At 40.4% G+C, this 520,857-nt stretch overlaps 1 protein-coding gene and 1 pseudogene across 2 annotated transcripts; both read right to left on the bottom strand.

Annotated features, from left to right (window-relative positions):
• Nucleotides 1–42,876: 42,876 nt before the first annotated feature.
• L3MBTL4 (L3MBTL histone methyl-lysine binding protein 4) lies at nt 42,877–490,268 on the bottom strand. 2 transcript variants are annotated; one of them, XM_047828725.1, is made up of 19 exons: nt 490,196–490,268; nt 406,064–406,142; nt 405,580–405,684; nt 384,289–384,343; nt 343,481–343,572; nt 322,706–322,810; nt 321,266–321,401; nt 319,406–319,497; nt 318,046–318,200; nt 316,896–316,972; nt 281,824–281,909; nt 279,633–279,743; nt 237,251–237,365; nt 207,317–207,419; nt 161,203–161,376; nt 148,763–148,833; nt 56,467–56,636; nt 46,779–46,841; nt 42,877–44,336 (listed from the first exon to the last, which is right to left on the bottom strand). In XM_047828725.1, exons 3-19 carry the CDS (start codon nt 405,649–405,651, stop codon nt 44,169–44,171), a joined length of 1,845 nt encoding a protein of 614 aa, XP_047684681.1. In that variant the 5' UTR covers nt 405,652–405,684; nt 406,064–406,142; nt 490,196–490,268; the 3' UTR covers nt 42,877–44,168. The 2 variants fall into 2 exon arrangements, with proteins under 2 accessions (XP_047684681.1, XP_047684682.1); XM_047828726.1 differs by lacking the exons at nt 42,877–44,336; nt 46,779–46,841; nt 56,467–56,636 and adding an exon at nt 62,521–64,071 and having other exon boundaries at nt 406,062–406,142.
• LOC125149297 (cytochrome c oxidase subunit 6A1, mitochondrial-like) lies at nt 221,774–222,100 on the bottom strand (annotated as a pseudogene).
• Nucleotides 490,269–520,857: the final 30,589 nt, after the last annotated feature.

The raw sequence follows: 520,857 nt of genomic DNA, 5'->3' as shown, positions 1-520,857 counted from the left end.
CAACACCCAGGGCTCCTCCCAACAGGTGCCCTCCTCAATGCCCATCACCCACTTTCCCATCTATTTGTTTTTGAGAGAGAGGGGGGGGGGAGGGGATGAATGTGGGGGAGGGGCAGAGAGAGACACACACACACAGAATCTGAAGCAGGCTCCAGGCCCTGAGCTGTCAGCACAGAGCCCGACGCCGGGATCAAACTCACAAGCTGTGAGATCATGACCTGAGCCGAAGCCCGAAGCCCAACCAACTGAGCCACCCAGATGCCCCTCCCTCTATTTTTCACTGGCCAAAGGTAGTTCTGAGGTAGCGAGTGAAAAGTCGAAAGGTCACAACTTCCATTAGGAATCTCTATGGAAAACAAAGTGTGGATTTATCCTTCTGGCGCCTTGGTTTCCACTCACTGGCTTTGAGCCTCTTCCCAAAGGAGTCCTGCTTGTCTGCTCAGAAATCTCGGAGAAGGCATGGGCGGCCATGTTTCTTAAATGAGTTGCCCAAGCCCCAGAAGGTTATTTTGAAACAAAAATACACATCCAAGTCATTAAAATGATGTCAATAGGAAGGTAGGGCTGAAGACTAGGACTGGGAACTGGCTGTTACCATGGTAACAGCAGGGTGGGTGGGGCTAGCTGGCCCTTTAGCAGTAGCTCTCAAATGTTAGGGTGCATCAGAATTACCTGGAGGGCTTGTTAAGACACAATTAGCCCCACCCCCAGATTTTCTAATTCAGTAGGTAGGGAGTAGAGCCTTAAGATTTGCATTTTTAGCAAGTTCTCAGGACTAGCCCAAGAGCCAAATCTGTGTTGCAACCTGTGTTTGTAAGACTCACAAGCTAATCATGGTTCTTTGATTCCATGATAGGCAACACTAGCTTTGAGCCCCAATGAAGTGAAATATTCCCTACAAAGAGAATTACATTCTTCTCATTAGCAAATCCGTATTACGAAGAAATTATACTCATTATTAGTTTGAATTTCATCAATAACACTGTGGAATTTTGACTTCCTCTCTGGTTCTCTAAGTACCTACACAATATCCTCAATTTTGCCTCTTGGCCACAAAGCTTAAAATATTAACTCTCTGGCCCTTTACGGAAAAAATATTTGCAGACCCCTGCTCTGGGAGGTGCCGCTTCTCTGGGGGTGACTTTGAGAACCACTGCTCTCAGTGGCTCTCAATTAAACACCCCTGCTACTCCCACACTCCTCAGTGTTAATGTTTCACTACAGGCCTGGAGTCTGTGGAGTGGAGTGGAATGGGGCAAATGCCTGAGGATTTTTTGGGAACTATAGAGAAAAGGGATTTTCTGTGTACGATACCGTACGATAAAAGTATACGATGATTCGCCCCCAGCACAATTTTAAGGGGGATGACATTTGTTTTGGGTGTCATTCCACCTCTCTTTAGCTTTTTGTCTCCCTGCCATCCTGAGGGCTCTGGACTTTGGAGGTTCTCTGACTGTCCCCAACTTCGGCTCTGCACACAGACTTTCCTTCCCCAGCACACGGGCAGCTCTGTAATCAGCTCCCAGTTTCAGTGGTGGGGTAAATAATCTGAAGGGGGAATCTTCAGAATTTACAAGTCTGTGACTGATGTCAAACATCGTGATCCAGAAGCCTGCTTCTTTTGTCATTTAACTTAGAATTGTCTGCTGCGATACTACCTGGAAATTAACGCGCTGAAAAAAAAAGTCACTTTAAAAAAAAATCTTGACCTGTTTTTGGCCCTCACCCTCCGATTCTGCTGTCAATAGCAGATTCCCTGTATTCAAAGCCACTGAAGGTGAGGTTTTCTGCTGCAGCTTGTCTTGAAGAGGGAGTGCCACCTGACTTCTGTCTGCTCATGAAAATTAGAATTCTCTTCGAGGTGAGCACTGCCATCTTGACTCGTCTAGCCAATGGATGAGTTGGCTCGGGTCTTCTTCCTGCATTTTCCTTGAGCTCAGGCTGTGAGAAAAAAAAAAAAAAAAAAAAAAAAAAAAAACCAGTTTCCCCCGAGGAAAGCAGAGCAATTTCACAACAGGATAGAGATTGCTTTTGCTATCATGTTGAGCATTCCCATGGCAGAAAATTACTCACACTTTTCCTTTTTTCCTTTTTAGATTTGGACCCACAACTTGGAGGCTCTTGACTGTCTGAAGTTGGGAGAGAGAGCAGTGCAGGGCTGCAGTTAAGAATTCTAGGGTCAGCAGACCTGAATCTGAGTTCTCTCTTTATCACTAACAGAGTAGCACCATGCATGGCTGTTCCTTTGCACCAGCTCCTTATGTGTGCGGTGGTGTGCTGGTCACAGCTACTCAGAGGTGATTGTAAGGATGAAAATAGATCATGTGCAGAACTGATAGGAGAGTACTGGGCCCGGGGCTTAGTGGAGGCTCCGTAAAGTATAGTTTTGGCATAATTTTATGCAAGGTACTCCGTTAACCATTTATACATCTGGGCGCCCCCACCAAACCCATTCATTCACCCATCCATTCACTAGAGAAATATTTTTTGAAGCCCTATTGTAAAGCAAGCACTCTCCTGGATTTGGGGAATGGAGCGTGAGCGAGCCAGATAAAGCTCCAGCCCTCTCGGAGCTACATGTTAGTGAACGACAAGCTCGTAAAGACGGAGAGTCTGTCCCCGTATCTCTATCTAGAGCCGAGCACTGTGCTTAACCTAGAATAGACGCTTTGAAAGTGTTGATTAAAGAATGACTGGCCGGGTAATTGACACTTCTGAAAAATGAAAAGAAAAGTCAGCTGTGGTTACACTTCCTCTCAGCTGTCCCTGCGACCGGGCCACCCCTTGGAGCAGCATCTCCGAGATCCACTGCTGGGCAGAGATCAGAGCTGGCCATCCTCATCGTTCTGGAGCAATCTTGTCCGGCTGCCAGGAACCCTGTTCCCAGTGAGCACAAAGGGGGAAGTGATGGCCCCTGGAGAGCTGGCTGTCATTTCAGACAGTGGTCTTCGTATTAATTGCAGTATGTAATTCATACTGAATTCCAAGTGGCAGCCACACATAAGTGTTATCCCACACAACTAGATGTTCTTTTCACTGCCATGATGTATCGAACAAACTGTTCAGCTGCTGGTGAGTTCTGGGGAGGGAAGTACGCTATGAGGCTGCCATGCATACTGAGAGGCAGAGAAGCTTTCAGATTAGGGAGCAATTAATTAAAGAATAATCATGAAAATGTTCCCGATAATTCACTTCAAGCAGCTACTCACTGTTACTTTATTATTTTGGATAATATTCATGATTATTGTTTAATTTGTTTTTAATATGGATTTACAGTTTTATGTAATCCTTTTGTAATTGAGAAGCAGTTAGAGGGTCCAGGTGCTCTGAAATACTTCTTTATTCAATTATCCAACTTTTAGAAGAATCTTGTTTTGCAATTAACCCAGGTTGTTAACACAGATGTACACATTCTGTGTCTTTATTACATGTAAGTATGACTATAAATCTATCTGATTTCAATTTTAGGCTTCATAGAAAAAGCCATATTGCTATTTCGGTATGAGTCTAGCTAATGCTAATGGGTCCATCCCTAGTGGGGAAATCCATTAATCAGTCAACAAATATTTCTTGAGCCATTACCTTGTCCAGGTATGGAAGTGGAGTTTTGGGGCCAGTAATAAAAAAAAAAAAGAAAAAATGACAGAGATGTATTCCTGCTCTCTATGCACTTTTAGTTTTGTTTGGAAAATAAGACAGCATAGAATGATAACCAACAACATGGTGATAAACACTGGGTGTCAAATGATTAAATCAGAAATAACCGCTGTCGAAGTCCACAGGAGACAAAAACATCACTGGCCACACTTGGTTGTGGGAGCCTTGCCTACCTGATCATGTCCATTTCAGAACAAGTTGCCTGATGAAATAGAAGATGGTAGGTTGAGTATATTTCCTTGCTACTCAGAGTGGGATCTGAGAGCCCACAGCTTCAGCGACACCCGAGAGCTTGTTAGAAATGAAGAATCTCCAAGCACGGCCCAGACTGATTGAATCAGAACTTGCCTTTAACAAGACCCCCAGGGGCGCCTGGGTGACTCAGACGGTTGAGCGTCCGACTTCGGCTCAGGTCATGATCTCATGGTTTGTGAGCTTGAGCCCCGCATCGGGCTCCGTGCTGTCAGCTCGGAGTCTGGAGCCTGCTTCCGATTCTGTGTCTCCTTCTCTCTCTGCCCTTCCCCCACTTGTGCTCTCTCTCTCTCTCTCTCTCTCTCTCTCAAAAATAAATAAATGTAGGGGCGCCTGGGTGGCGCAGTCGGTTAAGCGTCCGACTTCAGCCAGGTCACAATCTCGCGGTCCGTGAGTTCGAGCCCCGCATCAGGCTCTGGGCTGATGGCTCGGAGCCTGGAGCCTGTTTCCGATTCTGTGTCTCCCTCTCCCTCTGACCCTCCCCCGTTCATGCTCTGTCTCTCTCTGTCCCAAAAATAAATAAACGTTGAAAAAAAAAATAATAAATAAATAAATAAATAAATGTAAAAAAATAAAATAAAATAAAAACCAAAACAACAAAAACAAGACCCCCAATGATTAATAGAATTATTTCAATTCATTAAGGTCTGAGAAACATAGGTCTAGCTTGCAGACCCATAAATAATTTTTTTTTTTTTACTTGAGGGAAAATTAGACTCATATTTGCTAACCCCAATAAAAAGTAAAGACATTACAGGAAACCATTCATTCAACAAAACTTTATGCGCCCTCTGTGCGCTAGACATTTGGTAGTTTGTTTCATTACACCTTATACATAAGTCCCCAGTCACGGCTTTGAGTGTTCATTAATTCTGGGGACTACCGCCGACTCTGAGGTCTAAGAGGCAAACACATTCTTAACAACTCAGGGATATTTCGTCATCAAGAAGCAAACCTGGGTCACCTGAAGAAGTGGGGATAACTTGGTTGGAAACTTCCAAGGGCCAACAGTGGTGCCTGGGGAAGGGCAACCCTGTCATGGAAGATAGTGCTACAGCCAACACAGCTTTGTGCTCGCTTTCCTCCAGTGCTGAGGACTCCCCATCCAACGGCCTACTTGACATTTCCACTTGTGTATCTAGCAGGCTTCTGAATAATAAATATCCAAAAGGGAATTCTTCATTTTCTCTCACAAACCTGTGTTGCCTCTGATTTTCCTCTCCTTGATAGATGTCACCACCATCCATCCAGTTAATAAGCCAAAAAGAAGGAGAAATCATTCTGAACCCTTTGCTTTTCCTACCCACCCCATCTAATCCATGATGCCTTCCTGTCAATTCCACCTTCAGAACATGATCTTGCCATTTATCCCCTCTGGTTCATCTCCTGGACACCGCCCACCCTCTTGCCCTGGGGGACTGTGCTGGTTCCCTGAGTGGTCTTCCTGCTTCCATTCTTGTTCTTATCCTATCTAATCGCCATACAACTGTCTTAAGAGCTTGTTTGGAGGTTCTAGCAGGGGAGCGCAGCTACTCGTATACCCTTGACCGAAGAATGATCCTCCTCTATCGGGGAAGGTGGTCCTCTTCGACAGAGCACACAGCTTCCAGAGGAACGCACATGGAACGGTGAGGGAGGAAGGGGACACCCGCCTAGCCAGCCAGATCAGCCGAATCAACCCTGGCGATCAATGGGGTGACAGATGTCACAGCCAGATCGCCTTCACATCCTCCATACAACTGTCTTAGAAAATGTCATTCTTCACATCATAGTCTGCCTGAAACTTTCATGGTTCCCCGTTAATCTTCAAATAAAACTGAAACCAACAGGCCCTGTTTGATCTGGGTCCCATAACCCTTAGCCCATCACACACTGTACTCTAGCTGAAATGACCTTGTACTCACTCTTTCAACTTGATTGGCTCTTTTTCACCCTGGGGGTCTTTGCATTGTTCTTTCTGCCTACAGCCATCTCCACGTGGTTGCCTCCAGATCTCTCAGAGCTCAGAGTAACTATCCTGCCTTCCGCTTTCCCCGAGGTTCAACTACTTGACAGTCTCAGCCGTGTTTATTTCATGGTCCTAATGACAATCTCCGATCACATTAACATTTTTGTGTTTGTTTTGGTTATTTGAGTCTGCCTCTCCAAATGAGAATACAAACCCACGAGGGGCCAAGACTTCGTCTGCCTTGTTTATCTCTATTTCTCAACATGCAGATGTGGGAATAAATGGAAGTATGTTTCCAGATTTGTGTTGCTGAACTTCTGTCCTCTTTCAGAGTAAATAGAAACATTTTTTTATTTAATCACCCAACTTTTATAAGAACCTCATTATTCATTTAACACAAGTATACATGTTATATCTCTGCACGACATGTAGTATAACAGGAGCCAGATATATTTTGAATATAGGAGACAGGTGCCTCTGGCCAGCTGCTCATCCGAAGGACGGAGCCCGTGCCCAGCACCCAATTCTCTCTGCAACGCAGTCAAGGGTTTGCTTCTGGAAACCACTCCAAACAGCACCGTGGTCACCTGTGTGTAGATGAGCCTCCCTGATTGGACATCTAAGGATCGAATAGAGGTAAGAGAGCCCTCCGAGTCCCTACAGTTGACTGGAAGTGTAGGTGAACTCCTATCCCTGCCAGGAAGTGAAGGGGAATCTCTTAGCCCTGACAGCAGGTGTAATTGAATCCCCACATCTTGACTTAAACACAAAGGGAATAAACCTTCCAGTTTCCTTACATGGTTTAGATTGTTAGATCCTTGTAAGCTTTAAGGAATTTGGTTATTTAAAGAAATGATAAACAGCCTCCTGTTTCCATGTCCAACACCATCCTAAAGAGACTCAGATTTGGCGACCTGCCAAAGATGTCCATGTCTTCATCCCTTCCTGAACCTGTGATTATGTTACCTTACAGGGCAGGTGCAGGCAAGGACACTGAGATGGGGATGCTCTCCTGGGTTATCTGAAAGCACCCAATGTCATCACAAGGGTCCTTCAAAGGGTCAGAGAAGGAGAGGTGATAACAAAAGTGGAGTGTGGGAGTCAGAGAGAGATTTGAAGATGCTTTGCTGCTGACTTTAAAGATGGAAGGAAACTATAAGCCAAGAAAGGTGGCATCTTCTAGAAGCTGGAAGAGTCAAGGCCTTTAGAGCCTCCTCTCCAGAGTCCAGGAGGAACCTGCACTGCTGACACCTTGACCTGAGCCAGGAAGACCCATTGGGACCTCTCATCTCCAGAACTGTAAGATCATACATTTTGTTGTTCTCAGCCAGTAGGTCTCTAGTCATTTTCTGTAGCAGCCATAGGAAACTAAGAGTTTGTCAACTCACTGTGAGAGTGAGTGGCAATGACAAATCCTTTCTCAGTTTGCTTTTTCATTTACAAAGCCATGCCAGTGTTCTAGTCTTCCACGTGGTCCCAGTAGAGACCATAAAACTCAAAACCCTTGCCCTCAAAACAGAGCAGCCTCATCTCCTCACTTCAAACCCCTTCCCTTGTTATTTCACACAGAATTCTCAGAACTTCAGTAACTAAATATCTGGCTTGCAGCAGATTAACAAGCAAATGAGGAGTCATCGGAGTGAAAGTAATAATGGTTACAATAGCTGGCTTGACTGTAAAACAGAAGATCCCCCCCCCGCCCCCCCAAAAAGCCACAAAGGGCAGACCTTTTAATGAATGGCCACTAAGGAATGTGGCAGGTCCTGTTAAGTATCACTCACTCACAACACAACATGGTATTCATTGTTGGAATCATGAACCTAAAAATGTGGGAAAAAGATTAAGTCATACTGAACACCTAGCCGTACATATAAGAAAGTGCGCCCTACATTTAAGAGAGATATCCAGCAGAATGAGTTACAATAAAAAGGATTTGGTGCTTTGAGGTAGACATTTTCTGGAAACGTTTATTCTCTAATGATATCGAATAGTGTGGTATTTCTGTGGGCATCTAGTCTTCTCATAAAAATGACCCTCCGACATGGTTTTCTAGAAGATAATGAAGAACCTCTCCACAGGACTTGATTCCTACATCCTTTCTGGAAAAGAATGTGAAGTGATAGATGGACCTTTGATTGCAGTTAGAAAAAGCTGCTCCTGCCTTCTTCCCATCCCTCGAGAATAGCTATCGGTTTAAAGAGGAATTCTCAGCAAGCTTCGGAGCTAAGTGCTTACAATACAATTAAGCAGAGTCATAGTTGACATTTAAACATTTTTCATTTTTCATTTTAACCACCCTGTAAGCATTAACTAATTAAGCCTCATCAGGCACTGATGCGAAAGATTTGCCTCCTATATTCTGCAGATGAAAATAGTTCATGTGATACTTCTGAAAGTTCACCCTACTGATGCAAAGGAGCAAATGGGGCTCCCACCATGCCTGCTGCAATATTTTAGCACAGTGGTTCTCAAGAGGGACCTGGTGTTATTGGAAGGAGCTTATGTTTCCGTACAAATAACCAGCGACATCAAATGGATAGTGGTTGCTGCCAGGCTTGTAGCATCATCATGGCGCACGTTTGATTTGGTGCTGGCGTGGCATGGTACGCATCTGTAAGGCACATGTCCCCATTCTGCCCTCCTCCCTGGTCACCTCCTCCTATGGGCCAAGCCCCATCATTTCCTCCCTGGACTAGGGCAGGAACCTCCTTTTAGACCTCCCGCTTTCTCCCTTGTCCCCTACAATCTTTATCCTCACAGCAGTGAGAGCGATGGAGTAAAACCTAAAGCCAAACTGCCCTGCTTCCATCCCACTGTGACTTCCGACTGCACTTAGAGTCAAGGCCAGCTTTCCTACCTTGATTTCACAGCGCTGTGGCACCTGGTCCCTGCCAGCCTCTCAAATACTGGCCCTTGCTCAGTACACCAGCCAGTCTGGCCTCTTCTCTCCTTTCAACATCCCAGTGTGTTTCGCCTCAAGACCTTTACGCTTGCCATTCTTCTGATCTTCCCATGACAGTCTCTTCATGTCTCAGCTCAAGTATCACCTCCTCAGGAGGGCCCTCCTGACAATCCAATGTACCGAGACTGTGTAGCTAATATAAATACCATTGTGATTAACCAAATTCACATCAATTTGAAAATGTTCCTAAAGGCATAATAAGGTTTGATCATTTGGATATTTTTTTTTCCCAATTAACAGTCATCCATGAAAGTGTGTGACGTTGGGGCAGCTGGGTGGCTCAGTAGTTGAACGTCCAACTCTTAGTTTCAGCTCAGGTCATGAAGTCATGAGATCGAGCCCCACATCGGGCTCCACACTAGGCATGGAGCCTGCCTGGGATTCTCTCTTTCCCTTTCTCTCTGCCCCTCCCTCACTCAATCTTTCTCTCAAAATAAATAAATAAATAAATAAATATAAAAAAAAGAAAGTGTGTGACATTAAAATTTAGTCTTGATACTTAAAAAATTACAAAAAGGATGAATTCCAGTATGGATGAAAAATAATTATTAAATAGGGTCACTTAATTTTTTTAAAACAGGCTACTTGGTACTAAAACTGATCCCATTCATATATCCTGAGATAGTTATTAAACATATGTGTTTAGAACATTTCTCAAAAACAGCTGCATACGGAATTTAATAACGCAATGATGTAAATACCTAGCACGGGGTCTGGCATTGATTAATGGTAACTCCTTGTCCCCCAACTATGGAAGCGTCCGTTTTTCTAAGCTTCTCCAAGCCACGTGAGACTCTGAACTTATTTGCCAAGACCTAAGAAAGCTTCATGGCAACACGATCAAGACATATAAACAACAGAAAATTACTGTCAGTCTTACTGCAGGCAATTTAACTAGCAGTTCTATAAAATTTCCATTTGAGGAGCAAATAAGTTTCTTTGTTACTTCGATAAACTGCAAGACTAAAGCCTTATAAGCTACAAATGTATTTCATGATCTCTGACAAAAAGTGAGAAGGATGTAAAATGTGTTAAAAAATTGTTTAAAGACACAAAACTTAGGGGAAAGGTATGCTGTATCCTGGGGAAATGATGTGTGCGACCACTTTGTCTTTCTAAGGGAGAGGGGGCCTGTAACCCAGTGGTGCTCTTGTCTGTCCAGCACCTCAGCGCATTTGGGAGCAGGACCTGGAGGGGACGGAAATGTTCTGCAAATGAGCAGGAAGAGGCGGGGGAAGGATTCAGAGGGCGGTCCGGGAAGTCCAGGGAATAAGGAAAGGAGGCATGGAGAAAGTCAGTGAGGAACCTCCTTGATGAAGATGGTGGACAAAGGGAAGCCAAAAAGATGTCCAGGGACAGGAACGTGTACAGGGGGATGCTGTCATTTGAAATGTGTTGGATATGTGTCCCTTGCTTATTGTCCTTCACCTTCATGAAAACTGATTTTGTACAACGAGTTGTGTGTGTATGTGTGTGTGTGTGTGTGTGCGTGTGTTGAGGAAGAAGCTGAATTTCCCATCTATCCAGCAAAATAACAAACGAAAAAGTGGCCCTGAGAACTCACGAGTGTCAGATTCACAGGTTTCTGGGCTTTGAGCTTCCACAGAGAGTTTAACCTATTCTAATATCGTTCCTAAGTGTCTGGGAAAGCCACACTGACATCTGGGTTATGACTCCTTCGAAGCTTCCAGGGGGCTGTGGGTGGGAAGAAGTACTGAAGGACTTATTTTTGTGTATTCTAATAATGAAAGTTGTTGGCACTTAGCCAAGGGTAATATTTAACTGGGAAGCCATAGCTTTTCTCTTATTGTTTGTCGCACACGTCTTCATCTGGAGGACAGAGTTTCAATGCTGCTCACCAATACTAGAACACTTTGTGCTTTCGTTTTGCAAAATTTTACAAAAGTTTGTTCAGGGATGATGGAAACATAAATTTAGTTTTACGGAAGAAAATTCCTTGAGATGTGATAGCATGGTGGTTTCACAACCACTCGAGAGGTAACAGCAAGCACCAAGTGGAAGGATGTTAGTTTTTCAAGACCTTGCGGGAGTTTTCAGTACTGTGCCAAACTCCGAGTAGTATGAAAGGTAGCTACGACAGATGTAAAGTCATCATGTTTTAAATGTGATGCTATTTATTCCACACAACACATTTTTTTTAAATTTTTTTTCTCAACGTCTTTTATTTATTTTGGGACAGAGAGAGACAGAGCATGAACGGGGGAGGGGCAGAGAGAGAGGGAGACACAGAATCGGAAACAGGCTCCAGGCTCTGAGCCATCAGCCCAGAGCCCGACGCGGGGCTCGAACTCCGGGACCGCGAGATCGTGACCTGGCTGAAGTCGGACACTTAACCGACTGCGCCACCCAGGCGCCCCACACACAACACATTTTTATTTAAGTGGGAAAAAAAACTAGTTATGAAGTAACCTGGTTAAAGGTTCTTCCCTGGGCAGCACCCGAAAATACTGGAAGTCAGGTGTCTAAAAAGTGAGAATTCATTCTGGGCTTTAGTCTGAGTTTCTATTCTGCCAGCTACTGTGATTCTTTATTAAGCCAGTCTGTTAGCTTGAGGCTTGTCATACTGGCAGTTCTCAATGACTTTATTTCATATACATTTCATATATTTTAAACGTGACCTTTGAACACTTTATTACGAAATGTTATATGAGAATGTCAATCTCCTGATAAAAAAGAAAAGAAGGTTTCAGTTTTGTGTCTGGGAAGATATGACTCAGTGACTTGGAGAGAAATCTACTGTGCAAATAAATATAGTTATGAAAGAACAGGCTGCAAATATATCTTCTTTCCTCTAGGAAGAAATTATGCTATCTCCTATAGTACACAATAACAATAATATGAATCTGTGCAACTTTCTGGAAGCACGCACTTAGCAAGTTAGCTTTAAAAGGTCCCACTGCTTATGTGGCGAATGAAGCTTTCATGTCTGTTGGAGTTTGAAATGAGTCGTTAGCTACCAACATTGAAAATTAGAGAATTCTGCTGCCTTATTGAACCTGACAGTGCAACTTTCTGGAAATACACAGTTAGCAAGGTAGCACATACGTGGTGATGGGGAAACTTGTTTAAGAGGAAGGTGAATGGAGACTCCCTGCTCCCCGTCCTCCCTCCTGTCCTTTTCTTCTCCCCTTCTCCCTAGTTGGTTCCAGTTTCCCTGTGCACATGCATGGGTGCGTGCACACACACACACACACACACACACACTTGCATTTACCCAGCCTAGGAAACCTTGAACCAGAAAGTTCCTAAAAGTTCTATTCAGGTTGCAACTCTGCTGCCTCTGGAGCCATAGGTTATGAAACATGCTTGTCAAGTTCAGTGATTCCTCAGGAATAGATTTGCATTTGGCTGGACGTCACATTGCAGCCACCAATGAGTCATGCAAACAGCTTGTCCGTAGCTTATAAAGGATATCACTGATGGTCCAGGGCTTGAAAGTGACACTTCCGCAGGTTTCATCACCCTTGCCATCCTTCCTTGGGATCCTACGCTTCTTTCCTTTCAGAATCACTGGACAGGGGACCACCAGTTGTGTGGAAAATGAAGGCTCTGTGCTTGTTGGAGTTTGAAATGAGTCATCATTAGCTATCAACATTGAACATTAAGGTGTGTTGCTGCTTTATTGAACTTGACAGTACAATAAAAATGAAAAAACAGGCAAGTTATTTGCATCACTGGAGTATGGTTAATGTAGTCAACATGTGCTTTTCTATGAGTTTGCTGCCAGTAAATACTTTCAGGCTTCAGATAGTGATGAGGATAATCTGTATTTATTGAAAAACCCACTGTGTGTCAGATACTCTACTTGGCCTTTGGTATACTTGGTCTTACAAAGTCATCGCATCTTTCCCTCAGGACTGATGTTACCCTCACTTTACAGATTAGAGAACTGCCACCCAAAGATGCTAAATACCTGGCCTCTATCAGGCTATTAGTAGATGCTTAAGGTGGGTTTGCTTCATAATTTGCTCTTTCCATTACATGATGTTTCCCCCTTGGTAAGAGCACAGATGGTGATGAAAAGCTGCGGAACAGTCAAGACATTGACCACCAATTGGTGTAATGGTGGTAGTGTTTGTTTTGCTGTAGATAAAGAATTCGCTTGATAGGAAATCAAGGATAGAAGAAAATGGTCAATTTTCCAGATGGAAAAATGTTACGAGTTTATCTGATAGTTTTAGGAGTGATTTGGATTGGAGAATACACAGTGAGATCTCCAAAATTAAAGATGGAAGTGAAATGTCAAACAGGAATAAACCATCGTAAAGATCCCATGAGGTTTCATGAGTGGGTAGCGAAATAGCAAATGAGCTCTAGCGTGGGCAAGTGTAAGGCAATATATTCAAGGAAAACAATATAGGCTTTGCTTATGACACTTTTTGGTTTCAGCACAGGAAAAAAAAGCTTGAAACCAATATGAAATATGAACTACATGATATGTAACATTTAAAAAATATTTTAGATCTGTTATATATGTATATATATATATATTTTTTTTTCCTTATAAGGACACAGAGAGAAAAATCCATTGTTAATAACCCTATTTTATAGCGAAAATACTTAGCTTCAGTGACTTTCCAAGGTCTCTCTGGTAGTTAGTGAAAGAACCCTAACTGGAAACCAGAGCCACAAAACCAGACCCCACATTCTCCCTCCTCCTGTGGCTTCTTCTCCAGGGTCATAAAGCTAGTTATGTCAGATTATTATCAGAGACATTTTCTTATCCTTACCATATCAAAGTCAGTAGCTCTGAATTTCCAGTCAGGCATACTTGATTGTGAATACTATTTTGCCTTTTGCCAGAATATGTATCAGAGAGCAGGTTACTTAAATTCTAGAGAGCGTTGATTTCTACTTATACAGAGGCGCAGAATAGTACCTTCCTCCTAGAAGTATTTTCAGAAGTAAATGAGGTAAGATATGAAAATACTGAACACAATGCCTGGCACAGAAGTATTTAATGAATGTTCACGGTTATTGTTGTAAATGGACAGAAAGTAATGACAGTAAATTCAGTTGGAAGTATTAACATTCTTCAAGCATGTAGCAATAATTGATTTAAAAAAAATAAAAGAAAAAATGAATAACCACAGCTGGCTTTAGGATCAACCTCCCCCTAGACTAGAAATGGAACAACAATGCAAAACAGTAACTAGGCACTGCTGTGGGCCTGCTGGTCTCTGGGACAGGAAGCAGCCAAGGCTGGAGATGTCTGTTTCCTACAGGAGAAAGAAGACTATAGCCTTCCACCCAAGTAGGGGCCGGCACCAGCCAGATGGTAGGAGCTTGGGGTTGGAGCACCACTAAGTCATCCCTTCTGAGAGAAAGCTGTGAAAAACTGTTGCTAACAGAGTGGTTGGCCAAGGAAGAGCACAGACATAGTGGGGCAATGAGTCTCATGAAACCTCCTGCTGCTGGCGAGAGTGAGGCTGAGATCACCTCCTGAGCCGGGGTCTGAATAACAGGATACCTACCCCTGGGCGATGGATGCAGGCGGGTGGCTGAGAGAAGCCCCCAAACTTATGGTCAGGGCGTCTGGAACACAGAGGAAGGAGACATAACAAAACAAACACCAAATAAACAAAATGATCTTACAAATCTATTGGCCTCAAAAGGTTTGTTTTTGTTTTTGTTTTTTTGTTTTTGTTGTTGGTTTTTTTTTGGTTTATAAAATACCCACAAGACATTTGATGCTAAGAAACAACACAAAATCAACAACAAATGTGAATTAAGTCCAGGAGTCAAATAAGCTATCAATCTGAGAAACACATGAACATAGGTATGTTTGGATGCTCAAAGAGATAAATACGCAAATGATATTCATAACAAGAACAGAAAGTTGTGAAAGAAAACTAAGCAGCAATAAAACAAGGCCACATAGACATGACTAAGAATTAATTTAAAACTTTGGAAATAGAAGATGTTGATATTGAAACTAAAAACTTAATAAATGATTTAAACACTAGATTGGACATAAAGAGAGAATCAACGGACTGGAGGATAATACTGAAGAACTACCCAGAATGTAGCATCAAGAGACCAGGGGGAAAATATGAAAGAGAAGTTTCAGTTTATGTGATACGTTTCAGTATATGATAGATCTAATGACTAAAAACTTCCCAGAACTGAAGAAAGATGTGTGTCCTCAGATTGAAAGTAATTAACAAATGCTAATCCAGTTAACTAAAATAAATCCCTGACTTGACATCAGAGTGAAATCTAGAATATCGGAAACAAAAGGAAAATCATGGAGACTATCAGGGAGAAATGACAGATTATTGGCAAAGGTATGAAAAGTAGAGAGACTTCTCATCAGCAATAGATGCCAGTAAACAATGGACTTCAAATACTGATGGAAATAATTTTCAACCTTAAATTTTATACCCATCCAGACTATCATTCTAGATTGAATGTAAAAGAGAAACATTTGCAGACCTATAAAGACACAGACCTTTACCAATCAGAGGCATTCTCTGTTAGAGGTTGTATCTCATCAAGAAGACAGGAAACCTGAAGGGAAGACATGAGACAGAAAAAAAGCCACACATCAATAAATACAGGAATTAATAAAATTTTAGTAATGTAACTAAATATAGATTACAAAGTACAAATAGCTAAGTAAGGGCTATGATTTTAGTAAAGCAAAAAAAACCCTCTGAACAGTTAAATAAGTTACAGTTATAGTTGGTGTGTATGTTATGCATTCAAAGGTAATTACAAAAATGATATAATCTTTGGTTTCCAAATTTTCCATGGGAGACAAAAGTGTACTATAGAAAATCTTATCACTTCAATAGAAGGCAGGAAGAGGGAAATTCATCCTTCAAAAAGGATGAATAAAAAAAATACAACCTGAGATGTTAAGTATTAGTTCAATTGTAAGAATGATTACGTTTACGATTACATCTACTCATTAACTTAAGACAGAATGAGTAAAAAACAATTCAACTGGGGCACCTGCTGGACTCAGCTAGAGGAGCATGTGACTCTTGATCTGGGGGTTGTGAGTTTCAGACCCATGTTGGGTATAGAGATTACTGAAAAATAAATTCTTTAAGGGGCACCTGGGTGGCTCAGTCGGTTAAGCATCTGACTTCAGCTCAGGTCATGATCTCATGGTTTGTGAGTTTGAGCCCCGTGCTGGGCTCTGTGCCGAAAGCTCAGAGCCTGGAGGCTGCTTTTGATTCTGTGTGTCCCTCTCTCTCTGCCCCTCCCCCACTCATGCTCTGTCTCTGTCTCAGAAATAAACACTCAAAAAACAAAAAAAAAATTCTTTAAGGAGTGCTTGGGTGGCTCAGTCAGTTAAGCATCCAACTCTTGATTTTGGCTCAGGTCATGATCCCAGGGTCATAAGACAGAGCCCCATGTCAGGCTCCGTGCTGGGTGTGAAGTCTGCTTAAGATTCCCTCTGTCCTTCTCCCTCTGCCCCTCCCCTCCACTCACACACACTCTCTTTCTAAAAAAGTAGAAACATAAAAAAAAAAATCTTAAAAAAAAAAACAATGTTCAATCTTATTCCACTTTAAAGAAACATATGTAATATAAAATGACACAGACATGTAGAGCATAAAGATAGGAAAAAACACTATACCAGGTAATTATTTATCAACCAAATTTTAAAAGATAGCTAGTGCAAAATAGAATTTAATGGGGAAAAAAAGCATTCACAGGAATAAAACAGTAGCAAAATACATAATCAGACCAGATGCTATAACAATTGTGAATTTTTTGATAGAGATTAGAGCTAAAAGAAAGACATCATTAGCATTTATGAAACTACAGCCATGGGCTTCATTTTTATTCAACTCAACACATTTTATTAAATTTTAGCTGAGCACTCCCTTAATGTTTTAAATGCTGGACAGTAAGGAAACTGTTTTTTTTCACAGAGAGTGTTAAAATTTGGCTGATATGGTCCATCTTGGCTGACCAAGATAAATACGGTGAAAACATTTAGGTAAGTAAGTGAAATGCAAAGCCAAATTTATTATTTAGGAAATTTTTTTGGCACACCCTTAACCCATAATATTAGAATTAAAGAGGGCAACTGAGCTCTTCCGTATAATATCTGTTTGCTCCAATGTCAGAGGCAGAAGGTTGTTGGGGATCATTTTTCTGGCACAATATTGACATTTCTTATGTCATTCGACGGGATGGACAATGAAAGTATGTAAACTGTAGAAGTTCATTCAGTGTGACCTCTTTGTATTGTTATTAATGCTTATTAATAATTCATTCAGAGCTCCCTGATCCTGGCTTTCTTTTCTGAGAGGCTGAATTCGGAAAATCCAACAAGCTCTGGGTCAAGGACAGACATTGTGAGGTAAGGGTAACAGAAATATGAATTGAATTGGAAATATGAATCAGAATGAACACGTGGGTACAATACCCCTCCCCTCACCCAGCTCAGTCTGTGACCTCTTTTGCCTAAAAGGGAAAGATTATTGTTATAGACCTCATCAGGTTTACACCCTCAACCCTGGAAGCTTTTTTGGTAGCTTTTATAAGAATAACCGTGCAGGAGCCCTAACAATGAGGTGTTCATAACCTTTTAGAGTAGGTCTTTTCATTAATTATTTAGAAAAGGGCCGGTTGATTAGAATAGATAAGAACCTTTAGCCAGCCCTCCTCCTATCTCTTCTCCCTGCAGTAGGTACAGGGATCAGGCCGGGGGTTAGGGGGCGGGTAGCTGGGCACTGACGACGGAGGGCAGGTGTGCAGGTGCGTCCCTGCTCAAACTCTCACACCACTTGCAATTCACATACCAGGAACAGATTGCTTCAAACAGACAAAATTGACTTGCAACAAGCTCTCGGTTGTTTTAAGCTTGTTCCCAGTTTTGTGGGTCAGCAGACCTGTGCATGTTAGCCCATCTTAGTTAGGCTCTGGGGGAAACAAGCCACAGAAGAGAGTTCTAATGGAGTGTTGGATGAGGTAGGATTTGGGCCAGAGGAGAAATCTTCAGATGATTGACCTAAGTTCAAATGCTGGCATATTCCTTGTTCTGTGCTTATCAGGATGAAATCACATGCCTCAAAGGAGCTAGTTGGATGATCTCTAAGGTTTGAACAGTATATAATTCCGACGTTCCCTACTGGTATACTCACATTAGCCCAGGGTGGTAATGAAATTTGAGAGGTCTTTGCAAATATAATGCTTTAAGTGGGTATATTTTATGAGCTGGTTGAGAGGACATCTATTTGTCTTCCCTCTCTCTATATTTTTTCTTTCTGTAATGTTTTAAAAATAATTCTTGTGCCTTGTGCAGTATTCTGAGTCTCAGCCTCATCTTCCTGCAAGGAAAAAAAAAAAAACCACAAACCCCCCACCATCCCCGCAGTTTGCAGACCGGCTCTTTGGGTGTCCACAAGGGGCCGGACTTGGGATCAGTGGTGTGCTGGAACTGACTTGGATTGGCTCCAAAGAGCTGATAGTACACATCTTTTCCTAATTCCACCTTCAGTGATACGTATCGGTAGCCTGAAATCAGCCACGATGAGAGTGCTTACGCCAGGGAAATTGGCATAGACTGCGGACCGGTTATTGAAGTTATTAAAGACTTACCAGTATTCCACCGCTCAGAATCCTCTTAGTCCACAGTTCATTTCCCTAAGACAACCGTTCTCAGCCTGAGGCAGGGTCCTGTCAGAGACTGCTTTGCTTGGAAATTCGACTGGCAAGTGTTGACAATTACTGGAAACAATGTGAGAAGTAACAACGCCAACAGTACGCTGGCTTTTAGGCATTGGTATTTCTCTTAGCCTAAGATTGAGTACTACGCTTTTTCTTCCAGGGCTCATCATATGAGCACAGTTATACCTAGCCTATACTAGCCTCTGCCTAGTAACTTTAAAAAAAAAATCCCCGGGGCGCCTGGGTGGCGCAGTCGGTTAAGCGTCCGACTTCAACCAGGTCACGATCTCGCGGTCCGTGAGTTCGAGCCCCGCATCAGGCTCTGGGCTGATGGCTCGGAGCCTGGAGCCTGTTTCCGATTCTGTGTCTCCCTCTCTCTCTGCCCCTCCCCCGTTCATGCTCTGTCTCTCTCTGTCCCAAAAATAAATAAACGTTGAAAAAAAAATTAAAAAAAAAATCCCAGCAGAAATGTATCCTTATGTTGAAGCTCTCGATTCTCTCATATTGTAAAATATCGGCTCGTCACTGTACCAAATTATGATAATTCCCGCCAAACATGTTATCACTGTCAATCAAGAAGTAAAATATCTAAAGAGTATTTATCATATGTAAGACACCGTGGTGGCAATATGCTAGATCCAGAAATAATTGTATAGCCTCAAATTGTTATCTTCAGGAAGTATATGATTTAGACAGAGGCAAGACATGCACGCATGAAAAGTTACATAAGAGACTTTCTGTAACAGTCTATAGTTGGAATGTATCCAGTGAGTTTCCACCTTCAGGTCAGTCTCAGTGAATTGTTACAGCCAAATATACACACGCAGAGGACACTGTTGAAGATTCTTATTAAAACTTTCTGGAGGGCGGGCTCCGGAAGACAAAGATGGGAATTTCGTCCTGTATCATAAAGCGAAGCTTTCTAAAAATCCTCTTTGAACGTTGTTTCTCTTTCCCCAAATTATCCCCAAGCATCCAGCTATGTCTCTCTCCCTTCTCTTTTCCCCAATCTTTCTTTGTCCTTACCTCTCAGGACACGTGCTGCTGGTACGCCCCCAGCCCTCCAGATATTTGTGAACGCTTGGCAAAACCAGGATCTTTTGGGGGACCCACCCTCAGAAGGGAAAGGAGAAAGGATTTTGTGTACGTCTGCCACAAATCAAAGGTAAAGCATTCGTACTTTTAAGTTCAGAGGGAGGTAGAAAGGTGAAAAGATCATTCCGGAAATGAGAAAGCTTTATGGAGAGAGGAGTCAGTGAGTGGAAGGTCTCAAAATGGAAAAGGTGGAGTGCCTGAGTGGCTCAGTCGGTTAAGTGTCCAACTTCAGTTCAGGTCATGATCTCACAGTCTGTGGGTTCAAGCCCCGCGTCAGGCTCTGTGCTGACAGCTCAGAACCTGGAACCTGCTTCTGATTCTCTGTCTCCCTCTCTCTCTGCCCCTCCCCTGCTTGCTCTCTCTCTCTCTCTGTCTCTCTCTCAAAAATAAACATTAAAAAAAATCTTTAGAAGAAGAGAAATTTTTTTAAAATGGAGAAGGAAAGGGGAGCAATCCGTGGAGTGGTTCCCTTCTTTCTTGTCACCTGGCGAGTCACTGACAGTCACCCAGTGCGAGACAGAGTCAGTGTTCCAGGTGAATACAGGGACCAGCTCTTGCTTTTCCTCTTGTCATGTACTTCCGATTTCTCAAAATGACCTTTAGTCCATGACCCTTCCCGCCCCCCCCCCCCCCCCCCCCCGCCCAGAGGACGAGTCGTCTGTGTTTCACGTGGACTGAGTAAAGGGCGGATCGATTTTTAAGGACATCTCCAAGTGAGTATAGAAATAGGGCTGCACCTCAAGGATTTGGGCTCTGACTGCCCATGTGTTCCGTGGAAGACTGTTTCCAAATATCTTTCAGATAACAATGTATTTAAAGAAGAGATATGCATGGCTCTCTCTTGCTGCACCATTCTGCACATGAAACTCACTAACCAATGGAAGAACGCCAATGCCATGCTGTGTCAGGCACGAAACGTGGGCCACCACACTTACCGGCATGTTTTTGGTATATTTTTGCACCAACCAACTAGAGACACTTTTAGAACAGTTTTCTTCTCCTTGTCAATTCAGACTCAAACGACTTTGGTGTGGTGGTAATTCAGCAGGAAAGTCTATTGTCTGCAACCTTGCAAAGTTCCCGGCTTGAGAATTCTCAGCCTCCCCCTCCAGGCTGGTTGATAAGTTCAGAAACCTGGCTTCACTGTTATGAATCATTATCAAGACCCCAAGTCACCTCAGTGATTCTAACACTCGCCCGTGTCTTCGTGCTGATGGAGCTGTCAGCATGGGACCTGGGGAGTCGAAAGTGTCATGGAATTGCTGTATGAAGTCACTAAATTAACAGCAACCTGATTTCTTTCATTTTCAGGCCTGAACATCTATCATAATCTGAATAGCTTCTTTCCTGCTAACAATCAACTAATAAGCACTCTCGCTCTCTGACAGTATCGTAGACACTTGAATCATTCAACTGAATCTCATCAGGGTTTCAGGGATATTTGGCTCATCTGGATTCTGGACAAGTTTTTCCATCAGCGGCAGCAGCTCTTTCTGGCCACATGACCTTGAGCGAGCTACTTAACACCTTCCCGAACCCTAGTTTTATCATCTTCCAATCGCACTAAAGTTACATCCCATGTCCTCCCAGGTGGTTCTGAACATCCAGATTAGCTAATACATAAGAAATCACTTAGAAACCAGAAAGCACTAAGAAGGAAGGACGGAAGAAAGAGAGAAAGAAAGAAAGAAAGAAAGAAGCCTTATACAGTTTTTTAATGACATAGATCTTCTTGGTTGATGAGAAAATCAAGACCACAGTGAATCACAGAGAGCTGGCTTTGAAGTTCAATTCTCACTTATATTCAGCAGCATTTTTAGGACGGTTAACACGGAAAAGGGTTAGGGGGTTTCTTAAGAAGGTTATTTATTTTATCCCAGTTTCTAATATGTTGCCCCCAAATCCAAGTATTATGGTAGACATGGAATATTATTATACGTTTTTTGACACAGATACATTTGGGGGAAAAAACAGGTTTAAACAGTTTGCCATATTCCGTAGTATTTTTCAAAACCAAATTATGCAGCCTCATTGAAGCTCTGATCCACATGATTCACACATGAACCGGTACAAGAGTGATTACCCGAAAAAAGAAACACACCATGAGAACCAACAAATTTGTAAATAACTCAAATTGCCTGCAATAACTCTTCTTAAGTTTCTTTTTCTCAGCCATCAGTAAGTTCTTCCCAATTCCAACCTGCATGCCTCTTCTCAATTCACCCCCTTTCTCCTTCTTCTGCATCATACGTGGCTACGGATGGAGCTGGTACAAACAGAATTCTTCCCAGAGGGCAGGTGGAGGAGGTGAGCCTGGGTGAGGGGGATGCTGAGGACACTCAATCACTCAGAGTTTTTGACTCATCACGAGTATAATGACGCAGCAAGAATTCTTGCTTGAATCGCTTCAGGCTTTAGACATGTCTGGGACTGGAGTCCTGGAGCAGGGTATGCCTGCGAAGGGTCCCTGAATGAGGAACCAAGGAGCACCCTGAAAAAGAAGGCAGGCGGGGAGAAGGAATGGTGGAGCAGGACGCTTAGATGGAGGTCACCAGGCTGGCTCTGGAGGAGCGGGTGATTCTGAATCGGGCAGGTACCCGCCTTTGCCCTACCCCTGGGCCAGGTCCCATGGACTCATCTTGCCCTCACGAGGCAAGCAGACTACAATCAAAGAGCGGATGCCAGTGAAAAAGCCGGGACCTTGCAAGAGGAAGGAAGGATTGGAGCTGGGGGGGTGGGGACAGCTTCTGCAGCATCAGGGATTCACATTCAGATGGGAGGCATCTTTCCACAGCAGATACCATCTCGCTCTGGGCAGGCCCCGCAGGGTGCCAGCTGTGGGCAGTGACCTGCAACTTTGGCAGAGTTGGAGAGGAGGAAAAAGATCTGTGCCCTAGAGAAGACACCAGAACTCACTGGGAATGTCTAGGGCACCTCTGCAGGGCACTGGAGGGGGTGAGGTCCCCAGGTCACTCACCGTGTCTGGTTTCCAGCCTTCTCATGCATACCTTTTTCATGAGTCTCTCTGGGGAATATAATATCCCTGCCCCAGCGCTCCAGTGCTAGAGCCCATGCTGGGTTAATGACACATAGTTCATCACTCTATTAAAGTTTCAGTTCTTAAAAGAATTAGAGAGGTACTCTAAAAAATGTAACTTGGAGACCATGTAAAACCATTATGTAATATGTCACCAGATATAACCCAGGCACGTGATCTAGTTTAAGCTTTGCTCTATCTTATTGTGCGTGGCCTTAGTGTCCTCATTTGCCTTACCGCTCTCAGAGACTACCTTCCCCAAGTCACCATACAGCGGGCTGCTCACTAGGCTCAGGGCAGAAACTTGTCCAAATACCGAGTAATTACAACATAAAGATCTGATAGGAAGGCACCAATAGGAAGGCACTGATAGGGTGGTTGAGGACCAATCCAAGAACTTGGGGGTACTTCGGCTTGTACATTAGATAAGGCTGCTGGAAAGAGAGACAAAGTTTCTGTGATGGGGAACAGAGTGTTGGGTGCTCAGGTTCAGAGGGGCAGAATAAGGTATTGATAGGGGCCTTGGAAGTTAATAAGGAGACCAGAGCAAGTACTTGGCACAGTTTTGGTGTGATGGGCACATCCTGTTGGAACATCAAACCTTGTCCCTAGCAGAGTCACTCTCCAAGTGGGACCCAAAGTCCTACCAACGGAGCTGGATCTTGATTTTTTTTTTTTTTTAGTTTATTTATTTATTTTGAGAGAGAGTGTGAGTCGGGGGAGGGGCAGAGAGAAAGGGAGAGAGAATCCCAAGCAGGCTCCATGCCTAGTGTGGAGCCTGATGTGGGTCTTGGTCTCACGAACAGTGAGATCATAACCTGAGCCAAAAATCAAGAGTCTAACACATAATCGACTGAGCCACCCAGGTGCCCCTGTGCGGGGTCTTCAATGCTTTGGAGCCCAAGAGACATGCTTGTTTGTGTCTATGAGCATGACCCATGTGTATTTCCAATTCGAAGAGTATTACTAATTAACATTCAATCAAGAAAATTTGGAGAATGTAGAAAAACACTTAGAAAAAATGTAAATGACCCACAATCCCATCACTTAAAGGTATAACTTAACATTTTGCCTAATTCCTTTCCTGTCTTTTCCTGCACTAAATTTAGTTTTTACTAAATTGCAACACACAATTTCACATTCTACCTTTTCTTTCCATACTATTATATGACAAGAAGTATAATAATATGGCTACTTAGCAAGTTTTCACATAGATTCATCATCATTAACTTGACTGTTCTTTCTCTGTCGTATGTTTGTTATTACTATTTTCTCTATTATAAATAATTTTTAAACAAACATACTTGTGCAGAAATCGGAAACTGTATTTCTGATTATTAAGGTAGATTCTTAGAAGGACATGCACATTTTAGAAGTTCGTAAGATATTCCTTTCATTATTTCAGTGAATTCAGTGCCCGCCTCTGTCCTAGGCTCTGGGGCTGTCAGGGAAGGAGGAAGGACTGGCCGGAACCCTCAGGGAGACCATATGCGCACAGGGGACTGAGAAAGGTAAGACGTGTTTATAATAGTGTGCCCCACGTGTCAAGATGTGAGAATCCCTGTGCCACTGGACAGTGTAGCCAGCACTCCTGATGTGCCACTGGGGGCCAGGAGGCTCTCTGAAGGAGTGATGTCCAAACTGAGGCCCAAGGACAGCACGGATTATTCGGAAGACTATCTTGGCGGTGGAATAGAAATGTACAAAGATGTTTGCAAATTACTGAAAGAAGCACAATAATGCTGCGTTCTAAGGCAGGTGTCAGAGACAGAAGTCTATAGAGACCAGCAGGAATGGTAAGAATCTTCTGAAGCATTTCAGAGGGTTGGTCATTACCTTGGAGATAATAAAGAACCACTGAAATGTCTTCAGTAGGAGAGAGAAGGGATCAAATCTGCAGTGTATAAAGGTCACTTGGGCTGCCAAGTGGAGAGCATATGGAAGGTGGGAACAGCCCGGAGGCAGGGAGGTCATCCAGGAGGCTACGGAATTAATTGAGGTGAGAAAACTGTCCTTTATTTATTTATTTTTTGCCTTTTTTTTTAATATATGAAATTTATTGTCAAATTGGTTTCCATACAACACCCAGTGCTCATCCCAACAGGGGTCCTCCTCAATACCCATCCCCCACCCTCCCCTCCCTCCCACCCCCCATCAACCCTCAGTTTGTTCTCAGTTTTTAAGAGTCTCTTATGCTTTGGCTCTCTCCCACTCTAACCTCTTTTTTTTTTCCTTCCCCTCCTCCATGGGTTTCTGTTAAGTTTCTCAGGATCCACATAAGAGTGAAACCATATGGGATCTGTCTTTCCCTGTATGGCTTATTTCACTTAGCATCACACTCTCCATCCAGTTCCATCCACGTTGCTACAAAGGGCCATATTTCGTTCTTTCTCATTGCCACGTAGTACTCCATTGTGTATATAAGCCACAATTTCTTTGTCCATTCATCAGGAGAAAACGGTCCTTTAAATAGGGGTATGGCAGTGAGAGTAGAGGGGACAGTTCCCAGGTTATCTGGGGAGTGAAATCAAAAGAATGAAGTCACGGATTGGATACAGGGAAGGCAGGTGAGTACAGAGGGGACGAGAGCTCTGCAGTTTGTTTGATGCATACACCTGGGTGGGTGGTGATGTCAGCCATGCAGAAATGGGGCACCAGCGGAGGGTCTGGCTAGAGGGGCACAGAGGGCAGGGACTGGGTGCCCCGGGTTTAGTTTTGAACACCCCAAACTTGAAGAGGAAGTACAAGCGGATGCAAAGTGAGCTCTCGTATCTATAGGTCTGGAGGAACTCTAGGTCGAAGACGACAGATTCAGGAGTCGTTGATCCCCCGAGATAGAATGAGGAGGCCAGGACTCCAACTTTGAAACGGGGCAAAATATCTCCAACAAGATAGAAACAATTATATCTGCAAGAAGTCTCATCAGGGAGGAGTATTCTGATAAGTCAGTTTGGGGTGAGGTGGCAGATCCTCAGGGACCAATGGATGATATAAAGTGTCTGCTTTCTGAAGAGACAGCAACTGTAGGGTTTTTGGCTTCTCTGTGTGGGCCATGCAAGCTCCGCCTTTAAATAAATGTCGAGCAATTGTTTAGAGAATACTTTGTTTGAAGGGATGACAAGTGTTCAGCCTTCTGCAGCACCTGCCACAGACACAGCCTGCCCTCCAGGTCGACGAGTGGGTCCAGTGAGATTCTATAGGGTCAGAGAGGTAGGGAGGCCAGGGGACACAGGCAGCAGACGAGAAGTCCACGGAGGAAGCGGGTGCAAGGGAGTGGCTGGAAGGGACAGAGGGCATGGTGGGATAAAAGTGACGGGTCGGCTGTCAGTGCTCAGCATGGCTAGTGGATGAGGCAAGTGACGACCCACGAGTCTGCCCTGGCTTTAACTACAAGTTGCTCACTGATCATCTTTGGTAGCACAGGTTCTCTGAGGTGTGGGGACGATGCCATATTGCTGGGTGTCGACATGTGCTTTGAGGGTCAGGAAAGAAAGACAGTTCAATGTATCGTTCAAGAGGTCTGACCTTCTCTGGGGGAGAGAACGAAACATGAACTTGCCTGTTTTACCATCCATTGATCCCATGGCTTATGCATCATTTTACAAATGTTTCTGTGTCAAAATGTGGTGTGGCCTTATTTGGACTTTTGACCTTTATCTGATCTCTAATGATACTGAATACTTTCTCTTTTGATTATGTATAATTTTACTTTTGTTATTGCTTTATTTAGTTAGTGCCTTCTCATTATTTTTTATTTTATTGTATTTTTTTAGTTTACATCCAAGTTAGTTAGCATAAAGTGCAACAGTGATTTCTGGAGTAGATTCCTTAGTGCCCCTTACCCATTTAGCCCATCCCCCCACCACACCCCCTCCAGTAACCCTCAGTTTGTTCTCCATATTTAAGAGTCTCTTATCTTCTGTGCCCCTCCCTGTTTTTATATTATTTTTGCTTCCCTTCCCTTGTGTTCATCTGTTTTGTCTCTTAAAGTCCTCATATGAGTGAAGTCATATGATATTTGTCTTCCTCTGATTGACCGATTTCACTTAGCATAATACCCTCCAGTTCCATCCACGTAGTTGCAAATGGCAAGATTTCATTCTTTTGGATTGCCAAGTAATACTCCATTGTATATAAACACCACATCTTCTTTATCCATTCATCCATCGATGGACATCTGTGCTCTTTCCATACTTTGGCTACTGTCGATAGTGCTACTATAAACATAGGGGTGCATGTGTCCCTTCGAAACAGCACACCTGTATCCCGTGGATAAATGCCTAGTAGTGCAATAGCTGGGTTGTAGGGTAGTTCTATTTTTAACTTTTGAGGGACCTCCATGCTGTATTACTTTTGTTATTTATGTCCTCTATCCAATACTGTAAGTCACATTAGTTATCTTAGTCATTTCGAAGGCATATTTACATATCATAAGCTCTGTGCGGTTGTATTTGAAAGCAAATATGTTTTCCGAGGGTTAATTTTGTTATCACCTTTCACATATAAAGTAGTTTTCTACTTTTATGTTATAAAATGTCTCGGCGGATTATTGAGTTTCAACAGAAGAGTCACCGACCGGCAGCCATTTGAGCTACGTGGCACAGTGCGATTCCCTAGGGGCCAGTGTGAACGATCCTGCATGCCAGGTTTATAAGAACACTACCTGAGGGCTCCTAGAAGGCTCTGAAAACCAGCCTTCCCCTGGCAGGAAGAAAGCCTGTCTGGGATACCATGGCTGAAAACCATCACTGGCTTTGGCTTTCAGAGAGCCCAGTGCCAACAGATACTGGCCCAGGGGAGGGAAGAACATGCCCTCTTGAAGAGGCAGGGTGGCCCACAGATAGAGCACGGACTCCTCAGGCTCGGGGATTCAGATGTCACATAATCTCTAAAGTGGTGGGGCCATGCACCTGCTGCTCGGGCCCGCAACTGACCGCGTCCTCAGCCCTTCAAATGTGGACTTGGATGCCCTTGTCTTTCTGTCTTTCGGGAGGTGCAGGGGAGGCAGCCGGCAGACAAGAAGCTCTGCAGTGCAGTTCTCAACGCCAGGAGCTGGAGGCTCAGCCACGGTTTACTGGGGGAGGGAAAGGGTTGGTGATGGCCACCAGTGTGGCTGCTACCAAAAAGCCCTGGGACGTTATTGTTCGCAATGGAGGCAACCCAAACACTGCCGTTCGCTTAGACATTCAGTCACTTAGAAATGGTTAATTGAGCACCAGCCCTGTACAATTCACTGTCGCTGCTGCTGAACACGATGTGGTTTGATCTGGGAAAATAATTTGAAGAGACAGTGTCAGGAAGAACCATCAGAGGGGACGCCCATGGAATAAGTCCATGCAAGGTGTGCAGAGGGGCTGAAATAAGGCTCACTCAGCACCAGCACCTGGTCACGTGAAAATGCACATCGTTCCGCATAAAGCCCGGCTCATCCTGGGTACTCAACCAGTATTTGTGAGACAGGAATAGACACAGCTATCTCTTCTGAGACCAAACACTACTAATCAGTGTGCACTTTATGGTCCCCTAAGAGTGTGAGGTTTTGGACCACACTTCCTCCACTGTGTCCCACCTCAGGGTGACCTTGCTGGGTGAGCCTGGGAGCGCAGTGTGACAGAACCGTCTGTACAAATTCTCTCTGTGCCAGGCTGACCGGCCCCAGTGGGGTTTGTTAGCAATTGGCCGGGCCAAATCTTAGAACAAAATTGAAACGCAGAATTTGACTATTTTTCTCAGGGTTTTTGCATTTGTTTGTTTGTTTGTTTTTAGCACCACTTTGTGGCCGTGCTCCTGGCATAGTGGTTAAGCAGTGTGCCCTGTCGTGCCCAGAATATCTGGGTTTAAATCCCACTTGCTACCTGCGTGACCTTGAGCAGGTGCAATAACCTCCCTGTGCGGTTTCTCAGTCTGTAACATGAGGACGGGAAAAGTCCCTATTGTGCAGAGTGTCTATGGGAATTAAGGAAGGTGATGAACGGAAAGTGTTACTTTATTATTAGCACTCTAAGCAGCAGCGGCGGCAGCTCAAGTGTGATGCTCTTCCAAGAGAAGGCAGACGACCCGTAAGAGTCCAGGAGGTCACGTCTTGGATTTCTGGTCAGTGCCTCGGCATAGCCAGACCTTCCCACACAACTCCCCGGCCCTTGGGCCTGAGGCAGACGGTGACTCAGTTCCACACAAAGGCAGGGACTTTGCTATTTTTGTTTTCCTGAAGGGACAGCGGCTGCTGGGCTGCCCTCACCGCAGTGCAGCGATGACGCTCCGCTGGGCTCGGAGAAGGAAGGACTGGCGGCTGAGCAAAGGAGTTCAGTGTTCAGAGGAGTCTTGCCAGCTTTCTGTTTGCCTGAGAAAGGGACTGAGCGCAGAGGGCAGAGGGGAAGGGAAGAGACGTCAGGGAAGGGGCTTCACTGCATGCCCCCCCCCCCCACCCCGCCCCAGCTCCAGCCAGGTGCATTTCAGTGCTGTCCCACCATTGACATTTGGTCCATATAGCTTTAAGCAAGTAGTTTGTAAGAGACAGGCTGACTTTGTCCTCTCTTTCACCGGTTCCTGCACTCGTATCCTGGAAGCCAGGAGGCGCCGGAGGCAGAGACCAGAGCATTGTTCCTAAACCTGCTTCCCGCAGCTCAAAGAGCCAGAAGGAGGAAATGGATAGGCAGGTGGGGATTATTGCCTCCTTTGTTTTCTCTTTAAAAATGTAAGAGCGATTCTGAAAACACAGTCCAGATGACACCACATGTTTTCTTCCTCTCCACACGGAAATATTCAAATAAAATATCTGTTTGCTAGGTTGGCAGCTTCAGGTTTTTCTACTCTCCAGTAGCCCTGAATGGATGCGGCTCCTGCAAATAAGAAGGGCAGGGCCCAGGGGGTTAATCTGCCTGATTTTGCCTTTCCAAGGGTGATGGTGTAAAGTTCTTGGCTCTGTGAGCAAAGTGATAGCTTAGGGCAGCAGTGTGCAGAAGAACTTTCTGCGGTGATGCAAGTGTTCTATAATCCGCGCTGCGTAGACGGCAGCCGCTGGCTGTGGAGGGCTATTGAGCACGGGAGGAGTGGCTGCTGTGACTGAGAAACTGAATTATTTTAATTTAATTTTAACTAATTAATTTAAGCTAATTTTTTTATTCTTATTTTTTAAATTTTTATTGATTTATTTTGAGAGACACAGAGACAGCACAAGTGGGGGAGGAGCGGACAGAGAGGAAGAGAGAATCACAAGCAGGCTCTGTGCTGCCAGCGCAGAGCCCGATGCGGGGCTCGAACCCACAAAGCCGCAAGACCGTGACCTGAGCCGAAACCAAGAGTTGGACGCTTAACCAACCGAGCCACCCCGGCGCCCCTAAGCTAACTTTTCATTTTAACAATTAAATTCAATTGTCGATAATATCAAAGCAAAAGTAACATCAAACAAACTGCAAGCAGTATGCACACGGTTCAGTTGAGTGCATCCCCTCCTAACAGCGAAAAGGAAAGGGGTGAAAGGTCTAAATAAATGTCCTGAGAAACCGTTTAAGTGGCAAATCTGCCGTTTGGTTGTTTGGGTTTTCCCCAGTTCTCTTGAGGAGTAAGTGACGGACACACTGAATAAGTTTCAGGCACCCAGCATGAAGGTGCGCTCTGCACAGAGTGTGAAATGAGCCCCACGATACGTTCAGCTAACATCCATCTCCTCACGTAGGCACAACATGAAGAAAAGAAAGACAGAAAAGAAAACAATGTTCTCCTTGTGATGAGAACTCGTAGATTTATTCTCTTAACGACTTTGCTGTGTAGCACACGGCCCATGTTAGTGACAGTCATCATGCTGTGCATTACATCCCTGGGACTTCTTTATCTTCTAGGTGTGGGACCAGGCTCCACGTAGGGTCCTTGGAGGCTCAGTAGTTGTTATGAGTGAAAAGACCATAGGAAAAGGGAAGCCTTGAGGCAAGAAGAGAGGACAGCGGATGAAAACGAGCCGCAGGGAGAGCAAATTCTGGAGAGAAATGTGCAGACGCCCAAGAGCAGGGTGTGGACTGCAGCAGTGGCATCTCTGAGAGTCAAGGGTAGCGGGTCCTTAGGACGTGATGACGGAGCGTCAGGTGCAGAGCACAGAGGGCCCTTAAGAACACCAAACAAGAAGTGGGTCTGGCCGCAGGAGGGTGAGGACGAATGACTGGGACTCAAACTTGGACCTGGGCACCAGAAGATGCAGCCCTACGGAGGAGGAACTGGCTGTCAGGAATCATACCTGAACACCTACTATGTGGTGGGGATGTTGTGCGCATTATTAAGACTATCGTTAGGCAGATACTATTATTCTCGTTTTACGAGTGAGCAAGCTGAGGCTTAGAGTGGTTGATTGAATATTCTCCTGGCTCTTGTCTGACTCAATTGGCCACTTCTCAGCCTTCTCAGGTTCCCTTTTGAATCCATTCTTCTCTACTAGGTGTGTAAATGTTGGCATTCCGGGTTCTGATTCTTCTCATCCCCTACTCACTCGGAATAGTAATGGCTACTGTCTGGGAATTTCAGAATTTCCTCTGTAGCCTGAATCTCTCCTAGTCAGGAAATGGCAAAATTAACCAAAGAATGGACGTGGAAGGAATCCACAGACATTAACAGATGAACATGTCTAATTTGTTACTTAGAAAAGCAGCAGAATGGATAAATAATTCCAAGAGCTGCTTTTAATTTAACCAACAAAATAGATAAGCCACTAAGTGTTCCAATAAAAAAAATCTGAGAAAAACATAAAATTAGAAATGAGGAAATATTGCAAGAGACCACATTGCTCAAGATTGTGTTGACCCTCCTGAAAACCTATGTGAAAAATAAAACTTTCTCAGAAAATATTTATTACCAAAGTTCACGTGGCAGGAGGATTTATAACTAGGGTCATCAGACTCAGCAAACAGAAATATAGGACCCTCCCCAGTTAAATTTGCATTTCAGATAAATAAGATTTTTTTAGTATGTCTCATGCAATATTATACTAACAGATTACTGGTTGTTTTTCTGAATTACAGATTTAATTTGATGTCCTACATTTTATCTGGAGTCTCTGCTAAAACCAGGTAAATTACCATGGAAAAACGTGAAGAACCTGTCAAAAGCTAAAAAAGCATCGAGATGAGATATTTTCAGGTGAATAATATACATCAAATTTAAGGGATACTGTAAACTCTCTTTAAATTATTCCAAAGCATAAAATTCCTAAATTATTTTTGTAAAGTCGTAACACAGTGAAGCCAAACCTGACAATGATAATAAAAAAGACACAGGCAATTCTGTTATGAATACCCATGATTAAATCTTAACTTTGATATTAAACAAATAAGAAACATTTTACAAATTAAATAAATGACATTTTCTTTAAAATTGGCAGACTTTAATTTTTTTAATTTTTTTAATGTATGTTTATTTTTGAGGGAGAGAGAGGGAGGGGCAGAGAAAGAGGGAGACACAGAATCCGAAGCAGGCTCCAGGCTCTGAGCTGTCAGCACAGAGCCCGATGTGGGGCTCGAACTCATGGACCGTGAGATCATGACCTGAGCTGAAGTCAGATGCTTAACCAACTGAGCCACCCAGGTGCCCACCAGCCACATTGAAAGTGCTTTTGCAGAGTTCTCTGCATTTTTTTCCCTCAGTCTTAACATGCCTATATATTACGTACATAATTCTTAGCTTTGAGTCATTTATATAATAGATATAACTTTCTGGAATCATCCCAAACTAAATTCATAAGAGAAAAATTTGCGGTGCCAATACTTCAGCTGAGGAGACAAAATTATAACTGTTTCAGACTATGTAATTGTTTATGTAGAAAAATGCAAAATTAATTGGAGGAAATTCTATCAGCTATAGATGATAATTCAATTAGGTCGACTGTTTTCAACATTAATATCCGCATTCAGTAGCATTTCAATAAACAGTATTTAGCTTTAAAATATAATGAGGCAGTCTATCTCATTTATAATAGCATAAAAAAAGATAGGACCCTTAGGTATAAACTTAATAAAAATTGTATAAGACATATACATTAAAAAACCTGTAATTTCTTGAAAGGCATTTCAAAAATCGAACAAATAAGAAGATCTACTGTATTCTTGAAGGAGAAGATTCAATAAGTTAAACACATCAGTTTACCCTGAGTCAATCCATAAATCCAATGTAATTCTCGTCAGAATACTAACAGTAATGTTTATAGCTTGGCAACATATTAAAGTTATCTGGGGGGTGCCTGGGTGGCTCAGTTAGCTGGGCGTCCGACTTCTGCTCAGGTCATGATCTCATGGCTCATGGGTTCAAGCCCCACGTCGGGCTCCATGCTGATAGCTCAGAGCCTGGAGCCTGCTTTGGATTCTCTGTCTCCCTCTCTCTCTGTCCCTCCCCCACTCATGGTCTGTCTCTCTCAAAAATAAAATAAGACATTAAAAAAAAAAAGTTATCTGGGAACGTCTGGGTGGCTCAGTCGGTTAAGCATCTGTCTCTTGATCTCAGTTCAGGTCTTCACCTCAGGATTGTGAGTTCAAGCCCCACATTGGTCTCTGTGCTGTGTGTGAAGCCTACTTAAAAAATAAAAATAAAAAATAAAGTTACCTGGAAACGGGAACTTGTGAAAACTGTAGATATGGGGGGAAGATCCACAAGAAGCTATAAAGTTTATCTCTAGACAGCAGAAGTGAAGCGTAAGGAGTTAAACCAGAGATTTAGTTTTTATTTTATAAATATAAATTTGATTTTTTTTTTCAGTAGGGGTACATATTACTTATGGTTAAAATGGTAGTTGTTCATTTTGAAAGAACGTTTCCTATTACGTAGAGTGGTGATTGCTAACTCTCAGGGCTCATTAAAATCATGGGGGAGCTTAAATAAAACACCAGTGTTCGAACTGCACCTCTAGATTCGAATTCAGTTGGTCTGGGGTAGGGCCCAGCCATTGGTATTTTTAGAAAAGCTTCCAGTGATTATTATGTTCAGCCAGGGCTAACAGCCACTGATGTGGAGTATCCTATGGCAGTGCTTTGAAACTTGTGGTTATAACCCCTTGGGCATGAAATCAATTTTAATGGGTTAGGACAAGCATTCAAAAAAATATAAGTGAACAGAAACAGGTTGTGTGTGTGTGTGAGTGTGTGCGCGTGTGTGTGTACACATACAGGCTAGGTTGTGGTCTAGCCATGTCTCTTTCTGTGGGATGCAGTCAAAAAAATCAGAAAGCCTGAGTGGCTCAGTCAGTTAGGCAGCTGACTCTAGATTTGGGCTCAGGTCATGACATCACAGTTCATGGATTTGAGACCCGCGTCAGGCTCTGTGCTGACGGCATGGAGTCTCCTTGGGATTCTCTCTCTCCCTCTCCCTCTGCCCCTTCCCTGCTCTCACGCTCACTCTCTCTCTCAAAATAAATAAATAAACATTTCAAAAAAATCAGAAAGCCCCTACCTTGTGTGACTCAAACATTTCAGACCTTCTGAAACACTTTATCAGAATTTGTGAGTCTTTTATAGTTCAAAAACTAAATTGTAATTCTGAATTTGTTTATGTAATCAATTATTCATTTATTATAATTCAAAGATGAAAATGACATGTCTCACTGCTTGTGCTTATATGATGAGCACAGTGTCTGACTTAAATAGATGCTCAGTAAATGTATGATTATTGAGTGAGTGAATGATTAAATTATTAGATAATTTATTAGATAATTAATTAGAAAGCATTTAGATAATGCTTTCTCTAGTTTTCCCTAGAGTTCTTTTTATAAACTAGTTTTGTTTCTTTCTTCCCACCACCAGGGTCCTAATTATGTAATTACTCTAGGTGGAATAAACCAAGAATTTTTATTCATGGATGGACATCGCAAGGTCAAAAACAACCAAGGTGGGGCTTCCCTCTTTGCTGACATACTCAGCCAAGTGAGGAATATGCTTAGTTTGGATTAGGCCGTACTAATTCTGGTCACATCCATGTTATCACAGATCACATTGACCTGGGTCCCTTCCTATGACCTAAGATACTCATGAAAGATAGAACCAGAAAGAATGTGGCTGACCCAAGTTGTTTCCATTTGAAGCAAGTTAGGTCGTTGACAGTTCCCAGATTAAAAGTAAAATCTTCGGGAAAAAATTTCAATTCAATACACAACCAACTTTATGTAGCTGAGTAATTTTTTGAGTTACCAGAATCTTAGCCCTTAATTTTCACTTAATCACATTACAAGTATCTCTGGTTACTTCTTGTTAATTGCTACTTAGATTCTGTGGGGGTGGAGCAGAAGGTCCAGAAGTTTGGAAATTTGGTAACAGATTACTTAATTGCTAACATCACACTGGTACAACAAAATAATATTCACACTTTTGAGCCAGCCAGTTAGCATTATGCAGCCTGGGGCAAGGTGCTGAAGGAAACACAAAGAAGTCTCAGAGTTGCCTAAATCATTGATGCTAATTGTAAGTGAGGGAGAAACTCAGACTGGGGAGAAAGGAAATTAAATAGGCCAGACAGAGAAGTCTTCAAATAACTAGACATGGGGGACATCAAACATAGGAAATGCAATAGAAGAACTCAAGCAACACTCTTAAGCCTGAACACTGGATTCTAATTTGCCTAACACCTCTTCATTAGATGCTTGTTCTGGGTACCATTTTACAAACCATTAACAAAATAACAGTCCCTGGGAATTGTCTTCAGGATAGTGGGCCCACCATGTTCCTTCTGGAGAGGCATCACGGGGCTGCACGACTCGGTGGTTTTCTGGGCTATTTCCACCTCAGGTCCCACAGATCACTTTTTCGAGACTTGACAAGGACAGAGAGCCAGTACATCTATGGCATCGTTAACTTTTTGCAGAAATGAGCCATAGGTCAGAGTGACAATAGCTGGCTTCTAAAGGACCATGTGGGGATGATGAGAGGAATTTCATGAAGCAAACAGCTGTGAATGCATATGGAGATAAAGATGGGGGGGGGGCAGGGGAGCAAAATTCATAGTAGAGGCAAAACTTGACAATTTCAGAGTTAAGAACCTATGGGAATAGATTAAAACGGGGGGAATAGTCTAGAAAATGGAAGGCTGATGGGTAACTTCATTACAGTCTTCAAAAATATATGAAAGATGATTTTGTAGGAACAGGAGATGCCATAACTAAAGTTGGAGTAATTGAAGCCAGGTCTGAAAAAATACATCTTTTTTCTTCTTTATTTCTTCAACAAATACTGAGCATCTTTTATACACCATCCAGCTGTTAAATATTAAATTCTATTTACCCAATGTGTGTAAGGCTCTGTGCATGCACCGAGAGTGGTAGAAAATTCCATAAGACATCATTCTTCTCTTCAAGGGGCTATCATGAAAGAGATTGTATAATTGTTTTTACTAGGGGTTTTTGGAAATAGAACAATAAAGATGACTATAATCACATGATCCAAATATTCAAGTCATGTTCTATTTATCTGTTACTTTATTTTCAGAATCTCATCAAAGTTGAGAAAGCTATGACATTGCTTCTAAAGTGTATGTAATTATCTATTTTCTACAGAGAAATGGGAAATGTGGGCAAAATGGATTTGTGGGAACAAAATACTTTTCATCAGCTTAAGATCGGTACAAAAAATGGAGTATGTAACCTCAAGTTTAAGGTTTTTAAATCAGCAAGTTCTTTATTTCTTTACTGTTTACTTCTGAAGGCAGAAGGACTATTCTGACGGTCTGTACAGAATTCAGATTGAATTGTGAAATAAGTTTCTGTCAGCCCAAGTCTGCTAAGACTATACGAATGACCCTTCGAGTTGCAAATAGCTACCCAGATGTGCAAAATTCGTCTTTTCCACAACAGTTCACAAATAGTAGCCTGCCCTTGACAGGCTAGTACAGACTTTTCAGTTTAAGAGTACTTACTTGTCTAGAGATGATTGATAGATAGACAGATTGATGTTAGATAGATAGATAGATAAGATAGATGTCAGACAGATAGATAGACAATCACTTTTCCTCAAATTGTGCATCCTCTAAGGCTGATAATTTTCAAATTAACATGCACCAAACTGATTAAATTGAAAATTTTGCCCCCTGGGGACATCTAAAACAGTTGTAAGGCAGGACCTATTCTAGGTCCTTAGTGTTGACTCACAAAAGGTGTCAAGTCTTTCCACCTTTTTATCAGACACCTTTCATCAATTTGTTGTCCCTTTTTGTTCAGTAGCATACTTGTGAATCACATTATTAACCTTAGCTATCCTATTGGAGGGCTTGAGAATTATTAGTCGGATAATTTTCTCAGGTGGCAGGATTACCAAGCATAGCAATGCAAAAATATATTCATATTTAAAATTCTTATGTATGCATAATAAATATTAGAATGCCACTGAGCTAAAATTAATGAGTCTGTATTTAAAGCAGGGCAGTATTTAAAATTACCCGCCTGATGACTATTTTCACTTAATCACATTATAAGTATCTCTGATTACTTCTTGTTAATTACTAATTAGAATCTGAGGTGGGGGGGGAGAAGAAATTTGGAAATTTGGTAACAGATTACTTAATTGCTATCATCAAACCGGTACTCAAAATAATATTCACACTCTTGAGCCAGCCAGTTAGCATTATACAGAGAGACACCTCTGTGTGGAGGATTGTTCTAGGTCCCACGGGGGAGATGTGAGAATATCTCTGCAGTTTACAACAGCAGAGCAAGAACAAAGGTTTGGAAAGAATTGAAGCAACACCTGGGTCTGTGCAGGTACATGTCATGTGAATCATATACGTAAATGCCAGGGGATTTCACCCAGTGATACCACCTGCTCATATTGTTTGTAAGATCTGGGGGCCAGCAAGATCATATTTCCATTACACAAGACCAGACTTTTCTCTCTTTATCCCCTCCTATTTATCTGCATATTTTTATGCTTGTGGTTGGTTGTCTGTCCCTTAAATTTCAGCCACACAAAAGCAGAGCTTTTTATTTATTTGTCCACAGATGCATTCCAAATGCTAATAGTGCCTGGGATATAGTGAGCTCTCGATAAATATGTGTTGAATGGATGAGTTTAATAATTTCCACCATGGACAAAGATGAGGACATCTGGTCATGTGAATTTGCTGATTCATTTGAAGACAATTTTTGAACCAATATGGAGGTATATCTGTGCTATTGTTTCTTCTACTAGAGTTAACTTTTTAGCCCAAAAGGCAATGGGGTAAATCTCTGTGGAGGAAGGGCAATCTCAGGTTCCATTCTTTTTTAATATTAAATATAATTTATTGCCAAAGTGATTTCCATACAACACCCAGTGCTCAATCCCAACAGGAGCCCTCCTCAGGTTTCAAACGAATACTAACAACAGCATGTGAAAAGCAAATATATTCTTTAAGAATAATAATAAAAAGGGGGGAAATTGTCAGCTGGGTCTTCTGGAGGCTAACTTTGCAATTTGGTTGAAAAATGAAAAAAAATTCAATCACCAACAGCAAGTAACCCGTTGGAGTGAGTTTCCTTTTAATAAACTAATTTTTGACTGGTTTGACCCTTTTTGTTGGAGAGGCCAGGCCAAATGAAATTTGAATTGCTCCTTGTTGAAAAAACAAAACAAAACAATACAAAACAAATTCCCCACCACCTTCTGAAGCAAACTGTTAGAGCAGATCCTAACCCCAAATCATGGAACAATTTATAGAGAAACAGCCACCTCCATAGAAGTGGAAGACACATACTCTCCATCCATCCACAACTAGCGATGAAGCGAGTCTTTTGGGAACAGATCCTGTTAACACACTTTTATTTTGTAAAAATGCAACTGAGTTAATATCAACCAGTAGTTCTTGATGTTTTTTTTTCCTTCTAAAAGACCTTTGAGGCCCCAGTATCTCCCAGTAAAATACAGGCTCCTGTATTTCCAAAGAGTCCCTGTGTGTATTTAATACAATTGCTATCAGTCGTGGTTCAACGTTTGTGACAAATCCATTGTGGGAACATCTGGGTTTACCTGGGATTCCCCAGCACCTTGTGTGCCTCAGGCATCAATTTGCCCTGATGTCTAGATTCCTCAATCGAAGGGAACACAATCTAATTTCAAATTGAAGCCAATGGGAAATTGATGGGTGTTGCTTTGTAGGCAAAACCTTACACAACTAGTCTGATCCCATGAAATAGAACCATTAGGAGAAAAACTCAATAGTTTAAAGTCTCATATTTCTCTTACCTTTTGCTTTTTGATTTCTTTTTAATGGTAGTTCTTACTTTTTTTTTTCCCTACAACCCTTTTCCCTGAACTTTTCTCCCCCTCTGAATCATTCCCATGGGCATGATTGGGATGTTACACCTTTGCCCCTCAACGTTCTGGAGTCTCCAAGGGATGTGCCCTTATCCAATGTGCCCATGGTCCTCAGCTGACATCACTCAAGAACTGAGACTTGGACGCCTGGGCAGCTCAGTTGTTAAGCATCTGACTTCAGCTCAGGTCATGATCTCATGGTTCGTGAGTTCGAGTCCCACATCAGGTGAGTTTAAGCCTCATTTCCGGTGAGCATGAGCCCCGCTTTGGGTGAGCCCCATTTCTCTCTCTCTCGCTCTCTCTCACTCTTTCTTTCTGCCCCTCATGGGATTCTCTCTATCTCTCCCTCTCTCTCTACCCCTTGCTCACTTGCACCTTCTCTCTCTTACTCTCTCTCTCAATAAAAGAAAGAAAGAAAGAAAGAAAGAAAGAAAGAAAGAAAGAAAGAAAAAGAACTGAGTCTTCACAGCTGCGCTTCACCCTCCACACTTGCCTGTGCATCCCAGCCCGGGCACTCTGGCCCTGGGCGCTTGGGTACTGGGCACTTGAGCACCAGGCACTTGATGGTGGCAGCTGAGCTGTGTTTTATGGATCACTGGATTCAAAATCCATCCTTTGCCTGAAAGGGATCTCTGGTGCAAAGTCTTGGGAGCAGGTGATCTCCGTGAGAAACCAAGTTGTGATCAGCAATTCACTGGAGCGCTCAGTGAGCACGTTCGCGTGTGTAACTCGGGAGTTTGAGCTGCTCAGTGTTCTTGCGGTCTTCCCAGCTGCATTTTTAAGGACTTGGGCTGTTGCAGCCTTTGGCTACAGCTACAAACTGAAGGGTGGGGAGAAACGGGAGACTGGGAGAATATAACAAGTATATCATTTTGAAGAAAGGTTTTTTTCTGGGGGCGCCTGGGTGGCGCAGTCGGTTAAGCGTCCGACTTCAGCCAGGTCACGATCTCGCGGTCCGTGAGTTCGAGCCCCGCGTCGGGCTCTGGGTTGATGGCTCAGAGCCTGGAGCCTGTTTCCGATTCTGTGACTCCCTCTCTCTCTGCCCCTCCCCCGTTCATGCTCTGTCTCTCTCTGTCCCAAAAATAAATAAACGTTGAAAAAAAAAAAATTTAAAAAAAAAAAAAAAAAAGAAAGGTTTTTTTCTGAATATATTATTCATTAATATATTTATTCATAGGAAGAATATATTTAAAAGGATTCTGAATATTCAAGAATCTATTAACAAATATATTTTTCATGAATATATTTATAAGGAGAATAAGAGGAACTTATAAGAAAAAATATTCATGAAGAATGTATTTTTGAATATTAAGGATATATTCATAGGAACACTTCATATTCAAGAATATATTTTTCAGCTCTGGGAGTTGCAGAGACAAACGGAATATTCTTTAAAATGATATGAAACAAAATGTAATGCAGTGAAAACTCAGTATTTCAAAAGGAATGTGCAAATGTGGCAAGTCGGTCATTTGCTGGGTGGTTAAGAAACGTTTCTGGATCAGGAGTCAGACTTCAGGATTCAAGCCCAGATCTCACTCCAGAGCCCAAGTATTTCCCCCTATATTTCCCTGCCTCCAATGGCACTCAACAGGAGATCCACAAAGACAACTCGATCAGGAAATCCCAGGGATGTTCAAAAGTCAGCACGCAGCAAGGGTCAGAGGTCACAACTCAGAGCCCTGGGTTAACAGGAGTCAGTCTTCCACGCTGTCACTCTTGGAATCTGTTTAGGACTGGGGTTATCCAAGGTCAGGATCTAATCACAGTCTGGGAGAAAAGAGGTGTTCGGAGCTGATTAAGGAGAGATTTTTCTTGGGGGGAAAGTGGGTTGTTGGAAGTAACAGAAATGTATTTTGGTGAAAAAGTAGCCAAAATGAAAGGCATTCAAAGACTGTGGTCTCAGAAGTCCTAAGCTCCCTCAGCATACTTGCTAATGATCTAATTTCCAGCCCCACGATGTGTACTTATGGTGTGTTATACAAATGGTCCTTTAGGGGGACTCTTTCTAATAACCTAGAAGTTTGTATTTCTTGAAGCCCTATTGGCAATATTTTGCTTTGTCTTCGGCTCACTCGTATTGAAGGTGGGAATCAGAAAAGAGGAGAGTAAGAGGCTAAGAGTGGCATCTGGGGGCAGTGGAGGCTTTCAAACCATCTGGGGGCATTTCTGGATGCTTCCTGACTCCTGCGGGTGGTGGGATCCTCCTGGCGGAAAGATTTCAACTCTAAGGTTTCCAGCCCGTCTGGAGAGCATGGGAAGGAATTGATTGGAGTCAAAGCTGGACATGGTAGGGCTGAGTCAGGGCAATCCAGGTCGCCCTGCGATCATCCTGGGGTCTGCCCCACATGCTTCTGGGCCCCCTCACACATACACACACCGTGAGCCTCTCGGGGTCCTCAGGACTGACGCAAACTTCAGGAGTTTGTGTGTGGGGATTCCTGGAAGAATGCTCGAGAATCAGATTGCTGTTGCTACCGTTTTCCTGACCCTTACTTAATGGCTACTGTCAGGTGTCAGGCACCTTATGTGTGTTATGTCTGCTACATTCACACACACGCATCCACAAAATCAAATTAAAAAAATAAATCCCTCAAGGTAGGTATTAGTTTCTTTTTACAGACAAATTACGCCTACTTGGGACGTTACGGAGGTGGGATTTTGAAGTCGAATTTGATGGACTCTCCTCATTCACTGGTGCAACAAATCACTTACTGTGGGCCAGTGAAGTGCCAGGGACTACATCAAGTGCTAGGAATCGTGATGAACAAGGCTGCCGCAGTCTCTGTCCTCACAGACCGTCTAGATTAGTGGGGAGAAACACGCAAGGACAGCCAGCGAGGAGCGACATGATGGGGAGGTGCGCTGCAGTGGGGTCTTCCCAGGCGGGAGAGAGGCGGAGAGAACACCTCAGGCAGAGGGAGCAGCACAGGCAAAGCTGAGAGGCCCAGTAGGAGGGTGAGTTTGGAGACGGAAAGGAGTTCAGGGTAGGTGCAGCCCGGGACGGCAGCGGGAGGGAAGCGCTGTGCCCGGGGAAGGTGGGGCGAGGTGTGAAAGCCGGCAGCGTGCGGGACCAGCACGGACCCGCTGGGGAGCTGACCCGGACCCGGTCGGTCTCCACCTTCAGCGAGTTCGTGTTGGCAGGAGAATCTGTAACACAGAAATGGACAGAGTCGGACGTTTGGGTTTCCTGGCTTGGGCAGCTACTCTGCTGATATGCTGTTGTTCACTCAGGTGAGGATACTAGGGTGAGGCCATCTGAGTTCCTTTCGAGTATGACAGGGTGAAGGTATCGGGTGACAAGCCGGGTGTCCGGCAGGTGGCTACGTACCTGGATAGAGCTCTGCCTGATCACACTGTCATTTAGGAACACAACTTTTCAACTCTCATTTGGCTTGGTGTTGTCTGTTCTGTTAGATCCTTGTGTTGAAATGACAAGTATTAAATATGTGAAACACATTAGGGGCACCTGGGTAGCTCAGTTGGTTGGGCATCCGACTCCTCGTTTTGGCTCAGGTCATGATCTCCTCGTCAGTGAGATTGAGCCCCGCCTCGGGCTCTGTGCCGACATTGTGGAGCCCGGTTGGGATTTTCTCTCTGACTCTACCCTGAGCCCCCCCCCCCCCAAAAGAAATAAATAAACGTTAAAAAAAAATACATGAAACATGCATCTCGTGTCTTCCATGGGGCCTATACAATAAGCAATTGTGAGATTCTTTTTAATTTAAAAAACTCCACTTTAACTTCTTATTAGCAGCTGAGTTTGCCTCCCTAGGAAACCTATCCCAAGTACTCAAAAAAGGCTGACTTCTTTGGTGACTAATGCAAAGGTTGTGGCGTGGGAACAGGTGATAGCAACATATTCATTAAGGCAGTGATGTGGGGAGTTTACTCTTTATCTGTTTATTCTCATTTAAAATATATTAAATTTTAACACAGCAGAAGCAGGAATTGTACATGGCAGTCTAAAAATTAAAAACACACACACACACAAAGCAGAAAACAAACAGCAAACAAAACTCCATAGAAAACAAAAATTGACATGAACTAATAATATATTAAAATTCCATTTAGGTAAAGGTCTGAAAAATGTCACGTGTGCACACCTCTTACAGAAGATTTTTTTTTTCTTCAGTGCGCTACAGTTTGAGAATCTCCAAGCTGAATCAACTTTCTTCAACCGTGAGATTCTTAAAGAGGCAAATGGGTGTGGTCTGTTTCTTGTCTCCTCCTCCCGCCCCCCAGGAAACAATGGACCTCCAGTTCCACGGGGGCATATGCAGCTGACTGTGGGCGTAGGAAAGTTGGTGACTGTCTTTCGAAGTTGCTGGAGTGTCAGATATAGTCACTTTGCACGAAACAAGTCAGGTCTGACCAGAAATCAGAATTGTTCAAACGACTCACAGCTACCAAGCTCCCTACTTTAGAGATGTTGCCTTTCAGTGCTGTGACTCTACAAAGATATAACCCAGCTGCACACCTGCTCAGAGAGAGCGAGGGGCCAATCCTCCTGAGGCCTCCTCGGAGCAGAAGCCAGGAGGGTTTGGGGCGGGAGAGTAGCTGGCCCACGAGCCTGTGTCAGGGGCAGGGCGGGTGTCCCTGTGCCCCCAAAGAGAGCCTGCCACGCACTGCTAGCAGGCACGGGTCCTTGGGATGGTCCGATCAGCTTCCGCTAAATGCCCAGGCTGAGTGTTCTGGTGCTCCTGGGCTCGTTGCGGGAGACACTGGGAGTGCCAACAAGAAACGATTCATGGGACAAAAAGGAGAATTAATGAATCGTGAAAACATGTGCTTATTATTATTATTTTTTTAAAGATTCACACTTTCCTGAGTAAAGTACACAAAAATCCCACATGAAGTCTTTTTAAAGCACCAGGCCTCTACCTCTTAGACTCACTGCACCCAGATGGCAAATCTGGGCCAAGCTCAGATGTTCTGGTGAGAATATTAACAGTGTATTGGGAATGCTGTTTTTCTTCATATTTTACCACTTGAGAGTTTCATGCTTGGAAAATGGGAAATGGTGAAGGAGAAAGCTGAAATGTGTATGCGTGGGCTTCTTTGGTCTGTTCGTTGCACGGCATCGGAGCTGAAAGGACCCCGCAGACGATAAAGATGTTCCTAAACCACACGTGGGCCTCTGCGTCCTTGGCATTGGCTCAGCCATCAAAACCCTCTGAACATCTCAACCACGACCACTTTAAAAGGTCCAAACGAGATATGGCTATGACCATGGGGATATTAAAATCAAATTAACGTAGGCCAATCTTATTGCTGGGAGAACAGGTCCTGGTGCCCTGGCCAGTTCAGGCGGTGTGTTTATCCTCTGGCTTCTTGGCCTGAGAGAGAATCTTCTTCAGTGAGGTCCTGGGAATTCCTGAACATGAGGATAGAATTGTAAATTTTCAGTGCTGGACCCAGCTTGATCTTCATCACCTTGACGATGTCCGTCTGTGTCAGAAGCAGGAAGGCTTTGCCATCGATCTGCTGCAAGTAAAGAAACATCGTTTACCCTCTGGGAACTTTTGGGTGCTGAGCTGTGTGACACCGAACGGTTTTGGCCTCCCTGCAGAGCTCTCCAAAGGCAGAGAAAGACGGCACCCTCTCCCACGGGGTCCCAACGTCTGCCCCCCTCTGTGCTATTGCCCGAAACTCTGTTGAATATGAATTCAAGATACACTGACGGTTGCCAGGTTAAATTTCTACTGTTATGTTTCAAAAATCTTGTCCTGAATTTATATCCAGAAACTTAAAAATAGCCTGCTTTCATTCACCAAGTAAATCTCCAGGAATTTTTCCCAAGAGAACCGAGTTGCAATGTGTACATTCTAGTGTTATTTATTGGAAACAGCCCAGCATTTCAAAAATGGCAGAAGCACATAAATTCTGGTATCGCCTCGGCTGGGGGACCCGGCAGCCACCGAAATTCACGTCTCAATGAAACACTTAATGATTGAGCAAAGTTTTCATCCATGGTTAAGTGACAAGGCATGACATGATGACATAGAAAGATCTTAGCTTTAACCCGTAAAATTAAACATGCACGACCACATGTATACACATACACAATGAAAATATCTGAAGTCTTTATGCCACACGTTAAGCAAAGTTAGATTTTTCTGGTGGAATAGTGGTTTGATTTTTGCTTTCTCCTTTGAACTTTCCTGCATTAAATTTTTTTTTATAATAAATGCTATAAGCAGAAATACATACAAAATAAATGTTTTATTTATTAACTTTTAAGACATTGTGGTCTGACATGTAATAGCTTTCCCAAGATTCATAGGATGGTGAGTGACCCCCATGCAAGCTTTTCCCACAGCAGACTAGGATCTGCTCTCAGAGTTGGAGTCGAAGGGACTGTGGGCGTGTCCGGCACCCACATCACCTGTTTACAGAAACTGGCGCAGAAAGATTGCTGGTTCTAGACCCAAGAAGACAGAACGAAAGGTTTTTCTACGGTAACACCCTTCCCTGAACCTAGCACTGTGGTTCTAACCCTTTTTAATTAACGGTACAAACTCGCAGTGACAATGTCTCACTGAGGAAGTAGGGATTCCCCCAGGGACCCCGGTTTTGAAATCCAAGTTTAAAATGTAAGTGACAGGCTAAAGTTTTAAAGTTTTAAGGAAGTGTTAAAAGGCTTCCTGTGCATTTATGATAACGTCTGTTGAAGAATCATCCATTTAGAGAACAGAATACCTGGATCACTTTGCTAGGCACTGAAACACACTAATTCTAATCTTTAAAGGTCTCCTCAAGGAAGTCTGTGTTTTACAGAAGAGGGATGAGACAGGTTAAGTGATCTGCCCATCGAGGGACTGCTGGTCTTAAAAGCCAGGCGGGAGCAACTTGACTTGCAACTTGACCTGTGGACACGGTGGGTCCTCGGCATTGCTTAATGCAGGGATCGACCCCTATGTGCAAGGCCAGCCCAACCACACCCGAGACCTGCTGGTCGAACCTCATGTTTCCATTGGCAGCTACCCACACTGCTACCATACTGCCCTCTACCGTGATGCACAGTTACTGGGGAGGCCCGGCTCAGGGGGGTCCAGGACCGAGAGTATTTTCCCTGGTCCATTCATGCCCTGACCTGTACAGAGGGGGAGGATGTGCTACAAACTGGAGTCTCTAGAAGTGTAGTTTTCTTGGAGACTTCTGGAGCCATGATGGCGGCTCTGGAATCACCCAGATAGAGGCCGGGATCTGACTGCCTTTTTCTTGCTGTGCCTCAGCTTCTTCATAGGTTCTTGTGAGGACCCAAGAACAGCGGTTATAAAGTGCTTAGCACAGGGTCCAGCATAGGGCAAGCCCACGATAAACAATAACCACCATATCTGCACTATTATTCTGTAGCTGGTCTCTTCTGGGGTCCCTAGAGCTATGGCTACTAATTCCAGGAGAAACATTAAGCAGTTTGGTACATTCCCAACCACCAGGGGGGTGGGAAGCAGAAGCCCCATGGAAGGATTTTGTGGCCTCTCTGCATTCTTCTTGGAGCAGGTGCAGAGCGGGGATGTACAGGAAGGTCCCACTCTCACCTCGGAGTAGACAAATCCTCTCCCCTTCCTGGGAGGGGGTTCATGGCGGGAATCCTTCCTCCTCAGTGGGACCTAAAGTCATCATGGTAGGGCCTTCACAACGCATGTAAGGATTAAGTAATTGACATGTTCATTTATTCTTCCAGCAAACTGTCTACTTCTTGAGCACACTGTACGGGCCAAGCACCATAGCATTCTGCGCCAAAGCCCAGCTGAACGTAAGCAGGTCAAAGGGCCTGGGCCTGATGGCACCACTGGGCTCCTCCCTGCCCGGACCCCTTTATCCTGCCTACCCAGCCTGTTCTTATTTGCACATACGTAGATGAAAACAAAGCACTTCTGGGTCCAGAAGTATGGAAATACATACAATTTTTGCATTTCTTACCTCTTTCTTGAAGCACTTGGCATGTTCTTCACAGCCCAGAAGAGACTGTACAAACTCAGCCACCTACAGTGCAAGATGAAAAGCCTGACTTAAAACATGCACCTGAAATAATTTCTTGGGTTGTAGTAATTCCATGTTTGAGTAAAATAGACTTCAAATCCCTCAAACGCTCAGGATTTAAATAGTAACTATCAAGTCACATTAGCATTTGCCACCTCAGAAGTTAGACCAGCCCCCGCCAGTATCTCTTCTAGCCTCTTATTTCCAGGCTGACCTACATCGGGTTATAGTTACGATGACAATGACAGCCTCCTTTTGTGCAGCGCTGGCATTCTGGAACCTGCTCTCCTCTGATCCTCCTGTCCTGTCAGGGAAGGCAGGAGGGAGTGGCCTTGTGTGTAGCAGTCTTTACAGTGACTGTCAAGGATGAGGACCTGCCCATCTGGCCCTTGGGTAGTCCTGAGGCCCCATCTGAGTCTTACCTGTGCCCAGACAGCAACAGGGACTCAAGGGATCTATGCCGAGTGAGTTCCCTCATCAGGGACAATGAGGCTGAAGCCCGAGGAAGTCGAATGACTTACTGGAGGTCACACATGGCCGGGAAGTACCCCCGGACGTTTTGGAAATCAGGTTTTTGGACTCCAGACCAAATCACTCTCTTCAACTTCATTTCCCACTCTTTTCCCCTCCCTCCCCAGCTACATATGTCCCCAGCTCCTTTTAATTAGAGAGACCCTTGGCTATAAGCACAGGAAGCTACTGAGTTTTCCCAGTTGGTGCTTTCAGGGAGCTGAGCCACCAAACATAATAAAGTGTAGACTCCCAACGACCAAAATGGCAAGAGGATTCTGGCCACCCTGGCAAGGTCTGGCATGGTTGCAGCACAGGGTGAAAGTCATGCCAGAAGGCAATAGTAATGAAACCTGGGAGGTAATGTGTATAAGAGGAATGGCCTTGCTTTCTGTTTTTAATTTTTGGCTGTCTCGTGCTGACTGAATTGTGTGCATTTGACACTTCCCTCCCCGTCTGATGGAAAAGGCCCACAAGAAGACGGGAGCTCAGGGCCTTGTATCAACACAGTCTATAACCCACGAGCTTTAGGAGTCCCCAGCCCCCTGCAGGAAGATGACAGTGACATTGACCCTCCCCATACTTTGCAGAAGAGAACATCGTGGCGTTGGCAATTTCCGGCTTACAGGGCGGCCAGGAACCAACACCCACAGGGCGAACCCAGGGCCTGACACCTGTATGCGCACCCTCGACTCACGGCTATATTTAATCTAATGCGTAGATTTCAGAACATCTTTTTCGGGCCAATCAGCATGTTGGTGTCTGCTTTACTCACCTCTGATGCCGCAAGTATGTTTTATCATGAGTCATTTACAGTCATCCTTCTAAAGTGCAGGATGATGAGAATTAAAACAACAACAAAAAAGATCTTCCCAAACCAGCTGGAACGCTGCCACACAATGGCATCCTCAAGCCCCAGAAGCACCTGGGAGGCATTCCGGTTCTGAGCTGCTTCCCTGGAGCTCCCAGTGCTCCACTCAGCCAGGAAGCTGAGCTTCTCTGTTGAGTTAATATGATTTGCCCTTCTTAGGTGGATACAAAGCATGGAGCTGAGGAAAGCCCTGGAATGCTGCCGGTCCAGCTGCAGAGACACAGTCACTGGGGCAGGTGACAGCAGGGGCTCAGAGAGTTTGTAGGGCCTGGGAAGCTGCATGGCGGGCGTAGGCCCCTTATTCCCTGGGCTGCTCTCTGGCCAAGTACGCCCCGACCTCAGCTACGCGTGAGGCCTCTGCTGGGTGCTGGGAGGGCAGGACCAGTGAGCAGGTCCAGTGTGAACATCCAATGAGTTTATGGTTCTATCAGAGGTGGGAGGATAGATGGAAAGTGGCAAGTAAGGACGGCTTACTACTCACACTGATACATGCTCAAATGCGCTAAGTTCCAGAGGCGAGGTGGAAAGGCTATGGGTTCCTGGCAGGGACAGATGGCATCTCAGATGGGAACTCAGAAGAGGTGTGATGAGGGAGGTGGAAGCTGAGACAGGCACTGTTGGGTGGCAGTGTTTCTACCCCGGGGCGATTCGGGGTGGACAAGCAGAGAACACTTTCTCGGCACAGAGCCTCAGGGTCAAGGCCGAAAGCGAGAGGCACGGTGCACATGTTCTGAGCAGTGAGGAGTCCAGTTTGGCTAGAAATGCCGAGCAGAAGGGGAGACATGGGGACAGGGGGTGGGTGGGGGTGAGGTGGCGGCCGTGTGGCTTCTGGTGTGGGTTTGCATTTCTACCTGCCAGCTGCAGGGAGCCCTGGAGTGGTGGTTCTCCATCGTGGCCACACCTTGGGATCATCCGGAGAGCTTCAAACACGAATGATGGCCAGACTCAGGCCACACAGACTCCAAATTAGCCAAACTGGGTGGGACCCAAGCGTGGGGCATACATTTTCAGATTCCCCGGTTGACTCTCATCTGCAGGTGGGGCTGAGGACCCTGGCGCAAGAGAAGGCTTGAGAGAGGATCTGGCAGTGTTGGATGGACTGGGCAGGACGTCAGCAGGGAGGCACTGAGGGCCTGGGGGCTCCACACGGGGCAGAGCACAGAGTTCAGGCAGGTGGCGCCGCAGAGGGAGAATCCAGAGATCTGCCGGCAGGCTGGGCGTGGGGCAAAAGGAGTCGAAGCCGGGTCCAGGCAAAGTGCTGAAGAGCGGGTTTCTCCAGGCCAGCGCTACTGACTGGTGGGGACTGATCATTCTTTGCTGTGGGGCCATCCTGTGTGTTGCAGGGTGTTTAGCAGCAAGCCTGGCCTCCACCTGCCGGGTGCCAGTTGCACCCCCACCCCCGCGCTGTGACAACCAGAAATGCGTCCAGACGTGGCCCACATCTACCTGTTAAAAGCCACAGCTCTAGGGGTGCCTGGGTGGCTCAGTCAGTTAAGCCTCTGACTCTTAGTTTTGGCTCAGGTCATGATCTCACGGTTTGTGAATTCAAGCCCCGTGTCGGGCTCTGCACTGACAGTGCAGAGCCTGCTTGGGATTCTCTCTCTCTCCCTCTCTCTGCCCCTCCCGTGCTCTCTCTCTCTCTCTCCCCACCCCCCATTGCAAAATAAATAAATAAATAAACTTAAAAAACAAAACAAAACAAAGCCATGGCTCTAAAAGGAAGGTTTTCCTGAGATGGTTCTTCCACAGGGAAAGGGGCAGACGGTCAAGGCAGGAAAATTAAACATAAAGAAGCAGGAGTAGGAATTAGCGACAGATACACATTTTGTTGCATCTCAGTCACCAGCTCCTGTGGGAAAGCCCTGCCAGCAGTAGGGAGCCTGGGCTCTCCACAGACAGTGAAGTGCTTTGAAAGAGGATCTTTTTAAAACACACGTTCCACAAACTTCTGTTCATGGCAGAAGTGTGTGTTGCTTTGATGGTTTGCATCCGTTAAAATGTCCTTTGCTGGGAAAATGGGAAAAGAATCACATTCCCCTTCCTCAGCATTGTTAGCCAAGCAACCACTGTCTGTGTCAAAGGTAGACTGGATTTTTTTTTAACTTTTTTTTTTTTTTTAATGCTTATTTATTTTTGAGAGAGACAGAGTGTGAGCAGGGGAGGGGTAGAGAGAGAGGGAGATATAGAATCCAAAGCAGGCTCCAGGCTCTGAGCTGTCAGCACAGAGTCCGACGTGGGGCTCAAACTCACAGACCGCGAGACCATGACCTGAGCTGAAGACAGACGCTTAACTGACTGAGCCACCCAGGCGCCCCTAGACTGGATTTTTTTTTAACAGGAATAAATAACTTGTCGGGGCAAAGAGGAGCAAAGGGGAAGCCGAGTGGCCCTCAGCTGGGCCCCGTCACGTCCCCTCCCTGCACTACCTCCCTAGGGCCTCAGGAGGTAGGGTGGCCACGGCCCCACTGCCTCACCACGTGTCTGGAATCCTCTGCCTCTTTGGAAAGAGACTGTGATTCTATTCAGTCTGTCCTTCTCCAAAGTCAAAAGCCAGTTCCATGAAATCTACTGAGGCTGACTTCTCTGGCCAGAATTTAAAAATATCCAAAGGCTTTGATCATTATTCAGTGTCATTATTCAGTACTGTTAGTCAGTATTTATTCACTCTAAGAATAAATTATATTTTGAGCTTTAATAGAAAGCCCATTTTGCTACAAACTTTAAATGTAAAGTGGTGAGCTCTAACAAACCATAGAGTACTCTCAGAAAGTTTCCCTCACATGCTCCCCTTAAAAATGTGTTTACCTATTGGGCAAACGTGAACTATTCAGATGAGCGTGAACTCCATGAAATAGGAAACTACCATCTGTTTGCCTGCACGCAAGATGGCTGTGTGGACGCGGCTGCTTTTCTAAGGTGAATGTGCTACTGTTGGAGCCTGGGGGCGGTCGCCCTCCGCCTTGGCCCCAAGAAGCCCACCTGGTGTGGAGGCTGACTGGCGCTTGGTTCCCCAAGAGACCTCATTCCCATTCCTCAAGGAACCTCATTCCTTGTTCTCAGGAGCGAGGCGTCCCTCAGCGAAAGCCCTGGCTTTGTTTTGGAAGGACAGGGAGTAGGTGAGTTCTGCGGATGACACAGCAGTTGGGAAAGACTAAGAAAGATGACCCTGTGCCAGCTCTCAGATGAGCCCATTACTTTCCCCAACTTACTTCCCCCGGCGACCTACTTTTCCTGGCATCCTCTTGGAGCTCAGCAGGCCTGTTTCCTTCAGTGGGGCTGCTGCTCCCTTAAATCTTTCCAAACGGTGGTGTTCTCTATCTTGCTGAGCCTGTAGCTGTGTGCCTGACTGCACTGGCTCCAAGTCCACTGGGGACCATGCTTCCAGCCCGGGTCTCATTTTTGAACAGTGGAATCTGTTATTTGCCCTTTTTTAAGGGCCCGATTGTATAAGGCTGCTATGCTTAGTTAGCAGTATCCTGAATTTTTCAAAACACTCCCTCCTGTTTAAAGATTGCTTTTAAAGCGACCGCCATCTTTTAAACTTAATGGACATTTAGGGAGCGCTTGGTTGAGGCTATGGCGATTTATATGAGCTGCTTTAAAAAGCATTTTTGCACATAAGGAATAAAAATGCCCACGTGTGCACCAAGCATACATGAACCGCACCTGTGGCTCTAAGGTGCACACGACCTCACCTCCTGCCCTCCCGTGCCCACGCACACCTAGTAGGAGGGTTCTTCACAAAATACACCTCCCCATTTATTTGCTCAGACACCTGCTCTGCACAAGATACTTTACTACAATGGCATAAAGAGACATAAAGATATTTTAGTTCCTACTCTTAAGCGCTTTTACTCTTTTACAGAATATTGCCATGGCCCACAGTCAGAAATACACATCACACTGACCATAACTCGAGTGTTTGCATAGACCCAGATGTTTCTAACAAAGGTTTCACAAAATAATAACCCTTACTACAATATATGGGCTTTCATTCTAGAAGCACCACATTGACCTCATAGCCTACCCGTGTTTCTGTAAACACGGCTCTGGTAGGAACAGCTGCAGTGACAAAGGAGTTAAAAGTCAGCTCCCTTGCTCTGGGCCACGTCACCAAGGCCCTGTGCTGGCTTCTCTTCACAAGTAACATGATGCAGCGAGGAGATGGAGGTCTTCCTCCCAGGCCAGGACAGCAGACGAAAGGGAGCGTTCTTGCTCTTCATCTTCTTCCACAGGCAGACTCGTGCCTTGAGTCTCCCTGAATGGCCCTTAACACAAGGACACAAGTCTGTTTTCAATGTATCCTGACTCGGGCTCCCATGGTTCCTCTCCAATACTTTGCCTAACGAGAATAAAACACAAAAGGATAGCACCCCCCTTTGTCTCCTCTTGCCCTGTACTGACTTTTCAAATCTTCACTGCCCTATTCCCGTTTCTAATGTGGTGTCTAAAATAGTCACAACCTCTATTGTTGGAACGCACTGGAATGCCCCCGGAAGCGAACCCCATCGGAGAGTTGCCTTATTTTCAAAGATACAAACAGAACCGTCATAAAGCCCACTGTCAATCCATCCAAGATTCTTCTTGAGACCCTATTTTGTTCTAGGAAACGTGCTACAAGAGTGTGAGAATACAGAAAGAAATTTAGGACGTGGTCCTTGTCCTCACGAGCATTTGGTTAGGGAGCTTTCAAGATTATGATATATTATACATTAGGAGATAAGCCAAGCAGTTTCTCTGGAATGCATCCCCAAGGGAAGTCATGGGTACAGAAGCATCACGACAGGAGCACTTTATGAACACAGCCTTACGGATGGTTTTACTTTTAACATAGAAAGTTCTAAGGCCTCTTTCAGCAATAGAAGGCTGGGGCTCCATGTATATCCATTACAAGAACTCGGGAACTGTGACCTTGCCCTCCTAATAATCATTGATGGCACCCTCGGTCTCCCCCACAGCAAGACCATCCCTTTTGAGGCTCCCCTATCCTGCTGAGACTTGCACTGTGACCACTACTGCCTCTCATCACTCCACCCCCTCGCTTTCCTTCAGTGCCAGACTTGGGACTCGTCAGATCTGAGGTCCCATAAACTTCCCGGTCACTGCTTAATTTTCCTAGAACGGAGGTTCTGTTCTCTTTGGATGATGGTCCCCTTGAGACGTTAATAAAAGCTCTGGCTCTCCTCTTAAGGACAAGAAATACACATATTGTACACATTTTTTCCAGATTCCCCAAAGCCCAATTCCACAGCCCCAGCCAGGAGCCCCGAGCTACATCTGCTGTCTGTGCCCTGCTGAATGGTACACTCACCACCTGCCGCCCCTGACACTTCTCTTCTGTGGACTTGCTCTGCCACCATCGTCCCCACTGACCTCCATCCTTGACGGCTCTCCTTGGATGGTCATGCCCTCCGTGAGGGCTTCCTCAGCGGCCGCCCCCCATCCATTACTGACACCTCATCCGGTATTTCCACCCCCAGGAATGGTTGTTGCACATCCACTGCTGTAATGTAATCTGCAGGGACCTCTCACTCAGAAAAGACTGGGTCTCTCTCCCAAAGTTTCATTTCGTGTGATGGCACCACTACTTTCCCCTTCATTCAGGTGAACTCTACGGACCGTGTAGCTCACATACCGCCATCCCAAGTCTTAAACCGTGTGGTGCTGCGTCTACAAGTGGAATCACATTTGGCTCATTTCACTTCTTCATCTTCAATATCTGATCTATTTCACTGTGTTGTGTTACGGCTTTCGACTTTAAAACGTCTGCCGACTCTGGGTGGTTTTTGCCATGGCAGCTCCCGGCGCAGGCCCTGATGATTCTACACCAGGAGCGTGGCGGTGCCCCCTGGTTGGTCCCTCTCCTCCGCCCCTTCTCACGCTTCCTCCTTCCGCAGGTGGGTGTGATTCTCATGCCCCCGAAGCACCATGTTCACAGGTGATTTTCTGCATGAGAACCTCAGGTGGCTCGTACTGCCAGTGCCCGGCCTCACACCTGGCTCACCTTCCCCATCCCAGGGCTCTTCTGTCTGTGCCCCAGGTCCTCAGGGTGCCTGGTGGGTAAGACGTCAGCTTAGGACCTGGCTCCGCCTGTGGGGCCCTGAGAAGTGACTCAGTCTCTAGGTGCCTCAATTTCCCTGTCTGTAAAATGGGCAAAATAAGAGTCCTTGTCTCGCTATCAGTACCTTAATAGTGTTAATAGCATCATCAATGTTAGTAAAGGATGCGCTCGCTGTACATATGCTATCTGTGCACACGTCATACTTCCACGCAACCTTCTGTCTTTCCTTGCGACTGGAATGGTCTCCCTTCTTCTCTCCCCTTGGATACGTTCCACTTCTGTTTCAAAATCCAGCCTATGATGCCTTTGTCATTCAACATTCATGCAACAGACACTACTGGCTTATCTACTAACTGCCAGGTATAGTGAGACGTTCTCAAGATACATATCAAGTGAGTGGAATAAGGTCTCTACTCATCTGGTCAAGGGTCGGACAAGTGAGCATAGGTCAGTGACAGAAGATTCTCTGAGGAAAAGGGGGGTGCGGAGAGGCTCCTGCAGGAGGTGAGCACTGCGCCGCTGGCTGGCAGAGTAGGAGGGGCGACCTGGGGCAGGGGTATAAAGTGTGCCAGTGTGAGGACACCGCGTGGGGGCTGCAGCCCAGCGCGGGAGAGGCACGAGGGGCGCGTGGGCAGGGAGGACGGCCCACGCAGGTTCTAAGGCCCGCGCAGCTGAGGAGTCCGTTCGGGGAGCCGGAATCATGTCAAGGTAGGCACAGACACACCCAGAGCTCACACCCAAGGTGTCTCTTCCATGTTCACCCACTGGTGGGTCTCGGCTGCTCTGTGAACGTGGGGCCGGGGGCTGGAGGCGAGGGGCTGCCCGCCCCGGGACATCGGCCTCGGCACAACGGCGATGAGGCGAGGGAAGAGAAGCCGCTGTCACTCTAACTTAAAAGGTGGTGCAACCTAGTGAATGGCTTCAAAGTCAGGAACCAGGGATTGCCGCCGAGCCGTCGGGGGAGCTCCCCATCGTGTGCAGGGCTGTTACAAGGCCAGAGCCACACACGACTGGATCACAGACACGATAGGTTTTGACTTAGTTGGCTTGGTCGTGAAGCTGCTGCACGCTTTGTAAACCAGTAAAAGTTCATCAACAAGGGGCAGAGGGGGCCGACCCGCATACTCTTTAAGGAACGAGATCACGTTTAGTCGCCACCGGCTGGCATATTCGGTCAACTCTCCGTTACCAGTGTCACGGGGGCACTGGAGGGATCGGAAGGAGAGGTGGGGCGGCGGGGTGTGCCGGGGAAAGCCCCCGCTGCTCCAGGTGGGTTTTGTGAGGTGCCCGGGAGGAGGCGGAGGGAGCAGCGTTGCCCCAAACCTCCAGCCTCCGCACGGCCTTTGCCACCTGCGCCTCGTCCGAGGCTGCGAAGGAAGGCCGAAGCCAAGGTTAAGTCGAGCTGATTGCAGAAAGTGCTCAGTGAACATTCTGTGACTAACTTCACTCCAGCTCTACCGTCATCTTGTCCTCAGAGCGACCCACGGTTTTCCTTCATTTAAAAAAAATTAATTAAGGCCTGACTAGTGGAAATAATACCTTTATTAAGAGAAATGTCAGAGAGTGTCTTCCTTAAAAGAAAACTGCTTTACATATGAAGCATTTCTGCAGCATTACAGCAAGCAAGGAGACTTACCTGATCCTTATTAAAAAGCAACATTGTAAGGAACATTTATATTAAAGTTGGATCAATTTTCCCATGTGTACCGCATCTTATGCAATGTTGTGATCTAATTCACTTTAAAAACCAACCTAAGGCTAACCGATCATCTGTGGCTTCAAGTAGACAAATGGGCAGCACAGAACTGCTCAGTAATGAGAACAAGTGAATCCTCTGGGGCCCTCCAGGTGCCCCTCAGCACAGAACAGAACATCCCGGGGGCGGGGGCTCCCCAGACAGGATGCCAGGGTGCAAAGCCTAAGATGCTTATACATGTGTGCTTCCCCAAAGTAAATCTGTGATGGGGGGCTGGAGGCTTGGGCCGATGGTGGTGGAGAACAGAGGTGGTTCTGGGATACCTCGGGGGAGAGGCCCAAACCAACTGGGCTTTCCTCACTCTCTCCAAATCATGCCTGCCTTCTCCCTTAAGTATGGATCTTAGATTTGCTGCAGTGGATTCAGCGCCTAGGAGAAACCCTCAGCAGCCTGGCACGCTCCCTCCAGGCCCCAGAGCAGCCCCGCTCACCTCGTCCACTGTCCACCGGGCCACCTCGCCTGCCTGGATGTTGGCCACGCCTGGAAGCAACTTGCAGTGCTGCTCCCTGCCGAGTGGAAGGTCCCGGAAGGGGTGGGCCGACATGGAGGACATGAAGACGGACTGGTGCAGCGCCTGCTGTGTCTGCTCAGCGGAATATTCTGAAAGAGAGGCGGGGAGTGAGCCGCACACAGAGCGCCGCCTGGGTCAGCCCCTCCGCCTGGGGGGGCCCAGAGCCAGGATAGGACAAGTGCAGGCTCAGTGGGGACCCTAGCGTTCCGGTCGCTTGGCATCATCGCCGGGAGGAGTCCCCAAGCTCGGCCCACGCCGCCGTTCTGTTTCAACACAACTGTCGTGAGAAATGGACCTTATATAAGGCCCAGGTGACTCCGGCTATTTGCTAAGCAAGGTCAAATAACCTCTACGAGACACTGCTTGATGCCAACCAAGAGTTACCCTGTCACTGCCACTGGCCTCTCTCTCCCTATATCAGGAGTCAGAGGAAGCACAGAGCCTCACGGAGTGTGGCTATTAACTTCATCTGCATACCGACCCCTCTGGGATGTGTGTGCACACAAACAGCGACTTCTTCCTGGCGGCCGCCTCCCATGGCTCCAAAGACACAACGAGCCCAGGTCCACATCTGGCTTCATAGGTCCCCTGGGGGACACTGAACATGGAATGCGGCTCAGGGTCCCCGTGAGAATCTGGGTGGCAGCTGCCGAGATAGCTCCCCGCAGGACACGACGACCTCTCGGGACTTGCGGAAAGCGGCCGCACTGCGATGTGTATACCCCGACCCAGGTGCTCTTAAATGGGCGTTCTCTCTTCAGAGAAAAAGCTCTGAAAGAGCCGTGTTCCGGGACACGAAGGGTGGCGCTGCTTGCTTGCTCAAGACTATCAGTAACGGGTAAGACCGCACTTCTGCCTCTTACTTCTCCCCAGGCTTGAGGAACTGGTGTTCCACCTTCAGGAGTGACTTTACTCTTATGTTATATCCCAACATGTAGATGGAGGCAGAGATCTCAATCCTCCAATTATTTGCTTTGAATTTATAAATGGATGCGGAGCAAAATCATCCCAGAGATTTCGGAGAACACGCGTTGCCTTTCCGAGGTTGTTTGAAAAGGCACTTTCGACACGCATTAGCAAAATAAACCCGTTGATATTCTTAAGATACTTTGAGAAGGAAGACCACACACACAAAATGCTGTAACCCTTCTAAAAGTCTACCTTTCCCGATGCAAATGACAAGTTAAGTAAGCAGGAGCCACGCGATGTAAAGTCTTTTATGATGGTTTGTCTTTTACTAACAGAGTCTGAAAAGCTATTATGCAAATATTTCTACCTCAAATTAATTACAGTTTTTAGTAGGTGAGGCTGACCTGTACCGTGCATGGTCACACAGTCATACCCGTTAGTAGTCAAGAGGTTCCAGGCTAGAAGGAGCCCATCTGTCACCACCCTGACTGCTTGGCACAGACATCCTACACAGTTACCAACGCTGGCTGTCTACACAGATAAAGAGGCGGTGAAACTGCGGCCTTCTCCCAAATTCTTATGCTCCAGTTGCAGGCGGCAGCAAGTTCATCTCTAAATGCTGATTGTCCAACACTGACCTTTTTAGTATGTAAATAGGTTATCTCCCTCCGTGTAGTTCAGCCAACAGTAAGTACGGCTGCCAGCTCTGAAGGGAAACTTCACACCTTCTTTGAAAAGCCAGTATGCATACAAACGTGAATGTTCTTTAATGAAGGTGTCAGGTTGGACAAGGAGCATGGACCAAACCAGCCCTGAAAACCCATGGCAGAAACATCCCAGAACAAGCCTGCAGTCAAAGCCACACAGTCACTGAGGGCTTTCCTGGGAACCAAAGAGTTAAAGCTATGTGTTCAGAGGGATTAAGACCTGAGCCAAAGCTGGGCTTTATTCTGGAAAAGAATCACTGCATCAATCAATTGGTTGTTTTCGCTGAAATAGCGCGGACTTAAAAAAAATAAAAAATCACATCTATATCTCAAAACCCATGCCCTGGGTAAATCAATCATGTATAGTTTCCAAAATGTATAGGACTCTGAGAAGACACAATTAACGAGCCTTATATTTCGGAGGTGCAAAGATGTTGAGTGATGGTGATTAGATTCCTGTGATTCACAAATAAAAGCTGAAGGCATTAAAAATGTAAAAGAACCACTGTGCTCCCAAGCAAGAAAATTTTCCACACTGTAATTTTGGAAGCAAATTGCCTTGGGAGCCAAGGGGTCCCCTTGGAAATACATCTAATGTGTGGGGCTCCTTGGTATGCTGCCTCTCATGGCTCTGGGCCCTGGGAGACAGGAGCCGTCGGTCAGTTCAAGAAATAAGATGGTCCACAGGTTACAACGAAAGGTAGAGAGCTCCAGCTGTATCTTACGCACTTGAACTCAGGAGGCTTTATGCTGTCTATGGCTTTTGAATTCAGTTAACTGTGTCCCTATTAGATCAAACTATTTGATTGAAGGGAGGTGAAAGCCAAATTTCTCAAAGGATGAACAGAACTCAGTGGAGAATAGGTTCTGTGGCACAAACTGAGTCGTGCCATGGCAGTGGGGACAGGTTTGCAACCATCTTGCTGGGGTGCCCACTCCCCCAACCGGCTTGGAGTTTCCATGGATATAAAGGGCTCCTGTCTGTGTACCTACAACCTCACGTTTTGGGGAATGCTTGCCAGAATCAGTTACACGCTAAGCACAAATAATATTCTACTCTTATCAACTTTACAAAATGAAATGGGAAGACTGAGAGTTGAGCCTTCCTGCTCAAAAAGACAAGAGTTAGATTAGGGAGGGAGTCTGTGAGCAGGGAGTTTGGAAGAACCAGTCTGCCAACTCCAAGATACAACTGGAATTGGGAACGTGTACCACCCAGAGCTGGCGGGAGGGGAAAGGGAAATGTGCATAAGGCCATAGTGTGGTCCCCAGCATGCTGTAACTAGTCGTTAAGTGGTTAAGTGCTACTTTAAACTTGACTGTAAGCTCCTTGAGGTCAGGATTGAAGCTCTATGAAGGGATGATGCATTATCTCAAGTTAACACAATCCAAGACTAATTTTCCAGTAGTAACAGAAGACAGAGAATACATTCTGGAGAGTGTTTTATGGTGGTTGTTTTGCCTTCTTTTACCATTTTCCAGGTCCAATTTCTTCAAAGCTGATGATTTTGGGGTGAGATCTTCATGTCTAGCTGAGAGAATGCTAGGATGGGCTTGCCTCAGAGGACTGCGGCACGGTGGGGGGTGGGGGAAGGGAAGGGTCCACATCACCTTGCTTAGTGGTGAAACCTGGTCCCCACACAGTTGCTGAGCGACCTTGGATGAGATACTCAGCTTCTATGTAGCAAGGTTTTTTAATTGGGGTAATGATAACACTGACATCCCACTGAGTTGTTGGAATTAGAACAGCTTCTGGCGTATAATGAATATTCAAATCATGTCAGATATTACATTACTGTTACAAGTGTGATAAAAGAGACAAGCTCAAAATGGAGTTGCTTGCGGTCAGGCCCACATCAGCAAACCAAGAGTTCATACCGAACCTAATTTCCTCGTTTCCTAGTTTCCACCTCTCCCAGGAATATAATCTCAACCAGTCAGTCTGGAGTTTCCTGGTGAGGTAATCTGCCTGACACATCCCTGCCATCTCCCAAACAAAGGTGACTTTACCTGAAACAGTCTGCCTTTGCTTGTCCCTGCCCCCTTCTGCCTATAAAAATCTCCCACTTTGTACAGCTCTTTGGAGCTCCTTTCTATCTGCTGGATGGGAAGCTGCCCGGTTCACAAATTGCTGAATAAAGCCAATAAGATCTTTACAACTTAAAGTTGAATTTTGGATTTTCTGTTGTTTATTTATTTATTTAAAATTTTTTAATATTTATTTTATTTTTGAGAGAGAGAGTGAGAGAGAGCAGGGGATGGGCAGAAAGAGAGGGAGACACAGAATCTGAAGCAGGCTTCAGGCTCTGAACTGTCATCACAGAGCCTGACACAGGGCTCAAACTCACGAACTGGGAAATCATGACCTGACCTGAAGTTGGATGCTTAACTGACTGAGCCACCCGGGTGCCCATTTTTATTTTTAAAGTTTTTTAATTAAAAACAAAATTTAAATGTTTAATTTGAGAGAGACAGACAGAGAGAGGGAGGGAGTGTGTGCGTGTGTGTGCATGTGTGTGCACAAGTGGGGGAGGGGCAGAGAGAGAAGAGAGGGAGAGAGAATCCCAAGTAGGCTCTGTGCTGTCAGAATGGAGCCCAACTTGGGGCTCGATTTCACAAACTGTGAGATCATGACTTGAGCCAAAATCAAGAATTGGATGCTTAACTGACCGAATTTTGTTTTTAAACATAAGATAAAAAGATTTTTTAAGTTCTAACAATAGTGAATGTTCGGACGTATAAAATTTCCAAAGCCCGCATGGCTGGATATGCCTAAAACCTATGAAAGCTGAAATTCAGCTGAAACCCAGGATCTCCAGGCCATGTTCTGATTTCACACCCAAGTGGTCCTGAAAGGACAGAGTAGTGGTCACCAAGATGACGTGCAGAATCCCGCTGGAAGGCGATGAGTGTGGGATCCCTGGCCACCGGTGATGCTGGGTAGGGCATCTGTTGCCCAGGCAGGCTGGTGCCAATGTGCAGCAACAGGGTAACATGGTTAAAATGCGTGCAGCCTGCCAGCTTTGAAATTATGTGGCTCTTGACAGACTTTTAAAATGTGGGGTGATTTGCATTATTTTAAATTCCGCGCATAAAATTAGACTTTTGAAAATATCCACTTAAAAATCTGCATACATTTTTATCAAATGTGAACATGCTGATTTTAACTTTTTACCAAGCCCAGCACAGCTCATGTCATATTAGATAGATACTCCCTGAATGGTTGCTAATAAATTAAAAAGCGTAAGCCTATGATGAAAAAGTATATGCTGTCTTCAGAAACTATTATCAAATGAAAACGATCAGGTCATTCGGTCTTGGGGCTCTTGGAGTAAGCAGAGCCATCTAGATTCGAAGAGGGTGCCCGCCATGAGCAGGGGACACAAAGGGTCTTTCTAACCGGGTAACTTACGGACTTCACCCCTCAGGCCCGACATCCAACCCATTGTCCACCTAACACAGCGGAGGGATATGGGCTGCTTCACAGTTACACGGCCTCACTGCAGCAGTGATTCCCAGCCAGCTCCCCTAAAGGTCAGCCAAGAAAACTCAGCCTGCGAAAGCAGCCCCCCTACTTACAGGTTTTAAGATTTTAATTAATCAAAATGCCTTTTGCACCAGAAAAGGAAATGCATGCGTAATCCTGGCTTTGCCTTTAACACCAATGAGTGAGTGACAATAGGGAAAGATACCCCTACATTTAAAATGTCTTTCCTTTTCCAGAAAACAGAGCACGTGATATCTGTCACCTCCGTGGTTTGCCATTTGTAGAATAGTTTGGAAGAGGTTTTTTTGCCTCTGTTTTTCTCTCGGTGTTTCTTTTGGGTGTTATGAATTTAAAAAATTTATAATGATGGGTTTAAGGATTCCAGTCAAGTCGCTTCAAGGTTTGGAGCATCGCCCGTTCCCACGGCCAGGGGGTTCAGCCGTGTGTGTCCAGCGCCAGGATACGGGGACGCCCTAACTAGCGTTCCAGGGCACTTGGCCATGGATCGGCATCCACTCAGAGAGGAGAAAATAATCCCATCTCCAAAAACGTTGTCATTACTTTTCTTGCAGAGGCAGTAAATTGTTCGACTCCAATGGACTCCCCGAGGAGATCAGAGTCTCTCTGCTCTTGAATGGGAAAACCCTCACAGGGCACAGGCCCTCTTCTCCCAGTCCACGGGGACAGCCAGCTCAGGCCGGTTGTGGATGCCGTGTGACTCAGGGGCTGCCTCTCGGGTGAAATGATCAAACAGACGCATGACTGTGGTGTACAAGCACGATCTGCCTCCCCATTCCACGGACTTAAACAAAGTCTGGAGGATTTAGAGACAAAAGGTTTTTAATTCATCTGAAAATAACATGAAAGTAGGTCCCTGATTTCTTCTCTGCCCCTCTGGTTCTTCCAACTTCTGCTCTACCCCCACAAAGGGAGAAAAATCCTTTATGGAAATGCTCTTTAAAAATATGGCTGTTTCTTCACAAAAGCGCACACAACAAAACTGTAGCAAGTGAGTCATAAATGGTAACCAGAGGCTGCATGGCTGGGTCTCAGGTTATTTTTAATCCCACTAAAAACAGAGATCCATTTCACAAGCAACCTTCTCTTCAATGAAAGGGGTAGCAATTCTATTGTGTTCTCTGTTCCAAAAAGGAGGAAGCAAAAAAAAAAAAAAAAAAAATTGCCATGGGTCCCCATATCTGATTACGTTTTCTCTGGCCTACTGCATAATCCGTGACAGTCCCGGACTGACTTTCCTCAATGTACCCAGCACTCACTGAGAAGTTACTCCGCCTGCAGCACCGAGCTCCAGGAGTGGCTGCTCCTGGAGGAGCAAGGAAATGTTCAAAAGGGGCTTGACAGTTTGCAACCTTTTTTCTTCCCGTGATCCCTTTGTTTCTAGGCCTCTGTTCTTAACATGCTTGGAGCCCTCATTTCTATGCTAACTCATCTCCTCTTGATTGTAATGGGGTTTGACTCACTCAATCCTTTCTCATTTCTATTTTCTTACCTCCCAGTTTCTCCAAAATGAAAGTGAAAAGCAGAACAAGGGGATCCCGAACACCATTGGTGAGACAACCATGCCATCCGTGCTGTGTGGGAACACACCTGAACAGGCATTCAGTTCCCAGCGGGAACTTGGCCCACTGCGGGTTCCTAACCGTGACTTACGTTACTACTAAAACAAGTGGGGTGATTGGTCTGCTGACCCAAGTTCTACTTCTTCATAACCATGTTATTTGGAATCCATACATTTTTATCTGCAGAGTGCTTTAGGACTGTGGTTATTAGTCCTCCCTCATCACAAACCCGTTTCTTCTGTATTGGTTTTACATGAATGTGGAAGACAAAGCACAGAAATGTCAGAGATTGTTAGGGACTTCCCAGTGGCCTTATCGACAGAATCAGGAGAATGAAGACCCCTGCATGTTCTAGATCTGTGTATTGTCCGCAAAGCAGCCACTGGCCACATGTGGCCATGCAATACATAAGATGTGGACAGTGCAAACTGAGATGCATTGTAAGGGTACATGTCCTGGATTTTGATGACTTAGTACCAAAAAAAAAAAAAGAATGTAAAATCCGTCCTTCATTTTTTTTTTTTTTGTAATCTTGATTTACATGTTGAAATGATATTTCGGATATGGGTTAAATAAAATGGCATCCAAAATTAACTTTCCTTGTTCCTTTTGTTATTTTAAATGTGGCTACTAGAAAACTTGCAGCTCGCACATGGCTAGTGTTGTATTTCTATTGGACGGTGCAGTCTGGAAGAGTGATGACTCATGGCGTCTCTCAAGATCCACACTTGGTGCAGGAAGGGCTGGGTGGCTGAATGGAGTTAACGTGACTCATGTTGACGCGATGACGATGAAGCTCCAGGCAGCCTGCATCCCACCCAGCCCCCGGCAACCGACAACCCTGAGAGAGGGGGAAGACAGAAGACCTGAGATTAAACACTGCCCACTTGGGTGGGGGAGTGCTGCTGGAGACGGCTGCCCGAGCTCCGGTGTTGGCGTCACGGATTACTGGCCGTGACACTGGAGCTGTACGTTGGTCTGGCACACAGTGGAACGGGGGACGCTCAGTGGCTGCAGCGTTGGTGAATAAATGACTCAATGAATAAATGCATGTATCAGGGAAGTAGGAACTGTCTGCGCTTACTACAAACACAAAGAATGGCTTTCAAAACTCGATCAGGAGCCACTCAGATTTAGAGCCACTTTGTCGAAAAGTGTCACTGCACACCCCTCCATCACTAAATTCTCAAGGAGCTTGTGGTAACCCGGCTGCTCTTTTCTCACTGGTGACTAGGTACCAGCGGGAGGACGGACACAAGAGCTTTCAAGTTTGTAGACTCCCTATGGAGTCTATTTTCCGAGGGTCGTCAATGCCCCACTTTTGGGCTTTACAGTTCATCACCTCTGCTCAGAGCCAACTGGCCTTCCCTCTCAGCCCTGCTCCCTCACTCAGTGAAAGGTCAGTGACCCAGCCCACCGTCCCTGTGCACTCCGGGCCCGCCTTCCCTCTGGGCAGGTGCCTTCATACTGGCCGTTCCCCCTGGCACCCCTCCTGCATGTCCTCGCTGTCACGTCTCTGAAGACTGAGAAGTAGCGCTCCTTACAGGCGGGGATCCAGCCCCGCAGCCCACTGCTGGCCTTCTTCCCTACTGACGGAGCGTCTCCTCACAGCTCCTACTCAGCGGGCACCCAAACTGTATCCACCCTCTGCTAGACGCTGCAGTCTTCCCTTTCTCCCCCGCACATCTCTCTCTCTTCCCTGGCCCCTCTGCAGGCACTTGAGGCTGCTTCTTTCTCCTTCAGCGGCCTTCCCATCTCCTCTGGCCCTCAGGGCGCTTCTCCCGCCTGCCCTCGCCCGCTGGCCTATGGGGCACAGCCTTTCTGGCTTCTCTGGCCTCGCTGCCTTCACAGAGGCACCTCCTGACGAGTTTACGGCCAAACACAACAGGATCCTGACGGGACAAGTCATTTACCAAGCAGGGAGAGTGGCAAATAAAACGAAGTCCCCACAGTGAGACTCAGTCCTCCAGTCTGTGAAGGGATTTAGCTGCTGGCTTTTATTCCTGAGGGCAGGGTTTTTTTTTTATAGCTGCTCCTTTTGGTCCTACTGCAGCAAACTCTCTTTTAAGGGGTCTCTGATGCCAGGAGTCTATCCGTCAGCTTCCGCACTCAGATGCTCAGGGCTCCTCACACAGAGGCCCTGAGGCCTTGTCACTGTCCCCAGCCCTCTCTTCAGCCTGCTGGGGTGGGGGTGGGGGGTGGGGGTGGGGGTGGCGGGGGTGTGTGTCATGCTTCTTAAGGGTGGCTCCTCCAGGACAGCCCCCTCCCCCGACTTGCTACTCTGTATTGAAATTGTGTGTTTATTTGCAGGCTTTGATTAAGTGGGGTACAAACTCAAGGGCAGTCATTTCCAAGTCATCCTGCACCCCCGTGGCCGGCACAGTGGAGTACAGGTGCGTAAGACCCAAGCTGACTGTGGAGCCATCTGAGGAATTTCACTGCGGAGACAGATAACGCCGTGGCAAATGCCAAGCTGGTCTGTGCCAGTGAAAACAATGAGTTTCCATCCCATGGGCTCTCGTTTGACAAATATACTCATTACTGAAAAAGCTGAGAATTGTTTGTGATATGGAATCTTACTAACATCTCAATTTGATACTCAAGGAGCAGGTATCCCCCCTCCACTTTCATTTTAACAAACATGCAGAAAAACCCATATTAACTTGTGATATGTTAGTCATCCAATAAAAGATTTCAGGGCAGCATATCTTTTGATGGCTGAAGGGTGACCTTTTGGTTTAATATCTGCTTCGTGCAGCTTGAGACATCATTAATTAGCTTCTTTCGATTGAATACTACAACCCAATCACTCAGCGTGTATTTTTTTTATCCTCGGCAGGACCATTTTCCTTCACTTGCAAAAGTGAGGCCATAATTGAATGAACGTGGGTGCCAACCTGACCAAGAACTGGAGTCGCTCTTCTCAAAGCGGGCATCCCCTACCTGTTCGCTTCCTATCCCGGCTCTCCACATGCAGTCCTAAGAAGACCGAACCCTACTGGAGCTGGCATTCACAAATCTGGAAGGCCCTGCCACGTTGACGCACATGTCAGTATGACCCAGAAGAAAACAGTACCGAGCATGATGAAGAAACAGTTTAATTGTATCTTAATTCCAGCCCTGGATGGTGGTACTGGATTGAGGCAAATGGATTTGGAGGCAAACCCTCTGAGCTGAGGGCATGGCGTGGGCACCTGCCCCGAGGGCGGCAGCATATGCGACCAGTGCCGGAGCCCAGGCAGGTGTGGGTGCCGGGCTCTGTACTCGGTCAGCTGCTTCTCAGCTTCTGTAACGTAGAGGCAGGGAGGGACGAGTGAACTAATATGTTGCAAACCTTCAAGTCTTACACGACCTGCCTCCAGGTGGGAAGACACGTGTATTATTTCTCTTTGCCCCCGCTGCTCCCCACCTAGCATACTACTGTGGCACCCCGCACACGGGAGGCACTCAACGGCCGTCTGTTGACAAGTAGCCGGGCAGGTATACGTTGTGAGGAGGAAGAACACATATATCCCTGTTGACTGATGGGGACCTGGAGGCTCCCTACTGTGCGCAGGCCGTGAGGGAACACCTCACTGGATTTTGCCTCCTTTTTCTCTGCACTCACCTACTCCCAGCCACGGGACACGCAGTCCACGGGTGCCCAACTTCAGATAAGCCTCAGGTCAAAAAGTTCCTGAGGACTCCACGGATTCCCAGACCCACAGAGAGGCACAGCCAGCCCAGAGCACAGCACTGTACTCCCAGCCAGGAGCACTCAATCAGAACGATGAGACGGCACCCGAGGAATGGACCTAAGGGCTGCCAGTACCCCGCCAGGGCTTCAGCACCCTCTGCCAGCACCAGTGCCGACTTGGGGCCAGCTGGGGACCAAGGGGACAAATACTTGCTGGTTGCCTCTTACTGCTGGTTTTATTTACTCCACGTGACTTCATGGGGACAGTGCTATTAAGTCTCTTTTGCAGATAATACAAGGGTCTCAGACACTCTAAGGAACTCGGCAAAAGATATTCATCAGGCAACGGAAGGGCTGGGATACTGACCCCAGAGCTCACCACAGTAGGGGCATTCCTTTCCTCTGATCCTTCGAGAGTGGGTTCTTTCTGCCACTGCCTCTGCATTTGTCTAAAGGGTGAGAAGCAGGAGTGACACTTACAGGAGGTGGGGATCCTGGGGTCTGATCACTCCCGGGGAGACAGACTCGCCTCTTCTTTAATAAGGGAAGCCACCATGTTGCAACACTGAGACAACAGAGCTCCAGAGAGATCCATGGGAAGGACGGTCGGATATTTATCTCAAAATAAACGTGCTTCCAGAGAGTCTACGCAGAAACTGTGCAGACCTAATCAAAAGAGCACTCTGAGCCTTGGAGAGGACAGGGATTGGGAGCTCAGCCTGGCAAGAGGGCCCTGAGCGAGTGAGCCCCGGGGCCCGCCCGCCTCGGCCTGGGAATTCAGCTGCTGCTCAGGCCTTCCCGTCTCTGGCACGAAAACTGCCTCCTTCCTTGGCGAGGAGCACAGTGCAGACGCTCCCTCCGAAGCAGTGCCAAGGACTCCCCTTCTGGAGGTGCTGACGTGTTCACAGAGAGAGTCAGAGAAATCAGCCTGCATCGTGGGGCGTGCTGAGGTCCAAGTGGCTGGTCTACGTGTCTTGGGAGCCAGCCTGTTTTCACAGGCTCCTGTGCTCCATTCTCCCCACAGATGAGCCGTTCTCTTTTGAAAGTGGTCCTGGGGGAACTCTTCCAGCCCAGGACAGGCCTGACGGCCCGGCAGTTTCCATTCTGAGGCACCTTCCCCCGCCTTCTCTCCCACTCTGGGAGAGGGAGCGACTTGGCAGAAGCTGGGCTGCCCCTTTTTGAATCAAAACTGACCTCCCCTTCTCAGGTGTTCATCCTATGCGTTACTTGTGATCCCTTCCTTTGTTGAGAACACACTGACACGTTAGTTTGTGGGCTTCTTTTCTCATTTCCCTTTTGGGCAAATTCAATGAGGAAGCAGCTTAGGGGATATTTTCTTTTTTTAGGAGCTGTACATATTTCCAGTGCAGCCTCTGCTTTCAGAGAAGCAACACACAGCGGTGCACCCAGAAGAGGGGGGCTCTCTTGGTCCTTGTTCTGGTTCCCTCGTCAACACTGAGATGAGGGCCAGGGAGGCAGAAATCCCTGGCAGCCGCGGTCTGGGAAGCGTGTCTTGTGTTTGTGCCCACACATTTCCCTACTATTTCTGGGGAGCCCCTCCTGCCCGCGTCCCTGGTTTTCTGTGTTTGCACAAAGCATGCGTATGTTCTCGTGCACTGTGGCACGAGTCCCCGGCCCCTTTGGGTCCTCACCCTTCTTGGCCTGCTCTCACCTGTCAGTTACAGATGGCACAGTGGGTCGCAAAGAGCGGAAGATACACGGGCAAAAACCGGAAATTTATTTTAAGGCTAGCTGTCCTGGTTATAAGAAGAAATTAGTGAGCTTCGTATTTTGTAGACTTCAGTCTTATCCTTAAAAATTATTAGAAATATAAAAAGAAACACTAAATTACACCAACATTTGAGAAAATCAACTTGTTCCGGAGAAGATAACAAACACATGGGATAACTCTGTGCTCCTCATTATGGGACTCAAGTTTTGTCAGACTCTGGGTTCTAAGTCACACAAAAGCTGCTCTGGCCAATCATCTGTTTTCTGTCCCCAAACAAACATCACTTCACGCCAATATCCACGGATAATATATCCGACTGTTTCCAATGTATTAGCTTCAAGAAAACGGGAAGCTTGTACTGTTTGCAGGTTGTGTGCCTGCATGTGTACATGTGTGGGTGTGTTTTGGAAAGACAACACTCCAAACTTACAGCTGGCAGGAACAAGTACCTGGCATAAGTTAAGAGATAATGATGGAACCCGATCAGCCACTACGGTCTGCGTTTCAACTGTCTTTTGAAAATCGGGAGCCCAGCCCATGGAGACATCAGCTTCCACCTGAGCAACACCTGTGCCCCCCTCTTCCTACGCAGGCTGCCACTCCCCCTGCACCTTGGTCCTGCACCTGCTGCCCTGCCCTTTTCACATTTTCCTGACCACATGCCCCTTGCATGCCTGCCTTGGGCAATCTGCTCTCTTCATTTAGTGTGGTGGTTTCTTTGCACCGTGCAGAACTGATTTCCCAGATCCACCGAGCTGTGGACACAGTCAGACGTGTTTTCTTGATGATGTGTTAGCACAGGAGCCAAGAACATACAGTTAGTCTGAAGCAGGTCACTGCCACCTGAAATTGACAGCCTTTAGTAGCACACAGCCAACCGGGCATGCTTCTAGAAAATACTGATAGAAAAATATGCTCTTTGCAGATTTAAAAACTAACCAGGATAAATTAAAGCTCAGAAGAATCATCATACATTTATGATCCTATTGTATTTACGGTATACATTTGAGGCATGCTAAGTTTACACGTTCATCATACCTCGCAAAATGACAGTGTAATTGTCATTTTAAAAATGTGCACAGGATTGGGTCAAAGCGATCACATGTATTCCATGCATGTCTAGTGAAATAGGAATGTGGTGGGATGAGAGATTGTATGATTTATCCTGGAACTGATTCATTGACTATTCTTTCCCTTATGTGAATACATAAAATGATGCAGAATTTAAAAGTTATATTTTTTATGAGTATTAGTAACTGTAACTACTGAGCAACTATTTCTAGGTAACTTCTATGTAATTACTTCAAACCTGTCATCTCAGAAATTCAATTAACAACCAAGGGGCAACTGAGGAAATGGGCTGAGGGCCCTACTACCTCAGCAGAAACGGCAATTTCCTTGGGTCTTTCCTTTCTGCACACGGACAGTAATATGAGCTGATGGGACTTTGTAATGGGAGCCTCATAAGAAATGTTGCCCATATCACAAGGAAACACACGGTCTGTCATTAATTGAGGCCTGCATTTCCAACATGGAGGCAACGCCTCCCTTGTATTGATATCGGCAAACCTCTTTCTCAAGTAAATGACACTCGCCTACATAACCATGCTTTGAACCTCTGCTGAAAATGCAAATGCATTTGGAATCAGTAATTTTCTCTAAAAGGCTACTTTCCTCTTGAAGATCTTGTGAAAATGCTGTCATTCAAGTAAGGTGATGTCTGAAGGACCGAACGCTTCAGGATTACTCAGACACAAGATACCCGCATCTCTGCTAACGAGTTAAGAGAACAAGGTGGTAACACCAACACCCCAAACAATCACAAAATCTTGTTCTTAATCATCAACTACAAAAGGCAAGCTGCTAATATCTGCTTCTTTGTGTGGGTGAGTGGGGATTAAAAACAGCAGAAGAGAAGAGAATTGTAATACAGCCTGTGTTTGAAGAAGACTAACTCAGGTAAGCTGTCACCACACTCTCAAAGCCCTGTTTGTTGTAAGGGGTAATATTTACGAACATTTTGCAGAGCTTCTAACAAACCATTTGAAAGGGAAAACATCGAGAACAAGACTGAATGGTGGCAGAACGCAACGGCGGCAATGGAAAATGTGTCTGAAATAAATGAGAAACAGCAAGTCTCTGAGGTCAGAAGATCCCTCCTGCCTCCCCAGTAACCTTGACCTTTCAGGGAATGAGGCTGCCCCTCCAAACTCCAGTCTTCCTTTTGAACTGATAGCCTCATACTCAATATTCCTCAATTACACAGTGAGGCTGCATTGTGTCAGATTTTATTCTCATTGGGAACAGCAAGATCATCTGAAACTCTCTTCTAAGGCCACATAAATTTATGAGGCCATACCAGTGTAATCTGGGGGGAATGCCAGGATAAATCACTGTGGCTGCATTTCTGAAGGGTGACAGCACTGCCGAAGCCCATCTCTGGGCTACACTTTATTCTAGAATACTCCCTACTCAAATCTCTAGTTACAACTTCTATGTGCCACCTAAACATGGCTGCTGTTCAGTCATTTTTACAGCTTCCTCTTTTTAGTGGTTTCTGTATGGCATTCAAAACTGAAGATGTTGACGAGTGAATATAACTCCAAAGGAAATGTTACACGTGCTTAATTATGTAACTGTAACAATGCAAGAAATCCTTGGTATAACTGAATATTTGGGTATAAAACTGAAAACGCCTTTCCCAATACTTCAGAGGCTATTCCCTTTCCAATTTTGAATAGAAAAAGGGAGACCTCTGGAGGGCCCGGGTGGCGCAGTTGGTTCAGTGTCTGACTCTTGATTTTGGCTCAGGTCATGGTCTCACGGTTCATGAGATCGAGTCTCACATCAGGCTCTGTACTGACGGTGCATAGCCTCTCTCTCTCTCCCTCTGCCCCTACCCTGCTTGTGCGCTCTCTCTCTCTCTCTCAAAATAAATAAGTAAACTTTAAAAAAATAAAAAGGAACACTGAAAAGGAGACATCTGGGTAGACCCCCAACCCTCACCTTCATTTATTATTCTATCAAAGGTAGCTTTTGCTGCTTGTGTTCCCATTTCTCTCTTGGTGAGGAAATTAATGGAGATGCTAAAATAATTTGTGTGCAGAGTGACTTTGAGCCCTGTTTCTGAATTATTGTTGGACTTTGGTCCTGAATCATGGATAATGATCTAGGTGACTTCAGGAGAGCGTTCTGAGGGGGGAAAACCTGATGGGTGTAGGTGATCCGTCAGAGTCATATTGGTCAAGTCTAGGTAGGGAAAAGGAAAACAGCAGCTTGGGCCTCAAACCGGGCTTCCTTAATGACTAGGAAAATAGCATTCTTAACTCTTCCCTTCTGAGAGCTCCACATAATAGCACTATGGGAAGGAGGAACAATTTAATGAAAGCTTTTACCTGCTGGCTGAAACTAAGCAACCTATTTATAAACGGCTCTGAAATTTAAGTAGAAAGCTCTTACCTACTCCAAGTTCAAATGAGAGCCCAAGGCAAACGAGTGAAGACGGAAAGGCAAAGCATGCGCTGGGACGGAAGTACATAACAGATTGAGGCAGAGGTGATGGTGTGACAGGCGATACTGGGAGAAGCAGCGGGAAACCAGAAGATGGGCCTTAGTTAAGGCTGACCTGAAATGGCCCTTGAGGGAAGCTACTGTTGCTGGTGGACAATATAGTATGAAACACTGAGTAAATGGTTTTGCTCGTTCTGTTCCCAGCACTAAAGCCTGGTCCCTCCTTCCCTCTGCCTCCCCAAGCTGGCACCACCCCATGAGGCCCCACGTGCAGGCAGGACTTGCTGTGTGCCAGGCACTGTTTTCAGCTTTTTAAGTGAGGAAAATGAGGCACAGACAGGGAACGGTATTTGCCTACAAAACCTTCTAGAAGGTTTCGCTGTCTGGCTTCCTGGTCTGTGCTCTCAAACGACTATATTACACGGCCTTCACGGCGGGACTTCAGGAGACTGAAATTACAAGGAATATTGTCAACCCAGAGGTGACAATTGGTCTGGAGATGGGGGTGTAGGCAGACAGCACGCTGAGGGAGTTCTTCATCTGCCCGGGAGGTGGCAGTTAGAGCCTGACGTCTGACGTCTGTGGGGCTGAGTTTACAGCACCCAGGACTGGGGTGGAATGCGTACGACAGAGAGAGTAGAGTATTGAGTAAGGGGTGGTCGACACTGCAGGCGAACAGCAGGAGACAGGCTAATTCAGTGGGCGGACTTTGTGGCTGGCACCGGGGGAGTGGATGCTGCTGAGGGTCAGAGAGGGACACGGTGTAGCAGTGACTCTGGGCGCACTGACCTAGGACCAGCCAGCAATTGCCCTAGGGGGCAATAATGTAGTCTTGATTTGGGTCTGCAATTAAGAGCGACCTGTTCAAAGAGAGTGACCGATTCACAAAACGTGTACTTCTGGAGCAGCTGGTTCACCCGAGAATAAGATGGTGCTCCAGACGCTGAAGGAGGTGGAAGGAGGTGCGTGCCTTTGATGTGTCCCACTCAGGCCACGGGCTGGGAATACACACGAATGAGAACACCCTTCCCCTGTGGAGTCTTTCACTGGGTCAGGAGTGCAGTTCACATGCTATGGTGTCTGAGCTGCGCCTCGGTCCTGTGGGACCCCGCGGTTCCCGGTACACAGGGTGCCCAGTGACCTGTCAACAGTCACAGAGCTAGCAAATGGCAGAGACAGGGCTCAAACTCAAGCATCTGACTCCCATATCTCTGCTCTTGCCGTTAACTTAATGCTGTTTTCTCATCTCTACCAGGTTTACATGTCCATGTTCCCATGCAGTTGTCATAAGATGAGGTAGCCTTTAAAAAACTGTCCCTGGAAGCCTCTGGAGGAAGGTTTCATCTCCCTTCCTTGCCTCTGGTGGCTAGGGCTTTTTTTTTTTTTTCTTTCTTTCTTTCTTTGTTTTTTTTTTTTTTTTTTTTTTTTTTTTTTTTTTTTTTTTACTTTCCTAAACATTAGAATGTGCCCTTAAGCAAAGATTTCAAAATAGGCACTCTTAAAATCTGCTAAAAACAAAACGAGAGTTCTGTTCCAGTGGGAGCCTGTCCTATTTGGGGAACTGCCTGAATGTGTGCGTCTGGCTGTTGTGACTGGCATGGTGATGTGCAGGGTGCCATGAACTTGGGCCACAGACCTGGGTGCGAAATCAGGACCACTGTGCGTTCGCCATGTAAACCTCACCTAGATGTCCGGCTTCCCAGAGCCTCCGTGTTTTCAACTGGAAAATGGAGTTAGTGACACAGGATTGTTCAGGGAATTAAATCACTTGTATGAGACAGCACTATGTAAATGTCAGGAATGACCCCTCTCTCGTTTTCTACCTTTTCTTCCAGGCCAGGGAGTGAGCAACCCCCAAATGAAAAGCAAGTAGGAATGTTCTCCCGTCAGCGAGAAGTCTGGTACCGTGTGTTTCGGGTGCCTCTGAGGTCCTGCTGCTTGGCCGGGGCCTGCAGTCTGGCTTGGGCTCCGGGTAACCCGGCCTCAAGGGGCCTTTGCCCAATAGCTGCCACCGTGCTTCTGAAAAGGCTCAGGGCCGGGAAGGGTCTGAGGTGCTGTGCTCCTTATGTTCGGTGTATTTTGAGTGCCATGGGGGAAAGAGAAGGTGACAGGAAGTGAGAAGAGGGAGGAGAGAATAGAGAGCAGGAGGGCATTCTAAAATGGTTTTATTTCTCAAAAGTACAATGAGATGTAAGCCTTAACACATTCATATGAATCCTAACATGTATCCACCGCCCTCCCTTGCTCAAGCCCCGACTGTCTGCAAACCCAAGGACAGCACAAATGGAATCCGAACACTACGTCACTGCTTAGCTTCGAGGGGACGTGCGAAATGGGAACACACTATATTTTAGTTCTGCTCTTTATTCTGTCTTTACATCCACTCACCGTGGGCAGCATAGATAAATGACACCCCCAAACCTGCCCAGGGCATGAGTTTCGCCTCTGTCTCCCTCACCCCCTTTACTGGTGATCATAATAAGTAACATTATTCTGCGTGTGTCTCCCCAAATCTCCCTCACCCAGACTGCCTGTTGATAAAAATTCATAAACCAAACAGAAATTACTAAAAGTAGGTTAGTGGAAAGGTGGGAAATAGAACTTCTGAAATAATTCTAAAACAGTGTATGATTTGGGGATTTAGCCAAGCGAGCTGACAAACTGGGCCATTCAAATGTATTACGCCAATATTTTCTCTGGCAAGAGTCTGCTTGTTGGATTTGCATTCAGTTTCACGTCAGGACTTAATTCCTTGTTTAAAAAAAGCTGGAGGAAAATTTTCCATTAGCTACATTTTACTAAGACCCAGTTCCCAAGCTTGGCCAATGCATATTACAATGTATAATTAAGCGTAATTACATTAAAATATTAAACCATTAGAAGCCATTAGAAATCATGAAATTTCTTGCATAAAGTCATCTCATGAATTACTCTGGTGATTGTCAGACCTCTAATCAAGAGAATCTGCCCCCAAACAGCAGAGATTTATTGCCAGATGCTACCATGCAACAGCCAATCTGGGGCCTGGGAAGGGGGAATGGTTTCATTACAGCAGGCACATGAGCAGAACTTTTCCTCTAATGACATTCTTGGATGAACACTTCTGTGCCCTAAATGGCCAAATTCTGACAGTAATAAACATTATTTTAAGGTAATTAAAGCACGAATAGAATTTTAGGCGAGGTGATAACAGACCACACAAGAAAGCAATTCTACAATTGTGGAAGGGGCTCTGTATGATACATTCACCACGCCTGCTGGTATCTTCCAAATTTTTGGTTTTGTAAGAGGGAATACAAATTATATTTAGCTCAAGTCAGTGTTTGAATTCAAATCCTTCAAAAAAAAAAAATCTAGTTTCTATAAAGCAGTTTAAAGCAATCTTGCTTACAAGTGCTCATTTGCTTGGCCAACTCTCTTCTACGGATAAGAAGGGTAAATGATAGGCCAGCTCCTAGACAAAACCATCATACATGTTGAATTACCAATGTCCAGAGTGATGAGGCTTCAACATCAATCCTTTCAATTTATGCACGTGAGCATATGCGTATATATATTTTCCTGACTTCGGCCTGTTGTTGCAGTTTCATTTTGCAAGGACTGTAGATGGCCTAGATCAGTGGGTCTCCAGTCAGATTAGAATCACCTGTGGAGATTGTAAAATCTGGTGATGCCCATAGCAATGAAGTTGGGATGTCTGGGCAGTGCTGGTGGGAAGTGGGCACTGGTACTCTTACCAGCTCCTGTCACGTAGGGTTGAGAATCACTAGCCTAGAGTCATTTGTCTGTCCTCACCAGTGGTAGGTTCCCTATTTTCCTCCCATGGGGGCTGCTTCTTTACAAAGACTCTGAAGGTAACTATAATGGGGCAAACACGAGGCAGGCTCACTCTGTGTACCCCTAGGTCCTAGCATAGATTCTCAGACCCCATTGTCTATAGGGGCCAGGCAGGCCTAGGAGGAGTGACAGTGACGTGGGTGGAGCCATGGTGAACTGGAGAGCATGCCCCCACGTACAGGAGAAGACCCCCAGTGCCAGCCCACTGTGACATCAGGAAAGTGGGCCCAGGGCTGCTCAGTTTTCAAGAGAAGCCAGAAGTCTGGCTTTCTATGTGAAAACCTGTTCATAACGAATCAAAAATTTATGAAAACTCCGTGTTGGCCACACGAACATGTGTATGACCAAAAATGGCTTACAGATGCCAATTTATAATCTGTGAACTAGCACCACCATTCCCTGGATGTGAGCATACCTCCAATATGTGCAAAATGCAACATGAGCAATATCTGGGAAGTGCTCATGTTTTACACAATACAGACAGGTCTGTATTTGCTGCTTGTAATTTGGTTGTGCTCTGCAGCACCAAATGATGTAACTTATGTTAACAAGTCCTTAAAAAAAAAGTCTGCTAAATGAGGGGGCGCCTGGGTGGCTCAGTCAGTTAGGTGTCTGACTTCGGCTCAGGTCATGATCTTGTGGTCTGTGAGTTCAAGCCCTGTGTCGGGCTCTGTGCTGGCAGCTCAGAGCCTGGAGCCTGCTTCGGATTCTGTGTCTCCCTTTCTCTCTGTCCCTCCCCCGCTCATGCTCTGTCTCGTTCTGTCTCAAAAATAAATAAATGTTATTTACTAAATGAAGGACAACTTAAACCTATAAGTTTACTTATATATACTTATAATATATAATCATCATAGAGCAAAGAAAACATAAATGGAACCAACTCACCCACCCAATTTGACTGTCTTTTTTTTTTAAGGTAGGCTTCAGGCCCAGTGCAGAGTCCAATGCAGGGCCCAAACTCATGACCCTGAGATCAAGACCTGAGCCAAGATTAAGAGTTGGACACTTAACCGACTGAGCCACCCACGCACCCCGACGCTGTGAGCCTTAATGCAGAGCTTCTCACGCTCTGCTGTGCAATGAGGTTCATGTGGGAATACTGTTACTACAGGATGGATGGTGGGGGAGCTGAGATTTGATAGTTAGTACAAGCTCTCAGGTCATGCCATTGTGATTGGTCTAAGGACCATAACTGAGAAGCATAGCCTTAAATCACAGAGGTGGGCCATAATCACACGGCCTATGAAACTATAAGACTGGTTGTCCCTGAGGGCACACCCGGTCTTTTGTCACTATGGCTGGCACATACTAGGAGCACAATAAATACTTGCTCAGTGACTGAGTGAAGAATCAGTTTGGAGAGTTCCCACCCCAGGCCAAGCAAAGTGCTTGGGTAGATGCTGCTGGAGGTGGGGGTGACCAGACCAGGAGCCAAGGCAAGTGGAGGGGGGGTGCCTCACAGTTCAGGTGGGTGAAAAAATCCAGCTATCTGGACAGGTGGCAGTGAGGTCAGCCTGCAGTTTCTAACCAGGAAGCCATCAGAGAATGCTATGAGCAATAAGCAGAGACTCAGTTGGAAGGGTTTGGGGTCTGTTTGGCCACGGGAGCAGGAATCGAGTTTAAGCAGGGAAATGAGATGACAAAAGTTGGATTTTAAGAAGATTATTTTGATAGGGGCACCTGAGTGATTCAGTTGAACGTCCGACTTCAGCTCAGGTCATGATCTTGGGGTTTGTGAGTTCGAGCCTCTCGTCGGGCTCTGTGCTGACAGCTCAGAGCCTACTTTGGATCTTCTGTCTGGAAGGCTGCTAAGATGAGGTCCTCTGAGGGCTCTGGTTCAGAAACTAAGTTTCATAAAGTACGAAGGTGACTTGTCCTGCTGAGTGCTGTGCTATCAATTTCCTATTTCTGCTGCACAAAATAAATCTTCTAAAATGGCAACTGCTTTACAACTCTGCTCCTGCTTAAGTGCCTAGTTATAGATTCCTGAGAATCTTTTACCCAAAGAAACCCATGTCTTCTTACAAGGAATAAACCTGCAGAAAACAAGAGAACAAAGGGAAGGCAATGTCTGGTTGCTATTAATTCACACGGGGATTCACTGAAACACAATACACTGAAACCATTTTGTAGAAAAGAATGCACCCAGCTTTAGTGAAATCCAACCTCACCTCCCAACAAACGGAATTTAGTCACAAACCCAGAATTATGTTTCCCTATGGGAAAAAAAAAAAAAAGGACTGTTGGTAAGAAAATGAACGTACTCTTCTCCCTATATTTTGTCATTATCAGTCCTGTTTATGTGCACGGATCGTAACATATCACATGTATTAAATAAATGTGAGTTAAGGTAGAGAGCTATGAACAATACAAGCCAGAGCCTTTTCCTTTAACAGGATGACACCATTTATAAAGCCACAGCATTTTGGAGGTAGAAGGAGCTAAAACACCATTTAATTTGCCCCACTTGTTTCACTGTAATGAATGTTCTGAAACACTATCCCTGTTCTTTCCTTGCTGGAATAAAGGACCCTTCTTATTTTCCCACAACAACGCATACTTCTGCCATAGGAATTATTTTATTTTGTCTGAAGCCTACTGTTGTGGAAGGGTTTGGGGGTCAGAGAGATCCGGGTTCCAATTCCACCACTGCGGAGGGAAGCTGTGTGATCTGGGCATGTTACTTAACCTCTCTGAATCTCACATTCCATTTTCCATAACATTCCATTTCATCTGAGAGAGCAAAGACAGCCATCAGCTCCACCTAGAGCATTATTATATATCCTGAGTCCTAAAGTCCAGTGGATGCCTTGAGAATTCCTTTCAGCCTGCAGTATATTTCTTTTTTCTTTCTTTCTTTCTTTTTTTTTTTTTTGCAGTGAATGAAGATGGGCTACCCTTCTGTTCCAGGGCTCACCAATGGTCCCTTTCATGTGACAACAGCAGTTAAGGGTGTCATGAAGATGAAATGGGACATGCGTGTACAAATCGTGGTACCTGGGATTGAATAAATAGCATTTTCTTCCTCCCTAATGTATTCATCTCCCTCCCTCCCTCCTTCTCTGACCTCTCACACCTCTGTCCTCCCATTCCCATGGCCCAGACATAGTAGGTCCCCTGAATGTGTCTTGCTGTTCTTTCCTCCTTGAACGCCCTCCCCTCTTCTCTTTGCTTGGCTAACGCAGGACGTCAGGTGCAAGAATACTTCCAGGGCATTTCTGTTACTATACACGCAGGGCTTTGCACAGCGCCTTGCACACAAAGGCCCTTAATAAGTACATGTTAGCCAAGGGATTGGATAGATATTAAGTTTTTTTTAGGGCAGAGTCTATCTCTCATTTGGTCACTGAGATGTACAGGGCTTGGTGGTTAATAGACCTTTACAAGTTCTGTGGATTGACTTTAAATCACTCTCCGCAAGTCACACTGCCAGTTAGTCTCTTGACACTTATACCTTCTGTCTACACAAGAGCTGCCTATTCTATTTACCTGTTTACTTATGTTCACACTTACATGATTCTGTAACTAGAGAGGGGAAAGAAGAAAACAATAGAGGTAAAACAAAGAAAAAAATCACAGCCAGCATGTGAAAACATTTTTTGAGGAGGAAGGAACTACCTCAGTCAACACTATATTAAATATTTATTTTTGAGCGAGGGAGACAGAGTGTGAGCGGGGGAGGGACAGAGAGAGAGGGAGACACAGAGTCCAAAGCAGGCTCCAGGCTGTGAGCTGTCAGCACAGAGCCTGACACGGGGCTCGAACTCACAGATGGTGAGATCATGACCTGAGCTGAAGTCTGATGCTTAACCGACTGAGCCACCTAGGCACCCCAAAAACATTTTAAAGTAAGTTTAAAATAGCAAGGAGTGGGGTGCCTGTGTGGCTCAGTCGGCTAAGCGTCTGATTCTTGATCTCAGCTTAGGTCATGATCTCACAGTTCATGAGTTTGAGCCTCATGTCCAGCTCTGTGCTGACAGCGTGGAGCCTGCTTGGGATTCTGTTTCTCCCTCTCTCCTTGCCCCTTCCCCACTTGTGAATGTGCATGTTCTCTCTCAAAATAGATAAACTTTAATTAATTAATTAATTAATTGAAATAGCAAGGAGTTACCAAAACATGCCCTTTACTTAGCTAGCCACCTTTAACTATCTCTGTAATAAAATTTTAATATATCAACTTTAGCCACATTAGAATTTTTGGGAATTACTTCTGCTTAGCTGTAAAATATTAGAGAAATTCACCACTGGCTGTCCCAGTCTGGGGCTGAATGGGCCACCCCTGGGAGACTGGGAGGCGGGCATCCTTGGTTTGGTTCCTCCCATGCACTGGTGGGCTCTGTCTCATACCTCCACTCCTCTTCCTCCCTCTTATCCAGGGGCATCTACTGCGCCACTCTGAGCTCTAGACATGGCCAACAATATATTCATGCATCCAAAGCAGTGCCAGGTGCTTGGAAGGCAAAAATCAACAAGACTTATTTTTTGCCCTCACGGGATTCACGATCCAGGAGGAAAGGCAGAGGTGCAAAGGATTTGTTGTCGCGATGCAATAACACAATGACAGAGTCATGTAGTGAGCTTAAGGGTGCGCAAGGAGAAGATGATTGTGGATCATGGGAGGATCTGGGGCTGGGTCTTCCACTGTCAGTGGGAGGAGCTTGGGGCCTCCCAAGAAGAGGAATGACATGTGCTGTGCCGAGAAGACATGGACCCACCCTTGTTTTCTCCAAAGGGAAAGAATGTTCTAGGTAGATCTGGGGATAATCTCAGCAAGAAGGAAAGGGGCTCAGAGCACTTTATGTTCACATTTCACCAAGCCATACAGGTCTCCCCAAACTGACCCCACAAGGGTTTAGATTCACTTCACTGAATCCGAAAGAGAATATGCCCACGGTTACATGTAGTGAAGCAACTTTTGATATCTCATCCTTTATTCCCAAACTAAAATACGATGGGCTTACCTGGATACCTGTTTCAGAGCATGTTAATGCTTGTGTAGGTTTGCTGTTTTTCCACTTTCTTAGGACAAGAAATCCTTAGAAATAATCAGAGCTGTTCATTTGAAACAGAAGAGCCTCACCATTCATAGCCCACTAAAAAATAATAATAATTCCACTGATAGATCCTTCAAACAAAAATTTTGTAAAATTATGCAGCATAATAACAATGATACGACTCCTTTGGTTATTTCAACCTATGTAGAAAAAATAATTAAAAAGTGGCATTGTGATTAAAGCCATTATTTTCTACAAGGACACAACATGAATAAATACTGTTTTTTCCTAATCGTTTTTATTCAGATAGCACAAGAATGGAATTGGCAACAATCAAAAAATTTTCTATGTGCTTTTCCAGCTGATTACTTATTGGCTAACTAAAAAATATGTTTTGCACTAGAAAATTATAGACGCTCACCTATTAATAAAGTTAAGTGAATGAATGAATGAATGAACGAGTTGGCGGCTGTAAAGAATCATGGCTCTAAAGGAAATCAGCAGAGCCTCAAAATGCCGGCAGCAGCTGAGGAGACTGGTAGGAAGATCAGGCCCCAGCTGCTCCCGTTCATCCCTCTTCCTCTTCTAGGAACACAAGCCCAACATCTCCCTCACCTCCCTGCTCCTGGTCCTGCAGCCCTTTCCCTGGGTTCTAGGGACCACAGTAAGCCCCTGCTTCAGGCTTCTGTCATGGGAGCCTTCTCCAGGCTGTGGGCTGGGTACCTGACTTTCTCCAGCACAAGATGTGAGCTGTGTGGATTCTGGGCCTGTGTCCATCTTGTTTACTGCTTAGTACCAAGGGGGGCATTCAAAAAAGATCTTCCTTGGTGTCTTTTGGACATCCTAGAAAATCTTTTCCTTAGTTACATTTAACAAACAGTCATACGGCACTTACTATGTACCTGCAACTCATTGTTCTAACTTACAAGTTTTTTTTTTTCTCCATATATTAATTCCTCAAAATTATCACACCCATTATGGTGAGGAAACTGAGGCAGAGAGGGGTTAAGTAAGTTGCCTGAGGTTATAGAGTTAATGAGTAGGAGGAGCAGGATTTGGATCCTGGCAGTGTGGGCTCAGACTTGGTGCTGAGCTGGCCCCTTGGAGGGCAAGGGGTCTGGGTTTCTGGGTTTCTCCTGAGGCAGGAGCCCATGTCCTCCCGGCCACCTCCGGTAGCAGTGTCACCTGCCATGCGGTAAATCGCTCTGCCCCAGCACGGCCATGAATGCATGCTGGGCTTTCCTTAGGTTGAAGTAACAGTGCCTCCTTGAACCTCTATCCATTAGCCCCGGTTTTGCTCTTTGGAATTGCCTTGAAATAGTCAGTTTTCTCTTCCACAAAGAAAATCATGATCTTACTGTACATTTAGATGGCACACCTTTACAGGCCTTTACAAACAGCTCACATTCAGGTGTCTTCCCTCAACTAAGATACGCTTCTCTTTCATCATTCTGATTCAGTGAGACTTTGTTATTATGAGAAGAGGGTGCATCCAGAAGTGTGGTTTTTCAAAAGCAGATTTAAGGCTAATTTAAAAACGGTTGGAAAATAGCTGAATTCCCAACACCAGCCAGAGAAAACAAATGCATCCAGGAGGGCTCTGAGTTTGATGCATGGCCTGACAGTCACCATCTGTGCTTTCTACAGGGGTGACCACACCATGCAGGGGTACTGCAAGGTAGAGATGCAATCAAGGACTTCTAAAATAAAACAGCACTAGGCTCATTGGATTTGATTAAATCCCAACTTCTCACCCCTGTGCGTTCCATGAGGCTCCACCTTTACGGTCCTGGGGAGTGAATGCTGAAGGCAGAATCCAGAATTTGTTTTTTAAAAAAATTCAACACATCACGGATAGGCTATTTTTGAAAAGTTACTTAGAAGATGGCCTTTCTTATTTATGAAAATAAGAATAAGGACTCAGAATTCAGTCAAGGTGAAGAAGGTAAAGCAAATACGTTCTTAGGCAATCCAGCGAGTACCTAGCTTTGCGTTTTCGCTCAAGTCTGGACAATCGTCTCGCCCGTGTCACTAAGGCCTCACACTTCTGCAGACATAGAACTGAGCAGAGCGAGCAGGGGGGACTCAAAAGACACATGTGACACTGTGAGAACAAGCACAGTAAAACTGAAAGAGAGGTTGAGAAACAGGAAAATGTAAACCTAAGGGGCCAAGGTGGGCGAGGAGCATGGAAAGGGAGGGGGCCGTGCAATGATTCCATTTATTCCAAGCAATAACTGTTTCAGTTATTTTGCATTTTCGATTTCCATTAAAGGGAGCAGGAGATTTTCATGTATGAAACAGGTCCGGGCTAAAACACCCGAGAAACACAGAGTTGGATGAAAGCCCAGGAAAGGCATCTGTGGGGCGCACACGCCCATGCAGCTTTCTCAGGCGTGCTGGGGTCTACGCCCCATGCACTGCTGTTTCATCACCTTGGCAATGGAGGCCAGAGGAGGCTTTTCCGTGGGCAAGAGCTGGGCCTGACGGTTCCATTAGCTGTGGATTAACATAAGTGGAGATTATGAAGCACACTGAAGATGCCAGGAGCTATGCATTTTAAGACCAACGACTAAGAATCTGGAAAGTGGCAGAAAGCATGCTGGGGACGCCAAGCTGTTGAGGGGTGGGGACGGTGGGTAGCAGGGATATCTTACAAGGAGTAGGGCTTAGGCATTATTGGATACTGAATTCATGGATCTTATAAATGAATAAAAGGAAGCAAAGCCAAAATCACCAATATTGAAAACAGCACTTAATAACTTTATTTTCCCTTCTGATTTCAACTCAGTTGAATGCTTGGTGTTGGGAGATTTAAAAGAAGGGGAGAAAAACTAACTTAGGTGAGATGCATTTTAGAAACATAAGGACCACAAATATTTTTTTCTCCAAGTTGTATTTTTCTTTCCCAAGTTAAAACAGAGAAATTTGCCCCTCCCCACAAGAGAAAAACAAACCCAATTAAACCACAGATACAAAACAGCCGCTGAAAAGCCATGGTGGCCACTCTGGCCCCAAATCTCTGCCCTGCTTGACTTTTCCACCTCCTTCCAGCTCTAAACTCTTATCCAATCAGTGGCCAGGTTTGGTTGACCCTACATCCTAAATGATTTGGTACTTCCAAGTAATACTACTACTACTACTACTAATAATAATAATAAAAAACAGGTAAAGAAAGACTTTTTTCAAAAAGATTATTTATAAGGGGGGAAGGCATTGTCACAATAGGTGGCAACTCTGACCATAATATCAGCAAAGTCTCAAGAGTTAGGCAAAAATGGTTTTTCTCCCATAGAGGGGAGAAAACAAGGCTATAAAGACAGGGTGTGGGGGAGGGGATGGAAGGGCAAAAAGCTCTGTCTGTGGCTCAGAGGGGCCCGTTTGCCAGGAGGGCCCTTAAGGAGGGGTCTGTCTGCTGGCTGAGCTGAGGGTGGGCTAAATTTAGGGGCCTGGGGAAAGAAGAGAAACTTAACCAAAGGTTGGTTAAGAGGCATCTTGTTCCCAGTTTAGCCAATCATTTATGGGGCAAAGAATGGGAATTTGGAGGGTCTCGGTCTGGCTTTGTTATGGGTCCACTCTGTTGGTGCCTGTGTCCCCATTCTGTCCTCACTACCAGCATCCTACTCAGCCACCATTTGCACGCAATGGCCTCTTGTCTTCAGGCCCTTCTATTTCTGAATCTTCTCCAACTTGCTGTCAGCATTTTTCGCTGGCAACAATCTATCCATTGCATTCTCTCCAAAATCATAACAAAACAAAAACAACAAACAAGTAATGACTGAATTAAAACCATCCCCAAACTCTCCCATTAAGTCCAGGATGACACTCATTAGCATGCTGCTCAAGACTGTGGGCTCTCAGTCTACCCACTCCTTCTCCGTGACTCTCTTTCTCGAAAGTGTCCTGTACTCCAGGGTAGCCAGTTTCCTGCTGTGTCCTGAAAATGCCTTCACTGTTCCAGTGCTATGTTTTTTATTACCTATTTTGCCCCCCTGGAATCTCTTTCCTCATATTTCTCTTTGTTGAAACATTACCCACTGTTTAGGTATCTGGCCCCAAAAACGTTTCTGATTCCCACAGAAAATGAATCTTTTGCTCTTTCCCAGACTTCTCTATTTGAACCCATAAGGTAGTACCTGTCCCATGTTACCTTGTCTATAACAGTTGTTTCCATTTCTAAACCCCCACTAAACAAGAACAAATTCTCTTGTGTACACCCTATGGTTCTAACAGAAGGTGTCAGGCTCAATAAAGATGTGTTGAATGGAATAAAAGAAAAGAGAATGTGGGTTTATTATAGTCATTTGAAACATGATAATCAGTAAGAAACAGGGCTGTGAGCATGGAACCATACAAAACAACAAAGAAAATAAGCAAACAGAACAGCATAGATTCCATTTTCAGTGGAACTTAGAGGTAAACATATTCCCCAGATTCCAATATATCTGTAAGAGGGGCTAGAAGTAACTGTGATTGCCAGTTGTATAGAGGCAGGGAGGAAAAGAAGGGCCCAGAGGTGGACGATCTCCATAAGCATCCAACCAAAGAATGTTCCTCGTTTCTGAAAAATGGGTCCTGGACCTGGAGTGAGCAGGGCTGGTGGAAGAAGCCCTCTGGGACTCAGCTCAGTTCAGAGTTAGAGAAACCAGAGCTACACCAAGAATAATTCAATTGGGCCATATCTGCAGTAAGCAATTTGTCTCTGTGTCAGGCAAGAAAAAGAAAATCTTTAGTTGTGAAGCCTGACCCTCAATTCCCATTACTGTAGAGGGGTGTGCAAATAGCTAGTCCAGGAAAATCCAACCTATTTAATAATGAATGATCTAAACAGAAAGAAAAGAAAAAGAATTAGTACACTGTTGTGCAAAGATCCCATGAGGAAAATGTGGAAGAGACCAACAGAAGCTATTATAGATTTAAAAATGCAAGCAGAAGGGACTCCTGGGTGGCTCAGTCAGTTAAGCAAGTCCCACTTTGGCTCAGGTCATGATCTCACAGCTTGTGAGTTCGAACCCCGCGCCGGGCTCTGTGCTGACAGCTCAGAGCCTGGAACCTGCTTCACATTCTGTGTCTCCACTATCTCTGCCTCTCTCCTAGTTCATGCTCTGTCTCTCTCTTTTTCAAAAATAAATAAGCATTAAAAAAATTTAACAATGCAAGCAGGAAAAATGTTAACCACTGAGGAGATGCAAAAAGTAATGAGACATGCTGACATGCATTTAGAAACACAAAACAAAGCTCAGTGAAGCAATTACCTCTATGATGAACACAAAGTAGAAATGCAACAATTCAAGGAAGAGATGGCAACAGACAAGAAGAAAGGCAGAACTCAAGAAAGAAGAAGAAGAAAAAAATAAAACCATCATAGCAATGAAGATGAAACAGGAAGGAGCAGAAAGGAAGAGTAAATCTTTTATAATACTGAGCAAGTGACATAAAAGACAAACATAAGAAATGCAAGCAAAATGAAATTGAAGGAGATCTAGCAAATGCATAATCAGCATGTCTGAGGAAAAACTTAAATAATGAAACAAAACAAATATTTGAATAGTAATAAAAACAACTCTTTCCGGAACACTTGGAACCTATATGCTTGAACGTACTTGAAATGCTGAAAGGGCACACTATGTGCCAGTTTAGGTGAATGAGAATTCAATAACAAGGTATATCTTAGTAAAGTCACTGGAGTTTACAGGTAAACACTCACTTGGGCAGCCAGGTGAGCCTCAGATATCTCCTCAAAACCTTCAAAAACAGAACACAGGAGTGACATCGGGGAAGATGGTGGGTAGGAAGTGCCAGGAGTCCATTGCTTCATCCAGATGGCACTTGCACCAGCAGACTCTGCCTGAAACAGTTTTAGAACTCTGGAATCGATTTGAAGACTTCTACCTTCCAGGGGAAGGCTTAGTCTGCAAATCACTGTGAGTTTGGGTCAGCTTCAGCTATTAGTGTGGCAGTAGCTACTCATTTCCCACCCTCCAGCCTGGTCCTGGGCAGCTGAGCCCACATTCCTGGAGTGGCTTGCATGTGACTTGAAGGAGTCAGGGTAGGCAATAAGGACCTTGTCCACCAAATATCAAGGAGCCATGCGGTGATAACTGATTACTGCTTCTGACTGTGGAAGTACAGGCACCGAGGCAGATTCTGTTGTTGAAATCCCACTGGCTGAAGTGGCTTCCAGATAGTTAAAGAAACCATGCCTTAAAATTTTATCCCCTCTCCCCTTTTGGAAGAAATTTGAGGATTAAGACATCCAAAAGCAATTGCATAGAAAAAAGAATTTATAACATGCTTGGGGTAAAATCCAGGCTCAGAAAAGACCTGAAAAGGCCTTAAGTTGACACTTCAGTCTGATCTCCAGTACAGAAACACCCTACAGCAATTAAACACAAAAACAGAACAGCAAACCTTAGGTAAGGGGGAAATTCTGATTAATAGAGATATCATGTTATAAGATTCGAATGTCCAGTGTTCAGCAACAAAGTAATTACAAGGTATACAAAGAAATAGGAAAATATGACCCATCCAGAGAAAACAAATAGGAAATGTCCCTAAGGCCAGATGACAGACTTACTAGAAAAAGACATTGAAAAAATTTCTTAAAGATGCTCAAAGAGCTAAAGGAAGACAGGGATAAAGTCAAGAAAACAATGTATAAACAAAATGAAAATATCAATAATGAGACAGAAATCAAAAAGGAACTAAGAAGAAATCCTGAACCTGAAACGTACAATAACTAAAATGAAAAAAATTGCTGGAGGGATTAAAAAACAGATTTGAGCAGCCAGAAAAAAAATGTAAACTTAAAAATAGGTCAATGGTTGGGGCGCCTGGGTGGCGCAGTCGGTTAAGCGTCCGACTTCAGCCAGGTCACGATCTCGCGGTCCATGAGTTCGAGCCCCGCGTCAGGCTCTGGGCTGATGGCTCAGAGCCTGGAGCCTGTTTCCGATTCTGTGTCTCCCTCTCTCTCTGCCCCTCCCCCGTTCATGCTCTCTCTCTCTCTGTCCCAAAAATAAATAAAAGTTGAAAAAAAAATAGGTCAATGGATGGGGCACCTGAGTGGCTCATTTGGTTAAGCTTCCGACTTCGGTTCAGGTCATGATCTCACAATTCGTGAGGTCGATCGAGCCCCACGTTGGGCTCTGTGCTGACAGCTCAGAGCCTGGAGCCTGCTTCAGATTCTGTGTCCCCCCCTTTCTCTGTCCCTCCCCTGTTCATGTTCTCTCTCTCTGTCTCTCAAAAATAAATAAACACAAAAAAGAAAAGAAATAAGCCAATGGAAACTATCAAGTCTGAGAAACAGAAAGAAAAAAGATGGAAGAAAAGTGAACAGGATCTAAGGGACAGCATCAAAGGACCAACATATATATTGTGGGAGTCCCAAAGGGAAAGACGGAGACAGAGAGAGATTGGAGATGGGGCTGGAGTGGGGGGAGATAGAGACAGAGATATAGATAGACAGAGAAAAAGAGCAAGATAGAGAGAACGAGAGAGGAGAAGTAATGGATGAAAGCCTCCCAAAGTTGAGAAAAGATGTGGATCTACAAATCTAAGAAGCTGAATTAAGCCCAAATATGATAAATTCTTTTATTTTTTTTTATGTTTATTTATTCTTGAGGGGGAGAGACAGAGTGAGAGACAGAGTGAGACAGAGTGTGAGCGGGGGAGGGGCAGAGAGAGAGGGAGACACAGAATCCAAAGCAGGCTCCCTGCTCTGGGCTGTCAGCACAGAGCCTGACCCGGGGCTCGAACTCACGAGCCAGGAGATCATGACCTGAGCTGAAGTTGGATGCTCAACTGACTGAGCTACCCAAGCGCCCCTCAAATATGATAAATTCAAAGAGACCCACGCTGAGACACGTTGTAATCAAACTGTTGAAAGACAAAGACAGAACCCTGGAAACCCAGAGAAAAGTAGCTCATCATGTACAAGGAGTCTTCAAGAAGATTATCAGAGGGTTTTTCAGCAGATACCTTGCAGACCAGAACACAGTGTGATAATATATTTAAAGTGCTGTAAGGAGAAAACAAAAACAAAAACAAAAAACTGTCATCTGAGAATTCTACATCTGACAAAACCGTCTTTCAAAAATTAGGAGATATTAAGACATTCCCAGACAAGGAAAAGCTGAGAGGATTAATTACCACTGGACTTGCCCTATAGGAAATGCTAAAAGGAGTCCCTCAAGTTGAAATGAAACGCTGATAGACAGTAACTAAAAGGCATACAAAAATACAAAAGTCATCTGGTAAAGATAAACACACAGAGAAATAGAGAAATATATAATAACAAGTATTATTGTAATTTTTGTTTGTAATTATACTTATGTTATATATGATTTAAACAACAAATGAATCAAAATGATCAGTCCATGTTTTTGAACACACAATATAGAAAGATGTAATTTGTGATATCAGTAACTCAAAGGTGGGGAAGATGGAGCTGTAAAGGAACAGAATGTTTGTTAAGTTGTTATAAATTCAAATTAGAGTGTTATAATATTAAGATGTTAAATGTAATCTTCATAGTAACCAAAAAGAAAGTAACTACAGAGTATATACAAAAGGAAATTAAAAGTGAATTAAATCCTCACAACAAAAAATCAACTAAACACAAAAGAAGACAGTAATATGGGTAATGAGGGACAGACATCCTACATGGCATACAGCAAACAAACAGCAAAGGGCAGAAGCAAACCCTTCATTATCAATAATTACTTAAAGTGTAAATGGATCAAACCCTCCAATCGAGAGACAAGAGATTGGCAGAATTAAAAAATATGATACAATTATATGGTGTCTGCAAGAGACTCATTTTAGACCCAAAGACAAAAATATGTTGAAAGTGAAAAGATGGGAAAAGATATTCCATATTAATGGTACCCTTTGAGCCAGGTGGCAATACTAATATAAGATAAAAAAGATTTTAAATTAAAAAAAACAGGTCATAAGAGATAAAAATGGCATGATATATTAATAAAAGGTTCCATAATGCAAGAAGATATAACAATTATAAATAGTAATGCAATTAATGACACACTATCAAAATATATGAAGCAGAAACTGACAGAATTGAAGGGAGAAATAGACAGTTCTCCAATAACAATTGAAGACTTCAATACTTCTCTCACATAATGGAGAGAACAACCAACCAGAAGATAAGCAAGGAAAGAAAGAGAAGCAAGCAAAAGAAAAATAAGCAAGGACTTGAACAACACAATAAACCAACCAGATCTAAAAGATATAAACAACATTCTACCCAATAACAGAAGACACATTCTTCTCAAATGTACCCGGAACAAGCTCCAAGACAGGCCACATATCAGAACACAAATAAAGTCTCAATAAATTTTATAAGATAGACATCATACAAAGTATTTTTGCTGACCACAACAGGATGGAATTAGCAGTCATTAATAGCAGGAAAACTGAAGAATTTACAAATGTGTGGAAATGAACACACTCTTAAATGATCAATGAGTCAAAGAGGAAATCACAAAAGAAATCATAAAATACTTAGAGACAAATTTAAATGAAAATAAAATATCCCCAAAGTTATGGGATATAGCAAAAACAGTGCTAAGAGGAAATTTTAGAGCTGTAAATGTTGACATAAGGAAAAAGAAAGACTTCAAATCATCAATCTGACTAAAATTTAAGGAACTAGAAAAAGAATAACAAACTAAACTCAAAACTAACACAAGGAAGAAATAAATATTAGAATGCAGATAAATAAAACAGAGAAGAAAAGATCAATGAACCCAAGACTTGATTTTCAAAGAGACTGGCAACATTGACAAACTTTTAAGACAAGATTGAAATTACTAAAATCAGAAATGAAAGTGAGGACATTACCACTAATTCTACAGAAATAAAAAGGATTATAAGAGAGTACTATGAATAATTGTATGTCCACAAATTAGATAATATAGATGAAATAGAAAAATTCTTAGAAACACAAAACCTACCAAGATTCAATCAGGAATAAATAAAAAATCTGAATAGACCCATAACGAGTTAAGGAGATTGAATCAGTATTCAAAAACTCCTTGACAAAGAAAAGCCCTGGACCAAGATGGGTTCACTGGTGAAGTCTACCAAACACTGACAGAAGTTACATCAGTTCTTCTCAAACTTAACCAACAAAATTAAGGAGGAGGGAATGCTTCCTAACTCCTAGGAAGACATCCAAATTAAAAAAGAAGACATAAACACATGATCTTATATGTAGAAAACCCTAAAGAAATCCTAGGGCACCTGGGTAGTTCAGTCAGTTAAACATCCGACGCTTGATTTCAGCTCAGGTCATGATCTCAGTTCCTGGATGGAGCCCCGCATCAGGCTCTGTGCTAACAGCACTGAATCTGCTTGGGATTTTCTCTTCCTCTGTCTCTGCACCTCCCTGACTTGCACACAGATGCACACGCTGTCTTTCTCTCTAAGTAAATAAATAAACTCTTCTTCTTTTTTTTTTTTTTTTCTTTTAAAGAAAACCCTATAGAACTGGAGGGTATTATGCTAAGTGAAATAAGCCAGGCAGAGAAAAACAGATACCATATGTTTTCACTCGTATGTGGATCTTGGAAAACATAACAGAAGATCATGGGTGAAGGGAAGGGGGAAAAAAAAAGTTACAGAGAGGGAGGGAGGCAAACCATGAGAGACTCTTAAGGACTGAGAACAAACTAAGGGTAGATGGGGGTTGGGGGAGAGGGAAAAGTAGGTGCTGGGCATTGAGGAGGGCACCTGTTGGGATGAGCACTGGGTGTTGTATGGAAACCAATTTGACAATAAATTATATTTTAAAAAAGGAAATCCTATAGTGTACATTGATGACTGAATGCACAAACCAAATGTGGTGTATACATACAGTGAAATATTATTTAACCATAAAAAGGAACGAAATTATGATACATACTACAACATGGATGAATCTTGAAGACATAATGCTAAGTGAAATAAGCTAGATACAAAAGTATACATACTATGATTCCACTTATATGAGATATCTAGAATAGCCAAATAAATAGAGACAGAAAGTACAACAGTGGCAACCTGGGCTTTTGGGGGTTATTGTTTTTAACGAGTACAGAGTTTCAGCTTGGAATGATGAGAAAATTCTAGAGATGCATGGTGGTGATGATCACACAACAATGTGAATATACTTAATGCCACTGAACTGTGTACTTAAAAATGGTTAAAATGGTAAATTTTGTGTGGTGTATATTTAACTGTAATAATTTTTAAAAACGAAAACTAGAAGACAGTGGAGCTACATCTATAACATACTCGAGGAAAGGAAGCGTCAAAAGGGTTTTATGTCTGGAGGAATTGTCCTTCAAATATACAGGCTATAGACATGCGTTGAACATGCAAGAACTCAAAGAAATAGTCCTTCTTCATGATGTTAGTCCCTCTTAATGACATCCCAGAAGAAGAAAAGTCCAATAGGAGGACGGGTGCTGAGTTGTGGCTATGTTTAACTCTCGATTTAAAACAAAAACAAGAAGATAAGGGGGATGGAATGGTTTAACAATACCTGCTCTGCCAATGGAGAACACAGGAAAAGGAAGGGGGATACGGTGAAAAGTAGAAAAAGTTCCTTTATTGAAGTAATAGAAGTATACGCATGTTAACAGTACAAAGGTAAATATCAGTTAAGGTAGTATTATTGATTAAAATCTGGTGTGAAGGGGAGAAGGAGAAAACATTCTAATTTTTTCATTGTTTATAGTAGGAAATACATAGAAAGTGTCTTTTGAAAAGAAAGATAGAAGTCTTATATAAACTTATAATGATGACCATTGGAACAAAAATAAATCTTGTTAAGTTCAGAAGAATCACACAAAAATGTCAGAACGATCAGATCATATATAAAAGTCACAAAAAGATAATGACAGAAATAAGATATACTAGGGGAAAATACAGAAACAGAAAACTTTAAACTACTTATGCTTAGCTCTAGGTAAATACATTTGAAAAGCAGAATAAATGGATAGTTTTCTAGGAAAATACAATTTACCAAAACTCCTCTTAGAGGAAACAGAAAATATAAACAGATTTTTTTTCCATAGAAGAAACAGACAATAGTATAAAAAACTTCCCTCTTCACACCTGGCAAAGCTCCAGTTCACTTAACTGTGTACTTAAAAAGGTCTAGGTGGATTCCTAGGGGATTCCTACCAAATTGTTTGAGAACAAAACATTCCAGTGCAGAGAAAAGGGAAAACTTCCAAATTTGTTTTATGAAGCAAGCATAATATTGATATCCATATCTGACAGAGCATATGCATATACATATCAAGAAAAAATTTCTTATTGATTGATATCAAAACCAAAGTTTAAATAAATTATTGGCATGCAAATTATGTGTCATGACAATGCAATGTTTATTCCAAAAATGCAAGGACCATTTAGTAACAGGAAATTTATTCATATCAAAAAGTCTAAGAAGAAGAAGTTGTGATCATCTATCTCCATAGATTTTTAAGAGGCATTTATTGAAATTCAAGAAACATGGATAGAAAAACCCACTAGAGGAACTACCTGGCATGATTCCTTAACAAAAGAAAATATCTGTATCTTGAAGCAAACTTTTATCGGGGAAGCACTGGAGTAATTTTAAACTAAACTCTCGACAAGAATGATGCCTGCCATCACCATTACTACTGATTATGCAGACCTCGTCCTACTGGGGTCCAAGCCAACACAATGAGATCAGAAAAGATACAAGAGATGGAACAGTAACAAAGCAGAAGCTAAAACTATCATTACTGCAGATGGTATCACTGTAAACCCAGAAAATCATGTGAATCTATTGACAAACTCCAACAAAAGATAAGAGGTTAGTAAGCTGGCAGGTGTACAAAATTAAAATGCTGACAGCAAAAGCCCTCATATGCACAGATGACCACCAGTTGGAAGATACAGTGGAAAGGCCATTTTACATTACCTAGGAAGATATTCAAGAAGAAATGTGTAAGACTTGTTGAAGAAAAACTAAAAAGACTTCTGAAGGACACCAAAGAAGACTCCAGTAAACAAAAAGACAGCATGTTCCTGTAGAAGAAGAATCAACATCATAAAGACCTCACATCTCTCTAAGTTACTCTCATACATTTACCATGACCTCAATAAAACCACCGACAAGCTAATTCTGAGGTCTGTGTAGAAAACAAACCAAACAAGCAGGAACAGCGATGAAGTGTGACTGACCAACTGGATGTTAGAACATTTTGTGAGACTTCAGTAATTAAAAGGATGCAGACTGACTGATGAAAAAGAATAAGAAGTCCATAAATAGACCAAGTACTTATGGAAATTTAGAGCATGCGAAGGTGACATCCCAGATTAGGGAAGAAATGGAGCAGACTTGGCTGAATCAAGCGGGTAGCCTTCTGAATCAAAACCAAGTAAAATAAAAATGGATTCACGGCTGACATGACACACGGGGATATATTCCAAATATTTATTTGTATGATTTAATGTAAAAAAATAACAGCCCATAAAAGTAGTAGAATAAAATATAACAGGATCTTGTCGTGACATGGGAAAGGCCTTTTTGCCTGTGTTATGTTATATAATCCGAAAGAAACTAAAACGATTGATAACTAAGGGCAAGGTGAACCTAAGTCAACCAACCAGACAAATGAACACAACACCCATAGAAAATAAAAAACTGGCAAAAAAAACCCCAAAAAACCAAAATGGGAACAAATACATGCAACTCCAGTCATGGAGACAGGGCTAATTTCCTAAAATCCATAAAGATAAAGAGCTCTTTGAAATTGGAAGGAAAAAGACTAAAATGGCAACAGAAAACCTGGCAAAGTTCACAGAAAGGGAAACACGAATGGTTCTTAAGCATAAGAAAAGAGGCTCAAACTAACTCACAATAAAAACGCAAATTAAAATTATACAGAGGTAGCAGTTTTCAATGACCACACTGGCAAAAGATCTAAATGTTTGATAACAGACTTTGTTGGTATTGAGAAACAGGCATCCTCAACAATTCCTGGGAAGAGTGCAAATCAGTGTATTTGTTTGTTGGGCAAGTTGACAGATGTATATTCCCTTTCATTCAGCCATTCCACTTTGGCAATTTATCCTATAGACCCCCTAGCACATGTGCAGGACGACATACATATATAGTTATTTGCGCAGCACTGTTTGAAGCGATGAAAGACTGGAAATAGTCTGACTGTCCATGGCAGAGGGCTGGTTATATAGTGGTGCATCGTTCAGTGGAACACTACTGTCCAGACACCAAGAGGAGGCTTTATGTACAAATGGGGAAAATCCCCTGGCCATACTGTTGAGTGAAAAAAAATTCAAGTGCATACAGCATACTACTTACTGGGTTAAATATAAGGAAGTGGGAAAAGAAAATATATTTATATTCACTTGTGTATGTATAAAGAAACTCTAGGAGGATGCACAAAAGACTAACAGTGGGGATCTGTCTGGAGGGAGAGTTTGTGTAGAGGGAGTGGGTGGGAGACTTCTCACTGTGTACCTTTTTATACATTTAAAAATTTTCATACCATGTGAATATGCTACCTATTAAAAAATGACATTAAAAAGGCAAAAAAAATGTGAAGATAGCTATGTGTTGTGTCTTGCTTTACCATAAGACTTGTAGAGTAAGGCCCTTTCTTTATTCCGTGATTTAGAAAAATCTGTATAGAAGCATGATTCTTTTTTTTATCTCTGCGGACTGGTGGTCATGGGGATCAATCCTCGTAGTCCTGGGGCACCGCTCCTACCTCCTCTCGGTTGACCACATGCCCACCTTCCCCATAGCAAGGCTGTGATCCTGCCTTAATTTTGGTTTCCGTTGTAATAGGGGCATGGATCCATCTGTGTCTAACAGAGAGATGTATGTGGGCGCCTCAACAATGAAAGAATACAAGATGGTGCAAATTTCCATCGAAGTGTTTGAATTCTGTATAAATTCCCAAACTAGGTGCCGTTTGTTACAATTTGGCCTTGCTCTTTTGCCAGTCCATTTACAAAATCTGAGGTTTATGAACGCTACTGATGAGGCACCAGTTAGTCTGTGTGTGTTCTCTGACTGACAGAAACCATTTCAGACAAATGAGAGCCTCTCCTATTTCTACAGAGCTCCCTGAGGAGCCTCTTTCAGGGTTTAGCAGCTCTCGGTGGGGTGGGCAGGGAATTCTTTCTTGTGAGCCATAAACAATAGTGACGGTCAGCACAAGTCCTAGGGCAGGGTGCCAAGTCAGGAGGCCTGCAGTTTGGGCAAGGACAGGGGCCTGGGATAGCTGGACAGAGAGCCCCTGGTTGGACAGCTGGGCAGGCAAGGCCTGGATGTCTGTGGTGAGTTAAAAGTATGGGTGGTAGCTCGAGTTCGGGCATGGGGCCCCAGGCTGTCAGCAGCAGGCCGTGCCTTGGAAGAGCAACAACCAGCCCAGAATGAGGCTGGCCTCCAACCCCCACGTAGAACACCATGGACTGGGTGAGGAGAGTCCCCAGGAGCCTCCCAATTCCCACCAGGCCTCTCTGACTCACCTTACTGTAACCTTGTGTTTCCAAAGCACATGAACAAGTCAACGTTCTAGAAGTCAACTGAAGTGCAAGTACTCAAGAATGCTTAGTGCATGCTTCATTTCTGATGGCTAGATGGATTTAATTTACTGCTATTCTTAATTGAAACAAAGAACAAAGTTGTCCATCATCTCCTATGTGGGTCAGCCAATGCCTAGGAACCATATTTTGTTAGTTCCTTAGTCATTTCTCATCCAGAATTAAAACACACACACACACACACACACACACACACACACACACACACACATTCCAGTCCTCCATTCCAGTCCTCATTTTTGGTTCTTCAGGATCGGTATTTGACTTCTCTACTCTCATCATGGTTTCTGTGACTCTTTTAAATTCTAGCTTGGACTAGCTATTCAATGAGGTTTGTTTGCTTGTTTGGGGCTTTTTTTGGAAGATGGTAAATTGAAAGTAATACATTTCTGATTAAGAACGCTCTGCTCTCTCCTTCTTTTTAAGACAGGCATTAAAATTTAAAAGCTAGAACATGGAATAAGAAGTGCTAATGAAAATGTCACCAAGTGAGAGTTTAGATTTTAAAACGTTGCTAATCTAATAAGAAATACAGGATGAATGTAAGGGGTGAAATAGCTCTGATATGATCTGTTTTATGCCTTTGAAACGTCCTCCAGATGCCACATAAAAAATCATGTGTGACTCATTTTGATCAGTGATGACTCAATCATTAAAAAAAAAAATCAAATCTGAACAAGTCCGTTGGAAAGCAACCTCTCTGAAGCTGGTGTAAATGGTTTCTGTAGTCAAAGTCACTTACGTTTGGAGACTTAATACTGCACCATTTCTCTTGTAAGACAGATCTGGTTTCAATCTGTGTTTCTTCAATTTTTATCAGTTGGCCTAGATTTCCAAAGCTGAGCTAAAATGGAAATATTCTTTTCCCCCTTTAACCCATCTGTCTCCTTTTATTTACATAATATATTTTCCCTGAATAATTCTAAGTTTTTTAAAAAAGGCAAAATGGAAGTAAAATAAATGAAAAAATTTTCACCACAAAGGGAAACATGGGATCTTCTCTTTGGATTTATACCCAGCTGGATCTCATGACCAGTCCAACTTCAATAAAAATTCATATGAGGTGAGGCTCTAAAGCAACAAGACTTTTCTCTAAGGCGCCGTCACTTTAGAACCTCATTTGTCAAGTAGCTAGTAACTCTTCCCAAAAGAGAGAATGAAGGAATATTTCTGAAAACCTACTAATGTTGGCCTCCGTATTTTAAAATGAGGAAATCAGGCTGCATAATTATTCCTCTAAGTACCAGCATGGGAAGGGTTTACAATTATGCAGGCTCTGTTGTTACTGCTGCCAACAGAATAATTTATCAAGCTATGGTGTCTCATGGAGGGAACCGAAAAGCACATTACCAGTAAGAAATGATTTCTAAAGAAGACTTAATTACTACTACATGTGTTTTTAATGTTGGCTGCAAATATGCAGAAAGACAAGCTAAAGTGGCATGTGACGAGCCCTCATTTAGTCTGTCAGCCATAATAGCATATTTAGAAAGATGTAAAAAATATAAAGAGATCAAGAGGTAGAAACAGACTCCCTTGTCATCTCAAAATAATTGCAGTATTTGCGGGTGAGGTCAAAGTTTCTGCAGACTGATAACCTGATGAAGATAGTTCTACAGACTTCAAATGAAAATTAGGAGAGGGGACAGGTGACAAGTCAGTGTGCAAGCATGTTGATCCAGCTGTACTTTGACCCACATCTTAATTGTTACCTAATCTATTTCCATACTTCCTGGTCACCAAGACTCTTTAACGCCCTACTCAATCTGTTCAAAATGAACCACTCCTCCCTGCCCCTCTGGCCAGTATTTATTTAGCCTTGTGAAGGCAGCAGTGCACCCTCTGGGTGCCCTGCCACATCTTCACCATCTTCAATGAGCAGATGCTCATCAGCTACTGATAGACTCACTCAACGTAAACACAGTGGCTCTGATGAATGCTACTGACCTCTTCGAGAGGACAGAGGCCAGACTATTTCTCTATGTTCATAATATCTTATGATAAGACAAACACATAGTACAAAATAACAGAAGTTTTGGCCAAAGAAGAATTGTTGAAGGGATTTTCTTATTTTTATTTTTTTAAATTTATTTTTGAGAGAGAAAGAGAGAGAGAGAGAGAGAGAGAGAGAGAGAGAGAATGAGCGGGGGAAAGGCAGAGAGAGAGGGAGACATAGAATCCAAAGCAGGCTCCAGGCTCTTGAGCTGTCAGCACGGAGCCCGATGAGGGGCTCGAACTCATGAATTGTGAGGTCATGACCGGAGCTGAAGTTGGAAGGTTAACCGACTGAGCCAGCCAGGTTCCCCGAGTTGAAGTGATTTTTTTAAGTCAAGGAAAAAACCATCACTCCCTCTTTAAACAATGGCGTGGGCTGCTTTTCTAATTCTCCTTAATAGTAAACTTGGCTTCTGGATAGAAACCCTTTCTTTTGTCCTCTGGCCTGAAGCATATTACAATCAAGTTTCTCCTTAAAAGAGAATTTTTGGTCACTCCCCCATGCACAGGATGGGCATTTCAAGTCCTGGTTCTGGAAGCCGCACTGCAGTGCTGCATAACCAGCATGGAGATAAACAGATTAGAGGGAAGGCAGACGGGGTGAGGAAAAGCTATCCTGAAGAGTTGTCAGGAAGGACACAGCAAGTGCACTGGGAAATTTAAAGTTACATTTATTTGCCTGTCAATGAAATAAAGATCAGGGAGGAGGAAACACCTCATGAAACAAGGCAAATTGTCACAAAGGTAATAAAGAAGAATTGCGGGTTTCAAGCCCCTGGCAGAGAAAATAAGTTCTGAAAACATACACAGGCATCTGATTTTGACATCAGTTTTGCCAGAAATCAATTGGATTAACCATTTTCCTCTTTTGATTAGTGGTCACAAGGTGCAAATATTTTGCAAACAGGAAAACACTAATAGCCTTGGCATTTTCACTTTAAACTCTATAAAAACCCGTGAGAACACATGTAGTTTCTCCTGGATCTATGCACTTCCATAGATACACAACTTGTTACTCTCCATGCAAGCTTGGCCCTCTTGTTCCACCTCTACCCTGCTCTCCTGCACCTGATTCCTTTTCTCTTCTCTTCTTCCATCTTCCTCAACCATGGGGGGTTGGGGGGGGGTGGAGGGGCGGTGGCCAGAGTTCTTCACTGCTGCTCTTCAGGCCCGAGCAATCATAGGGGCCAAGTGCATCACTCATACACACGCTGCCTCTTGTAAGGGGAACCAAACCAGCAAAAAGTCCACAGTCCCTACCTGCAGGGCTCCTGCAGGTTCAAGTCTGATGCCAGGGGAAATGTCCTGGCTTGGAATGACTTTCAATGAATACCTAGAGGCAGGCACTGCCAGGCAAACACACCACCCTCCCGTCTGTGAGAGGAGAGAGCTTTTAAAAGGTGGAACATAATAGTGAAAGGGAAATTCATTTGCTCCTTTTCCATGCCAGCTTTCTCTCCTTCCAGCTTTTTGCATTATCTTTTCTTCCCCTAACTTTTCAGCTGTAATTGGCTAGAGCACCAGTCTTGTGCTAATTCAGAATGGAAGGTGGAAAAACCTTTAGTTAAATACTTTGTCTCCTTTACTGTTCCATGACGGTGAGGCTCTGTGCTCACAGTACGCTTTCTCATCCATTATCTCTTTTCCAAGACCTTCCTGTTTCCAGTGACCAGCCTGAGGGCAGGAGGCCTAGGGAGTTGGTCTGTGGAGGTCGTGGGAGCCCACAGTGAGAGACTTCCTTCTGGTCCCAGTTGTAAACCCAGTGTGACCTTAAGTCACAGGCTCCATTATTCTGAGCCTCAATTTTGTCTTTGAGAATAAAGTTTAATATTCTCGGCTCCTTCCTCCTCACATGGAACAACTCACCTGGGCGGCTGGTGTGATAAAATCGCTTTTTAATGGTGCTGTATAAAGAACGGTCACACAAATGTAATGCATTTTTAAAATAAAATACTTGGTATGGCACTTCTATCATCTCTGACAACTTCACATACCATACATGAATCCTTTGGATGTGGTCCTTCTTCTTAAAGATTTATTTCCACAGAAGCTACCTTTTCAGTAAACACATCATCCACCCATCCATCCATCCTCCAGACAAAATGTTACAGAGCAGTAAGTGACACAGCAGTGACAAGACAGTATGAAAAGATCTATTCCAGGGGAAGCAGAGGCGGCTAATGGTGGCAGGAAAGGGTGCCCCGGCCAGACCTTGAGGTCAGAGAGGGCTGTCAGGCATGTGAAGTCGAAACTGAGATCTAAATCTAGATCTGTAGGAGTTAGCCAGGGAAGGGTGAGTGAGCGTGCATGTGACAGGGAGGGTGTCAGTGGGTACCAGCAAGGGCAGAGGCCTAGAGGCCAGAGGACCGGGGAGAAATCTAGGCAGCAGAGGGGCCACTGTGGCCACCGTGCAGTGGAGGGAAGGACAGCAGGAGAGGGCAAGAGGGGAAATGGACAGGAAGGAGAGGCTAGAAGGGAATGGATGAGTAAGGGTTTTATAAGAAAACTTGACTTTATGCTAAGAGCAATGGGGAAGCTTCGAAGAGCTCGAGCAGAAACATGACATGACTACAATTGACTTTTGGAGATATGGCTTTGGCTTGTAGTGTGAAGAATGGATTAGAGAGGGTCATGGTGGGCACAGGACAAACAAGAGGGGGTCCTTGAATCAGGTCAGAAATCCTGGTCGTTTAGATTGAGGTAGTCACAGTAGGAATGGAGGGAAGTGGGAGGTATAAAAATCAATGGGCAGAATCAGTAGAACTCAAAAAACAGTAGGATGATGTTGATAAAAGAGAGAAAAGCCACTGTTATTACTTGGTTTCTGGCTTCCACTTGGCAGAAAGGGATGCCATCCGCTGACACAGATGTGGAGGTGCTTGAGGACATGTAAGTGGGGTGGCCAGCAAGCAGCTGGATTTCTGGGTCTGGAGGTCAGGAGAGAGACGTGGGTTGGAGATGCAGACAGATTGCAAAGAGTTCAGCTCCGTGGACAGATTACTAATGAAAGCCATGCAGTAAGTGCTATCCCTGGCAAGGAATGCGTAAAGAAAGAAGAGGTAAGTCCTGAGAAAGGAGGGGGCTCTGAAGAACCTGAACTTCAATGGTGGGCAGAAGAAGAAGAATCCGTAAGGAAGCCCAAGAAGGAGGGGCTGGTGATGTGGGAGGAGAGCCAGAAAAACACGGTGCTGGTGACGCTCCTACGGAGGAAGGGCAGTCAACCACGTTTGGAGCTGCCTGGAGCTAAGACCTGAAGCAAGATGGGGCCCCTGGGTGGCTCAGTCGCTTAAGCATCCAACTCTTGCTTTTGGCTCAAGTGATGATCTCACAGTTTGTGAGTTTGAGCCCCATATTGGACTCTGTGTTGACAGCACAGAGCCTGCCTGGGATTCTCTCTCTTCCTCTCTCTCTGCCCCTCCCCTGCTCATGTGTGTGCACGCTTGTGCTCTCTCTCTCTCAAAATAAATAAACATTAAAAAAAAAACACACCTGAAGCAAGATGCTTCTGTCAACACTGTGCCCATAAATGTGGAACTTGGATTTCTGTATCCCAGGAGCAGTGGAGCAGGCCTGTCCTCAATGCTTTCCTTTACTTTGTGTCCTCTGGAATTTCTGTCGTCCTCTCCAGCCAGAAGGGATCCTGCTCACTTAATTTTTATTGAGACACTACTGTCTGCATTGGACATTGGTAATTTAAAAACACATAAAGTATGGTCCTCAATAAGGGAGAATATTTACATAAAAATAAATCACAACTATACTGAATATAATCTAGGTTGAGTGTTACAGTATGTTACAGAAGGTAAGTGCTCCTCTGGGGTAGTCAGGAAAGGCCCCACTTGGCAGAAGGATTGACATTGGGTCTTGAAGGGCATGGCTTAAAAAAACATGAGTCAAGTGAACATTCTAGGTAGGGTTACACTGGATGCAAAGGTGGGGACGTGGGATTAAGCACAGTTTATCTGGAGAACAAGGAACAGGTCATATGGTCGGAGAAGAGAACTCCTTTAGGGGAGCAGGAAGTGACATGGCAGGAGCATTTGGAAGGGGCCAGATGGGAGGTGGGGCTTGAAAGACAGCTGGGATTTTGAATTGCATCCTGCAGATAATAGGAAGCCAACTATAATGGTCACTCCTTGGACATCATTCAGCTCTTATCTGTATAATCTCATCTGTGTGACCATGGCCCTAATTTCTTTGAAAGCACTTTGCCGGCAGGGGCCATGTCTTTTTAATCTTTATTCACAGGGCCTAGGTCAGTGCCTCTAGCTCAAGTATTCTTCATCTGGATGAAACTGCAAAGATGATTTTGCAGCCTGTGAAGTCCAGGAATGGAGGCACATGGCTCAGCTGGAACCACTGAGCCGACACTCACTGTCCTCTGGGAGAACAGCCCCAGCATTTGGTTTTCACACAGAGGCAGTGGGATGTGGTTCCGAGAGCTCCCCCTGTCTCAGGAGCAGCCACCCTTGTTCATGTCACCACTTTTGAACTGGGCTTCTTGTACTCTACCAAGAAGATCCTGCCTGCCCATTCTAGAAGTCTGGCCAAAAGAAAGAACAATGACAGGCACTCCGTGTCCTCAACAGAAGACTGCACATCCTCCCTCAGAGAGAGAGTTATTTCGAAAGCTGATGTTGAAAGAAATGTGTAAAATGGATTTAAACACCCTTTAAATGTTAACGGACAGTTCTGGGCCTGCTGGTGATGAGACCCTTCTCAGGAAGTGATCGTGTGGGAGACGCTGGCACCGCAGTAGCTCCGGCGAGAGGAAAACAATCTACTCTTGATTCTGACACTGAGTCACGGAGCAGCAGCTGTGGAATTTTATTTACTTTTTCTAGATTTTACACTGTAATTTAAAACGATAAATACATGTTGTGTCACAAAACACTATGGTCTAGTCAATATACATTTTCTGAATTGTGCCAGGCACTAAATTAAGAGTTGAGACACACAAGTGAAGATAACCCCGTCCCTGCTGACATAGACCCCCAGACAGTAGCCCCTGATATTGCACAGAACAGGGACAAGAGTGGGGTGAGCAAGGCCTGCGGAACAGAGGAATAGATACGGAGTGTTGGAACAGGAAAAGGTGTGCAGAGAAAGCTTAAAGCACTGGCCTTCAAAGTGCCGCCATGTTTGTCTGGGAGTTGATTGGAGATCTTATAAATGATGTCCCACCTGGACCACATCCCAGCCCTGCTGCATCTGAATCTTTGGTTTGGGGGTGTTGGAAACTGGACTTTTTTCAGATATTCCAGGGTTTTCCTCATGCACATTAAAGTTTACAAGCCACCGTTTTAGGAGATGAGTAGTTCAGTAGATCGGCAAAGGGAATTGCAATGGAAGCGACACCATGAAAGAGATGTGGAAAGGACAGACATGGCTGGAGTCCTGGATGCGTAGAGGCAGAGCAAATGGGAAGTTGGACTGGAGGGTGGCCGTGAGGACCCTTGACTGCCATGCATAGGGTAGTGATTCCCAAACTTAGCTGCATTTCCAAATAGCCTGTGGCAGCAAAATCCAGAATTTCCAAATTATGATCCCTTTGATGGGGCCTGAGCATGTGCATTTAAAAAAAGGTTACATGGTTGATTCTGACATTCAGCAGGGGTTGGTACACTGCACAGGCTATGTAGAACCATGGAAGGTTCTGAAGTCAAGAATCAGACCCAGCTCCTTCTTTTATCCATGGACATCTTGATACAGAATACTGGTAGGTTCTTGAATGCCAATTACCACTTGGTAATTGTACATGTAATAATTATCCATGTAATAACACATGGACTATTCACTAAAGACTTCACGGCATCAACTACATCTAAAAATGAGAGATCTCATGTGTTGTGAGCATGCAACGCGATTCTTGAAAAGTGCTAAAAGAGGGAAAGCCCTACCATTTCCTCTCCACTTTGAAGTCTGAGAGCAAATTGGAACTTTTTCTTCCTGTAAACAAACCACTTCTAAGAATCTAACCAGGAACGTTAATTCAGACACCTGGATAATTCTTTAGGGAACTTCAAACCAATGCCACAGTTGCACTCTGAAAGAGTTCAGGTTTAGAAAAACTCTGAGAGCAAAGATTTTGATTGGCAACGTTAGAAAGAAAGAACTACAAGGATCCCAACAAAGTCGCCCACAGCTATGCATGTTAATTAATAATTTCACCTTCTCTCAGGGACCCCAAACTAACTGAAACCAACTTGCTGACATTCTGAAAGTGGTATGGAAGTGAGTGATAGAAAATTCATGATATTACCTCTAAGGGTTGAAGTACTCCATTCAGACCACCAGCAACATGAAGAATCTGCTTAGAGGACACAACTCTTTTCCCAAGGAAATAAAACATAGTAAAGGGATTTTGATTAGAATTCCATTTCATGGCACATGTCTTCACATGCATTTCTGCTGTTGCACAGACAGCCATAGATTTTGCGTTTTAAATTAGAGCTCCCTAAGTGTACCAGGCTGGTAAGGTGGAGGCCCAGGGAGAGGAGACTATTACATAATATTATGCAGAATCAAAATTGTGGATGATAAAGACGATTCAGTACTAGGAAATTACTCTGTGCATGAAGGTAACAGAGCAAATAATTTCCTCAGGTTGTATTAAAAGGAGTTTTCTAGTACAACGGCTGCTCCTTTGGTTCTTAATAGTGTACTACAGTTGTAACAGAGACACATGATAAATTATATATCAGGCCATAGTTCGGAACCTTCTGAACCAGAAAAAAGAGGTCTTTTATGTAGACCAGGCCGAGGTTGTAATTTTAGTCACATTCAAGAAAGAGATTCTTTTTTCCTTGTTTGTCTTCAGGTGCACTTGTTGAAGCAGCATTGAACAAACACAACGTAAGTCCGTTCAAATTATAAAACAGCTACTACCACTTGAGCACCTCCTAGGTGGCACGGTTTGTATAGGTCGTTTACATCCCTCCATTGAATCCTCCAGACAGTTTTGTGAAGGGAGGTATTATTCTCTTTGCTTTTCTAGAGAAGGAAATTAAGGTTCCCAGATGACAGGTAATTTCCCCAAGATAAAAAGGCTAATTAGGGGCAGAACCAAGTCCAAGGCTGGAGCCCCTTAGGTTGGCTCCTTCTGCTTTTTAAAGATCAACTCAAGCCTTCCAGATGAAGTGAGCCATTCCCTTTTCTGTGCTAATTTGGATGATGCATGTGTCTCTATTTCTGTGCCTATTGTGTGATACTTGTTTATAAGCTTTGCTTCTTTACAAGATTATGAGTTCCTTGAAGGCAGGAGGCCGATTTTCTTGTCTATGTCTGCATTGCCAGGGAGCAGCATTTGTTCACTGAGTTTCCTGAACGCCTACTTTGTGCTACACTCTAAGTTAGGGCTGCAGGTAGAGGGGTGGATAAGGTGGACATAGTCCCTGCCCCACGGAGCTCACATTCTAAGGAGAATCATAAAATAAATAGTGAAGCATCATAAAATAAATGAAGCATAATAAATGCCATGCTAGGAGAGGTGTAGGAATTGTAGGGATGAAAGAGCAGGGCTGCCTATCCTACTGAGGGAAGGAGGCAGGGGAGGGAGCTTGTGGTGACAGGGGGAAAGAGGGAAGATGTGTAGGTTGAGGTGAGAGGGTTGATTTGGATTTAGCCAGATATTGGGTGTAAGTGAGAAGGGGAGGAGGTTCTGGGAAGAGGAAACAGTATGTGCAAAGGCAAAAGGTGAAGGAAAAAATGTGGGGGAGGCTGGACATGTGAGCAAGGACCAGATGATGAAGGTCCTTGAAAGCTTATTATGCTGAAGTCACTGGAGAGGCTGATAAAGGGACATGACTGGACTTGAAAGTCACTTTAACACCAAAGGAAAGAATGAAATGTGGAGCAGTCAGCAGAGAGGCAGGAAGACCAGGTAAGAAGACAGTGTTGTAGGGGAGGTGAGAGGCTGGTGGCTGGACCAGGGTAGTGACAGTGCACATGGTGAGAAGACTTTGGGTGCAGAATCAATAGGTCTGGATATAAGGTGATTAGGGGAAGAGAGGAGTCAGGAAGATCCTGTGAGTGGTGTCATAGGGTCAAACACTTGTCTGAAGTCAAGTTAGTGAAGCCCTGAAAGCGTTCAATAAACTGTGCAATGAGGAGGCCAGTGTTCACCTTGAGGAGAGCAGTGCCTAGGCCCCCGAGGGCAGTGCAAGCCAGGCTGCGGCGGGCTGAGGAGCTCCTTAGTGGCAAAGGCGCATCTCGAACCCAAGTCTCTCTGAAGTCCTGAGCACGACAAAACTTCAGTTTTTTCTATTCAATCTATTTCCCTGTAGCTGTGGGAGATACTGCCAACAGGTCTATTCACAGATTAGAATGACGCTTGAACAAATCAGAAAGGGACAATGGAAAAATGGGCCGAGGGAGACAAAGAGCTAGGACCATGAGTCACTGTCTTCAAAGACAGAATGTGTCCTTACAGTGCCAGTTCCCTTTTGTTGCCTGGAGCAGGAGCCGCTCTCCAGTGGAGGAGACCCTGCCTTTCATGGCACTCCCTGTGCCGAAGTGACTAAATAGCAGTATTCAGACTACTCCAGACGCGTGAACAAAGGGCAAAACATCGATCTTTAGGGTATCTGTAAAATCTCATTCAATACAGACAAATGGTTCAGAAGGAGATCATGTTCCCGGTTCTCCTGTAAATTTTGTTTCTCAGCCTCCTCTGCTGGCTCTCCCTCCCTACCCCACCTCCCTCTGCTCATCTTGGCCCTTCCTCTGGGCATTACCCTCTCTCTTAAGCCACTCCCTTCCCACCTTCTAGCTACCTCCTACCTTCCTGCCAGGAGGATTTATAGAGCACCTCCCAAGATCCCCATTGTGATGGTGATTTTGCTAATGATGAATCAATATAATCAAGCAAATGATTGTCATTTACTCCCAAGCTTACATCTGTCATCCCCTCTGTAAATCCCAACTGTTGATCCCTATCAGATGTAGCTGGTGAGTTGTGAGCCCTTAAGCTAATTTCTAATAGGCATTTTCTCTCCAGATTTTTTCTTTGCAGGAAATCGAAAATTCAGCATGTCCCAAACTAGCCTTACTATTTTCCCCATAAAGTCTATTTTTGATTTACTATTCCCAATTTTTGGTGCATACCATCACAGAACATCCGGCTACTAGAGTTGTCAAGGTCACGTGTAATGACTGTTCCCTTACACCTGTATTAAACTGCATCTCAGCCCCTTCAAGTATCGAGGGATCTGCTTTCCCATTTCTACCACCCTATCCGACTTCAAACCTTCACTCTCTCTTACCTGCACCACAGGAAGGCCTCTGACTGATGTGTCCTTGTTCCTGGTCCTGCTCCCACCCATTATCTTCCACAATGCTTTTAAACTTTTTGTTCAAAGACACAGGTCTGATCATGTGCCTCCTGGACAAGTTTATAAACTTTCAATGATGCCTACTGTCGACAGATTACAGCTGAGGCTCTTTAGCATGGCTCAAAAGCTCTTTAAAAATCTGTCTCTACAACCGCATCATCCACCCATGTGCCAGGCACTGTGCTGCTCGCGTTGTGTACGTCTTTCCTGTGGAATCCCAACAACACCTCTGGAATATAGGTACTATAATCTTTGGTTGCTTGGCATAAATGGAGGACTAGAGGATGAAGTGATCTGGCTTAGGGTCAAGGGGTCAAATCCACTTTGTCTATCTCACAACTTCTGACTGTCCTTCACTTCACCTAAGTCCACACGTATCACCGAACACGCATACGTTGTGTCAGGAGAGCACAACTGTCACTCCCCGCAGGCAGCTGTGCGCAGCAGTGACTCCTGAGTCTTGCTGCTCCCTGCGACTCTTGCCACCCTCATTTCCAATCCAGTGACCGTGCCTAACATCTCTGGCCCCTCAGGTGTCTGGTTACTCCCTGACAAAAACCAGGGCACCCGGGATGCTGTGAGGATCCAGTAAGATTACAGATGCTAACCCCTTCGGTGCTGAGCGTGGGGGTTGGTCAGGGCTCCAGGCAGGTAGGGTCACTCCCTGGGCACCGTCCTGTTCCTTCCCAGGTTCCTGGTAAAGGGGTGGCTATACAAAGAGCTTAAAAGAAATCATTTCTGTGGCTAGACGTACTGACTTCTGTGGGAAAGGATGCACTGGAAGAGTTGCTCTGATTAGCTTCGGGGATGACAATAAAAACGAAAAAAATGAGAAAAGTGGAAAATGGTCTTTGCATTCGAATGCACTGTTTCAAGATTTGCAGAAAGATTAAAGAAAGCACTGTTTTTTTTATAGTCCTTAAACCTCAAATGGAAAGAAAGTAAAAATCTACAGAATGTGTCAGCCTCATTTTCCTTTCTATGGAATACAGAAGATTCCAGTGGAAAATGTAGACCGATGGCACGGTAAGTGGCTGATTTCCTATGGAAAAATTTCACTTATACTTCACATGTACTTTAAAAATGAAAAAGTAAAATTAATTATATAATTCAACACGCTACAAGTATTTGTTAAGTACCGCTTTTTGCCAAGCATCAGGTAAGATACTGTGGGAAATACTTAAAAATAAGGCAGGAGGCTGTAAGCTATTAAAAATGTTTGGAATAAGTCCTTAAAGTAATTGTTACTGAAAGTCATTTTCACATAAAAAGGACAATAACAATAAACTAGGTGCCAAGCACAGGGCTGTACCTTTTCCACATCATCTCACCTGGTCCTTAGTCACACTGGGAAGAATGATTATCTCTCAGTTCCCAGGTAAAAGCTAAGACTCAGAGAAATGAAGAAACTTGCCCTAGTATGTGTAGTTTAACAGGGGCAAACCTATGATTTGAACCCAGTCTGCTTTCCATTCCTGCACAATGCCAGTGCTAATACATAATGACTACACTTTTAACAAGTCTGCTTGTCTCATTTTAAAAATCTACTGGTGTAGGGGCACCTGGGTGGCTCAGTCTGTTAAGCATTCGACTTCAGCTCAGGTCATGATCGCACCATTTGTGGGTTTGAGCCCCGTGTCGGGCTCTGTGCTGACAGCTCAGAGCCTGGAGCTTCAGATTCTGTGTCTCCCTCTCTCTCTGCCCCTCCCCCACTTGTGCTCTCTCTCTCTCTCTCTCTCTCTCTCTCTCTCTCTCTCTCTCAAAAATAGACAGACATTACATTAAAAAAAAAATCTACCAGTCTGGCTTATTTATACCATATTTCCCAATGGAAAAAGTCACACTGAGATTAAATATAAATGTACCCCCACTTTATGCAATAGACATATCCCTGAAAAGTTATCCATAAACCAACATTTTTGCAATAGTGTTCCGTTTTTTGTCAAATTGGTATTTTTGCATACCACAGATTTATAGAGACAAACTCAATTTCTCATTCATACAAAATTGATAATTGTCACAACTCTTGCAAATTCCTCCTTATTTCTTACCTGACAGTACTCTTTTGCAATGTTCACGACTACCCTAATTTATTTATTTTGAACTGGATGGTCATCTATAAGAATTCCATGAAATGGGGGCATCTGCATGCATTTTTTGTAAAGTTAATAATCCCGGTGCAATTGGGGGCTCCTTATTTCCCCTCTCCTGCCATCTCTCACACACACTCAGGAGACGGCAATTTCCAGCCATTTTTATATTACAAATACAGCATTTACATTTACATAAATGTCTTTTCAGGGCACAAAATACAAAATGAATCTGTCATTGTTATTTGCTAATATATTCCAGGATACTGCCTTGCTAAAGCCCACAGAGACAGAATAACACAAACCACTTACCTTTTCCTCTCTAAGGTATGCTAGCTGAAAGATGCCATCACATAAATAGTGCCTCTGCTAATTAATTAGTGCTGGCCATATTCAGTTTTCTAAACTAAGAAATGTAGCCAAATAGTGTAATTTACATCTTTTTTGCCCTACTCTAGTTAAAATTAAAAAGGCCAGCATAAACTCAGCTGAAGAATATTGCTTACAATGATTCTTTTTTTCTAATTACTCAAATCAATGGGTATTAAAAAAAACCCCTCATATTCAGTGTGGTTGTTGGTTTTACACAATAGGGTGGCTAATTAAAACTACTGAACATTCTGGCACATTCCAGAATGCAGTTTATGATTGTGCAAAGGTCACCAACTTGAAAATAAAGTTCATTACGCCTCCTGCATTTAGCTAAATAATCACAGAGGGTGTTTCTATTTCTCTCTTCCAAGCAGCTTCTTTTCTTTTCCCTGCTTATTCATAAATGCCCACAAGTAGCACCTCTCTTCTGCAGGGTGATCAAATTTACGGGGATCCCTCCAAGTGCCTCAGCAACGTGAAGGGCATTCATAAACAAGGATTCTGGTTTGGTTCTGATGAACATAAAATGAAACAAAGTCCTGAAAATAAAAAAAAAAAAAAGGACATTCCAGAATAATTAGCTGAACTGGCACTGGGTATCTACAGCATTGATCTTCCAGGTATGTGACAAGTATATACTTTAAAGCCACTGCTTGGGGTGCCTGTGTGGCTCAGTAGGTTAAGTGTCCGTCTTTGGCTCAGGCCATGATCTCATGGTCTGTGAGTTCAAGCTCAGAGCCTGGAGCCTACTTTAGATTCTGTGTCTCCCTCTCTCTCTCTGCCCCTCCCCTGCCCATGCTCTGTCTCTCTTTCAAGAAGTAAATAAAAACATATATATATATATATATATATATGTATATATATATGTATGTATTTTTATATATGTATGTGTGTGTATATATATGTGTGTGTATATATATATATATATTTATATATATATATATATATTTATATAAATAAAGCCATTGCTCATTGGTTGAGAAGAGTGTACCTTTGCCCGTCCTTGATGGGCTCTCTTCAGGTAGGGCATCCACTCTCCCATCCCTCACCTCATAGTCCTCACTCATCCAATGAAACCCAAGCTTCATCTGGTCTTTTCAAAATGAATCATAACCTCAAGGTAAGTCTGGATCTTTCCATGCTGTCAGTGTTGGGTTATCCCGTTTGTGGGTACGTACACTCCAGTTTTTGCTGTTTCTAAAATTCACTCTGTTTTACTCTCCCAAATCTTTACTATGTGTGGTTTCATGCTGCTCTTTAGTTCCAGGACTCCTACTTAAAGTGTTGGTGGATATTTTGCCTGTCATCTATCTGATGTCTGGTAGGATAACAACTGTTGGTTATACAGCATCACTTAAGTTATGTCAGCTGCAGATAAACAGGAATTTAGTTTAATCCGCAGATCCATCATGTTATTACCAACTTCTTTCATGTGGCTTTTCCTTTTGTCGACCCTTTCTGCAAGGGACTTTTTTTGAGCCTTACACAGAGATGTAAAAACAGAACAAGAGTCAAATGCTACATCAGCAGAAAGACAAAGACGTGGTATACATAATTTAAAGGAAATCATGGTCATTGTCCCCTTTGACTATTATTTCAAATAGAAACGACTTTGCTTACTTAAAATATTTTATAAGCCTTTGCAGAGCTTTCTGATGCCAGTGTCTTATCCGTAGGTCTACCTGACTTACATTAGTTAACACTTCCCACTTGCAACGACTTTTGCAAGAGGTGAGTGCTAATCTTTAACTGTCTGAGAAGGTGGTAGACAAACTGCAGGAGGCAGTCTGGTGGATATATGGTTTGCTAAAGGCAGCAGATGATTAAAAACCTAAGGTTGTGGGTTCTTATCTCAGCTGCTCCTTCAATCTGCCAGAGAAGCATGGGAGAGATCATGAAACTTACCCAGTTTCGTCAGCTAAAATACCATATTGGGATCAGAATAACCACAGTGAGGAATGATGTCACTACAAAGGGCTATTTAGTGAGGGCTCATAATAATGACCATAGAGTATGATTACAAACATAAGGGGCTGACTAATATTAATAGTTTTATTAATATTACCTGCTAGTTAATTATTTAATAATATTTACATTCAAAAATTTTTAATTTCTTTCTTTTTAAAATTTTTTAAATGTTTGTTTAATTTTGAGAGAGAGAGACAGAGAGAGAGAGAGAGAGAGCATGAATGGGGGAGGGGCAGAGAGAGGGAGACACATAATCCAAAGCAGGCTCCACCCTCTGCTGAGCTGTCAGCACAGAGCCGAATGTGGGGCTTGAACTCACGAACCGTGAGATCATGATCTGAGCTGAAGTTGGATGCTTAACCGACTGAGCCACCCAGGCAACCCATAAATTTAAAATTTCAAAATAGAGAAGTTAAACGATTTGCCAAAAGCTGTACAACAAACCAGTTTCTAGAGCTACGAGTCTATCCCTAACTTCTTACATTTCTTTTCCTCACCCTGCGTTTAACTACAATAAAACTAAGATGATCAATCCTCTCTCAAGCAGGAATCTTAACTGTTTTGCATGCCCACTAGTGAACAGCTAATGTCCATGCAGATGAGACCTAGGAAGATTCTGATAGTGGAGACTGCCCTACCCGAAGTTCTAGAGAAAGGGAACAATTTGGTTTCTCGCAAGATTGCCAATTTTCAGATAATGAGACCACAGCAGAACACGCTCAGTATTAAAATAACACTCCATATATTTTTAACTGGGTAATTTTAAATTTTGGCAACTTAAACATTTTTTTCTCTTCGCATGTTAAACAGAATCTGTAAGGACACCAATAAAAATCAAAGCTTAAATTACTGAAGCTGTGACCACCTCTTATTCCATGTTCTTTACTACTAAACAAATATGAGAAATGAATTACTGTAATTTCTTTCAGTAAGTAAGGGACTAACCAAACAAAAATTACAATAAAAGCACAGGTAGAATTAATTAAGTGCAAGCAGTAGCAAGGTTCTCGTTGGTCCTACGGAAGACATGGCTCTGCCGTCTCAAAAAATCCCCCCTACTTGCCAGAGAGAATGCTTGCTTACGTTGTCCAAAAGTCGTGAAGCTACTTTGGTAAAGGGAAAATGAGAATAAAATAGCTTTCAGTAAGTAAAGTGATCATAATTTGGAGATGACACGTTCATCTACCTGGAAAACACAAATCAATTACATGGAGAAATTACACATGCAGAGAGAATTTGACCGAGTGGTAGGGTCGAAATTAATGTTCAGAAATTGACAGACTTTACACACAAACAATGCTAGCTGGAGGGCACAGAGGAAGAAATGATTCCATCTGTTGTAGCAACAGAAATAATAAAGTGCTTAGGAATAAACTTCGTAAGAAGGCTATGATTTCCACATAAAGAAAACTAAAAACACTACCAAGAAACAAGAAACATTAGAACAGGGAAAGGCTTATTACACCTAGCTTTGTAAAGGGGCAAATTCAAAGTTAAATCATAAATTTAATACAATCTCGATGAGACTACCAACAGGATTTTGTATTTGTACCAGAAAAATTGATACTAAAGTTCATTTGGAAAAATGAATAAGCAAGAGTAGCTGGGGAAATTTTAAAAAGGAAGAGCATTAAGAGAGACAATGCTGCTATTTAGATTTTAAGATCTTATATAAAGCTACAGCAGTTAAAACAATGTGGCACTAACATATGAACAGATAGGCATATCGATGCAAATAAACCAAAATACCTAAGAGAATTTAACATATCATATAATATGATAAATGGGGATTTCGAGCCAGGGGGGAAAACATGGCCTATTTAACCAGTACAGTAGGAAAAAGGAAAGTTAAATCTCTACCTCACATGTCACATGGATTTAAATTCCAAATGGAGCAATACTTTTAACTAAAAAAAAAAAAAAAAAAAAAAAAAAGAAGCAATAAAATGATAAGAAACCAATGTAAAATTTCTTTTTAAGGAAACAAAAGCCCCTTAACATGATACAAAATTAGAAGCCACAAAGAAGTCTGATATATTTGAATAAAAAAAAATATTAAAAGCCTAAAAAGTGCTGTTAGCAAGTCCAAGACAAATGATAAACTGAAAAGCAGCACTTAACAATTTGCAATACAGAAAAATGGCTAATTTCCCTATATATACACACAGAGCCACAATTAAATAGAAAAAAACGGAAATAAGATTTAAAGGAGGGTTCACAGAAAAATGAATACAAACGGCTCTTGTAATATGAAAAGATGCTCACTCTCACTTTGAATACTACTTCTCAGCCTATTTGATTAGTGTGGATGAACAAATTCTCCAATGCAGTATGTGCAAACAGAGGCACTCTCACACATTGTCAGTGGGCCTATACCGGTGCAAGTTTATGGAGATAAGTGTGGCATTATCTAAAAGGCACATCCCATTGATCGGGATTCCACTTCCAGAATCTATCCCACAGACTCTCAGAAATGTAAAATGATGAGCGTAGAACAGTCTGTTAAGCATTCATTACATAGCAAACACTGAAAATCACTGAGACTGCTGTTGACAGGGAATGGTCAAATAAATTATAATCCACGTGGTAAAAAAGGGTGAGGGAGCTCCATATGTACTGATATGAACCATCTGTCAAGTTTTACTGCCAAATGAAGACAGAGAGGTGTTTAACAGTATATACAGCATGCCATCACTTGCATAGATACGCAACACACATATAAGTAAGGAGAGAGTTAAGTTTGGAGAGACACACAGAAAGAGGGTCAGCGTGACGTGATTACTGCTGGGGAGAGAAGATGGCTCTGGAGGACAGGAGCAGGGAGGGCCCTGGGTTTCCACTCTGTACCCCGTTATACCTTTTGAATTTTGTACCTGCACATGTCATGCCTATTAAAAATCAGTAATATGCTTTTTAGCTTTCTCAAAATCTGAGTGATAGAGCCAGTAGCTAGCAAAAAGCCAAATCTGGGAGAATTACATCATTAGATGAAAGTAGGCAGACCACATGCGTATGTATATTTTCTGTTTCTCGTGTTAATTTTCATTGTTTTACTAAAAACAAATGACGTATTCCATATCCGTTTGTCTTCAGAAAGAAGAGGCTTTTATGGGGGGGGGCGGGGAGATAACACTAATTCATGTTTTATTTAGCTGGCTTCCCTTCTCAGACTTGCTTGTGCTTCTTCTAACATCAGTTGGAACACTGCAAGTTTATTGCAGAGAAGAGAGAAAAGGGAAAAAAGAAAAAAATAATCTTTGATTCCTGAGTCTCAAGGGTGATAAAACTTAGTCAACCATCTTACTTGAGCAGGCCCAGTGCATTTGCTTTTTCCCCACTTCAAATTTCACCAAATAAAGCGTTTCAAAATTGTCATATTTACTGCTATCTCAATTTTCCTCTATTTCGTTAATTTTCTAAGAATTTTCTGGGTTGAAATTTCACTGCATTTAAAAATCTCCTATAATAATGATGTAAAACATTTAAAAATAGGCATATGAACACAGTACAGAAACTGACCTATATAAATCATAAATAGCCAGGCAGCTAAATCAAACCCAATGGTATTTTCCCCTGATAAATACAAAAAGCATATTGTAGTGTAATACTCAATGTGCTAACAGATGCATTATTTCTACCATCTCATGTTTTTCTTTACCTAGCTGGTTCCATGTGTTTCAATTTTATCCTTGTTCTTTCACTAGCCTGACCCGTTAAAATACTCCAATTGTTACTTGCTAGGAAGCTGGAGTTTGTGATCACTGAGAAGCTTCATGTGACCCAAGTTTCAAGCCCAGCTGTTTTTCAGATTTATGTCCCCCAGCCCCACCTCCGTAGGAGTAGGGAGATCCTGAAGCATTATTTTAGCGTCAATCTAAAGGGACTTTTGCAAGCTGATCCACCTGTTTCCAAGAACCATAACAGAACCAGGAGCAGAGTGTTCTTGTGTTTTTGAGAAGATAAATCCCATCCTTCACCTACTTTCAGATCAGCAGAGAATATACAAGAAACACGACTTCTCTGTGCCCAACTTCTGAGCCATTTTCAAGTTGCTGGAAGGGACCATCCTTCGCGTCTTGTGTAATTCACAGACCCGAAGCATCTTATTCTTGTAGGATATAGTTACCATGCTCCATATGGAGACTCATGCAGGATGCTTCCCTTGGAGGTAAAATGCAAAACTGGAAACTTGATTTCTACAAATCCCAGGTTATATTGGCTTGATACATAGCAACAGGTTAAGTTATTTTGCTTGCAAAATGCAAATGAATAACTAGTAGAACAGATCTGCAACTACAACCACCTACAACTGCGTAGCCAACTGTAACCTCAGTTAACATGGGCTTGAAGGATTACGGTTTGGAAAACTTTATTCTTTACCTCCGTGTAATGACATTTGAGATCGGGCAAAGGAGGCTTCATGATAAATATAAGGGAATACCTGGTTCTCCAAAGATCCAAGTTCGCGATTCACCCCTGCCCCGGCCCCCCTATTTCCCCCAGTCTGTCAGACAGTACGGTGCTTCAGTTAATGTATAAAAGAGCTGGTTTTAAAGAGGGAAATAAAAGTTGGCTCCAGAGGAGTAGATGGCACTGGGAGGAAAGGAGTTGATAGAAGAACTTGCAGAAAAAACATAAGGAGTAAAATAACTCATATCCATAGGCAGGAGAAATAACACTTGGAACAAGTTAGGAGACGTGGAACATCTGTATACTGTTCCAGCTCAGGGATTAGAGAGAAACACAAGGACACTGAATCTACTGACTGCAGCTACCTTGTGAGCCTGGCTAGCAGGCTTCGCTCTCCCCAGGTTGGAGACGGACAGAAACCACACCGCAACAATGTAAACCCCCTCAAAGACAATGTGTGAGCTAGTTCCCGGGGCACTGCCCTGGTGACAGGCCTCCACAGTACTGGTGACTCTACAAATAACACAACTCTCTCTGCGTGCAGTGGAGGTAAGTGCTGCCCAAGAAAACACTGCCACTGGAGAAGATGTGAACATGAACACTTCCTAGACAGATGATCAAATATATATGTATGTCCATCCTGCCACATATTGATGTCAGTTTCAGCAGAATGGGCGTTTTCTGGGAAAAAAAGAAATGGTGCTTCTGCAGTTGATTCCATCTTAGCTATTACTGGAAAGATCCTGCAAAGAGGAAGTGTTTATAACTGCACTCAGTTCAGGAGAGAGGACACAACTGGGGAAGCCAACTCTGACCTTTGTCTGAGACAGACTCCAAATATCTCCTTGGATTTGGGGGAAGGAAGGACTCCAGGATGGAGCAAGAACCTGTACTTCTCAGCTATCTGTGAACAATAAGGTTCTGTATAAAGAAAATGCAGTTGAGTCTCATATCCACAGGTGGCTTCTCCAGGTGAAGAGACCCTGCGTGCTAAGGAAAAATAAGATTTTCCAAAGTAGAAAATGTATTTTTAAAATGATTCCAAATATCTCATTGTTGTTTTATCATCACCTCTTCCCCATTTCTCAGTATTTAATATACGTTTATTTCACCTACATGCTCTAATCAATGTAAATTCTTCAGCGTTAACATACTGTTTTTCTAATCTCATTATGATGAGACCAAAGGCCTAACAAGTAACTTTCACTGTAATGAAATTTTGCTGTATGAAGTATTTACGTCTCAATGAGATTTAACCAATAGCAATGCAGATCAAAATAAGTTACTTAAACATTGTTTTAATAAAGACACTAGAAAATAATTCTAGGGGATACTAAAATCATTTTTCAACTGTTCTCCTGACTTGATGATCAAGTAAGAGACAGTAACACTGAAGGGGGAGTGGGCACATTGGTAAATAAAAGATGAGTGCTATGATGTGTCAATGTTGAAGGAATATCTGATGGAAAGAAATCAAAAATACAAACGCCTACATTCCCTTGAACAAGCAAATATTTAAGAGAGAGCTTTGGGTCAAACAATCATTGCCTCATAAATAATAAACAATTCTATCACCCATTTCTGCATGTTATCATTGAGGAGATGTAATGGACTGAATATTTGTGTCCCCCCTTTCCGCCCCCCCAAAGCAATGCTACTTGGAGATGGGAACTTTGGGAGGTAATTAGAGTTGGATTAGGTCATGAAGGTGGGGCCCTCATGATGGGATTAGTGCCCAGATATTATGAGCTGCCAGAGAGGTTGCTCATGTTCTCCCTTCACCACCCCCCACACAAAGAAGTGAGCACACGACAAGATGGCAGCCACCTACAAGCCAAGAAAAGGCCTCAGAAAGAAATCCATCTTGCTGGCTGCTTGATCTGGGACTTCTAGCCTCCAGTATGTACTATTTTGTTATGGCAGCCCAAGTCAACTAAGATAGTAAGTTTCTAAGATCACTTGTGATGAAAATATGGAACAAAAAAGAAAAGGAGAAACTTCTCTTGCTTTTAAAAATACTCTGCTACATATCTGAATGCTGGAACCAGCTCTTTATCTTTATCTAATGACATTTCCCCCCCTTTTTGAAGGTTTGTACTAAAAGAAAGCCTTCACTTTTTAGGTTTTCCCCCTCATTTAAACTAAGGGGTGAGGGAAAGGGGCTCTAGATCCTTTCTTGTGAATCTTTTTTTTTTTTGATTTAGAGTTTTGCAAAATCTCTTAACTGGCTGATTTTTCAAAAATTAAGTTTGACTTGGAGTTTATTATTACTTACACACACACACACACACACACACACACACACACACTCGCTCACACACACACCCTCTTCTTTCCAATGTTCTGGGCCCTCAGGCTCTAATAGTGACACTGGACAAGTGTGGTTATACCAAAGTCACTTGATACTGGATAAGCTCCTGCCTTTATAGAAAAAGGTCAGGTGTCTCTGAGACTGAAATCCATTGCTTGGCTGACCAATAAATTTGTGTCAACATGTAGAACTTCAATTAGTAGCAGATTATGACATTGCTGATTAAAAATACTCCAAGCCATGATAATTAATGAACAAATTAGATAAACAAAATGCACAATAAAATAAGTGTTCACTGGCTGAAATCAAAATGATTGTTAGGAATGTCTGGGTATTAGGAAGAAACGCATACTTTTAAAAGAATCATTTTCATATATTAAACGTTTTTCATTCTCTCCCTTTTAAATTGTAAGAGCAATACATGTATAGTGAAGAAACATGAGACATTTTCAAAAAGCCCAAGGACTACAGAAAGAAACTACAACACCTACAATTTCACTTCTCGGAAATAAACCATGCAAGATATTTGGGGTTATAGTTCAGGCTTTTTCCTCTGCCAACAATTCAATAAACTTAGAAAAATTCAACAAATAGACCACATTAAAGATTTCCTCTAAGCTAGTGGTTCTCAACCAAAGACCATTTTGTCTCCCTCCACCAGGAGATAATTAGAAATGTCCAAAGTCATTATTTTTGGAGGGGGGGGGGGCGGAGCTGCTAATAGCATCTAGTGAGTACAAGCCAGGGATTCTGTTACACATGCCACAGTGCATGGAGCAGCCCCAAGAACAAAGAAGTATCTGGCCCCAGCTGTCAATAGTGCTGATGTGAGCAGAAACCCTGCCTTACCTATTACAGAGCTAAAAACCTTGCTATTCAGAGTCTACTCCATGCAACAATTATTGAGCACCTGCCATGAGTGTGTACATTCAAAGATAAACAGGACCCCAGCCATCTTTGTTGAGTGTAGGTGACAGGTAAGCAAATAAACCTAACCAAGTGAACTTTTTTCTCACATTGCTTTGGAAGGAAGGAGCCCCTTGAGTGGCCTAACTCCTCGATGCCCGACACTTGGAATTCATGGTTTATGAAAGGAACCTAAGTTAGTCTAGTCTGAACAAGACAGGCACTCAAGGATAGCAAGCACCTAAGACACCCTGTTTTAGGGTCAGCTTGCCCCTCACTCTGGCTCCCCTACAGTGGAGCTGCAACTCTCAACTCTCAGCTGTAGAGTGAGAAGAGAAAAGATTAAGTCAACATGATAATATCACCATGTTACAAATCACACTGTTTCTCTGAAATCCAAAATGTCTTTCTGCCTTGCCTCTTAAGGGTTAAAATAAAAGAGTAACAACAATGAAACATGTGATCTGCCTAGAAAATGCCTGTGTCACAAGAAAAAAACAGCAGCTTCTGACACTTTTTATGAATTCCCGGCCAAGAGTCAGGTATTGTGCTGTTATACACCCATAACTTTACTCAATCCTCATAACCACAGAAAGCTAACACCAACTTCCAGAGGAGCATGGTGAGGTTTGGGAGTGAAGCGGCCTGCCAAGCGACCAAGACATGTGGTCTTGGTCTGTCCATGGCAGAACCTGGAGGCCTTGGCCATCAAGGCCATCCATCCTGTTGGTGTGGCCTGTGGAACCTGCATTTTGGGGTCTAGGGTCACACCCCAGGGGAGCAGCAGGGTCCTCTAGCCACCAGCCTCAGGCCTGTGCAGCATCAGAGACTTCCAAGACTACGCCCACCATGCCTGTCCCGCCTCTTTTCACCCATCAGCTTCCTACAGGTTGATGAGTGCCTGGACCTCATGGGGATCTTCAAATGATTCATTCCCTTAATTGCTCCCAACCTCTTGGCCTTATTCTTTCTTCACTACCCTCTTCTTTCTGCTCAGATTCAGTGGAAATTTTTTTATGTCCCGCAAATACTTCACATTTCCTTATTTCTCTGTCTTTTCATTGCAACCATCTGGCCAAAATTGCAGTCTGAGAGCCTCGCTAACTGCTTTTTCTGTGCCTGCAGGCACATCCTAACAGGACAGATTGGTTCCACTAAAACTCCATAACCATCAAGGGCTGCCCAGCAGCCCCACGACCCTCGCTGGCTCACTTGCTTTTCCACTCTCGAGGCACAGTGTTTCAAACCTCCCTTCCCTCGGTCCTGCCATTTAGGCTCCCTCAGCTGCCGCCTGTCTCTGAACCCTTCCAGCAGATGATCCGGCTGCCTACTTTATAGAAAAAAATAGAAGCCACAAACTGGAAAGCCTGAATCTTCCTCAAACTGAGCTTATGGAAGCTGTCTCTCTGCCCACCTGAGGCAAATCTCATCTTCTTGAGCCTTCTCAGAAACTATGACCTCAGTAATCCCTTCTATCTTGTATAAATTCAACCTGCCTCACCAGGATCCTTCCACTGGTGCTGGAACACTCTTGAGTGCCTCTCATTTAACACACACACACACACACACACACACACACACACAGCTCCTAGACGGCCCATGTACTGCCAGTCTTCACCCGATATCTCCCTCCTGAGCTTCTCAGCTGACCTTGAATAAGTTGTCTTACTGGCTGTCTCCCTATCTCTACCTCCCATTCTCTCCTCAGTCACTTGAATCTGACCATGACTCCACCAAGGCTTTCATTAGTGTCCTTGATGACCTTGGCATCATTCAATCCAACATAATTTATTTTCAGTCCCACGTAGAGTTTTCAGTACTCATCTTACTTGACCTCTCAGCACATCCAGTGCTGGAACCCTTCCTTCTTAACAGACTCTTTTCTCTAGATGCTCATGACACAGCAGCCCTTGCCTCTCTTACTTTTTGAGCAGATGGTCCTCCCTGTCCCTACGACTCATTCCCTTGGAACCAGCCCTTAAGGGTTAGGGTTCCTCAAGATTTGGTTCTAGGCCTTCCTAGGACCCCCATCCCCTTCACACCCTCTCCCAAATTGATTGCACCCAGACCCCGGAGTTCAATTGCCACCTCTATGCACACTACCCCCAATAGTTAATCTCCAGTCCAAACTTCACTTCTGAACTCCAGCTATAGCCCCACATACTTGCTACCTGACATTTTCTTCTGGCTTTCTCAAATGCCTCTCCAAACCCTACATACTTGAACCTAACTCAGTATTCTCACTCCTGCCCCCACGGCCCTCAAATCCCAAACCTGGTCATTTTCAAGTTTCCTTAGTGAAAGGCATTATACACTTTCGGTTGCCCAAGTCATTCTTAATAGCCCCCGTCACTCATCCCCAGTATCCTCTCGGTGTTTACCTCTTGAATACATCTTGAATATGTTCTCTTCTCTCCATCCTTTCCATATCACCATGCACCTCCGAGCCACCATCACCTTTATCCTGGAAACTTCACTAGTTTTCCAACTGATCAGCCTGTATCTATTCTGTTCCTTATCATCCACTTCCCCTGCTTTAAACCCATCAACGCCTTGCCATTGTGTTCAGTACAAAGACCAGACTCTGCTTCTCCAGGCTCATCTTGAACCATCATATTTTCACAACCATCCATTCTCTCTTCTCAAGCTATACTGACTTTCTCTTAGTCCCTGATGCTTTACTGTCCCGCCCTCCACAAGGCTTTTGTACAACTACCTTCTGCTGCTCTGATCCTTCTTCCCTCCTCCTGCCTCATCACCTTCTGCCCATTCTTTAAGTCATAGCTCAAATGTCCCCTTTCTCAGAAACCTTATGTTATTTCCTCAGTTACGTCGAGTCTTCTTATAATAAAAGTCTCACATAAATTCTTCTGTATATCACTTTCCGCAGGTACAGGTTGATATTTTTAAAATAAGGTCATTTGATTAATCTGTCGTCCCAGCTAGAATGTAATATTTAGTGAAGGTAGGGACTGTTATTTTTTTTTTTTTGACAAGTGATAGACCCAGTGTCCAATACAGTGCTTGTCAAGCAGTAGACTATAAATGGTTATTAAATAGATGACTGAACGAATTCCAACCCTATGCTCTTAACCACGATGTAAATAGAGATCGAAGGTTTTGAGTTAAATGACAGAATGATGAATTTTTAAATATCACTTCCAATGACCAAGATTTTCCTGAGCTTGTTAACTAAAAACAAAACAAAACTATTTGCTTCTGTATTTCTTTACTTGGATGGGCTACCATTAGACTGACTGTAACTCACAGTGTTGGTCACACAGTACTTGCTCCGTAAAATGTTTGTTGAACAGCTGATCTTAGAGTGAAAGGATCCTTTGGTAGGTTCATTATTTTGTAATTTTGTTACATTGAATCAGCAGAAGTTAAATATGACTGTTTTCTCAAGAGCACCAGTAACTGATAACTGCTTCTGTTTTTCAGAGACGCTTGGACTAGGCAACATTTTAAATTGTGTTTGGAATGTAAGTGTCCGGATGACTGCTTTAAGGAAAATCCCTGTAAGAATGCAGTAAAAGAACACTAATATTGACATATGGCACTAGTTCTCTGAAGCAGAGTGAGAACACTTCGCCAACTAATTACACTTTGAAGAAAACACACATATCCTTCATTCGAGTCTATGTTCATGCCATGACCACAGATGGATTTGGTGGGGGGTTGGCCAATCCCTCTCCCACATTCTCTCAAACTGGCGCTCAGGAAAGGTGTTTCTTATGCAGACGGAACACAGGTTGGCGACCCCGGCCTCTGCTGCAAAGCTACCCATCAGGACATTATTACCCCACCATGCTGCCTTCGTGGTGACTGACCACAAATTGGTGCTGGTGCCAGTCAGCCATTCATTAGCCATGTGGCCCTGGGAAGGGCCCATTATTTACACCCTATGTGCTGCTGTTTCTCCATATTAAAAGAAAAGAAGAAGATAACATAACGCAACTTAGAGAGAAGCAACCTGCTGGGGCCTGGCACACAGTGAGCATCATTCACCTTCATCTAGTCTTCTCCCTATCCTTAAGTGGCTCAACAGAAGAGTAATTTTGCTCCCGAACCCCACAGAACTGGCTTTGCTTCTGGTTTACCTAACTATGTTTTCAGTTTAAGTCTTGAAAATAGATTGGCCTGTGAGTTGAACTTACACCTCCCCAGACTTAACAAGGGTCTTAATAAGCCCCCAGGGCACTGGCTGGCCCATGAGAAATCCAGCTGGTAGCCGCTATTGCAGCTTCCTTTCTCCGTTATCCTGATTACTTCTTGGACAGAGTGAAAGTTCCTGGAAATGGGAAATTTTCAATTTGTTTTATTAAAGTGCTTTCAGAAAAGTAGTTTTGCACAATAAGCCCAATTTGTAATTGCACAGAACACCTATGCAATTCGACTACATTCTGTACTTGTTAATACAAATTTTTAACCAGTCAAGATGGGAGCTAGCAAAATGCCACAAAACATGGATGTGAAGTCAGTAAGGCAGTAAATACAGTCCTTTGAGTACTAAAAGCAGTTAGCACTGCACTTACGCTACTCAATTGGGTATAATAATTATCAAGAGACCAAAATTAAAAAAAAATCATTACAAAGTGCCTGACCAGGAGTTTATCAAGTGCTCTAAGAAGTGACACAATATTTGGAGGTCAAAAGAAGGACTCAGTGTTAATTCTCTGTATTCTTTTCCTCTAGATAAAGTACTCCGTAAAATCGAACTTCTCACCAAATCCTATTTTCCCCATGTACTTCCCCATGTGTGTCAGAGACATTCTTTAGGACCATAGAAAATCCTGGTTAATCTAGTCTTAGCCTTTTCCTTTAGGTAGAAACTCTGCAAAAACTCGTTAGCCTCACCATTTTGCAAAGCAATTAACCTTGTAGTCTTCAGAATAATAAAAATATTAACAATGTCCCTGCATAGTTTTTCCAAATTGAGAAAAGTTTCTTAGTCTTTATAAATGTTAATGCTCTTTATTATTAATACCTGTGCACATTAATTTCTGAAGTATTTCATTTAATCAACTCAACAAAATCAATGCCTAATGTTTTCCAAAATGCAAATGCAGCCTGACTCCAGTGTGCACAGTGGCTCTAAGATTTGCTATTTGAAGATCTACTGTGTCCCCCAGTCGCCCCATGGGCTGTTGCTGTGAAGTGTGCAACTTCTGGTTTTTAATGGAGACTTTTTTTTTCTCTTAGGGCAATAACATGGGTCTGAAATGAGTTTATTGTAATCCAGCATATTGATTAATACAGTATATTGATCCAATATATGTCAACTGCCATCTTCTGAAAACTGCAATTAATTTCATATTGAAAATACGTTGAACATATTTTATTGCTTTATGATTCAAAAAGTACTCCACAGATTTCCTAAACTTCAGACATGGGTCTGAAAGGAGAGAAGGAGGGAAAATAGAAGATTTTTTTTTTCCCAGAAGGTGATCTGCTCATAATGGGAAAAAAATTTTTAAGCAAATTTTGCTGTGGAACATGTACTGATTTGCTCTTACATCCTTAGCAGTTTTCTGAAGATGCTGTATATTAAAGAATAATGAACAGGTGACGTCAACAAGTTGGTAACCTATTTGGTCTTCTTCTGTTGCTCTAAAATTAGTTTTCCTTCCTGCTCCATGTGTCTGGGGGAAGCACACGCGAAAGGTAATGGTAGCAGCCGCTTGGAGGGTCAGGGTTGGGCTGTGAGAGCCCTCAGTGTGGATCCTGGGGCTCTTTCTCAGCCTCCCACACCGCACAGAGGTCCTCTGCGGACTCCTCCTGCACTTATTCCCGCTGCATCTTCAATGCGCAAACAAGTCAAGAATATGCAGTGCCCATCTAGTTTGGCTGCCGGGGTGGAAGCATTCTCATTAAAACCCTGCAGGCCCTGGTGCAATGAGATGCCAGTAAGCCCATCACAGTCTGCATCTGTATCTTCATTCATTCAAGAACTGGGTAGAAATCCTGTTGCATTTCCTTGGTAGGGCAGATTCGGTGGATGAATGTGGCCATTTCTTGAAAATTTCCTAAGTGGATGGAATTTACTCTGTAACTTTGATGGAGACTCTGGCCTTTGCCCCGGGACGCCACCAGCTCTCCTGCGTTTTGTTGGGAGTCTTAAGCATGCAGTACCCGTGCTGATGAAAGGTACCTTGAGGGGTACCGTGCTCTATCAACGGACCCTGGCATCATAAATGCCCTATTTGCCAGCACTGGCTTTCAGTATATTGCATTAAAAATTCCTGGCTTTGCAAGATGTGCATCAATAGCAGGGACGACTGAAAGTAGCAGTTATGGCCATGGGAGCAGCCATGCCGGCACCAGAGTGGTCTTGCAACATCTCTAATCAGTTAGCTATTCTGTCTCATTAAGCACTGATGGCACATTTTTGGCCACTGAGCTCTGTGCTTGATTACTGACGGGCTTCCCTCGCCGGTTCTCTGTTATCGCATTGCTCAATTATAAAATGTCTCTTTTGGAGTTCTTTGCAAAGCAACTGGAGGTAGTTCCAAAGACTTACTAAGAACTTAGAGAAAACCCTTGGTAATGACTAAAATACTGCTTTTAACTCAATTTCATAAGCATTTTTTTTCTTTAATTTGAAAATTACACATACAGACGGGTGCTGAAAGCATATTATCGATCGGAAATTTCTGTCAACTGGCACCATTGCATCAATCAATACAACTTCAAGTGATGTTGAAACAATGGCTCAGAAGTTTAGGAAATCTGTGGAGTACTTTTTGAATCATAAAGCAATAAAATATGTTCAACGTATTTTCAATATGAAATTAATTGCAGTTTTCAGAAGATGGCAGTTGACATATATTGGATCAATATACTGTATTAATCAATATGCTGGATTACAATAAATATGAATCAGTGCCTGCTCCCTGCCAGATACTAGTCACAGTGAACAACAGGGCTTACTGTACTTTATATGCCTCTTGTGGTATAATAAATATCAGTTTCCAGACATTTAAGCAAATGGCAAAAAAAGGTCAAATATCCTTGTTTGCAGCTGAAAGGGCAGTGAGTTACAAAATTCATATGTATTTTTTCCCTTCTAACCGTCTGTGGTAACAGAGAGAGTCTCGATTTAAGTTTTGCAAATAGCTGGCTCTTACTTTGCCAATGGTGAAGAATTTTCTGTTTCAAGATTCAGTGAGTAAGTAGGCTAATGGGCATAAAGAATTCTGACATTGTTAGTTTTTAGAGAAAGAACAAGTCAACAAACTGGAAAATGTACCGCAATGGCCTGAAATTGGGCTATGCAAATTGAATGCCACAGATCTCTAAACTACAGTGCGCACTAGATGGTCAGGCAGAATCCATTTACAACTCACAGAATTCCAATAGAATGTTGTGTCAACTTATTCTCTCCACAACAAATTGAATATCTGGAAGAACAAGTCCAGCGTTTGAACATGTGATTATTACCCCGCTCTTGTTTCTTATGTCTTCCTATTTTTAAGTGGTAGAGGGAGATGTCTCACAGATTTCCAGCCGGTGTTGGCTCTTTAAATGTATTAGACTGAGGGGCGCCTGGGTGGTTCGGTTGGTTAAATGTCTGACTTTGGCTCAGGTCATCATCTCACAGTTTGTGGGTTCGAGTCCCACGTTGAGGTGTCTGCTGTCAGTGTGGAGCCTGCTTTGGAACCTCTTGTCTCCCTCTTTCACTGCCCTCCCCCCTCAAAAATAAATAAACAAACAAACAAACAAACAAACATTAAAACGTATACATACAATGCTGAGATAATTAAGACATTTGTAATCTATGTGTATTAGTAAAACAACTGCTTGCATAGCTGAAATATAAATTCAATAAGGCAATAAATACTCTATAGAGAAAGGCGCAAGGGACTTGGCTCCAGAAACGCTACAAATTTCATTCAGTACTGAGTGTTCACTGCAGGACTGGCGTGAGGCCAGGCCCAGAAGATACAGAAATAAGCAAAGATTCCTGGCCTACGAGCTCACGGTCCAGAGGGCACACCTCAACGATGTCTACACGCTATGTACAATATGGGCAGATGAACTCACTGTTATCTGAGAGGTGACTGAAGGAGGAATCATGGCATGCAAATGCCATTGCGGAGTCCAACTCACCGGGCCCAGTGAAGCTCTGTACTCCTCTCATGTCTTGCCAGTGTGACTGGGGCTGCTGGCAGGCACTGCGTCTGCTTCTTTCCCTTCCTTGCAGACAGGCTCTCGGTGCTCTCGTGAGCTTGCCTATTTAGTGACAACATCTTTCCCACAGAAGCCTCTCACAAACCCATCTTTACAGCATCACGCGTGTTAGTGTGGAGCAATGGGCTGAATGAATGACCCCTGAGCCGGCCTGAGTCTTCATGTTGATCTTTTTGGCGAACAGACTGATGCACACGTCACCGTCGCTCTAGCCCCTGTAAGCGTCTGCTCGTGTTAGGAGGTGGACGGGGTGGTGGCCCAGGGTGTAGGCTCTACAGTAAGACCTGGGTTCAAACCCTGGCTCCATCATCTTTAACAGCGGGACCAAGGGTACACGATGTAATTCCTGTACCTTGGTTTCCTCTCGGTAAAACAGGGTGAAAAGCAGTACCCTCAACATCAGATTAAGACTATCATATCAGATCATTGAAATAAATAACACACACGGTACTCATACTGTCAGCTCATGGAAACACTCAGCAAATGTCCTTCTTTTCTCCCCTTGCCCTCTGCCTCTGCGCTTCCCTTGATGTCCACTTCATGTGTCCGAACCCTTCAGGAGTGGACCCCGTGTCACTCCCTCAGAGAAGCCTCTCTGACCCTCTGGCACCCCATGCTGCTCTTTCCAGGCACTTACTTCAGCTGTAACCTTCCCCGGCTTGGTGTCAGTCACTCTCACCTGACGGTGGGCTCCATGACAGCTGAGACCAGCTTTGCTCTTGTTCACTGTGGTCTCCGCCATGCCTAGAATAATGCTGGGTATGTAGAAAATATGTGTTGAATGGCCACATGAACACATGAAGGATTCTGCCACCACAAAAATGGTTCTGTGGAAGTGCCTCAGGGCCCTTGCATGGTTAGGGGGCAGCACCAAGTGGGTGGGCTTCCCTCTTCCCCCTCCTAGGAGTTCAGCTTTTATCTGTTTACTTCTAGATTACTCTATGACGCCACTGGAAGACACAAAATAGACTTTGAAACCTAGTTGTTTTTAAAACTTTTTGCAAGAACTTAGTACCTTTTACCTGAGGAATCTGTGAGACATTATGATTAGATACTTCCGTGCTCTCTGGTGTTGAAGAAGCAACTCAAATTGCCCATCTCTCTTATTTTTGGTGAATGGTTATACCACCCCAATATATATATAAAAGAGGAACCATTTTGCCTACTACAACCTCTCTAAGGAATTTTCTAGAAGTATTTAAGGAGGTTTTAACCTTAGGTGGAATGGAACCCCCAAAGAAGATTTATAACATTTTGTCATTCATTCCAAGATTAATTTGTACTGATTAATGACATCTGGTATTAGCATATTCATTTCACTCATACACGTACTTCTCAAATCACAAGGCTTAAGAGTTATTAAGCACCGGATACAGGTGTAGGATTCTAAGCAGCTCAATCCAGATTTCCATGAGCACCAAGATCATTGCTTGAGTAGGTATATTTGAAAATAAGATTTCTTTGATAGTATGTTCAAGATGTAGTATGTTCAAGATGTATCAAGATGTTCTTTGATAGTATGTTCAAGATTTCTTTGATAGTATGTTCAAGAATTCCTTTTAGGGGAATGATTTAGAAAGATTTTCAGGGAACGGTCTTAATGTTAAGGTAAAACAGTAAAACAATCCAAACAAAGATTATCGGAAAAACTTATCCTCCAACCCCTGAGTTCAAAGAAGTAAAAAAAATTAATCTTTTGATATAAACATAAGAAACACAAAGAAACATATAACCGACATCCCCTGCAATTTAGCCAAATGCAACCCATCAAGTGACAGATGTCCCAAGAGGGTTGTCCAATGCCACAGAAAAAGTTAGTGACTGAACTCAGAGTCTCAGATCCTCAGGGAAGGATCTCTTCACTATACGTCAGGATATATGTGTGAAATCCAGATGACTAAACTTTTAATCTTAGTCTCTTCTCTGTATACAGTAGACTTGTGTTTCTTTTTTATTTTTTTTAAATGTTTAATGTTTTTTTATTTTTGAGACAGCAAGAGTGAGAGACAGAGTGTGAGCGAGGGAGGGGCAGAGAGAGAGAGAGAGAGAGGGAGACACAGAATCTGAATCAAGCTCTAGGCTCCAAGCTGTCAGCACGGAGCCCGATGCGGGGCTTGAACTCACAGACCATGAGATCATGACCTGAGCCAAAGTCGGATGCTTAACCAACTGAGCCACCCAGGAGCCCTGTGTTTATGAACTGTGGAAGTAATTGCTTCTGCAAGTGGCCAGAAGGCGATTATCGAAAGGTGAGCTTACCAGCAAGGCTGAAAACACATCTGTGTTTCAGGAAAGCATTGGTTACCTCTATTGTGTGTGAAAGCATGGCTTTGGGTAGATTTGTTTGTATTTCTTTAAAATAAAAAGGATGTGGGCTACAAAATTTATTAACGGTAAGACAGCAATTCTGTCATCTCCAAGGAGAAATTTCTGACCAAGCGGAAAGACATTCTTGTAAGGAAACGACTGTCAAGAAGCAGAGTAAGAATGCAAGAGTCACTCAAATGGCTTTTGACACAGACTTCAATGCCAATCTATTCCACACAAAACAAAATCTCGCACGTTTCTGTGGAAGAAGTTTGCTTTTATGTTTATGTGAGGACTTAGCAAGGGTCAGAGAGGAAGCAAAATCACAAGAGTACACGCACTCCTGGGGGCCCAGCTGGGCATGAAGTGCCCGTCAGGAGGTTCAGGTGAAGGTGTTATTTATCCACCTCTGATGAACATATAGAGAAATGTTTGACTATTGGTCATACTCTTACATATACAGTGCTTTGTTTTTAATGCCCTTTCATATTAATTCTCCTTTGATCTGGTCAGCTACCACTTTGAGAGGTAGAGAGATGCTCTCCATCTGACAAATGAGGAAGCCAGGGCTCCCAGTCTGAATGTTTTAGCCACATCACGCAGTGAGTTTGTGGCTCAGCTTAAAGTCAATTCTCCAGCGTTCCGTCTAATGACACCTTCCACGGAGGCACACAGCCCGGCAGCTCCAGGAGCGGTGCACTACAGGGAAGAGCCTTGGACTCCCGAGGAAAACCGAACCTAACTCTGTCGTTTACCAGCTGTGTGACCTTGGACAGGTCACCCATACGGACTCTCAACCGTGTGAACAGTAAGTAAAATGGTAACCACAATCCTTTAGAGCACAAAAGGGCCAATAAATCGCATCCGCTATAATATGGGAAGCGAGTGCCAGATGAGCACCATCACAGGGAACATATTAAGGAGACAGCTATTATTTGATGCCACTGCCAGAAATGTTTTTTTTTAAGAGTGTTCCTTTCAAAATTATAGAACAAAAACTAGGCAAAGTATTTGAATGAAAATCTATGACCACTGGGGAAATTTTTTTTGAAAGCCTTATCTTTCTAAAGGGAAATTAAAGAAAATAAAAGTTCATCATGGTAGCTACATCTAGAATAACTCAGGAATCCTGCCTTCTGTATTTTTTTAGTTTAGTTTGCAGTTTCCTTAAATGCTTTCTATTTTATTATTTACTTTTTGTGGTTATTTTATAATCTGACTTTCTGCACATGAAAATCACTGATGTCTTAGCAGTCAAAGTCTGAAGGAAAATGGCATCATCTGAAATTATTCAAGGCAAAGAAAACAAATCAATAAAGGAAAGCATTAGAAAACAGTGAATGAGGGAAAACCATGTAAATAAAAGAAGAAACTGTTGTCTTTGCTAATAAATAAAGTCTATGACATAAATGATACAGGATGTACCCCCACAGGGCAACGGTAACTATGGCAACAAGGAGAGAGGCAATGTACTCAGTGTGACTCAACCAAATACCTAATTGATATACTAAGCATATTCAGGTATATTTTCATATGGTACTGAAGTAATATATATGCCCCTCATTTAGGTAAACTTATTCATTTTAACAGCTATTCCTTTAATTTATAAAGAGGTGAAAACTCCTTGTATTTCTCAACTTATATAATAGATCAGCATGACTTTTGAGAAAACAACCCAAGTATACTGGGGTCAGCAACAACACTCCCCTTTTCTACTGCCCAGTAATGATTTCTAGGTCCAAAGAATTTCAGTTCAGAAATCTAGCATGACGACTGTCCAAAGATACAGCCAAGGATCATTTACATTTATTCAAGATATTGAATCCTGATTCTCTGTTTAGACACAGGATGCTTGGCCTCACTGTTTATGTCTTCTCTCTCAGCAATCATGGGATGTCACAACAGCAGTAGAAGAAGCTTAGGTAGAGAAACCCAGGACAACATTTGAGTAAAGGGCTTTTAAGACAAGGAATTCCCCTGCCTCATTCCCTCAATTGTTCCAGCTTCGTGAACATTCTGTCCTCTCTAACCTTTCTGCTGTATCCTTTAGAACAAGCCCTGAGCTCTTATTGACTGTATCCTTATGGAGTATAAATCCCAAGGTTAGAAAACTTTTTCTTATAAAAAGAGCATGTTCTCTCCAAGGAAGACTGTATATCAGGGCAGTTTTGTTTGGTTTTGTTTCAAACCCTTGGTACCTGTCATCAAGGCAAAAAAGTGTCTCACAACATCAACTGGTTGGAGAGATTTGGGGGCTTTCTTTCTTTGACCCCCAATATACTTGAAAGGTAAAGCTTCTTTGCTGCACCTGGGAATATTTCCCTTTGGCACTGAAATTACAGACAAGGGAGACAGGCCTGTAAATGCCCTGGGACAACTGGCGAATAGAGGAGACAAATGGTTTTGTTTTGGGGCCATCCACTGCACCCAGAAACACCCACACGATTCTTACACGTTCACAGAATATGAGAAGGGAATGTCCATATCCTTCAAATCTGACACTGGGAAGAAGCTGAAGTTATTAGAATTCCCCATCACCTTGTCTGGGATGACAAGCCTAGAATCTAAGAACCTAGGAATCCCATTTTGGCCCTGGTGAAAGAATACCGTGCAGCGTTGGGATGCAAGCTGTGATTCTATTCCAGAAAACAAGGCCTGTCTCTCTGGTTGTCTCTGGGTTGTCCACTCTTCCACAACTCTGGACAGTAAACAAGGGGAGGGCCCTCAGCTTGACCACAGGGATCTGCTCACTCTCTCCTAACAAGGTTCCAGGGCCCAGCAGAGCAGGCAAGAGAGACTTGGGTAGGTAAAGCTGTGCTCTCCGATCACCGGGGACGGTGTGGTGTCAGCATGGGAAAGAGGATGTGTCAGAGAAGATTCCAGTTCGAGACGGTTATTTTTGGAATACTCTGAGGAAGCGTATGGGAGGGCTGCCCACATTGCACCAGACTTGGTGCTGAGGAATTGAGTTTTTAGAGTTGTCAGTCCCTCAAGCCTTATGACTAAAAATAAGTATCTACTTATTAAAGCAGATTTATTTTTACTCAGACTTTTTTTTTAATTCTTGCACTATAACTTTTCTCCACATTTGGATTTTCAAAATATTTTGTCAATAATGCTTATGTGTGCAAAACCCATAAGCTATAATCTATATCTAGAGTCCATCAAGAAAAAAAAAACTGGCTTTCTCATTTTCATGTGTTTCGGGAATTTGACAGGAAGAGTGTTCTAGAAAAGAAGGGTGAAGGGAGTTTTTAGAAAGATAATATAGAACATATTAAAAAGACAAGCTAAAGAAAAAAAAACAAACAAAAAGCTCAGGCTATCTTACAAAGAAGGCTAAGAGGCATCCAGACCCTTCCACTTACTTCCAAGGATTTTCTTCCTGCTTTGAGCCTCATTGGCGGCTATGCTGATGCTACCAGCAGGCCCAAGGGTGTAGGTGTTTCAGAGCATCTGGCAGAGAAACAAACTTGATCATTCAAATCTCAGCACCTCCAAAATCTCTAGCTCAACACCTCTAGTCTCAGCTGGTCTCTGAATTGGGACACAGTGGTCTGCTACTTTTTTTTTTTTTAAGCAAAGTTAAGGCTAATAGCTCTCCTTTTAAATGAGAAACTTTTATTACATTCTATTCTACCTTGAAAGCTCTTATTATTAATATTTTAACTGACATCAAAAGTAGCAGACTGCCTGCATGAGAGTATTATCAAGAACAGATGCAGTATCAGGGCACCTGGGTGGTTCAGTCAGTCGAGCGTCAGACTCTTGATCTCCGCTCGGGTCATGATCTCACGGTTTGTGAGTTCTCGCCCTGTGTGGAGCTCTGCACTGATAGCGTGGAGCCTGCTTGGGATTCTCTCTCTCTGCCCCTCCCCTGCTCGCCGAATAAACTTAAAAAAAAAAAAAGAAAAAGAAAAAACAGATGCAGTATCCACACTCCATAAGAACCGGCACATAATGTACAGCACTACAGATGTTTGTGATGGCTGTAAACATTTTTCTAGACTGAAATTGAGAATACTCATTACATATGTTTATTATACCTTCAGTTTCCTTTCACTTAATTCTCAGAATGTCCTCCTTTCACTTAATTGTGGGTACCAAGCTCCTGCCCTTAGAATCACCTTTCAGCCAACTGCAAAAATCCCTACCTCTCCCCAGTAAATCCACCTTGCTCCATCCCTCTGTCTGCCCACATCACACAAAGTACTGCTGGGTCATTACAAATATACTAAGTACTTACAATCACATTAAAAAAAATTAGTGCTTTGTTTTTTAGAGCAGATTTGGGTTTATAGAAAAGTTGAGCAGATAGTATGGAGGGTTCCTGAAGTCCCCCTCTCTTCCCCAACTCCCCAGTTTCCTATTTGTAATATCGTGCATTAGTGTGGTACTTATCCTGCCAGTGATAAACCAATATTGAAACATTATTATTAGGAACTGAAGTCTATAGTTTACATTAGGATCCAGTCTGTGTTATACAGTTCTATGGGTTCTGACAAATCCGTAATGCCATGCATCTATCATGGTGGATAGTTTCATACGGAATAGTTTCACCTCCCTGAAAATTCCAAGTTCTCCCTATTCATCTCTTTTTGCCTTTCCCCACCCCAAACTCCCCAAAACTGCCGATTTTTTTTTGCTGTTTCTACAGCTTTGTCTCTTATAGACTATTGTATAGCCGAAATCATAGAGTATGTAGTCTTTTCAGATTGGCTTCTTTCACTTAGCAATATGCATTTTTGGAACTCATTTCTTTTTAATGCTGAATAATATTCCACTGTATGGATGTACCATGGTCTGTTTATCCTTTCACTTACTGAAGGACATCTTCGTTGCTTTTAGATTTTAGTGATTAGGACTAAATCTTCTATAAAAATTTGTGTGTAGGTTTTTTTAAGTTTATTTATTTATGTTGAGAGAGAGAGAGAGAGAGAGAGAGAGAGAGAGAGAGAGCATGTGAGCAGGGGAGGGGTGGGGGAGGAAAGAATCCCAAGCGGAATCAGTACAGAACCCAATGAGGGGCTCAATCTCACAAACCATGGAATCATGACCTGAGACAAAATCAAGAGTCAAACACTTAAAACAACTGAACCACTTATTTGGACGTGAGTTTCAAATTTATTTGAGTAAATACCTAGGAATAGGAATGCTGGATTACATGGGAATTCTGTGTTTCGTTTTAGAGAGTAGGTGCCAGACTCTTCCAAAGCAGCCATACTGTTTTGCGTTCTTGCCAGCGAAGAATGACAGTTCCTGTTGCACCACGTCCTCACCGGTTTGGGGGAATTTCAGCCGTTCTAATAGGCGTGGGGGGGTATTGTATGGTTGTAATTTGCAGTTCCCTGATGACATAGGATGTTGAGTATCTTTTCATGTGTTTATTTGCCATCTAGGCCTGCTGATGTGTCTGTTGATATCTTTGTCCTCTTAAAAAGTGGGTTGTTTTCAACAGTTGTTTGTATGTTTTGGACACAAGTCTTTTATAAGATATATGTTTTCCAAATATTTTTTCCCCAGTCTGTGGCTTGTCTTTTCATTTGCTTGATAGTGTCTTTCACAGAAGTTTTTAGTTTTAATGGAGTCCAGCTTATCAAGTTTCTCTTTTATGGATTGTGCCTTTGGTGTCGTATTTAAGAACCCACTGTCAAACACAATGTCATCTATTTTGTCTTACATAATCTTCTAGAAATTTTATAGTTCTGTGCCTTATGTTTAGATCTATGATCCATTTCGAATTTGTTGCCCTTGTGACATTTTTTCTCTTTTGTCTTCTCCCTCTCTTCCTCCCTTCTCTGATTTTAATCGAGCATTTTATATCATTTGATTTTCTCTCCTTCCTTGGCATATTAAACTTTCTTTACAATTTTATTCATTTCATCTATCCATAAGTTGGAATCATCCAATACATTGCTGTTATGATTGTTTTGAAAAGCGCTTGAACAAACTGATTTATTAGATCAACTGAGAATATGAAAAATAGATTTTAATCTTACCTCCATTTGTTCCTTCTTTAATGCTCGTTCTTAATGTAGGTCTGGCTTTCTGACCCTTATCATTTTCTTTTTCTCTGAAGAACTTCTTTTAACATTTCTTTCAAGGCAGGTCTACTGTGACAAATCCCCTCAGTTTTTGCTCATCTGGGAAAGTATTTATTCCTCCTTCACTTTTGAAGGATAGTTTCACTGTGCACAAAATTGTTCATTGTGGGTTTTATTTTCTTTAAAAAAAGTTTAAATGTTTTTAAATATTTCAGTCCACTCTCTTTTTGCTTAGATGGCTAGTCCAATCTAAAGAAAGTCCAATGTAACTTTTCTCATTGCTCCTCTACAGGTTTTTTTTAATATGTCTTCTTTCAAGATTTTCTCTGTCCTTGATTTTTTTGTAACTAAAATATGATATAGCTAGGTGTAGAATTTTTCATATTCATCCTTAGTGGGTTTTGCGTGTGTGTGTGTGCTTCCTGGATCTGGGGTTTTGGTGTCTGTCATTGATTTTGGAAAATTCTCAGCCATTCTTATTTCAAATATTTCTTCTGCTCCTTTTTATCTTTCTTCAGATCTTCCCATTACATGTATTTTTCACTCTTTGTAATTGTTCCACAGTTTTGGATATTCTGTAGCATCTTTTTTTCATTTCTTTTTTACTTTGTTTTTCAGTTTGGCAAGTTCTACCAACAGCTTCAAGTTCACTGACCCTTTCATTGGGCATATCCGAGCTAAAGATGAGCCTGTCAAAGGCATTCTTCATTTTTCTTATAGTATTTTTGATTTCTGGCATTTCCTGTTGATTCCTTTTTAGAGTTTCCATCTCTCTGCTTATAATACCCATCTATTCTTGCACGTCCTCTTTTTTTCCATTAGAGTTCTCATCACAGTTACATAATTACATAGCTGTATCATGGTTAAATCCCCAGTCTGACAATTCCAAAATGCCTGCCATATCTGAGACTGGTTCTGATACTTGCTTTATCTCTTCAGTCTGTAGTGGGTTTGCCTGTTTGTTTTTGCCTCTCAGCATGCTTTGCAGTTTTTGCTGAAAGCCAGACATGATGTATCAGGTAATAGGAACTTAGGTGAAAGGTCTTTGGTGTGAGATTTTATATTAAAACAGCTAGCAGTTAGGCTATTCATGCTTCCCTGTAGATGTTAGAGGCTTCAACTTCCTCTAATTGTCCTCTTTCTTTCTCTTTGTCTTTGGATTTCCCTAGAAACTCCTTCAGCAGAGTCTGTGTCTCAGAGTTGTCGGTTATAAATCTACTGTTATTATATTGGAGCCCTATTGATGTGGTGGTCAATGTATTGGTGGGGAAAATGTTCTAGAGTCTTATGATTAAACCTGTTTTTTGTTTTTGATTTTTTGTTTTGTTTTGTTTTGTTAGTGGGTTTGAGTCCCTGTGGCCTTAAGAAGAGTTTCTTAGCCTTTTTGATTTCCCTTCCAGTATGTATGACACATAGCTAGAGGGGATTGGAGCTGTCTAATTGCTTTTCCCACAGGACACATAAACCAGTGGCAAAACAGTTCCCCTTGAGGGCAGGACCTCCACTCTCTGACAGATCTGAAAAAGCTGTTGATTTTCAGTTTGTTCAGCTTCTTTCTTGTTGTGAGGACTAGAGTGATGACTTCCACATCAGAACTGAAGCCATCAATTTGCTTTTTGCCTGTGATGATTCCCATGGGCAAACAATGTCATCAAGAAGGTTGTGGTAGTCTCTTCTTTCCTCAGATCCCTGTGTGAGCAAACCCACAGGGCATGAACCCCAAGAAGACCCTTAAAATTCAGGGTAAAATTCAGCTCACAGAATACACAAAGTGTAACCACTGATAATTGTCTATGTTTCTGCCTCTTTTTTTTAAGTAGGTTTCACTCCCAGCATGGACGTAAATGCAGGGCTCGAACTCGTGACCCTGAGATCAAGACCGTGAGATCAAGAGCTAAGCCAAGATCAAGAGTTGGATGCTTAACTAACTGAGCCACCCAGTTGATTTTCTATGTATCCTTTACCTAGGCTGAAAATGACAAAATATATTTTCACCAAATTTAAAGAGCCTGCTAATGATAATCTCTAACCTAATGAAGAAATTATGCAGTAAGTATGCAAATCATTGTTGGGGATCACAGGGCACTTCCAAACTCTGAGCAACCACTGTCTGTGGAGCTGCAACTTGGGTTATTGCTGGTCTGGAGGATCATGCCACACAGACTAAGACGGAAGCTTGGACAGACAGAACACTAATTTTGAACATGAGCTTCAAAGAACCAACCTCCCCAACCAAAAATCCAGAGCCTACATATATATCAATTTGCTATCAGGCTCCTTCTCTCACCGATACTCTATGTAGCATGCACCTGTGTAAGTAGAAACAACTTACTCATTCAGTGGTGGTTAAAGATCTGTAGGTACATACAGGAACAACTACTTTTGTGATGTGCTGCAAAACCGAGCCCTTCAGACAGACTTGCATTGTAATTCCATGAATTGAAAATTCCTGGGAAACTGACCCACAGAGGCTGTGCAGAGGCTTTTAATGGGTGTATAAAACTAGTGAGTTTTGTTAACTCTGAGTCACCTTCCATAGATAGCTAGGTGAACTAAAAAGATGCCTAAGGTCTGAATCTTTTAAACCCATGGGGAAGGTCCACAGGTTGTGGCTTTCTGGTACACTGCTTAAATCTCTGTTTTCATTCCTGGTTCTCTAGTTGTGGTTTTCCTTCTTCCTGTTAGGGTGATGATCTTTGTCTCCTTGCTCTTGTCTTCCTCATTTTCTCCAGACTTTGACTTCTAATGATATTTCAGCACTGGCTTTCTTCCAGTAGGTTCAGATTTCTCTGGAATGTGGTGGCCTTCAGCTCTAGGTATGAAGGGAGTCTTGGACACACACATAGTATCAGTGATGGTAGAGCTTTTATTTTTATGTATTTTTTTAAGTTTATTTATTTACTTTGAGAGACACTGTGTGTGAATAAGTGGGGGAGGGGCAGAGAGAGAGGAAGAGAGAATCCCAAGTCCCAACATGGGGTTCAATCTCACAAACCATGAGATCATGACCTGAGGTGAAATCAAGAGTCAGAAGCTTAACGGACTGAGCCACCCAAGGCCCTGTCAGAGGTTTTAAGTTTCAAATATATGACAGAACTTCCCATATGAAGACTGTATTCAAATTAGTATGAAAATAAGATGGGTTATTTTTTAAATGGTATTGAAATAATTCAGAAAAACAACAAGCTGGTATATTACATTAATCCTTACATAAAAATAAATTCCATATAGCATACAGATTTGCATGTTAAAAAAACAAGGCCACAGCTTTTTCTTTTCATACATAGTTGTATGACCTTAATTTGGAATAAGAATGAGATGAAGACTAGAAACCATGATAGAAAAAAATTGATAAATCAGACTGCATGAAAATTCATTTTTAGTTAACGAAAAAGTATACAAGGTGGGAGCACAAGATGAGAGTATATACAAAAATTATTAGTAAGGTCTATAACAGACAATGAATAATTGGTATCCATAATACATTAAGCTAGCTTCAAATCTGCAATAATGGCATAAGCAAGAATAAAATGCACAAAGGACAGGAACAAGCAACAGTCATTACTTGCAAGGGCAGAATGAAGTAATTACTCTTATATGTTATTAGGAGAGTATATGGCTACAGACACTTTAAAGGTAGGCTGACAGGAACACTTATAATTTATAATTGCACACTTTTGATCAAACAATTTCACTTTCAGATATTAATCCTATAAAAACATTCCTGAAAATGCCCACATATAACTGTATGAGTATTTACCGTGTCTTTATTTTAAACGTAAAAGCTGAAAAGAATAAAAATGTGCATGAATGAGCATTTAATTAAATAAATGATGGTAGAATCACCCAGTGAGATTTTGTGGCTATTAAGTAAGAATATGGCAGGAATCCCACTCCCAGTTATGATGGAGTAGCTTTGGTAGATCAACTCTCCTAGGAAGGACAATAAGAAAAGCAGGCCCACAGATGATTCAGATTGGTATGAGAAGGTACAGAATTAATAATTGTGACTAAGGTGTTTAAGAAATTAGATGGCAAAACAGAATTTTATTCAAGAATTATAATCCATGTAAAAATTATAATGTAAAAATTCCAGAACTGAAAAATGCAAAGAATTAACTAAAAATTCATTGGATGGAGAGCTGTTTGGAGACTACTGAAGAAAGAGAGAATTAGTGATCTTGAAGAAAGGCTAGTAGAAAACGTTCAAACTGAAGTATATAGTTCAAAAAGGAAGGAAGATATAGAAAACAGATTATAAGACATATAGACAAGTAATGGTATAATATATTTGTAGATGGAGTCTCAGAAGAAGAGAAAGGAGAGAATGGAGCATAAGCAATATTTGAAGAGATAATGCTCAAGAAAAAACTCAAAGTAATGAAAGCCATATACTCACAGACTAAAGAAGCACTATGAATCCCCCAAAGACAGAGTGAATTACATCTGGGCATCATAATAAAACTTCTGAAAGTCAAAGACAACAACAACAAAAAACCCTACAAGCAGTCAAAGATAAGATACACTCCAAACACATACTCTCTTGAAAGGAGACACAATAAAACCTCAAATGACTTCTTGAGGAAAACCATGGAGGTCAGAAGACAATAGGTCACCATCTTTAAAACCTGAAAAAAAAATTAACTGCCAATCCAGAATTCTATAACCAGTAAAACTATTCTTCAAAAATTAAGGCAAAAAAAAAGGCATTTATGGACAAAGAAAACACATAGCTAGGAGACTCTAAAAGAAATAGAATAAGGAGTCTTTCAGATAGAGGGGAAATGATCCTGTAAAAAGACTGATATTATACTTGCTATGATATCTACTAAAAGAACATTAAAAATGCACAACCAAAAAGCCAATATAGAGAAAATGGTATAATAAATTCTTGGTTAATAAAAAATATAGCAAGAAATAAAAAAATAAAAAACTATTAAGAAAAATAGAAAATAATTATTGAAATGATAGCTATGGTAATAACATTACATACAAATATACTAAATATTTCAATTAAAAGACTATTACAATCATATAGATATCAAAGTAAATATCACATGCCACTTACCAGAGACATACTGATATATAAACACTGAGATGAAGATATAAAAGGATGGAAAGACTAACACTAACTATCCAAACACTAACCAGAAAAAACTGATGTGCTAACATTAATACCAGACAGAGTAGACTTTAGGGAATGAAGTACTAGGAGAAATACAGATATATTTCAAATGATGAAAGGGGAAATTTATTAAGAATATATAATAATTCTAAGTTTACATGAACCTAATAGTATACTCTACACACACACACACACACACACATATATATATATATATATATATATATATATATTAAAAGGAGAAACCATTAATTCAATAATCATAGGAGAGGGATCTAACATTTCTCTCAGGAACCAACAGAACAAGCAGTAAACTCTTGTTAACAAGCAGTTAACTCTTCAGTAAAAATAAAGATTTAATAACATGATTAACAAACTCATTTTTCAGAATATGTTCTCTGACCACGGTAGAAAAAAAGCTAGAAATAAATCAATAAAAGATAAAATCTCCATCTATCTGAAAATGAAGCATTATACATCAACTCATAGGCAAAATAATCCAAAGTGTAAATAAGAAAATAGTTTGAATTAAATGACTATGAAATTTAACAAATCAAAAATTGTTTAATGCGGGAAAGTGATACTTAGATTAATACTAACAGCTCTAAGCACATACATTAATAATAAATGATCTAGGCAATCATCTAAGGAAGTCAGAGAAACAATAATAATAAACCACAAGAAACGTGGAAGCAGGAAGGCTAAAGTATAATAGCAGACATTAATAAAAGAGAAAACAAAGTACAGTAGAAAAAAAAAAACTGACATAGTCCCAAGTAAGAAATTTATAAAATCTAAAGTACTCAATCTACTAAGGAAATTGAATCTATAATTAAAATTATTGCCATTAAAAAAGTCCAGGCTCAGACAGCTTTTCTGGTGAAGTTATCTAACCAGTTAAGAAAGAAATGTCATGGGGGGCCTGGATGGCTCAGTCCGTTAAGAAAGAAATGTCACTACTTTTATATAAAGTCTTTGTGGGAATGGAAGAAGAGAACATACTTGCCAATTCATTTTATGAGGTCATCATACTCTTAATACCAAACATAATGAGGTCATTACAACTTCTTTTATGAACATATTTGAAAAAGTCCGTTATAAAATATAAGAAATTCTCACTTGGCATGGTAGTTGAACTATAAAAATGACTGTGTAAGCTGAAAGTGAGCTAAATATAAGGCAAGCGTAATAATCAATGGAAGACTGATTTCTCCGTGACCTTTACAAGTTTTGATCAAAGTATTAAAAATCTTTTATTGTCAATTATAATTGTATAGGGAAATTTAAAAAATAGTACTGGTAATATTTTTTAGTACATTGTGATTTAAAACATTAAAAACATTGAGCTCAAATGTTTTATTTCTTTGTAAAAATTTATTAAGAGTTGAACAATGTTGGCTTTCCTCTTGTCTTATATCTATGATACAGAGCAAGCATCTTTTCTCTGCTTTGGTAAACTGTCATACTATTTCCAAGTTTGAATCAGCTTCCAACGTTTTGTCTTTCACATATGCAAGGGATTTTTTGTGTGTGTGTGCCAGTGTCACTTCCTGTGGGACATATTCACCTAGTTTGTCCCTGCCATCTTCTCATTTATGTCAGAGAGTTTGTTTTCATTGACTTCCTCTGGCAGTGCAGCTAGAGTCTCTCAAAATGGGAGCAGTGCCAGCATCTCCATGGTTGGCTATTTTTTCTATAAATCTGTTTACATTCGATTAGAATTTCACTTCCAACGTTATCACTTTATTTTTTTACTGTACTTTCTTATGTGTTGGCCAGTACTCTTTGGAGTATCTACTTTTATAACATATCACGTGTGTTTATCACTGGGAGCAAGGAAGCAACACAACTAACTACATGCTTTGCTCTCAGTGTGTGAACTAACAGATGTGCTCAGAATAAACATCGAAAGCCTTTGAAAGAAGAGACATTATCAGTCACTGATCATTATGCAGATCTGTTAGTTAGGTAGTGATCTGTGGACTACAGGGCTAGCACCATGTGCAATGACCCACAGTTAACGCACTGTGGTAACTGAAATCTGAATTGTGTTTTTAGGGGATTGGAGTTATTCACTTAAACCATGATAACTGAAATTCATTGCTTATTCTGCAAAATGAGGTCTACCTGTATTGGCAAAGAAATATTGGTTCTATGTTTTGATCTGAGTGCTGGTACATAAATATTCACTGATTGAAATTCACTGAGTAATACTTATGTAGTTTAATACTTTTCCAAGTATATGATTAACTTCAATAAGAAATTTCCTGAGGAATCATTATAACTCACCATATTAAGAAGAATAAAGAGAAAAATCATGTGATCATCCAAATAGATGCAGAAAAAGCATTTGATAAAATTCAATACCTATTAATAAAAATAAAAACACAAACTAAAAAAAGGAGGCAATTTTCTCAACTTATTAAAGGGCACAAAACTACAGCAAACATTGTACTTTACAGTATACTTCTGAATGCTTTCCTCTTGAGGCTGGGAATGAAACAAAGATGCCTTGCTATCATGTATCTACTCCACATTATACTGGAGGTGCTGGCTCTGAGAAACTGTCTAACACTATTGAAAACTATCAAAAAATGCCTAATTAAACGGAAGGATATACCATACTCATGAATTATACAATGCCAATTCACTGGAAATTGATCTATAGATTCACTGCAACTCCAGTCAAAATCAGAATATGTTGTTTGGCTTGTGTGTGTGTGTGTGTGTGTGTGTGTGTGTACAAAGACAAGCTCTTCAGATATGTGGAAGAACAAGAATAGCCAGGCAATCTCAAAGAAAAAGAATAAAATTGTAGAAGTGGCATTTTTAGCTATCAAGATCTATTACATAGATTTAAAAAGTTATAATAATTAAACTAGTATGGTATTGGCATGAGAATAGACAAGCCAATGGAACAGAACACAGTTCAGAAACAGACCCAAACATACATGGTCACCTGATTTATGAAGGGCAATACGGGAAAGGAAGGTCTTTTTACTAAATGGTGCTGGGTCAACCGAATATTCATATAGAAAGTGAATACTGGCTCCCATGTGATGCCATGTATAAAAAAAATCAGCTCCAGGTACATTTTTAGATATAAACACAGATTTGTAATCTGAAAGGTAAAACAATAAAGAATCTAGAATTAAAAAAAAAACAGCAGAATATTGTTATGAATACGTAATAGGCAAAATTCTTTGAACAGGACACTAGAAGTGCTAACCAAAATGGAAAGGATTAATGGACTCTATTACATTTCGGAACTTCTATTTATCACAAGGTGCCATTAGGAGAGCAAAATGGCAAATCACAGACTGGAGAAGACATTTGCAATATATCTATCCAAGGATGGACTTATTTGCAGACCTAAAGAATTCCTATATATTAATAAGAAAAAGGCAATCTAAAAGACAAATGGGAAAGGTATTTCAAAAAGAGGATATTCAAATAGCCAATAAACATGAGAAAGTGTTCAAGTTCATCAGGCCTCAGGGAAATGAAAAGTTAAAAGCATAATTAAACACTACTGCACACCCAAATAAATGGCTAAAATTAGAGACAGAGAAGTACTAACTGCTGGCAAGGACGTGGAGAACCTGCAATTTCTAAACTGTGCTGGGAGAATGCGCTGGTACAACCCTTTGCAAAACTATTCGACACTGGCTCCTAAACGCAAACCCATTCAATTACCCGAAACTTCACTCTTTTTTATGTACGCTACAGAAACACATGCACATATCCACCAGATCACATACGAGAATGTTCCGAGAAGCACCACTGCTGAGAGGGCAAAACTGAAAGCAACCAACATGAACATGGACAGATGAATTGTGGCATCTTCATAAAACTGAATAATATCCAGTATGGAGAAGAAGCAAACAGGCAAACATGATTTGAATGGATCTCACAAACAGAATGTTAGCAAAAAGAGCCAGACAGACAAAAAAGAATGCATACTGTGTGATTTCAACTATACAGTGATCAAAACAGGGCCAAAGCAGGAACAGTGACAGAAATCAGAAGAGTGAGTAAGGACCCTGGCAGGAGGTGGTAATTGGACATCAAGAGGTGGGCTTCCATTCAGATTCTATTTCTTGACCCAAATGGTGATTGAATGAGTGTAATTTCTTGTACTTGTCTAAAATTATTACTTAAAAAATAAACAAAAAGAAGAACTTAGCAGGTGTACGTGCACTGATTTAGAAAGGTAGCCATGATATGTTAGCAACTGGGGGGGGGGGGGGGGTGGAAAGTCAGTCATTGTTCACCAAAGATGATTCTGTATTGGTAACAGTGAGAAGGTGAATTATTATATCCAAAATAAGTATGTGAGGGATTTATTAACGATTAGGTTTCTTCATGCCTATCTCTTGTATTTTTTGCTTTATGAAATTTTTGGATTTTTTTTAAGTAAGCATCACTTACACATTTGAGACCAAAAATAGTAAATAGTTAAAATAAAACCTTTATAGCTGAACATTCCACAACAACAAAGATGTCCCCTGGAGTAGTGCAGCGTGGTGGCCCTGACAATGACATACGTCTATGGTACCCAGTAGCTGAGTTTCAACAGCTCTGGTTCTGGGGCTCTCTCAACTGGCACAAGGGCAGATCACTTAGGTGAGCAGGTCCTTTATACTTAACGGAAATGTGCTTTGAGTAGCTTCACTCAATTTGTGTTCAAAGGAGCCCATTTTGTGCGGTTCTCTGTGGAACATTCACTAGCAAAGGTAAAAACCTAACAGACATGGAGGCCCAACTCAATTCCAGAGAAGGGGTGTGGTGCAGCAGATACGGCAACGGTATTTTCATGCATTATTTTACTTAACAAAAGGCAGAAAAGAGAACTACCATTTGACACGTCTTAGGTGTAACACCCAATAAGCTTACCTGTACACCTGTAGAGTAGTAAGACAAACTCTAACTTCTGTCAATTTTACTATCAGACATGCTTTTAGATCATCATGTTTTCCTCACCAAATTTATATAGCTAATTAAAATGTTCTATCATCCAATTTTACTTTTACACATTATCATGGTAAAGGAAAGAATGTTGTATCTCTAAGCAGTATCCTCGAAAATTATGGTGAGATTTTTTTTATTTTATCTGCCAAGAATATCTATTGTGAATAAAATGATTTAGAAAACAAAGATGTTTCCAAGTAAAAATTAAAAACCTGCCCAAGATATGAAAAACACAAGTTGGATGTACACATGTACACACAATCTTTAAATATCAAAAGTATACTATTTCCCCTCATAGGAGAAATGGAGAACAAATTTTAACTCACTTTCCTTAAAAAAAAAATACTCCTGATGAATTAAGGGGTTTATTCAGATCTATACTCAGAACAACAACAAAATAACCCAAAAGAACTTGGAATTTATGCTGAGACTTACAGGCTGAAGAAAATTAAAAGGAAAATATTAAATGATCATTTAATGTCACGGTCACACCCTGAACTCTCCCTTTCCTCCCTCCAATGACTTTCATTCAGAGCAACTTCCTCCTTTTTCTTTATAAAGTAACGTTCCTTTCCTTTTTCTCTCCAGATTTGCTTGTGGTTTTGCCACAGATCGCTTGTCCCTAATTGCAATTCTTTGCTTTTCCCAAATAAACTCATTTTGCTGGTAAAATAACTGGCTGTTTTATTTTTAAGGTTGACTAAACCTTTTAAAAGTGATGCAGAAAAGAATAAGTACATACTGAACAAGTTAGAAGAGATTTCATCCTTCACATTATGCAAATGCATTTTGCTAGTGATATTTTCTATTTTTATAAGGATGATCCTCATTACTACTTTTACTATGTGAATTACAAAATTGCCTGTGTATCTGTTTTAACAGGAACATATACATAATTACTCTGTGGAGATATTTTCAAAAGTGTCAAAATATGAATTAAAACACTGACACTTTTTTAGAGCTCTTTATACGGTTCCAAAACACATGTTGTTTACAGAATGGAGGCATGGTAAAGTGGATTAGAACATTTGTATGGAGCAGTTTCTAAATGCTCAGACCTGATTATATTACACAGAAATTCTCTGGTTAGGGAGAAATGTGTGGATGCACAAAGAAACCAAAGTAACTCAACTGCCCTCATTTTCTGAGGAAAAGATTCTTCCTCCCTCTTCGGCTGAGATGAAATCAAGAGTCATTATTCCAACCACAGCTGAGTGTGGTCCCTGCCTGAAGTGAATAGGTTAGCTTTGCTCACAGATGTCATAACTCTTTTGTTCAATGGCTGCCAAGTACAGCTTTTTTTTTTTCTCTTAAGAAAAGTCTAATGGGTAAGTAGTGGAGATGAGCACAGTGCTACCAAATTGTGCTAATCTGTTCCACTTTGGGCCAAGTCAGCAGAAAACTCACTAATTTTCTTTTCCTCTGGAAGAGGAACAGATTTCCTACGGTGTTCTGGGAGATACAAACATACAGAAGAACTACTATGGCTGAAGACATAAGAACGCTGATTACAAATTACCAATGTTTTCATCTGATGAGATAAAAACTATTGCACTAAATTAACATAACTAAGGGGAAACTCATTCCTTAGCTTACTACAATAGAACCTCAAAATTATAGGTGAAACTCTGTCTAGAGCAAACCTTAATCAGAAAGAAAGAGAATTAAATGAAGACAGGCAGTTCTTTTTCCTACACTCTAATAATCCTTCAGCTTTTAATGGTTAAACTTTTCCCCCAATAACCTTCTTGCCTGTCTTAAATAGGAGGTACATTTCCCAGTCCCCCAACATATACAAATGCCATGAGATACTCCTGATTTCCCTCCCCCATGCCCTCTTGCAGGTGGCGAGTGACTCCACCACAGAGACCTTTACTTTGATAGGTTCTGATTTGTCCCATCAGGAGTGAGGACCACAGAAATCACAGTCTAGCCTTTTCACTTTAAAAATGAGGGAATCAAGGTCAGGCTGTAGAAGTAGTGGAACCTACTTGTCCGAAGGGTTGGGACTAGAACACAAATCTTCCTCCCCTCTTCAAGTTCGTTCCACTGTTCTCTACTGGAGTGATAAAACCAACCCAGCAAACAAATAAGACATATTTCACACAAAAAAGCATAGTCTGTGTTTTTGCTAGTATTTTCGTTTTTACCTCTGAAGAGATTATCCAAGTCAATATCTTCTTTTCCTTTGATTTTCAAACACTTTGCCTGCTGTACAAGTCTGGGCAGAGAACAGAAATAAAATCTAGATTCATTATCCTGTGAGGTAGGAATAAATCATGACAGCAGCACAAATTTAAATAGAAACCACCGAGTAAACAATAGTGAATTAGCAGGTATCTTGCTGCACACAACCTTGTTAGAATTCTTCTTCCATATAAGATTTTAAAAATATACTTTCCGTCGGAAACCAACTTTGAAGCCTGTGACTTGAAAGCTCTCCCCTCTGCAACCCCCATTCATTCTGTTACAGTAAAAAGTTTCCAAAACTCTCTGGAGAATAATCTCTTCAGACTGTGAGGAGGAGCTAGCAGGGATGGTAGGGGACGGTGTGCTAATAGGTGGGTAAATAATAATTGCTACTTATGATTTTAGCTCTTATTTTGATCAGAAGATTATAGACATTGTACTAAAACAACTGTATAAAGTAATTTACGCAGTTGAATGTCAGTGAATTAATTAACTTTTAAAATGCTCTGGTATGCAGTAAGGACTAATTTTGTAACTTTTCCATCATACAACTTTATTAAAACTTGAAGCTCATGGCTTATAATGAACATGGAAGTTTCTAAAATGAAACTTTTTCCAGCATTGCTAATTACCTAGTAAATTACTTTTAAGTAGAGAGACCCTGAGATAGTTGATTAATTTATCTGCATATATTTATGATTTTAATGAAAATTATAATAGCTTGCTTTGCAAATGTATTTTCCTATTACCTGTATAGCAGCTCTCTCATTTTATCCTCACTGATAAGCTCCTGAGTATTTCTTCAATTTCTGTTTTACGTGAGGACACCAATTCAGTTCCCAAAACCTTACACAGAAACCTAAGCAACTTCTACATAACTCTAGGTAATTTTAGCCACATATCACTTAGATTATCCTTTTTACCACTGAGACCTTTTTTTAAATCAAAAAATCAAGAAACTGAGAAAGAATTTCTTTTGAAATCCCATCTTTGGACCTTAAAAGGAGGTCTGGTGCCCTCAGTGTAGAAAATCTGGGTCCAGGCTCGAGGTTTGTGAGCCAGAGCTCATTTTCAAATCTACCGGTCTCAGCTTCCCAAAGTGCAAAATGGAGACTGGGCTTGCCTTAAGGTGTTGGTTCTGAGCAATGAGTGAAACGATATATTACAAAATAGTCTACAAACTTTTAGGCAGCACAGACACGCATAAAAATGTGAGGAATATTTTCATTAATTCAATATGCTTAATTTTCATTACATTCTGGATATATACAGATCATCAGGATTTATTTAGATCCTTGTAAGAAAGAATATTAACAATAGAAAGAGGGCTTAAATTGAAGCAGCGAGCATCTGGTGGAGAAAGCTGGTCAATGTGGAATGCCAGGGGCACAACATGTGCACTAAATAGCATGGTGCAGTCATTTTGCAAAGAGTAAGATGGAAAAAAAGAATAATTTTAGCTCTGTTTATATATTTTGGCAAATATTTGTTTGGGTATATTCCCCCAAACTTGACAAATTTGATGAAACTGAGCTGATTTTCAAGCCATCTTAAAGCATCCCTCTACAATAGATACTGATGAAGATCTTGATTCTAACTTAAAAATTTTGAAAAACAGAAGCTGGTATGCCTTATATAATTTTGATGGGGATTTTAAAAAGCAATTTAAAAATAAATCAAATAAATTTACTGAGTAGTTTAAAAAAAATTCCAGGCACTGCCATTTACCACCAATATATTTCAGTACAGTCTCGCTTTCAAAATTATTACATCACTGGGGAGATAACACCAAGCGAAACCCTGTAATCGGTTCAGGCTCAGTAACATTTCCTGAGGGAGATAGATGCCTTCTAAGGACTCCTCCACTCTTCACTTTGTTCACCCTCACGTCATTCGTGCAAACTCTGTAAGGTGGGGATAGGACTCCTGGTATAAATAAAGGGTCCAAGGCTCAGAGATCTTAAGCTACTTGCCCATCTTGGGCACACAGTGAGTCAATGGTGAAGCCAGAACACAAACTCAAGTCTGTAGACTCCATATCCAGGTTGGATTTGTACTCTGTACATCACTGTCCAATGTTTGCTGAGCATTTACAGAAGGCATCAAGGAGATGTCACAGACAAAGCAGAATAAAGGGAGTGTTAATCATGCTCCTGGCAGCTGGAGGGAGAGATGGCCTGGCACTAGGCTAGTGGGGAGTTCTGCGGAGAATGCAGCTGGGTCGGGTCCTGACAGAAGGGAGATGTGCATGACCAACAGCCTTGTAAAATTCTAGAAAAATAGGGTGGGAGAAAAGCAGAAACTGCCGTAGACCGAGCATAAGCAAAATGGGAGGGAGGGTGTTTGCAGGACATGAAGAAACTAATCAACCTATTTGGCTAAAGCACCTGCCCTGTGCAAGGAGCACAAAGAACTAAAAGAACAAGCTAAAGCCAAGTTGTGGAGAGCCCTGCACACTGTTCTCAAGTGTCTGGACTTCACCTTGACGGCAGAGGGAAAAGCGATTGAAGGGCTGAATCTTAAAAGAATGTACTGCATACAGACAGTAGAAACATTTGCAGATGATTAGGCCAGTAATATGCCAAAGAATAATTGTTTGTATTTTAGCTAAAAAGTAGCACGACTAAAATCCCCAGGTATTACTATTTCACCGATAATTCTGCTTGAAGCCTAGCCTATACCTTTTATACAGCCTTCATAGTTCCAGGTGCTCCAAGCAATCTTCAAAATCTTTTGTTAGTGATATTGCTGTTGGAGCAGTAAATGCCAGGCTACCTGTCTGTCCGTGTATCCCTATGCACTCTACAGAGGAGGGCACATGACTACGAGGATTCCTGTTTCTGTTGGTGAGACCTGCCCCTGTTATCTGAAAGGCTCTGCTACCCACTGGTTTTCCATTTGCCTTGTCCTTAGGATTCTGCTATGTCCACTTGGAAAAAGGGACCTCATACTCTCTGACCCTCTTTCTATGCTTCGGCTACATTTAATAAGGCAAGTTAGTGGCTACTGTTTCTGGGTTCAGTAAATGCTAGGCCCTGAACTAGATGCCTAACATGAAGGTAGGTAATATTAATCACATGTGTTGAAAAACACAGAGAGGCTTAGTAGTTGGCCCAAAGTCACACAGTAAACAGAAGAGCCAAAGTGGAAAAATCAGAATTTGGATTTAAGTCAGGTTAGTCGTCTAAATGTAGTTAGATGCCTTCCAGAACAGGAGTTGCAAAAGACAGTCCAGGAGTCAAATCCTGCCCATTGTTTCTGTGAATGAAATTTTAGTAGAATACAGCCCTGCTCATTTGCTACTTACTGTCCACTGCTGCTTTCACACAACAGTGGTCAAGCTGAGAAACTGTAGAAGAGATCTTAAGGTTCCCAGAGCTTAACATATTTACTACTTGGCCCTTTAGAGAAAAAGTTTGCTGACTCCTGTTCTAGCAGTAAAGGAAAAGGCTCCTAAAGCCAAAAATATACATATAACATGTGATGGATTTACATTACTACTTTTCTCAAAATGGCCTTAATAACTGCAGTAGTTACAACTTAGAGTAGGGCTTGAAAGGCAAATATTGAGCTCTGACTGCTTTTTATTTCTTAGACAAATTGCCCAAGTCCAACAAATATTTCTTTGAGATTTTCCTAAATGCAGGTGTTGCATTCATCCGAAATGGGGTCTGCCACCAAGAGACTCATAATCTACCGGAGGATACAGATGTGAGCAGTGCCAATTTCCACACAAAGCAGACTGAGGAAAGGGCTACACGAAGAGAGGAAGAAATTGCTTTGGGATCACAAAGTGGGAGGGGATTTCCTGCTTAAAATGTCAGTGAGATCAGAAAAAGCTTTCAGGAGATGAGTTTGCAGAGGGCTCAAACCAAGTTTTACTAAGGGAAGCGTCGAGAGAGACACCGCAAAGACATTGGCATGTGGAAAGCAGGCCGGGGAAGAAATCATAGTGGCTGTGGTGTGTGAGGAGGTGAGATGTGCAGGCTGGGGACACATTATGAGGACTGCAAAGGCTTTCTACATACGTATTCTTATGTTTATGTGTGTGTACACATGTATGTATATGTTTGTATGTGTGAATTTAGTTATAGTAAAGCAAAATAAATCAAGGACTCTGTAAGACTCTATAACCTAAGAAAGGGTCCACACAGTATGTTTAGTTTATAAATAAAATGCAATTCAATTTTTAAAAGTACTGCATTATAAAGCATCAATAAATGATCTACATATGAAAATGTTTACTGCAGCACTATTTACGGAGGGAAAATACTGGAAACAACCTGAATACCTGTCAATAGGCGAATGAGCTACGGTACGTCCACACTATGGAATACGATCATTATTAAAAACAATGCACTGAATCCACTTAATATGGCAAATTTTCCATGACACATTGTTAACTAAATAAAGCATGTTTTAAGCTAGTATCTTTTATCGTCAAACTTTCTCTGAGCCAACAAACAATGGTTTTACGTGGCAGTGCATAAAGGATAGGGCAAATTTGTTTTCCTTCGTAGGCAGACTTAGTTGCTTAAGTCTTTACAACTTTTCTGTATAAAAATAAAAGTCTAAGACAAGGTTATTTTTCTTCTGGCCATAAATGCTGACTTATTTACAGGTGCCTTATTCAGACCACCATTATACACTTGGGATAAAAATACATTGTGTATTTTATAAAAGCTAAGGCTTTATTTATTTATTATATTTAATGTCAGAGTCCTTTAAAACTTCCCTTATGTGTTCATGTCAAGAATGCAGTCATGTTTCCCCAACATGATTATACCCTAATCTACCCAGAGTGATACAAGCCAACCTCAAAAGAAACATTAACACAAAATTACTGTACTGTTTTTTAAAAGAGTGAAGATCTTTTATTCGTATCTGAATACCTGAATATCCATATGTATATAAACACAGAAAAAGTGTAAAAGAGAACATGACTATTCACACAAGGAGCCTCAGGACACCCATCAGAGTTGAGAAGTGGGGAGTGAGAAATTTTTTTAAAAAACTTCTATATTACCTGAATTACTGTAGTGGGAATTTTGTCATATTTTTATAAGTCTATAAGTTATGCTATCTGACAAGGAAAGGTCTGAGTATTATTAATGTTTTAATTTTTATTATTTTATTTTTACTTATCTATATTTTCTACTTATAATACATAAGCCTTGTTTTAGTTATGAGAAAAAATCACGTCAAGTGGCCCAACTTTACTATTTACAATGAGTGGAAAATAATTATTTTAAAGCCAAATGAAGTATGTAGATGAGAAAAAATGCCTGCTGGTGCTTGGGCAACAAAGTCTTGTTTTTCTGGTGTGCAGGAACAGCAGTATTCCTTTATGCAAGGAACCGTGGACTTTTTATTAGCACACGCCGTTCTGCAGCATTTAATTACTAAGAGCCTGGGCCAAGGCAGGATTCCAGAAATCCAGAGATCCACAATAAATTATAAAATGCCTTGTAAGAACCAGCTCAGAGAAATAGTTTTAAAGATCTTTTTAAGGCATACATTGGGTATTTTGTAACCTGTCAGCAGAAGTGTCAATTTGTTTACAAAACATGAGACTATAACGAAAGCGCCAAAGGAAGCTGGGCAAGGGGGATCCAACGAGGGCCAAGTCCTTTCACCCCAGCACTGTTTCTGTCCACACAGCTGAGCTGATCTTGACACGACTCACTTCATTTTCAATTTGCAAACTATTCCACAGAACTATCCGCCCCCCCCGCCCCCCCCCCCCCCCCCCTGCCGCCTTGTTTTTCCTAATGGCATGGATCTGCTTGTGGTCTCTAGGACGTTAAGACAGGTAATCCTGGAGACACTTTGAGTGTTGCCCATTCACTCCTTTGTTACTTCTTCTGTGGCACTTAATCATAGTCTGTGATTTTCTCCTCATTTACGGTTTACTTTTGTCTTTCTTCCTCCATCTCCTCTACCTGCAGGGACGGGGCAGTTTTGTTCACCCCCATGTCCTTAGCACCTGACACACCACTCAGTCAGCAGAGAAGCTCCACACGTATTTGCTGAATGAACAAATGTCGATGCAATGAGTGAATCAACATGCCTGCTGCCGAGTCCTCCTGCCTGAGTTCAAATCCTAGTCCTGCCACTTCACTAGCTTGGGTGATTTTCTTATCACCAAGTGAAAGCTTACTGAGGACAAGGATTTTAGTCTGTTTTGCATTAGATTTCAGAACAGTACTTTTCTAAGTATTTGTTAAATGGAAAATAATGAATGAATGAATGAATGAATGAATGAATGAATATGTTTGATTTCAGGACGTGGTTACAGTCAGGATCCCAATTCTTGTGGAGAAGGTGGTATGGAATAGTGAGCAGAGCAATGACGGGACAGAGCTCAAAGTTGCCATTCATGACACTGTCAATAAGGAAACTCAATTCTTTGGCTCTGATATCCTTCCATGCTCAAGAAGCAGGAGTAGGCAATATTTGAGTCTCTTCCCATTACACAGCTCCAGGATTGTCATACTTAGCTAGAGGTCCCTCAGAGTGCACCTGGAGGTGTGGAGAGGGAGGGAGCCTGTCTGGGTGGAGGTGCCTTTCTTGTCTAGCCACAACCTCTAGAGGGCCAACAGGATCCTGGTTGTCTTGATGGTTGATCACTGTTCACTTGATTAAGGGGTGTAATTAATTGAGTTCTGGATGCCAAGGAGTAGCTCAGACTAAATAAATAAAGTTCTAAATTTCCATTTTTGGTGCAAACATGTGCTGCATATACACAACTAGGACTGGTCCAGTTTCAAGACTTTAAAATCAATGATTTTTATAAAAATTGGAAAAGATATGGAACTATTATTTAAATAGTCTCTACTACATGCCAGGCCCAGTCATAACATCTATATCTACCTACATCTATACACCTAGATGCAAGATCTAAGCTTCACGTATTATATTCATTTTACAGGTGAAGAAATGGAGACTCTAAGAGGCAAAGTAAGGTATATACCTGAACCCACCAACTTAGATTTACTAAGAACCTATAATGTGACTGGAATGAGGAAGCAACAAAAGCATAATGAAAACTGGTTCTTCCTCTTTAGCAGCCTGCAGTCCTTTCGAGAAAATAAGGCACTCGTACAAAGTAAGCATTAAAAAGGCACACACACAAGCTACTGAAGCGTGGTATGGACCAAAGCACAAAGCAGGGCTAAGAACAAGGATCGGGACTATTTCTTATTAGGTCCATATCCCTGGGCCTAGCAAGTGTCTGACACAGAGTGGCTGCTCCAAATCTATTTTATTTGTTGAGCGCCTACTGAGTGTCAGGCATTATACTAGTTGTCAGAAATACAGAAATGTGTACAATGTGATCTCTAACCTCAAGAAGCTCATATGGGCTGGAACTGCTATAGAATGCTTTAAGACAAAAAATGAGCCTTTGTGAAGGGAGAAGATATAGGCGGAAGTAGACAAGGTAGGAAGAATGAGAACAAAGGCACCACCAGCCCAGTAATTAAAGCAATATTGTGGATGATGACGGGGAGGGAGTGGGACACTGAGTTGACTTTATCTCCCACAGCAGGGAATTTATGTGGGAAGTCGTGAGAGAAGACACTGATGGATTAAGGAAAACCCTTGTAATAACCTGGAAGGTTAATACCGGAAGCAACCAACTAACACTGTTTTAATTCTGAGAACGGACCCCACAGAAAGTATTTATGGTGCAGCTAATGCGAGTAGTGGAAATAAACTAGTTGCTTGTGGCAGAACAATTTATTACAAGAAACATTAAGGAACTATTCCACTACATTCCATTCTCTCTGATTACCATAGCTTTCCACAGCCATTTGTATTATCAATATAGGCCTTAGGGAAGTGTACAAAATTTATAATATGGAAGGCACTAGGACAAATAAAATGAGATTTATTAGGCATTTTCTTAGATTTTCTTAATAGCAATGAGTGAACATGAATATGACTGGATATTAACAATGGTGGTTCTACCAATTGCATGAATTAGGATATATTAAGCACCGCTTTGGGGAGGCAAAAGAAAAAGTTATTAAAGAATACTCACGTGGGTAGGAAATGCCTGGAAAAAATGCCCCATTCGGGCCTAGGGAAGCCAGTTAAAAGATAATATGGGGGGAGAGTGCAGTTGCATTTCAAAGTAATTTCTTTATGATGACACTGTTTTAATGAGTATAATTGAATTCCCTTGCTGCAGAGTGAGGCCTTCAGTCTATTACAATGAAATGTATTCAAGATAGAAAATTTTGTATTACATGTAGTGTAAGTGAGAGTAAATGGTTTTGGGGAAACATAGTAAGAGTCCTCCCCTCCAATAGTTCTATTTTCACAAAATAAGAAATAAATACATCACAAGATGACCCTTAGGGTCCTAGATACGGTAGAAAGTAGTCCATACATAAATTCAGCCAGGCCCTTCAAAACATTAAACCAACATTCCTTTGTAGTCTAACGTAGTTGAAACACGTCCAAGATTTGGAGTCAGGCAATTCTAGACCCAAATCCTAATTTTCCTACTAATTGTCTGTGTGGTCCTGCACGCTCTGCTTAACCTCTCTGACCCTGCAGGTGTCTTGCGTTATAAACTCAGAATAAGAATACTTATCACACATAAGGTTGTTGTGAGGATAAAATGAAATTAACACAATGATGTATATACACTGTTTAGCACAGTGCTTTGTGGCCCAAAGTAAGCATGTGATATGAATATTAGATAGTTATTATTACTAATACTTCTGGCGTCACTATTATTAGTTTACTGAAACAGGAATATGCTGGATCAAATGAGAACACCTATGTTTGGGTCCCAGATCAGTTACTTTTAAAGATCTCTAATTCCTCAACTGTAAATGGCAATATTATAATGATCATAATATCTGCTTTGCCTAAATCACAAGACTATGGGAAGTTCCAAAGGTAATGTACGTGCAGACTATAAAACTGTCAAACAATTTAAAACTATTCTCTCTCCCCAAGAGTCCATACTTAAATGACAGAAACTCAAGTATAATGTCATTTGCCTGTACTTAATGCACCATGAATGTAATACGACTGACCCTATTAACACAAGGAAAAAAAGAATATATGGTTTTTTAGTAATGATGACCTATTGGGAGTCTGACTCTTTAAAGTTGTATTAACATGTAATATTACTGCTATGAACGTGAATGTTGTAAACCACTGGTAGCATGTAATCCACTCAACTTTAAAACTTGACCCTCTATTCAGAAACTTTGAACATAATTAGTTGATTTACTAATCATAACTGCCTCTACCAAGATTAATATGAAAACAAACATACTTTTAAAAAGTAATCACAAAACTGATAAGGAGTTAGGGAAAAGACAAAATTCCCTAAATTGCTGGGCAGTATCTAATTGATTCTGGAAGAATGTTGAGAGTTAATTTTACATTTTGCGCTTGAATTGTCAGCAGTCTGGAGATTCTAAGGTGTCAAGTGTTGCTGGTATAAGAAATTACAAAAGGCCTGTCCTGAGCTCAATGATGGATGGATGGATAGATAGGTGGATGGATGGGTGGATGGGAGGCGTGTGGAAACTGTAACTCTAATTTTCAGTAATTTAACCCCCATGTCTATCTGGGACATGAGCCAAGTAAAAATCATTCTCCTCAACATGTAGAAGAAAAGAGATGGAATTTAAATATTCTCCTCCACTTGTATCTGACACCTTGTGGTTTTAAGAGCAAAGATTTCGGTTATGGAAAAGTCAGCTTCAGGAAACTACTACGAGTAAACTGTGAGGAGAGTTAAAATATATATTTTTTCTGCTCATAATTGGCCTACATATGATTTCTTGATGATTTCCTTGATCTGTTTTTTTTCCCCCCAGCCTGGAATTCTAGACCATGAACAGGATGTCACAGCGATGGGTGTAGAATCAAAGTGGGCATTAGGGCCAGTACCATACAAACATTGTCATGATGGCTGGTTAAAAAAACGGGGGTGGGTACAGGGGTTGGAGTGCAATGTGGGCGCTGGTCTTGAGACTGGAAAATAAAAGAAGGCTTAAGAATTCAAGATGTGCACGACTCCCCTCCCCTCTCCCAGCTACTTCTACAGTGCTTGGCATCCGTGAATAGGATTCGACAGGATAGGATCATGTGTGATTTTTCTGCTGGGTTATCAACTGGCATTCTCTACTTCTTTCTACTGTAGTAATTATGCTTATCTGATGTATTTCAGCGCAAATCCTCTTCAAAATGGTAAAGCATATAATAATATATTGAAAAGAGTAAGTTCCTATGAGGAGTTCAAGATTGGGGAGGCCATACGTCCGTGTTTGCTAAAAAAGAAAGGCTTAGTTAGCCTTAAAGAATGTGGCAGTTCTAACAGCTTTTTTAAAGCATTTCAAAGATCTGTTCTGTCTCTCCAACTCTTGACATGGAGGATGAATGTCTAAAATGTTTACAAGAGAAACTGAGGTTTTATTTGGAAAAAAAAAGATAACAGAACAAAAAGAGTACGAGCAAACGGATGTAGTGGTCTCTATAATTCTGGGTGGGATAAATAAACACCATTCCTTGGAAAACAGTTTTAAGAAAAGGAAGGGAAAAAATTCTCCCTCAACTAGGAAATAGAAAGGATGCTTGAGGTTTCAAACCACTTACAGTTGTAAACAGTGTGGGTGGGAAAAAGCAGCAAAGAACAACTAGACCCTGTGAAGTTTCAACAAGAGAAGTGGGTGTATAACAAATAACAAAAATGCAAGATACAGCTACAAAAATAGAGAGGCATGAGTATCCATAGGAAAGAAATTGTACATTACAGGAGAGCTAATCTGCACAGTGGTGTGCAGAGAGAGTAAAACCAAAATCAGCTATTGGACAAGAATGAAAGGTCACCCAAATACCCTATACCAACATTTGCCTGAAAAAGAACAAAACCCACACTTTGCACCAAACTCTCCCAACGGATGGGTCTCCCCTTGGGAGTGAAGGAGCAGCCTTGCTGGGACCCATGGCATAAATGGGCAGAAAGTTGTTGCAGTGGAAACGCAGCTCCCGCATGATGAAAGGCACGCACCTCTTCCTTTCTCACGTGCTGAATGAAAAGAGCAAAGCTCTGGAGGTTTCAGAGAAACAGCAGCCACTCAAATAGCCGCTCCTTCAAACCTCAAGGAAGGAGGGTCTACTGTCTTTCAAGGGCTTGAAGGGGAGTGCTTTCAGAAGCAGAGTCTGAAAAACACCCACTTCTCACTTCTCTGACAGGCGTTTCTTGGCTCCACCTGTCTGATCTCCCATTACTTACTGAGTGTCGGATTTTTCTGTTTACAATTCCTGACTTGGAGAAAGGGAGCTCTTTTTTTAAATTTTTTTTTTTTTCAACGTTTATTTATTTTTTGGGACAGAGAGAGACAGAGCATGAACGGGCGAGGGGCAGAGAGAGAGGGAGACACAGAATCGGAAACAGGCTCCAGGCTCTGAGCCATCAGCCCAGAGCCCGACGCGGGGCTCGAACTCACGGACCGCGAGATCGTGACCTGGCTGATGTCGGACGCTTAACCGACTGCGCCACCCAGGCGCCCCGGGAGCTCTTTTTTTAAAAAAAAATTGTTAGGGGCGCCTGGGTGGCGCAGTCGGTTAAGCGTCCGACATCAGCCAGGTCACGATCTCGCGGTCCGTGAGTTCGAGCCCCGCGTCGGGCTCTGGGCTGATGGCTCAGAGCCTGGAGCCTGTTTCCGATTCTGTGTCTCCCTCTCTCTCTGCCCCTCGCCCGTTCATGCTCTGTCTCTCTCTGTCCCAAAAAATAAATAAACGTTGAAAAAAAAAATTAAAAAAAAATTGTTAGATTATTAACACATTTAGGTTAAACCATACCAAATAAGGTTGTGTTTGCAGCCCCTTAGAAAATGATAGCATGTAAATGAAAATCAAAAATTGATGCTTACTTAAAACAGAAGTTCACACTTAAGAACAAAAGGATAGAGCGTGATCAAGGAGTCAAAATGGAAACTGTTCCGAGTGAGAAGAAATCCTGCGTGAGGTGCATCTGGATTAACGATGACAAGACAGATCCCAGGTAGGAGACGAAGTCCTGGTGGGACTGCAAATACTCGGCCATGGCTCTGACACCATACCAAAGAGTAAAGAAGTTCAAGATAAAGGGGACTCTTACGGAATTTTATAGATGAGATGTGCTTTCTTATCCCTCACATGTGTATTTAGAAAGGGGTAAGTTCAAATTTTTGTGAGCGAAGAAATAAAAAATGTGTTTTTAAATGAACATCAAGACTTAGATGAATTCTAGGAGCCAGTGAACATAATCATACCCAAAACCGAACATAACCACTTCAGAGAAACATGAGGAACTAGTACAGTTAAAATATTTGCTCTTATTCTGCATGCTTTACTTTCTGATTTACATTTTCAAAAAGTTCCTTACCTGGGCTGACTGTTCACCTTCTCGTGTTTTCCGTTGAAGTTCAAACTACAGAGGTTCTTTGATCTTGAATGTGAAGAGTCAGATTCCAAATTTGCCTGTGTCTGTTCTCGCAGACGGTCATGAAGAGTTGCCTCCTTTTTCAAGTTCATGTCGGAATACGGGCAGCCAAAAGCACTGGTTTGTATAAAAGTGAGAGCACAGTCGTCAGTTTATAGTGATACATCAGGAATCCACTGTCAACGGAATAGACTTACGCCCAAACTTTAAGACCTGAATACAGACATCCTCCTCTCACTGAATACACCCTAATGTTTCTTTTCAGATCGCCCTTTGAGGAAATCTCAGGTGCCAGATCACAGACACTGGTCCGCAGAGTATCATAGGTAGAGTCATTAGCACATACAGTTTTACAATTTTGGAAACTTAAAGATCTAAGACTAACATAATAATGTGCTTCTGGTAGAGTGATGAAAATGTCATATAAACACTTGATTGAAAGTTTTTATTTTCTTATATTTATGCCCTGATTTGACCACGTGCATCACAAAATACTATGGGTAACTATTTACCAGTATCAGAGAATATTCTGTTCTTATTTCTTAACATTCATGTATCCAGAAATACTGTATTTCTGCTTAATCCTTCTGAAACCTGCTAGGAAGTGCCGTGTTTGAATGTGAAGAGACACCTCAGATGAAAACGGAGAGACCACAGTGAAGGCTGGATCCTGAATCTGAAATGTTGTTTGGAGCCTAACTAGCAAGGATCTGCCAGGACACAGGATCTGGTTCTTTCTATGGGCTGATCAGTAGTCTCTGTTAAATTTCTCTGCCCACATCCCTGTCTCTAAAGAAGCCCCAAAGCTCTGCCGCTGCTGAGGACTCAGAGAGCCACTGTCAGGGAAAGCACAGGTGTGACAGGAGGTCACCTGTGCACAACCCTGGGGAAGATACTTCATGCTCAAGCTTCAGTTTCTCTCCAGTTAAATGGGAAAATCAGATCCAACCCTAAGGGTTGTTGGGACCATGAGAAATCTCACACTGACACACATGTACACACCCCATTATATGGTAGTGGCTACTGTTATCCCAGTGCTATCATCCTCTCCATGTAGGGAAGCACATAGTCAAATGCATCAATATCTAAGCAGTTGGGTCTTTTTTATGAGTTTACTTCCAATTTACCGTATATTTGCCGATATATGATGCATAATAAATTCTTTTATTATGAAAACATGAACGTTTTCTTTTGCTATTTTAATGGCATGATAAAATCAGGGACCAATGCAGTTTTTCCTCTATTTTAAAATAGAGTGGAGTTTTCCAAGGAGAACGTACAAACAATCTAACCCCAGAAAGCCTTTAGTACCAACCTATATCTACAATTGATCTTCTGGACTTTGGGGTGGCATGGTTAGGATGACACCAGCGTGACCAAACAAGCCAGAGTGAATCTAAACTGGCAACAGGGATGATCATCAGCCTTTGCTGCAGACAGGAGGGTCCCCTTTACATTCATGTTCCGTAATGTGTAATACTTGGCATTGATTTATTGGTTTGTTTAGTTATTGATTCAATAATCCATTAACTGAACATCTGCTATAAATCTAGTGAAGATGTATACTAATAAATACAATTTATAATAAGACCAAAAAAGGTACCTCTGATGAGTGTGTACTATAGGTCCATTAAAATTCAAGTTTTTTACGTAGATTATTTCTAATATTTATTACTAAATACCCAAAGGTGGTATTGACATATTTATTTTACAGGTAAGAAAACAGTCGCACACAGGATAAGCAACTTTCCCTAAGTTGACTGGCACTTTCTTAAAAAGCCTCAAAATTGTTCACTTAATTATTAGCACCAATAAGATGGGCAGAAGGGGGACAAGGTTCTTAACATCATCAAAAGAAGAAACATGAGGGGCACCTGGGTGGCTCAGTCCGACTTCAGCTCAGGTCATGATCCCACGTTTCAAGAGTTCGAGCCCTGCATCCTGCACAGGGCTTGCTGCTGTCAGCACAGAGCCCATAGCCCACTTCAGATCCTCTGCCGGCCTCCCTCTATGCCCCTCCCCTGCTTGCGCTCTCTCTCAAAAATAAAAATAAAACATTAAAAAAAAAAAAGGAAGAAACTTGAGAGAACTGTGGTATAATTCTTGTGCAAGGAGAAACCAAGGCAGGTGTCTACAGGGTAGAGCAGTATTGTTTGCTGCGTCTCATGTCTGGGGGAAATATGTCAGCGTGTGCCAGAGTCCCATGTGAGGACTGAAGATGTGAGTAAGTACTGTTTCTAATAACAACGCAGCAGGAGTTAATTTGTTTAAGCTAGAGCATATGAGATCTAATGGGGAGTTTTGAAAGAACTTCCTGCAGAAAAAAGTTGAGGCTATCCTAAGGGAAACTGGGAAGTGTTTATTTCAAGTACAACTGAGTTTTCATTAAGATACTATTACTCTGAAGTTTTGCTATCCATCTAACCCATACACAATCTAAGACTTTTTTTTTTAGAGAGAGAGAGAGACAGAGAGCACAAGTGGGGAAAAGGGGCAGAGGGAGGAAGAGAGAGAGAATCTTAAGCAGGCTCCATGCTAAGTGCAGAGCCCAACGCAGGGTTCAAACCCACAACCCTGGAATCATGACCTGAGCCCAAATCAAGAGTCAGACGCTCAACCGACTGAGCCATCAAGGTGCCCTTCAATTTGAGACTTTTAAATGATTCGTTACAGTCATGAGTTTTCCTAATTCCACATCCTCACCCCAACATGTGCTGCGTGGCACTAACACTCTCTTCCTAAGGCTTATTTGTCCAGTTTGTCCAGCACTGTAGACGGCAGCCACAGACCTTCTTGCTCGGCATTTGCTTCAGTTTAGAGAAATTTTGTTTCCCTCAACCTTCACTCAGAAATCAGTCCCTCTAATCATCTAATCACCTGCTTATTACTTCCCAATTCCATCCTAGCTCCTCACTGTCTCTGCAGTAATGAGGGATGCAAAACGGAATGGAACGCACCGAGCGTCACAAGAATGGAGCGCCTCCCGATTCCACGAGGCAAGCCCTGTGAGAACACGTCTCCAGAGCACACAGATCAGAATGAAGTGTGAAGTGCAAAAGAATATATCAAATGACAGGAGCATATGTTGCATATTTTGGTGAAGAACTTGAAGGAAGATAACGATGGGAGACGAAAGCACAAAAGAAGCAAGGGATGAGGGGCTCTCAGATACAGTTGTCTGCACCCTTTTTAACCTGCGTTGTGCTGGGAACAAGTTTCTGGATTGCAACGCTGTGCTTACTTGTTTTTTTTTTTAATTCTTTTTAATGTTTTTATTTATCTTTGAGACAGAGAGAAACAGAGCATGAGCAGGGGAGGGGCACAGGGAGAGGGAGACACGGAATCCGAAGCAGGCTCCAGGCTCTGAGCTGGCAGCACAGAGCCCGACGCAGGCCTCGAACTCACGGACCGTGAGATCATGACCTGAGCTGAAGTCAGACGATTAACCGACTGAGCCACCCAGGCGCCCCTGTGCTTACTTGTGTTCTCTGCAGAGAAATACTTATGTTTTTTTTTTTTTAATTTTTTTTTCAACGTTTATTTATTTTTGGGACAGAGAGAGACAGAGCATGAACAGGGGAGGGGCAGAGAGAGAGGGAGATACAGAATCGGAAGCAGGCTCCAGGCTCTGAGCCGTCAGTCCAGAGCCCGATGCGGGGCTCGAACTCACGGACCGCGAGATCGTGACCTGGCTGAAGTCGGATGCTCAACCGACTGCGCCACCCAGGCGCCCCGAGAAATACTTATGTTAAAGACAGGGCATCCCAAACTTTGGCCTGCCTTTCTGAAAATGCAGAACCTTACTCACGTGCATGTGCATGTGTGTGTATGTGTGTGTAACAGCATGCATGATTCCACATAAATCTATACCCTTAGGGAAAAAACCCACTGAATTGGTTGTTCTAGGTGTGATAAAACTATTTAAAACTTACCTTTTTAAATGTTTATTTATTTTTGTGAGAGAGAGACAGAGTGCAAGCTGGGGAGGGGCAGAGAGAGAGGGGGACACAGAATCTGAAGCAGGCTCCAGGCTCTGAGCTGTCAGCACAGAGCCCGATGCAGGGCTCGAACTCGTGAGCTGTGAGATCGTGACCTGAGCCAAAGTCGGGCGCTTAACCAACTAAGCCACCAGGTGCCCCTAAAACTTACTTATGAGCTAGGTAAATATTGGGGAAAGGAGGTTCTGAGGACACAGTCTCTTTAGAAAATTGTTGACCTAAGCTGAAATTCTTATGGCTTAAAGCTCTGTTGGTCCAGGTAAGATGTCAGCTTCTGACTGACAGGAAAGCAGTGCATTGAAATTTCAGCTCATTCTGGCCAAGATAGGAAGTGTAAAAACTGCAGGCTGAGGGGAAGCACTGAGCAGCAGCATTGTGTGGAAGACGCGGTTCCTCTGACTGAGCAGCCTGGTTCTGGGTCCCTCCTTAATTAAGGGCATGTTTGCTGTTTGCAGGAAAAGAAGCAAGAGACAGCAGGTACTACCAGGTTAGCCCATAGGAAAGTGCAGTTTCTAAAACACAAAGACAGTCAAATATCCAAATTTCATATGGTTCGACCGCATAATTGATTAAAAAACATGTCAGTCCCAAGCTCACCGACAGCAAGGCATATGAACGGAGGGTAAACACTAAATAAGGAGAAAGGTGCCAGCCAGCTGCAGACAAGTTTTAAAAGAGACTTTCTAACAGATCAAAAATGGAGATCCTAGTAGTCCTCTTCATAAACAGCAAGAAACATAAAAACGATGGCAATTAGAAATATTACTTTTGCTTTTGCGAATCTTTTAGTATAACGTTAACATCGGAGGATGAACGGGAAAGTAAAAGTAAATTTTACTGGTATACATGTTTTTTTTCTTTAGAAAACTGGCCTGTGCTCCTTTGAGGAGCACTCCTGACTGTTGCTCTGTCTTCGAGTCACAACGGGGCGAGGCCGGACGCAGCAGCGCCTGGCAGCTGAGGCTGAATCGCTGCGTTTTGTGTCGGGCCCAGGAGGACCCTCAGCCTTTGGATTGTCCTCCTTTTTGCTCACAGGTTGGTGCAGTTTCCCCATATTCCCAGGACCAATCCTGATCTGAGGCCGAAGGTAATTTGCGAAACGCAGTCGTCCATTCTAGGATTCAAAGGTCCAAACCTGAACGGTGCCCACGGCTGATACCAGCGCTCATGCCGTCGTTCAGGACTCTGGGCAGCCTCGTGGGCTCCGAGTCTACCAATGAGGCATATGCCTTGGTCCTTGTTCCTAAATGCCTGGTCTGCTGCTACAGCTAGAATTCGGGGGCCCTACTGGGACAGAAGCTCTATGTTCCTACTTTCTTCTTGGCCCCTTCGCAGGATAGGATTTCTGCCTCCCAGTCCCAACCCCAGAGCGAGGATCCACTTCCCAGATACTACCTGGCTGGTCTTCTGTGTGCTTGTCACCCTCAATTATTCTCTATTACCGTGCTTTGCCCTCTAATTGGATCCCTACGTTCATCATGGATTCCCCATCTGGCCCCAATTCTGAGTCTAGAGGATGACTCCTGACTGCCCAACCTCTCGGACTCCAGTTTTGCTCATTCTGCTATGTTATCATCTTGTATCAACACTCTGTTCATTTTCTCATACCTAAGCTGCAAATTCGGTTTCTGCTTCTCTTTGACTACCCTGGTCTGCTGAAAACAATGGGCCATGTTCTGTCACATCCCAGGTAGTGGGCAGTTTTGGCCAGAAGGTTATAACTAAGTTTTCACAACTTTTCTAATGGTAGCTTCCCAACCAATGTACAGCTGCACTGGCCAGAGTCCCAGGCCAGTCCTCCCAGCCTGGAGCAGTCTCCTCCAGGCTCGAAATCCCCTCTTGTTCCCAAGTACTGGTGACCATTTTCTCTCTGTGACATGACATTAAAATGTTGGGAAACATTACAAATTTCAGCAAGACAGCAAAGATGAAATAGCCCCTTCAGTGCTGTACTTCCAAAAATAAATAAACAACAACACAGAGGTCAGCAGTATTTCAGGAAGAATGTCAAGTCGTTGACAACCTTTCTCCTAATCTTGAAAAGTGAACTTGCCAGAAATAGACAGTAGTTCCCAGGAGGAGTTCTGCACTAGCACTACGCCCTCACCTAGCCCACGAATTAGAAACAGAGTGAGACTTTAAAGAGTTCTTTTCTAACGTAACTAACCTACCCCCTCGATGAGGCCTACTGTGTTCTATATTTTAGCCTCGATTTTTTTTTACAAGCCAACTATATGCTTTTCCTTCTATGACCCAGATAAGCAGCCCAGAAGAATTATATCTCACCTGGGATATTAGATTCGAAGTCTTTTCATCTATCTTCAAAAGACAAAGAATACTTGTTGGAGTGGGAGGAGGCATCCTATTTGGAAGCATTCATGGAAGAGGTGGTCTGAGGGGTCTGCCTCTCCAAAACAAAAGGCAGCAGGGAAGTACTGAATGGCTCCCTCTGCCAGATCATGAGAGAGGTCACGGAGACTTAGCAGAAAAAGGGGGTCAGCGAGGAAATGGGAAGGAACTAGATAAATAAATGCCGCCCGCCCTGTGATTTGGCCCTGGGCCCTGAGGGGACAAGACCCCATTCTCTGGCAGGTGACTGGCATCCTACCGGTCATGTAAGAAGACCAGCAGCCCGCCCACCATACTCCACCCCACACTCTTTCCCAGTAGACTGAATACTGCTTGTTCTGTCATTTAACTTTCTGAAAATAAGCCATTCCTTTTCAATCTTTAATACGTGGGTAGTCTAAACTTAACATAGTATAAGAATGGTAACTGGACATTTTTTATTCTTAAGAAAATGCTGATTTTTTTGGCCAAATGGCACTAAAAAACATGATACATACTCCAGTTCAGATTGCTGAAATTATGGAATACCTATATAGTTTCTACAGAAACTTTTAAGAGCTAACATGACTTAAATTATTGATGATTTTGCTTCTATGAGGATTAAGAGCACGTACAAATAATATGTTGGAAATATAGACCCAGGAAGAAAGAAACATCATAATTTTTAAAATATGTACTGAGGATGTAACACAATTTCTATTATGTTGTTCTCAAACACAGAGATGGGCAAAAATCAACTGGCATAGATGTCAGATTCTAAGGTCTCAGGGCCAATTTTCCTCAAATTCAGGCGGCTTTAAAATAGTTGCTCAAGACAAGTTACAGGCAAATTTTCTCTGATTCTGACTAGCCTTGCCCATAACACAGCTGATACCTCACTTAATTGTCATTAAAAGCATTAGAAAAGTGAATGCACACAGTAAAAAAAAAAAGTATGAATATTAAAAACAAAAGTTTCCTAAGTAGAGTTAAAATAAGTCGATAGCTATAGAACTCACAGTTCAAAGAGTTGGATAAAATAAATTTCGTTCTAGAAACAATTTTTTGTGGGGGTAATGCAGCCCATGAAGTCACGCTAGATATTATGAACTTGCTGCAATGGTCAGGTAGGAAGTTAGAAGAGAATCACCGTGCAAATGGAGGCTATAATCAGGATAGTGCCAAAAAGCACAGGTTTAAGAATCAGAGGAAACTGGATTAAAGCTGTTAGCACCAGAACCTTGGGCAAGCTATTCCACTGTCTCCTACTCCCTCATCTATAAAATGGTGATGAACAGCTTTCTTATATGGACTTTTGTGAAAACCAAATGAGACAAATCAAGCAAGGTCCTGGTATTGTGACTACCATGAATCTTTAATTGGAAAAGGCCTTCTATGATACAAAATACAATACTAATGTTCCTATTTATTGTGGTTATTATTTTCCATTCTATAATGTTTATTTGGTTCTTTATTGCTTAAAGCAACTTTATTGAGGTATGACTGACTATAAAAAGCTGTATATACTTAACGTATACAACACGATGAGTTTGAGATAAATATATACCTGTGAAACTATCATCACCATCAATACCATAAATATACACATCACCTCCAAAGCTCTCCTCCTGCCACCTTAATTATTTTATTTTAGTTTAGTTTTTTAGTGGTAGGACCTTATGGAGCACGTAAGTGGCTCAGTCGGTTGAGTATCCTAATTCTTGATTAGGGCTCAGGCCATGATCTCATGGTTCCTGGGGTTGAGCCCTGAGTCATGGCAGAGCCTGCTTGGGATTCTCTCTCACTCTGCCACCCCTCCCCGATCCCCACTGGAGCACACACACCGGCACATGCATGCTCTCTCTCTCTCTCTCTCTCTCTCTCTCTCAAAGTAAATAAACATTCAAAAAAGAGAACATTTAATTTAAGATCTACTTTCTTAGCAAATTTTAAGTATACACTATTAGCTATACGCACTGTGCTTTATAATAGATCTGCAGAATTTATTGACCTTGCATAACTGAAACCTTGTACCTTTTAACCTGTCACCTCTCCATTTCCTCTCCCCCAACCTCTAGTATCCACCATTCTACTCTGTACGAGTCTATTTTAGATTCCACATAAAAGTGGTATCATACAGTATTTTTCTGGCTTATTTCACTGTTGTAAATGGCAGGATTTCCTTCTTATTAAACAGCATTGTCTGTTGTATGTGGATGTCACATTTTTTCAATCTGTTCATCCACCAATTGGTATTTAGGTTGTTTCCATATCCTGGCTATTGCAAACAATGCTATAATAAACATAGGAGTGCAGGTATCTCTTCAAGAATCTTATTTCAGTTCCTTTGGATATACACCTGAAGCGGGGTTGTTGGGTGATATGGTAGTTCTATTCTTAATTTTTTGAGGAAACCCCATACTGTTTTCCACAGTGGCTGCACCATTTTGTATTTCCACAACAATGCACAAGGACTCCCATGTCTCATGCTCACCAACACTTGGTATCTTTTTATTTTTATTATAGTCATCCTTACAGGCGTGAAGTGATATCTCATTGTAGTTTTAATTTGCATTTCTCTGATGATTAGTGATGTTGAGCATGTTTTCATGTGCCTGTTGACCTTCTGTATGTCTTCTTTGGAGAAAGGTCTAGTTAGGTCCTTTGCCCATTTTTAAATCAGATTATTTTTAGGTTTTTTGTGATTAAGTTGTAGGAGTTCCTTACATATTTTGGATATTAAACCCTTATCAAATATGTATGGTTTGCAAATATTTACTCCCATTTCATAGGTTGTCTTTTCATTTGTTTGTGGTTTCCTTTGCTGTGTGGAAGCTTTTTATTTCAATGTAATCCTACTTGCTTATTTTTTCTTTTGTTGCTTGTGCTTGTGTTCTTAGTATCACATTCAAAAAGTCATTGCCAAGACAAATGTCAAGGAATTTTTTTACAAAGTAGGCTTCATGCCCAGCATGGAGTCCAATGTGGGGCTTGAAGTAATGACCCTGAGATCAAGACCTGAGCTGACGTCAGGATTTAGTTGCCTAACTGACTGAGTCACCCAGGTTCCCCAAGGAACTTTTTACCTATGCTTTAGGACTTTTAAAGTTTCAAGCCTGACGTTTCAGTTTTTAATTCATTTTGAATTGATTTAAAAAAAATTTAATGTTTTTATTTATTTTTGAGACAGAGAGAGACAGAGCATGAGCAGGGGAGGGGCAGAGAGAGGGAGACACAGAATCCGAAGCAGCTCCAGGCTCTGAGCTGTCAGCACAGAGCCTGATGCAGGTCTCAAACTCATGGACTATGAGATCATGACCTGAGCTGAAGTCGGACACTTAACTGACTGAGCCACCCAGGCACCCCAGTTTTTTGAATTGATTTTTATGTATGGAATAAGAGTCTAGTTTCATTCTGCATATGGATATCCAATTTTCCCTATGTCATTTATTGAAGACACTATCCTTTCTCCATTGTACATGCTTGGCACTCTTTCAAAGATCAGTTGACTATATATATGTGGGTTTATTTCTGTGCTCTATTTTGTTCCTTTATGTGACTACTTTTATGCTAGTGGCATACTTTTTTGATTATTATGTTTTGACTGTATGATAGTATAATTTGAAGTCAGGGAAGAGTGTGATGCCTACAGCTTTGATATTTTTGCTTAAGACTGCTTTGGCAATTCAGGGTCTTTCTTGGTTCTGTATCAATTTTAGGATTGTTTTTTCTCTTTCTTTGAAAAATCATGTAATTTTGATAGAGATTGCATTGAAGTTTTAGATAGCTTTGGGCAGTATGGATATTTTAACAATTTTAATTCTTTCAATCCATGAACATGGGATAACTTCCCATTTATTTGTGTCTTCTTTAATTTCTTTAATCAGTGCTTTATCATTTTCATTGTACGTATCTTTCACCTCTGTGGTTAAATTTATCCCTAAGTATCTTATTCTTTTTGATGCTGTTATAAATTTTTTTCATGTTTATTTATTTTTGAGAGAGAGAGAGAGAGGGAGAGAGAGAGACAGAGCATGAGTTCAGGAGAGGCAGAGAGGGGTTGAGCTGTCAGCATAGTCTGACATGGTGCTCCAACTCATGAATTGCAAGATCATGACCTGAGCTGAAGTTGGACGCTTAACTGACTCAGTCACCCATGTGTCCCCTTTTTTGATGCTATTATAGATGAAATTTTCTTAATTTCTTTTCAGAAAGTTCATTGTTAGTATACAGAAACATAACTGACTTTAGTATATTGGTATTCTTTCTTGCAAATTTACTGAATTCATTCATTAGTTCTGATAGTTTTCCAGTGTAGTTTTTAGAGTTTTCCATATATAAGATCATGTCTTATTCATTTTACTTCTTCATTTCTGATTTAGAGTCCTTTTAATTTTATTCTTGCCTTATTATCTGGGCAGCCCTTACAGAAATATGTTGAACAAAAGTGGCAAGAGTGGGCTTCCTTGTCTTTGTCTCTTCTTAGAGGAAAAGCTGTCAGCTTTTCGCCACTGAGTATAATGTTAGCTGTAGACTTGTCACGTATCACCTTTAACATGTTGAGCTACATTCTTTCTATACCTAATTTGTTGACAGTTTTTATCTTAAAAATGCTGAATTGTGTCAAATTTTTTTGGCATATGTTATGATTATATGATTTTTATCCTTCAGTCTATTAATATGGTGTGTCATGTTTATTGATTTGCATTTGTTGAACCATCCTTGCATTCCTGGGATAGATCCCCCTCAATCATGGTGTATGGTCATTTTGACGTGCTGTTAAATATGGTTTGCTAGTATTTTGTTGAGGGTTTCTGCATCTATGTTCATTAGGGATACTGGCATATAAATTTCTTTTTTTGTAGTGTCCTTGTCTGGTTTTGGTATTAGGGAATTGCTGACCTCATAAAATGAGTTTGGAAGTACTCCCTCCTTTTTACTTTTTTGGAAGAGTTGAGGACTGGAATTAATTCTTTAAGTGTTTAGTATTATTCACCAGTAAAATCATCTGATCTAGGATTTCCCTTGGTTGTGAGGTTTTTGATGATTCATTCATTCTCCTTACTCTTTACTGATCTGTTCAATTTTCTATTTCCTCATGATTCAATCTTGGAAGATTGTATGTTTCTAGGGATTTACTTTCTAGGTTCTATAATTTATTGGTATGTAATTGTTCATAGTAGTCTGTTGTGATCCTTTATATGGATTGCAGCTGTAATTTTTCCTCTAATTTTATTTATTTTAGTCTTTTTCCTCTTTTCTTAGACTAGCTAAAGGTGTTTTTAATCTTTTCAAAAAGATAACTTAGTTCCATTGATCTTTTTATTGTTTCTAATAACAATTTCATTTATCTCCACTCTAATCTTTATTACTTACTGCCATGTGCTAATTTTGGTCTTATTTTATTCTTTTTCTCCTAGTTCCCTGAGTTATAATGTTAGGTTGTTTATTTGAGATTGTTCTTTTTTCTTTGTGTAGGCATTTATTGATAATCTTAGACCTCCATTTGCTGCATCCCCTAATGTTGTGTCTCATTTTCCTTTGTTTCAAGGTTTTTTAAAAAAGTTCCTTTTTGACTTCTTTGAACTATTGTTTGTTCATGAGTGTGTTAACATTCATATATTTCTGAATTGTCTAATTTTCCTCATGTTACTGATTTCTAGTTTCATACCACCATGGTTGGAAAAAATACTTTATATGATTTCAATTTTCATAAATCTGTTAAGATTTGTTTTGTTACCTAACATATGATATATCCTGAACAACGTTCAAAGTGTGCTTGAGCGTGTATTTTGTTGTTTTTGGACAGAATGTTCTCTGTATGTCTATTATACACACATGTTCTGTCTATACTGCTCAGATTCATTGTTTCCTATTGATTTTATGTCTGGATAATCTATCCATTGCTGAAAGTGAGGTGCTGAAGTCTTTGACTATTTTATTGCTACCTATTTGTCCCTTCACTTCTGTTAATGTTTGCTTTGTACATTTGCATTCTCCAATGCTGGCTACATATTTACAATTGTTATATCCTCTCAATAAATTGACTCCTTTCTCATTATATAATGACCTCCTTTATCTTATAAGATAATTTTTGGCTTAAAGTATATTTTAATTTGACATAAATCTAGGCACCCCTGCTCTCTTTTGGTAACCATTTGCATGGATTATCTTTTTCCATTACTTTATTTTAAGCCTATGTGAGTCCTTAAAGCTAAAGTGAGTCTCTCCAGGCAGCACATAGTTTGATCTTTTTTTTAAAAATTTTTTTAACATTTATTCATTTTTTGAAAGGCAGAGAGAGACAGAGTGTGAATGGGGGAGGGGCAGAGAGAGAGGGAGACACAGAAACAGAAGCAGGCTCCAGGCTCTGAGCTGTCAGCACAGAGCCCGACGCGGGGCTCGAACTCACGGACCATGAGATCATGACCTGAGCCGAAGTCGGCCGCCTAACCGACTGAGCCACCCAGGCACCCCAGTTTGATCTTTTTAAAAATATGTTCAATCACTCTATGCTTTTTGATTGGAGAATTTAATCCATTTATATTTAAAGTGATTATTTAAAGGCAAAGAATTACTAATGCCATCTTGTTAAGTGTTTTCTGAATGTTTTATAGTTTCTTTGTTCTCTTCTCCCTCTCTTGCTGTCTTCCTTTGTGATTTGATGGGTTTTTTTGTAACAATATACTTTGACTCCTATTTCTTTATAGTATGTGTATCTACTACAGGTTTGTTTTCTTTGTGATTACCATAAGGTTTATATAAAACATAGTTATAATAATCTATTTTAGGCAGCTAATAACTTAAATCCATTGTATTTAAACCACTATACTTCTCCCTCCCATTTTTTATGTTATTGATGTCACAATTTACATCTTTTTATATTGTTAATAGATAATGGATTACTATAGCTATAGCTATTTTTAAACTTTCATTTACCTTTTTTTTAGAGTTAAAGTGACTGATGTACCACCGTTACACTATTAAGACTATTCTGAATTTGAATGTATATTTACTTTTACTAGTGAGCTCTATAATTGCATATTTGCATGCTGCTAATGCCAACATCAAGATGACACAAATGATAGAATTAGTTCACAAGAAATGCAAAGCAGCCATAATAAAAACCATGCTTCAACAAGCAATTATCAATGCACTTAAAACAAATGAATAAATGAAAACAATGGGTCTAGGATATGTGCGGAGAAAGAAAACACAGGGAATTTTGTCACTGTGCTATTACTCAGATCTTAAGGTCTCTAACTGGTCTGCCTCCTCCTCTCCACTTTTCATAGCCTTCATGTTTCTTTTATATATAATGTCCACGTTTTAGGGGGAGTAATAGAGAAAAATATGTCTGCTCCATCTTTCTGGTTCCTAATGATGATTTTAATGTTAAGAAACTTTACCGAAGGCTCTTCCTTTCTTTACTTCTCTTTTTCAGGGTATAATTTATTCTACTCATCTAAAGCACCTGAGGGATCCTGCAGCAAAAGAGGCTTTAGCGACCAGGTTGAGTTTCAATCCTCCTTCTACCGCCAATCCTCATCCTCTACAGATCATGGTCTCCTCACATGTAACATGAAGAATCTCATTCCACTCACTGTGTCAATGTAAGGGCTACACTGGATGCAGAGTGCTTAATATAATAACTGGTGCACGTGCATTTGATGAGGGCTGTTCCAACCCTAGTTTATCCATCTATAATTCATAATGCTGTTAGTTATAAGGATTCAATTTTCATATTGTAGATGAAGTTCAGGAAAAGGGAGGCATTATTTCCTTCCTTCCTTCTACCTGTTATAAATGTGCACTCTTAGACTCAAATTGAAATTCTTTTGCGGGGCGCCTGAGTGGCTCAGTCAGTTGGGCATCTGACTTCGGCTCAGGTCAAGATCGTGTGCTCTGTGAGTTCGAGCCCTGCGTCGGGCTCTGTGCTGACAGCTCAGAGCCTGGAGCCTGCTTCAGATTTGTGTTTCCCTCTCTCTCTGACCCTACCCCGTTCATGCTCTGTCTGTCTCTCTCAAAAATAAACATTAAAAAAATTTTTAAAAAAAGAAAGAAATTCTTTTGCATGCATTCAAGGATCCCCTTGATCTGACTGCCTTGCAGAGCCCTCTTCATTTTAACCATCCATAAAACCTAAATTCTGGTCACATCAGAAAAATCAATGCTTCCTAGATTTAACACAAATTTTCCAGTTTTTATGAATATTTATCTCATTATACTATTATTTGTATATATGCATCTTCTCTATTATAAGTTCCTTAAAATAATATAAGAAAATAAATTATTCATATAAGTGTAAACTGAGTAAGATTGGGCTATTTTATGTCTTAGCATCTCAGGAGGATATCAGTTACTAAGGAAATAACAGATACATAGATATAAAATGTACATACCTATAATTTATCCATGTACGGATGTCACTCGAATTGATGCCATGCAGGATTCAAACATAAAACCCAGAAAAAAAGACTTAACTATCTCAATCAGCACAGAACTTCACTCCTTTAATCAATATCCTCTAACTCAGCCCATTTTGGCTCTTTTTCCAGTCCCCTTATTTAGCTAATTTAGGTTGAATCCTTCCTCCTAAAAGCTGCCTCTGTTCTTAGAGAAAAAATAATCTAAACTTTCTGGCATCTCTGCCCACTGCCCAGATGAAACAACAAAGGCCCAGCTGCAGAGGTGGAGAACCAGCCACTTCCTGGAGAATATTTAGCCCTTATCACAACTTAGTCCCCTCGGCTCCTAATGTGATTTTCAAAATATTCACAAATTTGAAACTGATAAGGCTAGACTCTATGCCAAGAATAGGAATTACACTGGTGTACACAGAAATAGATAAAAGTGAAATGCAATCTCCATTTATTTTTGTTTCATGTGGGATTTGAACTTGGTCGTTTCATTAACGTCTATTCTAATAGTAAAAAGTCAAATCTAACATATGACATTTACTTGATATTAATTAGGAGATACTCTTTAACTGAGTATACAAAAATGTTGTTTGAACTATTCTGTTGCAGGTAATGTTTTCACTAAACTAGACAGGGAAGGAAAGATGCATCAAGAATGAGAAGGGCCCCTCCTGGGTGGCTCAATCGTTTAAGCGTCCAACTTCGACTTAGGTCATGATCTCACACAGTTCATGAGTTGGAGCCCCACGTCAGGCTCTGAGCTGGAGCCTGCTTCAGATTCTGTGTATAACTCTTTCTCTGCCCCTCCACCATTCACACTCTGTCTCTCTCTCTCTCTCTCAAAAAATAAATGAAAACAAATTCTTTTAAAGAATGAGAGTTAAAGTGTGTGTGTGTGTGTGTGTGTGTGTGTGTATGTGTGTGTGTGTGTATGTGTGTACTCTCTTTCCTCTAAAATATTTTAGTAGACGGTTACCAAATTTTCTAAATTTCAAAAAATTCTAAATTATTCTAAAGGAATGTGCTGGTGTACTAAATGGCACAGTAATGACATTTAAAATTTTATGCTGAAACCAGCTTAATGTACTAAGTAAGTAATTTGTATAATCTATGCACGGAGAAAATCTGATGAATAGAATCTGCCGTTTAAAAATTTCGAACAGAATACTATTTATATGGTTAAATTAAGCAGTAAATTAAACAGTTATTAAGATGCTACGTTATAAATTCAATCAAAACAATTACAGTAATTATTTTGTGTTTCTGTTATTACAAAGGACATTTTTATTAGTATATACCAGTTGTTTTCACTTTTTTAATTTCAATATTTTGGTTAAGTGGTACGAACATCTCAAGGTTACTTTTTATGGCTTCAATTCTCAAGTGCATTTTCAATTGAAGTATTCTAATTTGAAATACATTTAATTTCTGCAAAGGTCTTTAAAGTATAGTTTTCTTCTTTCTATAAATATGCATTGTCTTAAAACAAAATTTCACTCAGAAGGGAAAGCTTTTTTCAGGACAGCTGTCCAAAGGGCATCTGAAGAAGAATTCAACTTAAAAATGTCCCAAGGGCAATTTTTAAAAATTACCCATAAACTAAAGGCATGTAATTTGGCTATGGATCATAATGAAAAAATTCGATCTTTTGGATGGTTTTAAATTTAATATATTTAATTTAAATAAAATTGCCAAAAACTATTTGGATATGCATGAACATATGTTTACCTATGCATATATTTAGACACACTCACAAGCATCTAACCCTTGTTTAAATGCTAATATTGACCCCAACGTTGAACAGGTCATTCAAATGCTGCCTTGGGATGTTTGTTCTCAAAATGATAAATTCACCGTCAATTTGACAAACCCATAAGCTAAGACTAGGAGTGCAGTCTGTGTGATGGAAAAAGCAAAACCAAACCAGCCCATGTCAGAGAACCAGGCATCCTTCAACTGCCTGAGCTAAGAAGTTCCAAACACTAACAGATAAAGGAAAATTAACAGAAGTCTTGCTGCCCCATCATTCTCTGTAAGCAGTGCAGTAAAGAGTCTTTTGGAGTTTCGATCTCAATTTAGGAAGTGACCTTTCATCATTCCACAGTCTGCAAATAAAAACTCATCTGTAGGTTCAAATATGCACAGGCAGACTCCATATTAAAGAATTTGATTGCCAATTCTCTTTCCTCTAAATTAGTTAACACACCAAAGGCAAATGTGTACTGTAATTTAGTGTGTGTAAAGCAGTGTCATCCTAATTAGAAATAAGAACCAACATTAGAATTAGAGATCTTTCATTAAATATTGAAGGGAGCTGTTTAAAAACAGGGTTTGTTTTGTTTTTAAATAAAACAATCTTGAGATATTAAAGATTGGGGGCATCAATGTAATCAAGGTTAAAAATGAATGTCTCCTTCTTTCAAGAAAAGATGATCAATACTACTTTTCCTACCATAAACTATTCTAAAATATTGTTCAAGTAATTTAGCTATTGGGTATTGAGAATCAACGTGTAAAATATTTTCTAAAAGATGACCACGCTAATCCAAAATACATACACGGATGTTTTTGTTTCTACGAAATTTAGGGAGCAGGATTCTTTAAATATTTAAACAAAGATACCAGCAAACACAGCTTCATTAGTCTAGTCTCATATTCATAACAGGTTATACTTCTAAAGTTTTCACCCTACGCTACACCATACCTTGATTTAAGCTCTCTTTGTATGTTAATCCATTCAATTCTCACAGTATCCCTATTATTATCTTCATTTTAGAGATGAAGGAACTGAGGCACAGAGATTTTCAGTCAGTCATTCAAGGCCACATTGCTAAGAAGTTGTAGAGACAGGATTGAAACCCAGGTAGGCTGATGCCAAGGTTTAGACTTTCAGCTACTGTGCCAACCTGCCTCTGGCATTCGAGCTTTCTCTGAATGTTTTGGAAAAAATAAAAATTTTGGAACATCTGGCAAAATGCCTTACATATACTAGGCGCTCTGTCAAATGGATATTGATGATATTAATATATTTATATAACATTTTTGGCATGGTTGATGACGTAGAGAGAGCAAGTGGGGAAATTAGAATACTTTAAGAATTTAAGCTGTTTGGTGTTTTTTAAATTTCATTCTGAAATCTACTGAGTCGCCACAAGAATAGTACATGTACTAAAGACGGGATTCTTTAGAAACAAAGGCACATTCCTTGCATGGAACGAAATGTAATGTGAAGAACTGGCCATCTGGATAATTTTTTATTGGGACAAGCTGTAATTTATAAAACTGTGAGAAAGGAGAAGAAAATAGAGAAGAGATAGCCTTGATTTTCTGCCAGAAAAAGACTTTAAAGCTCTGTCCCTAGCATGTTTTTAAATGAGAATTTAAATACTTCATTATCTACATACATCTTCACTAAGGTTGCATCCACATGGCCAAATACAACATTCTACCTAACAGAGCTACACGAGCATCCAAACAGTGTCCTGTTTTAGTGGAGGCCGGTACGAGGCAAAAGCAGCTGCCATTTCATTTCATCCACAAAGATTTTCAGAATGCCACTGTGCGCACAGCACTATACTAGGCATTATGGTAACCCAAGTATGGCAAAGATCCTACCCCAAGGGTCAGAAACCAAACAAAGATCTAAAAGATAAAAGAAGCTGTTTGTTGTGGTTTATTGTATTATGGATAGTACATGTTTAATAATGCATGATATAATTTAACAATAGGAATATGTACTTAATATTTAATATACAACCAGGCATTATGATAAGCGCATGACTCATTATATGCAGTATTGCATTAAATAAATAAAACCTAGGAAGGGAATGTTTTCATAAAATCGTTTTTGCTACTGCTGCTGCTGTTTGTTAAGTGAGGACTGAGGAGGGCACAGGGGCAGGTTCTTGAAATAGGACTGGTTTAAGTCAGTCCCAAGGGTGGAGACAGAGATGCAGGACCGGGAGAAGAGTCCCAGTGGGCCAGGGAGCAGGACTGTGGATGACACCTGCTCACCATAGGAGGGCCCCGAATGCCTATCTAAGAGTTTCTAGTGGTTAGAGATGCAGTAGGTTTCAAGTTGGGAAAGCTGGTGTGCCAAGATCAGGAAGGTCATTCTAGTGGCTCTGGCCCACAGGACCAGCCTGAGGTGTGGCGGGGACAGGATCTGGACAATGGGCATGAGGGTCTTCATAAGAGCTACAGGAACAGAAGAAAAATTCTGATACATCTTGCAGAAAAAGAATCAGTGGGGCTGGGAGACTTAGTAAATCTGGGAGTTGCTAAAGAGAACACTGAGATGTAATTTTGTGAGTGTGATGATCAAGGTGGGTGAGGCAGCATCGCTGATTTAGGGGGTGAGATAGTGTCCTTTGTTTCTAACATTTTAAACCGCAGGACGGACAGGATAATTCTGGACTCCTGCAGGTGATCCCAGCAGACAACCACACAGAATGAGAAGTCGTACAGGGAGACAACACTTGGGGTGTGCCGGCAGGCACCTGTGGCTGCAGCAGAGGACGGATGTGCCCCCCAAGTTCTAGCCTGAACACAGGCCGGCTGCTGCTCTCATGTGTTACTGGACTCCTCGGTGCTTCCCCGAAAGCTCCAAAGGTTTTGCTTATTCTGCACACTTTACCTTATATACCTGGCTGGAGGTCAAATTCTTTTGCATCACTGGTTAACCACTGAGTCTCCCACATTATCTCATGACATGACAATGGGTGCGGCATGGTGTGACTAGGCTTCTGTCCCCTGCTTCAGTCCCCACACACAGGCTGACTCTCAGCTCTCTCGCATTGCCACTTTCCACGCTAAACACAACTGGGGCATCATGGGTGGCCTCTGGCATTCCAGCTATCACAGGTTGGGGCCATAATTCATCACGGGTTAAAACGGAGCAAGGATGTGTTAAAACGGAACAAGGATGTGTGCTTTAGTGCTAAAGAGTCATCACTGCTGTGGCTGGTGCAGGTCCCCAGGGAGGAGGGTGACTTGGGTGTAGCACAGAGGGTAAGTGATATTTGAAAAGAAAGACAAAGTTTTCTTTTGTTTTTAATTTTGTCAATTACCATCTTTTACAAACTGGCTTGCACAAATTAGTTTTAATAGAAGTGTTGCAGTTGCATGTTTTTGTTAGCATATCTGTCTAGATAAACTGGCATTTGAAGCTCTCTAAATATGTTAGTTTTGCAATCTGAGAAAGCTGAAATGAGCTCCAACTTGCAAGAGCATAGATGATTCAGGTCCATAAATTGCTCTCAGGGTGATTTCACAGAACTGGATTTCACAGCCAGTCACTGATTGGGAATCCATCCTGAGGATTAATGGAAGCAGAGTCCGTCTCCCAGCAGACAGGCTTGTCAAGATCATGGGAGCACAGCACTGACTGTCTCACCTCCCTTCCTCCCAGCCTTCTGAGCACTGGCCCCTGCCCGTTTTGGTACATGGAGGCTGTGAGTCTGTGCAGATGGGTATGTTTGCAGAGACCTGAACGCAGGGATTTTCTGGAGGAAGGAAGGGAGTGGAGATAAAACAGCATTTCTTTTCATTGGAAACATGAAATCTTCTCAATAGTATTTATTATACTTTGGCTTCTCTCTGATAAATGGTCAATTTCTTTTTAGAGCAGCAGTGGCCACTTTTTAAAACAATGCTTGACACAAACATGAGATTAACCTGTGACTCCATCCTGGAAGTCAGTGGTCCTTCCTTGTTTGTAAGTTTCTGTGGGGCTTCAAGTACTCTATGCTTGCTCACTTTGTTGGATTTACAAAATTGTTTAAATCTCAATTGACGCATTAAATTTCATCAGTGTGACAGAGAAATCCTTGTAAGTGTTCTGATTCCTTATAGACTTCAATTTTAGCTCCATGCCTTCTACCTATGCTTCTGCAAGGTTTCCATATCTGTTTAAGACCATGAAAATTACTGGGGAATTTTACTACTTTAGGACCTGAGCAGAGTTTTATTTGGTCTCATTTTTAGCTTTTAAACTCCATACTGAAGTTTACATTTTTTTTAAATTGTAAAAATTAGAATATATAATTTATAAATCATAAAATTTCTAATGTACAACGTTAGTGGCAGAAAAAGTGCTCCTCTACGCCCACTGCAAACCATCAACATTTTTCTCTATTTCCTTCTGGTTTTACTTTTCATGCCATGCGTGCAGGCATCAGGCAAGTGTGTCCCCGTATGCAGATGGGTTCACTCACTGTCATAATCACGGTCACGAGGTTGCATGTCCTGCTTCTACGATACTCAACTCCAAATTCTCTAGCAACAACCCCGTGGGTGACAGTCCCTACCTGTGGATGACCTTGCCTCAGACCTTCTGTTGTCTTGAGCGCCCTTCTGCCAGGCCTCACTCCCTCAGGTGAGCTCTTCACTCTGTAGGACCTTTCTGAATGATTCATCAGTATTACTCTGGAGCCTGTTTACGGTCAAAGTCCTTTTGAGATTCTGTTGAACATCATGGATTCCCTGGATGACAAGTGTGTGTGTGCAAATACACAGGGAATGTGGCACATACTCTCACTGACTTCACAGCCCTCCTGGAAGCCCCAGTGTACCACAGAAAATGCCTGGGCCCGCGAGGGTTTCAACACACAGAAGGTTTCCCGCAGTCTTTTTCTAATATTTTCTTTTTCTGCTGAAGAAAAGCAGAAGGCCGGTGTGCTTTCCTGGCACTGAGTCTCCTGTCACCTCACAGGCACCACTGCTAACGGAATCTGTGTCCAGAATAAGGGCGGGCCTCGGGGGATGTGCACAGCGTGAAGGGAGGGGGGTGCCCCTGTTGGGCAATGGAGCTGCAGAGCTAGGGGTGTGTCTTTTCATGAATATTTGCCACAAGTCAGAAGAGATTATTTGAAATTAATATGGTGAAGTGAAATTGCTCAATATTCACCAAGTGATTTGCAGGCTGGCATGTCTCTGTTTCCTCTGGGAAAACTCTCTCCTCCCATTTATGCCCAAGACCTCTGTCAAGTTTCAAAATTGAATCTTCTAGTAATAGAACAAATAAATGTTGCAGTTAAATGTTATTTCTGAAATGTCCCATCAACACATTTGTATGAGTCAGTTGTTGCACACACACTGTGGTCTGCTTTTGTGTCTCTTTCTCTCCCCTGTGTCTATGGAGTGTGTGTGAGAGAGAGAGAGAAAGGGGGAGAGCGAGCGAGTGAGCGAGCAAGCAGTCGGTGACAGCAGCCTGTCTGCATCAGCAGTCTGTCCAGGGTTACTATTCTGGAGAATAATGGAAGGACAGGACCAAGGTGAGTGCAGGGTTGTCACGGCAGGTGAGCTTGTAGGAAAGAACTTTGGAGGAATGGCGTGTCAGCAGGAGGAGAGGAGGAAAGTGCTGGAAGCTGAGTTCTTACTTTCTGTGTTTGCTCATGTTCACCTCCAGATGCTCTCAGACCTTCAGGCTAATGTCTCTCTCTTTCTTCTTTCTCTCCTGCCCTCTGCCCTTCGCCCTCATCACCTCTTCTCTCTCCCTCCGTGGCAATGAACCATAGAGTAAGTGGTTGCCATCTGCGAGGAAAAGAAAGAGAACCGAAGCACAGAAGCACACAGGGAGAAGAGGACCAGGAGAGGAGCATGAGGAGGGGGAAGCACAAGAGAAGGAAGAGCTAAGAGCTAGGTAGCAGTGCACAGAGGAGTGAAAACGAGGGCAGGGCAAAGCGGTAAAGGTCTCTTTCGGGGATCAGAAGTGTTCTAAGGTTGAGAGTGGAGATGTTGTACAACTCCGAATTCACTAAAACCCACTGAACTGTACCCCTGAATGGGTGAATTACATGGCATGTGAATTGTGTCTTAATAAAGCCGCTACAGTTACAAAAAGTGAGCTAGGATTTAAAAACTAAGGACACGTTAATGTTTCAAAGCACACTAGCCCCTGGCCAACTTCACGCAGAGCAAAGCTGCTCAGCCAAGGGCCCCACTTCAGGCCACAGGGTCACTTACACATCAAGGCTCCCCGGCAAGTGGCCTTTCCTTGTCCCTAGAAATCTGTAAGATGGAGCTGAAGTGCAGGAAAGATACAGAAGTCAAGAAGCAGCCTGCTGCCGGGTCGTGTGACTCTGTTTCTCTGGTGTTCAAAATAGCAAGGAGCATCAGTCCTTGTCCTTCCAGCACCCGAACACGTTTTTAACGAGGGAACACTGACAGTTAACTAGTAGAGATGTCACCTGCTTACCAATGTTAGAACCCAAATTCTTGACCTCTTGTCACTGTAAAAACAATTCTGTTTTGTCTCTAAAATAATAATATAAATGTTTAAACCTTTTTTTTTTTAAAAAAGGGACTGGTTCTAATCCTAAATTCTTTGACAACTGAGCATTCTCTCTCTTCTCTGTAGTTAGTGTACTTCCAATAAAATCCCTCTCCTTTTGCCTTGATGCTTCACATTTATGAGACCAGAAAAGTGAATGACTATGTCTTTAAAAGTATTTACACTGGGTGTAGCACATTCTAGAGCCTGTGAATAAAGTAAACAGACACTCTGCACATTCTTGGCCTGCTAAGATCCTGTGTTAGTCTTGGACCACGGAGACAGAGCTGTTCAATAACTCATTTCCCTACAAGCAAGGGGTGTCCATCATGTTTTGGAATCTACTCCATATAGGTTTCTGAATCAAATTGATAAAAACAATTTTTTTTATGAATCTTGAAACATACTTAAAATACAATAAGAATGTAAGTTACATTTAAAATATGGCAAGTATATACTTTCAATTATTTGGAAACTTAAAGAAGAATATAGTGTCTAGGATGTCAGAGATGTATTTATGGGAAAAAAAAGTTGATTTTTGGAGAGGAAGTCTCTTCTCAATGGAATTCACATTTAAATTAATGAGAAGTAATCTTTAGGATGCATGATTGATAAAAATAGCTCCTTTCTGGATCTTAGAGTACATTTACAAATAATCAAGTTATGTAGCAAATTAGGGGCAGAAATTGCCTCTACAATGTCTGGGAGTGCACATGGTAAATGATGAATTTTTCCATTAGTGTTAATGAACTGTGCCTGGTTAACTCCCCAGCACATCAGAAGAACAGAGCCCAAATCATCCATCTTTTATATTTAATTCAATTTGTTTGTATAGTGCATCTTTCACTCAATGTTTCCCCAAAAGCAATTTCAGGAAAGATAAAATGATGAGAAAATGCTTTCCAGAACTGTATGGAGTGATACCAAAACAAAGGGAATGGACAAGAGTCTTTGGAGAACTAAACGCTACTATCCTGTTTTGTGCATGCCTGAGTGTTATCTGATTAGTATTGGCGGCTAACATATTTATACACTAAAAGGGGAATTGCTTTCTCTGTTTATAGAAACTGTGAGAGAAGAACAAAGACTCAAAAAAGGAAGCATATTAAAAATAGTTCAAAAAGCTATATTGTATAACCACAAAACTGATAAAGCTTTGTTGGCATTTAAAACAAAACTATGACACATATATAATTGGAGGGATGTGTGAAAAAAAAGCAAATGGAAAACAAGGAGTAGCAACTTGTATTTATATAACACCTCACTTCCAAAATGCTGAAAGAATTACAAATAAGTATATTTTATAGTAGGCTCCTTGCAATCCTGCAATTGTTATTGTTCCTTCTCCTTATTTGGTAAATACAGACAATAGGGACAGAAAAGGGTTTCTCAAAGATACTCACTGATACACCTTTTCTTTTTTTTTTTTCAAGTTTATTTATTTATTTTGAGAGAGAGTTGGGGGGCGGGCCACAAAGCCGGGCAAAGAAAGAGGGAGAGGGAGAGAATCCCAAACAGGCTCTGCACGGTCACCACAGAGCCCTATGGAGGACTTGAACTCATGAATCGTGAGATCATGACCTGAGCCGAGATCAACCGACTGAGCCGCCCAGACGCTCCCACTGGTGTACCTTTCCAAGGGAACTAAACCACTACCTTCCTCTGCTCCACTCCCGGGCAGTTTCCTTTTCATGTCCTACGAATAAGGGACAATTCAAAGACAACTTGACCTCACTGTCATAACTGTTTTTTTTTTTTTCAAAAACTGGGCAATGAAAGCCCAGATACTAATAAAGTTGAAATCAAGTGTTTTAAATTGTTCCAGCATACACTTAACAAAGTATGGAGGATCATGGAATTCACCGTCCTCACCTCTGTAATATCCATAGTGTACCTGCTCAGAGATTAAAACCAAATTCAAATGTGAATCCCTTCCTCCCTTTATTCTCTCCTCCTTTCTTCCAAAAATACTGGGCACCTACCATGTGCCAGAAAGTGTTCTAGGTGGATGTACCACCACACACGCGTGCACCCACGTTCACACACACAGATAAACATGGATTTCTGGTGAAGGCAAATGAAGCACAGAAGTAACGGGAAGGAGGTGAAGAAACCAGCCAGCACCACCCCTGCCCCGTTAGGAAGCTTCCTGTCCCTCCCCTGTCCACACACTGCACTCGTGACCATTAACATTACAGTGTGACCATCACTTCCTCTGTGAAGCCCTCTCTGACTGCTCTGCTGTGAATTAATCTACCCTCCACTGAGACCATAAGGACTATCTGTTCTTGTTCTGTGATATTCATCATTTTCTCTTCTGTATTCAGTCATCTATATTCATGTATTTCACATCTTTTCACCCTTATTAGACAACACGCTCCTGTGTATATTCCCTTTATGACTTCTTGTAGCTTCCACCATACGGCCGTGGACACAGCAGCACTTCAACCAATGTTTCTGGAATAAATAGTGCAATAGATTGACTGTCTGTGCCCCCGCCCCAATTCATATATTGGAATTCTAATGTCCAATGTGACGGTATTGGGGGGGGGCGCTTTGGGAGGTGGCTTAGGTCATGAGGGTGGAGACGTTAGGAATGATATTAGTCCTCTCGTGAAAGAGACCCTACAGAGCTCTCTCGTCCCTTCTACCACATGCGGACATATGAGAAGATACTGGCTATGAGCCAGAAGGAGGGCTCGCACCCGAACACGACCATGCTGACAGCCTGATCTGCACTTCCAGCCTTCAGAACTGTGAGAGATCAATCTCTGTTACATAGAAGACACCCAGCCTGTGGTATTTTGTTATAGCAGCCTGAACAGATGAAGACAGTCAAAAATATCACTGAAACGGATCACATTTTGAAAATCGCATCTCTCGTTGCTCAATAAATATGTGCCATTTGATTTCCTCAGAAAAATGTCTTCTATTTAATTCTTTATATTGTAAGTCTTCACTGTTTTTTTAAAAAAAATTACAAAATCTATCTTACTACTTCCGTCACATGTGTGCCAGGCACTTGGTGAGGACCCCGAGTCCAGTGATGATCAGCACCTGGTGCCGCCTTCAGGAGCGCTGTCCAGTGCTGGAGACAACTCAATGGGCCTGCAAGAGTTCCACAGGCATGCTAGGGAGTGGGGTATGCTTTGGGGGCACACAGGAACTCCCACAACACGGACGGGGAAGCCATGGAGGTGTAAGAATGAGGTCTAAGTTGTGTCACAATGAGTGGGGGGTCTCCAAGGGATGTGTATGCATGAACAGGGACAGTAAGAGGATTTCCAGAAGTAGGAAAAGCACATTCAGCTGCTGTGAGGCTGGAATCTGTGAATGGCTGCAGTACAGAAGGGCCTCATAAGTCACGTTAATGCTTTTGCGAGGAATGGGGAGCTATTGAGTGGTGTTTAAAGCAGAGTGGTGAGATGGTCTCCTTAACATTTGGGAAAGACCAGTCTGGTTGCAGCAGGGGAAACAGACAAGAGAGGGCTGAGTCACTGTGAGAGAATGGCATGAACTCAAGTGGCACAGTTGAGACCACTGAGGAAGCAGACCCTACTGGCCAGATTGCGTGACTGACTAAATGCCACCTGTAAGACAGGAGGACAGGTTAAGAATGATTTCTCAAGGCCCCTGAAATCTGGTTTTTGATCTCAGCTCAGAGCATGATCTCCTGGTTTGTGAGATAGAGGTCTGTGTCGGGCTCTGCACAGACTCAGCCCGCTCTTTCTCAAAAATAAATAAACATTTAAAAAAAAAAAGAATTATTTCTCATTTTGTAAGTCAGGATAAATGATCATACCACTCACTATTCGGCGGGGGCAACAAGGGCAGCTTTGAACACGACAAGAGTGAGGTGTCAAACCAGTGTCCCCAAGTTGGTGCTCATTGGGCAGTTAGTTGCATATACAGGTCCATGCTCAGGAGTGTCTTCAGCTAGAGGAGTGCCAGACGTCGCGAGCACTTAGAGGTCACTGAAACCACAGTAATGACCAAGCCGTGAGTTTGCAGAGTAAGCAGGAGAGGAGTGGCTTTCAGCCCCCGTGCACACTGGAGAGCTGTAAGGCCATCCTGCAAGCTGGGTCCCACCCCAAGTCAGTAAAGTCAGAATCTCTGGGAGGTGGGACCTGGGCATCAGTGCTTCTACAAAGCTTTCTGGGTGATTCCATCCACAGTTAGTGTGAAGAGTCCCTGAAGTGCAGTGAGGACAGGCAGTCCTGGGAAGGACCCTGAGGAAGAGTATGGTAGGAGCAGGTCACGTAGGAAGCCGACAAGGGAGACCAAGGAGGAAGAGAAGGACATGAGACAGTAATGTCCTAGAAACCAGGCAAAGAGAGGTCAGTGACAACCAAAGTAGCAGTGAAATGGGAGATAGAGAGACCCCATCGATGCTGCAGGATGTGTGGGGGTTAGAAATGACCACACGGTTCAGCAACAAGGGGGCAGCAGGTGACCTGGGAGCCACATGACAGGGCTGAAGGAGGGCTGGAGGGGCAGGTAGGGAGGGACACAGCACCCCTCAGGATATCTGGGGGTGAAGGCTGGAGGGTGGGGCGTGTAAAAAGTTATAGAGGGACTCGGGTTAAAAGAAGATTTTTTAATAAAAGATATATAGGTATGTTTACATTTTTATTATTCTTTTTTATTGGATGTTTCCTATATACAAAATACCAAAAGACATATGTATTTTGTTTAAAACATAATTATAAAACAAATACTCGCATATCTCCCATCATGGTCAAGAAAGAGAACACTGTCAGCACTGCGACAGTCCCCAGCATGCCCTGCACCAATTCCTTCTTCCCTCTGTCACTTCTTGGCTCTTACACAGTCTCACCAGCTCTGCATGTATCCCTATACAACAGTGCTTGGTTTTGCCTGTTGTAGGACTTTCTATAATTTGCATCCCACTGAAGGTGTTGTTTTGGTGTTGCTTCTTCACATAACAGGACATTTGTGAGAGTCCTGCCCCTGTGTCTGGTTGTAGTTTGTATATTTTCTCTGCTGAGTAGTGTTCCTTCATATAGCTGTACTAAGAATGTGTTTAGCTCTTATGGGGAAGATGCCCCTAGAAAGGAAGGGATTGGTTCACAGGCAGATGGGTGACAAGGGGCAGGGTGGGTATCACACACTGGCACTCAGCAGGAGGACTCCTCTGTTCTGCCCATGGGGAAGGAGGCATGACCGGATGGTTATTTTTTCAGTGCAGTAGAGGCTGAGGTCAGTCTGGGGAAGGGAGCAGAAGAGGTGGGGAAGCAAAGGATGGCAGGGACATAGAAATTCTATGAAATAGCCACAGCAAGTTAAGTTCACAGACCTCTCAGAATGCTAAGCCTGAGCAGGGGCAGCAGGACCTGAGCTGGCCAGACCAGGGGCCAGAGGTATAGAAACTTCCCCAGCAGTCATTGGCTGCCTCCTGGGTTCAAGAGTAGGGGAGGGAGACGGCACTTAGTGTAACGATGAGCTCAAATAAATGTATTCAAATGTTGGCTCTGCCATTTATTGATAACCAGATGGCCATCCCTCTGAAACCAGCCGCAGTTTCCTCATCTCTGAAACGAGATCAGATCCACTGTAAAACTCTTGTTGTGACGATTAAATATGGCAACCTATGTCAAATCCTTGGCACACAACAGAAACCTAATCTTGAAGTATCATTAAAAAAATCTCAGTGGGTTATTGACAATGAAGCCACAATGGTGTTGTTAGAAAATAAATATTCTTTCTTTCTTTTTTTTTTGAATTTGAGAAAGATACAGAAAGAAAGTGAGGGATGGGCAGGGAAAGGACACAGAATCCCAAGCAGGCTCCCTCCATGCTGTCAGCACAGAGCCCGATGCGGGGCTCAAACCCACAAACTGCGAGACCACGACCTGAGCTGAAACCAAGAGTCGGACGCTTAACTGATTGAGACACCCAGGCACCTCCAAAATAAGTATTCTTGATGCCCACATCCTGAACACTGGAGATCACTGAACAAACTCATGGCAAGAATGCCTAAGACTTTAGGGGCGCCTGGGTGGCGCAGTCGGTTAAGCGTCCGACTTCAGCCAGGTCACGATCTCTCGGTCTGTGAGTTCGAGCCCCGCGTTGGGCTCTGGGCTGATGGCTCAGAGCCTGGAGCCTGTTTCCGATTCTGTGTCTCCCTCTCTCTCTGCCCCTCCCCCGTTCATGCTCTGTCTCTCTCTGTCCCCAAAATAAATAAACGTTGAAAAAAAATTAAAAAAAAAAAAGAATGCCTAAGACTTTGTATTAGTAACACGAGAAGCATCTGGCCCTTACTTTTACTGTATTGGCTGTGTTAGTAGCGGGCACCAGCCAGCCACCAGCATAGGCATCCAAGAAGAAGACCAAACAGGCTGAACACACTCAGACCTGAATGCAAGATGACATGTCGGCTCTCAACCTCTTATCTGAGAAGCTATGAAGGCCCAGGATCAGGAAAGGTTAGAATGTTTTAGGAGCACAGTGGGCATGGGCCCTGGTCACATCATTAGCCTTATCTGTCATCCTTCATCCTCCACTATCACCACCCAAGTCCAAGCTCCAGATGTTTGAAATTACATGCAACCATACACACACACACACACACACACACACACACACACACACACATGCACGCACAAACACACACGTTCCGTGTCTTAGCTACTCTTTCTTGCTGGAACATCCCTTCTTTCCCCTTTTGCTTAAATCTTACTCATCCTTTGGGACTTGGGGAAGCTACCAACTTTTCTGGGACACTTTTCTTGAAACTCTTCGATTAGTTCCAGGGACTCTCATGTGACCACCCACACATAACACCCCAAGCATACTGTTCTCACACCATTTAATTAACATTATAGGTATTATTCATCTCCTCTCCTGGACTGGAAGCTTCTAGAAACAGGGCGAGATCTATACCTAGCACAATGCTGGGCATATAAAGGACATTCTACAAATGCTTGTTCAATGAAAGGCTGAAAACTGTATGAAAAAGAAACATAAGCCATTCTGGGTGATATATTTTTGTTAAAGACATAAATAATTATTTTTATTGAAGATGTAAATGCAAATTTTAACTATTTTTTAAGTCACAAATTTCTGCAGTGTTTTTCTCATTAGTACCCAGCTATTCCATTCAAAAGAAACCCTTAAGACACATAAAAATTTCATTGGCCACTTACATGGCCTTATTTTTAAATATCTTTAAGTAACAGCAAAATTGATTAAATGAACATCAAGTACATTGTTCTTCTCGAGCCTTGCCATTTGTTTTCCTGTATTAAAGAAGAGTGGGATTTCATTGGGCCCAAATGTTCGCATTGAGGTGTGGCTGTATACTTAAATTTATCTGGTACTTCCTATTGATTCCAGCGCAGTTTGTTTTGTGACCAGAAAAGCATCCTTCTCTGCAAAGAGCTTCCCTTGCAAGCCCTACCCACACCTCCACCAGAGTGGCACATAGCCAGTCCATCTCTGCGTTTCCACTGGTCGCTCCCAACACTAATTATGTGAAGTCGCAGATAACGAGAGAGAGCAATGGCTTCTTTTGCCACCAGCCACTAGCTCGATTTTTAGAAATATGATAGCTAGGGATACCATGCTGAAATCTTTACCACTTATCCCTGTGAACAAAGATGAGAACCTGCTGGAAGCAACTGTCAAAAGGAGCCAAGATCTGCTGTGAGTGCGGGGACACGAAAGTGGCTGCCCACACACAGCTGGCCCGGAAATGCTGGGCACAGACTCAGAGGTTTTCCTCGTGCACAGGGTAGAACATCAGTTTGCAGTTTAATGGAACACGGTTCTTAGTTCCTTTTTTAAAAAGACTTTTTTGGTGTTTGTGAATTACCAGCAAAGAATTCTTAGATAAACGTGTGGGTGGCTAGGATGTGAGGAAGAGGCAGGGTGTCAGGCTTGTGTGCATGCGGATCCTTGTTCAGGAAATACTCCAAGTAGTGGTACATGCTATTTTGTTCTGAGATTTTGTCATCTACTTCACAGTCTAGTTTAAATAGCACAGAAACCTGGCCAATTACCCCTTGATGGAAGACTCAGCCTATTTCATGTGTGTGGAAGGCTTCATTCCAGGGTAAAACCATGGTTTTCCATGAAAAATACATTATACTAGAAGGAATTTAAGTCTACTTTCATTATCCTGATACCTCTTCCTACAAGAGCTGTTGTCTCATGGAGGGAAAAGTCATCTTTCTACCCCACTCAAAGTCTGGCATCAAGGAAGCAAAACACAGGCGAACAGCTGGGTAATAGATTCCAGAACACAAGGCTGAAGAGCAAGGTCTCCTAATCCCCAATGCAGTGAAGTGTCAACATTGTACTCTGTTCTATCTGTTTATTTCTCACCCATGATAGAGACGTGCAAAGCAGGTTAAAACCTAAGATGAGCAATGTGGACTATGAGGTTCAAATGAAGGCTGAAGCTGACACAGGGGCAGTTCCATCTCACTAGACAGACAGGGTGACACCCAGGCCTCAGTAACGGGACACCAGGGAAGCTGGCCACCAGCCTCCTGCATTGGCCGACAGCCCAGGGGCCTGGGTGACGTCATTAGCAGCCTTCACCCTGGATGTTTGCTCCCTCTGCCCTGACATTAGAGGTCTCTGGAGTGGAAGGAAAGGCCGGGCAGCTTCCTTCCACCTTGGTGTAACTAACTGACACGTCAGACTGTCACGGGTCCACTTACAGAAACCTGTGAAGTAATGTTGTTGGGAGAGCCACTTCAATGAGGTAATCTTGCTTTGCAAACTTTTTATTGAAGTACACCTTACATTCAGAATGCACAGACTGTAAATTGTTTTCACCAACTGAACACTCCTGTCACAAGCACCAGCTCACGAACCACAACCTGGCCCCGGAAGCCCCTCCGTTCCCCCTCTTACCAGAGCCCTGAATTTTTATATAGTACATAAGTGATGTCTGTTTTTGTATCTTATGTGAATGGAATCACCCAGCATTTACTGTTTTGAGTTTGGCTCAAACATGTCAGTCACCATTACATTTGTGAGCTTCACCCATGTTGTTGTGTGTACTTATGAGTCAGCTTGTTTCCACTGCTGTAGACCATCCACTGTGTGAATGTGCCACAATTTATCCATTCACCGTTGGCGGGCAAAGGAGTGAATTCACGTTTGGGCTTCTATGAATGGTGGGTGCCACTACAAACATTCCCGTACATACCTTTCTCATGAACTTAGGCACACATTTCTGTTGGGCATATAACCACAGAATTACCATATCTTGTAAAACAATTTTTGGTATTTACCACATAACTGATGTTTACAACATTGTATAAATGGCTTCCAAGATCAAAGCTCTGTTTATTATATCAGAATTATCTGTTCGTCATTCATACTTGAGCCTTCTGCAGCATGCATTATTATAATTGAGGTCAATGGCATTGTGTCTATTTTAGTAATCAGCACGATCTTTTGGGATAGATAGCACCATATTATTTACTTTGGATTATTGCTCTGGCATTTCTAATGCAGTCCTAAACCATCCTCAACTGCACCTACTGTTAGTCACTGAAGGAATTGGAAAATTCACTAATAGCAGCTAGTCTTATAAATAGGCAATGCACCTCTTCCATCTGGCTCCACATAAAGACGAGCAAATGAATATTAAATCTGACATATGTGGGCAGAGAATTATAATAACAGAAATTAGAGTATGATGCTGTACTTATTATATCATCAAGATGAGAATAATTGAGACAAAGGAGTAATTAAAATCATCATATATAGCTTAATATTTTCACAACCTGAGTCCTTATTTCAGATTTCTGACTTGTAAGTTTTTTGTTAATAGTTCAGGTTTTACAAGGAGTATTTTAACAGCTCTACATACCAGAGAAGAGGCAAACATTCAGGTAGCTTATACTCTTTTTATTTTCTATAGCAAATTATGAGTAACAACTGAAATTGTCTTTAAGATCCCCCTGCCCTGTGTGTGTGGGTGTGTGTGTGTGTGTGTGTGTGTGTGTGTATTTTGGAGGTATGAATAAAAAATGTATAGTTTGGAAGGAATCCTGGAGATCATTTTATATTGCTTTTCCCTCATGAGAAAACTTTTCTTAACAGTCTCCTTAACAGATGATTATCCAGATGAAGTAAGTTTGTGTGTAGTTTAGTATTATCATTTCCCTTTCTGACCTAAATCTTCCTAATCTACACATGAAAGACAAAACGTCAACTACCACGCCAGTTCCACATATGCATCTGGCAGTAGTTAGGAGACATCTAATTGAACATCAGCCACTTACCAGCTATGCCATGAGGAGAGGACACAACTTGTCCAAGACTCACTTTCTTCATTCATAAAATAGAGATAACAAAATTTACATCATAGGGCTGCCTTGTGTATTAAATAAGATAATGCATGTGAAATCATTCTGTAAGTGGTTAAATGATATGTAAATATAACATGTTATTAATTGGTATTCTTATCTCGTACAATAGGCTCTTTCCAAAGGAGAAACATCAACATTCAACTTCTGTATCAACCCTTAGTCCATCTTATTGTCTACATTGCAAGTAATTTCCCAAAATAGTTGTACTATCAACATTATCCTCATACACAAAAGGCAGACAGGTTCTGCTATGCTACCTTTTAATAATGGTGTTTTATCTAAAAGTTAAGAGTCTCCAAAAGAATGACACATTGATACAGTGAATGACATATCTATAAGAAAGGAACCACAGTGAGTGACAAACTTCCTAGTCTTAGGGATGTTATTTCTTGAAGGAAAAATCCATTTTAAATTGGATTACAGACTTTCTTATGCATTCAGATTAGCTAGAACAAATTCTTTGACAATTTGAGTAACTCCAGGAAGTCAGAGAAAACTGATTGTGGAATCGTATTCTTTTCCCCTGTGCCAGCAAATAATGGAAGGAATATTCATTTGATTCTTGAGGTGTCTTTAGGAAACCAGATATTCCAACCCAGTTCTTTCTGCTAGCAATAGTTTTGTAGTTATGGGCCTTACGTTTGGAATATAGATCCTGAACTCAAGATATTCACATTTAACAGTGAAATTCACATATGGGTTAGCTCCTTGCAATTGGAATAAGTTCTGTCCAGACAGTATACTTTAGCTCTTAAGATGATTAATTTGATAAATGTCACTTAGAGTAAACAATATGGTAGGTAATGTAACTAAAAAGGAAATGAGAAACCACAGTCCAATCACCGTTTTGCAGATGGAAAAACTGAGGCCCAGAGATGATGTGAACTTACCCTTTGTCCAACCACTTGAAATTATAAGGAATCTTCTTAAGTTACCTTTAATAAAGGGCAGCATGCACTTGAAACTTTTTATTTCGAAAAAATAAATGGAGAAATGAAACTCTCCAGTGAAGGGATGATTATGTGTCAGGATCAGCTAAGAATCTTGCATCTGAAATGTCTTCCCTAATGGCTGGTTAGAGGAGCCTCATGGTGATGGAGAGGAATGAAGAGGGGCTGGGAAAGCTGGCAGGGAGGTGCATACAACCCCTGCATGTAGGCACAAAAGATCAAATCAAACCAGCTGTGCCCCAGGATGCAGAGGGAAAGAATGAAGAACTGAAAACAATGAGAGAAAAAATGAGAGACACGAAGGGCAGAGGCAGAGGATCCAATGTCATTTAACATCAATTTTGGAGAGAAGAATACAGATGGCAGACAAACAAAACCTTATAAAATACTGGGAGAAATGCGACAGGAGATGAAAGAGGACTCTGCTCTGAAAGCTGTGAAAGAACATATAGTAATATAGGTAAACTCAAAAAGAAGGAAACCATATCTAGACACATGCAGGGGGATTTTAAATTTCATATATATGTAAACATATAAAGACTCTCTACAGGAAACCTTCGACAAAAGGAGTGCAGACTACCTCCGCCACCATCAATGGGGCCAGCATTAGACTCTGCCCACGTGGCACAAGAACCGGAAAGTGATATGAAGTAACGCTGATGGAGCTCTGAAGGAAAAGCTCTGGGCTTAAGACCTCTGTCTCCTCTCAGACTGATTTCATGGGTACGATGCACAAATATTTTAAATATGATACAGAGGCGCCACAGATGAAAATAAACCTTGCAAAGAACTGTGCCAGAACAAATAACAAAACATGTTCAATCAGGGGCGCCTGGGTGGCTCAGTGGGTTGGGCGTCTGACTTCGGCTCAGGTCATGATCTCACGGTTCGTGAGTTCAAACCCCACGTCAGGCTCTGTGCTGACAACTCAAGAGCCTGGAGCCTGCTTCGGATTCTGTGTCTCCCTCTCTCTCTGCCCTTCCCCCATTAACGCTCCGTCTCTCAATAATGAATGCACGTTAAAAAAAAATTGAAAAGAAAACGTTAAATCAATAAACACGTGATGGGGATTAAGGCGTGCCCTTGTTGTGAGGAGCACCAGGTGATGTATTGAAGTGTTGGATCACTATACTGTACACCTGAAACTAACATTACACTGTATACTAACACTGGAATTCAACTTAAAACTTTTAAAAATGCAAAAACTGCACTATAAAAAGGGCTGAGGATACCACCAGAACCAGTAAAATATATAGAAATAAGAGTACATGGTTGTTTTAAGTATGACTGTAAAATTGTTTGCCCATTTTTGCTCTTTCCAAGAATTGATCCTTATCGCTTAAAAACCGAAAAGAAAAAAGAGTATTGTAACGAATCACAAGTTCAATTAATATAAGTGGGTATGTTGGATTAGGGAAAAAATAAAAGCATTTATTGTTTCAAGTGTCACAAAAAAGCCAGATTAATGTTCTATGACTTTGATAGTTACATAAATGTAGTTTTAGAAGCACACTGGAAAACTTAAGAATAACCATTAGAGAAACTAGAAGCCTTCCTTTTAAACTAGGGATTATCAACAAACAAAATGCTCTGGAAAAGAAGGAAAGAATGAAGGAAGGTCCCTTCCCTTCCCCACCACCATCATTAAAAAAGAAAAAAAGAAGGCAAAAACTTAGGGCACAAAACAAGTTGGAATATACACAATTTATATAATAATTATAACAATGACCGCAAATAGGTCAAACTCTGTTATCAACAGGAAAAGACTCTTAGTTGGGATTTTACTTTTAAGACAATTATATGCTTTTTGCCAAAAGCGTATCTAAATAAAATGACATGAAAGGCTAAAAATAAAGAACAGGCAAATATTTTCTCAAAATTAAAACAAAATTCTCTTTGGCACTATTAATATAAGACAATGCAGGGGTCAGGGAAAAATACAGATAAAGATAAAGAGTCATTTTAACTAATACAGAATCCATAACACAAAGAGGCAATAGTCATAAATAGCCTTTGCACTAATATCTGGTTAATGTATCTGAGAAATTTTTAACAAAAGGAGAAACTATTTGATCTTTTATTGAAAAACAAGTAGCAATAAATTGTATATCCTGTCTGATTTTACTCATGGAAAATGTGTATGTGTATGTGTACACACACACACACACACACACACACACATACATACATACACACACATATGAAAAAGCCTGAAAAATGAAACACATTTAAGGCATATAAGTTTGTAGTAGGAATATGAGTGGTTTTTATTTATTCTTGAATGCTTCTGTATATTATCCAAAATTTTACTATTGACTGTGGATTAATTCTGTAATGAAATGGTATCGATTCAAAAATAACTTACATGGTATTATCTCTAAGGGAATGGATTTTTTCTGTGTCTATTTTTACTTTGATTTTGTTTTTAAGGTGACTTAAAATTACCAGACATTATCATTTTGTCCTCCCATTAATTGCCATAAAGTGATCTCACAGAGAAATAAACTAAAGTCACATCTACTTTCCTCATAGTAAAGATACAGTTACTACAACCTTGGAAACTCATGGAATTGGAAACTTTATACTTGATAAAATCCACAGAGTATGTCAAAGAATATAGTATCTTTGGAAATAAATGCCTCAGTTGCTATAAATCTAAGCATTCCATATGCAATCCTCTTCCTTAAAGGAAGGAAAAAATCAGAATTCTTACATAATTTTTTCCCAATGAGTAAAATCAGACATATACATTAACCTTCAATAATTCCAAGTAATGGACAGAGTGATTTAAAGACCCACGGCTGATCTTTCATTACTTTATCAATGCTTTTACTAAACTGGGTAATTAATCATGTCATTTTGAGAATTAAAAGTATTATCTAAAGTCAGATACTCTTTTTCTTTTTACTTATTAAAGTAAAAACACATCTACAAGTTTATTTTTAAACTTGTACCCAGTTCAATTTCACCATGTGGTTACATAAAGTCAAAGAAAATGACAGGCCAAGTGACAAAGGAGTCAGATAAAGGGAACACATGTCACAAAGGCACTGTCTTGGGAAGATAAAGTTTTAACTGCAGACGACAATAAATAAGAAGTACTGTGCATATGAAATTAAAACCATGCCTTTGAGAATTTTTTAAACATAGTATTCCAATCAGCCGTTATAAATTCATAAAATTTACAGAGCCAAGCTAAATAAAAAGTCATTTTACACAATCTTTTATTTTCTATGTATACCAAGAAGAAGGTGCAATTTATGATAAGGTGGAACAACAAAGAGTTAGAAATAAAGTTATATACTATTAGCTAAATTATTATTTGGGGAGTAAACCAAGTTTTAAAAATACATTAGAGAAAAATGGCAGATTGGAAAATTGAATTTATCCTTTCTCCTTGATGATAAGTCCCTCCTCTCATTACTAAATAAAACAATGAGAAGGTATAAATGCATAAACACAAAGCATAAGAGAAAAAATGATAGCACGTAAGTCAACACATTTTTTTGAAGCTGGAAAATGGATCAGGTGAGAGCCAAGAGTCCGCAGGGAGAGGATGGCATAAAAGCACCTAGGAAATGTTTGGAAGCATCATGTCTGTTGGAAGGAACTTAGAAGAGGAGGCTCACTGCTGGTGATGGTCTCCTCGACCTTGGCTCTGTCTCTGCCTGACCAGTGGATGAAGCTCACCAGCTGGCAGGCCCCAAGCATGCATACAAAGCTGTGAACCAGCTTTCTGGTGCCTCGCTCTCAAGAGTGAACACACAGGACTACTGGGATTAGGGAAATGTCGTTCACGTAACAGAAAGAGGCCAACCAACCCCACCAAAACCCAAGTCAAAACACAAGTGCCGGGGCATCTGGGTGACTCAAGTCGGTTAAGCCTCCAACTCTTGATTTCCCTCAGGTTATGATCCCAGGATCGTGGATCGAGCCCCAGTCGGGCTCTGCACTGAGTGTGGAGCCTACTTAAAATTCTCCCCGCCCCCCCTCTGCCCCTCCTCCTGCTCACAGTCGCTCATGCATGCACATTCTCTCTAAAACAAAAAACAAGTACCTGAAAAAAAAAAAGATGCAGGGAGCAAGAAAACAATAGTCTCATATACTGTCAGAGAGTAAAGAAAGGACACAAAGTCCATCAAACAAGAACAGGATGCAATCAGGGCACCTGGGTAGCTCAATGGGTTAAGCATCCAACTCTTGATTTAGGCTCAGGTCATGATCTCACAGTTTGTGAGATGAAGTCCCAAGTTCGGTTCTGCACTGACAGTGTGAAGCCTACTTGGAATTCTCTCTCCTTCTCTCTCTGCCCCTCCCCTGCTTGTTCGCCCTCCCTGTCTCTCTCTCCCTCAAAATAAATAAACTTAAAAGTATTTTTAAAAAAGAACAGGACTCAATTAAAAATGAATCAGAAAATAAGGATGCACTCTGAGAAACAGGAAAAAAGTCATAGTGCATTTAAAAACTTTAATCAAAGAATTGCAAGTCAAAGTTGAGATATTCCATAGAAGAGAACAAAAGATTTTAAGCTGGAGAACATCCAAGCACTTGTGCAGGAAAGCAAGCAGAGCACACAGAAAAGAGGGTATCACTCCATAAGTATCATAGAAACATTTCCTAGAAACAAAAGAAATGAGTTTGCAGACTGAACCTATGAACGAAAACTTAGTTCAGAACACCAGGGATACAGAGAAGGTTCTGAAAAAGTCCAGGTCATGAGATTCCTGCAAACGGCGGGATGAAGGAAGAGGGTGACCAATCCTTTCCTGATGTGAAATTTGAATGACAGCTGACTTCTGGTAAATGGACGGAAAATGGAGCAAAGCCTTCGATATTCTGAAGAAAAAGGTTTCCAACTGGAATTCTATCCACAAGTAAACAACTGTGGTTAAGGAGAGATAACAGATATTTTATATATATATATATATATATATATATATATATATATATATATATATGTATATATATATGTTATATATATGTTATACATAACATATATATATGTTATATATGTTTATATAAACATATACATATGTTATGTATAACATATATATAAATATATAATATATAATATATATAACCCAACTACCTCCCACAAATCCTACCCCAAAACTAGGAGAAAATAAACCGGGGAAAAGACTTGAAAGCCAGGAAAGAAAGTATGTGACAGAAAGAGCAAGGAAGCAAAGGGAATTCCAGGAGGCAGGTGAGACCCAGGAACGTGGCTGTGCGGGTCACTCAGAGGGGCCGGGACAGAAGGTAGGGAAGGTGGCCAGTGCGGGGACGCGAGGGGTGGACCACCCAAGAGGGGCCCCGCTGCAGCTGAGAGGAGCGCCAGAGGGGGAGGGCCCTAGCAGAGTCAGAGCATGCGCGGCAGGCTGCCAGGGCTCAGAGGCCAGAGGCAGGGGTTTGTGTGCAGAGGCCGCACTGCCCTGCAACCAGGGACTGTTGGCTCAAAACCCACCCACGAGACAGGACAGCACGGGAAATGCTAGCCTTGAAGAGGAAGACCTACTTCTAACAATGGCAGGAGACAGGTCTGTGAGATCCAGATCCAGGAGTTCCACGAGCCCCAATTAAAAGAGTGATCAAAGATTTGAAACAAGCATTTTAATGTTTAGTTGTTTTTTTTTTATTTTTTTCAACGTTTTTTATTTATTTTTGGGACAGAGAGAGACAGAGCATGAAAGGGCGAGGGGCAGAGAGACAGGGAGACACAGAATCGGAAACAGGCTCCAGGCTCTGGGCCATCAGCCCAGAGCCCAACGCGGGGCTCGAACTCCCGACTGCGAGATCGTGACCTGGCTGAAGTCGGACGCCCAACCGACTGCGCCACCCAGGCGCCCCAATGTTTAGTTATTTTGAGAGAAAAAGAGAGAGAGAGAATCCCAAGCAGGCTCCGTGCTGCCAGCGCAGAGCCCGTCACACGGCTCACTCATAAATTGTGAGATCAGGTGATCACCACCTGAGGTGAAATGAAGAGTCGGGCGCTTAACCGACTGAGCCACCCAGGCACCCCAAAAGGGTGATCAAAGATTTAAAACAAGCCAGTACCTACGCAGTCAGAGCAATGGTACATGAAGCCCAGGAGCGTGCCCCTGGGCCCTTTCTTAGGGGACCCTGGTTCTCAGATCCTTCTCCTCCAGGCCCCACCTCAGGTCCCTGGCAGACAGAAGGCACCACCACGCCCCACCTCTATAAAAGCAGGGTGTAAGGTCCAGACTTGGTAGAGAATAGGGGCGGGGATCAGCTGTCGGGCGCCTGGACACAAGCAGGGCCGGTCCCCCTCAGTAAATTACCCTGAACAGAACTCTGTAAGTGGAATGATGGAGTGGCCTGCCTCGTTTTTAGGTCTCAAAGTGCCTTCTCGGTGTGGGGGATACTTTCCAGTCCCTCCTCCTTCTAACAGCCGGGTATAATTTGCCTCTGAGCATAGGTACAGCGATATCCCAAAAGTTTGTATCCTTAGTGTTCTCCTAACGCTAAATCCAGATTTTCTGAGATTCAGGTTTGGGTTGTCCTTTGATCCTAGGATTTGCTTGTGATTTTTTTTTTTTTTTTGCATGTCTTCTGAGTTGACTGGAGTTTTTCTCAACAGCGTCTTTTACTGCATTTGATCAGAGAATGGGTCTCAACTGTTTTGCTTTTCAGAATTTATTGTTTGTGGCCTAATAGTTGAGTTTTTAAAAGTGCTTTTAAGTAGTTTATTCTGCTTTCAGTTTGATATATATCTTTCAGTCAATCTTCTTCCTTTTCAAAATCGTGTTATTCAGATTCTGTAGATTTGTATTACTGTTTGCCTAAGTAATCTATCGTAGTCTGAAATGGAGGCGTTCAAATCTCCTATCATACTGTTTCTCCTTATATTTCCTGTAGTTCTGCTTTCAATAGTATGATTCTGTACCAGACCGAGAATAAAGGCTTCTGCCTGCTTTAACCTCATTGCGAACTCAACCTCTTTTTTTGCAGAGCCCCCCATTTACAGATTAGAAAACTGAGGTGGAGAACAGTACTGTCATTTGCTCTAGAGTTCATACTAACTGGTAGGTCTGGAAGTCCAACTCAGGCTTGCCTGAAGCCTTAAACATAAACACACACCACATACACACCCCACATACACACCACACACATAATACACCACACACATATGCACACAACATACCACACATACATGCACACCCTTAGCACACCCCCGCATACACATATACACACATAGATACTACATATATATATACACACACACCACACATACACATATACCCTAGCACACTTCTCACAAACACACACACACACACCCAGATACCACACACACCCCACACCACACACTATACCACACACACATACCCACTGCACCCACCCCCCCCAACACACACACACCACACATACATATGCACATACCATATAAACACACATTCACACACATACCACACATTAATACATTCCTGGCACACATGTGCACACGCGCACACACACACACACACACACACACACACACACATACACTACTGGCAAAACGATTCTAGATAAATCTTGAATAGAGGCGTTGTGCCATAAGTTTCCATGAAAATCACCAAAAACGTCTTAGATTTTACCAGACACCCTCACTTCTGAGCAGCAGATGCCTCTTTTCTAGTATGTTCTTTATGGTGTGACATGAGAAGTTTATGTCCTGGACCCACACAGGAACATCAGGGCCAGAGGTCCTTACATTGTAACAATACCCGGCTCTTTGTATAAAGAATGTAATTATTAGCTCCTAAATAAACTACTTTTGTACATTTTACGACCCAGAGGTAGACCAGTCTTCCCAAGTCTACATTCTACTCATTTAGAAAAAAACAGCTGCCTGTCGAATCCTGGACCCTGGCTTAAAGTAAGTTTACATCTTGTAGTCCCAATATTGTAATCTTTAAATATTTCTATGGTAACAAACACACCTACTTCATTTTATTCACTATGTAAATTCATTCAAATCACATGTAAATTGTGTGATAATTGTGTGCCCAGTCTCATTTTCACACTGATAAGAATTGATGCAATTTCTCTCAAAGAATGGTTTATGCAGATTTTACATGAACTCCAAACAGCTTTGAATATTACTGTTAACCCCTTGACTATTTTAATGAAAACTAAAGTAAACCTGTCTGAAATCCATCTACAAAGGACACCAAGAGGCCCACCTGATCTCTTAAAGTGCTGTATTCTTTTCAGTGTCTTCAGTGATGTCCTGATGTCACGGCTTTCCTTGTCAGTTGCACGAAACAAGACGCTGACAACTTCTTTTAAGAACATTGTTTACTTCCTTTCAAAACACTGAAACTTCAATATCAGAATCAGAACTTCTGACATAAAATGGTAAAAACAAGATTCACTCCTTGCAAGCACTTTGCTGCCTGGGAGTATCTTCGAGAAGAGCAGCTGAAATTGCTGTCTTCCGTAACACGGCTCTCCACTTGCAAGCATTCCCCAAGGCTTTGGAAGCAGAAGTCAATTGAGCTGTTGCATACAGGCCTTAGTGAAGCTGGAGGGGTTTCTGGTTGTGTGATTTTCTTCTTTTTTTAAATGTAAAAATATTTGCCTAAAACTCTTCTGGACGAGAGACTGTAGAAAGCATTTTGTAGAATGGTGACTACTTGGTAAAGGTATGTATGTTTATGACAAGAGGAAAAATGATTTCATTTTAGAGCATGTAAGCCTAACTTACATGCTTCAGGAAACTCAAGCTAGAGATGAGTATAACAGCACATTTAGAGTCCTGGGAGAATGCAGCATTTTAAAATTCTCATCTCCTGCTTACCATCTCATTGACATATAAGAAGCAAAATGTACAATGACAACTTTGGGGTATGTTATGGCAAATTCCCAGCAGGTGAAGTTAGGTGTGTGTGTGTATGTAATATTCTCAACAAATACCACCAAAGATACATACTGAAGAGGGATATTCTTCATCTTGTAGAACTATGTAAGATTAAGACTACAATAATTGAAATACAGGAAGATAAACCCCAGAGAATATGATTTATCAAAACAGCTCTTGCCCAACTAGTTCAAGAGAATTGAAGCAAATTAAGTTATACTTATAGTTATGTCAGTACATTGACTAACTTAGTCAATGATATTTAGAATGGGATGACCTATAGATATTTGAAAATAAGAGTTGGTGTTTTAAAAATAAATCAATGTATTAACTGAAAATGGATGTAGTCAGTCAATGAGTGACTCTAGCATCTCAAAACTAAACTTGATAAAGACAAGACCTGTCACTGAAAATGATCTTTCTATCTGCTCTTTTCATAAGTAAGTCAGGATTTATTTAGTTGATAGTGTAAATGCCTTAATAAGTTCTAAATGCAAGTTCAAGAATCATCCAGTTGTCTAATTTTTGTCTTTTGCATTCTAGAGAGAAACTCATCACAGGTACTCATTGTTTGTTATTTTCCTTTTCTGAGATAATGGGATCATTAAGCTTTTGAAGACTTTCACTTACAGGAGTCCTGGCACTATCACAACAAGTTCTATCGTAGGAGAAGAGCCAAGACCCAATCATGTAGGTGTTTCTCTGAACAGCCCTGTGAATCGTAAGCTCTCAAGAAAGAATGCCTTGTGCCTTCTAGTTCCCTAAAAAATGTCCCATTCTTCGACCACATATGTGCAGTATTTCATTTTTCTCCTAAGGTTCATAGAATGCCTTTCTTTAAACTCTACTTCCATATTCTTTTAGTCTCTTCAAAAGTTCTGAGGCCAAGCTTTAAAAGCTACTTGGTGGATGGAGGAAATCATGTCGTACATTGTCAATATTATTCATAATTAGACACTAAAAACAACAGCAACAGTTGGACCTCTTTGTGTCATTCTGAATGAGAAAACTTTTGGGAAGTTGCTGGAACAAAGTGGAGCACATCCACTGTGACTTTGTTCACAGTGTTTTCAGGATCCATCCAAGCAGGGAGAGGCAAGAGAGGCACACATGGGAACAGCGTGGGAGGCAAGTCAGCTGTGATGAAGTAGAAGAAGAGACCTTGGCTGAGGTACACAGCAATCTTAAGGAGCTGTCCAGGGTGGTATTTGTTATTTCAGCCCCAGTGACTCAGGAGGGTACACTCCAGAAAGAACCAAGGGACAGACCAACTGCAATGTTATGGTCTCGCTGACTTTCAGGATAATGACTCAAGTTTTGAAGGAAGCACTAAGTGACCAGTTATTTCATCAGGAAATACCTTCCACTCAAAAATCTACTATGAGAAAGCAGAACATGGTAAGCTCTCTCAGGCCCATTCCACGGAACTTCCTGTGCCGTCCAGTAAGGGCACATGTGGCTATGTGTGACTGAGGAACTAAAGTTTTAATTTTGTCTTATTTTAGTTAATTTTAATTTAAACAGACACATATGACTAGTGACTAACCATATTGGAGTTTGCAGCTCTAGATTTAAACAAACAAACAAACAAACAAACAAACAAACAAACAAACAGCAAGCACACAAGAAAAGCCTGAGGAAGATTCTTCGTAGCCATATACCCCTGGGGATGTCTGAAAAGTGTCTCTCTCTGCCCCAACAGGGTCCTCACACACTAGAGAGCCCTCTCCCAATGATGCAACTGCCCCCCTTCCCTCCCATATGTCCTTTACTCTCTTTTCTTCCTTCCCCCACACAATACCACAAGGTCTCCAGCAGGTTCGACTCTACTCTCCTGGTCCGCAAGTCCTACACCTTTGTCCACGTACCCAAAATGTTTGCGTGTCTTTATTTCTTTTTTACGGATACTATGTGATACACTTTTAAGTGTTAACATTGTACTTACACAAATAATATGTTCATTTAGACTATTTGGGAGTATTTACCATTATTTATTATAGAAATATTTGCTTTGATTAATTTAGAACTGTTTTCAGCACTTGTTTCCAGGATTGCAACCACCTGATAAAGCCAGGACTTCCATTTGGATCTCTTTTATTCAAACAAGTATTTTTTTTTTTTTTGCTTCACGCATTATATAACGTATTCCTTTCTCTTTATACTTATCTATGATATTTGTTTTATTTACTTGTGTATTTGAGCAAACTTTTTTTAGTTGACATATTCTGTAACTAGATCACCAGTATGAATAATTCATACATGCATTATTTTACCAACTGATGGAAACAGAAAAAGCAGTACGGACTTCTACGGATTTATCTGTACTTACTTTTCTTTACACGCATATTCTCCGTATACTATTATGAAATATTAAAAACATGGGTATATGCTACAGTATAACTTCACACTCATTATTTTATATTCTATCACAGAATCATCTCATCTCCAAAGGATTAAGACACAGAGAAAAAGAAAGAGGGCAAGGATAAAAACAAAAGGGGAAAAGGGCAAGAGGTTCTAGAAGTGCTCTAGAAGACAGCAGGACTCAGCACTTGTGTGGAGCAAATTCAGGCCTGGGGTGGGACACAGAATGGTGAGCATATCTGATGGAATGGGCACTGGCTTAGAAAAGTGTCAGCAGAGGCTGGGGGAAGTGATGTGGCTCTGGGCAAGGCCTCAGGGGTTCAACAAGTCTCCAGGAAGGGCAGAGGTGGGCGGGCAGCAGGAAATGTCAAGGAGGGACTTTGGGAACACAGAGAAGGGAGTATAATGGGAGGGCATCTGGCTCTAAGAGAGTCATTTATGATGCTACCTACAGCTGCTAATCTGCATAATGTTCCAATTCATCCTTGAAATAATTTAAACAAGAAAAAATTTTACCTGTGATGTCCTGAATACCGTGGACCACGGATATGGCCTATTCCTCGGCACCCTGGAGTAGGACAAACAGCTTGACCTGGAAGGATTTTCACATCATTTGCTCCTTCAGGAAGTAAAAGAACATACCTTGAAAACACCCTCAGTAAAGAACTAAAAAGACTAAAATATGTAAATGATATTCATTGAGACTTTGCAAATTAAACACAAACCATCACTAAAACACTTACTGGATACCTGTGAGGTTTTATAACACGATTTAGCAGAAAATATCAGTGCTGTAATAGATAACACTAATGCAACTAATATCTGAGGCAGAGCAAAACGTAAAGGCACTGAAATATTTTAAAAATATGAGAACATTCGCTCATTTCTTTCAGAGGGTAACACTGGTAAAGGCAATATAACCATGAGCTAAGATAAGAGTGTGAAAGGGTGAGGTCTGGTTTGTGGTTCCCTTGAAACTCCCACTCAACCACAGCAAAGGGCTCCCCCAAATGATGGACAGAAACTCAGCTAATAAATGAGGCACACCAAAGAGAGCAAACAGGGCCCCACCCATGCTTACTCAAGTAGCTGTCAAAGCTAGCTGAAAAAAAGAACCCATACTACACTATGCTAATACTAATACTATGTTTAGTATACTATAGGCCAGAGATAAATTCTGCCACGCCCAAGAGGCAATCTCTCTCTAAAGACTATCAGGAATTAAACCCTCTTTCTCTGATCTGTGATTCTCCTCAGTCTGCTCTCCCTCCAGAGAAAACCCTCTGGATCTTGTCATCACCCAAAATGACACTGCTTCCAAAAGCACTGAGCCAACAGCCCATCTGACGACAAAATCGCATCCTCCCAGATTGCTCGCTCAGGTAGCCCAGCTGCTGCTGCTGCTGCTTCAACATCAGGGGAGTTTCCAGACCACGAATTCCCTTCTCTCCCATCCTCAGCCTCTCCCATCACAACTCCCTTCCCTTGTCTTAGATTGTGCCAACCAGTATTTACCCTCTGTTGCAAATAACTTAAACCTCCTGCCTCGCTGACCTTTTGTGACAAGTGGCTGTGAAAAGAAAACAAAGAGCCAACCCTGGGTCAGTGGTACTATCCTGCTGGTCTGTGTTTTGCATGACTAAGTTCTGGAAAAAATTACAGAGCATTGCAGATTCACCATTACCCAAACTACTGTCTCCAATGTCACCCGAGCCCCTCCCCACTCTCCCAAGCCTCTGTTAACCCCCACCCTTTGGCAGGCTGAGCTTGCCCGCCCTCCACTGAGAAAGCAGGAGCTGCTCCTCAGCATACAGCATTCCCCTCCTTCCCTGCCATCATGGCGCAGGGAGCACTCTCTCCTCTCCAGGGTAAGTCTCTCACCGGTTATGTTTGGGTCTTATCTACCTCATCCTCCAGGGTCTTTAGGCTATCATTCACTCCAATCACTCCTGAACTACCAGATCCTTTGTACCAGTATTTAAACAAACTCCAGTTTCTCCTCTATACAAAGAAACAAAGGCAAAACAAAACAGAAAAGTGTAAAACTCTACTGGGACCCCACATTCCCCTTCAGGAGCTGTTTTTACTCTTTTCCCCTTCCTAGCCAAACTTCTCAAAGAAGTGACTTCTGCTTCCTCACATCTCACTTCTTAAACAAGATCCATCTTCTGAGGTCACTAATGAGCTCTCCGCATTAAGGCATTAAGCCCCACATGTGCTGCTGAGTAGGTATCACACTCCCTGCCTTGTACTATTAATCACTCGCCCTTCTTGAGTTGTTATTGTCTACAAGCTTTGGTGACATCACACCCTGACTGCATATGGGCATCCTCTCATTATATCCTTTGCCAGATCTCCCTCCTCTAGTTAACCTTAAAATGTCAGAGAACCTCACGATATGTTCCTGGGCCATCCACTTCTATAGCCTCATTTACCAACTATACGCCATAGATGCTCACTGGCTATATACAAGCTCACGGGATATATACAACAAATGTTACAGGCTGTTACAATAAATATTTATACCTCAAATACATTTTCATTAAGTTTACTGAGCAACAAGCAAGTCTTTCCTAGATACTTATTTTGCCCTCATAATTTTGCAAAAACACCTTGAGGGATAAACAGAAGTAAGAGTTGCCCTATCCAAGGGTAGCTTTATGGAAATAACCTTAAAAAAGAAACAATTTTTAAACAAACCCAAGGAATCTATGTTTAAAAACTATAAACAAGTCTCTAATTAAGAAGTATGTTTGTGTCAGTCAGTAAATTTTAAAAGTCTGTAAAAAAGAAACACAGACTATAGGTAGACTTTTCTCCAAACTTTGCTTCACAATACACTTCCAAGGCCACCATCACAAAGTCCTGAAATATTAAACCTATAAACAAATAAATGCTCTCCATCAGTCAGCCCAGGTGTTGTCTGTGTGGACAACATTCCGATAAACTGTCAGTGAAGACTCCTCAGTATTTTTTTCAGGACCATCATTTGATTAGACTAAGACTTAGAGTGATCTTTTACATCTTTATCAATGCATATTTATCTCCAGAGCCCTGACGGGGGTCACATTTCTCTCCTTGTTACATATTTAAGGAGGGGTATCACCCTAATTATCATGAGAAGAGTTATTACATTAAGAACCACAGCAAGGGTCAAAACAAAGAAGGAGTCAAGAAGAACATGCAATAAAAATGCATGGAATCTAAAAATTTCCTTGGTACGTTTTGTATGATGAGGTTTAATGGGTTGACTCAACGGTGAATTAGACAGCCATCTGTTGGGGAAAAGAAACCTGTAAATTCAACAATTTTTCATATTATCGCCTTTAGGATAAGGGAACCCGTGATAAAATTAATATTTTTTTCCCTAGAAAATAATTTCATTTTCACCAAAAATATCTTCCTTGTAACTTGGATATTTGGAGAATTAGGTCTCAAGAAGAAAATGTTCTCAACTTGAAATCATTTTTTTCAGAGAGACCATTCTGAACATTTTACCATTTCTTGCCTTCTTTTTGCCACTTTAACTGAAATTAATTTCCTAGTGTATCTGTTGATCTCCTGTCTCCCTTCACTAGAGTGAGGACATTTACTGTATCTAATGTGTCTACCACTGTATCCCCAGAACCCACTACGACAGCGACTGGCACACAATAGATACCGAATAAGTATGTTTTACAAATGAGGAAGGATCATAAAGACAACGGTTAACACCCACTAAGCATTATTTGGTATATACTGACCACAATGCTGTGGGCTAGTCTCTGTAATAAATAAGAATAAATTAATGCAGAGCTTAGTGTGTCTAAAATCAATCTCTAGATTTCTATTCCTGAATACTATGAGCTACTATAAAGCAGCATGAGTAAGTCCTAATTTATTCCAAGTCTTCTATGAAAATTTTACTCAGGCAGGAGTAAACCTAATGGCAGAGATCCTCCTGCAAAGACAAAACGAAATGGAAAATATCCTCGGAGACTGTAAATTATCTGAGTAGGGAACTGTGTCACACTCACATGATACAGGAAGTAAAATGTCCTTGCGGAGCCCCATTCACATGGAACTACGTGGTTGCCATAAACAGGCACTGTAATTTCCCACCCAACATCCATCCCCTTCTTTCTTGCCGACCGAACCCTGATTTGGTTCAGGATGGCAACGTGCCCAGCTAGACAGGTTGGCTTTCCCAGCCTCTCACATCCAGATGTGGTCATCTGACACTGCCTAGGACGGTCAGACCTAAGGGAAAGGCAACATAAGGATGTCTATAAATGTTTTTCTTTCCTAGCAGAAGGGTAAAGCTGATGCCAGTGATGCTTTGCTCCCTCAAGTCCTCCTTCTTTGACCTTCGTGGGACACAGGGGTAGGAACTGATGAAGTGACAAGCACAAAGGCAAAAGCAAAAGCTGAAGAAAGCAGAGAACAAAGGAAGACAAACCTGGACCCGGGATGTGCCCGGGTGGACCCACCACATCAGAGTCTGTCACGCAGGACAAATAACCCTCTCTTGGATTAAACCATTGTAAACAGACTTTTGTGTTACCTGCAGCTGAAAAGTCCACACGATGAAACGGCAATTTTATTTTGTTTTTGCTTTTGTGAAATTAGGTAATTTTTCTAAAACAAAAACTAGAATTGCATGTGGGCATTAGACCTATTTGTCATGTAAAGAAGATATAAGATTTCAAGGGAAAAATCAATAAATTAAAGATTGCACCCATCTCTAGAAAATGAGAAGGGGAACTGTCCTTTATTTCAAAATGGCCCAAACTGGTGACCCTGAGTGATGTGAGTGAAAACGTTCATTATCCCACTCCATGTGGGTTAGAGGCTGAGCTCATCGCCCTCTTTCTGAGTAGGAAGCCGTTCCCTCTCCAAATTGTTATTTTATCTGGTGTAGAGCTGACCGGGAGCAGAATGACAATTCTGACACTGATGAACCGTTCCTTTAAGTGCACACGTGAGCTCCACGCTGGTGTTGGCCCGCATCAGAACACGAGGATCGAGCAGCAGCGTTCCTAGCCTCATTTCAACACTAATTACCCACCGCTGAAAAAGTTTTCCGTTCAACCTGATTCATTTAACAAGTGTTTCATAGACAAATGACTTTAGCATGGGGTAGTAATATCCACTAGAGGACACACAGAAAAGTGGAAGAGATGTAAATGTCACTAATAACAGACAAGTTAAGATACCTTATTTCTTCTTATTTTCCTAGTATTATTTTTTAAGTTATTTTTTTGAGTAGCCACTGAGGGTTATTCACACATTTAAAGAGATACTGAGTGCCTGTTATGTGCTAGACAGGATTTGGGTACCAAGGACACGGCAGCAGACCAAAGGGAGAGACCTGTCCCCCTGGAGCCCCGGTGCTTGTGCCAAAGAATAAACACTCAAATGAGAAACACGATGGAGTCACACAGTGATGGTGGTAGCAAGTCATGAACAGTGATGGGGCAGAAGTGGGGATGCTCCTAAGGCCGGCAGTCTGGGAAGAAGTCCCGACACGTGATCAGGACCCTACGTGGAGTAAGGGCACAACGCAACCTGGGGCAACAGCAGGGAGGCCAGTGTGGTGGGAGCCACACAAAGGAAAGGGGGCAAGAGATGAGGTCCCATGGGCTAAAGCGACATTCTAGGTTAGGTGGGGGCACTGGAGAGCAGAGAGGGCTGATGAATGAGTGAGAACACATTCACTGGGCCCGTTCTTTGAGAAGTGCACGAGAAGAGGGCCTGGGGCAGGCTGTGCCCTGTGGCTGGGACTAGAGGTATTGGTGCAGCCAAGGCATCTACACCTGGTGCTCAAGGCCACGGACTAGGTGAGATCCCATGGCGAGTTAGTGTCATTGCAGGACAAGAGGCCTGAGGACTGAGCTCTGGGAAACACTGCTCAAGGAGACTAAAAGGGCAGGAGGAAGGAGCTGTGAAGGTGCAGCCAGGCAGAGACAAGCATGCTCCACAGAGAAGGACGCACAGCCAGCGCGCCAGAAAGCGAGTCAGCGGCTGTGACCACGGTGCCATGAAAAGGGGACCTGCTCCCCAGCTGCAGGTGTGCAGCGTGGGGCTGTGGGGACCGGAATGGAGACCATTTTCGGGAGCCGGCCACCAACAACCTGACTCAAGGTCAAAGGGGAGTGGAGGAGAAAAAAAGACGAAAGTGATAGTTTAAACAGCTTTTTTGAGGGCTTTCAATATAAAAGGCAGTATAAAAGTGGATTCGCGGTCGAAAACCTATTTCTCTTCTAATTTTTGAGTCATGATGAGGATGTTCCAGGAGAGAGAAATCTGACAGTGTAGGGAGAGAGGGTGTAACTGGTGGGAGAGACCCTTGAGTGGGTACACCATGTGCGCAGCGGCTGCCCCAGGCTCAGGAAACGGGGAGCCCAGGCAAGCGCCTGCACAGAGGAAGGGTGTGCCAGTGGCCACAGGAGAAGGATGGCCAAGTTCTCCACCCACCGCTCTAGTTTTCTCAGTAAAACCGGCCTCGAGAGCATCAGCAGAGATTAAGAATGGAGCAGGCAGAATTAAATCTGGACCTTAAAAGAAATAAATAAAGGAAACTATTCAAATATGCACACATTCCCATTTTTTAAATTAAGATTTCACTATCTTTATTTTGGATGGAAAACTTTTAGGTTAGGATCCTGGGTTTTTTGGCCCCACCCTGCCCCCAGGAAATTTATATTGTAGTTTGTTAAGATTTAATGTAATAATTACTGTTGAGTGCTAGAGAATGCAAATAATAAGCATACCTTTCAAACTGAAATTATAGACTAATCATCCTTATTCTTCACTTCCTAATGAAATTAAGGACCATAAATATCCACTGTGCTATAATAATGCGTTTCTCAAACAGAAGAAGAAAATAATGTAACCACACACCATGGTTGCTTGTACTAGGCTGCAGACTGTCAGATTTCATGATACGTAAGTAAAATAGAATAATTTTGTGATAAGAAAATGCAACAAAAGAGTAAGAAAAGGTTCCTACAAAAGTGGCTGTTTTGCCTAACCTGACGATCAAGAAAAACCCTTAAAATACAGCAATGGCAATATCCACAGAGGAAGGCAAACTAACCATCCACCTGATGCAGGACAAGAACAGAAATGTGCCAGAGTCCCAGGGACCAGTGGCTGCAATAATGATACTTATTCCACCAGGGGGAGGAAAACAACCACCCACGGGTGAGACAGACAGGAGTAGCCGCAGTGGACGACCTTCTGAAAGCCCTTTCATAGATCCCACAGTTTCCCAGGGAGCAGTTATGGTAAAAAGTGGAACATGTTCTTTTGGGCTCTGCTCAGTATCCAAAAGGAGACAGCAGAACAGTGGGCAAAGATTTTCTTTGCAAATATAAAATGCATTATCACATTTTGAGCTTTAAGTAAGAGACAGGTTAATATGGTGGGTGACTGGTTGATAACACAAGGATCCCAGAAAAGCTAGATCTCATGTTTCAGTATGGGCACAGGATCAGGGAGACCTGGGGTTTGCTGTAACACGAGATGGTCCCATCCGACATATGTGCATGAAATATTTTAGATCTGGTATTGTGCTGACATAAGCCCCCAGCAGGACTGGGGACAAGCAGTGAGGAAAGTGTGAATGGTGTTGACTGACACATGGCTGTAATGATGAGTCATGATGAGGATGGCTGACATGACAGAGCAAAGGGGGAACATAGATTTGAGATAGCTCTCATTCAGATATGTCACCCTAGCATTTTAAAGTAAAAAAATCTGTGCCATCAATTTGTACCCAACTATTTAAATACACAAAACTAGGCTCTTCATATTACTGAATAGCATAGGCCTTCATAAAATGCCAACCTGTTTTGTGACCCAGTTTTTAACCTTCCAAAAAATCTGGAAAACACTCTTGATTTGTGGAAGGGAAAAACTGGGAGAGGTCCTCATAGATAACACAGAAGCACAGAATTTTAGGAGTAGAAAAAAATTTTAGGCATTACTGGCACACACAAAAAACATCTGGTTTGCAGGTAACTAAACTAAATTGAATTAAACTGATAACCTTATGGGGGGGGGTAGAGAGGGAAATATGGTGTCCAACAGCAAGTAAGACAAAACCACTTCCCTAGACTGTCCTGTTTCATTGTTTTCATTACTTTTAAAAAAGAAATAAAAATAGATGCACTTGTCTTCTAAATCTTAACTTTGCACGAATTCTCTCAAAGCTATTATAAAAACTAAAACTACTTTCTTTTGTCCTGAATCTCCCCTGGTTTGTCTTTTATATGAAATCAGCTTTTTAAAAAAATGACTAGTTTGGTACTTGCTTTATGTAAATGAATTACTCCCACCTATTAGACATGAAATGCTGGAACCCCTCCCCGCTTCTCCTCCTCCCTCTCTACTTTACCTCCTGCAACGTGATACTAAATAGAATCCAAAAGGGTGGTAACTATGCCTTCCTTATTCCTAGGACTTTTCTGATTCATGTGAAGGGAGATAAGAAGTGTCAAAAACTGTATATCGTGATTTGTTTTTGACCTTTCCAATCCTTGAACTGCCTTCTCCCTTTTTACCAAGAGGAAAAAATATTGAGAAGAATTAAACATACTCTGTAACTCCAGATTCCAAAGTGGGGTGACGACAGCCTCATTCCAATAACTTGCACCTTACATTGAAAGCAGAACTTTGGCCTTCATAATCACTCCTCAAATTAGCCTTGACCTAGCTCGGCCACGTTAAGAACTTCCATTACCTATAAGCTTTTAACTGCTCTTAATAAAAAATGTTGAGAGTTCTTTGGAAAGTGTGTTTATATGTATATAATTAACAGGTACACTTCTCCCTGTGGCTTCTGCCCTAAACCTAATTCTACAATGAATGACATTCCCATACTGAGTAACTTGTGTACGGTCTTGGCAGGATTGCCACGTTTCTAGTGGGAAGGAAATTCTCAATGCTGATGGCTATAATAGATGCCTGGATGAAATGGAAGGAACAGCTCACCTTCCCTCCAAGACCCGTGCACTAGTTTATCCACTGGTGGCTTTGAACTAGTTTGGATTATAGGCTTGAGGGAGAAGGATGAGCACTTACTGCGTGTCAGTGCTTCCCAGAGGGAGCTCCGTGCAATAGGCTACATCTCCTGTGTGCTGCCTGAACAAAACAGCAAATAACAACGTCCACTTTCATCATAGAGACAAAAATGCTCCATTCAGAGAAGGACAGAAAGCTCCCATTATACGGCCCCACCATGAAATGCTAACTTGCTATGACTACAAGTGTCCATGGTACCTGCCTCTTCAGTGCACTCCAAAGCAGCAGGACAGGAATATACCAGGTTCCACAAGTTCTGGTATATAGTCCAGAGATGATGGACACAGCAGGATAAGGAAAGCTTGGGAGTCCTGAGGAGAGAGGTCCTATTAATGGCATTCGAAGCTGGAAAGGACTCAGAGATATTGGGATATATAAATTTCCAGGTCCCACAGAATCTGAATTCCAGGGGTAAGCTTTTGAATCTTATTTAGGCGTTCCCCATTGGGTTGGGAACCCCTGACCTAGACCATTCTTATATTTGCAAATTAGGAAATGATGGTCTGGGAGGTCAAGTCACTTGTGCCGGATCATAAATCATATTATGCCAGTTAGGACAAGAACTCAAGCTTCTTAACTTGCATACCTGTGCTCTATTCACTCTGCTATGCTAATAGGCAACTGCTATATTCAAAACTTGTACAGGTGGGGCACCTGGGTGGCTCAGTCGGTTAAGCGTCCGACTTCAGCTCAGGTCACGATTTTGCGGTCCGTGAGTTCGAGCCCCGCGTCGGGCTCTGGGCTGATGGCTCAGAGACTGGAGCCTGCTTCCAATTCCGTGTCTCCTTCTCTCTCTGTCCCTCCCCCATTCATGCTCTGTCTCTCTCTGTCTCAAAAATAAATAAACATTAAAAAAAATTAAAAAAAAACTTGTACAGGTTTATATATGTGAACTTTTAAAATCAACTACTCCTAGCTTTAAGAGACAGTTAGGGTAGCCATGCACATGTTAGTCAAATATCTGAAGTAAACAGAATGAAGTCTGGGTGGTCCCGCCATGCTACTCAGCAATGGCCATGGGAACGAGCATGCGCAGGGAATCAGAGACCACCACTCCACCGGTCCTCATGTGCTCCTCACAGTGGGAGCACTTTCCTGAGCTGGCAGTGGTCCAGGTATTTTTAAATGCTGTTTGGTCTTCATACAGCATGACCCTGAACTCATGCCAATCATTTTGCCTTATGCTCAGTACATGCCAACTGTCTAGTTCAGAGATGCACTGTGCTGGGCTTAGTGAGACCCACTTCTCAGTAATTGTGACTAACTACACTGTTTCCCTTACTTGCTGAATTTAGAAGCTAACCCCAGAATCAGATGTGAGACTCCACTGTAGTGCTGAGTTTTCCCTGACTGCCTGGCATTGTATAAGATTTGTTTGGAGGTGTTACATAAAAAGAGTCGGCTCCTAATGACTTCCATTACAAAACAGATCCATTGATATGAAGAAGAGACTGATGACTTCAAAGAAAATGATGGAGGATGTTCTTGTCATTGTTAAGAAAACCCACAAACTCCACATTAAAGAATATAAACTTCCACAGCCATTTCTTTTACTCTCTTCTGCAATTCCTTAGGACATAAAGGCTTTAATGTTCAGAAAAATAGTCAGGTAGAGCAGCAATAAAAAGAGTGTAGCAGTATTCAAGGAGAATAATGTCTTGAAAGGAGAGAGGGTCAGTAACCCAGAAGCAAAGTGATACACTCTCAGCAGCCGTGTCCTCACCCTTATTGGCTTTCAACCATTTGGTGATTATAGAAATAACATTCCACATAGAAAATTTCTGTGAAGGAATGATGCAAGAAAAATTAGAAGCATTCTAAAGAATGCTCTAGGGCAGGTGAAATGTAGCAGAAGACAGGCCAGTGGTCATGTCAAATATGATAGGGATAGGCTACTGGCCAGTCAAAGTGGCTCTGACTTTGTGTCTGCAGCTCCTACAATGAGGGGCTCCTATGCACGTCAATCCTTCCATGAGCGGGTCATGCAAGGAAAGATCCAGGGTCAGCACTTCTGGATGCACTAGCATAAAGAGTTGTTAGCCCAAAGATCCGTGGAGGGTATTCTGACATCTCTTATAATTACAGTATTCGTATGCATTTAGGTAAAATGTATTTCTTTGCAACGAAAAAATATTCTGATTTTTACTCTCTGGTTTGAATGAGTATCAAAGCATATATGAAAAGTAAAATATAAGCTAAAGGCTCTTAGTTTCCAAATATGTTATGGAATTTTCAGTTCTTTAAGTCTGTCATTTGCATTATGCGCTGAAGTTTAGCTTTGTGTACATTTCCACTTTGTGATTCTTGGTTGCTTGGAATGCAGAGTGAAATGAAAAAACAAACCAGAATCTCTATGCAGCTTCTTTCATACTGCAAAAATATATTGTTTATTTTACATTTAAAAATATTTCATTCTATTTTAATTCCAATGGGTCATTTAAGGATATATCCAATGGACAGATATATTTCAATCTTTCTTTCTTTTTAATGTTTATTTAATTTTGAGAGAGCGACAGAGCACAAACAGGGGAGGTGCAGAGAGAGAGGGAGACACAGAATCCGAAGCAGGCTCCAGGCTCTGAGCTGTCAGCACAGAGCCCGACGCAGGGCTTGAACTCACAAATCCCGAAATCATGAGCCAAAGTAGGACGCTTAACCAACTGAGCCACCCAGGTGCCCCTTTTTTCAATCTTTCTAATACCATGAAAGACAAGTGAACAAAACATCTCCAAGATGCTAATACCACTAAGCTTGTCTGTAAAGCAACACCCGGAGTTGCCCTCACATACTCCCCATCCCCATTCTGATCCCCAAGTTTAAAAATGACCTTGGTGTGACTAGCATCTTGGGAGGCAGAATTCCACTCTTTTCACACTGAATCAGGTGCCTGTGGCAGCAGAGAGATCCTGTAACACCTCCTGTGTGACCTGCCCCGAGCCCCCCAGGGTGCCTGTTCATGGGCCATCTCCCTTTCCCAGCTGTACCACCCACCGTGGTCACCAGTGCTAAACCATGTCCTACAGGACCTTCTGACTCTGACACAGAGCTTAATACAGTTGAGAATGCCAAAAAAAAAAAATTCTTTGTTCAGTGACAACTCCAACACTACCCTCTAAGATGGTAAGCCCTTCCTCAAGCAATATTCTTAGGCAATCTGTTGATCACTCAAGGTTTCCATTGTCTGGACCTGTAGGGCAATGTAGAGGTAGGGTTGTAACAATTGCATCTCGTCCCTTTCCCTCTTCTTGGAGGACACTGAAGTCTTCTGGATAGGGTTAAAACTCTTGCTGAGAAATCCTGAAAGGTCTGCTGCCCAACACAGGGTCTCCACTGGACATCTATGTGTTGACATCCACAGATCTATGGCCAGATAGGACCCAAACACTGGGACAGAGTGAGAATATGTTTTGCTTTATTGTCAAACCACCTGAGGTATGCCATGACTTTTAGAAGTTAGTATGCATTTGCATTAAGTGCCAGTAACTTTGAACAGAGCAGTGCCCTGATGAGATACAATCTCCCAGTGTCTGTAATAGGATAACTAAGACCACCGTGTCACATTTCATTTCAATAACTGTGAACAGTAGCAAATGAAGTCATTTAGCTATGATGAGAAAATAATCTGCAAAACTGTTCTGAGCTAGCATCAGACACCCAAACATCGAGTTTTAGAACAAAGTAAATGAATTCTGCCCTCACACCTCGAGAAGGTAGAGCACACAGGATAAGCACTTCAACAAGGAACATTTAAAACAGATAATATCATTAAGACTGTAAGTACATTTTGAAATGTATTATTTTTCCTTGATAAGTCTATCATGTAAATCTGTAATTAGGGACTTCTAAAATAGCTAACTTTTTTTAAACACAATATGCTGTAATTGTCTATTAAGTCAATGAGTACTTAGGGACTCTTAAAACTGCTGATTACTTGCTTGCTGGATTTTGGAAGAACAAGTACTAAAGACTCCTTATAAAATTATCTTTAGAAAAGAAGGAAATTGAAAATGTGCTGTTACCTGGCTAAATTAATCTTTTTTTTTCCCTCAGAATGACATCTATCCATCATCAGATTGATTATTCCAGATCAGGACTAGAACTGCACTAAGTCTTATTTAATAATCTATGTGACTTTCCATCTCCAACAGAAAAAAAAAAACTTTTCTAGTTCCACAGGGTCCCAAATGTTCATCAAAGGGGCTTCATTAATCATTCAGTGCTTACCACAGATTTCATTATTTTTTCCTCACTTACCAGGATAAACCACGTGCCAGGACATTTGGTATATTTACAAGTCATTTTGTTATATTTATACATCAGCTGAGTAATGAACCAAATGGGAAAATGAGCTATATTCCTTCTCAAGTTATGTTCCATTATGCTTGTTTATGCTTAACAGTTAAATAAATTAGCAATGTTCACAAGGTCTTTAATACAAATAATAATAAAGGTTATAGATACTATTACTACTGTTTGTAATACTATGCTATTAGTGTGCAATTTAACTTCATAATAATGCTATGTTTAATTTATTTGGTAATCAAGCATCATAATTACTTCCAAATATAAATCAAACAGAAGCTAAAGAAAGAACAATGACAAAATTATTCAGACATGGAAGCCAGCTAGGAAATATTCTTTTTCTGCCTGTCAACCTCCTACTCGGGAAGTTCTCTTTGTTAGCAGTGGGAGTGTTTCAGCCTATCTTTCTGCTACTAGGCTGGACTGGACTAATTCCACAGCTACTACTCAAGAATTCCCTCCATAAAGGTTGCAGGTGAGAGCCCAAGGTGGCCTCTACAGATGCTTTGGCATAAGTGATTAGCCAACTCTTAGAGAAATAAACAGATAAATAAGAAATACTGGCAGACACAACACTCTTCATCCTTCCACTTATAAGCTTACAGTGTCATGGGGACTACTGACAAAACACAAGGAAACAGACCCTTAAAATGACTGCATATTATGAAATGCACTATGGAGAAAAGGAAGTGGTGAAATGGAAATGGTGGTTGTTCTTTAGGTTATGTGGCCAGGCAAGGCCTTTCTCAGAAGGGACCATTAGAGATGAATTCTAAAGAGTGTGAAAGTGTCATCTATTAGAAGAGCAGATAGACAATTCTGGACAGAGACAAGAGCATATGCAAAGGTCCTGGGGTGTAAATAATTTGTGTTTAAGAAATTTAAAGAAATGGGGTGCCTGGGTGGCTAAGTTGGTTAAGCGTCCAACTTCAGCTTAGGTCATCTTCTCGCAGATGAACGTGGGTTCAAGCCCCGCGTTTGGCTCTCTGCTGTCAGAGTACAACCCACTTCAGATCCTGTCCCCCTGGCTCTGCCCCTCCCCTCCTTGTACACATGCATGCATGCTCTCTCTCTTTCTCAAAAATAAATAAACATTTAAAAAAAAGAAATCGAAAGAAAGGAGTGCATGGAGGAGGCGAGAGGTGAAAGGAAGACTAAGTCAGAGGTGTGTGTACTCACATTCCTTCTTCTTGCATTTCCTCTTCTGTTCACATTCCCCCCTCGTTTTAGACTAGCACTGGAGTGGGCATTTGTTTATGAATAGGGAGCTAGTCAGCTCTTTGCTTCCTTTGGTACACTAGGGGGTAGCTGCACATCTTTAGGAAAAGATCCCACATGGCAGAAGGTAATGACATAGCAGTGGCCAGTGGCCAAGTTAATGAGCCCAAGGCCATACTTCTGCTTTTCTTTTTCATGGACCAATCTAAGTTATTTATTTAAGCCATCTCCTGCCATAAGCAAAGGGATGGAAATCAGTATACTGGTCATCATTTGATACTGGTAAGGAAGGTGAGCTTAAGGTCCTATATACTTTTCTGGTCCATGTGCAGAGTCACGATCCACACGAGTGCTGTGGTCCCCAATGGGTAGCGGTCCAGGTTCTCTTTATGCATCTTCATAGCCAGTTGGAAGTGGATTCACATGACAGTTAGGAATAGAGTATGATTACCATCTCCCCAGGGAAAGGACGTGGACTTGATGAGGAGATAGGGGTAGGGATGAACTCTGGTTTTTCGTGCTCTGCGTGATGTGATTTCAGGAAGACATTCAGCACGTGCACTCCCACACTGGGGAGTGCTAGAAGGAGGTGAGGGCGTTCCACACATGAGGTGAGTCATCCTCACTGTGGGTGCCCCTTGACATGGACTGCCCCAGCTATGTGCCCGACTGCCCCAGCAGCCCAGACACCTGGGACAAAGCTGCCACTGCCATTTTCAACCTGGACCTTGATAAGCCCGAGGCCATACTTCTGTGTTGACACAACTTGTGTAGGACACAGAAGGGACCCAGAAGTTCTCCTATGCCTCAGTAAGGAGGCACAGGGTCTAGGTGAGCAAGAGCCTGGCCTCAAGACAAAGCCACATAAAGAGAGATTTGGGGGGAGGGGGGCGCCTGGGTGTCTCAGTTGGTTAAGTGTCCCACTTGTGGTTTCAGTTCAGATCATGATCTCGCAGTTTGTGAGCTTGACCCCCACATCCGGCTCCACGTTGACAGTGTAGAGGCTGCTTGGGATTCTTTCTCCCTCTACCTCTGCCCCTCCCCTGCTCATGCTCTCTTTCAAAAATAAATAAATAAAAACTTAGAGAGAGAGAGAGAGAGAGAGAGAGAGAGAGATTTGGGGACTGGAGCAAACAGTTGGGATCACGTGACTTGGGGAAGTCTCTTGAGGCACTAACCTGGCAAATTCCTCCCAGGTCCAATCAGGATTGCTCCTTATGGACAAGTAGGGCTCATCCTCTTCCCTGGACGCAGCTGCACACCCTGTGGGCTGTTGATTACCACCAATGATGTGCAGTTACTGCAGACCCTCCATGTATGAGACTGCACTGCACGGCAGTATAATCTAGTTTTACTTTTTGCCACCCTCTTCGAAGCCATCATGCTTCATGCAACACCGCTGATGCTGCAAAACAGAGGAGGTGCCCCTTTCTGGAAACCCAGACTCAGCAGCTCCACAGGCCCGTCGGAGGCTGGGGTGAACACCTTCCTGTCTAAGTGAGGGGGAGGGGGCGGGGAGACTGATACAATCATAAGGGAATATACTGTAGGGTTCAGGCAAGTCAGAAGTGCATCGTGATCAGGACCAGACACCCACTGCTGTCTGGAACAGGTGCTGCAAACCACTGCATCCACACCCGCACGTGGTAGGCTGGGGCACGACGAGCGGTGAATGTTCTGTCAGGTTCGTGTCGTACAGTCACATCTCTGGTAACTCCTAAGGATAAAGCACTTTTCTGAGGTTTGCTTGGGCTTCCTGAGCATATGGATCAAATCCTCTCTTGCATCTACTTATTTTTATATCCACGCTGAGAGAGCAGCTCTGTTCCCCTCAAGTTTGTGGGCACAAATGGTGAAGCCAACTGTGTCCGACAGGATGGCACCAGCATGGAAGGTCCTCACCCTGGGGGGCTGAGTGGCCGGCCCTGTCACTCCACACTCCCACCAGCACTTGTCTCTGCATGGCGGTTGTCATTTCAGAAAAAAAAAAAACAAACAAACAACTTCATACGTACCCTGGCGAGAAAAGTCTATAGTTATCAGGTGGCACATCCAAATCTAATTTACTTTAAAAAAAGGTTCTCTGTTCTCCACTAGATCTACCATATTAGAGGCATTGGAGCCAGTCATATGTTTATGTTATTATTTTTATTCCTACTTTAAAACATTAGCAAAGCATTTCCATGCAATCAGATATTTTATTCTGTCGAGCTCCGATTTCTAAAACTGTTTACAACAAGGGCTGAAGGAGCACGAAGGGGGAACTGAGTACAGAAGGATTACGTTTATAAAATGTACAAAGTGAGGCAAACACCAAGCAAATTGGACAAATATTCACCAAGGGCCCACCCTGCAGGGAGGACACAGGCTGAATCATCCCAGCCCATGGTAGGAAGGAGCACGTGGGGCGTGGGGCAGGAGACAGCGCCACCAACTGGCTCATCACATCCTGGACTCTTCTACAAGCATCTTCTGACTTGCATTTACCACCTGCAAGAGTGCGCACATTCCAAGGAGCAAAGGTGAATAACACAAAAACCCTGCTCCACGGGATCTTGTAGTCTAAAAGGGAAGCCATCCATTCACTTGCTCATTCATTCATTCATTCATTCAGGCCTATGTCTTCAGCTCCAAGTCTGCATTACTCTTTGGAGGTGGTATAGACTGCAATGGAAGACCAACAGGGGCACGGGTCCCTGCCACCATGGGAGATGTATTCTAGTAATGGAGAAGGGGTGACAACAGAAACAAATAAGCATATTGTATTATGCTGGCCTGTGACATGTGCCATCCAAAACACAAAGACATCTGAGGAGTTAGAGAATGGCAGAGTTGTTGTCCGTGGACAGCTTGGGCAGAGAAGTCATCTCTGGGAGGGGATACCTGAACAAGCCCAGGGAGCATGTGGCAGCACAAAGTTCCAATCCAAGGGGACAACAGAGGCAGCAGTGGCAGTAAGGCTGGTGTGCTGCAGATATGGTGAGGGCCAGAGCGGCAGGCGTCCCTTGAGCAAAGACAAGAGTGGAAATCCCTGCTAGGGGCCCCTGGGGCAGTCGAGGGGTAAGTAAAGATACCTTAGGATGGCAGGGGTGGAGACGATTCATCTCCCTGGGGATGTCACATCAAATTTGGGAATGAAGGTCACCCACCTGCTGCCCAAATGCTAGCAGATAAGCACTAGGCACAAGGAATATAGACCCTACCCAGAGGCAAGAAGCTGAGAGTGTAGACTAAGAAGAGAGGTAGAAGGAGATGTGAAAAAATACCATTGCTAAATCAGGGATAAAAGAATGGAAAACTGTGTTTCATAGAGAAGGCTCAGGTGAGCGCCGGTTTATATCCATTTGATTTGACAATGACAAAGCTAGTGAACAACTCAGTAAGAATACTTTCATTTCACTGTGGTATGTTTACGACTGTGATATTGTGATTTATAATAAGAAATATATACTTAGTCTTCCTCCTTGTCTTGGCACAGGGCTCCTAAAACCCTTGCAATTGCCTGCCAAGAGAGCAATAGAGGTCTTTTGTTATGCTAATGGTGTGAGTTTGGGAAAGCACCTAAGGCTGGATGGAGGCTGACTGCCAGTGGAGCCAACCAGTGATTACAGGGCTGGAACTTTCCCTCCCACTCCTGGAGATGGGGAGGGCTGGAAAATTGAGTTCAACACCAATGGCCAATGATCTAATCAATTGTGCCTATGGAATGAAGCCTCTATAAAAAACCAAAGGATAAGGTTCCTCTGAACCTTACCAGCCACTGGGCTGGTAGACATATGGAGACTTGTGGAGAGTGTCTAGTCTGGAGAGAGCACGGAAGCTCTGTGTCCCTTGCCCTATGCATCTCTTCCATCTGGCTTCTATTCCTGAATTACATTATTTTATAATAAACAGATCATCTAATAAGTAAAATGTTTTTCTGAGTTCTGGGAGACACTCTAGCAAATTAATTGAACCCAAGCAGTGGGTCATTGGAACCTCTGATCTATATGTAGCCAGAAGCACAGGTGATGACCTGGACTTATGACTGGCATCTGAAGTTGGGGGTTGGAGCAGTCTTGTAGGACTGAGCCCTTACCCTGTGGAGCCTGACACTTTCTCTAGGTAAGCACTGTCAGAATGGAGTTGAATTGCAGGACACCCAGCCAGTGTTGAAAAATTGCCTGGTGTCAGGAAAAAAGTGACACATCAGAATTAGATGCAGAATTGCAATGTATTCAAATTTTTATTTTAAGGAACGGCAAAGTTCTTTAGTTCAGTTTAATGGGGCTTATAGGGAGTGCTAATCTTAAATCTAAATCAGTAATTCTAAATGTTTCAAACTATCCTAAACATTAGTTAATATTCGCTCAGAGATCAGCAACCCCTTTATGGATAGTATAATTATAACAAGTACCGAGAAAAAAAAACACACTGGTTGTTTAAGTTTTAGGAAATAAAGTCAACTTCCAATTTTCTAGATCAATGAAGAGAAATGGCATGGGAAGCAAATGTGCCTGCACTCTTCACCCCAGCCCTACTATTTTACTGAAAGGCCAGCATGAGCCAGACAACTGAAAGCAGCCATTAAGGTACTTAATCACAAGGTGGCTCAATCCTCAGTCGGTTAAGCATCCGACTTTTGATTTCTGGTCAGGTCATGGTCTCACAGTTTCATGAGTTCAAGCCCCATGTTGGGGTCTGCGCTGACAGCACAGATTCTCCCCCTCTTCTCTCTGCTCCTTCCCTGCTCGCACTCTCTCTGCCTTTCTCAAAAATTAAAAATAAATAAATAAATAAATAAATAGGTATTTAAACACGCAAGCCTGCAAGTCTCAGAGGCAAAGTAACTTGCTCGGAGACACAGAGTCAGCCAGAGTAGAATGAAAATTTAAATCCAAGATTTTTCTAGCTCCAAAGTCCATCATCTTCTCAAATTTGGTGAATTTCCAAAGCAAGAACTATTGGAAATCCCATTGCCCAATGGGGTAGGTAGTCTAGGTAGCTAATTCACAATATAATAAAAGAAATGAGATCTATTAAAAGAAATTTAGCATCAAATGTGACTGGGATTACAATTTCCAAATGATCTGACTGAAAAGATTGTCAAAAGGCAGTTCTGTAGAAGACCGAGGTAGGCATGGTTTTTTGGTTCTGGTGTTTTTAAACCTTTTCAAAGACATTCAGGGAATGCAAAGCACAACAGAAAGCTCTTGACACCTTAGTGCTTTATCTTAGGTATTTAATTTTGATTCTAAGGGTAGAAAAAGTCCACCATGAAAGACTACGCATAAGATAAAACAGACAAATCATGCCTTAATGGCGTGAGAAAAGGAGAGTTTCATCTGACGGTGGAACACTGGGTGAACTGCAGCTGAGCACCTCTGGCTGGGTGTGGTGGGTAGGAGGAAATCTGCACCCAGCCATACAACTGGTGCTCTGAATGGGAACTCTGAACTTTTCATTCTCAAGTGGCTTTTCACAGTTAACCTTTTCAATAACTTACATTAGGCCTCAGAGACTGAATGCTATGAATTATTGAATATTATGGTCTTTGCAAAAATACACTGTACATTTTTGCAGAAGCTTGGGCTATATAACATGCATTATACCTTGGTTCAATGTCTGCAATGAGTATAAATATATGAATTAAATGGCATTAGAAAATAGAAATGAACTAAAGTAACTAGAAAAAATGGAAACAAACTAAAGTAACTACCACTCACTTAGAAAAACAAAATTTTAATAAATCGAATAAAATTTGTACTAGAGCCAACAGATTCTAATTTTACTTATGCTTGTGCCATTTCCATCTCTAAAGGGGCCACCATTCTCCCTCCACTGGTCCAGGTGCTCTGTGCTCTTCTGGGCCCAGGTCAACACCATTCTTAGAGGCCTGGCTGGACTAGCCCTGTGTCATTCTGCTCTGTCTTTAAAAACACATTTAGAAACATAGCAATGTACATTTAGTTTTCACTCATTCATCAGCAGCTATAAGATTTTATTCTATTTCATATATTTGCAAACTACAGCTCCCTCAAACATAAATGGGAAGCTCATGGAAGAAAAAATTCACTATATATATATATATATATATATATATATATATATATATAGTTTTTTTCTTCCTCTGTTTCCAAAGCATTATAATACCAAGTCAAGGGAAAAAGAACCAAGGGAAAAATATTCATAACAAAATATAGATGAGAATATGGATTTAAAAGGTGTCTTCCTCAGGGGCGCCTGGGTGGCGCAGTCGGTTAAGCGACCGACTTCAGCCAGGTCACGATCTCACGGTCCGTGAGTTCAAGCCCCGCATCAGGCTCTGGGCTGATGGCTCAGAGCCTGGAGCCTGTTTCGGATTCTGTGTCTCCCTCTCTCTCTGCCCCTCCCCCGTTCATGCTCTGTTTCTCTCTGTCCCAAAAATAAATAAACGTTGAAAAAAATATTAAAAAAAAATAAAAAATAAAAGGTGTCTTCCTCATATTTTCTTTTAATTGTTCTTATTTTCACAGAATACCACTACCAGGCAACCTGTGTGATGCTTTTTGTAAAATTTCACTACACTATATCAATAAAATAGATAAAGTTCAAGTTGGGTACAGCCTCCATAAAATGGTAGAATACATAAGATGACCTCTAAGATTTTTTTCCAAACCTTAAATTTTTAGTATTCTTTGCAATGTTTGATCTATAAATCTATTGTATCATATACAATAAAGTACTGAGGCAATGGTTGAGTCACATAAATATAACAAAAGTGGGGCGCCTGGGTGGCGCAGTCGGTTGAGCGTCCGACTTCAGCCAGGTCACCATCTCGCCGTCCGTGAGTTCGAGCCCCGCGTCGGGCTCTGGGCTGATGGCTCAGAGCCTGGAGCCTGTTTCCGATTCTGTGTCTCCCTCTCTCTCTGCCCCTCCCCCGTTCATGCTCTGTGTCTCTCTGTCCCAAAAATAAATAAACGTTGAAAAAAAAATTAAAAAAAAATATAACAAAAGTAAAACAAAAGAGTGTAAAAAATATATGAAAGTTAAAATATCTGAAAATACCTTAAAATACTTGCAAATTAATGTCAGTAAGGGACTTTATCTGCTCGTATATGAGAAAACGCTGTGTGTGGTTTTATAGATCTATGTAGACACAATTACTTTGATCTGATTTTCAAAGATCCTGGACATTAGAACTTTAGTTTGAATTATATGAGTAAATAAGATCAACTCTTTGACTTAATATAGCACTCAGCAATAAAAACTGATTTGATTTGGTTGATTATGCAAACACGATCCATAAAAGACATCAGAATAGGATGCTACACGTAATTCCTACTGTAGAGCAAGCGTTCCTACCCGATCCTTACCACCCAGGAATTTGACACCAGCTGAGGGGGTGACTTTTCTGTAAAGAAAGCTAATATATGGAGAAATGTATAGAAAGGTGCTGTATTGGCTTCAAAATCTTATAAGGCCAATGGTCAAGGTGTTAGGAGTAATTCTGTTTGGTATAAATGAAATAATTCTGCTTTGGGAAGAGTAAGGTATGGCAGCGAGTAAAGCACAGATTGTGAAGCACCTTGTGTATGTGCAAAGAAAGGAGTCTGTCAGATACTGGATGCCAAGGGAGAGCTTTAAGAATGGAAACCCATGTCAACTATACTTCAACAAAAAAAGGATGGAGATAATGAGGTCAGATTTGAGTTTTATACAGACAATCACAGGAAAGACATCAGCAAAGATAATCATGAAGCTGTTGCAACTGTCAACAGACCTTCACACTTTGTTTTGTTAGATATCTTGACCAAAACATTCGTTTCTACTTTCCAGTGGGGAAAAAATAATTCAGTGATTGATAAATAAATAAATAAATACATACATACATACATACATTTTGGAGTAGCATTGTGTGTATGTTGGGGGATGTTACAATTACAATTAATAATGATTTATCCAAACACATTTATAACAAAAAAGCAAGCACAGCAGTAAATGAATATCCTGGCCAACTGGAGGTAGCCAATTCTCCCAAATTATAGGGATTCCAATTACCTTAAAAATGAATACAGAAAATGGGAATCTTGTAATATTGCCAAAAAAACAGGGAAGTCAAACTTAAGAAATTTTGATAGCTGAAGGTATTTTTTAAAAGCCACATCAAGAGAGGTGAGAGGAGCAATGAAGTGGTCCAGTCAGGATCCACACTCCCAGCACAACAGCCCACAAGCAGGAAGGATATGAAAAACACAGAGATCCTCCCTGAGGGCAAAAAATTCAAGTCCCCATCAGGCACCCCCTGTCCTGAGGACCCACACCAGGACGAAGAGCCCCCATAATGTCTGGCTTTGCAAATCAACAAGGCTTAACTCTAGGAAAGCCAGAGAACTCTAGGAAACCAAGACTCTACTCTTAAAGGGCAGGCGCACAAGCGCACTGAGTCTGAGACACAGCATAGAGGCAGCCCTTTAAGAAGCACCTGAACCATAATCTCCATCATAATGGAGACTTACTGACTCAGTCTAGGACATTTGCCAGAGGGGCAGGGATCTGTAGGAACTTTCTGGAGGAAAAGAAGCACAGGGGGCACCATTTTTCTTACCCTCCTTCTACCATGGTGACTGAAAGCTGGCAAGTGCCATTTCTGATGCTGTCCATCAACCCTGCCAACACTAGTCATCCTGTCCTGGTGATCCTCTGCAGGTCTGCTCTGCCCAACATGCCCCTCCAAACCAGCTCCCCCTCTGCCACATTGGCAGGCAGCCTCAACTGGGTTTGGCACTCCCCCAAAGTCGTTCCTGCCCCCACTGCACCCAGCAGGTGGCCTTAGCTGGGAACAGCATCACCAAAAGAAACTCCCAGGGGGCTCCTGGGTGGCTCAGTCAGCTGGGTGTTTGACTCTTGATTTCAGCTCAGGTCATGATCTCACAGTTTATGGGATCGAACTACGTGTTGGGCTCTCTGCCGACAGCGTGAAGCCTGCTTGGGATTGTCTCTCTCTCTCTGCCCTTCCCCTACTAGCATGCTCTCGCTCTCTCTCTCTCTCAAAATAAATAAACTGAAAAGAAGTAACATTGATATAAAATTTTTAAAAATTAAAAAAATAAAAGCAACTCCCAGAAAAGGGTATACCAGAACCAGAATCAAACCAGGAAATGCAGAGGTGTCCCCCTACACCAGCTCCAGTCCTGATGCACCTGGTGAGCAGTCACAGCCTGGACTGATGCACCTCAAAATGGCTCCCACCCTCACGGGATGGGGGTATGCATCTACAACAGTCACACCCCAGACACAAGAGAAGACACATGCAGCCCACAAAGGTGACACCCTGGGAACCTGGTTCTGGTGAGCAGAGAGGATTGTGCTTCTGAGCCCTACAGGACACCTTCTATATACAGCCACTTTTTTAAGACTGGGAGACATACTGACCTACCTAATATAGAGAAATGAACACAGATTGGCAGGCGAAATGAGGAGACAGAGAGAGAGAGAGAGAGAGAGATGTTCCAAGTCAAAGAACAAGACAAAAATCTCAAAAAAAAAAAAAAAGAATTAAATGAAACAGGTATAAGCAATCTACCTGATAAAGAGTTCAAAGTCATGGACATAAAGATCCCACACTTGAAAACAGAGTAGATGAATACAATTAGAACTTCAAAAAAGAAATAGAAAATATAAAAACGAATCGATTAGAGCTGAAGAATACAATAACTAAAGTGAAAATTACATGAGATGGAATCAACATCGAATTAGAGGATACTGCCAAATGGATCAGCAATGCACTGCAGGGTAGTGGGAATCACCCAAGCAGAACAGCTAAAAGAAAAAAGAATTAAAAAAATAAGAAGAGTTAAGGGATCTCTGTAACAACAAATTAATGTTCACATTATAGGGGTCCCAGAAGGAGAAGAGAGAGAAAAGGGGGTGGAAAACTTACTTGAGGAAATGAGAGCTGAGGGATGTCTGGGTGACTCGGCTGGTTGAGCATCCGACTCTTGATTTCAGCTCAAGTCATGGTCTCATGGCTTGTGAGTTTAAGCCCCGTGTCAACCTACAGCTCAGAGCCTGCTTGGGATTTTGTCTCCCTCTCTCTCTGCCCCTCCCCACTCATGCTCATGCACTTTCTCTCTCCCTCTCTCTCTCTGTCTCAAAAATAAATAAATAAATGTTAAAAAAAAGAAATAATAGCTGAAATCTTCCCTAACCTGGGGAAGGAAACAGACACCCAGGTCCAAGAAGCACAAAGGAACCCAAGGAGGCCCACACCAAGACACATAGTAACTAAAGAGGCAAAAATTAAAATTAAAGAGATGATCAACTAATTACATAGAAGAGAACACCCATTAGACTATCAGCTGATTTTTCAGCAGAAACTTTTCAGGCCAGAGGGAATGGCAGGATATAGTTAAACTGAAAGGGAAAAACCAACAACCAAGAATACTCTACCTAGCGAGGTTACCATTCAGAACTGAGGACAGGGAAAGCATTTCCCAAACAAACAAAAGTTAAAGAAGTACATCCCCACTAAAGCTCCATACAAGAAACGTTTAAAAGGACTTATTCAAGCAGAAAATAAAAGGTCATAAATAGAAGAAAATTGTTAAAGAAAAATTTGCAGTGAGAAAAGAAAATATAGTAAAGGTAATGGATCAAACACTTATAAAGATACCATGGAGGTTAAAAGACAAAAGGAGTAAAATAAACTATATCTACAATAATTAGTTGAGGGATATACAAAATAAAAAGATATAAAATATGTCAAAAACAAAACATAACAGAGAGGAGTAAAAATGTAGAATGTGTTCAAATTTAAGTGATCATCAACTTAAAATAGACTTCTGTATACACAGGGTATTATAATATGAACCTCATGGTAACCACAAAACAAAAACCTATAATACATACACATGCAAAAGAGAGAGAGAGAGAGAGAGAGAGAGAGAGAGAAGACGTTCCTGAGTGGCTCAGTTAGTTGAGCATTTGACTCTTGATTTTGGCTCAGGTCATGATCCCAGGGATGTGGGATCAAGCCCCTTGTCAGGCTCTGTGCTGAGCATGAAGCCTGCTTGAGATTCTCTCCCTCTCTCTCTCACTCTCACTCTCACTCTTTCTCTCTCTCTCCCCCTCTGTCCCTCTTCCCAACTCTCTCTGTCTCAAATAAAAATAAATAAATAAATAAATAAATAAATATCCAAATATAACACTAATAAAAATCATCAAACCACAAGGGAAAAGAGCAAGAAAGGAACAGAGAAGAAATACAAAAACAACCAGAACACAATTACTGAAATAGCAGTAGGTACATACCTATCAATAATTACTTTAAATGGACTAAACGCCCAATCAGAAGGCAAAGGGTGGCTAAATGTACCAATAAAACTCACATGACCCATCTATATGCTGCCTATAAGAGACTTAGTTCAGACCTAAAAAACACAGACTGAAAGTGAAGGAATGGAAAAAGATAGTCCACGCAAACAGAAATTAAAAGAAAGCAGGGGTAGCAATACCCCCTGTCATATAACAGAGAAAATACACTTTAAAATAAAGATCATGACAATAGACAAATAGCGCATTACATAGTAATAAAGGGATAAATCCAACAAAAGTCTGTAACAATTGTAAACATGTATGCACCCAACATAGAATTACCTAACTATATAAAGCAAATATTAACAGACATAAAGGGAGAAATTGACAATAATACAATAATAGTAGGAAACTTCCATACCCCATTTACATCAGTGGATATATCATACAGACAGAAAATCAATATGGAAACAGTGGCCCTAAACAACACATTAGATCATATAGACCTAATAGATATATTCAGAACATCCCATCCCCAAAGAGCAGAATGTACGATCTTTTCAATTGCAGATGGAACATTCTCTAGAATAAACCACATGTGGGGCGCCTAGGTGGTTCAGTCAGTTTGGCTTCTGACTTCAGCTCAGGTCATGATCTCACAGCTGGTGGGTTCGAACCCCACGTCAGGCTCTGTGCTGACAGCTTGGAGCCTGGGGCCTGCTTCGGATTCTGTGTCTCCCTCTCTCTCTCTGGCCCTCCCCTCTCATGCTCTGTCTGTCTCTCTCTCTCAAAAAATAAATAAACATTTTAAAAAACTTAAAAAAAAAGAATAAACCACATGTTAGGTCACAAAACAAGTCTCAATAAATTTAAGAAGATTGAAATCATATGAAGCATTTTTCCAAACACTAGAAATCAATTACAAGGGGGAAAAAAACTATACATGTAGACCTAAATATAAGACCCGAAATCATGAAAATTGTACAAAACATGGGCAATAAACTGCTAAACATGGGTCTTAAGCAATAATTGTTTTGGATTTGTCTCCTCAGATAAGGGCAACCAAAACAAAAATAAACAAATGAAATCGCACCTACCTAAAAAGCTTCTGCATGGGGAGGGAAACCATCAACACAATGAAGACAACCTACTGAATGGGAGAAGATATATGCCAACAGTACACCCAATAAGGGGTTAATATCCAAAATATATTTAACAAAATTCACACAACCTACACCAAAACCCCCAAACAAATCCAATTAAAAAATGGGCAGAAAACCTCAATAGATATTTTCCCAAAGAAGACATCCAGATGGCCAACAGACACATGAAAAGATGTTTAATATCACTAGTCATCAGGGAAATGCAAATCGAAACCACAATGAGGTAATATCTCACACTAGCCAAAATAGCTAGTATCAAGAATACATGAAATAGCCAGTGCCGGTGAGGTTGTAGAGAAAAGAGAGTCCTTGTGCACTCCTGGTGGGAACATAAACTGGTGCAGCCACTATGGAAAAAGTATGGAGGTTCCTCAAAAAACTAAAAATAGAACTACCATATCAGCCTGCATTTCCACTTCTAAGTATTTATCTGAAGAAAACAAAACGTTAACTCAAAAAGTGATATGTGCTCCTATGTTTATTGCAGCATTATGTACAGTAGTCAAGATATGGAAGCAGCCCAAGTGCCCATTAACAGATGAATAAAGAAGATGTGGCACATATATATAAAGTGGAATATTACTCACTCATAAAAATATTGAAATCTTGCCATTTGCAACAACAGGGACCTAGAACATATTATGCTGAATTAAATAAGTCAGAAAAAATAAATAGCACATAATTGCACTCACATGTGGAATCTAAACAAACAAACAAAACTAAACAGAAACAGACTCATAAATATAGAGAACAAACTGATGGTTGCTAAGGGGGAAGGGATTGGGGGGTGGGTGAAATAAGTAAAGAGGATTAAGAGGTACAAATTTCTAGTTATAAAACAGGTCATGAGGATATCAAGTACAGCATAGGGAATATAGTCAATAATACTTTAATAACTTTGTATGGTGACAGATGGTGACTACACTTACAATGATCACTCTGTAGTGTATATAAATGTCAAATCACTACAATGTATACATGTGTCAACTACAATTAATGTAAATAAATGTAAGTAAATAAATGAATAGAAAGAAAGTAAGAGAAAGTAGGGAGGAAGAGAGGGAGAGAGAGAGAGGGAGGGAGGGAGAGAGGAAGGAAGGAAGGAAGGAAGGAAGGAAGGAAGGAAGGAAGAAATGAAAACATTTGGAAAATTCTAATCACATTAATTTTAGCACAATTTCAGGTTTTGTAATCCTTAATAAATCACATAATTTCATATAAAAATGACAATCTATAGACTGTGATATCATTTCCTGACAGCAGCCAGCACCAATTCAGGACATACTTTGGGGCTAGGTAGTTTTTAAATTTTTTTTTTAATTTTTTTTTTCAACATTTATTTATTTTTTGGGACAGAGAGACAGAGCATGAACGGGGGAGGGGCAGAGAGAGAGGGAGACACAGAATCGGAAACAGGCTCCAGGCTCTGAGCCATCAGCCCAGAGCCCGACGCGGGGCTCGAACTCACAGACCGCGAGATCGTGACCTGGCTGAAGTCGGACGCTTAACCGACTGCGCCACCCAGGCGCCCCAGTAGTTTTTAAAGTATTGTGTGCATTTATCTCATTTATCATTATACATTTTTGAGATAGGCACATAATATTATTATCTCCATTTCCTAGATGAGGAAACAGGCATAGACAGTCACACAGCTATGTGAGCAGTAAAACTGAGATTCATATCCAAGCACTCTGACTCCAGGTTCCACATTTCTAACTGGTAGACTATATTGCCTCTAGAACCTGAATTTTGAGATCTTAGGCTTTTCAGGAGGATGTATGCAACTCACTAACTAGCAGTCTGCAAGTCACTGAACTATGATGAGAGATCAAATGCAATGGACCTGGGAGGGAGCAGGCAGGGGTCAGAGATAGATTTTGGAGAAATTAAGTTAGAGGATCAATAAGACTTGGTGACTGATTGTACATGGGGTGTGGGGTGTAGGAAGGGGTGGGGGGGGGCAAGTCCAGAATGACTCTGCTTAAGAAGTAGGAACTTTGAAAGCAAGTAGGAACTATAGTAGAAAAGCAAGATTTTTGGCTTGGGATGGAGTTCAGTTTGATCCATAGACTTTGGGATATTTATGAGACACTCAGTTTGAGAAGCTGGTTAAGCAGTTTGACAAGGGAGCAGGTAATGGATGGGATGGAGTGGAGTCAAGAGAGGGTGTCCCTGTCCCTGGAATGCTGACCCATTCCTACTTACACTGAGACCATTCCTACTTGAGAAAGTTACTGTGTGAGGGATAGATGTGTGCACGTCCATGTGGGAAAAGGGGGAGGTTAACATAAAATGAGAAACATCTCCCTGACATACTGGGATGTGAAATCATGGAGAGTTAAAAGTGGAATCAGAAAACACACACACACACACACACACACACACACACACAGAGCACAAATCCTAACACTTTCCCGCCAACATAGAACTGACCATGGTCTCTGGGTTTTACATTCTGTATGTACAGACTCCACACTTGCTAACACACTCTAAGTTAAGTAAGGACCTGCACCTTCTTGACTTTGTAGTTTTTGAAGCACCCAGCACAACGTAAAGATGTCATGTTAGCAAGTCAGGAACGCTTCTCACTTTTATAAGTTCAGGAATTCTTCTCACTCCTATAAGTTAAGGAACTACTTCAAAGATGCAATTAGTCCTTGAGGTTCTAGCATCGTGGGGCTGGCTCAATATAAGATAACCTCATTAACAGAATAATACGCTCGCCGTTATCCCAAGAAACCAACAGAAAAACACCAGAAGCAGTGAGGGAACAAAACAAACAAAAGAATGGAGAGCCTGCACATATGTCTGGAACCAGCTATTAGTCATGTCAGCCTCATCTGGTAGAAAGAATCCTTCAGACAAAAGAATGAGATATTTTGGTTCAAGGTTCATTAAAATTTAGAGTGGTTAATTTCCTCTTTAACTTTAAGTAGCCAGAAAGAAAGAAATAATGAAAATACCAATATAACAGAGGACTTTTTTCAACTAATTGTTTTAATTGCTGAAATTTAAAATATCTATTTTTTCTAAAACTTTTTGAAATATAATCTATAAAAGAAAATTAATTAAGATGGGATGTTTAAAAAAAAAAACCAAAATGCACGTCAGCTAAAATCAATGGCCCAAGTTCGATGGATTTGGACTGGGTTAAGTTTCCCAAACTAAAATGTAGAAAATAAAGATTCTCCTAGACAACACTATCAAAATAATTCCTTAATTATTATTATAACTTTTTAAAAATATAAAGCACACTCTTTTGAGGCTTAATTACGAGTAATTACAGCATAGCTGTAGCACTGATTAGTCAATTCACCTATCTGATATTTAGTTTTAAAATACTTATAATGACAGGAAAAAGAACAGCATTAAGGTAGGAATTCAGGCTAAGTATTTAAAAATCAACAACAAAGAATAAAATACTTACGATATGGTACTTCCAGGGGATGCCCTGTTATGTCACACCATCCAATCGGGTGGATGTCAGGGCTGTCTGCATCCATCCAGTAGTCATATTTGTGGTCCCAGCCATCAAAATGAACCTGTTGAGTAATTAGCATTTAGTAATTAGGATTTCACTATGTCTGCATCAAAATATTAGAAATCAGACCTGTGAAATTGAAATTAAAATTGTAACAATTATACATTACAGCTGAAACAATATTTAAAATGTGCCATCAAAGGGCATTCTAATCTAACCACTAAAGACTATTGTAGTACCAATTTTTCTGAGAAATTAAAGAAGTTGGTAAACAAAAAAATCTGTTAGAGATTGATCAGAACCTGAAGGGACAATACCAATCCATTTCCCCGGCTAAGTAATACTGTAATGCTGGCGGGAGGACACCTCTTCTACTGGATGCCTCTGAAAAATCATGTCAGACACAACAACTAGAGTCACCAATTTGACATAAGTACAAGGCTTACCCTATCGGGAAATGCATCGATTTTAGAGTGAAAGGAAGCAATAAGTTTCAAAATCCTGACAACCAAGGAGAGATGGAGCCATTGAAACAATGGAGGCACAGGAGCGGATGAAATATGCTACTAAGACAGATTAATGGCTATCTTGAGAGCTGTAAAGGACAGTGTAAACTTTCAGTAAACCTAAGGAAGAGATATGGCTCAGGTCCAGAAATCCAGCAAATGGTTACCACTGTTTTGCATCTTATCTACAAAACACACATACACATACACATAATTCACATATACACATACATATAGGTCCAATAATAAAAAATAAAACTCAATTTCTGAAACAATAATCACATACTTATTTCTGAAACTTACAAAACACTATGTTTTAGAAGTTTCATATCAGAATGAACGAACCAAATTATTTGGGCACGCAAAAAGAATAAATTTCATAACCTTACTTACTCTCTTACATATTTTCTGTTTCTATTAATTAAGTGAGGAATCCCTTTTCAATGCAGAAAAAACCCACAATTTTTTAAAAATCAAAATTTTAATAAAAACAGCAAGATTGCTGGCATTATAATAAACTAACTGAAACATCAGTCTGTTATGCAAGACATAGGACCACAAAAAAAGAAAAAAAGGTAAAACTGTATCTAGGAAAAAGTCCAATGCTTTTTTTTCAAGATCCTTCTTTCTTATTTAGTGGGTCTCCAAGTTTGGTTCCCTGACCATCAGCATCACCATCACCTGGACACATGTTAGAAATGCAGATTGGCAGGCCCCAACTCAACCCACTGACTCAGACACTCTAAAGGACAGGGACTCACAATTTTTAAACAAGTCCTTTAGATGTATCTAATATATACTGAAGTTTGAGAACCAACAATCTTAGGAATAACTTTCAAGAGAATATTTCTACCAAACTTAGGCTTCTGGCTGAGACAGAGTGCCCTTTCCCAGTAGTATCTATAAAACTGGACTGAATATATGAAGGGACTGTAGACACTGGACAATAGGCACCACAGATATGTAATCCCTAAGTACACCTAGACGAGCCCCAGATGTCAGCCTGTAGTCAATTTCCTGACAGCAGCACAGGGAGGAGAAACAGAGCAGTCATGCTGTGCTGAGGAGACACAGATGCAGTTCAGCACTGATGAAGCAGCTGGAAATCGGAGGACAGACACTAAAGAGAATAGAGCTACAGATAAGGGGAGGCCAGAAATCTCTGGGGGATTTTTGCACAACCTTGGTCAAGGGCTGGACTGTACATGTGCAAGGTGAGACAAGGTGAAGTGAAGAAGAGAGCATCTGATACAGAGCTGGAAGTAAAATGAAGATAGCAGAGGTCACACACACCTGGAGAGTAGAGAGACCACGAGTGTAGACATCTTAAGAATTTGACCGAGACATGCAAAAAGGCCATAATTTTCTAATAAGAACCATGTCATAGAGTATTCTAGACCAGCCCTAAGAAAGGCCAAAATAAAACCTCAACAAGATTAAGAACAGCCATCAGTAATTAACTGACTGACAGAACAAACTCTACCCTTTTTAAAGGAAGACAAATGCTCCCAAATCTGAATGCTGTATCATTCTTAATGTCCAACATAACATCAAAATTTATTAGACATGCAAATAAGCAGGTGAATGTGAGCCCTGCTCATTTTTTAAAAAAAGTAGTCAATTGAAAGAGACCCTGAGATGCCCCAGATGTTGTAATTAGTAGACATGAAGTTTTTAAGTACCTATTGAAATATGTTTAATAACTTAAAGGATAAATAGTCTTGATGAGGGAACAGATAGGGAGTCTCAGCAGGGAAATGGAAACCATAAGAGATAAACAAATGGAAATTCTAGAACTGAAAAGCAAACTATTTTAAATAAAAATTTTCTGAATAGGCTTAACAGATTAGGGATGGCAGAAAAATGGGTAAGTGAACATGAAAACAGATTCATAGAAATTATTAATCTAAAGCACACAATAAAAAAATTTCAAAAATGAACAGAGGCTCAGGTACTTGTAATACAGAATCACCTGGTCTAACACATGCAATTTGGAGTCCATAATGAGAGGAGAGACAATAAAGCAGGGATAATGGTCAAACCAGACAAAAGTTGAAGAAATAACATCAACAAAATCTATTTTGGTCAAAAAAAAAAGCCAATTTACAAGCTTAACAAAAACAGCAAAACACAAGCATAATAAATACAAAGGAAATCGGAACTACACAAATCATAGGCAAACCACCAAAAATGAAAGACAAAAGAAAAAGTCTTGAAAGCAGTCACAGAAGTACAACACATTACATACAGGGAACCATGACAGGAATGTTAGCCAACTTCTCATCAAAAACAGAATAGACAAGAAGATAATGAAATGAGATCTTTAAAGCAGTGAGAAATTAAAAAAATATCAACCTAAGATTTTGTTTTACAAAAAAATTTCCCTCATAAAGGAGTAAAATTAACTTTCAGATTAAAAAAAACAAGAAAGTATTCACTTACAGATTTGCATTGCAAGAAATATTATAGAAAGTATTTCATAAGTATTATCAGATAGAACAACAGCAATTTTGAAAATAATGAACAAATTTGGAAGACCCACTCTGATTTCTATAATTACTATAAAGCCACAGTTATGATGACAGTGTTGTTTGGGCCTAAGCATAGGCAAATACATTATTAGAACAGAAAAGATTATGTCAATGGACTCACATCTATATAGTTAAATTGCTTTTCAATATGTAACAAGGCCATTCAATGGGGAAAGAGCAGTAATTTCAGCAAATGATACTGGATTAAGTGGATATCCACATATGAAAAAATCCAAACCAGTTGACTTCTATGTCACCTCCCACATACAAATTAATTTGAAATGGGCTATAAACCTAAACAACCTAATCAACTCAAGAATGAAACTTAAGATAAAATCTTCATGATGTTGGGATACTCAAAGGTTTCTTAACATACAAGCAGCACTACCCATAAAGGAGTAATTCTAGAAATTCATTTTTCATCATAATAAAAAACTTCTGCTCCTCAAAATCATCATTAATATAAAGGACAACCAAACCAAGAACATTTGTAATACATTTATCTGACAAAAGAAGTGGCAATCCAGTAAGTAATAGGCAAAACACTTGAGATACTCTACAGGAAAAAAAAAAGGTTCAATGAATGGTCAAAAACTAAATAAAAAATTGTTCAACTTCACTATTCATCAAAGAGATCACATTGAGACATACTACAAAGCCAACTGTATGACTTAAATGACAGACAACATCAATTACTGGTGAGGCTGTGGAGCTCCCAGAACATTCATACAATGTCACTGGGGCTGGAAAATAGGACAATTACTTTAGAAAATGTTTTGCTACTGTATTGTAGATTTCAGATGTTCCTACTCTGTGACTCCTGGCAATTCCATCCCAAAGAGATGAAAATATAAAGCTGTGTAAACAGGTGCTCCTTGCAGTTTCATTCAAAATGTCAAACCTGACAATGACCCAAATGCCCAACAACAGATGAATATCTATTGGAAAGCAAGGGTAGCATAGGCATGAGATGAACAGTAGTCACCAATAAAAAGGACAGACTGTTTCTACATGTACCAACATGCATCAACCAGACATCATGTAGAGAAAGAGGGAAGACACAAAACTACATGCAGTTGCTGTCAATGGGGGCTATTCTTATCTTTTACCATATTTATGGTAATGTTTCAGTATTCTGGACACAGCCGAACTGCATAATGCCGTCAGTACTCGAAGACTAAATATTCCAGTTGTGAAAGGCAAAAATAGCACTCTTTTTAAGACTGATGCCTGCTGCTCTGGATTTACCAACAGGAAGAAGCTTGTGTAAGTGTGTATAATGCTGTGAAGAAGAAACAGAAAATTTCCTCAAACTTTAATATTTCTTCCTAATTTCAATGTCCTTTCTCTTTTAAGTTTGCAGTGCTACTTTTTCTATTTCAAAAGCAAGGGAACCACCTCTAAGCACAAACAAGACAGGCCAAATGTTCCAGCAAGATCTTGTTACAAGGAGTTAGGTCTTCCTATTTCAGCTACTGTACCTAGACTTGGAAATCCTACTGTTGGAATTCAGGTTTATTACTAAAAAACTAAAATGACAGTATCTTTAAAAATTTTTTTTCTGAAAGCAGATACAATGTTTTTATGTACTTTATTCAATGTTTTCCCTTATGTTCATTAATAAATATTAAATTACCCTTTCCGATGCTGCATATAATTACTTACAATGAAATCATGGGAATTAAAAAGAGCTCCTCCTAACCCAATGATGTGATGCTCCACTCCCCGACAAAGGCCATCTAAACATGGAAAATATAACCCAAATCTGACCTATATACATCTTTATGAAAGATATTTTCAAGTATGTAGATCTTCATATCTCTGAAGTTGAAAACCCAATTTTAAGAATTGCAACCAGATGGTCAAGTTAATAAAGGAGACTGGCATCTTAAGAATATTTACAGAGTCCTTTTATAAAGGAAAGAATTATTTTGGAAACCAAATCATCTCCATTTCATATTTACGATTTTTAAATATTTGGGTTTGTATAAAGCTGCATAGAAATATGGACACTTCTCGCTCAGATTACGACAAACTGGAAAACAGAGGTCAGATAACTGAATCAAACACTGTCTCAAGCTCTTACCTTTAAATGGGTAGTGATACTTCCTGATGGTATTAACATCATCTGCATTAGTGATTAATGACTGGTAAAATAACTTGGACGCTTAAGAATTAGATCACCCTATTAAAAAACAAGGATACACTCCTGAGTGTAAATATAAAGCTGTTGATTGTCTGGACTGGCAAGGTCTTTCTTGCTTTGCCTTATCATTACTGTCCCTCAGCCCTGGCGCCTTGCCACTAGGCCTCAGCTGTCTTTGATGCCACCATGACTGTTAGCACCATGGCTTCCACCCTGTCAGACCTCAAAAGCCATCAGCGGAATGAGATGCATGGCAGTAATCATCGCCCGTCGCTGTTCCTTAGGGCAGCTGGAAAATAAACTGTTATTTATCTAGGAACACTGGAGCTAAATTTAATGCTCAATCACAACAATTTTATTAGCCTAAGTGATATTATTATGCTTGTTTGCTTCTGCTATATGGTTTTTAAATTTGTAATTTCCACTTTAATGGGCTTACTGGATGTGTGTATTTTATTGTCAAAGGCTTCAAATCTATTTTAAAGGCTTATGGTGAACAAATTATAAGCACGTAGATGATGTTAATTTATTTAGAAAAAGGCTTCACTGTACCTGAACTCTTCACCTTTAATTGAATACATTTTCAGATAACTAGACTTAACATTAAATTTCATTCTAGAAAAAAAAACCTGGGTTTTCATATATTATTCCTGATATCTATTACTCATAACTACTGGTGCTAATAAGACTACAGTAAATCTCACTTCCTGTGATGCAGAGCTCTGTTGTTGGACGGTGTGGCGGATGAAGAAATAGTAATGAGACCAGACATATGTGCCACTGCAGGACAAGCATGCTCACATAATGCCTTCACAAAATACCACCATCATCTAAGAGCAAGAGCGCTGAGTATAGCAGGGGGCTCACTTTTACCGTATGCTTACATAGTCCAAACACAGCTATAAAATACATACATTTTCACTGAACGTCTACAATATACTGTTTTCACACATTCTGAAAAGGAACCTTTTAAGAGGTTTGCCGAGATCATACCACCAGTAAATGGCAGAACCAGACTTCAGCTGAGAACAGTTTATTGAGAGAACCGTACAAGAATACAAATGGTGGGGATATTTGGGATTACTATAACTAAGAATCTATTGTAGCAGAGTTAAATTACATTTTTATAGTATAAAAAGGCATTTTCGTAATGAAAACAAATTAACATGGAATAATACAGGGTGAAGTCCAGAACTACCTATACTTTTGCACATTAAATATTAATTCCCCACTGAGCCAATCTGCCTACAGATCTTCCGGGCAAGAACAGGGAGGGAGGGAACATGAAGAAAAGGAATTATAACAGACAAGTGTATACACTCTGAAAATTAGTCTCACACATTATTATCTCCATGTTACATAAGAAGCTAGTGAGATACATAGGGATTAGGAAATGTGGCCAACGTCTCCAAGTCATTGATTGTGATTTGAAACTCTCCCTCTCCCCCAAGGCCATGAGCCTGAACTGCCACTGAGTAGTGTTGGGACTGGCAGCCTCTGCATATTCCTTTCCAGGGCGTCCACAGCCACTCTTGGTAAATTACCTCAATTCCCTTTCCCTGCTAATCTCTCCCTAAACCCTTCTGCTCTTTCACAAATACAATCGCTTCCACTTTCCTTCCAGTTCATTCCTATAATAAGCACTACAAAGACATGTAATCATTAAATTGAAAAATTAACAGCTTCACTATAGCAAGTTGAAAATACCTTTCATTTTTTTAAGGCCACTACCCAAATTCAGCATATTTCCTGGACAATGGTTCTCAAAATCTAGTAAGCAAAATACCAATTGTCTCCTGCTCTACTGGAACTCTAATTCAGGGGGCGGAGGATGTCAGGAACGATACCTGGAAATTGTATTTTTTTAATCACACATCATAGATTATCTGTTGAAGGTGGTTTTTGGATAAACTTTTTGAAATGCTTCCTTAGGGTATCCCCACGGCAACAAGGTTGTTAATCAACTGAACTTGCCGTCAAACTCACAGTTACATCTAAAGCAATGAAGAATAACTTATTTTTAAAAACAGTCACAAATCCCTTTTAATTCTGTAGAACAAGTCCAAGAGAGACCTGGTGGAAGGCCTAATGCAGAGAACATTCAACTCCAAATGTTTCCATTTGTGATAAATATGTCTGCATAAGTTTCCATTTCTCTATTTCTATGGTTACTGTTATAACAAATACAATTAGTTTTTCCCATAAGATATATTTTCCCCATAAGAGTCCTACAAGAAATAAAAACGCCAAATTTCCAACAGAATCCCTGGGGCTTTAATTCTTGTTAAGAAATCTAAATATTTCATCAGAGTTAGGCATAATAATAGCCACATTCAGGGTTCTGTGGCCACATGTCTGTGGGTAATATCTTAGGAAGAAAAACCTCCTTCATTAGCAGTGTGAGGACAAACAATCTCCAAATCAGTTTATGGTTATAACTAACATAAATGCCTTTATAAGTAAGCTCTGTCATAAGATTTAAAAGCGTTAAGCACTGAACTGACATACGCCACACATCCATTGTTTTTTTTTTTTCTTTTTTCAACGTTTATTTATTTTTGGGACAGAGAGAGACAGAGCATGAACAGGGGAGGGGCAGAGAGAGAGGGAGACACAGAATCAGAAACAGGCTCCAGGCTCTGAGCCATCAGCCCAGAGCCTGACACGGGGCTCGAACTCACGGACCGCGAGATCGTGACCTGGCTGAAGTCTGACGCTTAACCGACTGCGCCACCCAGGCGCCCCCACACATCCATTGTTAACACAAAGGCCATTTCCTTTCTGGATATTCACCAGGCTGCTCCCTTCCCCTTCTGTTCAGGACACCAGCCCTCACAGTGGACGGTGTTTCAACACGTACTCTCCATTTGTCTTGAAATTCCAAATTTCTACTTTGGATATGGTATCAAACCATCAAGGTTTTTCTACTAAATCACAAATTATTCATACTCATTCTTCACAAACCACCAACTCAAAAAGGGCTTTAGCTGCTTATGTTAAAAGAAGACAGGATTTCTAAATATGAATAGTAAGACATAAGGCATGTGAAAGTCAAGAAAAGCTGGTTATATCTTGAGGGACCACGTAATTTATTATACAAATGGGACATTTTTGAGAGTAAAAGGGAGCACTATTGATTACACAGTTACAACAGGCATAATGTAGGACTATCCCAGGTAAGCCAAAATATATAATTACCCTTGGTAGTCAAAGGATGATTGCCACAAATAAATAGTTCCAAAATACCCCACCAACGGCGAAGAGGATCTATTACACAATTATAATATGAAAAAACTACACCAGGTAGTATAAAGGTGCAAAATTTTCACTGATAGGAATTTACTGTACAGACATTCATATAGGGAACACTGAATAGCACAATGGACAGTATAATATAAGGCATAAATAATGATTTATATACCTATCTAATATCTACATGGGTACTATTAGCCAAATGGAAATTTATATATAAACACACACTTGCAGCTATGCTTATGAACTGAATGTATCGTGAGCACTATTTCTAAATTTTTGAAGCCATTGGTGGGCTACAGATTTTTTTCTATCCATTCTTATAATTTGTTTATTAGTACAAGATCAATTTCACTGGTAGCAAGTTCTAAATTACTTTTATAAACGACAGAATTTTTATCACAAATGGGTGTTAGATTTTGTCAAATGCTTTTTCTGCATCTATTAACACAATTATGTGATTTTTTAAGGCTCTTGATACGATAGATTACATTAATTAATTTCTGAATATTGAACCAGCCTTGCCTATCTTGGATTAACCTACTTAAGTGGGCATGGTGTATAATTCATTTTATACGTTGCTGAATTCAATGTGCTAATATTTTGTTGAGAATATTTGCATCTATGTTCATGGCAGATACTGGTCTATGGTTTCCTTTTCTAGTAATGTTTTTGTGTGGCTTTGAATTTAGGTAATTGCTGGCCTCACAGAATAAGTTAGGAAGTATTTCCTCTCCTTCTATCCTATGAAAAAGATTATACAGAATTGGTATAATTTCTTCCCTAAATGTTTGATAGAATTCACCAGTTATAAACCATGTGGGCCTGGTGCTTTTTCTTTTGGAGATTATTAATTATTGACTCAATTTTCTTAATAAATAGAGGTCTATTAATATTGTATATTTCTTTTTTTGTGAGTTTTGGCAGATTGTGTCTTTCAAAGAATTGGTCCACTTCATCTAGGTAATCAAATTTATGGGCAGAGTTGTTTACAATATTCCATTATTACCCTTTTAACATCCATAGGATCCATAGTGATGTCACCTCTTTTACTTCTGATATCAGTAATTTGTGTCCTCTCTATTTTTTCTTAGTTAGCCTGGTTAGAGGATTATAAATTTTATTTACCTCAGACAGCCATGTTTTGGTTTCCTGGATCTCTGCTGAATTCCTGTTTTTAATGTCACTGACTTTTGCTCTCATTCTTCTTATTTATTTTCTTCTGTTTACTTTGGATTTAACTTACTCTTTCTCTAGTTTCCTAAGGTGGAGATTTAGATTACTGATTGATTTAGATCTGTATTTTCTGATATATGCATTCAATGCTATCAATTTTCTTCTAAGCACTACTTTTGCTGCATCCCACAAATTTTGGTAAGTATGTTTTCATTTTTATTTAGTTCAAAATATTTTTTTTAATTTCTCTTGAGATCTCTTCTTTGAACCATGAATTACTTAGAAGAGTATTATTTCATCTCCATGTATTTTTGGATTTTCCAGTTATTTTTCTGTTTTTGATTTTTAGTTTAATTCCATGGTGGTCTGAAAGCAGACACTGTATGTTTTGTACATTTAAAAAAATCTGTTAAGGTATGTTTTATGAGTCAGAATGTGGTCAGTGTTGGTGAATGTTCCATGTGAGTTTGAAAAAAAATTGTATTCTGCTGTTGTTGAATGAAAAGTGTATATAGCCAATTGATGGTTTTGCGGAGTTCGACCAGATCCTTACTGATTTTCTGCCTGCTGGATCTGTCCACTTCTTAGAGAGGGGTGCTGAGCTCTCCAACTGTGATGGTGATTCATCTATTTCTCCTTGCAGTTCTATCAACTGTTGCCTCATGTAGCTTGAGGATCTGTTCTTAGGTAAATACACATTAAGAATTATTATGTTTTCTTGGAGAACTGACCACTTTATCATTATCTAATGCCCTTCTTTATCCCTTAGAGATAACTTCTCTTACTTTGAAGTCAGCTCTGCTTATAATTAATACATCTACACTGTATTATTTTTATTTTTAACTAGTGTTAGGTATATTTTTCTCCATGCATTTTACTTTGCATCTATATGCATTCTTAAATTTAAAGTGGATTTCTTGGAGAGAACATATATTTGGGACATGTATTTTTATACACTCTGACAATCTTTGTCCTAATTGGTGATTTTAGACCATTGACATTCAAAACAATTATTGATATACTTGGGTTAATATCTACCATATTCACTGTTTTATGTTGCTGTCTTTTTTTTTGTTTCTATTTTTTGTCTTCCACTTTTTTTCTGCTTTCATTGTTTTTTTTTACTTTTTAAAAAAATGTTTATTTATTTTCAGAGAGAGCACAAATAGGGGAGGGGCAGACAGAGAGGGAGACAGAGGATCCAAAGTGGGCTCTGTGCTGTAGCAGAGAGCCCAGTGCAGTGCTCGATCTCATGAACCGTGAGATCATGATCTGAGCTGAAGTCAGACGCTTAACCGACTGAGCCACCCAGGTGCCCCCCTCTGCTTTCATGCCTTTAAATGAGTATTTTATATGACTCCATTTTCTCCTTTCTTAGCACAAATTATACTCTTTTCTTTTAAATTTATTTTAATGGTTGACCTACAGTTTACAATATACATTTACAACTAACTGAAAGTCCACTTTCAAATAATACCATACTATTTCACGGTAATGTGAGTGCCTTATAATAACAAAATAATACTAATTCCTTTCTCCTGGCTCTGATATCACTGCTGTCATTCAGTGAACATATATAAGCATACATAAACATATACATACATATAAATATATATGTAATATACATACATAAATATAATGGAAAACATTGTTCCTCTTATTATTTTGAACTGTGATCTGTTAGATCGATTAAGAATAAAAATAAAAATTTTTACTTTCTCCTCATTTATTCCTTCAATGCTCTTTCTTTCTTTATGTAAAGCCAAGTTTCTTCTCTGTAAAGAATTTTTTCTAACATTCTTGCAAAGCAGGTACACTAGCAGCAATTTCTTTCACTTATTGTTTGTCTGGGAAGTCTTTTTTTTCCTTCTCTTTTTTTTAGCTTAATTTCACAGGGTAGAGAATTCTTGGTTGGTGGGTTTTTTTTTTTTCTCTCAACACTTTAAATATTACTCCATTCTCTTCTTGCTTGCATGGTTTCTGAGGATAAGTCAGAAGTAATTCTTATCTTGGTTCCTCTATTGGTAAGGTATCCCTCTTCCCTGGCTTCTTTCAGGAATTTATCTTTGACGTTTTATCATTTTCAATACGGTATGCCTATGTGCAGGTTTTTCTTGGCATTTATTCTGCTTGGTGTTCTTGGTGCTTCTTCAATCAGTGGTTTGGTGTTCTACATTAATTTGGTAAAATTCTTAATCCTTATTGCTTCAAATATTTCTACTGTTCCTTTCTCTCTTTGTCCTCCTTCTGGTATTCTCATTACATAAATGTTACTCCTTCTGTAGTTGTCCCACAGTCCTTAGATGTTTTGTTGTTGTTGTTGTTGTTTTTTAATGTTTATTTATTTAATTTGAGAGGGAAAGAGAGTGTGAGCAGAGGAGGGGCAAAGAGAGAGGGAAAGAGAATCCCAAGCAGCCTCTGTGCTGTCAGCATGAAGCCCCACACAGGGCATGCTCTCATGAACCATGAGACCATTACTCAAGCTGAAATCAAGAGTCAGATACTTAATCAACTGAGCTACCCAGGTGCCTCTCTGTTGTTTTTGGGGTTTTTGTTGTTGTTGTTGTTTTTGTCTTCATTCTCTTCACTTTTCAATTTTAGAAATTTCTATTAAAACATCCTCTAGGGGCTCCTGGGTGGCTCAGTCAGTTAAGTGTCCAGCTCTTGATTTCAGCTCAGGTCACGATCTCACAGTTTGTGGGTTCAAGTCCCACATTTGGCTCACTGGCAGCATGAAACCTGTTTGGGATTCTCTCTTCTCTCTGCCCCTCCCCCGCTCATGCTCGCTCGCTCTCTCTCTCTCTCTCTCTCTCTCAAAATAAATAATTAAAACTTAAAAAAAAGACAATGACCAGTCTAAGAAGCCCATCAAAAGCATTCTACATTTTTGCTATGGTGTCTTTCATCTCTAGCATTTCTTTTTGGTTCTTTCTGAGGATTTCCATCTCTCTGCTTCTGTTTCCTTGTTGTTCTTGCACACTGTCTACTTTATCCATTAGAACCCTTAGCTTATTAATAATAGTGGTTTTCAACTTCCAGTTTGATAAGCCCTGCCATGTCTGGTTCTGATGCTTGCTCTGTGTCTTCAATTTTTTTTTTTTCCTTTTGGTATGCCTTACAATTTTTTCTTGATAGTCAGATATGCTATATCAAGTAAAAAGAAAAACTATAAATGGGCCTTTACTAATGTGGCAGTAAGGTGTTGGGGAAGGGTATGCAACCTAGAGAGCTGTGATTAGGTCTCAGTTTTTGAGTGAGCCTCTGGCCTGTGAACGTCACAAGTGTTTCTCAATTTTGTTCTCCTCCCTCAGTGGGACTGGTAAAGCAGGGTAGAGTTAGGTATTTCCCTTCCCCTCAAGTCAGGTAGGTTCTTGTAATACCTTAGCAGGTTAGGCTCTGGTTAACTGGTTTCCCTCACCTGAGAACAGGCCTTGCTAAGAACTGAGTGCTCTGGCATATTTCAAAAGGGTTTCTTTTCCCCTCACGCTGCTGGATGTATGAGAGGATTTTTATCCAGTATTTACTGTAATTGAGCTCCTATTAGAACCTGGTCAACCTCCTAGAAGTAACTTTCACAATTTAACTCTGAGTTGTCCATACAGGTTTTCCTACTGTTCAGCAGGTCACGACTCCCTGTACTCCCATCATCTCTCCAATCTGGGGACAACAGTTTGCCCTGCATCCTCTTCTCACTTTTGGATCCAAGAAGAGTTGTTGATTGTCCAGTCTGTTCAGCTTTCTACTTGTTGATAGGACAAAGTGCCAACTTTCAAGCTCTTCACCTACAGAACTGGAAGCCAGAGGCACCTTCTCATTTTTTTTGGTCACCAGTACCAGATAATATCTGGAGCATATTTGTTGAAGTGTTGTAACACTGTTTGTTGGGCAAATGAATAAGCTACCAAATGTGCAGACTCAAGTATGTCTCTTCAACTTATGTAAACACTGCTGAAAAAATATATCTAAAGGATGTACTTAAGTTTAACCAAAACCTACTGATTTATCCATTTATTTTACAGATCTATCTTCTGAACTACCAACACTTTTTTCCTTTCAAGTAATATGACATTGAAACATGTGAAAGTGACTGACATGTTTTTAAGCCATTTATTCTTTAGAAACAAAACTGGACAAACATTCCTCTCAGTAGAATGACTGATGTGTTGTGGGTAAACACAAATTTTGTTCTAAGTAAAATCACGGCCTGTCTACATGGAGAGGACGAATGGAATGAAGAGTGTGCACGACCAGGAGGTAGGGGTGGAGAGCGAGCCCACACACCCGAGGGGTGGAGAGTGAGGACCCCACACAGAGGTCAAGAAGTTGCAAAACAAGTCTATGCTTAGAGTCACAGGATAAACACCCTAACAAGTAGCTAAAATTAATACCATCAGGGGTCTCTGCAGTGGGGAAAATGCGGGAGAGGGTGGTCTTTGGACAACTATTTTATAATAAAACTTGTTAGAACTGCTTTTTGCATTTTGTGTGAGTGTAACTTGGATAAAAATAAAAACAATTTTTAATACTGGCAACCTAGTTAATGGATGTGCCATTGCTGAATAAGGAATACAGGAAAAAGGGTTTTGATTTTTGATTTGTTTGATTTATTTTTGTTGAAGTGGGAATGTAATGAATTCCATTTCGATCATATTAAATTTGAAACTTGCATATTAAATTTGAAACTTGCATATTCAAGTGCAAACATCTTGCAGACAAATGAAATTAGTTCCTAGATCTTGGCTGAGAGAGATGAGGCACAGACTGAGGAGTCATAAACACAGAGGTGGCAGGTGAAGCTATGGGACGTATATGCTGACAGAAAAAACAAAGTGAGAATGGATAGAGAAAGAAACAGTGCTGGATGGAATATTCTCTTGTCTTCCCTCTAGATCCACCTTGTGCAGAGGACACAGACCTTTGCGGGTGACATCAATGTCCCTTACCTTCAGGTTTCTGGTTAGGTTTTGGCGAATGGGAAGTGTCATTAGAGTGTAGGAAGACAGGCAAAGAGAAGGGGTGGGTGCTTATTCCTGGGCCTCCTTCCCTTGCTGGAGGGCAGTTTGTCAGTGGCTGCTACCTCCTTAAGGCCATAACCCTGCCCTGGGGCCTCTCCTGCAGCTCCAGCTGTGCTCAGCCCCACACCTCACTGCTTTCTCTCAACCCTGGCCAAGGCGTCATAAATAGCCCTCTACTAAAGTGTACAAAATACAAATAAATAAATAAAGTGTATGATGTGCCATCTATTTCCAGCAGGATCCTGACGGATACATGTCTACAAAGCAATCTTGAGGAATTCTACTTAAAAGTTGGCACAGTTAAAAAAAAAAATAAAAGTTAGCAGAGCAACAAGAAGCAATAAAGAAGCCTCAGGGTAAGAAGGTAGAAAATCAAGCCAGAATGATGAGGAAGAAGTGGAGGGAAGGCTGTTCCACAAAGGCAGGTATGGGCAACTGTGCCATGGCCACAGAAAAGCACAAAGAGAATTTAAAATGCCTATGGTTAGCAATGGCAGGTGCGGCAAGGTGACAGAGTCTTGGCGGGCTCGATCTGAAGAGTGAACAGGTGAGAAGAAGGGAAAGGAACGTAACACACACTTGGAACAATTCTGGTAGCAATGGTAAGCACCATGGCAGAGTGTCCTCAGGAGAATGTGGTTAGGACCGCAGAGATTTGATGGTAGGCTAACAGGAAGAAGACCCTGCAGAGAATGACGGTGGAAATGAGATAGGGTGGAAATGGGGAAAAAAGAAACAGTATCAGAAAAGAGATTCTTTTTTTTCCCCAATGTTTATTTATTTTTGACAGAGAGAGACAGAGCATGAGTGGGGGAGGGGCAGAGAGAGAGGGAGACACAGAATCTGAAGGAAATTCCAAGCTCTAAGATGTTGGCCCAAGGCCTGACGTGGGGCTCAAACCCACAAACCATGAGATCATGACCTGAGCCGAAGTCAGAAGCTCAACTGACTGAGCCCCAGGCACCCCAGAAAAGAGATTCTGAGGCACATGAGACAAATGAAGAATGGCGAAGGTGGAGGGATGAGAAGTTTAGGACTAAACATGAGGTGGCGGTTAGCTGCTCAGGCACACCCAAGGTAAGGTCATCAGTTGAGGTGAAGGTGGTACACGACTGGAAAGGCAAGTTGGGATGGCAAATGACAACTGACAAAGGTGCTGTTCTTTCAGCGGATGCTTGCTCCCTAGGATGGATAAAGGTCTGAAGAAGGGCAGAGTACACACACACAGGGAGGAAGGCCAAAGCCCTCACGGACGCATCCCTACGTGATGCACTTGCAGTCTGCTCCAGATGGGGGGGTCTGGGGGCGGCTGGCAGACCTAGAAGGTGGGTGAGAGGAGTGGGGGGGCAGGCATTGGGGTCTGGGTAGGGGAGCAGAGCAAGAAGCAAAGGGGAGCGAGTTAAACAGAGAGAAAACTGCTCAGAAACTGATTCTGGAATTTAAAATCTTAAAAGAGGAAGCTGTTATGTGTGGTGCCATAGCCCAAATGTGTGGGGATGGGAGCCAGAAGCAGAAAAGAGATGACACCTGAGATCCTGGCGTCAATAATCCTTGTTTCCTCTGCTCCAACCTGGGTTATGATGACGTGGGTGAGAACAGCACAACTGCCTATTCACACTCAGAATAAATGCTTGTAAGACCTACATGCTTATTTTTAGCAAATATACCTGAGGTCTCATTTTTAATGGTTTGTTTAGTCTCTTTTTACAGAAAAAGAATCTTGTATTTTACTCTAACATTACTCAATTCAAAGGATTTAATATAAAAAGTCAAATCATGATAGATGAAGATCCTGGCTCTATTTCAACAATAGTATCTATTTTCAGTAGGCTTTATTTACATACTGATTATATTCATGTCCTGTGAAGTACACCCGGTCATTAAAATAAATGTATATTGCTTCTAAACAACAAGGAGATAGAGCTCACAACAGTTATGAATTTAAAATTCTCTACAAATTGCTTGTATTTACACGTGCTGTACTCTCTGAAACAGGTAATTCATCCAGTTGACTGCAGGAGCCTTCTCTTTTCACATATAACTGAGTAATTATCTCAACCAGAACAATGCATTCTGAAAATGGATTAAATTTCTGGAGAAAAAATGTTCAAGCCAGTGAATAACTTTAAAGCAAAAGAGGAGAATGAATGTTTGTAATTAGCATGTTTGCTCATGTGTTCCCATATTTTTTTTCATAATTCAATATCAGAAGTCTAAATTATTTCTGTTGAAAATATATTTCTTGTCCAGAGGGCTCCTGCTACAGGAAAAACAAAAACAAAACTATTTACAACCTGGCTTCTGCCTGTAAAACTTTGCATGACAGCTAAATGGAGTGTAAATTATAAGTATCATGCAAAGATATAACCATCTAGGGCTAGTTTTCTACTTCATTTTAAACAAAATTTTAAAAAATCATTATTGTTCAGCCAGAAACTATTTCTAATATTTTGTTTACATATGTTCCTGAATATTTATGCTTATCCATTTCTTCTCTGCCTTTCTTCCACTTTTCTACCTTGAAAGCCTAGAGCCTGGAATCCAGACTCAGTAACTATTAGCCCTCATGCAGATCGGACACCAGTCCTGCTAACTAACCTCCACACAGATTATACACAAAGGTATTAATAATTAACTAGCTATATTTTAAATTACATATATAACTATATACAAATGCATTTTTGACTAATTATATATACATTTATATGTGTCACATATTTAAATAATATGTAATATGCTTAACATTGAATGTTTAGTAATTAGTAATTTTAGGCTGCAATAGATATATTAGCGAATTCTACTGGTTGGGATGTTGAACATTAGACATCAGTACAAGACAATGAGAAGTACTACAACTAGAAAATACCTAGAAACTAACAACAAAATGTCTTTTTAAAATTTTTTAATGTTTATTTATTTTTGAGAGAGAGCATGCGCAGGGGAGGGGCAGAGAGAGAGGGAGATACAGAATCCAGAAGCAGGCTCCAGGCTCTGAGCTGTCAGCACAGAGCCCAACGTGAGGCTGGAACCCATGAACTGTGAGATCATGACCTGAGCTGAAGTTGGGCCGCTCAACCAACTGAGCCACCCAGGTGCCCCTAATTACGAAACATTTTAAAACCACAGTTTTTTAATTGCTTGTGGATGCAAAAGAAGTCTAAATGCTCTAAATACCAGGTAGGGCAGGGCCCCTTCCTAAGTGAGCAGAGATCTTCAGACTGCTTCATGGAGATGCAGAGATCACACAGGCCAGAGGTGGTAGGACTCTGCTAGAGAAAGAAGCAGTCTCTGGAGCTGTGAGAAGCCCTCTCCACGCCAGCTAGATGCATCAGAGTCTGGAGGAAGCCCAAACCCGGAGCTGGTTCTCTCCCGCCTGAGTGTTGCTAAATGCTCAGGGCACAGGAGGCTGTGAGGAGGGGCTGGACAGCAGAGAGATCTCTTGGTCCTGCATCACTAGAGGGAGGGTCTGTAGTGCACACAAGAAAGTCCTTGTTCTCAGTACACTTGAACCCAGAGATGAACTAAAATTAAGCCACTAGCCTACCCTAGACCCAGCTCAATTCCTAACCAGACCAATGTGACCTCTGAATTTGTTTCCAAGGGCTGCTGTAACAAATGACCTCAAACTTTGTAGCTTAAAAAAAAAAAGACATTAAGACATTATTTTCTCACAGTTACTCTCTCACAGAGGCCAGAAGTCTGGAATCAAAGCACTGGCATGGCTGCACCCTCTCTGAAAGCTCTAAGAGCAAATCAGCCCTTGCCTCTGGCAGCGACCTGCGTCTGCAAGTACTCCTTGGCTTTGGGCTGCATCACCCCACTCTCCCCTGTCTCTTACAAGGACACTTGTCATTGGATTTAGGGCCCAACTGGATAATCCAAGATGATCTCATCTTAACATCTTGCACTTAATTCTATCTGCAAATAGCCTTTTCCCAAATAAGGTGACCATCACGGGTTCAGGAGACAGAGGTGGGTGTATCTTTTGCAGGGCCACCATTCAACCCACAAGAGTCGTTCTCTCACAAGCTGCCTAATTGCACAAAAGGCATGGCCTCTCTGGGGGAAAGTAACATCTACTTTAGTATCTATGGTTCTTAATACACAACATCCAGCATGTTTGATCCAGATGTTCAAACCAGCTGTCAAGGATATTAAAATAGTGGTTTTAAATATGTTAAAGGAAACAGAAAAAAATGTAGGCCAAGTGGACAAAAAGATCAATTCACCAAGAAAAAAAAGTACTATCTAAAAAAGAATCAAATGGATATTCTGGAATTTACAATTCTATATCTGAAATTAAGAATTCATCAATGGAGCTCAACAGCAGATTGGAAACAGCAGAAGAAGGACAAGAGACACAAAAGACAGATCAATAGAAAATGCCTGAATTCAAGCACAAAAATATAAAAGGATGGATAAAAATAGAACAGATCATAAGCAATGCAGGATACTCTCAAGCAGTGTAACACATGGATAACTGATATCAGAAGAGCAGGAGACAGAAAATAGGCACAATCAATGTTTGAAGAGGTAACGGATGAGTATTTTCCAAAACGCATGATGCACACAAACCCACATGCACAAGAAACTGGCATCAATTCCAAACACGTGAAATACCAAAAAATCCCTGACCTAGGCACATCAATTCAAACTGCTAAAAATGAAAGATCTAGAGGTTATCACACTAAATGAAAAGCAAGACTCAACTGTATCTGTTTTTATATCTGTTTGAAATCTGACTAAATTCATAGATAGGCTGAAAATAAAAATGCTAGAGAAGTCAGACACAGGAGCATGATCCCATTTGTGAGGAACAGTGTATGATTCCATTTCTAAGAAATGTAAGAATAGGAAACATTAATCTGTGGTAAAATACAAGTTGGAATAATAGCTGTGTCTGGAAGGTACAGAAGGAGACTGTGGTATTGATGAAGGAGGGCTCAAGAGACAATGTCTGAGTGATGGAAATGCTCTCTATTTGGACCTGGATGGTAGTTATAAGGATAGATACATATGTAATAATTTATTGAACTGTACACTTAAGATATATACATTTAACTCTACAAAAGTAAAAAAGAAATAAAACAGGAATGTGCTCACAAATATTTCCTCCATTGTGACATGCGTCCTAGATGGAAAATAAGCCAGATTCAGAATTGATAGAGCTCTCAACAGTCATTCATTTATTCATCCAATACACCAATACTACACACCTGGGACTAGTTTAGACACTAGGAATATATCTGCGGACAAAAGAAGGAAAAAAAAACCTCTTTGCTTTTAAAACTTACACTGTAGTAGAGATAACCACACACAATCACACAAGTAAATTTTTTGCAAGTTAAAGGGTAGTAAAAGATGGAAAAAATAGAGGAGAGTTAGGGGAAATGGGAGTGTGCCAGTTGAGAGTTGCTGTAATTTTAAATAAATTGGCAAAGGGAGGCTTAACAGAGTTGAGGGAGTTAGAAATTTTGATCTATACGGGAGAATATTACAGACAAAGGGAACAGCCAGTGCAAAGACCCTGGGGCAATAGCCTGGCATGTCCAAGAAGAACAGCAAGAAGTCCAGTTTTGCTAAAGCAGGGTGAGCAAGTGCAAAAGTAGTAAGGGTTAAAGTCAGAGAGGTGACATCGGTGCCAAGTTAGGTAGGGCTTTATGGATTTTGGCTTTTACTCTTGGGAGAAAGAGAAGCGCACTGGAAGGCTTGATGCAGAAGAGTAACCTATCTGACCTGTGCTTTACAAGAATCAGTCTGGCTGCAGCACTGAGACCATAGAGAGCGGCAGAGACGTTGTGAGGTTGGAAGCTGGAAGAGCAGGTAGATGGCTACTGTAATGAGTTAGGTGAGAGATGGCGGTGGGTTGGACTACAGTGCTATCAGCAGAAGGGGTGGAGAGATGGCTGATTCTATGTGTTTCAAAGCTAGAGCCAAACAGTTCATTGTCAGATTTGATATCAGTTGTGATAGAAAGAAAGGACTCAAAGATAACACCGTGCTTCTGACTTGACCAACAGGAAGGATGAAATGGCCATTACCTGAGATGGAGAAGACAGGGGGTAGAAAAACTTTAGGAAAGAAGAATGGGTATTCAAATTTGGGACACGTCAGGTCTGATAATCTATTAGTTATCAAACGGACACACAGAGTAGGTGGTTTGATGTAAGAGTCTGGAGTCCACCAGCATGTAGATGATATTTAAAGTCATGACATTTGATGAAATTACAAACCAATTAAATACAGTTAAAGAAGAGAAGAGGTCCAATGAAAAGCCCTGGTGCTCATGATATTAGAAGTTTGGGGACATAAGGAGGAATCAAAGAAAAGGGGTCACAGAAGGAACTGCGATGAGTAAGGAGAAAAAACTAAGAGAATGTGGTGCCCAGAAACCAGGTGAAGAAAGTGTTAACAAAAGTACAGACAACTCTTTCAAAGAGGCTTCCTTTCCATAGAAGAAGAAAAATGAATAGGGAACTGGAGTCAGGAAATTACATATTTTTTTAAAGTTTGTTTATTTATTTTGAAGGGGGGAGGGCAGAGAGAGAGGAAGAGAGAGAATCTCAAGCAGGCTCTGCACTGTCAGCATGGAGCTGGACGCGGAGCTTGAACCCACAAACCATGAGATCACAACCTGAACCAAAACCAAGAGTCAGATGCTTAACCGACTGAGCCACCCAGGGACCCCTGGAAATTATATTTTTAAGCTAACAGAAATATCATATTTCCATGATAAATTATCTTGTGGGAATAAAGATAATAAAGGGAAGACAGATAAGTGGCTGACATGTGGTTGAGGAGGCAGGAAGCACAGGATTATACACAAGCAGGGGTTGCCTTCAACAGAACATGGAAGGTTCATCTATAAAACAGGCAGGTGGAACACATGGGGACAGAAGCAGGCAGGTGGGTACATATGGTGTCAGGAATGTGTGGAATTTCTGTTTCGACTGCATCAATCTTCTAGGTGGGATAGGAAGTAATAAAAGCATCGTCATCTGAGGACAAGGATGAGGCAAGAGGAGTGGGAAATTTAGGAGAGGAAAGCAGGTATGAAACAGTTATCTAGGACAATAGGAGACTCAATGGATTAGGGAAACATAATGATTCCCAGTCATCATTAAGGTCCAGGTAACATGTGCATTTTGTGTTTGTGCAGGAAGACCAGTCAGCAGAGTGCGTATGTTTTGTCTAGCCATGTTTAACTTCATGAGGAAGGCACAGTTAGATTTTGCCAACGCTGCAGTTTTGACAAGTAAGCAGGATCAACCGAAGAACAAGGAAGCTGAAAGTATATATTATGGTCTGATTATGCCCTTTATCCACTGAATTCATGCTGTGGAAAATAGGGGAAAAAGAAAATGAGAAGGTGAGCAACAGTGAATAAGAGGTAGAATCAATGGATCAGGAGCCCTGAGAGGGTTGAAGGATTGATGGAAATTGAGATATTCAAGGGAATCACCAAGAAAGAATATGGTGGTGGTCAGAGAGGAAGGCGCAAGAAACTGCAATTAGAAAAGAGTTACATTATTGACACTAATAATAATGGACTAATGTATTCACTAAAGTAGGATAATAGGGGCCAGTGGCGGAGGACAAGATAATCCAAAGACAGAAGTTCAAGGAACTGAAGAGACAGAGTGTCAGAAGGAATATCCATGTGTATACTGAAACCAGCAAGAATGAAGACCGGGGTGTGTTGGCAACAGTGGCCATAAGCTAGCAGCTAAAATAACCAAGGAATGAGGGGGCACCGGTGGGCAACTGTAACTATGAGTAGTAGTGGTAAGCACGGTCTCCAGGCCGGAGGGCTTTAGGGAGGGAAAGGGAGAAGGTCTGGAAATAACGATGAGAAGTGAAGCACACAACTCTCCCATCTCCAGACCCTGGGGGCCCCTGCTGGATTGGGCTGAAGAAGAGGCAGTGTCCTCGGGGACCCAGGTTTTGTCTAGAGGAGAAGAGGAAAGAGAGTGCTCAGAGAAAAGACTCCAGAAGGCACAGGGCAAAGACTGGACACTGCGGTGCTGGGACAGTTGAAGGGCTCAGGGGTCTGAGTTTCTTAATCAAACTGCCATAAACAGGGATAAAGAGAGAGCACAACTCCTGGTGGAATCAAAGAAGTGGGCGGTGGCATGGCTGTGAGTTCGGGGTGTTGCTGAGGAGCGGTACTGGGTCTGTAGAGGAAGGGGAGGCGGAGTGGGGAGATTGGGTCACACGCCCAACGTATGGGCCACTCCTGAATATGCTTAAATAATCTTTTATTGGCACAAATTCACTGTACAGCCTCTAATTCATGTTATTTGGCCAAAAGCACCTCAAGGAATAAAAAGGGCAAAGGAATCCTCTGATCTTGGTGAATATATACTAAACCTCCACTAGAGCCCGCTGTGCTCACCGCAGCATGTTATGGGATTGAGGAGAAGTCCGTCCTATTAAATGTCCTCCAGTCAAGCTCTCCAAAATTAAGTTAAGGAGAGGAGAAACGATTTGAGCCTGTTTAAATCCTTCCCACTGGAAAATAAATCAAGATATTCTCCCATTTTAACTTTTGAGAGTTTTAGGCATCCATGAGTGTTAAATTCCCAATATATCAGAATCTGTTCCATGCTTTACTGCAATTCGGTAGCACCTCTGCCCACACTGCCCCTGAAAATAAGTAAACACCCCGTAATCCAGGTAGGAAAGTGGCTCAGCAAGGGAATCTGCATGAGCCTGCTCTCCTGATGGGAGGTCAGGGTGCAGGTCACAGCAGCCCACCCACCTCTGAAAACTGGCTCAAATACCGTATCTGGAAGAAATGGCACACGTAGGCTGCTAAATGCCACCGCCATAGTCATCTCCACCATTTCTTTAAAAAAAAAAATGTTTTTCCCGTGAAGTGACAAGTATGGCATCATAGTTATTACCAATTTAAAAGCAAGCACAGTGGGAAGTGGCCCATTTAATTAATTACAGCCCATGTGCTGCGCAGCCTAAAGAGTGGCGTAATTCACAATGATTCCAGCAAAACCAGAGTACCTAACAGTAAGGTCTCTACTTCCTCACACGAGGCGCTGTGGTCCTTAATTTGGAACTGCCAAGTCAGTCACAAAGCACTGAAGGATCAGTAAGGGAGACAGAGGCCACCAGCACCTCCTCCTTCTTGGGGTACGGACTAGAAATCTGCAATACAGATGTGGGCACGGGTGATCAGGAGAGCTACAGAGGTAACCCCAGTCTCCATCTTGCACTAAGGAGCCTCTTCAGGACGGCGAGTCAGAGAACAGCTGTCACTGTCAAAGTAGAGAAATTGCCTTCACACTAGAAACACACTGGACCTTTCCAAACACACAGACCACATGAATCCAGGTGCCACCTGTCGCTAGCTGAGTGATGTTAAGTGTGACAGCTGCACAGCCTGAACTTCAACGTCCTCACCTGCAACATGGAGGTAATGATGTCAAATCATGGGATCGTGGATTATGGTGTTAAGTAAAAATGAGAAAAGAAAAAAGAAATATTTGGAAGTGACAATAGGTTGGGAACAACACGTATCATCAAGAAACCATGGTCTGAGGTTCTAGTAGATTAATAAGCAATGTCTGTTCTAGCACTGAGCGCAAACCTGCCTGAATTGAACGAGGAGAGCCATGCCCTCTGTGGTAGGTCCACGGAAGGGAGCCAGGTTCTCATCTGGCTTCAGAAATCCCCGTCCCCTGGATCTTTGGAAGCCCCCCAGTACCCGTGCACTGGGAGATGTGGCACCTAATATCTCACCCTTTACTGGTGCTAGATGGCTTACAGAATTACTGGGTAAAGCTAAGAGCTTTGGGTCGGGGTTTTCTGTTCGGTGTTAAGTTACAAAGGGCTGCAAGCAGCAGCAGCAGTGCACCTTGTGACACAATTCCATTCAGGGCACAGACACTGGGATGAAGCAATGTCCCGTAAGCCCCCGACTATCTGAGGAACATACGTACAGATGTATGCAAACGGCAAACTCAGAAGAGACTTACCAAGATTTCTGGAGTTGAAACACGGCAGAAATTTATTTTTGTGATGAAAACATTACTTTAGGGATACAATATTTTGCTGCCCAGAAGAAAACGACGGTTTTAAAATTCCACACAATCCCTGCTTCTGCTCAGTTTAATGCCTGCAGATGCCTATTGCTTATCTGATGGGCCTTATTAGCTCTTCCATAAAGCCCGGTTTTCCTGAGCCAGAAAAACAAAATGGGAATTTTAAAGATCTCTTGGCCAACCAACCCCAGAGCAGACAAGGTAATAATATCCTTTGGTGCCCACTGATGGTCAGCAGACAGAGAAGGGGGTCGGTGTGCTTCCACTCTGCGGTGCACTTCGGGGGGAGTGGCCCACTCCGTCCCTCACTCCCTCTCTCTGGCTCTCACATTTCGGCACCCCACTCACGCAGTAACTGGCTACAGCACCCACGGCAAGCACAGGTGGACTAGAACTCACTAATGACTTTGCACTGTTCTACTACTCCCACAAGTGCAAGAAATACCCTGACCTAGAGCTCCTCTTAAATAGAACCTTGGAATATTAACTTTGAATACACTCTTAGGTTCAGAAAAGATAATCACTAGAAAAGTTACATGATTTATGAAAACTGTTTGGTCCTAGGGGCCTATCTATCCAAAAGAAAATATCCAAAGCCTTTTAAGTATAAAACTCTGACCCCTTCTCCAGGTGAAAAATGCTCGAAGAGGAGCTGAGAGACTTAAATACAAAGCCTGAATTTTCCAAGCATCTGACGGTCTGCTCCAATGTCAAGCATGTCCCAGTGGGGATGGAGAAACGGCTCTGCCTTCAGACCTGTATCCTGAAGGCGTAGGGACTGGAGGAGATGAGCGCTAATGCTAACAAAGGCTGAGTGGTGCTGTAGCGACTCTATGGTAGTCCACCTGACCAGGGAGCTCCTTTCTTGGGGAATCGGCCTCATTCCAATCAATGTCCATCAACCGGGCCGCAGACTCAGCCCGTTCCAGTATCCAGCAGGGGAACAGCAGGCTAATTAGATGACCTAAGTCCTGGTCACAGTGATGGGTCTGGGGGTTGGTTCCTGACCCCATTGGAATCTTCCCATGACTTTTCTGCTAGAGTAGTAAGGAAGCTATGGCCATCTCAGTGCTGGGATGACTCGAGGGTGGCACTGTTGGTGGCCGCATTCCTAAATGGAAAAGGAAACATCAACACCCACAGAGGGAAGGAGAGTAGGGAGACAGGAAGGTCTAGAGAAAGAGATCTGGAGGGAAAGACTGATACAGTTGCCTGAGACCCTGGATTCAGAGACCCTGGGCATCATCTCCACACATCTCTTCCCATTTCAGTGAGACAAATGCTACTCCCACTCCCCCTTTTTCCCAGTCTATGCTGGGGAAGCCTTGGATTTCTCTCACTTGCACCAGAAGAGCCTTCACAAATATTCCTTCAGGAATCCGTTCAAAATCAGAAGTTCAACCCAAAAGGCAAGGCCAAGCAGGGGCCTGAATAACTTAGAGATAAATCTAGAAACCTGGGCCTAAGACAGCTGTTGACAGTTGCCTTGGTGCAGAGAGCCCCAGTACTTCAACCGTTCCTGACAGTGTTCACTAGAACTCTTTCTTGGCCCCAAGTGGCTGACACTGGCTTTCACAGGTGGCCTTGCCCTGCACAGCTTCCGGCTGCAGGGGCTTGTATTGTCCTCCGGCGCTGGTGACCTGGATGGAATTCCAAGCAGGGTTACTTTCAGACCCACATTCCCACAGGTGTCAATACATTCATGCCCCCCCCCCCCCCCCCCCCCCCGCCGAAGCAGTTGAGAGAAGCAACGAAGCTCTGATGCAGAGGAGTACGTATCAGGAGCAGAGGATCCTGAGCTCAGGGCCGCAGAGCGCAGGTCTGGGCCCACGTGGCCTTCCCCACTTCTCTGCCCACCTGCTTCCAGTGCCCTCTCCATTCATCAGGCTTCTTTGATCCCCCCCCACCCCCTCTCTCTGCCACTGTGGCCTCTCAAGCTAATCTAAAGGGTGCTTTCCTCTCTCTTCAGTCTCTCTTTGCGGGCATTATATTGCCGACAAAAAGGTCACATTACTCACGGAAGGCACATGCTCACAGTGGAAATGTGAGCGACGCATTCCCCACTCCCTGTGGCTGCAAGCGCTCATGCTCAACATTAATAAAGCCATTATTTCAGCTCCGTTTGTCATTTCGCCACCTGCTAATCGGATTTATTCCCGGTTTATGATAAAATGTCTGGTATTTATCAGGGGAAGATAAAACACTACCTCAAAACCCAGGAATTCTGCACTACTCTCAATATGCTTCACTTATTCTAATCTTTATTGAGACTTCAAGTCTAAAAGAGTCCCTTGTCTTATTTCTGCTTCTCGTGTCGCACTCTGAGCACCGGTTGTATAATAAACGTTTTTAAAGAAATGAATACCATGGGCCTATAAATGTTAATTTCTATTGTGTTTCTCTTTTCTTGTGTGCTCCTTGGTCTGTTTCTCTCTTGAAGCCACCTGCTTTGAACTGCAGCAAATTCAGTGCCACTCCCAAAGTAAAGCCTAAATTCTAAAATTCTATAAATGTAGAAGTTGAAAAGAAACAACCGTGTATTGTAAGGAGTATTAAATGAAGGTCTTTGGCCTTTTCAAAATCGACAGGGTACCCACTGTCCGACAAGGAATTTAAATTGTGACAATGATAGGCAGGTCACATCTAGTCCTGGGGCATAATTATTAAATTGCTAAACTGTAGACATATTCTATCAGGCTAGGAAGGAAGCATATATTTATTACGATGCTCACACTGCTGAAAATACATTTTAGGGCAGAGCAGAAAGGTCAATTTAAATATTTAGACAATTTTCAGTCTTGAGAATTAATCACTGAGTAATTATTGATTTTTCCTACTGTTTAACCAGCCTCTTTTCTCTCATCTGAATTATACTTTTGGTTTCCAAAAGGGGTAAAAAAATCTGTTCAACCTTGTAAGCTTGTGATATTCACTAGTCATGTTAAAAGAGACAGAAGAAGCCTGACCTTCAGACACAAGCTGACCAAAAAGATGCAGGGATAGAGCATGCATGATCCCAAATCCAATACAGGATCAGATTCCCAGGGGCAGCTAACTGACCCCTCATGCCCTACAAGGGACTTCTGCAGGTGGATGTGCACCAGCCACCACTTCCACTTGCACCAAATGTCCTACGGCTACACTATCCAATCCGAGAGTCACTGCTCACATGTGGCAATCCATTTAGTTAAACTTAACTGAAATTGAAAATTCAGTTCCTCAGCCACATTTTCCAGTCACATGTACCAAGTGGATACCATACTAGAGAAAGCAGAGATGGAATGTCCCCATGATTACTGTGCAGAGCCTATTGGTAGTCACTACGGATAACAATCTACCACCTGGACAAGTGGCAATATGGTCTTGAAAAAGTGACACTGAGCCCTATCGTCATGAGATGGTAGGAATGGCAGAATTAGGGGGATGTTTTGGCTACAGCCAAAGCAGAAGGGGGAATCTGAAGGACTAGTGATGGACACTTGGGGTTAGAAGGGGACCTCTATGATATTATTCTTGAATAAATGTAGCTTTTTTGGGGGGGCAACTGAAATAGAAACATTAAGATGAGCTTCAACAGAAGGGAAGCACTGAATTGGCTCTTGGATAGTGACAGACAAATTATAATTAATAATCAGAGCAAAACACTGGGGTCTCACTGCAATACCCAGGGCTCAAGGAGGTAAAGAGCTTCGGAGCATCTAGGAGGAAGGTGCCAGGCAGCAATGCCATCTAGGAGGAAGGTGCCAGAGTAATGAATCCCCCTGGCAAGAGGGAGCTGCCTCAAAAGTCATGATGGAACATCAAAGACAGCAAAGAGTGGTGAGCAGGGCTTCGGGGAGCATGTCGCAGAGGTCAAGGCAGCAAGTTTCCTGAAGGCAGCACAAAGCACTGTCGGTAAAACTGTTCATTCAGGAATCTCAGATGCAAATGGGAAATAATCAGTGTGGAGCATAGCAAGTGAGAAGATGTAATGATATTTCATATATTCCAGGACATATCAATTTGGGGGTTCTTATTTATTAAGATATGCCATGCTAATTCACCAATGGAGATATCCTGTGGATACGGTGGGCATAGGCTGTCACAGGATATGCCTCATCAGCTGGGAAGCAAAGAAAGGTTTAAGCCAAGTGAAATGGGTCGCCCTCAAAAAATAATGTGCACCCCTCAGGCGGCTGGCAGTTTTGACACTGAAGTCACATTTATTTTAAGAGAAGGTTATTATTACAAGCAAATCACTAGCAAGCATTACTGTTCAGAATTCCAACCATTTATTATCCATTATGCATCCATTACTACTCCACAGTGCCACTGTTTGTCATGTGTTATTAGTATAATGGCCCCATAATGGGCTATGCTTCTTTGACACTGTTATAACTGCCATGATTCACAAAGCCAATATTACAAGGGAGAAAGGATCATATACAATGAAATAATGCATGACTGCAGTTATTCAAATATTATATCATTCTCGGCCATGCTTACCATTATCACGCTGCTTATTAAAGGTGTATTAGTAACAGCAAACTGCCAATTAATCCAATTTTCCATGTGATGTTATAAATAGCTACTCTTTTGTGAGGGAATATGTAGAGGGCACACAGCTAATGCCAAGAGTTAATGCTCATTTGTGCATTAAGGAATAACTAATCCTTAATAATCAGTAATTCATTACAGCAAACAATCTATCAGTACATTTTTATTTGCAACTCACATTCATTCATTCATTCATTCATTCAGCAAATATTTATTTGCCACTCCTGAAATGCCAGATACTTGTGCTATGGACACTGGGGATATCAAGAGTACCCGAGTAATCAAGAGAGAAAAGGGTTTCCTCTATTAGCTTACGTTCTAGTGGCAAAATAGATGATAAAAGAAATAAGTGAATACATAATTTTATGTCAGATAACCACAAGTCTTATGATGAAAATTAAATTCATGTAAGAGGAGAGTAAATTGCTTTACAGAAGCAGGGATCATTAGACAGGAACATGGATAATTCTCCCACTGCAACAAGTAGGAATTTTGAGTATGTATATTTGGACAAGGATAGAAAGGTAGATTTGGCATGGGGATAGGAGCAATTTTACTCTGCATTTCTTCCATTTTCTCAGAGAATGAGAAGCCAAGGTTACAAAAGGGGAATGAGGAGAAGGACGTGAGGACAGAGGATGTGGGAAATGGTGTTCCTGGAGAATGGGGACATGAACTGATTTGGGAAATGGAGCGCAATCACAAGAATGAACTTATGGTTCCCTTGGACACTTGCAGAGATAAATTTAAAGTTAGACCTTTTGGAATGTCTCTTCATTTTTCTCCAGGCATAGGATTTTTCTGGCCTCACTCAGAAATTTGCAAACAGGCAACCATTTGAGAATGGGTGAATATCACACTGTCAGTGAAGTGAGGGGCTACGGAGAGACACTCAGAGCAGAAAGAGAAGACAGTCCACTTGTAAAAGGACACAAATGCCAGAGACATGGCACGTGGTAAACAAGACAACAACACCTGCTTCACTGAAGGTTCTTTACACAAAACCTCTGAAGTCAGCCCAGAACCTACTGATTTTGAGTGGCCCTAAAAGCATCTACATGTAGCTCATACATAGAGATTTTATACATATTTTCTTTGGGCTTCACTGTCCATTTATAACTTTGGTACATTCACATAAAATTGAGGCCACTTTCACATATTAGAAAAAAAAATGCATCTTCTAACCTCACAAAGCAAATCTTTACTGGAAAAAAAAACCATGAAAAAAGAATTCTCCTATTTCCCTGATTCTATCATGCACATCCCTCACCCCACCCTGTATTACAGTTCACTGATTATTAAATCAAGATGTACCTTACAATAAATTGTGAAGAATTTTGCCAGTTGCCTGTTATAGAAGTTGGTCACGGAATAGCTGTCATTGCCCACACTGGTTTTGAATATAGCCAATCCTTCAACAGATGATTTTGGCATTTTTCAAAAGCAGAAGAGAGGGTTATGTGTGATCCCTTCATGTGAAGTTAAGAGTGAAGTATCACTTTCAGCTGAAAAGATAATTTTTCAAACTGAATTCAAAAGTCACTAGCCAAATCCTAGTATTTTTCTATTTTCTTCCAAATTTTACAATGGTCTCTAAAGGTAATAAAATGTGGAATAAGATTGTAGAAGTAAGTCAAGATTACACAGGATTAGTGGGGCACATTAGAAGAGTTGATTCTTTTTCATCTAAATATAATAATAGGAATGGGGCACCTGGGTGGCTCGGGGCGCCTGGGTGGCTCAGTTGGCTGGGCGACCGACTTTGGCTCAGGTCATGATCTCACAGTTTGTGAGTTTGAGCCCCGCACGGGGCTCTGTGCTGACAGCTCAGAGCCTGGAGCCTGCTTCGGATTCTGTGTCTCCCCCCTCTCTCTAACCCTCCCCTGCTCACGCTCTGTGTCTGTCTCTTAATAATAAATAAACATAAAAAAATAAAAATAAATAAATATAATAATAGGAAGACACCAAAGAGTGTGTGCAGGAGAGTCATGTGATCCAACCCATGTTTTCAAGTTCACTCTGGCATCTTTATATAGTATGGACGGACAGGATCTCGAGTGGATCCAGAGAGCAGCTGGGAGGTAACTGTAGTGGTCCAACTGATAGATGATGTCAGCTGTCAGTAGGGTGACTGTCATGAGATGGAGAGCAGCAACGGGACTAGGGATATAGTATTTGGAGTCAGAATCAATCGAATATGGTGGTTGACTGCATATGGTTGTTTCAAGATGGGTAAATTTTAGGAATGACTCCCAAGTGTCTGGTTTGAGCAATTTGATGGGTAAGTTGCCATTATTAAGTTGAGGATGCCTAAGGGAGAAACGGGTTGGGGCCTATATAGTAAGGAGTTCATGAAACACATAAAAGATGTCAAGTAACAGTTAAATATATGACCCTGGGGCTCTGGAGAAGAGGTCATGGAAACAGACAGATACAAACTTGGAAGTTATCAGTCAATAAAAGGTCCTGACAACCAGCGGAGTGGATGAGTTCTCTCAGGGAGATAGAACCCAGCAGAGATGCTCAGCCCAGGCAGTGCATTAGAATAACCTGAGGAGCTCCCAAACTGCTGGGCATTTTAAATATGCACTCAGGCTTCAGAGCTACCAGAACAGAGAAGTAAAGACAAAGGGACCAAGGCCTTGGGCAAGAGGTTAAGGACAGAAGCCAATGAGAAGACTCAAAAGGAGCAACGAGGTAGAGGAGAACAAGGTAAATGTAACCGCATAGACCCTACAAGAATGATTACTGCTACCCAAAGGAAAAGGACAGGGAAATACTGATCATTACATTAGGAGTCCAAGGACTGAGTGCCAGCCTCTCAGCTCTCTGACATAAAGCCTCACTGTGGACACCAAATTAGGGAGCATACATTTGAAGGAGTTAATTAGATGACTTAATTTTCCTACAACAGTATCACAGGTCAGAGGGCTCCCCAGAGAACCACCCAGATCTTAATGTCTGCTGAATTTAGAATCCAAAAGCAGCCACTCATGCCTGGCTTACCGTGGAGGGCAGTGGACACGCACCACCCTCCTCAACCCATGTGGAGAAGAGAATTAAAAACGAGGGCAGAAGACACACAGACTGCCTTTCTCTGAATGTGAATAAGTACTCCTTGTTCATGTTTGAGAAGAGAACACATTCTGACTCCAGCAGGTCTGGGGGAGGCCCTGATTCTCCATTTCTGCACTCTTCCAGGTAATGCTGGATCTGGATCCTGCTGCTGTGGAAAACCCTCCCCTGTACTACACCCTTGAAATGCAACACCCAGTTCCTGCCACACCCAGTTCTGCAATGATGTGGAATATTGCCTAAACATTTTCAACTGTGCCTGTTTCCAGTTTTTGCCCTACCTGCCTACCAGATCATCAACCTGTTCACTGGGGCCATCATCCTGCCCAGCCTGTATCTCTGAACCCCATCTTTGGTTCAACTTTGATTCATTCCCTACTGGTTCAATGGCCCTGGAACACAAATACATCCTCTGAGTTTACAGGATCTACACATCCCTTCTTTTTCTATCCCCAGAACCCCTTGGGTCCCAGTGAATATGGCCCCGCCCCGTTGTTTCCATGACTCGGCCCTGTTTCTGCCAAGGAAGCAAGGACACACACACACCTGAGCGGAGTCCTGGAGTAGAAAGTGCTGGGAACAAGCCCCTAAGAAGCAGTAGTAGAAAAAGAAGACCCATAGCAACCATTTGTGCTGCAGACCCCTGTGGCCCATTTCCCACAGCCGAGCCCCAATGGCTCCCACAGCTATGCAACTTCCTGTGATTCCTCTGCTCACTGGTCCAAACACAGATCGTGTACAGACCACTGGCTCAAGGGGCTTTCAATTAAAAAAAAAAGAAGAAGAAGAAATGTGTATATAGATACAAACATGCATGCATACACACACATACACATTAAGACAGATTAAATTTGAAATCTCCTTTGTCTCTACATGATAGTAAATAAAGGCATTTGGTGTTTGGAAATGCAAATAAAACAAGGCATGTTCTATACTTTTTCTAAGAGAGGAAAAACTGTTCTCCTGGAGAAGCCATCTGCCCCTCGGCATCTTTGCTCACAAGGCTTGCTGCATTTGCAAATGGGCTTTTACAACATTCAATAGTTTGTGCCATGCCCCCCATATTGAACTGTGATTTAATCTACCTCCCCAACTCGCTTGTGAGGGCAGGTTCCAAATCTCAACATCACCCCAGGGCCCACTGCTCCTGGAATGGTCTCTTTAGTAAGTAAAATCTCTTGATTTTAGTAAGTAAAAGCCCCCTCTCCCTCTTTTTAATGAGCATCTTAATTTTGTCCAGTACTACTGCAGTCTGCAGAACCAGAATAATGGTTCCCAAAGTTGTCCACATCCTAAGCCCAGAAACCTGTGAAAGGGTTACCTGAGATGGCAATAGGGAATTTGCAGGTGTCATCTTGAGATGGGGGAGATTATCCTGGGTTTCCGGTGGGCCCAAGGTAATCACAACTGCCCTGATTAGTGGGAGGCAGAAATATCAGAGAGAAGTTTGAAGATGCTATGCTGCTGGCTTCGAATGTGGAGAAAGGGAACATGAGCCAAGGAGCAGATGCAGGCCCTAGGAACTGGAAAAGGCAAGGGAAAGGGTTCTCCCCCAGAGCATCCAAAAGGAATCCCTGCTGAAATCTTGGTTGGAGCCTAGTGACACTGCCAACCTAAAGAAATATGCATTGTGCCACTGAGTTTGTGGTAATTTGTTACAGCAGCAGTGGGAAAATAATACAACTCCATTTTGGAAATAAATTAATCTAATGTAAGAATTCACTCGTTCTCTTCTCACAGAAGAAGCTGCTTTCCCTGAGTCTATCCATCATCTTTTCTTATTTCACAAGAAATGACACAGATTTCAGAACAAGATGGGAGATGTATTCACCCTCTTGCCTAGTCACTTTATTCTGGGGAGTTTTTTGCTCTTATTTATTTTTGATAGATATTCTTCCACTGGTAAAAATAGAGTGCCTACAAAGCAAGATGTGAGAAAAAGAGATGATATCCAGCCTAATTAGCTAAGTATCAGTATTAGTAAGGGCATGTGGAATGTCAAAACTGCAGCTGGTCAGAAATAGTACGCTTCTGTTCAAGAAAACCATGGAAAACGTGCACATCTCCTCCAAAGCCAAGGCAAATCCAACAGACTCTCTTGTTTTCCCTGAAGGAAGGAAGCAGGTCCACACTGCACATTCTGACTGAACATCTGAGAAACCAGAGGTTTCGTTATCACAGCAGGCAAGAGGTCTCATACTTTCTGAGTAAATATAAAGCACTGAATAAAGCAACAGACTACAGATAATGGAGGACCTTTTTTTTTAAGTTGAGAATTGTTAGCCTAAAGTGAGATCCCTACTAAAAAGTCCAGTAACTCTTGAAACACAAATATAATCCAGCATCTGTACCCACAGGTATGTGCATTTTGCAGCCGAACAATCTGTAGCATCCCTCAGACGCTCAAAGAAATGTATAATCCTAAAATAAGGGTTAAGAACAACTAGTGCTACAACATCATCATCTTTATTTAAGAAGTTTCTACACAGACAGTGTTCTGCACAGAAAACTGTGAAATGTTCTATTTCTATTCTATTCCACTCATGACTAAGCTGATGCCTCCAGCCAAATAATCACATGTCAGGATCTCATTAGATCTCACAGGTCAGGCTGGTGAGATGGGGGCTTGGTGAGGATTACTTAAGGAGTGCCAGCAATGGCTCCAGAGTGGGACATCCGAGTCATCGCCAGGGCAGTTCTTCCTGGCGGTGCTGTTGGGCATATGATTCTGTTCTGGATATAGAGACTTTAATAAAAACGTTCAAGGTAAGTATCTATTTACATTTCTTTGAGAGTATAATTCTAGTGGCAAGGAAGCTTGCCCTATGAAAGATTATACATCGTTTGGGGAGCTTGACTACATTCACACTGAAAATCAAATGAATGGATGGTTATCAATTGATACGAGGAGAAATATATTTAAGTCTAGAAGCTATTAATTATATGGTATAGCTCATCTCTTCTACTTCTTTCCACTGAATATCTAAAACTAGATTGGAAAATAAACATAGATGTGGTTTCGTTCAAAAATATTTAAAAAAATAAGGCAAGAACACAAAACCACTTATACTAAAAGTAACAACTTTGTAAGTTCATCTCTCATAGCCAAATCAGTCTGGTATATCTATTAAGACAGGAGTTGGCAAATTATAGTCCACAGGCCAAACAGGGTCCATCATCTGTTTTTGTGCATCCTGTGAGCTAAAAATTGATTGGTTTTTATATTTTTTAATGGCTGCAAAAATCAAAAGAAGAGTATTTCATGACATGTGAAAATTATAGAGAATTCAAATTTCAGTGTCCTCAGTTTTACAGGAACATAGCCACCCTCATCTGCTCGCATACTGTTAATGACTGTTCTTGTGCTAAACCACAGAAGCAAGGAGTTGCGGCAGAGACCTCAAGGCCCATAAAGGCTGAAATAGTTCCTTGCTGTCCCTTTACAGGAAGAGATGCTGCCCTATGGGTTACAAGCTCCGGCTGTAGTTGGTGGCCTCGGACAAGTGGCTTAAGCTACGTGTGACTGTCTTTTCACCTGCATCTACGTTATAGGCTTGCTGTCTGGTTTAAGAGAATATGAAAATGTAAAAGCACATAAACAGCACCATGTAGGCACCACAACTGAGTCAGCCCTCACCGATATTATTGTTGCTGCTGTTTGCTGTTACTATAATTACACTAATGCACCTTTACCGGGGAGGGCATTCTACCTGCCGTAAACCAATCTGGAAATCATGGCTGACACTAATTTATAGTTTCACCTACTCTTAAAAAATATCTTTTCATTAATTGGTCATAATATTTTTGAAATTTGTCCCAGTCTCCTTCCCAAATGAAGACAGTCATCAATCATTGTGGCACTGTAATGGACGTTAATTAGAAGTTTAGCTCAAAGGACAGTCATTTTTAATGTTAGTATCTTGTTCTGTCCTCATATTTCAAAACCATTTTCAAAAATGCATCCCAGCTAGAGACAGTGGCAAGAGAGGTGATATATTCCAATTCTGCTCCCTTTTTGACAGATAATTAAACAAGGACTCATAGGGGTCAAGCAACTTTCTCGAAGCACAGGAAACCCTTAATTAAAATGAACATTCACTGACTTGTATTTGGACTTTTGGTTTGCACTAATCCACCTGCAGGTTTTTCAAACAAAAGCTTTGAACTTATTGGTCTGCCCAAAAATTCAAAACAGTCTGGTCACACAAGTAGACAACTTACCATGACAATTGGACATTTTTTTGTCGTGATGCTTTTATTTCATTTAGAAATGCCACAAATACATCCAGTTAATGCATTAAATATGAAAAGACTTGCTGAAGACACTCAATTTATTAATGATTCAAGAGAATTTCCTAAAGCATCTATTTGGAATTCATTTATAATTCATTTCCCAGCTTAGCTGTGGTTCCCACAGGGCAAATATTTATCAAATATTTCTGTTTTAAGTCCTCCTTTTACATTTATTTGTAGAAGAATACACTCTTTTTTTCCTAAATAAAGGCTAACCTTCCTAAAAGCATCCATCCGTCTATTGTAGTTTAACGTGCATTTCCTGATAAGGTGACAGTAATGGGCCTTCAAATATAACAGAGTATACTGTGCAACCAAACAAAAGAATAATTATTAAACATAAAAGATGGCTATAAACTGAACACGATACACACCGAGTATATCATAAATATTTATTAGAAAGTAACTATGGTAATTAATAAACACAGTAATCAACACAAGGGAAATAGCATCTTAAAAACCTGCCATGGCAAGAAAAACTTCATAGGCCATGAGCCACACATGAGCAAATTAATATTTTCAGTATGAAAATCAGAATATCTGACTTGACTAGTGCCAGTGGACTTAAAAGAGCAAGAGTGAGGGGCACCTGGGTGGCGCAGTCGGTTAAGCATCCGACTTCAGCCAGGTCACGATCTCGCGGTCCGGGAGTTCGAGCCCCGCATCAGGCTCTGATGGCTCAGAGCCTGGAGCCTGTTTCTGATTCTGTGTCTCCCTCTCTCTCTGCCCCTCCCCCATTCATGCTCTGTCTCTCTCTGTCCCAAAAATAAATAAACGTTGAAAAAAAAAATTTAAAAAAAAAAAAAAAAAAAAAGAGCAAGAGTGGAGAATATCTTGAGTCAGGCTGCCACTGCCCAGTCCTGCCAACACTGACAATTTATAGTCTCTAGTTCCTATGGCTTATCACAGCTAGAGGGTAATATCTGAAATGAGAGAGCACTAGCTTTGGAATTAGAAACATCTGAGTTTACAGCCAGTTCTTCCACTGCTGATTGTGAACTCTGGGTCAATACTTAAAGTCTCCATGCCAACTGTGAGGCAGAAATAACCCATACCTGTAAGAGCTTTCTGTAACCAGTCTTACTGTGGTGATCAAATATGGAATCACTATGTTGTACACCTGAACCCAATTCAGTGTCACATGTCAGTTAGTCCTCAATAAAAATAAAAGTTTTTAAAAAAGTTGTTGTGAAGATAAAGGTACAATACATAAGATACTTAGCTAAATGTCTCAAACAAGGTCCATATTCAATAACTGGGTCTTCTTACTCTACTGATAACACTTCTGTGACTTCTGAGCCTGACACCATATCTACTGCTGTTATCACTTCTACTACTGCAACCGCTAAGAAGTCACTGCATCCTACTCCTTTTGGCCAATGTACTATTGGTGGCAACATGTCAACTGTAATAATTCACATTCTTTGTATCTGCACACATAAGGCCCACTAGGCTAGGTAGTATTTAAAATATAAAATAAAAACACCATAACAAGTGTTGGCGAAGATGTAGACAAACTAAAACCTTCATATTCCATTGGTGGGAATGTAAAATGGCGCAACCACTATGGAAAACATTTTATGTTAAAAAAAGAGTTACCATATGATCCAGCAGTTCTACTCCTAGAGATATACCCAAGAGAAACAAAAACTTACATCCACTAAAAAACATACACAAATGTTCATAGCAGCGTTACTCAAAAAACCAAAAAACGGAAACGACCCAAACATCTACAATGATGAATGGATACACAAAATGTGGTAGATCCATCTGTACAATGGAATACTATTTAGAAATAAAAAGTAATGAACTACTGATACATGCTACAAGATGGATGAACCTTCAAAACATTATGCTATGTGAAAGAAGCCAGGTACAAAAGATGACATATTTATTACATGATTCCATTTATATGGCATGTTCAGAATAGGCAAATCCACAGAGACAGAAAATGGAATTAGTGATTGCCAGGGGCTGCGAGGAGATGTAGACCAAGGAGTCATTGCTAGGGCGTATGAGCTTTCTTTTGGGAGGAATGACAAGGTTCTAAACTTAGATAGTAGTGATGGGTGCACAGCTCTGGGAATATAGTCAAAACCAGTGAAGTTTATGGTGTGTGAGTTATATCTCAAAAAAGCTGCTTTAAAAATAGAATTAATCAAGCACATAAGGTCAACTACATATTTGAGGAGTGGCAGAAAGGAAAAAAGTTAGTCTTCTGGATCTACTGCGCTTTGCCAGGGAGTGCCAGTACCACCGCCCAAACCTCCAGGGAGGACAGGCAGTGTGGGCTCAGCACGAAGGACAAAGTAGGGTGGGTTAAGAGGGAACTCGGTCCCCACCCTAGACATCTGCTCTCCCATTATGAAGTGGGATATTTATGATAACGATTAAAACATAAGAATAGAAGGAGTAGGAAGACTATAAGCTCTAGAGTTGAAAACTCTATTTGAAAGCTGGGGTTTAAACCCAGTTCCCCTCGGGCACCCGGTGGCTCAGTTGGTTAAGCTTCTGACTCTCAACTTTGGCTAAAGTCATGATCTCACAGTTCGTGAGAGGGAGTGCCACAGGGCAGATTGGGATTCTCTCCCTCATTCTCTGCCCCTCCTCTGCTTGTGCTTTCTCTCTCTCTCCCTCTTGTGACCTTAGACCAATTACTTAACCTCCCTGGCCTTCAGTTTCCTCATCCATAAAATGAGTATAATAACAGCACCTTTGTTCCCACGGTTGCTATGAGGATGCACTAATGCATATAAGCCCTTACAAGAGTGTCGTCTGATAAAATTAAGTGCCATCGTCGTCATTATCATCATCATTAGTATAGTTTTTTTGGTTGACCTGCTGACTCTACTCTCAGCAGTCAGACACAAACATGCAGCACAATACCATATGAGCATGAGCACTCCCAGGGTAGTACCCCTCGAACTCACCAGGGACTGTGGGCTTGTTCCTCCTCTACCTACCAATGACAATTCCTTTCATGAGGCCTCTTTGTTAGCACAGAAAATAAAGGCACCCAGGGAGAGCAGCACAGGGCATTTGCACTGGCTAATAACAGCAGTTACTACTGACGGTACTAGAGAGAGTCAGGCACATTTTTGGGTATTTTACATTTGTTACTTCACTGAATTATCACAACAAGCCTGCAAGGTAGGCATTATTAACCACATCACTTTACAGATAAGAAGAAGTTCAAATATACTGAGTAACCAAGCTAATAACACAGTTAAATAAGTCAGAGCTGACATTCAAACCCAGATCCATTTATCCTATGTCACTTTCGTACATTATGTTGAACTGGATTTCCAATGGAAGAGTGAGTAATCAGGACAGGAGTTAGGAAAGAGAAGAGTATTTTTTGTTTCACACAATTACTCAAGTAACAGGATGCCAGAATATATGCAGTGCCATCTGTTCTTTCACTCATTCATTCACACGTTTATTAAGCACCTATTATGTGCCAGTGTCAGTGATAAAAACAAACTTGGAAAGTTAGATGTTAAAAGAGAAAATTACAAAAAAAATTTTTTTAATAAATAAAAGAGAAAATTACAGAAGAATATGGTCAGCATATTAATAAACAAATGGTGCTGGACAAACAGGAGATCAGGGAAGTGTCAACTGTGTTCTCTACTGCAGAGACAGTCCCATCCACTGCCTTCAATTTCCTTAAACAAGAATTCAGAGGAAAACACTTGAGACTCATTTTCAATGCCTTTTTCTCCCTGGGAACACTGATGAATGGAATTTTAAGCCACACTTCTGAATCTTTTCTATAATTTGTGTCTATTCAGAAAACTGCCAGCCCACAATCTTTCTCCCTGTACCTCATGGGACAGGACAAGGATATACCGAACTGCAGGACTGGGGGTGGATGCAGCATGGAGAGTCCACGGCAAAATGGAGGTTCCATCACAGGAATGGGCTATAAGAGGGCAGAGGCTGTTGGTGAGGTCAAAAGTAGTCTATAAGCCCTAAGACATTAATGTCCATTCCAGGACTGATAACATTCTGACAGATTGAATGGTATGTGGAAGCAATTCATTTCACATTTTATAAAGCACCATTTCACAGGGTAGAGAATGTCAGCAGCATAAACACATCTTAATTTAGTCCTAAAATCCTAACGGGATTTCCATTGCACTCACAACCACAGAGGTAACACTTAAGGTTCTAATCCTGTCAGAGAAACGAGGGATTTTTCAACTCTTTCCTTATAGTAAAAGACAAAGCAATTACCATGGAAGAGAAAGAATAAGGAGAAGATACATGAAATATTTCTTTGGAAGGACCAGCTAAATTCTCAGAGATTTAAAAGGATCAATGTTGAGATAGTAAATAAGAAGTACACTAAATTCAATTTAGGAACTAAAGTTTTTCAAATATTTCAAGGTAATGTGTTAGCCCAATATGATCACATAAATAAGCTGGCAAACACATTCAACTGGATACCACGATACATAGCTTATGAATCACAAGAAAGCAATCTGTCACTTAGAATTCTAAATAAGATTTGATGTACTATTGAGTTTTTCCTATAAATGCAATAATTGTATAATAAAAGTTAAAAGAGAATTCAGAGAAAAAAACCTGAGGTTCATTTTCAATAACAAAATATTCGTGAATTTATAAAGTAATTACGATATCCAAAAGTTATTCCCAGAGTCAGTGCTGTAAGAGTAAGCAATAAAGAGCCACAAATAATAATTTCAGCAATATGCTTAAAATTCAATTTAAAATAAAATATTAATAACAATATATGTAAGAGAAAATACCTATAATGTATTAGTTCTGAACAGCATTCAGCATAGTTGTTTCCATTTGTCAGAAGAATAAAACACTGCCAATTCTTGATAATCTATGGCCAAATACTCATCTCTAAATTTTACTAAAATATATGTACTGATTATTCTTTATGAGATAAATTATTCAGCATATAGCACATAAGATTTATTTTAAATTATAACTGTACATCACACATAAAAGCATCTTTCTTGATAGTGCCTATTTTCAAAGTAGTTGACTTGAATCTTTTTATTATTATGAAATAAACTGTGTTTGGGTGGAAAATAACTTTTGAACTGTCATATGTTATATAATTATTGAATACCACAACTTTCAGCTCTGTACAAAAAAATGAAAAGCTTCTAAGAAAATTTAGTTTTGATGATGTGTGCTTTTAAAAAGTAGATTTCACAATAAGAACAGTAGAGAAATCTGTTCATCAAATATTTATATCAAAATTTAACTTTTTGTTTTAGCTACAGTGACTAAAGTCCTTTTATTCATTTTTCTTTGCTCTAACAAAGAACAGTAGAAAACAAAGACTTAATTGTTCTTGTTGAGGTGTTTAATGACTATTTCAAAGAAATAGCTGATAATAGTGACAAAAGGCAGCTAAAAAAAGAAAGAAAGAGAGAGAAAGAACAAAAGAAAGACAGAGAGACAAAGAAAGACAGAAAGAACAAAAGAAAGAAAGAAAGAAAGAAAGAAAGAAAGAAAGAAAGAAAGAAAGAACGAACACAGAAAGTCTAAACAGCAAATCCCAACGTGAATATGTTAGAATCCCACTCAAAATCAGTTGTGTGTCTAATCTACAGATTCCGCGTCAGGTACCAGCCAGCTGGAAATCTCTGTATCCAGGAACTGGGACTAGGAACGAAATCAGTGGAAGCTTTCTCCTCCAACGGAGCCAAGAAATTGGAGCCACAACAGCAGGGCACTTCTGGCAAGTTCCTACCTTTAACCGCTGCTCATCCACATCGATGACTGTAGCCACGCGAATTAGCCTGGGGTTCCGTCTGTCCACCGCTTCAAGCCTCATGCTGGGCAGAAAACCGTGGGGTGGCCGCTGAAACATCAAGAGAGCCAAAGTCAGCAAAATCCCACTGCTCAGATGCCACATCGCATGTGTTCTAAAGTGCAATTGATCTGACTTTGCATTTAGACCTTGAACACGACTGGAATTTAGTTTTAAGGACACGTAGCACTTCGTGCATATTATTTTATCCAGTTTCATAAAAACCTGTGAGAGGAGAAAGAATTTTTTGGTCATTTTCAAGATAGCTAAAAAGACAGATTAAATCATATATTCATTAACAATCACAAGATTCAAAATAGGTTCTAATTTATTAACAATTTATCTATTTGATTAATTTTTTCTGAAATTAACTTTATAAATCAAAAAACTGTTGACCACTCTCACTGTCCAGTTTTGTAGAGTATGACTCAGAAGACAAAATTATTTACTAAATAATTAGAAAAACATAAACATAATCCTTTATAAATCTAAATTTTAAAATAGATAAAAGCTGCATAACTCTTGACAGTTAAAACTATTTTAGAATCAAACCACAATGTAATTTAAAGCTATAACCTGTGCTTTGTTACTTATCTGTAACATAAGCATGTTAAAAACTGTTTTAATTTAAGCTTCCTCCAAAAATCCTAGGAACCAGGAGTCTATAACGAGGACACTTAGGAAATCCTAAAGAAAATGGGGTGGGAAAAAGCACACTGGGACTTACCAAATCATTGACACCAATGAAATTTAAATACAAAAAATCAAAGTCAAAAGACAACTCCAGCACTGTTCATAGGTTGGTAAAAAGTCACTCTGAAAGCTATTACACATAAAATATTCAATTGACTTTATTGAAAATGAAACTGTACTGAATTTTGTTTAAGTCTAGAAATGGCAATAGGAAACCCTCATAATACATAATAAACAGTTAAATCTTTCTCCAATATCTGGTTTGCTTCTCTCCTGCTTTTGTGGAAGTATATTTTCTTCTAAAATGCATTATTATGTCTACTAAATGGAATATACTGACTACAAGTAGGTCTTTGATGCTTGAAAATCTTTCTGTTCTCCCCAAGGTCACTGTCCTGATAACAAAGGTAATAGTTTCATATTGCAGATGCCAAAGATACACAGCTTGAGATGAATCCATGATAACTCCATGTCAGAGCCTGGAAGTTGCCTTTTTAACGAAATCATAATTTTATTTTCTTGTAATTTTCTTCTTGGAAAAATAAAATGAGTTTTGACAGAAAGCAAAAGAGAAAGAGCTTAACTACCAGCAGCTGGTACTTTGCTTATCGAATTTTTTCAATTCCTGAAGTCCTTTCTAGCACTCCAGGACTTCTGGCTTTCTTAATTTGATTAAATTCATTTTCCAAATCCAGTCTATTATAATAGATTTATTTAAAAAAACGAAATAGCATTTTGTTTAAAATCCCTTTTGATCCCTAGAAAACTTTCTATAAATGAAATCATATGTAGAAGCTCGCTATATAAAATTCTGACTAAAGATGAATCAGGAAGCCTGGAGCACACAATTAAGTTGAAAGGGAACAATCTGAAAACCACTTTACAACATAAATATCTCTAACTGTACTATCAGTGCACTGTCTTTTCCCCAATAATTTATGCTTGGTTCAACCCTGGAATAAAGGTATAAGTACAAATTTGAACTTTAAAAACTGGTATTCTAAATGCTAAAAGCAATGTTTCCCTCAAAATGGATAAACCTGTAACACACACCCACTACATACAGTTCACCTATTTTATTATGGCATCGTTGGCATTCAAACAGTTCCCAAGACTGTGAAAGTTCAGAGTTCCCGCCATGTGGACTAAGAAGCAGAAATGAAGGACTCTGCCATTATTAGGGGTTGATGAGGGGCTTTCAACTGTACTAGGGTGGGCTACGGTGCTTTATAAGAAGGGAAACCATCATTACTTTTGTGTAGAGGAACAATAGTAAATGAGTCACCTCCTTTGTAGTTTTACCTGAAAACCAGGCAAAGTGGTTATGAAAATAACACTTGCATTTAAAAATAAAAAACTAGAATAATTTGAGCTGCCAAATTAAGTTAACATGTACACCATTTCAAGTTGAGAGTGTATTAGAGAGTATACAACTCACCATTTTAAAAACTTTGGCAGGAACAGCATTAGTTTGAGTAGCTTCCAGATATTCTGTCCAGGAAAAATTTTCTGGATCAGGATAACCTGAAAAATACATATACATATCAAAAAATTACTCACTAATATTTTGATTCCCATGTACTATAAGACATTTGACCTTCTGTGAACTGCTCACTATTTAACAGCCCCTATGCTAAGAACCTCACATACATTACCTAAGTCTATTTTAACCTCTGAATGGGCTGTTTCATCCCCACTAAGGCAAGCAAGCACTCATATATAGGTTCGTTCATTCATTCACTCAACAAGGTTAAACAGGTTGGCCAAGGTCAAATGGTGGGTATTTGGCAGAGCCTGGTTACACCCAAAAGACCTCTTTAGAAAGTTTGAAAAAACACTCACAATCCCTATCTGACCTCAGACCATAAACTGAAAATCTTTCCAATTTCTCCAATACTTCTGCATCTATTAGGGTTTTGTTCTCTTAATTACATCTCTGTAATTGCAATTTCCCAGGTTTGCCATTTATAATTGCAACTTATATATTGGTATAACATGGTACAAAGCACTGTATGTTTAAAAAAATTCTAACTGGGGGCACCTGGGTGGCTCAGCCGGTTGAGCATCCAACTCTTGATTTGGGCTCAGGTCATGATCCCAGAGTCAAGGGATCAAGCCCCACGTGGAACTCTGCACTGAGTGTAGAGATTGCTTGAGATTCTCTCCTCCTCTCCCTCTCCCCCTCCCCTACTTGTGCTCACTATCACGTCCCTTCCTCCGGTTCTCTCTCTCTCTCTCTCTCTCTCTCTCTCTATATATATATATATATATATATGTGTGTGTGTGTGTGTGTGTGTGTGTATACATACATATATATATATACATACACACACACACACATATATATATATACACACACACACACACACACACACACATATATATATACATAGATGTATATATTTCTAACTGGGTTTCTCATTTCTCTTTATATTTGTGTTATTTTATTCCTAATTACATTTGCTGAGGTCTATATTATTGTGTCATTTTCTTTTTCCTTTAAAGGAATAAGCACCTAGATTTATTCATCAGCTTTCTTGTTTTTTCTCTTTTCTAATTATTTCATTTGCTGCTTTTACTCTTATTACTTCTTTACTCATATTTCCCTTAGGTTTGTTTTTACTCATCAAATCGAACTATAAGGATAATTGATTTATTTTCATTTTTTTAAATAACAGAAGCATTTAAAACCATGAAATTACTACTGTTCCCCCTGAATACAGCTTTAGACATCTGGATAAACTTTTATGAAATATTTGTGTATCTCACTTTTATTTTTCAAAAACAATTATAATTACAATCTGTAAGTGTCCCCTTCATTTAGTCACTGGCCAAATAATTATTTAAGAGATATCTCAAATCATTAATTTTTATAGTTATTTAAAATATTCATAATAATATCTACTTTACCACATGGTAGTTTCAGAATGTCACATGATATCTAGGCTTTCTTTTTGGCATACTATAGGATCAACAGTTTAAATTTTTGTTTAAGTATATAATACACATACACACATGTTTTGAGGCATATTAGAATGCCTCAATTGAATGTAAGTAGCTATTATTATTAAAAAATCTGATTTATTTTTTTAAGCAAAAAACCTGAAGGAATAAGCTAAAATTTCTAAAATACTTTTTCATACAGTTTTCTAGTGTATCTGTGATAATTTTTTCTTCATATTTAAACTTTTTACTAAAATAAAGAATATTTTAAGAAAAATATGCCAATGAAGCAAACAGCCTGAAAAACTGTTCACAAAATTAGCATAGCTGTACCACCAGGACCCAGGACAGCCCCTCCCCATTCTACACCCTTCCAGTCACTGCCCCCTCTCCACAAAGGGAAACTCTCATCCTAGTTTCTAACCTCTAAGATTAGCTCTGCCTGTTCCATTTTTTCCTTTGTATAAATGGAATCATACAGCATGTACTCATTTGCAGTGGTCAGCTTTTGCTCAGCACTCTGTCAGGTTCGTGTAGACAGCTGCATGTAGAAAATCTGTTATCACTGCTTTGTAGCAGTCTATTGGGTAAGGATTTCACAATTTATTTATCCATTTTACTGATGATGGTCCTTTGGACAGTCTCGATTTCGGGGGCTATTATGGAAAGTGCTGCTACAGACATTCTAGTATATCCTTGTTGATCATCACAAATATACACTTCTTTTGGAATGCATCCAGGAGTAAAACTGCTGGATCATGGGGTAGTTTGCTTTATATTTTGATGTTACATTATTTATCACAGAAAAGCACATGTAATTTTCGCTACTGATTGTGCTTTTTATTTAACATTGAAAAAAAATTTCCCTTAGACACCTTGATTGCTTTTACATCAAATTCTTCTTTGTCACTAAAAATTAAATTGTATGCCATCTTGTATTTTCTGTTTGTTTTCTTAATAAAATTTTGTCCATCTTTTTTACTTTTAAATTATTTTGTCTCAGTTATATCTATTTTAAACATCTTCTAAATGGATTTTGAAATCCATTTGCATTTACTTTCATAACTCATTTGCTTTATCTAACTTCCGTACACATGTTTTAGGCTGGAGTTGTTTTTTTTTTAAACACTCTCTTAGGGTTTCCTTTGCTTTTTGTCCCTGTCTATATATGAGCTATGTTACATACCTTCTGTTTCAGGAATTATTTCTGCTGCTTTTGTAGCTCATATACTTTTTAATGTTTATTTTATTTTTGAGAGAGAGAGAGAGAGAGACAGAGCACGAGCAGGTGAGGGGCAGAGAGAGAGGGAGACACAGAATCTGAAGCCGACTCCAGGCTCCAAGCTGTCAGCACAAAGCCCAACGTGGGGCTCAAACCCATGAACCATAAGACCATGATCTGAGCTGAAGTCAGATGCTTAACCGACTGAGCCACCCAGGTGCCCCTGTAGCTCATATTTTTAACGACTGTCCAAACTCATTCCTTGTATTTTGGATTTCCACATTTCCGTGTGGGTTCTGATTATGCTCATATCGTGCCATGTCAGCACCGGGGTCCCCTCCTCCCTGGCTCCAGGTCTCTCACCAGGGGCCTAAGCAGCAGATTCTGGGGAATGGTGACTAAAGAAAGCAGTGCGTGGTGGGCTGAGGAATGAATGTGCAGAGGCTGAGGGAGGAAGCAATTAGTGCTGCTCCAGTCCCATAAAGAAATCTTGCATGCTGCTATGAAAGAAATCATCTTTTTTCATGATCAATAAGTGAGAATAAAAGACTGTGACTGTTTTTCAGTGTTTCTGAAGCAGTACTGCCTCTGTGACACTCTCCAGAAATGAGCTATGTATGTACTGTGTGTATATATATTCCCTGTTCAATGAGTCCAAGGAAGAAGAATGTCTCATTGCCTAGGGAGGCCTGCAAAAGCCACATACTCCCACTGTCTTCCTCCTAGCCCCACCCTGAGTCCTCCTACCTTTGTGGGGTATGGCAGGGGGCAGAATCAGGGCAACAGAGGAAGGGGCAAGAGCCAGGTCCACTGACACAGCTGTGTGGCAATATGACAGAAGCTTTTCAGAAGCTGAAATTATTTCTTGTTTCAAGAAACATATGAGACCACCCCATGGAACAATAGCCTTCAGCATCTTCACTTGTCTCAAAGAAAGCAATATATAACTAGTTTCAGTTTATTAGTAACCACTCTTCGGAGTACTCCATTTACACTAAGTCGTTCATTCCTCACATATGCTGCTCATTTTATAGGTGAGGCTCAGGGAACTTGAGCAGCTTTCCCAGTGCTATACACGTAGAAGTGGAAGAAATGGGTTTGGAACAATTATGTCTGACTCCATTACCCACGTATTCAACCACTGCTTCCCCCTAGTATTATAACCCAGAGCTCCATGATCCAAGGTGGTCCAAGGCCTCAGGACTGGGAGTATGAGCTCCCCCTGGAGGCCAAGGTGTCGTATGGCAAGGGTGGGAACATTGCTAGATTGGAGGCAGGCTGTTGGTATAAATGTATTTATTCACGTCCCACCTCATTCCACTCTATTGAGAGATTAAACCATCAGAGATGGGCAAACGCTGAGGCAAGATGAGGTTCAAGTTGTGGCTGTGGGCACAGGTGGCTGAACCAAACAAAGGAAACGTGTCAGCTATTGGGATCAAGCATAGCAAGGCTCCTGCCAGGCAGCCCCTGGATCTCCCCATGGTACTGGCACTTTCCTGGAGAAGAGGAAGACCCAGGTGACAAATATCTTTAATTAACGTCAGCAAATAACTAGAAGGCACACAGATGACAGCCAGAGAGGACAGAGGGAGGAAGTGCAATGGAGGGGAAGAGCTTGCGCCCTCATGGGAGAGGAGCCTCTCTAAAGGCTGAGAACTGTCCTAGGAGAAACAGTGGGACTATCTGGGATACGACAAAATGTGCTATCCCAAGAGGGTGACAGAGAAAGATCTGTGTGAAAAAGTCACTTAGATGAAGGTCAATTCCAGTGCTTTGAGTTGAAAAAACTGAGAGTCAAGAAAAAAGGGATACAAATATGGGACGGTGCAAAAACAGAGAAACTTAACGTGAAACCAAGTTAAATGCAAGTGAAAATATACTGAAATATATCATTCCAAGGACTACTTATACCATTCCGGAACAGCAATTCCTTACAGTGATCTACAGGCCCCTACCCACCAGGGACCCATTACCACTCCAACCTCATCTCCCTTCACTCTGCTCCTGCTCCAACTAGGACACAGCTGACTTCTTCTCCCTCAAGGTCTCAAACTTGCTGTTCCTTTACAGAGAAGTTTTCCCCATGTACCTTCCACACTCCCTACCTCACCTCCTTTAAGTTGTTGCTCAAATGTCCTTCCCTGAACTCCCTAAGTATACAGAACCCTCTCACCAAATACATGTGCCCCTCCTAACCTCATGACCTGCCTTACTTTTCTCCATAGCACTTACCACCAATTATCTTATTAAATTAATACTTATATATTTGTTGTTTCTCTTGCTCTATAAGATCATAACTGCCTAACGACAGGAATTTGTTCACTTTAGTCCCATTTTCTCTGGGACTTTCTCCAGAACACAGCCTAGTATGTAGTGATCAGTAGTTATCCCTTATTAAGTATTTGGCAAATATCTGCTGAATGAAATGTATTTAAGTTTGCATTTGATATTGTGGTGGCCAAGAATGCCAGATATGTGAGCCAAAATTGTACTGGTCTAGCCTCAATATAATGAATGGAACACTGATATAAAGTTGTTTGCCTGTTGGTGTTGGCAGTATTCAGAGGTATCATTAGAACGAGCTGATGCTCCTGTACTAATTCTGGCTAAGGTTCCAAATAGCACTATAGACTGCACAGTACCAAGGGAAGGCCATCTGACTTGTGGCCTCTGTATAAGGTGAATGTAATCCTCAACTGTTTGTTCCATGTAAGAAAGGCCTACTTATGTGGCATATTAGTTACAGACTCTTCTTTTTTTTTATAATTTTTTTTAACGTTTATTTATTTTTGAGACAGTGAGAGACAGGCATGAACGGGGGAGGGGCAGAGAGAGAGGGAGACACAGAATCGGAAACAGGCTCCAGGCTCTGAGCCATCAGCCCAGAGCCCGACGCGGGGCTCGAACTCATGGACCGCGAGATCATGACCTGAGCCGAAGTCGGACGCTCAACCGACTGAGCCACCCAGGCGCCCCAAGTTACAGACTCTTCTTATAACAACGTCCTCCATTAATTTACCACCTGGAACAATAGCCTAAATAGAAACATAATTTTGCCACTGGGACAGTCTAAAGAAGGGTAGTTAATAAATAGTATAAGCCCTTGAAGTCCTGGAATTCTGGTCTGATTAGCGTGTCCCATGCAACCTAGAGAAGCATGACAACCATAATTACATCAGTGGCCAGTCCAGGAACCAAAACTCATAGGCGTCCCAGGACAAACAGTTTTTAGGTAATGGACAATAGTCCAGCTTAATAATGATGTGCTAAGAGGCTTACTGAGAAGGTTCAATCAGAACACAGAGAATATTGATCATAAACACGCGTGCTAGATGGACTTACCAGGGCACTTCATCTAACTCTTTGTTGTACTGATAAGGAAAGTGAGACCTGGCATTTTAAGTGACTCATCTAAGGCAAGACAACTAATAGCCAAGCCAAAGCTAGAACCCTGGTCTCCCGATCTGCAATTACAGAAAACAAAACTTGTGAAAAGTTGCTTTGAGGCTTGGTGAGTACTCTGTATGCTGCCAGGCACTAAGGCCGAGAAGAAGAATCGATAGAAGAATGAGGGCCATGCAACTAGTACTGCTGAAGCCCTGACTGACTGGCTTTGCCATCATTTCAAGAGAGTGGATTTTCTAAGAATGCCCCCCAGGCGTTACCTATTTACTTCTCTGTTTCAAGAAGCTCTGACAAGGCAGAGCAGTAACTCATCCAGGCCTCTGGATGGTAGAGACTGCAGGAAGTCCCCAATGACTGTGTGCTGCCACTCCACTCACGAGGTTCTGCACACATGGAGGGGCTCTTTATGAAAACGATCTTAACATCAAGGAATCACTAAATATCCCATGTTAGACAGCACTACACTATTTAGTACAAGACAAAAGAAATGCAAGACATGAGAACAATCAGTTATCTCAATCATTGTTGAGCCTAATTCAGGTTCACTCGATTTTGTTTTCAAAAAATATGTTGAAACTAACCTCACAGTTATGGTACCTTCGATGCCAGAAGTCTTGGACTCATATTCAGCTCATCACAATCAGGGGTAAAATATCCTTTCTGACCAAAGAATACAGTTATGCTCCCTAATATTTTTAAGAGTATGTCAGATTTGTTCCTTAATCACCAGACCATAAAGCATACACAGAACTTTCAATCTACACAATGAACTAGAAGTACTCAAGTACTTATCGAGGAGCTCATTTCATGATTGATTGTTTTGCTGAAAGTATGGCTGAGATGAAGTGTATTAGGAATAGACTAAGGAAACAGAGTCTCTGTTCTAACTAGTGAAATCACTTTCAGAAAACAGCCAATCTGTGCTACACTGGATGAGCTCCCAGCGGAACTGTCTCCAAAAGGACCATGGCTCCCACGGTACCTAATCCAACCCAGTGTTTGGTAAATGGCAGGCACTCAAGATGGGGTAATTGCCTCTATTTCTCTCTGTCCCTCTGTCTCCCCCTCTCTCTCTGTCTCTGTCTGTCTGTCTCTCTCAATAGCTAACATTATGGAGAACATACTGGTTGTTTTGCTTCTATTTTTCTCTCAATTTCACTAACTACACAATACTCCACTGAGTAATATTCTATGACTAATAATCCTTACATGTTATGCCTATATTGGTCTTTGCTACATCTTTAGCTCCTAGCTGGGCCTCATGCTTAGCAGGTACTTAATATCTATTCAATTAATTAATTAATAATTTACATTTTTCTCTGAACTCTTCTTACCTTCCTTATGTCAACAGAATCTATATTTGGAAAATACCAAAATGCCATTTAAATATAGTAATTCTGTGTGTAACTAAAAAAAGTCAATAGTTCATGTTGCAATTAAATACAAGATTTATTTATGCTATAAATTTTGCTAATGTAATTTTAGCTTGCCAAAGAAATTATGATGTTAAGTAGTTATTTGGTATCAAAATATAATTTGCTAAAATATTTCTATGTGCTCCTCAGACATTTAGAATATTTGCAAAGTATATCCAGCAAACTGGTAATTCTAGAGAGTCTACAGAAATCAATTGCTGTTATAAACCACATTTCATCACCTCTCAAAATATGAATTATTATAGCTTTATTTCTGGAAATAATCTTGCATTTAACATACATTCACAACCAGTCTGAATACTAGACTCCCAATTTAAAAATGCAGAAATGAGCATATACATTTAGCTCTGTTCCTTCTAAATGCCACCAAAATATCAATAAAGGCATTTTTAAATGAATACTTATCAACAGAGAAAATTCTGAATTAATTTTGATACAACATATTATGGAATACTATGTAGCCTTTATAAAGAATCAGAACTATACCAAATTAATTGAAAGAGATTTGCCATGAAACAGCTGAGCAAGATAAAAAGATAATGGACAAATATGTATATAATATAATTCCATTTATTTGCACAAGCAATTATTTGAAAAGGATATGGGTTCACAAATATATGGATGTATGAGTGTGTATGTGTGCATGTATTTGCAATCATATTGGAATTAGTAAAACATATATAGCATAGGATGGCTAATAGTTCAATCATTTTCATTCTCCTCTTGAGAAAATACATTTCCTGGACTCCCATGCTGTTAAATGTAGCTATGTAACTGCGTTCTGGCCCATGCATTTGGGTAGAAATGATGTAATAAGCCACTTCCAAGTTTGGCCCCTAAAACCATCTCATGTGCAAACAAACACCAGTTCTTTTCCCATTTTCAGGCTTTCCTGAAAGAGTCCGAAAGACCTGGAGGAGCCCCAGTTCCGGAATAACTGCATGGGGCAGAACTAACCATAACTGTACTGTGAGAAGAACAAGAAATCAATTCTTAATGTGTTAAGGTACTAAAATGTTGGAGTCATTTGTTATGCTAGTTAGCTCATAGTAATTAATATGGAGGGATTAGCACCACTTGCTACTTCCTTGAGAGGGGTAACTAACCTGAGTAGAAAAAGAAATACAATGCTTTTAAAAAAACAGGATAAATTGAGGCATCTGGGCGGCTCAGTCAGTTGAGCATCCAACTTCAGCTCAGGTCATGATCTCACAGTTCGTGAGTTCGAGCCCCAAATCGGGCTCACTGCTGTCAGCACAGTAGCTGCTTCAGATCCTCCATACCCCTTTCTCTCTGCCCTTCTCCCACTCGTGCTGTCTTTCTCAAAAATAAAAAAACAATTTTAAAAAACAGGATAAATAAAATGTAGTTTATAAAAAAAATTAAAAATAAAAATAGTACCAGTACAAGGATATAAAGCCACAATGAGAACAAGTGAAAAACAAAAAAAAAAGCCAAAAGCAGATGAGAAATGGAAACAAAACCCCTGGAAGCGTGAAAAGGAAATAAATGAGTGAAAATTGGCTTCACATACTGAGAAAGCTAAAACAAATCTGTTAAAGAAGCAGGTTAATTTATGTTATAGGACCCTGAAAAAGCTTCAGTAGCTGTAGGCATCAGATCCTTCTGAAGGCAGAGTGTGGTGCTAACAACAGATGACTGTTTTGAAGTCCTAATAGAAACAGTTAGACACACCAGGTCACCTACCTGACCCCACACAACTAGGCTATCCCTACCACATTAAGGCTAAAGGCTGGAGGGTTTAGTCTCTGGACAGGTTGAAACAGAGAAGGAACAGACTTTGGGATCTTATGCAGTGATGCAGCCCACTCATAGAAGAATGGCCATTTGCAGTACCTGAATCTCAAACTGCGGGCAGCCCTTTGCCTCAGCTCTCAACAACTCCTACAACCCTGCCATAACACACACCCCAGTCAGAAGGAGGAAGAGGAGCCTTTCCTGTGGGAACCAACCCAAAAGTCCTCGTTGTGACATTCTGAGGTATCCAATATCCAACTAAAACACCCTGGTTAACATCTCAGCACCCCACAGGGATGTTTACAATTTCACAAGCTCCATCAGGGCACCCAGAGATTTTATTCTGCTTCTCAGGACCTTATTCTTAAAGATGAAAGGAAACTGAGATTCACTAGAGATTTGAAGAACCCAATACCTGGATACAAAAACAAAAACAATTAACGTAAAAACGTAAATTTGAGAAAAGAGACAATATAGGGAACAGAAGATTTAAACCAACAAGTTTAAAAAATAAATGAACCTTGGGGTGCCTGGGTAGCTCAGTCAGTTAAGTGTCAAACTCTTGATTTCAGCTCAGGTCGTGATTTCATGGTTTGTGAGATCAAGCCCCACATCAAGCTCTGCACTGACAATGTAGAACCTGCTTGGGATTCCCTCTCTCCCTCTGTCTCTGCCTCTCCCTCTCTCTCTCTCTCTCTCTCTCTCTCTCAAAATTAATTAATTAATTAAAACTAAATGAACCCTTAATTCATATCCTTAGAGAGCTAAAAGAAGACTCATAAAATATTGTTATTGGAAAATAAAGGAGAATTCCATTTCAATGTAGAATGTAGAAAGCCAAAAAGACTGTTACCCATTCCCTAACAATGAGAAACAGTCAGATAATCTGAAAAATCATAAACTTCCGGGAGTCCATCAAAGAGCTGAAGTTCCAAGGAAACAAAGTAATGGAAATATAAGGGGGCACAAGTTCCTCTAGAGACAGCTGAGAAACTCAAAATATTTAACCTGTGGCAGAGAACTAGAGGAAAAGGTAATCACACCCAAGTAAGTAAAAAGAAATCAGCGAACATTTTAATAAATTCTTAAAAGTCAAGTGGGAGCTAGCATGGCAGTCTGGAATAGCTGACCCCAGACATAAAAGGCATGTCCCCATACTCATTCACAAGGTGGTTTTAATGAGTCTTACCAAGTGCTCAGAGGAAAGACTAGGAGTGAGACAGAAGACTAGCAAGAGCTCCCTTTCAGAGCACTGAAGATAAAAACTTAAGGGGTAACCAGAAGGATGATAAAAATCACATTCAGGAGAACATAGGTAAAGAATCAGAGTAGACTTACAAACAAAAACTATACCAGCCAAAAGACAAGGAAGTGACATATTTAATGAAATGCAGGGGGAAAGATCCATCAACTCACAATTCTATACCCAGCAAAAATATATTTAAAATATTAAGGCAAAATAAAGACTTTTTCAGTCAAACAACAGCTGAGATGATGCATTTCCAACAAACCTGTGCTAGAAGAAATTTTAAAGGAAGTTCTTTAGCAAGAAGGAACATGACAGAAATGAAAGAATAAATGCCACAGCCAATACCACAGAAACACACAGGATCATAAAAAACTACTATGAACAGTTATGCACCAACAAGTTGGGCAAATTAGAAGACATGAATAAATTCCTAAAAACCTACAACCTATCAAAACCAAATCATGAAGAAATAGAAAATCTGAACAGACCAGTTACTAGTAAGGAGATTGAATCAGTAATCAAAAACCTGTGATGGCTTCACTGGTGAAAAGCACCAAACACTTAAAGAATTAATACCAGTCTTTCTCAAGCCCTCCCAAAAGATAGAAGAGGAAGGAACACTTCCAAAATCCCTTATGAGGCCAGCATTACCCTGAAACCAAAACCAGACAAGGATGCTGTAAGAAAAAATAATACATGCCAATATCTCTGACAAACTTAGATGCAAAAATCCTGAACAAAATATTAGCAAACTGAATTCCACAATATATTAAAAGAAATCATACATGGTGATGAAATGGGATTTATTCTAGGGATCAATTAATGTGATACATCACATTACCAAAACAAAGGATTAAAATCATACCATCATCTCAATATATGCAGAAAAAGCATTTGACAAAATTCAACATCCATTTATCCATTCAACATCCACATCATTCATTTATGATAAAAACTGTCAACAGTGTGGGTATAGAGGGACATACCTCAACACAATAAAAGCCATATATGACAATCCCACAGCCAACATCACACACAGTGAAAAGCTGAAAACTTTTCCTCTAAGATCATGAACAAGGCAAGGATGACCACTATTGTCACTTTTATTCAACATAATGGAAGTCCTAGTCAAAACAATTAGGCAAGAGTAAGAAATAAAAGGTCTCCAAACTGGAAAGGAAAAAAGCAAACCTGTAACCATTTGCAGATAACATGATATTTTATATATAGATAACCCTAAGACTCTACCATAAAAAGAAACTTGTTAGAATAAATCAACAAATTTGGTAAAGTTGCAGGATACAAAAATAATACACAAAAATCTGTTGTATTTCTATACACTAATAATGAACTACTAGAAATAGAAATTAAGAAAACAATTCCATTTACAATTGCTTTAAAAAGAATAAAATAGGGGCGCCTGGGTGGCGCAGTCGGTTAAGCGTCCGACTTCAGCCAGGTCACGATCTCGCGGTCCGGGAGTTCGAGCCCCGCGTCAGGCTCTGGGCTGATGGCTCGGAGCCTGGAGCCTGTTTCCGATTCTGTGTCTCCCTCTCTCTCTGCCCCTCCCCCGTTCATGCTCTGTCTCTCTCTGTCCCAAAAATAAATAAAAAACGTTGAAAAAAAAAATTAAAAAAAAAAAAAAAAAAAAAAAAAAGAATAAAATACATTAAGAATAAGTTTAACTAAAGAGGTAAAAGGCCTGTACTCTGAAAACTAGAAGACTTTCATGAAAGAAATTAAAGAAGACACAAATAAATGGAAAGCTATTCTGTGCTCATGGACTGGAAGAATTAATACTGTTAAAATGTCCATACTACCCAAATCAATCTACAAATTTAATGCAATCCCTAAAAATTAGAATGGCATTTTTCACAGAAATAGAACAAACAGTCCTAAAATTTGTTTGGACCCACAAAACACTCTGAATGAAGGAATCTTGGGAAAAAGAACAAAGATGGCAGCATCATACTTCCTGATTTCAAATTACATTACAAAAGTATTGTAATTAAAACAGTAAGGCATTGGCATTAAAACATAGGGATGTGATTACCTGGGTGGCTCAGTTGGTGGAGCTTCAGACTTTGGCTCAGGTTATCATCTTACAGTTCATGAGTGCAAGCCCCACACCGGGATTGCTGCTGTCAGCGCAGAGCCTGCTTGAGATCCTCTGTCCCCCTCTCTCTCTGCCCCTCCCCAGCTCATGCTTTCTCTCTCTCAAAAATAAATAAACACTTAATTTTTTTTAATAAGAACTAAATAAAACACAGGGACCAATGGAGCAGAACAGAGAGGCAGAAATAAATCCATGCATATATGGTAAATTAATTTACAACAAAGTAGTCAAGAGTACACAATGAGGAAAGGACAGTCTCCGCAATAAATGTTGAGAAAATCACATAGCCACATGCAGAATAAAGCTGGACCACTATCTTCCAACATACACAAACACTAACTCAAAATTAATTACAGACTTGAACAAAAGACCTGAAACATAAAAGTCCTAAAAGAAGAGGTAGGCAGTAATCTCCTTGATCTTGGTCCTCACAATGAATTTTTGGATTTGACACAAAAGCAAAAATAAACAAGTGGAACTGGATCAAGCTAAAAAGCTTTTGCATAGCAAAGGAAGCCATCAACAGTATGAGAAAACAACCTACTAAGTGAGAGAAACTATTTGCAAGTCATGTATCTGATGAGGTGTTAATACCCAAAATATATAGAAAACTCATATAAGAAAAACAAACAATCCAATTAAAAAATAACAGAGGATCTGAACAGACATTTTTGCAAAGAAAGACATACAAATGGCCCACAAATACATGAAAAAAATGCTCAACATCACTAATCATCAGGAAAACGCAAATCACAACCACAAGAAGACACCACCTGACACCTGTGAGAATGGCTATTATCAAAAGGACAAAAAATAACAAGTGTTAAGGAGGATGTGGAGAAAAGGGAATCCTTGTGCACTGTTGGTAGGAATGTAAATTGGTGAAGTCACAATGAAAAACAGTATGGCATTTCCTCAAAAAATGAAAACTAGAATTACCATATGAGCCAGAAATTCCACTTCTAGGTATTTATCTGAAAGAAACAAAAACACTAACTTTAAATGAGAAACAAAAATCCTCACTGTAGCATTATTTACAGTGGCCAAGGCACAGAAGCTATCCAGGTGTCCAGAAATGGATGAATGGATAAAGAAAATGGGCCATTATTCAGTCACAAAATGGACTATTATTCAGTCATAAAAAAGGGAAATGCTGTCATTTGCAATAACATAGATGAGCCTTGAAGGAATTACATGCTAAGTGAAATAAGTCAACAGAGAGTACCAATATAATATTATTTCACATACATGTGGAATCTAACAACAAACAAATACAGACAAGCAAAGAAAAACAAGCTCACAAAGAGAACAGATAGGTGGTTACCAGAGGCAGGAGGTGGGTGATTGGCAAAAAGGGACAAGGAGTTGAAAAGTATAAAGTTTCAGTTATAAAATACATAACTTATGAAGATATAAGGCACTGCATGACAAGTGTAGTTAACACTACACTATATTGTATACTTGAAAGTTGCTATGACAGTAGATCTTAAAAGTTCTCAGTACCAGGGAAAAAACTTCCTAACTATGTGCAGTGCTAGATGTTAACTAGATTTGTCATTGTAATCATTTTGCTGTATGTGCATGCAAATACTGAATCATTATCTTGTACACTTGAATGTAATATAATGTTATATATAAATTATATCTCAATTTAAAAGAAAGTTCTTTGGGGAGAAGGAGTATGCTGTCAGATGGAAATGAGCACTGGAAATAGTGAACAGCATTTATAAGGTACAGAAGATATATAGAGGTCACACTGTTTTCACTTCTTAAATTCCTTGCTTTTTTTATCAGAACAAAAAGTCATCTGTAAATAAAGAAATGATGAGAAATAATGGGAGAAAGAAATGAAAGTAAACCACTCACTATTAGGCTCTTATATTATAAAAGTGGTATAGTACACTGTGATGAGTTTAATAGGTACATTGCAAATCCTGTAAGAACTGAGAAATATTTTTAAAGAGGTAAATTAAAAATCCAATAGCAGGGGCACCTGGGGGGTTTGGTCAATTGAGTGTCTGACTCTTGATTTCGGCTCAGGTCATGATCTCACAGTTTGTGAGATCAAGCCCCACATCGGGCTCCACACTGACAGCAAGGAACCTGCCTGGAATTCCCTCTCTCCCTCTCTCTCTGCCCCTCTCCCATTCACGCTGTCTCTCAAAATAAATAAATAAACTTAAAAAAATAAAAATCCAATAGCAAAGATAAAACGGAAGCATTAAATAATTCTCAGTACAAACTTTTTAAAGGAGAAAAAAAGGACCAAAAACATAAATAGAAAGCCACTAGTAACATTAAATCCAATCATACAAAGAAATATGTTAAATGTAAAGTGCTTGAGTACAAGAGACAGTATCTAAAACTGAAAAATATAGAGGTAGGAAGCAAAAAACACATTCTTGAGGAAGAGGGAAGTAAACGTCAAGTGACAGATATGCCCCTTCACAGAAAATTCTGGGACAGGGAGAAGAATGCTGGTTTTCATTAGTCTTGCCTAGGACTTGTAGGGGCACCTGGATGGCTCAGTCGTTTGACCGTCCGACTTCGGCTCAGATCCTGATCTCACAGTTCATGAGTTTGAGCCCCGCGTTGGACTCTGCTGACAGCTCAGAGCCTGGAGCCTGCTTCTGCTTCTGTGTCTCCCTCTCTCTCTGCCCCTAATCCACTCGCATTCTGTCTCTGTCTCTCTCAAAAATAAAAATAAACATTAAACAAAATTTATAGGACTTGTAATATAACTACACGTGGGAATTCTTTTCGAAATTCTTATTGTGGTAAAATACACACAAAATCTACCAACTTAATCATTTTTAAGTGTACAGTTCAGTGATACTGAGTACATTCATATTGCTGTACATCTATCACCATCATCCATCTCCAGATCTCCTTTCATCTGGTGGAGCTAAAACCCTGTATCCATTAAACGACGACTCCCTGTCCACTCTCCCCATAACCCCTGGCAACCATATTTTTTTTCTCTCTGATTTTGACTACTCTAAGGATCTCACATAAGTAGAATCATGCAGTATTTGTCTTTTGTGATTAATTTACTTCACTTAGCATAATGTCCTCAAGGTTCAGGCATGTTGTGCCATATGTCAGAATTTCCTTCCTTTGTAAGGCTTACTAACACTCCATTGTGTTCATAGACCACATTTTCCTTATCCATTCATCTGTTCATGGACACTTGGGTTGCTTCCATGCTTTGGCTAATTGTAAATAATGCTGCTATGAACTAGGTGTGCAACTGTCTCTTTGAGACCTTGGATTCAAATCTTCTGGGCGTATACCAAGAAGTGGAAATACTAGACCACACGGTAATTATGTTTTTAATTTTTTGAGGAACTATCACACTATTTTCCAAAGCAACTATACCATTTTACACTCCCACCAACAATGATCAAGGGCTCCAATTTCCAAACATCCTTGCCAACACTTCTTATTTTGTTTTTTTGTTTTTTTAATAGTAGACACCCTAGTGGATACGAGGTGGTATTTCATTGTAGTTTTAATTTGCACTTCCCTAATGATTAGTGATGATGTGCATCTTTTCATGTCCTTACTGACCATTCATGTATCTTCTTTAGAGAAATGTCTAATCAAGTCCTTTTCCCATTTGGGTTTCTCCAAATGGGAAGATATGGAGAACCCATATAGGAGTTCTCCATATATTCTGGATAATAATACCTTATAAGATATATGATTTGCAAATATTTGTCCTATCATGAGTTTTGCTTTTCACTCTGTTGATAGCATGCTTTGATACACAGGAGTTTTTAATTTTCACAAGGTCCAATTTGTCCATTTTTTCTTTTTTTGTCTGGGCCTTTGGTGTCATATACAAGAAATGACGGCTAAACCCAATGTTGTGAAGCTTTTGCCTTATCTGTTAAGACTCTATAGTTTTAGCCCTTACATTTAGGCCATTGATCCATTTTTATTTGGTTTTTCTATATAAAGTGAGGTAGGGGTTCAGCTTCATTGTTTTGCATGTGGTTAAACAACTTTCCCAGCAATATTTATGGAAGAGACTATTCTTTCTCCTTTGAATAGTCTTGGCACCCTTGCTGAAAATCATTTGACCTTATATGTTAGGGTTTATTTTGGGGCCTCTGTTCCAATGGTCTGTATGTCTACATTTAAGCCATTATCACACTGTTTGAATTACTGCAGCTTTGTAACATGTATACATATACGTAACATGTTGAAATAAATGGCAAGTCTTCCAACTCTGTTCCTTTTCAAGACTCTTTTAGCTACTCAGAGTCCCTTCATATTTCACATAAGCCTTAGGACAGATTTTTCTGTTTCTTCAAAAAACATCTTTGGGACTTTGAGAGGGTCACCTTGGGTAATAGACATCTTAACAATATTAAGTTTTCCAATCTTTAAACAAGGGATGTCTTTCCACTTATTTAGCTCTTCTTCAATTTCTTTCAGCAACGTTTTGTACTTTTCATTGTACAAGTCTTTTACCTCCTTGGTTAATTCCTAAGCATTTTATTCTTCTTGATGCCATTGTAAATGTAATTGTTTTTTCAATATACTTTCCAGATTGTTCATAATTAGTGCACAGAAACACAACTGATTTTTGAGGCTTGATTTTGTATCCTGTTACTTTGCTGAATTCATTTATTAGTTCTAAGGGGTGTGTGTATGTGTAATCTTTAAGGTTTTCTACATATAAAATCATATCATCTGTGAACAGAGATAATTTTACTTCTTTGCTTCCAATTCAGATGCCTTTTATTACTTTTTCTTGCTTAATTAATCTGGCTAGGATTTTCAGTACTATGTTGGAAAGAAGTGACAAAATTAGTCATCCTTGCTTTTTCCTGATCTTAGAAGATAAGCTTTCAGTCTTTCACTACTGAGTATGATGCTTCCTGTGGGTTTTTCATATATAGCTTTTATTACATTGAATTTGTTTCCTTCTGTTTCTAAACTGTTGAATGTTTGTGCTTGTTTGTTTTGTTTCATGAAAGGGTGTTGAATCTTGTTATAAGCTTTTCATCACTCGAGATGATTATGTTGGTTTTTGTCTTTCATTTTGTTAATTTGGTGTACTGCACTGATTAATTTTCATATTGAATCATCCTTGCATTCCAGAAATAAATTCCACTTGGTCATGGCATATAATCCTTTCAATGTGATTCAGTTTCCTAGTGTTTTGTTGAGGATTTTTCCATCAGTGTTCATAAGGGATACTGGTCTACAGTTTTCTTTTCTTATAGTGACTTTTCCTGACTATAGTAACAGGGTAGTACTGGGTCCATAAAATGAGTTAGGAAGGGTTCTCTCCTCTTCAGTTTTTTGGAAAAGTCTGAGAAGTGGTGGCATTAGTTATTCTTTAAATGTTTGGTAGAATTCACCAGTGAAGCCATCAAGTCCAAGGCTTTTTTCTTTGTTGGGAGTTTTCTAATCACTAATTCAATCTATATATGAGTTACTTTACTTAAAATATTTTTAAGTGTGATTTAAAACACACACAAATTGCCTATTTTTATGTACCAGAACTTGTGGATAAATTATGAACAAAACAATACAGTCCTTGCTAATACAATATTCATAGAAAACAGGTGCCTGTATTTTGAGAGATCTGGGGTCTTGTTCCATTTTTTTCTTTTTGATGTCTGAATTTTCTAATGTTGTTGGAAGGAAGAAACTTTATGGAGGGTAATCTGGAAGTATTTATCAAATGCTTAAAACTTGTTTCTATCCTCTGTAATCCATTAACTCCACTTAAAACAGTCACAAAGCAATAGCCAACATCTATAACTATTTCTTTAAAAGGATGTCTTCTTGGGGCGCCTGGGCAGCTCAACTAGTTAAGCATCTGACTTCGGTCAGGTCATGATCTCGCGGTTTGTGGGTTCGAGCCCACGTCGGGCTCTGTGCTGACAGCTCAGAGCCTGGAGCTGCTTCAGATCCTGTGTCTCCCTTTCTTTCAATGCCCCTCCCCAGTTCATGCTCTGTCTCTGTCTCTCAAAAATGAATACACATGAAAAAAAAATTAAAAGGATGTCTGTAGTTATTTAAGAACTAGAAAAAGTTAATGTCCAATACAAAAGAAAATAAACTGTGGTGTACTCAGATCTAATTTTGCAGTCATTAATAACTAGGTTTTCAAAGACTATTTAAAGATAAGTAAATATATTCAAATTATGTTTTCAAGTAAAGGGGAGAAATGAACAATAAGATCATAATTCTAGTGTTTAAATTATGTGTATAAAATCAAATAAAAAGACAAGATGATTGAAAAAACAACAATAATAATGGCAAGCTCTATCTAGTGATGAGATCAATACTTCAATGTATACATTATTACATTTCAATTTTACAAATTTCCTGCACTTTTATGAAAATAAAACATAATTAACATTTATTTTAAATAAGTTTGACTTCTAGTAAGTCCACAGCTTCACTTCATTGGTGATTATTTACAAGGATTCAATGATAAAAATAAACTTGGATTCATAAAGAGAATTTAGCTGACTGAACACTCTTACAGAGACAGAGAACAGAATACCATCCTTTTATAATGTCTCTGTAGAATTGTGTAGGGAATTCACTTTCTATGAAAAGCCTTGGGGAAATGATGATACGATTTCCAATTAAGTTAAAGAACAAGAGAGAGGATCATGATATATGCTGCAGTGGCATGATCACCTATTGGTGGAAGTATGGCAATGTCTTATGGGACCTCTGGTAGGAGAATGTCTACCTGAGGCACAGGCACAATAACATAACATAATATGACACACTGTATCAGATGGCCACAGAAAACTGTCCCACAGTTAGCAAAATATTCAAGTGCAGTTTTTTTTCTGCTTTGAGTGGCTTTTTGCTATCACATTAACATGTATTTACTGTAGAACATGATATTTACAAGAATAAAAGGTCAGGAACCAGATTTATTTCCCTAGCCCATCAATTCCAAGCATTCCAGACCACAAGAAACTCCGAATAAAGAGCTAATATATGTCTTCTTATTCAGTCACTTGCCAAATCAGATAAGTAGAAATCCCAAAGTATTTTAACATCTTCCTAGCCTCTACTCCTTATTTTCACATACAATCAATCTCCCTAATGGTCTTCCTTTAATCTGGTGCATTATTGCCAAATAAATACTTAAACATATTTATATCAGAGATGTGACTACAAACTCCTCATTCTAGCTTTTTAAAGATCTTTTACAACATGGCTTCAACCTACCCATACTACTAATTCTCTATTAATTAGTAATTAACTAATCTATTAATATTTCAAAACTGAAGTGAAACCCATTTCAGAGTTCTGACCTCCAGAACTATAAGATAACAATTTTGTGTTGTTTTATGCCACTAAGTGTGCATTTGTTTTATGCCACTAAGTGTGGTAATTTGCTATGGAGCAGCACACCATCATATAATTTTCTCCATGAGGCACTTCTTTCTTCTTCTGGCCAGGTATTATTTTTTTGACTAATTTCCTTGCTATCATCTATAACAGTTATTTATAAACTCACCAACAGTCTCTAGTAAACTGTCAGTTCCCTGGGTCTAGGAAGGCTGCTCACCGACCTTTCTACTCCACCTCCCCCACCAAGGTCCTGTATAACAATAGTAACATATTACAGCACAATGATAAGGCAGGAATCCACAACTATATGTAAAAAAATGAATAAATAAATAAGCTAATAAATGTAGAGGAAATAATGTAATTAGAAAATCGCCATTTGGCAAATATCATAACAACTAATTCATCCAATGAACATTAATAGATGCTAAAAACTAGTGAGTGATAGATGAGAAATAGTATAATTATGTAATCTCAACGTCAATTCCCACAAATATATATTAATTACAAAAGGAAAAAGCAAAGTTGCAGTGGAGAAGTGGCACACACCACTTCAATCAAGTGATCAAAGTTAACATTAGCAGGGGATTAGCATCCACCTGAGGGGATGCATTAATTCTGGAATATTCCTCCCCTGGTACATAATCCGTCCACTCCTGTGGAAACATCAGGCAAACCCAAAGTGAGAAGCACGTTACAAAAAACAACTGGCCTGTACTCTTCCAAAGTGTCAAGTTCATAAAAGTCAAGGAAAGATGAAGAACCGCTGCAGATGAAAGAACGCTAAAGAGATATGACAAGTAAACACATGTGATCCTGGATTAAATCTGCTCATTTGTGTTTCGTAGAGGATTGTTATTGGGTGACCTTTGCAAAACTTTCATCTTGGCAATTTAACCTCAAATGGTTTGCAAGGAGTTTATTTTTGCTATTGTGACTTCTGAATCTTTAAAATTATTTCCAATTTTAAATACAATAAAGACATTAACAAGGCCAATCACACAGCAGTCTGAGCCTAATGTTCTAAATCACCCATCACCTCCTGTCCCTCTCTTCCCCCTCCCTACCCTGCAGCCCAGCACATTACTCATAGGCCCATAATTTGAACTTTCTAGAAACTTCCTTTTTTAAGGAGGTGCATACCATTCCTTCTATCTAACTCTTCCATTCCATCTCTTAGGTGAAATTCTGCACATCCTTCAAAGACTGATGCAACATTGCTTCCAGTGTGAAGGTGCCCACACACAGAGCTGGAACTTACATCTCCTTCTCCTGTGTTCCCAGTGAGCTACGGAAATGTTTCCTTCCATTGTAGAGCCTGTGTGCAGGAAGACTATAAGTAGTGTGGGGAAGAAGAAAAGGCAGAGGAATTCCTGAAGTGAACTAACGAGGCCTGCCACCTAATCCCCTTCACATCACGTGAAAGGTCTGGGGCCAGTTATCTGATCTCTCTGCACCTCAGGCCTTCAACTATGAAATTGAAATTATTGACAAAATCTTCACAAAATTGCTATGAAAACAGATAAATGTGTGAAGTAATATTGGGCATTCAAGAAAAATGAGATCCAAAAATAAGATTCTACTTCACAGTCGGTATGATGGCTATGAACAAGAACACAGACAAGTGTTAGCAAGGATATAGAGAAACTGGAGCCCTCACACACTACCCAGGGGAATGTAAAATGGTGCGGCTCCTGCGGTAAAGATCCTGGCAATTACTCAGCAAGTTAAACGTAGAATTGCTACATGACCCAGCAACTCCACCCTAAGTATATGCCCAAGCGAACTGGAAACATGTTCACACAAAAACTCTTACACAAATGTTCATGGCAGTATTATTCGAAATAGCCAAAATGTGGGAAAAAAACCCCAAATGCCCATTAACTGATAAACAGATACACAAATTGTGATTTATCTATGTAATGAAATAATATTTGGAATTAAAAAGCATTGATGTGCTGATCCACGGTACCACACGGATGAGCTCTAACATTATTATGCTAAGTGAATAAGCCAGACATGAAAGGCCACAGGTTACATAATTCTACTTACATGAACTACTCAGAATAGGCAAATCTACAGTGACAGAAGGTAGATTAATGGTTGCCAAGGGCTGAGGGGAAAGGAGGGTTGAGGGATAATAGCTAAATGATTCAGGGTTTCTTTCTGGGGTGATAGAGACATTCTAAAATTAAATTTGGTGATGGTTACCCAACTCTGTAAATAGGTTAAAAACCACCAACTGTATACTGTAAATGGACAGCGTATATCCGCTATAAATGGATAGGTGTACAGTGTGTGAATCACATCTCAATAGCGTTTTACAAAAACAGATCCCTTCCTTCAGCATGTTTTATGCTTACTTGGTTCTTTCCATTCTATAAGCACAGAAGTCACTACGGAGATGTTTGTGGAGATGTTTGAACTGAATGTGAGTTTGGTCGCAGAGTGTGCTTCAAATGTGAGCAGCAGTCTGCATTTGCAGAGGCGCTCCGTGCAGGACTGTCATCCTTCCTGGGGGACGTGGTCCCACTGCCGATCGGAGGAGCCCTCACAGCCATTCTGGTTCTGCAGGGTTTCCTGTCCCCCTGTCCAAATTGAGCAGGAGACAGGATGGGGTGGTGGCTCCCATCATGGACTGCGCCAACAGATTTTCACACAAGTAATCACACTGTTGAGAAAAGTCTTCACAATAGTGTTTTGACTGGTAAAAGCCACACTGAGCAATGGAGAGCAGTAGGAATTTCACAAACATTACAAAAAAAGCAAACTCAGAGTCACTTTTAAATAGCAATACCATTCAAAATAACTAAAAAAAGCAAAGAATATAACTTTCCACAGATAATCTATTTAATATTCTTTAATAGATCTAATTTTTAACCGTACAGACTTGACTATACCATGAACCATCTAAAACTATGCTACTGGGGATTTTACTTCAACAAAAGGATGAGATTTGCCTCTGTTGGTAAGGAGGTGATTCTTAACTGGACATTGCCTGCTCACCGCCAGATGAAGCTCAAAAGCTCACTATGAGACCCAACAACCCTTCTGGAAAGGGTTCTCTCCCTCAAATGCTGAGGCGTCTACCTGACACCTTCTTGTCATTTTGTAACTTCAACAACAATTCCAGCAGATTGCTTCCTCTGAAGGAAAAGAAGCCCATACATTTTAGTCCTCTCCGGAAAGACACTGAATAGAATATGTAACAACGCTTTGGATTAAATTTATATCAGTGAAAAGCACCTTTACATTTTATACTTCACTCATTTTAAAAACTGGCCTTTCCCTTCTCTTTCTCCCTCTGAAAAGACTCTTTTATCCGGAATTTATGAGAATCTGAGTATACACCAGGGACAACTAGACAGATCAGTACACACTGTTCTACTTTCAAGCGTCCTAATCGTTCTCAGATGTGCAATTACAGACACACACACACACACACACGCGCGCACGCGCGCATGCACGCGCGCATAAAAAACTGTAACAAATATAGTCAATACATTTTCTTCTGACAACGATGTAATTACAACCATAAAATAAAACTTAATGTAAAAATCTATGGGCGTAAATGATGCTTAAAATATCAATTCACTTAAAGTAAAATAACTACAGCTAACAAGTTGTGGCACTAAATTACTAACAGAAACAAATCATTCATATAGACCAGTGTTAATTTCTTTTTATCTTTTACTATGTTCAAACCCTAAAAGTACATATATAAGTACAAAATATATATGACATAAGTTATATTACGTATGTGTGCATATGAATATAAATATAAATTATTAGCAGTCTTAGCCTCAGCCTTGTCACCAAATTCCCCTTTGTGGATTACCTGAGTACACAGCATTATATTCTCATGTCTTAGGGCCTCTTCTACCATCCGTGGTTTCAAACCTTTCCTTCTTGTGTAGTTAATAGGGACCTAACATCTTCGGTCACTCGAGTTTTCACATAAACCTACAGGCCAGCATACTCATGATCCATCACAAGCTTTAAGCAATTTTGTTTACTTTCTAATTGCCGTCACCCAATTTTTTCTTACTTTTCCTCTGCATATATTTTCATTATACTCTACTCTCTTGTTCATACTTTGATTAAGAGGCTGATTTACTTATGTTTTATCACCACACCAAATGGGAAACTTTCTGTGGTCCAAGGTGGTCCTGTGACCATGAAGGGCCAATCCCCTGCAACACCACAAGAAGAATCCCCCTTATGACACAGTTGATTCCCTCCTAGAAACAAGTATTCATACTGTGGATGAACATTTTAAAAAATTAAACATTTCACTTGTTGTTTATCCTGCTTTTCCTTAGCACTCTTAGCAGCCTTAGGAATAAATACATTTTAAAAGAGTAAATGAGATTTATCCCAGGAACACACGCATATAAAAAGCATATGCAGCATATAAAAAGAAGCAAATATAATAATATCATATTAATAGAATAAAGGAATACCCTTTTGTGATAACACAAACCACTAACAGAAAGGAACTTCCTCAATCTGATAAAGGGCATCTACAAAAATTCTCAGCAAACACAACACTTTGTGTGGAGAGATGGAGTATTCCCCTAAGATCAGGAACAAGAAAAGGATGTCTGATCTTGCCACTACTACTCAACAACGCACTAGAAGGTCTAGCCAGATAAAAAAGGAACCAATAAAATGAATCCAAAATGGAAAAGAAGAAGTAAATGTTTCTCTACTTAGAGATGACACAATTTTGCATATAGAAAATTCTAAGGAATACACACACATGCGCGCGTGCACACACACACACACAGAAAATATTAGAGCTAATGAATTCAGCAAGCTTCAGAATATAAGATCATTGTACAAAAATAAATTATATTTCTACACAACAGCAATGAATAATCTAAAGATGAATTAAGAAAACAATTCCATTTATAATATTTTTAAAATGAAAAGACCAGAAAAAGACATAACAAGAAAACTAAATACCAATACTCCTTCTGAACATCAATACAAAAATCCTCAACAAAATAGTAGCAAACTAAACTCACCAGCACATTAAAAATGATTATATAGCATGAAACTATGGGGGGGGGACTCCCACACAATTATCTCAACAGATATAAAAAAAAGCATTAGACAAAATTCAACATCCTTTTGTGATAAAAACACTCAAAACTAAGAAAAGAGGGAGGGAACTTTCTTAACATGATATAGGACATGTAATAAATATCTACAGATAACATCATGCACAATGGTGACAGACTGAAATTTTTCTGCCCTAAATTAGGAAAAAGATAAGAATGCCTACTTTAACTTCTATATTCGACATTGTACTGCAAGTCCTAGCCAGAACAACGAGGCAAGAAGCAAAATTAAAGGCATTCAAATTGGAAATTTTAATATTTTGGAACTTCTGTTCTTTGACAGACTACACAATTCTATGCAATAAAATCCCATAGAGTACACACGTACACACACACACACACACACACACACACACACACACACAAACCAGTAGAGCTAATAAACTCAGTAAAGTTTCAGGATATAAAATTAACTGCTTTCTGCATTCCAGAAATAAACAATTCAAAGGGAAATAAATAAAATAATTATATTTCTAGTACATTCTAAAAGAATATAATACCTAGGAATAAATTTAACCAATGATATGAAAGACTTATATGATGAAAACTAAAACATACCACTGATAGAAATTAAAGACCTAAAAAAGTAAAAAGACAGCTCATATTCATGGGTTGGAAAACTTAATACTGTTGAGATGGCACTACTCCCTAATATTCAGTGTAATCCTTCTCAAAATCCCAACAGTAATCTCTCTAGAAATGAAAAATCCAATCTTCAAATTCATATAGAACTGCAAGGGGTAAAAGATCTGTATGCTGAGAACTATAGAAAGCTTATGAAGGAAATTGAAGAAGATATAAAGAAATGCTCATGGATTGGAAGAATAAATATTGTTAAAATGTCAATACTACCCAAAGCTATCTACACATTCAATGCAATCCCAATCAAAGCTGCACCACCATTCTTCTCGAAGCTAGAACAAGCAATCCTAAAATTTGTATGCAACCACAAAAGACCCCAAATAGCCCAAGTAATTTTGAAGAAGGAGACCAAAGCAGGAGGCATCACAATCCGAGACCTTAGCCTCTACTACAAAGCTGTAATCAAGACAGCATGGTATTGGCACAAAAGCAGACACATAGACCAATGGAATAGAATACAGACTCCAGAAATGGACCCACAAAAGTATGGCCAACTAATCTTTAACAAGCAGGAAAGAATATCCAATGGAAAAAAAAGACAGTCTCTTTAACAAATGGTGCTGGGAGAGCTGGACAGCAACATGCATAAGAATGAAACTAGACCGCTTTCTTACACCATTCACAAAAATAAACCCAAAATGGATAAAGTACCTGAATGTGAGACAGGAAACCATCCAAACCCTAGAGGAAAAAGCAGGAGGAAAAAACCTCTCTGACCTCAGCCGCAGCAATTTCTTACTTGACACATCCCCAAAGGCAAGGGAATTAAAAGCAAAAATGAACTATTGGGACCTCATGAAGATAAAAACCTTCTGCCCTGCAAAGGAAACAATCAACAAAACTAAAAGGCAACCAATGGAATGGGAAAAGATATTTGCAAATGACATATTGGACAAAAGGCTAGTATCCAAAATCTATAAAGAACTCAACAAACTCCACACCCGAAAAACAAATAATCCAGTGAAGAAATGGGCAGAAAACATGAATAGACACTTCTCTAAAGAAGACATCCAGATGGCCAACAGGCACATGAAAAGATGCTCAACGTCGCTCCTTATCAGGGAAATACAAATCAAAACCACACTCAGATATCACCTTACGCCAGTGAGAGTGGCCAAAATGAACAAATCAGGAGACTATAGATGCTGGTGAGGATGTGGAGAAACAGGAACCCTCTTGCACTGTTGGTGGGAATGCAAACTAGTGCAGCCGCTCTGGAAAACAGTGTGGAGGTTCCTCAAAAAAATGAAAAATAGATCTACCCTATGACCCAGAAATAGCACTGCTAGGAATTTACCCAAGGGATACAGGAGTGCTGACGCAGAGGGGCACTTGTACCCTAATGTTTATAGCAGCACTTTCAACAATAGCCAAATTATGGAAAGAGCCTAAATGGCCATCAACTAATGAATGGATACAGAAATTGTGGTTTATATACACAATGTAACACTATGTGGCAATGAGAAAGAATGAAATATGGCCTTCTGTAGCAATGTGGATGGAACTGGAGAGTGTTATGCTAAGTGAAATAAGTCATACAGAGAAAGACAGATAGCATATGTGGATCCTGAGAAACTTAACAGAAGACCATGGGGGAGGGGAAGGAAAAAAAAAGGGTTAGAGAAGAAGGGAGCCAAAATATAAGAGACTCTTAAAAACTAAGAACAAACTGAAGGTTGATAGGGGGTGGGAGGGTGCTCCCTGGTGGGTATTGAGGGTGGGGTGATGGGTATTGAGGAGGGCACCTGTTGGGATGAGCACTGGGTATTGTATGGAAACCAATTTGACAATAAATTTCATGTTAAAAAAAAAAACTGCAAGGGGACACAGAGAGCCAAAATTATCTTGAAAAATAAAAACAAAGTTGGAGTATTCACACTTCCGAATTTCAAAACTGATTACAAGGCAATAGTGATCAAAATAGTGTGGTACATCCTAGCTAATGCAATAATACAAAAAAAGAAACAAAATGTATACTGATTGGGAAGAAAAATATAAAACTTTGTTCACAGATGACATGATGTCTGTGCAGAATACCCAAAGACACTGACAAAAAAACCTCTTGGAACCAACAAGTGATATAGCAAGGTTTCAGGATACAAGGTTAATATATAAACGTTTTTCTGAATATCAGCTTTTCTGTATATCAGCAATGATCAAGTGAAATTTGAAATAAAAATCATACCATTTACATTAGCACCCAAAATAATGAAATATGTATAAAATCTAACAAAATATGTACAAGGTCTAATGAGGAAATCTATAAAAATCTGTGAAATAAAACAAAAAACTAAATAAATGGAGAGATATTCCATGTTCATGAACAAGAAGACTCAATATTATCAAGATGACAGTTCTACCTAACATGATCTACAGATTCAATGCAAGCCCAACGAAAATCTCAGCAAGTTATTTTGTGAATATTGTCAGATATTTCAAAGTTTATATGGAGAGGCAAAAGATCCAGAACATACATACAATATTTAAGAAGAACAATTTGAAGGACTGACATTATACAGCTAGTATGCTTGTATGTAACTAAGCTTATTAGTAATCAAGACAGCATAGTATTAGCAAAAGAATAGACAAATAGCTCAATGGAACAGAATGGAGAGCCCAGAAATAGACCCACAAAAGTATAGTCAACTGATCTTTGACAAGGAACAAAGGCAATAGAATGGAGCAAAGATGGTCTTTTGAACAAATGGTGCTGGAACAACTGGATGCCCACGTACCAAAAAAAAAAAAAAAAAAAAAGAGGACAGAGAATCTAGACACAGACCTTACATCCTTCACAAAAATTAACTCAAAATGGATCACAGATGTAAATATGAAATTCAAAATAATTAAACTCCTAAAAGATAACATAGGAGAAAACCTAAATGACCTTGGGTTCATGATGATTTTTTAACATAACACCAAAGACACAATCCATGAAATAAATAATTAATAAGCTGGACTTCATTAAAATTAAAATTTTCTGCTCTGCTAAAGACACTGTCAAGGGAATGAAAAGACAATTTACAGAGTAGGGGAAAATATTTCAAAAGATACATATGATAAAAGACTTGTTCAAAATACACAAAGAATTCTTAAAACTTGACAATAAGAAAACAAACAACCCAACTAAAAAATGGGATAAAGAGCTTAACAGACACCTCACCAAAGGAGACTTACAGATGGCAAATACACACATGAAAATATGTGCCACACCATATGTCAACAGAGAAATGCAAATTAAAACAACAAGGCACTCACTATACACCTATTCAAATGGCTAAAATCCAAAACACTGACAACACTAAATGCTGGTGAGAAGGTAGAGCAACAGGAATTCTCAGTGTTGCTGGTGGAAATGTAAAGTGTTACAGTCACTTTGGAAAATAGTTTAGCAGGCTGTTGCAAAACTAAGCATCCTTTACCATACCATTCAACAGTATCATTCTTTGAAGTTATCCAAGGAGTTGAAAACATGTCCACACAAAAATCTGCACATGGATGTTTATAGCAACTCCATTCATAATTACCCAAACATCAAAACAACCAAGATGTGTTTCAGTCGATAAATGAATATATAATCTGAGATACAACCAGACAGTGGAATATTATTCAACACTAAAAAGAAGTGAGCTATCAAGCCATGAGAAGATGTGGAGGAACCTCAAATGCATATTCCTAAGTGAAAGAAGCCAGTCTGAAAAGCCTACCTACTGTATGTTTCCAACTATAGAACATTCTGGAAAAGGCGAAACTATAAAGACAGCAAAAAAAAGAAAAAAAAGTTACTGGCTGCCAAGCACTCAGGGAGTGAGAAAGAAGACTAGGCAGAACACAGAGGATTTTTAGGGCAGTGAAAATATTCTGTGCGATACCAAAATGATGGTCTACATGTCTTTAGGCACTTGTACAAATCCACGGAATGCACAATACCAAGAGTGAACCATGAGTAAACTATCTACTTTTGGGTGATAATGATGTCAATGTAGGTTCATCAATTCCAACAAATGTATCACTGTGGTGGGGAATGTTGATACTGGCAGCTGGTTGTGCATATGTGAAGGAGGAGGTATAAAGGATATCTCTGTACCTTCCTCCCAATTTTTCTGTGAACTTAAAACTTTTCTAAAAACTAAAGTAAAAAAATAGGATGATACTGGCATAAGGATAGGTGTATAGACAGACCAATGGAATAGAATCGAGAATCCAGAAATGAACCTAAATATCTGTGGCCAACTTCTTTTCAACAATGGTACCAATACCATGTGATGGAGAAAGAATAGGCTTTTTAAATAAATGGCACTGGTTAAACTGGACCATATCCAAAAGAATGAAGCTGAACCCCTACCTTACTTCATATACAAAAATTAAATCAACATGGATCAACAAGTCAAATATAAAAGCTAAAAGTATAAAATCCATAGAAAAAAACATATTGGTAAATCCTCACAACCTCAAATTTGGCAGTGGATTCTTGTATTTAATACCAAAGCATGATGAATGAATGAAAAAATAGATAAATTGGACTTCATCAAAACTAAAAACTATTTTATGGCAAAATACATTATCAAGAATGTGAAAATACAATCTATAGAATGTGGTAAGACATCTGTAAATCATTTATGCAATATAGGTAAGTGGAAACAATTTTTAAATAATATATAAATAATAAAAATATAACCCAATGTTTTAAAAAACAAGCAAAAGATTTAAATCAATATTTCTCAAAAGATATGCAAATGGCCCATAACCACATGAGCAGATGATTAACATCACTGATCATTAGAGAAGTACACATCAAAACCACAATAAGATACCACTTCACACCCAGTAGGATGGGTTTAATTAAGAAAACAGAAAAGAACAAGTTTCTTTGAGAAGTAAGGATGTTGAGAAGTAAGAATTACGACATGTTTGCTAGTGAGAATATTAAAATGGCACAGGTACTTCAAAAAACAGTTGTCAGTTCCTCAAAATGTTAAACATAGAATTATCATATGACCTAGCAATTCTACAATGGGTATACACCAAGGAGAAGTGAAGACACATGTCCACACAGAAACCTGTACATGAATGCTTATAGTAGTACTAGTTAAAATAGCCAAAGGTACAAACCAAATGTCCAACAGATGAATGGACAGACAAATCATGGCGTGTGTACATACAATAGAATAGAATTCAATCGTAAAAAGGAATGAAATACTGATACACGCTACAACTCGGATGAACATTGAAAACATTACACTAAGTAAAAGAAGCCAAATACAAACACGTATTATAGGATTCTTTTTTATATAATATGTATAATATATCAAGAATGGGCAAATTCACAGAAAGCAGAGTAGAGGTTACAAGGGGATGAGAGCAGGGAGTGGGGAGTATCTACTGAATAAGTACAGAACGTTTTTATTAAGTGTTGGAAGTTTTGAAACTAGAGAGCTAGTGGTTGCATAACACTCTGAATACACTACCACTAAATTGTACACTTTATTTTTTTCAGTTTATTTATTTATTTTGAGCGGAGAAGGGCAGAGAGGGGGGGAGAGAAAGAATCTCAAACAGGCTCCAGGTTGTCAGCATGGAGCCTGATGTGGGGCTTGAACCTATGAACCGTGAGATCATAACCTGAGCTGAAACCAAGAGTCAGATGCTTAACCAATGAGCCACCCAGACGCCCCTAAATTATAGACTTTAAAATGGTTAATTGTGTGTCATGTAAATTTCACTTCAATTAAGAAAAAACAGAATAACTTGGAACAAATTTAATGAAGTATAAGACTTACAGACTGAAACCTACAAAATATCATTGAAAGAAAACTAAAGATCTATAGAAGTGGAAAGGTGTCCCAGGTTTATGGGCTGAAAATTTTAATATTTTTGAGATGGCTAATTCCTAAATTGATACAGATCAATCCCTATCAAAATTTGCATTGACTTTTTTTGGACAGAAATTGGCAAGCTAATTCTAAAATTCATAGGGATATGTTTGCAAGTGACTCAGAACAGCCAAAACAATCTTGAGAAAGAAGAAAATAGAGTTAAAGGACTCACAATTCCTATTTTCAATACTTACTACAAAGTTACAGTAATCAAGATAGTCTGGTACTGGCCTAAGGTTAGACATGTAAAGGAATGCAACAGAATTGAGAATCCAGAAATAAACTCATGTATCTATAGTCAACTGTTTTTTCAATAATTCTGCCAAGGCCAATCAATAGGGAAAGTAGAGTCTTTAGTGACAAGTCTTTGTGACCAAAGATTAGGCAGTGCTTTCTTAGCAAAAGCACAACAAAGGAAAAAAAAAAAAAAACAGATAAATTGGACTTCATCAAGATTAAAAACTTCTGTGCTTTAAAAGAAACCATCAAGAAAGTGAAAACAACTGCAGCATCTAATATCCAAAGAACACTTACAACTCAATAATAAAATGACAAATGACCCAATTTAAAAGTGGGCAAAAGATTTGGATGGATATTTCTTGAGAGAAGATACACAAATGGCCAATAACCACAGTAAAAGATGTTCAATATCATTAGTCGTTATAGAAATGCAAATCAAAAGGACAACGAGATCTACCTTCTACCCACTAGGATGGCTGTAATCAAGAAGACAGTAACATACTGGTGAGGATGTGGAGGAAGTAGAATTCTCATTCGCTGCCAGTGGGAATGTACACTGTGTGGCCCCCTTTGGAAAACAGTTTGTCAATTCCTCAAACAGAGTTACCTTATGACCCAGCAATGCCATCCCTAGAATTATACCCAAAAGAAATTAAAACATATCACTCAAAAACTACCTAGAGGTAGGTTAACATGAAAGTTTATAGCAGCTTTATTCATAATAGTCATTAAGTGAAAACAAACCAAATGGCCATCGACTAATGAATGCATAAACAAAATGTGGTATATCTACACACTAAAATATTATTTGTAAACAAAAGGAATGATGTACTGAGACATGCTACAACATGAACTCGGAAAACATTACACTAAATCAAAGAAGCTACGACACAACAAGCCACATACTCTATGATTCCACGTGTGGCCAAGTGTCTAGAACAGTCAAATCCATAGAGATAGGGAGTGGTGGTTGCCTAGGCCTGAGAGGGAGAAGAAAATGAGGATGACATTCTTTGGGAGGTGATGAAAATCTCTGGTAATAGATAATGGTGATGGTTGTACCACCTTGTGAGTATACTAAAAACCACTGAATTATACACTAAAAGGCAAAATTTATAATACGTGGATTATATCTCAGTAGGAAAAAGAAGTAGGTAAAGAATTTGCTACAGAGAAACAAAGGGTTGTATGAATTGGGGCTTAGAGGAGGGTAGTATTTTACTATATAAAAACACTCTGTAATGTGTAAAAGAAACACCAACAAGTATAAAAGGTTTAGAGGTAGGTTAACTGAAAGATTCTAATTCAGACATTGTATAACAGGACAAAATCTCCTCAGAATTTTAAACCTAAGTCGTAGGGAAGAAAATCTGACCCTAAAGCATAGACTATCACTAAATTAGTCTATGGGGACAACTCTTACTCAAATTTCAGAGTGGTAATGGTATTTGTATATGCAATCAATTCCATGGGGAAAATGACAAACCTAGGTTGATACTTTATTCACTTTATGAACTAAATAGTTTCTTACTCCCATCAAGCAGAACCTTCAAGCCTTGGCCTTATCTGGGGTATGGGAGCTTTGCCTCCTCAATTCTCAGTTCACGCTAATGATGGAAAGATTCTGGACAGGACAGGGGTGCCTCGGTGGCTCAGTCCGTTAAACATCTGACTTTGGCTCAGGCCATGATCTCACGGTCAGTGGGTTCAAGCCTCACGTCAGGCTCTGTGCTGACAGCTCAGAGGCTGGAGCCTGCTTCGGATTCTGTGTTTCCCTCTCTCTCTGCCCCTTTCCCGCTCGTTCTCTCCCTCTCCCTCTCCTTCTCCCTCTCCCTCCCTCTCTCTCTCTCTCAAAAACAAATAAACATCAAAAAATTTAAAACAAAGAAAGATTCTGGACATACAATTCTTAAAGTACTACACAGACTACTTCTCGACTGACACAGTGCCAAGAGACGAGGTGATGAACTTAACCACAGACTCTATCCATGAAGTCTAGTGAGAACAAGCTACAGGCAGCAGAGAAGTGATTCCACTAAAGGAAATGGGAAACAGAGTGTGCTCTACCTCCAGACACACCAACTCAAACGACATGTTCTGAGATCTCACAAACACTTCACCTCATCTTGAAGAACATTACTCTAAAGTTAACTTTAGCCGGTTTTACAGAAAAATAGGACAAACAATTCTAAATCTGTCTGCGTATCAAAATCAGAATTTGGGAAGATGTTACACATTTGATAAAACTTTTCTAGCTAACTGGATAGTTTAAATAGGTTGTGTTTTTTTAAAATTTGGCTTGGTTTGGTTTGTTGATTAGTTTTTAGTTTTTGAATTTTTTTCATGCCATTTTGATGACAAATCCTTATTATTTTTCTGTATTAAGAAAAAAATATTAAAACACAGTAAAATTCTAGAATCATTCAAATAAAAACACTAAATATCTGCTCCATTCTAGAATGGCATGTTACATACTCTACATTTCTTCCTGCACATTTTTAATTGAAAGAAACTGTTTTCTCCTAGAATACTTATTGTAAAAATGCTAAGCTTATGCAGCCACTGTATCTAACTAATTTTCAAATTATAAAACATAAATTTGATAGAGAAAGTCTCCAAATACTTAGTATTTCTGTAGTGAGAAAAAAATACAAATAACTAGAAAAAGTCCCTACTTTGGTGTTTAGCTGAACCATTAAGTTGGTGTGGTGAAGAGTTCTGGCAAGTCTGAAGACTCACGGCTAATTCTCACTCTTTAGATTTCTCCATTTGTCATTTAACCCCAAAGTTAAGTGTATTTAATAATCTTATGGCTCAATTAGTGAATTAACATAAGTTATAAGATAAAGTATGTAGGCGGAAATAGCTAGTTCGAAATACGGATCTGCAGCAATGGTACTCATTTCATTGGGCAAAACTTTTTAGCAACCTTTTTTTAAATGGCCACCTAATATATCTTTATAAACAGAGTCCATTTTCATTATGGGAAAGACGAGCAGATTTCAGACATGTGGGTTACTTGGTCAATAGAATCTTGCACAGTATTTTTATCACACACTTGGTGTTGAAATGTGGTTTGCATACACAAAAACAAAAACAGGCATTGCCACTCACACAGAGATGCTTCGAAGAAAACCCAGCCAGTCCACTCACCTTGGGGTGCTATCAGAGTTCTTCCATTCTCCTGACACCAACCAACTGGCTGGACATAAGGACTATTTACATCACACCTGCAAAACAGGATTCTATTTCAGAGCCTATATGACTCAGTGCCAGAGAAAGAATCCAAGAGTAATGACCATTCCTTACTCCATGGAAGATAGAACTACATAACTAAAATATTTTGTAGCTAAATAGAATCAGAAGTAATTTTTAGCACTGTATTTTATAAGCTAAGTGACCAAACCTCTCTTGAAATTTAAAAGTATTTTCAAAAAGTGTTTGACTAGAACCCGAACTGCCAGTGATATCCCCAAGGAGTGCACATTTTAATAAGCTTCCTCCACCACTTCTTGCTAGCAGCAAGGAAAAATATTAATAGGCCGGCCCAGAGTTTAATAAGACAGACCAATCAGACTCCATATGCCTACCATTTCCTCCCTCTCCGTTTCAAGGAACCCAGACCATTCTACCTAAGACACATAGAACAATTAATCAATGTTCTACTTCTTATCTTAGTTCAAAGAAGAAAACCGGGTCCCCTTCATGCACATGAAGAACCACAGCCTCAGGCAGAGACGTGTTGGTTATTCAGGATATACTGTGAAGAAACGCTACAAAAATGATTTTTGCCATTCCCTCTTCTGTATTTCAGGTTTTTACCCAGAAAACCCTTTTAACTCATGCAATGTTAGTTTAATGGTATCGTAGCATACATTTTCTCTGCTCCCCACAGGCTTTCAAATAATTCACTCCTCCGTTCTCCCTGTGAATCTTCCCTTTAAAAAATATGACAGGCTGAGTTCAACATTTTTCAGGAAAAAAAAAAAATACTGCAAGTTCTTAACTTCCTCTTCATAGAAATACTTCCCTCACAAACTAGACACACTATAGTGAAGGGCCCTGAACTGGTCATATTATTTCAGATGAAGCCTCATTAGGTAACCTCTCATAGAATGGAGAAGGTTCTCGGGTTCTTTAATTCAGCAATTCATGTGGAAGAGAAGGTAGTGAGAAGTTGGTCACTAAATTCCTGATGTTCATTACTCTAAGAACAGAAAGAATGGTGACAGGACTGGAATGAAATTAAATTCTTAACACCAAACACGAACACACGAAAATAAAATGCACGTTGGTGTCTCACCAGTAATCGTAACTATCATCCCAATTGTCAAAATGCACTAGTAAGCGATCTTCAACAATATCTGCTATGGTTGCCACACACACCAAGGAAGGGTTCTTCCTGTCGACGGCCTCCAGCTTCATTCCAACCTGAAATTCTTTAGGCATTGGCCCATTCTAACACAGCACCAGACGGAAGAGGCACAAAGAGAAACAGGACACCAAAGAGGACTGAGCCACTGTCAAAACTTCTAGGTTTAGCATCAGAACAGTCTAAGGGGTATCAACACTTACCCTCCGGAATGAAACCAGCAAATGCTAGTAATAATATTGCAGTAAACTGTTAACGAAGTTAACCTTCATAACAAAAACCCAGGTAACCAGCTTTTACATTTGCATGCAGGAAACTTTTATTTCCCTCCTCATTATCATCTTCCCTTTTCAGTTCTTAGAAGAAATGGTATTAATTTTAAAATATGATGTTTACTGAATGCAGGAGTGTCAAATAATTTTCTCTGCTCCTTGTAGGCTTTTGAATAGTTTCCAAACATCAGAGTTTGGAGAAGTAGTAAAGACAGGCTCTATAGCACCAAAATTATCATTTACTTTGATGAGATCTGAAAATAGTGGCTTTCTCAATATTTAAGAAATACATGCATTAATCCACAAATAAACTTAAAAATAATCCAAACGCGCTTTTTGTAGCATCTGTACATATTTTTTTTCATATTAAAAACCAGTAAGGGCTATGATTTACTGTAACATTACAATAATAAACTCCACTTCTTGTAGGGTGTAATTAGCCAGTCCTGGGATTTAGAGAGTATACATACAATATATTGGGACAAGAAGAGTTTTTTTCTATCTCTTCACTATCTATTCTGCACCCTTACTCTCGTTCTCTCCTGAAGAGCTGGTAGGTTGCTGGGGACACAGGGCATAAGGAGTATGCTCTACCCGAATCTTCATATGCCCCTTGAATCTGTATGAAATGTCACCCTCTTTCTTGTTACACATAAATCCAACTAAGCTGGGTTTATTCAAAGTCCACCTGTGATAACTACCAGTCTCAAAACACCAAAGGTAAGTTGAAACAAGTAACTCATTGGAAGCAAAAAGAAAAAACATTTCTAAAAGGCATTTTAAATTTTAGCAGGATTTAAATATAAAATCTTCAACTCTCTGCCTCTGACTAAAGTATTTAATTGTAAATTTAAAGGAGGAAAAAAGATATGACCATAGGAAATTGACAAATTAAGTGAGAAAAGTCATAGGAAACTAAGGATTCTGAAAAGATTAAAATACAACAGAATATATAGTGGATTTTAAGACATTTAAGTTCAAGTGGAAATCTGATTTATACTGAGGAAGAAAATACTTACAGAACTCCGGTTTCTGAATAATTTCTTGGGAGCATTTTGCAATTTGCAGGCCTTCAAGTAATCCATCCAAACAAATTTATCTTTTCTATAACCTAAAAAAAATATGGATTGCTCAAAATACCCACAGGATGTAACCATGTGCATATTAAATATATTAGCCTTCTCTAGTCTTCTGTCATAAATTCAATGTCCTTTAGCAGACCACAAAAGACTTAAATTAAAATCCCTAAATTGTTTCAATGTTTTTTAACGTATGAAATTCAAAACTGTTGTGACTTCCCATCAGGCGTGCCACTCCCTACAAATTTTTTAAACTCATTAAGATATGGAACTGGTACCCTGGAAGCCTGACGGGAGTCTCATCTCTTAGTAAGGCTTTCCAACATGGAAAAAGGGAAGAGACAAAGTTCCTGAGTTGATCATCACCCTGAAGAAGTCATCTCACTGAGAATGTCAGAGATCCTACTGATGCAACAATCCAGGGTGCCAGCCCTTGGGGAAATTACAGAAACCCCTTCACAATCCAAAGACCATCTGGCAGCCCCAGATTTCTGCTGTTTATCTTTATGGGGTTTCCATTTTTTACTTTTCCTCCTCTCCATATGCCTTAAAGTGGCTCACACAGTGCTTGCCCCGATAAGAGGGGCTCAATAAATATTTTCTGATTAAGTGTTACACAGAATAAAAGTCAAACTCCTTGCATAGTCCCCAAGGCCAGGGTTAGACCCCTAACTCCATCTCCTACCTCTTGCCTTTGTTTTCTCTGCTCCAGCCACATTCATCGCCTCGAGATTTCTCAATGTGGCCAGAAGCTCCAGCCCCAGGGTGTTTACTCTTGCTTTTCTCTCTGACAGGCTTCTTAGCCAAGGAGCCTCACTGGTTTCCCTCATTTCATCCACCTGTGTATGGGAAGTGATGTTCTCACGCCCTTCCTCAGCAAGCTCTCCGTCCCCTAACCCAGTCACTGCTTGACACTATAGCTTATCTTTATTACTGCTCTCCCCTCTGGAATGAAAGCCTCATGAAGACGCAGATGGTTTACTGTCCCCAGTGCCTGCACACAGCAAAGGCTCCATAAATACCTACTGAATGAATGAGCCTGTGACCAGCTTTCATGAAATCCAGCAATCTTAGGGATTCTGCCATCAGTCTTAGGGATGGATCCCCCAAGGATACTCTGAGTTGGTTACGGAGAATGAAATGACTATATACTGACTCCAGAAGAGCCACAGCCATCAAATACTCTAACATCCAAGCAGGAGACTGTATACAGAAATCTGCTGTGCAAGGAAATGGGCCCACAGGCATCTCAACTGATTAAATCCTCATCTCACCAGCACACAGCAAATAAAAAAGGCTTCAGTCACATCTACCAGCACCAGGTCCTCTAGCACATAACAAAAGACAAAGATGAGATTTTCAATTCCGAAAAAAAGAAAGCAGATTGTGAAACTGTCTTCTCTTTCATAGTTCCCTGTTTTCCAAGATTTGTTTGAAACAGATGACATGCAGTGAATCAAATTTCCTCCCTGTATGACATCAGTGACTAAGTGAAATATTTCATTTCAATCGTGATAAAAAATAAGTTTCTTCATTCCTTATAAGGTTTTAATAAACTTTATGTAACTCATAAGATTTAATTTCTGCCTTAGGTACCTTATCAGAATATTTGACCGTAGTAATCAATGGTGTTTTTCTTTTAAAGACATTTATTCATTTATAAAAATGGTGTCCTTGTAGTCTTACTGCTTTTTGTGGGTTAAACTTTCATTTTGAAAATCAATTCACACCAGGCTCTCTTGTTAGTGTTTCATAAAATGTTGTTAAAATAAAACAAACTCTCTTTCCAACCTGGCTTACCCTTAGGGATGTGCAATTCATGTTTGGTCTTTTCACACCACCCTACTGGATGAATGTCAGGGGAACCAGCATTGGTCCAAAAATCGTAGCAGCTTAAATAACCATCAAAATGAAGTCTTAGGCGGTAACCACACACCTGTAAAATGGAATGTTTACAATCCTTCATTAAGTGTCACACATTTGAAGGGTACACAAAATTAACAAAATTGTCATATATTCTGCCAGTGCCATCAACATATTTGAACAAATCCTTCCATACAAATGTGTTTGTGTTAAAAAAACAAATTTAGAGGGGCGCCTGAGTGGCTCAGTAGTTTGAGCATCCGACTTCGGCTCAGCTCATGATCTCGCGATTCATGGGTTCGAGCCCTGCGTTGGGCTCTGTGCTGACACCTTGGAGCCTGGAGCCTGCTTCAGATTCTTTTGCCCTCTCTCTCTGCCCCTCCCCCACTCTGTCTCTGGCTCTCTGTCTCTCTCTCTCTCTCTCAAAAATAAAATAAACATTAAAAAAATTAAAAAAACAAATTTAAAGAGGACAACTGAATAAAGCAAAATGCTGACAGACACTATCTTTTAAGTATCTAGAATTTTTTTCTACAAAAAAATATCCTTTTACTCATTCTAGAAATCTGAGGTCAATTTACATCTCCATCAATCAAAAAGTTTATTTGTTAATTCAATACCTGTTAAATATTGCTTTCAGAAACCCCACCTCCTGCTGTCTAGCTTGGATTCATATCCCAAGACAGTGTAAGCTAAAGTACAGAGCAAAACCAAAATGGACATGGCCTCATTTCAACTCTAACATATGGATCTAGCATACCTAATAAAGGAAATAATAAAACAATGTGGAATGCATCCTTAAGAGATGCTATACAAATTTTAATAGCTATAATCAATCAGTAAATTAAGTGAATAGTGTTTTTTATGTGGTCATTAAAAATACAGAGTTTTCATCATTTTAATAATATAAAACGTTTAGTAAATATTACATCTTATAAGCCATTTACTTTCATCAATGGCTCTTCATTCTATATAATTTTCATAAAATGCTTGCATTTATATAAATATATAATTCATGTGCATAGGCATTTTCATACACATTATCTCATTAGTTCAGCTAAAACTTAAATAATTATGTCTCTTTTAACAGACAAAAGTAACACTGTGGGATTCACTGATTTTCATCAACCTCAGATGAAAACTTACCAATGGAAACAAGGGTAACTGCTGGTGATAAAGGACTTATTAAAAGATTAATCTTCAGAGAAGGAAAAAAAATTCATTAAGAAACGTATTTCACCCATCACTCACTGACTAAAATTAATCCATAATGTACTGGAACTTGTTTATAACAGAAAGCACTCAAATTCATTATTCTCTAGAAAATTCTCTTCTGTCACTGTGCACTCGGCCCAAGACAGTAACACCATCTCTTACCTCAGCTACAGACAGTACACAGAATACAGATGGATGTCGGGGGTCAATGCCTTCTAATCTCATTCCAACCTGAAAACCATTTTCATGCTCCGGAAAGGATTGGTCCTATGAAATTTCATGATATAACATTAGCTACTGAAATATCGTCACAATTTGATATTAAAACACTTGGTGTGGCTATGCATACAATCAAGAACTTACTGTACTAGTTTGAAATCCCAGTGATATAGTTAAAGATAGCTTCTAAAGATAGAAGGCTGCTTTTCTATATTTGGCCCACAAAGAGTGTTTGATCATTTGATCATTTGATCATTATGAAACAGTTCGTATGAGAAACTACATGGCCTATGAACTCCCCATTTATCCCTTTGCCCGTTTTTCCTTAGTGATTTTAAGGAATTCTTGCCACACTCTGGAAACAATCATTTGTTGATTATAATGATTACCTATTCCCAGTATATGACTTGGCTCTTTGTTTTCTTTATGATAACTTTGTTGTAGAGAATTTTTTTTAATTTTAATGTAGTAAAATATACCAATTATTCCCTGTACAGTGTGCACATCTAATCTATGAAATGCCTCACAACCCTGAAGTTACATGGACATTCTTCTGGTGTTCTTTTAAAACTTCTGTTCTTAATATTCAAATCTACAACACAACTGGAATTAATTTTGTTCTATGGTGTGAGGTAGGATCTATTTTTTCATATGGAAAACAGAGTATTCGGCAAAATTTTTGGTATAGTCTCCAGTTTTCATTATTCAGCAAAGTTATCACTATTATATCATGTTTCTACATATCTGTAGGTCTATTTCTGGCCTTCCTATTCTGTTCATTGGTGTATTTGCCTATATCACATTGTCTCACTTGCTTATAATGACTGTCCAGAGAGCAATCTTTATCATATTGAGTTTTCTAATTCAGGAGCTTGTTCCCTCTCCATTTGACCTAATCACTTTTGTTTGTCCAAGATGTTTTTACAATTTTAAAACAGACTTCATATGTTATTAAAATTTTCAAACAGGCTTCAAAAATGCTTTCTTACATTTATTTCTGTATACCTTTCAATGTTTATTGTTACTGTGAATGGAATCTATTTTGTAATAGACTTTAATGTATTCCCATTCATATTATTTTCTTTAATACTAGCCTTGTTTCCCACAGCCTTGCTAAATTATTATTACTTTTGAGCAGTTTTGAGCAGATTCAGCATTACTAGTCAATTTATTCTTAATTTCAGATAAATTATAAGTATGCTAATAGAAAGTAATGATTGAAATCTAGTAGTTCTATTAGATCAAGATTTTTAATCACTAATTTTATTACTATTTATTACTAGTTACATATTAGTGTTTATTTTTAGGGTGAAATTTATTCTTTTGGAAAAAATATTTTCATTTGGATATAATGTCAAACTTACAAGTTGCAAGAACAAAATAATACAGAGAACATGCATAGCCTTTGCCTAGACCCAGTTATTCTTAACAATAGTAGAGGACCTCATTTGTTTTATCATTTCTCTTTGTTCCCTCTCTCATACATCTGTGTATGTACACAGATATAGATATACACAGATACATACACATGTACTTATGATTTTTTCTAAATCATTCGAGAGCCCTTTACCCTTAAGTACTAAATGATTTTCCCAAAGAGCAGGCAGTGTACATTCCCCAAGAACAGGAACATTCTCTTACATAACAACAGTTCAGTTATCAACTTCTGTAAATTTAACATTTATATACTGTTAACTAATCTTCCATTCATATTCCAATGTTTCCAACTTATCCAACAATGCACTTTGTAACATTGTCCCCCTACAGAACAGGATTCAGTCTAGGGTCAGATATTAAATTTAGTTGATATGTCTTTTTACTCTCCCTTAATCTGGAACATTTTTCATACTATTTATCTTTTATAACATTGACATTTTTAAAGAACATAGTATTTCCCCTCCAACGTTCTGTTAAATAGAAAGTTTCTCATTCTGGATGTGTCGGATGTTTCTTCATGATTACATTCGGGTTATGCATTTTCTGCCAGTATACTATATGGGTGATGATGTGTCCTCAGGAGATCACATCTGGAGCCACATGATGATATCCATGACTCCTCTTTCTGGTGATGTTAATTTTGATCACAAAATTACAGTGTTGTCAAACTCCTTCATTATATAGTCACATAGAAAACACACATTCACATACATAATAAACATTTACACATATATGTACATATATGCATACTTATGTATACTTTATAAACGTCAAGTTCAGACAGATAAGTCTAATTCCAATCCATCCCTAATGGGCTTATTCTGCCTTTTCCCATCCACTTTTGTCTTTTTCCTCCAACCAGGTCCACACATGTATTCATATACTGAATTCTATAGTGTATCTGTTAGAGTTTCAGGACTATCACCTACACTCCTATAATAAACATATCTACAGAAAAATTTCAAGATTTGCTTGCAATTCTCCCTCCCTGCCCTGCCATCCAAGAATGGGGTATATAGTTAAAAACTGTGTTCATATACTACTTGGATTCATGTTTTTCTCTGTCTTTAGTGCAGTTACGGTATTCACTTGAAATATGGTCGAGTTCGTTGATTTAAATGTGCTTTCGGTTCTTAATAATTTATTTTTATCTCTTAATATGTAGAATGTTAACATGCTTCCAAAAATTAAAGCTATACAAAAAAAGTTCTCAAAGAAGTGCCTCTCCCTCCCATATCCTATCCGCCACACTCCACCTCTTATAGGTAACCAACCTCGCTGTTTTTCGGCCTGTCCTTCCTGGATTTCATTTTGTAAAAATAAACACTTATGTTTATGTTTTGTCTTATTTTTCCCTTCCTTCTGACACAAAAGGTAGCATACTATACATACTATTTTGCACGTGTCTTTTTTCACTTCCTAATGTCCCCTGGAAATCACTCCATGTCAGGTCACAGTGACGTCCACATTCTTTTTCACAGCTGCATTTTACTCCACTGTGTGTATGTATCATAGTTTACTCCACCATCCTCTACAGCTGGGTGCATGCCTTTTTTATATGAACATGAAATTGTTTTCATAGCTTTATAAATTGGCTTGTAAAATGTCGTTAAGAACATTCACAGATCATTTTAGAAGCTTCCAAGGAGAAACTTAAAGGATGACAAAACCCAAAACGAAATGGCAAGAATGAATGATTTCTCGAGAATATTTTATTTCTGCAAAAATAAATGTCATGTGTGTGTTTAATTCCCCCAGCCTTCTTCTCACATCTACTCTGTTTTCCCGCAGATTGTATGTAACAGGTTTTGTGTGACTGCCTCCTGTTCGCTGCTTTGAAATTTTCTTGGTTAACTTCAAAAGCACTGCACACACATACATGTGTGTACACACAACACTGATAAGAAAGCAAAGGGGAAGGCGAGACACGGGGAGTATACTAATAATGCTGAAAGGAAATTTAAGAAGCTATTAAAAACTGAGAGAACATTTTTCATGTTTTAACAAAACTTCAGGGGCGCCTGGGTGGCGCAGTCGGTTAAGCGTCCGACTTCAGCCAGGTCACGATCTCGCGGTCCGTGAGTTCGAGCCCCGCGTCAGGCTCTGGGCTGATGGCTCAGAGCCTGGAGCCTGTTTCCGATTCTGTGTCTCCCTCTCTCTCTGCCCCTCCCCCGTTCATGCTCTGTCTCTCTCTGTCCCAAAAATAAATAAACGTTAAAAAAAAATTAAAAAAAAAAAAACTTCAAATACAAAACTGGAGACGGGGAGGAACCAGTATTCTATGGAATGGACTATACTTTCTTTTCACATGTGAATGACAAATTCAAGATACTGACAATAATTCACAGCCAGGAGTTAGGATGATCAACATTACTCTTGTTAGCTTTTTCAGAGGTTTTTTTGAGTGAAATTTGGGAGCTTTAGATAACATTGCAAGGGACGCTGCATGGCTAAAATGACTACAGCATTCTTTGGAGGGTTTCAAATAAAAAACCAAACATTCATTTTGACAATCTGTAAGGCAGCATTTAGTGATAAATAGCATTGTCTTTCATCAATCTCTTTTGTTTAATGGTTTATTCATAGCACATTGAATTTTTTTCTTCTCTAAATATCATATATTTTATGAACATAACTGATAGCCATGTTGTAAAATTATATTTTATGATGACAAAAGGGAGCTGGAATCACACATAAAGCAAACAATAGTCTGTTAAACTCAGTCATAAAAAATCGTAAGGTCTGTGGACCTGAAAAAAACTTTTAGAGATAAATAAACTCAAACCCAGAGAGGTTAAGAGACATTCTCAAGGTCACACAACCTGCTTAGCAGCAGATTGTAACTAAGGACCCAAATCTTCTGCCAACTCTTTGCTCCACAGCTGCGGACAGATGTGGAAATGGAACAAGAGACACAAAACCTGGTGGAGGCTTCAAGGGCATTTCCAAGGGTGCACCGTGCACTCTGGGGTACAGAAGTTAAGTTGTTTTGTTTCGTCATTTTATTTTTCCAGACAATTGCAAAATAATGAATTTTGTCACTGATGATAGACAAGAAGAATTACTCACAGTTCTATACCACATAGCAAGAGCAGGTACAAATTACACACTTTTATTTAAAAGTAAGATGAGTCAGAGCATTAGGAAAAACAAAAACAAAACACCATGCCCAGAGCAAAGCAGACAGGCTAACAGCAAAACCCCATTATGAAGTTTGATGCATAAGGCACTCTTCATCACATGTGTGTGCCAGTAGATCTCTGCTCCCAAGTCATAAATGTATGGCATAAGCAGCTCTTGGACACTTGGTGGGTGTGCGTGAGAAATTCTGGACATTTTCCTCTGTTTATCACTGAGACCCTCATTACAAGAGAGATTATGCTCATGATGATTATTTTTGACCCACTCTACAGACTGCAGCAGGTTGGTGGCCATCAGCACCAGCAGACCATTAGCTGGATATATGTTACAGAACAGTGTCGATTATCTAAGTGGAAGATTCTACCTAAATGCCCACAGGCATTCTATTTTATTCACAGGCAAGAGTTGGAAGTCAGTGGTATTTCCCTGATCTCAGTTCAGTGCCAAAAGAATTGGGAGAAATTAGGCATGTAAGGGAATCATAGCCACTGAAGCACACACTTTTAGCATGCCATGCAAAGGCCTGGTCCAGGACCACAGGCTGCTGGTTTCCAATCCTTCACATGATGGTCGTCAAAAGGAAAGATGTTTGTATGGATTTTATATGCAGATGATGTATCAAGATTTCTTATAACAACAAATACCACTTCCTATGAATCTAGTGGTCTTCTTCTTCGATGGTTCATCTCAGCAACATCTTCAAAATCTCAAACTGTCTCAATGTGTATCTCCTAGGCTGAAATGCCACGATTTTAAATGTGACAGGTAAGATAGCAAGAAGTCTTATGTAGGCAAACTGTGATATAAACAACTTGACCACAGAGAATTTAACTCTTGGTCAACACTTGATGATTTTTTTTTACTCAATGGGGAAACAATCAGTCATGTAATTGGTAGCATAAAAAATCATTCAAATACCGCAGAAGGGAACATGAAGAAACATTCTCCTAAGACAAATACAATGAAAGAGAAGTTACGAGAAGTAGAGAGAATCAGCCTGCCAGGTTTTGAGGGTGATATTCTTGTTAACTTAACATTTGATAAAACAAAAGGAGTCCAAATTTACATTTGATCGAAATATCCAGGACAATACAAGTCTATCTGAAGGACCACCAAACACTTGCTATCATAGCCAACAACTTATAATAGGTACAATTATCTCACTAAACAAACTGAGGAATAAGGAACAAGAAGGGATGTGTATAGAGCTTGAACTGTCCTTTATCAGGCCATGTACAGATGGCTTTCATACAAGTACTTATGTAGCACTTAACTCTGGGCCAGATCCTGTTCTAAGCACTTTATAAATACCAATTCATTAAATCATCATAAAAACCATATGAAATAGGCATTATGTACATTTTACTGATAATGAAACTGGGGCATAAGAGGTTACATAATGTGCCTCCTGAGACCACAATGTGTGTCTGGCTTTAGTGTATGAGTGAGTAATCAGTATACTAGATCAACATCATCACACTCACTAAAGACTTCAACAATTCTTAAACTTTTATTTTATAATTAAAATGTAGAATGAGTTTTTAAAATCTCTAAAATGTGTGGTCTGAATATGTACTATATGACCATTAAATGATCCCCAAATGCCATATGAGAACTTAATACGGACTAAAGGTGGCACTTTAAGCCAGGGGAGTAAACGGAACTATCATTAGGACACGTGAGTATCCATCTGGGAAGACTAACTCAATTATAAGCCTACCACAGCAATGTATGCAAAACTAACTTTAGAGGGAGAGAAAACAGACACAATACAATGGAATACAATGCCACTGTTAAAAAAGACCTGAATTTGCTGAGGTGTCATGATAGCCATGACATACTGATACATATAAAGCAAGCATCAGATGAGTAGAACACAACTGTTTATATAAGCATTATTCACATAGCTGCATAACTACATAATACAGACCTGGAAGTATATACATGAAATCATTTTGAGTGGCTCACCTAGAAAGGGGAGCCAGCAGAGAGAAAGCCTTTTTACACTCTTCTGTCTTATTAGAATTTTTAAATGGCATTATAATTAGTTTTCAAAAATCAGTGTGCCCCCCCCACACACACACAAAACTAAGTGATGATGATGCCAGGCAAGTAGATAGGACATAGGTCCCAAGAAGCCTTGTGTGTCTTGTTAAGGAACTTTCAGTTTATTCTTAGTCAATGAATTGCCAGAAAAAGCTTTTAAGCAGAGGGAAGGAAAAAAAAATTCTTGCATTCTGTAAAGATCTTATTAGTGGCAGTATGGAGAATTAACGTAAAAAATAGCAAGACTAGAAACAGGAAAGATGCTTACGGAGGCTTTTAATATCTACCGATAATTGAGAATTTGCCATGTGCCATGTATAGTACCTAATTCCGCTCATTTAAGCCTTAAAACTCACTGTACTGGAACTATACAATCCCCATGTCACCTATGAGGCTCAGAGACGTTCACAGCTAGTCAGTAAAAACCTGGACTGCAAATTCAAACCCGGGTCCGTGTGCTGAACCGCAATCCAGAACACTGCAGGAGGCTGGACAAGTGACAATGAGGACCACAACCAATGCAGAGCCGGAGCTGGGAACAGGCGGGAGGGGCAGGTTCACCACCCACGCAGGAGACAAGACAGGCAGTACCTGATGACCGGCTGGATGCAGAGGACAAAGATGGCAGGGAATTTTAAACTGACACCCAGGTTTCAGGCTTGGAAGAAATACCCAAATTTTCCATAATGTGATAATTTTTACTTTTATAATGTTATCAATATCTCCTGATACCTTCAAGGACTTTATAGACAGCTCGTGGACAATGACATTTTTGTACCTACTTTTCAATTCCAACTTTCTGGTGCATTACTAAAGCTTCAAAGCCTCCCCCCCCCCCAACCCCCGGTACAGTATCTTGCAATGAATCTTTCATCTTTCAAGTCTATTCACTGCAAATACTGGCAGACTATGAGGGGTTATGAAACTCCTTTCTTGCTTTCTCCTCAGGGAGCTTTATGATTTTCACCTGAGCTAACACTAGAACCTATCAGGAATATTAGAATCCCTCCTGGCTTCCTCTGGTTTTAATCACAGAGAAAATGGAGATCTTGAATATATGTAAATCTATAGATAGACACAGATATACATCCATATATACATACACGCACTCACACAGAGCATCCAATCATGTACATATGCACATTTGTTTTTCTATTCTTGCCTAAACTACACCTTAATGTAGCTGTTTTTAATGGTGGGGCAGGGGCGGGGTCCATGACTTTAATGGTGGAGTAAGAGTGGCATCTATGATGTCTTCAGGGACTCTAGAAGCCTCCTTAAAATTTCGTGTGCAAATGGATCTAAGCACTTCTCTAAGGAGATTATCAATAGCTTTCATTAGATGTTCAAAAGGGTCTCAGACCTAAAAAAAGATTAAGAGCCACATGGCTGTCCTTTAAGGGAATCTGTCATTAATCAATCCACTGACTAAACAACATATTTAGGAGTCTTCGCTAAGCAGACAAAGCAGTTCACCGCAGCTGTTCATCACGGATATACAGGCCAGGCAACAAGGCATGCTTCAAATCCTGCTTTTTCAACTGATGCCTATTTTTGCCATCTATTTGTTAGGCTAATGGGGAAAAATCATCACCTACATAATTAAACATAACTCGCTGCAAGGCTTCAGTTAAGATGGCAGTGAAGGATGGCTGATTGTGTATTTTTAAACTCTCATTTTAGAGACTACTTCCTTGTTATTTTGAACATTTTTCATAGATTAATTCTGTATCCCAAACTGCTTCCAAGATTATAACAAGAAGCATTCTACAAAAAGAGAACACAGAACTCATGATACAACAAAAGTATTCTTTAATAAGTTAGTGGATATAATTCCTACTGTTTTGTGAATCTATTTTACTATAATCTCAGATGCAAAAATTCTCATTTCTCCAGAACTACTGACCTTATTGGTAGTAAGAAATTTGGCTGGTGTGTGTGTGTGTGTGTAAATCCAGTTACCCTAACCTACCCACTGACTGATTTATAGTCTCAGAAACAAAAAGAAAACACTTAGCAGAGTGGGTGATATACTGTTGGATTTAGGAAGCTTTATACCAACAAAAATCTTTATGAACAAAGAGAAAGAACCCACACAGTATAAGATAAAATACTACATAGAAAAAACTTTTAAAAATAACTTCTGAAGTTGTCTGATAATTCACTGGCCATCACTGAGTAGATGCCACAAATATCTGAGTGTAGTGTCTACAACAATAAACCACATATTTTTTTCCCCAAATGACTAAACCCTTCTAGGGAAAAAAGACAAAGATATTTCTAATATAAATTTGCTTTAACTGAAAGAGAAGAGCTGTGAAAACTATCTACTCTTGATTCTGAATACCACTATTTTCTTCTTTTAATTTCTCTTCCTCTGAACATCTCTGAACACGACATTCAGCTTCCAGTTGGAACTGCAGATAAGCAGACTGTACAGGGGCTCCAAGCCTCCCCCACCCCAAGAAGGAACAGGCAATCCTGATCAGACTGTCCAGCCTCACTACTTCAGATGTGTTAAACCATTTCCCAGGCCTCTGGTATTTTGAATCCCACCATTACAGAGAAGTGGATTCTAAGAATAGGAAAAATACCTGAGCTACAAGTTCAGGATGGATCTTCAGTTTTGCCCCAGAACTTACAGCTTTAGAGAACATGAGAAATGAACATGAATGAGAATTCTCTCCGTTCTTCAGAGTCCCAGCCATTAATCAGCTTAAATGACTTCACTTTGCAAGGAGTCTAGTTTTAAAATATACTTCTTTCTCTGCCCTCAATATGCCTTGTGATTTAAACCCCAACCAAAGGTGTGTATATAATACACACAGTATTTTTTTCAAAACATGTTTTTTCCCTAGAACTCTTTCTTTCAATTAATTTTTTAAAATTTAAATCCAAGTTAGTTGACATATAGTGTGATAATGATTTCAGAAATAGAATTTAGTGATTCATCACTTATATATAACACCCAATGCTCATCACAAGTGCCCTCCTTAATGCCCATCACCCATTTAGCCCATCCCCCCACCCAACACCATGCCAGAAACCCTGTTTGTTTTCTGTATTTAAGAGTCTCTTATGGTTTGCCTCCCTCTCTGTTTTTATCTTATTTTTCCTTCCCTTTCCCTAAGTTCATCTGTTTTGTTTCTTAAGTTCCACATGAGCGAAATCATATGATATTCTTCTTTCTCTAGCTGACTTATTTCACTTAACATAATACACTCTAGTTCCACCCATGTTGTTGCAAATGGCAAGGTTTCATTCTTTTTGATTGCCAGGTAATATTCCACATACATACATATATGTATGTATTCCATTTTGTGTGTGTGTGTGTGTGTGTGTGTGTGTGTGTGTGTGTATATATATATCACATCTTCTTTATTCCTAGGAGAACTCTTAAATATCAATGATGTTATCTTAAAATGGGGCAGCAAAATACATACAGAAGAGAAAAACAAACAGTAAAACAAACAAGCACACACTTTAAGTATTTGACAGAGCACCTGGACAGAGACTACAATCTGATTCTAAGCACATGAGAATTCATAGTATAATTAGGTATTTCATTTTTGTTTATACAACTACCAAAAAAGCCATGCATGGTCATCAATGTGGCTAATGATTAATATTTAAAGTATTATCTAAAAAGGATCTATATTAAAACTACAATAGGGTTCTCAGTGATTAGCAAGTAATTTGGAAGCACATTCAAAGCACAAAACCTTGACATTTGACTGAACTGTTTTGGTTGAAAAAGTCCTACTTGTCTGAAATTGTTCTACAGGGGGTTATAACAAATACGAATTTTCATGGCAGAATTTTTCTGCACCTGCAAAGCTAAACACAAATCCAGGCTTTATAAAAAACAAAACACAGACACAGGTTTTTCAGATTCTATTTAATGTACTGGCATATTTAAAAAATAGATTTTTAAAAATATAATTCAGGTCTGGGTACAGAAGTTAAATTTAGAGAGAGTGTGTAAGCTATTCTTTCACTTGGACTTCATAAGGAAAGTTGAGAGAGAACAACAGTGTGTTCAAATAAAGCTGTCATGTCTAGGGCCATTAGGAGATTAAATTGGGAAGGTGTCTTTGTTCCCCAACTACCCCCAGCTCTTTCCAAAAGAACCCCCCACAGCACATCATCCTACAGATGGCTGAAATTTCCTTATCAGGACACAAAGTATTTCTTTCCAAAATCGTAACAGATTACTACAGATTTTAGAGATGTAGAGGGACAGGGTATAATGCAAAAATGTGTTAAGGAGTGTCCAAGAAAAAGATGTTGCTAAAGGAAGCAGGGGGAGAAAAAGTAGAAACACCAAATCCACATGATGATTTTGCCTTGCTTTAGGAGACAAAGGAGAGCAAATGAGGAAATATATCTGTTTTCCTCATAAAGATGGAAGGAGCAGCATCACAACAAGAGTAGAAGATGTGGAATAGCAGTATCTATCAACACTAAGATTTCAGATGAATCTCCAATGATGGGTGGTTTTCAGACTTGACATTCACCCTGAAGCACAGAAGATCAGGGAACTGAGATGGAACACCTCAGTTGATAGGCCATGCTTGATGGGGGCAGCCAAGAGCATTACTGTGGTCAAAGAGAGGCAAGTCCCAGTGAGGATGAAGTCTCGGGAGACTTGGTCCTGGCTAGTGTTCTGAATAAATACTGTCAAGAAGGGCAGCGAGAAAGTTCTGGGGAGAGCAAAGGACTAGAATCTGAGAAGTATAATTTTAAGAATTCTTACATTTGGGCACCTGGGTGGCTCAGTCAATTATGTGTCCAACTCTTGATTTTGGCTCAGGCCATGATCTTGTGGTCTATGAGATCAGGCCCCACATCAGGCTCTTTGTTGACATTGCAGAAGCTGCTTGAGATTCTCTCTCTCCCTCTCTCACTGCCCTTCCCCCACTTTCTCTCTCAAAATAAATAGACATTTAGAAAATGAATTCTTGCATTTAATAAAGTGAACTATACATCAGTCACTATATTGTGCTAAACGCTTTATATACATTTTATGTAATTCCTCAAAGTCCCTAAGAAGTGGGTGATACTATCTTCCACTTTCAGTTAAAAAACTAAGAGTCATAGAAACACATCAGAGTCCTTCTTCTATTGAGGGGAGAAAAATTTAAAGGCCTTATTGAGGAAGCACATGTCCAAGCACCAAGCCAATTAAAGATGCTCAAAAGTGCACCTCTCCCAGAGAATCACAAAGCAGAGGGAATTTTTAAAAAAGAAAGAAACCCAATCAGTCTTCACAGAGATTACAGTTCTACCCAGACACAAAACACACTTGTGTGCAATCACACAGAACAACATAAAAAGCCATCAGACATGCTATGTACACAAATGACAACCAGAACCACAATTTACAACAATCATTCCAGCAATACAAATCTGTTACAGTTGTTATCAAAATGAAGTGGAGGGCTTACTCCCAAATGAAGGCAGTAATGGTAGGGGCCGAGAGAAGAAACTGAAGGGGCAAAACCTGAGCAGACTAGATTGCCAGACACACTCAAGCAGAGAGAGGAGGAATGGCAGCTGGCCACAGGGCAATGAGAGTAGAAGGCCCTTCCCAAGGATGAGGAGCCCATGAAGCAGACTCACACAGGTAGACTGAGAAGAGGAATCGGTCTTCATGTACTGAGTGTAAGCCTGCTGAGGGCCACGCTGGGGAAGAGGCCAGAAGACCAAGAGAAAGGTCTGGGAGGTTATGGCCTCCATGAGGTCTAGTCAGAACTCGAGTTACGGGGATGGATGAGATGCCCCGGGAGCCATGCAGAATGGGGCCCTAGATGGAAGCCCAGGAGAAGAGGAGGACTTTCGGAAGCACCTGGTGAGGAGTGGCTGGGAACAAGCAAAAGCAGCAGCTGACCACGGACAGAGTCCTGGAGCAGAGGGGGTGTAAGTCAAGGATGTAAGTCAAGGTGTAAGTCAAGTCAAGGATGAAATCATCTGTGGGCACAGTTTCGGCAGTGGTTGAAGTAAGGGCCAGGATGCAGTGCTTGGAGGGTGGGTAAAGTTTAGAAAATGAAGAAAAGAGAGAATTCAGGTGAACATTTCAAGAAGCTAGACCAGACTAAGGAGATGAGCTATTGAGAGGAGGGCAGGACCAAGGGACAGCATGCTTTCCTAAAGATGGCACAGACAGGCATACTTATGTTCTAGATATAAACATTCAGAAGGGAAGGCAACTTACAAGCAGGACATGAGATGACTGACGGGTAGTGGATGAATTCTCTCTGGAAAAGCAGAAACTGGAAAGCTCCAGAGCATAGGTAAAGGGATGAGGAGCAGGAAGATTTCTTCCAGTCCAACCCGGGAAAGATGTATGAATAGGTGTGAGTCACAGTTTGTGGCAGGAAGTGGAGGAAGGACACAGCACATCCATCAAGGGACTGACTCCTTCTGCTGGGAGGGAGGGAGAGAGGGCAGGTGCCTGAGAGAAGAGCTTTCCTAGGAAACAGGTGGCACTCAGACTGATGACCCAGAAAGATGCCCAGGCACTGCCCTCTCAGCAGACTGTAGGTCTGCAGTGCCACCAATCTGCAAGGCTTTGTGGTTCTTCTCCAGCAGTGCCTGGTGGCTTAGTTAGGTGCAGAAGTTAGGCACACATGATTCATCCAGAGCCGGGGTTTGGGCGGTCACATATGGGGAGAGGATGACAGGGGGACAAGGCAGTTGAAGATCCTGGCAAGAGAGTGGCTGAAATGATGGACACAGGGGGCCTAGCTTGGCAGGGGCAGGTGTGAAGCCAGAAGGAAGAAAAAGGACAAATTCAACAACCACAAGTGTCAATGAAAGGAAAAACTGGTGTTGTGAAAATAAGGGGAAGAAAAGGCTGCACTGGCAGTGGACGGGACCACAAAGTGGGACTTAAAGGTCCACACTGCAGGGGCACCTGAGTGGCTCAGTCAGTTAAGCCTCCAACTCTTGATTTCACTCAGGACATGATCTCACGGTTTGTGAGTTCGAGCCTCAAGTTGAGTTCTGTGCTGACAGCTCGGAACCTGCGTGGGATTCTCTGTCTGCCCCTCCCATGCGTGCTCTCTCTCTCTCTCTCTCCCTCAAAAGTAAATAAATAAACTTATAAAAATAAAGGTCCACACTGCAGAAGGTGTTTGGTTCTGATCTATGCAAGTGTGGCGTGCATTGGTGGACTGTGCTGGAAAGGAGGGTCAGGCCCTGGGGGGAGGGACTCAAGGTACCAGGTGCTCATGTGGGCAAAGGATGTGCAAGGATGAGAACAAGACTGTGGCAGGAGAAGAGGAAGACTCAGGAGCACAGCACGTGAGTGTGCACACACACAACCATGCACATGCACAATCCAATGAAGTAATAGGGGTGGAAACGGTAGGGAGGAGACGGCATAAACCTCAAGGGAGGAAGGCTGGGTGCGTGACAAAATACTAATGAGCAGGCAGGAGGCAGGAGGAGGCTGGGCCCACTGACCCTGAGGGATGGAGAAGTGGGTCTGGCAGAGGAGAAAGTGCACTCTCAGGAAGCAGAGGTTAAGGCCAAGCAGCTGTGCATGCTGGCTGGGGAAAGGAGGGACCCATATGTTGAGCTAAGGATGATGCATCCCTTGTTTTGCCACAGGGCGTGCTGCAGAGATCACAAGAGAATGACAGGAGGGGGCTGGCCATGAGAAGTCACTCTGGCCAGGGTCAGATCAGCCCAGCAGTGGAAAGGGGATGCACCTGTGGGCAGTGGCTTCCAAACACAGCCATGTCCTAATCCCTGAATGTGTGAATACAGTATGTTACAGGACAAAAGGGACTGTGCGGATGTGATTAAGTGGGGAATCTCAAGATGGAGAGGTTATCCTGGATTATCCACGTGGGCCCAATGTCATCACAAAGGTCCTTGCAGAAGGGATGCCGAAGGACCAGGGAAGGAGATGTGACCATGGAAAGAGGTTGCAGTGATGTGGGTCCACAAGTTAAGAAATGCAGGTGGCCTCTAGAAGCTACAAAAGGCAAGGAAACAGATTCTCCCCTACAGCCTGCAGAAGGAACATAGCCCTGTTGACCCATTTTAGACTTTTGACTTCCTGAACTTAAGATAATAAATTTGTGTTGTTTTAAACCACTAAGTTTATTGTAATTTGTTACAATAGAAGAAAGAAAGAAAGAAAGAAAGAAAGAAAGAAAGAAAGAAAGAAAGAAAAAGAGCAACAATTCCCTTGCTATATAAAATTCAAACTACAACTATATACTACACTATAAAAGACATATTGAGAAGCCTAGGAGAGTTTTAGTTTTTCCAGGACAACTTTCATCTTGTCCTGAAATACCAATCATATTAAAATATGTAACTGTCTCTGACCTGCAGGGACCTAAAGCACGCATTTAGCCTATTTGCTTGGCTATCCAACACTGGCTGGGAGACAGGAACATCTGCTGGGCATAAAAATCAGAGCTTTCTGGGCCAGTGACTAAGGACAATGGGGAAGAGTGGTTTGTGGGACAAGGGCGGTTTAGCACAAGGGCAGGAGCTGTACTTCTCCAGTCAGACTTGCCTCCAGAGTGCAGGGACAGGTATAGGTGGAGGTCCCACTTGCTCATGGGCAGATTACACTGGGGGTGGCACCTGCCTTCTTGCTAGTCCTACACTGTCCCCGACCTTCACTCCCACCAGCATGAGCTGGGAAGACAGAGGCTGCCAAGTCCACAGATTAGAGTGCAGGGTGGGACAGCTTCAGGAAAGGAAAGGGTTTGGGGGGGCATGGACCTCCAAAGGAAGATCAGAGAACAAGAGACACAGAGGCCTCACACTTGGATAAAGACTCTGAATGGTCTATGCGTGGACCAGCCTGGCAGGCACGGAAGAAGCTCTGTGTGGATGTGCCTCTGCAGAGAGGGCTAGACGGTGGGGACTTTGATTCCTGGCTGGCATATTTGAATTTGTGATAGGCAACAGGTCAGGAGGAATGCTTTGGGAAGATATGGCGGATGGTTAGATGACTGGCAGGGAGAGATATGAGAGAAAAGTTTTGGAACCAACTTCAAAACAAAAGAAAAATACTGTAGTGTGAGTCAAATCAAGATAGGCGCATTTCACCAGTAATGAAGACAAAATGTTTTTACATTTTCTGACAACAGAAGGTGTTTACATCCTTGTAAACTCACTACCCCAGATGGTAAAATAAATCATAAATTATAAAGAACTTCACTTTGTCTTATACAAAAATAAATTCAAAATAGACCTATAGACATGCAAAAACCTTGTATGCAAATAAAATAAGCATACGCTTTTTAAAAAATATACACATTGTCCCCAAAACAGACACTCAGATCAATGGAACAGAATAGAGAACCCAGAAATGGACCCACAAACGTATGGCCAACTAATCTTTGACAAAGGAAAGAATATCCAATGGAATAAAGACAGTCTCTTCAGCAAATGGTGCTGGGGAAAGTGGACAGCGACATGCAGAAAAATGAACCTGGACCACTTTCTTACACCATACACAAAAATAAACTCAAAATGGATGAAAGACCTAAATGTAAGACAGGAAGTCATCAAAATCATAGAGGACAAAGCAGGAAAAACCTCTTTGATCTTGGCTGCAGCAACTTCTTACTCAACACGTCTCTGGAAGCAAGTGAAACAAAAGCAAAAATGTACTATTGGGACATCATCAGAATAAAAAGCTTCTTCACACAGAAGGAAACAATCAGCAAAAGTAAAAGGCAACTGACGGAATGGGAGAAGATAATTGCAAACAACATATCAGATAAAGGCTTAGTATCCAAAATCTATAAAGAACTTACCAAACTCAACACCCAAAAAACAAATAATCCAGTGAAGAAATGGGCAAAAGACATGAATAGACACTTCTCCAAAGAAGACATCCAGATGGCCAACTGACACATGAAAGAATGCTCCACATAACTCATCATCAGGGAAATACAAATCAAAACCACAATGAGATACCACCTCACACCTGTCAGAATGGCTAAGAGATGCTGGCGACAAGAGATGCTGGCGAGGATGTGGAGAAAGAGGATCTCTTTTGCACCTGGTGGGAATGCAAGCTGGTGCAGCCACTCTGGAAAACAGTATGGAGGTTCCTCAACAAGTTAAAAATAGAACTACCCTAGGACCCAGCAATTGCACTACTAGGCATTTATCCAAGGGATAAAGGTATGCTGTTTCGAAAGGACACATGCACCCCCATGTTTATAGCAGCACTATCAACAATAGCCGAAGTATGGAAAGAGCCCAAATGTCCATTGATGGATGAATGGATAAAGAAGATGTGGTATATATACAATGGAGTATTACTCAGCAATCAAAAAGAATGAAATCTTGCCATTTGCAACTACATGGATGGAACTAGAGGGTATTATGCTAAGTGAACTTAGTCAGAGAAAGACAAGTATCATATGACTTCACTCATACAAGGACTTATAGACACAGAACAGATGAACATAAGGGTAGAGAAACAAAAATAATATAAAAGCAGGGAAGGGAACAAAACAGAAGAGACTCTTAAATATGGAGAACAAACAGAGGGTTACAGCAAGGGGTGTGGGAGGGGGGATGGGCTAAATGGGTAAGGGGCATTAAGGAATCTACTCCTGAAATCATTGTTGCACTATATGCTAACTAACTTGAATGTAAATTAATAAAAAAAGTATAAAAGCCTCTGTCATTCCAAATATATGTATATATATGCATATATATATGTGTGTGTATATATATATATATATATATATGTCTGGTTTGCATGACGGAACTGATCACATGTGTATGTCTCTGTGTCACTGGTACATCTTCTAAAAGTTGAATATTAGGATGGAAATTATATATTAAAAGTAAAGTAATACTTAATATATTTTAATAGTTTTCTATTCAGGATATGCAAACTATTTCATTTTATTTTCAACTATTTCAGTTTTCAAAAGCTGAGAAGTTCCATCTCAGCTGGCCGACCTGAACACCATTATTATAATATTTACACAATAAAAATGGACAGGAACAGTCAAGAGCACAATGCCAATCCAAAACTGAGTTTAATCTGATCATCCTTCTTAGAATACTGGCCCTTTTTATTCTCTACTGAAACTTATTTTCAGTTATAAACCACGTTATTTCATCTTAGAATATAAATGTGCAGTCAGAGTAACACTGTATCTTGAGCGCAAAGATCTTCAGTCATCAGGACAAATCAGAGGTAATAACTGGTAAGCTTTCTCCTTGTTCAGGGATGGATGAGATCCCACCTCTGCATGGAACACCCAGGAAACTCACGACTTGTACATTCCACTGAGAAGAATATTCTACCTCATATTGTTGTCGCATTTTAGGGCATATCTTACATCCCAACTAGGATGGCAAGATTTTAAGCAACCGTGTAATAAACTCCTTAGTGTTTCAGTCCAGATCTTACATGGTGCTTTTTACAGAAAGAGCCTAAAAAACATGAGTAGCTTGACTGTTAACTTATGAGTGAAGAGAGAGGCATGTCGACACATCAGACATGCCCACTTTCTCACATGCTAACACTTTACAGTCACTTTCAGAGTCAACAAAAATTAGAGTCCACAAGCTCAAGAAAGTCATATTTTGAAGTCACATTATTAGCCAAGGAATCCTCAAAGATTATCTCCTACTCACTGCTCATCTTTACTGAGTGGACAGACTCATGGATGCTAGTTACACCCTCCAAAGGGAACCCACACCTGTCTTTACACGCCACATGTTCCCTCCCTTAGGACTTGCCAGTACCTCTTTAATCAGATCTCTATAAAGTCAAGGGAGAAAGCTTTATGAACCATAACCTATTATTACACAGTTCCCAATATTACCATATGGATTTATTTCAGGAACAGAAATCTCACATTTGCCGCTTAGAGGTTTTTTTAGTTAATGCTAGGTCACGAGGGAAAATCTGGGGGAGAAATTCTCTGTTCTGCAGGGGTTCTTGCACTAAGTGTTGTGTCCTAAAGGAGAAACTGAGCAATAGTGTTACTACACTCACTGGTGGAGCTGATGGAAGAATGCAGGCACTGGCCAGAACCTAGCAGCTCTCTGTCACCAGCTCTGGAAATGAGAGCACACTCCAGCCTAACACCCTAACATGTGCTTCAATCTGCAGTGGAAGGAAGAGAGAATCCTGGTCTGGAGACACACATACACAGGTCTGACTCAGACACAGCGTCCCTCATGGCCAATTTTGCTACATATAGGTTCTGACTTCAGTCACTGACTGTTCTTACATTTTTGTGGCTTCTAGATGCCTACAGTGATTCTCATCCAGGCCAAGCCACTGGGTTACAAGCCTGGCTTGTGTCCTCTGGTTGAACCTTGCATACTGGACTCACAAGCTACATCTTCCCTTTGGGCTCATAGCACCTGATAGACCTTAGCTATTTCCAGAGCTGACCCACTCCACCCTCCTGCCCTGCAGTGACCACATAGCAAGGGCACAAGTTGGGCCCAGGGACAGAGGGAAAGAACAACTATAGGCTACACTGGATTTCCCCAAAGCAGCTCTCTTTAAGAACCTATGCTCAGGGGCGCCTGGGTGGCTCAGTCGGTTAAGCGTCCGACTTCGGCTCAGGTCGTGATCTCACAGTCCGTGAGTTCAAGTCCTGCGTCGGGCTCTGTGCTGACAGCTCAGAGCCTGGAGCCTGCTTTGGATTCTGTGTCTCCCACTCTCTCTGCCCCTACCCTGCTCATGCTCTGTCTCTCTCTGTCTCAAAAATAAATACAACATTAAAAAAAAATTTTTAAAAAGAACCTATGCTCAGAGGTGAAAAGAGGTTACCCAGAAGTTGTTCAACATTGATTGATCATGAGCACATCTAGAACAGACACTGTGAGGAAACATGAAAGAGAAGGAAGAAGAGACCTCCCTACGTAGGGACCTTACATGCTTTCAGTGGAGCAAACACCTTAGGTCTCATCACATGACAGTCTCATCAGGAGTCAGCAGGTCCTGGACTCCTGAGCTGGGCCTCTGCTTGGTTCTTACAATATACTACCACACTGGACGTCTATCCTGCATCCAGAAGCCTGAGGAGGTTCTCAAGCTACAGTGTGCCATGCCACACCCCCCTGAGGGCCTAATTCAGTAGGTCTCAGGAATACCCATGCATCTTGGTTCTCCAAAGATCGATAAAGGCATCTGATGTGAAGACTGGCTCAAGTACTAAATATTTAGTATTTTGCAAACGTGACCTGCCAGCACTTGGTTTCTCTTTCCCTATTTGCTTCACTTCTTCTTCTCCCCCATTCTATTGCTATAGTCAGGATTAAAACCCCTAGCCCTTTTTCATAATGAAAAGTACTAGATATAACTCAAGGAATGTCATGAAAAGTAAAGCAAATAAAAAGTGCTAGCATCTCGCTGCAGGTTAAAATGCAATGTAATGATGCAAATCTGATGGAATTTTTCTACAAATTCCCCTGAAATACTGAAAGCACACACCAAGAATAGAAAGGGTAGCAGAAGATTTGGTACCATGGGTAAAGATGATCGCCTGAAGCCACCAGCCTCCATGCCAACAGCTGCTTGGTCAAGCAAGCCCATGCAGGCTACTCTGGGCATTGTCAGAGTCAGGTAGAACATGATTAAGGGGTTTCACCATCTCCTCCAACATGCTGCCTGATCCACCACTTTCATGCACCACATTAAAACGGATTCCTCAAACCTGATCCTTGGGCGGGCATGTGCTAATACAAAGAAAGACTAGTACCTGCTATTTAGTATGTGCATGTGGCTTCCAATGCCCTTTAGGTGTACAACTGACTGAGTCTTCCAACAACCCAGGGAGGTAGGTATGGTAGTTTCCCCCACTTTACAAGTGAAGATCCTGAAGCACAGAGAAACTGAGTGACTTGCCCAAGGTCACAGAGCAGGGAGATGGTAGCACTGACTTTCAAACCAGGTAGTCCAGCCCCAGAGCACACATTCTGAATTACAAAGGCTTCGATGGGTTTTATGTTATTTTCCAGCAAGACCTACAATCAAGTAAGTGGGTATTCTATCTGGGCAAATGATTTCCTTTTAATTAATTCTCTTAAGTGTTCACTCCTTGCAAAAATGTACAACAGTTAGTGGTTCACCTTGGAAAACAGTTCCACGGGTGCCGCTATAGCCTTCTGTTCTGTCAAGTACTGCTCCCAAGACCAAGCCTCCTGTGCAGCCACTGAGGGAACTAGAAAAGAAAACACAGTGACTTTTCTTGAAACAATTAGTGATAGAAGAATAATATTTAATTGAAGATAAACCCAACAAGCAGGCTGATTAGTTAAATAAACAAATAAATAAATAAAACCTGTATCTCTTACTTTCTGTGAGCATTTAGTAAAATCATCTAACAGTCCACCTACAGCTTCTCCTGTTTTTTTTTTTTTAACGTTTATTTTATTTTTGAGACAGAGAGAGGCAGAGCATGAACAGGGGAGGGGCAGAGAGAGAGGGAGACACAGAATCTGAAACAGGGTCCAGGCTCCGAGCTGTCAGCACAGAGCCCGACGAGGGGCTCGAACTCACGGACCGTGAGATTGTGACCTGAGCCGAAGTCGGACGCTTAACCCATCGAGACACCCAGGCGCCCCAGCTTTTCCTGTTTTAGAGCAGGCCTGTGAATGTATCTCACCCTCAATAAAACCACTGATAAGCACGTAAAATGAGTAGCCTATTACTCTTCTCAAAGAAGAGTCAACAGCTACAGGTTTTCTACAGCATGATTTGGTCCATTTTAAGGTGAATGCCCTGAAAATATCTTTATAATCTCCTTTCATTTTCACACCTCTTTGTGGGGTGAAGGTCGATAGGCACTACCTGTTGGAAGGCAAGGTGGAAATATATGCCAAACGCCTTAAAAATTATTTGTATATCTTGAACCAGCAATTCTGCTTCCAGGAATCTGTCTTAATACGATTACAGCAAATATGCCCAAGGGGCAAACACAAGGTTTTTTTATACTAGGACTCCTCATAATAATGAAACATTGGAAACAAACCAAAGGTCCACCAAGAGAGGGCTAATTAAATGCATTGTGCAGACGTGTCATTTTAACAATAAGCTATAATATTATAGAAGATTAATGGCAGAGAAAGACTATGTTAATGATACACTACTAGTGGGGGGAAAATAAACAGCAGTTCAGAAAACGAACTGATCCTTTTTGGTAAAGTATGTAATGGAAATAAGACTAAAATTATGTAAATCAAAATCATAAATGAAGTCATCTTCAGCTGCCAGGATTACAGCTTCTTCCCAATTTATTCTGCACTTCGTTTCTCTGCTTTCCAAATTTTCTAGATCAATAGCTATCCAATGTAATTCAATAAAAATATATTTTTAAATAATAAAAATCTGCTGAAAAGGATTGATAATTGTTTTAAGTTTATAGTCTATGTCCCAGTCATTCTCCCTCTAGGATTAACAAGCTAAGGAAGGAGTCATGATAACAGTTGATAGTAAATATACATCACAACATTATTACAGCAAAAACACAAAATAGTATTAATATGGGAGAAGGGTCAAATAGATTAAAATACATATACATATATACATATGCACATGACCTACATATGATTATGAAGTTGTCAAAAAGTATATTTTTTAAGTAACAAAATGTCTTTAGAATTCTCTAGGTTAAGTAAAAACCAAAGTCAGGCCATAAGCCATAAAACATATTAATTATATTATCCTAAATTTTAAAATATAAATAATGACATATATTAAGACATTCATTTATTCAACATATTTATAAAGCACCTTCTTTGTGCTAGGCACTATGCATAGATATTTGTACACACACACAAACACACATGCATAGGAAAGCAATTGAAAAGAAACAGCAAAATATTCATAGTGGCTATATGTGGGCAGTGAGATTAATGTAAATATTTTTCCTTGTTTGTTGCCTTCTACTGTTTTAAAATTCTCTGCAAATATTATTACCATACACATACACACACATGCACACCCGCACACACAAACACACACTCATATGCACACATCCTGGAAAAGAGTGGCCAAAGATGCTATGTAAGCTTTAACATTTATCTTGCTGTAAAATGTTCCTGAAGAAGGTACAGATGGTAAAAGGTCAGAACTGCATGAGCACAGGTAGTGACAGGTGGTAAGATGCACCTCTAAGTCAAACATTTCAAACCTCTCAAGACAATAAAGCACCCTGATGGAATAACAAACATAAAAATCCGTCAAGTTGCATAGGAAGAATTCATGTAGACTTTTAATCACTTAAAAAATATTTGATGAGCCTTCCTTTACGTAACAAGTGTGCTGTCTGCCAAAACAGAAATATAACCCAGTCCCTGGTCCAGTAGATGAAAAATAAACAATATATACTATTTATTCTTTGATATATACATATATATAATTGACAAAAAGGGAATAATTTAAGCTCAGATTACAAAGAAAATACATCAATTCAGAATTTAAAAACAGACACAGAGTATGTATATACATTAGCATTTACTAGTTCTCAATCACAACACACTAATATGTTCTTGCTAAGAAATACACTTACTAAAGCATGAGAATTTTGAAAAGCATTTTAATCATCAAATAAGGCTAACAGAATCATCATCAATGGATTTTCTTGCTTTGTTTGAAAATAATGGGACATTACAGTGTGATTTCCATCAAGGAGCTTACAGTCTGTTCAACCATTATAGCACTTACAAGTTTACTGCCATCTCTACCACAATATGCGATATTTTATTTTTCTAAATAGAGAAAGCAATTTGACAAACCCTAGTAAGATTATTCAACATCTCTATTTTCACATAAGCACTTTACTACATTACAATTATATGCTTTACAAAAAAAATTACAGCAGTGTTGTCTCTAAAGCAAATATAGATACCTCATTTTCTACAACAGCTGTGTTCTTAAAAAGATTGTGTGTAATTTCTCAGTTTAATCATATTTCCCATTGTTATATATCATCATTTCACCGGAAGTAAATCATATCTAAGATCTTCTTGTATGATCACATAAGTCTATAATAACCCTTTTAAATTTTATCAGAAAAAGAAAACATGATATCAAAAATAACAACTTTCAATGAATTAAATATTTCGTAAAACAAGAGAACTACTCAGCAACACAGTGCCTGCCAGTGAGATGAAGAAATACCATGTTGGTCTGCTCCTGGGGGCCCACAGGCAGGCCTCGCATCATCACTGACTCTAGGTGACGCACACCAGCTGAAAGAAACGAGTTTGCTTACTTAGAATTAGCAGGTAAGCTCCTCAAAAGAAAGACTCTCACTGATCCTATCTATCACTGTGTCCCTGGGCTATAACCACGCCTGACCATAAATATTTGCTTAATGAATTAAAGGCTGCTGAGATGATGCTTTTGGCTTTAAAAATGAATTCAAAGGTATCTATTGTGACCAACTCATTTCCCAGTTTCCTGGAGAGAAGAAACCAATTATGAAACAGCACTGCTGCAGGCACCAAATTTTCTTTATTTTTTATGTAACTTTCTTGAACATACTACAGATATGTAGTACTCATTTTATAGAGTATTAGATATGCACACAGGTTAGTAAATCCTAAATTTTATTTTTCACTATACACAGTGGCTACAGCAAAATGTTCCAATTATTACTCTTCTGCCAAACATTACTAACATACAATATATATTTGATTGTACATTCCCTGTCACTTAATACACACCTATTATATGCCAAATGACAAATTAGGGTGTGTGTGCATGCACATGTACATAAGTATATATGTGCAAATGTGTATGTTTAGATTTATTCCTTATAATATTGAATATCAGATTTATAACCTCATTTTATAATTATACGAAACAGGCTTACAGAGGTCACACATCTGGAAAAATCTGAATTTAAACAGAATTTCTAGCCCATGCACTCCCATTATATAATATTGCTTCACTTTAGTATACACAGTGAAGACACAGCAGAAATGCCTATTAAATTAATAACTTTTGGGGGACTTAAGTGGCTCAGTCGGTTAAGTGTCTTACTCTTGATTTCAGCTCAGGTCATGATCTCACAGTGGTGAGATCTAGCCCCGTGTTGGACTCTGCACTGAGCGTGGAGCCTGCTTAATATTCTCTTCCTTCCTCTCCCTCTGCCTCTACCATGCTTGCTCTCTCTCTCTCTCTCTCTCTCTCAACAAATAAATAAAAATTTATTAACAAGTAACTTTTAAATTTAAAAACACCATAAAATTAAGTCCACAGGGAAATTAATAAGCTCACCCATTCATGGTGGCTTTGTAAAATTGACTAAAACTTTTGAAAGTCATGTTGACAATACATACAAGCATACCTGGGAGATATTGTAGGTTCAGTTCCAGACCACCGTAATAAAGGAAATATTGCAATAAAGCAGTCAAATGAACGTTTTGGTTTCCCAGTGTATACATAAGTTATGTTTATACTATACTGTAGTCTACTAGTGTGCAATAGCATTATGTCCTAAAAAACAATATTACATAATCTAATTTGAAAATACGTTATTGATTAAAAATTGCTGTCATCTGACCTTCCAGTGAGTCATAATCTTTTTGTTGGTGGAGGGTCTTGCCTCAGTGTTGTGGCTACTGAGTGATCAGAGTGGTGGTTGCTGAAGGTTGGGGTTGCTGTGGCAGTTTCTTAAAATAAGACAATTAAGTTCACTACATTGATTGACTCTTCCTTTCATTTGAATGCTTAGGGGTGGCAGTAGGGTTATTAACTGGCCTGATTTTAATCCCTGTTGTGTCTCAGGGAATAGGGAGGCCCGAAGAGAGAAAGAGAGGGTAACAGCTGGTAAGTGGAGCAGTCAGAGCACACACAACATCTATCAATTAAGTTCACCATGTTATACGGGTGCAGTTCACGGTGCCCCAAAACAGTTACAACAGTACAAATATAATAATAATGAAAAAGTGAAAATATTGTGAGAATTACCAAAATGTGACACAAAGACACGAAGTCAGCAAATGCTGTCGGAAAAATAGCACCAAAAGCCTTGCTTGATACATGGTTGCCACAAACCTTCAATGTGTAAAAAAAAAAACAAACCAGTATCTGTAAAGCACAATACAGCAAGGTATACCTGTATTTATAACCAAAAATAAGGTGTTAATATTTGATGATCAACTCATCCCAACTTTAACATTATTCTAAAAAAATGCAAAAGGAATTTTTAAAAAGCCCTTACGACAGTACAAAGTTGGAAAAAATCTAAATATCCAACAACAGAGGTCAAATAAATTACAATTATGATGACCACACGACATAACTTTTGCAAATCTCAAATTAAGCACAGTTTCAGCACAGTTTATATGCACTTCAGCATGAGAATGTATGTTTTTACATATGAATAAAAAAAAACATAAGAAAACAAAGAAATGAAGATGGCTGGGTTAAGGCAGTGAGATTCGGCCAGTAAAGTACCAAGCACTTTTTAAATCTTCAGTTTATTTCTTATATTGACAGCAAAAAGGAAAAGCAATTAAAGGACCCAGCTCCCACGTCCCTTGCACAGGGTGACACTGAGACAAAGGGTCCAGATACTGCAGCATGGGTGCTCACATACCCTGTTCCTGGAGAGCCCATTTCATGCTGCCCTTGTGCACTTGTACAATCGGCAGCTCTACCCTGGGGGGAGGTGACACAAAGGGACTCAAGCCTCATGGGAACCTGGGAGGAACAAGAAACTATCACTACGGCCTCCTGGGGGTGGCCTCCTCCAAGCAGCACCTCGAGAGCCTCCTGTGTTCTCATGGGCCAGAAGGATCAGAGAGCACTCTCAGACTGAGATCACCTGCAGGTAAGCCTCATCTACCTGGCCAACTGGGTATGTACAGGGTCACCAAGACACCATGGCAGAGCCATCCTCCAAACAAGGGGATGCATTTGGCTCTTAAAAATAAACACAACACTTTCCCTTCTGTGGAAATAAGCAGGGCCATCTCTCTTTCTCTGAGCAGTACTAGGCTGTGTGTGTGTGTGTGTGTGTGTGTGTGTGTGTGTGCGTGCGCGCAGCACATATACTTTCTTATCAAGCAAAGAAGATTCCCTCTCCTTATCTGCATATCCATGCTGTTTGGTTTACATGGCCTCAGCCAAATTTGCAGAAAGCCAAAACCCACAGCACTTGCTTCATTAAAAGCAGTAATTTGTGCGTGCCAAGATGACACATTTATATTTTACCACCTCACTAAATTTTGCTTTGTTCTTCTACATACACCTTGAGGTTTGTTGGCTTCTTCATCAGATTAGCAAGAGCAAAGACTGGAAATTGAAGGCAAAGAATATAGAAAAAAAACCTGAAAAAACTTCACAGAGGTAGAAGTGACTGTGTTATTTGTCATACTTTGACAGCGTGCCCCCTCCCCCTTTTTTTAACCACAGCCATGAACCAGTGTCCTGCTCCACTGACCCTAATCATTTTTCTTGCCTGCGACCACAGGGCCAAGCCTATCGGAACCATCAGCAAGAATGGGTGGATGAGAATCACCACACTGGGTTCCAGCCAGAGCTGCCAGCAGATGATTCACAGTGGGGGTCAGCTACAGAAAGAATGGTCCAGGGAGGGCAGTGTTGGCAGAGGATTCAACTTGGGAAAGTGGAATAGGAGAGTCAACTGCTGAGAAAAACAAGTCTAGCGAGGTGACAAAGTAAAAAGAGCTAAGGGGAACACAAGTCACAAGTCAAGGAAAGGCAGGGTCAGTGCATGGACAAGTTGAAGACTGGGACAATGACTCCTTTTCTTAATCATGAATGAATGCATGGGTACACTTCACTGAGCGAGGCCGTGTCCTTACAGAGAGCAGAAGACAGGACCACTAGAGTTTTAGCTCTCGGAAGTACTCCTTTTATGAAGTGCTCACGACATCTAATAGGATCAGCAGCAATATCACCCTCATAAAAGGGGGTTGGTCATGCACTGAGTATCCTCTATCCCAGACCAGATACCTTAACCTTGAGATATATTTTCAATTCTGTAAACCACAGCTGTCTCCTACTTCATCACTTCAGATCTGGAGTTCTGAATAATTGAGTTTACTGAAATCAATAAAAAACCTTTACTTTGTATGGAAACTCTTCAGATGGGCATTCTTTCACCTGCATGTTAGCATTTTTGTCATCACCTCTTCTTATAAAAATCCATGATGTAAAAAGTGTAGCATGCTAGTGAAATATGGAAAGAAGCCCTAGTTGTCATCTGATGCTGTGATGCTTTCAAACTTTAAATTTCTCTTTAGCATGACCCCATTTTTTCCTTACAAAAATATCCTATTAGGAGCCCTGATATTAGAAACCCCCCAAGTGCAACTGATCTGGATGCTCCATGCTCAAACCACTCAGGCTCCCATTTGTCCCGCTCAGAGGCCGCAGACTGAAAAATCCCTGATAGATGAACGCCTCACTTTGGCAATAGGAACTTCCAGTATTAGGAAACTGCACAACATTTATTCTCTGAGCTAAAATTAAAAATGGTAAGGGGTAAAGAATGAATAAATTATCATTTTTAAGGATAGAACCACATAAATCCTAAGGCTCGTGTCACAGAACAATACCTTTTTAACTTCATTAGCCATAAACATAACACTTCACACCAATATTCCAACTTCGTTTCAAAAGATAAGCTGCATACAGCTCCATCAGGCCACAATTTGGAATACGTGAGAAAAACAACTGTCAGTAGCAACCAACCCATCTTACTACACATTGATGTAAGTAATGTCTTCTTTTGTGGTACCAACTGGAATGAGACAGTTTTCCTCATGTTAGCAGCTTATCACTGCTGGGTAACAACCCTTGAAGTAGGAGCTTCCTGAATATACCCACACTTTCCAAGCGCCTGCAGTTTAATAATTCCGCCATGCCACTTGTCCATGCTCTGCTAAAACATTTTTCACTTGTACACCCAGGCTGCTTCTCATTTCAGTACGACTGAACTCAGGGGTCATTTCCTGCTCATTTCCCTAGACAAAGCAGGTCCCAAGTGCTGGGAGATATACTAGGAGCTTCACTCCTGTCCTCACATGGCATTTACTCGGGTTGAGGAGACATGCAAACAGACAAATGTCACCCCCAACCTGACATATGCAGGACTCCATGTTTTGGTGAACAAATAAGAAGACATGAGTACTAATAGGCACTAGTTAGGAAACCCAAACAATGTGTCTGGGGACAAGATGAAGAAGGATTAATTATGAACAGGGAAAGCTTCCTGGAGACCACTGCTTTCTGAGGCAAACAGAAATTCAGCAGGCGATCCAGGAAGGAGCAGCAGGACCAAAGCAAGAGAAGCTGGCAAGCGGGGAGCTGCTTCTACAAATGCCAGAGTCTGGTGTCCACTAACATAAAGCTCACAGGGGTCCACGGAACAGAAGGCTAGAATGCTGGATTGCAAGGAGGCAAAAATATGATCAGGAAAGTTCCTGAAAGTCTAAGGAGCCTTATCTCTATTCTTATGGTTTACAGAAGCATCAGAGATGTCTGAATGGAAAATGGTATTATCAGAACTCACTAACCAGTGCTAGGCAAGGATGAAGCAGATGCGCGGGATGGAGACCACAGACTGACAACAGATTGGGCAAGAGAGAGTGTGGATGTTCCCTAAATAAAGGTGGAGATGAAACTGGGGACAATGGTGAAATAAAATTGACAGCCTACAGCAAACAACTGCTTGAGGTGGGGTAGTATAGGGAGAAGGCTAACATGATCTTGAGGTTCAGTCCTGGGTACCCAGAGAGTAGCAAACTGAGGGAGCATCACAGGATGTTGTAGAAAAAAAGGGATTATTTTCAGAGATGCTGAATTTTAGGTAACTGGAATAATCTGGGTGAACGTATCCAAAAAAAGACAGGTCCAAATTTTTCAGAAAGAGACAACAATGAAAGAAATCCTGAGAAAGAATCAAAGACAGACATGAATGTCCATGTCAGGAGCTGGGGAAGCACAACGAATAATCAGAGTAGCAAGAGGCTCCAGGGAGACATACAAGACCTGGGAGCCAGGGAGGGGAGGAGGTTTCCCAGGGTCTGAAGGATTAGCACCATCAAATATTGAAGAGGTCGAGTAAGACTAACCAGGGAGAAGAAGTCACCGGGGTTTACAGCCACGGCATCACCGTGATGTCCCAGGGAGAGATTTCAATGGAAGGATCAGATCAGAGGTCATATTCAAGTGGCCAAAGAGTGAAAAGGAGGCATCATGAAAGCAGCAAGTGTGGACTATACCTGGGAGAGGTTTGCAAAAGAAAAGGAAGAGACAGGTAACATGAGACCCAGAGGGGGAACAATATTCATGAGAAAGGAATTTTTTTTAACAAATGTAAGGAAAAGAGAGCATTTCAGCTCAGCAGCTGAGGGAAATGAACCCAGACAGGGAAGCGAGGCTCTGAGAGGAGATGGGACAATCAGTGGGGGAGAGAATCAGACAGAGAAATGTTTCAACAAGGATCCTGATATGAAGAGGTGGGTGGTGAACAAGAGTAAAAAGAAAGCACTTGCAGTGTGCTAGGGAAGAGGTGGAAGGACATCACTCCTCACCTCCTTCATGAGGCTGGAGGACATCTGCTGGAAGGCGAGGTGTAATGGTTATGTTGGGAGCACGGGGAAAGGTGGGAGCTGCAGAAATTCAACCAGGACCAGACTGAAGGAACACAGATCTGCCCTGAGAGTCCCACTCAGTTAAGCTGGTGATTCTGCACAGGAGTGACTGGCACCATGGGACTTTCTCCTCAGCTCTTGGCAGCCTGGTAGTGGGAGCAGATGGGTAACTCTGAGGACAGCTGGGAGTGGATGAGGAAGGAGGCCACCAAGTGGACTGAGGAACATCAGAACAGGAGATAAAATGTGTAAAGGGCCCTAACTGGCCTGGGAGGCACTGGAAGGCTGAAAAACGAGTGACACAGAACAGGAAGGAATAGAAAAGCTAAAATACAGGACATAAGCAATTTCAAAGCTTCCTCAGAAAGCAAAGAGGTGAGGAGAAGGAGGAGTTCTAAGTATGTGATATCAAAGAACATTCCAGAATTCAAGCTCTGGTGAATTAAGTTTATTCAGCACACATGTATGGCTGGCACTTGTGTTCAGATGTTGCAACAAGTGGCCAGAAGCACAATGTAAGGTACTAACACAAAAAAATCTGAGTTCTGCACAGAAGAGAGGTGGTTAAGCAAGTTATTCTAATACCATGGTTTTCCAAGTATGGGCATCCCCTTGAAACTTGTCAGAAATGCAAGTTTTGGAGGTCATACCCCAGACTTAATGATTCAGAAACTCTGGGAGTAAGACTATCAACCTGTGTTTTAATAGTCCCTCTAAGTGATTCTGATGAAGGCTGAAGTTTGAGAACCACGGTTCTAACATAACATGCAGAAACCTGAAACATAGAAAACTAATTCTTTTTTTTAATGTTTATTTATTTTTGAGAGAAAGAGAGAGAGAGAGAGAGAGAGAGAGAGAGAGAGAGAACAAGTGAGGGAGGGAACAGAGGATCCGAAGCAGGCTCCATGCTGTCAGTGCAGAGCGCAATGTGGGGCTCAAACTCACGAACTGTAAGATCATGACCTGAGCAGAAGCCGGACGCTTAACTGGATCATGACCTGAGCTGAAGTCAGACACCAAACTGACTGAGCCATCCAGGCACCTCGAGAGAAAACTAATTCTGACTGATATCATCAAAGAAGACTTTCCAGATGATATGATATGTGCCTTAAAGGATAAAGGTTCTCAAAGTGTGGTACCCAGACCTGCAGCACCAGTATTACCTGGGAAATTGTTAGAAATACAAATCTGGGGCATCAATTAAAATCTGGGCATCTACTGAATCAGATACTCTGGGGCTGGGGCCTAGAAATCTGTTTTAACAGGTGCTGGGGGTGACTCTGATGCAGCTAATGTTTGAGAACCATTGCCCTAGAAAGAGGGCCAGGTTCCAGCTGCAGATGGCCCTAAAGACAGGGGCAGGATGGGCACTCTCTGACCACAGTCTTGTTCTTCACTTTCCATGAGTCTCCATCCTCCCCCAGTATGTATTTGTTCAGTATAGCCCATTACTTGGGATGGCTTGAGTGATCTCTCTTCCATATACAAAGAATTTCAGTCTTAGCCTATATGTGCTAAGAAACCAGTGCATGTTTTAAGCAGAGAAATGCCACAATAAGTTTTGGTCTTATTTCTCCTCTGCCCTGTCCACAGTGGTTGGGTAGTTATTTAGATTTTTTTTTTAAAGATACTGCTGATGGCAGTTTTAGAGATGATGGAATTGAACACAGAGGGAGAACTGGTATCAGAGATAACAGAGAGGAGGCTGTTTCAACAAGCAGGCATGAGCTAGTGACGTCTGGGCTTGAGACAGCTACTCTAGGATTGAGAGGAGCAGAAATAATTCAGAGGGACATTTAAAAGGGAACTGACAAAACTGGACAATCGAGGAGATGGGAAATTGAGGACGCTGACATTTCAAGCTTAGAAGACACAGTCTATGTGCCTGACATTGAGCAAGACAAAACTAGAGGAGGAGGCTTAGAAAGCAACATGAACACGTTTTCAGAGATGCTAAATCTCTGAAATCTAAAGGGGTCTAAGTGATATTTAGGGTGAACTATCTGGAGACATTATAAACACAAATTTTTGAGAAAGATCAGGACCGGGAACTTCGATTTAGTGGCTATTAGTGACTGGGGGTAAAGCAGAGGAGATTCTCTGGGAATGTATGCAGAGCACAAAGCAGGCAGGGCCAAGGATAGGATCCTAGGGAACTTCGGTATCTAAGATGTGTGCAAAAGAAAATCAGTAAACAATAGTGAGAAGGAGCAAACTGAGAAACAAGATGAATGAGGAAGGAAATACTTTCAAGAAAACAATACTTTCTACAAGAAAACAAGTAGTGGGCACTGGTTCAACGAAGTCTAGAGGTGACCAGGAGAAAGACCAGAAGCACAGTCTATGATGAAGACAAGGTTCATGGATACGCATATGAAATGCATTTTGGAAAGGGTCATCTTCAGAAGTGAAAAGCTCAAAGAGCCATGTGGATTACAGTCATGAGGAGTCTTGTGGGACAACACAGAGAAAGCCAAGGTGAGCCAGGCACAATAACTGATCCAACAAACAAAATCTTCTATGACACAAACCCTGTGTTGTTAGGTCTTAATTATTCAAAGATGAATAAAATATAGTATTTGCCCTTACGGAGACTGCAGCTTAGTGGGGAACCAGATACCTATTATATAATAAGGAAAATTCCAACTGCAGAGACGTGAGCTAAGAGCCATGAGAATACAGTGGACAGAACAATTAACATTGTCTGGATGACACTATTCATTCTGTTTTTATTTTTCATTCAGGAAATATTAATCAAACGCTTACTATATCCTAGTTACTTATAATACAGCATGAAACAAACTAACAAAAATCCCTACCTTTATCTACCATCAATTCTAGTCTGTGAAAAGAGATGATAAGATAAATTAGTAAAATATACAGTGTGTCAGATAGCAATAAGGGTTAAGGAGAAAATAAAACCAAGAAAAGGGTTAGGCAATATTAGCAGGTGTGGCTCTGTAATTTTAATATGATGACTTCTCATCAGAAATAATGGAGGTAAAAAGATAACAGATGACAAATTTAAAGCAATGAATGCCATAAAACTGTCAAGTAAGAATGATACATCCAACGAAAACATCCTCCAAAAAGAGTGAAATAACAAAATTTTCAGATTAAATAAAAACTTATTTTGACATGTCTATCTAATTTCTTTCATTGAATATAGTTTCCACTCCTGATGGAAGTTCCACCTCACTACTAGAGAATTCATTTAGCCTCCTAAAAATATTCTTGTAAAACCTTTTAAAAAAAAAAAACATTTAGGGGCGCCTGGCTGGCTCAGTCAGTTAAGCATCCAACTTCAGCTCAGGTAATGATCTCACAGTCTGTGGGTTCGAGCCCCACGTCGGGCTCTGTGCTGACAGCTCAGAGCCTGGAGCCTGCTTCAGATTCTGTGTCTCCCTCTCTCTCTGCCCCTCCCCTGCTCATGCTCTGTTTCTGTCTGTCTCAAAAATAAATAAAAACATTTAAAAAATTTAAAAACATTTAAGTCTACACTCTATTTGTAATTCATTTTTATATAGATAGATGGCCAGTTTCACAACCATAACCTATAAAAAAAATATCCATACTCTGTTCTCCTGAGCTGATTTGCCTGTATGTACTGTGTATGTTAGCCTATATGTAATATAGTACATACTCACACCTCTTCCTGGTTTCTCTATTCTGTGTCCCAGATTCTTGGTCTGTTAGTATGCAAGCAGAATATTGGGGACTTCAGTATAATTTTAATACATTTAAATAAAAACCAGTTGGGATTCTACTTTGGAACTGAATCAAATATTAATTAGGGAGCTTCTGGGGAAGAAGGTGGAGTAGGAGGACCCTAAGCTCACCTTGTCCCGTGGAAACAACCAGATAACACTCACATCAGTGTAAATAACCCAGAAATGACCCAAGACTGGCAGAACAGACTCTTCACAGCTACACGTAGAGAAGAGGCCATGTTGAAGAGATGTGGTCTGAAGCTAAACAAAGGCAGGAATGTTCCTGGGAGGGAGGGATCCTGTGGGTGCAAAGAGGGGAGAGAAACAGACTCTCACACCAGGGAGCCCATGGGGAAGATGAATCCGCCTAACATTTGGCTTTGAAACCCAGAAAGGCCAAATCTCATGAGTTCTTACAGCCAGCAGGACTTAAAATCTGAAACACTAACAATCAGTGGGCTCAGGTCTGGGAGAGCCAGGAGGGCAAGAGGAAACTGAGTCCCCACCCTTAAGAAACCAAACAACATTGGATGTTCTTTCCTGCTTTGTCAAAGATTAGTTGGCCATACTTTTGTGGATCCAATTCTGGAGTCTCTATTTTATTCCATTGGTCTATGTGTCTGTTTTTGTGCCAATACCCTGCTGTCATGATGATTACAGCTTTGTAGTAGAGGCTAAAGTCTGGGATTGTGATGCCTCCTGGTTTGGTCTTCTTCTTCAAAATTACTCTGGCTATTTAGGGTCTTTTGTGGTTGCATACAAATTTTAGGATTGCTTGTTCTAGCTTCGAGAAGAATGCTGGTGCAATTTTGATTGGGACTGCATTGAACGTGTAGATTGCTGTGGGTAGTATTGACATTTTAACAATGGGAAAGAATGAAATATGGCCTTTTGTAGCAACATGGATGGAACTGAAGAGTGTTATGCTAAGTGAAATAAGTCATACAGAGAAAAATAGATACCATATGTTTTCACTCTTATGTGGATCCTGAGAGACTTAACAGAAGACCATGGGGGAGGGGAAGGGAAAAAAAAGTTAGAGAGGGAGGGAGGCAAACCATAAGAGACTCTTTAAAACTGAGAATAAACTGAGGGTTGATGGGGGGTGGGAGGGAGGGGAAAGTGGGTGATGGCCATTGAGGACCGCACCTATTGGGACGAGCACTGGGTGTTGTATGGAAACCAACTGACAATAAATTTCATATTAAAAAAAAGAGAGAGAGAGACAAAACAACAAATGGCCCTGCAGAGAGAACAGATAGAAGCAGCAGTTTAAAAAATGCCTGGGGTGTACAGAAGAGAGATTTGCTTACTAATCTCAGAGCCTGTGCTGGAGGAACAGGGATTGTTAGGAGACTTCTCCTGGAACAAATGAAACGAGGCTGCCAATTCCCTCCCCTGCCCCCCAGCATTAAGCACACAGCCACCTGCAGGAACCAGCATAGTGCTGACACTCAATACCTAACTTGCTAACATCATGCATGCCCTCCCACACACTTCTGTAAATCTGCTCCCTCCAATTCAGCCTGCCTCAGTCCTGAGGACAAGTACAAACTTTACTAACACTGTGCCTCCAACCCCACACCCTTCTACAGTCCTGCTCCCTCCAATAAGCTCTCAATGAAGCCCGTCCAAACTGGGGCCACAAGTCTGGCAGTGCTCAGTCAGCCCCAACAGGGGCCAGCACCACTCCACGGTGACTCCTGCCCCGGGGAGGGGGAGAGATAACCACCTGTACCAGTCAAGACTGTGGACCCTGCAGTGGGCTGGGGACAGACAGCTGCTTTAACTGCAGGCCCTGTGCACCAACGAAAACTTATCAGGGGACAACACAGGGAAAGTGCCCTGCAGTTTGGTGCTACTGCATCTCTGGCAAATGCCTAGTCTAATTCAACTTCAGCTCAAGGCATTCCCAGACTAACCCACTAACACCACAGGGATGAATACTGCCCACAACAGGCAAAAGAGAGCCACTGCACACAACCAGACTAAAGGAAAAAGCAGCTCAGCCATAATAGTAAAGCGCATGCAACACACATAGGAGACACTCTTGAAGCACCAGATTCTGTTGAATAGCGGATACTGTACTGCAGGGTGCTACAGGATCTCTTCTTCATAAAGCCACTGCTTTCAAGAACAGGAGATGTAGCTAACTTTCCTAACACACAGAAGCAGACACAGAGAGTCAGTCAAAATGAGGAGATAGAAGAATATGTCCAAAATGAAAGAGAAATGGGTATAAGTAATATGATTGAGAGAGAATTTAAAGTAATGACCTTAAAGATACTCACTGAACATGAGAAAAGAGTGGAGGACGTTAGAGACACCTTTAACCGAGATAAAAAAAGAACAAATCAGGCATGAAGAACACAATAAATGAAACTTAAAATACACAAGATGAAATAAATAGTAGACTAGAGGAAACAAAAGAATGAATCAGTAACTTGGTGTACAGAGTAATGGAAAGTAATTTACCTGACCAAGTGAGAAAAAAAAACTATGCAAAATGCAAATAGACTTATGGCACAGAGCAATACCACCAAGCATAATAACACTTATATTATAGGAATCTTAGAAGAGACAGAAAGGAAGGGCAGAAAATTTATGAGGATATAATAGCTGAGAATTTCCTGAATCTGGGGAAGGAAACAGAAATCCAAATCCAGGAGTAACAGAGATCTGCCAACAAAATCAATGCAAGGATGTCCACAGGAAGACCCATAGGAATTAATATGGCAAAAAGTAATGATAAAAAGAGAAATTTAAAAAACAGCAAGGGGAGCCCAGGTGGCTCAGTCAGTTAAGTGTCCAACTCTTGATTTCAGTTCAGGTCATGATCTGACATTTCAAGGGATCAAGCTCTGCCTTGGGCTCCACATTGACAGCAAGGAGCCTGCTTGGGATTCTCTCTCACCCTTTCTCTCTGCCCCTCTCCCTCTCATGCAGACACACTCTCTCTCCCTCTCAAAAATAGAGAAATAAAAAATTTTAAAAATTAAATAAAAGCAGCAAGAGAAAAGAAACGTTACACACCTGGGGAACCACATAAGGCTATCAGTGGATTTTTCAGCAGAAACTTTGCAGGCCAAAGAGAGTGGCATGATATATTCAAAGTGCTGAATGGAAAAATCTGCAGTAAGAATACTCTATCCAGCAAGTCTCTCATTCATAATAGGAGAGACAAAGAGTTTTCCAGACAAACAAAAGGGAAAGAAATTCATGACCACTAGCATCCCTACAAGAAATGTTAAAGGAGCTCTCTGACTATAAAGGAAAGATCAAAGCAAGAGTAAGGAAAGTAGGAAGCAAGAGTAATAAAAATAAGTATATCTGTAAAAATCAGTCAAGGGACTCACAAAATAAAAGGATGCAAAGTATGACACTATCTACCTAAAACATATCAAGAAGAGGAGTAAGAATAGGCTCAAACTTATGTGACCATCAACTCAATATAGGTTGTTATATGCAGAAGATGTTATATATAAACTGAATGGTAACCACAAACTGCAAAGAAACGCTGCAAAACAAACATCAACAAATTCTAAAAGTTCAAAGTCATAACATGCATCTATTCTGACCACAATGATATGAAACTAGAAATCATCCACAACAAAAAATCATGAAACAGCACAAATACATGGAGATTAAATAACATGCTACTAATGAGTGCATCAACCAAGAAATCAAAGAGGAAATCAAAAAATATATGGAGACGAATGAAAATGAAAACACAATGGTCCAACATCTGTGGGTTCCAACAAAAGCTGTCCTAAGAGGGAAGTTTACAGCAATACAGGCCTACTTCAAGAAGCAAGAAAAATCTCAAATAAGCAACCTAAGCTTACACTTAAAGGAGCTAGAAAAAGAAGAATAAAAAAACCCACAACCAGTAGAAAGAAATAATAAAGATTAGAGCATAAATAAATGAAATAGAAACTAAAGGAAAATGTCAACAAAATTGACAAATGTTTAGTCAGACTGATCAAGAAAAGGAGAGAGAACTCAAACAAAATCACAAATGAAGAGGAGAAATAATAGCTGACACTACATAAATACAAACAATTGTAAAAGAATATTATGAAAAATTATAAGCCAACAAATTTAACAACCTAGAAGAAATGGATAAATTTCTAGAAACATATAACCTCCCAAAACTGAATCAGGAAGAAATAGAAAATCTGAACAGACCAATACCAGCAATGAGATTGAATCAGTAATCAAAAAACTCCCAACAAACAAAACTCCAGGACCAAATGGTTTCACAGGTGAATTCTATCAACTGTTTAAAGAGGGATTAATACTATTCTTCTCAAACTATTCCAAGTGATGGAAGAGGAAGGAAAACTTCCAAATTCATTCTACAGGCCAGCATTACCCTTATCAAAACCAGATAAAGACAGGGGCGCCTGGGTGGCGCAGTCGGTTAAGCGTCCGACTTCAGCCAGGTCACGATCTCGAGGTCTGTGAGTTTGAGCCCCGCGTCAGGCTCTGGGCTGATGGCTCGGAGCCTGGAGCCTGTTTCCGATTCTGTGTCTCCCTCTCTCTCTGACCCTCCCCCGTTCATGCTCTGTCTCTCTCTGTCCCAAATATAAATAAACGTTGAAAAAAAAATTAAAAAAAAAAAAAAAACAGATAAAGACACTACAATAAAAGAGAACTACAGGCCATTTCTGATGAATACAGATGAAAACATCCTCAACAAAGTATTAGCAAAGCAGATCCAACAGTACATTAAAAAATATTATTTACCACAATCAAGTGAGATTTATCCCAGACACGCAAGGGTGGTTCAATATTTGTAAATCAATAAACATGATACATTATATCAATAAGACAAAGGATAAAAACCATATTATCATTTCAATACATGCAGAGAAAGCATGTGACAAAGTATAGCATCCATTCATGATAAAAACCCTCAACAAAGTAAGTTCAGAGGGAACATACGTCAACATAATAAAGGCCATATAGGAAAAACTCACAGCTATCATACTCAATGGTGAAAAACTGAGGGCTTTCCTCCTAAGATTAGACGAGGATGTTCAATCTCATGACTTTTTTTTTTCAATATAGTATCGGAAGTCCTAACCACAGCAATTAGGTTTTTTAAGGGAATAAAAGGCATCCAAATTGGTAAGAAAGAAGTAAAACTTTTATTATTTGCAGATGACATGATACTACAGATAGAAAACCCTACAGACTTCACCAAAAATGAAATCAGTAAGATTTCAGCATACAAAATAAATGTACAGAAATCAGTTGTATTTCTATACATTAATAATGAAGTAGCAGAAAGAGTAATTAAGAAAGCAGGTCCATTTACAACTGTACAAAAACTAATTAAATACATAGGAATAAACTTAACCAAGGAGGTGAAAGACCTATACTCTGAAAAGCATAAAACACTGATAAAAGAAATTGAAGATGACACAAACAAATGGAAGGATATTCCATGCTCATGGATTGAAAGAACAAATATTATTCAAATGTCCATACTACCCAAAGCAATCTACACATTTAATGCAATCCCTATCAAAATACCAAGAGCATTTTTCACAGAACTAGAACAAATAATCCTAAAATTTTATGGAAGCACAAAGGCCCCTGAATAGCCAAAACAATTTTGAAAAAGACAAACAAAGGTGGAGGTATCACAATTCCAGATTTCAAGTTATACTACAAGGCTGTATTAATCAAAACAGTATGGTGGTACTGGCATAAAAACAGACACACAGATCAACAGAATAGAACAGAAAACCCAGAAACAAACCCACAATTATATGGTCAATTAATCTTTGACAAAGCAGAAAAGAATATCCAGTGGGAAAAAGTCTCTTCAACAAATGGTGTTGGGAAAACTTGTAGCTACAAGCAAAAGAATGAAATTGGACCACTTAAACCATACACAAAAATAAACTCAAAATGGATTAAGGATCTGAATATGAGACCTGAAACCATAAAAATCCTAGAAAAAACACAAGCAATAATTTCTCTGGCATTGGCTGTAGCAAAATGTTTCTAGATATGTCTCCTGAGACAAGGGAAATAAAAGCAAAAATAAAAAGCTTCTGCACAGCAAAGGAAACGATCAACAAAACTGTGAGACACAAAACCTACTGAATGGGAGGAGATACTTGCAAATCACATATCCAATAAAGCATCAGTATCCAAAATTATATAAGAACTTACACAACTCAACACACACAAAAAACCAATAATCCAATCAAAATGGGCAGAAGACATGAACAAACATTTCTCCAAAGAAGACATCCAGATGGCCAACAGACACATGAAAAGATGTTTGATATCACTCTTCATCAGGGAAATACAAATCAAAACCACAATGAGATATCACCTCACACCTATCAGGTGGGAATGCAAACTGGTGCAGTCACTGTGGAAAACAGTATGGATGTTCCTCAAGAAATTAAAAATAGAATTACCATATGATCCAGTAACTGGATATTTACCCAAAGGACATAAAAACACCAATTTGAAAGGATATATGCACCCCTATGTTTACTGCAGCATTATTTACCATAGCCAAATTATGGAAGCAACCCAAGTGTCCATTAATAGATGAAGACCATAAATGGATAAAGGAAATGTGGTATATAATAGAATATTATCCATCCATAAGAAAAGAATGAAATCTTCCATTTACAACATGGATGGATCTAGAGAGCATAATGCTAAGTGAACCAAATCAGACAAAGACAAATATCATAAGATTTCACTATGGAATTTAAGAAACAAAACAAATGAGCAAAGGGGAAAAAAGAGACAAACCAAAAAACAGACTCTTAACTATAGAGAACAAGCAGATGGCTACTGGAGGGGAGGGTGAAGGGGTGAGGGGTGAAATAGATAAAGAGGATTAAGAGTAATACTTATCTTGATGAGCACTGAGAAATGTATTGTTGAATCACTATATTGTACAACTGAAACTAATATAACACTGTATGTTAACTATACTGGAATTAAAATTTTTTAAATAATTACAAGAAAAACAAACAAACAAATATTAATTTGGGGGAATTGATACTTTTATGATCTGTCTCTCCATTTGTTCAGATATTAATTTATACGCATTAATAGAATTTCCTAGTTTTCTTCATATAAGGTCCTTCACATTTCTTGCTCAATTTATTCCAAATATTTTATACTTTATTGCGTTGGTGGGCACAGTATTTTTCCCTTTTTGATTGCTAAGAGTTAGTGGCTGACACACAGAAAAGCTAATGTGTTTTTATATTTATTCTCTACCCAACCACAACATCTTATATTAATTCTAATAGCTTATAATTATATTCTTCTGGGTTTTCTAGATATAAATACCATACTTCTGCAACTATCTATTTAGTTTTATCTCTTCTTTCCATAATTTTTACCACTCACTAAAATTTGCTTTTCCTTTCATTCACTAAAATCCCCACAAAAAGACTGAATATAAATGATGCTAGTGGACATCTCTATATCCTAATTTTAATTGAAATGATTTTGATATTTCGCTATTTGGCGTATTTACTACTACACTTTGCTAAATAATTTTTATTATATTTAATTCTATTTTACACATGAATTTTTGCTACAGATGGCAGTTAAATGTATCAAAAGCCTTTTCGCTATTAAAGGTCATTATATGATTTTTCCCTTTTAGTTTGTTGATGTATGAATTGTGTTGACAGATATCAAACTGTCTCATTGTTGAATTTTGTATTCCACCCTCTTTGTTAATAGGATATCAATTTTCTAATATATTCCTGGATTAAGTCAATATTTATTTAGAATATTGGTTACACATTTATAGTCTAAAGCTTAGGGTTTTGTACTACATCCTCAGGTATCATATGCTAGCTTAATAAAAAAAAAAAATCATCCTCTTCATATGGCCTGGAAGGGTTCGAATCTCACTGGAATTACCTGTTTTTCTTTTTCTTTTTTTTAAAGATGAAGAACAGTTCAGCTGTGATTCTCACTGGACCTCACCTTCCAGTCTCTTCTACTGTATGACCTATTCAAATGTTCAGCATCTTCTTAGGTGCATATTCATAATCAATAGTTTGCTAGGAAATCATGTTGCAAATATGTTGCTACAGAGACGCAGATATTATTCCCTCTCACTTTTACTTTTTTAAACCTTCTCCCACATCTTCATTTAGTTTTCCTTTCTTGTTTAGTAATTAAGGTTAAGATGCAGCATGTACCATATATGTATGTATGCCATATGCACATGCTGGTTTCAGACTCAGAACAGGTAAATGGTGACAGCATTAAAAAAGACCAAGAACAAAGAGAAAAGAAGATTGAGGAGGGTATGAATGGATATGGTGAAGTTCACTTCAGGTGTGGAATGAGATATGAATCTGCCGCTAGGTAGAAACAAATGGGGTAACATCCATATAACGAAGTCACCAAAAGAAAAAATGCAATATGAGAAGAGAATCATAGGTGAAGCACATGGAAATCTCAGCACCTAATGGGAGGGAGTGTAAAGAGTTGTAAAAGAGAAAGCACTGAGATATAAAAAACAGAACAGAGTGGTATATCAGAATATAAGGAAAGAACAAGTAAAGAAGGAGGAGAAGAAAGGAAAAAAGGAAGAGAAGTTGGAGAGGAAGGGAGAAGGAGGTGGAGAAGAGAAGGTCTTTAATCGAGAGATCAAATCAAACAGGTGGTTGGGTGTGGAAAATAGGATGAAGACCAGGAGAAACTGCCGAAAAGATGAAGGGTCACTTTAACAACAGGGTTGAATGAGATCAAGACCACTAACTGGGCCCAGTTCTCTCACTAGAGGAGAATAAAGAACTAAGGAATCTCAGAGTTCTTACTGAAAATGGCCAAGTGTATAATAACGAGCACACTTGTGTGCAGATGTCCTACTGTTAACTGATTTCTTCTTTGACATGCAGTAGATGTGGGGCAGGCAAGTCTATGAAATTAATTTCTATCACCAAGATTCCTTAAAGAAGCCCCTTATAATTATGGGTTGGTAGTAAAATACTCCCCTATGAATACCATGCTGTAAATCTTCAAAATAACATCCGTCTATATGAGATGGGAATATTCTCTTCATAAAGTGATTAACTGCATATTTCCCTTGACCTTTTTCGTCTACGTATCCTAGAAACATCTAATGAAATCTGTTAAATATAATATAGCTCCATTTGTTACTGCTACTTTCATTAATTTAATTAATTCTGTCGATCAAGAATTTAGACCTTCCTCTATTCAAGATATCCCCTGCTGGGCTTCAGTTAATGAACATACTTTAAACATTGTTCAAAATTGTTTTTTCTCATGATACTAAAAGTGTTTAAAATAAATTCCTTCCCAAATCATATCTTAACTTCACAGCTTGCTAACCTTTTAAAACACTAATCATTTTTGCTGAATGTAAGTTTAAAATCCATGAAGGAACATTAAATTTTGGTTCACTGGCAGACCATTTGGGGCAAAGAAGAGTACTGTTATTAGTTGAAAGATAATTAGCACTGTTGAAAGGAGAATTTTAATGTAAAAACATCTAAACCAGTTTCAAAAATTAAATTCCTAGAAAGTGCATTCAAAGGAGCAATGAAGACTCCATTAGTCCCCACTGGCCTCTGCTCCACTGAGCTCTTCAGGACTCTTTTGGAATTAGAGCCCCCTAGTCCTGAGTTGAATTATAATGTTGTATAAACGCAACAAGAAAGTGCAGTAACTGTAGACCTAAGGAGTATAAGACCCTATGCTATGTGCTCAAGATGCTCAACAATGGCACTGTGCCCTTAACAGGTACAGGTACAGGTAACAGGTACAAAATAATTCCCATTTCCTACATGGAAGCCCAGAGTGATTCTGCAAATGAGAACTTACGGTAAGCAGAAAAATGGCCTCCCAATGACATGCACCTCCTAATCTCCCAAAGACACGCATGTCCTAATCCCAAGAAACTCTGAACACATTAGGTTACGTGGCAAAAGGGATTTTGCAGGTGTGATTAAATTAAGATTCCTTCACCAGCATTCTTCTCGAAACTAGAACAAGCAATCCTAAAATTCATATGGAACCACAAAAGGCCCCGAATAGCCAAAGGAATTTTGAAGAAGAAGACCAAAGCAGGAGGCATCACAATCCCAGACTTTAGCCTCTACTACAAAGCTGTCATCATCAAGACAGCATGGTATTGGCACCAAAACAGACACATAGACCAATGGAATAGAATAGAAACCCCAGAACTAGACCCACAAACGTATGGCCAACTCATCTTTGACAAAGCAGGAAAGAACATCCAATGGAAAAAAGACAGCCTCTTTAACAAATGGTGCTGGGAGAACTGGACAGCAACATGCAGAAGGTTGAAACTAGACCACTTTCTCACACCATTCACAAAAATAAACTCAAAATGGATAAAGGACCTAAATGTGAGACAGGAAACCATCAAAACCTTAGAGGAGAAAGCAGGAAAAGACCTCTCTGACCTCAGCCGTAGCAATCTCTTACTCGACACATCCCCAAAGGCAAGGGAATTAAAAGCAAAAGTGAATTACTGGGACCTTATGAAGATCAAAAGCTTCTGCACAGCAAAGGAAACAACCAACAAAACTAAAAGGCAACCAACGGAATGGGAAAAGATATTCGCAAATGACATATCGGACAAAGGGCTAGTATCCAAAATCTATAAAGAGCTCACCAAACTCCACACCCGAAAAACAAATAACCCAGTGAAGAAATGGGCAGAAAACATGAATAGACACTTCTCTAAAGAAGACATCCGGATGGCCAACAGGCACATGAAAAGATGTTCAGCGTCGCTCTTTATCAGGGAAATACAAATCAAAACCACACTCAGGTATCACCTCACGCCAGTCAGAGTGGCCAAAATGAACAAATCAGGAGACTATAGATGCTGGAGAGGATGTGGAGAAACGGGAACCCTCTTGCACTGTTGGTGGGAATGCAAATTGGTGCAGCCGCTCTGGAAAGCAGTGTGGAGGTTCCTCAGAAAATTAAAAATAGACCTACCCTATGACCCAGCAATAGCACTGCTAGGAATTTATCCAAGGGATACAGGAGCACTGATGCATAGGGCCACTTGTACCCCAATGTTCATAGCAGCACTCTCAACAATAGCCAAATTATGGAAAGAGCCTAAATGTCCATCAACTGATGAATGGATAAAGAAATTGTGGTTTATATACACAATGGAATATTACGTGGCAATGAGAAAAAATGAAATATGGCCTTTTGTAGCAACGTGGATGGAACTGGAGAGTGTGATGCTAAGTGAAATAAGCCATACAGAGAAAGACAGATACCATATGGTTTCACTCTTATGTGGATCCTGAGAAACTTAACAGGAACCCATGGGGGAGGGGAAGAAAAAAAAAAAAAAAAGAGGTTAGAATGGGAGAGAGCCAAAGCATAAGAGACTGTTAAAAACTGAGAACAAACTGAGGGTTGATGGGGGGTGGGAGGGAGGAGAGGGTGGGTGATGGGTATTGAGGAGGGCACCTTTTGGGATGAGCACTGGGTGTTGTATGGAAACCAATTTGTCAATAAATTTCAGAAAAAAAAATAAATAAATAAAAAATAAATTAAGATTCCTTGAAGTGGGGAGATTATCTTGGATTATCCAGGTGGGCCCAATGTTATTACAGGTGTCCTTAAAAGTGGTAAAGTTTTCCCAGCTGTGGTCAGAGGAAGATGTCATGACACAGAAATAGGAAAGATTCTACCTTGCTAGTTTTAAAGATGGAGGAAAGGGGGATGGCTGGGTGGCTCAGTCGGTTAAGCATCTGACTTCAGCTCAGGTCATGATCTCGCGGTTGGTGGGTTCAAGCCCCACATCTGGCTCTGTGCTAACAGCTCAGAGCCTGGAGCCTGCTTTAGATTCTGTGTCTCCCTCACTCTCTGCTCCTCCCCTGCCCATGTTCTGTCTCTCAAAAGTGAATAACATTAAAAAAGATTTTTTTTAAAGATGGAGGAAGGGGCCACCAGCCAAGGAGTGCAGGTGGCTTCTAGAAGGTGAAAAAGGCAAGGAAACAGATCCTCTCCTGGAGCTTCCACAGGAATGCAGCCCTGCCCACACCTTCACTTTAGCTCAGGGGCACCCATTTCAGGTTTCTAATGTGCAAAAGTGTAATATAAATTTCTGTTGTTAAGTCATGGTTAAAAGAAACGAAATATAGAGCTGTATATCAGAAATAATAAGTATTGATATTTAATAAACTGTTCAAACTCGCCACTAAAATTTTTCTAAATGTTCAATAATTGTGAAAATAGACCAAATAATAATATTTAATTTGCTTGAAAAACAATAAGGAATGCATAAATGATAAATTAGCTTAGGAGTATAGTTATCACATGGTAAATACTGTATTTTCTGATTTAAACTGAGGTTCACTGTATAAAATACAGACAAGAACTATAAAAACTAAGAGAATGCATTCACAGCTAATATTTTTCTGTCTCTTTAAGCTGATGTTCAAGGAACTAATTTATAATAGCACATGGAGATAGCACCAAAAATCTTTCACGATCATAGCATTTTTTTATACAAAAAGCTTATGATGTTAACTCTCCAAAATAGTTTTAAATACAGTCATAAAGCTTCAGAGATGGGAGGTAGCCAACAAATCAGCTGATCATCTTAAAGATGAAGGAAGTGATTTCCCCAAGGTTTAGTTTTGGTATGAATGTCTTATTTTGTGTACCCATTATTGTGATAAGCCTTACATGTGCATTGATTTAAATAACTGGTTTCAATTCTAAGGCATCCTGCCTATGATTTTAAAATCATCAATAAAATACAGCTTCCTCATCAAATTAAATCCTGAACTACCGAATTCAGATTTTCTATCATAAAAGATTAATTATAACAACAACTACCAGAGGAAAATAATTTCTCGTAAGATCCTAAGCACTGTGAAGACAACTACAGATCATTAAAAGTACAAAGAAAATGGCAACCCATAGGTTATCTTGGTAGAACACTTCTCAACATATAGCAAAACTAAAATAGCATTGTCATAAACTCTTAAAACCTGGCTTTATAGAAATCCCTGCTTAATTGGGAAATAAATGTTTCTATTTCAAAATCTCTATCACAGAGTCAGAGTCATTCCAGGTAGCAACTACTCACACAGAGTGCTGTACAGTGGGTCCCAGGACACCCAGAGAACAGTGCGTCATGCCCGCCCCAAGGGTGCCTGCCCATCCAATGCTCCTCCCCTGGTTCTGAGGGCTCCATCTTGGCTCCTCACTGGCTTCCCTTCCTCTCCACACCAAAGGGTTATCCTCAGTCTTCTGCTCAATGTGCCCCCTGCCGCAGAGAGGTCTCCCTGTACTCACAGGTTCCCCTATTACCTATACACTTGATGTAGCTGCCGCTCGACCCCTCTCACCAGCTTCTGCTGTGGACCCTCTGAGTATTCCACGGGGCCCAATCTCCACAGGAAAATCCAGCGCTGTCCCTCAAATGCAATCCCCACGTTCCCTAAGTCAGTGAATGGTCTCTACACACTAGTTCCGGTGCTGCCTCCTGCAGCCCCTGCAGTTGGTCATTTACCATTCCTGCAGCTCCACTTCCTAATACCTCTGAAGCCATCTCCTCCTCTCAGATACCCCTGGCTCTGTAGTAGCCAAGCAGCCCCATCTCACCAGCTCTTGCCAGTACATCAAGCTTTCCACTCCTCTTCAGCCCACAACCTCTCCCCAGAACTCTCCAGAGATTCTCCCTGCAACTGTCTCTCTACCAGAAACAATATCACTCTCCTGCCCAAAGCTTTAAGGTACCTTTATTAACTATGGGACAGCAAACAACCAGCTTCAGACAGCAAATAAGGAGCTTCTCCAAAAGCCCACACTAACTTTCACTCTCTTCAACTGCTTTCTCTGGTCATTTATTCAACAAATACATATGGAGGATCTACTATGTGCTAGGCTCTGTGGACACGACAGTGAGCAGAAATAGACATGAAGCCTCACTCACAAGCTTTAAATCTAGTGGGTAAGAATCAAATATTCAAAAATATAATTATCAACTATGCTAAGTGCTTTCATAGAGTATAGGTCCTTGGGAGCACAGAACACACGGCTCTGCTTCACCTGGGAGATCAGGGAAAGCTTTCCTAAGGCGAAAATGTGAGGCTCTGTGGGCGTTAGCAACACATGTGTACTATAAACAGGGCAAAAGACAGACCCAGAAAGAGAGAGAAGGAACACTGGCAGGAAGCATAGAAGGTACTGGGGTCCTGCGGCCGGACCTGAAACAAGGGCAGCCATTACAGCATGAGGAGGCAGATAACTGGCTGGGGATGAGGCTTAGGAGGCAAGAAAGGTCCTGATTCTCCAGGGTTAAGTTCTACTAAATCCTTAGTAAGATTTGCCCATATCCTATCCTACAGGCAATGGAAGGCATCTGACAAGTTTCAAGCAAGCAAAGGTAGGAATGTTGACAGGCACAGTCTTGTGTTTTGAAAGACCGGATTAGATCATCTCAAGAACAGGTAGGGGAGATGAGCTGGGACATGCAGACGGGGGTGGCAGCTTAGATTTAAGTGGATTTCCCCTGTGCGACACAACTTTGAGCTTTATGTTGAAATGCAATGGGGAGAGGTCAGCACTAGGGTTGGGGAGAAGACCAAGGATTCACACTTAAGGGAAGATGAGAAGAGTTCCTAAAGAAATGTTCCAGAAGCAAATCCAACAACCCCTGATGACAGAATGCCTATGAAAAGTAAGAAAAAGAAGGTGTCAAGGTGGCTGTCCAGGTCTCAGCTTGAGCATCTGATGGGTGGGTCAGTTGCCACCTAGGGTGTGTCTTCCTCTCTCCAGAGCTGCTGGGCATGGGTTTTGCTAAGAATGACTTTAAGTCATGTATAAGATCCAGTTCATCCCCCAAAGAATGGACCCATTCAGCAAGTTTTCCAAATGTTTGCATATTTTTATAACCCTACATATCTTTTATATCTGTTCAACTTACTAAAGACCAGACCCGTGCCACTATCATTTTCCCATGCTCCTCATTTTTATCACAACAGTCACAAAATATTGGCAATAACCTTTCATTTCCACTTAAAGTGTTTTTCCAAAAAATTATTTTTCTACACATAGCTACCCGCCAAAAAGGCTTTTCAGGAAAGACTTGTGACAAACACACTGTGCTGCTTCCAGTTACATCATGGAAAAAAACCAAATGAGTTTTTAAAGGCTTCAGGGTGCTTGGATGGCTCAGTCAGAAGAGCATGTGACTCTACCTCGGGGTTGTGAGTTTGAGCCCCACACAGGGGGGTAGAGATAAAGAAAGGAAAGGAAAGGAAAGGAAAGGAAAGGAAAGGAAAGGAAAGGAAAGGAAAGGAAAGGAAAGGAAAGAAAGAAGGAAGGAAGGAAGGAAGGAAGGAAGGAAGGAAGGAAAGAAAGAAAGAAAGAAAGAAAGAAAGAAAGAAAGAAAGAAACTTTGCATCAGTTTCTTCCTCAAAACGTTAAAGGTTTAAACTTTAAAGGTAAAACTTTAAAGGTTTAAACTTTGCATCGGTTTCTTCCTCAAAGAAAAATAAGTCCTTTCTTAAGTAGGATAAAAACACTTTTTAAAAAATCTTTCAGCTAGTGCTAATTCTCCGGAGTAAATAATTTTAAAACTGTCCCTTAGAAATTTCCTAAGCAAAATACGAGAACTGATACCAAAAAGAACCTAAAAACTATTGAAAACTAATACATAAATTTTCTATTTAAGCTGTTCAAGAAAAATATCACTTGTTGAGTATCTACCAGGAGCCAAACACACTATAAATACTTTTTCATTCAATCCTGACAGTATTATAGGCTAAGAGAAATTACCTATTACTCTTAATTCGCCAGCAAGTAAATTGGGAATCAGAGAAGTTAAACAATTCAATTGTTGGAAGTCACACAGCCAGTTAAGTGGCAAAACCAAAATTCAAATGAGGTGTCTTTGAGTCTAAGCATACACTCTTTATTTCCTTTCACATATCAAAAGAGAAATTAAAAGTTTGGACTTTTAAAAGATAACATTTATCCTGGGCTTAAAACAAAACCGTGACAGGACATCCAGGGCCCAGGCATCTGTCTGGATCAACCTGCCTGCACCCGCTGGCCTGAACTCTAGGGAAGTTTCTGTGTATTATAGTATAACGCCTTCATTGTGAATTAGGTACTGTCTAAAAGAAAGCTTTTTTTTTTTTTTTTTGGAGGGGGATGTGGGGAGGTGCCTGGGTGCCTCAGTTGGTTCAGAGTCCAACCTCAGCTCAGGTCATGAACTCATGGTTCGAGGGTTCAAGCTGCGTCCAGCTCTGTGCTGATAGCTCAAAGCCTAGAGCCTGCTTCAGATTCTGTGTCTCCCTCTCTCTTTGCCCCTCCCTCGCTTGTGCTCTCTCTCTCTCTCAAAAATAAATAAATGTTAAAAAAAGAAAGCTTTTTTTAAAAAAAATAGGATTAATTATGCTCATGGAAACAGTAGAATAATAGTAAGATTCTAGTCATGAACATTCCAAGTGAATTTCTAAGGGATTCACCTGTTCTACAAAAGGGAGCTACCATTGGGGCGCCTGGGTGGCTCAGTCGGTTAAGCGTCCGACTTCGGCTCAGGTCATGATATCACAGTTCATGGGTTCGAGCCCTGCATCGGGCTCTGTGCTGACAGCTCAGAGCCTGGAGCCTGCTTCAAATTCTGTGTCTCCCTTCCTCTCTGTCCCTCCCTGGCTCACTCTCGCACTCTCTCTCTCTCTCTGTCTCTCAAAAATAAATAAACATTAAAAAAAAGCGGGGGGGAACTACCATACAAATGTAGCTTTGCACTTAAACACTAAAACAGCTAACAACTTTAGCAAAGCAGCAAGAACACACTACCAATTCCTATCTCCTTCTGGCTTTTGAGGGAAATCCACAGGCGTTCTCTGGAAGCCCCAGGATCACATCCATATTGGTACCACATTGGCCCCAGGCATAGGGACTCAAAACACAACGGTCATACTTGACTCTCCCCTGTGCTTCACAAGTTTGGGAATTATATCCAAATGCAATGAAGGAAGGTCAGCATTAGGGCTGGGAGAAGAACGAGGGCACAAGTGAACGCAGATCTGAAGCACACAGTGAGACCAGAGAGTACCACGCACACAAATGGTGGAACCCTTCAGATGATTGATTGTTAACAACTCAATTACTCTGATGTACAGGAGCCTCGACCGTTACCCGCTAACACGTGGCCCTCACCGTGAAGGGAGAGACAGGCAGCCAGGAGACGTAAGCAGGACCCCACTTGAACTCCTCACCACCCAGTCTGTTTGCTTTTTTCTCCACTTCAGGTGCTTCTCATTTTCTCCGGATCCTCTCTTCAAGAATGGCACCATGTTCTCATCCCCCTGGCCTTCTTCCCTTCTTTTTTGTTTGCTGCCTGTCCCTTCCTTCCCCTACTGAACAATTCTGTTCTAAAGCTGCATGTGAGCAGAACAAGGTAGGCATCCACATGGGAGGATGGAGGTGAGGGGCTGTAAGGAAAACACCCACATGTGGAGGAGTCCAGCACAGAGTACGGCAACCTGGCAGGGTGAGGGAATGTCACCACAGAGGGGTGCAGATGGCATGGGGCAGGGGGTGGAGGAGTCCTAAACAAGGTGTTGAGGGCATCCATTTGGGAAGCTGACCCAGCGTTGTTTTTTTTTTTTTTTTCAACGTTTATTTATTTTTGGGACAGAGAGAGACAGAGCACGAACGGGCGAGGGGCAGAGAGAGAGAGACACAGAATCGGAAACAGGCTCCAGGCTCTGAGCCATCAGCCCAGAGCCCGACGCGGGGCTCGAACTCACGGACCGCGAGATCGTGACCTGGCTGAAGTCGGACGCCTAACCGACTGCGCCACCCAGGCACCCCGACCCAGCATTTAGAGTCAGAACCATTCCCTATAGAAGCTGTCTGTGTGATTTGTCACGCATTTCTGCCCACAGCCACACACACATGATCATGAGGGGCTTAGTTGGCTTGTGCTCCGTATCTGGCCTTGGGATCAGAATTGGCCCTTTTATTCCTGACACCAAGAGGGATTAACTTGCCTCACCTCCCTGAGCCAGACCAGGCTGGCCCCTGGAATGGATCAGGGAGAGAGGGGAAATATGCAGATGCCCAGGCTCCTAAGATTGTGAGAGAACAGAAACAGAAAGGAAAAAAAAAAAAAAATCTTGCTCAGGGCTGCACTTAGGCACACTTAATGACTAACCATAAATCACACATGGGTAACGCATATATTGCCCTGGTGGGAATAGTTTGTTGGAAGTGTCACCTGAGGGGAGGACGCTCTGCCCAGGACCCTCAATCAGGACTCCAACCAGACTGGTCACCACAGGGGCTTCCCCAGCCAGAAGGCTGGATGTTGTGAGTACCCGATTTGATGTATTAACCCTTCTTTGTTCTTCTCTGTACTTCTCTTCCTCTTTATGTTTACTGTAATTGTTTAATCCATATGTTCCCTTTCCCTTATAATTAATAAAGCTTTCTTCCATGAAACCAAAAGTGAGGCTAACGTGAATTACTATAATAAGAACAAGAGCCCAAATGGGGCAAGGAGGACTCCCTCTGGATGGGCAGCCTGGTGCACAGCACTAAAGCCCAGTTAGGGTGAGAATGGTGTCCTTCAAAGAGGCGGCATGGGAAAAGGAGGGAGCCCAGGATGGTGGAGCCTGAGTGGGACAAGGTGGTCACACATTCCAGGGAGGGGTGGGTGGCAACAATGATTACATAGAGGAGGATTTAGCAAATATACTAAAGATAACGAGAGCCACGTTTTTCACTGTCACAAACTGTGATTCAAATACATGAAGGGAAAACCAGAATAAATCCTATGGGATCAGAATGAAAGTGGAGGTATCACTGTGAATGCATCAATTTCAGTATACAGAGAGAGACTGATATAAACAAAAAACTAACATGAAGTGTATGTGTGTCTGGGTGAGTGTAGACATATATTGTGTGTATAAATGTGTATGTATGTAGATGTGTGTGTATAAACATACAAAGAGACACTCCTTACCTCTGTCCACTGAGAGGGCCGGGGAGTAATGACAACTTGTTAGGAATGAACACACTTAACCCCAACCATGAAGAAGAACCAGAGGTCCTTGGAGATATTACTGATTCAAGGCCTGGGGCAGGGAGAATACAAGATGAGCCTAAAACAACTTGAATCACAAAATATGGAAGTGCTCAAAGAATAACACAGACATATCAGAAAGACACCAAAACCACTTGAAGAGGCTTCTACTGGCCAAACTTGAGTCAATTTGAGCACCAAAATAGTGACAGGAATTGATTAAAATCCAATGAATATAAGGTAAGAAACTCTATGTCCATATTGAAATAAATAAATTAGGGAGGGGAGGGGAGGGGAGGGAAGGGGAAGGGGAAGGGAAGGGAGGGGAGGGGAGGGAAGGGGAGGAGTAAGTTAGGTGAAAAACAGAATATTTACAGCTTCTAATTCTCTCCCTATAAAACTTATTCCCTCTAATAAGGGAAGGGAAGGGAGGGGAGGGGAGGGGAGGGGAGGGGAGGGGAGGGGAGGGGAGGGGAGGGGAGGGGAAGGGAAGGGAAGGGAAGGGAAGGGAAGGGAAGGGAAGGGGAGGAGAAGGGAGGGAAGGGGAGGAGAGGGGAGGGAAGGGGAGGGGAGGGAAGGGAAGGGGAGGGGAGGGGAGGGAAGGGGAGGAGTAAGTTAGGTGAAAAACAGGATATTTACAGCTTCTAATTCTCTCCCTATAAAACTTACCAATTCCAAAGGAAAAACTGTAACTTTACAGAACCCGGCAGACACCAGGATAATCAAGGGATCAAAGTAAGTTATCATCAGAAATGGGGCAAATCAGGGGCGCCTGGGTGGCGCAGTCGGTTAAGCGTCCGACTTCAGCCAGGTCATGATCTCGCAGTCCGTGGGTTCGAGCCCCGCGTCGGGCTCTGGGCTGATGGCTCAGAGCCTGGAGCCTGTTTCCGATTCTGTGTCTCCCTCTCTCTCTGACCCTCCCCCGTTCATGCTCTGTCTCTCTCTGTCCCAAAAATAAATAAACGTTGAAAAAAAAATTAAAAAAAAAAAAGAAATGGGGCAAATCATAATTGTCTGCCATCTGACAGGAGGCCCAGGGAGAAAAAAAAAAAAAAAAAAGCATCACTTCTGTGATGTACAACTTGAATCTAATCATAAGGAAATACCAGACAAACTCAAAATGGGGAACATTTACAAAATAACTGGCCTGTGATCTTCAAGAGTGTCAAGGTCAAGTCCAGGGAAAGCTGAGGAACTGGTCCAGACGTAGGAGACTGCAGAGATAACTAAATGCAATCTGCATTCAGAAATAGATCCCTTCACCATAAAGGGCATTGTCAGGATAACGGGTATAACCTCAATGGGGTCTGCAGCTTGCATGGCAGTAAGGTATCGACTTTAACTTCCTGCCCTGAATGGTTGCCCTGAATGGTTGTGCATGGCATGATCTTGTTTGTAGGACATTACATACTAAAGTATTTGGAGGTGATGGGGTACCAAGCTGGTAAGGTACTCTATAATTCGGAAAGAAAAAATGTCTCTGAGCTGTACTTGCAACTTTTCTGTAAATTTGAGATAGTTCCAAATATTTCAGAAATGTATTCAAGAGAAGAAGAATTTCACTCGGTAGTGCTGAGAGAGCACAGGGAGATGAAGTAGTCATTAAACACGGGCATGTCAGCAAATAAGCCCATAGTCCAAATTAAATATTTCACATGAAACAGTTTAGGTTCAAACGAATATTGAAATGCCCCCAAAGTAGCAGCTTTAATCTCAGTAGCGAAAGGTAATTATGCTGAACAAAAATCAAACATGCTTTAAAACAGCAAAGCACGTTAGTGGAAAGAGTCCTTTGGTTAAACCAAAGTCTCTGGTTTTAGGAACAGAACAAGGAAGGAGGAGAATAGGTCCTGCAGGAGGAGATGATGGGGTGTTTTGCTTGGTTAATTGATGGTGGCCCGCCACCACCAGGCCCTCCCTATATTTTTTTTTTTCAACATTTATTTTTGGGACAGAGAGAGACAGAGCATGAATGGGGGAGGGGCAGAGAGAGAGGGAGACACAGAATCGGAAACAGGCTCCAGGCTCTGAGCCATCAGCCCAGAGCCCGACGCGGGGCTCGAACTCACGGACCGCGAGATCGTGACCTGGCTGAAGTCGGACGCTTAACCGACTGCGCCACCCAGGCGCCCCCAGGCCCTCCCTATAAATACGAGGCCTGCACAGCTCAAAAGCTTCCCAGACACCCCCACTGGGACTAAGTACTGCTCTGTGACATTTTCTTTTGCTAAATCAATCTAAAAGTCAGGGCACTCAGTCCCCTTCCCAGAGTTCAATACTCTTATTATCCACCAGGGACCTCTAATAACAGAAGTAGTAGAGGCTCCTCTGTGGGACAGCTTGAGAACATAAATAATCTGGAGGCTTCCTCAGGAAGTTCTTTAATGAGGTAAAAATTTTAATATGATGTCTGCTTTCATGTATTAAAGAATTCAACACGGCCCATAAAAACTGTCTTTATAAAACAGGTTTTATGAATGTAGGCCCTTGCCCTCTCTTTGTGCTTTATACAGTTCTATTCACTGGTACCATCTACTGACACATGTGCTCCTTTCCTCTGTGACAGTGTATATTCATACTCCTGCTTCTTCACCCACAGTGGCAGAATCTTACAGAGGACGTTTGGTAACTTAATTAGGTAAGTTCAAAGATGAGCTCACTAATAAACCACTATCAAAAGCAAATAAATTTTTTTACAGAGTAGTATTTTTGTTAAAGTGCATGTGGATGTGTTTTATTTATTAAAGTTTCCCCCCAAAAAAGTACTTTAGTTACAAAGAAATCCCCTGCTTATCTCTGAGTGATAGTTTCATGGCTCAGTGAAAATGTAATTCTATGGGTTCAAAGCATTCAAATACGTAAACATTTAACTATGCACTTAATGATAGTAAATGCCATCTATAAAAATAAGAACTGACTAAAGTAAAATCGATTTGGTTTTCCCTTTTCTGATGGAATGCTGTCCATTGTTAGGTAAGGAAGTACCTTGATGGGAATAAACAGACCTCTCATAAAGTTTTAAAAATGTGGGCATTATTTCCATTGCAAGAAAGTACTTCCGTCATTACACCTAGGAAGTAAACTAGTTACTCTAACAACAGACTCTGGGGATAATGCTCAAAGGACCATCTTTGAATCTTTTAGAATCACATTTAATGAACCATATCCCCCAGCACCAAAACTACTCTCCAAAAGTAAGTTAAGCACTTTTGGAAGCTGTGTTAATTCTTCTTCAGGCCATTTAGCTAATTAATCCTTCAGAGCTCTAGTAAATTATTACTTCAGTATACTAAATGATAAATCCTCTGGCTGGATTACATGATTTTTTAAAAAACACCAAATTTAAGTGGGAGACATAGCATATTACATAACTTAATTTTTAAAAGCCAAATGCCCGAGCATATGCTGAGAGAAAACAGAATAGAGAGAAAAATACTAAATAAGCAAAGTAGAGAAGATAATGAGGTTTGAAAGGATCCAGCTACTTGGATTAGGCTAGAAAAAGAAGGCTCCAGGCAGAAGAAACCGTTCTTCAGACAGCAAGGTCTATACTGCATGTTCTGTTAGGCTGAAGCCAAACGGGGAGAAGCAGAGTTCAGTGGCAGGTGCCTGGCAAGTTCCAGAAGCTCAGAGGCCTCTAATGATAATGTAGAGAAAGGATACAAGGCCCTCTACTAACGGAATTTCAGATACATTTTAGCTGGGTAAGAGAGGGTAAAAGCAGTACATTTCCTCTCACTTCAGAGAGGGTAAAAATGTGAAACCACTGAAAAGTGAGTAGGGTCATCTCAAGTTGAGAGATATTATTTAAAAGATATCAAGAGAGATGAGTAGAGAAATGTTGGTAATTATTTAGGAAAAATGTGGGTATGTGAGAAGGAGGGGTCAAGGATATCTCCAGGACTCTAGACTGAGTCCAGGTCAAAGATGGTGCTACAGACTAAGGGGCTAGAGAGGAAGCACACTCAACACCTAGGAACAAAGAATTCAGCTGTAAAGGGGATGTGAAATCTAAAAAGTAAGAGAAGTAGGAACAGGGAAGCTTCCGCTGCTTTGGGAGGTCCCTCGTTCCATTCAATCAACAAAATGTTGGCAACTGTCTGTGGGGCACTGGTGTAGGAGGAAAGAATAGTGTGTGGGGGACGGCTGAGCATAGATGCCAGATGGTGAAGACAGGATGAGTTGAAAGCGAGTGAGAAAACAATGTCTCTCTCAAGAGACTGGAACTGCTGGTGGTGACTTCCAGTCACAGAGAACAAGACTCCGGAGTAAAGGAAATGTACACACAATGATCATGTAAAGTGGTATTCTGGACTGGATTTGGGAACAGAAAAGGGACATTAGTAGAAAAACTGGTGGAATTTGAATAAAGTACAAAGTTTAGTGATAGTGACGTACCATTGTTAATTTCTTAGTTCTGACAAATGTCCTGCAGTCATGTAAGATATTAATGTTTGCAGAAACTAGGCAAAAGACTGAGCTCTACTATTTCTGCAATCTTTCTCAAGTCTAAAGTTATTCCAAAATGACAAGTTTACTTACAATAAAAGGAAGAAATCCAAAAGCAGACATTCCAACCACATCCTTCTTTCCATAAATTGAAGCTTTGAGGAATTTATTTTTCAATGTTTGCTTGACTGTACCATGATTACCTACTAATTGTGAAAAAAAAATACTTGCAAAATATAGGAAGCATTCTTTTATTTCACAACTTAGAAATAATAATCATTATAACACGTCGTTCCTTCTGTTCCATAGATATGTGCTTTTTTTCAATCATCACTGAGATTACTCTCCTGAGCTTTCCCCCCCTTAATATGTTATCATAAACTTTCACTCCCATGTAATTTAATTTTTTCCAAAAGCACTGAAGTGACCACACAATTGCTTACACACAGTTGTACCACAATGTCTTACCTACTCCAAATTTGTTGGACGTTTAGATCATTTCCAACTTTTCTCCACTTATAATTAGTACTACAGTGAATATCATATCCATAAATTCAATGCGGATGGCTTATTTCATTAGGAGAAATTCCCAAAAATGGAGTTCCTGAGCTGAAGGAAATGTTTATTTAACACTTTTGATAAATGCCATCACTATGTCCTCCAGAACAATGGAACAACTTATACTTCCAAGAGCAGTGTACTGGCAGCGCCCCCCGCCCATCAGCAAACAGGATCAGCATTTTTGTAACTGTTGTCAATTGGAAGGCTAAGAAATGTTCATTATTACATTTAAATGTGTATTTCTTTGCCTTCTAGTAAGACTAAATGTATTTAACACGTTTATATTTTATCTACTTTTATTTCCTCTTCCATGAATTCCTGTTCATGTCCTTTGTCTGTTTTTGCGCTGAGATCTTAGTGCATTACTTCTTCTAAATCTGTTGTGTGTATGAACCTTCTTGATTTCCACTTTAATTTTTATTATGACATTCTTTGATTTACAAAGTTTGATTTGGATGTGTATACATGTCATTTTCCTTCATAATTTCTTCTACTCTTTTTATGTTTATACAGACCTCACTGCCCCAACACTTAAAATTCACAAGAGGAGGGGCGCCTGGGTAGCTCAGTCAGTTAACCATCCAGCTCTTGGTTTCAGCTCAGGTCATGATCTCCCAGTTGTGAGACTGAGCTCCACATCAGACTCAGCAAGGAGCACAGAGCTTGCTTGGGATTCTCTCTCTCTTTCTCTCTCTCCCTCTCTCTCTGCCCCTTTCCTGCTCTCTTTCTTTCTCTTTCTCTCTCTCTTTCTCTCTCTCTCTAAATAAATAAACTTTTTAAAAAAATTTAGAAGGGGAAAAGCCAGATCACTTGTCCAACTGAAGAAATGAGTTGTTTTTATTTTCAAGACTTCAAATGTACACATCTGGGATTACACAGTGATTGACGACACTACTTCTATACCTTTAATCATACATAATTATTAATAAATACCGAGACAAACCTTTTCTTAGTGGTATCCAATATAATTACTAAATTTTTTCAATCACCAGGAATAACATAGCTCAGAAAGTCTCCAAAAGAACCAAAAAAAGTTAATCTCAGGGCATGACTGTCAGGAAAAATCTAGTTCAGCTAGTTCCCATGGACACAAAGAGCTATACGAGACAGCATTAGTACTTTAATTATTAGCGGTTATTCTTCCCATCCCATTTCTAAGCACGATTCATTTTCTCTACTTTTGTGTTAGCAGCTACAAAGGGAGAGTGTTAAAGTAACAGGTAAAGTAGAAAGTGCATAGGCTTTAGAACTTGCTAGCTGTGGGTTCAAATCCTGGATCCACCATTCACTAGTTATTTACCCTAAGTAAGTCAAATGGCCTCTGAACCAATGCTCCATCATCTGTGTAACACTGCAGTCAGTATTAGTGGCACAGACTGGGCACTCTATAAATGATTTGGTAATGATTTCCAAGGAAATGCCTTCCTTGTTGTAAAAGCAGGACTAAGAATTAAGTGTTTATTTTTCAATACAATTTTCTGTTCACATAGAAATGTGCATGTGTACATTTGTTTGCTTTCCTTGTGTTATTAAGAAACTGGTAAGTGACTAAATCTTTTTTGTTTTGTAAGTAGCCTACAGAAAAAATTAAACAATTTCCAGAAACTATGGGAGGAAAATCCCCACTTTAATATGAAGATGATAGGCCATTTAGGGAATGGTTTCCTTCATCCCACTAAAAGTGGTACTTCAAAAGCCTCTCAAATAATTCAATTTGCATTTCAACTAGCAGTCTGTAGCATCTGTATGCACAAACCAAATCCCATCCTTCCTGTAAACATGGAGCTAACTTCAGTAGTTGGGGCAAACAGCAACAACCTCAGATTTGAGAAGAATAAACCACTGGGGAAACTTTTGAGAATGGACCACTACCCATAAAAACAACTGTGACAATGGAAGAACAACGGCAAAAAGTCACTTTGTATTGAAACTGAAAAACTATTTATGATAAATATATATTCGGCTATAATGGAACTATAAATACTAAATTACTAAAAAATCTTAGTTTTAAGGGCTGAACATTCTTATTTTTTTCAACTTTTTTTTTTTTTTTTTTTTTTTTTTTGGGACAGAGAGAGACAGAGCATGAATGGGGGAGGGGCAGAGAGAGAGGGAGACACAGAATCAGAAACAGGCTCCAGGCTCTGAGCCATCAGCCCAGAGCCTGATGCGGGGCTCAACTCACAGACCGCGAGATCGTGACCTGGCTGAAGTCGGACGCTTAACCGACTGTGCCACCCAGGCACCCCAAGGGCTGAACATTCTTAAATTGTTGGCCTAACTCTGCGTCTTCTTCTTCTAGACTAACTGTTTTAGCCATGGAATAAGAGAATCTAAAACAATTTGCATTCGTGTGAAAATACAGCAGCAGAGGAGAACAACAACATAATAAATCACAACCTATTTCTGAGAAGAAAAAAAAACAATGTTTAAAAAAGCCCCGCTGTTAGGGCCAGGTAGAGTCCAAATTTATTTCTAGAATTCCAGTGTTGCATAACTGAAGTGTATTTCAATGGAGCTGAACATCAAGTTACATAATTACCAAATTACTGCATTCTATTTTGCTTTTTCAGCAAAGAACATGATGGGTCTGGCTGACGGCGACAGAAGAAAAGAATTTAAAGCAGCATATTTTGCTTATAGCAGAAAACAACTTTTATTTTAAAAGCATTTAGATGGAAGATCACAAATTTTCAATTTTTTGTCCCTAAACTAAGCAATATAAAATGGTCTTTAAAAACCTCAATTTTTGTTTGTCATTTTTTCAAGGTATTTTTAGTTGTTGCCATCGTTTATTTTAAAAAGCTCACTCAACAAATACTTAACATATGTTAAAAAGACATTAGAAAAGACTTATCAAACTTATATGCTTCCTTCCCATGGAGAGTAGCACAAATGTTGGACATTCAGCTACATTTTACAGAAAATTTAATAATGGAAAATATACTCCAGGAAAATATCATCTGCACTTGTTCATTTAAATTTAAAGCATCAGAGAATTAGCTGAATATTAAAAAGTTGTTATCTAAAACTTATTGATGTATTAATAACCATAATGAGCGATATTCATTTTAGAGCAAATGTGCATCCTCCTCTAAAACATGACTTCAACGGAAGAGCACAAATGCAATCATTAGAAGATTAAACTACTCCGGGAAGAGCTTAAACAAAGAATTATAATAAACTAAGTAGCATCTCCCATTGTCTTGTTCTCTGGGAAGGTTTACAAATCGGAAGTTATTTTACTTAAAGCATTTTTAAAAAGCAAATAAACGAGATCAGAGCTTCAGACTTTTTCTTGATGTATATTATGTGAAAATCTCAGATGACTAGGATGATCTACAGAGGGGTATGGAACACAATGTCAATAAATGATACTATGATTATACACTGAAATAAACAAACCTAAAACAATGAAAGCTACCTAACAAAAACTACACTTAAAAGTTGTTCATTGTTGTTCACAGACTAAAACTGTAAGGGATGGTCATGATTACCGTGACTCAATGGAGTGGCACCATCCCTGGGCTTCTTTTCTTCTTCAGCTTGCTCCTAGAACACAGAAAATGTGGTTTAGACCGTATTTTTGGATACATGTTGGACACACCGGAAAGAACTCTTCTGTGTGCAGGAAGCCAAACCATGAAAAGCACTGTAAAGGCAACAATCCACGAGTAGCCAATGCCCTCAGCTGGGTGTGTGACCTCAGAGGGCACACCATGATCCATCTGGACATGGCAGGAATCCTCTATTACTGTCTTAATTCTTTTCTGGCTAAAGTATGAGAGAGAGTAAGGTTCAAAAACAGTTAATACGGAAGCTGATAAGGACGCCTCCCTACTGCCTGTGTGTGACACTGTGCCAGAGGCAGGCTGATGGAAGAGTCAAGTCCCACACCACAGCCAAGCCTCCTTCAGCCTACCGGCATCTATGACAGTTTATTAAGGCTCAGTCAAGATAACGTTATCTAATTTTAGCCAAACTGACCTCCAGAGAAGAGACAAATGACTTCAAAGATTCCTTTGAAAAAACCCCAGACTGCATATGACAAACAATACAAGCACCCAAAAAGACCATGGCAGAGCTTCTCTCCACTGAGCAAGCAATTCATCAGACATTCTCACAGCAACTCTCGAAGAAAGGCTGACCACCTAACAAAGACTAAGGGAATAATGTCTTTTTGAAAGATACTCACAGTAACAAAGAGCGTTTGTTAGTGGGTACTCAGAAATGTGTTTCATTTACACAATTTTGTAGTCATAGACATTGAATGCACCCCATTCAAACTCATAATTATACACTTAAAAATTGAGGAGCAGAGTTTCCCAATTTTAAAATCCTCCAAATGAAGGATTTCAGTGGGCTCTGAACTCACTTTTGGAAATATAAATATTCAATACCTCTGATTAGTTCCCAAGAAAAACTGTCATCAGGGAAGATGAAAAGTCAGCAGCTGAAATACACAATAACCTTCACATAACTGACGGGGGTGCTGAGAAATGAGTGTCATGATTAGCAGGTTTGGCTAACAATCGTTTCTTCAGATCAGGCCTGTTTACTCTTGGGACATATCTTTTTAAGCTATGACAAGGGTGACTGACCACCCCAGTTTTCCCAGGACTGACATAGCCACAGCACTGAAGCCTGCATGTGTGGAAGCCCTAAGTTCTAGACAAACCAGGACACCCAGTGATCCCGGCTATGACAACCATTACAACCGAACCTAAAAAAACAGACTTCAGATAATGCCAACACAAAGCTTTGAATCAAGCTTTCAAAAAAGAATCATGCTTGCTAATATTTTAATGAGAGCAAACTTGTTTGTAACTGTTAAAATAAATAGCATTGATTTCATTTTTCTATGACACTTTCTTAGTTTCTTTTTTGGTTTATGGCTTTGAGGTGCAAAATACAATTTGAGTAATAGTAAATCATACAATTCTCAAATAAACGAATAACCCACATGTATTGAGATAATGTGATTAATGTTTCTTTATTGATGGGTAAGCACACCAGGCTGCCACTTGCTGATACAGCCAGATACAATTGATTGTGAAAGCTTGGTATCTTTCTATACATATAATTTGTTTTTTAAGTTCATATGGCTTAAGGTAAAAATATACAGAGAAACAAATAGAGTGAAAACTTTCCCACCCATCCTCCCCACTCTGGCCAACTCATAACACCTCCACCTGGAAATCACAGTTACTAGAGTCTAATATGTCTTTGTAAAGTTTTCTTTATAAAAACACAAAGAAGGGGCGCCTGGGTGGCGCAGTCGGTTAAGCGTCCGACTTCAGCCAGGTCACGATCTTTCGGTCCGGGAGTTCGAGCCCCGCGTCGGGCTCTGGGCTGACGGCTCGGAGCCTGGAGCCTGTTTCCGATTCTGTGTCTCCCTCTCTCTCTGCCCCTCCCCCGTTCATGCTCTGTCTCTCTCTGTCCCAAAAATAAATAAAAAACGTTGAAAAAAAATTTAAAAAAAAAAACCACAAAGAAACATGAATATATGGTCTTACTGTCTTGCTTTTATGCACAAAGTTCGCACATCATAATACAGTTTTTTCCCTCTCTTTTCATTTAACAAAATACCTCAGAGATCTTTATCAGATTATGAAGAGCATTCTCATTTGTTCTTCACAGCCGCACAGCATTACACTGAATGGATATTTCATGATTTACTTAACTGGTTCCATATTTATGGATATTTGGGCTATTTCCAACCTTTTTTTCCCCCAGTCATATAATGCTACAGTGAAAAACCAGCACGTATGTCATTTTGCATATGTGCAAGGTATCTATGGAATGACTTCTCAGGAGTGAAACTGCCAATCAAGAAACTCGTGCTTTCCTGCTGCCAATCCCCACACGAGCTTTCCCACTCAACAGTCTCACAGGCCTTGGATCAGTGCCTGCTTTCCCACAGCCTTGTCACCAGGGTGTGTTACCAAATTTTTGGATTTTTGCCAAGACGGCGAGTGACAAACATCTCACTACAGTTAAATGTGCGTTTGTTACATTATGAAGAAACTGAAGATCACTTTGTATATTTAAAGCCACTTGTATTTCCTTCTCTGTGAAATACCTTTTTACATCCTTAGTCCGTTTTCTGTTGGAATGATTGCTCATCTTTGGGTCTTGATAAATGAGGAAGATTAGTCCTTTGTCTACATTATGAGATGCATTATTCTTTTTCATCTTTCTTACGGTATTTTTTAATATGTAGGGATTTTTGTTGTTTAAGAAATGAAATTACAAACTTTTCTTTCGTGGCTTCTCAATTTGAATAATCATTAGAAAATCCTTCTCCACTCCCAAATTATAAAAACCTCCTACTTTGCTTATGTCTATTACATTTACGGTTTATTTTTTCACATCTGATCTTTGATAAATCTGAATCTGAGCCAGGATATAGTGTGAAGTAAACATCCAGTATTTTCGCCCAAGTGGCCCTTCACCTCTCCCAACATGTATGGACAATATACTGAACTCCCATGTGCATTTGCTCCCACTTCTGGCATGCCTCTTCTGTTTCTTTGTTTATCTGTCTTTTCAGTTAGCAGTACCACACTGTTTTAATTATGACAGCCTTGTGTTTTAATATGATTCCTAGACTGTTTAGCGAGTTCCCTTCTGTTCAAGTTTTAGAGTCAGGCATCTGAGGGTTCATCCCCAATCCACCTTACCAGTGGTATGACGCTGACCAAGTGACCTAATTTCTGCGAGCCTCAGTTTTCTAATCTGTGATCTGGAGATCATCTTAACTTCTTTACTGAATTGCTCCAAGGAATAGAGATCCACAGGTAAAACCTGACTGCAGCCTGTAACACATGGCAGACTCTCCATGGTAGCCGTCACAGTTATTCTGCCAGATTTCAAGCTGCAGACTTGAAATGGATCCAGACTTAATAAAAATTAAGTTAGCCTTCCTATTTGTGTTTACTGACTGAAGAAACATCTCAAATGAACAGAATCTCTGATGAAAGAAGAATTCTGAGAGAGAGTAGAGAAGAATCTTAAACCACTAACTGAATTAATTACCTATTTAACAAATTTATTGAGCTATTCTTATATGGCAGGAAATGCACTGGGTTTTAAGGAGCAAATGAAACACAACACCCAGTGTTTGTTCACTGACAACCCATCATCTGATAGGCGTTTACTACTGAATGGCCGACTGAGGAAAGAATGAAGCCTCACATTTACTCTTCTGTCCCCCCAGCTCCTTATGACATACATTCTCACCCCCACCGCGACAACCTTGCAGCTGCCCGTTCTCCATGCACCACTCTGGCCTCACCTCTGCCTTTCTGCCTTCATGCTTTCATGTGCAAGCATCCCCAGTGCTCTCCGGACTTTCTGTCCTGCCCACCCCCTGTTCTGTTCGCTCTGACACCTGCCAACCCACTCTCAGTCTCACAGACAAGATGACCAATGGATCCACATCTCCCTCCACCATGTTTCAAACCTGCAGATCCAAAGTCCCACTACACAGCTTCATCTGGATGCCTTACAAGCTCTTGAAACTCAGTAATTACCAAAGGGAATTCATCATCACACTCTGAACCTCTTCTTATCCCCTGCCCAAAGCTCCCCAAACTCACTCTGCACTTTGTTTCATCCACACCCCCTCCTCCACCAGCTACTCTCCTTGCGGATTCTCAGATGACCCTAATGAGCAATGCCCTTGTAGAATCCCCTCCCCTGAGCAGGGGTGAAATTTGTTACTTACTTCTAGACCAAAGAATATGCCAAGGTGATGGGACAGTCAGTTTCTCAACTGCATTACAATATATGACTCCACACTAGCTGACTAAAGCAGGAGGATCTCCGGCCTTGAAATAGCAGGCTGCCATGCAGTGAGAGGACCCCATGACAAGGAACTGTGCAGGGCCTCTTGGAGCTAAGACTGGATCTTGCTTGAGAGCCAATGAGAAAACAGGACCCACATTCCTACAACCACAAAGAACAGAATTCTGTTGACAACCATATGAGCTTGGAAGAGGCCATTGAGCTCCAAAAAGATCTCAGCCAGACCAACACTTTGATTTTACCCTTTGATACCCCAAGCAGAAAATTCATTTAACTCATGCCTAGAAGACTGACCTATGGAAAGTGTGAGGTAATAATAAATGGCTGTTTTAAGCCACAAAGTTGGTGGCAATTTGTTAAGCAGCAATAGAAAACTAATACATGCCTATTTATCCTTTAGAAGTTAACACAAGGAGGTCTCTTTGCTCTTACTTCCTCCTCCCCTCTCCGCCCATGTTAAACTGGGTAACCTACTGAATCCTGGAAATTCCCTGTACAAATCTCTATTATTGGGCCTATCATCTGTCTTATTGGACTCACCTGCTTTGAGGAACTTACTGAAGGCACAGTCTCAACCATCTTTCATCCCCAAAAGGTAACTTGGCACCTAGTCTAGCTCAACAAATATTTGCTGAATGAAGGCATGAATGCAAGTACTTTTCCACCTGGTAGATTTCACATCCAAAGTTATCACCCAATTAATAAAGTAGCATCCTGATAAAACATACTATAACCTAGATCTTCTCAAAATTTAACATGCATATGAATCACCTGGGTATTTTGTTAAAATGCAGATCTTGACTCTATAGGTCTGGAATAGGGCCTGAGATTACCAGTGTCCAACAAGCCCCAGCTGATGACACTTCTGAAGGTCTGTGGACCACAGCATGAGCTGTACAGCCACCATCTTCCAGGCAGAGGGTGAGAGTAGAGAAGCCATCCTATCTACCTCTGTTCTACTGCATGTGAAATGATGAACTGAATCGGTCTAATTTTCTATGGCAGTTCTTTACCCCAATTTCATCCCTTTTTACCCACTCAATACACAGGAAATTTACATAATTTGAAACAACACCAGTCTCTTCTCATAAAGGTTTTACTGCAAAAACTGAAATGGTAACAAGAAATAGTATTCAAGAGTTGATTATGTGAGCACAACAGCTACTGAAGCATTTTTATAATCACTGTATCATTCAAATATAAAAAGAAATATATAATATGCTGTCTGTCACTTCGTTAGTGGATTAGGATGTTTGGTTCACACTTCTTTATTTGCTATTGAAATTCTGCCTAGATAGAAGAAACATATCCCTCCCAAAAATAACATTACCTCTCACTTCAGAGTTAAATTATCCAAGCTCCTTATGTACATATGTTTTTTTTTTTGATGGATCAGGTTATAGATATGTAGACATATATATGAAAGGTCACCATTTTGTATTTAAGAATAAATTTATATTTCTCTTAAGATACACCGACCTCATTTTTTTTGGAAAATTTTGCAAATAAAAGAGGATTTAATATCTTAAAATAGATCAGAACAATGCTGAATTTGGGGTCAGGTGACCCAAGGTCAAGTTCCAATCCCACTCACAAAGAGGTATGTAACCATGAACAAATGACATATGTTATCTGCACCTACTTTTTCTTATAGAAGAAAAGGGATTGGACCAAATATTCTCCTGCAACAGGAACTCCTGCAAGTGTTAACATTCTGTGCTTCTGTCTGAGCTAACTAATTATTTCATTAAGGTAATAAATCCACACTGCTATTAATGACTGGAGAGTTAATTTTTTTTAAAAGGAAAGGAAAAGTGAGCACTTTTCCTTATCTTCCCAGGCAGAACACTTAAGGAAATCAGTATGAGTTGAGAAAAATAAAACCATTACTGTGATTTCTCAGGTTTCAAACTTTACTCTTGAAAACTGAAAATAAAGCTTCAGGGAAAAAAAAGTGCTCTGAAAAAGGGAAGAGAGTGGTTTAAGGAACATAAAATAAGTCTTGCTATGGTGCATTTCCATTCATTCACCAATTTAAAATCCATCATTTTGGAAGAGAGGATGATGAGGTGAGATAATAACCAAAAGGCTTCATGTTCTGCTGCCTCCTGATGGACCCGGATGCATCATATACTTTTACTACAAGTTACAGTGACTTTTCTAATTAATAAGTGTCGACATTTCCCTGTCTATGAATTCCAATCAAGGAAGCAAAACAAAAGATTTTCACCTATTGATATGTGGTTTGCAATTTCAAGTCTTTGCCCTGGAACTTCCAGATACTGCCCCTTCCTTTCTTTCACCCTCAGACCAGTCCCTGGAGCACTGGAGGATTTTCCAGCAACCACTATTCCTCTTCCATAAGAATACAGGATGACACCTATTGATTTCATGGACAGTGGAAAACACTGAAATCCCCTTCGATGACTCCAGTAACAAACTACCATTTGAATTTCACTTGCTGTCTCAAGTCCACTTTTCAAATTCTCTTTTTCTCTGATTCAATGTGGGTGACAAATTGAAGACAAATGAAATTAACCTTTCAGATAAAATAAAAAAACAGAAAAGGATTATTTTTCGTTGCTCTACTGCAATTCAGATGGAGACAGAGAGAAGGAAATGATCTCATTTTATTCAAATATTCAATATTCATTGTGAGCAAAAACTATTTTTCAATGGCAGTCATCTCTGGATCTGTTAGCATCACTCTACCTGAATAAAAACAAAATCCCATGTTAGAGGCCTAGACTCCGAGGAGGAAGGCTGTGATATAATTGTTACAAATGGTATGTGCCCTGTTCAGGGCCAGCTAGGAGCAGGGTGGGAGGAGGGGGGGTGGGAATCCCAGGCATATTTAAAACAGTATCTGCTAAGATGTCTATAAAAAATCAAAGAGAAAAAAATCTAAAATAGCTCTATAAATATCTCCTCTCTATGGTTCCCCCATACATATTTTTTGAGGTGGTGGGGGGGCACAGGGAGAGGGAGAGAAAATCTTAAGCAGGCTCCATGCCCAGTGCAGAGCCCGACATGGGGCTCGATCGCACAACTGTGAGATGGTGACCTGAGCAGAAATCAAGAGTCAGACGCTTAACCGACTGAGCCACCCAGGAGCCCCTAGTTCCCCCATATATAAATGCATTCTATTGGCTGATGCAAACTAGTATATCAGTCATGTGTAGGGCAACAAAATGATAAAAAAATTAAGTACTACTGAAGATTAATAAACGAATGTAACCTTACCCTAAACATTTTCTCACTAATTAAGGATATTACAAAATAATTTCATTACATTATGCCCAAGTAAAAGCCAACCACAGCTCCCTCCTGCCAATAGGTATATCAAGTTCAGCAGATACAATATCAAGTACAACTTCCTCTGCTCTATCTTCAAGACTCTCTAAGCTTAACCTCACGTCCATCCTAGTCATCTTGCTATTTCATTATGTACCAAATCTTAGACTCACTGAAATGGAAAGACCCTTAAGATCTTTTAATCTAAGACTCTGGTTCTATAAATAAAAAAGCTGAGGTTCAGCCTGGTGAAGGACTTATCCTTGGTCATAGAGCTAATAATTATCATCAGAGCCAAAAACTGAAATCCAAATATTCTGACCCCCAGCCCAACACTCATTCTGCAAAACTGCCAACAGCAACATCTGCTCAATGAGACAAGTAATTATAATCTTGTCATTTATCACATATGTCATATTTGCTTCCAACCCCATACCTTTATTCATGCTGCTTTCTTGGCCCAGACAATCCCTCCTCTGACCTTTCAACTTCCTTATCTCTCAAGGTTAGTTGCCTAGATAGCACCCAGATGTTAAAACACAAATAAGTTATACTCTCGCATATTGCATCTTACCAAATTGGATTTTTTTTTTTACCAGGTTGGACGTAAGAACCATTTGTCACAATAGCATTAAATATGTATTAAATTTTATTTGTTAAATGAATTAAATAAAGCATTAAATATGGACATCTTAGGTACTCCTCACCCTTCAAAGTCTATACATGAGCCCCTAATGATTCTACCTGGCCCTGAAGGTTGAATGTACCTACAAACACTAATGTATATAAGCAGTTAGTTGTCTCACATTACCCCCTATAAGTTCTTTTCTCTCTAATAATAATAAACTTATTTTTCAGATTTATTCAGATCCTTTAGAGAACAAATAATGTCTCATATTTCTATTTCTCAAACTTCCTACTTCAATAATCAGATATAGATTCATAGATTTTAAAAGGTTCAGAAGAAAAGAAAGAATGGGAACCAGTATTTATTCGGTATTTTATATACACAATTATTTTATTCTGATATACTCAAATAAAATTTCCTTTTTTATTTGGTAAACTTGCATTTTTATGTAGGAAATTTGAAATTTTACAGCTTATATATGGTTTGGGGTTTCATGCACACCAAATGCACACCAAACATCTATGAAATCTCCTTGAAAAAAAAAATGCTTAGTTTCCCCAATTATCGTGTGCCTACACTTTGCCAGTCAATTCTAATGGTGGTTGAGTGGAAAAGACTAACAAATAGCACTGAAAAGGGCACTTATCTTTGTGTTATATATATGGAAAAGCATGACATGTTAGGGAATCTAACAGGGGCAGGGAAACTCCTCTCTCCAAATCTGCGGCAGCACTATGGGGCATGGTAAACAAAGCTCATTCACGTGATGGATTTCAGTAAACAAAGGCATAAGACATGCAATAAAACCTAAGTGAAAGAAGCACTCTTGTAGATGCTGTTAGACAGAGTATACACTGGGGTGACTGCTCTGGAAGATGACATAAAAGGCTTATCAATATTTTACATGCACATAGCCTTCAGTATGACACATCTACTAGTAAGATTTGATCTTTGAATCAACTGCAAAAGTATATCAAAATATATGAATGCAAACCTTTGGTTTTAATACAGAATTATAACAACAAAAACTAAAAATCATCTACATGTTTGGAGTAGAGCACTGCTTCAATAAATTATGGTACACTCACAGTATGGAATATTAAGCACCACTGAAAACAATGGAAATATCTGCATCTCTAAGACATATGTGTTTAACTGCAAGAAAAAGCAAGATACAGAACAAGAAATTAAGTATGAGCACATTTGGGTACATGTATGCATTCATGCCTGTATTATGTATGTATGTATGTATGTATAAAGGGTTTGGGTTTTGTAGGTTCCTTTTTTTTTTTTTTTTTTTTTTTTTGCTTTGATTCCTATATAGATTCACAAGAAAATGTAAACAGTGATCATACCTTTAAAAAAAGATTTGGGAGTTAGCATGTGTGTGAGTGGGTATGATAGAGAATTTACTTCTTATTTTCATACTATTTATATTATTTTTTTAACTATATGCCTATTCATAGAAAAATGTAAATAAATGCTTTTAAAATTCTACAAATACATAAAGTAAATACTAGTATACGAAGACTCATTGACAGATATTATTATCAGCCTCTGGAAATTATAAGACACTGAAGATATGAAATTACTACCTCAAAAGCAGATGTTTAGAAAGTACCCAACTGTTCATTAGTTTTATCTTTAATGTGTTTAATCTATCAGTGCTATTTTGCTTAATTAACTGGAAATTTGACTTGTAAACTCATAAAGGTAACAGAGAAAGTAAAGAATATTATTGATATTTCAAGCAAATTCCAAACATAATTTAAGTAGTTTAACTCAAACATAACTGAACCCCTTCCTCTACATAGTGAATGCAGCCACAGATGTAAATCAGCTTACTGTATTAAACTATTAAATTTAACTAATTACACTGGACATTGTAATTGGAAATGAGCCCCTAGCTGTCAGTATAATGTGGAATTCATCCTAAATGCATGTCCTTTCTATTATCCTGTGTGAATATTCTCTTTTTTAATGTTTTTATTTATTTATTTTGAGAGAGAGTGATAGAGAATGAGTGGGGTAGGGGCAGAGAGAGAGGGTGACAGAGAATCCCTCTAGCATAAGAGCCTGACATGGGACTTGAACCCATGAACCATGAGATTATGACCTGAGCCAAAATCAAGAGCCAAACGCTCAACCAACTGAGCTACCCAGGTACCCCATGAACACTCTTTAAAATAATTATATGTTCCAAACACTTCAAAACTCAAATCGGTAATACAGTCCTTTGAAATGTCATTATCCACTATTGATCAAAGAAGTCCATTTGACTGAGGTAGCCATTAAACACTAGGAACATCATTTAACAGATATTTTTGGAAATCCAGGCATGTAAGGTGCCACACTCAAATAGCACCTACGTAAGTGTTGAGCACTTCTGGGGTTCAAAAATGGGAAAATCCCCATATGGAATGGAAATAATGGTAAAATCACTGGCATCAAGATAGGCCTTAAGAGAAAACTGGAATTTGTGCCAATACAGAAAAGACAGAAGGTTGAATATTCATGTTGTAGGGCAAGATAACAGAAGTTCTGAGAAGGAACAGTAATAATTTTAGCAGCTTAAAAGGAAATGATACTGAGAAAAGGTAGCAGATATGTTTGGATAGGAGAGGTGGTCTCAAATACTAAACTAAAAAATAAAAGAAATATTCAGCAGCCAATACTGATTAACTATAGGACTATTGGTACAGGTAGGATAGGCCTAGCTATTTCCTTAGGACAACGGTTCTCAATCATGAGTGTGTACCACAATCACCAGGAGGCCCTGTAAAATATAGACTGCTCAGCCTCACTTCAGGGTATCTGATCCAGTAGGTCTGGAGTAAAGACCAAGAATTTTCATTTCTAACAAACCCTCAGGTTTGTTGATGCTGATGCTGTTGTTCTGGAGACCAGAGCTGAAGAACCACTATCCAAGAACAACTGAGAGCACATCAAATACCTTGTCTCTTCAGAGGGCATGACACAAAACACCAGAGATGCTGAGAAAAATGGCATCCTCACATAACTTGAGACAGGTTCAGGCCTTCCTAAGTCTGATCCAACCAACCCTCACACTCAACTCTCATGGAACTGATCTATGAAATGCAACCAACGTGGACTTCTGGGGGAATGGTCCTTGGTCCCACGTTAACCACCCCACCTCCCAGTGAGTCTGACCAAAGGAAACAGTTCTGTAACTAGACACAGACCTACACGTATCATCTTAAAACCAACCATGAACAAGATCATCACTTGATATGTCTTATTTAATTCCCAGAGTTCAATAAACTGTACCTATTTGACAAAGATTGTGTGACACCATGTCACTTCACCAACTGCAGTGTGAAAATGCATAACAACCCACATTAAGACCCCAAAACCAATACATGATGAAAGCCCATGAAAGGGTCACTAATGAGAATGTCCTAATAGCCTACTATCCCCAAAACAGTCATTATGGAGGTTGCCTGGTCACTTCTTTCCCCTTGAAATTTGTAGGAATACAAACAGTTGCCATAGGGAAAGAGCACAGGATGCATATTAAGAAGCAAGATGCATTATTAAACCCTCTGGCTGTCAAGATGTCACTGTGAGGTATTTTTTGGATGTGATAAACATTCAAATAGAGGAAGTTAAGATGGTGAAGAAGTAGGGGGACTGGGATTTCCCTTGTCCCTCAAATACTGCTGTATTGAGGTCATAACACTTGAAATACTCAGGAATACAGTCTTCAGAGTGACAGAAAAATCTCCACAGGTGGACGGAGACAGCTTGGCGGGACAGAAGTGCATGTCTGTGAACTGGGGGAGATAAAATAGCATAGGCACAGAGGGGAGGGAACCCCTTAAGTGGAGGGACAAAAGGGAGAGAAAGAGAGGCTGTCGAAGTGTGGTATTGTGTTACGACAAGAGAGAAACCTCTATGGACCATGGCCTGGAGAATGAGAAATACAGAAAATATCAGTTTCTACTTTGCAAACAGCCTTAGGAGCTGAAGACCGGAGTTTTCAGGGTTGTGTGACTTTCTCCAGACCAAACCCCATATGGTGTGCATGCACCTGAGGGGTGGGAGCCAGCCCCGGGACACTGGGAGAGAATGGTCCCCTCCCTGGAGTACTGTACAAATAGGGTTTATTGCCACCCACCCCAAGGACAAAAGACCCTGCAGGCACCAGCCAGAGGCCCTTTGTCAGCAGGGAGGAGTGGCACTACCCCAGAACCAGGCCCAGGTGGAGGAGGGATCCTTTCACACATGTAGTTTTGAATCCCAGCCCAGGGTCTGGGAGGCACGGGACACTATGGAGCAGGACAAGCCAACTGCCCACCCCTACTCTGTGAATGTTGCCTGAACAGAGTGATTTGAGACACCTGGTCTGGTCTGGGGAGGAAAGATTCGGGTGTCACCATTTTTCTCCCCATCACCCACATGGCGGGGCTTCAGGGAACAGGACAGCGGCCCCCAGTGGAGGTGGACCCGCTTACACCAAACCCTGCCACTCTGTGTCTGGTTACTGCTTATCTACTGGAGCAGGACAAACACTGAGTGAACCAGATGGCCTCTCCTCCAGACCAGCACAGCTACCAGTCCCAGAAACAAACAGACAACTGTACTGCAGTTTTGTATGTTAGTCTGGTATTTTTTTTTCTCTCTTTGCTTTCCTTCTCTTTTCCCTTCTAAACCCTTTGGAATCAGGCTCATAGTTTCTGATTTTATTTTTGGCTAATTCTTATCCTATCTATATCTATATCTATATCTATATCCCTTTTTTTCTTTCTTTCTTTCTCTGTTATGTTGTTTGTTTGTTTAATCAGGTATTTTTATTCAATATTTCTTTGATTGTCTGCCTGGTCTTTTTTGCCCCTTAATTTTTCTCTTTGTATGGAGTTAGGTCGCCTGCCCTTTCCTTTTTTCCAGGCTTACTTCAAAGAACAAATCAAAGCATACCGGGAAGAAGGTCCAAACAATCCACCACTACAAGCAGTGGGATAGAGCAGCCAAATATGCAACAACAGAGTACATGCAAAACACTCCAAAAACACTTTATGAAGTGTCAGGCCCTAGACAATGTATGACCCCTTTTTAATATGGTGGTATCACAGGTTCAGGACACATAACAAGCTATTAAAACATGTAAAAGACAGAACGCTAACCAAAATGATGAAATGGAGGAATTCTCCTCAATGAAAATTCCAGGAAGAAATGACAGCCAGAGAATTGCTCAAAAAAGATCCAAACAATATATCTGAACAACAATTTAGAATAACAGTCATAAGACTAATAGCTGGGCTTGAAAAAAAAAGTATAGGAGACAGCAGAGAATCTACTGCTGAAGAGATTAAAGACCTAAGAAATAGTCACAAAGAATTACGAAATGTTGTAAATGAGATGCAAAAAAACTAGCAGCAGTGACAACCAGGATGGAAGAAGCAGAGGAGCAAATAGGTGAAGTAGAAGATAAAATTATGGAAATGATGAAGATGAGAAAAAGAAGGAAAGGAAATTACTAGATCACAAGGGGAGAATTAGAGACCTAAGTGATTCAATGAAATGAAATAATAGCCATATCATAGGAGTTCCAAGTTAGAAAGACTGAGAGAAAGGGGCAGAAGGTTTATTTGAACAAATTATAGCTAAAAACTTCCCTAATTTGGGGAAGGAAACAGATATCCAAGTCCAAGAGGCACAGAGAACTCCCTTCAAAAACAACAAAAACAGGTCAACACCATGACATGATAGTGAAACTGGTAAAAATACAAAGATAAAAAGAGAATTCTGAAAGCAGTTAGGGACAAACAGGCCTGCACCTACAAGGGTAGACATAAGGGTTGTAGCAGATCTGTCCACAGGCCAGAAGGGAATTGCAGGAAATATTTAATGTTCTGAAACAGGAAACATATGCAGCCAAGAATCCTTTATCCAGCAAAGCTGTCACTAAGAACAGGAGAGATAAAGGCTTTCCCAGACAAACAAAACTAAAGGAATTCATGACAAATATACCAGCCATGCAGGGAACCCTAAAGGGGATTCTGTGAGTGGAAAGCAGCAAAGACTACAAAGGACCAGAGACATCACCACAAGCACAAAACCTAAAGATAACACAATGCCACTAAATCCATATCTTTCAATAATTACTCTGAATGTAAATAGACTAAATGCACCAATCAAAAAACACAGGGTATCAGAATTGATAAAAAAAATAAGATCCATCTATATGTTGCCTACAAGAGACTCATTTTAGACCTGAGGACATCTGCAGATTAAAAGTGTAAGGATGGAGATCTATCATGCTACTGGATGTCAAAAGAGAGCTGAAGCAGCCATACTTATATTAGACAAACTAGATTTTAAAACAAACACTGAAACAAGAGATGAATAAGGTCATCATAATTAAGGGGTCTATACATCAATAAGAGATAACAATTGTAAATGTTTATGCCCCCAATGTGAAGAACCCAAATATGTAAATCAATTAATCCCAAACACAAATGTATAGATAATACTGTGATTATACGAGACTTGAATACTCCACTTAAAGCAATGGACAGATCATCTAGTCAGAAAAGTAATAAGGAAACAACAGCTCTGAATGACACATTGGACCAGATGGACACAACAGATATATTCAAAACTTTTCATCCAAAAGCAGCAGAATACACATTCTTCCCAAGTGCACATGGAACATTCTCCAAAATAGATCATATACTGGGTCACAAAAGAGCCCCCAGAAATACAAAAGGATTGAAATCATACCATGTATATTTTGATATTGCAAAACTTGAACTAACCACAAGAAAAAATTTGGAAAGCACACAAATAGATGGAGGTTAAAGAACATTCTACAAAAGAATGAATGAGTAAACTTAGGAAATTAAAGAAGAAATTTTAAAAATATATGGAAGCAACTGAAAAATGAAGACATGACAGTCCAAACCCTTTGGGATGCAGCAAAGGCAGTCCTAAGAGGAAAATACATTGTAATTCAGGCCTATCTCAAGAAGTAAGAAAGGTCCCAAATACATAACCTAACTTCACACCTAAAGTAACTACAAAGGCAGCAGCAAAGAAAGCCCAAAGCCAGCAGATGATGAGAAATAATAAATATTAGAGCAGAAATAAACAATATAGAATACAAAAAAAACTAGTATAAAAGATCAATGAATCTAAGAGCTGGTCTTTTGAAAGAAAAAACAAGTCTGGCCAGACTTCCCAAAAAGAAAAGACAGAGGACCCAAATAGATAAAATCATGAATGAAAGAGGAGAGATCACAACCAACACCACATAAATACAAACAATTATTAGAGAATTCTATGAAAAAGCATATGCCACCAAATTGGACAATCTGGAATAATGGAAACACCCACATACTACCAAAACTCAAAAGGGAGGAAATAGAAACTTTGAACAGACCCATAGCAAATGAAGAAACTGAATCAGTTATCACAAATCTTCCAACAGGGGCACCTAAGTGGTTCAGTCTGTTAAGCATCCAACTTTGGCTTAGGTCATAATCTCACAGTATATGGGTTCAAACCCCACAAAGGGCTCTGTGCTGACAGTGCAGAGCATGGAGCCTTCTGTGAGTTCTGTGTCTCCCTCTCTCTCTCTGCCCTGCCCCCACTCACACTCTGTCTCTCTCTTTCAAAAATAAATAAATATTTTTACAAAATCAAATGTTAAAGAAAATTTTTTTTTTTTTTTTTAAATTTTTTTTTTTCAACGTTTATTTATTTTTGGGACAGAGAGAGACCGAGCATGAACGGGGGAGGGGCAGAGAGAGAGGGAGACACAGAATCGGAAACAGGCTCCAGGCTCTGAGCCATCAGCCCAGAGTCTGACGTGGGGCTCGAACTCCCGGACCGCGAGATCGTGACCTGGCTGAAGTCGGACGCTTAACCGACTGCGCCACCCAGGCGCCCCAAAGAAAATTTTTTTTAAAAATCTCCCAACAAAAGTCCTGGGTCAGATGGCTTCCCAGGGGAATTATACCAGACATTTAAAGCAGGGTCAATACTTATTTTTCTCAATCTGTTCCAAAAAACAGAAATTGATGGAAATCTTCCAGACTCATTCTATGAAGCCAGCACTACCTTGACTTCCAAACCAGACAGAGATCCCAATACAAAAGAGAATTACAGGCCAATATCCCTGATGAACATGCATGCAAAGACTCTCAACAAGATACTAGCAAACCGAATTTACAGTATATTAAAAGAATTATTCACCGTGATCAAGTGAGATCCATTCCTGGGCTGCAGGGCTGGTTCAATATTTGCAAATCAATCAATGTGATACATCACATTAATAGAAGAAAGGATAAGAACCATATGATCCTGTCAATAGACACAGAAAAAGCATTTGACAAAATATAGCATCCTTCCTTAATAAAAATCCTCAAGAAAGCCCTGAAAGAAGGAATAAACTTAAACACATTAAAGCCATCTATGAAAAGCCTACAGCTAATATCATCCTCAATGGGGAAAACCTGAGAGCTTTCCCCTGAGATTAGGAACACAACGGGGATGTCCACTCTCACCACTGTTGTTTAACATAGTGTTGGAAGCCCTAGCCTCAGCAATCAGACAACAAAAAGAAATAAAAGGCATCCAAATTGGCAAAAAAGTCAAACTTTCACTTTCCACAGATGACATGATACTCTACATGGAAAACCCAAAGACTCCACCAAAATACTGCTACAAATGATATATGAATTCAGCAAAGTTGCAGGATATAAAATCAATGAACAGAAATCAGTTGCATTTCTATACACTAATAATGAAGCAACAGAAATAAATATCAAGGAATCAATTCCATCTACAATTGCATCAAGAACTCTAAAATAAATACCTAGGAATAAACCCAAACAAAGAGATAAAAGATCTGTACACTAAAAACTATAGAATGCTTATGAAACAAACTGAAGAAGACACAAAATAATGGAAACACATTCCATGCTCATGGATTAGAAGAACAAATATTGTTAAAATATCAATACTACTCAAAGCAATCTACATATTCAATGCAATCCCAATCAAAATAGCACCAGCATTCTTCACAGAGCTAGAAGAAACAATCCTAAAATTTGTATGGAACCACAGAAGACCCCAAATAGACAAAGCAATGTTGAAAAAGAAAAACAAAGTTGGAGGCATCACAATCCTGGACTTTATCCTGAATTACAAACATGTAATCATCAAGACAGTATGGTACTGGCACAAAAACAGACACACAGACCAATGGAATAGAACAGAGAACCCAGAAATGGACCCACAAATATATAGCCAACTAATCTTTGCCAAAGCAAGAAAGAGTATCCAATGGAAAAAACACAATCTCTTTAGCAAATGGTGCTGGGAAACTGGACAGCAACATGCAGAAAAATGAAACTGGACCACTTTCTTATACCTTACACAAAAATAAATTTGAAATGGATGAAAGACCTAAATGTGAGACAGGATACCATCAAAATCCTACAGGAGAAAACAGGCAGCAACCTCTTTGACCTTGGCCGCATCAACTTCTTATTTGACATGTCTCTGAAGGCAAGAAAAATAAAAGCAAAAATGAACTATTGGGACCTCATCAAGATAAAAAGCTTCTGCACAGCAAAGGAAACAATCAACAAAACTAAAAGGCAACTGACAGAATAAGAGAAGATGTTTGCAAATGCCATATCAGGTAAAGGGTTAGTATCAAAACTCTATAACGAATTTACCAAACTCAGGGGTGCCTGGGTGGCTCAGCCGGTTAAGCGGCTGACTTCGGCTCAGGTCATGATCTTGCGGTCCATGAGTTCGAGCCCCGCGTCGGGCTCTGTGCTGACAGCTCAGAGCCTGGAGCCTGTTTCAGATTCTGTGTCTCCCTCTCTCTGACCCTCCCCCGTTCATGCTTTGTCTCTCTCTGTCTCAAAAATAAACGTTAAAAAAAAATTAAAAAAAAAAAAAAAAGAATTTACCAAACTCAACACCCGAAAAAAAAAAAAATCCAATGGGCAGAAGGTATGAATAGACAGTTTTTCTCTCTCCCTTTTTTTTAATGTTTCTTTTTGAGAGAGAGACAGATCATGAGTAGGGGAGGAGCAGAGAGAGAGGAAGACAGAATTCGAAGCAGGCTCCAGGCTCTGAGTTGTCAGCATGGAGCCTGAAGCAGGGCTCGAACTTACAAACTGCAAGATCATGACCTGAGCCAAAGTCAGACGCTTAACTGACTGAGCCACCCAGGTGCCCCGACACTTTTCCAAAGAAGACATCCAGATGACAAACAGACACATGAAAAGATGTTCAACATCGCTCATCATCAAGGAAATACAAATCAAAACCACACTGAGACACCACCTCACACCGGTCAGAGCGGCTAACCTTAACAACTCGGGAAACAACAAATGTTGGTGAGGATGTGGAGAAAGGGGAAACTTCTTGCAGTGTTCGTGGGAATGCAAACTGATGCAGCCACTCTAGAAAACAGTGTGAAGATTCCTCAAAAAATTAAAAATAGAATGACCCTATGACCCAGCAATTTCAGTACTAGGAATTTGTCCAAAGGATACAGGAGTGCTGATTCGAAGGGGCACATACACCCCAATGCTTATAGCAGCACTATCAACAATAGCCAAATTATGGAAAGTGCACAAATGTCCACCCTGATGGATGGATAAAGAAGATGTATACACACACACACACATACATACATACATACATACATACATACGTGCATACAAAATACAATACTACCCAGCAATGAAAAGAATGAAATCTTGCCATTTTCAGAAACATGGATGGAACTGAAGGGTATTATGACAAGCGAAATAAGTCATAGAAAGACAGATATCATATGATTTCACTCATATGTGGAATTTGAGAGTCTTAAAAAGATGACAATAGAGGAAGGGAAGGAAAAATAAGATACAGAGTAGGAGGCAAACCATAAGAGACTCTTAAATACAGAGAACAAACTGAGGTTTGATGAGGGTGGGGGGGGGTGGAGTGGTGGTGAAAATGGGTATAGGGCATTTGTTGGGATGAGCACTGGGTGCTGTATGTAAGTGATGGATCATAGGAATCTACTCCTAAAGCCAAGACTACATTGTATGTTAGTTAACTTAACAATAAAAAACAAACAAAAAAAAAAACCATGCAAATAATAGACTCTGAGTAAAGCAGATTAATCTCCATAATGTAGGTGGGCCTCATTCAATCAGTTGAAGGTTTTACAAGATAAAAGACTGACCTCTCTGAAGAAGAGGGAACTTTGCCTGCAGAATGCCTCCAGATTCAAGTCTGCAACATCAATTCTTTTGTGGGTCTGCAGTCTACAAACCTGCCCTATAGATTTCAGACCTGTCAGCCCCCACAATTGTATGAATCAATTTCTTTAAAATTTCTTTTAAATAAATCTTTCCATATACATGTACACACATATACATACACATACACATATACATATACATATACATATACATATACATATACATATAATTCATCATTATCAAGTAGGGACAAAGATTGTGAACAGAGAGTGTGTGACAGGACTGTCAGCTACTCCCATTGGTTCTGTTTCTCTGCAAAACCCCAACAAACACAACGCCTTCCAGTTCACCATCTCTATCCCTCACTTGATACTGATCAATTACCTTCATCTTTATAAAACAGAAGTCTCTAAAACCTAAGACATGCCAGGACTGATACTTGATGGATTTTCTTTCTGGAATTTCCCTGTACATACATAGGTATAGCTTTATCTCTAGTTCAAAAAGTAACACATGCTTCTGGTAAACTAAGTAACTAGAAAAGACAATATAAAAGGCACCTCTAATCATCTAGTAATAACTACTCTTAACCTTTTAGTCTATGTCTCCACATCAAATTTAAGCTCCTCCTTAAATGACCATTAGATAACTGATTTTGTAAGGGGGGGGAAATATTTTTTTCTTCTTTATATTTTAGATTATTTTTTTTCAAACTATTCATCAAATAATTATCTTCAGTTGGAGAAATACCTCTTTCTAAGAAGACATAAACTATGTGTGCTATATTTGATGGGATATTAAGATAAAAGGAGATTATTTTAGAAATTTTATTTGAGGGGCATCTGGGTCACTCAGTCAGTTAAGCATCCAACTTCAGCTCATGTCATGATCTCTCCGTCCATGAGTTCAAGCCCCACATTAGGCTCTGTGCCAACAGCTCAGAGCCTGAAGCCTGCTTCATATTCTGTGTCTCCCTCTCTCTTGGTCCTTTCCCCACTTGTGCTCTGACTCTCTCTCTCTCAAAAATAAAATAAAAACATTAAAGGAAATGTTATTTGATAAAATCTTAAGTATGAAAACATTTATCAAGAAGATAAATCTTGTATTTTTCACAGAAGTAATGATCTTATTATAGCAATGCACCATGTTTGTAAATACCAGCATAAAGTCTTGGACAACACTGGCCAGTCACAGAATATCAGTAGGTAGAATTGTATTGATTCCCCTGTTGTGTGAGATATACGTAGTACAATAGCTGATTTACATGTATGCACTATGCTATGTTTAAAATATATATGTACATATAAATGTGTTCAAAGAATATGCATTAAAATGTTTTTTTTTTAATTTTTTTTCAACGTTTTTTATTTATTTTTGGGACAGAGCGAGACAGAGCATGAACGGGGGAGGGGCAGAGAGAGAGGGAGACACAGAATCTGAAACAGGCTCCAGGCTCTGAGCCATCAGCCCAGAGCCTGACGCGGGGCTCGAACTCACAGACCGCAAGATCGTGACCTGGCTGAAGTCGGACGCTTAACCGACTGCGCCACCCAGGCGCCCCGCATTAAAATGTTTTTAAGATTAAAAAAAAGAAAAAGAAAAGGTCTCCTTTTACCTTCAAAATGAAGTTTACCCTTTAAAATGTATCAGACTTAATGACATTTGTATTCAATAGCTCTATATATAAACCTCAACCAGAAGCAACCAGCTCCTAGCCATTGAGAAAACACCTCTGCTGTGGTTACACAAACTATACAATCACACTGAATTTCCACAGTGAGCACAAACTAGAAGGAAGGGCCCAGGAACTGACATCTTACCAAGCATCCATCCTGATTCAAATGCTCTTTGGAATCCATACTAAGCTTCCTCTTTCTGTTGGGCTGTTTCATTGCCACTTTAGCACTCCTTAGCAAAGTGTTTTTCTGCAAAATAGTGCCACATAAAAAATTTAGGAGTTTTGCCCCTTTAGAATAACAAAAACAATCCCCCCAAAATTTTCTCATTAAACTTCTTCTAATTTGTTTCCATAAATACCCTGAAACTGAGGTGACATAAAAATTTCACTGTTGCTTTTATAGACACTACTATAATAATAAGTTAACGGGAGAAGAGATGAGTTTTCCGCCTCATCTAGAATTTATATCACAAAGAAAATAGATACTTTTCTTTGGTCTTACCTATTACATCATTTTTGTTTTGTTTTGTTTTGTTTTGTTTTTGTTTTTTTGTTTTGTTTGCTTAGCTGATTTAACCAATTTGGATTCACTGCAATCTGCCTATTCAGATAGGCTGTACTCACACAGTCTGACCGTCCACAGGTGTCAAGGCAAAAGTATTCTTGGTGAGAGGACTTTTGTCATACAAGGCATAGCACAGCAATCTGGAACAGAGAAAATAAAAAAAAAACTTTACCAAACCAATTTATTATGACCACTCTTCAGTACACTAACAATTACAGTAGTGGATTAGTAACAAAATTAATCAGTAGTAAAAAACTCTCAGCAAACAAAAGTCCAGGACCTGAAGATTCACAGGTAAAGTCTACTAAACATGGAAAGTAGAGCTAATAACTATCCCTCTCAAAATTATCCCCAAAAAATATAAAAGGAAGGAATTCTTCCAAATTCATGCTATGAGGACAGAATTACCCTGATACAAAGACCAGACAAAGGCACTACAAAAAAGAAAATTACAGGCCAATATCCCTGATAAACACAGATGCAAAAATTCTTCAAAAAAATATTAGCAAACTTAATTCAACCATACATTAAAAGGATCATTCACCAGAAATAAGTGAGATTTATTCCAGGGATGCAAGGATGGTTCAATATCTGAAAATCAATCACCATGACACACCACATTAACAAAATGAAGAATAAAAATTATATGACTATCTCAAAGATGCAGACAAGCATCTGACAAAATTCAACATCCTTTTATGATAAAAACGCCAAACAAATTTGGTTTAGAAAGAACATACTTCAACATAATAAAAGCCACATATGACAAAACCAGATTACTCAATAATGAAAAGCTGAAAGATTTTTCTCTAAGACTAGGAAAAAGACAAGGATGTCCACTCTCACCACTTTTATTCAACATAGTACTAGAAGGCCTCGCTGCAGCAATAAGACACAAAATAATAGTAAGAGGCACCCAAATTGATAAGGAAGAAGTAAAACTTTCATTATTTGCAGATGACATGATACTATATATAGTTGGCCCTCAAACAACATGGGTTTGAACTGCACATGTTCACTTATATGCAGATTTTTTGCAATAAACAAAGTACAGTCCTGTAAATGTATTTTTCTTCTTTATGATTTTCTTAATAACATTTTATTTTCTCTGGCTTACTTTATTATAAAAGCACAGGATATAATATATGTAATATATAAAACATGGATTAATTGACTATGTTATCAGTAAGTCTTCTGGTCAATAGTAGGCACCTAACAGTTAAGTTTTTTTGGGGGGGTCAAAAGTTACATGCAAATTTTCAACTACACTGGGATTGGTGCCCCTAACCCCCACATTGTTCAAGGGACAACTGTACAGAATACCCTAAAGACTCCACCAAAAAACTGTTAGTCAGTTTTCTGTAAAGTCACAGGATACAAAATTAATACCCAGATATTTCTATACACTATGAGCAAAGTAACAGAAAGAAATTATAGAAACCATCTCATTTACAACTGCATCAAAAATAATAAAATACCTAGTAAAACATATAACCAAGGAGTTGAAAGACCTGAACTCTGAAAAACATAAGACATTGATGAAAAAAAAAAAAGAAGATGAAACAAGTAAGTGGAAATATATACCATGTTTGTGGACTGAAAAAACTAAGATTGTTAAAATGTCCATACTATTCAAAGTAATCTACAGATTCAATTCAATCCCTATCAAAATGCCAATAGTATTTTTCACAGTATTAGGACAAACAATCTTAAGTTTATTTTAAACTACAAAAGACCCTGGGGCACCTGAGCGGCTCAGTAGGTTGAACATCCAACTTAGGCTCAGGTCATGATCTCACAGTTCATGAGTTTGAGCCCCGCATCGGGCTCTGTGCTGACAGCTCAGAGCCCGGATCCTGTTTTGGATTCTGTGTCTCCCTCTCTCCCTGCCACGCCCCTCCTCACACTGTCTCTCTCAAAATAAATAAACATTAAAAATTTTATGGGGCGCCTGGGTGGCGCAGTCGGTTAAGCGTCCGACTTCAGCCAGGTCACGATCTTGCGGTCCGTGAGTTCGAGCCCCGCGTCGGGCTCTGGGCTGATGGCTCGGAGCCTGGAGCCTGTTTCCGATTCTGTGTCTCCCTCTCTCTCTGCCCCTCCCCCGTTCATGCTCTGTCTCTCTCTGTCCCAAAAATAAATAAAAACGTTGAAAAAAAAAATTTAAAAAAAAAATTTTAAATAAAACTACAAAAGACCCTGAATACTTAAAGCAATTTTGAGAAAGAAGAACAAAGCTGGAAGTATCACAATCCAAGATTTCAAACTACATTACAAAGCTTTAGTAATCAAAACAGTATGAAACCGACACAAAAATAGATGCATAGATCCACAGAGCAGAATATCCCAAACTTACATAGTAAATAAATGTGTCACAAAGAAGGCAAGAATATAATACAATGATGAAAAAACAGTCTCTTCAATAAATTGTACTGGGGAAGGAGGACAGCTACATGTAAACGAATGAAAATGGACCGCTTTCATTCACCATACACAAAAATCAACTTAAAATAGATTAGAGACCTAAATGTAAGACCTGAAACCATAAAATTCCTAAAAGGAAATGTAGGCAGTAATCTCTTCGACATCAGCCTTAGCAATATTTTTGTGAATCTGTATCCTCATGCAAGGGCAACAAAAGCAAAAATAAAAAAATAGCACTACATCAAACTCTTGCACAGCAAAGGAAACCATCAACGAAACAAAAAGGCTACTCACTGAATGGGAGAAGATATTTTCAAATGATATATCTAATAAAGGGTTAAAATCTAAAATATGTAAAGAACACATACAACTCAACACCAAAAAAACAAATAATCCAATTAAAAACAGGGAGAGGTCTTGAACAGACATTTTCCCAAAGGAGACATCCAGATGGTCAACAGACACATGAAAAGATTCTGAACATCACTAGTCATCAGAAAAATGCAAATCAAAACCACAATAAGATATCACTTCACACCTGTCAAAATAGTATCAAAAAGTCAATAAAGTGTTGGCAAGGATACACAGAAAAGATAATCCTTGTGCACTGCTGGTGGAAATGTAAACTGGTATAGCCACTATGGAAAACAGTATGGAAATTCTTCAAAAAATTAAAAATAGAAATACCATACAACTCAGTAATTCCATTTCTGGGTATTCACCAAAAAAAGAAAAACAAAAACAAAAACAAAAACAAAACAATAATTCAAAAGGATACATGCACCCCTGTGTTTACTGAAGCATTATTTAAAAAAAAAAAAAAGCCAAGGTATAGAAGCAACCTGAGCGTCCACCAATAGATGAATGGATAAAGAAGATGTTAAATAAATACATATATAAATGTGTGTGTGTGTGTGTGTGTGTGTATACACAACAGAATAATACTCAGCCATAAAAAAGAATGAATTCTTGGCACTCATGACAATACGAATGGACATAGAGTTTACTATGCTAAGGGGAAAAAATCAGATAGAAGAAGACAAGTAGTATATGATTCACTTATATGTGAATCTAAAAAATAAAACAAATGAACAAATAAATTCATAGAGACAGAGAAAAAACTGTCAGTTTCCAGAAGGGAGAGAGATAGAAGGATGGGTGAAATAGATGCAGGGGGTTAAGAGGTAAAAACTTCCAGTTATAAAATAAAAACATCATGGGGATGAAAAGTGCAGTATGGAAAATATAGTCAATACTATTAATAATAATGTTGCATGGTGATAGATGATAACTATACTTACTGTGGTGACCATTTCATAATGTATATATTTGTCAAATCTCTATGTTGTATTCCTGAAACTAATAAAATATTGTATGTCAAACATACTTCAACAAAAATAAAAATTTTAAAAACAAAATGAATACATAAATAACAGTAGACACTCTTTGAAAAATTATTTGGAATGTGTTTGATAAACAGGTTAACCATTTTGGAGAACTTACCCATAGTATTAGATGAGTACCACTGGAGCTATAATTCTCTTTGAAAATTTTTAACTACAACTGACATATAATTTTTAAAAAGTTTAGGGGCACCTGGCTCAGTCAGTTAAGCATCCATTCGACTCTTGATTTCGGCTCAGGTTATGAAGCCTCATGTTGGGCTCTGCAATGAGCATGAAGCCTGCTTGGGATTCTCTCTGTCTCCTTCTCTCTCTGCCCCTCCCCAGCTCATGCTCTCTCTGTCACTCTCAAATAAACTTTAGGGAAAAAAAAGTTTAGCAGACCTAAATCATCTATAGTCCCCAGTGTTTTAGAATCATACATCCAACTTCTTCCTTGATATGTGCCCCTGAACAATGACCCCAGATACTATCAACTGAACATATTCACACCTGAGTTCATCATTTCCCCTCTCACTGCCTCCTAGTTCTGCTCTCTCTTCCTATTTGCAGTAATGACATGATTAATCACCCGTTTGCCCACCTCTGCCCCTCACAGTTCTTCAAACTAGACACTGCATAAGAGTACCAAGCCAATGGCAAGTGAAAGCTGAAATGTACTCTGGGTTCTGCACACGTGCCATTCCCTCTGCCAGGGTTAACACTGGCCGGTCAGAAAATGCATCTTTTTCTGATTCAAACAAAGACTGCTTTTGGGCTAATGGTGGCCCTGACTTTGCCTGAGCCAGAGACCTAGGATCATTTACATCCTTTACATCACACCTCACACTCCATCACCAGGTTCTGCTCATTTTTAACCTACTCAACATTTCTTGAATTCATTTCTCCTACTCCTATTAACTCTGACTACCTCCAATCTTAAGCTCCAGCCAAGTTGTTTGGAACACTGCTTCTCAGCCCCATACTTTTACTGGTCTCTCAACCTCAGAACACCTTCCCTACTATCTGCCTCTCCTTTTTCAATCTCTAATTCTTAATCACTCTTTATTACTCAACTCAAAGAGACTTCATATTCTTGAGAAAAGTCTTCCTTGCCTACCTCCTGCTCCCAGTGTACCAGGTGTGTCTTACTTAAAATCCATTGTCTTGTTCTTATCTTTGTCACATTCTTCAACACCTTATACTATATATTTTTTTATTTATAGATATGTCTCCCCTTATGTGGCTCTAAGCTTCCTTATGACAAAGATTCTAAATTACTGATCCTTATTTTTCTATTATCTAGATAGTACCTGGATCACAATGGACTTTCAGGATGGGTTTGGGGCCCTTAACTGCATTAAGTGCATCTCTGAATTATAGAGAAGCCTCAAACACCTTAAGTTAGTGTTATTAGTTCTTGATCCCTACACCACCCCTTTTATCGTGCTATATGCCTAGATAAGTGTAGTTCTCTAACTTAACAACTCCTTTCTCTTTTTCTTTCATATATTAAAAAAAAATTTTGCTCATATCCATTTCCTTCTAGCCATTTGATATTTATGTCTTTAAGATAGGCACTTACATAATAAATTCAATAATATTACATTCATTTTGTAGGATATAAATAAAATTTATCATGCCTAGCTCCCAGTAATACTCTGAACATCTATGCAAATGAACAGCTTAGACTTGATGCCTTTAGCAAAGTATTATTGCACAAGACATAAGCACTGCCAAGGCTAACTTGCATTTCATGACTAATAACACCCCATGGCTTGTCAAACTGAAATCATCTGGCCACTAAGGCTTTTCTCCTGCCATCAAAGTGATCTGTTTTGCTAACCCCTAGTAATTATCAATAACTCTGGTTTGTTAAAAAAAAAACAAAAACAAAAACAAAACAAGAAAGCCTGAATTCATATTATGTATTGGAGAAAAAAGATGAATTTTTTTCCACTGAAAAGTTTCAAAATACAATTTAGTAACAATTGGATTTCCTTTAGATAATGAAAAAAATATACAAAATATACCCAACAGCCCATATAAGATTTTGCCGCCAGACAAAAAAGGAATTAAATATAATTCTTCATCAAATGCAACACAAAGGAGGCGGATGATATGCAGATAGGGAGATGGACAGATAGAAGATAGCATGACACAGAAAGGGCGACAGGAAGGTTTTATATAACCCCTTCAAATGTCAAACCACAAGATATATTCTACCAACAAAATAGAACACTTCTTTTGATATAAACTTAACCTGACATCCTTGACACAGTATCAAAATACATGGATTATTCTGATTGTCCTAATACATGGCCTACTCCCAGAAAGCCCCAAATGTCACATCAGTCACGTAGCTCCTTCCCGAGTTTTGAAGAAATAAAAAAAAAAAAAAAATTAGAGCCAAGGAAGAATAGCGTCATATTCTAAAACACATTAAAGAAATATCATCCAGGGGAAATGAAGGTGAAAAATGACTAGGTGGCACTGCGCCCCAGGGTACTTTGGCTCTGTAACTATACCCAAGCACTAGCTATAATAGAAAACATTTTTAAGTGATTTTAATTAAAGACACTTCTAAATAGTATTTTAAAGCAGGACAGATAATAATGTAAATGATTTGTATTTCGATAGAAACTCTGGAAATAGTGCACTGATTTTCAAATTAATCCTCTGAATCAGTTTGATTTTCCTTCTCGGTTGTGGAATTTTCATCTTGCATACTGCCTAACACTTGTGTTACTGACCTCCTAATTAAGCAGACAAATTAAGATTATTACTTAGAAAAAATGTAAACAATTTTAATACTTCAAATTTTAAGTCTATAAATAACAAAAATAATGTACTGCCTGCTTATATCCACTTGCTACTTGGTAATTCTTACACAAAATACTTATTGATCACCTGTTATCATCAAGACAGTCATAGATACTTTGCAGAATATAAGGATGATTCCTAAGACATTTCAGAAAGGAGATAATGAAAGTAGCCCTATTGTCCCATAACCCAGGATAGTTCTGTCTCATGCCATCCTGGTATAATTATTAGCACTACCACCTTCCACTCCCAAAAATGTTTCAGTTTAGACAGTAAATCATATGGTCACTGTATGGATAAAAAATATACACAAAATAACAAAAAATAAGAGTCATAAGTGGTTAATTCATATGATGTTCACAGGAGAGAGAGTATGTTTAACAATGATTAGAAAACGCACTGTGGAAAAACATTTCACCTGCTTCTACGATGCTGCATAGAATTTAAAGTGAATTTAGCACCAAAATATCGAATTCAAATATCTGATTATTGTATTGATTTGCCACTATTTCAAAGACATTACCAGGCTAAAATGTAACCATTGATACTCGGTGTCAATAATAATACATAGTAGTTGGTGTTTGAATAAATTAATAAATAACTACAACTAAGTGCATTTTGACAATTTCTGTGTGAATTTTTGCCCTCTCTTAATTGTATTAGCAGTTAACATTACCTGTGTACTCATATATTCTTGGCATAGCCACAACCCCTCTACATACAGACTTTCAATTAATACTTATGACAACCCAAGGACATATGTACCATTATCACTCATACTTTACAGATGAGGAAATGCTCCTTTGCTCTAAACCAAGAACAAAGCCATTAAAATATACACCAAATAACCCTCTCTGTCAACATACCACAAATCAGAAACAGAGTGGCAAGTCTTAAAGCTATCGGGCTTCAGAGCAAAAGAAAGGCAGAGGAAGTTAGGAAGCCAGTGGTCAATAAAAGATGGGTGCTACAGCCAGGTTTATCCTCAGAAGCCAAGAGATGGAAGGAGCCTCCACCATTGGTGAATGGGAGCCAAATGGAACTTCCGAGACAAATGCCCGGAAGGATGGGCTGTAACTTTGAGTCTAAGAAGGCAGGAAGAACAAATGCTAACTCCTGACCAGGAAGTGGGCTGCAGGGAGCCAGGCACAGGCAACCACAAACACTAAAAATCCAGGAGAAAGTAGGTACGTGTAGAATGAGAAAAAAAAAATCCTCCCACTCAAAGTGCATCTGAAAATCAAAATTCAAAAACACAAAAAGAAATCAAATACTAAGAAAGACCATAAAATCAGCCACTGGAGGGAAGAATTCATCCTGATAAAATTTAAATTATGGAAAATATTGATAAATATTTTTAAATAAATCAGTTTAGGATACTCAAAATGATAAATGAAGTAAAAACAGGCCTAAGAAATGAACAAGAAATGATGAACAGTAACACAAGTAGGTAAAACTAAAAGATATGGATATGAAAAAAGCTTAAAACCTTGGCAATTTAAAGTATAGTCAACAAGATAACCAAACATGACATACTTTAAGCCAGACCAAGAAAAAAGAGAAGATTCAAATTACTAAAACCAGAATGAAAGAGGTTATATCAGTACTGATTTTACAAAAATCAAAAGCATTATAAGGGAATACAATTGACCCTTGAACAAAATAGGGATTAGGGACACTGACACCCCGTGCAATCAAAAATCTATTAATAACTTTTGACTCCTTAAAAACTTAACTACTAATAGCCTACTGTTGACCAAAGCCTTACTGATAACATGAACAGTTGATTACTACACAGTTTGTATGTTACATATATTATATACTGTATTCTCACAGCTAAAGAAAAAAAATGCTGTTAAGAAAATCATAAGGAATAGAAAATACATTAAGAGTACCATACTGTATTTATCAAGAAAATTCTTGTACAGTAGACCCACGCATTTCAAACCTATGTTGTTCAAGGGTCAACTGTTCCACAAAAATTGTGTGCTAATTAGATAACATGAAATTTCTAAAAATACATAAATTACTGAAAACGACTCAAGAAGAAATAGAAAGCGGAGTACATCTATAAGTAAAGAGATAAAAGTAGCAATTTTAAGACTTTCCAAAAGAAAAGCCCATGCCCAGATGATCTACATTGAATATTTGAAGAATAATACCAATCCTTTACAAACTCTTCTCCAAAAAGAAGAGATGAAGCCTTACTTCCAACTCATCCTGTGAGACAAACCAGTACTGCCCCGATTTCAAAACCAGACAATGATAACACAAGAAAATAAACCTATAGACCAATATCCCTATGGACACAGATTCAATAGTCTTCAACAGAATACTAGCAAACTGAATCCAGCAACATATAAAAGAATTATGCAACATGACCAGTAATGGAAGGTTAATTTAATATTAGAAAATCAAGGGTCAACTGTATTCTCTTATAATCCTTTTGATTTTTGTAAAATCAGTACTGATACAAATCAGTATTATACCACATTAAGAGAATGAAGGACAAAAACCACAGTCATATCAATAAACACAGAAAAAGCTTTTGACAAAAGTTAGACTCTTTCATGTTTTAAAAAAACGCACTCATCAAGATAGGAATATGAGGAATTTCCTAAAGCTGATAAAGAGTTTATCAAACACCTACACCTGACATCACACTCAGTGGTGAAAGACTGAAAGCTTTCCTTCCAAGATCACAAACAAGACAAAAATATCTCACCATTTCTATTTAACAATGTGCTAGAGATTCTAGTCAGGGCAACTAAGCAAGAAAAAGAAAAAAAAAGCACCCAATAGGAAAGGAAGAATGAAAACTGTCTCTGTTTACAATGACATGGTCTAGTATGTGAAAAAAAAAATCCTAAGCAATCAACTAAAAAACTATTAGGCTTAATACATATCATATACAAATTATGAAACCAGTTCATATACAAATTATTTGCATTTATATACAAATGAAATTAATAAACCAAGAATTAAAATAACTGCATTCACAATAAGATCAATAAAATAAGTATAAATTTAATAAAGAAGTGCAAGACTTACAGACTGAAAACTACAAAACACCATAAAAAGAAATAAATGAAAAAAAATAAATGGAAAGATACTCCTTGTTCATATATTCGAATATTTACCAATTTTAAGATAGCAATATTATCCAAATTAATCTATAGATTCAATGCAATCTCTATCAAAATCCCAGGTGGGAGCCTAAAATTCAAATGTAAATGCAAAAAAAACAAAACAAAACACACACACACACACACACACACACACACACACACACACACAGAACAGCCAAAACAATCATGAAAAAGAAGTAGCAAGTTGGAGAACTCGTACTTCCTGGTTTCAAAACTTATTACAAGTTGCAATAATCAAGACAGTGTGGCACTGGCATAAAGGCAGACATACAGACCAATTAAATAGACCGATATTCTAGAAATAAACCCATACATCTATGTCTACTTAATTTTCAACAAAGGTGTCAAGACAATTTGCTAGGGAAAAAAAATAGTCTTTTCAACAAATGGTGTTGGGACAGGTAGACATTCACATGCAAAAGAATGAAGCTGGATCCCTCCCTCACACCATAATACAGATATTAATTCAAAGTGGGTCACAGACTTAAATGTAAGAACTAAAACTACAAAACTCTTGAAAGAAAATACAGGAAGGAAATACAGGAAAGAAAATACATGCCCTTGGGTTAGGAAATGGTTCCTTAGATATGACACCAAAAAGTACAAGTGACAAAAGAAAAATTGGTAAAGTGGACTAAATCAAAAGTAAAACCTTTTGGGCTGCAAATGATATCATCAAGAAAGTGAAAGGACAGCACACAGAATGGGGTGGGGGTGGGGGGATAAGTGCAAATAATATATCTTAAAGACCTGTATTCAGAATATAAAGAGAAGTTTAACTATTAATAAGAACCCCTCCCCCAAACAGGCAAAGGATTTAAGCAAACATTTCTCTAAAAAAAAAAAAAGATGTACAAATAGACAATAAGGACGTGAAAAGAGGATATTCAACATCATTAATCATTAGGGAAACAGAAATAAAAAACACAAGATACCATTTCACACCCACTATAAGATAGCTATAATCAAAAAGTCAGACAGTAAGAAGGATATGGGAAAATCAGAGACGTCTCATATTGCTCGTAGAATGTAAAATGGTGCAGTCATTTTGGAAAACAGTTTGGTAGGATGGAAAATAGTTTGGTAGCTCCTCAAAATGTTAAACAGCGTGTACCAGCAATTCCAGTCCTAGACATGCACCCAAGAGGAAAGAAAACACACATCCGTACAAAAACTTGTGCACAAATGTTCATAGCAGCATTATTCATAACAGCCAAAAAGTGGACACAACTCAAAGCCCATCAATTGATAAATGGATATAGTTACTAAGGCAGTATGATACTTGTGCAGAGATATGCAAACAGACCAACAAAAAAGATGAGAGAGCCTCCAAAAAGAAAGGTATATGTGAAAACTTGATTATCAGAGGAAATATAATGCCAGCTGTGAGCTTTTCATATATGACCTTTACTATGCTGAGGTACTTTCTTTCTATCCCTATTTACTGAGAGTTTTTGTCATGGAAGAGTTTTTGAATTCTATCAAATGCTTTTTCTGCATCTAATAAAATGATTATGTGATTTATTTCATTAATGTAGTAATCACATTAATTGATTTTGTATGTTGAGCCATCCTTTTATCCCAAAGATAAATCCCATTTGGTCATGGTGTATGCTCCTTTTAATGCGTTGTTTGATCCTGATTGCCTATATTTTGTTGAAGATTTTCTCCATCTATATTCGTCCAGGATGCTGGCCTACAGTTTTCCTTTCTTGTGGTATCTTTGTCTAGCTTTGGTATTGGGGCAATGCCAGCCTCATAAAATGAACTTAAAAGTATTCTCTTTTCAATTTTTTAGAAGAGTTGGAGAAGAAATGGCATCAATTATTTTCTTTTAATGTTTATTTTTGAGAGAGAGTGAGAGAGAGAGAGAGAGAGAGAGAGTGAGTGGGGGAGAGGCAGAGAAAGAGAGACACAGAATTGGAAGCAGGCTACAGGCTCTGAGCTGTCAGCACAGAGCCCCATGGGGGGCTCAAACTCATGGACCTCAAATTCGTGACCTGAGCCAAAGTTGGATGCTCAACCTACTGAGCTACCCGGGTGCCCCATTAATTCTTATTCAAATGTTTGGTAGAATTCACCAATGAAGCCATCTGGTCCTCAGCTTTTCTATCTTGGAAGTTTTTTATTACTGATTCAACTTCCATAGAAGTTACAGATCTATTCAGAGTTTCTATTTATTCATGATTTAGTCTTGGTAGATTGTATGTATCTAAAAAATTATCCATTTCTTCTGGATTATCCAGTTTGTTGGTATAGAATTGTTGATCCTTTTTACCACTGTAGCATCTGTTGTAATATCCCTTCTCTCATATATGATTTTGAGTCTTCTCCTTGTTTCCTAATTGGTTTAAAGATTTTTCAATTTTATGTTTTCAAAAACTCAATTCTTAGTTTCATTGGTTTTCTTTTATTTTCTATTTTCTATCTCATTTATTTCTGTCCTAAACTGTTATTGTCTTTATTCTGGTAATTGTGGGTTTAGTTTATTCTTCTTTTTCTAGCTTCTTAAGGTATAAAGTTAGCTTGCTTATTTGAGATCTTTTTTTTTAATGTATTCACTTATCACAATAAACTTTCATTTTAGTATTACTTTTGTTGTATGCCATAAGTTGCATTATGTTGTATTTTTGTTTTCATTTGTCTCAAAGTATTTTCTAATTTCCTTTTTGATTTCTTCTTTAACCCATTGGTTGTTCGAGTGTTTGTTTAATTTCACATATTTGTGTGAATTTTCCAGTTTTCCTTCTGCTACTGATCTCTACCTTTACTCCACTGTGATCAGTAAAGATTCTTGGTATGATTTCAATCATTCTAAATTTGTTAAGACTTGTTTTGTGACCTAAAATATTATCTATCCTGGAGAAATTTCTGTGTGTGCTTGAGAAGAAAATGTATTCTGCTGATATTGAGCGGAATGCTCTGTATTTGTTTGGTCCATTTGCGCTACAATATTATTCAAGTCCTCTGTGTCATTATTGATCCTCTGTGGATCTTCTATCAATTACAGAAAGTAGGGTATTGAAGTCTTCTACTGTTAGAGTTACTGCTGTCTATTTCTCCTTCAGTTCTGTCAATGTTTCCTTGACATACTTAAGTGCTCTGATGTTAAGTACATATATGTTTATAACTGTGATACCTTCTTGGTGGACTGACCTTTTGATCATTATATAATGTTCTTCTTTGTCTCTTGTGACAGTTTTTTACTTAAATTATATTTTGTCTGATACAAATATACCCACCTCTCTTAGCTATAGCTATAGCAGCTAAGCTGATCTCTTTTGGTTTCCATTTATATAAAATGTATTTTTCCATACCTTCACTTTTCCTCAGTTTAAATTCTTGACCCTCCTCTACAGAATGAGACATCCTCACTCTTTCCATGGCTCCATTTGAACCAAATACACTCAATTTAGGCTTGCCTATGACTTGTTTGGCCAATGGGAGATGCAATGTTAGCTGGGACTTAAAATGTGCTGGTGCAATTTGTGTTGACTTTACTACATTGCAACTATACACCATTAAAAGGGTATGCCTCAGTTAGCCTTTCATCCTTCAGAGTGAGCCCCACAATGAATAAAGGTAGCACACCTGAACCTTACCAACTTGTAGCCACACCCATCATACCACTGTCCTGAAGTCTTTTATAAACTACCCAGGAGGGGTGCCTGGGTGGCTCAGTTGGTTAAGCATCCGACTTTGGTCCAGGTCATGATCTCATGGTTTGTGAATTCAAGCCCCACATCAGGCTTTCTGTTGTCAGCACAGAGCCTGCTTCAGATCTTCTCTCCCCTTCTCTCTTTGCCCCTTCCCCACTTGCGCCCTCATATGTGTGCACTCTCTCTCAAATAAATAAATAAATAAATAAATAAATAAATAAATAAATAAGTAAACATTAAAAAATAATAAAAAGATAAGCTTCTCAGGCAAACCCAGTCACAAATCAGTCAAAGATCTATTAAGATCTTGAGATGCAGTAGCTTTGGTAGCAATAGCAGACAGATATAACAATCCATAGAGGGGAGAAAGGTGCAAAGCCATGAATAAGCACTTCATGAAGAAATTTTAGAAAAGTTGCTCAGCGTGGTTAGTAATCAGGAAAATTAAGAATAAAACCACAATGAGATACCAATTCATGGCCATTAGAGTGGCAAAAACTTAAAACTCGGATAATAACAGATGTTGGCAAGGTTGAGGAGCAATGGGAACTCTCATGCTCTGCTGGCAGATTAACCACCAAAAAACAATTTAGCATCATAAACTTGAAAGCTGAAGAGGTTCCAGCAAATCCCATGACCCCAGGACTGTAGCAATTGTACTCCATTAGGAGACAAGTTTATATTAATGGGGGGAGGGGGGAGGGAGGAGAGACTGGAAACAATCCAAATACATATCGGTAGGAATCTGAAAAAAGTAGCTTGTGTTATATTCACACAATATAACATTACACAGTGAAAATGAATCAGCTGCAACTACATATGCAAGAACATAATTAGCAATAACATTGGATAAACAAAGCAAACCAGAAGACTGCAGCATACATTTTTAAAACACAAACCAAGCAAAAGCACTCAATATGTGCCTTAGAGATACATTCTTATGTGGCAAATTATTTTGAAGAAGCAAGGAAATGATAAACATAAAATGCAGCAGAGTAGTTTGGAGAGGAAAATTAACAGTACTATAATCTTTTCATTCTTAAACTGGATATTGGCTTCATAGGTCTACTTTTTTCTATTGTGCTTCATAACTGACAATTGAAATATATCATTGTGTATATATAAAATGGCAAAGTATTTTTTAATCATTTGAAATGGTGTAATCTAGTCATCCAAGATAAAAGAAAAGCTTACAGAGGTAAAAGAATGGACATAGCATTTTCTTCTAACTGAACAGTCTATTTTTCTTGTTTTTAAATCCCTTTTTCACCAAGACTCACTACCTTTTGCTCTTATATTTGGAAACAAATATCTCACTGGACCTTTTCTGAGCATGTACTATGTGCAGACAGCAAGAGGCACATAGGCCAGGAGCATGTGTCACTCCTATCTGCCTTCATTAGACCATGCTATTCTCAAAGAAATAAGAGTCTGTAACTGAACCAAGGGCATTAGCTTCCTCCGTGCTGCTTGCCAGACCCAGGGCATAAACTGAACTCCAGAATTTCTAGTTCCACCAAGTGAATTCTCAGCAGGGCAAAAATGGGGGTGAAAAATCACAAGTCAGAGAAACTGAATCTGGTTCTCCTAAGCAAAAAGGTTATTTACTGGAAGAATATTCAGGACTCAGAGAGTTAATGTCCCACAGCAGGATCAGACAGAAACAAAGAAATGCATATTAAAAATAAATATCCTCTTACACCCATGAATATGACTGGCAAGGACTTGGAGAGAAAGTGAAGCAGCAGGAACTTTCACATATTGCTTAAGTGTAAACTGGCATACTACCAACTAGATCCAGATGTTTCTAGAAACACAGAAAAACTCTAGCACAGGTGCAAAAAGAACATGCTTTTGTGGCATTGTCTGAAATAAGAAAAATTTGGTAATACTCTAAAATACCCCAAAACAGGGAAAAATGAATACATTGTAATATATTTAAAAGGGGGGACACCTGGGTGGCTCAGTTGGTTGAGAGTTTGACTCTTAATTTCAGCTGAGGTCATGGTCTCAGCATCGTGGGATCAAGTCTCAGGCTGGGCTCCATGCTGAAGATTCTCTCTTTCTCCTCCTCTGCTCCTCTCCCCCACTCATGCTCTCTCTCTAAAATAATTTTTAAGGGAATACTATACAGCATTTTAAAAATACATGAGCTAGGGGCGCCTGGGTGGCGCAGTCGGTTAAGCGTCCGACTTCAGCCAGGTCAGGATCTCGCGGTCCGTGAGTTCGAGCCCCGCGTCGGGCTCTGGGCTGATGGCTCGGAGCCTGGAGCCTGTTTCCGATGCTGTGTCTCCCTCTCTCTTTGCCCCTCCCCCGTTCATGCTCTGTCTCTCTCTGTCCCAAAAATAAATAAACATTGAAAAAAAAAATTTTAAAATACATGAGCTAGAATGACATATATCCCATCACAGATAAATCTCTAAAATACATTTGAACAAAAAGATCAAATTGCAGGATAATGTACATACCACAGACCATCTATGTAATGTCTGCTTATGGATACATAGATGTCCATTCAAAATATAAGAACATGACTGGGGCGCCTGAGTGGCTCAGTCGGTTAAGCGTCCAACTTCGGTTCAGGTCATGATCCACAGTTCGTGGGTTTGAGCCCCACGTCGGGCTCTGTGCTGACAGCTCAGAGCCTGGAGCCTGCTTCGGATTCTGTGCCTCCCTCCCCCTCTGCCCCTCCCCTGCTCACACTCTGTCTCTTTCTCTCTCTCTAAAATAAACGAACATTAAAAAAAAAATAAAGAAAAAAAACATTTTAAAAAAAAATATAAGAACATGACTGAGGATGATACAAAACTGCAGCTTAGTAGTCCCATCTCAGTAGGGGTGGAAATAAGTAGGTCTGGGGAAAGGAGACTGCAGCTGTAATTACAATGGTTTCATTGCTTTTAAAAAATAGAAGTTAATAGGTCAAAATATTGAAATTTTTCAATCTAGATGGCCAGCACAGAGTTGTTCATTTTATTATTCTCTGTACTTCACTGCATATTTGGAATATTTATGATGAAAATTCAACATTCAGGGTAGTTTTACAGGAGGAATGTTAGATCTTCACATTTATTTCTATAAGGGTTTCACTTGCTCATGAATATTATCATCAAGTAATGAAGTTCTATCCTCGCTCAGTATCAAGTATTCGCTCAGAATCTTAAACTACAACCAGGACACATAACAAATCACAAATATAATCATCCCTGCAACTACTAGTTATTAAGGAAGATTCTTCTATGTGCCAGGCATGCGGTGGCAGCCTCTCAACAGCCCTTTTGGCATTAACAAGCCCCAGCTGACAAGCCAGGCCAGGCAAAGCTTGAACAGGTCTAAGTGCAAAATGTCATACCTTAACTAATGACCCCATTTCTGAAAACATATTGTTGCTGCATTTAGCCACAACATGGAGACAACGCATGTGTTTAATACATAGCTGTAATATTAGCATACATTTTTTATTGTGAGATAATGGCAAAATGTGTACATACATTACTTGCCTAAGCTCATGTGGCTACTGACAGCAGAGCTAGACAGACCACTTCATACCTTATTGAGGAGGACAGACTATACTCATTAAAACAGATTTTCCAACAAATGCCACTATGAAGCCTTGCCCAAATTAAATTTTTCTAATATCACACCACTAGGCACATTCAAATAAATCTCCTTCCAGGAGTATCTTTAATACAATGGCACTTGAATCATGATAACAGGTACTGCTGCCTAAAATGCCACATTAAATGACATAAGAATACATTATTTGCAGAAATAAAAATCAAACTGTGTTACAAGAGCATGGTGTCTGATACAAGCTTTACAAGAACACATTAGGTATCTGAATTCTATTCATCAGAATTTTCATCAGGCAAATCACAAACGAGTACTACAGAAACTTTCCCTTTCTCTATTTCTTTAATACAATGACTTGGAAGAAGTCAGACCAGGATAGCAGAAAACTCATCCAATCACAAGTTCTCGACCTGACTGCTCAGCTCACTGGCAATGAGATGGATCCTCATCCACACTGAATAGAGTCATCCACACTTCCACTCTTATGGAAAATGACACAATGACCGGGACATGTTCTGTTCTTAATGGAAGTATAACATACATACAGAAAAAAAATGCATAAAAGGGGTGCCTGCCTGGCTCAGTTGGAGCATGTGACTCTTGATCTTGGGGTTTTAAGTTTGAGCCCCATGTTGAGTGTAGAGATTACTTAAAAATAAAATCTTTAAAAGAGAAAAGAAAGTAAAAGTGAAGTATATATAAATGTATCTCCATCGAAGATAATCTTGATAGCTATCCCAACTTCTAACACAATAGATAACTTCTGTATCTTTTTATACACTATATAAAGGGCTCACACAGTACACGCTGTTTTTGTGTCTGTTTCTTTTGCTGACACATGACTGTGATAATCATCCATACTGCTGCATGTACATGTAGATAGTTCACTCTTATTGTTATAGAGTCTTGCAGAGTATGTCACAACATACTTATCTGCTTTGTGTCTGGTGAGTGTTTGGGTCATTTCCAGGTGTGAGGTATTACAAATACTGCTATCTGACATTCTACTACATTTTTCCCGATGCAATGTCCATTCAGCACATTTCTTCTAGGAGTGGAATTACTGGGTCACACAGTATGTGCATTACCTTCCTATTGATACTGTAACAAATTACCACTAACTTGATTGCTTAAAACTACTCAAATTTATTATACATACATATTATATATGGAGGTCAAAAGTCCTAAATGGGTCTCACTTGGCTAAAGTCATGGTGTCAATAAGGCCTACATTCCTTTCTGGAGGGGAGAATCCATTCTCTTGCCTTTTCCAACTTCTAGAGGCTACCCACATTCCCTGGCCTGAAACCACGTCTTCCACCTTTAAAGCCAAATGACCAGTCAAGTCATTCTCACAACACATCACCCTGACACTGATTCTTCTGGCTTCCCTCTTCCACATTTAAAGGACCCATGTAATCATATGGGTCACATTAGAATAATCCAGGATAATTTCCCTATCTTAAGGTTGACTGACTACCAATCTTAATTTCACCTACAACCTTGACTCCCCTGCTTGCCTTATACCATACATATCCAGACCTATTTTAGGGATTAGGATATGGACATATTTGAGTGTCAGTATCCTGCCTTTCACAGTATGCATATATTTTGAACATGTTTTTAAAACTTGTAGGTATTACAAACATTTTATTATAACATTATGGCAAGTTTCTTCCTTTCTATGCAGCAGTTCTAGTTTTTTCTCAGCCTTGTAATTCTTCTAACTAGAAAAACCTTTTGCAGTGACTAAGCATAAACATAAATTTAAAAAATTGTGTGTGTGTGTGTGTGTGTGTGTGTGTGTGTGTGATTTCCACTATGTGAAAGACAATACAGTAGGGGTTACAGAAATGACTTCTGGTCAAGATGGGAAATACAATAGGTGCGGGGGAAAGAATATATTGGAGAAATATAACAAAAATATTTGTATTACACAGCTGAGCTCTAGACTGCTTAAAAGACAGAAATCTCCAGATGCCAAAAACAAAGATAAAACTGAGGAAACTAAATCAGATATACAAATTAGGAGCTTTTATTTGTATTCCCACCTGGGGATAGGAAATGAAACCAAAAGCTGCAAGCATCGTTTTAAGGAAAGGGTCGCCTTCACTAACACATTGGTGGAAAAATAATCACCAAGAAATCAGAAACGCAATCCTGTACTACACACACGTACAGGGCTCCAATTCTCCCCATCAAGAAAGCTCAATGATAGCAAGACTGCCCCACAGCAACATCTCAACCACCCAGGACACTCTCAGAACTCCTATGAAACTACCTCTGAAGATAAAACTCCCAGAACACACAAGGAAACCCACCAGAGTCAGCAAAAGCAACAAAGAATTAACACTTTGGCTGTCTTCATAATAGAAAAAGACTAGAAGGACTTAAATATAAGAATACATAGGCTCTTGAAGAAATAAATGATAATACTGACTCCTCAAGACAAGAACAGAACATTGTTCAAAAAACTTTTTGAGAGAGTGAGAGCTGAGTGGCATGCTGCTTGCAATTCTCCTTTCTCTTGCCCTCTGCCCCTCCATTCCTCACGCTCTCAAAAGAAAAAAAAAAGCAGATTTCAAAAACAAATAGAAAATATAGAAATGAAATGCATAATGTGGTATGAAAACTATGCCAAATAAGTATACTTTTTAGAACTGAAAACCGGTAAACTGGAATCCAAAGCTAAAACAATTACCCAAAATAAAGCACAAGAAGAGCAGGTATGAAAAATTATTAAAGAGAACAGATATAAGGAGAACTTAAGAGGCCCCAACATACATATAACAGATCTAGAAGGAGAGATTTATAGTATCTAGAAGAAAAATGTAAAGAGTCAAAATGTTCAAAAGGCAAAGTCAAGCACCATCTCTACCCTCCACAGGTCACATGGCAGGAAAAAAACCCTGGCCCAAGTTCTCAGAGCTGAAAGTAGCACCTGCAACTCTGATTCCCAGGGAAGGACCCTTCCAACCTTGACATTCTGCCTCCCTAGTGTGTCATCATCTTCTCCCTCTTCAGACTTGATTGACATAACTTTGAAGTAGGGAAGTAATATTACCCTACAAGACTGAAAGAGTCAGAGCTGAGGTTGGGGATCTATTTCCCTGGATTTAGTTCCAGATTCACTAGCGTAGTTCTTACTTTCCCCTCTTGTTCAGAGAATCCAAGTAGTTTACATGTGCTGTAGACCACTGGGCTTCTGCTCAATACTGCCAGTAAAGAGAATCCATTGGTTTGGCTAGTTCACCATCCTGTTTCTTTGTCCAGCTACTTGACTTTTACTTTGAGAAGCCTCATGCTGAGTCCACATAGTTCCAAAGTAGACAGGTAACCCAGGAAGGTTAAAAAAAGGGCCAACTCAATAAAATTCATTCTCTTGGCCATAGTAAGTGCTTCAGAAATAGATGTGTAAACTAAGAAAGACCAAAGAGATCTCATTCTAGGACTCCAATTGGAAATACTGGGCAAAAGAACCTTTCTTCTGAGATTATAAATTAGCAGAAGCTAAGTCTGGAGCTGCAGAGGCCACCAAGTAAAAGACAGCTTCAATGAGAGCAACAAGGAGGGAGGCAGAACCAGATGTTGAGAGGCATAAATCCCCGGATCCAGCCATACCTGATCCAAAGACACACCAGGGCTTCTGAGTTTTATGAGCTAATAATTTCCCTTTTCTGCTTAAGCCAATTTGAATTGGATTTCTGTCATTTGCAACTGAAATAGTCCAGGCTAATAAAAATTTTAGAAGCAAAGAAGCAGCAGCGACTGCAGCAACACCGAGAGGACAGCTGCTCTCTAAATAGTTCCCCAATTTAAAACACTGAAAAAGATTTGGATTGTAATCCCAACATTACTCTAACTCATTAAGCATATCATACTCTGTGGATCCAATTTTCATTTTGCAATGTCTTGTGCTCTTCCAACCACCTCGAAAGACCTCACAAAATTATAAACAATAATTTTAAAACAAAATGGTTCTCAATTATCTAAAATTTAAAAACTATGACATTTACAATTTTAGGGAAATTAAGATATGGCACAAAATAAAAGCCTTAAAAGAGTAGAAATCAATAATGATAACGATTGGGTTCTGGAAGACACAGAAGCAATAGTAAGTGAGATTCTGGTGCACCAAACCAACAAAGCACCTAACTGTTTATGAATAAGACAGTAGCATGTAAGGGAAGGACTAAGATGGAGTGGGGAGTGATGCTCACATGTGTTTATGTAACTTTGAGCATAACTCCAGCTATATGAGACTACAAAAATCTCCCAGGCAAATCAATCGAAACAACACATCTTTGTTCTGTCATCCACTTTCAGAGTCTCTTGTGCCTCTTTATGTTCCTAGTCGCTCAATAATGTTAAAATGATCCTCCCATAACCCCCAAATATCAAATATTAATGTCAAGCAGTGTTCTAAACTCATCATTTCTGTCCATACTGTCTGCATAAAGACATGTATATCTGTGGTCAGAAATACAAAACACATCATGTATACAGTAGTCAGACACTAAGTGGCCATAACATATGCCAACATACACCATATTTGACTAATAACAAAACACAGCTTGTACATTTTAACAAATCTGAAATCAGGATGGTCTCGCAGTGCTGCTAGCCAGGTAGCAGTTCTTATGTAAGTATCACTGCCTGACTCCCCTTTACAGACCTGGCTATGCCTCCTGGGGGCTGGAGAGAACAACTATAACCTTTTATGCTTTGGTCAACAAACCACTTGCAGATCATTTGAAGAAAGAATACAGGTCTTTGTTGTTGTCAGATAAACCATCTGATGATACCGTCAAAATGCACAGAATGTATGCCAACAGCCTGAAAGAAATCCCAGAGATAATACTGAAACACTCTTTTTTTTTTTTTTCCAACGTTTATTTATTTTTGGGACAGAGAGAGACAGAGCATGAACAGGGAAGGGGCAGAGAGAGAGGGAGACACAGAATCGGAAACAGGCTCCAGGCTCTGAACCATCAGCCCAGAGCCTGACGTGGGGCTCGAACTCACGGACCGTGAGATGGTGACCTGGCTGAAGTCGGACGCTTAACCGACTGCGCCACCCAGGCGCCCCTGAAACACTCTTTTAAGAAATGATTCAACATTAGCATTCCCGAGGGCACAGAGGATGATACTATGTGGGAAAACACCATAGTGATGATGACTGAGTTGCAGTGATTCAGTAGAGTTGGACTCTGAAGGTGATTAAGTTTAGAAAAGCCCAATCCAAGTTACTAAACTAATATTTTCCTTTTTGAACTGTACAAGAATGATAAATAATAAAAATATATGTTTAAGTACAGAAGATTCTTTCAATAAAATATAAATTCTTAGTGATATGAAAACATCATATAACTGTTTAATTGACATTGCTTTTTCATACTTCTGGCCCTTAAATAATGAAGCAACTTACAATCAATAGTGTCTTATACTAGATGAAATGCAGTGGTTTCCATACAACAGTCACACACAGCAAATCTACTGTCCAGTTTGTAGAAGATATGGTTTGTTCTGGAGTAAGGAGATGTGTGATTAACCAAGAAGATATGAGCTGATTTCCTTTTAATATTGCTCATGTAATTTAACTCTCTATTGACATACGTCTTCATATCTTTGCTCTACCAAATATGTGCTTGGGGTTAAATAAGATCATTTCATTTATTTCTGAAATGTCCCCTTTTTATATATGGTCAAAATCACTGACAGAAAAATATAACCTCAACAATACTAAAAAAGCTGGCACTAAAACCTCACCTAAACCATTAAGATTTTACTTTTGTCTCTCTAAAATCTGTCTTTCTAAGGTATCAAGGCTCTCAGAAATCAATTTCTGTCTTAGAGATAAAAATAATATGCTCTCACAGCACACTAATTATATGGTTACTGGAGTTTTGTGACTGCTCTAAAATCAATAGTTTACAAACTAAAAATAATGCATCTTCTTTACTTCAATGAAAAGAGTTAACAATCCCCTATAAAGTTTGAATTATTCTTCCAAAGGCCATATGTAGTCATTCTTTAATTCCTAATACTTAGCATTCACTTATTAAGTCAAATTTGTAGTTAAAGGCTTAAATTAAAATCATAAGTCAGATCTGTGATGTCATGTGCTTCTAAAAGCCATTAATTTTTGCAAATAAATATTTATTGAGGACATCCAAGTAGAATTAAATGATTAATGGCAAACCAATACTTCCTTGAATAACATCAGGAAAATCTCAATAAAATACTAAACTGATAAAAGCATCAGAGAGGTATGAGAGTAATGAGAACTAGAAAGGCTAAGATAAAAGACAGAAGAAAGAAAGAAAGAAAGAAAGAAAGAAAGAAAGAAAGAAAGAAAGAAAGAATCTCAGAAAGGTGAGGTGTTGAGCTTCATCAACACTTTCCTGGTTATATTTGCACATGTGAAGGACCAGGATGGAGCTTATGTGATCTTGTGAGGGATACAGGGTCAAAATCAGAGACGTGAAGGCCCTCAAATATATGGCCCATTTTACTCTGATATGTAACAAGATCAAAAGTGAAAACACTATGCCATAAGCATCTATAAGTAATGTAGAGTTTTCTAAAGTCTCACTGTACCTTGTAAACAAAGATTAGAATTGAAGACTCAACAAGGAGAAGAGGTAAATGCAAAAGAGTCTCAGTTAAAGTCCTTGAAGGTTGTCCTTAAGGAACAGGGATCATCCAGAGGCAGACTGATACTTATGGAAACTGAGACCCAACCTCCACTCAGCTAGATTAAGGTGATCAATCTCCAATTTTTCTGCCTTGCAGACAAAAGCAAACCCTCTCTAGAATAAGATAATAGCAATTTGTAACATTTAGAGCCTCTATAACTTTTTACACACAATGCTTGGCATTCAATCAAAAATTACTATGCATAGTAAGAAATAATATGACCAAAAACCACAATAGACCCATTGACAATATAGATATTGAAGCTAACAGCCAAGAATTTTAAAATAACTATGATTACTATGTTCAAGAAAATTAAGGAAAAGATGTGAAAACATATAGAGTATGTCACCAGGTATTTGGAATACATAAAAAGAACCAAATTAAAATTCTAGAACTATATGAAGTATTCTCACAGATGGGTTTAATAGCAGATTCACACTGCAGTAATCTGAATGACAAATCAGTAGAATACATCCAAACTGAACAAAAGAAAGGAAGAATGGGAAACACATTAAAAAAAGCAGAAAAGATATGCTGGACACAGTGTAAAGATGTAAAATGTGGGACACCTGGGTGGCTCAGGTGTCAGTTAAGCATCCAACTCTTGATATTGGCTCAGGTTGTGATCTCAAGGTCATAAGATTGGGCCCCATGTGTGGCCCAATCCTTTACTTGGGATTCTCCCTCTCCCTCTTTTTCTAACTCTCTCCTGCTCATGTGCGAGCATGCACGTGTGCACGCTCTCTCTTTCTCAAAATAAATAAACATTTTTTTTAATATGTAAAATGTAATTGGGGTCCCCAAAAGAAAAAGAGTGAGAGAACTAAGCAAAAAGCAATGTTTGAAGAGAAAACTGCCAAAAATGTTCCAAAACTGATGAAAGACATCAAGCTACAGATTCTACCCCAATTCTTCCAAGAAATCAAATCATTAAGTCTAAATTAGATCTAAATAATACAATTAACAAATCTGACCACACACAGAAACTGCACCAACAAAAAAATATATACAAATTCATTTCAAATGCACATGGAACATTTACTAAAACTAACTATATGCTCAGGTATAAAGCAAACTTCAGTAATCATAATATTCAGAATATATGCTCTGGAATTAAGCACAGTGGAATTAAGCAATAAATAACACTCAATGAGAAAATGCTCAACTTCCTGGAATTGAATGGTACACTTCAAACAGTCCATTGACTAAAGAATATATCACAACAGAAATTTGAAAATATTTTTAACTGAATGATAATTAAGATATGATATATTAGAATTTGTGAGATACACCTAAAATGGGTGCTTAGAATGAAATTATAGCCTTAAACGAATTATTGAGAAACTAGAAAAGGGAAAGAAAATCAAACCCAAAAAAATCAGAAGGAAGGAAAAAAAGTTTTTATTATTTTTTTAGAGAGAGAGGGCAGGCACATGCTGGGGAGGAGCAGAGGGAGAAGAAGAGAGAATCTTAAGCAGGCTCCATGCTCAGTGCAGAGCCTAACACAAGGCTCAATCCCATGACTGAGAGATCACGACCTGAGCTGAAATCAAGAGCTTAACCTACTGAGCCAATCAGGCACCCTGGAAAATTTTTTAAAGGAGAAAAACTCAGCAAAATCTAAATCAAATGTACGACAGAAAAACTCAACAAAACCAAAAGTTTATTCTTTGGAAAGATTAATGAAAATGTTAACTGCATAGCAAGACCAACAAAGAAAAATAATAAAACCAGAAAATACAAATTGACAACATTAGGTGGGGATAAGGATAAAATGGCTACAAAGCTTACAGGTGTTAATGATCTAATAAGACACTTCACAATTAACTTTTCACTAATAAATTTGGCAATTTAAATAAGAAGAACAAGTTGTTTAAAAAAAAAAACATGTTCAGCTAAATCAAAGAAAAATTTTTAATCTGAATACCATTTTATCTATAAAAGAAAATGAATCTCTTACAAAAACCTGCTTACAAAGGAAGCTCCAAGCACAGACACCTTCACTGGCAAATTCTTTTAATTACTTAAGAAAGAAATTAACACAAAGTTCACATACACTCTTCCAAGAATAGAAAAGAATTAATCTTCTCAATCTGTTTTCTGAAGCAAAACAAACAAACAAACAATAACAAAAACAAAAACCAATAGTATCAAAACCTAACAAAGACATTACAAGAAAAGAAAATTATAGACCAAGCATTTATGAATACAGATGCAAAAATCCTCTTTATAAAGGGAGAAAAATTGTATGATTATCTCAAAACATACAAAAAAAGCAACTGACATATTCAACATCAATTCATGATTGAAAAAAAGAAACTTACCAAGTAGGAATATAAGGTATCTGTCTAATTCTGACAAACACTATCTACAATAAATCTTAAATATCATACACAGTGTCAACTACACTCCAATTACTTGAAAAAAAAAAAAAAAAGAAAGACACTGAATTAAAAAAAAAAAAAAAAGCATACTTACTGGTGAATTACTGAAAGCTTCTCTCCTAACAGAACAAAGAAGACTGATGGCCACTATCATTTCTGTCAGTATTACCCTAGATATCCTAATTAGTGTAATGATGCAAGAAAAAGAAATAAAAAGCATAAGGGCTGGAAAAGAAGAAAATAAAACTCTCATTATTTGCAGACAACATAATTACAAAGACAAAACATCTAAAAGAATCAACTAACTACTATAAATAAGTGAATTTACCAAGATTACTGGATACAAGTCAAGGTAACAAACTGATTTTGTTTCTATAAATGTGTAATAAAAATTTTTAAAGAAAATGTTTAAATGTCACTTACAGTGGCATTAATTAATATTAACAATCTAATACTAAATCTAATAAAAGATGAATGAGATCTCTATACTGGAAACTATAAAACATCATTGAAAATAAATTTTTAAACACTCCAGTAAAGAAAAAATATACCACATACAGCTGACCTTCAAACAACACGTGTTTGAACTGTGTGGGTCTGCTTATACCTGGCATTTTTCTAGTAAATACAGTACAGTCCTATAAATGTGTTTTCTCTTCCTTATAATTTTCTTTTTAATATAATTTATTGTCAAGTTAGCTAACGTGCAGTGTATACCATGTGCTCTTGGTTTGGGGGTAGTTTCCTGTGATTCATCACTTACATACAGCACCCAGTGCTCATCCCAACGAGTGCCCTCCTCAATGCCCATCGCCCATTCTCCTTTCTCCTCACCACCCCCCCCCAATCAACCCTCAGTTTGTTCTCTGTATTTAAGAGTCTCTTATGGTTTGCCTCCCTCCCTCTCTGTTTGTAACTATTTTTTCCCCTTCCTTTCCCCCATAATCTTCTGTTAAGTTTCTCAGGTTCCACATATGAGTGAAAACATATGATATCTGTCTTTCTCTGACTGACCTATTTCATTTAGCATAATTCCTGCCAGTTCCATCCACATTGCTGCAAATGGCATGATTTCATTCTTTCTCATTGCCAACTAGTATTCCATTGTATTCCTTATTATTTTCTTAGTAACATTTCTTTTTGCTTGCTTTATTGTAAGAATACAGTATGTAATACAGATAACATACAAAATATGTTAATCAATTGTTTATTGGTAAGGCTTCTGGTCAACAGTAGGCTACTTGTAGTTATGTTTTTGAAGATTCAAAAGTTCTTTGTGGATTTTTGACTACATGGGGGCTGGTGAACCTATCCCTTGCATTGTTCAAGAGTCAACTGTACATGGACTGGAAAGTTATGTATTGAAAAGATAACAATTTTCCCTAAAACAATCTATACATTCAATACAATATAATGAAATCCCCATATGTGTGCAGCCTTTCTTAAAAAGAAATTGATGAACTGATCCTAACATTTATGTAAAAGTACAGAGAGCTAAGAATAAGAACAAATCTAGACGGCTTATATCACCATATATCAAGACATTCTAAAGCTACAGTGTAAGATATGGCAGCTTACATCAATAGAAAGATAAATAGGCACCAGTGGAATAGATCAGAGAGTTTAGAAACAGACACAATTTATGACAAGGGTGACACAATTTGAAGTAAACAATTGCAATAGGATGTACAATAGGGAAAGAACGGCCTTGATCACTGGATATCCATATGGTATAAAAAGAATCTTGATCTCTACTTGACCCATACACCAGAAGGAATTCCAGATGTACTGTAGATCTAGGTAAGTAGCTAAAGTAAAATAATTAAGGTTTTAGGAAAAAAATAATGGGAAATATCTTCATGACTTTAGGCAAAGATTCTTTAAAAAGTACATGAAAATGGACCAACCATAAAGGAAAGAGGTATATACACTAGACTACATTAAAATTAAAGATCTCTGTTCATTAAAAGGCCTCGTTCAGAAAGTGAAAAGGCAATCCCAAGAGCAAGAAGAGGTACCTGAAAAATATATGTCAAACTGAGTACTCATCCAAAAAATATCAAGAATTCCTACAAATCAGTAAGATAACAGCCAACAATCAGTAAACTGGCCAAAGGCTTTGAACGAGCATTTCACAAAAGAAGATGTACAAATGGCCAGTAAACATGTGAAAAGATGCTTAACTTCAGTAGTCATCAGGAAAATTCAAATTAAAATCACCAGGTGCTACCACTATACAGCCACCAAAATGGTTAAAATTAACAATAAAAGAACACCAAGTGGTAGATAAGATGTGGAGCAATTAGAACTCTCATTCACTACTAGCAGGCATGTAAATAAATACAACCATTTAGGAAACCATCTGGAAGTAACTACTAAGACTGAACGTACACATCTCCTATGACCCAGCAATCCCACTCCTAGGTATAGATCCACCAGAAATGAACATATTCATCCAAGGACATGTACAAGAATGTTTATAGCAGCGCTATTCCTAATATCCCAAACTAGAAACAATCAAAATGTCCATTTATAGAATTAACACATAAATTGTGGTATATTCATACCATAGAGCATTACACCAATTTGCTTTAAAAACTACTGATATATAAAATAACATCATTGGGGCGCCTGGGTGGTGCAGTCTATTAAGCGTCCGACTTCAGCCAGGTCACAATCTCGCGGTCCGGGAGTTTGAGCCCTGTGTCAGGCTCTGGGCTGATGGCTCAGAACCTGGAGCCTGTTTCCGATTCTGTGTCTCCCTCTCTCTCTGCCCCTCCCCCGTTCATGCTCTGTCTCTCTCTGTCCCAAAAATAAATAAATGTTGAGGAAAAAAAGAAAAAAAAATTTAAAATAACATCATTGACTCTCACAGACAATATGCTAAGCAAAAGCAAACAGATACAAAAGAATACATACTGTCTGATCTGACTGCTATAAGCTCAAGAACAGGCAAAACAAACTGATGGAGAGCAATCATCATTGGTGAGCTGGAGCAAGGTAGGGAGTGACTAGCAGGGGCCAAGAGTGGGGAGGCTTCTGGGGTCCTGGTAATGTAGCCGGCATGAGGTGCAAGAGCACCAGGCTCCAAGGTTCTAAACAGACCAGGTTCATCCACCCACCACTGACAGAATCCAAAGGGAGAGAAAGGAGGGGTGGTAGAACAAGAAAATAATTTATTTCAGTGAGGCCAACACCAGGAAGGCAGCAGACTAGTGTCTCAAAGACTATCTCCAAAGTGCTGAAAATACTTCCAGGTTTATATAAGGAAAATGTGGAACAAAGGTGGGTGGGCACACGCAGGTAGGGAGTGAAGGTCAAAGGGATCAGACTGTCTTGAAAGTCCATCACAGGCAGGGTCTTGCTGACTCAGGGCAGTCCTTGTTAGTTGAGGGGGTAATTTAGGTTCCCATCAGGGGATGCTTTGCCCTCAGGGTCTTCTGTTTGAGTCAAGAGACAGCGGGGGGTGGGGGGGCACCTGGGTGGGTCAGTCAGTTAAGCATCCAACTTTGGCTCTGGTGATGATTTGCAGTTCATGAGTTCGAGCCCCACATTGGGCTCTGTGCTGACAGCTCAGAGCCTGGAGCCTGCTTCAGATTCCATGTCTCCCTCTCTCTCCAACCCTCCTCTACTCATGCTCTGTCTCTCTATCTCTCAAATATAAATAATAAAACACTGTAAAAAACAGAGAGAGAGAGAGAGAGAGAGAGAGAGAGAGAGAAGATAGAAAAAAGAACCCAACTAGAAATTCTGAGGTCAAAATGGAGGCAGTAAAGTCCTTTTTTCACCCCCACCCCACCCCCATGAAGTCCTCCTTCAGTAATGTTCTGTTTCTTGATCTGGGTGCTAGTGTTCATAATGTGTCCACTTTATAAAAATCTATTTAGCTGTATTCTTATGCTACACCTAATTTTTAAATATTTTATAGTTCAATAAAAAGTTTACTTAATAGTATATTGATTCAACAAATGGTCCTGGGAAAACTAGATATCCACATGCAAAAGAATGAAGTTGTTCTCTTCCCTTACACCATATATAAAAATTAGCTCAAAATGGATGAAAGACCTAAATGTAACAACTAAAACTATAAAACTCAACAGGTGGAAAGCTTCATGACACTGGATTTGGCAACAACTGATAGAAAATAAGATAGAACTACCTTCATCAAATTAAAAACTTCTGTGCATCAGAAGATACTGGCAAGAGAGTGAAAAGACAACCTATGAATAGATGACATAATTACAACTCATACATCTAATAAGCGATAATATCCAGAATACATAAAGAACTCATAAAACTCAACTGACAAAAAATTTAAATGGGTAAAGCACCTGAATAGACATTTCTCCAAAGAATATATAATAATGGCCAACAGGCCTATCAAAACATGTTAAATATAACTTATCATTAGGTAAATACAAATCAAAATCACAATGAGATGCCACTCCATAGCCAGTAGGATGGCTATTATACAGAAATAGAGAACATTAATAAGTGTTGGCAAGGATATGGAGAAATCGGAACCCTTGTGCATTACTGGTAGGAATATAAAATAGTGCAGCCACTATGGAAAAAAGTACAGAGGTGCCTCAAAAAATTAAACATAGAATTACCTTATGATCCAGCAATCCACTTCTAGGTACATACTCAGAAGAAATGAAAGCAGAGAAACAAACAGAAATTTGTGCACTAATGTTCACAGCAACATTATCCATTGTAGCTATGAGATGGAAACAACCCAAATGTCCACTGACATATGCATGAATAAACAAAATGTGGTAAAAACTATAATGGGGCATCTATCATTCAGTCTTAAAAAGAAGTGAAATTCTGGCACACATAACAACACAGTTGAACCTTAAAAACTACACTAAGTGAAATAAATCAAATAAATAAATATTGTATGACTCCACTTAGATAAGGTATCTATAACCGTCAAATTTATGGAGATAGAAAATACAATGACGGTTACCAAGGGCGGGGGAAGGAAGTAATGAGGAAGTAATATTTACCTAATGAGGAAGGAAGCAAGTACAAATGTACTTACCATTTGATGAGTATGCTTCAGTTTCGGATCATGAAAAAGTTCTAGAGATAATGGTGACACAACAATGTGAATGCACTTAATGTCCCTGAATTATACACTTAAAATGGTTTAAATGATTAATTTCATGCTATGTATATTTTCACCAAAACTTTTTTAAGTTTATTGAGCATATATTATTTTTCCTGTCACTGTACTAATTGACAGAATTAAAAGGGAATTTTTTTTAATGTTTATTTACTTTTGAGAGAGAGAGAGAGAGACACAGAGCGTGAGTTGAGGAGGGACAGAGAGAAAAAGGGAGACACAGAATCCAAAGCAGGCTCCAGGCTCTGAGCTGTCAGCACAGAACCCAACGTGGGGCTTGAACCCACAAACCATGAGATCAGGACCTGGGCTGAAGTCAGATGCTTAACCGACTGAGCCACCCAGGCACCCCAAAGGTGAATTTTCAAGTGTACTTAAAACGCTCTACTTGTCTCCCTTCCCATTCATCATAATTACTCAAAACAGGGTCACACTCTAAGCATTCTCTTCCAAATCTCTTAAAATCTGAAGCACCTATCCACTTACAGCTCAAAACCAAAGATCGCAACATACTACGATCATTCCCCTTCTAAGTAATTCTAACCTTTTATCCAAATCCAATATGTTCAACCTTATGGGTCAAATCTTTGGCTCAGTTTATATCACTTAACGTATTCACATACAACAGTCCATTCCACAAGTAGGCACTCGATAAATTCTAAGTATTACTATTCATTCAAAATTTGGTAACAACCTGTTATAAAAAAGAAGGCAAATGTTTTCACACTGGCTAAGAAAACGTCCATATCACATGTTCTATCTTCTGGTCTGGAAAAATAAAAGTGGTTGATAAGATTATATGAACTCTATTTTGACTACTTGTCATTTATCACTCCCTAACATCTAGATAATTTCCCACATTATGAATCCTGCCTTCCCCAAACCAGAGACCAGAAAACATTGAGCCACAGAATGTCTTTAAGGTAGGATACAGGCAGTGACCTTGTTTCTCCCAGAGAAATGCAAAGGGAAGCTATATTATGGATGGTAACACTTCTGTTCACTTCTCTTACTATGTGCTGAAGACTTAAAGAAAAGAAGATACAGTTGCTAGCCTCGAAGCTGGAAGAAACTGAAAGCAGACTTCTTTCAGGTACTTCAAACTGTCACAAATACTTCCCTTCTAAGATTTCATTTTCTCCTAAATTATTCTTCATTATCTTCCTAAAGAATAGTTAAATACCACACAGAGTTTATATAAATTCTTATTTTAAAAGTCAAATACAGCTGGCTTGTAAACAAGGCAGAGATTAGGGGTGTCCACCCCCTTGCAGTCGAAAATCCACAAAAGTTTCTGACTCCTCAAAAACTTAACCATTAATACCCTACAACTGCCTGGAGGTCTTATCAATAACATAAATATTTAACACATATTTCATATGCTATTCGTATTCTGTAGTGTATTCTTACAATCCAATAAGCTAGAGAGAAGAAAATTTTAGGAGAAAGTCCATCTACAGTACTCTTCTGTATTTCTCCAAAATAATCCAGGGGGCCTGTACAGTCCAAAGGTGTGTTGTCCAAGGGTCAACTGCACCTACTGGGAACTTCTGGAATAAATTAAATGAACATAATCATGGTTTATCAACAACCTGAACTGAAACATATGTAAATTATAAGTTACTACAAATACAACTTAATACAGTATCTTTTTAAACAGGCATAGTCTGTTTCAGAGGCTTTCCACATATTTCACCTCTGATAGACATATACTTGAAAAAATAGGTTGGAAAATATCCTGGCTTGCTGCCACTGACATAGCTCATGGTAAGATACAATCTGACAAAACTGACTGTGAGGTAGCTCTAAAACCTCAGCTTTCAAAAGACCATGATTAAAGCAAAAAAGCTATGCATATTTGTTTGCTACTAATCACATATGCATTCTACTCATTATTTTCAATAAGCATTCTTACTACAGAAGTTTTATATTATGCATGATGAAGCAAGAATTCTACGGATTTCAGTTAAGCAGATGTGATGAAATAAAAGGTACAAAAATGTGAGTGGCATGGGCTTTCTAAAATGAATTCTGTCAACACGCTAAGCATATTTCTCAAAAGATTTTAATAAATTAACTCTTGATTCACTCAAATGTTTTCAACAGCATTAGTATAACACAAGGATATTTGTGTGTGTGTTTTTCTTTTAAGCCTGAAAGCCAAAGTGCAAGGTAATAGTAAACTCCTTCCATTTTGTCTACAGAGCACCTCAGAAGTCAAGTAAAACAGAGGGCTATTGCAAAGAAGCTTCCCAATAGGCACAATCTACCAACTAGAAACAACTAGCTGAATGTAAAAAGTCTAGATTATGGAACAGTTCTAAAGAATTATCATTTTAGGGGCGCCTGGGTGGCGCAGTCGGTTAAGCGTCCGACTTCAGCCAGGTCACGATCTCGCGGTCCGTGAGTTCGAGCCCCGCGTCGGGCTCTGGGCTGATGGCTCAGAGCCTGGAGCCTGTTTCCGATTCTGTGTCTCCCTCTCTCTCTGCCCCTCCCCCGTTCATGCTCTGTCTCTCTCTGTCCCAAAAATAAATAAACGTTGAAAAAAAAAAAAGAATTATCATTTTATTACTTTTAAGGATACAGAGCTAGTTTTATAAATTAATATCAATGACTTGCAAATCTATCAACTGTATTCAAATCAACCTCTTGGAATACTAAAACTCCATTAACTTATGTCATGCATGACTAAACACTGAGCTAGGTAAAGGTAAACTTCATTATCCACATATTATCCTAACTTGAATTATTTTCCTTAATCCAAATTTATAAGTATCAAAGCAGTGAGATCTTATGTTAGTACTATGTGCATGCACAGTGATTCATCAGTATTTGTCCGACTCATCCCCAATGGGGCCAGCCACTCCCATTTCTATGGGACCACAGTCTAAGACCACATTTGTTAGCAGCAGGCTTGGGACTTCTAAGGGCTCCTCCACTGTTGTGTTGCTGGGTCACAGTCCTCAAAAATCCTTGAACTTCTGCTCTTTTAACCTCACCCTCATGCCATCTGCTTGAAGCTCTCTTTCCAGTTACTAATAAAAACCACATGAGCATTGGACTTTCTGTGTCTATACATTTTAAATCCAAAATAGTTCTGTGTTTGCACAGGACCTGGTGCAAGATGACATTTACACTCCAAAGAATGCCTTGGGGAAGTGGAAGATACTGCTCCTACTCATAAGGAAGCCAAAGGCCAATCTCAGACAGAGGATGGGAGTCAACATAACCATATACACCAGCATACATCCAAACCCTATAGGTACTACAACTTAATTATCTGTGTACACATCCTCGTATATGGATATTTTTTCTGATTTTCTAGATCAATCTAAACATATTTGACTTTTGCTGTGCCTCATTCAAAGCACTATCTTATCAACTTAGTTCCCACCTGAAACTTCACTTTGGCCTGCTTAAGTCTATTCCAAAAAATGTAATTAAGAAACCTCATTTATCTTAAACAGAAATGGTGATGACAGGCTGCAGCCTTTGGCACTACCTTAAATGTTTATTTACTTTGAGAGAGAGAGAGCACGCACTTGCATGAGCCAGTGAGGGGCAGAGAGAGAGGGAAAGAGAGAATCCCAAGCAGGCTCCATGCTTTCACTGCAGAGCCTGACATGGGGCTTGATCTCATGAGATCTGAGATCATGTCCTGAACCAAAATCAAGAGTTGGACACTTAACCGACAAAGCCACCCAGGTGCTCCAACACTACTTTATAGTTTGTTATTTTCTCATTAAACCTTGGAACATTATGTGAAATTCCTAAGTTTGTATCAAGTGAAACTTGGTAGGAAACAATTTAGTAATATGTAAAAGCACTAACCAAGAAATCCTGAACAGTGAGATAACTAATACCTTCTTTTCATTCCGCAGCTCACTTAACTTTGGTATCTTTTCTGTTAAACCATCCACACATCCCCACCCTCAACCAATGAACTATTCTAATTCCAGACAGTGAAGATTTGAAAGAAAAAAAAGAGAGAGAGAGAGATTGCTATTCTTTTTAATATGAATGCAGGAGTACTCCAAATGCTGATTGCCTGATCAAAATGCTATAAGCAATTGTGAAACTTCCTTTCAACTAGTGGGGCCCAATTATCACAATCTAGGTCTTTTGAAAAAAAAAAATCATTAGAGAAAAGTCAAACCACATGCATAAAGGAAAGAGACAGGCAGGATTTTCTGGTCATTTGATGGCTAAATCAGTTGCCTAAACATTATGGATTATGTAAGATGCATAAACTGTGATACAACCATCAAAATGGAATTACTCAGGTCTCTCCCCATTAAAAGCTTTTCAGACTGATTTCATTAGGGCTTTAAAGTTCAGAACTTAATCTCATTATCTCACTGTTCTCTTGGCAGTTCATATGAAATCACAAAACTGTAGCTACTAAACGTTTCCTCAAGTAAGCTATAGACAGACAAGGATAAAGCAGGGCAAACTTGACAGAAGACTGTGTCCTCTTTCACAGTCTCATCTACGAAAGCTTTCCCCTCCATCAAGAGGGAGAAACTGATCTCACTAGAAAGTATGCAGCTTTAAACCAGGATTTCATTGCTCTGGGAATTGATTACCTCATCTGTAGAATATATGGGTTAGACACCACCACCCCCCAGCAGATTATCCCTAAGACCTTTCCTACGTCTAATTTATACTTCTGAAACTCTACTTTGGACAATGTCTTTAACTTGGACCCCAGCCTGCTGAGTAAAACAATGTCTCCCTGCTGACAATACTGCAAAGGGAGAATCCTTCCTAAGCTGAGAAATGTTTGGCTTACTTCCATCTGTGTTACAGGAAGCAGTCCTATGAGGTGAGCCCTGGATGGAGAATCAGAAGCCCCATTCAAGTGCTGCCTCTACCACTTATTAATATGATCACCTGCAGCAAGGCACTCACATGCTCTAGATTTTAATCTTGTTCTGTACAAAATGGAAATGATTCTTTACCACCCCATCATACAAAAGTATACAAGTCAGGTGAGATATGTCAGTCACAGAATCGTAATCTGTTATTGCTAAGACTTACTAACATTTACTGAGCACTTACTAATTGAAAGGAATTTTTCAAAATGTTTTCCAGACATTATATAATCTTCAGGGTCCTATTCTACAGATTTGAAACTGAGTGTAAGTAACCTATCCAAAGTCATATGGCTAGCAAAGGGCACAACCAAGATTCCAACTGAACTATCTCCAAAAGCCCACACTCCTAACCCTTATTTATACTCTATGACCAAATAAAGTTGGGAAACCCTGAACACTAAATCTCTCCTCTTGACAAGTTTTTAACTTTTAAGTAAAAGTAGTGAGATCTGCAACTGAAAGAAAAGTTTTAGCTTTAATCCAATCCTTATCCCTAAACTTGGTTGAAAACAGATCCTTTTCCCCACAGAATACATGTTAAATGAATTTGTGTTTAATGGAAAAATGGTTTATCAAATACCCATTCAAATCAATCCAACCTTCTCATTCTACAGAAAGAGAAACTGAAGCTCAGACAAATCAGAGACAGGGTCACAAGGCCAGGTGATGACAGGCTCAGGTCAGAACACTGGACTAATCCTGAACCATGCCCCACTGCCTCCTTAAGAATACCCTCTATAAAGTCAAAACATTCATGTTACCCCAGTTCCAAAGCAGAGTCTTCCAAAACCAACAAAGTTTTAGAACACACTATCACAAAGTTTACTCACAATGGAAGAAAGCTGTAGCAAAAGTCAAGGCTTTGTGGATAAAAAAGTAACCACCAGCTGTATCATCAACCAGTTACCCTTGTTTCCCCACCCCTCTGCCTGTTTCTTTTCTTCGGCGCAAATCCAAGACTGTAAGATCTTAACTGGCTCACGCTTCAAAGCACCCGTGTATAGTATAAATTCACAATTTCTATACCTACCAAACTTGACTTTTCAAATACTCAGACTGACCTTTTCTCACAGAAAGCAAATGAGAGGACAGTCCCCAGGGAAGCCAGATGGCAAGAGGGGAGAGAGGGATGTGCCACAGTGCATCCTGGTGGTTTCCACTAGAAGAATCTTGCGCAAACATGCAAGAAGCAGAATGAAATTGAATTGAATGGGTTAAATTGCAATTTTCATCCCTTGCTGTTAAATCTCCAACGTGACAGTCCTGGTAGGATTGCACGTTATGAAAATGCCTTGCAGAAGTCGAGGATTTTGGTCTTCTTGTACTTATTGATTAAAATCCAACATGTCTATTTTGTGCCACTTAGCTTCACAGCCTGGTCCCAACATGAGAAGTTTATTTCATCAGTCATATAAGACATTCTGAAATTGCTTTAACATACAAAATTGTGTAATTTCCTTAATTCTGATGTCAACATGTAAATGATACACCATAACCTCAAACAATTCCTTACCATAATCCTGAGAAAATGGCTGTAATGAATTTTCACTAAACTTTTTTTTTCATTTGTACATATACTGCCCTTCAAGGAGAGGGATAGGCCGTGACACATTTTTTAAAAAGAAATTATTTTTACAAAGCACCCTAAGTAAATTGTCTGTTCGAAGGAATTTTGAGAGGAACTTTACAATGAATCAATCTTAATCTCAGAAAATACTCCCAGAGTGTAGGAGAGAATGAGACTCCAACGCTGTGTTGAAGTACTAGATGACCAAAACACATCCTTATTTAAAAAGAGAGACAGGGGGCTTGAGAATGTCCTACAGATTTATTTTTCAGCCACAAAGCCTGGGCCTTCTCTGCATCCCGCTCTCCATGCCCGTCCACGTGTGTGGCAAGCAGAAGGCAGCAAACAGAACGGCTTCCAGGGGAGTAGGCATGGGGACACCACGGTCTGCCCTTTTTTTCTCTCTTTTTGTTTCATAGTTACTTAAGTATGAGTTGATAATTCTGAACCACCATATGACATGCTAATAACAAGTTGGCAAGTAAAAAGTAATTCTCTGTCTCATAAATACAATGCTTAATATAGAAATAGAACTTGCTAAGGAGGATGTTAAGAAAGCCAGATGAGACAAGAGATTGAATCAGTCACTCCTCTAGAGGTTTTCACTTTTCTAGGGTCTTATATAGCAACCATTCAAAAACTTTACAAAAGCGAATAAATTCTAAAAGGGGATTTATCATTTTAATGGTATAATGAGGTAAACTGAGAAATCCAAGGATGAAAGCATGACATTTGACTATGAGATAGTGATTAAGTAATAACACCTTCATGTGTATATGTGTGTGTGGTTAATCGGCGTTCACATACATTAACGGATCTGATTTAATCTCAAGAGTGACACTGGGTGGGCAGACTGGATAATGATGATAATTATAACAATACTAGTAGCAACCAACACAACAGCAACAGTTACAGCAAGAGCCCTCATTCACTTTTCAACAATGTCCTGCAATATGTTAAGCGTATGACATCGAGGAGGACATGAGATTCACATCCCCATTAAGAGAAATGTTCAGGGCCACTGTGGGTCAAAAGAGCAGGGACAGGACTCAAACACAAATCTTCTCACGTTAAATTCAGTTCTCTTTCCTGTATAAATTGTAATGGCACAGGCTGCCAGCCTCTCCTGCCAACACTCCGTTTTCGGGAGTGCCCCGTCTCCACCACCTACCATCCATATTTTTACCTTGGGAGTTGCCCTGTGGTCACGTGTTCTTAGCCCCTGGCAAGAGCTGATGGTGGGTTCAGAGGTGGCTTCCAGACTCAAGCCAGACAAATCGGATTCCCTCCCAAGATATTTGTTACTGGAACCAAGGCAGATCAGATTAATCTTTCTCTGGGTAGCTGGAATGTAACATGTAGACTGGGAATTGTTGCCAGACCCAATTTTCATCAAGTGAAATGGACTAAAACAGATTGTAGTGAAAAAGAATGAAGGAAATACGTAAGGAAACTTAGAAGAGTCCTCAACAGGGTACCAATCCCACATTCTGCTCCTCTGTCCAGCTGCAATCCTGTCCCTGGATTCCATGACCACCTCCGGAACTTTTCAGTATATGTGCCCTCCTACTAAGGCTACCTCTAGTTGGGCCTCTGTTTCAAGCAACCAAAGGGCCTATGTGATAGAAAAGAAATTGTATGAACTGGTGCCAAGCCCCATACCGAGAGACCTCACATACGCCGTCTCTGTGTTTTGTCTGCTCTGTACCCTTTTCTTCTTCTGGATCAGTATCCCCCTCTATCAGAAAAATGTTCCTTCCTACTACACCAGCCATGTGGCTCAGTAGGAGATGCTACCCCAACTCTGGCTACATTTCATTAATACAATCTACAAACTCTACAACATCCCTGTGAAGTATCATAGAAATCTATTATCTCATCCCAACTCACAACATCAATAATGATACTGCCAGGATTCAAACCCGAGTATCTCTGACTTCAAAATGTGTACTTTTTTCATACACAACTTTCCCTTCCTTGTGTCCTATAACATCTTAACATCAACTTATGAACAATAGTTATTGGGCCACTTTCTTATACATGGTATTGGAAAGTAATGGGAAAAGAAAAGCAATGTAAAATATAGGGAAACAAATGAACATTTTCTAGAAATGTTAAATCACAATTCCCACATTATTCTGTTTTTTTTTTTTTTTGCAGGGGTGGGGGGTAGCAGGTGTTTGTGTGTTTTACACACTGATGCCCAATGAAAGCACTCATCTACTGTGAATTACAGCAAATAATCTCTGTTCTAAAGCACTCTTCCCTTGATTCCTGTGCAAATGAAGAGGTTGTTTTCTACGAAATCTTACAGAGATAATAGTCTAGAGCAAATATCAAGGACACAGCTAAATGCTACATACAGATATTTTATCTCTAGTGGAAAAATAAATAAAAGAGAAAAATCGCCAAATACATTCAAGTCTCTTTTTTTCAGCTGGTAAAACTGTGGCAGTTAACAGTAAGTGGATTTCATACTTTGTTTAACCTTGTGAGCCCTTCTTCAAACAAACTCTTTTACGGAAAATCAGGCACAAAGGGTCTAAAAGCAGACCCTGACCACTCAGCACCTACACCCCCCCCCCAAACACACCCACCCAGGCCTCACACTAGCCTCAGTGTGCTTCCAGAACCCCTGCATCTTCCCGGACTACCTCCAAACTGCAATGTTATGAAAGTTGACAATCAGGAAAAGTATAGCCAAGTACATTATTCTAAAGCAAACTGAAGCATGATGTGAAAAGTTACAAAGAAAATGGCGTTTACTACCTAGAATAACCATTAAGCTACTTTTAAAAAACCAGACGTAACAATAAAAATAATAGTAGCTAACTTGCTGAGTACTTACTATATGCCAGACTTTCAAATGTTTATAGGAGCTATCACACTAAGTCCTCACCATAATTCTAGGAAGCCAGTATTCTCACTATTCCCATACTATAGATGAACACATTAAGACTTACAGAGGGTACGAGACGGCCCAGGCATAGGAATCTAGCAAGTGAAGTCTAGTTTTGAATGCAGGTATCTCAATCTAGAGTTCCCAACCCTGCTTAACTTCTAGGCTATACTGAATCATACTGCAGAATACAGATACTGTGTTTCAAAAGCAGTCCGTCTTTAATCCACATAACTAGTAACAGCAGTAACCCTTACTCCAGGAAGTTTCCATGACCTCTCATTATCTATTACCAAACACCCTCAAGCACTAATACTGGAAGACAAAGGGAAGCAGGGAGGGAGGCAGAGAAGGAAAGACAGGAAAAATGAAATCTTTCACATGTTATAGCAACATCTTCACATAGTGGTTCTAAAAGTGTGGTCTGAGTGTCCTTGGGGGTCTCCATGACACTTCCAGGGGGTCCTCCCTTCATCTTTGTCATCCATGCGATGCTGGATTTTTCCCATATGCTTCAGCCAGCAAAACACATCATAACAAAGTGAAGGCAGAGGCAGATATGAGAATCCAGCTGTCTTCTATGAAGCCAGGCATTTCAAGACATTTGCTAAAACATAAAACAGTTTCTATAAAACACAAAACACTAAATATTTTTGTTTTAGAAAACAGTTACTTCTCATTAAAATATTATTTGTTAGCGACTTTCTTATTGTAAGTTTTAAGGAAACTAACAATTATTTATACTTTTTCTAATTTCTAATGCAATAAATATTGACATATAAATACATATAATAATTATAAAAGCACTTTGAAGGGTCTTTAGTAATTTCTTAGAGTATAACAGGCCTGGTCCCAAGACCAAAAAGTTTAAGAACTACCATCTTAAAATATACTAATTAAATTTTTATTTTTATAGAGGACAGAGAGCCCATAAAAGCTAAAAGCTTCAAGCTTCAAACCTAAAACCTTCAGCGATACTTCCTAAATGGAAGATAAGACTCACTGGGAACTTTTTTCCCCTAAATTCTTCGTGATTACATGAGCCTCTAAACTTCAAAACTGAAAAATTAGATTACCTCATAAATTTGCACTTAACATAAATTCACATAAAAGTGGAACCAAAAGGATATATTGGTCTGTGGTTGACAAATCATATTTAAAATTAATTGGAATTGGGGCACCTGGGTGGCTCAGTTGGTTAAGCATCCGACTCTTGGTTTTGGCTCAGGTCATGATCTCACAGTTCATGAGTTTGAGCCCCACATTGGGCTCTGCGCTGACAGCAAGGAACCTGCTTGGGATTTTCTCTCTCCCTCTCTCTCTGCCCTGCCTGCATCTCTCTCTCTCTCTCTCTCTCTCTCTCTCTCTCTCTCTCTCACAAAATAAATAAACTTTAAAAAATAAATTAATAAAATTAAATTAATTAGGATTAATTATAACACTAAAAAGTTTTATCTATCATATATACTTTCTTTACAACACCTAATAACTTCATAAGTATAATCTCAGACTTCAGTAGCTACGACTTTTAACATCTAAGCAATCCAGGTTGATGGCTTATATTTTTAAACAAAATTTAAGGCATGTGTCAAAAGCAGCTACACAAAAGGCACTATTAACTTCCATACCAATAAAAAAAGACTAGTAACCAAGTGTGAGGACAGTTGTTTGGCTTTTTAAAATATATTATGGCAAGAAAAACTATAAGTACAATGTTAATTCTCAAATTAAAAGTTAATTCATGCTGCTGTTACTAAACTGTTTATATATCTTTTAAAATTTAAGAGTGAATATCTATACTTACAATCAATGCAATTACAATCATCATTGCCAAAAACATCTATTAAAGGCAGAGATGATCCTATCAAGATGTGAAGTATGTATGAATATGTTTTATGCAACAGACGTGCTTCCTTCCAAAAAGTTGATAAAGATTACAAAATACATAAACCCAAATGTATAAACATGATGTTTTAAACAGGCAGAAAAGAAAGAGAGAGAGGAAAAGAGACACACACAGACAAAAGACAAAGAGATCAAAGAAATACACTGTCCAACAAGATGTCTAAGGAGATATTTTCCTATTAGCTTTGTGAAATAAAGATACACAATATAAACTCAGAAAGAAATATAAGTAGGTTAATCATAAGTGCACATAATAACAACTATTTAGGCTAATTTAGACTGGCTCTAAATTACTCTAACTGCTTCTTCCTAAGAAGAAGAAATGTAGGATTTCTCCTACTGTCATGTTCCTATTTGAAAATAGACATTTTAGCCATTTAAATGAAGAAAACTGTTCAGACTTCTCTTACAAAGATAAGGCAGCAACAATGGTTTGAATTATCAGATCCCACACACTTCAGATAAAGAAAACAAGGCCCACAGAGCAAGACAAGCTTGTAAAGTCAAGGAAAAAACAAAACCCTGACCACTATCTCCTCATATAAATTGGTTCCTCAGCCCTTTCTGCCTTCTGCAAAAAATGCCAGTTTTAAAAAAATGTTACTTGATGGGGTGCCTGGGTGGCGCAGTCGGTTAAGCGTCGAACTTCAGCCAGGTCACGATCTCGCGGTCCGTGAGTTCGAGCCCTGCGTCGGGCTCTGGGCTGATGGCTCAGAGCCTGGAGCCTGTTTCTGATTCTGTGTCTCCCTCTCTCTCTGCCCCTCCCCCGTTCATGCTCTGTCTCTCTCTCTCCCAAAAATAAATAAACGTTGAAAAAAAAAATTTTTTTTTTAAAAAATGTTACTTGAGAGGCTGCATTGTTTGCAAATAAAAAGATCTTCAAATTATCATATCACTAGTTCTTCAAGGGACAGTAGATTTTGTACTTAGTTACTTGCTTTTTATAATTACTAAGCTAAATTGGCTTAATCAAGGTTACTCTCCTGTATTGAATAAAGAGGAGACTGGCAATGCATAAGCTTGGAAAAAGTCACACAGCGTTGACCAAAAGCACCTCACCAAGGCACAGCCAATGGGGACCATTCTGTTAGGAGGGCAGGTATGAAAAACAGAGAGGAAGCATACTTTTGTGAATTCAATCATACATGTGCATGAGCTATACTGAGGAGTGACTTTCAACCTTTTAATTCTAGTCTTTTCCTTCTCTAAATGTATAAGCTTAACAATTATGTATAATATAAACTCCATATAGTATTAACATATTTCCTGCCCACAGATGATCAGCACATTCCTCATTAGACAACTGTGAAATATCCCCCCTGCCAGAAGGTAGCCATACCAAGGATATAGAGAAGCACTCTCATATCAGAGAATGATCTGTGGCTACTTTGCCTACACAAAAGAATCATAATATGGTAAATGTCTATGTTAAGGTCATCTTCCAACATCTGAAAGTGTTCACAGTATCACTGAATTCTTAAGACAGAAAAGTTAATGTTTTTAGGTAATGACATCAGAAATAGCTCTTTCAGAATAAAAAAAAAAAGAGAAGTGTATAAAATAGAGACTGGGTAAGACTTGAGTCTTTCTATGTAAAACATATAGCTATTAAGTTCATGACGCAAAAGAGTATTCAAAAGTTCTAAATATCTCCATTATGCTGCAAGGCAGTGAATACAACTTTAAATGGGTGTCTAAGTTCATTATACCCTCAAAAAGAACACTCACTGAAAGAAAATCTAGTTGAATAGATTATGTTGTAACATTAATATTCTGCTGAATACAGATGTTTGTTTTATGCCCCAAGATACTGGGAAGCCATCAAAATGCTAGATTTTCTTTAAGTTTGCCTGCCTTTTGCTACCAGATTCAAGAATATAAATCACTGCCTTTAAAGGAAATTCATGAATTAATTGTATCCCTACAACCACAAGAAGATCTTATTTTATTCTAGCCAAATAAACCACCCTCTGTGGATCAGATCTCTGCATAACCAAGAGAAGAAATAACAGTAACTAGCTGTGATGTGCCTAACCAAACCCCCCAAACAGGGCAGAGACACAATTTTCCTAACAGAGCCCTCAGCTGCAGGCACTGGATGGCAAAGCCAGGAGGAAGGCTCACCCAGTAGGAGCTAAGATCTAGAACCTGAGAGCTTCACCCTGGAGTTAACCCTTTCTGTAAAGGTCCTACTGATGGCCTGAAATACCATCTTTTCTGAAGAATAAGAAAACGTATTCTCCATATATGTACAAAGAACACCCTCAACCTCCAGTAAAATATAGAACAGAGTGTTCTCATTTCAAAACTTACTGAGAAATAATCACTAGGAAGGCCAAGAAAACGAGCACGCAGATACCCCACTGCCATTGCCAGTTTAGCTCAATTCAAATTAAACTGTCTTATGGAAGACCTGAGCTACTTGGCAAATGTGCCCTTCCTGGAAAATGAGAGGCTTCCTATTGAGAACAGGCTTCCCACCAAGTCCAGGAGGTTTAAGTACTAACCGTCATGGTGCGGACCCCCCCCCCCCCCAGGCTTTCTTGGTCCTGGGCCTGCAGAGGATGGTGCTTAAATTGGCCTCTCCCCTCTGAATACAACATGCATGCTGAGCCTCCTCTTGAAAGCTAGAGTAGGGACAGGCAGCTAAGTCTCGTCACCACCTCACCCCTTTGCCAAGTAGCTGTAGCAGCTTGTGCATGTTCATCAGAAATCTCCAGGAGCTACCTGGCCTCAGTGCAGAATGTTCTTAAATGAAGCACTTTGAGGGCCAGGCTGTTGCCAGAATGCCACCTCACTTCCAGATTTCCCACCGTCACTGAGAAGGCACATCATAAACAATATTAACAGTCACAAAAGACTGTGATTTGCCTTTTAAGAAATGCCATGACCTTTATTCACAAAATATGGATGCAACTCATTAGTCCTCAGCACAACCCTTGGAGAAGATATTAATATCATATTCCCACTTTATAAAGAAATGGAAGCCCCACAGGTTAAAAAATGCCTGGCTCAGTTTCTCAAGAAGCTTATCAATATCACTATTCAGAAGTCCTTCTGAGTTCCATGAATCTCTCCTCTTCCACTTTCCCTTCTACTTCAATGCAATTAACATAGGCCTAAAGCCATAAAGACAATACATTTTATAACAGATTGTTAGGTGAGACAGTCTTCCTGGGCCTTGTGCCCTCCTACACATCCTGTCGGATGTGCCACCGCTGCAAGGCCCTACCCTTTCACCTTTCACCCACACCACTTCTTAAGGTTGTTGATGCAGCTGATAACACTGACAGATGAATCAACCTCTCTCCTCCTTTCACCTTTTCTCCCATCCTTAGAAAAAGAATAGACTTACTTACTGCTTGTTATAAAAGTAGTGGAAATCCTTGGTGCGTAATTCAACTGTGATGTTAACACCCCGTGGGCACAGCCTCCAACTGGGCCTTATCAAGTCACCACTGTGGGGCTTGAGGAGCAAGGGAAACTGACATAACTATGCAGATGCTCATGATGCTTGTTCTGCCAAAAACCATAAACCCTTTTGTCTCTGACCCAGGAGTCTCCTGTCTTCTGCCCACATCAGTGAAACAGTAGCAAGCTAATTTATTAGTTTGTGAGCAGGGCAACATCAAATCTCAGAACCAATAATAATTGGGGCGCCTGGGTGGCTCAGTCGGTTAAGCATCTGACTTCAGCTCAGGTCATGATCTCGAGGTCCGTGAGTTCAAGCCCGGCGTCAGGCTCTGTGCTGACAGCTCAGAGCCTGGAGCCTGTTTCAGATTCTCTGTCTCCCTCTCTCTCTGACCCTCCCCCGTTCATGCTGTCTCTCCCTGTCTCAAAAATAAATAAACGTTAAAATAAATAAATAAATAAAAGAACCAATAATAATTCTTTTCAACATTAGATAAAAATTTGCAACACTTGATTTTTCCTTTTTTTAATATTCACTTTTTAGCAAGCATTCTTATATGAAGCATGACTGAAGGTCCTGGTTGCACAAGATAGTCCAGTTCACCTGCTAACCTACTAATTCTTGTCCAGTAAGCTCCTCCTTACCCTCCCAAAGTGTCTTGGCCTGTATATTAAAATACATGATCACTCCAGTTATAATTTATACTTTTTGCAAATACATAAATTGCTTAAAATTTTTGTGATTTTTCTTAAAAACAAAATGGAAATACATGGTCTCGCTTTAATACTTCCATTTAAAACACCTTTTCCCCCAAGAATTTGACCCATTATAATTACATTTTACAAATAGTGGGAAAAAAGTTTCATATTCAGTATCCTCCTGACATAAGATGACAGCGAATGCTTAAGAGCTTTACTGTTGCAAACTACATTTAGACGGACTTTATTTTTTAATTTTTTTCATGGTTATTTCTGAGACAGAGAGAGACAGAGCATGAGTTGGGGAGGGGCAGAGAGAGAGGGAGACACAGAATCAGAAGCAGGCTCCAGGCTCCGAGCTGTCAGCACAGAGCCCGACACAGGGCTCAAACTCACAAACCGTGAGATCATGACCTCAGCCAAAGTCAGTGGCTCAACCAACTGAGCCACCCAGGCGCCCCAAGACAGGCTTTATTTTTTTCCTTTTAGGAAATAATCATCTAAAACTGGAAATGATGCAAAAATCATATACATTTGATTAAATGTTATGTTAATATTTAAATGTGGGTCCCTCCACCCACAGTAATCTGGGGGGGGGGGGAGGGGCGGGGAATCCTCCAAAGAAAATAATAAAGTTGCACCATGAAGATGTGACTTTGCGTATTCTGGGAAGCCATCCAGTTTCCACATCTTTGTCTCTACAGCCCCATCCACACTACGAGTTGTACAGCTTGCCTCACACACAGCAAAGAAACAATCCAGAGGAGTCCTCTATCAAACCTTCCCAAAGGGCAGCCAAAGTGTTTCATGTCTCTGAACAACTTTCTGCATGCCCTCCAACAGGTTTAATGGAGCAAGATCCCTTTCATTTACTACAGTCTCTTAACCCAGTGTCCCTGATATTGGTTCCTCTTTGTCTGTATGCTTTTAGGTCAGCAGCCAAGCATAGCTCTCCAGCACACCCCCACTCCTACCTGCCCTGTGCATACACAACCCCGTACATACACAACAAGACCTTGAAAATGTGAAGAAAGGAAAAAGGAAGTCACTCTACCTCAAATTATGGTGATCCCTGTCATAAACGAGGAAACCGACCCAGTACCAGCAAAGCAAACACGTGGTTAAGCAGATTAGGGATTGTACAAAATATGCCTTCAAGTAAACCATAGGATAATTCTAGGGAAAGTAAAAGGAAATCATAGAGCAGGCCTTAGTTTACAAACCATTTCAGATGTGCCCAAATGTCAAGTGAATTAATAAAAAGAAATACACCCCACTTCCATCATTTCTATAGACTAAAATATTTTAAAAATAAACTTGAAAGTGATAGACTAAGCAAAATAGAAACTGTGTTTGCTTTTTTTCTAGGCAATAGACAAAGCTAAACTATTATTTTCTTTAAAGGACGGGTCTGAGAAACTCATAGCAGAAACAAAAGTATGTGTTTAAAAGAGGATTTTTTAAAAACCGTTCCAATCTTCTATCTTCCCCATGTATCGGTGGTCCACTAAAAAGGGGAAGCAGAATAGAAGCCCTATGTGGTCACCCACATTTAAGCCCTGAGTACATTGCTGACCCCTGGCAGGAGAGTCACACCCTTCTGTTTCCTCTTCCCTGATGGCCAACTCTGGAACCACCACCACTGGGTACAAGTCCAGCTGTGCCTCCCGAAAGCTGTGTGACTGAGGCAGGTCTTCTGTGCCTGCGCTCCCGAGTGTGTAAGTCCTACCACATGGAGCTGCCATGAGGATTAAAGGGGGGTAATATCAGTAAAGTGCTTAGAACAAAGCCTGGCACACAGGTGTTTGCTAAAAAGTTTTACAAAGAGAGCCACAAAATAAAATCCCTCAAAATATCTCCCCTTTCAGACAAAAGGCAGGTTTGACACCTACCTCATTTGAAAAATTCACATTTTTGTTAACGAGTGCCTAACACACATTTAATATCAGTAAATACGTGCGGGACAGATGGACACAAAAGGCTGTACGAGTGAAGAAACCAGTCCCCTCTTCCATGATTATGTTTAAAATTCCAAGCAGCTCCCTAAACTCAAATGGCCAGGATGGTAGACTGGGGACAGAGTGCTGTCCTCACCAGGAGTGGGACCTCCTTCCCTTGCACAGCCACTCTGGCCCCAGTGGAAACCATAAAACTGCTCATCTGCTGGCCTCCACATGCCACTCTGCCCACAGTAAAGTGGAGAGTTTCCACTAGACCATCAGCCCCACTTCCCACTGCCATTGCTCTCAACCCCGCCTCCTCTATTACCAGTATTTATTGCCACTACTGAAACATGAGCCAAAATGAGGTTTCTAAAGGAGCGTGAAATCTATGGAAAAATATTCAGAAGTGAGGCTTTTAATTAATTCAATATTTAAATGAAATTCATTTCAGACCCAATTCAATAAAGTTTTTATATTCTGAAGACATTCCCAATAATATGAAAAAATGTTGGTTTCTAAAAAGACTGTGCTTTAGTGTAATTGGGAAATCTTGGCTGTTACTGTATCATAACTCAAATTTGATCTGATGAATTAATTTATAGGTCCACACAGGAAATTCAAATACTGACTCACTGGTGCTTTTCACTATAGCCAGCTAGATTACCGCCTCAACCTCCACCATTGCTGTCATTCTGGTCTTTTTCCTTCTAAATCCACTGTCCACATATGGCCCAAAAATGCCCTTATGACTTCAGCTCTGTCCTGCTGACCATTGTTGTAAGGCAAAGTCCAGCCTCACCGGGCTCATAAGACACTTCCTGACCTAACTTTCACCCCCTGCTTGCCGACCTCTAATCCTATCCAGTCCATGCTGCAAACTCACCCTGCTCTCTTCCCACCTCAACCGCCCTTCTCACCTCCTAACCGCCCTTCAGGTCTCAGTTTAAATGTCATTTGCTAGCATATCTCCCAGGTGAGGGACATTTGCTACAGGCTTCATCTGTACTTTCCCTACTGTGGCACTTAATCACATTTCATCACTATTTTATTATTTCTTAACAGACTGTAAACTCCAAGAGGACTTCTCTATTACTGTATCCCCAGCACCTGGAATAATGCCTGGGGCATTGTTGTAATGCATGAGAGGATGATGGCTTAACCCAAACAGTGAAGATACAGAAATAGAGAAGAAAGCAAATAGAACATGGTGTTATCAAGTAGGACTTGATGACAGAACAGACATGGCCAATAATAAAGAAAGAAGGGTCTGGGATGTCAAATCTCCACCTTGGGCAAGAACACAAACAGTGTCTTTCACCAAAAAGTGAAACATGCAAATTCAGGGGATGAGGTAATGAGTTTAGCTTTAGACATGCTGAATTTGAGGTACCTCTTGAGGTCCAAGAGGTCTTGGCTAAGAACACAATATTCTCCTGTTTGAGAGGCACACAGCTTCCCAGTGCACTTAAATGAACTCCATGCTCATCACTATGTCCTACAAGCACCGCATGGTCTAGCCCTCTCCAACCCTCCAGTATCATTTTGATCATGTTTTCCCCTTGCCCACCTCATTCCAGCCACAGTGGGTCTCGCGGTCCCTTGGAGATGCCAAGCAAGCCCCTCCCTGACATCCCTGCACCTACTGTGCCCTCTGCCTGGAGTACTTTGTCCAGATCTTCACATGGCTTCTGCCTCTCATCACACAGGTCACCTCCTCATGGAGACCCTGCCTGCCAATCAAAACGGTCATCAGAGCAGCCCCCCCGACTCACTATGGCTTCCGACTGCTAACTGTTTTCGCACACTTACTGTCTGCCTGTCCTACATACGCTGTAAGCTCCACAAAGTCCAGCCCTTCATCCTTGTCCTTCACCAGCACGCTCCCAAGACTCAGAACAGAGTCTGGCCCCTACTCATGTTTCAACAAGTTCACTGAATGAATACGTGAATGGATGAATAAAGCTATCAGAACAGGCTTTGCCCTCCTCCTGCCTTATCGCTGAAATATTTGTAAGAATATAAAAAGGGATGCAAAGTGTCAAGTATACAAGGAACCTAAAAATGCTGACTAGCCATCTCAGGAATTCCAGGAAGAAGTTCTAACAAAAGGCAAGTAAAGCTCTTGAGGGATCTAGAACAGGGGAAAGGGGTTAGAGAGGTGAAGGATTTCTTCTACCACTCACACCCTCCTGTCTCAGGGTTCCTGGCTGACCATGGGAGCGCTGGCCTATATTTTGTTGTGCTTATTCACTTAGCCATGTATCCACTCATTCACTTCCTGAGTTAGCTCTGTATTCATCTGCTTCGAAGAGCAGAACATACACAGGTCCACGTGGAGTAATCTCCCTTCCTCCCCTGACCCTGCCCACCCCGTTTTCCACCCCCCACACACACACCTTACTAGAAGTTTTCTAAGGTTTGTGCTTTGATGAATTTCTTGTGCAATCTGTATACATATCATTTCATACACTGGCTGCTATAACTGTGGATAAAAACCTTTCAGTAAGACTTTAGGATCAGGTATAATTTCTAAAGATATTACCAAATTGCCTCCATAGAGGGTATGCCATTTTATCTTCAGAAATATTTAAAATTAAAATTCTCAGACCCCATTTCAAACTTACCAAATCAGAATCTCTAAGGGTGGGGGCCAAAAAACTGACTTTTTAAAAACAGTTCCCCTTGTAATTGTGATGACCTGCCATATTTGGGAACTGCTGTCCTCCCCCCAGAGGAGCCGTCTTCACCAATCAGAAGGAGGAAGCCACTGCTGCCCAACATGCAGGACCTGTTCGCTAGAGTGACCAGAGCCCGCCTCCCATGATCACCTTGTCAAGATTTCTCTTTTGAATATAAAGTCATACCTAAGGTGATTTTTTATCCCTACATACACGCACGTATGTTTACACAAACATACACATGCATACACACCTTCCTATAGTCACACGAAACTGAAATTTCTCTGGAAAGAGATACACAAAGTGGTTACAATGGCTGTCTTCAGGAAGTGCAAGTGGGTAGCCAGAGGATGGGGTGGAAGGGAGACTTCTATCCCCTTTGAACTGTGTGCCACTTGAGCACATCTATTGAAACACGATAAAGTTGTAAAATTCTCTCTTCTTGCACTGAGCATGGGACACCATTCCCAGAAATGCTGTGGTTATTTTAAAATATGCCCACAAATGTTTTCAGAACTACTCACATCAAGAGATGCCCCTCAAATGCAGGCCAGTTATTGACTCGCTTCTCCTGAAAAGAATGTGCAGAAGTGATGCCATGTGCCTTCCAAGCCTGGGACATAAAGAACAGCTCCCACCTGGCTCACTCCCTCTCTTCAGTGGTGACCCTGGGGGTGTCGGCAACGGTGCTGTGAGGACCCTCAAGTGGTCTGTGCAGTACATGGGGAAGCACGTGGGATAAGACATAAAGGAGTATGATGTTTGAAAGACAGGGAACAGCCAGTAAAGACGTCTGAACAGGGACAGGAGGTGTTCAGAGCTGCAACAGGGCCTCAGCCTTGGGAAGGAGGAGGGAAAGGCTTCCTCTGAAGTCAAATGGAGAGGGAAGAAAGAAGAGACACAGAGACAGAGATCTGAATACAGACGGCCAGGGGCAGTGAAAAGCTCAAAGCAAAACATCTCGGTATTTCTGTGGAGTTAAGAGTGAGATAAAAAGCTAAGTTACAGGTAGAGATTTCCAAGAGTCACCAAACTACAGGGAAGAGAAATGATGAGGTTAGCACCGTGTTCTACAAGTTTAGAAAACTCACCCCTTTAAACTTTTTACCACCTTCATTCAAAGCAACCAACTACTCCTCAAGATCTCCAAGAAAATATGTCAGTTTTAAAACTTAGTTCCACATGTTGTCTTAATTACTAGTCATTATGTAAGTCAACTCTTTATCCTTTCGAAGGCAAGAATGATTGTCCAACTTTCCATTCAGAAAACTCTTCCTACTCCAAAATCTCCCTCCCAAAAGCCAAATGGACTCAGTTCTCATATGGTCCATCTGCCAGTCCTTTTTCTAATATTATCTTTAGGAAATCAAAATCTCCAGTCTTCCTTGCATCAATTACAATTTGAACCTGTCTCTAAATGTGAGCCAATACCACGGGTTACGTATCAGGTATAATTCATTTCAACAATCATTTCACAAGTACCTGGCATGCCAAACACCAGAACAAGCACTCAGGGAATACAAGGATTTCGTAACGGCTCCTTCCACCCAGGAGGAGAGATAAGTCATGTATATAAATAACTGTAATACAAGACAGATGGTAATAAATAGAACTACAAATAGCACACTGGGCACACAGAGGAGAAAGTGCTTAACTGCAACTTGGGGATTGAAGGTTTCATTGAAGAAATTGTATCTGAGTTGAACCTAAAGAATGGGAGAGATGTGAACAAGTAGAAAAAAAAGCACACACACACACAAAAACATTTGAGAAAATGTGAACAGTGTGTGTGAAGGTATGACAAGGAGAAAAGCATAATGCTTGGCACAGATGACATACAATAAATGTTTGTGATTTAATCAATGACTGGATGTAATTTTGTTTGACTCAAGTCAGATACTAAGGGCCACGAGCAATAATAGCAAGATCCATTCATGTATTGAACAAATACTTTACTGAGCACTTACTATGTGCTAGGCACAGTTCAGGCCAATGCACACATATGGTGAAAAACAACAAAAACAAAACTGTCCCTGTCTTCATGAAGCTTACATTCTAGTCAGGGGGTAGACCATAAATAAGTACATAATATATACATCAGGTAGTGATAAGTGCTAGGATCAGAGATGTCTCTCTCGTAAGGTAGAATTTGACCATAAATCTGAAGGAATTAAGGAACAAAAAATTGACACATCTCTGTGAGGAGTGTTCCCAGAAAAGAGAAATGCAAAAGTCCTACAGGAGTTGCTTATTGACACACCCAAAAAACAGTAAAGAAGCCAATGTGATAAAACAGAGTAAGCAAGGGGACCCAGGGCCAGGGAGGCAGAGAAGAGCCAGAACCTGCAGTTCATGGGAAGGACTTTCATTTTACTGTTAATGAAATGTGAATGAGATTCAAGGATTCTGAGCAGTAAAAGACCATAAAGGGCTCTGTGGAAGGCAGAAGGCCAATCAAGAACCCATACACAGCAGTGCTCCGAGTGAGATGACAATGGCTTGAATAGAGGTGGTGGCATTAGAGGTCGCAAGAGGGGGCCAGAATCTGGGTATACTTTGAAAGTGGAGATGCCAACAACTGGTGACCAATGGGATTATGGAGAAAGAGAAATGGCTCCAAGGTTTGGGGCCTCAACACACTCAAGAGAAAACAAGGTTGAAAATACAGGTTGGCCCTGACCATAGATCATTTACCAAATTTAAGTCTTGGGAGCCATAGGAAACAGTGAAACATGACGTCCTCATCTAAAAGAATTTGGACAAATCGCGTCATCTCCTTTGCTACCACACCCTTGTCCATACAATCAAGCAAAGGGTTAGGTCTGTATTTATCAAACTAGAGTACCCATATAAGTATTCAAGCCACAATAAAATTTTATACATCTCCCCAGAAAGCTAACTGTACTAACAGATCCAGGGAGTGATTTGTATTTACCAATTACACTTCTCAAAACATAAAACTGGAGTATTATGGAGTAGAAGACAAAATACTTCCTGAACATGTACATAAAAATTTTGAGTTTATGGGAGAAGAACTGTATTTTCTTCTCAACTGGCGTTCGGCACACTTTGATGGAAGAGTTTGAGAAGTTCTGGTTTAAATGCTATCTCTGGACCCTTCTTCTTTAATATTCTGTTTTAAACACATTTTACTGGCTTTCCACTTTCATTCTTCTAGTGGGAAAAACATAGAGAATGGGCTTGTGATTACAGAATAAAATATAACTCATCTTTCACAATGTTCAAGCGCAACCAACAGATAGAAGTTAGAATGGAGAAACGGAGGAAGGTGGCAGAAAAAGGAAGCGTACAAATATCCTAATCTTCAAGAGTGGAGAGCCATGAGATACTGTCAAAAGTTGATGGAATAAGAAATGATTATATTGAAATAAAGAGGGGCACCTGGGTGTCTCAGTTGGTTGAGTGTCTGACTCTTGATTTTGGCTCAGGTCATACTCTCATGGTCAGGAGATTGAGCCCCACGTTGAGTTCCATGCTGGAAGTGAAGCCTGCTTAAGATTCTCTCTTTCTCTCTCTCAAAAAGAGAGACAGAGAGAGAGAGAGAGAGAGAGAGAGAGAGAGAGAGAGAAGTAGTAGTAGTAGTATAAATACGGTTAATTCTCATCCTTTCCATCTGAATGTCAACAGATAGTACGTGAAAATTGATAAAACAAGAGTGGGGGAATACACACATTATCTAGAATTATGAAAAAACAGCAAACCCAACAGCCAACAAATAGATTTAGAGATGCTCAGATTCATTAGACTCTAGGTAGTGCAATTAAAGTAATAATTAGATGTCCTTTTATGCCCATCAGAGTGACCAGAAATTAAGTAGAACTCTGACAAGAGATGTGTGGAAGAGATACCTTCTTACTTGCTGCTGGATGTAAGATGTGATTTTGACGTCATCAAGATGGCGGAGCAGGAGACACCAGCTCCATGCTCCCACAAGAGCAATTAGACAGCTATCCACAAATGAAAACAGCCCTGCAAATGTTCACGAGTCCATGTAAGCTTCAGCAACACAATGGAGCAAAAATCCCGAGAATGACTGCACCAAAAGTTTAATAAAAAGCTTCACTGTGCATCATCCCACCTTCCCAGACCAGCACTGCTCAGCACCAAGAGGGAACACCTCAGCCAGGAAGCGCAGAGCAGGGCGAGTGACCCACTGGCCCAGCCTTTCAGGGAACTGCACAAAGGATTCATTTCAATTTCACTCCACCCAGAGACAGGCATAGTTTAGACATCTAGAAATGGCTAGAAACAAAGAAGAAGGGCAGGGGCTACCAGTATCAGCCATGCAGTAGGAGTGACTGCAGCCCCCACTGTCTTACTGTGCAGAGGACACTATCAGCCTTCACTGCTGAGGACCTCACCAGACCTTTAGATGCTATGAACCCCCACAGCCTTCATCACTGAGGACTTCATCATGGATCCCCCGCAGACTACTCTGCAGAAGCCCCCAGCATGCTTGCACCACTGAGGAACCAACAGCTAGCACCACTGCTGTGAACCCACTGCAGCTTCTGCTGCTGAGGAACTTCCACGTTTTCATGTTCATAGACACCAGTTACTGAGTCCCTCTCAGATCCTCCATCCCCCACCCACACCACCATGATAGCCCAGGCCTATCCAGCTGCTCATGCACCCAGATCCAGCCCAACTCCTGTCACCAGTTTTCACTGCTATGTATGGACCTAGAGCTAGACCCTGCAGCCATGTGCCTGAATGTCCCAAGCCCCAACTGCTATCACAGGCATCCACTATTGTGGCCCAATCACCAATGGCTAACCTGCAGCTGTATGAGTGCACACTGACAGCCAAGACCCCCACAGCTACTCATGGGCCCAGATGTGGGCCACACTCTTATCACTAGCCTGCACAGTCATGTGTGTCCATAGCTAGCCCTCACATCAGTGCACCTGCATTTATAGGCCCCAACTTCTGTCACCAGCACCCACTACCATGCACATGCCTATGAATAGCCCCTGTAGCTACATAAGTGCATGTCAACAGCCCAAACCCCTACAGCTGCTCATGTGTCCATGACCACATGTGACTCCTGTCACTGGCCTACACTGTTGCATGTGCCCACAGCTAGTCCATGCAGCATGTTGCCAGCCCCAACTCCCTTCACTGGCCTCCACTGCCATGCACACACCTGCAGTAAGGAAAAGAAAGAAAGAGGCTGAAAGCTTATTTAAAGAAATGGAAGTCTGAATACTTCCCAAATATGAGAAAATATATGGATATCTGGATACATGAAGCTAAAAGGTTACCAATCAGGTTCAACCCAAAGAAGACTTCACTGAGATATAATGTAACTGTCAAAGATAAACGACAAACAGAGATTCCTGAAAGCAGCAAGGGAAAGGAAGATCACCACATACAGGCTATCAGCAGATTCCTCAGCAGAAATCTTATAAGCCACGATAGAGTGGGATGATATATTCAAAGTGCTGAAAGTAAAAACCTTCCAACAAAGAATATTTTACCCAGTAAAGCAATCATGCAGAACTGAAGGAGAGATAGAATTTTCCAAACAAAAGCTGAAAGGAATTCATCACCATTAGATCAAACTTATAAAAAATGCTAAAGGGAGTTCTTCAAGTTAAAAAAAAAAAGGACACTAACTAGTACATTTAAATCATATGAAAATATAAAACTCACTGGTAAAGGTAAATGTACACTCAAATTCAAATTACATTAATATTGTAAAAGGAGTATATAAATCATGTATAAATACAGTATAAAGATTATGAGACAAAAGAATTTAAAATAACTATTCCTAAAATAATTTGTTCATGAATACACTATATAAAAAAATGTAAATTATAATACCAAAAACATAAAATATGGGGGAAGGGAGTAAAAGGGTTGACTTTCTGTATATGAACAAAGTTAAGTTTTTATCAGCTTAAAACAGACTGTTAGAAACTACAGGATATTTTCCATAAGCCTCATGATAACCACACTGCAAAACCTACAGTAGATACACAAAAGATTAAAACAAAGGAATCAAAGCACATGACTATAGAAAACCACTGAATCACAAAGGAAGATAGCAAGAGAGGAAGAAACAAAGGATTTATACAACCACTAAGAAAAAAACACCCACCAGAAAATAATTAACAAAGTGTTACTATTAATATTAACCTATCAATAATTATTCTAAACATAAATGGATAAAATTCCCCAATCAAAAGAGAATGGCTGAATGAATGGAAAAGCAATACCCAACTTATATGCAGAGAAACAGGGGAGAGAGAGAATCCCAAGCAGGTTCTGCACTGTCAGCACAGAGCCTAACGTGGGACTCAAACTCACCAACCGCCTATAAGAGATTCACTACACCTTTAAGGACATATAGGCTGAAAGTGAAATGAAGAAAAACATATTCTATGCAAATGGAAACCAAAAGAAAATGGGGTAGATATATAAAACAATGTAGACTTTAAGTCAAAACCTGTATTAAGAGAAAAAAATGTCATTATATAATGATAAATGGGTCAATTCATCATAAGAAAATAACAAGAGTAAATACACACACACACACACACACACACACACACCCCCAACATCAGAGCACCTAAACATATAAAGTAATTAACTTATCTGAAGTAAGAAGTAGAGAGCAATACAATAACAGTAGAGACTTTAATACCCCACTTTCAACAATAGATAGATCATCAAGAAAGAATGACGTGAACATTCACTGGACCTGAACTACATGTTACACAAATGGACCTAACAGACATATACAGAACATTCCATCCAACATTAGCCCACATATATTTTTTTAAGAGCTCACAGATAATTCTCCAGTATACATTATATGTTAGGCCACAAAACAAGTTTAAACAACTTAAAAAGACTGAAATAATATCAAGTATCTTTTCCAGACACCTGTCGGTTAAGTGTCCAACTCTTGATTTTGGCTCAAGTCATGATCTTGCGGTTGGTGAGTTTGAGCCCCACATCAAGCTCTGGGCTGACAGTGTGGACTCTGCTTGGGACTCTCTCTCTCCCCTCTCTTTCTGCCCCTACCCCACTCATGTTCTCTCTCTCTCTCTCAAAACAACTAAACTTAAAAATTTTTTAAAGTATCTTTTCCATAGTATGAAACTAGAAACCAGTAAAAAAAGGAAATCTGGAAAATTCACATAATAGGCAGAAAGTGAACAGCACGCTCCTTAATAACCAAATATTCAAAGAAAAAATCAAAAGAGAAATCAAAATATATCTACATAAAGAAGATGCGGTATATATTTACAATGGAATATTATTCAGTCATAAAAAAAGAATAAGATCTTGCCATTTGCAACAACATGGATGGAGATAGAGAGTATAACACTAAGCAAAATAAGTCAGAGAAAGACAAATACCATATGACTTCACTCATATGTGGAATTTAAGAAACTAAAGCAACGAGCAAAGATTAAAAAAAAAATGCAAGACAAAGCAAGAAACAGACACTTAACTATAGAAAGCAAACCGATGGTTACCAGAGGGGAGATGAGTGCAGGGATGGTTGAATTAGGTGAAGGGTATTAAGAGTATATTTATCATGATGAGCACTGAGTAATGTATAGAATTGTTGAATCATTATACTGTACACTTAAAATGAATATAACACTGTATGTTTACTGAAATTGAAATTTTAAACTTAATTAAATATATATATAGATATGTGTCTGTATTTATATATGTATATATGTACATATTTATGTATATATACTTAAAATATATATACACAGATATGTGTATATATGTATACACACACACACACACACACACACATATATATATATATATATATACAAAATCATGAGACAAAAGAAAATGGAAACATAACATACCAAAACTTATGGGATGCAGCAAAAGCAATTCTAAGAGGGAAACTTGAGCAAAATATCTCAAATAACCCAACTTTAAGCCTCAAGGAACTAGAACAGTAAGAACAAACTAAGCCCAAATTTAGCAAAAGGAAGGAAATAAAAAATATCAGAGTAGAAATAAATGAAATAGAGATTAAAAAGAAATAGAAAAGATCAATGAAACTAAGAACTGGTTTTTTTTTAAGATGAACAAAATTGACAAACTTTTAGTTAGACTAAGGAAAAAATAGAGACTCAAATAAATAAACTCAGAAATAACAGAGGAAGTGTTACAACTGATACCAAAGAAATAAAAAGGATCATAAGAGACTACTATGAGCAATTATATGCCAAAAAATTCAATAACCTAGAATAAATGGATAAATCCTAGCAACATACAACCTACCAAGACTGAATAAAGGAATAGAAAATTTTAACAGAATGGTAACAAGTAAGGACACTGAACAAGTAACCAAAAATCTCCCAACAAAAAACAACCCAGGACCAGATGACCACTGGTGAATTCTACTAAATATTTAAAGAATTAATACCAGCCTGTTTTAAACTCTTCCAAAAAATTGAAAAGAGGACAATACTTCCAAACTCATTTTACCAGGACAGCACTACCTTGATACCAAAGCCAGATAAGGGGATTACAAGAAAGAAAACTACAGGCCAATATCCCTGATGAACATAAAAGCAAAAACCCTCAACGAAATACTAGCAAGCCAGATTCATCAGCACATTAAAAGAAATATATACCATGATCACATAGGATTTACTCCTGGGATGGAAGAAAGGTTCAACATACACATACCAATAAATGTGATACACCACATTGACAGAATGAAGGATAAAAATCATATGATCATCTCAGTAGATGTACTAAAAATATTTGACAGCATTCAACATCACTTCATGATAAAAATACTCACAAATTAGGTATAGAAGGAATGTACCTACCCATAATAAAACCCATGTATAACAAGCCCAGAGCTAACACTATACTCCATGGTCAAAAGCTGAACGATTGTTCTCTAAGATCAAGAACAAGAACAAGGGTGCCCATTCTTGCCACTTTTATTCAACATAGTATTAGCAGTACTACCCAGAGCAATTAGGAAGGAAGCAAGGAAGGAAGGAAGGAAGGAAGAAAGAAAGAAAGAAAGAAAGAAAGAAAGAAAGAAAGAAAAAGGCATCCAAATCAGAAAGGAAGAAGTAGAATTTTTTCTGCTTGCAGATGATTTGATATTACATATAGAAAACCCTACAGACTACAAAACACACACACATACACACACACACACACACACACACACACACACACAAACAATTGAAACTAATAAATGAATTCAGTAAAGTTGCAGGATACAAATTCAACACATAAAAACCAGATGCTGCTATATATAAACAATTAACTATCCAAAAAAGATTAAGAAAACAATCCCATTTACAACAGCAGCAAAAAATAAAATAAAATACTTAACAATAAACTTAACAAAGGAGATAAATAATCTATACTTTTAAAACTCTACGGGGCACCTGGATGGCTCAGTCGGTTAAGTGTCCGACTTTGGCTCAGGTTATGATCTCATGGTCCGTGAGTTCGAGCCCAGCGTCAGGCTGTGTGCTGACAGCTCAGAGCCTGGAGCTTGTTTCAGATTCTGTGTCTCCCTCTCTCTCTGCCCCTCCCCTATTCACGCTCTGTCTCTCTCTGTCTCAAAATAAATAAACGTTAAAAAGAACTATATATGTGTGTGTGTGTGTGTGTGTGTGTGTGTGTGTGTGTGTGTGTATATGAGAAATAAATTGATTAAGGCACAGATAAATGTAAAGATATTTCTTGTTCATGGATTAGAAGAATTAATATTCTTAAAATGTCCATTCCACCCAAAGCAATCTATAAATTCAACACAATCTCTAACAAAATTTCAATGGCATTTTTCACAGACATAGAAAAAGAAAAAACACCTAAAATCTAGATGGAACCAAAAGACTCCAAATAGCTAAATCAACCTTGAGCAAGAAGAACAGAGCAGGAGACATCACACTTCCAAACTTCAAACCATATATAAAGCTATAGTAATCAAAACAGTATGGTACTGGCATAAAAACAAATGCATAAACCAATGGAACAGAACTAAGAGCCCAGAAATAAAACCATGCATATATGGTCAACTAATATTTGACAAGGGAGCCAAGAATACTTAATGGAGAAAAGAAATTCTCTGCAATAAATGATACTGGAAAACTGGATATTCACATGTAAACAAACGAAACTAAACCCCTTACACCACTCACAAAAATTAACTCAAAATGGATTAAAGATTTAAATGTAAGATCTAAAACTATAAATCTTCTGGAAGAAAACATAAGGAAAAAGCTCCTTGACTTGGTACTTGGCAATGATATTCTGGATATAACACCTAAAGCACAAGAAAAAAAACTAAAAATAAGCAAGTGGGACTACATCAAACTAATAAGCCTCTGCACAGCCAAAGAAATGATCAGCAAAATGAAAAGACAACCTATGGAATGGGGAAAAATATCTGCAAACCGTATAACTAATAAGGGATTTATATCTAAAATATATGAAGAACTCATAATACCCAACAGCCAAAAAAAATAAAAAATAAAAATAAAAATGGGCAAAGGACCTGAATGGACATATTTCCAATGAAGATCTATGAATGGCCAACACATACCTGAAAAGATGTTCAACATCACTAATCATTATAGAAATGCAAATCAAAGGCACAATGAGTTATCACCCGTTAGGATGGCTATTATCAAAAAGTCAAAAAACAGTAAGTGTTGGCAAGAATGTGGCATAACGGGAATCTTTGTGCATTACTGGGAATGTAAACTGGTACAACCATTATGGAAAAGATTATAGAGGTTCCTCAAAAACTTAAAAATTGAAATACTATATGATTCAGTAATCCCACTTCTGAGTATATATCCGAAAGAAATAAAATCACTATCTTGAAGAGGTATTTCCATCCCCATGTTCATTGTAGCATTACCCACAGTAGCCAGGATATGTAAACAACCTAAGTATCCATCAATGGATGAAAGGATACAGAAAATGTGATACACACACACACACACACACACACACACACACACACACACACAATCTGTATCTATACACAGACAGACACACAAACAATGGAATATTTTTCAGCCTTAAAATCGAAGGAAATCTTGCCATTTGAGAGAGCATGGATGAACCTGGATGGCATTATGCTAAATGAAATAAGCCAAACACAAAAAAGCAAATACCATATGATCGTACTTATATATAAAATCTAAAAAATATAAAGACAAAAAAAGCCAAATGTATAGTAACAGAGAATAGAATGGTGTTCACCAGAGGCTAGGAGGTAGAGAAAAAGAGCTATTGATCAAGGGGTATAAACTTTCAGTTATAAGATGAGTAAGTTCTGGAAACCTGATGTACAGTATGGTCACTGTACTTAATAATAGCATATTATGTACCTGAAATTTGCTAAAAGAGTAAATATCAAGGATTCTAACCACTCATACAAAGGAAAGGTAACTATGAGAGGTAATGGATATGTTAATTGATTGTGGTAATCATTTCAGTATACGTCTATATAGAGAGAGGCATCACATTGTACACCTTAAATATATGTCAAAAATAGAATACTTTTTTTTTTCAACGTTTATTTATTTTTTGGGACAGAGAGAGACAGAGCATGAACGGGGGAGGGTCAGAGAGAGAGGGAGACACAGAATCTGAAACAGGCTCCAGGCTCTGAGCCATCAGCCCAGAGCCTGATGCGGGGCTCCAACTCACGGACCGCGAGATCGTGACCTGGCTGAAGTCGGACGCTTAACCGACTGCGCCACCCAGGCGCCCCTAGAATACTTTTTTAAAAACAAAAGTAAACTGAAGTTATGTGTGTGTGTGTGTGTGTGTGTGTGTGTGTGTGTGTGTACATCCATCATCCCAAGAATCTACTCCTAATAATCTATGTCATAAAAATGAAAGCACCATGGGAATGCAAGCTGGTGCAGGCATTTATCCACGGGATTTACTACTAGGCATTTATCCACGGGATACAGGTGTGCTGTCTTGAAGGGACACATGCAACCTCCATGTTTATAGCAGCACTATCAACAATAGCCGAAGTATGGAAAGAGCCCAAATGTCCATCGATGGATGAATGGATAAAGAAGAGGTGGTGTGTGTGTGGAGTATTACCCAGCAATCAAAAAGAATGAAATCTTGCCATCTGCAACTACGTGGATGGAACTAGAGGGTATTATGCTAAGCTAAATTTGTCAGTCAGAGAAAAACAAAAATCATATGACTTCACTCATATATGAGGACTTTAAGAGAGAAAACAGATGAACATAAGGGAAGGGAAACAAAAATAATATAAAAACAGGGAGGGGAACGAAAATAAGAGATTCTTAAATATGGAGAACAAACAGAGGGTTACAGCAAGGGGTGTGGGAAGGGGGATGGGCTAAATGGGTAAGGGGCACTAAGGAATCTACTCCTGAAATCATTGTTGCACTAATATGCTAACTAATTTGGAAGTAAATTTTAAAAAATAAAAATAAATAAAATAAATAAAATTAAATAAAATTAAAAAATGAAAGCACCTGTATATAAAACAAATGTATTTAAAATAGTTATTCCAGCATTAATAAGAAAAAATGAAAAACCTTAATGCTCAACAATATGGGAATGCTGAATAAATTAGGTTCATGGATGTTTACTGCTGCATTATTTGAAGACAAATTTGGGGAGAAAAAAGTTGATGTCTAACAATATGGAAATTTCAGAATAAGGTAGGGGGCAGCATGACTATGGAATATTAAACAGCCTTTACAAAGAATGAACTAGACTTATCCCACCTGACTTCCAAGAGCTGCTGTGTGGGATAAGCAGGACATAGAAAGCAAGATCCAGTGGAGAGAGAAGACACTGGGATGGGCCAAAGGGAAGTAGGAGAACAAAGAAGAAACAAGCTAAAATGAAGAAAAAAATAAAAATGCAAGGAAAGGCACACATAACAAATACACTAGCCATGCAAAACTGTATGAGTTTATCTGTACAACTAGTAAGAGGTTTGGGGACTTTGTTGCATTTTTCAGAACTAGATAATCCAATCAGAAGTAGAATTGAGGGTCTGGGCCTAGGGCAGCTTGGACATGTCCCACTATTCAGAGATATCCCGTGTCCTCTTTAACAGACCAGAGACCAGAGATGCAGCAAAGCAGTGAGGGCCAGGTGTCAGCTGCTCCTAACAGGGAAGGAGAGAGATGGAGAAAAGAGAAGAAGCAGGGAGCAAAGCAGAAAAAAGCATTTAAAACAGAAAAGAGATTGCCTCTAAAGAATGGGAGAGCTGGGGATAGGGACAGCTGGGCATGAAGCTATTGTTTATTATCACAATCTTTTCTAAATTCTTCCATGTGTCATATAGTATCACTTTGCTAAAAATAAAAATGTTATAAGGAAAATAAAACCCCTTGAGAGCCTACCATGTATCATATTTATTTTTACTGAATCAAAGGACCAAACACAATCAATCATACATTACATGAATTACACACATTAACTTTTTAGACATGCAACCTATTTTTCTGTCTCCTCTCTCACGTAAGCCTTCCATACTACTGGTGGGGTAGAGGGGTAAATGACTTGCCCTAAACTGGAAATTAGCAATTGGGCAAAGATGAGCCCACTCACCTGAATCTGTCAAGTCAAGGCCCGCTGAGTCTATTCTATACCACCTACTTCTCACAGGGAGCGTTAAGAAAATATGCTGGGAGCAGATCAGAAAAAAAAAAAAGAAAAGAAAAGAAAAGAAAAGAAACTTGAAAAAACACGAAGTATCATAAAAGCACTCAATTACAACTTACTGCCAATGCTAATGCCAGATGCTAACATTTATCGAGGACCCACGCTAAGCAGACCTTGGTCTAAGGGGTTCATGCATGCTAGCCTGTGCTATTCTCAACAACCACCTGCCCACCCAAGACTTCTCCACCTCACGTGACAACTTTCTCATGCCAGTTGCCAGGAGCCAAAATGGACTCCTTTCCATGCACACCCACACAGTCAGGAAATCCCCTTGGCTCTACCTTCATAAGCCATCCAGAACACAGCCACTTCTCACCATTTAAATTGTGACCACTGTAGTCAGAGCTACATGGTCTCGCACCCAGTTAACAACAGGCTCCCTAGCAGGTATCCTTGAGTGCTGTTCTCCACTCCACTCCAGAGTGATGGTCCTAAAGCACAAGTCCATCAGTGTCAATCCTCTGTCCAGTCCCTGCCAGGCTCCCCATGTCAGCATAAACACAAAGTGCTCACAGGGCTCACCTCTTCTCCCTCACCCCCATCCTCTCTTCTTTGACCTCATCACCGACTACTGCCTCATTCACAACAGTCTCCAAACCTTTCCTTGGGCCTTTGGACCATTCCTCTAACTGCTCCCTCTCTCTGGAACTCCTGCCCACGTATCATCCACTTTGCTGGAATCTCTCCTCATGGACGCTGGTATCTGACTAGCCAGAACTCCCAGTACTTCTTACTCTGCACAGTTTGTTCTTTTCCATAACATTTATTATCTTCTAAAATTCTAAATAGTTTAGCCATTTAGTGTGTTCATCAGTTACTGACTGTCTTCCCCCTACATGGTTGCAAGCTCCACAAAAGATCTTGGCCTGTTTTGTTTACTGATGCACCCAAGCACCTACATCAGTGCCTGATGTCACTAAGCCCCCCAATAATTACTTGTGAAACAAAGAAACTAGGTACTATACTCCAGATGTTGAATGATCAATTTGAAATAATGCCACTACATAATCCATCAATTTTGTAAATCTAGTGAAAGAAAAAAAAAAGACAGAGGGAGAGGTACCACCTTATCAAGAAAAAACTAGCTTCGGGGTGCCTGGGTGGCTCAGTCAGTTGAGCGTCCGACTTCAGCTCAGGTCATGATCTCGCGGTCCGTGAGTTCGAGCCCCACATCAGGCTCTGAGCTGACAGCTCAGAGCCTGGAGCCTGTTTCAGATTCTGTGTCTCCCTCTATGACCCTCCCCCGTTCATGCTCTGTCTCTCTCCGTCTCAAAAATAAATAAATGTTAAAAAGAAAGAAAGAAAGAAAGAAAGAAAGAAAGAAAAAACTAGCTTCAATTCTCCTATATTTACACCATTTTTAAGAATGTTTACTGCATGTGCATGGGATCATAGGAGATGCAAGGAAATGTTATTTGCAAATGTAATCACATGAAAATAAAGTTTATACTCCCTTCAATACACAGAAGGAAGTAGCTCATTCTTTACACAACTTATTGTTCTCAAAACTTTGACACACATGTAAATTTCTTCCCTTCCCCTCTGTTCCATTACTTTATATAAAATATATATAAACTGTTAACTTCCAGGATTACCTTGGATAATAAAAAATGATCACTCACACACCAATAGCCTTGTTTTGCCCATCATATACTCTGTCTTATTCCTATTCATCATATTCTGCTTTCCAATATTTCACCATATATATTTCTGGTTTCTTTTGGCAAAGATGACCAAAATAGTTGTCCCACCCTTACTGACACATAAGGGAGAAGAAGAGCATGTGTGTGCAGTGTGAAGATATACATAATGCAAAAAGGTCAACTCAGCCCAGGGTCAGGGATATTTCTCTTAATTCTAAAAAGTGTAGTCTTAATAAAGTGATATGTCTGACACAAAACTTGTGACATGTGTGCCTAAATACCCAAGTTACTGTTCTCTGTGCTAAAAATACGCACTGCAATATGTTCGGCGCATTAATTTCAATCACAGGTCTCAAAAAATGTGATTAGTAGTAGCAACACTTGAAAAGCTGAAGTAACTTTCACTGGGGGAGAAGTAAATCATAATTAAACACTGTAAAAAAATCGAGATGTGACTATCATTTTCTGCTCCACAACAGCTAAATACATTACCATATCACATGGGTATTCTATATTCAGTTTTCCTTTTGATTATTTTTATAATTTAACCCCCAGGGATATTATCCTCAATAAAGAAGCAGAAAAGGAAACAGCATTATAAAATTACTTCTTTCCCTAAGTCATATAATAAGTATTGTGCAAGACCAAGACCTGAATACAAGTTCTTCTAGTACTAAAACTGGCATATTCACAATACATATTAATCAATGTTTCTTTCTCTGGGTTAAAACAAACAATCCAATCCATATGAATTAAGAAAAAAGAATGCAATTTTGAACTTATTACAGTAAAAAAGATGGCTCACATTCTGAAACTGAGTTTTTGGTATTAAAGTGTTTAGTAATGAGAAAGTATCTCCCAAATGAAGATTCAAGCAGAGCCCCCACTTTATAAGATTACAAAACTCTTTTTTTTTTAATGTTTATTTATTATTGACACACAGAGAGAGACAGAGCGTGAGCAGGGGAGGGGCTGAGCGAGAGGGAGACACAGAATCTGAAGCAGGTTCCAGGCTCTGAGCTGTCAGTACAGAGCCCGACGCAGGGCTCCGACTGACAAACCGCGAGTTCATGACCTGAGCCGAAGTTGGACGCTTAACCGACTGAGCCACCCAGGCACCCCAACAAAATTCTTTTAATATCATTCACACAACTTGTAAACAATTACTATGCAGCCACAGACTATTACAAAGCCTCAGGGAGCCCATCATGCAAACCAGCGTGGCCTGCCCCAAGCCTCCAGAGAAGTCCTTGACTGCACGGGCCTGGCCCTGGATGTCGGCAAGGGGAGCTGCACAGCAAGGGCGAGTGCAAGGTGTCACCAGGCAGGGGAATGGAGTGGCCCATCCTGCAGCCTGGACACCGGGAACCTCATCTGCCACCACCCACTCGCTTCATTGGTGCCTCTCGTCCCACCCAGATAGTCCACGCTTCTCTCTACAAATGAGGTGCAGGAAGGTGTGGACTTCATACCCATGCTGCAGCCAACGAACAAGGAAGCACCCACTTTTCAAGCAGAAAACTACTCCTGTGACTGACAAAGGTCAACAGTGACCTTCCCTAAGAAAGTAGTGCATTTCTCAGCATGCATTTACTCATTCTTTTTAGGAACAGCATAGAATTCTGCAGTGTGTACCTAAATATTTTACCCATTTGGGGAAATATTAAAGTTAGTGTTTATAACAACTGACACTCAGTCACTGATAGTTACTGAACAATAGCTATCTGCTACTAGGTTCTAAATGGTTGATGCTTAGAGAGTCCTTTGGTATTTACAACACTATCGTCATTCCCATTTTACAGCTGAGAAAACTGATACAATAAATAAGTTCTCATGACTAAAAATGGCTGAGCAAGGAGTCAAAGCAGGGGTATTTCTGAACATTTGTTTACTCAACCAAAGCCATCAACATTTTAAGTGTAAAAATGGATGCTTAGGAATTCTGAAAAGTTAAACAAAAAATTTTGAATAAGCCTGAACAGCTAAACCAACCAGACTGAGGTGAAATTCAGATGAGCCCAGACAACAAACAAAGCAAGGACAGGAGTACATCAGGAGGCAGGACTGATGAGAGCCGGACTGAGGCCCATTGTCCACGGGCCTGGCCAACTCCAAAACAGTGCATTCCACATCTCTGAAAAACACAGTGCAAGACACTGGGGGACAAGCATTAAAAAGAGCAAATGCAGGCGCCTGGGTGGCTCAGTCAGTTAGGCCTCCTACTCTTGGTTCTGGCTCAGGTCATGATCTCGCAGTTCGTGAGACAGAGCCCCAAGTTGGCCTCTGTGCTCATAGCACTGATAGCACATGGTTTGCTTGGGATTCTTTCTCTCCCTCTCTCTCTGCCCCTCCCCGGCTCGCACACAGGAGCTCTCTGTCCCTCTCAAAATAAATAAACATTTAAAAAATAATAATAAAATAAAATAAAACAAAGCAAATACACAATATTTTACTTCAAAAACTATTAAAACCTCCTACATCCTACATTATGCCAGCTACAGCAAGCTGAGCAAACTAGTGTTGATTCTTGCTCCTTTTTGTCAATAACTATGTGTAGTTGTTTTTTAAGTTGTTATAAAAAAAAATGAAAGTACCAGAACAAGTGAACATCCTGTCTTTATTTCAAATATCTCCTAAAGAGCCCGAATTGAAAAATCCATATCAAAAAAAAATATTAACATGAGACAATATCATAGTGTGACATCATAAAAATCATTTTTACAGTTATATTGAAACTTTTCACATCTGAGAAGTTCCATAACTCTTTTTCTGCTACTGTGTCCGTTAGAACAAAAAATTCATTGTTCTGGGATGATTTTTCTCCTATATTTCTGTTGTTATGGTGACCTTCCTTAAAAGAGGTTATACACAAGGTGGCTGGTTTGGTTTTTGTCTGTCCATGAAAAAATAAAATATTGGCAACTCTCTTAAGCTAACATACAGTTTTGTTGGTATATAAAACAGCCCCAAAGCTGGAAGCCTCTGCTCCAGACACCAAGTGTTACGAGTTTGGAGGACAGAAAAGAGAGAGATGGTTCTACAATAGAATGGAAATCACATACACATTTAACATAACTGGATTTCTGACTCTGATTAGGGAAAAATAAACAAATAAAACATTAGGCATGGCAACAAGAACTCAAACTCCCAAAGGCACCAGGGCCCCACAAGCCCATGACTCCCTCCTGTCTTAAACCCAGGACCACTTCACCTACTTAAGTGACTTGCCTGGCCCTTGAAGCCACCTTGAGCAACTCTAGAGAGCACCTCAATGTTTGCTCAGCAGCCCTACACAACCAGTCACTTTCTGCCCATGGGTTGGAAGATATGTTTCAGTAACAGATGGGGGCTGGATCTTCACCTCAAACTGGTTTATAATTTACTTTTCCTATTTGTTTTTAATCTGGCTAGATCTAAATAAGACCACATGAGACCTCTTTGTATTTTAATTACACTTAGTCAAATCTTTGAAAAGAAAAAGGAAACAGTGCCACCTAACTGTATAACCAGCTTTGTTCTTAAGGGGTTTTTTGCTGCATGTTAATTGTTCGCCATAACCATTTATTTCCAATTCATTTTTATCTCAACTGACTGGATATAATTCAGCAAAGAAAGCTCAGCAGTTGCCATCTTCTCAAAAGCTAGCAAAATGTCAAGTTTCACAATACTTACATCTTAGAAAGTAACAAACCCTAACTCTCTTAGGTAACAGAGCTAATGGGGAATTAACAGAGTAAATTTTATCTTAAGACCTTTCATATGAATTTTCTTTATATGACACACTGAGATATTCAGAATGCTAATCACTTCAGTTTCCTCACAAAACCATTTCTTCTAGTATAGAAATTCTGAGTAGTCGATGGCCTACAAAACACCATGTTTTTATTCAACTAAAATTTTTTAAATAAAGGCAAAGACAGATTTCTGAAATACTCTGGCTAGGAGTGTACTGCCACTAATAACTAATAATAACTAATAATAACTAATAACCTTGAGAAATCACTATGTAGCAATATCAGCACATGTTTAAAACAAGTAATAACTGAAATCCATATGGATATGTTCTAAAAGTATGAAGTACTATAGAAATACCAAACAAACTTTTACAAGACACCTTATATAGAGCTAAATAAATGTGGGAGGAAATTAGCCTAAGTTAAGAGGTTCTGCATCACGACCTTACACATTCTTTCACATTATGTCTACCAAATTAAACTACCATAAACCTTCCAAAATTCAAAGAGTGAATCTTCAATAATTTAATATGCCAATTTTCTCTGCTTCCTTTACATCTGGTCTAGTTGTACATTTGTATTAATTGAAAAACCACTGGATGCATTCTGCCCAGGTGTTTCTACATTTGGGTTATAGATACAGCATAAAACAAGAGGCCAAAAAAAAAAAAAAGTGACAGAAAGCCCAGAGATCATATCAAATAAAAATGACTATAAAACCTGTGGGTCTGATTTTTGTAAACTACTTGGGAACTTACCAAAAGCTTTGCACATACAAGCAATAATCAAGAAAATGGCTTAATGCTCACCTCCCAAATCAATGCACACCTGCTAAAAAGACAGGTTCAGAGAGGCACCAGGGTTTGAATAGCATCCTCAAGGCAGACAGTGACAGAGGCCAAACCCACACACACCCCTTCAGATTCCCATGCTGTCTGGCCCCATCCTCACTGTTGAGTGTCAAAAGCTAAGCCCCCCATTTGCATGGTCAGACCAGGACACAACTTTAATTTGTAGGTTACCAGATATGTTAGCCTATTCTCAACTCTGGTTTGCATCATGAGAAAAAGACTTCAAAAGACCACACGCCCTACCCTTTCAGCACAGTCTTTCACTATATCCGATTCTAAGTATACAGTGGCAAGCAAACTGAACTTCAGTGGAACATGCCTTTATATCGCTCATGGACAGTAATGATTACCAATTCAACAACAAAGCCCAAATCATCCAATGTGAGTGTGAGTGTGGAGGTGTTTGGGTGCATATGAGTACACGGCACATGTTAACTTTCAGTCCTTGCAAGCACCATTCATAGACATCACTGTACTCTCTGAATTTTGACTGATGTCAAACCCCATTAAAATACTACTTTGTGGAAATTTAAGTCTTTGTTGTGGCTTCTTACAATCATATTCAAGCTGTGACAATGGACTGGATTCTAATCCTACCCTCCTCTCCCCCAAGTCTCAAAACATGCTCAGAGCAGCAACCGCAAGGGCAAGAAGGCAGCTTATAAGATGTAGATAACGCACAAATGAGGGGGACATATAGTTTGTATACAGGACTCTTACTGCCAAACCATACATGGGTAAGCCCCATATGCTAACACTAATTTTCTTTCTCAATTCCAGAAAGAAGGAAGAAAGAAAGAAAGAAAGAAAGAAAGAAAGAAAGAAAAGACAAAAAAGGAAAAGAAAAGAGAAAGAAAGAAAGAAATAGGGTACTGCAAAGGCTCTCACTTTTAAAAGATGAGAGTCTCTCACTTGACATTCAAGTATGTGCAAAAACCTTATGTTTCTCTGAACTGGGAGCATAATTTCATTTTGCATATTAATCAAAAAGTACTTTTTGCAATGGTTTTAATATTTCCTATCTTTCCTAGGAATGCAACTCTGTAAATTGAGGAAAGTTTTATGATGTTTCATGCAGAACTTTAGCAAATATTTTCACCATTTCAGAAGATGATGTTATTAAGCACAACAGTGCTCAAAGACTGCCCTTCCTTGATACAATCCCCCATCAGCACTTTTATCGGTGAATTTATATATAATACAAGCTATCCAACTACTTCACTTTATTTTCTACACTAATCATGTCCAAATGTTTGGAGTATCATTTAATCATGAATTACCTTCCACTTATTTCTCCCATTATATTATATATGGACATCATAATGACTTTTTTGAAAGTTCGTGCAGGTAAATTATTTACCTAATAACTTCATTTCAAGACACTAAGAGGGATGTTACAAATATATGTTGTCAAAGGGTTGGTACAGTTGGAACTCCTGACCCATAAACATTCGTAAACATTCTTCCACCTTGGTTCTTCCTGTGTCTACTTCAACAAACAAGTGAAAAAGGAATATGGGTGACAAATACACCCTAAGCCATTTATTTAAGCTTTTATATTATGCCTGGCCAGGGGTGGAAGTAAGTGCAAACTTTGGGTACAAAACAGAAATAAAAAAACTCCATTTGCTGTTCCTTCTTTAAAGGTTCTTTCACTTTTAGTCTCAGAAGAAAGACCCTCATTACCTGTAGGAAAGTGTGATCCTAAAGAGGGATATAAAAGGCGCCTGTGCCTTTATTTAGCCATAAGAATATTCATTATGGAAACTTTGAATGGATTAGGTAAAAATCAGAATAATTTAAAGAAGGTGAGTGGATTAAATCATCTCTCAAAGTAATTTATAAACTATTTCTTTTTTATTTTTGGCTTTGACTGACATGTTTAGTGACTTAGTCTGGGGAAAACTTGGAGAACACTTTTAATGCTCATGCAGAAGGGCATATATATTGGTGAATTTATTATTTTCACTTGTGATATAACACACAACGAGAACATTCAAAGATGAGGACAGAGACTTTTCACCGTTTCCAAAAAATGAACTCTCTTCTTTTGTGCTGTATGCCAACAGTGTCCACACAAACAATACCAAAATAACACAACCCTGAGACATCAGTCATCCCTACAAGGGGCTGATTAACACCTTGAACGTCTTCTTCCTTCTGTAACACCTGGTCTCTGGAGGGAGTGCTATATGATCCAGCTGACAATTACTAGAACTGGCATGAAGGTAACTCAACGCTGCACTGTGTGACCTTTCACAGTCAGCTTCTATCCACCATCTGTGGAACACAACAATGATGCTTGTCAGCTATGGACTTGACAAAGATATTCTCACTAACTTTTAGAAGCACAGTTACTCCCTTGTCAGCACAGGCACTGATATTTTTCATGTCTCTCTTGTAGAGTCTGAGGGCCCACTCATTAGCACACACTGTCCCCTCCCAGCTTCATTCTGGGTATTTTCTGGACTAAATGGACAGAGTACCCAGTGTCAATGCCTGGTATGCAGCAAGTACCCAAAAATGCAGTTAAATAAATAAATATATGAATAAATCAGTGCATCTTCTCTGATGTGACACAGAGAAGCCTCAAATTTGAATGTGTCTCTGGTTGTGAGTTTCCTGAGGGTAGACCTGCATCTCAACATCTAACAACATCCTTCTCGTATCCCTTACATTCCACAGCTTAGCACATCCTTGGTCAAAGCAGACACTGAATAAACATCTATGGAATGAATGAGGGTACTCTTACTTAGCAGATATTTGTGTTACTGGCTTCGTAATTCCCAACTGTGCAAGCACACAAAAGATTAATTATTACTGTAGAATAAGATTTGCCACGCTACTGAATACAACTTTACTGCAAAGCCTGGCTATGAAAACAAAAGCTGACATGCAGTAATAGAAAACAGCCTGAGCTGGAGCTCAAGAAGGCCAAGTGAAGAGTCCAACTCTGCCACTACTCAGGTGGATCAACCTGAGTACATCAGGTCTTTTGCTGGGCTTTCATTTTGGCCTCTCTGCAATAAGGGATTTAGATTAGAAATATATGTGGCAATTTATCCTTGTTATTAGTAGGAATTCATGAATTGGGTAAAGAACATAAAGCCGTAAGACTACAGAGCTCAAAACCAAGTAATTTTATAAACTACTTACCAATATAGTAAATTTGCAGTTACTTTACAACTTGTTTTAGCTTTTGAAGCACTATTAATTTAGGTCTTTGCCACGGTTTGATTAACAGCAGTGACAGCTGTATTTGGCTAGTCATGGCAAGACAGAATCAGGGACCATTTACTATGATAAGAACTATTTTTTACAAGAGAAAAATGAGTTTTGAACTGATAAGAAGCTCCTTCAAGTTAGATCATTTGTTTTGTAATTCATATTCTCACATAATGACTTTTGACCTTGGGCACATTGCTTAATACAACTGGATCTCTGATCTGTTATCTATAAAACAGGCTGAATTAGATCAGGCTCAACCAGGGGTGATTCTCCCTCTCTGTCCTCTCCCCAGGGGACATTTGGAAATGTCGGAAGACATTTTGGGTTGTCACAACTAAGTGGGAGGAGGTGCTACAGACGTCTGGTGGGTAGAGGCCGGGGATGCTCCTGCTAAACAGCCCACAGTGCCCAGGGCAGCCCCTTAGAACAAAAACATTTCTGTTGATAACAGGGATTGAGAAAAATCTGATTCAGATTACTCCCAAACCCTCTAAAATTTAAAAAAAAAAAAATGGTAAGTCTAAATTGTTAAATGTGGAACAGCAGGAGCTTATTCGTAAGCTACGGTTGGTCTATGAGAGAAGTTACAGCTACATGAGCTGAAACTTCTAAAAACTTGAAAGACAACTTACTTGGACATAAGCCCAATTTAAAACCATGCCTACCAGCTTTACACTTTGTGCATCACATGGGTAATTAATGTATAACTGTACCCTCCACAGCACCCTTTCTTTTTCTTCACCATTTACTCCACAGCAATGGGCATTGTTTGTTTTAGACACAGATGCCAGACAGTTCTGAAAAGACTGACAGTGATATCTTCTTGTCCTCACCGTAGAAAAATAAAGTGGCCCTAAAGATTACTGATAACTGACTGCAGTAAAATGGCTGGGCATTGCCCTTCACACAAAACACAAAGATGGCAACAGCCGGCAGGGAGGACACGTCTGAACTGTATACAGGGTCTACACATAAGATGGATGCCAACTGACAGCTGCTAGTTTACATGGGGTACAGAATCCAGCAACATGCCCTACCCTATTATCTTTCTAAAAATTACCAAATATCTGTGACATTCAATTAACAAAACCAATGAAGTATACTCATGGCCCTACACAGAAGTCTATCACCTTGAAAATCACCTATGAGCCTTGGTTTGTTCCAGGTGCACTTAGCAAAAAGATGTTCTCCTGTGCTGGTCAAGACTTCTCAAATTCTTGGTCTGTTAGCCCTAACAGTTCCTATTCTAAGCTCAGCTGTGTGTGTTAAGCTGCCAGAGAAACATCCACATATCTTCTTGAAATAAAATCACAGCAAGCTCACAGTTTTAGAAGAGGATGGGGAAAAATCTTTTTTCTAACTATCCTCAGAAATGGAGTGCATAAAATATAGATCTGGAAGTGCTATCATGGCATCTCTAATAATTCACCTTGATGATGTCTAAGACCAGAACTGAAGGGTATAATGACAGGGAATTAGAAGAATATCTTTTGCCATAAAGCAAAAAGAGAAAAACCTTTACATTCCCTTTGATATGTGACCATAATAATAATAAAATGAGTGGATGAAAGGTCAGCTCTTACATTTTCCATCGAATTGAAAATCTCAGCTAGATACGCAACAGAATCCCAAAATGCTAAGGATTTAGTGGCACTTCTTTTCTATATGAGCCTGTCACTAATTGACTCAAAATCATTCAATTTTTATTTACTCCTCTCTGACATGTGTCAGGAAATTCCTAGGCTTTACAAAGACATGGTGAACTGAATCCAAAAAGTCACCTGGGACACAAAAAGTAAGGCTCCACCCTTCAGAGTGAAATAGCCTATGACAGCACATTGTGCAGGAAACTGGGGGTGGGGGTGATCCAGTTTTTGGGAGACTTGGAGGCTTCTTGGAGGAGTAAAATTCACAGCAACAAGAAAGGCAGATACAAATGTGCAAAATCCCAAAAGCAAGAGAAGACACGGTCCCCCTCCAATCATAGGTGTCCATAGGTGATACAAACTCTTAGACATTTGATGAAAAACATACATATTAACAATGGAGACATGAAAAAATTCCATAGAAACATGATTAAAAGCTTTAAAAAGTCTAGGTTCAACCCAAATTTTGATAACCCCAGCCCCCTACACAAGCATATGCCTTACAGAGTCACAGGGCTGGGCCCAGATTCCCACTCCTAACTCCCAGATTTAATCAAGGCAGACTTAAATGGGCAGGAATTAGTGGAACGAGAAACTGGTATGTTTCTAATATTCCCCCACCATGATAAATAAGACCCCACAAGTCAGAGGTTGTAAAATGACGGCCCACAACTGCATCTAGTCTGTAAATATACTGTCTACCTTATTGGTGTCCTAAAAGGTTCGAGCCAGTATTTTTAAATAGGGTATTTCACATTTTTAAAAATGCACATTTCTGGGGCACTTGGGTGGCTCAGTAAGTTATGTGTCAGACTTCCGCTCAGGTCATGATCTCACGGTTCACAAGCTCAAGCCTCACGTTGGGCTCTATGTGGACAGCTCAGAGCCTGGAGCAGGCTCTGCTTCCTGATTTGGTGTCTCCCTCTCTCTCTGCCACTCTACTCTCTCTCTTACTCTCTCTCTCTCTCTCTCTCTCTCTCTCTCTCGCTCTCTCTTGCTCTCGCTCTCGCTCTCTCTCAAGAATAAACATTTAAACATTTTTTAATCATTTAAAATGCAGATTTCCAATCTGAGGGTTTTGGGTGTTTTGCTTGTTTGTTTGTTTTAATATTAGCTACCCCTTTAAACCATATAAGACTACTCCCTACTGTTCCCACTGCACTGAGGGGATTTTACTCCCTTCCCACCGCCCTTGTTCTTACAGAGCTTCCTATGATAGGGGCATCTGGGTGGCTCAGTCAGCTGAGCGTCGGACTTCGACTCAGGTCGAAGACCTTCAATCTCATTGTTGGTGAGGTAGGGCCCCACATCAGGCTGGGCTCGCTGCTGTCAGCACAGAACCTGCTTCAGATATCTGCCCCCTCTCTCTCTGCCCCTCCCCCACTCGGGCTCCCTCTCCCAAAAATGAATAAACATCTAAAAAAAAAAAAAAAGGAAGAACTTTCTATGGTAGACAAGTATCTATGCCCAGTTTTCAAAGGTGAGAAAATAGAAATCAAGAGTGCTTTGTGAGCTTTCTTCTATCTGCCTATTTCACTCAGGCCCCTTACCTGCCTGGCCCCTTTACATACATCCAAATTGGTGACCCTGGATTTAGGCCTGAACTCCATTCGCCAAAGAGTGCCCAACTCAGTGTACACATGTCATATAACACAACCACATCGAGTTGTCTCCCTAAAAATAGCCTATATCCAGCAGGTCCTTCAGGTGAAAAATGATCAAAGCAAAGTTACCAAGTCTGCTTCTCACCAGGCGTTCCCATCTACTGAAGTTCACCCAGTTTCTCATGCATGGCCAGCCCTAGAAAACCAAAGGCAAAAGCAGAACATCTGCTCGACTATGAACTGGGCCTTGCACTGGCATCAGTGTTAACCTGGATCCATTTATACAGGCCTGGAATCATGTCTATCATCTGCTCCTTGGTTTTTATTTAGAAACAAATTTCATCAATAATGACCAAAAGCAATTTTTTAAATGCTGTCACTCAAGGAAGTCTCATCTCCAACTCTGGTGTACTCACAAGAGAAGGAACCATGAAGGTAAGCAATGGCTTACAGTCATAGGACCAAAGAACTTTCAAGGCGTGGCAGAGTCTCCCAGTGTTAGGATCAGTGTTGGGACACCATGGTATAAGGAAACTGAGTAGTAAATGGTCCATGTGGTACATCCAGTAATTTTAGACCTCCTCAGTCATGACTGAAAATGCTACCACCAAGGCAGCTTGACAGCAGGCTCTGAGATTACACGTATTTGGGTGCATGTGCCTATTTGCAGAAAGACTGGATATTCAAGTTCAGGAGGTACATTGGGTCTGGTGTGAGGTGTGAGCCAGGCAGAATGCAAAAATCCTACAGCCAAAGAAGAGGGAAAGAACACATCTGCTAAACTTTGTTCAAAACCCCGTGCCCAGCACAGCGCTGGATAAATAACACATATCACAGTGACATTGAGTTATCTCCCTAAATATACTTTATATCCAATAGGTCTTTCACTGGAAAAATGGCTAAGGAAAAGTTACCAAGTCTTCTTCCCACCAGTTGTCCCCAGTTTCTCATGCCAAAGATCAGAGGAAAACACTGGATTCCTTTCCCCTATCCTTTAATCTATCAGCAATTTTATAAGATTCTACCATCAAAATACTCCCCAAATCCTTCCATTTCTACTCATCTCCACCCCTACCTCCCTGGTCCAAGCAGCAGGACTCCCACCTAGACGCCTGCAGTGGTGTCCTAATTGGTCTTGCCACCCGCACAATGCTCTGTAGAAGGCAGCCAGAGTGGTCTCAGGGGACATAAAGCAGGCCACCCTGTTCAGACTCTGCAAAGCCTTCCCATGGCAAGAAAAATAGAATGTATGATCTTCGGTATGGCCCCTACGGGCAGGGATCATGCTCTGGCCCCTACAACTGTACCAGCTGTACCGGGTCGAGGGAGGGGGTGGTGGGAGTGGGGGGCTTCACATGTGTGCTTACCTCTGCCTAAACTTCTTTTTGCCCTGCTCCCTACCCAGCTAGCAGCAGCTACTCATCCTCAGAGAGGACTTTTATGACCCACAAACCCATATAAGGCATTCCTGTTGATCTTTCTCATAGTACACTTGAAAGTTTGTCCTTCTACATTTATTTGGAGTCTGTTTCATATCTGTTCCCTCACTTGACTATCGGCTCCAAGAAGGCAGGAGTTATGTCTGTAGTAGCCATCCCCATACACAGAGCATGCAACTGACACCAAGTGGATACCCAGCAAAAATGCCTTGCACCCATTTGGGCTCCTTCATTCATCTCTCCCTCAAAAGGACAGGGAGTAGGGCAACAATGATTTCATCTAAAAGGCTGTCATAATCCTAAAAGCTAGCATAATAGTTTACACACCAAAGCACAGTGCATAAAAAGTGTTGTGCTGTCCATCTGTCCCTCTAGTTAAATATGGTCTCTCTAGCTAGTCACGGTGACAAAGAAAGATGCGTGCACTTCTGCTCCATCGCCCACATCCCACACCTGATACTTTCCAAACAATTAATCAATTATTAATTGTGGCAGCGACCACATTTTCATCATTTAAGATCCACCTTCAGAAAGGATGCATAAACATTCTCCACAATGTCTAGCTTCATTAAGAGAACACTCTTCACATGAGCTGAAATCGATACAAAATGAAGAAAGTTTCAGCAGGTGACGCTGAGCTCTACTGCAATGACATCTTCCCCAAAAGGCACACACAGAGCACGGAAGCAGAGCAGTGACAACTGATGGAATCAGAGTAAATGTTTCATTTTTCCACTGCTACTGTGTAAAGTTTGTTGTATTTGCAAAATCAAACAAGGATAGATTCTTCTCAGGCACTATTCTAAGAGAAAAAAAAAGTAATGCAAATGTTTAAACAAAAGATAATATTACGTGTGTCAATGAAGATTTTCATTTTTCCCGAGTACGTTCTAATTCATTGTTTTTGCTTTATTTTGCTGAAGTACAAGATAGTATCTATATTTACACTACTTACTGTAAGAGTGTGTGAACAGTCCACTGGGGTTTTTTTAATGAATCTAAATAGTTTTCTTCACTTGGAGTTATGTGCCTATAATAAACTATGCTCAAAATATGCTTACCAATACTGTAAGATGGAAATGCTTTGGAAACAAGGAAACACTATTCATATTAAAGGGGACATCTACATCCCTGAAATGGACAGCAAATGCTACCAACAGCTCACACTGAAGCCTTACCACTGAGATCACCTGGTGCCAGCCAAGTTCAACCACACCTTCTCAGTTGGGGTTTTTCATCTGCAACTGATGAGACTTAACTCAGAGTTTCCTGCAGAACTTCCTCCACCGGCATCCCTATTACTGTTGACACCTGGTTTTCCTCCCCCTTCTGACCACTTCTTTGTTTCTCTCCCTGACACTGTCACTGGGTGCAGCCCACAGTCCTGGACGTGCTCTCTCACCTCTGTGCTAATTTATTCACCCTGTCTCTTTTACTGTCACCGCCATTCCTGGCCCAACATCACAGTTGCTCTCTCCAAACTCACCGCCACTTCAGTGTCTCTTTCAATTGTGTACTTTATAAACTGATCTTATCTGCTCCACCCCCGCTCCTCAACCACCTACCTGGCTCTCCCGCTAATTTCCCCATTTTAACAGCAGCATTCCTTCTGAACTAAAATACTTGATGGAAACAATGAACACTTATCTGTAATTTTCAAACTCTCCTTCAGCTCTAGAAAAGGAGAAGTAAAGACGTGTGAAGGAATGGAGTGGGAGCAGAGAGGCTGGGGCTCCTTTTGCTTCCTTGGTCAGACTGGGTGGCCTGGTGCTTCCCATACAGCCTTACCCCCCAGTGGCTTCAGGACTCCCCCTCCTTCAAGGTAAGAACTCCAGAGCTTTCCATCTGCAAATCTCCCTTCATACTCAGAATGATCCTCCTGACTGCTGCTTTTATCACCCCATGCCTCTGCTCAGCAGCTGCCTGCTCACACAGGGATTCAGTCCTACATATATCTGTTGTCTATGCACTTAATCACTTGTCAAGTACCATCCCAGGCCTCAAAGGGTTATTATCATTTAAGTTAAAAAGCTATGACTACAGGGGCGCCTGGGTGGCTCAGTCGGTTAAGCGTCCGACTTCAGCTCAGGTCACGATCTCACGGTCCTTGAGTTCGAGCCCCGCGTCGGGCTCTGGGCTGATGGCTCAGAGCCTGGAGCCTGCTTCCGATTCTGTGTCTCCCTCTCTCTCTGCCCCTCCCCCGTTCATGCTCTGGCTCTGTCTCTGTCTCAAAAATAAATAAACGTTAAAAAAAATTAAAAAAAAAAAGCTATGACTACAGTCCAAAAATATTCCAAATAAAAAGAGATCTAAGGACCTGTTCATACCCTTACTGAACACATGTTACTTAAAAGACAGACACTAAATTGTGGAAAATATATAAAACTTTTTTGATGACCCTCATTAATGGCGATCATAGTTAATATTATATTGTATATTTGAAAGTTGCTAAGATAATAGATCTTAAAAGTTCTCACCACAAGAAAAAAATGTGTAACTATGTGTGGTGATGGATGTTAACTTTAATTAATTGTGATAATTATTTCACAATATATCCATAAATCATCATGCCGTACACCTGGAACTAATACGTTAATTATATCTCAATTTTTAAAAATAAACAGGAAATGGTAAAATCTAAAGCCTGGACCATCAAAAAAAAAATATACCTGTTTTTACATATGCATTTATAGGTGAACTAGGGAACGTGGAAGCCAAAGGAAGGAAGTCTGATGTGAAAATCAGGGATCCCTTCCCAGGAGAAGAATTACACTTGATCATGAAGAATAAACGGTTTCTAGTTTGGGACGGTAGGAGCTGATGGGAAGAGCATGTACAACCACAATTCCCAATGTGGGCACTGCAAATAATCTTTCTTAGTCCTAAACAAATCATAATCATTCCTTTTGAGGAGTGAAACCCCCTTCTCCCTCTTAGGCCCCCAATCTCTTCTTCCTTCACTCTGTCAATCTATGAAGATCCACACACCTCAAGACTCAGCCCAAGACCCAACTCTGTGTTCTTTTCTGATCACTCCAGATCCCAAAGACCCTCTGCTTGCCAGACTCCCTGACCACTATCTGTTTCAGACTGATGGCATTTGATTACACATTGTTTTAGTCTCAAACCTCATGTTCCTATCACATTATTTTGTTTACAAACATTTGGTTTGCATATTTTATCTACCCAACGCACTAAAAGCTCAAGCTTTTGGTGGTTTGTCATACAAATGTATGAACATACATAGTAAATGGCTTATTGTACAAATGACAATTGAAATTTTTATGATGAATTAGAAGTGTAATTTAAGATACAAATCACACAAGTATCGCAATGAAACATATAGGTAGGTGGTAGCACTCACCTAAGATTCTTGTGATCAACTTAAAACCACACATCTCCTTAAGGTAAAAAGTAAAAGACATTTCTTTAGTTTCTTTCATCTGTCTTCACCAGATCACCATCTCACCAATTCTTTTATTAGAAAACAGATTGAGAGCTCATAGTAGAGGTAAACCAATACTGCCCCGCAAAGCGCTGAATAAAGAATTCCACAGTCAAGAGCTACAGGAGATACAAACTCATCAATGTACCTTACAATCTGAGAGCATAATCAATAGCATTTGTAAGCTCATCTCTCCTACTTAACAATCGCACTCCATGTGAATATAGCAGAATCCGATCCACTGGGATGTTAGAGAAATCTCTCCTCTTTCAAACTCTTTCTCCTGATTCTAGGATACCATGAAAAGACATTTTTAGCATCTTGTGAAGAGCTAAATGCATTCAAAGTCTATATTATCAAGCATCAAGAACAAATTCCACCTGTTTCCCATTCTAACATTTTTGAGTAAAGGGGACTAGAAACACCAGGAGACCTCACTACCCTTATTTCAGGAAAGGAGTGAAACTGGAGGCTGCCCCCACGCCTTCTAGAACAGCTCCAACAGTTCAACAGGGATCCCTCCAACAGGGATCCAAGAGACGGTGCCACTTTGGGCGTGGAGACCAAATAACCCTTAGTGTGAGTCTCCTGGGCATGGAACGGCCCCAGCAGGGCAGGTCACAGTGACCAGACTGAACTCCATGGGGCTTTCACATGCGGGAGTCTTAACAATGACAATGACCAGACCTTCCTTTTATTTAGTTTTCACCTCCAGGCAGGGACAGATTAAGAATGACCCTCTAAGTGGATAAAGGCATATACAAAATAAAGTACATCATATGGACTTTAATCAAAGACTGCAGGATTTAAAAGGCTGGCGACAAAAGCCACCAGAATTCTCCCACCTTGGGGAAAGGCTTCCACCAATCCCGCAGGTAACTGCGGCGCTGGCCCAAGTGTCCCCAGGTCCGCTCGCCTCGCCCTCGGCCCATCTCCGCAAAGAAAGCCCGGGAGGCTTGGGCAGCGCTCCCCGGGGCGCAGTTCTGGGCTGTGGCTGGAGCTAGTTAAACCGCCACAGATTGGCGAGGCGTCCCCCAGCGCGCACTTCCTCCGCTCCGGCCCCGGGGCTGGGCAGAACTTGGGAGAGCACGACCAGGGAGGAAAAGGGGCTGGAGTGAGGAAGCGCCCGAGGGTGTCTCGGCCGCAGCCTTGTACCGCCACACACGACAGCTGTCGGCGGAGAAGGGGGGGAGACCGGGGACGCCCGCCCCGAGAAAACAAAAGCCAAACGCCCACCGCCGGGCGCCCGGTGGCCTGAGGCCGGCTTGGGACCGCCTGGAATCCCGCCCCGGCCCTCGTCCCGCGGGCCGAGGCTGAACCGGCGCCTCCCTGCCCAGGTGGCCGCGCCGACACCCCCGGCCCAGGTGGCCGCGGCGGCCGGGAGCGGGACGGTACGGGGCCACGCCACGCCCGTCCGAAGTGGGTGACAAGTGGGGCAGAGCCTCGCGCGGGGAGCCCGGCGCGCGCCCGGCGGCGAAAGAGAAAGAGAAAGAGCCGGCGCCGGGAGGAGGCGACTCCTAACCGCCACCGCCCCCTGGCCCGGCCCGGCCTCGCCGCGGGCGACGCGCACGCCCCTCAGTCGGGCGCGGGGCCCGGGGCCAACCCCGGCGGCGGCGGCGGCCGTGGGCGCTCACGCGGTCCCCCGACCACACGGCTCGGGCTGCCGCGTCGTCCTTACCCCGAGCAGAGCCGGGCCGCCCGCAACGCCGACTCGGCGACAGGCCGGCGGGGCGCGAGCCGGAGCGGCGAAGCTCGGCCGGCCCAGGCTGCGGCGCCGCTGGCCCCGCGGTGCCCGGCGGGAGGGGCGCGAGGGTGCACGCGCGGGGTGGGGGCGCGGGAGCCTCCCCTGCCGGCCCCGCGCGCATGCTCCCGCCGCACCTGCCTCGCTCCGGGTTCCGCTCCCCGGGGAGCGGAGTGGACGCGGGGCGGCCGCTCGGGCTTTCACGTGGGAGGGAGGCGGCTGCGGCTGTATCTTCGAGTGCGTCTTTCCCCTTATATGCTCCCCGGCAAGGAGTCCCCCAAATCTTGGCTACTTCCTTCCTGACCCCTACCCACTCGTGCAGTGTTGTCCCGGGGCGCTCATCCCTGCTTCATCCCAGCTCTTCGGATTCACCTTCCAAATGTTCTCAGGCCTCTGGATTCCTCTCTGTTCTGCTGCTCCTTCGGATTTTGCAACCTCCTCTCAGATGCCCCTTTCCCGCTCTTGACTTCTCTACACACCCGTCTGCGGATACCATTTCAAAATAAAAGAATACTCTTTTTGAGCGGCTAGAACAAATGATTACTGACCCTGTTCTAGCTGCTTGAGATTGAGTAGGAAACAGGAGCAAAGGAGTTCCTGCCCTCAGGAAACTTACAGTCTTACAGGTTAGTGTTAGGCTTTCACAAAGCATCGTTGCAGGTTTGGAGAGAAACTTATTAAATCTTTTATGTTGGTTTATGTTTAAAAGTAGCTGGTAATCGAAGACTGTATTTTGTGACTTTTAGATGTAATTTTCTTTCATGGAGGTGTCTTGTGTAAAAATTCTAGTATGCAAATAATAGCTGTCAAGTACAAAACAAATATTAGCTTGCTTCCAGCAAGAAATTCAGTGATTTAACATGATTAAGAATAATAACTTCTAAATGATCTTTTTGGTTTGTTGTTGACTACCATAAACCAACAACTAAAACTTTCATTTTTCAGGTGAGACTGGTCCGTTGGTACAAACACCATTTAGCGTTTTTACTGAAGAGAGAAATAGAAAACCCTTTGCTAATGCAGTTTTTCAATTAGGAACCATGATCACAGAAATTTATAAGTACACATACACACACGGCTGTGTTCTATGCTCTAATCAATTAAGAAAAACATTTCTGGCAAAGAAAAAGAAAAGGAAGCAGAAGGTATCAGTATAGAAGAGAACATTTAAAACAGATCTAATGAAGTGGTATACTTTTTTCATCCATTTAACATGTTTATGCTAAAGACTTTATAGAGTTGTGTATTTCTGTGACAACAGGCACACCTCGGGATGCTGTCTTGCCACACTTGCTCACCTGACTGCATGAAATTAGAGTAGGACCCAGTGGTTGGATGAGAAGTTCCCCTCCCTGCTACTTAGGTGAGCATAGATGTGCTTTATGTGTCCTTTTAGCAAAGGACAAGTGTCTCGATTACTGCAATGTAACCCTAGTCTTTCCCAGTGGTGTTTATCATTAAAGACTCTAAGTCTTAATGACGGAAACATCAAAATGTTCCCAGCACAAAGAAGAGTTAACAGCAGTCTGGTTCCACCTTCCCCTTAGAAAAATCAATATTAAATACTATACAAAATAAAAGAAAGCTGGATTGAAATCCAAAAGAATGATTTTACATCACCTTGTCTTCGCTTTTTGGGGAAAACGATTATTGTAACATGCTTATTGAATATACATGGCTTGCATTGATGAAAACCAAAACACTGTTTTCATGGGCAAGGTTTAAATAAGGAAAAGAATGCACCAATAAAACAGGTGACACAGGCAGAGAACCTCATCCTGGGTTACTTAAATGTAAATCTGTGGGTGCCTAGTGCTGACAACAACATATGATTATATTCAAAGAAGCTGACATCTGTTTTAAATGATACTGTTATTCAAATTATATGGAAATATAAGCAGTGTATGCACTGGTACACTTATTACAGAATTTTTGAAAAGCTGTTGTAGTAAATCCCTTTTATTTGAACAGCTGCAGATTAAAATGAAATAGCCACATTGTTGGGTATTGCAGTGTTACCAATGGTCGTTGTGAACAATGGGGTTTAGAAATCTGATGGTTACAGCATTTTGTATTTATAATTCAGTTGAATCTAACAAACTCTAAGTGGCAAAGTTAATGTTGGCCAGACAGGTAAGGATGGCTTATTATTAGATAGGCATCGCTGGTAGAATGGTAAACACAGAAGAACCCCTTTCGGCACATCTTCAAAGCATGACAGAGTCATGGAAGTTCTATAATGTCTGTCTGTCTCTTGCGGGTGGAAATGAAACCCTCTCATTTGCTGAGATAGTGATCGGCTTTATTCAAGGAATACTCCATTTTTAAATTTGCTAAAATTATTTACTTTTTTCTAATTGGGTGGTTTTATTTTATTTTTCTATGTTGTATATTGTTGTTTTTATATGTATAAATGTTATTGTTAAGTAGAATTAGATTACATTGCTTTATTATTTGATCAGTAGCAGGATTGCCCACTGATACAGACATGTTCTTAGAATTCATGATTGTTTCCTAGCATATACTTAGGACTGTTTGTGAGTTAAACACAGAGTAAATTCCTTTATACACTTCAGTGTAATTGAAGAGAGGTTATCTTAACAGCATTCTATGCTTATCCCACAAGTAAATTGTCCATTGCAGCTATAATAATTTCACTGGTCACCATTTATCATCAATAATTATTACCCTCATGTTTATTTTCATGTCAATGCCACTGTTAATAATTTTATTTATACCACACTGTATTTTCTCTGTTACTGTGATATTTTCTTAAGTAGACTGCCCAATATTAAACTTTATTAATGAGTTCAGATATAAATAATTACATAGAGTTATATTTAAGTGTAAATACTGGTTCAGAGAGAAGTGTAAATAACATTGAAGAATTAAAACTAACTCAAAAATTTTTTAATGTTTATTTATTTTTGAGAGAGAGAGAGAGAGAGATAGTGCAAGTGGGGAAGGGACAGAGAGAGGGAGACACAAAATCTGAAGCAGGCTCCAGGCTCTGAGCTGTCAACACAGAGCCGGATGCAGGGCTCAAACACACGAGACGTGAGATCATGACCTGAGCCGAAGTCAGCTGCTTAACCAACTGAGCCACCCAAGTGCCCCAAAACTAACTTTAAATGATGCCAAAAAGCTTCATAAATAAGATAATATGCACATTATACTATTTTTAATTGATGACTTCATCAAAAATAGATTTATTTTTATATGTGTACTATTTATTTTTATACTTGTACTTTTTTTGATGGAACAAAGCTATCATAAAATAGCATAAAAACACTGTTTCCAGGTATATTCCAACTTATACCTGGAATTTTTAAAAATCCAACTTATACAAAATATTTCTGATGATGTTTAAAGTCTGTATAAACTGACTGAATGAGATAAGGATCCTTATATCAATAGATAAACTTTAATTCCCACTACAACCATACTGAATGAACTAATAGGATTTGGAGAAAGGCATGAAAACTGCAGAAGGAAAGCCAGCAATGCCTTTAATCTCATTTTCAAAGATATTGATGACGCAACATACCTTCTCCAAGGTGAGAAATCTGGAAAAAGAAAAATGGAAAATTCAGAGTAGGCAATTCATACTTTCTTGAATAGATATATGCCCCCAAAACTGTAGCTAGATATACATTCTCTAAGAAATAACAGGTGTTATAAGACGTAGAACACATGCTAGGTGTCAGGAAAGATGGTTGTTATTCCTACCTCTGCCATTGATTCATCATGGAAGAAGCCAGCTGGCTATACAGGATGTGTCTCGTGGCATAGGACTTACTTTCGAAACCACCAAGTTCAGGGTCTATGTCTAGTTCTTAGTATTTAAGGCCCAGAAACCTGAGTCTGTTAATGCTCCCACAAGTGATCAGGCTAAGGGAACCAGCTAAAAACAAGAATATCAATTATGCTGATGGATATAAATGCCAATAAGATGGATATTTGGAGATCAGCACATTCCCACCACTGTAGTCTACAAAGGAAGGCAAGCTATGTTAAAATATTGCCCAGTGGCCACGAAATCAGAACAAGGAGAGCTGGTGCTTCTTAATGGGTAATGTCAGCAAATGATAAGGGTATAATACAGCCATTCTCATAAAGGAAGGTCTTCAGCCAAGATGTTCAAAGGCTATGTCATCTGGTTATGATGTTTTTCATTGAGGTCCAGTTTCTAATCCTTGGGATGTTCCCTGGTCACCTTAACTGGATTTGAGTGCTTTAAAAAAACTCCATCAGCAATATATTTACAAATCATCTTCTGTGGGGGCTGCTTCTGCAGAATAATATGCTCATTTATTTTTTTCTTGAAGCCCTTTCAAAGGATGGATTTTTCTTAACCCAAAAGTACCTACAATCCCTTCCATACTATCTGCCTAAATGAAAATGTGTTTGAGTTATTTCCATTTTATATTTAATTTCTGTATTTTGTTAAACCTATAGCCAAAATTAAAAGGTCAGATTTTTTTTTTGTTTAAGGCGTTATCTTAACGATTCATATTCCATTAAAAAGTATAGAGTCCACTTTTTCTGGACTCAATACGCACGTGTTCTCTTACATTATAATAGTTCCAACACAAATTCTTACAGAATTCATTTCCAGTTTTACAAATGTGAATTGACCTAAAACTACTAACGTGACATTTGCTTGAAAAAGTAAAAAGGCTTTGTCCATTCTCACAGGAAAAGAAGTTGCATGTTTCTTTAGACTTTTAGTTACCAAGTGTACAATGAATACTTTGAACTTAAATATTGTGAATTTGTTTCTGGATTGAAGACAGTTGATTACTCTATATTACTGAGCTATTAATAGTACCCTGAAAATAAGATTATCTGTTTATATAAAGCCCTGAATGGAACAAAGCTCACCAACTTAGTCTAGTTGAGCCAACAACATAAAATATAAGAGTAAGAAAGTTGTTCCTAAGTAATTTTAAGCCTTCTATTTTAGTACTAAACTCCTCACCTATTCATGACCTCCTTGAAAAACCCCTCACTGACCTTCAAATACTTCTCTACTCCATCTAAAACCATGTCTGTGTAAGTATGGTAGATTAAATTGATGCTCTGAATTACAGATGACCCATGACTTTGGTTTGATTTAGGATTTTTTTGCCTCTACAATGGTGCAAAAGTGATACTCATCCATTATAAACTGTACTTCAAATTTGGAATTTTGATCTTTCCCCAGGCTGGTGATTTACTGGAAGATCCTCTCTAGTGATATGCTGGACAGCAGCTACAGCTCCCAGACAGCTGTGCCATCACAAGAGTAAACAACTCACGCACTGACAACCATTCTGTCCCCATACAGCCATTGTTTTTGTTCTTAGTACAGTATTCAATAAATTACATGAGATATTCGATACTTGATTATAAAGGAGGCTTTGTGTTAGATGATTCTGCTCAATGGTAGACCAATGTAAGTGTTCTGAGCACATGTAAGGTAGGCTAGGCTGAGCTGTGATGTGTGGTAGGTGAGGTGTATTAAATTCATTTTTAACTTACAATATTTTCAACTTAGGATGGGGCTTGATAAACCCCTTTACCGATACCCCCTTACAATGTAACTTTGTATTTGGTTCCATCATAAGGTGGGGACAATTTCCCACTGCTGGAACCAGGGATGCCCTGTGGCTCACTTTGCTCAGTAGAATATGATGAAGTGACAATATGCCAGTTCCAAGCTTAGACCTCAAAGGCTTTGTGTGCTCTTGTTTCCGTCTTGCTTCTATGTGATCACCCTGAGAATTAAGCGCTCCTGCTGGAGAACGGGACAGAGCCCAAATGTTGCATTCAAAGCCCTAGATCCGTGGAAGAGCATGTAATGCCCAGCCAACCCATCACCTGACCATAGAAGCCTGAAGAAGTGATTCCAGCAAGGCCAGCTGAGCCAGGATCAGCAGAACCGTGCATCGAACCTATACACTCATGAGAAATGAGAAATGAGTCTCCAAGTGTTGGACTGTTCCTTTATGCAACAATAGCCATGTGATACAAAAGGTTTATTTATTACAGCATTAATGCAATTTTTTTCTCGTGGAGTAAATTCAATACCTAAGTGTTCTGTTCCCCTAAAACTTGGAAGTTGTATAAGTCAGACTTGCTGATTACAGGGACAAAGTCAGAGGGTGCAAATGCAGCTGTTTATGGTTTGCATGAATGTGGGTCAGTGTATAGAATTCTTACTCCCCATTAAAGTTCTTCCTAGTGCAGCCATTCTGTCCTCCTTATTAATTCCCCCACCCCCCGCCCCAGTTTACACAAAGGCTCAAGTGTTTCATCCTGAGGGACAGCAACAGAAGACTTCATTTGACTTTGTTTCCCTCACAGGCAGCCCTACCTCCCTCTCCTCTTAGTTACCAAAGTCCTTGAAAAATCTATCTATGATTTATACTTTAACTGCTTCAGGTCTGATGTTTGCTCCAGTGCTCTACTGAAACAGTTATCTCAAAGGTCATAAATGGCCCTAGAATCGTCCAAATTCATTTTACCATCTGGTCATTTACCTGCTGGACTCCTCTGTTCCTTGGAGGACAATGAGCCTGCTCACCTTCAAGTCCCATCCTTTAGCCATGGTCAGGGATAAAATCCCTTTGAGGTCACTTAGAAAAAAGGCAGATTTACCAGGCAGAAGCAGAGGTATTTCCAGAATCAAAGTTTGGAAGCACAGCCTGACGACCTCTCTAGGCATTGGGACCTGCCAATCCAGGCACTATGGCCTCTCAAGCCATTTCTGCTCTCTGGATATGCAGCGTCTTTCTCTGTCTCAGCAGATACATGCAGCCACCCCAGGCCCAACTTCATATCATTTCCAGTTCAAGCACCTCACAGACTGATCCACTTTGCTGGATTCTAGTTCCTCATTCCTGGAAGAGAAAGATAAATTGGCCCAGCTTGATTCATGTGTTCACTCTTAACCTATACTTGGTCAAGGACACCTATTCAAAATGTTACAGATGCCCACAACTGACATAAGTATTGTACAGGTGAACAGATAACCCCAAATGTTGTCCCCTCAAAAACTTCAAAAACCCTTCATGACTATCCTTGACCTACAGCTCCAAGTCCAGATGTTACCTAAACTAAAGGCCACCATGCTTTACCCCACACAGCACAACCAGCTCCATCTCCAGCTCCGTCACCGAGGACAAGATACTCCCTGTTCTCAGAATTTTGCCGATTTGCCCACAAAGCCTTATCCGGGAACACTCCTCTATCAAGGCTTTTTCTGAATATTAAAATATGATGTACCTTTGAGGATTCAACACTTAATGAAATCTCTCCCATGAAGCATTTATCAATTGAATTGCTTTATTTTTTTCCTTCTACTAGGTACCCATAACATCTTGTTTATACATCTGTATTGCATTTGTAATACTTTGGTTTTAACTATAATCACTTCTTAGTTTACGTATAACTGACAACTACGGTTTTCTGAAGAGGAAGAACCATCTCTTTTAAGTTGGTTTTACATTTTTAATTGTCTGTGGGGTTTTGCTTTTAATTTTTGTCCTTTTTAATGCAATTTTTTTTTCAGAACATGCAGGCGGTCATGCAATGAACACCCATGCATCCACCCATCAGACGGACTAGTATATTATTTAACACTTCATTCTCGATGTTTTTAAAGAAGTAAAACATTAGGTATAAAGTTGAATTCCTTGGGGCGCCTGGGTGGCGCAGTCGGTTAAGCGTCCGACTTCAGCCAGGTCACGATCTCGCGGTCCGTGAGTTCGAGCCCCGCGTCGGGCTCTGGGCTGATGGCTCAGAGCCTGGAGCCTGTTTCCGATTCTGTGTCTCCCTCTCTCTCTGCCCCTCCCCCGTTCATGCTCTGTCTTTCTCAGTCCCAAAAATAAATAAACGTTGAAAAAAAAAATAAAATAAAGTTGAATTCCTTTATCATCCCTTCCTTTGTCTCCCGCTGCCTGTTGTGCAACTATTAGGAATTTGGTACATATCCCTTTACTATAAGCTATAATCCTTATGATTTTTTCAGGTTTGTGTCCTTTAAAGAAATCCTTCCTTTACTCTGAGTTATAAAAGGTGATGTTTTTTCTTAAATATCTTTTAATGATAGTGTATTAGTTAGGGCCTCAAGCACTTACTGAACTTGTAGGGGATACAAGGCAGCCTTATTTTGCTTCTGACTCTAATGGGGATGCTTCTAAAGTTACTGTGTTTACTGTAGGCTCTTGTAGAGATCCTTTTTCAGGTTAAAGAAGTTCCATTATCTCTTGTTACGAAGTGGTTTTTGTTTGTTTGTTCTTGTTTACGTGACAAGTTTGGATATTATCAGAGGCCCATTCAATATTTATTGAGATGGTCAGTTTTTCCCTTTCATAATGACCTCTTTCAGACATTTTACTCCTTTATTTCTCAGGGGTATTGTAACCATACTTAAAGTTATTTTGATGTTGTTTTCCTATTTGAACTTTATTCCTGATAAGTTCGTCTTCCAATTTTGTTTTGTTGACTGTTTTCTCAGTGTCAATTATCTTCAGAGTCTTTGGGGGGGTTTTTGTTGTTGTTTTTTAAGTCTGTTTACTTTGAGAGAGAGAGAGAGAGAGAGCTGGGGAGGGAGAGAGAGAGAGGAAGAGAGAGAATCTCAAGCAGGCTCCACACTGCCAGCACACAGCTCAGCGAGGGGCTTGCACCCATGGAACCACGAGAACATTACCTGAGCCAAAATCCAGAGTCAGACACTTAACCAACTGATTCACTCAGGCACCTCATTCCCACAGTCTTTGAGTAGAGATCTGTTTTCTCCTCTCCCTCTCTCCGCTGCCCTCCCTTCTTTTGCCTCAACCTGTTCCTCACCTTCTTATCCAGATTCAGGCCTTGTCACAGCCACGCTGGACTTCCATTCTACAGTGATATTGAGGGTCCGGGAGACACAGACACCAAGATAGCAAGAAATTTGGCCTATGCCTAGTGTAGCTGCACTGCAGTGAAGCTGTTTTCTGGATCTTTTGGGGCCAGGAGACAGCACCCAACCCCAGTTTTAGACATTGAGTGTGGCTCCAGTCCTCCATCGTGCATGAAATGCTTTTTTGATAGGAATGGAGCTGCCATTCATTTCTGATAGTTTATGACCCAGAAACTCCTAGTTTTAGCCCTGCAGTCCACTGTGTGTTTCTGTGTTTGTATGTTTCTAGACCATGGAAATGATTGCCTTGTCATCTTAAGTTGTTTTAGTGGCTTTGTTTGGATCAGAATGGGTACTTCAAAGAGGAACTCAGTGACTTCTCCAAGTCTCCATTTCTAATTTGACTTTATTTCTCTCTCAGGACCTTGCACAGTTCTGTACATGTGTTATGTGCTCAGAAAGTTTCTGGAATTGAAACCACTATGTCCTGTTCCAGGACAAGCTGAGTGAATGCTCAGAAGAAATGCACTGTGGGGGCACCTGGGTGGCTCAGTTGGTTCAGCATCCAACTCCTGATTTTGGCTTAGGTAGTGATCTCACGGTTGGTCATGAGATTGAGCCCCATGTCCGGCTGCTGGCTGAGTGTGGAGCTGCTTAAGATTCTCTCTCTCTCTCTCTCTCTCTCTCTCTCTCTCTCTCAAAAGAGAAAAAGAAGGGTGCCTGGGTGGCTCAGTCAGTTGAGCGTCAAACTTCAGCTCAGGTCATGATCTCACAGTTCATGGGTAAGAGTCCTGCATTAGGCTGTCCGTTGACAGCTCAGAGCCTGGAGCCTGCTTCGAATTCTGTCTCCCTCTCTGTCTGCCCCTATCCCACTCATGCTCTGTCTCTTTCTCAAAAACAAATAAACATTTTTTTATTAATTTTGTTTCTCAAAAACAAATAAACATTTAAAAAAATTTTTTTGAAGAAAAAGAAAAAGAAGTGCACTGTGGAGGAAATTCATTCATTAGTACAGACTTGACCTAGATGAACTTTAAGTGTTTTTGTGTCAAAGATTTCCAAGATGTCATGCTTATTTACACGAAGAGAGTGGCTCTGAAGGTAAGCACATTCAAACAATTGCCAGAACAGATGGTTACCAGCTGCTCAGTAGATATCAGAGGGTGACAAGGATGCTATAAGAGGTGCTGCATGTACAATTTAACCCTAAGAGACCTATGTAATATATCATACGTGTTTTCAATATTATACTTCAGATTTTTCTTTCTTTGCCTATCTTTACTAATCATTGTTATGGTGAAATGTATGCAAGTAACTAGACTATTTGGGGTTAAAGTCTTTTTTAAGTTTATTTATTTATTTTGAGAGAGAGAGAGAGAGAGAGAGAGAGAGAGAGAATCCCAAGCAGTCTCCACACTGTCAGTGTGGAGCCCGACATGAGGCTTGAACTCATGAACCATGATATCATGACCTGAGCCTAATTCAAGAGTTGGATGCTTAACCAACACATAGAGTGACCCAGATGCTCTTAAATAGAGCTTTAGATATGCAACTCGATAAACCTCCATCTTCCAAAAAAATAAAAAAGAAAAAAGAAAAGGAAACTCTGATTTATCTTTTTTAATCTTACATTAGCTTACCTTGCGTCCCAACTCAACACGTAAGTCTGGATACTCACACTGTTTCTAAGTTCCAATCCACAGGCTTCTCTTTTGCTCTCATCTTTCTTCCACAGGCTATGATTTAAACCTGGAAACAGACCACCACCGCAATAAACAAACAGCAAACATGAATCAAAAGGCAAGACTCCTACTTTATCACTAACATTCTTAGAATCACACTAAATTTTCCATGGATACAAGTATCGATAAGCCAGAGGGCCACACATGGATTGTGTGCATTGAAGTTTACTCAGCATGTGGATAAGGTCTGACACTGTACTTATGTTTTACTATACTTATACTCTATCCCAATAGTATTTTCAAAACTTTTGTCCAATAATCTTTGTAGAGGCTTTGGTCAACATTTATTGAGGTACTGCTGCTTCTTCATCATCATTCTGGTCCATTTGAAGCTCTGAGGGAAAATTCGAAGTAGCTAATTATGCAGATTCAGTTGTACAATATTGGCCTTTGTCACATTGCCAATGCCCCTTTAATGTTTTATTTCTAAGTATTTCACTTAGTCTTCATATCATCTCTCACCACATTGAGTTATTAGCATCAATTGTCTTATTTTATAAATGGAAAAATAATTAGTATTTCTATGGTTTTCTGTTTTTTTCTACAATGTTGTTACTTAGGTTTCACTGATTTCTGACAATATGACCTTGAGAACATCCTATCTTAAATAACCTGATACTAGATAGTAAAACATTTAGTTGGATTTATTTTTCAGAAAAGATAAATATATTATGAAGCAAAAGTTAATACCATATATTATTTTTTCACCAACTGTAAGCCTAATGCTTGGAAAACAATTTATTAAACTATGTACAAACTGTTTTATAATAATAGATTTAAACATCCTTTACTCGGGAAAAGATTTAATGATTTCATTTTCTTTCTGAAATTAAAAAAAAAAAGTTTAAATGTGTGTGTGAATCAGACTTCAATTTAAAAAAAGAGTTTAAAGATAAGGGGGTATCAGGGTGGCTCAGTTGGTTCAGTGTCTGACTCTTGGTTTTGGTTCAGGTCATGATCTCGAGGTTCATGAGATTGAACCCCACATGGGGCTCCACACTAACATCATGGACCCTACTTGGGATTCTCTCCCCTGCCTCTACTCTGCCTCTCCCCGGCTCATGCTCTCTCTTTCAAAATAAATAAACATTTAAAAAATAATAAATTTAAAAAGCTTAAAAATACATACATACATACACACATACATACAAGTTTAAATGCAAAAAACAATCTATGAGCAAAGCAAATATCAGCTCTTCTCCCGCCTTTGATGACTTTAATGCTCTCGCTCAAATCCTCCCACTCAGGGTGTATGCTTGAGCCCTGCTTCACAAACAGGAGTTTGTTTCCTCCTCAGGAGTAGGCGACCATGTGCTGAAAGTACACAAACCCACGGGCATCTTTCTAGAACATCAGTCTTTTCTCTACCTTTGGCGGGAAGTAGTAGAATAAAATTTTTGAGCTGATGACTTAAAATATTATTCTTATATTAAAATTTTGTTTCTCTAGAAAAAAAATATTCCAGAATAGCCTATCTATCCCAGAGAGTTAATTTTATTTTTCTAATATTATCACTCGCCATAGTTTTTCTATTTTTACCCCCTCAATAATTTCATTCATGCATTCATTTCTAATAAAAGATTTTTTGCAGAAGGGCTAAGCTACAATTTTTGTGGGTTTCTTGTTCCTTTGGCTCTTACGTATCTTGATCCAGATAGAAGATTAACCTTAGCTATGGCACACAATGGTGTATAGAATTGTACATGAATACAGGTTTGTAGTTCATGGTAACATGATTGTTATAAACTACTCTAGTAAATATTATGTGAATGGATTTAGCATCTTATTATGCAGCAGCTATATCCTTTACAAAATAAGAAACTAACCAACAACTATTACCATGGTAAAATTTTAACTTGGTTGAGACTGGGCATATCTACTAGGGAAAAATGTTCTTCCCCAGTACATCATGTGGTCCCCTGCCTAGAGGATGAACGATATCCTCTAGAAAAGGTGCGTACTTTCTAATCACACCACATGGCACAAATAAAATCATTACGCTATGACAAAGTCCCTGTGGTCTTATTTCATTAATGAATACACATCAACCAGGCAACTTTAAAGGAAGGAATTATAACCCAATAAACCCAATTTAATGTATTTAATCCTCTCCAAATTCTCTTTGCCGAATACTGTTGTTTTTTTCTTCCTAGTGGAAATCATGAAATCAGGAAATAATGTGTTCTGCTCTTTCAAATTAATTTTAATTTATATTTCCATGTGTCAGCAGGGTTTTCACAGTTGACATGTTTGTAACTCTGCTTTACAAAATTAATTTTATTTCATATTTTCATGCATCACCATGAGCCATATAGTTGAAATTTTTATAGTTCTGCAGTGATCTTCTGTTGTAATGTGACCTATTTTGCTTAGCCATCTCCTATTATTAGACATTTGGGCTTTCCCTGTTATGTTTTTGTTTTTGCAATCATAAATAGCATACTATAAATATTTCTAATGAAATAGTTTTTTAATCTGTTTATTTCCCCGGAGAATGTTCCAAAGAGTAAGATTATGACACCAACTCATATCCAATAGTTTCATAGCTTTTTTTTAAAATAAAAACTAAAGCAATTGAAAATGTGACCAGAAACATTTAAAATGTCATTTTCAGATCCAACAGATCCAAAATTTTACATTTTATAACTTTTACTTATTTGGTAATATTTATACAATGGGTTCTTAATGTTGCTAGAATTTATTAACAAATAATAGAGACATGGATTAATCAGTGTGATGATTTATTTGTAGTTCTCTATTACTGAATGCTCATTTCCTTTAACCAATCATCAAATGGAATTTGAATGGTAGCCATTATAAATTTGTCTCAATTATTTCTGTATTTTACAAAGAAAGCTTTTTCAGGAAAAGAAGTATCATATTATCTTTAAAAAAAGCATCATGGGGCACCTGGGTGGCTCAGTCGGTTGAGCGTCCGACTTCAGCTCAGGTCACGATCTCGCAGTCCGTGAGTTCGAGCCCCGCGTCAGGCTCTGGGCTGATGGCTCAGAGCCTGGAGCCTGCTTCCGATGCTGTGTCTCCCTCTCTCTCTGCCCCTCCTCTGTTCATGCTCCGTCTCTCTCTGTCTCAAAAAATAAATAAATGTAAAAAAAAAATTTTTTTTTAAAAAGCATCATATTATCAAGCATGCAGAAATGTACACAAAAAATATAAAATATACCCTGAAAATGCCACATGGGGAAGAAATAACATACAGCTAATGTAGCTGAAGTTCCCTGTGAACCCTCCTCAACTCAGAACACATCCCCCTCCAGCCGGAACTGACTATTACTCAAAAGGTAATGTTTACTATAATCATGTGCATTTTTATATTGTTCCTAAATACATATGTAGACATAAAACATATACAGTGTGTTTTGCATAACTTTAAGTGGAATTTTCTGTGTATATACTTCAAATTTGCTTTTTTTAATGTTAAAACATACTGTTTACATTTCATACACTTTGAAATATGTGTATCTAGTGTATTTATTTTAGTGGTTATATATTATTCCAAACTATCTTTTTCTGATTGAAGATGTCAGTTTATAATTTTTTAAGATTATAGACCATAACTCAGTGAACATTTTCTTGTACCTCTTTTTCTGATTATTTAATATATATATGTGTGTGTATTTATACACACATACACACATGCTATGTATATATGTAGAGGTGAAGAATATACATCACACACACTCAGAACTGACATTGTTGAATTCTTATTACCCAATTGCTGTGAGAGATAGTTCCATCGTTTCACCAATCTATGAATTTTGCATTTCCCTGATCACAAGTGAAGTTGAACATTTTTCTGGTTTCTTTCTGTCATTTGCCTATCCACATACTTTGATCATTTTTCTGTTGAATTGTTTTGTCATTTTTCTTATCTTTAAGATCTTTATGTTTTGGATACAAATCCCTTGTGATTTATGTGCATTTCACATGTTTTACGCTAATCTATAGCTTACACTTTCAGTGTATAGTGTTTTTCGATGCATGGAAATTTTTTATCTTAAAATAGTTATTTTTTTCATCCTTTTAAAAGTATATTTTGTGTTTTTGGTATTCAATAAGAAACTTGAAATCAAGAGTAGGAGGTTTAACCAACTGAGCCACCCAGGCACCTCATCAACATTAAACTTTAGTATTATTATTTTTTAAATGTTTGTTTATTTTTGAGAAAGAGAAAGAGAGAGAGAAAGAGAAGGGCAGAGAGAGGGAGACACAGAATCTGAAGCAAGCTCCAGGCTCTGAGCTGTCAGCACAGAGCCTGAAGCAGGCTCGAACTCACAAACCACGAGATCATGACCTAAGCTGAAGTCAGATGCTCAATGAACTGAGCCACCCAGGCGCCCCTCCAGCTAGTATTCTTATTATGGTGATTCTAAATTCTGGTTCAGACATCTTGCTTGTATCTGCGTTGGTTAAGTCCCTGGCTGTAGTTTCTTCCTGCTCTTTCTTTTGGGGTGAATTCCTTAATTCATCATTTTGAAGGGGGAAAGGTAACTAATGGGGTAAAAAAATTAAAATTAAATATTAAAATTAAAGCAAACACACACACACACACACAAATCGAATAAATGATGCTAGATCCTAGGTGTGTTTTGGTCTGGGTGCTGAAAGGGGCTTGATAGATTAGAGAAAAAAGGGGAAAGAAAAAAGGAAATCGTTTGAAAATTTGAAAAAATAAATACACTGAAGTAGACTAAAATGAAGTGAAGGAAGTAAAATAGGATTTGAAAAAATTACACAAAATTTAAAAATATAGTAGAAAAAATTGAAGAAAAATATTTTTAATAAAAATTGAAAATAAAAATGAATTTTTCTCTTTCTGTATTCAAGAAAAAGAAATGAAAAAGAGAAAATAAAGAAAAAAGGAAAGAAATAAAATTGAATAGATGGACCAGCGAACAGACTGAAATACCACTAAAATTACTTCGTTTTCCCCTAGAAGTCAGACTATGAAGTGCTTTATAGTCCATAAACTAAGCAGGTGGAGAGACTTGTGTTCCTGAAGAACCAGGTTGGCTTAGTTGGGTGGGGCTTAGCGTAATGGCTCCATTCTCCACTAGATGGCCCCGCTTAGCTTACTGGGGTGGATTGCTATGGCGCTAGTAGGTGCGTATGCGCATGCGCGGGAGCGGTGACAATGCGTCACCCAGCTCTCCAGCCTCTAGTGTTGGAACTCTGTTCTCCCCGATCAGCAGTCGCGCACCAGTCCTTTGTCTTCGGCTTCCATCCACTCCCCGCTTTTACACAGTCCGTGACCAAGCCTCAGGCAGTACCTCTCTCCTGAGTTTGTCTCCAGTGAGGCCATTTTTTGCGACTCCTTACTTCTGAGGGACTGCGGCTTTGACCCATTCTTCCCCTCCGCAGGAGTGTCTCACCGAGCAATGGCAGGGTGCCGGCCACACCCAGGAACATTCGCGGGGTTGTGCTGCTGCTGATACTGAAGAGACTTCAGCTGGTGCCAGCCCGCCCCAGAAAAAGTTCGTGAGACAGCGTAGCAGCAGCGTTTCAGAGACTATGGAAAATCACAAGGCACATCTGGCACCAGGCTTCACCCTTAATGACCTTGTTCCAACACCAGCGAATGTGGTTGTTCTCCCAGGTCCACTGGGGCCTTGCCTTTGGGAGGGAGTCACACAACCTCTACCAGGTGCCCTCCCAGCAGGGGTATCACCTCTCCCATGTGGCCTGAAGAACCCTGGACCCCACTCCGCTCCTGAGGATTCGCCCTTCTCACCAGAGCACCGCCAGGTATGGAACTGCGGAGTTTCAGACTCTGTGCTCCCCATGTTTATGGTCTTAATGGAATTTAAACCCTCTCCTTTCTGCTTTCTCCCTTTTTAGTTCAGTCCCTGTGGCTGTTTCCACTTTTCCACTTTCTCTCCAGCTGCTTTTGGGGGGCTGCTTTTCCCATATTCTTCCTCCTGCTCCATCCTCTCTCTGCAAGCAAAAACAGCTCCCTGCCCTCTGCGGCTTCTGTTTCCCCCAGTTCACCTCTCCGTGCCACATAGCTGCTGAATTCTGTGGTTCAGGTGGTGCAGATTGTTGCGTTAATCCTCAGATCAGTTTTCTAGGTGTGCAGGATGGTCTAGTGTTGGTCTGGCTGTATTCCATGGACACAAGACACACAAAAAACTTCCATGCTGTTCTGCCATCTTGGCTCCCCCCAGGACTTAATTTTTTGATAAAATATTATGTTCAAGTTGAAAAAAATTTCCAAGAATCAAATGTTTTGCTTTGGTCTAAGTGGAATCTTTTTTTATTTTATAGCTTTGTGTTACTTGCATAGCGAAGCGCAATAGGTTTTTGTGTATTTGTATCCCTGTGACCTTGTTGAACATGTTTATTCTAAAGATTTTTTTTACTGATATTTTAGGAGTTTATAAATCGATATTTCTACCATGACAATGATGGCTACAATACATTAAATTCCATGTACAGACACTGTGCTAATATTATATGGTAAACTCTTTATTATTCAGAAAATAAGACTTCTATGGTACGAATTCCCTATTCCCTCTTTCACAAAAAAATTATCCTTCACCTCCTGGGCAGAGGGAAAGGGGTTTTGCCAGTTTAAAAAAGCTGCATCTCACATTCAAACTCGTTTCCTTGGCAGGACACATCCTTAACAACATTTGAAATCCTTGAAATCTTTTCTCTCCTACTGCATATGAGCTACTGGTACTCAAACCATCTTTTGGACATGTGATTACCATCTCACAAACCTCACTGTCCACCACCATCCCTGGTTCTTTACAGCATCCCGTCTTTTCATGCATTTAAGTAGAATCACCCCCTCTTTTTGCAAGCGGATTTCTGTTCCCTGAATCACATTATCTGATGCGCTAACAACCCTTCCAGAAATAATGATACTGTAACACGTGGTCCACTTCTCTTTCTCCAGAGCTGCATCACTGATTTTTTTTTGAAAGTGGATGAAAACATCAAGTAGCTCAATCTAGTTTGCTTTTATGTGTGGGGGAAAAATGACTCCATTTTGTTTTACTGTATTCTGTGTTTTTTAAAAAAAATCATTAAATGCTGATCATATGTTTTATAACTTATAGAGACCTGGAATATGTTTCAGAATGGCTGTGAACTACATTTCTGAGGAATTTTATGTTAGAGGAGCCATTTGTGGCTGACAAAGCATGCTAATAAATTGGATCCTGTCCCTATTTCAAGCCCCCCCCATGGACCCCACTATTATTTTTGCAGGTATACTCAAGCATACCTTAAATAACATTTCCTCATAGATAACATTCTAAATCTTGTATAAGAGGCACACAGGATAGTAAAAAGAGGTTCAGCCTGGGGAGACAGAAGCTCTTGATTTCTGAATGACCTTGGGAATCATTTGAATTCTCTGACCCTCAATTTATCCTATAAAATTAGAAAATTATAGGGGTGCCTGGGTAGCTCAGTCGGTTGAGTGTCCAACTTCAGCTCAGGTCATGATCTTGCAGTTTGTGGGTTCAAGCCCCGTGTCGGGCTCTGTGCTGACAGCTTGGGACCTGGACCTGCTTCTGATTCTGATTCTGTCTCCCTCTCGCTGCCCCTCCACTGCTCACACTCTGTCTGTCTCTCTCTCTCTCTCAAAAATAAACAAACAGAAAAATTTTTTAAATAAAATTAGAAAATTATAAATAAAAATTTCAAAGGCCATTTTAACTCTAAAGTTGATTAGTATGAAGAAAATTAAATTTTAAAAGAAACACTAATTGGGGCGCCTGGGTGGCGCAGTCGGTTAAGCATCCGATTTCAGCCAGGTCACGATCTGGCGGTCCGGGAGTTCGAGGCCCGCGTCAGGCTCTGGGCTGATGGCTCAGAGCCTGGAGCCTGTTTCCGATTCTGTGTCTCCCTCTCTCTCTGACCCTCCCCCGCTCATGCTCTGTCTCTCTCTGTCCCAAAAATAAATAAAACGTTTGAAAAAAAAATTAAAAAAAAAAAAAAAAGAAACACTAATCAATGATATGCATCTTTGAAGAGTGAAATGAATATCAGTATGGGAAGAAAGTGAAGATTCCTTAGTCCTTTTTGCTGGTTGCTCTACTGCATTTTAAGGTTTATTTATTTATTCATTCATGTAATCTCCACACCCAGCATGAGGCTTGAACTCACAACTCAAAGACATAGAGTCACATACTCTACTAACTGAGTCATCCAGGCACCCCTCTACTGCATTTTAAATCATACACTATAAGACAGTTGAAATGGTACTTTTTCTTTGTGAAAATATTCAACTTAATATGCACATTTAATAATGAATCATTAACTGTATTCTTTCTTTCCTGAATGTTTCCTTCAATAATATGGAAGCAGAAGCATCATCATAATGACTAATTTTTATAATATGCAAAATAACATGCGTTCTCAAGCACCCAGCTAACTAATAGGGTATGATGTAGACACTAGGGAGAACAAAGGCTCCCATCAACAACAAAAATATTATAAAAGAAGTAAACCCCCTTCGGCTAGAAAAAAAAAAGCAACAACAACAGCACTGGAAATACACCATATCAAAATGAAAACATGTGGCAGAATAATATCTGACATATTAAGTCCCTTTGGGGCATCACTTCATTTCTGTTCTTGTATTCCCAGGCATTCACCTTTTTGACTGCCAGATGTAGGTCTTTTCTGCTCCAGAGACTAGCGATCTCATAATTCTTAGTTTTCAGGAGGCAGAAGACAAACAAAATGCTTGGTCCAGGTGTAAGCTGACAGCTCACTTGAAGAGCAAGTTTCTGTGCAAGCAGAGCAAAGTGCTCTCGGGGCTGGTCCTGGTGATGATTCAGAGTGGGGAGCCCTGTGATTTGCTGACCTCCACTTGAGTTCCAGAAAGTGTGTGCAGTGGGTTGGTCCAATGAGAAAGCCCCCAGAAAATTTGGACACCTCAAGATAGAGTTGATCTGTAAGTTTCAGGAAAGCCAATAGAGCAAATAAGATGTGAGAGTCTCCTCTATTCTGCAGCAGCTATAGAGCGGTGATGGCAGGCCTAGGCTGAGACAGGCCTAGAACAGTCCCAGACACTGTGTTCGGCCTCCAAAGGGCATGGGAGAGATCCTAAAACTTCCTACCGTCCCCCAAGAAGGGGCATGAATGGCATGAGGGAAAGCTGATGCACCTGAAGGAGGCTAGAGGTCAGCAGGGGGAAGACGGCATACACACTGCTGAGAGGGTGTCCGGACCGATGGGGAGGCATGGTTCCCGCTGGGCCCCAGGCAGAATGGTTATGACTCAGCAGATGCCAGAAGATTTACGAACAGGCTGAGCACAGCAGAAGCCCCGTCTTGCCCGCTCCCCGTTGTCGCCCCTGAATGCACCCACCCAGGGGCATGACTCCATAGCTGACCTCAAAATGGAATGCACCTCCGAAAGAAGGCAGAATCATGCATTCACTGAAGTGTAAATATGAAACTCCAGAGAGATGACCACAATTTCTGTCATTAGGCAGAATAGTGCCTGAAAATGTAGGTTAAGTCTCATTATTAGACAAATAATGAAAGTTATACATTTGTAGGGACCTGCACATATGGAATGTATTGATTGCACATTGTATGAAGACAATGTATGTTGTCCACACAGCCGTGGAGCCAAAATTTTAGAACCTGGGTGACCGTTTCTCTTAAGAACAGATTCTTATCTAATTGTGACGATATCCATGACATAAGGAGTATTTTGGAAATTTTTTTTCAGAGCTTCTAGTCACTAGATATTTACTTCTCCGTAATTATGAATTTATAAATGATAGTTTTAAAATTATGATTGTAGTAGATGGCTAGAGTTGTTGTAACAAAATACCACAAACTAGGTGGCTTAAACCACAGAAATGTATCGTCTCATGGTTCTGAAGGCCAGAAGTCAGGGATCAAGACATCAGGTGTCTAGGTCATTTCCTTCTGATGGCTACAGGGGAGGGGTCTGTCCAGACCTCACTCCTTGGCCCTGAGATAGCTGCCTTCTCTCTGTGTCTCTTCACATTATCTTTCCTGTGTGCATATCTGTCTCTGTCTCTAACTTTCTTCTTTTTTCTAAAGGTAGCAGTCATATGAATTAAGACCCATCTAATGATCTCATCCTAACTAAACTACATCTGCAATGACCCTATTTCCGACTCAGGTCATGTTCTGAGATACCGACAGCTAGGACTTCAACATACTGATCTTCAAGAGAACACATAACAAAAATGATCTAGTTGGTGATGATTAGGCCATCAAAAAGAGAGATTGTTGAGTCTCCATGATGTCTGTTACTGAATATTTTCCAAAAAGATGCACCAAAATTAATACCACAGAGGACAATAGGGAACAGTATTGGTTTCTGGCCTAATTCAATTTAAGTGAGAAGCATGATCTTTAATGTAATGTGCCTTGAAAATAAAAACAATTATCAGTATAAAGGTATTTGTGTGTATTTCAGTGATTCTAAGACACTATGATTTTAGTTACACCATTATCTGTGTACTGCTGAGAAAGAACTGTGACATGCTAAGTAGCTTTACCCTCCTGCATGTCTTTCCACAGTCTTTACGGCTTAGTCCTGCTCAAATCACCATTCTGTAGAAAACAGCACCCTCCTGCCATTTCATCATGTGACATATGACATGTTTGTTTACTTACCTGTTCCCTCTCTTTCTTCCTCCCTAATAAAACACAGGTTCCATAAGAACAAAGCTTTGGTCAGTTTTGTTCACACTGTCTCACCAACCCTGAAAGGGCCAGACATACAGTAGGCATTCAATGATTATTTTCTGAATTTTTAAATAAATTCCATAAATTTTATATTTCAAAGAGAAGTATATGTATATGTATGTAAATGTACATGTACATTTCATTATTATGTACATTATGCATTCTATATTGTGTACATAAATCAATATTTATTTTTGTACAGTTTGTCGATTTAGATATAATTAGTGCTCATCTCTCTTTAGGAAATTGACCAAAATCATCAAAATGATATTTCTAAGCTTACTTGATATTCGCACCATCTGTAGAGGAGAATAAATTTCAGTGATTAAACTTGATACAAACAGTTCTTTATTCTTGAGATGCACCACTGTCCCAGGGGAAGACTGGAGTCTAGATGTTCACAGGTATATCAAGCCACAGCCCTGCCCCACCTAATCACCCGGGCCATGGGCTTTCAGTTGGCCCTTGGCTATTCTTTTGAGAGCCACTTTCTTTTTCATGGTCTGAACTCGTGTTAACCAGACTCCATCTGTGCAGAAATGGATGGGAGGAGATGACAGGTCATATGATTTGCCCCATCTTGGTCTTTCTTGGGGATCGTCCAGTTGACATCACTGCTAATCTTAAGAAAAATTTAAAGGAAGAGCTCCATTAGTGATTTCAAGTCATTAGTCACTTCAAGTGATTGACTCCACTGTTACTGAATATGTAATAATAATAACAGCTCACACACACCATGACATGCTTTACCCTGGCCTAGGCACAGTGGTAGGTATCAACATAGGTTCCTTTGTGACTCCTCAGAACAATCCTGCTCTATGAGGCAGAGTACTGGTCACCTAAACAAATCAGTTCCTGATGCCTGGATCCTGTGAATACTACCTTATTTGGAAAGAATGTCTTGCTGGTGTGATTTAATTAAAGATCCTGTGACAAGGAGATCATCCTGGACTGTCAGCGTGAGCCCCAAATGCCTCATTAGTGCCCCAAGAGGATGGCAGAGGAAGATGTGAGACAGGTAAAAGAGGAGGAGGCCACTTGAGAGAGAGAGAAGCCGAGAGAAAGGAATGCCAGCAGCCACCCAAATTGGAAGAGGCAAGGAACAGATCCTTCCCTAAAGCCTCTAGAGGGAGCATGGCTCGGCCAATACCTTGATTTTGAACAAGTGATATTGATTTCAGACTCAGGTCTCCAGAACTATGAGAAAATAAGCTTCTGTAAATAAAATTCCGCCAAGTTTGTAATAATTTGTTACAACAGCCATGGAAACTAATACACCTATGAAGTAAGAACTGACAGTATGTCCATTTTGAAAAGTATAACCGGTCCACGTAATGGGAGAAAATGTTTGCAAATAATATATATCTAATAAGGGATTCATATTCAGAATATATAAACAACTACAACTCAACAACAACCAAAAAAAACCTAATTAATAAATGGACAAAGGGCTTAAGTAGACATTTCTCTAAAGAAGGTATACAGATGGCCAAAATGTAACATGAAAGGATGTTCAACATCACCGATCATTATGGAAATGCAAATCAACACCACAGTGAAATACCATTCCATACCTATTAAGATAGTTACCATAAACAACAACAACAACAACAACAAAAAACAGAAAATACTAAATGTTGGTCAGAATGTGGAGAAATTGGAACCCTATTCCAGCATTGCTGGTGGGAATGTAAAATGGTGCAGTCATTGTGGAAAATAGTATGGCACTTCCTCAAAAAAAATAAATTTATTATACAATCCAGCAATTTTACTTCTGGGTACATACACAAAAGAATTGAAAGCAGAGTCTTGAACATGTTCATAGCAGCATTATTCACAAAGGCCAAAAGATGAAAGCAGCCCAAATGTCCATTGATGGATGAACGGATAAGCAAAATGTGGTATATGTACATACAATGGAATATAATTCAGCCTTCAAAAGGAAAACAACCCTGACACATGCTACATCACGGGTGAATCTTAAAGGCATTGTTCTATGGGGCGCCTGGGTGGCTCGGTCGGTTAAAGCATCTGACTCTGGCTCAGGTCATGATCTCACAGTTTGCGAGTTCCAGCCCTGTGTCAGTCTCTGTGCTGACAGCTCAGAGCCAGGAGCCTACTTCAGATTCTGTGTCTTCCTCTTTCTCTCTCTGCCCCTCATGATCTGTCTCTCAAAAATAAATAAGCATTTAAAAAAAATTTTTTAAGACATTGTGCTAAGTAAAATAAGCCAGTCACAAAAGTATAAATATTAGACAATTCCATTTAAAGTACCTAGAGTGGTCAAATTGATAGAGAAGGTAGAATGGTGGTTGCCAGGGGCTGGGGGGAATGAGGAATGGAGAATTATTGTTTAATGGGTGTGGAGTTTCAGTTTGGAATGATGAGAAAGTTCTGGAGATGGATGGTAGCAACAGGTACACAACAATGTGAATGTACTTAACGCCACTGAACTTGTACACTTAAAATTGGTCACATATTTTATGTCATGCCTATTTGTCGCAAAGAAAAGAAAATGGATAGCTGGGCATACAGAGGTTCACAAATCTTTCCACAGTTAATAAATTCTAGAAATTTAGAACTTCCAAGTTTAGAAATTAGAAGCCAAGTTTTCTGGCTTTAGGACCTGCACTCTTAATTTCTGGGTTGCGGTTTTGAGTTAGATAATGAGGAAAATTTTTATTTCTCAAATTCCACTTTTGAACAATACTGAGTAGTGGAATTTCAGAATTGATGGTAAAATTTTCCTCCTCCAAATATTGGTAAGAGGCAAAATAAGCTACCTAACCAAGCAGGAAGCAAAGCAAAGAGACTTAGGCCACATGGTCTCATAAATTCATTCAGAAGACATTATTTTCATGACATGACCATGTCGTCCTTAATCCTTAATTATGAAGCACATCACAAAATAAGAGAAGTGGGGACTCACTTGGGAATATCTAACTCGGTGGACTTATGTCTTTGGAAGCAGGAGATGCACAAATTTAAGAATGTTCCGAAAACCACTAGCTATTGCCTCAAATAGACACTGCCCTGCGTTTGCACAGAACAATTTACATCTGAATTTAGTCCTAACGCCCATGGGACTACAGGGCATGGATACCCTGTAGTCTCGTGAACCCCATGGCAAGAACCTTTGGTCATACAGTTCTGCAGATGAAGGGACATTTTTAACAAAAAAGGACTCTGTGGCCCAACACAAGGGATGTGTGCATTATATTAGAAAAAGCACTGGATTCAGAGGAATGAAAAAGTTTTAAGAGGCTCAGCCCTATGGCCTTTGTGCTGACCACTTAGCCCTGCTTTTATGTGTCAGTGAACTCATGTATGAGAAAGGGTTTTGTGAATTGTAAAACACAATGCTGTGTTTAACTGCTCTAGCTTCATTACCAAGAAGAGACAGAAACGTGTTCTACTTCCGGGAAGCAACCAAATGAACAAGCTCTCTGAGGTGTCATGAAAAACTCAGTCTACAGGGGTGCCTGGGGGGGCTCAGTTGGTGAAGCATTCGACTCTTGATTTCAACTCAGGTCATGATCTCACAGTTCGTGAGTTTGAGCCCCACATCAGGGTCTGCAATGAGAGTGCGGAGACTGCTTGGGATTGCCTTTCTACCTCTCTCTCTGCCCCTCTCCTGCTCGCTCATTCTCTAGCTCTCAAAAAATAAATAAATAAATTACAAATTTTTTTTCAATTTAGTCTATGAATTGTATATTTCAAATATGTATTCTTAATTAGGCACATATCTGATATGAAATATTTTTGGATTTGAATTAAGTAGGCAATTAAATCAATTTTCCACTTTACTTTGTATCTGCTGTTTCAAAGGCAATCCCATATGTTAGAAATGTATTAAAACTTTACAGGTGACTCTGATGTACCTAATTCTTCCTCTAATTTTGTTTTCCTGGAGTTTCGTTTTCCTGTATAAACACTCACACACATATATATCAACCCACAAATATTTACCACCATGTGAGAAATTACTGAGGCTGAGATTCACCAAATGTCAAAAGTAGGCCCCAGATTCAATGATTCTCAAAGGAAAGCTACACAGAAGAAAGAATTCAGATAAAGCCAGTAGCTTGACAAATATAATCAGATGTATTTAATCTGTTTATTATTCATTATAAATTATTAAACTAAATAATAAGCATATAGAATCTGAGGCTAAAGATGAAATAGAAAATATGTATTTTATGTCATTTTAGGCTATTGTGTATAGATTATTGTATTATATATAATATAAATTTACACATCTGGACAATTTCAATTCTCCAAGGTCACTTTTCAATCTTAGGAAAGATGTGTGATGAGCATCTATTACCTTATTTGTATATTTTAGCAATTGTAAGGATTTACTGAAGAATCCAATCTGTAGAAAGAAACAATGATTACATGGAGATGGGACCATATCTGGAACAGCGCTATACTTGTGTCAGGAAGTCAACAAATACAATCGAATAAGAGACTAAGCTATCGATAGGTGAAGAACCCTGATTCTGGAGTCAAATTGCTTGGATTAAAATTTCACCTCTGCCACTTTTATTAGTGGAGTGAACTTGGGCAAATTACCAAAAATCTCTGTGCTTAATTTTCCTCTCTGTCGAGAGACGCTAATAACAATGCCTGACCCATATTGTTTGTTGTGAGGCTTCAGTGAGGCTATCCCTGGACACATTTAACCCAACACCTAGTAAATAACAAGCATCAGGTAAATATTCGCTACCATGACTACAGTGATTGTCCTGGAAAATCACCATTCTTAAGATAGAAATTATTCTGTGACAACACTCCCTAAGCTAATACTTTGTTGATTCTCTTTCTAACTTAACAATTCATCCATGCAATGTAGACAAAGAGGTGGAAGCAAAACAAAGAGGGAAGAGCGTGGAAAGACGAAGAGGGGAAAAAGAGGAAGGACTACAAGTAAAAGAACCCACGAGTGGTGCGCGCAGCCCCTCCCCGCCCCGCGGCACAGGAGAAGCATCTGTATGCACATCGCCTCATGGAGGGGAAAACAAAGAGCATAAATGCACGTGTGCCTCTGAAACTGGTGGAGCTGGGGTACCTGTGTGGGGAAAATAGAGGTCCCACAGTTACTCTAGCCTGGATTCAAAGTACGAAATGCTCAGAATAAAGCCATTAAGAAAAGGTTTTGTCCAGTAGTTTTCAAACTTCAGCTGCAGAATCCTTTCCCCACGTGAAATCCAGCCTATAAACCAGATAAAAAGCAGCGCCGTTCTGCCTGAAGAGATTTCTCCCTTGGGGTGTCACCACCACCCTCCAGTGGGGCCGTCAAGTTGGATAGGGATCGCAGATCCCCCCGGCTCCTGGGATGCCACTCGCTTTCAGGGGGTCTCGCTACGTCTAGCGCTATTCTCCCTGGGAACCATTGGTCTTTATTTTTTCTTTCTCTTTCTTCCCCTCAAGCCTAAAGAAATCACTTTCTGGTTTTAGGAGTATCTGCTCTAACTAACTACTTCCTCTACCCTAGGGAATCTTCATTCCTTGAGGGTTTGTGTTTTTATTTTACAGAAGCTGCCAGCCATGGAACCTTCTAGGGTTTTTGCCCCACCCTGCCTCCCCAGGGGCCTTGAGCAAGGCCGGGCTCTCAGCTTGGCTGAGCCAATGGAAACAGGACATGGGTGGGAGGGGATGGCAGGGAGACAGATGCCCTCAGGATATCTAGTCAGGCAGTTTTCTATTTATTAGGAGGTGATTTGATTTTTTATCTGTCTGCTCCATTAGACTGTAAATTCTACGAAGGCTGAACCCACATCGGTTTCCCTTCACCACTGTAACCAGGCTGCTCGCACAGCAACCGGCAAATGGTAGATACTCAATAAAGACTGAGGGAATAAATTAACTGCTGGAGCTGCACAGAGAACACTCTGAAAAGCACTCATTTGTCCAAAGCTTTGACAGAATGACACTTTAACCATCTGGAATTCATGCCCTCTTCTCTAAATCTCATGAATCCCCCTTTGCAGATTTTCCAATGGTTCTCGCTAAGCTGTCAGTAAGCATTACCTTATATCTTACTTAGCTCTTCTATTTAAAGGTCTCTATTTCTTCTGCAGTCCCTTCTGGAGAAGTGGCTGATCGCTAGTCATAACTCCTTCATATGGCTCTTTGTGTGCTTGAAAACACTCAGGTCACCCCTCTGCCAGCGTTTCCGTGCATCATATAATTAAACCTCTAAATATTTTTTCACAAACCTAATTTTCATTACTTTTTAATTCAGGCTTTTTTTTTTTTCCCCCCTCTGGTTTCAGCCAAATTTCTTCCTGTCACTTCCTAAATATAGAAGCCAGAGTGACAATAGCACTTTATTGTCCGGCTGAGTTAAACTTTGTCCTATGTTCCTTCCATAAACATACTAGCAGGTGTTCCTGGTGCATGGATTGCCGGAGCCAGGCTCGTGGACTATTCTCTAGAAAAACTGATATCAAGTTCAAAACCTGGCTCTGATACCTCGATCCGTGTGAACTGAAGTAAGTGACTTAATGCTGTACAGCACTGACCTCAATGCACTGTTGGGGGTAAATGAGTTAATGTAGTTAGAACAGTGGCTGGTGCAAAGTATGGATTCAATTAGTATTAGTGATTACTTCCACTGTTGTCGTCGTCATTGTTGTTGTCATTATTGCTATTACCTTTCAGTCACAGTGTACTCAAAAGAATTTTAACATATACATTGAGTCATAGGGAGGCTAGGGTAGGGGAGAAAGGAGAAAGGTTGGTAGGAAAAAGGCAGAAAGGTGAGTGGAAACCTGAGATTCTTGCCTATGTCATTAACTGAGTCTAGACTTTTATCACCAAGTCTAGCATGGGGCCTGGTTCACGTTAGATGTTCAAGAAATATGTGTTGGATTGGATTAACGCAATTTGCCCTCTCGCCATTCATGCAACCTCTCTCTCAGTAAGCAACATTTGCTAATGCAACTTTCCCCACTTAAATAGCCATGTGACTAAGGCAAATGTAATTGACACATCTGAGTCTAAATCATCATTCATCCATTGGTTATGATTACAGAATCATGGCTTGAAATTAGAATCCGACAAGCTCATGTTTAGCTTGGTGTTTTTATGTGTTTGGTACTGTTCGCTGATATTATTATTATGACACAAAACATGGCAGACACATTGTGATGATGTCCCTAGGAAGTGTCCCCAAGAAGAAGAAGGTAGCTCTCCACAGATTTTAGTAAGGAATATTTACATATCCCTTAGTTCCCACTGACGTTAGTATTTAACAGATAATTGCGAGAGCTGCTGTGGAATTCCCACTTTGAGGAAACGTTGTCTCTTTGTTTTTGCAAGCAACTTTTTAAACCTGTTACATGACCACGAACAAACTAAATGTCTCCCTGAAGGGACGTCCTCAGGGAAAGCTTCCCATCCCCTCTTCCAAAGGCAGCATTTTACAAGCAATTTTAAGAAACTCTGGAATTATTGCTGCAAGCATTGTGACTCGCAGCCCACCCAAATGCTGCAGGGGCTGCCGGTGAGAAGGCCATGTATAGATGACATGCATTTGCAGCTGTGCTTAGAAGTAAACTTTCAGAAGCTGCATCGTGCCAATGACCCGAGACAGCACAAAGACCCCAGACTGATCCTCCAGTAGCTCCAGGAGCAGAATAGCAAGATTTTTGTCATTGGCGTTGCCGTCCTCACGTGCTGTGCATCAGCAGAGGGTGGCGGGGCTGAAGCCTGAGATAGGACCTGCAGCGAGCACCCACCAGGCTCCAGGAGAGCCTGTGCCACTCGGGTCTCCTGGGGCTGCACTCCATCATATGGTTTCTGCTGCAACTCAAATGCCCTTCACTTATGCTGTTTCTGTCTTACGTTGACTAGCTTGGGGGCCTGTAAAAATCCTAATTGTTTAATACGCTGCTCCAATTCCTGCTCCCTGCAGAAAACTATAGCAACGCAGATGTGAACGCCTTCTGTGTAATGCCAGTGGCTATACTCCAACACCATATTATAAACCCCCTCATGACCAAAGTCATCTCAAGAATATAAGGAAAGTTTGACACTCATTGTCTTTGAGCTGAACTGTGGTGGACGTTTTGAGGGCTGCTGACCTGCAGCCTGTGAGCCCAGCACTGGCTCCTGGAGAAGCCTGAGTCCACCCCCTGCCCCTGGCCTTCCTCCCTTTGTCCCTTTGTCTCCCAATCCCGTCCCCCAAGAAAAATGCCCAGAGGGGCGCCTGGGTGGCTCAGTCATTTGAGCATCTGACTACTTATTTTGGCTAGGGTCATGATCCCAGTGTTGTGGGATCCTACACTCCTCATGGAGCCTGGATGGGATTCTCCTCTCTTTATCTCCCTCTGCCCCTCTCTGCCCCCCCCATAGCACACTCTCTCGTGTAATGGTATTATGAGTAATTATTTTTCTCTTATTTCCCAAACTTTTTGTAACTTAGGCTATTACTTTTCATATTAAAATAAATTTCTATTTTAAAAGGATGACTGTTCCATCCAGCTAGCTCCTTTCCTGAGTTGTTTGCTAGGAAAAAGGAGTATGCAGGGAACAGACAGGCTCATTATACAGGTTAAGCACAAAAACAAGCTTACAATCTATTTTCACTAAGCCTCTTTTTGATTTCATTGTTTTAAATCTTTAGATGTTCTTAACTATAGCTGTTATCTGTGTCTTGAGACCACATTTTTATCTGAACCTTTTAATTACTATCTTTTTTTTCAAATGGATCAACTTTTCCTATCCCAGATTGAATACCTCCAGCTAATCCCAAATTGAAATTAGTTAGTAAGATTAATTGCATTTTGTTGAAATGTTCTTAAATGTATACTCTTTTCTTTCAAGTTGAATCCTCCTTTCATTATTCATGTTCAGTGAATTTTCTGTTTTTGTTTCATCCCACCTGCTGGATCTATTATTTTTAAAGACCCAACTCACACACCACTTACATACATTTTTGGATGATTATATTTTAAATTGACTTATTAAAAATTAAAACCATTTATTAGTTGTCTTCTTTAAGAAAACTTTGGGGTTTACATGAAGTGGGACAGTTAGTAATGATTACTAGTAACTGCTGGAGAAAAAGAACCTCAGTCTTTTTTCATATGACGATTGGTTTAGAACCTATTCACCTAATTGCTTGGAGGAATTCTTAGTATGTATGGAATATTCTGGAGCCCCATTGTATGTGAGGGCTTTTGGCCTTATAGATAGTTCCTTGTAAAGAGCTGTGGGGACTATTTCCAGCCATCTTTCATCTTCAATAAATGTCAA

The sequence above is a fragment of the Prionailurus viverrinus genome, chromosome D3 (genome assembly GCF_022837055.1).
Source record: "Prionailurus viverrinus isolate Anna chromosome D3, UM_Priviv_1.0, whole genome shotgun sequence".
Taxonomy (NCBI): domain Eukaryota; kingdom Metazoa; phylum Chordata; class Mammalia; order Carnivora; family Felidae; genus Prionailurus; species Prionailurus viverrinus.
This window is presented reverse-complemented; position numbering and strand designations above follow the sequence as displayed.

Bases quoted from the DNA above. Each gene is read 5' to 3' on its own strand.
- L3MBTL4 (XM_047828725.1), bottom strand. From the start codon at position 405,651: ATGAAACAGCCCAACAGAAAGAGGAAGCTTAGTATGGATTCCAAAGAG. The intron at 161,377-207,316 runs GTAAAATTTTTT...TATACAAACCAG, and splicing joins CGGTATTCAGGACATCACAG to TGCTTTTGGCTGCCCGTATT. The intron at 44,337-46,778 runs GTAAGAAATGCA...CTTTACTTGCAG, and splicing joins CCAAGTGCTTCAAGAAAGAG to CAGATCGATGGCAAAGCCTT.